The 502,869-nt window shown below is 42.5% G+C and overlaps 1 protein-coding gene and 1 long non-coding RNA gene across 2 annotated transcripts; both read right to left on the reverse strand.

Moving 5' to 3' along the window:
* Nucleotides 1-19,698: 19,698 nt before the first annotated feature.
* Nucleotides 19,699-293,766, reverse strand: plxna2 (plexin A2). Its single transcript, XM_033629173.2, has 32 exons — nucleotides 293,196-293,766; nucleotides 255,715-257,048; nucleotides 249,234-249,416; nucleotides 185,229-185,363; nucleotides 150,639-150,739; nucleotides 134,660-134,783; nucleotides 129,428-129,581; nucleotides 125,225-125,321; nucleotides 121,840-121,954; nucleotides 118,689-118,889; nucleotides 117,887-117,983; nucleotides 117,339-117,538; nucleotides 107,247-107,398; nucleotides 101,961-102,078; nucleotides 98,747-98,883; nucleotides 93,269-93,436; nucleotides 90,018-90,111; nucleotides 79,628-79,867; nucleotides 78,024-78,167; nucleotides 76,150-76,384; nucleotides 71,938-72,080; nucleotides 69,586-69,854; nucleotides 55,432-55,498; nucleotides 55,030-55,176; nucleotides 52,593-52,752; nucleotides 49,509-49,612; nucleotides 41,462-41,561; nucleotides 34,352-34,542; nucleotides 31,694-31,863; nucleotides 31,357-31,569; nucleotides 30,902-31,052; nucleotides 19,699-25,026 (listed from the first exon to the last, which is right to left on the reverse strand). The coding sequence occupies exons 2-32, from the start codon at nucleotides 256,912-256,914 to the stop codon at nucleotides 24,931-24,933; spliced, it is 5,706 nt and encodes a 1,901-aa protein (XP_033485064.1). The 5' UTR covers nucleotides 256,915-257,048; nucleotides 293,196-293,766; the 3' UTR covers nucleotides 19,699-24,930.
* Nucleotides 293,767-342,772: 49,006 nt separating this feature from the next.
* On the reverse strand, nucleotides 342,773-394,100 carry LOC117257645 (uncharacterized). Its single transcript, XR_004501719.2, has 3 exons — nucleotides 393,995-394,100; nucleotides 392,704-392,885; nucleotides 342,773-343,115 (listed from the first exon to the last, which is right to left on the reverse strand). It is a non-coding gene; the product is annotated as an uncharacterized LOC117257645 (long non-coding RNA).
* Nucleotides 394,101-502,869: the final 108,769 nt, after the last annotated feature.

Here is a 502,869-nt window from a genome sequence, read left to right on the forward strand (position 1 = left end):
CATAGGAGTATGACTGACATGTGACTGAAAGGCCAACAGGCATACAGTAAACACGGGGGCTGTATGGGTTACATTAAAAGCTCACATTTTTGCTTAAATGCATGAATTTGAGAACAGTGAAGAGATCCAGTGGCTAAGTTGCTGTTCCCAGTAATAGTCCTGGTGGTGGCCTTATTTTCCCTCATTTGTCTCTTTGCCCAGGGTGTTATCTTTGTTCTTTGTTAGGTATGTTTCCTCTGTAATGGGGAATGTCACAACAACATAAGTATGAATACTAAGAGATCTTATATGCCATGGACAGGAAGTAAAACCTGAAAATGATTTAAGGGTTTTTTGAACCTACCCTTTAATTTATAGTCATTCTAACAATTGTTGGCAACTGTTTTGTTTATGTTGTTTATTTTCCATTGTTTTTTAACTGGCAATTGTGACAAAGCTGATGAGAACATTACTAAAAGGAATACTTCACCCCTCAACTGGCCATTTTTACATCAATTACTCACCCCATCACAAGGAAAACTTTTCTTGCATGCCTCCACAGTGAACAAAGAATCCAAAAACAAAAAAAATGATGATAAACTAGCCTGGTTCCAGACCATAGACCCCACCCACTCAACTGAGTAGGCTTGCATTACTGGTCTGGCATACTTCAATGAATTTGCGATTTATCTCGTCCAAACGATGGACGGACCAATGAACGCCGGGGGTCTAGCGATTAGCCAATCAGCGCCACGCTGATGTCAAGCTGTACGCCGGTGGGTAACTGGTGAGGATAGCAACAATGGCGACCGCTACAGATCCTACAGACCACATTAACGATGCTATCGAGGTATTTCGCCACTACTCGCGTTAATGGAGGACCAAATTAAGGAAGCTGCTAAACTGGATTTAACGACGATGCAGCTGGGCGTGCACGACGACGGAGACATTTTAAACGGGCAATGCTCGCTTGTTTTCGGCACCCCCGAGGCATGGATACTAATGACGTCAGATTCTGGGTGAGTTGTTGATCTCTACTGATTGGTTAGGGAAAAAATCAAATTCCCTCCCCCTTGTAAATCGCCTTCAATGGAGGCGATGTCAGACTGAAGGTTCTGGGAGCTTCAGTCTGACACTCAAGCTAATGATAAACTGAAGTCATAGGCAACCATGTTTAACATCTGTTTTGTTTCTCCCTCCAAATAACCATTTGTATATTAGTTATTCAGCCCATTCAGAGGCAAATTTATTCAATATAAAATAACTTGCAAATATCATGAGAGGATAAGTGGTTAGAAAATGGATGGATGGATGAGACTCAAATGTCCTAGGGTTTCTCCCCTGCAGAGGAACATTTTGGATTTTATAGAGCTCGTAAGTCACGCCTCTTCCGGTAGACCCCCATCGGACCTCTAGGCTCGGAAAATATGAATGGGAGTCAATGGAGAGAAAATTATTATTTTCTGGTCCCAGTCATTAAATGCCTTGGATTACACAAATGTTTTGTGTGGGTCTAAACAATATTTTTTCATGTTAAGAGTTTGACAGTTTATTGTATGATTCTTCAGTTAAAGGCTGTGGAAACAACGTAATGAGAAAGACTACATGTCGCCTATGTGACGTCACGTCATCACACTTTCCCTCCACTTCTCAACTCACAGTGCTGCTGCTTCTTCTGTCACCATTCCAACAAGAACGGCTGTTCTTTCTTTCGATTTTCTTTCGAAGCGGTGAAGTGCACCAGAGACACAGCCATGTTCCGAGTGCGAGTGGTGACGTATATCATACGTGTCGGGAGCAGCGAAGAGCTGTAGTCCACAAAGCGCTCTCACACAAAACCTAACAGTATCAAACTTCTTCCCGCTAAATTGAAGCCTTCTTTGCATGAAAAAATATATTAAAAATTCACAAACAACATATGTGAAATTCATGGCACAATTCAAACGGGACCAGAAAATAATTTTCATCTAGCCACTGAAATACATTATGAGAAATCGATTTTTAAGGTCCCATGTACCGGAAACGGAAACACGCAACTTACGAGCTCTATTGGTAAATGATTAGAATGTGAACTGCAGATTATTCTAAGGTGTTGGGAGGAGCCTCAAACTCCTACACTCAATATGTGGACAGTTCAAACGATGGAAACTACAGTGTGTGAAAAGGTGCTGGGAAGGTTAAATTGGAAAAAAAAATGGTTACTGAACAATGGGACAATCTCAGCAGATGTATGTCTGGTGGGAACAATCTGATCATGTAAAGACATTGATGATGCAGTATAGTTCATCTGTAAGTTACACGCTGCACTTATGATTGGCTCACCACTGTGACTGGATAACTGCCTTTCCTGTATTAATGTCTGTCAGTATTTGCAAGACTTCCTGCTTGTCTGTTTCTCTTTTTGATTGTCCAGTTATTTTATAAACCAGTCAGCTGTTCGATGATGTGAGAGCCAGGTGTTTCCCATCATGTCCTGGGTCTTGCAGTTGGAGGAGAGCAAATGCAGCACCTGGCTGTTAACACTGTGGCTGCCTTGATCTCGCAGATTATCCCTGTCCACTTTTGTATGACGTCAGAGCAAGTTGGGATAAAGTCGGACACGAATCTAACCAGCACGCATTGTGTGGCGATCACCAGGGAATCTGTGCAGGCCTGGCTCATCATAAACAAGCCTACTGTAAATAGACTCAGACTTTGAAAGAGTAGACATATTTCACCGTCATTTTTGTATCTATTAGACAGGGCTGTCTGTTTGGGAAGCACTGAGCATTCAACTAAATAAATGAGACTTGGATTATACTGCACGAGTTGTGTGAGAGTTTGTAAGCGGATGTTATGATAGAGTTTTGCTGTTGTTAAACACAGAGCCCTTTTACTTCAACTCATCAGGAATGTTTGTGGTTTTTTGACTCCTCATTCACTGTGGAGACATGCAAGAAAAATGTTTTCACAAATTCAACATGACAGAGTGAGTAACTGAAACACAAATGGCCACTTGGGGGTTGAAGTATTCCTATAAAAGAGCTCAAATGAGGTCATTTGGGATGTTATAACAGAATCTGTGGCAGAATAATTTCTATTTTTATGTTGTTTAAAAAACAAACATTGTTGGAAGTTGAGTCTTTCCTGCTTTTCTTTTTATTGGCTGGTTTGGATTAGGAGTCTGAATGCAGAGTGACTCCCAGGCATGGATATCAGTAATGATTTGACCAATGGAGTGGAGGAAACTGAAAAATCCTGCCTCTCTGTGTAATGACACTGCCGGCGCTTCTCCATTCAGCTTGATGAGCTCCTCTCCTCCCTCATCATCCTGCTGACCTACTCATATATCACCACTCCCGCATCTAAATTCCTCTCCCGTTTCCTGCCATTCTCCTTGTGTGTGATGTTTCCCAACAGCCAGGAACCCACCCTGCCCCGCGAGCCCAGAAGTGTGCAGACAGACCCGGCGATGACCCCGGACCAGTGAAAGACAAACATGGAAATGTATTTATATTCACCCTGAACCCCTCGGCTTGTGCTATCTCGAAGCCCTGCTTTCCATGTCCGTTACATAACACCGTGTGAAACGGGACAGACCTGGCCGAGTGTTTCCGCACCACGGTGGCGGGGCAGCACCAGAGTCCAGTTTCTCACCAACAGAGCCGGGTGGAAAGAGCAACACAGGAAGACAAAATGAAGGTAACAACATATAGTTTAACACAACAGCCAGAACTCTGCAGAATTCTCTGGAGATTATCAGTGTGGAGCAAACCCCTCACTGTCAGGGCTTGGGGGGGGGGTGGCTCAAATGTGTGAACAATTGAGATATTACTTTGTTAAGAGGAAATCTAACGGTGCTGGGACCATTTCAGGCAATAGAGTCCTTGCCCTACCATTGTCCCCCCTGGGACCTGGAGTGCTGCACAAATGAGTCCTAAAACCCAGAAATGAGTTAGGATTTTAGCACTCCTGGCTCCCTCGTCTTGAAGTCATGGGTTTTTAGTTAGACTCCTAAAATAAGGTCTGTGTTTAACACAAGATATTTTTATGATTTGTTCTACAACGTAAAATATGTCAGTCGTATATTCTGACGCCTTTACAAAGGTGGTTGCTAACAGGTGGCTACATGAGACTACAGAAGATCATCAAGCTGAAGACGGCTTTACAGCCTCATGGTGGTGGCCACATTAAGTCATGTGACCGTATTGTTATTTGTGTATAGCTTAACTTTATCTTTTGACCTCTTTCGATTGCATTAATGCTTCTAAAATTCATAAAAGTGGCTTTTTTTTGTGAAGATTTCCCTGCTGAACAAAATCTGTCACATTATTTTATGCAATAATCCAAAATCCAATGGAAAAAAAAAATCAGATATTGTTTTTGATGAGGGACCCAGGGCTATGCTAACTTCCACGTTGACCTACAGTATAAAGAAATGTCATCCCTGCAGCACTATATTTCAGAAAAAATAGGTACAGTAGTCAACAGTGAAAGACAAATACTTATTTGATTCTGTATGGGTTTGTGTCCATGCCCCACTTGTTTCCAAGTTATGACGTCACCTACACAACCTGTGTGGTCATTCTGCTTACTAGGGCTGGCCTGAAAGCTTCAAAGCTTTGATTGTTGCCATGGTAATCCATATCCAAATCAGTATTCAAATGCCCTATTTTTCTATAACATTATACCAAAAATCCTGTGTCGGCCATGACCTACTAAACAGTATTCCAACATAATTCATTATGCATCAACATTCATTAGTGACAGGCCTAGTTTTGTGGCTACGTCAGTTTGACCACATGTGACAAGCTTACAGATGCGCTAGCATGATTCCAAAAAGAAAAGTCAAGCTTCTGGCAAAGTTTCAAAATTTACAACCGTGACCCTCAGAAAGTTGAGTGCCATATATGCCATAGAAAATCATGATCATACTACCTCCTGACTTTAGCCGTTTGTTTACTTCCCTCACTTCTGTTTCTCTTCTCCTGTGCTACGCTGGACTACCAATAAGAATGACTTCATTCATTGACAACATGCTGAATCAGGGACCAACAGGGGCCATCAAGGAGCAACGATGTGGCGACAGATGCGTACCGTTGGCACGACATTGACAGACGGCTGACTGTCAGTGTGTCCAGGACTTTATACTTCAACAGTTTAAAGACAGACTGCAACTTTCTTGACTGAAAATTATCTTTTAAATGGGCAGATATCATATGTTAATTCATGGCACAATTCAAATGAGATTTCTTGTCTTTTGCCATTGACTACTGTACATTTTTTTTTTTCCAAAATAAGGTCCCATGGTAGTCCACTGGAAGGAGAGGGGCTTCATCTCCCTGTTAATTGATTCTATTTCAGCAAAAACAAAGAAGAAGCAGAAGAAGAAGAGGAAGAAGTGGTGAAACCTAAAACCACTACGACAGCTTCCAGGACATGATGTCACCACAACATTATCTTGACACCACTGACAGGTCCTACCGAGGAAAACAGACCGCCAGAGGAGACAGAAGCAAACAGTTAATACAACAGAGGCCTCAACCCCTTTTGTTATTACATCATGTTCTGGGAAACCCAAAGAATGTTTCTGTGTAAACACAATTTACACACACAATACTGCTGAATATGTCCTGCAGGAACAATAATACATGATACACAGTTTTGATAATCTTGTGTAGAGCCGGGGAAACTTTCCAGCTCCTATTTGTTTACTTCAGATATGCACGACCCGATTGCTTTATTGATTGAGAGGTCTGCGTTGTACTTTCCAAAACACAGAGTCTGACGCCAGAAGTCTTCCCTTCCCGTCGCCTCCCACCTTCAACTCTCCTCCATTCTCTCCATTGCCTTGATCCCATACAGATGTTCTTCTTTAGCGCTCCCCTCTGGAGGGAGCCTACTCCTATTGTTCATAAAATCAATCCCATGGTCCCAGCCGGCCCAGCCCAACGCACAAAGCACGCACGTACAGTTTCATGAGCGCATGATCATGCATGCTCGGTCTTGGACATGTATGATCGGCTACATAGCACACAGCATGGAAAGTTATTCAACACAGCAACAATTCCAACACTTTTTGGAAAATCCCAGCTGGGAGGAGAAGATGTTAAGAGCAAAACTCAATATCCTCACACACACATCCCCCCTTTCTGTCTCTCCCTTTGAGTCTCCTCTTCATCCCCAGCTTCCTCATGTCCTTTCCCGTGTTTTTTTGAAAAGGGCAAACTCTACAGGCCTGTAACTAGCCCTAATTGGCTCTGATTGGGTGGCTTGGTAGACATCTTGAAGTGATTTATGCTCAAGGTTGAGAGGGGTTGTGAAGGTTGGGAGCGCTTTGGGTCTCGGAGATTCTCAATCATTACCCCAGGAGCTTTAAATCCCTGATCCAGATTTTTTTTTTTCCTAGGGGTGTATCTATCATGACTCTATGCATATTGATGCAGAAGAAAGCACTTGCAGAGAGTGACACCTGAGCGTTAAGTACTTCAAATGGCATTTCACGACTCACATTTCACCGCCTCATATTTTTGATTTGTAATTGCAGTTTTTGCAGTTGTGTTGAGCAATGATTTACTCGTCCTTAATGTCCGAGTTATATAACTACTCTGATTTTCATTTGCCACAAAAGACAGAGAAGAACAAGGATGAGAAATGAAAGAATTCCACCATATCACTTTCATCAGCACTTTTTCAAAAACACTCCTCATTCTGATGTCTAATTAAAATCCTGTTTTTGTGAATGGTTAACTTTCCAGAACCTCACAACCAAGAAGGACCACCGAAAATGAAATGCTGCCGTTTGCACCAGACGAGAGCACCCTACCATAGTACTGGCATCCTGTAAGTACATAATAAACTGTGTGTGTTCTGGCAGCACATGGCTAGATAAGGTCTGCAGGATTAATTCATTAGAGCGCCGGCTGCCCAGATGGCTCTCATTACATGTATCTGTTCGATTCATCTCTGAAGTACTTCCACATAAGTCAAACTGTTGGCAGTTAACAGTGGTCTTTCGGTATAAAACATGGTAATTCCAGCCGGTTATATTGACAGATATTATGGTCTCTAGGGGCCCCATTAAAATCTACATAAAGTTCAAATATAGCTTTGCTGAAACAGATTTTATTACAAATTCATTTTACCACAATATGAAAGATTATACTTGTTTTTAAATGACTCTAACTTAAGTGTTAAATGCAGGTGTTTGCATGAAAATAACAATGGTGAGCTCCTAATTTAACTGGTTTTCTGTTTCTTTGAGTGGTTTGCTTCATTTTACAAGGAAATATGACCACAAAGCTATTTCACACCACAAACCATGAGATGGCACTACAGGATCAGGCTTTTAAAAAGCATTTCATGCCTGTCACAAAGAGGAGGGAGATTTCTAAATGACTCAACTCTGCACTCTTGTGGCAACAGTGAAAACTGAAGATATCCTCCTGTGTTACATCTCCCCAGTTGTTGCCATAGAAAACATATGGAGTTCACTAATGCCATGCCATGAACCTGTCAGCATGTAATAAGTTGAGGTAAAGATGAGTGCCAGAGGAAGATGTAAGAATAGTGCAAGCCAGAAAGAAAAGAAAAAACACCCATGTTATTGTGAGGGACCTTGAAGAAAGCTGATTGAAGCCACTGGGTAAAGGAAGATGGCAAATAAAAGAAAAGTCTGAGACAACATTCATCCAAGATCAGATCAGATAGCCTCCAGACTTTACGGTGCAGACCTTTTCATTCAATAACCCGCCATAAAATGTCTAGAGTGTTTTTTTGGATATGGTGATGAGCGAATGAGGTGTATGTGTGTGTGTTTTGAAGCACGGAGCTATACACCTCACCCCAGTCGTTCTCTGAAGTGTTGCTCTGGGCTCGTCGGGAGACGCTCAGGTCCTCCACATCAAATATTCATTTCACAGAAACTCCTAAGCCTTAAATAATTCTCAAAGAAGTGTGCCGAAAGCGAGCCCTTGCAATCCCAGGCACGTTTCTATCTGGACAATGGATTCGAGGGAGCAAGAGGAGGGAAACAGAAAGAAGGGGGGGTGGCAGGGAGAGAGGGAATTGGATCTGTTGTGTGGACCCATAACAACTGGATATACAGTGAGCAACATGTTAAATGACAACAGATTATGTTATATGAGGTGAAAAAATTTAAACACATTGCTTGGTAATGACAAATATAAATCACAGGAGTCAGTGTTAAACATCCGGATTAGATATTCAAACTACCCTGAAGTGCTCAGGACAGGCCTGATTCCCATTAACCGGTATCTAATTGGTCAATTTAAAAATAAAAATGACGATGACAAAAAATACAAGAGGCCTGTCCTTTCAGTCCAGCGTCTCAGTAGCCATGTTTCCATCAGCCTGTTTAGATGCGCATCTAGAGTATCGCATCGGAAAATTATGATGGAAACGCCAAAATTCGAATTAAAATCCCCTGATTCGCACAAACTAAAATACGCTCGCTTTAGCTGGGTTTTGGTTGATTCGAAAAAATGTTGATTTGCAAAACGAGGGATGGAAACAGTTATGTTTGAATTAAGTCTGTCGTAGCGCACCTCTCTCCATGGTGATATCCACACTCCGGGTCGTGAAGGCGGTAATGCATTTACAAGCTGGTTGCCAACCGCCAGAAAACGTAGAAGAAGAAGAATGCGAGACTTGTTTTGTATCCGGTTCTGCGGAAAACTTGCGCGAGTTCGTAGTTTTCACCAAAGTCCGTACATTTAATGGAAACACACAGGATTCGTATTTCTTTTAATGCGCATTTCCCAATGATTCGAATCACTTTTGAATGGAAACATAGCTAGTGCCTCAGTCAGCTTTAGCACCACATTTCAAAGCAATGTCTATTTAGAGGTGGTGAAATTTTAATGTTTTGTGTTGTAAATGTATTCCTTTTATTTTATTTTATGTAAACATTTTCTCTCTGGTTTTACCATACGATACAATACGTTACGAAACCATTCACACATGTGGAAACATATTGCCCATTGTCCATCCTCCGGACGCCACTGGTTAGCTAACATTAGCCTTGGTTGGCTGAGCTAGTTAGTGGTGCGGAAACATGGTGGCCACCATTCAATCTCCCCCCTGGTAGCCCAGGTACGCAAATGGCTTCAATTTGAGCCGCAAAACCCCTTTAGCACTGTTTTAGTCTGGCGCTTCATTAACTCAGTGAGCTGTTTAGAGGTGGTGAAATTTTAATGTTTGCTGTTGTAAATGTCTTGCCTTTTATTTTATATTCTGTAAAATTTTCTCCCTAGCTTTGCAGACAGACAGACAGCTAGCCGCATTCACTAGTAGAAACATAATGCCCAATGTCCATCCTCAGGACTCCACTGGTTAGTTTACGTTAGCCTTGGCCGCTCTGCCATGTACACCTTGGGTCAGGTGGGAGCTAGCTAGCTCGCTGGTGATTACCGCGAGTAACATGGGACGGCATTGCTGCGGAAACATGGTGGCCACCATAGTCTTCCCCAAGTTGCTTAGGTACTTGTTATTATTGTTAACCATGTTAGCACCACCGGCCATGCTAACACTGCTAACAGCACTAATTGAGCTAACAGTATTAACAATGCTAAAGGGGGTTTGCAATTCAAAACTGGGCTACTTACTCACCAGGGCGTCCTCAGGGGAGACCAAAAGCTGTTGGGTCAGGACGGTGTGACGAGTAGTAATCACTGAATAAGCAGCGACGCTAGCTAGTGTTAGCTCTCACTAGGCTGGGGTGGTGTGCTGTGCAGTAAACTGAAGGGCAGCAAAATTAAGTCTATAGACAGACATGCGTAACTAACTGATTAACGGTTAACGGCTGACATCCCTAGCTCATAATAACCTTCTCTGAAAATATCTGATGGCTATAATCTACTGATTTAGTGGACCAAGTCTTAATTTCAAGGTTTTTGAAAACCTACTTTCATTCTTGCTGAACAGGCCGGGCTCAACCCTGTCAGTCTGTGTGATAACAACCATCACCTGATCTCATCTGATCTGACCCCACTCTCATCCAGGACTTTATTCCAACCACAATTACACCATACCGGATGGATGATCTCGCACTCATTACCCCTCCGTATCGGAGACCCTGACTGAACGAATCTGTCCCCTCTGGTGAGTGTGTGGCAGGTGGTGCGTCGACTTGGCCCCCGCCCCAGTCCTTGGCCCTGGCGCGCTGATAAGAGCTCAGCGTGGAAAATCAGACAGCGGCGCTCTGGCCTTTCAGAAGCGAGCAGGAGAAAATGAGCCATGAAGGAAATCGGAGGTGATTATCTTTATTATCAGCCAGGGGAGTAACTGTGGAAACGGCGACCTGTGGGGGGAGAGAGAGATGCACAAGCTGTTCCAGCAGCATGCTGATTGGCCCATACAAGCTCCAGTGGTAATTAACATCTGCATATGCAAACGAGTGCTCCAGCTAGGGAAATTTGGCAGGCGTTTCTCACCTGCACCCTGTGCCTGAAAGCAGCAGGATAGTTGAGTTTGTGTCACTGTGTGTGTGTGTGTGTGTGTGTGTGTGTGTGTGTGTGTGTGTGTGTGGGTACACAGGGTGCACCCACCCCAACACACACACACACACACACACACACACACACACACACAAAATCTAATTATGTGTGTTCTGCGACTTCGTATTCATAACACAACTCTATTCCAGGGTGCACTTGTGTATTTTAATGTCCCTCTGCATTTGCATAGCTAAGAAAAACCTTACGCCTGCACTTTTTGGAAGCACAGTTGGTCTGGGTGGACCCGGGGCACTGGGTCGAATGGACGCCATCCTCCCACCTCTTTGTTTTTGCTGTGCGGTGCTAAAAGAGATGAGGCCACACAACAGGAGGCTGTCAGTGGGCCCGCTGGGAGAGCCTCATTACCATCTCAGGGAGCAGGGACAAGTCGCGTCCAGAGAAAGACACTGATCGTCAGCCTCGCCTGCTGATAGCAACAGTCACGGCGCTCAGGAAAGTGGAAGGGCTCGTTGTCAGCAAATGGCAGAGCGAAACTTTCTAAGCACATATGCATGAGTGAATCAGTTAATTAATAGCTGCGATGTTTCCTTTTTCATCTGAACACGTATGTTTGCATGATTCCAAGATGTCCTCCTGCTCATTACACACCTGTTTGTTCATGTGTGTGCTGTTGTCGAACATCATATTATTTCTTGTATGTGTGACTTGCGCCTGAGTGTGTGTGTGTGTGTGTGTGTGAGAGGCTGGGTGTGAACACATGCTGCTGAATGAGTCTCTGACCTGTGAATTATGCAGCGCACCCACTGACGTGGCTGGCGTGTGTTGTGCTGTGGAGTTCTAATGAGAAAGAGGCTAGCGGGCGGCAGGCGAGACAGGCTGCACAGCACACTGAGAATGACAGCTCCAACAGCGGGGAGCCAGACTATAAATAGAGCCTGTGCTGAGAGTTTATGACACCTGGATTCACATTCGTTCGCAATTTCCCTCCGACCAACTTGCACCACCACCCACATCTCCTCTCCTGTGTTCTGCTCAGCCTTGGTGCTGCCTCTCATGTGGTCTCTGTCATAAGTGGGCTTTTTTTTGCATCTCTGTTTACTTTCACTTTCTCCTGCTCAGATGGTCATGTGTGTCGGATTGTATCACCCAACTCTTCCTCTCATTCCCCATCACTCATTTCCTCCATCACCTCTAATCAGTGCAATTTAAACACCTCAAATTACTTATTTCTCATAAATGACAGGGGTTGGAAACACCAGAGGACCCACGATTCGATATAATCACGATACTTAGGTAACGATACAATATTATTGCATATTAAATGTTACTGCGATAAAAAATATATTACAATACCAATATATTGCAATTTAATTGCAACCTTATATTCCAACTGCAAATTATCAACAACACCAACCAACACCAATTTTACCTCATAAGATAAAGTCTTCAGTCTGTTCATCTGACTTTAACCACTTTTATTGCAGCAAAATGTGACACAAAGCAGACAGACTGACCAACACCGTCATAAAACCTGTCAGAAATGCTGCATACACCTGACAAACTGAACCGTTGGCAGATTTAGCGCCCTCTGCGAGGCCAGATTAAGCGTGTGAGAGAAACACTTGACATGGAGGTATCCCGCTAACTGAATGGCAGCACCCATGTTAGAAGTGTTGTCTGTTATCCAAAGGACAGAGGGATGTCGTATGCTGTAAAGCCCTCTGAGGAAAAGTGTGATTTGTGATATTGGGCTTTGTAAATAAAACTGAAATTGAAATGAAATTGAAATTGTTATATCCACAATCCCACATTCTTGTGCTGCGTTTTGCACGAGGTTTGCGATGTTTGCTCCATTGTGAATTTGGTGTACTGCTCTAGTTACTGCAATAAAGGTGCACAGTGGAAATAAGCAAATGGAGTCTGTCATTGTGATCAGCCTGTCATGTATGTTTAAAATCTTGTCAACTCTATCTATCTATCTATCTATCTATCTGGGGAGGTAATCACCAGAGAATCCACAATACGATACTATCACGATACTTAAGCCATAATACAATGTTGCGCGATTTTAATTTTTATGTCCCCACATGAAGACTTTGTCAACATCTGTTTTCTAATAAGATGAAGTCTGTTCATCTCATTTTAGCCATTTTTTTGCAGCAAAATGTTTCTAGTGAACTGAAAAAGCAATTCATTATATAATTCTAGTAGGCTACCTGAAGTTAAATTTGTATTTGTCATATTAATAACTTATAAAAAACCAGATACTTGGCACTGTGTGACGATACGATATTGCCACACAAAAATATCACGATACTATGCGGTATTGATTTTACCCCCACCCGTACTATCTCTGTCTATCCATCTACACATTTTTTAACGTTGCTCACTGCTGCTTTCATATGCACAGCTCTCTGAGGCATGCTTTGTGATAATACTACTACTACTACTGCAGAATCATGAAATGTCAAAGTCAAACATTGTTAAAGAATAAGTCAGATAAAATTGGGCTTATATATTTTTGTTGTTGTCAACAAACACTATGAAAGACTGAGCTGATTATACTAATACATGTTGTCTGTGTATCTAAAGACTGATATAGCTTATTCTTCTGTGCCATAGACCCCATTGCTGTCCAATTAACTATTAAAACACATCAAAGAGCCACGTTGTTGCACTGGGTAACATGTTTCTTCATTATAATGAACACGACCACCACCATTTTGAGTCGATCCTACAGTAAATACACCATGTTGTTAACCTTCTCCGGCAGACAATAGCCCTCCACAAATGCACTATTTACTCCTGTCTGAGTAATGCTTGCAAAATACTACAGTGCCGAGCTGTTTTAGAATATTATTTAGGGTTTTTAAAAATTAAAATATATACATCAATAAACCTATTTTTAACAGATTTATACAGGAAAGTATTGAGAGACTGATACACTGTTGGTTTTGATCTTTTCATTGGATTTGCTGACAATATACTAGAGCAGCAGTAGCTCAGTCCATAGGGTTAGGAAGCCGGTTCAAATCCCTGTTCCAGACCAAATATGGAGAGTGGACTGGTAGCTGCCGAGGTGCCCTTAAGTAAGGCACAAAACCTCCAACTGCTCGGGGCGCCTGTCCATGGACAGCCCCTCGCACTGACACCTCTCCATTTAATGTGATAAAAAACTGAATTTCCCCTCGGGGATTAATAAAGTATTTCTTCTGCTTCTAAAAAAACTATCATTATACCGATCCTTGCAAATAGGGCTACAGCTGACTCTGAACAGAATATACAACCTGTGACTTGCTCATATAGATCTAAATGAAATATGGGGTGCAGATATGGAGTGTGGTGTGAAGCACCTCACAATGCCCCACATTTTTCATGCACTCATCAGAGGCAACTTGGGGTGTTTGCTCAAGGACACCTGTATTTGTCACCCATAAATCTAACCTATGGTATGAGTGCTTTTCTGCTCTAGAAATACAAGTCACCCAAAACCACAATATGCGGTATACATGACATAAAATACATGACGATACAACCCAATATCAAAAATAAATGCTGCCATTGTTCATTTTTTGCCAACTGCAGATACATTATGTCTAGTTATTATGAAGTGGATACGTTAAGATTCTACATTTCAGCAATGCTGTGTAGGGATCGACCGATATGGTTTTTTCAGAGCCGACGCCAATACCGATTATGATCAAACAGAGATACCGATAGCTAATATTTACAACTGATATATGTCTGCTGTAAAAATCATAGCTGACACAGAATTAAGGAAACACCAGAGGCAGGATAAAGACTCAGAATAAAGAATGAAATTTTAGATCTTTCATTAAATAGGAAAATAAGTAAGTTAAAAATAAATAAATAACGAAGTTGAAGAATATACCAGCAAAAACAGATTAAAAAAATGAATAAATAAATACATGATAATTAGGGTGGGGTCGGTATGAGAAAAAAACAACTGGTCCGGTTTTTGTAAAAAAAACGCATCAAGTCGGTAATACCAGATTTTCGCCACTTGGGGGCGCAATTGACTCATTTAAAATAAAAAACGACCTTAGGACAACAGAGTGACAGTAACAAGTTGTTTCTTTTATTCCTTACAAATAAATTTTGCAGCTTAATCAATCAGTGCAAACAAGGGTTGCCTCCTTCGTCTGGCTCAAAGCCAAAGTGTTGCCATAGTGGCACATTCCTTGATTTCATCGAGACTAAACTGTCCGCCATTATCGACTCCCCCGTCACTATTAAACAAACTCCAGGCTACAGTAGAGGCGCATGCGCACTCGCACCTCCTAGCTCAGTCCCCGCCCCACCCCCCTCTCTCTCCTGCTTGCTGTGCGCTTGGTGAAGAGGCAGACACAGGTGCTCACAGACTCGGGCGTACTATAAGCGGAGCGGACTACGTGTAAAAATGTCCGTGAAAAATCCCCGCAATGTGAAAAATACATGCCGAACAGTCTTTTGTGTGACACTGGTGCGCGAAGCGAAGTCCCCGCAGTCGTGTTTTGCGAGCACAGGGCTTGTGGACATCCACTTTTACCAGGCGGACCTCCACGGTGTCCGCATCGCGTATGTTCTGTCCGAGTATGCGGTCCGGTTGGTCTCAAAAAATAAAACCCGGTCCAAGACGGAGTACCGGACCGAATTGGTATTACCGAGAACTGACCCAACCCTAATGATAATCATGAATACAAAATTTAAAAAACAAAATGAAAAACAATTAAAAATAAAATATAATAAAATAAAATAAAGGAGAGCTCAATTAAAAGCCAGGCTAAAAAGGGAGGTCTTGAGTTTGCTTTTAAGAGCCTAGAGTGGTACGTGCAGGCAGTGAGAAGCACGCCAGGGGCAAAACAGCGCAGCTAAGGAAAACAACATATCAGCAGAAAAAAATCACCAATACCGATAACCCTAAAAATTGATAATATCAGCCTTGATAATCGGCCAGGGCGATTATCTGTCGACCCCTAATGCTGTGGTTAACGTATGGTTGGGTTTAGGCACAAAAGCCACGGATGAGAACATGTTTGGGCTTAAGATACCCCATTTTGGTGACTACACAGCAGCTGAAAGATGCAGCGATGTCTTTGTACAAACACAATCTCTTTAAATGGCACTATCTGGCAGGAAGTGCATCAATGTCTCCATAAAAAACAACCCCTTTTCATGACACTATTCACGGTGGAAAAACAGCAATGAGTCGCTAAAAAGCACTGATGGTTGGGGGGTTAAAACTGCTGGAAGACACAGCGATGACTCACTAAAAAAACAGTTTTGTTGTATATTGATCCTCAATAGTGGTCTGCAGCTTGCCAGCCATCACACCTGGATGTCACCCCATCCACCATCCCCACCACCTTCGGATAAAACACTCAACTCATATACTATGACTGGCCTACAGAATGACATGTGAGAGCTACAAATCCTTGATGCAGTGGTTTGCCTCACTTTACTTTAAGATGATCTCAAACAGTGGCAAAGGGAGAACAAAGACATTTAACAACCATCAGGATTAGACTGAGCAGCACTGCGGTCCAACAAGGTGTCAGGGTTTGTTTCATTGAGAAATTAATACCCGACCATTCTTCAAAATGGGGCTGAAATCACCCCTGGCATCCTCTTTTGCCAACTCACATTACCGTAATTATTTCAGAATTTGCCTTGTAATCCAAGCTGAGAATCCTACCCAGAACGAATGGGATGTCAGCTTTATGCAACTACTTGTAAAGGCATTACAGGGCGTTAAGTCCCGCGTGGATTTGAATTGGTCTCAGCAGTACAGGATTAGAAGCAGCGGGGATTAGACCTTCCCGAGAGGAAATACGGGAGCAGGGGTGGCCGAGGGACTCAAGATATAGAATACATATTGCTTGATAAACTGGCTGCAACAGGAAGCTGAGAAGCGTCAATTATACTTCACCTCAGTAAACTGTGTCAAACTGCACTTTTTCATTAATGTGATACAGAATGGATAAATGATCCTTCCTCCGTCTGTCTCTACATAATCAGTTTAATCTGCTTTTGCCACAGGTATGACACTGTTGGGTATTCATGTGGTGCAAAGTGACGGTAGCCCTGTGGTTGCCAGAATTTATTTTCTCACAGTGTGGATGATGAAAACAATCACAATGACAATGTGATGGCTATTACGGGATACGGCAGAGACGCAGTGTTCTGGTCATGGACTTCACTTAACGCTTTCACATGCACCTGAACCTCCTTCCTGCTTCTCTCTCTGCCCACTCATCGACTACATCCTGCCGTTTCCTCACCAATAAAAGACAGGTGCATCCAGAAAGTGGACTAACGTATGAGCTTGTGCGTCAGTGGTCATCCACAATCATTCTCTGCGGAATCACTGACCTCAGGGCCATTTCATTCCGGCTAAACACACTGACCCACACTTCCATTAGCAACCTAATGTGATTGCAGAGCCCTGCGGTGGCGCAGAAAAGCTGAGTCCAGTCCGAGCTAACAGACTTGCATGAAGACAAACGACCACAATTCAGCACGTTACGGCAATGGGTTATTCTGTTAGCCGCCAGCCAGGAAGTGAGTGGGAAATGCAGGATCTGAGGATGAAGCCAGAGCTACAGGGGATAGGAGAGGGATGGCCTGTGTCTCCCTGGCGCCTGTGAGTTTGGGGATGTGCCTGACTGAGGCCAGAATTGTCATCACCTTAGGATAGAGGTTTCCAAAAACAGTGGGGGAGGGAGGGACGTGAGGCAAATGTACTGCCAGGGATAAAAGGGACAGGTGTATGCAGGCATGAGGGGACTACTGAACAGGCCTACCAGCACAGGCCCAGGAGCCCAAAGTGTCAGGAGGCCCCTGGTCCTCGCCTGCATCCAGGGGCCTCCTGACACTTTGGGCCCCTGGTCCTCGCCTGCAAAATGCAACTGAAATTAAAAATGACTGAAAAGTGATTCAAAATAACCATAAAGAGATCCAAAGGAACTGCAGAGCGACACAACCATCTTGTTCACGATACTACGGTATAATTCTTAATGTCACATCAAAAATTCATATCGTGATACTCGCAATATTTTGACTTGTTGACATATTGACATCATACTGCTACGAATGGCAGCAACAAGCATGGACAAAAGCAAAGTTATTACAGACGCTGCGGTGGTTCCAAAAAGAGGAGCAGCTTCAGTAGTATGGAATAAACTGTGGCGTCTTGAATGTTTTATGAACAGCCCCGGACTTCTCACTCTTTTCGTGACTTACCGCTCAGAGGGAACTCATTCAGCAGCTCCTCTGGCAGCAGCACAGCGTCTCTCCCTCTCCTCTCTCACCGTGTGCACACGGGAGTCAGTGAAATGAAGTGATTTTGTCATAAACCTTTGGTAATGTAAACCTACGTGACGCTCATGGCTCGACAAAAACTCCATATATGTGAATGTGTGATAGTTGTGGTGTCATAACAGCCTGTCACAGGTTACAGCATGATGATTAGAGGAGAAATGGCAGAGCATAAAGGTCCAGGTGGAAAAAAAAACCCCAACTCAATCATTTAGGATTTTACTAAAAGAAGGAAATCACCTGCTGATTTATATATATATATATATAGATCCCAGGGGATATTTTTTGTATTTGGGAGCTGTTTAATTGTTTAATTTGTGGTAGATATTAATATTGTCACATAATCTGTGACAATATTAATATTGTTTTTGTTTACTGAATATCTGAAGCAAACTGTAAAACCAGATCACTTATTTTGTTGCAATTCTAACCAACAAATTATATATATCGATATCACAAAAATACCCTCAAACATTGTGATATTATTTTAGGGCCCCTACACCCCTACACTAAATTACCTCAAAAGACACTACACATCTTCACAGAGATACAAAACCACAACAAGATGCATTATGATACAAATACATGCAAAACAACTGCACAAAATGAGGCTAAACAACTGTAAGATGTGTAGGAGAGGTGGGGGTCCTTTTGTATATCTGTGCCCAGGGGCCCATTGTCTGACAATGCACCTCTGTATGCTAACACAACAGGAATTTAACTACTGTGGTTTGACCCCCTGCTAATCAACAGCAGCAGAGGTACACAGTGAATGGAGACATTTAAGCTAGCATTAGCTACATTAGAACCCAATTTCTACAATTTGCGACTATACTGTACTTCTTCTCCGAGTCATAATTCAGGCAAATGTACACCCACAGACATAATACACAAATGCTCATACTCAGCGTGACTTACACTTTCCGAGAATGTCACCATGTCCGATGTCCATGTTGTTAAAACGTCCGAAAATCTGCGTAGAAATAGTTGAAAAAAGACGCTCCGTACGACTCCAGATCTTGCATGAGAAACACAGCATTTTAAAGTTTTCTTCGGTATTCAAGTAATTCCGCGATAGTTGTCGGAATATACATGGGTACATTGTTAACAGGAACTGCTAATAGCTAATTCGGCATACTTTTAATAGTGCCACACTGTCGAAATATGAACAAATGTGAGCTAGAAACAAGCAAACAGAACTGTAGCCTACATGCTAACATGCTATGCTAGCTTCAGCTTCTTCTTCTTCTTCTACTTATATCACCAAATGGCATGGAGTGCGGATGAGAATGTCTCCTATGTATAATATTATTTAAAAAAAACTTCTCAGTCGTGATAATTAACACAGTCTAAGACACTGGAATAATAATAACACTAATTTCTTGAATTCTTTTGTAGAATATCTAATTAGATCAAACTGCTTTTATCTTTGTGAGGTTTTGAAACAAATGCCCTCTTATTCCTCATATTTCTGACAATAATTTGCTATAACATGCTCTACTATTTGTTCTTGCCCACAGTAATCACATCGACCTGTGTTATGTTTACCTGTTTTGAATAGTGTACTGTTTGGTCTGTTAGTAATGATGCTCTTGATGTCTGTTTTGCAGAAGCTAACTACCAAATCAGTGTGATTGTTTATTGCAGCCTCATTTGCAACTGAATCTGCCTTTTTATTCCCTTTGATACCAATATACGCTGGCACCCATAACGATATTACTGTACAACCCATCATTTTAATTCTGTTTTATGTTTGTTGTTCTATTGAAATGTCTGTTCTTTCAGTAACTGTAAACTAACAAGTTAGGAGCTGTATTTTGCCTCCTGTTTACATCCCCCAAGACATTATGGGAACTGTAGTTTCAATGTGTCAGGGTGTTTATGGTCCCCTCTTCCATATTTGTCCAAATTGGTAGATCGCTCAACAAAAAGACATGAATGCAGATTTCGGCTCTATGCAATTTTTAACCAGCAAAGTTTATTTATATATAACAACAGTACAAAGTGAATCCTTGGCTTGCAAAATAGGTGTGCTTCATATTTACAATAGGTACACAATAATATATTATAACAAAATCAAAGCAAATTAAAAAAACAAGAGAACAACCTTTTTTTTAAATACTTTAAAGTTTCTTACAATTTTCACAACACTTTTATAAAACAAGAAGAACAGACAGCCATTATTATTATCATCATCGTCATCATCATCATTGCCAGTAATTACTATTTTACAGAACTCCAGTGTCTACAAAGGGTTTGTTTACAATGTGTTTAAAATGGAAGGATACTCATTTTATACTCGGTGATATCTTGATACACTGATCGGGATTTCGATTCGTCTGTCAGATGCCGTAAAGCAAACCAAAAAAAAAATGCTGATTAAATGCTTTGTTTCGTATAAGGAATGACACGTGCCAGTCAAAACTACAACACCATCTCTTCGGCAACACGTTACACCGAGAGCAACATAAAAAAGTGCACAAAGCATCTTCAATTAGCAATCAGCTGGAGCTGAAATGAGGTTGTGTTCATGAGCATCTATCCATATCTCACACAACTGGCAGTCAAATGGGATTCTGCGCTGCAGAAAGAGTAAACAAACTTTTATTTTTTTCAGTTCAAACTGAATCAAAATGTTCCCAGAAATGAGTGTACAGCATGGAAACACAAAAAAAAGCTCTTTCACAAAGAAAAAAAGAAAAGGTGCATTCAGCTGTGATGCAAGACGTGTACAGATGGGCTTTCGGGAAAATTGCAGTTAGGCTAATGACGGCGTGGATCGATATGGAATACCAGGCAGAACTAAATTAAAATGCATGCAAAAATCACGCCAGACAAAAAAAGGAAACATCCTGATATAAATGAGAGGAGAAAAATCAAAGCCAACCAATTTGTGTGCGTCTGATTACGTTCGTCACATTTTCTGAATACAGGGGAGCTCATCTGAGAGTTGGAAAGACTCTAATAAACATACATGTTTTTTTTCATCCCTTGCAAAAAGGAAAAAAGGCATTTAGGTCCTGTTAAAATGATAAAAAGCATTACTCCATACAAGCAATGTGAGGTATGAGGAGGATACATTTCTATTTGCTGAGATTGGGAAGACACCTTAATCAAAAAGGAAGAAGCTTTATGTTTCGTGTATGATCTGTATATGTGCGCCATTGTGTACCTAGACGGGGGTCAGGGAGCGAGAAGGTGCTTTTTCAGATGAGGGAACAAATTACAACTACTTATTTTCCCACTTCTGCCCCCACTGGCCAGACACAGTAATAGCGTGTCAATCATCACCTCATCCTACATTTCTCCTTGCCTGTTAGTTTGATGTTTTTTTTCTTTCTTTCCATCTCCTGATCACACTGTGCACACAACTGACTCAGATCAAAGAGCAGCTTCAAAGCCGGAGCAGGAAACTAGAGCTAAAGGGGTTCTCTCTCTCTTTCTACCTCTCCCTCTCTCCTCATTTCTCAACACTTCTCTTCAAACAGCTCAGGCGAGCCGAGTGCTGAGCGAGGCAATGTCTGCCTGAGCCCGGCCGTACCCTCTTCACCTTCCCTTTTTACTTTATCTCGCTAAGACAGTTCTCAGCAGAGCGCCGGTGTTGGGTATCACCGAAAAAACTACTGGGCTCTGGAGCGCCGAAAGGACTGTGCCCGAGTCGAGGACTAATAAGATCAGGAACACTGAGCAGGTGGGTATCTAAGGCCACAGAGAGAAGAAGCACCTTTCACCCACTACTGGTGTTTGTCATGCTCTCAACACACACAACTGCAGTATACTGTGCAAACCTTTAATACTACCTATTTTCAAGTACTTGATGTAAACAACAAGCAAACACATATCCCGGAAGAAAATGAAATTACCGATCCAGAGGATGGAATCTACAGTTTGTTGTCATCCAGCTAGGAAGTCGGAAGGTTACATCAGCCTTTTCACTTTTGGTTTCAGTCAGGAGACGCGTCCACGTCACATGAAACATACTTATTTTTTATGCGTTTTTCATGTTTTGTCCCTCGTTCCCAGATCTCTGTCCTCCTGCTTATGTTTCGTACCTTTCATGAGTTTCAGAACTCAACGTTCCAGTTACATGAGCTTCAACTTTAACCGGCTCTACACTCCAAAATGAGAGCTTTGCTCCCTCTGTAAAGCATAAACCGATTTTTGACACATTAATGAGCTATTGGAAACAACAGGATCTTTTGGCACTTAGTCAAACTAAACCCACAACCCAGGCGCCAGAAAAAATGTTGGCATTGTACGTTTCTGCAAACCACAGATACATTACATCTGTGTGTTAGACGGGGTGCTGTGATCTGAACAGAAGAAAAAGAAACTGCTGAAATATGGGTAGGTCGTAAAATAGACATAACTGTTTCCTTTCTGGTTACAATTAGGGATGTTCGTTTCCGTTGATTTTCCTTCTGACAGTCCGACACCCATTAATTGGTAACGAACCGCTAATTTTTAAGAAAAAATGTGGCGCTCCACTGACTCAGGGTGCTTTCAGACCTAGAGTTGTCGTTCTTTTTAATGTTATGGGATGTACATGTCTTGCCTTTTATTTTATTTTCTGTTTGCTAACAAACAATCAGCTAATTACGTTAGAATGCAGAAGCATAGCACCCACTGCCCATCCTCCAGTCTCCAATGGTTAGCTAACGTTAGACTTGGCCGCTCTGCCATGTGCACCACCTGGGCCAGATGGGAGCTAACTGCAACGCCGTTCATCCGCAATTACCACTGGTAAAGCCAACCTGGTGGTGAAACAAGGTTGCAGGGTTAAACATGGTAACCACAACTCTGATCTGATGCTCAGTGTTAGATACATGGAAACGGAGAAAGCCGTACTCTGCGTTCATTTAATTGCATGATACGGACAAAATGGAGCAGTATCACTGAAGATCGGTGGGCGGTGTAGCGTAGTTCAATGCCCCCACTGAAAGAGACGACGAAGACATTTAAAAAATTGCAGAACGAATCAGTAATTAAGTAGAAATGATTCTCTGCCTTTACATTATTACGACCTCCTCCACTGTCGACATGTTTGTAGCTGTCTAAATCTTTTGCCCTTGCCCTCTACTGCCATCTAGTGGCTGAATCTGTGCCAACGCAAAGGACACATGGAAGTCTGAGGTGACATTTACAATATTTGAAACGGATAGTAGTGGATAAGTTGACGCTTTATGTTTCTTTCAACAACACTGTGGTAAACGTGTGGTGGGGTTAAGGTGCAAAAAACACATGTTTATAGTTAGGAAAAGATCATATTTGGGTTTTAAAAACCCGGTTGTAGTGGCACAATCATGGCTGGAGAAGTTGTCGATGTCTCTGTAACAAAAAATTTGTGACACTATCCAAAGTGGATTCTGACAGGTTGCTAGAAACATCCATAGTTGAGTGGCTAAAAAGCCGCTGGAAACACAGCTTGGCAGGTGAGTCTCGCCTTGGTGTCACGCAATCCACCATCTCTTTCACCTCTCAGTGACAAAGTCAGCTAGTATACTTTGCCACTTTAGGAATGTTGATACAACTGTAATGTATTTGTGGTTTGCAGGAACGTACAACATCATGTATTCTTCTGGCGGCTGGGCTGAAACCCACTGAGCTAAGCTTCTTATTGTCTGTGCGAGGACATGGGTGGTGGTCGGGTAAGATCTCCCATCAGCTAACATCAAAACTAGCCAACAAGAGCCGGGGCGACTCATTGGCACTTGATAAAAATCAAAGATGGACCCTTAGAACACTTCAGATGTGTGATAGCATGCATGCAAAGTACACATAAAGTCAATCAAGTTCCCAAAGAGATACAAACCGTGGTTATATAACGGAGAGTTTCAGCCTACGGAGACAAATTGCCCTCGTCTGGTCTCTATTAACTGCTAGCTGCATGTACTGCGCCGTGACGGCCACAGTGCGGACGGTACACACTCTCCTCTAGCAGAAAGTGATTTTGGGTAAATAATGTTTGGGAAGCAGTTGGACGGGCTGGAGCCAGGACGGACAAATGGAGTTGTTCACTTGACGAGCTACTGCAAATATCTACGGAGCTCAGTTCAACTGAGCCCCTTTCTGTTTGCACAACTCAAACAGACATACAAACAAACAAATTAAAAAACATTTGTACATTCACATACACTGATTGGCAACCGGTACATACACAGATGACCTAACTGCTGAAAAAAAGCCTCGGACACCAGGTTGATGCTGATTTAAGGTCATCTCCTAAAATACACTATCATCTCCGTCATCCTCAGGTTTAGGTGCAAGCATGCTGGCTGGACTGTGACCACCACGAGCGGAGTCCCGTCGACTCTTAGATGATGAGCACGAGTTTCATGTTTTCCTGTACACTTCTGGATAAAGAGCAGAGCAGTTTTGTCCGTGTCGTGTGAAGCATCAGTTCAAAGAGGGAGAAGTGAGAGAAGACATGGACCATGGCCTGCTTTCACCACCACGCCGCCCTGATGAAGCGTTACGCTCTTTATGTCTTTATACAACAACACTTCTGGGATCCTGGGTGGATATTTCAACTGCAACTGATAATATTCAAATGTACAAGTACAAAAATAAAATCTGAGAAATCTGAATGCAAACTCAGCTGTCCAACGTGAGAGCTGCTTCTCGCCTTTTTTTTTTTGTCTCCATTTCACACTCAGATGTGAGTTTCTGACTGAGTGGAGAATAAATCTGTTCCTCCATTCGCTCTCGCGGACTTTGCAGGAGTCTTCCTCAGTACGACACAAACACACACTCATGCACACACACACACGCCCCCCCCCCCCCCCCCCCCCCATACACACACGACATACAATTTCCTGTCAAACTGAGAGAAAATATCCTTTGAGAAAAAGAAACAAACAAAAAAATAAATAAATACAAGCCATGTTGTTGCCTCCTCTGCTGATGTTCCTTCCTTACGCCATTATCGGCTCCAGCTGCAGGGCCTCTGTTGCAGTCTGCGGGCCCTTAGCTGGCGCCATCATGGAAGGAGGTGAGAGAATCACAAACTAAAGCAGTTGTATGTCTGTCCGGCTGTGGATGCAGAGAGGTCCCAGGTCTGGTTCGTGGTTGAAGCTCCCACGATGAGAGGTAAGTAATGCTGGACCTTTTTTCGAGGAGGTCCTGTAAGAGACTGTGGTCCTGTCTCTCTCGTTCTCTCGTTGAGTTGCGGCCACTCTCAGCTCTCGAGAGACATGGCAGAGATGAGCTGCTCCACCTTGTAGGCCAACCTCTGCTTCCTTGCCTGTTCGTCCTGTTCCAGGGCCGCTGTGATCTGTACAGAGTGAAAAACTGTGGTCAAACACCAGCCATAAAAACACCACTGCATCCTTGTTGGTTCTCATTAGGGATGTCAGTTTCGGTTAATTTAGCCAGTAAATAGCCAAAGAGAAAACACAAAATGATGCAAAAACAAGAGGCCTTTCTTTTCTCTTCTCTCCATTGACTCAGTGTGCTTTAGCATTGCATTTCAAAGCACTATCTAATCATTCATTCACTCAATTACTATAGTCGCTTATCCTGTTGGGGGTTGCGGGGGGGCTGGAGTCTATCCTAGCTCACACTGGGCGAGAGGTGGGGTACACCCTGGACAGGTCACCAGACTATCAAACAAATAACACAGACACAGACAACCATTCACACCAGTCATCAATTAATCTGCATGTCTTTGGACTGTGGGAGGAAGCTGGAGTACCTGGAGGAAACCCACACTGACACGGGGAGAACATGCAAACTCCACACGAAAGGGCTCCCCACCCTGGGTTCGAAACAGGAACCCACTATTGTGCCATCCGCCTGGAAAATGTGATTGTACAATCCCATGACATTTTCAGGATTGCCATGACCCTGTATATTGCTTCATTTTGAGCCGCAAACTTCTTAAACATGGTTAACTATGTTAGCACCACTACCTCTGCTGAAGCTGCGAACAGCGCTAACAGTGCTAATGTAGTAAACAATGCTAAAGGAGGTTTGCAGCTGAAAATCGACTCACTGGGATGACCTGAGGGGGAGAACGGAGGCTGGGTGCAATGTTTCCACAACAACAATGTTGTGTCGGGACGGTGATACTAGCAGTAACTGCAAAATGAATGGGGCCGCTGAGTAGCTCCGGTCTGATCAAAATGGTGCACAGTGTAGAGCTGCCAAGACTAGCTAACAACCAGGGGAGACCAGAGGGTGGGCAGTGGGTGCTTCAGATTATTCCGACACCACATAAATGTAGAACGAGGCTGTGGAGGTAACTGGGATGTCTGCTACTCGCCCCTCAAAGAACGAAATAGTAACAGATCATTGGTCAGTGACATTTTTGTAACATCCTATTGAGATTACAAAGCCTACCATGTCAGTGGGAGGTTGAATCAATGAATCAAAATAAATATTATATCTTTATTAATGTAAAGTTATACATGATGGCTGGTAATGCATTGAAGAGAAGTCTTGCGGGGTGTGAAGCACTAGTTGTTGAACGTGCATGCAGGGGTGCAGCGTCAAACTCCCTGTGCTGATGCTGCTAACGGCGCTAACAGTGCTAACATAGTTAACAATGCTAAAGGAGGTTTGCAGCTTAAAATGGACTCATTAAGGTGACCTGGGGGGAGAACAGAGGGTGGGCACAATGTAATGTAATCACTAAATGAGCGACTAGCTAACTAGCACCCATGCAACCTAAATGGCGCGCAGTGTTAGCTTAGCGCAGGGCTAGCTTAACAGTGGAGACCAGAGGGTGCTATGTTTCCACATGTTCACACTGCTAACCAGCTGTCTGTCTCCCACCATATCCAGGTGATGGACAGTAGTAAACTGAAGGGTAGTAAAATTAACCTATAGAGCAACATGCGTAACCGGTCAATAATATTCTCAACGGTTAACTGATTAATGATTAACTGTTGACATCCCTAATTATAATACGTTAGATTTAATAGCAGATTCTTGCTGCAGTACAACCTGTTCTCTTAGGTTTCTATATGGACACCACATGAAAGAATGAAGAAAAGAATTACATCACTGTCTGTGTCTCTGACAACATGGAGAAATATTTGTGTATTAGCCTTTCCCCGTTTTATCTTCTGAGCCCATTTCTTGTAAATTTGGCATTTGTCAAGTCGGGTTCAAAAGGAATTCAGACAGGCTCTCCTCTTCATTCTCTCATCTGGTGTCTGCCTTGTCAGGATGAATCTGTGTCAGAGTGGCAGCACTGCACATGGCAAAGGCCTTTAATATGATCATAAAACAGCAGAAAATACTACAGTATGGGCCATGTCTTCATCACCTTTGATATGGATGTCAGTATCCACATGCAGTGGCTTTTACTTCAACATATTTAACATATGGTTTCTGGTTTGCGCCTGTTTGCCACCGCAGGTTGATTTTTACATCAAACTACAGCAGACTGGAATGCAACGTTTCACTCAATTATTCAGGATTCAAACAAAATATTAATTGACCACTCTTATGCAATGTGTAGTTTCAAATATTCTGAGGTAAGAAATGAATAATACATAAAAGCAGGGGGAAACTGTCACCCACAATGTAAAAAAAACAAAACAGAAAAGATGACAAAAATTAAAAAGGGAAAGTTTTTTCTTTACTCATGCATTGTATTAATCAGTCAGAGACTCAGCAAAGGCAGGGACACATAGGCTATATCTTCAGTAGCTAGCTAGCTAACCCTACACTTTTCAGGGTTTGATTTTGGTTTTGGAACAGGGAAGAAACGTATATCTTTTTCCAACCTCTCCAGGTAACGAGTATCATTAATACACGACGTGCCCCAGGCACAACATTTAGCTCCAAACCCACAAAACCAGCCTGAAAATGAAGGAAGTCTGAAACAATGGAGCACAGCTGTGTTGTTGTCGCACCTGGTCTGAGCCGGCCCAATGCTACGTTATGATTGGCTAGTCTGCATCCAGGGGCGGGACTTAGCGAAGGGTCAATTGACTGCATGTCTACATGCATCTGGACAGACATGGATGTAAACTGTAACTGCAGCTTGCCTGGTTGTGGAGGCATACAATCACGAGGCAGTAACTCTAGTTGCTAATAAAATTTGATGAAGACGTTTCCCTCTGTATTCTGCTGAAACATCATTTATATCAGCATCATCTCCGTCCTCCACCTGCCCTGCTTTGAGCTTCTGCTGCTCCATTCTGCTCCCTCTGACTTTATTTCCCCCCACACTCACCTGTCTCATTTATTGACTCCTGCTGCACTGATAGTATAAATTCCTACAAATAAATTATATTGAAATTATTAGTGTGTACAGTTTTTCTCAGGTGAAGTTGAACTCTGCTCTTATTAAATGATTTGGACTGTTTACTTCATTAACTGAGTAGTTCTGTGCAGCGTATTGTTTTCTTCCCTGTGCTTGGTGATCTCAGATAAATTCTCCTCTGAACTCCATCCTGAGCTCCTTCACTTGCTGATTTTACCTGGAGGGCAGTCCAAGGCGCTGATTGTGTAATGAGCTGCTGCCTCTGCAAATGAGCCACTAATTGCAGGCAGATTGCGAGCGCAAATTGAACAAAAGGCGTGCCGCAAATTTGCCCCTGCGCTTTAATGTACGTTTACCTTGCCCTCGGTGTTCCCAAGCTGTTCATAACTGGCGAAGGTTAGTGGGGTCAGCTAGGAGTCTTCAGTAGACTTCCCCAAAGCCCAGAGGTCTAGTGAGACCTGAGCTTAACAAGGCAGAGTGTCTGATCTGGAGAGTAGAAAGTGAATGTCTACAAGCTCTCAGCGTGCTGCTCTGTCCTTTTCGTCTGTGCCGAGTTAGAGTGGACTATCCGTTATATAGGGCTCTCATGAGCAGAATCATACAGCAACACACACACACACACACACACACACACACACACACTGTCAGATCACAGGAAGCGTAAAAAGGGAGGGAGGAAGATCAGGGAGGAAAGAGAAAGAGAGTGCATTTATGGAGACATTCTGCTTCTAATGTCAGCTCCTCCTCTGGGAAGCATTAGCCTGACCTTTATGTTGGACTACAATATCTCTCCCTCTTTCCCTCTCTTTCTATCTCTTATTTTCTCTCTCCTCCCCCTCCTTCCTGTACGTTCCTTCTCTTTTACCCATTATCCAGTCAGCTTCCCCTTTGCTCTCCATGAATCTCACACACCCACTTTGCTGCCTCTGCAGTTGCTGCTGCCTGATGCACAGAGACACATGCAAACTCATTTTGCACACTCCGCACATGTCGCGTCATCGCTCCTGCAGTGCCTGCTGCCTCGCTGAGTGCAGTGCGTTAAAAACCTCACCTAGCATTAGCGCTTCTTCATTCTTACTCAGTGCCTCACAAAGGGTCGTGTGTCAGGCTAACCGGGCCAGAGTTGCAGCCTACTTAAATGGATTTGGGAGACGGCAGTGGGAGCTGCACCTGCATACAGTGCTACAGATTAATAATAGATTGCTATCGGGGCCCGATGAGGAGGAGGAAACGCTCTGCCTGTAGCTGCCAGCCTTTAAGAGCACTTAAGCAGATGAGTGGAAGATGGTAGGTGGGCAGACAGATACTGTGTTCTGCAACAGGACAGGCGGCAAACAAAGGTTCACCATGCTATGGAGGGAAAAAAGAGAACAAGGATGTTGCTGACATGTTTTACAGACAACAAGCAGGAGTCAACTTTTACTGCATAAAAGGTGGCAAAGCTGCCAAAACAAAATCCTGAAAACAGTGATGGGTGGACCAATTGTTTTCACAGTATCTGTTTCTTTTAAGATGATACATACAAATTTATCAAACCTTTCGAGTTTGGATACTTTTTGCAAAATATGGTGTTGGGGGCCCTTCACTAAGTCCTGCCTCTGACAACAACACAGCTCTAATGCAGTCGTTTCAGATTTCCTTCATTTTCAGGCTGGTTTTGTGGATTTGGAGCTAAATGTTGTGCCTGGGGCACATTGTGTATTAATGATACTCGTTACCTGGAGAGGTTGGAGAAAGATATACGTTTCTTCCCTGTTCCAAAACCAAAATCAAACCCTGAAAAGTGTAGGGTTAGCTAGCTAGCTACTGAAGATACAGCCTACTGAATGTATACACATGCTGCTTTTGCTTTGTAATGATTATAACAGTGAAACAAAGACCGACCCTGCTGTACAGGAACCAGTGAAGGGAAGCAGGGAAACTTTGCTGATAATCAACCAGCTCTGTGTCATCACAGTGTGTGCAGATGAACGTTGTTTGGAGCTCCCAGTCCGTCTGGCGGCAGAGGTCCAGGTGCTGGCAGCAAACACTGTTCATGTGCACACACTGTGATGCCACACAGCTGGTTCAATATCAGCAAAGTTTCCCTTTATATTCATTGTCTTGTGTGGCGATCAGCAGTGATGTGGTGGTTCACTTTTACACTGTGATCTGTAGCCTATAGTTCGGCTTTAGCTTCTAACTATCTTTGTCTTTTTAACCTGTTGTTGCTGCTGAGTCAGTTTGACATCCTGGATATATCCTTCAAACACAGACTGTAGACCCCTCTGTCTGCTTCTCTCTGGAATCACTCTTTCATTTTTCCAAAAATATGATAACATTTCTTCAGGGAGTGCAGTTAGTTACAGTGTGGGCTCCATGCTTACTGGGACAGCTTGACAGACCATCACAAAGGGGCGGGGCTTAGTGAATTAACCAAAAATACTCTTGATATTAAATGTCTTTCATTTGTTGTTTCTATAGTGATGCATTTTTGCAGACAGATAAGGAAATGTTTATATGTCATATTTCTTAAAGGGAGTTTGGAATCATATTTTCCATCGGGAGCAGGATGGGAAATAATCTCAAAAGCAATCTAGTTGCAGTCTTACAAATATCAACTCTGCGAGATCCCCAGTCTTTACAAAATCTTATAATGTGTGACTAAAAACTCAAACTGTCTTTAGATGTGAGAGAGCATCAGACTAAAAGTCTTTCAAAGTCTTTTAGGGAATGGTAAGCATTAGCTGCAGTCACTATAATGATTCACGTTTCTTTTAACCTTCTTTTAAATACTCCTGTGCCATTTCTGCCTGCTCAGGATTTTTTTCTGCAAAACTGCCCCTCGTGAATTGGACGAACCTTTGTGATTCCTGCAGGAAGCATCAAAAAGAATTGTGCTTATATTAGATGTACATGTGTGAGTGCATGTGTGTGTGGAAGTAGCACTTACCTCCTCACTGTACTTGCTGACATAAGAGTAGATCTCATTGAGAGCACTGAGCATGTTAAACTCTGTGGAGTGGAGTCTGGCCTGTTCTGCCAAATAGGCATTCATGTCCTGGTCACTAATGGCTGGCAGCCGGTTGATGTCAGCGTAGTACCTGAGGAAGCAGACGAGAGGCATTACTCGCAGAGACCCAGACAATGTTATAGCTCAGCTGAGCCCTAAATTCTTTATACAGTCAAACTTTCTGAGCCATAACATCACTTTCACGAACAATGAATGCCTGGTTACAGCCGCTCACAAAAGGCTTTTTACACAATCTGGTTGAGAAGTGTTGGTAAGAAGAAAGAGAATTATGAATCTATTTCCCTAAAGATCCCAGTTTTTATTGTAAGAGGATACAAAGAAGACGTGACAGAGGGGATCAGAGCGGTGTGTAAAGCCAGTGCATTAGTTCCTACCTCTCTACCCAGCTCTTGTAATTGGGGATATCTTTAGCGTAGAGCAGCTTATTGGACGGGGAGTCTTTGCCCAGGCGGTGCTCTGAAGTGGAGCAGGAATCCATAAAGGTCTGAGCCACTACAGACAGACAGGCGTCCGTGATGCTGCTCTTATGGATGTCAAACACAAACTGCGGGTTCTTGATCACGTTCACCCAGAAACGCAGTGGAAGGCTGGAAGACGGAGACAAAGAGATTACGTCAGAAATTAAAGTAGCTGGTGTGAGTGAGATCAGGCAGGGCTAAAAAAAGATTCACCACGTGACCCTCTGTATGTGATATTACTTTTGTGTCTTACCAGTTGCTTTTCCACGTGTGACGTACGTCCGTGTCGTGTATGCCGTGTTTGTCTGCCTGCTCGTCCAGGAAGTCAAACATGTATTTGATGGCGAGGGGAAGAGTGCTCCCTCGGTGAACTGTACTAAACAACGTCTCAAAGAGATCGTCCACAAATTTCTGTAGTGTACCCTGGGAGAAGGAGAGTGCACAGAGGTTAGCAATTAATGGACAGCAAGAGACTCCAAAAACACGACCTGAATGCAGCAAATGACATGAAATACAGAGCTCAAATACTCTCTGTGTTGGTGCACTGGTGCATGTAACTTTGGTAACACTTTACTTGAAGGTATCTACATAAGGGTGACATGACACTGTCATAACTATGACATGAACATTATGTACATGTCATAAACATTTATGACTGCTGTCATTAAGTGTCATTCGGTTTTTGTAATGACAAGTTGACATTGTTTGGGTTGTCTTGATTATGACAACTTGACATTAATCAAAGTGACATTACCAGGAGCTGTCTTTGTCATGACAAGTTGACATTAAATTTGTTTGGGATGTCCTTATAATGACAACTTGACATTAACCAGGATGACATTACCAGAAGATGTCTTTATGTTAATGTCAAGTTGTCATAATCAAGACAACCCAAACAATGTCAACTCGTCATTACAAAAACTGAATGACACTTAATGACAGCAGTCATAAACGTTTATGACATGTACATAATGTTTATGACAAGTTCATGACCGTGTCATGTCATAGTTATGACAGTGTCATGTCACCCTTATGTAGATATCTTCAAATAATGTGTTACCGTAACTTTTAAATGTCATGCCATGTTTTTTCTTGTTACCTGCACCAATTTTTTTTGGTGGTTATTCGTTCACAGCTGCAGCCGAATCCGCCCAAAAGAAATCTAACATCTGTCTGTCAAACAGGTCATCTTTTAAATAACTGTTCAAATATGAGGAAATCATCAGTTTGATATAACATAATTTAAGCTGCCTTTCCCTATAATTTTCTTGAGGCAAGACATTCCAAGTGAAATCTTTTTTTCTAATTCACTGGAGATTTTGGGCTATTTGGCTTCCATAACATTCTTTATATAGGTGTGAATGTGAGCGTGAATGGTTGTCTGTCTCTATGTGTCAGCCCTGTGATAGTCCAGGGTGTACCCTGCCTCTTGCCCAGTGTCAGCTGGGATAGGCTCCAGCCCTCCTGCGACCCCTACCAGGGTAAGTGGTTATGGAAAATGAATGAATGAACATTCTTCACATTTTCTTTCAGACTAGTGGTCAGAAAACATCTAAAATACACAATTAGGTTTATTTTAGTTCAGATTTCTGTTCTGGAGATATATTCAAGGAGCACATGTTTAATTAGATAAAGCTCATTTGCATTTATAAACGTAACATTTCAGTAAAAATTGTCTTAATGTAAGTACTCAACTGGAGAAGTTTCATGGTGTTATTTATTAGTTTAACCTAGTGTCTTAGTTTTGGTCTAAAAATGCGTGGAATTTTACATTACATATCTTTACAGGCTTTCTCAAAATGATTTTTTTTTCTCACACTCTGAGCCAAAAATCTCAGCAGCATTTACATTCACCAAACTTTCATTTCTACACTTTCATTCCTGTCTACATTCTGAAGTTTTTCACAAAGGGGTTTGTTCGTGAATCATTCATGACCTGTTTAACAGAATATTTTATTCATAAAAACTTGCAGAAAATGACTTTTTTTTTATGGCTTTTGACAGTTTTCTGATTTTTTGAAAAAAAAAAAAAAAAAAAACATATCCAAATTTCCCTCTGTAAAAACCTCTGACTCTGATATAACAACCACTGAACCAAGCATTTTGAACCTGGCTTTATCCAGTGTTTAGATTTATGATCTGGAAATGTGTGAAAATCAGTGCATTTTTAATTAGGTAATGCCTCGTGTGCATACGTAAACATTAAATCTCATAAAACTTGTAGTATAAAAGATAAATGTCTTAATGTAAGAAATCAACTGGGGAAGTTTCATGGTGATATCCTGTAGTCAAATTTTTTACCCTAGTGTATTATTTTTGGCCTGTAAAATGTTGTAACTGTGTGCATCTGTAATGATTTAATGTGTGTCTGTAACTTTTGCTGCCTTCTTGGCCAGTTCCCTCTTGAAAAAGAGATTCTTAATCTCAATAAGGCAAACCTGGATAAATAAAGTTTAAATAAAAAAAACATAAAATAAAATAAATAAATAAAAACAGTTTAAATTCAACAATACATATTTCAAAGGCCTTTTTTTCAAAATTAGTTTTTTTTTTATCTCCACTTCAGCAGCAATTTTATTCACCAAACTCTGCAGTTTTATTCCTGTCTATATTTTGAAGGGTCTTTTACAGTGGGATTTCTTTGTGAATCATTCATAGCCTGATTTATAAAACATTTTGTTCCTCAAAACTTATTGATTTTTTATGGCTTTTGACATCTTTTTTTTTTTTTTTGAAAAAGAGATATAAAAAAATTTCCTCTGTAAAAACCTTTGACTCTAATTTTTACACAGGTCCATGTAGAGCTGAGAATTACGTGGAAAGCTCAGATTTTACGTGCACATGTACGTGGTATTTTGAGCCCTGAAAAGTGACATGACACATAGAAATGTATGGGAGAATATGAATGTACCTTGGTAGCTAGCAGCCTGGTCAGATAAATCTCAGAGACCATCTTGCTACCGCGGTCTCCCTCCTTCTGGTCGCCGTGTTCGTGGTTCTTCACCAGGTGCCACACCTTCACGCCACTCTCTAGATCAGGCGTGATCATGGGAGCACGTGAGCGGAGACTGTCGGGACTGCCCGTGTAGCGGAATGAAGAATCTGTCCAGGAAAGAAATAATAAAAAAAAGAGAGAGAGATAGAGAATTATCAGTAATCCTAAATGACTGTGATTACAAAAGCTTCCCCTAGGTGCAGCACCATGTAAATTAAACACTCGCACTCGCACCTACAACAGCACGCCCACACACATCCCCACACAGCCTCTCTCTCATTTCCATCGCTCCTTTGTAACTCATTACAAAGCCGAATCTTCTGTGCTCCCCTCCCGCTCTAAGCTGTGCAGTAAAGGAAATTGCAGTGGTGGATAATTTCATAGAACAGCAAAGTAATGAAAGGGAGGGGAAGTTGTGGTTCTCTGGCATCGCATTGATTCGCAGCGGCCCTCTTGAAACTGGAATCCTGGATGGCACACAGGCCCTCGCCACCCATTCATCTTACTACGCACAGTGTGCAGGACTGCGGTATTTACAAAACACTACATATTTATTCCTTCTTTTCTCTCTGTCATGAATAATTTGATAGTTGTTTGCTTTTTTCCCGTTTTACACTCATTCATTTTCTCTGCCTTTCCCCTCTGTATATAATCCCTGCCTCGCTGACTGAGACAAGGTTGTGCCTGGCTCCTCTTAAAAGAACTCATAATTGGCTCTTCACTGCCACATTCTACCAACGCCACGTTAAAAACACCGCTGTCACACTCTAATCAATGCATCAAAAGATGCCTAATTTGTTAAGCGCCGCAGCCGCCCTCCTTCATCCATACATCGTCCTCGTCTCTGCTCTCGTGTTCCCGCCTTCTTGCTCTTCACTCGCTCGGAATAATGCTGGTTTCACTTTCCCTAATTAGTCGGCATCTCCTCCTGGCAGCTGGCTCTCTAGAGATTCAGGATCTGAGGATCTTGGCGAGGATATCTCGGACCTGGCTTCAAAGGCCGAGCTCAACAACAAAGCTTTTTTTTTTTTTGTTGCTGCCAATACAGCCACTTACACCTTTCAAATAAGACCAACCTACGCCTCTGGAGTGGCCACTAGGGACCGGGGTTTAATATGGGGTTGAATATACCTATGCGTCTGTGTGCAGGACGGATTGAGGTCCCAAATCCCATCTTAATCCAGTCACTGTTTTTTACTGCTATGGTATTTCCTCGTTTCCTCAATCCTTCCGGCACCCTCAGCCTCTCCCCAGCTCCCCTAACACTAAGCAGCGACCCGCAGCCCTCTTCAGCTGCAGAGAGGGTCGCTCCTGGACACAGCCAGGCAGTAGGGGAGTATGTTCTGGCTGATTTTAAGGCTTGAGGCGGGGGGTGGAGTGGGGTGGGGTATAAACTGAGTCAAGATGCTAAGTGTTGAACGTGAAATTGGTATGAATCCATCAGCAGGTGTCGAGGTGCAGCTGTGCCTGCTGTGCCAACCCATGATTGATGAGGGACGAGCACACGCCAGCATCGGCAGAGCCTCTGCTTTCTATGCCACGCACGTCCAACTCCGGTGCTTGAGCACCCACATGCACACACCAACAAAAAATAAATAAAAAAACATAAGAGAAGGATGCAGAAGAGTGCAGCCTCTCAGCATCTCATTGCAATTTCATGATAGATTAAAATATCCCGTGTGACTAAGATATTTGAGAGAAGAGACTATGTAGGTGTAAAACTCCAGAAGCAGAGGGCACATTCAGCTCTGATAATAAAAAACAACATAATGCAGAGTTCTTCTCTTGTAGTTATAGTTGTTTACATTACTTTTTTCCCCCTCCATCATCTGTTTAAAGCTCGGTATGCGCTGTGTGATGTTGGGCTGTCCAAGATAAAAGATGACCAACATGAAAGAAAGTGGCAATATCTTTGGTTGTGGCTCTAAAACGGTGATCCTACGTCGCACAGTGAGAAGTTCAAGGATGACCATTGTCATGGTCTTGCCATCAAAGACAGTCTAGGATAAAATTCTGATTGGAAATTTGGGATGACCATCGCACTGTGTGACTGCTGTTATGACCTACGTCTACTAACCAACCAATACAAATGCAGGTAAATGTCAGTAAGTGTAGCTAAGGCTAGATAGCCTCTGTTTACTTGGAGGTTTTCTATTTCCTGTGACTAATATGTTCCAAAGGCTCTGCCCAAAAGACTGAGAGACACTCGTGGAGCAACATTTCATCCACTACACATCCGACCACAAGCTTCAATTCAGTTCCAGTTTTGTTTAGGCCAGTGTAGCGCTACAGCTGACCTCTGCAGCCACAGAGGCCTCACCTTTGGTGGAGTGTACTTCCTGGAAGTCAGTCATAGTAGCCGAGGTGTTTCAGACTTTTAGTCTGACTACCTGCAACAGTGTTCTTGTCATCTTTCCTCCCGACAAACTCAAAGTAAAGGGAATATTTCCAGACACTAAGGTCAGTGTTTCCAACCAGCTTGCTGCTTTATGACGTGCATGCGCAGCTTGACGATTATGAAAATGAGTCCACTGATGTGATGTCGTATTTCAAGTCAGTAGTGACATGATAACAAAAGTAATGTTGTAACAGTGTGTTTGGTTTGGGAGTAACTGTAATATTATTTCTGAAATTTTATTAGTAATCAGTTACACTACTCGTTAATGGAAAAGTAATACTGTTACTGTAACACATTTCTGCCCAACACTGCTAACACCCAAACAGACGGATAGCAGCTCGCCGTGGAGGTAAAACTAGCTAAAAGAAATGCGTGGGATTCCAGCAAAGAGGAAAACCTTGTGGAGTTGTAGCAGCAGAAGCCTTGTCTGTATGATGTGTCCTCCAGCTCTGACCATGATCGCGTAAAGAAGGACGAAGCACGGAAAGAAATAGTGTCGTAGCCTGTGCTTCAGTAGGCACTGACATCGTACAGTCTGCATACATTGAACATGATCTCGTACCGAAGTTTATTAGATCTATGTCGCACAGTGTAGCTGTTCTAAACTTATAAGACTGCTGTAATCACACAGTCTGTTGGAGGCTTAAAGGTCCAGTGTGTAAGATTTAGGAGGATTTAGCAGTGGGGTTGCAGATTTCAACCTGCTGAAACTTCCTGCAGTTAGAAGTCCTTCAGTGTTCATTGTTCCAGAGGTTTTTACCAGGAGCCGAATTATCCTCAGAGGTCTCGTCCTCTCAGAAACAAACAGACTAGGTAATTAAAAGAGGTAAAAACACTTAGTAAAGCAATATCACGTTAAAAATCAGTGTTTTTCCTATGCTGTTCAGCTCTTCAAGGATGGGCCGCTAGCCTAGCACCTGCTAACATGTACTCACCTTTTTTCTCTGGTAACTTAAGATCTAGACGAGGTTTTTGGAGGTTGGAGGTTTTTATCGAGAGCTGAATTATACGCAGAGGTCTCCTCCTCTCCTAAACAAGTGGACCTGGTGATTTAAACCAGTAAAAACACTGAATAAAGCAGCTTTACCGTAAAAAAACGGTGTTTTCAGACACTGCTCATCGCAGAGAGGCTGTTAACTACGTGGCTGATGCAAAAACGCAAATGGCCCTATCAAACCAGTGTTTGATTTGTCAGCTCTGGGCTACTGTAGAAACATGGTGGTGCAGCATGGCTATCTCTGCTCCCTATGTAGATATAAATGGCTCATTCTAATGTAACGAAAACATAACTATTCTTATTTTCAGGTGATTACACACAAAAACACACTTATTATATCCAGTTTCTGCCATAGATCCCCCTAATTGCTACAAACTGGAGCTGAAAAGACAGTAATAACTGAGTGTACTGTAATCTTCACTGATAATCTTCATCTGTTATGTTGAGACTTTTACTTCACATTCCTTCACAGCACATGCACTCAGGATAAAGGTCCTTTTTCACACAAAGTATCCACAGGTAGAAGACTTAATTGCTCCGAGGGATGAGGATGCTGTTAGCTCTTCTTCTGTGTTAGGCAGTTTAAAGGCAGTGTTCACTTTCTATCCCCGATCCTGATAATTGGCCATGCTCACTTATCTTTTTCTGTTTGTGTGAAGTATCATTCACACAGAATAATTAGCAATCACAAGTTGCTTGGTGCTGCTGTGTGTGTGTGTGTGTCTGGCATGCCACCAAATTTGGCACCCAGCAGCACAAACTACAAGCACATCTGAAGTATGTTGTGTATTTGCATGCGTGTGTGTGTGTGTGTGTGTGTGTGTGTGCGTATAGGATCCTGCACGTGCTGTATGCATGTGTGGGTGCAGGCAACTAGTGGCCCATTGTGTCCTGCACAGAATGCATTTTTATTATGATGATATTACAGCTTTAAAATGAAACAATGGCTATCTCTCTCTCTCACTCTCTCTCTGTCTCTCTCCCCTCTTCTTCATCTCTGTCTCTCTCTAGTCTTTCCATTATTGTACCATCCAGCAGAGTTTGGACCTGAACTGGAAAGCAAACTGCAGCACACACAGTTGGAGAGAGAAAAAGGCTGCGAAAAAAACCCCCTCTGCAGCAGAGAGGAGAGCAGCTCCAAACAGAGCTGACCACGGCTTTGGGGAGAGAGGATTTGGCTTTGTTCATATGTGAAACAACTAATATAAAAAACATTTTGATGTGTCTGTGAGGCAACACGATTACATTTGCATGGAATTAACAGCTGATTAACTGTTGAATAAGCCTGTGAATATGTACATAATTGACTAATATATATGCCGTATGCAAGGATACTTGACTTGCTTTGCCCGGGGGCCACTTGTGCAAAATGGCAGGAGGCCAGGGGCCAGTTATTAAACTAACATCAATAATTAATATATAAATAATTGGCCCGGACCTCTGGCAGGGGGTCTGGGGGATTCTACCCAACACTTTAAATAAACAAGCTCTATTTTGATGTTTTTTTATGCACCTTATTTACAGTCAAAGTTCAAAAACCAGAACTACCACCTCACAGTTGTACGCCTCTGCCAACCAGTGAAACTGCAGCTTACATCATGATTTCTTCAGACTCATATGAAGCCATGAAACTGGACAATGCTTCAATTATGGATGTTGCAGCAAAGAAGCTACAAATTCTAAAACATTTACGCTTCACACACACCTTCATCCCGGCAGCACAAAAGATCTGTACAACCAGCAGTTTCAAGATTAGTGTCACCAATTCAGTATCTGACCAAATGTCTCACCTGTCTGAGTTATGGCGTTGAATAGAACCAATCACAATGTTTCTATACAGTAGCCATGTTTCCATCAGCCTGTTTAGATGCGCATCTAGAAGTATCGCATCGGAAAATGATGATGGAAACACCAAAATTTGAATTAAAATCCCCTGATTCGCACAAACTAAAATACACTCCCTTTAGCCAGGTTTTGGTTGATTAAAAAAAATGTTGATTCCCAAAACGGGGGATAGAAACAGTTATGTTTGAATTAAGTCTGACATAGTGCACCTCTCTCCATGGTGATATCCACACTCTGGGCCGGGAAGGCGGTAATGCATTTACAAGCTGGTTGCCAACCGCCAGAAAACATGGAAGAAGAAGAATGCGAGACTTGTTTTGTTTCCAGTTCTGCAGAAAACTCACGCGAGTTCGTAGTTTTCACCAAAGTCCGTACATTTAATAGAAACACACAGGATTCGTGTTTCTTTTAATGCGCATTTCCCAATGATTCGAATCACTTTTGGATGGAAACATAGCTAGTAACTTACAGGCAGAAAACCCCTGTGTCCAGTACATTGAATGAAATGGCTCTTAACCAACCCTGCCTCAACTGGTTAGTTTTTAGCCACCTAAAAAAGGCCCACCTAGACAAAATCAATATCTGTGTAAGTGTACACTATATTTATAATATTTTTACTGCTTTACCCTCTTGTCAGACAGTGATTCTTTGACTGGGAACTGAAGCCGTTCTCTCGCAACCAGACCAGACCTTGATCATTTAGTGCAGGGGTCGGCAACCTTAACTAACAAAAGAGCCATTTCTGCCCAAAAATAATTTTTAAGGAATCTGCCTGGAGCAGCAAAACATATTTGAGCCTCATGGTGACACTGCATATTAAGTCTAAATTAGCTTATTGACATTAAAAATAGGTCTAAACGAGCATTCAAAACTATGTTTTACATCAAGATAATAAGACAGACTTAAGGTCACAGTGACCTTGACCTTTGACGACTACAATCTAATCACTTCATCTTTCAGTCCAAGTGGACGTTTGTGCCAAATTTGAGGACATTCCCTAAAGGCGTTGTTGACACAGGGGCATAAAAATTCCCAGTGTGAATCAATTTTCTTTCATTGTCAATTAGAAAATGGTCAGCAGCTCACCCAACTTATGAGGTGTAAGTTGCGTCACTGCTGTACGGTATTTTGCATTTAATATACCATGAAACTTCAATTAATAGCCCTAATTGCTTATATCATTGAAATCAACAGGCCTATATTTGGGACAGGCCTTTAATTCCTTTCACACAAAACTGTTGCTCAGCAAAGATCGGGAAATTGTTTATTTGAACCAGTATGATTATCAACTGTATAAAAATTAGGCTTTGAATAACATATCAATTACAAATCATTTGTTTGATTTAGCTCCGACAGACAGCACAGAGAGAAATTGTTGTGATACTTGTTTTACGGCACCTGACATACCGACGCGACACCACTTTATTCTGTTTAAACAATACTCACAACTTGGATTGATTTTTATGAGAAAGCCTTTTGATTCTTTTGATCTGAGGACCCTTATGTACTAAAGGAACATGAATAACTTGCAGGGTAATCAAGGAATGGACACATAATTTGAGGTAGCCAACGATCCGCTTCGATACATGCAAAGAACTTCTGTAAGAAAAATGAACTGCTTGGCAACCAGACCAGGCCTCTAATTGAGACAGGCCTTTATTTATTAAAATGTGTAGCAACACTGGGCTAGTAAAGGGACTGGGTGTTTAATTGGGACTAGGCTTTTAACTGAAGTTTTATCAGATTCACAAGGGAATGAAAAGAGCAATCTGGTCTACTGACTCACCATATCTGCTGATGGAGGTGCGGGATATGCTGGCTGAGGAAGGGATGTTGTACGATGAGGTCTGTTTGGGCACCAAAGCGACGACGCAGCGGTCTGACACCTGTGTGAAGAGACACATGTAACATGAATCAGCTGGAATCATAATGGTAACTTTCATATTTTAATCAGAACAGGGTGTTTCTTCTACTTAACTGTATTTTCCTGAACACTCTTCATGTTACAGTAAAACGTGGACAACACATAAGGCACTTAGTGAATAATCCCACAAACAAAACATATCCCAGAACCCTACGCAGCCCTTCCCTTCCCGTCTTATCTGTGCTCCCTGCTGTTCTCTACCACAGCCCCGTGGCTTTCTTTCAGCAGAGCAGAGTGCTGTGGCTGCATGATGGCTGTACTCAACATGACTGTCATTGTCATCCCCTTCACAAACATTAGAGACATGATGTAAGCTTTGGAGCTGGGATAAGATGCTAAGAGGGAGTGAAAGAGAGAAGAAGAGAGAGTGGAAAACGGAAAGAGGAGACTGTCAGAGACTAGAATGCTGAACGTCTCATCTGGTGTACACTTTGCACCCTTAAAGAAAATGGGGTACGCAGGTATAATAATAGCATTAGAGCAGCACGGAGTCAGAGTCGAAGACAAAGACGAAAAGAAGAAGCTGTGTAGAAGATGGCGGTGTGTGAACAAGACACAGACACTGAGGTTCATCCTTTTTCCCCTCTGCGGTTTATATTTACAAAGGGCTCGTGGCCCTGTGTGATGCGCTCCAGTCGCTTCAGATAAGCTGAGAAAAATGGATGAAAACGTCATCGGAAAGGAAGCTTTTAAAATCTGCTTTGAAGACACCTCTTAACAGAGATCCTTCATCAGCCTAACACGGTAATTAATTAATCATGAAACGGCAACTTAACTGTGATTAAACTTTCAAATGCTGCTGCTGATAGTACACCATAACATCACGTTTCAGAAAAATGCAAAACACAGCAAACAAAACTTGTTCTTTTCCAAAAGCCAAAACAACAAACAGCTTGTTGGCTGGCATTTACAGCCCACCCCGAGGAGGGATTTCTGCTTCAGACCCAGTGAAGAAAAACTGATGAGCCTCCAGTGGAGAAATAAACAAAAGGCAAATGCCAGGCTCCAAAAGGAATACCTCAAAGAATCTATAGAAAAACAGAAAAGTCTTCTTTTCATTTGCTTTAGCAGGACTGGGCTCCTTTCCACGCCTTGTTGGGGAATAAGCTAGTGGATACTGGGAAGGGCATTTACAGAGTCTCCTTCTTGCTCTCTAGAGCCGCCTCTCATCCTCACCCCTTTCTCCCGCTCTTCCCAAACTAATCTCGGCTGCGCTATTAGTTGGAGTTGCCATCTGGCCTCTACTGGCCTCGCTGGAGAGACACTTGAAACTGGGGATGAAATCTGGAGGAATCCTCTTAAAAGACGCAGCTCTGGCTTCTTTGAAGGAAATGAAAAATGGCTCCTAACCCCCACCTGCTATCCACGACCGGCATCTTTGCCCCTTCTGTCTCTCACCTCACCTCCTTCTCATTTGTCTCCGCTTTCCTAAACCTCATTTCTGCGGCCTTCTCTCAGCTGACGATGCACGGACCCGCTCTGAAACACCAAAAGTGTGGACTTCCGTGAAGTTTCCAGCGCTATTCCTGTGATACATTTTCTCTGGGGAGCATGAAATAGCTTCTCTGCCTCCCCCCCCCCCTTCCTTTTACGCCTCCCTCCATCCCTCTCTCTTTCTCTCTGCTTTTTATGGCTGACAGAGAGGCTACAGCAGAGATGGGTCCTTGTGATAGAGTAAATGATTGAAGGCGTGCAGATTCGCCCTTCAGGGATAATCCAGTGTGGGGCTGATAGTGGGCAGGTGTGATAAGGGCTGTGGGCCCTGCCTGTGATAAGACCTTCCATTAGACAGTGCAGAGTCGACCAGACAGCAGAGTGTGGTCAGCCTCTATCTTTCTTTTCTCAGCCCTCCCCGCACAAACCCACAGCCCTGGTCCTAGCCTGTCTCCCCTCAGCGTCCCATCTCTCCTGGACTCATGCCCCAAAATCATGATGCCTATCAAAGCTGTCGACTCTGCCAGCAGCTTGGAAATGCATGACCTGTGCACATGGGCACTTCTTGTCAGGAAGGACGAAATGTGAGATGGGCCATTATGTGTGAATGGAACTCTCAAAAGCAATGAGTTAAACACCGATCTGCTGCTCTTTTTTATGGAATATAAGCTGGGTTTTAACATAGACAAAGTGACGTCGCCCATTGGTTTGTAGACTCCTATTTTGAAGCCTCAAATTTGGCACTTCAGCTCCATCCACTTGTACCAACTGGTCACTTCTAGCCCCCAAAAAACCAAGATGGTGACAGCCAAAATGCCGAACTCAAGGCTTCAAAGCAGGAGTCCATAAACCAAAGTCTGTGTGTGACACACACATTTTCAGTGGCCTCATCTGGCCATTTCTATGAAAAATTTCTGGGGGCGCCACGTACCCTTTTTCAATTGTTACTCTTGGCCGTGCCGAGTAAAGTCATGCCGCGCCGATTTTTGTTTCCATTGCCAGTTTAGATGCGCCATGCCATGCTAAGCCGCGCCGCAGATGGATGTTCTCAGAAGTAGGTCCAAAAGCCAGACCACCCGCCCTCAAGCAGGTAGCGGTGATGTCTCGCCGACTGCAGCCAACCCCGGACGACCCCCCTTCTCCCGCTCAAACAAAGCGTTTGTTGTGAGACTCTACTCTCCTCTGTCCGCAGGAGACCGGAGAGTGAGGCGATTTTTAAAGTCTCTGTGTGTTCAGCTCTCAGTACGTCTGTAGCTTCTAACTGAATCTCTGTGGTTTGGAGTTCAGTTTCTCTCCTGCATCCTGTTTTTACTTTAGATATCTGCTTTATTTTACTGTTTCATGTTTGCTATCCGCCCTATTAGTTGTGTGAAGCTGCTGCTCGAAAACTCAACATTTCTTTATTTTGGTACTTCACAATAGAAGTTTTTACATGACAAAATAAAGGAGGACTTTTATCATGAAGAATCTATAGCAAATTAATTAGCGGGACTTTGTTAGCAGCTTCTCTTCAATAAAGGCAAGTCTAAAAATACTGCAGGGATGAAAGTGAAAGTAGGAACAGCCACAGTGAGATGTTGATGAAGAGCTGCAGACAACAGGCTCTTACTGCACCTCTGCAAACAGCTCACCTCCAACAGGTAAACTTCTTCTACCTGTGCTGCTGTGGAAAAACACATGCAGCAAAAATAACGGTGGACTTCAGGCGTGGATCAGCCTGCTGCTTTTAGACGTCATCACTCATGACATGCCGTCATCAGTTTAAGACACACCTTCAAGAAGGTAGCCCTGTTGTAAAGGAAATGCAAATCCCTGCTGCTCTGGACTGACGGCCCAAATCAAACCAAACCAGCCCATGTATGTCAAAAAGGGCAACTGTTTATTTCTGCTGTAAAGTTAAGGGTCTTTGGGGATTGACTCACTTTTGGAGCCAGCCTCAAGTTGCTGTTTGACGAACTGCAGTGTCTGGCACTCCACTTTAGCTTCATTTTTCAGCTATGGAGGTTTCTGCTTGAGTTTTAATCAATGAAATGTGTCACTGAAGAAGCAGTGTGAGTTTTTACAAATACTACAATTGTTGCTGTTGGAGATATGACTCAGGGTGCAGCAACAGCAGCAGCAGAGTCTCTAAAATATTTACTCAATATTCTTCCTCTTCATATTCCCACCTGTCCGAGATTTGTATTCAGAGTTAGAATGGAGACCAGCGAGCCAAGACAGCCGGAGCATTGGATTCGTGAACAGACAGCAATGTAGTAGTATCTAGTTTGTCTGGGGCTGTTGAAAATAGCCCAAAATGCCCCCCAAGTGATGTCTGCAGGGTGGGTAACAGGATCTAGCTGGCAGGCTCTCCTGGTGTGGTCATCAGTGTCTGCCTTCACCGCAGAGAAGAGGACAGGCAGAGGTCAGCAGTCAGCAGGGGATGGAAGTTTCCAAACTGACTTTTTATTTTGACGCAGTCTCAGCCAAAGTGAGACAGGGCTGCAGTCTGCCCTTTACTGTCACTTATTTGCACATTAGGAGGAATATTCCAAACAAAACACACACTGCCCATGTGTCCCTGCACAAATATTAATATGCTGGAAAAGCCACAGTCCACCTGTCATGAATCAACACTTTGTCAAACATCATTAATGTAATTACTCACACCGCGCCGCACTGAATACGACGTGGGGCCCGTTTGCAATTTGAATCATCATAAATAACCGAAGCAGTCTGACAACTTCAGTTCATAATAATGTCCTGTTTATGAGAATTGTTAATGCTGCCCTCGCTCCAAAGTGACTGGAGTCTGTAAGATGGAGCGGGGTGAGCACCGACATCTCTCATGATGACAGAGCCGGGGGAGGTGGAGAAGAAAGAAGGTGTGATGAAACACTTTCCTTTGACGGGGGGTTGGAAGATTAAACAACAAAAAGATCCAAATCAGCAATCAGCCAAAAAACTCACCAATCTCGTAAATCTTTTATCTCAACTCCTGTCTGTCTGTGTATAAGCGTGTGAAATGTGGGTTTGTGCTGTGTATGTGTGCATATCTGGATTTGCTTCTATCTTCTGTCTTTATCTATGCAAGAAAGTCTGTAAAAAAATACAGAAATAGCGAGAGTGGGGTGGGAGGAAGGGAGTTCAGTCCCCTGACTGTCAAAGCCAAGATGCTGAATAAAGAATCTGAACTCATTTTAAATGTGTGCATTTATGTTTTTAATTTTGGTGTAACAAGGAGCTGAGAAGGTGTGCATTTCCATATCCAGGTTATGTAAACCATTATTTCCCATGTGGCAGGGTAAATAGCCAATGAGGTTTCTTGGGATGCTGTGTGTGCCCTATGAATTTTACTACCTCTGTCTGGTCCCTGTGTCTCTGCTACGGGAGAATTAGCAGACTCAAGGTGATGTTCAGTCTCACTGCATATTTCAGACCCCCCTTTCAATATTCCCTCTCTACCTCTTCCTGTTTTTTTTCTTCTTCTAGCTTTTCCCTCACTCTGGGGCCTAATGAGCTGTGCTCCCGTGTTGTGATAAGCGGCCAGATGTGCTGTCGCAGCTGCCAATGCAGCGGCTCGGCGTGTGACGCAAACACACACAAGCTCACACACAGGGGGCCATTGCCAGCTCATCAAAACGGTAACGATGCACAAGTGTCTCTGTTGTCCCATCCCACTCTCATCTCTCTTGCCACCGACTGCCCTGTTCCTTCATGCTCCTTCTCTTTCTCTTCCCCACGTTGCCCCGCCGGCATCTCCTCTGAAGCTGCACAGTGTCGGGCCTGACGTTCTGCGCAGGGACCCTTAGATGCGTGATCAATAGCAGTCCTTAGATCTGCTATAAGCGAAGCGGCCACACACGTGTTACCGCGTGCCCCGTAGCATCTCCCTTGGCTAATGATGGTAGACAGACTGCGATGCGAAGAATTGTTAAAAAAACAACAACAGAGGGGCCCATTATGTTGTGGAGAAAACATACTGCAGCGCTTCATCAAGGATTAAAGCACAGCAGAGACCAGAGAAGAAGAGGTGCTCAGACCAGGAGAGGGAGAAAGGAGGAAATAAAGGCCAAAAGGACGCCAATTACTCATCAGTGGGCAAGACATAAAAAAAGGTTGGGAACAGGGAAAAGTAAACAAGACGAAAATAAAGAGAAAATCTGAGAAAGTGGAGACAGTGGATCCATTTACATGCACACTAATATTCTACTTTGATTCACTATTCACTTAAACTGCACGTTCTGCTTAGATATTCCGAATTATACCTTTTTCCGAATTGAGCATTTTCCCATTAAAGCTGCTTTCACACTGCCACCTCCTGTCATTTCAACAAGGGGAAGGAAGCAAAGGTGAAATGGTTTCCAACACAGCTGTTGGGGTATGAAATGGTTGCTGTCCTCGTGCACGTGTACAGATTTCGCTTTGCATGCTAAGTTCACTGTGTTGAGCGTCTGGCAGTTACAGCCTGGTTTTGGCCGATCAAGTAGTAGACAGCAGGGAGACAGAAAGAGGACAAGATAGAGGAGCTGATAATGTTGGTGTCTGAATACCCGGAGTTACGAGGCTAGAAATTATAACGACAACCAGAAGGAAAACTTGGCGTGGGATGACATTTCCACCAATCTTTGGATGACTGGTAAATTGTCCAAATATGTAGAGATCTTTGGTAACTTCAGTGGTTTCTGTTGTCTCGCTAAGTAGGCAGCTACAAGCTAGCTCGCACTTCTATTCACCGAAGCACCTGCTGCTGCGGTCCATGGTTGTCAGGGCGGTTACTGTGTGGCAGTGTGAAGGCAGCTGAAGACATGTGGGATATGCCGGTACCATTCACTTTTTAGGAGCATAACTTTAACTGTTATGGAAGACTAGGATATCTGGTCCATCTACGTCCAACTGGTAGGAGGCCCCAGGGCAGACCCAGAACACCCTGGAGGGATTACATATCTCGTCTGGCCTGGGAACGCGTCGGGGCCCCCCAGGAGGAGCTGGAAAGTGTTGCTGGAGAGAGTGATGTCTGGAATACTTTGCTCAGTCTGCTGCACCCGCGACCCGGCTTCAGATAAGCAGTTGACAATGGATGGATGGATATCAACGGGTTTTGAATATGTGCAAATATCATAATACCGACCTTTTAAAGACGGTGGTTGAAGGAATGAGGGAGGCTGTGCTCAGAGGGTCCAACAAGTCCACTGCCGGCGGGAAACAAAACTAGTATATTCTGATGTAATAAATGACATGTTAATGGCACGTTAATCGAAATATGGACGGCTGCATGTAAAGTATGAGTGAAATATTCATTTTCATTAGACATGTAAGCAGCTCAGCAAGAATATTTTCTTTTTAAGAATAAGGGTAAAACCCAGAATACTTTGTGCATGTAAATGTAGTCAGTGAAGGTGAGAAGAGAAAGGAGGGTGACATGGGAGGGAAGTCAAAAGGGGAGAGAAGCTGCATGGTGCCGAGTCCTGGGTGAAGGACACTGTGATGTGTCCCTTCTTCTAATGACTCCTACATCTGTTAAATTATTCTGCTTACTCCGCCGGGGCAGGGGTTCAGAGTGACCCCCAGCATGAGGGCCCGAGCCTCGGCAGACCTCGTCCCTATTTTCTGCTCCTAGATGGAGCTGCGTCTCCCAGCCGCAGCACCTCAGCACCCCGGCCGCAGCTGCATCTCAGCCCCAACCTCTGCTCTTGACCAGGTAGCCCACAACCGAGCCACATGCAGTCTTTAAGCAGATGGTCCCTCTTGGTTGACTAATGAGAGCTGGCTGAGCATGTGCTGCGAAAGATTCATGACCTGCTGAGAGGGCTGCCTTGCCTGTTTTATTCCTTTTTATTTCTTTTTATTATCTCACTCTGGCTTTCTCTCACTCCCCCCTGGTCTCCCTTTTTATCCATTTACGACTTCAACTGCCATAAATTCTCCTGAAAAATGCAGAACTTCTCTTGTTCTCAGTTCTCCTGCTCTTTAGCTCTCCGCTTAACTCTCTGTTAAACAGGGGGGCAACAGGAAAGCCCATGGGCCCTAAAATTGCGGGGTGTGAATCGAGGTTCTACATGTGAGGAGACGGAAGCAGGCAGTCACAGCGGGACTAATTGTTGCCGGCGCAGGAGTCAACGGGGCAGAGAGAGAGAGAAAGCGGGAGAGAGATGCTGTCCTCCTGACTGGAGCAGCTTCATCTCTCCGGGGAGGAGGGAGAAGTGTCGGCTGAGATGCTGAGGGTTCATCTCTTCCGCCACCTGTACAGTAATTGTCCTCTATTCTGTCACTTGGATTACACCAGGCAAGGGCATGCAAATGAGGAGCTGAAAATTGGCTGCCTAAAAGTCAAGAGCAGGAAACATCAAAGTTTGGCAAGGTGTGTGGTGCAATTTCCATAATAAAAGCCGCAGCAGAAATTGAACTGAAATGAGCCTTTTCTTGATAAAAAAAAAGGTGAAGTTTGAGAGTTAATTAAGGAAAACATCACACTAAACCCTCTGTGTATATTTACCTGATAGTGCATGAGAGTGTTGAGTCTCTTCCAGTCGTTTTCTATCTTGGTGGTGATGTCTTCATCCTGCAGCACCACACGAGCCATTCGCCCCTGCCGCCACTCTGAGGACACAAACATGCACATGCTGAATTAAACACGACAATCTCTGGAAACTATACATCACAGTGAGCCACAAACAATGTCAGCTGCCTTGGTTTAAGTGGAGAGGTTCAAAGTCATGTTTTGAAGGTTCTGTATGCAACATTCAGAGCATTGATATAACATGTCATACAACATATATCATCCGACCACTCAAAGCGCTTTTACACTACGAGTCACATCCAGCCATTCATGCACACAGTCATACCATACCAGGTGCCACCTGCTACTCAGTTTTAAACACACTAACACACCGATGGAACAGCCATCAGGAGCAATTTGAGGTTCAGTAACTTGCTCAATGCAAATTGCTGATCTTACGATTAGTGGACGACCTGCTCTACCTCCTGAGCCACAGCCACCATATGTGAAGATATAGTGGAGTAATGGCGCCCCCCAGTTCCACCCGTTAGCACCATTAGCTCTGTGTGCACTGTTGCTGGTGTTTAGTGCTGTTTATGGAGTTAGCACCATTAGTTGCTTGCCACCAGCTCAGCCACCTCCACGTGAATTTGTGTTTCCTAAGATAGCAAAGGCATGATCCACCTTACACTCCCTCTGATCGGCTACCACTCACTACCTTCGTTGGTTAAATTGATTTGGTAAGGCAAGAGGAGTGAAATTAGATAGAGCAAGAATGTCAGAGTAAACCAATCAGAGGCAGAGTAAGGCAGAGCAGGGCTGGTCATACCTTTGCTTTCCTAGGAAGCGCAAATTTGCGTCGGGACAACTCACGCTCCATATATGTACATAGAGAACTGTGGTGGGGCCCAGTTCTTCCTTTTTTCTTTCTATTTGACATATTTTATTAGCATTTTAGAGAGGGGGGGGGGGGGGGGGGGTCAGGCTCTTTACATAATCGATCAGGGGCTGTTCTCTGACGGGCTATTAAGAAGGTAAATGAGACTATGTTTTTTTTATGCTTGTTTTTTTGGACACACTTCTGCCAGCTTCAGGTACACCAAATATAGCAATCTGTGGGGAAGATTTTATTACTTGTTCTTCTATTTCAGAAATAATTCTGAAATAAGACTTCCAGTACGACTTCCGTTCATTCCTGTGATGTTGCCCAGTGGCACACGAAGCCAAAAAAATTCCACTTCCTTTGGTGTATCTACCGCATCACTGGGTCAACAGAGCAAACGCACTAGAGACTTCCACCAGCTGGCTACTTCCAGTTTAGCTACTAACTTGAACTTTTAAAATGTTATCGGACTGAATAGATCAAGTCATTTCGTGGGGGTAGTGATTTATAAACTGATTGACAGACGTCTCGTTCACAGTGTAAGTCAATGGGAAGAGTTCTTTTTGGGCCCCAAGACATCACATGACAGACTTGGAAGTTGTGATTCAACTTTGAAGCCACAACAAAAATTGTCTTTAAAGCCTGGAACACTTCCTGGAGGCCTGATGTGCTCTGAATTCCACATAGGCCCCTTTAAACATACAAAACTACCTGCTGTGAATGAACTTGTGAGCAAAGCGTAATACTGTACAATGGTGTGTGCTTAGTTTATTGTCCTCAGAGCCAGCTACCTTGCAGGGCAACTGTGAAGTGTGCTAAAATAAACCCACGACTTCTTCATGACACAAAACAAACTCTTCTCTTTCAGGCCTCATTTGCCTCTCAGTTAATGGAACGTCAAACTACAGGACTTTCACACATTACCCAAATGAGTAGATATCAGGGGCCAGCGTTCTTGCACGACTCTCGGCGCGCACACCCCTCTCGCAGACTTGGATTGACACACATCTTAATTAAACATTACACACGAACAATTTCAAGATGTATACGCGGGCAGGCTGCACGCTTTAATTGGTACTTGTGTCGTGGAAATGGCACGCTATTAGCATACGCCACAGTCGGCCCATCAGGGTCAGAAAGAAGAGAGGAGTGGAGCAGACAAGAAAGGATAAAAAAAAAAGGCGATCTGTGCGAAAATCACCTCCTTTCAAAAGAGAAAAACTGGAAGCAGGAGGAAACAGGTGGAGGATTGAAGCAGGGCTGGCGGCTGACGGCTCGTTGTGGGGTAATGAAATGATAATAAGGGTGTTGATGGGGAAGTGGACAGCCATTGTGGCTCTCGTGCTGGGAGTGATCATTGATTTTCTCCTCTGTTGACTGGGTTTTATTACTTTGTGCTTCTGCCAGGTGACCACATGATAGCCCTGCCTGGCACAACATCCTCCCAAAGCCATCTAACCTACGCTCTACAGAAAAAAAAAACAGGAGGAAGTCAAACATAAGTACAGGAAGACATGCACAGACTCACAAAGATGCACAGACTATATTATATTCAATGCATCATTGAAAGGGTGAGAAATAGAAGAAGACGAGAGAGAGGACAGTGGATGGACGGCCATATTGTGGAGTGATGGATGTGGTGCTGATTTGCAGCAAAGCAGAAGGGGGGCTTTTGTTCTCTCCGCCCCTGTGAAGTGAGAGAAAATGAGAGGGACAGGGAAATGGGAGGCAAAACACGGACAGGCGGGGATGGAAGTGGCAGACTGCGTGGGAGTGGCAGACTGCGTGGGAGTGGAGCCCGGCGTGAGGCTGGCTGGCCCGTCTGTCAGCTCTTACCTGGGTCAGCCAGACAGCCACGTCACAGACACAAAAACACACACACAAACATAAAGACATGCACGCTTCTCTATCTCGATCTACTGTGTCTTATTGGCACAACCAGGCAGCGGAAGCAGCCAGACGGAGGGATGCAGCACACACTGTCAGTCAGTTTGATAGAAGGCCTGGCAGCGGCACACTGGGGCTGGCTGGGCTGCTGGAACACAGCTTTTATCACACTAATGCACTGATAATCTGTACACATGGCTAGGTTTTCTCTCACTGATGTATTAATCTGTGGGTGTGAAGGACTTTACACCTGCCAACTGCATCTGTGAGTATCTGGATTGTCTGTGGGTACACGTGTGTGTGTGACATACCGAGGTCCATGTCGACAGCACGTGGCCTCTGAGAATAGGGCATGTTCTTGTAAACAGCGTCCAGTATCTTCTCCTTCACTTGTGTGATGGTGTCACAGTTGAGCACCTTCACCGGAATCTCCGGACTGTTCTCGTTGTCTGGGTTCACGCAGTTTAGGATCTGGATAGCACAGATGGGGAGAACAGGAGAGAGAATAAGATGGAGAAAATCACAGAAGGAAATGAGGAAGCAGAGGAAGAGGCTGGAGGTGTCCCGTCACTGCCTGGACTTGGGTCCAGCTTGAGGCTTCGCCCTCATTAGAGTCTCCTTGGAGCATGGCAGGAGCTTTGAGAAACCATTTCCGCTCTCGCTGGCATCCCAAAATCTAATTTCACACCTTCGGTGGGACACCAATTTCCAGCTCTGCCGGGGTATTAGCACGTAATGAGCCAAATTCCCAGTCGGAGCAATCAGAGCATTGTCATGTCACATGCTGGCTGTGTGAGTGTTTTTTCCCCCGTGTGTGTAGAAGGGGACTGTTTGGTGTGATCTCCACAGCCACCTACCCTGATGTTGGACCAACACCGGAGCCTGTGGGATCATTAGTTAGTTTTCTTCTCATACTGGGAGGAGGAAACCAGCAGACAGAGCTATGTTATCTTAGAAATGATTTGTGGTGAAAAAGTAAAGACAAAAAAGTAAAGTTAGGAAACCGTATGTGTGCATGTTGTTACGGCAGAAAAAAAGAGTGTGGGCTTTAGTATCTGTGTGTATCTCATTTTAAAATCAAGCAATGCTTGAGTCAAGAGCTGCCTACACTGTAGAGTACGTGTTTACTCTTAGTAATAAGGGTTCCAAAAGGGTTCTTCCTAACCAGAGCCATTTGCTTCTGAAGAACCCTTTTTTAACCAAAGGGTTTTTCTGGGGTTTTGTAAGACTAAGGGTCCTATCAAAAAACCTTTTTGGAAGAAAGAGTTCTTCAAGGATTGTTGAAAGATCCTCCCCCTCAAATATTCAAATGTTCACCGATGTTTCACATGGTATTCTTGAATGCAGACGTATCTGGAGTCCCCTTAATCAATTCATTTTACGTGAATGGCCAAAATTCAATTATTGGTAATTTGGAGCCAAGTTTCTGTTCCCAACCCTACTGCATCATTGAAATAATAACAGCTGTAGTAGTAGTGATTCAACAAGATCTCCACCCCCTAAAAACATGACTGTGAAGCATGAGTGCAGTTGGTTGTACTGGACCAAATCAGCCCCAGGCCTTTACGTGTCCCGTGAAGCTCTAGGCTGCTGGATGTAGTTCCCTTGGCCCCAGGCTAATCTGTTAAACTAAGACCCTGATTAATGCGAAAGAGATCTATGGGTAATGTGGTCAATTACTGTTCTTAGAGTCCCCTTGAGTAGGTTCTAGATGAAACCCTTGGAATACAACAGGGCTCTAGGTAGACCTACTGGGTGGGTTATTGTTAGCACCCTTAGAAGATGGAAAGGTTCAGGATAAAATCCACAGATACCCCTTTACCACCAAATTAGCTCTGGCTCTTGAACCAGATCTGCTAAGAATTCTTGGAACCTTGGTGCTATCTGGCAAACCAGCCCAGTTTCCACCAGTTTTGAGCAGAACCATTGTAATCAAGGATGTGTCATTAACGAATGGCATTGCATAATGCGCGATGGAAGTAACCACTACAGCAATAGCAAGATGGCGGATTACGTTCATTGCCTGCAAGCTATTGTTCTGTTCTAACGGATATTTGTTTCTATCCAAAAAACAAACATGGACCAACTACGACATTAACAATAAGAGGATGTAGACAACTATTACGTGCAAGACTCCATCCTCTCTTTTCAACCTGAAAAATATGACACGCCCACTGATGCCATCATGGTTTGCACCTTAGTCCAAGAAAAACCTGTTATTTTTGGTTGCTGGAGGCCAACTTTTCAGGTTCTGAACCAATTTACTTTTGGTCAAAATGCTCTGAATGGTTCAAAACTAGGTGTGGAAATGGGAATGGAACCATATTGGTGGAAAAGTCAAGTCAAGTCACTTGAATTTACATAGCGCATTTAAAATCAACAAGAGTTGAGCCAAAGTGCTTTGTAGCTGAGGCAGATGGGTTAGGATCTGCCTCAGCTACAAAATGCTCTTCACAACACAGCTGACTGAGGTAAGAGAGGGTTCTGGGTGGAACCGTCACGCCATAGAAAGGGTTTCTGTGGAACCTCTCATAGGGGGTTCTTGGTTGAGCTGTTCACAAATGGTTCTAGCTTGAACCTTTATTAAAGCTTCCACCTGGAACCAAAAAGGGTTCTCCCATGGGGACAAGCCAGAGAACCCTATATGGTTCTAGTTAGCACCTTTATCTCTCAGAGTGAACCCGTGTGTTTGTGTATGTCTGTGAGCCTCTGGCAAACTGCTTGTGTGCCTCGTGGAGTGTGACGTACCAGGGTTTTGTACTCGATCTGCTGGCGGATGAGCTTGTCTTCACTGAGGGAGTAGCGGGCCTCTCCAGTGATGGCGTCAATGGGCCCCTTTTCCATCTGCTGCTTGATGGCGCAGTACAGCATGAACAGAGGCTCCCCGGCACACTCCTGTGAACACACATGCACACAGTCCCACAGATTCACACATGAGGGAACATCACGGCGTAAACACACAAATTCACTAGACTGGTGAAAACACCTACAGGTCCACATACTGTAAATATCTGACAACGTGCAATCACACTTTAAATTTAGAAAATTAATATGATACACAAGATAGGTTTATATTTGTATATCTATATATATACTATATAACACACACACACACACACACACACTACATGTGTTTCTTGGCATACGAACCTTGAGGAATTTGTGAAGGAGGAAGGCGAACCAGTTTGTAAGCATCTTCTCAGCGACCGACTCTGTTCTGATATTACATAAAAAAAAAACAGGAAAAACAAAATTGAACTGCATTCTTACTCTTGATATTCCAAAACCTTTAGATAATACAAGAGTTGCATAATTCATGAGGTTATGTGCAAGACTTCACGGAGGTTATCTTGGCATCCTGGGTGGGTGCATCCTGCCGTTTGGTTTTGCTTGTGTACCGCCTGCAACACTGTGGTCACAGTGAGTGAGCGGAACAGAGCAGAGCAGAGAGAGGGCATCTGTGTGTGCGTGCACATGCTAAAAAGAGTGTGTGATTGAGTATGCATGGATGTGAGCGAACCTGTGTGTGTGTGTGTGTCTAAGTGTGCGTATTCACGTGTGGTTGAACACAGCGAGACATCAGCAGCTGTGACAGGCCTCAGCTGTTGAGAGAGACGAGTGCTGTCACAGCCAGGTAACGCCTGATCACAGCCAAAACGATCTCCTCTCCTCTCATGTCCCCCCTCTTCCTTCTCCCCTGCCTCCCCTCCCTTCCGAGTCAATCACACATGGAGGTACAGCTTGCTGCTGGGCTTGATTGGGCATGAAAACACACAAGTGTGCAATGACCTCTCGACTGTTTCTACCGCAGAGTGCACAAGAGGATCCGTGTGTAACTCTTTTATGATTCCTGCTCATATCTTTCTCTGAATGCCAGACAAACATCCCCCCTCTGCCTCATTAGCACCATCATGGAACACTAGAGAAACAGAGGTTAGATTTTTATATAAAAAAAAAAGGCAGAATACCAAACAGCCAGGTGGGAATGGTTAACGAGCATGAAGCACAGATGAAAGGGTTAGTTCTGTGCAGCTCATGTGGACAAGCACCTGAGGTGAATAGCAACAACAAGCTCCCACCTCATCTTGTAAAAACACTTCTGGCCTGCTCTTTAGCCTGCGTCGTTTGACTGCTGCACAAACCCACATGCAGACACAATTAAAACCGCTGCCCGAAAAACAGCAATAACCAAACTGCTTTGGACTGGAAGTGGATTTTACCAGCCAGCTTTTGGTGTTCAAACATAGCTGCTACACACACCGATCCAGTGGTGGAAAGGAACTAAGCACACTTCCTCAATTACTGGAATTAAGTGCAATTTTGAGCTACCTGTAGTTTGCTTGAATACTTCCATTTTATGCGACTTTCTACTTCTACTCTAAAACATTTTGGAGGCAAATATTGTACTTTATACTTCACTACATTTATTTAACATCTAAAAGGAACAGTTCATCACCTGAATGACCATTTGTATATCAGTTACTCACCTCGTGTTACTTTGAATTTATGAAGAAAATTTCGATTTTCTCGTATGCCTCCACAGTGAACGAAGAATCCAAAAGTGGAGAAAATCCCCGATCAATTGAAGTCATAGGGGTCCACGTTTGACAACAGCAAAACTCTATCAAAACATCTCTATACAAACTCTCACACAGTTAATGTAGTATGATCTAAGTCTTATTTATAAAGTCATATTCTCAGTTCTTCCCAAACAGACAGTCCTTTCTGACAGGCAACTCAACAGGAAGTGAAAACTACCTTTGCTCTCTTCAAAGCCGTCTCCATTGACAAATACAGTAATTTTACCTCGCTGAACACGTGAGCTGCTGGTCTACCACTGTCTCTATTGGTAGTTTTTATTTGTTTATTGTTTACTGTTTGACACTGGTGAAGCCACACTAACGCCAACTAAAAAAGGAGCCTGGCTTTGAAGAGAGCATAGGTAAGTTTCAATTTCAGTTCAGTTTTCAACGTGTGTGACATGTGTTTGGGAAGTACTGAGCATATGACTGGATAAACAAGACTTAGATTATACTGCACAGGTTGTGTGAAAGTTTGTAAACAGCAGTTTATAGTTCTACTGTTTGTCGCATTCTTCGTCCACTGGAGATATGCAAATATCACTTAACTCATTCATGTAACAGTTGAGTAAGTGATATACAAATAGTCATTTGAGGGGGAATGTATTCCTTTACGTTACTAGTTACTTTTCAGATTCAGATTATTAATACAAATATTATAGAATAAAGTATTTCTACTTTTTATTAGGTAAAATATTTGAGTACTTCTTTTACCACAGCACCAAATAAAACTTAAAAGTTCTACTTGCGACATTTAGAATATTAAAATAGCAGCAAACCAGTATTTGCTGTGTAAAGATATAGTGGAGTAACAGTGTCCTGAGCAGAGAATGAAGTCATGCTACCTATGAGATTCCCGGTTCATTGTTTTGGTAGACGGCCAAACTCCACGTGTGTGTATCCTACTAGAACGCTGTCGCTCTGCACTGCGCCCATACATCGATTGAAGGTGGTTACAGCTAATAACAGTGCCAGCGTCGTCAGTTCGCCCCCCAGGTTAACACTATTAGCTCTGTCAGCACTGTTGTCGTTGTTAGCATTATTTGCACTGTTAGCACCGGTGCTAGCTGCTGGTTCAGCCACCTCCATGTTGAGAGCCATGTGCAGACAGTCCCGACTCAGACTCTAAATCATCGATGTGCTGTGAATGTGGTATTGAGCTCCTTTAAGAGACCCCGATAAAGTGTCTCATATATGATTACACTGCTGTTTGTAAGATCGTAACAGCTTCTGATTGTCACCTGGATGCAAATGATTACTTCAGCTTATACACGAGTGTTGCCAATTTTAAAATGGCAATGCGCTGAAAAAAAAACTGACCCTCTTAATGTAGCAGGAAATTACTGTGATTACTCCGGTGTATATGATGGAGAGGCCTTACAGCGCTGTGTGCTGAACTGGGGATTAGCAGGAATCGAAGCAGCCAGGTATTAAAGGCAAGCTAGGCGGCTTTCGTCTCCTCAGAGCTAAACAGTGCCAGGGATGATTATACCTATTCAGGCTCTGAATGGACCTAAAGGGAAATTATGACTATTATGGAAATAATTGCGTTAACTCGTGTTTGAGGGCTATAAGCAAGAGCCTGGGACCGAGGCAGAAGTCCCTGACGGACTGTGTGAGCCGGGGGAGGTTATAACATTTGAGTCACTGACACAGGACAAAGTGTCAGTCATTATTTCGCTCTCATTAAATTGAGATGGAGTGAAACTTCTTTTCTCTCTTTCACATGCAAATACACAACTCTCCTCCGGTTGCTGTGGACAGTGGTGCAGAGGTTATATTTTGTTTTGAATGATGTGCGGCTGAGTTGTGATGCTGTCTCCCACGCCTGCGGGCAATTCCTCTGAGAACGAGACTGCTGGCCAGTCTATTGGCAGCTCGTTGAGAGGATGGAGAGCTGGGTGACAGCCTATTTGAAGTGCGATGTGCCAGCGGGGGAGGAGAGAGATGTAGATTAGTTCACCCAGTTTCAGCTACAGGATGAGAGAGTAAACACTGCTGAAGAGCTGAAGAAGTGCATGCTCTTGTGCGTGTGTGACTGCATCCTCTTTGGTGGCACACACACACACACCAGATCTATGCTTCTTCCCTCTTTTGTCATTCTGGCGTATACAAACACACAGGGATACACAGGGTACATAAAGAAAGAGCTACACATACAGTATTCACAAGCTACACCTTGCAATGCTGCACAACAACAACAAAAAACTTCATTGGAAAACATAATAAGGAGTCACAATGAGTGCCTCAGGCTGTATTTCCACGCTGAATAAACCTAAATATATTGTGGATTTTTTGGACAATGCCCCAAATCCCTCTGTAATTGCCCTCCTTCTTCTACTCAAATTCGCCTCTTTTTGCCCCCACCCCCCACCCCCCCCCATGCTTACCACGCGCCCCTCCCAGCTTGTACGAGACTTGAGTGTGTTAGAAGTTAATGGAACCTATTAAGCATTTTAATAAGCTCAGCAAGTCCCGAAGAAGGAAGTCAAATAAAGGCTTTTTTGTGGGGGCTGCGCTGACTCCCCCTTAATATCTCTCCTTTTGAATGTCGGGAGGGAGACGCACTTTGTTCTCCTCCCTCTCCTTTCCCTTCTTGTCCTCCTCCTCCTCATCTGCCTTCCACTTCCTTCTTTCTATTAATTGAGTTTCATTAATGAACATCAGGATTTCATTATCCCACATAGTGTTTAAGAGGGGCCTCGCATCCCTCCCCACCCCCATCTCTGGTCTCCTAATGGCAGCTTGGGCGGAGGGGGGGCCATATTAGCAGGCTGTGGAATGTCTTTCAATGAAACTAATGCTAAACACAATACTCGCTCTCTTAATAACTCTGTACTCCATTGCTCTGCATGGGCGGAAATCTCATTACAAAAATGCTGAGGAGAAAAATAATACAAGATTGAAAAGTCTCAAGGTGATAGAGGCAATGTTCTGTGATTCCATTAAAAGAACATTATAAAGAAGAGAAAAGACAAAGAAACTGGGTAAAGAGAGAGGCAAAACTTAAGGAGAAGATGGAGAGAATAGAGTTTAATGTGGAAAAGAAGCGGTTGGCTATTACAGAACGTTCTGGTGGGGGTCGTCAAGCACCAGAGGAGTTTCAGTAATAATGGAAGGGCAGAACGAGAGGCAGTGAAATGACAACAGACACGAGGAAGGGTCGGGATGAGCACCAGAGTGGTAGGGCGCTGAGAGAGAATGGGCACAAGAACATATTTCACTAATGTAGCCAAAAAAACATACAATCCAAACACCATGCGGAGCAGCATCAGTTCCACTTAGCGCAGTGGTGAGTGAGGAAATCAAACACATTGTCAAAGCTTAGATATTGCTTTCAAAAAGCTTTTAGGAGAATGCGAGTGTCTGCGAGCTAAAATCTCTCCCTATCAAGACAAAGAGAGCGGAAGGCATCTCAAATTTTTAAATACCAAAGAGACCAGAGGTTCTTTTGAAAAACACGCCTCAGAAGAGCATGAGTGCACCTTTCAAATGTGGTTTCCAGGAACTGAACTGACTGGAGATGTTATATGTCTCCTACATAAAGTCACAACACGGTACATGCTATAATTTTTTTCACTGGACTGGTGTGATGGATGGTGAGATGGGATCTAGCACCAGAACTAACAGCGTCTATGACTTAGAGAGATTTAGTGGCGTCTAGCAGTGAGGATTTCAAACTGCAACCAACTAAAGCTTCTCCTGTCAATGTTCTTTGTTCTGGTTAAGACATAGAGTTAAGCAGTTTCATGTCACAAATCAATGCCGGCGAAGATTCTCAGTCATCCAGGTCATGGAAATCTTAAGTGCTTTATCGCAGACAACTTGACGTTTCACCTCTTATCCAAGAGGCTTTTTCATCTTCATCAAACGTCTTCAAGTGACTCAAGCAAGTCCAGTTGCCTACGATATAGCACTTATGATACAAATCTATGTTTCTCCAAGGCTGTTTGGTATGCCAGAGATGGGCTGCTCGCCCATTGCCTGCTATGTGTGCTCAACTTTATCCCTGATAACTTGATACCTCCCTGGTATGACCATCCTGATAACATGAGGTCAACATTTTGTTTCGCTCTTTTCACTTTCTAGAAATTAAAATCCAAACGAGGCCAACCAGGGATACGCACTATAGTTGCTAACGTAAGCAGCCATTAGGTAACCTGGAAATCCAGATGCCCTGCCCCTAGCAAATTCTAATTTGCACTGAATGGGAATCTGGCCCCGTCGAGCAGAGCCCGCTGAATCACCAATAGGACCAATAAGATCAGTCTATCTGACAGAGGCGGGCTCTGGGTGGGCGTAACATGATGATGACAGCGCTGCACCGTAGGAGTAGAAAAGTAAACAGCCAAGATGGCCATTCAGTTTAGCTTTGGAAGAAACACTAAGCCAACTACACTTATCTTTTTCCTTGAGAGAGGAACAGAAGACTGCCCTAGAAGCCTTCACTTCCAGGAAGGACGTTTTTGCTGTTTTGCCGACGGAATACGGCAAAAGCATAATATATCAGTTAGCCCCACTGTTCGGCAAACAAATGGGGCTTACTGCAATGAATAGGTCATCTTGTTTTTTGCTCTGATTGGCTATCCTGCTACCCAATTGCGTGCGGCAGCATTTAAAATGCCTCAGTTAATGCCACCCCTTGGGTAGGAAGGGTGTATCGATGAGGGCCAGACTCAAAATCTTTCTAGATTTGAGTCTGGATTTCCAGGCTAGCCATTAGGGACTGCGTTGTGGTTAATGACGTAAGGCCTCAGCTTGCCAAATAGTAATGGCAGTTCCTGAAGCAACAAGTGCTATCTCGAATACCTGAAGTTTCTTGGACAATAAGATGTTTTCACCGTTCTTACAACTGGATTTGGCAAAACTTGATTTATCAACTGGCTCTGTTGGTGATGAAGGAGATATTTCCCGCTGTTTTGTTTTGCTGATTGGCTGAAGGAGTTTGTCTGTCAAGGAGAGTACTCCCACAGACTGGAAGTGTTTGGGATGGCAGTGAGTCCAGACTGATACAGAAAGTGAAACAGAAGGTTAAGCTCACGTCATCAGGATGGTCTGAACAGGCTAGGTTTTTTACCGGGAGTGGAATTATCTGCAGAGGTGTCCTCCTCTCCACAACAAACAGACCCGGTGATTTACACCAGAAATAAAAAAACATTGAATGAAGCACTTTCATGTGAAAAAAGGTGTTTTTCTAACGCTGTTTGGCATGTCTGAAACAGGCCGTTAGCCTAGCACCTGCTCATGTGTGCCCACCTGTTTTCTCTGTTAAGTTCAGGAGGTTTTTACTGCGAGCCAAATTATCCACAGAGGTCTCTTCCTCTCCAAAACAAACAGAGCTGGTGATTTAAAACCAGTAAAACACTGAATAAAGCAGTTTCATGTTTAAAAAAAATCTGTGTTTTTCCGATGCTCTCATGAAAACACAAATGGCCCAAACTAGAGCCAGTGTTTGGTTTGTCTATTCTGGGCTGTTACGTGTGGCCTTGTGTTGTACTGTGTTGGATTGCACACCCTAGTGGGTGTGGTTTTTTTGCCCTCCTGCTCCTCTCTACCTGTCTCTATAGGAGTGCAGCACCTGAGAGCAACTGAGAGGAGAGGATAAAAGGAAGCTGAGGGGCGGAGTGTTTCTATTTCATTCCAAGCATGGATTAGATTGTTGGGCTTTGTTATTTTAGTTAGTTGGAGATTACCGGTAGTTCAGTTTTCGGATTTTGTTTGGTTAAGTTCAGTTTAGTTCAGGTAGTTGGGGGGATGAGCTGGGTCTGACGGCCAAGCGTGGTTTCCCCAGTGACTTCCTCATGTTTTGTTTCTGTTGGCGGGATCTCCAACCCCTTTTGTTTCATCCTTTGAGTTGTAAGTATTTCATTCTTGTTAATAATAAACTTTTCCCCCTGCAAACTGCGTCAATTCATAGAGAGGCTGTAACATGGACTACTGTAGAAACATGGCGGTGCAACACTGTGATCTCCCTAAATAGATCTAAACATCACATTCTAAGGTAACAAAAACACTACAATTCTTATTGTCATGTAAATATACACTAAAGAAAACATACTTATTATATTATATTCAATTTTTGCCAATAAATCCCCCTAAATCCTACACACTGGACCTTTAAGCTGAGCATAATAGGAACAGCTAACGTATACAAACCACCCTCTGGCATTCAAACACATCAAGCCCCTCGCTACGCTCAGCCGGTGACATGAGCCCGCTGCATTTGTTGTGTTCTCAGTGACTATTATGCGGTTAACTACTCCTTCGAATAAATGACAATGATTTGTTTTCCATCCTGCTTATGCCAAGAGGCTTTTCACATGCATCCATTTTCATTCTGTGATATACCACTTCAGCCCATTCAGCTTCTCTCAGGCAAGGAACAGGAATTCAAATGAATGGAAATTTCATGAAGTGCTCCCGTGAAATGCATATTTATGACCTACTGTAAGCATATTAGAGGCTACGGAGTCAAATCTACTGTCAGCGAACGCACCAATCGGATCTTTGTGGACACTTAGAGAGGAAGAGGGATGTTGTTTTAACAGCCGTTTTATTCAATCTACCTTTCGCCCTGCCACATTCCTCTCCGCTTTTTTATCACGGATCTGGAATTATTATCTGTAGTTAGGACTCTGTATTAAGCTGAGAGTGTGCAACTGCAGACAGATATAAGTTAATCTAATATTATCATTCCCAATAAAGTATAGATAGCGCATCAGCAATTAAACACTCAAATATGAGAAAAAATACTATCAGGAGATAATCTGCCCATGTGAGAGACAGAGTGCGTGTGAGAGGAATGCAGAGAGTGGGCATGTCGGAGGCATACAGAGATGGTGAGAGGCGGGCAGAGGCACGGTGTTAATGTTAATCGGAGAACAAGTTTTACATGCTGGATCTTCATTGTGCTGCCCACGTAACTTGGAAACGTCTCCCGTGGAATGCATTCAGAACCTCCGTTTAATTTGCTGAATTAATATGTTCATTAGTTGTTTATACCGCCGCTGAATCCTATACTCCTCCGCTGCTCCTACACATTCTCAACTGTTCCCTTCGTTTCTTCCTCTTGTCCTCCGCTTTTTCTCTCCACTGTGGCCAGTGATGGAACAGTGCTCCGTCTTCGAACTGGAGCTCACCGCAGAGACGCAGCTAAATAATTAAGGGCGCCTTGCTTAGCTGGAGCAACCACATTGTACCACGCTGCTGCTGTGCCACAGCCTCCCTCTGCACCACGTATACAAACACTCTCTTATATGCACATACACTATATAGCACACATACTCAAGTACTGTAAAGGTTAAAAAGTATGCTGCTTAGTTTTCACTGTGAACAAACATTGTTAATGCCGACTTTACACCAAATGACTTTTCACACCCTTCATCAGGGCGTTCACACCCTGATGAAGGGTGCAGAGACTCTGTAGTCGAAACGTGTTGGTTATCCATGTACTAATAAAGGATTTTTAACTACAGTCAGAGCGTGTCGGATGCATTTTTGGACTCCCTGCCTGTAATATGGACTTTTACACTGAGTGAGCCGGAAAGTTGTTTTAATCTCTAAGTGACTCTTTGCCTCATGCTTAAAGAGCACCGGATTTTATCACATCTAACTACACAGAGCTTTAACCCAGTGCAGCACCCCCTATTTTTCCTCATTATCAGTGACTATTTCACTGTTGCAGACAAATTTCCAGAGTTGGAATAACATCCTGAGAGTTCTAGGGTGACCTCCAGCTCACCAGGTCGAGAGTGCGCCTCATGAAGACAGTCTTTAGCAGCGGCGTGGGTTCAATTACAACCTGCAGCCCTTTGCTGCCTGTCATCTCCATTCTGTCACTTTCCTGTCACCCTCCAGCTGTTCTGCCATAAAGGCAACAAGCCCTAAAAATAATCTTAAAAATATCCTGAGAGTTTTACCTCAGTTGGTGCACACTCCCAGGATCTTGATCATTTGGTGTAAAGTGGTCATGAAACTCAGTCTGAGCTGTCTTAAGAAACTCTTTACTCGTTATGACGATCCGACAACGACAATATCATACGTATTTGGATGTGAATATTGTCAACAACCAGTAGCTGTCTTAAGTGCTATATCGTAGGCAACTGGACTTGCTTGAGTTTCTTGAAGACGTTACGCCCCTCCTCCAAGAGGCTTCTTCAGTTTCAATGGACTGGTGCGGAGTTGCAGGCTTTAAACTCTGTGTGGGTGTGAACCCTTAACTCACATTGTCTTTAGATGTGATAGGGTATCAGACTGGTCATTTAAAGGGCCCAAAATAGAAGAGGATATACTTTATTAATCCCAGAGGGGAAATTCAGATCAGATTTACTCCGCTGTCATATACACAAAGGCCTGAAATACGAACAGGACCTATACATGCATCAAATGGAGGGGTGTAAGAACGAGGGGGCTGCCTGTGGACAGACGCCCTGAGCAGTTGGGGTTCAGCAGTGCCCAGGAGGCAAACTGGCGCCAGTCCACACTCCATATTTGGTCCAGACAGGCACTTGAACCAGTGACCCTCCAGTTCCCAACCCAAGTCCCTATGGACTGAGCTACTACGTCCCAGTAGTCCTGAACAAAAAGATTAATACTCCTGTTTGCTTGCTATAAACTACAGCAGTGTCCAGCTGTTTTAGGAGGTTATTAGGCTTTTTGAAAGTATATGTTCATGAGCCATAAAAGAGTTCTGTCTCCAGTCAGAAAAAAATGGGTTAGGGCCACAGACATGCTGGAGAGGCTGGAAAATACTTAATGATTTGTTGTTTTTAATGGCTTCTGTTAACAATAACAGACATATAAAATATCACCAGCTTTTAAAAAACAGCCACTTGGATCCATTGTGCACATTAAACTTTAATAACTACTGTAGTTCACTGAGGGATCATGAGGATAACATGCTAAAACTATGTGACAGATACATCTATTTCTGTATCCTACTACTTGTGAGATTATGGTTTTCTTTAAAAAGGTCTCCCACACTAGCTTGTGGACACATTCCCCTCTGGAGAAAAGCTTTCCACGACAGCAGAGCAGCAAGAGAAGCAAAACTCTTTGCTCCGACATGTCTCGGGATGCACTTTCAACCCACTGTAATATAAATGAGAACAGGAAGTGGGTCGGGTGACCTCGAAGTTCTTCCTATATGTTTGCTCTCTCCTGTAGTCATGTAAACTCGGCGCGGAGACTGTAAGCTCACTAATAATTCATTCAGAACAACATCAGAGTGACCCTTACTTCTACCAATCTACTGGAAGCACACTGGAATCCAATATAGCCGTCACAGCTTTATTTATTGCACCAGCAGGCTGGGGTAGTGTGTTCTAAGACACACAAACACAAACAGATCATTTTGGACACCATAAAAAAAGGCACAAGGATCTGTTTACATGCTGCTGATTCATTAATTCCAGAACAGAGGGGGGTCTTAGCCGACACAACAGCAAGAATTTCACGATCCCATTATATGCGATAATAGGCCGAGGAGAGCCGACAGAAAGGACAACCGAACGAGAAAATGGCAACAAAGCGCAGCCCGGCAGCCTCACTCTACGCCCTGCACAAACACAATTACTGCTTCGAGACGTGCTCAATTTGACTATCATCACAGACACATGTGTGTGTGTGTGTGTTTGTGTGAGTCAGCCGGCTGGCTTGACTGTCGGCTTTTCTCTTAATAGGCGATGAGGAAGACAACAACAGCAAAGAGCCATGTCAAATCGATAATCCCTTAAATTCTTCAGAAAAACAGGGAGTAAAATGTAAAAACTATGGGACATTTAGCCCCGCAGGCTGCGACTGCAGGACCAGAGGATTACGTACCACTGTGTTCCTAATAAGAAAGGATAATGAAAACTTAGAGGTGACGTGGGGCCCTGCTGTCATGTGAAATAACAGCTTAATCCAGGTCCATTTTGATGCTGTGTCGCTTTAGTCCACTTCTCTGTCGTTCAGCGTCTGCTTCTTTTCTGTCGGGCAGTTATTTACTCTGACTGTTAATGTGGATTTTTCAAATACGGACACTAAAGGCAGCATTAACATGAGAATGAAGGTGTTGTTTGAAAGTACAGCAGCTGCCTGCTCTCACTGTCCCCACTTATTAGTCATGTAAACACAAAATCATGTACAGAGCAGTCAGGCTTTCACAGAGAACTGTATCCTCTGAGCTGAGTACTGTCGGCCCTTTAACCCATTTCTATGCCTACAGAGCCACCAATGCAGCTGAGGACACTTGGGCACGGACTTGGCAGGTGTTTAAAGTTTCAGCACATCACCCCAAGTCCCCTGGAAAACAATGTACACTGGAGACACGGGGAGAAGAGGGGGAGGAAAAAAAAAAGTTACGTCAAACCGCTTCTGAATGTTTCATAAGGACCCCGAGCCTGGAGGATAAGTGAGACTGACATCAGCATTGAGAGAGAGCAGGGGAGAGACCGGGCGCCACAGAGAATACGGAATTATGCAGAGAAATTCAGATGTTTCTCGTGATGTGAAGAGCGCTCGGCGTTTACTGTAGATGTGCGGTAGCAGTCATTACAAGCTCCTATTCTGTGAGGCATCTACATGTGAACACGAGGGGGGAATCAGAATGCATCCACCCACAAGAAGAAGAGGGAAGAACATACAGCCCTGAATCAATCCCCTATCCATCTGGCTATATGTATCAACATCCTCCTACAGCCTCGCGCTTCTTTACATGTCTCTAAATAAGGACTGTGTAACTCTCCTCTGAGCACAGGATCACTATGGATATACACTGACAGTGTGCTCGTACTCTCTCTGACTTAAATTAATCAAATCAAACAAGTGAAACTGTTTTGTACAGTGCTGCTGAGGATTAAGGGATTTGGCTGAATATGATCATGTATAATTTGTTTATATTGCTTTATGTTAATTCACTTTTCTCTCTACTTTTTAATCAGTTCAAAGTCAAAACAGGAAGTGTAATCTAATTAGTTACAAACAACAAGTTTTTCTTTGCTGACTTTGTTGTGAACAGCTTTTCCAGTGACACACTGTTTAATGAATACATTTAATAAATAACTTTTGAATTTAGCTGCCACCAGCTGAACCAAGCCCTCTGCATCGGCATCTATCACTGCAGGACTTTGTCGCCATGCTTGTTTAACGATCCATCAGTATGGGTAAATGTATCGATTCAGTGATCAATGATTCAATACTAATCCAATAGTTTCAAAGTCCAATGTCACGTCTGGTCACAGTCAAACAGCACCAGGCAAATAAGACCAAGCAGCCAATAAAAAGATGATGAGGATATTTACTTTCCTCTTGGGATTAAATCAGCAGTGGGGGAATATTTTGGAATTCAGAGAAAAGACGGTTCAACAGGAAAAGCGCTTGCCCTGTGCAAACAATGCAGGTACTAGATGAGATACTCAGAACACACGACAAACCTGACAGAGCGCCTCACTCCGCTGAGTTGTTGCACTCGCCATGACAATATCCCCCCTTTTACATAGCCAGGGTGCGGTGGCTGCACTCTGAGATAAATCGAGTTCAACTCTTGGAATGCAGCAGCGCACACCGCACGTCATGTGACAAGGAACAACCAATCACAGCCGACAGATATCTTTCCCTTCTACCGTAAATATCAGTCTGTGATAAATATGGAGAAGTTGATCATGTTAGTGCAGGGCTACCCAGAGCTTTACATCTGTCCCACAGACGATAGGCCTACACACTTATAAACAGCACCTGGAAGAAGATCAGCTCTGCACTCTGGAAAGCTGGCACAAATCTCACGTTTTTCAGGCAGTTAAAAACACGGCATGTGTACGGCCTCTTAGCTGTCTCGCCTTAAAGCTGGCAACGGAGGTAGCAACAGCACCAAATTGAGGTCTGTGTAAAAGGGACAGCCTGCATAATGTGATGGGTGACATGTTTTGACGATGTGTTATGTGGCGACCCACTGGGAGGAGATGTAAAAACCAGCTAGCAGCAGTTAGCAGCTAACTCAAAGTAGTAGATGAGCAGCCAAAATATCGACAAATTGTGGAAACAATGAGGTCCAGGAGCTCCTTACCCTCTGAGTAGAGGACGAGATCAGCCGCCATATAACAGGGATGTTAACAACTGTTATTGCCATCTTTATGTAACTCAAGTGTTGCTGAAGCATATGTTAGATGTCAAACTAGAGTTGGATGTGTACGTGTTGCTCATCATGCCTAACTTGCTTCCAAGATGATCTTTGGCTGTTGTTTGGTTCTGAGTAAAAATGCAAAAGTGGGATGAAGAAGGGACTTTGTGAAGGCCCTGTAACGCGACCTCTGTGTAAAAAGAGCTAATGTTAGCTGCTCTGTTTCAACAATATTAGGCTGTAAAAACGTGTATACAGGCTGAAATTCAACCGTGGGGGATGCAGTGACTTAACCCAACAGCGAGCAGGGAAAGAATAAAGATAACATGTAATTTGTTTGGCTATAAGTAGAGGAAAAGTCAGCTAGCCATTTTTATGCAGTGTAAAAGTGCTTAAGCTGATATTTTATGTGTGCTAGTGGAGTCAATTTAAAGTAAACTTTAATGCATTTCACCAGTCACAGTCATTCACAATTATTTACGTATATGTTTTTATTCTTAGGCGCCTAAAGCAACAGTAAGGTGTGGCGGCTTCTTCTGTAACTGATTATGGTAAATAATGTATATAATATGGTATTGTGATGACACTAGTGATTTACACCCCTCGTTTAAACGTGTGCCGTGTTACCTGCGCAGCAGCAGTTTGGGGTGGTTCTTGCTCTCCAGGTTGCGGTCGATGAGGTCTGACAGCAGGTGTTTAAGGACGTCGGTGGCGTACTCCAGTCGCCCCTGCAGGGCCGTCATGATAAGTGAGGCCACGTTGCCGCGGTCCCTCATGGAGAAAGAACGCTGCATTTCCAGTGTTCGGATGAAGGTGAGCAGGAACACCTTGTTGTTGATGAGCTGGCCAAACAGCTTCAGGGCCTTCTCCACATTCTGCTGGCCATTGCCTGACACCTGCACCGCAGAGGAGGGGGAGAAAGATGCATGTTAGAGTGTTTCCAGCACTGATTTGAATAAAAAATGCCCAGTAATGAATACTTATGAACAGTAATGAGCTGAATGTGTTTGGAAAAGGACTGCTGCTACTCAGCTTCCATCTTGACCTTGTCTCACCCCAAATAAAGATTTTTTCAAAAGGCTCCAAAACCCTCACTCATGTTTCACTCCAGGCGGACAGAAGTTCCCACTCATGGTGAGTAACTGAGAAGATCCTAATCAATTATTGACTGTTAAAAAGCATTGTAACTGCCATTTCACTTTCAAGTCAAATGTCAAGGAACTTGCCGGGGTAAGACAATCCCAAAGTGACGAAACTCACCTTCTGTGAGTACAGGTCACTGTTTTTCAAAAGTTTAGATATCTATAACAGGTCCTTTTGACTGAAGAAACAGTCACACAGAATGCTCGGCTTATGCCAAACTTTTCTTCAAGCTATTTCACTGTTGCAGACAAATTTCCTTTGTTGGAGTAAAATCAGGAGAGTTTTACCTCAGTTCATGTGCATATGATGGTCATGAAACTCAGTCCGATCTGTCTTGTGTCAGTCTTTTTCTAATCTTGTCCTAAGTTTTTCGTCTTGGCTCATGCAAATAGTGAAGTTCAATAATGTGAAGGTTGTCAGCACCCAATAGCTGCGCTCTCTGCAGCACCAAACAGCAAGGAGCAAACTCGGTAGACAGTAAACATGGAGGGGACTCCAGGGAGGCGCAAGAATGGGAACAAGTCTCGGCTCTTTTATACTGTGGAAAATGAGGAGAAACTGGTGGAGTTGTAAAGTGAGTGAGTCTTGTGTTTGATTTGGTGTGTATCTGATCCACCAACTGGCGCTTAATTAAGTGAGAAATCTTAATTTTTGATACAGTTCACCTCTCATTTCCACTGTCTCCTTCCATTAAAATAGTGCAGCTAACCAGCGGAGGCTCGTTGCAAATTGAGGCCACGAAATCCAAAATGTAAAGTTTGTATTATGGATTATATTGATGCTGAACTGACAAGAAAACTGTCAACATATGGCACCTTTTATCTTGTTTACCTAGAGTTATGTGCTTTTGTGGGCATGTAAAGAATTGTCTTATTTTCTAAAGGGTGTTTTGTGTGATATTTTCCACCAGGAGCAGCATGGGAAATAATCTTAAAAGAAATATATTTGTAGTCTTGCAAATAGTGACCCAGCAAGATCCTTGGTTTTTACATATTCTTTTAGTGTGCGACTAAAAACGTACTTTGTATTTTGATGTGAGACGGTGTTAGAATTCAGTCTTAAAAGTATTTTCAAAGACTTGCAGTGTATGAAAGGCATTACTGAAAATCACTGAACTAAGACGTGAACCGACATCACCTTTGACCTCCACCATATGAGGCTCGTCTTATCTGACCTTCCACCCTTCCACTTAACCAGGCAACATCTTCCCAGTAAAACCAATCTCATCCTGCATCCCACACAATCAACAAATAAAATGGTGGACCTCTATCATGACGAATCTCCTTATCCCTGATAGTTTCATCCTCTGGACTCCGCTCCGTGTAAAATAAACTCATTTCCCAGCAGCACTCTGGCCCCGTGACGAGGAGCAAAAAAGTGTTAACCAGCCAGTTTTTCCCCCGATGGAGGAACCCACAGTCCTGCTCGAGGATTGGGAATTACTCAGTTCATTACCCCTCATACTGCAGCCACTGGTGGATGAAATAGCCATGTGCTGGGACCCTGTTTTCCATGAGGGAGCTTGCATGTGAGGTGTGTATATATGTGTGAGTGTGTGTGTATGCTACCTAGCATGGCTGGCTATATGTGTGTGAGACCAGAGGGTAGAAAGGATAAGTGGCACACTGGTATCCTTTTCCCCTCAAGCACTTTGCTGCTTATGGAGGTTGCCCTGCAGGGAGAGCGGTAAGGGCAGACACCGCTGTCTCCCTCTCTGTCTTTCCACCTTGGTTTGACTTTCTCTCGCCCTTTCTTCATGCATTTTGCTGCCTAGATGTCTCACTCATCTTCTCTCCCAATCTCTTTCTTCCTTGCTCCCTGTCTCGCTCTCGTTACCTCCAGTTCTCTGAGGACAGGATGATCCTCAATGCCGGGGAAGAGCACCCTCATAGCGTACGTCCTGTAGTCCAGATGGGGGATGCCGGCTCTGTCCAGGTCACTGGTCAGCTCATTGATGTCTGTCTGCAGCTCAGCAAAAGCTGGGAGAGAAGAAAGAGACACCAGTTAGAGGAAATACTTGAGACATGCAGCATAAGAATAAAAAAAAATGTACTTTAATCCCAAGGGACCAAATACGTGAATCCTTCTTATCTTCATGGTGTTTACTGCCGTTATCATGAAGCTGACAGTTAAAGCCCAAGATAGTCTTCATGTCAGAGAAACTCAATATTTCTCATCACTCCGTTAAAAAACACAGACCTCACTCCCTCCCTCTCTTTCTCACACACACACACACACACACACACACACACACGCTCCCTTTCTCACTCAATTTTATCTTCCAGACAGTAAATTGGCTGTAGCTAAGGCCCCAAAGAGTGTGTGTCATCTCAGTGTGAGGCTGCAGGTGAGCACTAGTTAATTGGCTCCATCCTGACTGACTCCTGTTCAGGCCCACGGCTCTGTTGCTCTGCTTCGGCGCCCTTGGGGAGGCTCCCTGTCTGCAGCCTATCACAGGAGCAGCAGCAGTCCCCTAACACCCTCCTCGAAACTCCGCCATCTCTTGCCAGTCTTAGCCCTCACCTCCTGGCCCCTGGCCCCCCTGCGACTCCTGGGTTTACACACCAACACATGGGCTCACAGGCACACATCGAGTGTATATACTCATAAGGAGGAACCCAGGTACCCGTCTAAATCCACCCTGCGGGGCAGTACACTCCTGGCCACTGCTAATGGTTAAAACATTAATCTTTCCTTTCCCAAGGCTGCCTGTGTGTGACTGATTCCTCCTGTTTGCCTGCTCTGTCTATCTGTCTGTCTGTCTGTCATTCCAGCATTCTGAAAGTTTGCCGCAATAGGATGTTTTTCTTTCCCGCTGGATAACAACGCCGGGGCAGCCGATCAGGGGTGGCTGGAGGGGATACATAATAAGGTCCTGTCTGGCTGATGAAATCCCCTGAACACTTTCTAACACAAACCTCACTTCGGCCATCTCAGTGATTGGCTATAATGACCCGATGATGACACTGGGGCCCAATCAGCAGTGTTTATTTGAAAGCACTTATTAGGCCGCTCTTGGTGGACTGCAATTTGGAGCGGTAGCTGGAGGTCAGCCTGAGGTTGTCTGTCGTCCTCCCACTGGATAGACGGTCAAAGGTCAGATGGACTATTGTGACCTCTCTTAACCCCGAGTCACGAGGGAGGAGTGTGTTTCAAAGGAGCTGTGCGTTCAATACTGCTGCAATGTCATTGGAAACTGGAATGAAGAGATTAACGGCATCCAGTGACCAAAACAAACGCACGCAAACACCACAGACTTTAAAATAATGGACGTAGCCACAGTGATGTCACCCACTGGTTTGTAGACTCCTGTTCTGAAGCCTTGAGTCTGACATTTTGGCTGTTGCCATCATGTTGCCAGAAGTGACCATATTTGGACAAGAGGGTGTAATCAACTGGGGCTGCCCTTGAAAGTCAGAGACCCTTCAGTCGACTGAGTTTGCTTCAAGTCAAGGAGTCCTTTTTTTGCTAGTCATTGTGCTGTGCAGTGTACTTATGGGGGACGTTTTAGTCCCCAAATTTTGCTGCGGAGTGAGTGTCCTTGACTTTCACCATACTTTTTGGTGAAGACAGCCGCAGATGTGATGCAGTAGCACAAAGGGGAGGAGACTTTGCACGGTAAGGCTCTGAATTAACGTTACTTCTCTTTACTGCCAAGTGCAAGTGGCAAATTTACAACTCACAGCAATTCAATTTGATAGAGTCTCTGGCTTTGTTTAATATCTAGTGTACAAAAAAAATGTTGCTCATTTCCAATCCATTGTTAGCGCAGTCAATGTGTTTACTATATTGAATGAATGCTGCAGTCCCAATGAACGTCCCACTGAGCAAGATTAAACTTCAAAACTTTGTTTAAAAAAAACCCCTGAAGTGTCAAATATTCATATTGAACAGCCAAATCTGATTAGACTGACATAATTCTGAATCGGGTACAGCTATATAATTAACCCAATGCTAGCTTTTAGATAAGTTAGCATGGTGCATTTACAGCTGTGATAATGCTAATTTTTGTTAGCAAAAAACATAAATAAACATAAATCTATTAAAACAAAGTCTACTTAGAAGGAAAAACTGAATATCCGACTCCTGCAAGGGACTTTTAGTCCAACTACACGCTGAACAAGACTTTTTTAAGGCAAAATGTTACGATTAACTTTCATGAACTGAAAACAGTAAAAATAGCGACAGCCAGCCTTTAGCTAAGCCTATAGAGCACCACAGGGATGACTTTTTTTGTAGGCCAACACACACGTTAACATCGCCCTGGTTCTTTCAACAAAAATGGGATTTTCCCCTCTGACTTTGGATTATTGCAGAAAACAAAAGTTTATGATACTGACATGTTTTGTTAGTAATATTCACAAATGAGCTCCACGTTTATGATTTTAGGCATAAATGTCTGCCACAAGTAAAAAGCTAACATTCAGCTATAAGTGAACTACACTACAATCACATGACTTTAACGTCACCACCACAATGAGGCTGTAAAGCCATGTTCAGCATGGTGGCACTCTGTAATCTTCTTTAGCCAGCAAGCGCCTTTTTAAGACGCACAAAGGTGTCAACATTTACGAGTGAGGTATTTACTGACATATTTTATATTGTAGCACAAAACCTAAAAGTCTCTTAAGCTTGTTTTAACCACAGACCTTATTTCAGGTATCTAACCAAAAACAAATTTCCTGCACCACTCCGTACTCTGTAAATCTTAGATTACGCCATGGTTACATTCTCTAACCATCATCGTTGCTGTGGCAGACACTTGTTAATGGATGGCATCCATGCCTTAAGTTATGCATAACTTTGAGCCTTAATAACATTTAAACAGGTGAATTATACAAAAATTCACCTCCCTACAGTTGTCATGAAGGGGGAAATCAGCTAAAGAGACCAAAACGGTTTTTTGTACCAGGTTGTAAACATGTTTATTTGTGCTGTAAAGTTTTGCATTTTAACATGGGGGTCTGTGGGGATTGACTCTTAGTGCCAGCCTCAAGTGGCCGTTAGAGGAACTGCAGTTTTTTTACACTGTCATTGGCTTCATTTTTCAGCATCAGAGGGTGCCGCTTGGCAAACACATACTGAGGTTAATACCACGTGCTTAAAATGATACAATCTCTGTTAATTACACATGCGATAGTATCAAAAGTACCTGAAGCTATTTTAAAAAAACAGATCTACAATCAGATTTTCAACCCGTGGCTGCACAGATGAAAAAATTCAACTGGTTCTCAACCTGTGGCTGTTACTGCATTCTCTCCAACAACAACCAAACCATGTGGATGTGTGTGTTCAAGGACTTTTTCTGTATCACCACTGTGTGCAGGTTGACAATAACAAACAAAAAATTATCCTATTATGTGTGTGTAGGATTTCTTTTTCTTTCTGCCATGGTATCAAAAGAGGTATTGAAATTCTGTTTAAAATCCTGGTACCTTGAGGACCCTAAAATACACAACTAGATGCAGGTCTAACGATACACACATTGCATAAAAACATAAACGTGGAATTACCCCTCCAGTTAAGACGTGAATAAGATGTAATAAGCATAATGTGTTCCTCGCTGGGAGGAGGTCGGGGTTACTCTAATGAGAAACTCTGTATTCATGTGTCAGTTTGTGTGCGAGTCTGTATCCTGCATGCAAACTAGAGAGAAGTGCAAGGACTACATGATGAGAGGGAGGGTCACATGCAGGGCTAACTGAGTGAACATATGTGTTGTGATATATAACCGGGATGACTCACTGACCCAGATTTGGAGAAATTTTCAATGCATTATTTAACACACGCAGACCAGCAGTAATTTACTTTCTGTACTATGTGCACAAATTATGCCTGTTATGTGATTACAGTCTGCACGAGTAAAATGCATTCACCAGTTCCATTCAGCTACATGAGTGATGGAGCAGCTCCTAAATTACTGGCTGCAAATGGATAGTCAAAGCAAAGAAGACCCATAATCAGACTCTAAAATCTAAAATCTAACAGTAGGCTGCTGCACAGCGCTGCTCTCGGTCTGTCTGCTGATTAAACTATTCTAACACTAACCTTCTTTGCACTCCAGGGCCACTCGTGACTCCAGGTTGTCCATTTGCATCTGCAGGCGCTTCAGGGTGAGGTCATTTTCACGTGACTTTCTCTTGTAGGCGATGAGGACGAGGATGACGATGATGAGGAGGAGGCCTCCACCAGCAGCGATGCTGACAATAGCCGGGAGGGTCAGCAGGCTGTCAGACATGATGTGGACTGCGCCAGGAGAGACATGAAGACCACCTACTTGAACCTGCAGAGAAACACAAACACGCAATTGCAATTAATCTAACATTTCTGTAATCTAGAAGAACCTTAAAGAGTCTTATTTTCCCCTCCACAACCTTTTCTTTTAAATACTCTAATACTCTACTCTTTTAAATTTCTGCCTGTTTAGGTTGTTTCTACAAAACTGGCCCCCATGATTTCCACAAACCATGAATACTTCACCTCCAAATGACCATTTATCTATTAATTACTCACCCCTTATTTTGTTAAATTCCTGAAAAATTAAGTTTGTTTTGTCACATGCCTCCAATGGAGACAAAAAACAGAGGCAATTCTTGAATTGAAGTCAAACATACTTTTACAAACACACGCAACTCATGGAGTGTAATCCAAGCCAGACCCCACTGACAAAAACAGTATTTTTACCTCACTGAGCAAAGGAGCTGCTGGTCTACTGCTGCCACGATCAGTTAGTTTGACTGTGTGACTGTGTGACTTTGGTGCTTTAAAGGGTTAGTTTAGATTCACCAAAGTCCAACAATTACACAAACAAACTAACTGATCAAGGCAGCAGTAGACCAGCAGCTCCTGTGTTAGCCGAGGTAAAATTACTGTTTTTGTCAATGTAGTCTGGTGTTGAAGAGAGCATGGATAAGTTTCACTTTCTGTTCAGTTCCCCATCGGAAAGGACTGTCTGTTTGGGAAGTACTGAGCAAACGACTGAATAAAAGAGACTTGGATTATACTGTGCAAGTTCTTTCAGAGTTTGTAAACAGATGTTTTGATGTAGTTTTGCTGTTGTTGGAGGTGGACCCCTATGACTTCAGTTCATCAAGAATATTCTCCATTTTTGGATTCTTTGTTTTCAATGGAGCATGACAGAAAAACAAAATTTTCTTCACAAATTAAACATTACATGGAATGAATAATTGATATATCAATTATAATCTAGGAGGTAAAGTATTCCTTTAAGATGACAAATACATGTAGTGGAGTAAAAAGTACAATATTTGCCTCCAAAATGTGGGGACGTAGAAGTAGATAGTAGCATAAAATGAAAGTACACAACAAATACAAATATCTCAAAACTGTCCTTAAGTAAAGTACTTGAGTACAAGTAAATATTTACTTTCCACCTCTGGATAAGTGTGTAGCAGCTATGTAAGAACACCAAAAATGGTTGCCCTGTGTTAAAGCTAAAACACAAATAAAGACACATCCTGTTTCAACAAAATCCGATCACTTCTCTTGAGCTATACGTCACATGATACATGATACACAACAATGCAGGAGCCAACTTGTCAAAACAGAGGTAAATATTGCCTGCTGATATTGATACTGAGAGCAAACACATGCGGCCACCTACACGTTGACGTTGAGAGGGAAATAGTCAGGGGCTTGCACTCAATAAGCGAACAGGCAACTAAAAATAATTGCAGTAGATTCTGGCAGAACCTTTTGACAGCTAGAGCACACTCATGCTCGTCTCCCTTTGACCTCTTTCCTTCAGCTGAATGAACAATGACGAGCGCACGAATAATGGAGTTTAGAGGCCAGCTATTATGAAGACAAAATCACAAATACAGAGACAGACGGAAGTAGAGTGGAAGCAGAAGTTAGGAAGATAGACACTAACAAACACACAGAGCGTTTTCCATACTGACCATGACTTTGTATTGTCCCGTGAGGTTGGGCGGCTCACACAGGAGCTGGCTCTCAGACACGGTGACGGAGCACGGAGTCTCTCCAATCAGCACGGTGTAGTTAAGCTTCACCCCTCCTGACGCTGGGGGAACCAGGTTTCTGCCCTGTGGGCACGTGGAGATGGACACAGGGGTGCGAAATTAGGAGGAAATCTCAGACACACAAACACATGGCTCATTGAAGATGAAGACAATTTAAAAAAACCCACAAAGCCAATATGTCCCCTAAACACGCTGTAAATTGCATCCCCAGGTTTGGGGGGCGCAGCTGCGGCCAAATGTGACTCCATGCTGAGATCAAACAAGGTGATATATTACACAGTAGCGGTAAGTGGGGACAGCTGGCAATCAGGACGGAAAGATGAAATTTATTCCTCAATGAATTCGAAGTCTTTCAGTTACAAGACTTCTTATATCCAATATAATAAGGAAAAATCAAATAAATTATAAATATATAGCCGATATCCTGAGAAAGTAACAATGATTGGGCGTGAAGAGGAGTCAGTGTCTTGCCCAAATCTGTTGTGGGGGTTGGACTAAGCTCTATATACAACAGGAACCGGACAAGATTTTGGTATCGGAAGCATTCTGGTTTCCATTTGTGGTCTTGAGCAGTGGGTGAACGATACTCAGGACCCCTCGGCTATCATCTGACAACAATTTTTTTTTTATTTTTATTTTTAAAGATATTTTTTTGGGCATTTTTAAGCCTTTAATCGATAGGACAGTGTGAAAGGGGGAGAGAAAGAGGGAGTGACATGCAGCAAAGGGCCACAGGCTGAATTCGAACCCGGGCCGCTGCGGCAACAGCCTTGTACATGGGGCACCTGCTCTACCACCAAGCCACCGACGCCCCATCTGACAACAATTTAGCTTTATATTAGGGTGCCTTTAGACCTAGAGTTGTCTTGCTTTGGTCTGAATCAGGGACTCATTTTGTTACAAAGTTGTATAATTGCCTAGAGTTGGTTCGTGTTCTCACGGCAACATTTACAAGTGGACCAGATGAAATGCTTTGCACGAGAAAGCTGCTTTTGACTGGTCAGAATTTCCATGTGGGAAAAATCCAGGAAGTGAACAAAACGTTGAAGAAGAGTACACTTGCAAGATAAATGTGACGCTTTCTAATGTCACAATGGAGGGACAACTATGCAGGTTTAACCCAAACAATGTGTCATGTGACTGCAGTTGGTTCAGATCCAGGTCGGAACACGTTCTCACCACAAACGAACCGCACCAGAGTTCATTTGTAACCACACTGAGACCACCTCTTCAAGAAGGTCTTGGTCCGGTTGTTTTGTTGCACACCTGAGTGTGATTGCAGTGTTCACACCTGCCCAAACGAACCGCACTTAGGGGGCAAACAAACTTGAGTTGGATTGAACCGAACCAAACAGGGCAGGTGTAAAAGCACCCCAGATATTTGCTGGCTACACTGGATCTCCCAAACTATTTGCTGTTGCCCTCAGAGGCTTATCGTGGTCAGACCTGCAGCCCTTGTGTTCCGAGCTTAGGGTTGAACCAGTTGATGCTCTATAGATTTAAACGCCATTTGTATTTCCTACCTTGAGAATGATAGGTGATCCTGGTTTCTGCTCCAGGACACCAGAGGTGCTGAGGGGCTCAAAGTAAGGGTTTGGGTAGTAGAGGAGGTTGGTGTTGTTGTAGACCAGCAGCGCCTGGACGTTGTTGAAGATAAACCCAAATTCGTCTGCGTGCTTCACTGTGTCCAAACCTGGATTGTACTCTGCCATGAGGGAGGGTGCGAAGCAGCTCATACTGGTGGTGTTCAGCACTTTACACACCTGGGGAGAATGAATAAAGACAGGAGAGAAAAATCCACTTTTTGAGACGCTGTTGGGGAAGTGTTGCACTCAAACAGTCCACACGTCATGCTATGATAGCCAGAGCACCCTGAAATGAAACAAGAAATGTGATTCAGTCATCCAGGATAAACCAAGTGAATTCAGCACAGCCAGCTCCAAAATAAAACACAGAGTCTCAAGCTGATCCGTTGTAAGGCCTTCTGTTTGTTTTAACCTAAAGTGTGATCTTAACTGAAACACATTGGTATCAACACGAACCCTGCAGGGAGCTCAGCAACCTAATAACTGGCATATAAAATCCTCTTTCTTTTTCAGAGAAAGGGATTTATCGTTTGTCATTAAATCCATCTTTATTGGAGAGGAAGATGCCATAAAATCGGAAATAAATTGCTGCTACTGCTTGAGTGAAAAACACTGGAGGACAACAACCACAAAGGATGGAGGCATTGCTCCTCTGTCTCCTCAGGTGGAGGTTGAGCTATGGCTCTTTTATTACTTCTCTCCAGTTTTCCCAGATGAGAGACCTGTCTTCCATCCATCCTCCCCGGCTCAGCTCTAGAGGGAAGGCGAGAGAGGATTGATTGCTGCACAGCACTCCGCTCAGAGAGGTTTTTATCTCCTTTCACTCCCTCCCAGCTCTCTCTCTGGGGAAGAAACTTAATTAGAGGTAAATATCATCAAAGCTGGTGAACGCTAGCGACTACCACGCCTCCTACCTGTTGTCTGCTGCTCGGGAGCAGGCCGGGGAGATCAATGCAAACTCATTCTGTGTAGGCTACATTGATTGTATTTTGCTGGTATGGTGCGAGGCGAGTTGCAGCAGAGTGACTTTAGAGGGTGAAGGAGGGACTAGCCTTCTTACTTACTTTGTTATGGTGCTCTTGGATAAAGACTACAGAGTGTTTGTGCGGAGCGTTAAATCTAAATGTAGAAATAAAGTCCGATTCAAGAACAAGGTTATACTGTGTGTGTGTGTGTGTGTGTGTGTGTGTGTGTGAGACTTCAGGCTGCAACTACGGATTATTCTAATCATCAATTAATCTGTTAATTATTACTATTAGCATTTTCTTAATCACTCCATTAATTGTTTGGCCTATTAAATGCTAGAACTTAGAAATTTCCTAAAGCCAAATGTGACACGTTCCAACGTCTTGTTTTGTCTCACCAACAGTCCAAAACCCAAAGATAATCAGTTTATAACGTTTATGTGCACACTAATATTCCACTTCTGTTCTGAGTATGACAATATTCTGACTCTGATACAGGTTGTATGAACAACTATCCCAATTTACGCCTTTTTCTGAATGTAGCATTTCCGATGAAGACATGTGAGATATGCCGATATCACTTGAAATTTAGGAGCATTCTTTGGCCATGCACATTTGGAATATGCATCTCAATTTGAGGTTATTACCACAGTCTGAGGCACACGACCTCTTGCCTGTTTGCTGTCAGCTCTGAGTGTTGTCATGAATACGTTGTACATAAACCAATAGTTTGAAAGGCTGTAGTAGAGATACATGCCCATAAGAAAAGCCTATGTTTGTGGTCAGAAGGAGAAACACAGCAACTTTTTATTATTATGAAAGACTTGGATATCAACAGGATATTGGATATGCGCGAATATTTCAACGCTGACCTTTTGAAGAAGGTGGTTGGAGGAATGAAAGAGGGAGGCTGTGTTTGCACGGTCAAACAAGTCGGTCACCCTAGGAAAACTCTGACGAAATCTCGGCACAGGTGACAGCCGTTCCACTATTTCACATTTTTGCTAGGAAGACGTTAATCGGCTGCATGTCAACAGGAATATTAGTGCGATTTTTATTTTCTTTAATCATGTAAACAGCTTAGCAAGAATATTGTCCTTTTCAGAAAATAAGGGCAAGAACAGCAAATTTTGTGCATGTAAACGTAGTCAGTGATATAGACCGAGTCACCGTGATGTCGGGCTAACACTTTCGGGTACTGGCAACTGTTTTGGATTGCAGAGACATGAAATTCAATTTAATTTTATTCAATCAAATAAAATTCTTTACAAAATTAAATGAAAACTTCAAGATTCTGACTCTCTGACCAGAGTAAACTGCACCATCTGCTTTGAGACAACAGTGTCAGCGCCATAGATGCAGCAAGATATGTCAGCGCATGTCAGAGCCTACGAGACAACAACACAACAACATAAAGTTAATCTCATCACAGATCACACTCTGCCTTTTTACTTTTTGTTTTTGAATTTTCACTGTCTTAAATTGTAATTGTGCTTTAGCAACTTTTTTACATTCTTCCCTTTTATATCTTTTATACATTCCATAAATGGACTCCAGATTCTCATAAATTTATCAGAGAAGCCATTTAATGTGAATCTTAGTTTCTCAAGTTTGAGATGTTGCATCACATCTCTCAACCACTGAGCCTAGCTTGCTGGATGAGGGTTCTTCCAGTGGAGAGGGATTAACCTCCGTGCTACTAAAGTGACAAATAGCGTTACTTGGAGTTTAGACCCTGATCGATTCTTATTTTCCGCTCCTGCTATGCCAAAGAGGGTGGTGAAAATATAATAAATGTAACGTACACTTGAACTGATACTGATCTTTTTAGGTGGATCTCTTTTAGGTGGCTAATAACCCATCAACTGAGGCAGTGTTTGCTCAGCACTGTTTCATTTTATGTCCGTGAAGCGAGGGTTTTCTACCTGGACGTTATTGAAAGTCTATAAAACAGAGAAAAGAAGCAAATCCTCCAGTTTTAAGGACTAAAACAAGAAAATGTTTCATATTTTTGTTAGAAAACAATTCTTCGATTCAGCTGGCTGTTAATTTCCTGTCGATGGCTTTAACTCTTTGGCTTTTTGCATAACCCGGTCTCACAGGTGAAAGAAACACATTTCCAACATCCCACTTGTCACAGAAACATACAAAGCAACACAGCTCTGCGAGACTGCAGCTGTAACACAAGGCCTGAATGCATCGTAGTAGCTTTCCCTGGTCTTGTGACATTTTTCTTTAGAATTTCCACTTTACAAGCTGCAGCAGCAGCGTGTGACAAGAGCGAGAAGATAAACCCTTTTAAAAATAGATAGCACCAGCAGATAGGACTCCTGACATACTTTCAACAAGTTTATGTTCTGTGAATGCATGGGTGTCACTTCACTGTAAGGGAGGAGTGTATAATGAAATCTGAACAGCTAAAAAAACAAATGCCCATATATATACTGTGAGACATACATAACAAAGCAGCTACCTGGTAAAAAAACAATGGTGCTGTTGTTTACAGTGTAACCTGGCTGCTGTGTAGGAAAGACAGTGAATGTTTTCTATATGAATTCTGTATGAATTTCTTTAGCTACACTTGTGCAGTATCAGTGTAAAGGAATTAAAAGGTTTGAGGGATAAAAGAGTTCAAGTTAAGTTTGATACGGGCTGCTTTCTTACTGTTGGCATGGTGACATGTTCTATAGACAGGCCCAGATGCTCCGGCAGCATCCTCGTGACTGTCACGTTGGAACGGCGAGGCATTTGCAAGTCAACTACAGCTCTGACTACCATCTGTTCTGCCAGAGACGGATACTGTGGGTTGTTTTTTTTTCCCTTTCCTTTCTTACACTGTCCTCACTTTCTCAGCTCTTTCTCTCCCTCTCCGTTTTACTTAAATAAATCCTTTCCTTCGCTGAATCCTGTCAGGATAGAAAACTGCCGCTATCATGTGGGATGTTTTTCAGGCTACGTGGCAGTGAGTGTGACGTGTGTAAATCCAAAGCGATGAGCGAGTAAAAAACTGACGGGTAAATGGGGCATTGTGGGATTTGATAAAGAAAATGGGGTGTTTGGGTCCCTCTGTAAACGTGGGGCGATAAATGGCTGTATTTCAGAACATCACGACAGCTTTGAATGACTTCTGCCTGTCAATAGGGTGGATTTTAAGTACTTTTTATTAATGTATGGTGCATTCTGTGTAGTCTACAAAAGGATTTATAAGGATTACTGGGTTTCCAAATACTCCTCTGAATCACAACATCATTTCCTACCACTCAATTTAAGTCTGAGCAGAATGCTACAGTATACAGTCATGACATTACACTGCTTCGATTCCAAGCAACATGCATTTCCCATCTCTATCTCAATAAAAACAAAATTCTCTCTCTATATATAATGCCAAATACAAGTATAAAATAGTACATCCATTCCTCCAGGCCATGTGGAGAAAGCAGCTACACATTGTTCAGCATTGATAAAGTGAATTCAGGTCAACAGATAGAGAAAATAATTGGAATCTTGGCCTCATCTGTCTTCTTTCTCTAGTGTTGGACAGAGCCCGGGTGTTTTAAGGCAGTAACACTCCAGCCCCTCTGGCTGAATACATTACCATGATCTACTGTGCTGCTACAGCCCACTCACCCACTCAACCATTCAAAGGTCTCTGGCCAGGGCTGCAGCGAGAGAGAGACGGAGGGAGAGAATGAGAGAGGAATAAGGGATAAGATGGACTGGCGGTAGAGATGTGCGTAAGAGAAATGTGAGGGGTCGCAGAGTCAAAGGTCATCTGGAGGCTAACATTCGATGGCTAGTCGCTGGCTGCTCAGCTCTTCCTGTACTTTGTTACTCCTACACTGTCTATTCTCTTGCCTGCCTTTCCAACTGACTGCTGATACCGGCATTAAATCTAACTGCGGCTGCGATGCATCCATAAAGGATCTGCGTGGTATTTAAGTGAGTGCAAAGCCAGAGCCGGTAGTTTAATTTCCCTAAGATATGTGCCACGCTGGACGTGAAAGAAATCACCTGCTGGATGTCTTGTGATGAGGGTGTGACTGACTTCAAACATCCTCTGTGAGCACTGCGTTGTGAATTAACAAGTGGTGTTTTTTTCTTTTAAAGTCAACATTGAAGCGACACAACACAGATGTCGAAGAGGAAACCCTCAGCAGTGGTGCCCCCAGAAATTTTTCATAAGGGTGGCCACATGGGGGCCACTGAAAATGTTGGAGTGGCACAGCAAAACCAAAAGCCATAACTGAAGTTCAGGAATGCTATTATGCTGTTGTAGTATGCAGTTATAGAACTGCATACTGACTTACTTTGGTTTCTTATTTTATAGATAATTTTACTAATAATCTGATATGAGTAGGCGCATCAAGTGCCGCCCCTAGCACACACTGGAGGTGTCGCGCTGCAGCTTGTCAACAGACGACCATGCAAAGTTACTACTGCTTCTACTGAAAGATGTGTACTTCCTCCAACTATGCTTAAAATCATGTGTGCACAGCTTAAGCTTGACTTCTCACCTGAAGAGCCATTCTCCAGAGCTATGACTCGCCAGGCAATATCTTTTCGGCAATTGTCTTTATAATGATGCGATTGTGGGCCATTAAGCTTGGGATATTTATCGACCTCAACAACAAGTGTCTCCTCTTCCATTCTATGTCACACAAGAGACAGAGCAACAGAGTTCTCTGTATGCATCAGTGGTGAGGAGAGGAGTCGAGCTGCCATAGGAGCAGAGAAAAAGAGCTGCTATGGGAGCTGGTATGTTCAGGCAGAGAGCGAGTGGGGGTAAAATAAATTTAATTCTGGGGGTGACAAGGCTGGGAATAGGACAGTGGTGAATGTATGAAGAGAACTTGCAGTCTTGGGATCCCTCCCTAGACAACTGAATACCCATTCTCACCTGGACCCATCTAACCCTAACGACATACATGATGGCCGGGTGGGTCAACGACTCACATGTGATTTATTTAAAGCCTGTGACTCCGCACCAGTCAGTTAGAACTGAAGAAGCCTCTTGGATGAGAGGGAGATGTCTTCAAGAAACTCAAGTAAGTCTAGTTGCCTACGATATATAACTTAGAAATGGGCTGGTTGTCCTTTTCTGTTAACACTTAAATATACAGCTTTAACTTGAAGGAGTGCATTAACTGTAAGGCACAAAACATTTACTGGGAACAAGCCCACTCGAGTTTAAAAACACAACAGAGAAGCTTCCAGTTATTTTTGCTGATTATCACGAGGGGGGGAGGCAGGGATTGTATCAGGGCGGCCATGGCCACCCATTGGTAGCACCACTGACCCTTGTACACTCAAGATGCCACAATGATTCAATGAGCCTTTCACACTGATACTGCTGAAATGTGTGACACTGTTAGACACATGCACACGGCGTGAAATACAAAATGATTCTGAACATGTATATTGTAAGTTCTGAGTGTCCATTATCAAAGCTCATAGTAATAGTCGGCGTCTCTCGTGCTCAGTGTGTCAGACAATGAGGACTGATTGGCCGAGACGTGATGGGAGACTGGCACACAATGCTGAACACTTTCTATGATCAGCAGCTGCTTCAAATGTACCTGATGTGCCAAGCCTGACACTCAGTCCAGGCATCCTAAGTGTGGCACATACGGCAGATGAAATCTTTCTGGGACAGGGAAATGTTCCCGAGCTAGAAAATAACCCTCTTAGCTTTAATCAAGATTATAATAAATGTTTCAATTGTGAATCCTGTGACAGATACAGAGCATTTCACAAAGAAAATTGTCTTTTTTTTCTCTCTCTTCTCCTGGTTTCTTTGTGAATCTGCGCAGGTGACACAAGGGAGGGAGAGAAGAGAGGCAATTTAGAGGGAGACAGGTGATCATTTGAAGGCTGGCTGACAGACAGCGGCTCTTATTGCTATAGGCTGCTCTGCTGTTTGCCTTCCTCCAGTGACAAAGGGGGAAAGGGGTAGACGGGGGGGAGATGGGATGAAGGATGGGTAATTGTAACCTTAGCATTTAATAGAAATTCATTCTCTGTGGCTGTGGGGCCAATCAAGACAGCGACACAGGCTTCTCTTTGCGTTGGAAGAGACGAAGCAGGGTGGAGATGAACAACTCGCTTTCAAAGCCTTGGAAACTGACAAATCAGACAGCACGGCACCCACACACATGAGTCAAATCCCATTTCGCCAGGTCTCCAGGAGTCTCTCGCTCATCAAGTGTTTTTTTTTTTTTTCATCCCTTCTCTAAACATTAAACAGCACAGATCTGTCTTTGACTTGTAATTACTACAGTTTTATAACTCACAAAGGTCTTTCAGGGAAACTGTGTCCTTACGAGAAGAAACACTGTAGCACAAAAAGCCCACGGCAGAGTTATGATTTTTAGTAAAGGAACATTCACTAAGCAAGTCAGACACTTAGGGCCAATTTTAGTATGCTAATGTTGGGGATGGGAGGGTGGAGTTGCAGAGGGGGAGGAGGCACGTTGGGACAAATCTGTGTGGAGTCCTACAAGTGAGACGAGGCACTGAGGACATATTTGTACATACATGTGTAATAACCTGTCCTCAGGTTCTATAAATGAGGCATAAGGTTTAGGTGACCTCATACTAGAGTGTTATAATGTGTAAAGCTGGTTACACTATGTGCTGATGTGTGTGTTTCTCAGTTTTCTATAATACACATATGTTGTAATATTTTCAGTTGGTATGTGTCAAGTTGTCTGATGTATCTTTGCATAATAGAGTTTGTATCTAGATGCGGGTTGTGGTTCACAGTTGGAGGTTAGGACATCCAGGCAGGGTTTTTAATAAGGGGTCAGCAGATAATAACCAGGGTTAGAAATAAAAGAATCTTAATTCTCCTGGGGTCTCATTTCTTAACATTGTGTATGCACAAAACAAGACTTCAAAGAGGCGTTCGCCACTTCCCACGCAAAAGTTGTGATCTATAAAAGCAGATTTGAAGGGAGAAACTTTGACCCATCTTCCGAACATTCTGGAGCCCGGAAATTTGCTGGATTTTAAATTTTTTGGTCAATCACAGCAATCTATGGTCTGTTATTTCTGAGAAGCAGACCACAGCTGTGAATAGCAGGCTGTTGGTTTGGACGCAGTTCTGATCATAGACACTCAACTAAATCATTTTTAAATCAATATTCTGTGTAAGATGCTGAACTGTTTTAATAAGTAGTTTTGTAGTAAGTGGGATAATGCAAAGCGAATGAGTCATTTGTATGAAATGAACCCCCTTCGGGGTCATTCAACACCCCTTGCTTTGTGTCGGGTTCTTGCATTGCCATGTCGGCGTTCATTTTGAGATAATGACCTGCTGGCTGTGCATAATCCCTTACTTAAAGCTGTAGTTGGTGACATTTTTGTCATATTTAATGAAACTGTCACTATATCCACATAGTAGTACCTGACATTAAAAACCTGTGAAAAAATCATGTTCTTCTGCCTCCTCCTTGTGCTCCTAATGGCACTTGAAAGAATCCACCGTACCTCAACGAAAACAACCAATCAGAGCCGAGGAGTCGCTAATGCGGCTGTCAATCATGTCAACCACTGCTGGTGAACTGCAGTCACACTGTCAAACTAGGCAGAGCTGATCAAATATAAATCATTCTCACCTCATTTTTTTCAGAAATGTGTTTTAGCGTACTGTTTAGCTGTAAAATGAGAACGTTAGCGACCTGGCCTCCATGTTGAAAACAGTTGTTGCGGCAGAAGTGAACAAATAAAGACACAAGTTGCCTTTTGTGTTATTTGATAAAGTGATAAAACAGAATAATAAGAGTTACAGCAGAGTCAATCTATTTCGGGCGAAAGGTCAGAGCTCTGACACTTGGAGCGTCCTCTGTAGGTCTGAAAATTAAAACTTAAAAGTGCACAGCAAAAGTGAGGCAAAGGAGGTGAACTAATAACTGTCATATCTCTCCAAGGACAGTTTACTTCAGGTACAATGAAGGCTTATACACATGAGGAGGCAAAATACTACATACCTATATAAGGCAGGCACAGTTAAGCCGAAACGGAGCACTGTGTGCTGGCCGGAGCAAACTGTCTCATGTTACAGCTAAACAGTACACTAAAATATGTTTCTGAAAATATCTGAAATACGCAACGCTGTAACAGAATCTTGATTCATATTTGATCAGGGCAGCTTGACTGAAATTCACCAGCAGTGATTGACATGACTGACAGCTGCATTAGAGACTCCTCGGCTCTGATTGGTTGTTTCGTTCAGGCACGATGGGGAGCATTAGGAGGAGGCACAGGAACATGATTTTTTCACAGATTTTATGTCCGATGTCAGGATATACTGACATTTGTGACAAATATGACAAAGAGTTAACAACTGTAGCTTAATTAAATAAACACATCTATACATGCTTAATATTACATTATAATGTGTCATAAACATTTAATTATACACTGCCTAGAAGGCGGCTAAAGTGTTACCAATTATTCAAATAAAAATAATGGAAAATACGTGTTCAGTTTAGCTGCTGGAAACGACTGTATTAAAGTTCTGTGCTGTGTTAATAGAGTGTGTACAGAATTGTAGAAGAGTGCAAGGCACTTTTCTTTAACTTATTCTTCACGCCCTCTCCTTCTCTATCCTTCCTACTCACCTTTACTCCATTTGTCTGGCCTCCCCACCTTTCCCCAAACCACGGCAAGGAAATCCCATCCTCTTAATTAAACAAGGAGCCCCAGGACAGGGACTCAAATGCAATTTGTAACGATTTCCCACAGCCAAGACTTTGATTATACAAGGGTTCTTTATGCTGACCAAAGACTTCTGACCGCAGTTAATCTTCCATTGAAACCCATTAGGCGTCTCCTCGCCCCCGATCATGCACACCTCCAACTTTCTCTCCACTGACCCGCCCACACCTCTTTCCTCAAACTCTCCTCTCCTCCAGCAGGCTCCCAGTGAGAATGTTGTTCAGGATGACTTGTGTGCGACAATAAAACACAACAGGGCTTAGCGGAGGTGGGGGGCTGGGATATGGAGCTGAGATTTAGCCTGGAGAAAATTTAGGGTAAACTCTTAATTAAATACTGCATGCAGACCACTCTCACTGCCAGCTGCATTATTCAGACGCTTGTTGGAGTGCTTGAGACGACTGGGTTCAAGCGGAAGTTAGGGAAGCGTAGAAAGCTGGAGGGGCTGTTAGGAGAGATAGTACTCTTTTTTTTTTTTTTTTTTTACTCAAGCTAAACATCACTTAGCTTGCTTGTATAGCAGTATTAGGGGAGTCAAGCAGGACCTTGTTAGCGTACATTTTCCAGCATGTATATGTAGAACGTGTATTCAGGGAGTACATGCTGTACTTGCTCTGTGGTTAAGACAGTGTGGTGGTTCTTACATTGACAGACTCTCGGCCGGCGTATTTGACTCGGATCCTGGGCTCCTGAACCACGTCCAGATTGGTCCCTGTCACCATCAAGGGGGTGTGGCCACTGAAGGAAAAAAGACAAGCGGACCCCATTTATTCCACAGGTTTACATAGCCATGTTTGTCTGATGACGTCTCGTTTCTCTGTCTTTAAATTCAAGAGGAAAGACAGAGAGATTGAAAAAAAGGAAGAAAAAATAAAGTTGGAAAGAAAAAACAGAGAGAACAACAAAGTAATTCAAAGGCAATTCTAGACTAAACTTTCTAACCTTGATGTACCTCTTCAGAATATTCACCATCAGTCGAAAATGAGCGCATCAAACTGTCTTTCATCCTCAGTTTCTTTTAGGAGATAATAGCCTTTGGAGTGGGGGATGATTAGAGATGCTTTTTAGCTGACTTCGCCGGCTACAATCAACTGGTGCAGATTTGTGTTTGAAATACCAAAGGCAGCTCAAGCATATAAGGATGCAGTGGTGGTCCCGGGCTTCATAACACAGCAGCACAAACAAAGCACGCAAACAAAGCGGGAGAGGAAGCTGCTGGATGTGCAGCTCTCCCTGCAGCTGTTTGGGTTGTTGGTGATGTTTGTTGTTTTTTGTTGTTGTGCCCGTCAATGTGACGTGCAAAATGAAGATGATACCATGGAAGAGTTGTTGCAGTAATAAATGTCAGATGGGTCTGTGGTATCAGGCTGTGGGTTCGCTGTAACACTGGGGATAGTGAGTTACTGTAGATGGACCTTGTGCTGTCTATAGGCTCATTAAATTATATACTCGGCTACTCACACACTGAATGCTCCTGCTCCCTCTCTTAAAGGAATTGTTTGGATGTTTTGAAGTGGGGTTGTATGATGTACTTATCTATAGCCAGTGGTGATGGCGGTCAGCACACCCCCTGTTTGGAAAAGCAGGCAGGAGCATTGCGGAAACTAAGCTATGTTCTGTTGTGGATGGGGGAAGCAGCAAATTAGTTTTAGCCACCTAAAAACCTAAAAATACCTCGCCGTCAGGCAGCCTTTTACAACTGGGAACTGAGGCTGATATATATGCTCTCTTCAAAGCCACCAGGCTCCTTTAACAAACCAGTAATTTTACCTCACAAAACACAAGAGTTACTGGTCTACAGCTGCCTCGGTTGGTTAGTTTATTTAAGTATTGTAGTCAAGACCACCTAAACTGAGAACAAGTCATGACCAAGATCACAGTGACCTACATGAGACCAAGACTATAAGAGGTCGAGGCCAACTAAAGACTTAGACCAGATGAGTGCAAGTCCCACACTGTGTGAGCCCACTTACAATAAAATGCGGACCATGCAACCCAAAGGTACTCCTCAAATTGATCTGAAAGATCCTTATTTCCATGAAAACACCCACTGAAAACAAATGCTGTTTGTATGTCTGCATGTAAGTGTACCATGAGAAAGGTCCTGATAAAATAATCAAAAGGCATTGCAGAGGTGAGTTTTATGTGTGGGAATTTTCCTTTGTTTTCTATAAGCAGGCAAATACAAGCAGACACTAAGGAGATTAAATCAAACCATCTTTATTCAACACTACTTTTTTGCACAGGCAATTTAGGGGATATCCTGGCAGTCTGTAGTCCTTGTAAGACCAAATGAAAATGCGGCCAAGTCTGAGATGAGACCAGCACCTTCAGAAAATGGACCTGAGAACTGCCTTGAGACCAAGACTAATCCCGAGCACTACAACATTGGTTTGTTAGTGTTGTGTTGTGTTCACACCAGGCACGAATAAAACAAATTGCGCGAGTGAATCACATGTAAAGAAGTGAATTTCTGCCGGATGGCACGTTACATGAATGACACAAAATACGCAAATTAAGCAGTGTGAATGAAGTGAATAGCGTGATTTTGCATCAGATGATTTTTTTGAGAGAAAAATTGGAATCAGGTGCCGTGATTGACACAACGTGAATGACAAACATGCGGGGGGGCAAATGTAGCAAGTAGTGCGATTTTGTGTCATACTGTTATTCGCAAGAGTTGAAAAATCTGAACTTCAGCGACCGATTTGCGTCGCGATAGCCAATCAGCATTAAGATCCTCCAGGGATGTATGATGCTGAGGACATACTGGCAGAAGTTCCTCAATCGATTCAGCAATTTCACGCACGTATGACTCAAGTTATTTGTGCACATGAAGCAGGTCAACACAAAATATTCTAGCGTTCAAACTCGCACAAGTAATGCGACAGGAAAATCTGCATCGCATTTGGTGTGAACACAACACTACTGTGTGACTTAAATGTTATAAAAGGGTTAGCTCGGATTCACCAAAGTCAAACAATAACACAAACAACCTAACCTAAACAAGGGAATGGTAGACCAGCAACTTCCATATTCTGTGAGGTACAATTGATGTTTTTGTCAAAGGTGGCTTTGAAGAGAGCAAACATAGATATAATGGCTTTTGTTACCTTTCGGAAAGGGTCGTCTGACGGCAAGGAAAAGCAGTGAAAATATTCTAAACATAGCAAATTTATACTGACAGATTTTTTCCAAACTGGGGGCGATTTGACAGACAGCTGCTGTATACACTGACTATGGATCAATATCTCATACAACCCCACTTCAAAAAATCTGAACCATCCCTTTACAGTGTCTATCTATCTATCTTTCAATCAATCTATCTATCCAAAAAACAATGACCAGTATCTTGCCCTTCCTCATATCTGCCTGCCTCCATTTCCCCTCTCTTCTCCCTCTGTGCCATCACACTTCTGCTGCAGTGTCCCCTACTCTCCGTCTCTAAGCCCAAGCCATCTGCTGTAGACTCACACCTCTGATAGCACATTGTTCTACTAAGCCGCTATTTCATCTTCATCCTCTCTTCCTTTTAATTAGTAGTGTACGGTGTATGTGTATCTATCTGCCAGAGACGTTCAACAGATGGATCAACATCGAGTTCGATAGGAGAATCTCAGTCTCAGCAGTAACTATCCACTCCAATCTGTGAACTGTGGCAGTTCTATCAGATCCGGAGTAATTGGAAGAGAAGCGAACAGTAATTGAAAGTGCAATATTGACTTGTGTCTGCTTATTGCCACTGGCCTGGACTGGCTGGTTCTAAAGCTCTAGATAGCAGCGAGGAAATCCTGAGTCTAGGTCACAGAGGCTCAGAGTTGCTTGGTGAGCATGGGGATAGAATGGGCATCTTGCATTTACATGTCTGTGTAGTATCTCAGAGTTATGACTTTACCTTGCAATGCTCCAGTCTGGCTCAATGCGCTGGACGGTGGGGTCTTCTATGTACTCGAAGGTGAGGCTCTCCCTGATTTGGGCATGGTCCACACTCACGCTGATCTGTACTTGGCCGACGCCAGACAGGGAAGGGGCAGAGTAGCACACGATCTCCGTCATGGTCCGTCTAGAAGTGAAGCATAGGAAGAATTATTTAAAGGTCCAGCGTGTAGGTTTTGGGGGATATATTAGCAAAAATGGAATATAAAAAGTATGTTTCTTTAGTGTATAACCACCTGAAAATACGAATCATTGTGTTTTTGCTATCATAGAATGAGTCGCTTGTATCTACATAGCAAGCAGGTCATCATCTATGGAGAACGCCATGTTGCACTACCATATTTCTACAATAGTTCAGGAAAGACAAACCAAACACTGGCTCTAGAAAGAGCCATTCGCATTTTCGTATCAGCTACTGTAGTTAGCAACTCCCCCGCGATGAGTCTCCAAAAAAACACTGACTTTTTTAAAACATGGAACTGCTTTATTCTAAGTTTTTCCAGATTTAAAAGACCGGGTCCAGTTTTAGAGAAGAAGAGACCTGAAAGCCTAGTCCCAATGAAATGCCCAGTCCCTTTTACAAGCCTGGTGTGGCTACACATTTTGACAAATAAAGGCCTGTCTCAATTAGACGCCTGGCCTGGTTGCCAAGCAGTTATCTTTATAGAAGTTCTTTGGATGTATAAAACTTGATTGTTGACTATCCACTTGAGCTAATGTTCACACAGATCACACATACAAATATAAATGTTTAAACTTTTGTCAATATGGAGATGCTACACATCGGTGACTCCCTTCCTCTGTAGCTGTCATAAAGTCAAAATATGTGCATATGTGCCCATTTCTTGATTACCCTGTGAGTTATTTATGTTCCTTTAGTCTGTAAAGGTCCTCAGATCAAAAAAATGAAAAGTGTTTTTCATAAGAATTAATCCAAGTTATGAATATTGTCTTTACAGGATAAAGTGGTATTATCCTCGGGTGCTGTGAAACAAGTGTCAAGTAATTTTCATACACGTTCACAGAAACAATTTGATTGTATTTCCCGATCTTTGCTGAGCAACAGTTTTGTGTAAAAGCAATTAAAGGCCTGTCCCAAATATAGGCTTGTTGAGTTCAGTGATTTAAGCAAATAATAGCCCGGGCTACTAATTGAAGTTTTACGGCAACTGTCCTGAACAATGAACACTGAAGGAATTCTAACCAGGAGAAGTTTCATCTGGTTGAAATCTGCAGTCCTCACAAGTAGATGCCCCTAAAGCCTCCTAAAATCTTACACACTGCTCCTTTAAATCGGTATCAAATATAGGCGTCTGTGTGAAAAGGTAAATAAGTGCAGAAAGTATCTGCGTGTTTTGCAAAGTCATATTAAAGATACACTTTATGCATGATTTATTCATTTATGAACATATGGCTTCTAGTTAGATGAGAAACAACACCTCCTACAACAACAGAATATATTATGCGATCTGTACTTCCAGTCTTGTTCTGTAATTATCGGAGTGAGAACACAGCAACAAACAACCAAACCTGTCATTTCATGGAAAAATAAATTAGAGCTCTAACAACCGCCAGGAAAGAATTTGTAATACAAACTCTTAAATACAGAAAAAAATGTCTGTTTTTCAGACTTTTCTAAGATGTGTCTGACTAACAGAACGTCCACACAGCACCTCCACCCACTCTGGTATGTGCTTCTGTCCTTTCCCCTCCCTCTCCACGGCTCCATGTTCTACCTGCCCACCCCCTGAATTTGTCCCAATTCATTACCAGAGGAGAGCTTGTAGTAGAACGGCCACCCCCCGTCCTCCTCTCCCTTCCATGCCAGGAATACAGTGGAGAAACACAAACCAGTAATTAGCCCCATATCTCATTAAAGCTGGCTTGACTCCTCAACCTTACAACATTACAGTCAGACTACCGTGGAAGGGGCTTAAAATAGATGCCTACAGGAGTGGAAAGCAGAAAGAGGACGTGAGAGAAGAGAGGGAAGGAGGGATGGGTGCAGTGAGATGGAGGGAAACTGTGAGAGACAAGAGAGTAGAAAAAAAAACAATGGAGTGAGACCAGATGAACAAATTGATAGAAAGTGAAGGAGGGGGGTGGATGAAAAAGATCCATAGGAGCAGAAGGTTTTCCGGAAGCTATTATTACAGGGTTTAATGCAGTAGGTCATCAAAACCTTATTAAGATTTACACAAGTTTCTGAGAGAGGGAGAGGCTTTCCCCTCGGGGATTTCTCTGTAATATCAAGGGGGAAGAAATACAAGAAATCTGTGAAATATAGCGGCTTCTTTAATGGGAGTATTACAAATCATCTCGAGAACAAGAGCTTTTTTTCCCCATTCGCTCACAGCACGCCATATATCTAAGATTCTGTGACAGTGATATATGTAGCACCTCAAAAAAGTTAAAGAAAAACTGAAACAAAGAACTGTGATATTATCTGTGAATGTTTGAGGCATGAATATCTAAAGATAGCTTGTTGTAGGTGCTGCAGGTGTTTTAAAATTAAATGCAAAACAATATTTAAAGACGGCTTATTATGCTGATTTTCAGGTTCACACTTGTATTTCTACATGATTATATGCTTTAATGGTTGAAAAACACTTTATTTTCCTCACACTGTCTGAATACCTTTATTCACCCTCTGTCTGAGAAGGTCACTTTAGTGCCTGTTTCTTCAACCCTGACTCCCAAAAAAGCCCAGTCAGCTGTAATTGGTCAACGTTTTGGGTCTTCCGTATGTCAGCACCATCATGAAGTGCTCCAGGGATGATGTTTTTTTGTAGGCCGACACAAAAGTTAGCATCACAGTGGTTCCCTTGTCAAAAAGTTTATGGAATTTTTCCATTGGATTTTAGATTACTGCCGAAAATAAGCTCTGTTTTGTTCAGCAAGATAATCTCCACAACTGAACACCATTTTCATGATTATTGAAGCCTAAATGCAATCTCCAGAAGTAAAAAGCTAATGTTAGGCTTGAAACCAAGCACACTACAGTCGCATGACCTAATGTCACCACCATAACAGAACTGTAAAGCCGCGTTTGGCGCAGTGTGATGACGTTCTGTAGTCTCATTTACCCATTTACCCAGAAGCTTCAAAATTCATGAGGGGGTATACTGACATGTTTTATGTCGGAGAATAAAATGTGAAAGTATTTTCAGCATGTGTTAACCGCAGACCTAATTTCAGGCATCTAACCAAAAACCCATTGACTTCAAGACGAGGGAACCGGGAGTGCTAAAATGCTAACTCATTTCAGGATTTTAAGACTCACTCCTGGGGCACTCTTTATCGTCAAAAATCACAGATAAAAACCTCTGAATCCAGCTGGACATGTTCTAGCGGGAATATGTTCCAAAATCCTGGAAAAATTAACAACAGCAACCTAGATCTCATGTTGCCCTGACCTTAGCATGTAGCTAAATGTATGTTGGCAGTGTACTTGCAGCCGGAGAATGACTGTGACGTAGTAACACTTTCTACCATGAAAAATCATTGATAAAAGCTACTATACACAACCAGTCATGTTCCAGCTGAAATAAGATCTGAAATCAGGGATAAACAAACAACATCAGCAACCAAGTTTATATGTTTTCCTGATGTTAGCATGTAGCTACACCTATGTTAGCAGTGTAGCAGCAGCTGGGGAATGACTATAACGGAGAATAGTGACATGTTCTACAATGAAAAATTTATCACCGATAAAAGCCACTAAACACAACCTGACCAGACATGTTTCAGCAGGAATATGATCCAAAATCCAGGAAAAAGCAACAGCAGCAACCAAGACTAGCTACATGTTGCCCTGACCTTAGCATGTAGCTAAATGTATGCTAGCAGGGTCTTTGTCACCAGGGAATGACTGTAACTGACAACAGCTGCACTATGTAATGTGAAAAATCACCAATAAAAGCTTCTAAACACAACTGGATATGTTCCAGCAGGAATATGATCTGAAATTGGGGTGAATATAACAACATCAGCAACCAAGATTACATGTTGCCCTGATGTTAGCATGTATCTATATGTATGTTAGCGGTGTACTTGCTGCTGGTGAATGACTGTAATGGAGAATAGTGACACTTTATACTATGAAACATCCCCAAGAAAAGCTACGAAACACAACTGGACATGTTCCAGTAGGAGTATGATCCAAAATTTGGGAGAAATTATCAACAACCAAGTTTACGTGTTTTCCTGACGTTAGCATGTAGTTACACGTACGTTAGCAGTGTAGCAGCAGCTGGGGAATGACTGTAATGGAGAATAGTGACATATTCTACGATGCCAAATCACCAATAAAAGCCACTAAACACAACAGGACATGTTTCAGCAGGAATATGATCCAAAATCTGGGAAAATTAACGACAGTAACCAAGACTACATGTTGCCCTGACCTTAGCCTTCAGCTAAATTTATGTTAGCAGGGTTGTTATCGCCAGGGAATGACTATAACTGACAAAAGCGGCCTATTCTAGTGTGAAACATGACCAATAAAAGCTACTAAACACAACCGGCCATGTTCAACAGGAATACGCTCCGGAATTCGGAGAAATTAACGACATCAGCAACCAAGATTACATGTTGCCCTGACGTTAGCATGTAGCTACATGTACGTTAGCAGTGTACTTGCAGCTGGGGAATGACTGTAACAGAGAATAGTGATAATGAAAAAACTCCAAGAAAAGCTACGAAACACAATGTTCCAGTAGGAATATGATCCAAAATCTGGGAGAAATTATCAACAACCAAGTTCATATGTTTTCCTGACGTTAGCATGTAGCTTCATTTAGCAGTGTAGGCTTATTTAATGTAAACAGTTGCAGTAGTGTGCCTGGAGCAGATGACCATATAAGAAAATCGGTCACACTACACCATCAAACTGCAGCCAGAGTAGAAAAAAGTGTTGGAAAGGAGTGTTTAGAACGATAGGAAACCTTTGGCTCACATTCATTACTTTTATCCAAACATCCCTTATTTTAACACTGTAAGACACAAAATAAAGAAGAGCATATCCCCTTTAAAATATAAAGATATTGGGAAATATTGAAAGCATGACAGTAAACAGAGACAGATGGAAGATGAAATGTTCCTGTTGCTTTCAAGTTTTTTGATTTTACACTTTCTTAATCACTTAATGTAGGTGACAACATTCACAGTGAGTGGATTAGTTTCACTTCCTAATATCCACATTATTCTGCAATGACGGAACTGTAAACTGTGAAATTCAAATTTGTGTCTTTCATTTCCACTTTGCTGAAAACCTTTCCACCTCATGTTAATGTGCAAGCACAATAAAAAGCCTTTCTCCGTGAACAGTCAGTGTTAAACAAAAGCATGATCATGCAGGCCGTTTGAGCAAATTAAACTTTATGGGCTACTAATAGCACTTTTATGGCATAAATGGGTGCAAGAAGGGAAGTCTCACCCAAAGAACTCGCATGTCTGGTTTCCAAACTGAACGTTGACACTGCTGCCGGCGCCGAGGTTTTCTCCCATTATGGTTACTTTGGTGCCCCCAGACTCTGGACCTCTGCTCGGGGACAGACCTGTGACTGTGGGAGTCTACAAAACAGACAGATGCAGAGAAAGAGAGGTTAAGAGACATCTTGAGAGCAAATTAAAGGGAGAGGGAAGGAGCAGAGTAAAAGAACAAAGACAGGGACCAAAAGGCAGCGTAAAAGATAGATACTTGGAGGGTAAAAAGGGCAGCATCTCTGCGGTGCCTCTTGAAACCTTCACGTATTATCACAGATCCCCAGCAAATTACAGTTATTCATATTGCCAGGCCGATGGCAGTGGAGTGCAGCGCTGGTGGCAGAAAAGAGGATAAAACCAGGAGCTCTTAGAGTCCCTGAGAGATCCTCCTCCTTGTGTGTGTGCCAGGTTGTGTTTGAGTGAAGCTTTTTAAAGACAGTCTGAAAATAACTAGTGTTTACAGCTGCAGGCAGCTCGCCCGCCGTCACACAGACAGATGGAGAAATATCCGAGCAGACAGCCCGTCATACAGCAAAACACACATGCGGCAGTGTGCGCGTTCGCAGGCTCACAGACAGGCGCACGCACCTCTATGTGCACAAACATAAAGCGACAATTTAAGAAACAACTAAATGCACACTGTCATTTACGATGCTCCTCTGCAGAGTGCACAAGAGTTGCTGGCTGAAAAGGACGGTCACACAGGGAGCGTGTCTTGTCGGGAAAATTGAAGCACGCTTCTGTGATGGTTTCTTGCAATACAAGGGAATTGAAAGTGGTGCCAATTCTGGGCTCTGCAAAGTATTCTTCAAGGAATTCCATCGCTTCCCAGAGTTGCAGCTGTAACGCTGGTGAGAAAAACGTACCCCCGCATTTACATTTACAGAGCCGAGAGCATCAAAACTGTCAGCTATGTGTGACTTCCAGGATGCAGGCTAAAGCAGGTACCCTGAAAACAACTGTAGTAATTACTGGCTGCTGTTAATTGTTAAGGGAGTGCTAATTGTGAAGGTGTGAGGGAGCGCAAATGGAAAAGTAGATTATCTGTTAGCTGCAGGCTGAGCAGACAGCAAATGACAGAGACGGGGGAAGTGTGTGTGTGTGTGTGTGTGTGTGTGTGTGTGTGTGAGAATGGGGAGTAGATGATGTTTACCTGCCGAGTGGAGTGCTGCTTTCCATTTTAGCAAGTTGATTGTTCATTTGTCTTTCTTATGACCCTGTCCAGCCATCCAATCACATTTGATCAACTATTTTCATTTGCCACTTTGGGCGAGCTATTGCCTACGGAATTGACCTGAAACACTGCAAGAGCTCCAAGAAATCTCAGAATATATTCTTCTTCTCCTCATCCACTGAGCCGTGTTTAATTTAATGCAGCTCAGCCTGTGACTTGTAAAAAAAAACAAAAACAAAACAAAAAAACACTGATTTGCAAAATTGTTGAGTATATGAGGCTATATTAATTTAGCTTCATGATCCAATCTCAGTGAAGGCAAACAGCATCTACAACCAGAGAGCTGCACAGATCATTAATGAAAACCCTCTGCTGTTTACGGAGGAATAACAAAAATAACAAGTAGACACACAGAGCTGTTTAATTACACTGTCGGTAAGCATGGCAACATCCACATCCTTGTTTGCCTGTGGCCAACAAACCATTTCTTTGCAGGAAAAGTACAAATCACTTTTAATAGAACTAACTGTATATTTTGTATATTGAGTACAGCACACTTTACTGATGTACTTTGTGACCCAGAGGTGGGAGGAAGTCACATGTGCAAAACATAAGCAAGTCTCAAGTCTTAAGGCCCTGATGCACCAAGCCAACCGTCGACCGTTGGGCCATTGGTGAGCATCTGCCACACTCGTTGGTGTGGTGTGTGCCACACCATTCCCCTTTGTCGCCCCCTGTCAGCTCTTTTCCGGCAGATTCAGCGTATCAGGGATGAATGAAATCATTCTGATTGGCAGCTCAGCTCAGTGCACGAGACGCGAAATGGAATTGAGGAAAGTAAACAAATTCCAAAATATCTCAATTCCCCCCTGGTGTCTGGCTGCAGTATAGGTCATAAATCCTGCCCCCTTGATGTTAGCAGATGGGGCATGGGCTAACTAAAAGAGAAAAGTAAACATCAAAAAGACGGTTTCTGTCGTTGTAGGTACTTCTTATAATGCTGATGTGTGCTCAAGTGTTTTTTTCTAATTAGTAATTTGATGCTATAAAAATGGGGTTTGACATCATGACTGACAGCTTTGTGCGCCAATCGGTGTGCTCGCGATCAATGGTGCTGCTCATGATTGGTTGGACAGGTGTATTAGCCCGAACTTGACACCTCAGAGATACTGCAGACTCTGGCCAATGCAGCTTGACAACAGCTGTATCCGGGCTATTTTGGCTTCATTTATGAACAGCGGGAGTAATTGGAGAGGCGGTGTCCATCTTTAATGTGCAGTATATCTGTACTGATATTAGAAGAGCAGTAACAAGTGCAACAAGTGTTGGACTTAAGTGACATTTCGTGTGTAATGTGCCATCAAAAGTCAGAGAAAGCAACATGGAAACATGTCGAATGCAGGACTGTCATGCACAAATCAGCAATAACAATGTAATGCTTGCTAGCTAGCTAGTTAGCCATGATGGATATTGTAATCTTTTTTTTTTTTTTTTTTTTAATATATATATATATATTTTTTTTTTGGCCATTTTGCCTTTAATGGACAGGACAGGTAAGCGTGAAGGGGGGAGAGAGAGAGGGGGGATGACATGCAGCAAAGGGCCACAGGCTGGATTTGAACCCTGACCGCTGCGGCAACAGCCTTGTACATGGGGCGCCTGCTCTATCACTAAGCCACCGACGCCCCGGGGTATTGTAATACATTTGCGGGTTTCTTTTGTTGCTTGTGCAGCCATCTTCCCAATGATTTCGTATATAACTCAGTTTGGAGCATGTCTCTGAAAAACCTCCATTTGGGGGACCATAGGGTGAAGTGTAGCTGTAACACTTCACCCTACCCCTCTATCCCAACAAGAAACAGGACACCCTATTCCTAGATGTGAACATGCAAGACGGTGGGGTAAGGGCTGGGTGGTAGCGGCAAGAGGTGTATTGGGATTGAGCCTATACTTCAGGATACAGAGCAATGACGTGTAACAGCAATCTTACCACAAAGGAGTAGTGCTGTGAGGAGCGGGCCCTCAGTTCTGGTCTGCACTCTCCAACACACAGCTGGACTGGACCAGGTCTGCTGTCTGCATGGGCGGCGTCCATCTCACATACAATCCTGCCAAAGACACAAAAGGATTCATTAAAGTCGCCGCATAAAATAAAATCGGAAAGCAAAACAGCTATTCGAGACATTCCAGGAGAGAACTCAATCTTTCTAAAGAATAACTTGAAGCACAGAAGTTGTCTATACATTTAAATGCTTGAGCGAAGTTGGGAGAAAGTAATCAAAACACTTCTCTGCTTGATATCGATTTATCTCCCACTCTAAATGCAATCTTCTTTTGTTGTCTCACTCATTTCATTACGGGACACATCCAGACATCGACCGGGACCCCCTCGATGACAGTCTTTAAATGAGACCGGTGCTCCTCCTCCCTTGGCACTTCAACACACCCAACCTGAGCGAAGTAAATTTCCCACCAACAACCAGCAGGCTCCCCGACAGCGCCGGAGCTGTGCCAGCGCGGGGCGTCTAATGTAAATCACACAGCGGGATCAATACAGCTTTATCGTACCATGTGACCAGGTGTCGCCCAGCGCTGCAGGTGACTAGATCAAATGACATAATAAAATGAGGACGTCTATTGATCAGCAGTGCCAGGGAGTAGTGAAGTACAAGAAGTGATCAGAGTGCGGAAAGAGATATAATATGTGGTGAGGCAGATGGCGGGGGCAGAAGCAGTGCAGACGTATTTTTTCTCCAGTACTGATCATCTGAATTACAACAAATGGCTCTGAGAGCTTTGTTGGATGAAGTATGTGGAAGAGAGTGGCTAAAGGAGGATTTACTCACTGACAGAGCTGATATTTTTCTTCTCACAAGGCCTCAGAGAAACAGAGACCCGCTTGCTATCACCACCTGAAGGCCTCCTGCACCAGTCCTTTGTGAGGCGGCTTATTTGTAGGAATATGTTTAGCTTTTGGAAACTGAAAATTCAATTGTATGTTCTCAGTCTCCATCAAGAGCCTGGCTTTCTGCTAAACCTGAGGATTGCTTTTAAACTGGATTCTTACTAATGAGGACTCAATTTGGCCACTACGAAAACGCTGCAGCACCAGCCCTAAAAAAGGGACTTTCTGGCTGCTAGAAAACACAAAAGTTGAGTCTTCACTGCAGGAGTGGCTTTCACACACCCCTCTGAAGTAGCAACATAAAAGACACATAAATATGTATGTTTTTTTCCTTTGTTGTCCTCCCCAGTCCAGTCCATCCTGGTGACTGAATCAAGGCTCAAAACAAACAGCGACGGTCAGATGAGGACATGCTGATAATGAACCTGCAGCTAATTTGACCCCAAAAGGCTCTGATTAAAAGTTCAGCTCAGAACATCATCACAAAGACTCCAACTCCTTCGAAGTTAGACTGGAGGGGTCATAGGTTAGTTTTTTAATTTCACTCGGTCTATTTTTTTTTCTACACGCCATATAAATGAATTCCCTAGCTTGTCCTCAATTGGATTAAAGTGCTGTCAGATCAGTGCACTGCTGACAAATTGTCCCCTACAGCCAAGTGGCACAGAGTGAATTTTAATTACAACTGCCCAGTAAAGAGCTAGGAACCACAGATATACTGTATGTCATCCACGCTATCCATGAGCGGCTGCTGTATCTTTGAAATACCACCAAACGTAGTTTAATAAATCCTGATTTAACGATCAAAACAAGCAGTATGTTACCAGAAAGTGTGCAGACACGTACTGTATGTGTGTGACACATGTATACCATAAGACTGAGAGTGTGTGAGTTACAGCCGTGCCGCAGTGCTTAGCTGTTCTCCTTCTGAGGGCAGAAGTAGGCCAAAGAAAGAATTAGGGTTAAAGGCTCCTCTGAGAGCCACGGCTGTGATAGCTTGTGTGTGTGACTAGCTACGTAAGTGCGGAAGTGTATGTGTGTCAGCTTTGCCTCAGTGCGCAGCTACACTGTACATTTAAAACTTTATACTGTTCTTCAGCTGACTCCAAGTCAGTGAAGGGAGCACACTGACTGAAATTAACCAGGCTGATTAACCCTCAAAATATTACTATAATATTTTTATTGGAGCCAGTAATGCATGTATTACCCACATAATCAGGACGGTTGCGAACACCTGACCAATGCACTAATAAAAGTAACAAAGGAAGTTGTATAAAGAGCAAAAGTCCACATAATGAGGCAGGTTGGGGCGGCTGATGGGTCAAACAAACACACAACTTTCCCCCTCGGTGATAAATTTCCCAACAGGAACTATAAAGTATATCGTATTGCATCGTGTCGTATCGTATTGTAACATACCGTACTGCACTGTATGGTATCGAATCGCATTGCATCACATCATATCGAATCACGTTGTACAGTAATGCATTGTATTGTATCGAATCGCATTGCATCACATCGTATTGTACCGCACTACATTGTATTGCATCAAATCGCATTGCATCACATCGTATATTGTATCGTATCGTACCATACTGCATTGTACCACATCTCATTGTATCATGTCACATGATATCGTATCATATAACATCATATCGTATCGTATTGCATCGTACTGTATCATTTCACATCATATCACATCACATTGTATCGCATCATATTGTATCATATTGTGTCGTATCGCACTGTACTGTATTGTATCATTTCGTATCACATCGTACTGATCATATCATACCGTTTTGTATTGTATCATATCGTATCACATCATATCGTATTGTTTCGCATCGTATCATATCGTATCGTAACTTTGAGCTTAAGGTACGTCATCACCAGTGTTGGGAATAAAGCATTACAAAAGTGACACGTATAGTAACAGACGTTTTAGCAGTAATGAAGTAACATAACACGTTACCAACAGGATTTCTGTTAATATTTTTACATCTAAAATTGCACACGCGGTACCACCCAAAATAAACAGTTTATTGTTTCCATTTTTTATATTCATCCACACTGATCCACATTGCCTTACCTCCACCAGTGCGCTACCAGAAAAAATATCCCCTAAAGGTTGTTTTGTCTCGTCATGTCATTACAGACTACATTATAGAAGGGTGTCTGTGATCATCTGGGTCAAACTGTACTGTGCATTATCATGTTCAATATGTTTCCATTAATGTACCGTCACTAACTCGACTTCTTCTCCGGAGCCTTTGTGCTCCATTGTCTCGCAGGTTCCCTCGAATCACGGCTACGCCTGAATCGTTGGTCGCTGCTGTGGTCCTGCCTAATGCCTACTACTACTGCTATTATAATTATTAGTCATACTTCTCCTATAATTATACACATATGATTATTATTGTCACATACTGTCATATATTAAGATGTACATACATCATATATATATATAAAATGTATTGATTTTGCACTATGTAGTAATTTGACCTATAGCAGCTGCATAATGTGTATTTAATGCACTAACTGTTTAGCATCCATCAAACAAACACAAAAATCAAGCCTAATTCAAACATGTTAACATTTATGTAGGGACAGCCTCTTTAGCAGTATGTGTGTACATCCTCGACTTTCCGTAGCAAGATCTGCATCTCCCGGGGAGGTTAAACAACCACCCGGCCCACGCTTTCTCACTCCACACACGTCTTTGTGTCTAGCCAAGGGGGAGATGGGCAAGTTGTGAAGCATGGGCAACGTTTCATTAGTTCAGGGTGAGCGGGACAGGCTTTAACGTGATGTATGCACAGCATGGGACAATTAGGGAGGTAAACACAAGTAAACACACACAGCTGTTGTGGGATTGTTGCTGACTAGATGAGCTACAGAGAGAGAACTGGGCTAGTGTGCTGCGGCGACGGCGGGGTGCGGGGGGGGAGAACAGCAATGTCAGGGCCAGACTGTCTGGACCTGCTCCAGTCTTCATTAAAGGCAGAGATGTTGGGAAAAACAGCTTTTTGTCACAGCACACTTTTATTTATCAGAGTTTGTTAGCTGTTACTTTCCATAGATGACACGACAATACCGCAGTCCAGATGCACAGTATGAACAGTGTTAATAAGTGATTTAACGCATGTTTTATCATCTTATATCTCTGTTTTGTATTTATGGAAGTGTATTACTGCCACGCCAGAAAATAAAACTAAATTAAGCAAAACGAAACGAAACAGCACAAAAAAAAACGTTTTTAAAAGATTTTCATGTTATTTCAAGGTACAAACTTTTATTGTTATAGTAATATACTATTTATCTTGTTATAACATAAAACATTTCATGAAATAACTTTAAAATGTATTGTTATACTATTAAATATTTCACATTATAAAGTAAAAACATGTTGAATACGTGTGGAACTGCTAAAATGAGGAATCGCTGTGTGGAGAAGGATAAATTGAGGAATATTGCTCATTTAGGGGCCGTACACATGCCGCGTTTTTGTGTCCTCATATTCATTGTTTTCAGTGTAGACACGCGGCAGGTGTGTTCAAACACCAGAGAGACACACGCGTCATGCGTTCCTGAGCGTCTATAATTAAGAGCATAATGGCTGCACCCTGAGTGTGCATTGCATGTCATGTGGCGAGGATCAACCAGTCACAGCTGACAGATATCTTTCCCTTCTTCTGTAAATATTCAGTCTGATAAATACGGAAAAGCTGATCATTTTAATGCAGAGCTGCCAGAGCTTTACATCTGTCCTATGGACGATAGGCCTACACACTTATATACAGCTCCTGGAAGAAGATCAGCTCTGCACTCAGGATTTCAGGTAAAAAGGCTTTGATACGGTGCTTGTTAGGGTTGCTTAGCAACCTCAGACGCAACCTGCCACCATGCTCTTGAGAGCTGGCACAAGAGTAGCGCCCTGCACCTGACCTTGTGTTTCCCAGGTGGTTCAAGACACAGCATATGCACAGACCCTTACATGATTTGATTAAGATCTACTTCATGCTTGGGCATAATAATGTGAACATATCTTGTTATAATGTTAAAATATCTTGTTAAAGCACGAAAAACATCTTGTCATAACAAACTTTTTACCTTATCTGGTAATAAGTCTTTTTTTTTTTTTTACTGGCGTGGCAGCAATATGCCGCCGTAAGAAATTGGGATGACCAATAATAATCTTTAAAAATCTCCAATGTCCAAGCTGCATTGTGAGCAATATGGCCAACAATTTCCAGTTACCTTCAGTTAACTAAAAATAAATCAGTATCAGTTGAATTCTGTGTATCTTAAATCAGCATAACAACAATAGTTTAAAATAATGATGCTGGTACTTGTTCTGTTTGTGTGACTCACTGTTCAGCGATGATGTAGCCGTCCTCCACAGGGGTGCACCTCACCCCCGCCACCTCCACGTTGCCCACCATGTCCGAGAAGGCCAGACCGAGGTTGGTGCCATGGATGGTCACCCGTGTGCCTCCCTCCGGCGGTCCAGCCACTGGGGTCACCTACAGGGGGCAAAGTCAGGGAGGAACTTGTAAATGCTTTTGGCTGCAAAGTGACTTTAAATGATGTTTTCTCTGTCTCGCAATCATAAATGGGCACAGGTTTCCATGGATGCTCAAGGGTAAATATGCTCTTACGGTCCAGGTGGCTGTAAAAGCAATTAAGAGCACTCTCCACGCCTGCGTCCACAGAATGTCACAACATGGCATGAGTCACGTCGCCAAGAGCGAGCTCTAATCACAAAAGTAGCTAATGGCACATGTTTTGTAGCTCTTCCTGTCTATATACGACTTCGCCCTCACACTTTTAAACCTCATCTTCTTCATCAGCTCCTTCCTTCAGAATACACAATGGTAAATCCGATAAATTCACAATCACAATTTTAACGGCACGGATTATTAACATTCTGGATAGGCGCCTGCTTAGAAATCGCTGCTGTTGCCATGGATGATAAATCTAACAAGGGGCCATATTAATGCTTAGTGCAGATCACCTACTCATAAAATACAATATGGCTGCCCAGCATGACCTTGGCACAGGGTGGCACACTGCCTTCTGTGCTGCAGAGCCCTGTGAGGCTCTAACCTGGCCATCATCCAACCCTTGACAAAAAAAGGAGGAGGAGAAAGGGGTGAGAAAAGAGGAAGGAGATAAAGAAAGAGTAGACTCTGCTGTTCATTGGACAGGGAGAGCAAAAGGAGAGATAGAGGAGACTAAGAAAGAGGAGGGCAGCGGGGAGGAGATGACTGTCACTTTGCTGTGTGGAGCTCTGAGTGCTATGTAAACAATCAATATGCTATTACTGGCCATGCAAGCAGAAGGGAAAAAACCAACAGTCAGTTGTGCCCGCTTACTGAGCCGCAAAGCGCCACGTGACGGCGACCCTTGGAGTGGTGTGGCACGCCCTCCCCTCCAATCCCTAACCCCCCCTCGTGACACCCACCGGGGGCATTGCGGCTTCCCTGTGGGACGCCGGCATTGTAATCTAGATTCAGTGGACATTAATTGCTCTGGATGTAAAGTAAGTGTGTCACTGCACCGCCTGAGGGGTCTGAATACATGAATCTTTTAGCACTGCTTGGGCATGCAGGGTATAGAAGGGGGGGAAAACATAATGGCTAAATATATCCATGTCAGGCGATGGCAGCAACTATTCGAGTAGACTTAGTGATGGTTACATAAGCAATGTAAGGGCCTGAGAGAGAACAAGAGAGAAGGAGGAGGGGGGCGAGGGCACGGGAGGCTAGAAGAGTGGAGGAAGACTAAAAGAAAGAAGAGGGCAGAGAAAATGGTATGAGCAGCAGAGGGAAGGTGGATGCCACTCCGCTCGGTCCTATCAGCCCTGATGGATGACAGGTGAGGCGGAGATGGTGACAGGACAGCGCTGCTGTATCACAGATGGGCATGCTAAAAGCTTGGGAGACCTCCTCCTTCTACCCTTGAGGCTGAAATGGAGCCCTTCCCACGGTGGACCAAGCACAGGAAGACAAGTCTAATCCATGCATGAAACCCATTTGACTGAGCTCCCCATTGGCAGATAGAGCCCTGATTCATCAGTGGATCATAGAAAAAGCACCACTTCAAAAGACTCACGCCACCAATGTCTCCGGGCTGAGAGAAGTGCTGCTCTTTGTCTCTGTGCCTGCTTTTCTTACACAAACAAAGGGACTCAATCTATAAAGGAGCCTCCATGTACATGAGACTGTGGTTTGATTGCCTGTAAACCAGATCCTAATGACCTTTACAGACCAACTCGCTGCACTCTTGCTCTGTAGATAATCTTTCGAAGGGTGGAGTTTGTCTTTCTATTTCACTGCCTCCTTCTTTGCATCTCTTTCCCGTCTTTTGCTCTCTGTCTTTCATCAGCTCGTCTCCCTCAGGCTGGGTGACACATCCTCCTCCTCCTCTAAGCACTGGCGTGCTTGTTTGTCTTAACATACAGACTTTCAGAGGGAAGAGGAAGCCTCATTGGACATGCATGCACACCCTCCCGCCCTTAACCCCCCCTCCCGTCCCGTTCCCACCCAGTGCTGCCATGCCATGCTCCCTGTGTAATCCTTTTAGGAGCAGCGCTGCTGCCCGCCTGGCATTGTCACACTGTCAATAGAGGGTAATTCCCAACAAACACCCAGGCAGCTTGCACATCGCACTCCGCGCTCCCACTCTTGTGCTTTCTGTACCATAATCTATTTCTCCAGCTCAGAGGATCAGAGCGTTGGCCACTTACCACCACGACTTCCTTAAGACATTCTGCAGGATTTGGCGACGACCAAAGAAAGACTAAAGAGGGGTGAGATGACCCAAATTGAGAGGAGGCGCATAAGGAAGTGTCTCCTTTGAGAAGATAATCTGCTACTTTGAGCGAAATGCAAACTCTGGAGAGAAATGGCCATGGATGTGAGCAGCCCGGGGATGTCTGTCAGTGCAGTGTTGACTTATTCAGCTGGAGTAATGGTGGGGAAAGTTGTGCTGATGCAGCCAAGGCTAAACTCAATACATACAGCAGAGAGAATGCACCGCCCCAGCTGCCTGCGGGCGATGCAAGCCTAGCATGTCACTGTTACTACAGTAGCTGACGGAGCTGAATGGCGCTCTCCAAGACAATTCAGAGCTAATAATGTTTAATCACCCCATCTACTGTGGAAATACACAATTTCAGCAGTTTTAACGTATACTCTTTATCATCAACATTTAATACACACATTTATTACAGCGGGATCCTCACAGCTCTGTGCTGTAGATTCCATTCTTGCCGTAGCTGGATATTTTGCTTTTGAAATTAAATAGCCCTTGATGCAATTTAGGAGCTTGCAGCTAATCTCTTTGTCTTTGGACTGCACAGACTAATTCGAGCATGTCACATTTAATTGTGAGTAGCATTTAATGGGCTTGATAAAACCCCCACTGATCACTTGTTCCCTAACAAACTACATCCTAAATACTTTATGGGGTCTTAAATGTCTTGTAGTCAGGCGAGAGATACGGGCCGTGATGAAAAGGAGTTTTTTTTAGTGTGTAAAGAGGAGAAAACAAGAGACAGACTGATGGGATAACGGGTGTGTTTGTGGATGACTGAGCTTTTCTAAGTGAGTGCACCGATGCTGTGTGTTTGAACAGACCACTTTATCTTACTGCAAGGTGTAGATGCTGGCATTACTGCGTGTTGTCTGGCTGTAAGACTCGCTTTACTGTGCAACATGTTCTTGTTTTATTGGCTGGTTTAATGGAGGTTAGCACGCGTACTGTACAGCGGCTCTCATAGGGTTACAGCACCGAGGCTGTACTATGATACTGACTGACAGGCCTATTATCCCTGTGGTGTTCAAAATATCAACAATAAGCATGCCTCCGCCGTGTGAGGGAGAAAGAAAAGAGAGGAATCCTGCATTCTCTCTATCCTAAGGCAACAGCTAGATGTTTATATTCACTGTCACTGGGAGGCAGGGAAGCCTCTTTGCTATACTGTAAACTCATACAGAAGCCACAGCCAAAGCCTATTGAGGAGATGTCTTTCATATGCCCATCCAACTCCCAGCTTCATTTGATGTCTCTCCCTCTGCTGTTAGCAGGGGCTTACATCTCTTCAATATTAATGGCCCATGGTGGGAGGCACCATGGCACTTAATAGAAACATTAATTATTCAAAAGGCCTATCTGGTGGTAGGCACATCTACTAATGTGCTAGTATGTATACAAATCAGCTCATGATGGGGGCTTTGGTGCATACAATCAAAACCAAATTTATTAATAAATTCAGCCCACCAGGGGGATGTCTGCTTCTTAAAGAAACTGTAATCACTGAGAGGCGAAGGGGGGTAGGGCGTGGCACAAACCAACGCCAACTCCACCGGCAGCGAACAGGAGAAACATCGGTGCGTCTGTGTGTGTCTGGAGTACGTGCTCATGTGAATCGTCCAAATTAATGCAGAGTTGGTTTTGCCACCTACAGTTGTAAACAGACTTGAGTTCAGACAACCCACGGGGGCTCCAAACCCCCCACCCCCCTCCACTCTTCCCACCTTTTCATGGTTGAGTTACTCTGCTGTGTCCTTTGTTCTCTGTGTTGCCACTCTTCACCCCACTCAAACTCTCCATCCTCTCCTTGCTCCTATTCACAGTTTTAACACTATCCATCTCCTGAACTTAAGGGAAGGATTCACCCTGCAATACTCTGACTCTGCAACCCGCTCTAATTCCCAGGTCATCAAATACCGCTTCTGATACCAATGCACACAGCGCCCTTAGTAGTTCTATAAATAACGAGGAAGTCCACGTTGGGAGGAGGGCAGTGTGGAGAGGGCTGTATGTGTCCTGTGTGAAACAAAGAATCATGTAATGCGAAACAATGATCTTTTTCTAAACCTAACTAAATACTTTTGGTGCCTAAACCTTCCTTTCCTGTGAACACGGAAGTTTCTGTGTATACATGTATACATGCATGGACCAGAAACTGTACGTTTTCTGTAAACATGGACCTTTATTCTGAAGAGACAGCACATTCTCACTTAGACCTCATCATGGACTTTCAACGTCCACATACACCGTGAAAGGTACCCTGGGTGCGTTGGTTGGTGACGTTCTGGGACGCCGTGTAAAGTTCTGCTTGTTACATGTTCGGGCTGAGAAAGCCATGTGTAAGTAAGGTAAAGGAGGTTGTTGGGTTGGTACAGGGAGCAGTGAGACCTGGCATTAGGGGAGTGTCTCTGGGACGCCAGAGATCACTGTCTAGCCTCCTGGAGGTGTCGTGGGACCAACTAGATGAAACACTGGTGAAAGGAGGTTCCCACCTGATGACCCCAAAGACATGTTAGTTATCACTACTCACTGGTCTGTATAGTTAAGCCCTGCCATAATAGCTTATCATAGGGCTTAGGAGGTTATTCACTGAGTGCTGATCCTTTCTCTAGAGCACAAACTTCTTGTGTTTATTTGAACTGTCTTCTTTCAAATACACAATGGTTAGGTTTAGGCCACAAAAGCACGTGGTTGGGTTTAGGAAAAAAGAACAGGGTTTGGCTTTAGAATCTTACAGGACGCAACCACTGCTCTCTCTGGTGAAAGTTGGTGTTTGTTGGACCCATTCACCACCCGTCCCGTCCGCCCGAGTCGGACTTTCGTCGCCTTAACTTTTGTCCTTGTCCTGTTGTGTGTGTCCCCAGACGTTACGGCAACCGGACGCGTATCATGCCGACGTTAAAGGACACCTTTTTTGTGGTTTCTGATGCTGCAAGTCACTGCCCAAGCGCCGGATTTCGACGACTTCAGAATAAAGCCGGGCTCAAAAACAGTGTGCGTGTGTAAGGTGCGGAAATTGTACGTATTCTATGAAAATTGACCTTTATTTTGCAAAGGCACTGTAGTCATGTAAGGAACAAAAACTGTACATCTCCTGTAGACACAGAATTTCACTCTGAAAAAACACAGTGTGCATGTAAGAAGCGGAAAACCATCACATCTAAAACCATCATATCCAAAACTGAAGCTAAAGGTGAACCTAGAGCATCATAATTTGAATTGAGGGCCACTGACCAAGCTGCCGCATTTGACGAGTTAGGCATGAGAACGTCTTGGATGTATCATGAGTCAGTCAGATATTATTTTACTGCACTTGTGTATAATAACTTTTTTGGCATTCCCTCTTTCCATCATATTACATTTATTTCCTTGAATGCCTTTTGACACTTCCCCTGCAACATCAAACTTGTTGCATCGATCTTTGGCGTACACACTGCATGTTGCTGGAAAGAGCTTTGGCAATAATTGTTTTCTACTCAAGCCGACATCTCCAGCTCACACTCTTACGCCTTGCAGCTGCTGTGGGTGGACGAATGATGTTTCTTTGCCTTCGATACATGATGGATTTCTGCCTGACTGTTGACCATGAGCAAGTCTGTGAGCCCTTACTATGATTCTGACAAGCTGACACATGAACCTGATGTTCTCTGTTGATGTTCGAGATAGTTGTAAAGCTCGTTCTGGAAATATCTTGAGGTCCTGTCAGTGAAAACAGGCCAGGAGTTGTGATCGATACACCACTGGACAAGAGATGGATCCAATAATTCAAGGTATGCTACACCTAAAGCTGCTCAGTGTTTAAACTTTACTGTTTTAAAATAATTTTGTGATTTATTACAATTGAAAACTTCCCCTGTCCTCACATACATACTCTCCCGCAGTGTTAAAGTTTAAAGCTTTTGCTTAATACCAGTTAACCTCCCTTTTTTCCTCTTAAAGCATGCAGAGTGACAGATGAAGGTCTGAGCTGGTGGTGGCCTCGGTAATCACATACTGTGATCATAACACTAATGAAAACACGAAGGGGGATGAGGTATGTCCCACTGGATGGCAATGAGCGTGTGCCACACAATGACAAACTGAAAGAATAATGGAGTTACACGAGAGCATAATGTAATTCACCAGGATGAGTCAGAGATAGTGATACACAGAGACACACACACAGGGAGGGAAGGAGACAGACGCAGAGAGATACAGACAGAAACAGATAGCGAGACGGATGGAGAGGCAGGATTTAAAAAAAAAGTATGGACGGCTTTCTTCTTCATCCTGCCTCTCCTTTCCTGTCTTATCTGCATACAGTATAGCAAATCAATTAACCAAGTCGTTAACTTCACTTTTTAATTGGCTGGAGTTAGACATGCGGTGGAGGAATGAGAGGCCAAATGAATCGATGCCGAGGTAGAGGGGTCTGGTGGGTTAACCACAATGCGCTGGTGCGTTACCAGGCCTAATTAAATAGTATGTCCTCCTGGCCTGACTCCCCTGTGACAGCAAACCCGCCAGACGGGATGAGGATAAGGCCTGAGCAAGCAAAGGCCTACTTACGGGAAAATAAATAAGCACTTCCAGGTCGTGACCCTGGTGTTGCTGAGGTGGAGGACGTTCAACTGTTGGGTTGGGTGGTTGCAATGCCTGAGAGGGCTGAGAGGGGGCGAGGGAACATGAAGGAAAACCACACATACACCTCTTTGATTCATTCATTTTCTGTAACTGTTCGGGGTCACGGGGGGGGTGGAGCCTACCCCAGCTGACACTGGGGTACACTCTGGACAGGTCACCAGACTATCACAGGGCTGACACATAGAGACAGACAACCATTCACACTCACATTCACACCACGGACAATTTAGAGTCACCAATTAACCTGCATGTCTTTGGACTGTGGGAGGAAGCTGGAGTACCTGGAGAAAACCCACGCTGACACGGGGAGAACATGCAAACTCCACACAGAAGGGCTTCCCTACCCTGGGTTCGAACCAGGAACCCTCTTGCTGTGAGGCGACAGTGCTAACCGCTGCACCACCATGCCATATTTGGGAATCGAGGACACTAATTATTGAAGTTTAGAAAGTGAAATTGTGAAAATCATGAATGTTTTTCAAAATTTGTGTTGATTTGTTACAAGTTTGTTGGATGTTGTTTCGTCCATAAAATCTGAACCCTTGCCTTTTTCGTGTCATTTTTGTACTCAAGTGAAATTATCTTTGGTGTTATTTTTTCCAACTGGTGCTCAGTAACGTTTTATTAATTATTCATGTTCATCTCCCACAGCTTGATTGGATGCTTAACTGCATCATCAAATCTGTGACTCGAGTCTGGTCCAAGTCCCCCTCTGATGAATGGTAAAAGATAAAAGATATTAAAAAGAAGTGTAGCCGTTCACTAGCTACAAGGGGAATGGCTACTTACTTATTCAACGTCTTTCTTTTGTTTGTGTGCTTGTTTTATACGGTTCCCTTTTTAACTTTGGTGCCAAAGTTACTTTCAAAGGGCTGGAATAACCTTGTGAGAAGACAAAATACATTAAAATCTATGAGCAGGCATCTGTGCATACTGCACAAAGAGAAGGCAGATTTCAAAGAGACAGGCCTGTAAAAGTGAATATCACTGGCCCTGGGTGGGTGTGTGTGTGTGTGTGTGTGTGTGTGTGTGTGTGTGTGTGTGTGTGTGTGTGTGTATGTATGTCAGGGCCCTTGCCCTTGGATAAACCCTGAAGGTGAGAAGAACTCTCAGATGAATGTGCATCTGTGAGTATAACACATACAGCCATATAGCTACATACACAATCAGACACAGTGGAGCATATGCTTTTTCACTCCAGAAAAAAAAACAACAACAACAAATACTCTCTGAGTTTGAGAGAGACATACGAGACGGGAAGACACCGAACATTAATAAATCTGCAGGCATTAGGTGGGCCCGGCACCCTGGGGAGCTTCTTCAAGGCTTATTCTCATTCTTCCTGGGTCCAGAGGAAAACAAAGCTGAGTGGCATAGCTGCTTTTCATGCAGTACCTCTCAATGCAAATCAGACGTTTCATTGTCAAGAGCCCAAATTTTAAAGAACTGCTTTCATAGAATTAAGCAGGATTAAATGTTATCTGGGTTTACTGTGCTTTAATGGTCATGACATGCTGTAAAGAACACAAAGCAGGTCTTTAACTATGTAATAGCATCACCAATGTCACCAATGACAATGTCTTATCAAGCTAGTATAAACCCTTGTTAGTAAACACTATGATGATTTTTGGTGGGCGAGGCTTAGACAGTGGAGGAAAATGATACAAGTAGTGCATTCAGAAACACTCATTTCGAGTGTCAGAGTGCACTCTGGCACAAACTGGACCGTTTGTAAATTAGGAGTGCGGTCGGAATTTAATTGGGGAGGCTGCGAAAACATGGCCAATGGCTAACAGGAGTAAAAAGGAAGTAGTATTGAGAGCAAAAGTCGACAGTAGTATGTAACAGTAACAGTATGGCATTTGTTGGTGGGCGGGGCTTAGCTGGAGGCAAAACAATTCTCCAAAGACATTAGCTACTGCTAGCTAGCAAGTTCTGTTGGCTTGTTTTAGACAATGGAGGAAGATGATATGAGTGGTGCATTAAGAAATACCAAGTCCCATCTGGAAGGTTAATAAATTCTGAGAGCTGTCTGAATGTACCAGTGGATGTATGATGTCACAGGAAGCTTTGTGGTTGATTACTGTGCGAATCTTACAAAGGAGGATGACACTTGAATGGTTTCCGCCAGGTTGTTTTGCTAACGTTAGCTAATGCGCTAAAACGCATTACAGAGAAATCCATTATTCCTCTCAATACCTCCCCAGTTTCTAATGACGTGGACATGATAACCCTTAATACACACAATGGTATTCATCCCTACAACAGGAAATACTTTTTCCCTAACGTGATATATTTTTGGGTCCATGTCATTGGTCCGACAGCCCATTGGTCCGACATCCCATTAGTCCGACAGTCTGCGGTGCTGAACGGCTCCCGACGGGTGTATTTCTACCTTGATGGTGCGCCGCGACCGGCTCTGGGTCAGCTGGGAAAGGCTTGAGGTGAAGCAGGCTCACGGCTTATGTGTTTGTCACTTTCTTTTTCATTTTAACCCACACCATGATCTTTTCCTGACCCTAACCAAGTGGTTTTTGTGCCTAAACCTAACCAGACCTTCACCACAGGGCATCATGATGAATCCGGAACAACGGGACTTTGGAACAATGGGTTTAATATGGTCGGAACAATGGGATGTCGGACCAATGGGCAGTTCCCATATTTTTGATGATGACCTCCGTCCAGTCCTTTCGTCTCATCGCATTTAACCATAGTTGTCTTCATTTTTTTTACGTGCAGTGGTGGCTGGTTCTGAGCCATGACTCCTTCTATTCTGGCTCCAAATAACACAAAAAGATGACATTTTAAGACTCCTATGTAGCCTACAGCCCTGTGGTGGAGAGGCAGGTTTTGCCTCTTGCTAACAATGTGATGCGATTGTGACGTCGGCCCTGTGAAGCCTGGGAGCGTCTCATGATCCTTTATAAAGAACGAGACGCAGCCAGCTGATTATTGCACATCGATCAGAGCTTGATGCATGTGGGCAGGCGGGGGAAGGACAAACAGAGGATTATGGGTACTGACCTCAGTGATGCGTGGGTTGGTGCACTTGACGTTCTTACTGGACAGATTCAGCCAGCGGGTGGTGTAAGGATTGATGGGGGGGCAGTGGTGCCGCAGGGTGCACCTTCCCTCTCCGCTGCACCAGCCGCACTGGAACTTCCTCTCTGCTTTCAGACACGTGCCGCAACTGTCCCGCTGGGCTGCACACTTGTACAGGTGCACTGTGGGATACAGGAGGCAGTGTGGATATAGAGTGAACACACAACAACCGAGAAACCTACACAAGTCTTTGGAGAGGTTTTTTTTTTTTCATTTCAAGGACAACAGAGAGCAGGCCTGCTGTGAGTGAAATATCCCCACAGGCTATCTCTTCTTTTTAATCTCCAATAATATGTTTTTCAAGATACATGTGTGATTACCATGTAAATAATATATACACACGCTACCTTAACCTCTGCTTAGAAAACACAAGCACACAGAGAGATCTGGAAAATGATGAACAGTGTTAGATTTGTCCATCTTCATCCTGTTTGCCTGCACATGTTGACAGCAGCATCTTTTATTCTTACCTTGGATATTCTCCGGGTTATCAATAATGAAGTTGCCGTTCCATACCACCGAGAAATCCACAGGCAGCTCACTGATTTTCATTCCCTCGTACAGATACTAGAGGCCGAGGGATGGTAAGAAAGACATCGAGAGATGGGGGTGAAGGTGGAAAAGAGACAAAAAAGAGAGGAGGCTTTCAATGGGTGAGTTGGGAATTTGAATTCCCACAAGTCCTTGCAGATGCAGCACAACGTCCTTCCAATGTTACCCCAAAGTTTCATCATCTCGTCATCAGAGAGCTGACAGAGTGAGAAGCCAGAAGAAATTGGACAGCTGAGCAGGAGCTTGAGCTTCCCTTCTGGCCTTTGGAGATGCTGTCCTTATCTGCCTCCTACGCCCTTAATTCCAGCCTGACTTTCTTTGTGCAAGTGTGTGCACGTGTGTGTGAGTGTGTGTGTGAGAGAGACAGAGTGAGAGGGGAGTAAAATGTGTATGTCTGTGGTTCCTCTGGGAATATACTGCAGAAGTCAGTGTGTGCTTGACTGGAGGGCAGAGCCATGCTGCAGTCTTCTCCAGTGTAATTACCCAGGCTGCATCTACTGTGTCTCCACTGACTAAACGACACACACATGTACACAAACACACAGATGCAAACACACCCCCACAATGTAGCCATCATTTTCTACAGAAAGCAATATATCCTATATAATTACCAATGTGCAGTATATTTTTTCTGAATGTACAATGTTTCCTGGAATAAGTAACTAAAAATAAAACAAATCACGCATCACTAATTACACCTAATCTGGCACGATCACCCACCGAGCTGTTCTGGCACTGCACGCTGGAGCTGTTGAAACGGAGGGCAGTGACTCGGTGGCTGACCCCCTGGATGTGGAGGACGCACTCGTAGCCTCGCTGGCCAGACTGGGGCTGGGGAAGGTTCCTGGCCTTCAGGGTGATAGGCTTCACTTCCCCCGCTGGGATCAGGATCTCCTCAGAGCGCACCAGCTGGGGACAGTCCTGGAGGTGACAAGTGCAGGACAGGGAGCACAATAAACATTTTGGTTTTTGTTTTGGGGAGTTTAGATGAGTATGACGGACAATGAGCGTGGCTGAAATGGAAATTGAGCTTAAGTTAGGATTTAAAAGTGACTCCTGTGACCTTGGAAAGCTCTGAGCTGATGTTTGAGCATTCAACAACCCATTATCAAGAGTGGAATTTTGAAACTGCTCAGTTGGCGAAGAGAATGATTAAATTAGTGCTCAGTGTTTTCAAGTACAAGGCAGCAAGTTTGAGAGCAACTCTGTTAGCAGAATAATGTGAAAGCAACATCTGCACTGAGAAACTATCAGAGCAGCTTCACACGCTGAACATTTGGTCTTAGCAGCCTTTAGCATTTTACATCCATAAATCTTGAGTCCTCTAAGATCAGTGGGTCCCAACTGGTGGGTCTTGGTCCAAAAGTGGGTCGCAGGTCCATTCTGAATGGACCTCAAGTGCCGTTTCCTGCTGTAGAGACGGCAAACTAGCTCGACGACATGGCCAAACACAAGTATGACGCTGAATATATTAAACCATGTGGACCTTGATCTAATTACTGAGAAGAAATCTGGACCCCGGGGCTGGACCCTTTGGGAGCCATTGTCTTACATTATAGATATGACATCATATAGTGATTTCTATACACAGAGAGGCCATCTTTATTTTAATAGTGACATGGAGTAAAACATCTGATTTAATTAATTAATGAAGCTGTGTGAGTTCCCCTGCAAGTATGTATGAATTAAAAGACTGCAGGAGTGAAGCCCACTGTGGTACACTCTTAGAAATAAAGGTGCTAACTGGAACCATATTGGGTTCTTCGGCATTCCCCATAGAAGGACCCTTTCTGGTTACTGGTAGAACCTTTTATAAGGTTTCCACCTGGAACACATCGTAAAGAGCTATACCTCAATCCATCGGAGAAAAGTTTTACCCAGAACCCCCCTTGAGAGGTTCTACAGAGAACCCTTCTGCAGTGTTATAGCTCCACCCAGAACCCTCCTTTACCCCCTTTCTACCATATTAGCTGTGGTTCTTGAACTGGTTCCTTTTAGGACATCTGGAAACTTGGTGCAATGTAGTAAAACCAGCCTGAGTTCCACCAGATTTGATCAGACCCACTGTAATCCAGGATGCATCATTAATAATGAGCCTTGCAGAATGAACAATGGGAGTAAACAGTCGTGGCAAGATCAATGCCTTCTGTTTATAAGGCAGTGCTTGGAAAGCTACACTTCTACCTCACTTCTCTTTTAAAAATCAAATCCATCTCTCATCACACACGCTCGCAGAATTTTTTATCCCTGGAAGCTCCTCAGATCAGTTCAGAGCTTCATTAATTAGCTTTTAGTTTTTTACCACCAAATAAATGGAACAAGTTACAAGAGATATTTAAATCAGACAGGTATGTGTTGTTAGAGCATTTCAAGTGTATGCTTGATGATATGGTTGATAAACACTGCTGCTACTGTTCTTCACTTTATTGCAGTTGCTATTATATATTTGTATCCTTCAAACCCACTGAATGTGAACTCAGAGCTTAATTCTCAGTCAATTTTCCCTGAATAAACAGTGGTTGATGAAGAGGGCAGACTGCATTGATTGCCAATTTTAGTTCTTTTATTACAGATATTTATTTTTATCAAGCATACACCAACCGTTCACAACACCACTGCACACTGTTTTTGCCTGACTTCTTTCCAACCTGAAGTCTAGAATATGACACGCCAACTGATGTCGCCACAGTTCCAGCTGGGGACCAGCTCTCTGAATTACGAACTCATTTATATTTTGGTCGAAATGTTCCAAACGGTTTACAATTAAGTGCAGGAACTAGAACAGTAGGTATTGCACATTGGTGGAAACAGAGTGTCTGGAGGTTCTATCAAAACCTTTCCAGCTTCTGAGGGTGCTTACAAGAATGCACCCAGGGGCTTCAACTGGGAACCCTTTTAGAATATATACTCTTAAAATAGTAACTGGCTATATTACCCATAGATCTCTCTCACACTAATCATGGTATCAGCTGAACAGGTTAGGCAGGGGCCAAGGGAACTCGTCCAGGAGCACTGGGCTTCGTGAGGCTGCTATAGAGGGTTGGGAACCGAAAATCCAAAGTAGTGGGTGCCCATAAAAATAATAACAATATTAATAATTTCAGCGGATAATATGGTATTGTATGGCATGAAATGATGGGATAGATATCAACTATGGCAAAACACATGTAAAATGAATCAATAGAGGTGATTCTAGACCAGAGGTGACGATCCCTTTAGGAACCGTTCCTTCAAATGAGGGTTCTTCAGAGGCACGGTTCTGGGTAAAACCTCAGCCCTTCAGGAAGGACCCATTTGTAACCCTTATTTCTGAGAGTGTATTGCCAGTAGATGCATATGTCCTGTACCTTAACACCCAAAGGATTAATTAACACACTTGGTTGTCCTTTAGTACAGGTTAATGAGTTTAGATAAGTAAAAGAAACACATATAACGGCCAACCAAGCAAAAACCTTGTACAGCCGCAGACACATATAAACCACTGTACACACAGGCATACTTGAAGCACTGTGTATCTCCAGCACATGATTGACTGGGTCAGAGTGATCCTGTGACATTGTTAAGACACACTAAGCTCAATAACTCCAGAGATAATAGAGTGTTAATTGCCACTGCAAAGAACAAGAGCTCTGAATGAGAAACGCCAATTCGGAAATAGAAGAGCTTAGATGGCTGTCTTTCTGAAGACATGCCCCGAGGCTGACACAGAGCTGGAACACAGAGCAGGATGCAGGCAGAAGGAAACAGAGAGAGGGGGAATGTGCAGGAGAGAGGAGGAGACAGAGAGAGTGGAAGAAAGTGGAAAGAAAGTGGTGTCAGCGAGCTCGCTCATATGCATGTGTGCGCTCGTGCACGTGTGTGTTCCACCAACCTCAGAGGTGTTGACTCGTCCCTCCTGGAAGGAACAGCTGGAGGGGTCATGGGTACACAAGTTGCGGTACTTGCACCAGTGGCAGCGGAAGGCACTGTTCACACATGACAGACACCTGCATGGACACACACACATACACACACGGAAGGAGAGTCAGGAAAAAAAAAAGCAGCGCAGTCAAGGAGGGGCGGCGAGTTTGCCAAAGTGGGGGAAGTGCCACAGAGGAAATGAGTTCAGATCCCGAGTGGGCACCTGCTGTTGTTGTGCCCTTGTGGTTGGCACGGTACCTAATAGCTGCTGGGCCAAGTTCTCCCTGCATATATTTTCTACTAACGCCATATATTAACGCCGCGTGTCATGTGTGAACGCTAGGCTGCATATAAGCCCTCGTAGCCCGGATCAGATGGAGAAGGAGAGACAGAGAGCGAGAGAGTGGAGGAACGTTGAGTAATGAGGACAAATAAAACATTGGCGCAGCTTGATCCTGCAATTACCATTAGCCCTGCATTGTTGGAGTGTCGCTGTAATTACCAGCTGTTAGGTGTGTGTTTGTGTGTGAGCCTTTTGGCATGTACAATATCTAAGTGTGTATGTGTCACTATAGGGGAATATACTGTACTTCAAGTGGCTGAAGATGCATTAAAGGGACAGTTCATACATATTTTTCCTCTTACCTGCAGTGCTATTTATCAATAATGATTGCTGTGGTGCCAGTTGCAGATTGTTGGAGATATCAGCTGCCTTCTCTTTAATATATAGAACTAGATGTCACTCAGCTTGTGGTGCTCAAAGTGCCAAAAAAACTACATTTGAAAAACTCAACAGCAATGTCTCTTTCCAGAAATCATGACCTGGTTACTCAAGATAATCCTCAGACCTTGTTGTGAGCAGTTTCATTTCTTTCTACCGAACTACACCTCCCAACCAAATCACTGTGCAGAAGGAAGTGTGCACCTACTCAAGGACAAGACGCTTGTGCTTGTGACACACAGATGTATGATTGATGGATCCCAAGATGGCGTCTGTTCATTTCAATGGAGTTGCTCACCAAAAAAATCACTTAGCTTCAGGGTTTACGTCCACAAATGCGGCCCACTAAATATGCGCTGTAGTGTTTCTCATGCTAGCCCTGCAAGTTCCCACCCAGCTCATGGACTTCACATTGTGATGATGTCATGGGTTTTTAAATCGCTTTTCTAAGCTCCAGGAAAATTTTACAGATATAAAACCTCTATGGATCAAAAATTCATAATGAAAGGAGTCAAAATAACGCTTGTTTGCAGATCAGGGTGTCCTGTCAACAGTTTGACAGACATCTCTTTTATGATGGTGGTCTAAGGGGAAAATGTTTTTGGGCCACAGCTAGCTCAGTGGTGCTAGGTGAGCTAGCAGTAGATGCACACCTCCTTCTGCATGGTGATCCGGTGGGGGATGTAGTTTGGTAGGAAGAAAATAGTTCCTACATGAAACTGCTCACAACAAGGTCTGTGGATTATCTTGAGTAACCAGGTCATGATTTCTGGAAAGAGACACTGCTGTGAAGTTCAATCAGGAAGACTTTCTTTATGCTATATCCATTCACAATCTCTCTCTATCTCACTCCTACCACATCCACCAATCAGCTGACTATGAGCGTTCCCTCTCCCAGTTAGCCAATCAGCCATTGCCATGATCTCCTTCAGCCATTGTTGCTGCTGCCAAACTTTAACTTTAACTTTTCACATTTCTCATACTTATGTGCACATGTAAATGAATATTCTTTTCTCTCAGAGTGAGTCTCTCCTGATTGAAGTGTAGTTTTTTGGCACTTTGAGCACCACAAGCCGAGTGTCATCTAGTTCCATTATATTGGAGAGAAGGCAGACATCTCTACGGCTGATATCGCCAATTTTCGGCAACTCACACCAAAATAATTGAGACTGATAAATAGCACTACTGGTAAGAGGAGAAATGTGTGTTTTTAATTCTGGAATGAACTATCCCTTTAAAATTCTTTATTAAAGTAGAAACAGAACCAAAATGCAAAAGTACTCCATTACAAGTAAAAGTCCTGCATTCATATTTAGGTATTATTACCAGCAAGTGACCTCAGAATTCAGTGCAGGATGTGAGTCACAAACACTATGCACTGCTTACATGGATGAACGGATGGAGAGATGCAAGACTGGACAAGAAAACAAGAGGAAGTAACAGCCTGCGGCTAAAAGACATGATACTCTCTCCATGTTGCCATAGCAAAGACTTTCAATTGATTGTGATGGCATTTACTACACTATGTATTCATGAACAGTTGTTCGGAGAGTGCATTGTAGTCGCACTTGGCTCTCCCCCCTCTCTTTCTCCCTCTGAAATAAGGTTGAGTTATGCACACTCGCTTATTGTGAAATATTCATCGCTGCAAAAGCATGGGAGGGATCTCTGGCAAGCGCACTAATTCAGAAGAATAGGGCTGATTCACCTTCTGGCAAATAGAGTGTACAGTATGTGTGCAAGAGGGAGAGAAAGACAGAGCTGGCATCAGAGCGTGCGAGGGAGAGCGTATGCCCTTTTCAAGTGTATGCATCTTTCTTTGTGAGCTCGAGTGTGTGTGTGGCTGTGTGCACAAGTATGTTTGTCATCGCCGATTAACTGAGCTGATGTGAGCACTGGTAATTGCTTTCTGTGCTACTCAGACGGGGTTCTCAGACAGCAGACAGCCATATGAACTTATAGGACAGTGCGTACATGTGTGTGTGTGTGTGTGTGTGTGTGTGTTAGAGAGATGCAGAGCAACACTGCCTGCTTTTCTCTGGCAAAGGACACAACGGCTACAACATTTTGTTTTAATGTCGAGGGGATAGTGAAAGGGCTAATTTGACATTCTAGTATTCCTGCACCCCTGCTAGCATCACTGCTGTGATATCCTTAGTCTCCTGCTCTCCATTCAGTGATACTCCCAAGTCAGCAAGGACTTTGGACCTCGCACAAACAGTGGAATGAAGCGAGCAATTGCAAAGGCACCGCCGACACTGATATCTCCAATCCAGGGATTCAATTCAACATCACTCAATCAGGGACAGACATGGCATGAAAACGGGCATGAAATCCCTACTGAAGACCTGTTAGGCAGAAAGTATTGTGTTTTGTAGCACAGCATGTCTGAGAAGAGGCTTCATTAGCGCAACAGCACAGAAACTTCCTGTTACGGTGCTCAGGGAGCAGTCAGCTATCAGATTACATTAGTCTTTACAGGGGATATTTTTAGGGGACTGGGGCCGGCTAGGGTTGAGGACAAATTGTAACTAATTCCCAGAGCATTGATCCGGTGGTTTTTGGGCAGCAGGTCTGGGGCGTTGTTTTTGTAAATGAAAGGAGAATGAATGGGCTCTGAGAGAGAGATACTCACAGTTGGTGGACGCTGCAGTTGTAAAACTTGACCTCTGTGCTGATAAGCATCTGACCGGTCTCCTTTGAGTTGAGCCTCAGCTCAACGCCTGACCAATCTGAAAGAGACGAGACAAGAGACGAACAATTATTGTGTGCTAATGCATTATTACAGTGAAGTCCCTTTATCTTTACATCATTTCGCTTAGTTGTGAACAGCAGACATCAGTAAAACTTGAGTAAAGCTTTGGATTACAGCCTGCAATGTACTGGATAATTATGGTGCACCAGTACAGTACGTACTTATACATATGTGTAGATACTGGGGAACAATATATGAAGTTATGGAATAAGGAGATAATAATTTGAGACTTTACGGAGAACTTATACTGTAGTTATTATTTACCTACTGGGTACCTATTCTATCGTTACAGGGTAGCTACAGTATGACCATTAAAGACCCTGACACACAAAGCTGACAGTCGGCTGTTGGTCAGCGTTGGGCCATCAGTGAGCATTTGATGCTTTCGTCTTTGCGGAGTGTCCCACTCTGTTAGCCCTCTTTTCTTTTGGCCAATTCAGCATGTTGAATCAGCATTTCACTGGTTGTTCAGCTCAGTGCACAAGAACAGAAACAGAAGTGAGGAAAGTAAACAAAGAGCTGAAGTCAAGATCGAAACAAACTTGTTACATAAAGTGAGATTATTTTCTGTTGAGCGCTTTAGCAGAAATATTTCCTTGTTCACTGGCGAACCATAAATATGCACTGGTCTTTCAACACTGGATTGTGACGCTAATGTGCTAACTAGCGTCAAGCCTATCTTCTTGTTTTCCTTTTTGAATGACTATACAGACTACCGCCACCTGCTGGCATGGAGAGTTATTTCCTCTCACACAGGTGCAGAACGTACATGCTGGTTGGCCATTGCTGTAGTCTTTGTGATGTGCTCATGTACAACTTTTTGGCTGAGACAGGGCAACGTCAGGTGACACAACAGGGGACCTTCATCGCTTCTAGTTCTCTGGAGTTGGTTTGGTTTGTCTGGGTCTTAACATCAGTTAGGAGGGCCTTGTAGAGCATGCCTGCCATGTACTGAGCCTGAGTCCTTTGCAGTGGCCAGGATTTGATTAAGACTCAGGGCCAGGTAACACTTTAGATTACAGTCCACACACCTTGTAGTTACCCTGTGACACAAATGCACTACCTTTAAAAATAGGTGATAGACACCTTTCCCATTGCCAGTAGACCAGAGCTGCGTATATGGCCCTGCAGCAGACAAGTATGCCTTTAAGTTTTTCGTTCTGGTTTGTCACAGACAGGCCAGAAAAGTGGGTACGTACACAGTAGAAAGCAGCATGGAGGCCATGCAGGTGCTGACTAAATTTGAATCAATGTTCGAGCACTACTTGGGTGAAGAACAGTATTTTAAGGCAGCCTGTCATTGCATTTTGCTGGTAAAGGGGCTAAAATTAGGACATCAACCCCAGTGTTTTATCTCCATCACTGCCTGGAGCTGATCGGAGCTAGAGCTGATAAATACCTGTGACTATTGCAGAGTCATTTGTCCTATTTGTGAATACCGATTGTATCCTTTCCCATTAAATACAAAAAGCCAGATGTTAGCAGGTGTTAGTGGGTTTTTAGCACAGTGGGAAAGGGGCTTAACATACTCTAACTACAGAGAACAACGTGAGAACAGTTTCAATTTTACTCGCCTCAAAACACGGAAGAACAAACTAAATTAACTGCAGTTTTCTGTCAGTAGAGTATATTAACAATAAATGCCCTGTGATTCATACCTTGTGTTTTATCTTGCTATAGTTGTTTTTATTTCCTGGAATAAAAGGAGGCCATGCACAGAGCTGATAAAGGCAAGCTTGCACCTTGAGTAGGTGCAAGCTCAAAAAGAAAAGACATTTTAATGACTTCAAATTGTCATGTGGTTATCCTGAAACACAAGAGTGACATCTAGGGTGGGTGAATTGTGTTTGCTGGTGAGGTGAACAACAGCTGTTGGTGATGCAGAAGTCATTACTCCATCTTCCTTTCAGTTTTATGGTCATACTGGACCCTGTTATAGTACTAAAATTAGTAGCAGGAGTAAATATGCTGTACGTTGCAGGCTGTGATCTAAAGCTTTACCACATCTCTTGATAATTAATTGCAAGATACGGTACAAGATATCTAGAGGTAGCGTTTCTTGTATGGTTGTCTATATATGCAAGTCAAATTAAAAGACACACCGCTTGTGAATATGCAGTATATGCAATTAGCAAATCTCAGTCACATACAGAACAGTTTCATCTGATCAAATTTTATTTTCCTGCATATTGCTCGACAGAGTTTTGGCTCTGCTTCTGTAAAAACAGCCTCGAACTCTCCCCATGAGAAAACACACTCCATAAATATGTGTGTGTGTGTGTGTGTGTGTGTGTGTGTGTGTGTGTGTTTGAGTGTGAATTTCAGATGACATTCAGTGCGTAGGAGGCTTGAATGACCCTCGGTGCCCCGTTCTCTCCGCAGCACCTGTTGGGAATCAGGCTCCGTTTCACACAAGTCTGTGTATCGGGTGGGCTAGGCTCATAGCTGACTTCTAGCATTTCACATTTGTCTCACAGGATCTGGCAAACAAAGTGGTACAGAGTTCCTGTCCACACAAAACCTCCTCTAGGATTTTATTCTTCTTTAGCGGAGAAGAGTGCCAGCTTTTTTACTTTCATCTCGAGCTCAACATCAAGCCCGCTGTCCTCACAGTTTTATTCCAACCAGCTCCTTCGCTCTTGTTTTAATTCCCCCTTTATTTTCTCTTTCTTCTCCACCTTTAATATCTTATCTAATTTTCTCCTCTCTTCTCTTCTCCTCTCCTGCGGTCATTGTCACCACCACTCCGCGATCGATGTTGATGTGCAACAGATAGAAAGGCTCGCTAGGGGGCCGGAGATGGAGGAGGATAGTGGGGAGGTCAGGAGAAAGTGGCCTCAGGGGAATGAATGTGGAGTAAAAAATGGAGGTATAAACAGCTGGGGGGAGGCGACGGAAGAGGAGGGAGGAACAGGGAAGGTAGTCGGCAGGATGGATGGAAAGCTAGATGGATGGAGGAAGGGCTTACCGGGGGGATTGGCTGACATTTACCTAGGGGAGAACATTCATATTAGTGCCTGATGCAGCACTCCCCGTGGGAGCTCTGGGCAAACAGGGCTGTCATTTACTCACAGGGAGGAGGATTACCAAACCCCCAAAACACACAGTCATTTCCACACACCGCACATAATATATTATTCAGGGTGTTTGGTTTCGCCACCCTGCGGCCATCTTGGCTTGCAAACAACAGGTACTTATTGTCAAACAACAGGTGTTAGTATTCATAATGATATATATGTTTGCAAATAAATTGATTCTGGATCTGCTATGGTATTTTTATGGAAATACGCAGGAGGAATGCCTGAAAGGTCAGGAGAATTTTATGAATAGTATATTAGAGGTGATTAGCATATGTTTATGCCTGGACCTAAACATTGTCTTAGGCAGCGTTTAGATGTCTTCTACTCAACTATGAATATGTTATACTCTATATTTTGTGAGATGAGGTAAAAATGGCTGCTCTGACCTTCTGACCTCTGCTAAAATACAATTAATTACTTTAATAATAACACTTAGTATCTATTATATGTTTGTTCTTTGTGTGTTTATCAGGCTCCACTTTTCTCAGAGGCAAACACCCTGTAACCTGGCTATGCTAAGACACTAATCCATCACATCAACTTCCCTGTCATCCCCTCAACTAAAGCGTCCCCTGGCTGATTGAACCCGCTTGTTAGACCGCTGCCTATTAGCCCAACCTGAGGCCAGTAATGTGGCGAGCTGCAGCTCAGCCACAGGCCAGGGGATCTCAGTCTGATCCTCCATCGGCTCTAATGGGGCCTGGCCTTGTGTGTAGCACACTTCACAGCCAGGAATCTGATCCTGGATCTGTGGGAGCTTGTTATGTAGACGGTGCATACTTAAACCAGGGAGTGTTGAATCAATAAAGATGTTTCAGAGCGTGTGCAGTTAGCTCAGTGCAGCATAAATAGCAGAAACAGAGGGACAAATGGGAATCCTACAAAAGGCTGAGTTTAATAGTGTAAAAGTTCTCATCTGTCGCCATCATCATGATTTTTTTTTTCTTTTGAAGCAAACCATTCAACAGTTTATTTTCAGTGACTGTGTGTCTGTTGTCTCTACCTTGGTCAGTGGGGATCAGGGGGACGTCCTTGGCAGCAGGAGACACACAGAGTATCTGGTTGCTGTTGACCTGCCCCTCCACCTCTGTCAGGTTGCCAAAGGAACAGGTGATGCCGGCAGAAAGGTCTGGAACGTGGCTCACCTTCACCAGCAGCTGCAACAAGAGGTGGAGCACATGACAGCAATGTTTATATGATGTGACAAAGTTTGTCAGGAAACAGATTGGGGCAGAGTCAAATGTGTTTATGACGATACAACAGACAGATGTATGATGCCTCAGCAGCATGGATGGATTACTGAATGGGACTACAGGACACAAGCCCAGGGGCCCAAAGTGTCAGGGCCCCCACCACCTCCATTTGCAAGTGTCACTTAAATTAACAGGTACCAACCAGGAAGCCTCAAAATGACTACAAAGAACACAAACATGACTACAAGAGATACAAAGGAACTCCAAAAAGACACAAAATGACTTCAAAGAAACACAAAAGGACCACAAAGAGACACAAAACAACCACAGAGAAACGTATAATGCCCTAAAAGAGACAGGAATACAGAAAATGACTATGAAAAACACAAAACAAACAAAAAGAGAGACAAAATAACCACAAAAAAGATAAAGAAACACATATTGGCCTAAATAAACACAAAATGACTACAAAGAGACACAAAAAACCCACAAAGAAATGTACAATGCCCTAAAAAAGACACAAAATCACCACAAAGGAACACAAAACTACAAAGAGACATAAATCAACAACAAATAGACATAAAATGACAAAAAAGAAAACACAAAATCACCACAAAGTGACACAAAACAACTACAAAGAGACACAAAAAACCCACAAAGAAATGTACAATGCCCTAAAAAAGACACAAATCAACTATAAAGACACACAAAATGCCCTAAAAGAGACAAATCAACAACAAATAGAAAGAAAATGACTATGAAAAGATACATAACAACCAAAAAAAGACAAGAAATACCACAAAGAGACACGTATTGCCCTAAATCAAGACAAATTGACTACAAAAGACACAAAACAACAGTAAGGAATCACAAAATGACCAAAAAAGAAACAAAATCACCACAAAAAGACACAAAACAACCAAAAATATCTACAAACTTCCTTGAAAAAGACAACACGACTACAAAAAGATACAGTACAAGAACAAAGACAGAAGACAAAACCACCACAAGTCTGCGTGTCTTGCTCCTGTGTAGGAGAGATGGTGGGGCCTTCAGCGTGTCTGTGCCCAGGGGCCCATTATCTCATCATACGCCCATGCTCAGCAGTGTTACATTAGCGAAGAAAGCAGGAAACAACTCTTATGGCACATCCCTAATGGCACACTTGCATATCTGGTAAAGATGAGATATGATATTCTAGGGCAAATGTGAAAAACATAGCATCTTGAATGCAGCAGTGTAATAAGCTCCAAATAGAAGGAAAAAAGAACACACTGCTGCTGGCAAAGCTGTCCGCCCACTTTGCCAAGAAATGTTGCAGTGTCTTAAAATGTTATCAACACCATAATAAAGAAAATCAGGCTGTGCTTGGATCTTAATGTTCCATTTGAGTATGGAGGATATCGTTCCAGAGATGGAGACAGATTGCGATGGAGACAGTGGTCAATACTACACTGCATAAAGGAAATTAGGGGAAAAGGGCCACTTGGCGGATTCTATTTTTGTTTCCTCTTTCTCTAAAGTTACAAGGATGCAGAGATACATGACACAAAAGCATAAACACACACATAAACATAGCATGCAGTACATGTGCAGTATAGCACACACATGCAGATGCACATGGGGCGTTTGAAGTCATTCTCTGGAGAGCAGTGACACCGGGGCTGGAGCATTCAGCTGCTCTGCCTATAAATAAATGTATTCTGCGTACAGGGTGTGTGATCTGGCTCTCCAGCCAAGAGAGGCAGCCTGGATAATTATCACCATGGCATTTTCACAGCCTTGTTCCATTAGCTGTTATTTTTGGGCCATACCGTTTGAAGTTTCTCTTTGTTTTATCTGCCTCTCACTAAACACCGCGGGGCTACTGGGACAGGCAAGGCCGCTGAGCAGCTTAACTGTAGGCCTTTCAAGAGATGCTGACTGTCTCAGTAGCTGACTACACTGCCTCCCTCGTTAGCTGGCTTACTCTGGTACCCATTGAGAGGATGGATGATTTTTTTTCTCCGTGCTGCTGAGGACCTCTTGTCTTCCCCTGTTTTACTTGCACCATGTTTGTGTTGCTTCGCTCTGAGGTGTGTCAGAGAGATCCTTGATTACAGCAATCACAGCAATCAATGTCTTTTGTTCAATGTCGAATTCCCTGAGTAACCTCTCACATTAATTAGCTCTCATCGTTTTGTCAAGACACACATATACAGATAAACACTCAAAATTTGCTCATGCACACACACTGATACATACACACACACACAGAGACAGCGAGACTGCTACAGAAAGTGAGCTTGTCTCCGAGTGTTCAGCCTTTGCTCTTTTTGTTCTCCTGTCCTCCCTGATGATGCCGCTGGTGGTGGGTGTTTTTGCAGCTTGGCAGAGACGACCAGCCTAATTGGTGGCAGAGTTTTAATAAAGGTAATTTTTTTTTTTATTGTTTTCTCCATGTTTCTGTCTCTCTCGGTGCCCACACGAAGAGGCTGTGTTGTCATGGAGATTGCTGTCTGCCCCTGTGGAATTTGTGAACTGTGTGAATTTGTGAGTGTTTTTTTTTTCCGGGGATGGTGTTTTTACGGTGAGATGACCCTGCTCCTGGTATGGATGACAAGGAAACAAACACAACAGTTAACATGTTGTTTGGTAAATGGCTGTTTGTAAACTGGACAACGGGGTGAGGTCTACTGAGGGCTGGTTTGAGGATGAGATGAGCGATGCAGGGTGAGTCACTGTCAGAGCCACGGGCACACGTAGCAGGGATGTTTAACCATCAAGCGGAACAAGCCGTCTTACCCAAAATACAAAGAGAAAACAGTGTGTCTGTGCTGAATATCAAACCAATGTACTGGTGCACAGAACCCTGGTTGTGTCTGTCATCATCTCATTACCTTATAGCTCAGTAGCACCTGTTCTGTGGGACCAAATTCCCCAAATATTATATCTGAGATCTTGTTGTAAGCACATTTAGCTGTTATCATTTACAAAAGTGAACCAAATATCTCTCTAATAAAACAGAACAGCATGCTTGTACTGCAGATGTAACTGCAGTTTGATGAACATGTTTTAAAGGTCCAGTGTGTAGGATTTAGGAAGATATATCAGCAGAAATGGAATATAATGTAATAAGTATATTTTCTCTAGTGTGTAATTACCTAAAAATAAGAATTGTTGCGTCTTCCTTACATTAAAATCGACATAGGGAGCAGGTCTTTATTTATGGAGAACACCATGTTGCGCTGGCATGTTTCTACAATAACCCAGAGCGAACAAACCCAACACTGGCTTCAGACAGATAGAGCCATTTGCCTTTTCACATCAACCACCATAGTATGAAGCCCAACTACAATATTTCTAGTGGTAAATCACCAGGGGTCTCATTTATAAAACAATGCGTAGGATCCAAACTGTAAGCACGAACAAAAGCCGGAATTGACATGCGCCAAAAAATATTCGACAATGTGTTCAATCAGGCTCCTGGGCGCCTCCCATTAGAGGTGTTCCAGGCACGTCCAACTGGTATGAGGCCCCGGGGCAGACTCAGACCACATTTGAGGGATTACATATCTGGTCTGGCCTGGGAATGCCTCGGGGTCCCCTAGGAGGAGCTGGAAAGTGTTGCTGGTGAGAGGGACGACTGGAATACTTTGCTCAGCCTGCTGCCCTCATGACCCGGCTTCAGATAAGAGGTTGAAAATGGATAGATGGATGGATAAGAATGTTTGCTATGTAACTTAACCTACATAAGTGAGCATGTATGTCACATAGTTAAAGGTATACTATGCAGCATGTTCCTAAAAAATGATGTATAGATTCATACAGAAGTAATCTCTTTCAATCATCACTTACAACCCACTTTAAGTGTGTGGCAGCGTATTTTTTTTTCTGATACTCTGCCCTCTGACTGTATTATTTTCTTTTCTTGTCATTGTCTATGTTAGGGATGTGTATGGGCTTGTGGCCCCACAGCACTCAGGTGATGTTGGGGCTTTATAAAATGGTAGCAACCAGGTGCCAGACAGTAAGCAGCAGGCATCCAAGAGACATAATGTTGTAAAATGTCTGGGGTTGACTTACTTTTAGCTTTGCTGGCAAGCATGTTTTATAAAACACAAACTGACAACCCTGTATAGTTTCCTAGTATACCTTTCAGAATGCTCAACATTGAATTTAAGTAGCACACAGAGACATGTTCAGCTGTTTCCTGGGTGAAAGTCCTGTGGTTGTTTGACCCATACAACACCCCTTTGCATCTCATACAGACGTTAAAGAATGCCTTGTGTGCTGACGGATGCTTCCCAAGCTGTAGCGGTCAACACCCTGGGAGTGAGAACGCATCAACAAAGCACCACTGAACAACAGCTCAACTAAGAAGACTGCATATTTAGACGCACACCCTCTCCTTACACCAAAAGTGCAGGTGTCTCATCCATACACCTGACAAACTGTTACAAATGCTGCTGAGCAACAGCGTGCTGGGGTAAAAGCAGATATTTGCAATTCTGACTTATCTAAATCTGAGCAGATCTCGATGGATGTATAGAAAAATACGTTGTCTCATGTTTGGATAAACGGACCCTTTAACAGCATGGGTATTTAAAGACCTACAATGTGTCTCTGTCCACGCGTGTACATGTGCAGCATTTACCAGAACTTCCCCTGATGCTGTATCTGCCTGTTTTCCGCTCACTGCACTGTACTGTACTCAGCTGCACTCGGACAACTTTAACACCTACACGCCCACCCACACAAACATGTCTTGGCACACATATTGACTGCTTTGTACCAAGCGAGCATATGCATGCTGAAACACCCACGTAGAGCTCTTATGAACCTTCCCATCTAATGTTTATGCATCAACCACAATCAAGACTAGGCAAACGGCAATGTGGGATCTTTTAAAGTGTTCTGCCTCCGTACGTGGGTAGGAAATATGTAAATGGGAGCTAATTTTTCATTGTAATGTGTGCAAGTAGTGGTGGGGATGACAGGTGTTTGGCATTTTGTGTGTGTACTGTAGCGTGTGAGTGTACTGTGTGTGTGTGTGAACTCACAGGTACACTGGGCTCGGACACCGCAATGCTGTCTGGGTACACAGTGGCCTTCACACACTGGTTGAGGGAGGCGGCAAAACGGTACAGCTCGTCTGCACGCTCACAGCGGTTTCTCTGAGAGCAGCTGAGGAGAGAAGAGAAAGAAGGAAGGAAAGGAAGGTTAATTATTTTTAACAGGAAGATAAATAAAAAGAAAAAGAGAGGCTACCACACAAAGCTCTTAAGCAACACTGTGACTGAATAAATTACAAGAGGTTCAGCCAAAGTCACAATAGGAGGGAAAACAAAATGCAAAGTATAAAAAAAGGTATGAATAGAATGAAACAATAACAACAACCGTGATAGGAATAAATACTCATGTTTCAATAAATGCAGCCAAAAAATATACATGTGACAAGTTAAGTCGAGAGTAAAAAGCCAACTTGTCAGTGCTGTGACAGACATTCAAACCCTATCCAACAACAGAGGGAAGGGGAGGGAGAGATGGGGATTGAAAATGTCAAAAACACTCACGGTAAACATTGTCTCAAAACTGAAACATTAAACAATGTTGTCATAAGAATTAAATCAAATAGTGGTGGTATTGTGAGGAGGACATGTTGTGTCTCAGTGTCTGGATTTCTGCTGCCACATTCAGATGGTAGGGTCAGAATTTGGTGTAAACAACATGAAAGCATGGATCCATCCTGCCTTGTATCAACGGTTCAGGCTGCTGGTGGTGTAATGGTGTGGGGGAGATTTTCTTGGCACACTTTGGGTCCCTTAGTAGCAACTGAGCATGGTTTAAACACCACAGCCTACCTGAGTATTGTTGCTGACTGTGTCCATCCCTTTATGACCACAGTGTACCCATCTTCTGATGGCTACTTCCAGCAGGGTAACGCACCATGTCACAAAGCTCACATCATCTCAAACTGGTTTCTTGAACATGACAATGAGTTCACTGTACTCCAATGGCCTCCACAGTCACCAGATCTCAGTCCAATAGAGCACCTTTGGGATGTGGTGGAGATTCACATCATGTGATGCTATCATGTCAATATGGACCGAAATCTCTGAGGAATGTTTCCAGCATCTTGTTGAATCTTTGCCACCAAGAATTAAAGCAGTTTTGAAGGTAAAAGGGGTCCCACCTGGTACTAGCAAGGTGTACCTAATAAAGTGACCACTGAGTGTATAACTATGCTTATTTCATATTTCTGCGATGACAATTCAGCATTGCACTTTTGATGTATAGACCCTTTTTGTGTTTGTAAACAGTGATGATGTATTTTGTATTCTGCCTTGGTGGAAGAAAGGGACAGTAGTGGTGTCGGTGTGAGCGCCAAAGAAAATAACTATAACGTTTATATTTCTTAACTGATCGCAATGAGTTGTTTTTATATCCATAAGTTTTTTAAGTGGAAAAAAAAAGGTCTGTCTCCAGTTAATTAGTATCGATATTTAGGCTAATCACTGGTCAGTAGCGGAGTGTGTGTTCGGCTTATTGAATTACTTAATTATTCACGTGGTGAACGATGAATCATAATAAGACTTGTAAAAACTCATGTTTGTCAGACGTGGACTCCTTGATTAATCGTTGTGGAGATGTCCCTGTATAATATAATTTAATATGGAAGTACAACTTTTCAACGTGCTAGCGCGCTAGCTAGCTAACACCTAGCTAGCTTATTAACACCTTAATCCTAACAAAGTATATTAACTTTCCCCACTGCTCACTTTAGAAAGGTCACCATAAGAAAATGTGTTCTTTGTTTATGTTAACTTATAGCCTATAATGTGTGTTTAGATCGGTTTATCTGCATCCAGGCAGGGAAAATGAAAGGCTCGCTAACATTAGCAAAGTAGCTAACGTAGCTAGCGTGCTACCTACTGCTGATTGCTGACAGCTAGAAACAAACGATGGTCCATTGTCTGTTTATTTATCGAAACAAAGAACGTGTTTTCTTATGGTGTACTTTCTAAAATGAGCAGAGGTGAAAGTTACTCTATTCTGTAATGATCAAGGAGTTAATGAGAAGACAGCGATAGCTAGCTAGTTAAAAAGTTGTCTGTTCCTTCCACATTAAATTATATGATATGGGGACGTCTCAACAAGTTTAAACCAAGGACAATAAGACAAAGCCAAACACACACTCGTCTACAAAGTATCCAGCAGTGATTATACCTGGTAGGCCTAAATAAAAATGAAGGTTATCTAATCTGTATTCTTATTCTGACATCAAACAGCACAAGAAGACATTTGTATTCCAGGTATGTCAACTGTTTTTCTGCCACCAATAGGCGCACGCAACTGCTGTGACGCAACTGTGACTCAAATTTGGTCTATACTGAAAAATAAAAAAGAAAAGAAAAGAAAACGCTGGTCAATTACTAACTTTACCAACCAAATGCTTTGGGGATCTTTTCTCTTCCTGTCTCAGTGTTCGTGCTGTCTGTATTAGTCATGTCGATTTATTTGTTTTGTCTTGATTGCGGCTGTAAATGTCACACGCTGTAGAGTCTGGCTAAGTTATGTTGTTATTATCAGACTGTTCTTTTTTTTCTTGTTTTGCAGAACATATGGCATATTGAAGAAATAATAGGAAACACTTTTGCTGTTTTGTTGGATTGCTTAAAAACATCAATTACAGAAAAAATAAAAAAATTTAAAAAAAAAAGCTCACTGTTGTAAAAAGTGTATTTCATGACACTCCTGCCATTAATAGCAGCTGGCTTCTGGGACATGTTAAAGTTTTATAAAATAGAGGGTGATAACGGCCTCCAGGAGTTACCAATAAACCACAGGAACACGTGGTGGCACCAGCAGTGCCGCCTCCAGTGGGTGATTTAACACACCGTGCAGTGACAAACTACAAAGCCACAGCACTAAGCACTACACGCCCGAATTATACCCCTCAATCACCGCATAACTTTGGAGACGTAGCTAGTGCAAATTACACGGCGTTCACTCATAAGAGATCTTAATGGTCAGACAGTATATCAAGTGCCATGCGACACCCCCACAATCCACCACATCCCTCATTAAAACGCTGCCTCCTCCCTCTTATTAAAACTGTGTGTTCCCTCCATCCCATTACACCAAAGGCTCTCTATCCTCATCCAACCCCGGCAGTCTAAGTGTCTGGCTAACTGGCTGTCTGGTCGCAACAGCTCTAATTGGAGTCCGACGGGTCAGCCGCTGTCCACGGTGCTGATGTGCCACCACGAAACCCTTGTCCATTCTCCCCTGGCTGGCTGCTGACTCTGAGTGTGTGTGTGCTGTGTGAGTGCCCATATCATGCTTCTTAACCACATACCGACTCTGAGCTACATCTCCATCCACAGCTTCTGTGTGTAATTACGTTGTCAGAAGTTCAAGCCATATCCAGCAGACTCACATGAACAGGCACAAGCACGCTAACGCTCACAAACACTCGTATGCACCACGCTCCCCGGGGATTTTAGAGAGCAGGAAAGTGTAGAATTAGTGCAGTTGTGTGAAGCTCCCACTGAGAAAGGAAAGAGGGGGAGCACTGCAGTAGGATTTTTTAGATTTTTTTCCAAAATGATTACCTGGCTTCCCCCCCATCACCACTTTGGCATCTCTATTTTTTATATTTTAAATGTGGCGTTTTCACTGTTACTCCTGATATAAACTCTCCTGCTTCTCATTTTACACATTTGACTCCACACTTTTCCATTCCCTGTCTGTGTCTCTCCCTTTTGTCTCACTCTCAAAATTAGCACACCTTTCTTAGGCAAGGTGTAACTCCCTCTGCAATTTGGCGCTTCTTTTACATTCACAATGGCGGCAGAAAATGATACTTAATGTGCTTTCAGGTGTGGACTGCGGCACAATGTTTTATGCATGTTCTCCGAGCTGTGCCGGTGCAGATTCAAAAACCTGGGCGGTCATTAACCGACAAAAAGCCCTGCATTGATTTTCCTCACTGTGATTTTTTTTTAAATTCATTTCGGTGGGGTGAAGTAAGATGAGAGCGCAGCGAGGGGGGGTGTGTGGCAGCGGGAGGTTGGAGGGGTGCAAGATGGCTGCTGTTGCCATGGTTTCAGGAGATGGCCATTATCTCTGTGTAGTTAGAAGCTGACCCCTTGCCTCTCTCATTAGCTGAAGTGCATGCCACTGAGTGTTGACTAGATTCCTGCCTTCCTCATATTCCCCCTCCTGACCCCCCCTCCCCTCCCCCCTCCCCTGTACACCCCCCACCTCCCTCCCTTATCCTCCCGTCTGGCCCTGGCCTGTCACTCAGTAGCTCAGCCGATGCTTTGTGTTCCATCACTCACATTCCTGACGGGTGGGGGCCCTCACATGGAGAAATAACACGGTAAAGGTGATGCGCACGTTGAATTTCTTTGCTACAAACACTTGCATACATACCTCCATGTATATTGGCAGGTGAAATGCATGCTCTACTTTCAGCCTGTCTCCTGTAATAAGCAGCTATTTTCCCCGTGGCGCCTGCTGGAGGCAGTCGGCCTGGGTGTTATGCTCTCTAAGCCCTGTCCATGGTGCTGAAGTAGCTGCTTGCACTTCCATCATTACTCCTCTCTGGCATCTACAACTCCACCGCAGGGTATGATAGCAGTTGGAAGTGGCACCTGCATCTCATGCAGTCATGTAGGGTGAGTGGGAAAACAAAAAAAACCACAAAAAAAGCAAAGGAGAGCATGTTGTTTTCTCCTGTGGCAGTTTGTGTGGGATGCACTGCTGGAGCTGGAGCTGGAGCTGGAGCTCTGAGGTGCAAGTAAAGCCTCGGCACACATACGCACTGTCGTCTAATTCACTAACCTATATTTCATGTACAGTGTAATTTGGAGCGTTGTGTAGGTGTAAAAGCACCTTTTATGGCGCAAGAGGGTCGCAGAGGCCAGACCTCAGGGTCCGTTCCATCAGAGCCTGCTTCTTATTCTGTTGCCCTGGACAGGCAATTACACTGTCACCTCTGCTGTGCCAGGCTTTGATAGACACCCAGACACATGACTACACACACACAGCCATTCACATACACACTAAACCAACTGGTCCAGCCACAGGGTCCAGATTTCTCCTCAGTCATTAGTTCAAGGTCCACACAGTTAAATCTATTCAGCGCCATACTTTCATGTCGTCAAGCTAGTTTGCTGTCTCTGTCAAGTAGCTGTCAGTTAGTCACTCACTCTACAGCAGGAAACGTTACGTCAAAATAAAAGCTCTGTGCTAGAAATTCACTGTACTTAAAAATAGTGTGTTTTTTATTAACCTGACATGTTTTTGAGTCACTTGCAGTGCATTCAGAATGGATCCGTGACCCACCAGTTGGGAACAACTGCACTAAAACACACAGACACTCACTGGATGTAGACTGAATAAGCCTGCCATTGGGTGGCTGATGCTAATGTTAGGGTCGATGTTGATTCTTCGTTCCTTCTGCTACCTGTGTTACTTTTTCCAAAGCCTATCCCAGCTGACATTGGGCGAGAGGCGGGGTACACACTGGACAGGTCACCAGACTATCACAGGGCTGACACATAGAGACAGACAACCATTCACACTCACATTCACACCTACGGACAATTTAGAGTCACCAATTAACCTGCATGTCTTTGGACTGTGGGAGGAAGCTGGAGTACACGGAGACAATCAACGCTGGGTTCGAACCCCCCGCCCTGGATTCGATTTGAACTGGGAGCCCTCTTGCTGTGATGCGACAACGATAACCACTGCACCACTGTGCTGCCACTTTTTCTTTTGTGGAGCCACTTTTATGACAGAGCTTGCCTCCCTACGTGCAAATGCTCCACCAAAACGAGTTCACCCCCGACGATATTTTGCAACAGCAATGTCCCTGCATTATGGGCTCCACGTCGCCCAAAATGGTTGTGATTGGTTTAAAGAAACACAAACAAGCCAGAGATAATTGGTGATTCCAGACCATAGGCTGTAAAAATAATGGACATAGCTGCCGTGACGTCACCCATTGGTTTGTGGACTCCGGTTTTGAAGCCTTGAGTTGGGCATTTTGGCCGTCGCCATCTTGGTTTTTTGGAGCCAGAAGTCACCATATTTGGGCAAGAGGTTGGCGCTGTGGAGGAGTGAGGGGTGGATCTAACTGTGAAGCCGAGGACACTATCGGCAGTGGCCCACCCTTCATTATGCGTAGCTCTAAGTCTTAATAAAATGTAAAATGTGTGAGTTATATAAAAATTCACCTCTGTACAGTTGTCATGAAGGGGATTTAACTATGGAGACCAAAACTGTTTTTGGTACCATGCTGTAAACATGTTTATTTCTGCTGTAAAGTTGGGGGTCATTGGGGATTGACTCGCCTCTGCAGCCAGCCTCAAGTGGCCATTCAGAGAATTGCAGTTTCTGGGATTCACATGTTGGCTTTATTCTTCACCACCGAAAGTTGCCACTTGTTCCAGACCTTGGCGAAAGGTCTGGCTACTCAAGACTTCACAGACACAGACAAATAATGTAGACATTCAAATGTGTCTCCACATGCACATACACATCATAGCCATAATAGCCATAATAACACTCAGTCATTTGCACTAAATCCTTCATACATTTTTGCACACCTTTCCACACACATACACACACCCCAGCCTTGACAGAAGAGCAGGAGAGGCAGGCGACAGGCAAAGATTTCTGTTCTTCACTCCCTCCTCCCCTCCCCACACCACATCTAAGGACTTCAATGAAAGTGTGAAGGCCTGTCTGATTGCAGCTCTAGCTGTGAGTACCATGTTTGAAAGGAGAGAACAGAGGGGGGAGCCATTTTAAAATCACCTTCCTTCCCTTACTCGAGCCAGACCACAAACGCCACACAGACAGGAAAATGAGAGCATGGATGCTTCGGTGGCGGGGCAGGGTGGGAAGATGTAGGTACAGGGCGGAGGAACGAGATGTATATTGAATATTTGATGATGCTTAACAAAGCTTTACCAGTCTTAAGTGGTAACCCATTATGTTAGAGAATCACTGGCATGATTTGATTTGGTCAAATGGAAGCTCAGTGTGGGGACATGCATTTGTACGGAAACACATGTTAATGTAAACATGTATGAAGACTGACTGCGCTGGAGCTTTGGGCTCCCTGACATGAATAGAGGAATCATTAGTTGAGCAGTGATGTGCTGCGCTGTGCTGCGCTGCGCTGCCTACACACGCTACCTCCTTCCTTTAGTGTTTTATTCTCATTCTGAGTGATTCAGGGCATTTGTTTCTAACTGCTGCATCCCTAAAGTGTGCGAGTATCCATTTAAATGCACAACACAGGTGGTAAGAGGAAGGAGGAATAAAAAGAAACAAAGGAAGAAAGCAGGGTTTTCAATTTCAAACCACAACAGAGATGGTAAACTCCACCGGCTCAAGTTGCTGTGTGGGCTCAGGCTGACATGTGAGGGCACAGTTTGAAACCCAAAGTTGTGTACAGTTCATGTCAGGGGTCAAACCAACTGCTACAACTCATGGTCTGTCTCCTGTGGCGGCTGATAATGTCACAGCAGGCCAGTGCCCACAGGACACAGAGCACAGTATGGCCATTCGCTTCATCTTCTCATAGACAGAGAAGCTGTTGCAGTGTAAACTGAGTCATATAAAACACTAACACAGGCACATGTGCACATATATGTACTGTATAGGGTTTATGCAGAAGCCAGCGTGTCAGTCTCTGTTAAAGATATTGAGTAAGGGAAAGCAGAAAGAGATGGAGGATAAAGGGAGTAAAAAAGATTTACAAAGAGACCATTGCTCGGTACTCTGCATCAAGCTATAGCTTTACTTGCGTGGGCTGAGCAGAGAGAAAAAGCAGCGCAGGGATGGAAGCATCTCAGAATGAGTGAGCAGGCAAGAGATGCAGATGCACTGGGGTTTTTTAGGATCATTAACTGTATCATATGTAGCCCGCCCACTCGTACTGTACACACTGGTGCAGTGTTCCAGCCATCATGTAGCCGATGTGCATGAGCTCTATGTGGTAGGAATCTATGGAAATATTGATAGACCTGCATGTTCGTGATCGATATCTCATTAGGCACAATTGGGAAGATGGATGCAGCTTCCCTCTGACTGCTAACTGCAGCTGTAGCTGATGAGTCGGCCATTAGACACACCGTCTGACATCCACAATGGGCTGAAGCAGCCATTTTCATTGCCGGGCTAATTGTTGTTGCTATTGGTAAATTAGAGGTGATTTTATGGTCGGTGTTTGACGTCATTCGTAGCACGCTGACGGTAATAAGGCCTGAAAAACCAATAGTAGTGATAAAAGACAGGGCTGTAGCGTCTGGTTTAAAGTTGATTTCAATCAACATATGAGAACAACTGCCTCCCTCTGCACTGTGAATTACTATTTTAACATCTTAAAGGAATACTTTTTCTTGAATGCCTCCATGGCAAACGAAGAATCCAAAAACTGAGAAAATTCCTAATGAATTAAAGTCATAGGGGTCCGCTTATAACAAAAGCACAACCATATCAAAACATCTGTTTACAAAAGTTCACACAAATCCAATAGCGTAATCCAAGCCTCATTATCCAGTCTTATGCTCAACACTTCACAGACACACAGCCCTTTTCCAGCAGGGAACTGAACTGAAAGTGAATTGTGCCTATGCTCTTTTCAAAGCCAGACTCCACTGACAAAAACAGTAATTTTAGCTCACTGAACACATGAGCTGCTGGTCTACCTCTGCCTCCATCTGTAAGTTTATTGATGTAATTGTGTAACTTTGGTGTTTTAAAGGGTTAGTTCAGCCCCTGTGTTCAGCAAGGTAAAATTACTGTTTTTGTCAATGGAGTTTGGCTTAAAGAGAGCATAGACAAGTTTTCATTTTTAGTGTAGTTCGCTGCTGGAAAAGGGCGGTCCGTTTACTGAAGTACTGAGCACACGGCTGGATAAATGAGACTTGGACTATCCTGCACGAGTTGTGTGATTGTTCATAAACAGATGTTTACCTCCGCCAAGGAGGTTATGTTTTATGTTATGTTTTCGCGTTGGTCTGTTTGTCTGCAAAATAACTCGAAAAGATCTGAACGGATTTTGATGAAATTTTCAGGAAGGGTTGATAATGGGACAAGGAACAGATGATAAAATTTGGTGGTGATCTGTTGAAGCGAAGTGGATAAAATAATAAAATGGCGGGAAATCCGAGCTGCTTGGCAGAGGTCTGCCCTCTCAGAGTGCTCTAGTTTTGATAGTTTTGGTGCTGTTAAATGTGGACCCTAAGACCTCTATTCATCGAGAATTTTTTTCCATTTTTGGATTCTTTGTTAACAGTGGAGGCATGCAAGAAAAACAAGGTGTTCTTCACAAATTCAACTAAATATGCAGTTAGTAATTGATATATAAATGATAATTTAGGAGGTGAAGTATTTATTTAAGATGTCAAATACATGTAGTGAAGTAAAAAGTACTGTAATTGCTTTCAAAATGTAGGAAAGTAGAGGTAGGAAGTAGCATAAAATGCAAGTACTCAAAGTGCAAGTACCTTAAAACCGTTTTTTGGATTCTTCGTTCACCGTGGAGGCATTCGAGAAAAACAATGTTTTCTTCACAAATTCAACATAACACAAGGTGAGTAATTGGCAGACAAATGTGTATTTAGAGAGTCCAAGTATGCTATTAAGATATCAAAATAGTAATTCATGGTGCAGAGGGATGCAGTTGTTCGAATGTGTTTGTTATAATCAACTTTAAACCAGACGCTACAGCCCTATTTTTATCACTACTACTGGCAGTAGTTTTCAGTTTAGTTCGCTGCTGGAGAAGGGCTGTCTGTTTACTGAAGCACTGAGCATACGGCTGGATGAATGAGACCTTGATTATCCTGCATGAGTTGTGTGAGAGTTTACAAACTGATGTTTTGATGTAGTTTTACTGTTTTTAAATGCAGACCCCGAAGACTTCTATTCATCAAGGATTTTCTCCATTCCACAAATTCAACTTAACATGGGTGAGTAACTGATATACAAATGGTCATTTGGGGGGTGAAGTATTCCTCTAAAGTCCTACCTCCTTTCTCCTAAATCCTAGATCATGTTCCACAATAAGACTGCCATGTTAAAGAATTTGCCGAGTCCCAAACCTCACCTCTTGCAGTCGACATAGTATACCCACATAATGCGCTCCAACCGTGATGCCAAACAAATCGTTTGACGGCATTTAAGCTCGTAACACCGATTTGTGACAAGTGGACAGCTGTGCCATTCAGGCTGCTGTGTGGGCTGTTACTGAAACAGATCTGAGCGGTTCAGCCGCACGCAGACTGACAGTACAATACAATACAGTATCATAGCGTAGTAGTGATATGTTATTCTGCTCAGAGCAGCCCTCAAATGCTGACTCACTCTCTGCTGGGGCCTACTACACCAATAGCCCTAAGCTGTCATCCTCACAACAAACTTGGGCTGATTCCGACACACTGAACGGAATTTCTTGGGCATTTATTACATAACTACATCATCCACCACTTGAGTCGAGACGTAATACTTATGATAAATAGTGTAACTTAGGAAAACTCATTACACTGGTCAAGTGACCTGGCGCTGGCCCACTTGTGCAATCTCAGCCCCTGGACTGAAGTCAGACTTGTGACTAATCCTGACAAATCTCGACACAACCTCTCCTGGAATGTGGGAGCGGGCTCAGAGGATGGAGGCAGAACAGAGTGATGCGGGACATTTTTGAGATGGAAAAGCCTCTTTCGGGCATGATTAGAGAGCTAATCTAACGACGATGAGAAGCGGGCTGAGGGGAGAGAGGAGCGACACACAGAAAAGCATCACTACAGCTCCATGTTTTTGGATTGTGGTCAGACGGAGGCTGAACTACCCATTCACAGGACTGCGACTGAAGAGCGCTCGAGATGATGAGCTCCCTTTGAGCCGCAATCAAAATGCTGCTCGGTTTTGTGGGCCGATGAGTGTGCGGCATCAAACACTCTCTCCCTCTCTCATTCTCTTCCCCTCATTCTTATCCCCTCTCTCTTTTTTTCCCCCCTCTCATTCTTCATGCATTCAGTGGATGCCTAGCAGCTGCTGGTAATTAAAGGACTTTAGAGTCTCACACCACACTGAATCACAGGAAGAAGAAAGAGAGTAAAAAGACAGCGAAGACAGAGACGCCACTCCTGGCCAGCTCACCGCCTCCCTCGCATTCTCTCCTTCTCCTCATCATCGCAAACCAAGCTAATGTCCTCCTATGTTCCTAATTAGCCACCTTAGAATGCTGCACTTCAATGAGCATACACACGCAAACATAAAGAAAAAGGGGAGGTGGGGGACACAGTGTTTAGAGGAGAAGAAAAGAGGATGGATATTGTGGATGGCAGCTGTAGAGAGAGGGAGGGGGGCTGATCAAAGCGAGGGGTGTTTATGTGTGGCAAGCCAACCATCTCTGGAGTGTGGAGGAGCTTATTCCAGAGGGAAGAGTGTCTAAATGGGAGACAGCACGGCAGTGAGGCACGCTGAGCTGAGAGGAGATGAGTGGCATAGCTTAGATGCTAGCTTTGCTGTGAGGGAAGGAGGTACACGCAAACATGGAGAAGGGGGGAAAGATAATTTTGTAAAATCAACAATGGCTCAGGGATGGATGATGGAGAAATGGGGGGGAAAGCGGGAGTGATCACAGCTGTGGATGGATGGCACCACGGCTGGCAAGAAACTTAATTTTGGGTGTGTGGGATGAGGGGAGCTCTTCACCAGAAGGGTGCAGCTGCTTTACTCCAGCAGTGTCTGACAGATACTTCCTCCAACTCTTGGTTATGATGTACATTCATGCAGCCTTTATGCTAACTGCAACAACTCCCTTCAGGTTCACAGGTATTATCTGATTTTAGTTTAGTCATTAGTTGTGTTTCCATTAAAATCCCTATGCAGATTTCTGAACTTCATTAACTGACTGTTTCCATCAACTATCCTGTAAGCAGCTCAAGAGGAACTGACAAGATTACATAATTACACGAGCACCTGCAACTCTTTACATAAGATGGAATGATGACATAATTTTTGAAATGAATGAATTCGTCTTTTCTGATCTGAGCCGCTATAGAGTGCATCAAGGATGACAATTTTTGTAGGCCAACGTCAGCATCGCCCTGGTTCCCTCGTCAAAAGGCCCAGTGGGATTTTTCCATTGGATTATTGCAGAAAAAAAGCTCTGTGGCAAACAAAAGTTATACAATCCGGTACGATACGATACGATACGATACCATGCGATGTTATGTGATGCGATATACTTTATTATCCCATAGGGAAATCTGTCCTGGACTGTGGAGCTGCACAAATATTGCTCACATTATAAGTCACATTAAGGCTTCAGAATTTACAGGTGGGGTATTTAATGACATATTTTACTTACTTAAAAAAGGTGAAAGTCCATTGGCTTAAAGAAATCCTAATACCCAGAAGCACTTCCTGCAGCACTCTAGAGATGAAGCTGACATGCAACAAGGGCCACCATATGGATTTAAAGCAGGGATGATTTTTTGGGGCTTTTTGAATCAGGTGTTGCAGTGTCAAGGTCAGTTTGGGGTAGTTACTCCAAAAAAGTATACACAATATACATTACTTTTTTCAAAAAGTAATACATTAATTTACATAATTTCTCCATGTAGAAGGGAATTTGTTACGCTACTCATTTTATCAGTATCACTCCGCAATATCACCAAAGATATATATCCACAAGGGGTGGGGAAATATCTAAGTATCGTTACTATTATTGTTAATTTTACAAATACAAATAAAACTTTTAGTAGCCTACTAGAATAATACAATCAGTTGATTTAACAGGCCACTAGATACAATTAGCTGCAATAAAAATGACTGAAGTGACATGAACAGACTAAAAATTGTAACCTAAAACAGATTTTGACAAAGTTTTCCCTCTAGTACAGTCTGGAGTTGAAAAGTATAATTAATCGTGATATACTGCAATATGTTATCACAATACTCAGCATATCGCGACACATTTAAAATCGCAATAATATCGTATTATGACTTAAGTATCCTGATGGAATATCATATGGTGGGGCCTCTGGTGCTTCCAATCCCTAATTTTCCAGCAGCTAATTGTTTGTTTGTTTATTAAGATCTCCGTTAGCTTTGGCTTTGCATCAGGTATTCTTCTACACAGGTCTACACAGTTACATAGTGACAATATAAAACATACTTCACACTACACAACACAATACACTGAATATAACACATCATAATGCACATCAACTGTAAAAGTTACACTAACAGTTGACAAAGTTTACAAGACACACACAAGCCATGTTTCCATCAGCCTGTTTAGATGCGCATCTACAAGTATCGCATCGGAAAATTATGATGGAAACGCCAAAATTCGAATTAAAATCCCCTGATTTGCACAAACTAAAATACGCTCGCTTTAGCCGGGTTTTGGTTGATTCAAAAAAATGTTGATTCGCAAAACGGGGGATGGAAACAGTTATGTTCAAATTAAGTCTGATGTAGCGCACCTCTCTCCATGGTGATATCCACACTCCGGGTCGGGAAGGCGGTAATGCATTTACAAGCTGGTTGCCAACCGCCAGAAAACGTAGAAGAAGAAGAATGCGAGACTTGTTTTGTTTCCGGTTCTGCGGAAAACTTGCGCGAGTTCGTAGTTTTCACCAAAGTCCGTACATTTAATGGAAACACACAGGATTCGTATTTCTTTTAATGCGCATTTCCCAATGATTCGAATCACTTTTGGACGGAAACATAGCTACACACACACACACACACACACACACACACACGCACACAAACAAAAGAAGAAACTAAATAAATCGGCGCCAATAGTTAACAATGTAACATTTAACCTCATCCATTTTCACAAAACAAGGCTCAGGAGAATAAAGATGGCGCTGGCAGTGGGCTTTAACTGCCACAAAATAATACTATATCAATATAAAAGAGAGTGACTTTCCTCACTGCCTAGGACAAATATTATTTGCCTCAAAATAAGATATTATCAACAGGCCTAAATAAAATATATAAGAGACAAGCCTTCCTAACACCATGAGATGATGATGGACTTAAAAGAAAAAAACACCTTTAAATAGCATTTGATGACATTTGATGATCCAAATACACTAACCCAAACTCACTTGGGTCACTCGCTGACCTAGCCATGGCTCTGTGGTAGATGCGTTGATTTAATTTTACGTGTTTATTATGTTACTTTGCTTTGTTGTAACGTGTTAAAATCAACAGCGGTCAAGATGTATTTAAAAAAATCTGTTTCCGTCAGTGTTTCTTTCCTTCTCGATACGCCAACTTTTCCACCTCTGTCAAGTATAGAGATGTATTTTACTTTTTTCTTAATTTAATTTGTTGCATTTACCCTCCAATTAAAAATGCACATAGGAGTTCACATGAGCAGCAGCAAGAGCAGCCAAACTATTCTTCCTTTAACTTTTATTCCTCTCTGCAGTAACTCAGCCAGCGCTGACAGGGGTCCTGCCACGCTCATTGCAGGGTCAGGACAGAGAAAGGGGTATTAGGGCCAGAGACAGGTGGCACGAGGGTCCGCTGCGCTCAGAGAACAGATGGCTGATCTGACGTGAATCGGGGTGCTGACCTTTTCTCCCCACGGTACAGTACAGCAGTCCACACAAGTGTTTGTGCATGTACACAAAAATCGAACCCACGTGCATGCACGCATGCACGCACACGCTCAGACACAAGTCCCCCACACACACATAATCGAGAAGGCATTTGCACGCCAAACAGCTGTTCCCTCCTCACAGCTGCTTTCCCCATCACAGCTTAAAAAAACCAATCACCTTTTAGCATCAGCACGTCTTAAATGCTGCGGATTTGAATTCCTCCTAACCTGAATTATTCCATTCCCTACCACACCTACACAAAAGCATATGATTAACAGCCTAGCACGGAGGCTAATGTTGTGGTAAATGATCCCTGTGTGAAGGCACGCAGACTGCAGAGAATACAGAGCTTTAGCCAGCCCCTCCCGCACCTCTGCAGGCACATGCTGAATTACCTTGTCGCTAGGCAATTATTTGTCCTGTCCCAGCTTTGGAGTGATGTAAATTACTTTAAGTGCACTTTGCAGGGGCCGCCATCACGATAATGATGATTGCGGCGGGGCTCTGACACACACAAATATTCAGCTATACCTTTAGAGAGAGGGGCTGCATTTAGGAGGGGCTGTAAGTGGGGAATTCAAGACATAGCAGCGAAGAAGAAGCCCAGACTGATGAGAGTATATGTGTACTTAAGAAACAAAGAGGGAGAGATGGAGACAGAGCAGAGTGTCTTTCGGCTTCTTTAGCTGTGACTTGCATTCATCTTGTGTCCCGAATATACCCTCTCCACCATTTCATCTAAGCACTGTCAGTTCCATTCACAGATGAATATCATGATGAATGACTCGTACCCAAAATACAATAAATATACAAGCTTTTTCGGGCTCTTTTATTTATTTTTATATTTGCTTTTCTTCCTGTCTGGCTTTCAACAAGTAACTTCTGTTGCAGTGACGACTCAGCTCCAGCAGGTGTCACTCATGGCTTCTGTGCAGCTGCTGTTGTTACAGTGGGAGGTAAATACCTTCTAACATGCATGGACAACAAATGTAGTCATGCTTCAGCAGATGTCCATTTAACACGGACAGCCACAGCAAATTGCACATATGATAGTTCTGTGCAGGAGAGCTGGTAAAATAATGAGTCTCTCTGGTCTGCTTTCCAAATTCCAGTGAGTCATACAGCGACTGAATGGTGTCATTTCCTGTTAATATCAAGTCATGTCAGAGCAGGGCAGCAGTCACGATGAGGCTGAGGCAGGTAGCTCCAAACCAGCAGAGGCGCAACTATCTGTTTCCAGACAGTCTCTTGTCCTCAAACTCTATCTGATATGAGACAAACGTCTTCGTGCAGGGAAACGGAAGGTCATTTTTGAAGATGTCCGACAGAATCTATGAGTAAAGTATCCGCAAACTGATGACGATTGAGGAATACTCACATGTTATGCAGGACACACCAACCGCAGTGTGGGTCCCCCGAGCTCAAACACTCTCCACAGGTCCCGTACTGCTCACATGACTCGATGGGAACTTGGGTGACCTGAAAGCACATGAAAGGGTCAAGGTCAGAGAGCAGTATGACACACATCCACCACAGAAATAGCCAGATGGGGAAACTGAAAATCTTGGGTTAGTACACCAAAACCAAAGTCATGACTGAATTTTAGGAATTTGCTTATGCTGTTGAAGCATACAGGCTAATTAAAGCGATACATTTAACATTTAGAGTTCCACAACAATCCTGTTTTAATGTGTGTGTGTATCTGTTTATGTGTTAGGTGATTCATTATTTGGTTGTCTGGTTGTCTGGTTGTCCTTTTCCTTAAAAAGACAAATACACAGCTTTAATTTAAAGGGGAACGTTGATTGTATAGAACAAAACATTTTCTAGGAACAAGCCTTCTTCAGATTATAAAACACAGTATGTGAGAGCGGTGCTGTATCATCAAAAACAGAGACAACAGCCAAGAAAAGAACATCTATTGTTCTACCTTTAAGTAAGTCTTATATATTTTTGTATAAAGGAACACTTCAACCATGACCATTAAGTCATGCTGTGTTAGCTTGTAAAGAAAAGTTTGTTTTTCTCACATTCTTCCACAGAAAATGGCAGAAATACGCATTGATTGATTAATTGGGGGCTGTATTTAACAACAACAATACTATATCAAAACATCTGTATCTGTACAAAGTCTCACACAACTCGTGCTGTAAAGTCCAAGTCTCATTTATCCACCCCATAAACATGCATTTTTGCTGAAACCTTAGTATTTAAAACTGAGCTTAAAGTGAATTTATCTATTCTCTCTTCAAAGCCAGACTCAAATACTAATCTTTTTTAGTACTGTAGACATTCAAAATCCAAAAGTCAAAAATATGGATGTATTATTTTAAGTTAGCTACCTCACCAGGTACCTCTAGTTTCAGTTAGTTCTAGTTACCATGGTTAAAATGTAGAAGTCGTGTGATTGGACAACAAAAACGTGACGCAAATTCCATTAGCTCAGTTCTACACTCGCAACTTTTAGCCTTGTGTTTGAACAATTTTCAAGGGAAAACCCCACAAATTTGACGCTAACCCTGCTCCGAAGCAGCGCTAGCCAGCCCTAGACTAAAGTGGCTGTTAGCCATCTTTGGAATATAAGAGGATTGTGCCAGTGTTAAAGCTTTTTTTAGCCCCAGGCTAACAGCTCTCATAGTCTGTGTTCACACTATGAGTGACACAGCAACAGCGTGACCAACTACATTATTGCTGAGTCGCTGTGTAAGTGTTGCTCAAGCGCTTGCTAACATAGGCTCGTACCATTGTCACGGTCTGCTACTTGCCATAAATCTCCTCAACTGAACATCATCTAAAATTTGTATTTAGTCATAAAATATTAGTGCTTTTGATGAATGCCTGAGCCCCATTTTAACATCAAATTTCGATGCCTCATTCATCCCTGTGTGCACCATAATGCACATAAAGCTAGCATAACATCAGCTAACTAAGCTAAGTAACACAGTACCACAGCTAGAAACAAAAACATGATAGGTTATTGCTTCACTACGTCAACTTCAATTTATAGTGCGTCATGCTGGTCAACAGCGAGTGTCTGGGGTCAATTTGTAGCTTCATGTCACTGGCTTCCACTTGAAATGACTTTAACCTGTTGCTTTGTTGCCTGTAGTATGAACACAGCGTTAGCTAACGGCTAACTAAGCTGGGGCTAAATGCAGTGTGAAAGGGGCTGAAGGGCTGATAATTTTTTCAAGAGGGTGCCAGTGGCCTCCTCTGGTCACCCCTTGGGAGCGCCACTGCACACATCACAAGATGCACACAAACAAGCCTCTGGGTATGTGTGTGTACTGAAGGAATGCTCATTTAGTCACACAGCACCATATAGAAAACAACAAAACAAACCTCTTGATTCATTGGCAGCATTTAAATATGATAATTCTATGATATTACATGTTATACACATGATCCCTCCCCCGTCAGTATTACAAAACGTTAATGTTTTATGTTGACCCGATGCAGGGGATGATGTGCCTCAACTGTTGGGGTGCACTTGTGCCCCTGTGTGTCAACGTGTGAGATGTCAACTGCACAGGCAACTGTTGCCTTCATCTTAAGCCAGAGAAACAGTGGCGAGCAGGTGGGATCAGTTGGCCGGAGAAAGCTGTTTCTCTGCCATCAATAGGCTCTTGTCTGCGCCGGGGCATCTGTCCACCTGGGCAGAGCCTGTGCAAACACACCTACACATGGAGCAGTAGTGACAGACGCTTTTCTCAAGTCCAACTCCATCACAAAAATGTAAAATGAAAAATAATGAAGAATGACAGGGCAATTTTTCACCAGCCAGTGTCAGTGTCAACTTTATTAGAAAAGAATAACTGCATTAAAAGTAATGAAAAAACACACTGGGGGTACGTTTTTCCCCGAAGCTTGTGCAGAGTTTGACTTTATTAAACAAACAGATGACTGCAGCATAATTGTAAAAGTGAAAAGTAATTATTAATGCTGTACTGTGGGTTGTTTTTTAAAAGTATGAATGAATGGAGAGGAAAATTGGTGTTTCAAAGCTAAACATGTTGAAAGTGTCAACAGCAAAGAATTTGAATAAGCACTTTCAGCGCAGAGCAAACACACTCCACACCCACGGATCCACGCTAATCCACACAGGGCCGTTGGACTACAGTCATTTGAATAAAGAACAAACATCCTTGTGCCTATGTGCTTACGCGATTGACATTAAACTTACACAAACACAGGGTTGAGGATTTACATATGTGAAGACAACACAGTGGAGAAGCACTAAGAGTCAAATCACACATCTCCTCAGCGAGCCAACTACTGAGTGTGTGTCAGCTGAGTTGTTCTGTGATCCACAGGCTGGGACTGTTTTCAGCTGCTACATAACATGCACTCATCCGTCTGTCAGTTATATGTGTGTGTGTGTGTGTGTGTGTGTGTGTGTGTGTTGAATCTAGCTGTGTGTCTGTCTGTCTGCCAGACAAAGTTCTGCTCAGCCACATGGCCCTCAGTCTGTTTGTGCAGAACAGAGGTCTGTGCGATCTGGAGGTCAGTGTGTGTGTGTCTTCGAATGTCCCGTGGGGCTGCCCTGCGGTCACACCTGCATTTCACTGTGTCAGCACACACACTGCAACACCAACTAAGTGCAGCATAATGAACAGGGGCACACAAGAAAAAACAGTCTGAATTCTGTCTGACATAGATTCATTTTCACTCCTGCCTGTCTTTCAAGTTCCTGGCAATCGCCTTGTTGGATAATGACAGCACACTCTGACAGCGTGTGCCCTGTTCGGCTCCAAACCTCAGGCTCAGATCAATGCCTAATAAGTGTCTCCTCTGCAAAATGTGGGGGAGTGAATGAAGGGTGCAAATAACACCTTTTAAGTGTTTCTCGAACCCCCTCGCAAATCGCCCACAACTGGGTGATATTAATTGCTGTTAGCACCATGGGGCTGGAATTAACTGTCAGCTCGGAGGAGATAACAGCTGGCTGTCCATCAAACGTTTTTTCTTTATTACAATATATCAAATTAAAAAAACAGCTGACAGCCAAATTTGTAACGTGTGCCCGCTATTGCACCGCCTCTGAAACGCTGCAGTCTGCAAAACTGTCAGTTACTGTGAAAACTCTGAGCTATATGTTTCAGCCTGTGTTTTTTTTTTTCCTTCTTTGTTTTGTCTTTGCTCCTCGAAAGCTCAATAACTGTCCACCTGTCTGCCCGGTCCCAAACCCTGCGGCAACAGAAAGACGGGGCCCGTCGGGACAAAGAAAGCCATTGACACGGTGGGACGTTGACAGTCCCTGCACTGTGTGGCAGCTCCGCCATGGACACTCCTGTTAGATTAACCCCCTGTCACCTCAACAAACTCTATTTGTGTGTGTGTGTGTCTCGCCTAGCTTCAGGACAAACAGGTGGCATGCTGTAATGAGCTGCAGACGGGGTCACATCAGCAGCAGAAGCTGCGACTGATGACAAACAAGCCCACCAGGAACGAGACTTGGCTGGTGGAAACAGTCGACTCGGTCTGTGTGTGTGCATCTCAAAGTCTCCGAATCCCTCTTAACCCAAAAAAAGCTTTTCAGATCCTTCCCAAAACATGTGCGAGGCTGGTGAAACTTTAGAGTGTAACTTTCACAGAGGCCCGGCTCCATGAAAGGGTTACAGTGTGGAGACAGCTGTCAGCGGGGGGAAAGTCAGGGAGTAGTGGGGGGGAGGCGGGGGTGTCCCTTATGGAGCGGTGTCTAAAGACAGACAGACACAGCCCGCTGTCAGCTGATACACACAAAAAACGTAGGAGGGTAATATGGAAGAAAGGGAGCGAGGTAAACAGGAAAACAAACACCTGAGAGCTGAAAAGGCGCCGAATAAGAAATAAAGTGTGTGTCTGTGTGTGCTGTATATACTGTATGTGTGTGTTTGTGTGTGTGCATTGATGTTTAGACCAGCATGGGCCAGTGGAGGTGAGGGGGAAGGGGTGAGGGGGGGGGATCACAGCAGCTGTTGCCCAGCACACGCTACAGTCACTCAACACAGCAGGGCTGCACAATGAAGCCCCTTCTCCCACTGTGTGTGTGTGTGCATGTGTGTGTGTTTGTAGGCACACACGCACAGCGCCACAACGGATGTGCAGATTGTTGTTCCTGCGTTTTCCAGGCAGACAAAGAAGCGCGCGGTCTGATATTGCCTCCGACTTTTCTCTGCTGCCTGTCTCTTGTTTCCAGAGAACACACTCGCACACACAAGGCTGACCTGAGGTAGACTGAGCGTTGTCGGTGAGAGGTGCCGCGCTCCGGTAAATGAATGCTAATAAAATTCCTGCTTAAGATGACCTTAGCGGGGGGTTATTCAACCAGAGAGGCTACAGTGGAGTTGCATACTGGAGCAGCCTGGGTGACTGACTGACAGCCGCGGGTTAAAACAACAGCTTCCTCTCTTTCAAAGGCTCAGGCTGAATAGGCTTCAGCTCCCATTATTATTGCCGAGCCTTCACTAATGCTGGGCTGTTCTCTGTTACTGAAACCTATAGCTAGGGATTTGGACATTACAGTAGTATTGAAGACTTAGCAGATATTCAACCAGCTTTGTATCTTAACAACGTGGGTAGTATGTGTAAATGAAACATGGTAAACTCCCCTCCATCTTACCAGCGTCCAGATCTCCCTGCTCTTTTCAATTTGATTAAATTTCATTTATGAAGCCCGGTATCACAAATCACAATTTGCCTCAGGAGGCTTTACAGTATTCAATACCCCTCTGTCCTAAGACCCTCACAGCAGATAAGAAAAAACTCGCCCAGAATTTTCCCGCAAAATCTGGTGTATTTTTGCCAGCTCTAGGTCCGTTTGTGCCACAGATACAGACACTACGTTTCCAACAAACACTTTCGGTATGGTACCTTTGGAACCAAAAGTGACCCTTCAGACGTGGTACCTAGACCTTGGCTCCACTGAGCGTTGCCAACGCAAACAGTACCCTTTAATGTCACCCACTGTTCCGTCCAGCACTCACTGTATTTCCTCCTTTATTAGTCTGTCTCTCGTTTATCGTCCACAGAAGGAGGCTATACCGAAATTTTCACAAACAAATAAAACAGGCTGCAGTGAGAGTCTCTCGCCATGGGATATTTAAAAATAGCAGGTTTGTGTATTTAGTCCTTCTCAGGCAAGCTCAGGGGTTTAGTGTTGCCGTAGCTCACAGGAACGACACTGCGTGATGCTTTCTTTTTCTCTGAGTGAGGATTGGGATACATGCAGTTCACATAATCTGGCTGAAGATCCACTTGTTACTAAAAGTGTATGTCATATAAAAACTAAAGCAATGGTCAAAATTGTCACTATGAAATTTAAGGTGTGTTGATGAATTCACGTCGTCAACTCATGCATTGAGTAAGATTACAAGTTAACGTTCCACCTTAAAAGTCGCCGTCAGTCGACCCAGTGAATGAAGTTATTTTTTACTCCAACAACAGCTGCTGCAAGAGGACATCCTTTAATTTTATAGTTGCAATTTACTAATAAATCTCTCCACAGTATGAACAGTGGTTACATGAGCCTCAAAACCAGCCACAACTCAGCCCTGAGCAGAGTGACCGTCCTCTACTGACCAATCAGACTGCAGTGTTCACAGCTCCACCTTTTAGTACCAGATCTGTGTGCTAGGTACCCCAACAGAGGGGGGACCAAACATGGGGACAGTACAGAACAGATCTATTGGTACCATCCACAACTTTTCACAGTGGAAACAGAAAGAAAGCGTACCGAACTAAACTGTACTGCTCGGTGGAGACAAGGCTAAATGGTCCTATGTAGAGCGAACTCGGTGCTCATTATATAAGAAAAACACTTCTTATTCTTATCTTCAGGTGATTACAAACTAATAAAAACAGTTATGAATATTCTACACCATTTCTGCCAATGGATGCCTTTAAATCCTACACACTGGACTGTCAATGTGACCTGACGTGATTTTGTGCAATGAAGTTGTCTAAATTCAACCTGGCACCTCTTGCTGCCATTTGGCGCCACCAACATGACAACTTTCACTGTGTAACTTTCATAAATAATGGATGTAGCTTGTTTTTTTTTTTTTGTTGCAGTTGTGTCGAGAACAACACCTTCAACAACAACAAAAATCAGAGAGGTGATAGTATTGTCACCGAGAGCTAGAGGTGTGGGCATTGCATAATAAAGGTGCTGCTGCCTTCCTAGCATTTAAAGAAAAAAAAAAGGGCCAGAGGATAAAATTCTAACTGCACATATTTTCCAACATTATTTCTGGCCACCTGTGAATTGTGGCTCCATTTCAGCTCCTCTGCCCTGCCGCCCTGAGACCCAGCCACGCTCACAGCACCTCTGTGATGGATGGGGGCACGGGGGCAGGATAGGAACAGAAGACCCAAAAAAAGGAAGACTAAAAAAAAAAAAAAAAAAAAAAAAAAAAGGGATAAAAGGAGGACGGAGCAGAGTGGAAGCGGCCCATTGCTTTGTGTTCTGATGAGACCTAGTCGTTGTGGTGCCAGATGTGCCTCGCCATGCTGAGCGAGAGAGAAAGCGGCAGAAAGAGAAAAAATCCCACCGTCACCAGTAATTCAGAGGAAGCTATTTTGCAAGCTGTTGCCAAGGCAACAGGCCTGGCTCTGACCTCAGGAACACCCCCACATCCACCACCACTCACTCCAACCCTTCCAAACCTTGAGCAGTGCACGGTAAACAGCTGGCACCTCTGGGACTTCCTGCCACCTACACCTCCTTTTAAACATGCACAGACACATACACACACATATACACTAACACGCACACACACACACACACACTGGCGGTTCCCCTACATCCTATCCATTTTTAATGAGAGTTAGCCAGGCTACCACGTCACTGGAATGAGGCACATCGATCATGAACACAATACCCATTCCAGCAGAGAGAGAGGGAAAGCATGGGAGGGGTGTGTGTGTGTGTATCTCTGTGTGTGTGTGCCTTAGCAGGCTTAATGACAAAGGCACAAAAGCAGAGCAAATACTTGCTGCTGAAAGAATAAAAACCAATGAAATCTACATGCCCCCGAGTCTCTCAGTCTCGCAGTGACCCGGCAGCCAGCGTTTCCTGCGTCCGGGCTAACTACACAAGGACGGCTGAGCTGTTTCCCTGACCGGCCACTCTTTAATCTGCTCCAGTAATCCCACTGAGGCTCTTCCTGAGGACGGCAGCCACATCTCCCTCGTCTCTTCCTCGCTCTCTCTCCTCCTTTCTCTGGTCCTTCTTTTTCCTCAACTCACAAAATCCTCCCACTGTACCTTCTAAGACCCAAACAAATCCGCTGTGTAGTGTTGCCACAGAGCCATCTCATCCAGCTTGTTGACATACACCCACAAGGAAGAGCATTCTCTCACAGTAACAAAAACTCAACCCTGTGCTGAAAGCAAAGGCCATCCTTACCCCACTGACTTTGTCTTAGGGCTGCACGATATCGGAGAAAACTTAGACTTCAGTTTTCTTTCTTTCTCACCATAATGTTATCATATTGATTCAATACTTTTCTATCAGTCCAGGATAAAGTCAATAATCTAACATGTCATTTTAATAATGCATGTTGCTAACCCTAAATAAGCTGGCTCCTTTATGTTGCTCCCCGCCTTTTCTTTGCTCATTTTCAGGTTGTGCGTGACTACTAGCGGGGTGTGCTTTGGATGTTTATCAGACACTCTTCTCTTGCAGATTAACATTAGTGTTAACGGTACCATTCCAGCCTCACGGCCCCGAACTGTAGTTGGGAGACCTCTGGTTTCGTGAGGCTAACTCAATTAACTTTAGCCTCATTTGTAATTGGTAACTAGCAGTCCGGCAACTCTGTGGTGAAGAATGTTCGAGAGATGTTGTAATGGGTAATTAGCTGCATCCATTTCTGATTTAGAAATTTCTGTTTGTGATCTGAATCATGATGATCTTATCTAGTATTTCTAGAGTTTTATGATGAAAACAGAAGTTTTTCCATGCGCTTACAGATAATGTTGGGAATAAAGCACAAGCTGAACAGTACAACAATCTTAGTAAATATATTTTCAAGTAAACTATCAAAAGTTAAGTGAGATTTTCTCAGGAAACTAGCTGCTACAGGCAAATGAACCTATACCGTCTAAGGGCTTATTCATGCTCAACGTTAGATAGTTCACACGGACCGACGGAGCCTTCTGTCCAAAATCTTATTTTTTCTTAAGGCCTGTAGATATGAACAAAACAGAGCAGTACCGCCGGAGATTTTAGGGGCAGTGTCGCTTATTTCAGGTGAGACATGACCATAGGAAAGGACAAAGACATTTAAAACAAGAGTTGGGTGGCTACAGCGGGTCTTCAGGTGGGTAATACAGTGAAAAGAATTCTCCATCCACATCTTGCAATGTATTTAATGGCCTCACAGACCACCTCCGTCTACAACAATGCCTCTGTTAAAAGGTATTACGACCTCCTCCACCATCGCCTCTGTTTGTTATTGTGTGAAACTTTTGACTCCTCTCTCTAGTGCCATCTATTGGCTGTATCTATGCCAACATAAAGGACGCATGGATGTATGAGGACATTGAGGTTAACAATGTTTAAAACAATTGTCGTACATAAAGGGGGTATAAATAAGCCCTTACTCTACCTCTACAGAACATGAAAATATATTAGAAAAAGTGAAACTGACGAGCATTTTGGATAGGTGATGTCCAATTTATTCTTCTTCTTTGGCGGAGTTTACCTACATTACTGCCACCTAACCATGGATGTATTTTTTGTAAGTGGCATGCATGGTGGATGATATAGACCTCTGGATTGACCATTGTTGTTCACTTGCTCCCTCAGCACTCCGAGCATCGATCTCACCAAGTTCACTTTGGTTTTCCAGACAAATGGAACAACACTTATCATGGCGGCAGGGATTCCCCCAAGGACGCGTGCCAAGGGGAGGTCAACGAGGGCATGTTGAACAACTAATGAAACGCAGTCTTAGTAATGGAAGATGAGAACTGTGTGAGTTTTCCTTTTGTATTAAGCGTGACGTGTTTAAAGTAATCTGCCTTATCTGACATCAGAAGATTCTCCAATTCAGCTATTGCGTATGTGCACATCACAAATTGTGCAGTCTAACTTTGTTTAACTTGTTTTAGAGGGAAACAAGACTGAAAATGAGAATAAACTACTTTTCCAGGAGTTTTTTATAGCCAGAGTCTAAGGTCACTGAGTGATTCAATCCAATCATCAATATCCATCCCAGGCTTGGCTGGCCCTGAGAAGAGAGGTGAGGGGTTCTGTTGAAGTGTTGTGGCTGGTCCGAGGATAATCAGGCCTTGAGACTCACACCAATTACACCCGGCTTGATTAAGGACAGAGCTGGGGCATGAGCGTGGTTGTTGGGGGTTTGCGAGCGCTGATCCCTCGGAGGCCTTGAGCTGACCGTGCAAAGACACCACAACAGCTGGGAGCTTTGATGACGGCTTAAAACCCACATTCCAAGAGCAAATGTGTAAAAGTAATTAATTACAACCACATGTGTACATAATGGCTGCACATAAACCCTCCCCCCCCCTACTCGTCTTGTGCGTAGAAAAAACTACAACCTTTATCCCCCTGGAGATGTTGCTGTCTGCTGCTCTGCTCTGCTCTTAAAGGCACTGCTTTTAGAATACTTGTTTTTGTTGTTGTTCTTGTTAGAGATGTCAGAGGGCTCACTGACAAGTCGTTTGAGAGAAACAAGTTTTGTATAGAAATACACAATATTGATTTTTCTCTACTGTATAACATTTATTAAAGTCTACAGCACTAATGCAGGATAGGTTCTAGATAAATGGGAGTTGGGAGAATTTAATGGGAGCTACGCTACCATTGTGTGTTAGTACGTTTTCCGAAGGTCAGATCCTTTTATACCGGGTGGTTTTCAGAATAACTGATTTTAAAGTACAGCAGATAGCATTCAGGGTAGATATTATTCATTGATTTTAAGAGGCTCAACCTGGGAGGGAGAAAAGGCTGAGGCAAAATGAAATGATACAACTTGCCTCATCTACAAACAGCCATCTCGCATACTCCAAAAATGATTTGGTGCGAAAATGGGAGCTTTTAACCTTTATCGTCTCTTCCTTATTCCTCTCTGTCTGTTCACCCACACAAAGGGAAAACACACAAAGAGACACACTGATGCACACGTTCATTTTGTTTATTGGATTTGCCCAGAGCTTCGAGATTTGGGTCAATTGAAAACATCAAGACACAGTAGCACCACAAAGGCTGGGTTTAAAGACAGAATGAAATGGGGGTGGGTGGTGGCAGCTATACTAACTCCCTCTGAACTGATACTAGTCTATGGTGCATATCTAGCTATCACTGTTTGATCAAGCAGAACTGCTGTTTCCTCATGCCAAAGAGCATCGGTAGCCCAACAACACACCACATTAGGGTTCTAACCCCCCCCCGTACCCCCATGTACCCCCTCCGTCCTGGGCAGGCCTGCTCCCTGGCAGCTCATCAGAAGTAACAGACTGGTTGGAGACAAAGTGCCAAGCAGGAAAAGGAGGCGAAGAGCAGGTCAGGCGTGTGCCTCCTGACCGCAGATTGAACCCTGAAGCTGAGTGGCCATAATGTGTCAACGCTGACCCGGGGAACGATAACTGTGTAAGTAAAGCGGTAATAATACAGTTCAATGTTTTCTTCATGACATTTCCTCTGATGAACAGTCATTGTTGTGGTGTCTGTGGTGGAATTCACGTGGACTCTGCTGTGGGTGTGTGTCTGTAGGTGGTGCTCGTGTGTTTGTCTGTCCAGTCCTGCTGATCTTTGATGCTCAGGCTAACGTCTAACCTCTTCTTCTGCTTATTTCAAATTATTTACACTTGACTTTGTCTAAAATTCCAGCTGAATAACCACTGTGTGACCAAGAGTAGCTACATTTAATTCACATAAAACTGTGGCAGACTGCATATGATTTCTGGAGGGATGTACTGTATGTGTTGCCCTCAGCCCCATCACAAATATCTGTCTTTGAAGACTCAAATATTCATCTCTTACACCTTAATTTACTGATCAGTTACAGAATATATCACAAGATCTTATGTTTTGCACTAGGGGTGATCCCAAATAGTCAACAATTACATCTCAGGAGCCTGATTTGACTGCTCATCTCTCAGTCCAATCTTTGCACTGGAGGTAAAACGTGGTTATGAAACACAGGATGATTCCTCTGGAGCTACATAGGGGTGCTGAATGTCTGATTTGATATAAAATTGCTTGTTTATCCCAATAAATCAATATATATGACCTATTTTGGTATACATTTATTTATCAAAGCACTTGTATAAGAATGTAACACTAGCACAGCGCTAAGTTTTTTGAAATCAGCAGGGGGTGCATGTAGAGTTCTCTTTAAGAGAGAGTCAGATGTTCTTTTTACAACAATGAAAAGCAAGCAGGCAAAGAAACCAAGTCTTCTTTTAAGTACTATTGAGAATGCCACAGCTACACGTGCACAACATACATACACAACAAACCAACACATTCTCACTCTGACCTCATCACATATCTACGTTTGATAACAGACCTTCCACGTCCAGGTACCACGTGCAAGGTACCCTGGGTGTGTTGGTTGTTGATGCTCTGGGATGCCATGTCAAGTTCTGCCTGTTACATGCATTGTGTTTTTTTTAAAATGCACTTCCGTTTCCACAGGAAATTTACCGCACGTGGGTTTAGGCAACAAAAACTCAAAGAACACGTTTTGGCTTTATAATCTTATGGGATGCGAACACCGCTCTCCCAGGTGAAGGTTTTTTTCTTTGTTGTTGTTGGATTCATCGACTAACTTTCATTCTTGTCCCGCTGCGTTTCCTCCTGACACCACTGTTAAAGTATAATGGCAAACGGCCATGGATCATGCCAACGTTACAGAACGGCTTTTTTTTGTCAGTGTCTGACACTGCAAGTCACTGCCCAAGCACCGAATATCGAGGAGTTCAGAGTAAGACCGGGTTGAACAAACACACTGGATGAAACGGGACCTATTTTGCAAGTATATACACATATAAAAGCCAAGTCCAGAAGGGAAAAAAACAAACAAACAAAAAATAAACATGACTTGACAATCAGTCAACGATAGGCAAAACTTCAGAAATAAAATCAGATTTGAGTGTAAATTCTTTGTCCTATTCTGCACACTATTACACGAGTTGACCACTAGAGATTCCTTGTTGTTTAATTCATCTCAGATAACTCAGCAGTTAGTGCATACAAATTTTCAGAAAGTTGCGTTTGTTCTGAAAATCTTTAACTTCACATTTTAGGACCAACAATGCATTTTAAACAATTCATTGGTGCGCTCTCAGCTCTGGGTGTTAAGTACCCATTTCCCCCTCAGACAGTGCCCCTGTGCAAAAACACAGACAAGAGTCCCTTCTCTCGTGGACATGCATTTGGACACACACCGTATAGAATACACACACACACACGCACACACCACACACGCGCACAAACACAGCATTGAATTTCAGCATGTGTCCTCCAGACTGATGGCCAACTGTATGGATTAAAGACAAAGTGGCGCACTGGGCTATGAGGAAGGTGGAGGAGGGAGATGAGGCTGTCTCCTAATCTCGGTTTAGGTGTGTTTGTGTGTGTGTGTTTAGGCATTACAGACCAGAGGGAGGAGTCACAGGGGGATGTGAGGCAGCGGAGGGAGCACGAGCAAAGAAATAATGGAGTGAGAGAATCGACCAGTGAGGAGGATGAAAAATCCAAACAGTCGATACAGCTAGGAGTGTATCAATTATGTATGGCTTCAATCCTCTTTTTTGGGCAAGGAGAGGAGGGGAATAGGTTAGACCGAAAAGTGGGTGTGTTTGTGTGCGTGCGTGCTTTCAAATGTGTTTTTGTATATATTACAGACCACTGAAGCCCTCGGTGCTGACAGCTTTAACACTCCCAGCACTGTTTAATAACTTACATTAAAAACGATGTTCATAAAAAAACAAGTGTAGCAAGACATCTGAATTTCAGCTACTTCTTTGCTGTCTTTCTCTTTGTCAGTCAATGACTGTGTTTTTCACTCTGAATAATCAACCTTAATGGAGCGCTGTGCCAACTATTAACCTTTTTCGCACAGAAATAACATTCATTTTCTTACGCATGACTTAACAGCTTCTCATAACACCACAATGTCAAGCACAGCTAATGATACCTCCACAGCCTTTACTCCTTTCCACATCTCATATGCACCATCTTACACAAGGTAAAGATGTTAAGATGAATACTGGTGATACGATCTGAAAGTCCATGGCTCCTTCCCTGGCCCTTTCTCTTCTTTCTTTTCCACTTATCTCCACCATCTCCCCCCCTACTCTTTCTCCCCCCCCCTCCTGAACCCACTCTTCTGGGCTCCTGCGTCTGCTCTCCTTCGTGGCTCCCAGTCGAGGTGGCCTCTTTGCTCAGTAATTCAGTCAGGAGGCTAAAAGGAGGAAATTACATCCATGCTGCCTGACCACTTTGAACTCTCAGCCTCCCTCCCTCTCTACCCTGCTTGCTCACTGGCAACTGGTTTAAAGGCCCACACTGACATTTAAGAGACAGAAACAGGGAGCTGTGAAAGCGCCTCAGAGTGTTTGTAAATGTGTATGTGCAAGCATGTGCGCTCATGTGCAAAGACAGCCATAAAAAGTGACACACTGACATACCCCGATGACACATTCGGGTGTAGTATGCTGAAATTAGATTTAACCTTATTTCAGTATCTCAACTTAACTGATGCTACTGGTCTTAATGCTGTAAATGCCACTTTTTTTAGTACTTTAATGTAGATGATTAAAATCAAGGGGCAATCTCTGGGGCTAAAATATGAAGCCAACATGGAAGCACTAAAATCTGCAGGTCCTCTAATGGTGACTTGAGGTTGACTCCAAGAACAAGTCAATCCTTTCAGACCCCCAACTTTACAGAATACCCCTGTTCATGACGAGTGTACTAACTCACCCGTTTAAATGCTATTAAGGCTTAAAGTTATGCATAATTAAGGGCATGGGCGTTTTAGGTGACAGGTGGTTGCCACCCGTTTACAAGTTGCTAGCAAAAGTGACAAAATTGGTTTGGTAATGAAACCACAGTGTAATATAGAGTGTAGGCGTAGCTGTCGCTATTTTACTGTGTTCTCAGTTCATGGTAGTAAACTGCAACATTTTGGTCATGTAAAAAAGTCTTGTTTAGCATTTGGTTGTACTAAAAGACCCTCGAAGGTGTCGAATGTTCATTTTTTCCTGAAAGTACATTCTGTTTCAACAGTTTTAAGCCTGGTTCTTGCTTGCCAAAGTTAGCATTAGCATGATCACATTTAACCATAGCTTGAAATGAATCGTCCTAACCAAGCTAGCAGCTAGTATTAGGGTTAGCTTCACACTCTTGTTTTAGTATGGTCACTTGTGTGTTTTCAGTTCATGGAATTTTACTGTCATGTTTTGGTCATCTAAAAGTCAGATATAGCATTTTATAGTGCTAAAAGACCTTCGAATGAGTCGAATGTTTCCTTTTCCTGGTAAGTACCTTTATTTTACTGGTTTAAGCCTGTTTCTTGCTAGCAAAAATTAGCATTAGCATGATCACAGTTAACCATAGCAAGAGATGAACTTTCCAACTCAAGCTAGCAGCTAGTATTAGGGTTAGCTTCACCCTCTCGTTCATGTATGGTCTCTTCTGTGTTTTCAGTTCATGGTACTTAACTGTAGCGTTTTGGTCATCTAAAAAGTCTTTTTTAGAATTTGATTGTACTAAAAGATCCTCGAAGGGATCAAACGTACAGTTTTCCCAGTTTTAGGCCTGTTTTTTGCCAGAAAAAAGTTAGCATTATCACAGTTAGCCATAGCTGTAAATTAACCTTCTTAGCCAAGCTAGCAGCTGTTTTTAGGGTTAGCTCCACCTTCTCTTCTCTTCAGTTCATGGTAGTGGAAAAAATAAATAAATAAATAAAGTCTTGCTAAGCATCTGACAGGGCTAAAGACCCTCAAAGGAATCACATGTTTAGTTTTTCCAGGAAGTACATTTTGTTTTATGGTTTTAAGCCTGTTATTTGCTAGCAAAAAATAGCATTAGCATTATCACAGTTATAACCACAGCTGGAAATGAACAATCCTAACCAAGCTTGCAGCTAGCGTTAGGGTTACCGTCGCCCTCTTGTCCTCCAGGCTTCAAAACAGAGTCCACAAACCAACAGGTGATGTCTCGGTGGCTACATCCATTATTTCATGAAGTCTGTGGTAATTAAAAGCAATGTCTATGTATCTAAGTACTTTCCATATATTGTGAAGGCTCAAGCACTTTGACGACACACAGTAAATGGAGCTTGTGAATCGGAATCTTGTTTGTCTAATGAAGTTTTTTCCTGTCGAGCTGAATTCATACCTGACGACCTGCCTCCACTCAGCCACTGTCAGCCATCATAACAAACTGGGCACTAATGCTAGGGTGCCTGAAAAGCAGCCACTTCAACTCCTAATATGACTCATTATCATTAGCAGTGGGTTGGAAAGTCTTCAGTCACTTTCAGTAAAAAGGTTGATGTAGTGAAAGAATGGAGTTCAAGTGTACTTAACCTTCGGTTGAGGGGGAATTAATGCATATATAAGCTTGTGGAACTCACACAACTGAGTTTGTTTCTATGAGTGATACTTAAAGACTACATTAAAAACCTGTTACTATCAGTTATGCCTACACTTAACACCTCCCATAGCTGTCACTCTCTATCTCTACACCAGTCCGTGCCTATAGAAGAAGTCACAGTGTCTGTCCGCGTACCTGTCTCCCTTATTATTATGTTTATTTACGTCTTTGCTTTTCTGTGCATTCAACTGAGCCTTTTTTCCACTGATTTTCTTGTCTGTCAATTCACCTGTCCCAATCCCTTTCTTTACCCACCTGTCTGGACTGGTTGTCTCAGTGACAGTCTTGTTGTTCGTCACTTCACTGTACCTCTTTGTCTTCCCGTGCATCTCTGGCCTGTCTGTCTCAGTCCAATGTGTCTGTCTCTCAGCGGGACCCCAGACTGTCAATGCAGCCAGTAATGAGGTGTATGCTTCAGTCAGCATGTGAGGAGTTAATAAGGAAGCAGCAGAGGCCATCACACATCAACAGGCATGAGCGTGTGTGTGTGTGTGTGTGTGTGTGTATATATGTGTGTGTATGGGGAGGGTGTGAAGGCTAGGGAGCCTCCCTGGCACACTTACGGATGTCTGTCGACCAACGGGGGTATTGATTTGGAGGGAAAGGCAGACAGAAATGAATTCTGATCCACAGAGGGACTCCACAGTGCATGTCGGAGTGTGTAAGGGTTTTTTTTTTGTGAGCATGTGTGTGTGCAACAGTGTGTGTGTGTGTGTGTGTGTGTATGTATGTGTGTGTGTGTGTGAGGATGTTTGTTCTCTTTGTCTCAGCGTCTCTGCCAGTGTACATGATGTACATACAAATGAAGGGTTTGGTTACACCCCACTGCTCTAAGGGCTGTTGCATGTGCATACGTGTAAGTGTGTGTGTGCGTGTGTGTGCCTGGATGAATGTTAGTCTCTGTACATGAGAAAGAGAGACAGACAGGGAGGAGGGGCCTTGATAACTAGGCTCAGGTGGTGAGGGACATCATCATTCATCTAATCCCAAACTGGGTGTGTATGTGTACATACATGCATGCGAGTGTGTGTGTGTTTATTCGCGAGGGGCATGAATGCACGCATGCATATACACACGTGTGCGAGTTTGCATTTGTATCACGCACAAAACCCTCCTCACCTGGACTTCAGTCTTGATAATGAGAGTCTACAAGCACTCCAGAGGCTCAAAGACCTCCTCAGACCTCATAATAGCGCCTATGATTTAATCCAATTTGATTCCATAAGAAATATATAGAGACAGAGGCTATGGGCAAACACTCTCCTGCAGTGGAGAGAAAATTATTAGATTTGCCTATAAAGAAACTCTGTGGGGTGAGAAGGAGAAAGAAAGCAGTGACTGATCTCCGGTGGTGTGTCTAAAAGTGCCTGGGTGTTTTTGTTTGGCAGAAGAGGGAAAAAAAATCAACATAATGAGCCCAAACTGCCTTTGTGTCTCACTCTCTTCGTCTCCCTTCTCTCTCTCTCCACCCTCTGTCTCTTTCTCCCTCTCATCCCACGACTCTCAGACAGCTGCTTCTGTGCAGCCAAATTAACTGCTCCCCGGTTGCTTTTGGAAAGTGTGAAATAAATAAGAGTTCTGCCTCTGAGGGATACAGTGTTTTTGGTTCCACATATGAACTTTAAACAGCTCTGGATGCCGCCTCCATTCAGAGTGGAGGGAAGAGTATTTGTCCACCGCAAATCTGTCGCGTGGTTTTTTTCTCCATCCCAAATCCCACACGCAGCCCCCATCCGTCACTCTGTGGCCCTATCTATTACTGCCATGTGATCCTTCTGGCTCCAAATATCCGATTTACAAGTCGGCAAGAAGGGTAATATTTCAACAGGCTGTCGGCAGACGCGCTGTTTAAATCACTGGCCTTATCTGGCCTGTGCTCCCTCTAATATTTTTCCTCAAATATTGCATTAGAGATATGTTATCCATCCCTGCACATTCATCTTCCTCCTTTAGCCGAATGTGTGTCTGCATATGTACAAGCAGACACAGATAAATGTTTGTCTGTGAGTGTGTGTGTGTGTTTCAGTGTGTGTTGTTCTCACACATCTGTGGAGAGCCTTGCCCATCATCTTAAAGGTAGCTTGGATTTTTTGAAGTGAAGTTATATGAGGTGCCTATCCATAGTCAGTGTGTTACACACAGTAGATGTCAGTCAGCACGCCCCCAGTTTGGAGAAGCAGGCTGGAGTCTGACACAGAAGCTAAGCAAGGTACTGCTGTGGAGGGGTCAGCAACAAAAATAGAAAAATTTGCTTACATGTACACTATATTTAGAATATGTTAACCACTTTATCTTGCCATTAGACAGCAATTTCCAATGGGGAAATAAAGTTAGGTATAAATAATATCATTCTCTTCAATGCCAGATTCCATTAAGAAAAACAATGATTTAACATCACTGAACACAGGAGCTACTTGTCTATCACCACCTTGGTCAGTGATTTTGTGTGTGATATTTTGTGACTTTGGTGTTTAAACGGGTTAGTGTGAATTCACCGAAGTCACACAATAAGACAAACTAACTAATTAATCAAGGCAGTGGTGGAAGAGCAGCTCCATTTTTTTGGTAAGCCAAAATTACTGATTTTGTCAATGGAGTCTGGTGGCTCTCCACGTTGGCACTTCTGCTGCTTCTCCAATGTGGAGGTGTGCCGACAGACATCTACTGTATATAATACCATGACTATGGATAGACAGCCCATACATCCACACTTAAAAAAATGATATAATAATCCCTTTAAAGGGTGGTTGCAAGCAAAAAGCACCAGACACTTTAACCAGACGACCAGAACAACCTCATATACTCATTTACTGTTATCATCTGGTACGCAAGCTGCTACTCTAATTGTGGCATATTTGCACCACTTGAACTGATTGCATTTACATCTTTGCTCTACTTGATTGCTCTTATTTATTTTTTATTTTTGTATGACCTCTTATATTCTCTTTGGCTTCCCTATTTATTCTTATCCTTTTGCACCGTGGACCAGTTCAGAGGGAAGTGTTGTTTTGATTCTCTGTACGTCTGTTATATAAATGTAGAACTGACAAAAAGCCTCTTGAATCTTGAATCTTGAAACTAAAAAACATAGACCAAGTCCTACAGAAACTCTAAGTCCATATCTCTGCTACTCCGGCACACACACATCAGTGAAGGACATTCTGTACATGGTATGATTTAAAGATTTCCATGCGTATGAAGATCATTCATCTGCCCAGCAAGAATCAAAAATTGGACACCTGACTTACACATTCACATATGCAGTGACACAAACACTCGTACACAGATGCAGACACACACACAAGCATGCGCAAACTGTACAATACTACATCCATCACTGGGGCTCAGGCTGACAGCTTTGTCAAAGTGAGCCGCAGGGGAGAGGAGAATGGCATTGTGGGATTGAGTCCTCCCATCGGACGCTGCACTGACAGGAGAGGAAAAAGGGGAAAGAGGAGAAGGGAAAGGGGGGAAAGAAGTGGGGGAAACCGGGGTGTGTGTTGCACAACCTCAGCAAATGGAGTGAGGGAAGAAGGAGAAGAAAGGGTTGAGCTGCCATGGGTAGCCCATCAACACCAGCAGCTCTCCTGCTGAAGCCTGTTTACTAAGACTGGCCTTGTGAAGGACAGACAAAGAGCATATTGCAGACCTGGCAGCATGACCGCATCACACAGTAAAACACACACACACACACATAGACACAAAAGACCTCCTGAGGGTTTGCCAAACTGCAGCAAATGAACCAAGGACCTGGTTAGAACACACACGGCAACAAATCTAGTCAGTGACACATGCATGGAAGATGTACAAGTACACACACACACTAGAAGGCAGCTGGTGGTGTAGTGAAGTGAGCTGTCAGCTCCCTCTCAAACAGGAAAGATCGGTCCACAGAGTCAGCCAGAGACCTCTAAATAAACACCTTTACCACGTCGCTGGGGACCGAGACTGCTGCTCTCCACTGATGTGTGGGCTCAGCTTCAAACCCTACACTGCACTTCACTTGGTGATTGCAGCCCCTATCTCGGTGCTAAGGAGGACGGACGTAAAAAAAGAGACAGCGAAAGCGAGACTGAGGGCGGTGGCGGGACTCGCAGACATGGCCTCCCCCAATTATCGAGCAAACATTGCCACTCTATTCACTTTACTCTTCGCCTGGCTCCTGACAAACCCTGTCGTGATTCCTTCAACCAGCACTCGTGTTTCTCCCTGACACTCTCTAGGCTCTAATTAGGCTTGTAAATAATTATTGCAATTAAAGCCTACAATTAGGAGGAGTGAAGCACTGCCATTAGTTTCACAATAAATGTCATGAGCATTCTGCATAGGCGCAGGGAGGAAACAGACAAATGCAGTGCCATTATAGAGGCAGACAGACAGCGAGAGTGAAAGAGACAGAAAGAGAGAAAGGGGGGGGGGGGGGGGGTACATGACGGCGGTTGACATACTCACAGCTCTTAATTATAGAGCTGATTATTCTGGCAGGATAGCTCCTGGACTGTTCCTTTGGCAAAGGGACAAAGCGTGCATGAACACACATACACCACACACCTAGCTATATGAAAGAACATATACAAAGGACGGAATAGAAAGGGAAGTTGTTTTGAATTCAGCATCTGAACACAGCAACACGATATCAAGCACAGACTGAAACTGAAGCCTAATCAGCACTGTTTCTAGATAATGAGGGGCTAAGTTCAAGTATAGGATGGCTACTGAAGGTGCTCAGAGTGATGATTTTCTACCTAACATCTATTCAATGTTTACTTCTAAAAATGTGTAATTAGTAGCATTTATCCTGTGCAGAATTTTCCAACCCCTCATGGTTCAACAATGTCGCAAAAGTGCAGACTGCATGTCAGAATTATATATATTTCTCTCTCAGGGGCTACGTTTGTGGGAGCAACAGTCAGCTGGATAATGGCAAAGTCTGGGAGACTGCAGACAGACAGAGACAGAGGTGTCAGGGAGTCTAAGGATCAGGTATCCTTTTCCTCATTATCTCATATTATGTCAGGGGGCCAGTGAGAGACTCCTGCAGGGGGGACAGCCGTGAGTTTTTAGCTGGTACTGAGAGATGTGCAGACACACACGTGATGGTAGACACAAACAAACACGTCACGGGGTCTCCATTCATACTGGACTTGACACTATTGAGTCTATTTGGGGACGTCAGGCTGCACAAATTCACAGCTTGTACAGTGCGCTACTCTGCACTGACCTCTGCTGATGTGGCAGGGGACTTGGGTGTGAAGGTGGGAGAGGGGGAAGGGGGGGGGGGGGATGGATGGATGGATGGATGGATGGATGGATGGATGGGGGAATGGGAGGTAAGAGGGGGCTCAGGCTGGGACCTGGGTGCACAGGCTTCTATTAATTAACAGCTCGATGGGGGCTGACAGGACGTGTGCTGCTATCAAATAATGAGGTTAGGATTGGCCAATGGTTCCAGGGCACAAAACCTGATTAACACTAATCCTGGCTTAAGTCAATTAACAATGCCTGCTCAGGGACTCATGCAAATGAGGGGGGCCTTTGTTAGGTGGGCAAGCACAGGGGGAGCAAACAGGGCTCGACATTCAGACATGTAAAACATTGCCAGAACATAGCAGAAAGGGGGAAGGATACTCATATCGGTCATTGGGAGGAAGGAATAGCTGACTAGCATTGGACAAGCAGATGGATACTATAAAAACATAATTCAATGAAGGGGCGTCTCTAAGTGACCCGCTGAGTGACCTCCTTGGTTTGATGAACAGAGTCAGTCAACCCTTGAACTTCCCACAACCCCTGACCTCACGGCGCTGAGAGACAGCACACAGAGAAAGATGAAATGCATTAACCCAAACACATGGAGCATATATGTCAATATACATCCACATAACCCTTCCAACACGTCTGATTCAGGAAACAGGGCACATGAAACACGGACACGCATATTAACTGCCATCAAGAGAGATACAATTTGCTTACTAGATTTCCTTTGAAAAAGTATTTCAAACCACACGTCTCTTCACTCAACAGCTGCAATGTCATTTGATACAAATACCATGACCAAAAAATAAACCACTAATCGGCTGACGCTGACATTACTGAAGTGAGGGACAGACCAGGAGACACAGCGAGAATACCACCCTTCAATTTTCAAAATTATGATATAGAATGAAAGTTAATGTGAAGTCAAACAGGGCTGAATAAAGATATGAAAAGCAGAACCAGTCAGGCTGCAGTTACAGTTTACATCCATGTCTGTCCGGACTTACATGTAGGCATGACAGTAGACAATGCTTCAAATATGGATGTTGCTGCAACAAAGCTACAGATTACAAAATAGGGATGCTTTACACATCTTCAACCTGACTGAACAACAGATCTGTCACTACACTTTCAAGATGGGCACCCAAAGATACTGTAACCAATTCAGTATCTGACCAAGTGTCTCCCATCCTGTTCCATTTTATCCTGTAAGACATTGTGTGAATTTTTGTCATAATTAGTGTTTGTATTCATGTTTTGTTTTTGACCTTTGAACACCAAAATCTTATCAGGTCATTCTTAAGTCCAGGTAGACATTTGTGCCAAATTTGAGGAAATTCCTTCAAGGCTGTTTTAAGACATCCCATTCACAAGAATGAGACAGATATGAGACAAATGTAAGGTCAAAGTGACCTTTGACCATCAACATGTAATCAGTTTATCCTTGAGTCCAAGTGGACGTCTGTGCAAAATTTGAGGAAATTCCCTCAATGTCGTCTTGAGACATCATGTTCACGATGAGAATGAGACGGATATGAGACGGGTATAACGTCAAAGTGACCTTTGATCCCCAAAATCTAACCACTTCATCCTTGCGACCAAGTGGATGTTTGTGCAAAATTGAGGAAATTTCCCCAAGGCCTTCTTACGATATCACATTTACAAAAATGAAACAGACACAATGTCAAAGTGACCTTTGACCGCCAAAATCTGATCAGTTCATCCTCAAGTCCAAGTGGATGTTTGTGTCAAATTGAGGAAATTCCCTCAAGGAGATATCACGTTCACGAGAATGAGAAGGACACAATGTTAAAGTGACCTTTGACCTTCAAAATCTAATCAGTTCATCACTGAATTTAAATGGACGTTTGTGCCACATTTGAGGAAATTCCCTTAGGCTTTCTTGAGATATCATGTTCAAGAGAATGAGACAGACACAATTTCAAAATGACCTTGACCTTTAAAATCTAATTAGTTAATACGCGAGTCCAAATAGATGTTTGTGCCAAATTTGAGGAAATTCCCTCAAGGCCTTCTTGAAACATCATGTTCACGAGAGTGAGACAGACACAATATCAAAGTGACCATTGACCACCAAAATCTAGTTATTTCATCTTTGTCTCCAAGTGGACTTTTGTGCCAAATTTGAAAAAAAAATCCCTGAAGGCATTCTTTTGATATGTTGAGATGTTTACAAGAGCAGGACGGACATACAACTCAAAAACATAATGCCTCTGGTCACGGCTGTCGCTGGCGTGAAGGCATAAAAATATGGTTAAAACAGTAAAAGCAAACAATAAATAAAAATGCTTCAAAATTTAAAAGAACAAAATACAACAATACTAACACAACTGAAAACATACACTTAACTTACACATATACAAATACACACACACACACAAAGCTCAAGATTAAGGGAGCTTGACAAGTGGGTCAGGGATGAAAGCGGTTTCTTCAGAATGAAAAGCTAAATGGCATCATCAATAACATTGGATGTGCGTATTGACAGGGGAATTTATCCTAATTTGTCCAGGTGTCAATATCAAGTGAAGCTGTCAGGGACGCAGCGAAGAGTCTAAGCCCAAGGTTCCAAGCTGCAGCTCCCCCCCTCCACCTGCTGCTGCTGAGCACCTGGGTAAGGAAGCAGCCGTGCGATTGATTTGCTGGCCCTAACCCCTACGGTTGCCAAACTGACCCCACCGTCGCGCTCACATCCCAGATAAAACATGATGGCCAATCCATCAAGGTCGGTGTCTGCTGTCTGACTGATAGCGGGCTGTCCCAGAGATGTTTGTCTGTTGTTTGGGTCTGTCGAAAAACAGATAGATGCTAGTAAGCTGTGGCCACAGTTCCCCTCTCATGATCAGCTGCCATGAGGGTGGAATGGGATGCAGATGTGTGGTCCATATGTTGGCACATGGCATCACAGTTTTCTCATGCGTGACGGGAGAACCTTTGTTCAGGTCACAGCACTCCTATAAACACTCATGTAGACTTCATGGTTGCCTGGCATATATGGCACCTCCTGGATTGTCAGTTGTACCATATAAAACAAACCTCATTTGACCTCAACTGAAGTGTGGTACAATACGTCTTTCTTTACTGCCATTCATGTGGCTCAAAGCCCAACCGCGGACACAACAGGGGAATTTGGGAACATTCAGGAACTTGTAAGAGAAAGATATTTCTTAAATCCTGTGGGATGCAGAAAAGCATTTCACATTCAAGAGAGGAATAAAATCCAGCATTCCAGTTTTTGAACCTCAGCAGAAGGGAAAAAATGGATTGTGGGAAAAGACTTAAAGGGACAGTTCAGCCCCAAATCAAGAAAACATATTTTCCTCTTACCTGTGAGTCTTACATCTGCTTTCTCTTGGATTTAATAGAGCTAAATGGCACTCGACTTATGACCCAGTTACTCAAGATAATCCAGACTTTGCTGTGAGCAGTTTCATATAGGACAAACTTTTAACTGAGCCACATCCCCCAATCATATTACTACACAGAAGGAAGACTGATTCTACTCATGGTCAAGAGGCTTGTCCTTGTGACAGCACGACATGTAACCATTAATGGCGTCTGTCTTCTCTCGAATATTACGGAACTAAATAGCACTCGGCTTGTGGTGCTCAAAGCACCAAAAATCCACAGACCTTGTTGTGAGCAGTTTTATGTAGGAGCTATTTTCTTTCTACCGAACTACACCATTATTGACATAGCTAACGTTACAGCTTAGGAGGACACCATTAATGGTTACAACTGGTGGGTAGTCGAGTTATTGGGACTATTGTGCTTTGAGTGTCACTGACGGACAGATTGGTGGGAACCACAGGGATAAAGGTCAATGGTCAAACCCCTGGTCTTGTCCACTCTGTGGCAGCTGCAAGCTAACCAGACCGCCCCAGGGCTGACTCAGGGTCAAGGGACACTTGTTGTGGTAGTAGTAGGTGCTGGAAACCCCTTCGCTACTCAGCTGTGACAGCAAACTAACCAGCAGTGGAAAGAAGGGAGGGGCTCAGATGAAGTAGACACATTGCACTAATCCTTTGTCCCTGTGCCATTTTGACTTTGTTTACTTTACTGTTGTGTCCATTATTTGGGCCTGAGCCTTTGCCAAGCTGCTTCCCTCCCTGCCAGATTAGTGTTTATCTTCTATGAGATAAAGAAACAAGCATCTTCTAGTAAGCTTTGAAATATACGGTTAAAATAAGTCAGGCTTTTAAGGGAAAAACATGCACACACACTCAAGTCTTTGAATGAGTGGCCTGGACATGAGCCAGTCCAATCTGCTTGTTGTAGAGGGGGTAAACAGTAAACCCGGAAAACAAAAGGCTCTACACCAACACTGCTGCTAGTCTGCACAAGCTGTAACACCTACAGTGCACGGTGGAAGGCCTGGCTATAAGCCATCATGTGTTCCATGCCCATTAACACATGAAATCAGCGTGTCATACACACCAAAGTCCTGCATAATGATGAGCCAGTAGAATGTCAGCTAATCTAAGCCTGGACGAGGTGTGAATGAATCCTATTTCCTCCTGTCTTGATAACCACTGAACCCATTTCCTCCCAATCTAACCACACCAGCCAAACAAAGGTTCCAGGGGATAAGGAGAAGGAGGGAGGAGAACCAGAAAACTCCAGGGGGAAAGGAGGGCGGGGGGTGCTTGGAGGGAGAACAGGTTGAGAAGAGGCCTACAGAAAAAAAGATTTTAAAAAAAAGAAGAAAGAATCCATGCATGGATTTCAAATTTCACAGCTGAGCACCTGGAAGAAATTGCCGGGGTTGAAAAAAGAGGACTTCTTTTCTTTTCTGATAATCTGTGAGCTGTAATGTTGCCGTTCCATACATGGAGCTGGGTAAGGGAGGAAGGATGCCGTACCAGGATTGGAGGCTGAGGGGGTTTAATGTTTGCTAAAGAGCCAAGAGTGTATTGGAGAGTGACAGCAGCACATGGCTGAACGCCTCTATAGGGGGAGGACTGTGTGTCTGTCCATGAAAGACGAGTCTGTTTTACAAGCCAGCTCAGTATCCCTCAGTTGGTCATGCTAGCAAGAATTTCACACTTATCCTTATAAAGAGCTGGCAATTAGACGAACGCTATTTCACTAGGAACACTATTAGTCTGTTAAGGTCTATTATGTAGTCTTGTTTGCTGCAGCCATAAAACATTACAAAAAACCATTGAGCTCCATTACAAAGTCAACACCTGCCTCTTTTCTTGAGATTTAATTAAGACATGATAAAAACGTAACCACTTTAAATTTCTTTGTGTGAGTACTTCTACTGTTTTTTTTCTTTTAAGGTGTTTTCAGAAACCTTTTCAGGCAGAACTAAGGCCGCGCCACAGGTATCACTTCAAAACCCTTTCAGATGTTAAATCTTGATTGTTCCCCATGAATAATACATTATAGCCTGGGCTCTGCGTACTGGCCGCTGACCAAAGCAACCCGACATAATGCAGTCACTGATTCTCAACCGTGTGTGATGAGTGCTCTCCCTACTGCTGGGTGCCAGCGGCCATAATAGCACAATACACCACAAAGGGAATGAAAGGGCCTCATAAAAATGTTGATAATCCAGGCCCCAAAAGACCCCATTCGATACTGGAGTAGTTGTCGCCATTTATCCCAATGCGCTGCATTGTGTTGATAAACTGACAACAAAGACAGTGAATGCCGCTTAAGGCCTCATGCGGGCCACAGTGTCAGGCATGCTTGTATCCCTCCGTTGGCTTGAACTCTCAAAATGCAGAGCAGCACACACAATTATACACAAATACAGGGTTTTTCACAGTGTTAAAGGGCAGCTGTTATGCTTTTCTGTATTTTGAGTCGCATATTTAGTGTTACAGTGTCAGATGTTCAAATTAAACATGGCCAAAGTTTAAAAAATGAGGAAAATGTGAGGAGAAATCCTCAGGTTTCCTACCGTTCTGAATATCCAACCATTTTTCTTCTACTGTGGCTACAGTAAGATGTCATTTGTGCCAGATTTCTTCATATGATCATCTGGTCCAGGCACCCTACAGCAAGTATTCACACACAGTAGCTTACAAAGCTAAATGAAGCTACATGCTAACATTTGGGGAACATGAAATCTTGAACACTGATTTTGTTCATTTCTCCCCAATTTCAGATCAGATTCTTGCTGAAACATCTCCAGTTTTGTTTAGAAGCTTTTACTGGTGATTTTTCACAGTAGAAAGTGTTGCTATTCTCTGTTACAGTCATTCTCTAACTGAAAGTATACTGCTAATGTATATGTAGCAACATGCTAACATCAGGAAATCATGTAATCTTGGTTGCTAATATTGTTTATTTCTCCCTGATTTCAGATCATATTTCTGCTGAGAACATCCAGTTGTGTTTAGATGCCTTAATTGGTGATTTTTCATGGCCGAGAGTGCCGCTATTCTTTGCTACAGCCATTGCACAGCAGCAAGGACACTGCTAACGTACATGTAGCTACATGCTAATACCAGCGAAACATGTAATCTTGTTTGCAGATGTTGGTAATTTCTCCCCAATTTCAGATCATGTTCCTGCTTGTACATGTCTTGTTGTGTTTTGAAGCCTTTATTTGTGATTTTTGTACGGTAGAAAGTGCCACAATTTTCCGTTACAGTCATTCCCCAGCTGCAAGTATCCTAAACCGTGGAAGCGTTACTATGGTCGACTGTGGCTCAGAAGGTAGAGCGGGTCGTACACTAATCGGAAGATCAGTGATCCGATCCCTGGCTCCTCCAGTCTGCATATCCATGGGCAAGATACTGAACCCCATGACTGCTCCTTTGGTATGTGAGTGCGTATAAGCTGAGTAGCAGGTAGCACCTTGTATGGCAGCCTGTGTGAGAATGGGCTAATGTGACATGTAGTGTAAAAGCGCTGAGTGGTCGGAAGACTAGAAAATTGCTATTCAAGTGCAGTCCATTTAAACTGCTAATGTACATGTAGCTACATGCTAAGGGAAACATGTAATCTTGGTTGGTGATGTTAATTTCTTCCAGAATACTGTCCATGTTCCTGCTGACACATGTCATGTTAAACATGTGTTGAAAGGCTTTTAATGGGGATGTTTCACATTAGAAAGTGCAACTATTCTCCATTAGAGTCATTTCCTGGCTGCAGTGAAGGTGTGGAGATGCTGAAATACAGAAGACCTGGAAGCACTGACCAATCAGACAGGTGCTAAACAGAGCTTTTCAGACAGAGGGTGAATATAGGTGTTTCGTGCAGACAGCATGAGGAAAATTAAGTGTTTCTTGACCATTAAAGCACGTAAACACATTCTAGTATTTTGCTCATTTTCAGGTTATAAACCTAAAAAAGAGCATAACAAGTCTTCCTTAAAAGATGCTGAGGCCCTTTTGCCTTCTCGGGCTTATACATCCTGAAAAAAGAAACACGAGAAAGAGAGAAAAAATGGGGTGCTTGGTAATGAATGAAAGGCAGAAAGAGACAGACACAGCCTCCAGTTGGTGGGGACGAAGCCAGGCCAAACACTCATGCAGATCCAACGTACTGAATTTGCATGAGCTGACAAAAGCACCAGTGGTTTAGCTCTGCTCCAGCTGCCATTCACACATGAATACTCTTTCTACCTGTTTGATTAGAGCTTCTACTGGAATTGTTAAGGCTCTGGAGTATTGCTGTAGGCACAGCGTATCTGGCTGTATGTAAAGTAGGGCTTATAGATAAAGGTTAAAGCAACCATGTGCTTTGCCATGTAAAACTTATGCAGTATGTACCCTCACATGCTTTGTTACAGCACAGGGAGATGTGGTATTCAGTTTGAAATGTACAGCGTTTGATGCAATATTAACTGCAGTGAGGTGTTTCAGGAATGTAAGACATTTCAGGGGGCATTTCATATGACGCAGACAGAGGGAAAAGAGGAAGAGGGAAAAAAAAGTCGAGGACGTGTCTAGGAGGCAGCTCAGCTGAATCTCCCGAAACAGCTATGACCTTTTTCTCTCCATCACTGCGTTTGCCGGCGGCGTCGCTACCCAGCCAAGTACCAAAATCACTTGGATTATTGGTCTAAATATAGAGGCAGTCACACACACACACAACATGACTCAAAACATGTGATCTGGTGGAAATCCATATGATGGATCTGCAGAATCACAGGATGCACAAGGACAGTTGGAAGACACGAAGCTGGAAGTGTGAGTCCTGTGAAGATGACGAACATGTTTTGGAGGTTTTTCAATAGAGGCACCATGGTGGATATACACAGATGTCTGGAGATAAATCTTGAGATGAAAACCTGCTGTTATGTATTTCAGGACTGTCAGTAATGATACAGCACCCTACAGGAAGGCACACGCACGCAGACTCGTACTGCTCCTGGAGAAGAGAAAGTCAGTGAGCCAGGTCTTTTCATCAGTTCCACTGCGCTGCCTCGCATTGGGTCAATCTCACCACATCATTAATATGGTGGATGCTATTGTCATTACATCTACAAAACAAAAGCACAGTTTAACATGGCAGCGCCACAGACTGAATGTGAAACAGGGAGCCATTAACTATGTTCCGGGGTGAGTGAACGATGATGTGGGTTCTGTCACACACTGAAAGATAACTTTGGTTGTAGGAGGAGGGTGGGGTGTAAGAGACTAAAGAATATTCATACATATGCAGTCGGTATAATACATACACTCACTGGCTACTTTATTAGGTACAGCTGTTCAACTGCTCGTTTACGAAAATGGTTAATCATTGCAACTCAATGCACTTAGGTATGTAGACATGGTCAAGACGACCTGCTGAAGTACAAAACGAGCATCAGAATGAGGAAGAAAGGCGATTTAAGTGACTATTATTTCAGGAACTGCTGATCTACTAGGATTTTCACACACAACCATCTCTAGGGTTTACAGAGGATGGTCTGAAAAAGAGAAAATAGCAGCAGCAGCAGTTCTCTGGGCGAAAATGCCTTGTTGGTGCCAGAGGTCAGAGGAGAATGGCCAGACTGGTTCAAGATGATAGAAAGGCAACAGTAACTCAAATAACCACTGGTTACAACCAAGGTCTGCAGAAGACCATCTCTGAACCAACATGTCCAATTGAAGCAGATGGGCTACAGCAGCAGAAGACCACACCAGGTGCCACTCCTGTCAGCTAACAACAGGAAACTGAGGCTACAGTTCACACAGGCTCACCAAAACTGGACAATAGAAGATTGGAAAAACGTTGCCTGGTCTGATGAGTCTGGATTTCTGCTGCCACATTCAGATGGTAGGGTCAGAATTTGGTGTAAACAACATGAAAGCATGGATCCATCCTGCCTTGTATCAACGGTTCAGGCTGCTGCTGGTGGTGTAATGGTGTGGGGGAGATTTTCTTAGTACCAACTGAGCATGGTTTAAACACCACAGCCTACCTGAGTATTGTTGCTGACCGTGTCCATCCCTTTATGACCACAGTGTACCCATCTTCTGATGGCTACTTCCAGCACGATAACGCACCATGTCACAAAGCTCAAATCATCTCAAACTGGTTTCTTGAACATGACAATGAGTTCACTGTACTCCAATGGCCTCCACAGTCACCAGATCTCAGTCCAACAGAGCACCTTTGGGATGTGGAACGGGAGATTCACATCATGGATGTGCAGCCGACAAATCTGCAGCAACTGTGTGATGTCATCATGTCATCAGGTGTACCTAATAAAGTGGACGGTGAGTGTATATACGATATATATGCTGGGGAGAGAAGATGTAAAGCCTCCAAAAGCCTTGCAGAGATTTCATTTGAATACTGAATGGGAGACTGGTGCTCACATGTGTCTGTAATTACAGGGTGTCTTTTGTGTTGGTGTACATGTGAGTCGGAGAGCCAGTGCGTTATATAGGTACCTATGCAAATGAAAACAGAGGGAGCATGTGCTTCATGTGTGTGTGGTTGTGTGAGCGTCTGCGTCTCCCTGTGGGTGCCTGTCTGCATGTTTGTGTTTACAAAGGCCTCGCACATCCCACGATTCTCAGCTTCGCCACAACACACACAGACAGGTGTGAGGACTGGAGAGAGCGAGAGCCCAGATTGTGGAGCACGGCCTCGCTGAGCAAATATTACTCTCACTCTCAATCTCCCGGTCTCCGTCTCCCTCTCTCCCTTCCTCTCATTCAACGTTGGTTTCTCTCTTGGTCTCTCTGTATCCTCTCTTTCCCACTGTGCCAAACACAGAGGGCCTCTTTGTTATTCAGAGTAGGAAATGCGACTGGAGCCAAATCTGCCTTGCTTTCCGTTTGATATCATCCCTCCTTTGTTCTTAGCCGTCTCCCATCACCACACTCTTGGCCTCAGACGCCATCAGCCGGGCACATGGGAACAGCTCAGACGAGATACATCTCGTGATGTCCTGTATGTTTGACTTCAAGTGTAGCTTGAGGTGACATTTAGGGTAATGATAAGATAAAGGTCAAACAGATGTTTTCCACTGAATGGTAGTGCACAGGGGTTGGTTTGAAGGTTGCTTCTGCTGTTGTTATTTTACAGTGGGTAGTGCTTTATTCAAAAATACAATGTGGTACCCAATACTGTAAATAAAGGTTATATCAGACGGAATACACTTAAAGGGACAGTTCACCTCCAAATACACAAAAATACACAGTGTTATTTATCAGTCCAGATTGTTTTTGGTGTGAGGTTTCATTTAGGAACTATTTTCTTTGTACCAAACTACACCCATCAACTGTATCATCCCACAAAGGGAGTGTGCATCAACTGCTAGCTCACCTAGCACCACTGAGCTAGTTTAAATTACAGCTCAGCCAATGAGGACATGTTCATACCTAATGCTGTCATGAGCACGAGCCTCCTGTTCATGAGTAGATGCACCCTTCCTTCTGCGTGGTGATATTGTTGACAGGTGTGGTTTGGTAGACAGACGACAGTTCCAAGGAAGCGTGCATCTACTTACGGATGAGAGGCTCGTGCTCATGACAGCTCAAGATGTGAACATTAATGGCGTCCTCCACAGCTAAGCTGTAACGTTAGCTAGCTCAGGGGTGCTTAGTAAGTTAGCAGTAGGTGCGCAGTTCCTTGTGCGTGGTGACTGGAACTGCTCACAACAAGGTCTGTGGATTATCTTCAGTAACCAGGTCATGATTTCTGGAAAGAGACATTGATGTTTTTGGCGCTTTGAGTGCCAGAAGCCAAGCCATCTAGCTCCATTGTACTGTAGAGAAGGCAGACATCTCTACGGCCGATATCTCCAACACTTGGCAACTCACACCAAAACAATCTGGATGGATAAACAGCATTACAGGTAAGAGGAAAATCCTTTAATATGATGTAATATGGCCATTTCCATGTAGACGAATCATACATAAAAAACACATGAACTTGCCAGTTTGTTTGGCCACGCTAAATGCCAATCCGGTTACTCCGTCAGGTGTGACTATCAAGTGTTATCCTTCAACATGCAGGGCAACATCCCCAAAGTAGTCGAGGGTGTTTCAATATGTGTGTCGGTCTGTCTGCTTCGATCCTTCCCCCGAACCCCCGGAGAGCGAGACAGAAGAGTCTACACGCTGAATACTAATAATATTCACCAACATCACTTCTCATTCAGATGACTAGCAGTTATGAGCTCAACTTCAAAAGCCTGTTTCATCTGCGGAGTAAGTGGGAATAAAGGATTTAGTAAATATGGGAACTCAGCGCGAACTCCACTTTATTTGTGGAATCTTTGTTAGGCCCTGCGACTAAGTCATCAGCTCACTTTGTAAGTTGCATGTTGCACTGTCATGGTGCATGGATGAAGCAGATTTGAATTCTGGAGATATCCAGAAAAATGCAATTAAATACTCGTACAATAAGAATATTTTAAGGCGCTGTGCTGTGCAAATGTTAATAAAACAGAGATTTTGATAATTTGGCCTGCTATTTGTTCAGATATCTTTCTCAATAAAAATCTCAGCTGTAATATTGGTTGAAGTGCGGAGCTATTACTGGTGATGTGATTGCATTTGACATAGTTATATTTTTATTCTCACAGCAGGCAAGTGTCTGACTAAAACTGAGCAACTCTTCAGTTGTTTTATTTTTATGTTGTTTTGTTTTTTAGAGTGGAATAAAACAAATCACTCACAGCACGGCAACGTGTTAGTCACAGATGCTAAGGGGAGAAAAAAAACCTGGAGATTACAGTAAACCTGTTTGCTCCTCTCCCTCAGCTACGGACACCATTGTCTAAATAACTCCTTCACACCACATCCGCCCACCGCGCTTCCTAACCTGTAAGCTCTGGCCAGCCGGTTGTTGAGTGTGTTAAAAGCAGAGATAAGGAGAGAGGACGGCAATCTATCACCTCGCACTGACAGCCTCGCACGTCGTCTGTCTCTGGGGTTGCTGCGCTGCCATGCTCCCCTGCAGCTGCTCCTCCTCTCCTCTCCTCTCCTCCCATCACTTCTCCTCTTCTGCTCATCTCTTTTCCACCCTACCAGGTTTTCCGCTCCTCTCATCTCCTCACCCCTTCTCTGTCCTCGCGTCCCCTTCCACCCTCGTCTGCCCTCGCCTTTTGCCTACTTAGTATGTCAGCTGCATTGATGGCTATCGGCTGCTTCCCACCCGCCCCGCAATGCTGTGTCACTTCATTAGAAGTGTGAAAGGATGACCTTGCACTCTGTCTCTCTTTTTTTGCTCAGTGTCTCTCTTCACTCTGTCTAAGTCATACACTACTCCAGCTGTCCCTCTTTCCCTCATCACTCTTCCTCTCATACTCCGCCTCAGCCAACCAGCCAGCCAGCCAGCCGGCAAGTGCCCTTCATCTTTCTCTCTCTCTTGTCTTTTTCCTTGTCTCTCTATTTCTTCCTCTCTCCCTGCCCTCATTGTTCTCCTTCATTATCAAACGCTGTCACAGCGTCCCCCGCTGTGCCACCCAGGTTATTTATAGCTAACAGAGGGTGGTGGTGCTGGTGATGCTGAGAGGTGGGCCAGCTCAGGCCCTGCTGGAGCACACACACACACTTTTCTTGACATTTAAACACACGCACACACACACTTAAACTATCTATTCGCCTGCAAGAGAGCACGTGCATAATCAGCAAATGGAGGTTTTTGTGCGTACGTCTTCCCAGCACCTACCTGTCTCTCAGACATGACGTAGAGGTAGTTGCGGTCCAGGGAGAAGGCCATATCTCGCAGGACAGGGCTGCCGTCCTTGATGACCGATATCGTCTCGTACTGGACGCCGCCATGAGGAGGCCCGTCGACACGAATCTGAGAAACACAGAGCGCAAACAGGTCAATGATTGCTATTTATATCAGAGTGACAGCAGGAGTGGGAAAACAGACGAAGGATGATTGACAGGGATGTCAGATGAGGGTCAAATAATATCTGCAAAACAATCTATCGCTATCATTTAGCTACTTGGAGATTCAGGTGGGTGGAGGAAGTAAAGAACTGAAAAAGGCAGACAGATGACTTTCAAATACTTTTTTCTAAGTGTCAAAAATGTGTGGCACTTATTTTATTATTTCACAGTATGGGGTTAATGTCACCCCTCCCATGATTCGATGTAGGATGGGGTTACCACAACTGTTAAGAATTATGTGCTGATATTATTAGACCTTTGTGAAACCTTAGCTCTGTTTTCCTTTCCTCTCCCTCCTGATGAATGATGTATTCCCTCAGTAAAGCTTTGAACTTGAGGCCAAGACCACCTCACTACAAAAACACTGGAAAAGCCTTCTAATGACTTATTCGAGGTACGTGACCCTCCCTGACCCAGACGGGCCTCTGCCGGCCCCGCTCCTTTTTTATTCATCAGATCCTGTTGGACAAATATATAACCACGACGGTAAATCTTGAGGGGCAGCGCTGGGTTTTGAGATGATGGGCGTGAGAGATGTCTGTGATGTCACATGTCACGAGGCCCTCCTCCACCCATGAAAGCTGATGGCTCTATCATCTGTCCATCCCCGGCTGCCTCCCTCCACCCAAACATTCATCTATCTATTCAGATGGTGACAGCACCAAAGAGCAGCCAGACTCTCTATGAAACATCACAGAGGGGAAAGTCAAGGTCATATGTCTGTCAAAAGGAAATCAACTGGGAGGGTGGGGGCAAATGTGCACACACACACACACACACACACATGCCTTTGTGTATGTGTGTGTCAAACTGCTGGATGGTAAAGTAGGAGGAACGTGATGTAAGTTCACACAAAGCCCCCGGAGCTTTGCTTTCAAAGCTTCAGGGTTAGCCGAGTACAAGACAGCAGGCGGCACAGCTAAGAGGCAGGGCTCAAAAGTGGTTGAGCCTTCCACGGCTGACCTACGTCTGACCTTGGCATGCGAAAGCAAACATTGAAAAAGAAGACATATGTGAAAACCATATGTAGGAGGAGAAAGGCAGGATGTGGGGGCCGTGCCAGTCTTCATCTGGTTACTGACACTGCGGCATGGAGGGAGACCTCGGCAAACATGCTCATCCATAAAGCATGTAGGCGCACGGCCAGACCAGTGCTGTTCTCTTCACTACTACTGTTTCAGTGTGGGTTGTGTGTGTGTGCGCGTGTATGTGTGTGTGCACCCATAGGAGCAGTCTGTCATGCTGTGATATGTGTCCAAGCAGGCCGCCACTGGGGATCACAAGATAACCCGACCTTCCCCTCTGCACGCCTGCAGTTCATCTGAATCAGATCGCTATCACACAGTCCCTCACCGCTGTCCAGGGGCCTCTAAATTCACAGAAACACACACTCGCACACACAGCTGTCTCAGAGTGTGTCCAGAGAAAAACCTTTATTCTCCAGGCTGCAGAGGTGCCTCAGAGGGGGGAGGTTATGCTCCCCAATACAACTGCTGGCTCCCCCCAGTGAAAATAATTAAATATTACTGTCTTTAAGAGGCTGTGGCACACAAAGGTAGTATCTTATGAAACTACACAACCTAAGGCATCCACTGAACAAACTAAATCGACATACAGTAGCTTGTCAGTGAGTGGGCTAAATAATGCTCCCAAGTCAAGGCTAAATTTTGACAAAGGACAAATTGACATGGCATTTTCAAAGGGATCCCCTGAGCTCTCAACTCTAGATATCTGAATGGAAATGAGCTCTATGTGTACCCACAAGTCTCCTCTAAACATGAATAGGCCTGTTCCGAGTGAATGTTTTGTACCTGATAATCAACATACTCCTTCAAATTACAGCAGCAGTGTGTGAGATTTCGGGGAATATAGTGGCACCTAGTGGTGAGGATTGCAAAGCGCGACCAGCTGAAACTTCTCTCGGTTAGAATGGCTTCCATTTTCATTGTTCAGGAGGTTTTTACCGGGAAACAAATTATCCACAGATGTCCCTTTCTCTCCAAAACGAACGGACCAGGGGTCTCATTTATAAAACAACGCATAGAATCCAAACTAAAAATATGCGTACGAATAAAAGCCAAAAATGGTGTGTGCCAAAATAAATTAGACAATTTCTATGATCAGGCAATTGTTCGTAAGCACGGATCAACGTCTCCCATCAAGTCAGGTTTTATAGATCACAATTTTTGCGTCAGACGTGGAGTTCGCCTCATACAGGCCTCGTTTTGTGTAAAGCAGCTTCATGTCACAAACCAGTGTTTCTCTGACACTGTTTGGCTTGCCTCAGACCGGCTGCTAACCTAGCACCTGCTAATGTGTGCTGACATTTTTTCTTTGATAACTTAAGATCCAGATGTTCAAGAGGTTTTTACAGGGAACTGAATTATACGCAGAGGTCTCTTCCTCTCAAACACAAACAGACCCAGTGATTCAAACCAGTAAAAGCGCCAAATAAAGCAGTTTCACGTTTAAAAAAATCAGTGTTTGCTGACACTGCTGTTGGAGAGGATCTGCTAACTACACTGGTTGATGCGAAAATGCGAATGGCCCTATCTAATGGCAGTGTTTGGTTTGTCCGTTCTGGGCTACTGTAGAAACATGGTGATCTCCTTAGACGAGGACCTGCTCCCTATGTAGATATAAACGGCTCATTCTAAGGTAACAAACACACAATGATTCTTATTTTCAGGTGATTATACACTAAAGAAAACACACTTGCTGTACTATATTCCATTTCTGCCAATATATCCCCCTAAAACAACACACTGGACCTTTAAATCTGTGTATTTGTCTCTAAGAAAAAGGACAACCAGCCTATCTGGAGAGCAAACAATCACCTAACACATTCATACAGAGATTCATAACACATTAGAGCAGGATAGTTGTGGAACTCAAACTGCTATTAGTCCACGCACATCAGAAAATAACTAATATTAACTGTAAAATAAGAAACCACCGGATATCAGTGTGCAATTCCTCCTTAATACCTGATATGTGATATAATAGCATAAGCAAATTCCTGAAATTCAGTTATGGCTTATGGTTTTGGTGTACCACCCCAAGATTTTCTGTGGCCCCATTTAGCTGACCCTATGAAAATTACTAGGGGTGCCACTGCCAGGCAGAGGTTTAACACTCTGTTACACACTACAGCTAAGGCTCTAATCTATCAGGCCCTGCAATTAGTAAACAGTAAACTGTCTTGTTAAGCAAACACATTTAATCAGCAGTGCAGAGGTGTTTAAAAAGAGATTAATAATCAATGACCTTCCCTTTTACCAGTCACCAATACTGCGTGTTTCTCAGCCTCTGCTCCTTTTGTGTATCTTTTTTTCCCGAAACAGCTCAGGCCTATGGCTCACACAGAGAAAATGGAATCAACATAACTGACACTCCGGCACTCCAGAAGCACTTACACCATCCCACCGTGTACACACAAACACACCCACATCCAGTTGCTTTTCACATTACGACACCGCTTTTCTATAGTAGCAGTAAATCTCACAAAGTGTGTTACATTCGCACATATGCAGACGCAAACACACACCCACAGCATTGTAAGGAAGTGAAGAAATGAGTGACTGTGTGTGAGGTGCTGAATCTGAAGGACTTTGCAGGGCAGGCTCGCCTCTGGGTGGGCGAACGAGACAAAAAAAAAAAAGAAGAAGAGGAAAATGAAAACCCTGGGCAAGCAAATGGAGAAACCAGTGCTGCTCGGACCAAAAATAATTCTGTCAAAAACTCAGCACTCGCTCACTCACTCCCACACTACCATACTGCTAGCCTACAGTACCTGTGTAAGCGACTCTCAGGCCCCAAACATCCATTTCCTCGGCATCGCTTTACTTCAACCTTTAGCCTGCTCTCTCAGGTACTTAAACCTATCCCCTGTCTGCCCCATTTGACCCTGCATTATTTATCAGGCTGGGTGAGAAGGCTGCTAACAGGTTGGAATCATACCCTCAAGCCCCTCTGACAATATTACTGCGCCTCTATTTTAGGAGGAGCCGTCCGCTGAAACAGCCCCTGTTGCCCCAGAGAGCTGTCCTTGGTTTGGCCTGGTCTAACATGGTCCCCATTTCATCGTCACAGCCATTAGCTGGACTCTCTCTATCAGCAGCGTCTGGAAGCTGCAACTGAGTAAAGTGAGGAACTCGGGGGGGGTGAAGATGGATGAGAGTGTTGAAAAACAGAAAACACGTACCCCAGGGGCAGCACCGTGTGTGTAGTTAATATTTGTGAAAAGGAAAAACAGTGCTGTCCTGAATGTCAAAGAATGATGATCACACACTTTACACAACATTCACATGAGGCACACTGTATCCTCCATATACAAACAGACACTCACTGAACCACTGTGAACGAGGCCTGGACAACTGAGGACAGAAATAGCTGTCCCCAGGCATCACTGAGTGGGAGGACTTCTTAATCAGCTGGCTATAAATCCTGGAGCACACACAGGGTTACTGAGTTTTCAAACTCCAAACCACTTTCACCACTTTTCAATAACTTTGGATTATTTTCCCAACTGTAGTCCTGTACTGTACAAACAACATGTTTCAAATACTGCCTGTGACAAAGTGGGTGAGACCACAGCATTTGTTCCATGTAGGCATTTCTTAGCATGCTTGTCACGTCTGTTTATTCTGCATCATTGCAAGCACAAACTATCCTGGTTTGTTTGTGTTGAGCATTATATTTTGTTAGTTATAATCCTGAATAACTCTTACTCAGACAAATATTGTTTAAAGCTACAGTTGGTAATTTTTATGAAAAAACTTTGTCATATTTACTGAAACTGTCACCACATCCTGACAGTAGTACATGACACAGATCATCTGTGGAAAAATCATATCCCTCCTCCGACTCCTACTGTTCCTAATGGCAATTAAAAGAATCAACTGCGCGTGAATGAAACCAACCAATCAGAGCCACACTCAAAAAATAATTAATAGGGTTTGTGGATAATGCTTAAAATAAGGATACTTTTCAGCATTAAAAAATGTGTTGCTTTGGTTTGTCTTTTAATCAGTTATTTTAATAAGTTGTTAAAAATTAAAAACATTTCTGAAATTTCTGAGTAGGACTGATAAAAAAAAAATCTAAACATCAACACACCTTCTGGATAAATATTAAGTTGGTTCAACTTAATTAAGCTTTTCGAGGTCAAAGCAAATCATGTTGGTTGTACTTAACTTGGGTTTGTCGGAATATAAAAGGATTAACTCAATAAGTCCAGAGTTGGATCTACTTATACAGATGTGTGCAAAGCGTTACCTTAAATTGTTTTAAGTTGAACAGATGGATTCTTTTTATAGTGCAGAACTAATGAGAAAGTTTGTGACCCAAAACTAAGCACTGACAGCTAAACTGTACACTAAAAAATGTTTCTGAAAACATCTGAAGTGAAAAATGGGCAATGCAGGAACAGAATTTTGATTCATAGTTGATCAGCGCGGACTAGTTTGACAGTGATTGACATGATTGACAGCTGTGTTAGAGACTCCTCAGCTCTGATTGGTTGTTTTCATTCAGGTGCAGTGGATACTTTCAAATGCCGTTAGGAGCACTAGGAGGAGGAGCATCATGTTGGATATAGTGACAGTTTCATGAAATATGAACAGAACTTATTTTTATAAAAGTTACCGACTACAGCTTTAAGGTTAGATTTTTAAAATTTTTAGTATTTATTCGGGTCTGCAAATAAATATAAGAACATCATGTATTAATCTAGAAATTCATGTAATAAAGTCACAGCCTCTCACAGAAAATGGAAGATACTTAAATAGTAAAGTGCAAAACATTGCAATGAAGTTATTTCACATAATTTAGAAACGTCTGCAGTCCGAAAAAGGTGTAGGCTGAAGCTACAGCTATAACACCTACACTTTAACAGCACATCATGCTTAGAAATCACCAACAAAACAGCAACAAAGACAAAAAACAACTTACAAAAGGCAACTTTAAGTTTCTGTGCCCTGTTCTGCTACGTCAGTACTACAGTCTGACCATCCATTTTCATATTTGATCTGTACGTTATTTACTTTTGTTTAAACCTACTTAATGTTCCACGTTCTCAGTACCTCACTACAACTGTTCCATAAACTCACTCCTTTAACTGAGATACACTGAAGTTTGGCTTTTGTCCTAACCAATGGTTTTTTGAACATAAAAATACTTCTCTTTTAAAGTTAACCAGATCTTAAAATGTACGAGTCTTCAGTTAAATAAGTAATGAGTTAATTATTGTTTATTGATTTAACCTTTAATTTTCTTGAATTAAAGTTTAGTTTCATTGTAGTGACTTATGCTCGTAATGCTGTCCAGGAGTTATGGTACAATCGTATTATGTTTCCATTCAACTGAGTTTCCCTGCACTTGGCCCCGAAACAGGACCTGATGTCACCTTTCTGATGCAAGCAATAAATAAATCACAAACTATAAACACTATAAAGTCTGCCGGTGCCGTCTGGAGATCGCAGCCAAACAGGAAATGCGCGCTTGAATTGTCCATATACAGGAAATTTAATGTAAGTATGCCTTTAAAGGGGTGATGGCCAAACAACTTCCTGCTTTTATGTTCTTACTGACATCAACAATGATGTCATGGCTTAACCCAAACATAGGGTTACTGTATTGGGCTCAGTGTTGTATCGACTGCAATTTATTTTATTTGTTGTTTGATGTTTTGTCATCGCCTGTAATATGTGTGAGAATGAGTCACACTAATATGGTTCTGCCAAGACTGATGATGATGATGTGCGGTAGACTGGAGGACCTATTTAATGGGGGAGTTATGTGTCAGTTAAGGGGGAAGGATTTCTGTGCAGCTGTGTGCACGTGACATTACCTTGGACTGATGTGAGTTGCTTTTTTCTCATTTAAGTCTGGTTTGCAGTTTAGTTGTTTGTCTTTTTTGGTATTAAAAATAAAATTTCAAATTCCAGGATTGTTATATTTGTGACACTATAACAGTCTCTGGGGCAGCAGTAGCTCAATCCATTGGGACCTAGGTTGAGAACCAGAGGGTCGCCAGTTCAAGTCCACGTCCAGACCAGGTGCCAATCCATCTCCTGGGCGCTGCTGAGATGGAGGCACTGAACCCCCAGCTGCTCGGGGCACCTGTCCATGGGCAGCCCCCTCACTCTGACACCTCTCCATTTAATGCATGTATAGGTCCTGTTTGAAAGGTCAGTTGAGGTGGTTCGGGCATCTGATCAGGATGCCTTCTGGGTGCCTCCTGTTGGAGGTGTTTCAGGCACGTCCTGGTAGGAGGCCATAGGGCAGACCCCGAACACACTGGAGGGATTTCATATCTCATCTGGCCTTGGAACACCTTAGGGTCCCCCAGGAGATAGCGACGTCTGGGGTATATTGCTTGGCCTGCTGCCCCCACAACCCGGCCCCAGATAAGCGAATGAAAATAGATGTACGGAGGTCCTGTTTGTGCATGTGTGTGTATTCCAGGCCTGTGTGTTTATAACAACAGAGCACATTTTTTTTTAATTTCCCCTCTGGGATAAATACAGTATATCTATTTTTTTATTTTCTATTCTGTAAACTACATATTGGATACCAATAATTTACTACCCGTAACAGGGGGCAAAGCTCCCAAGCTGCCCTCAGCTGTGTACAAACTTAACGTCACAGCACCTAGTCAGGCATAAACGGGTGGGAGGTGGGGGGTTTGGCCAGCAGGGAGGCTGTGGCAGCGGCATCAGAGGCCTCCCCTTGTGGCTACAAGGGCCTGTGCCAGTGGGGTGCTTTTGATCAGACCATGTAAGCACCCTGGAAAAACGTTTGAAGATTGACCAAACTCCAATTCAAATTGCCCTTCTCCCTCTTTCTCTTTCTCTCCCTCTCCCTTGGTCTCACTGGTTTTGAACGCGGTGCCAGACACTGGATCCCCAACCGTGTGAGTCTGTGTGAAGCAATTTGCTGAGTGAAAAGTGCTGAATAAATCCACGGTGAAAGTGCATCAAATGCGTGCTAGCAGTGCATGCATTGTGGATGCTGCTGCTCAGAGATAGAAGGCAAAGGGCTAAAACTGCAGGTCCCTCCTATAGACACCGCAATGTGAGATTATACTACATGCCAAAATGATCAGTTTCCAAATTGTTTAATCCTACACTGTATGAGAAGCAAGCAAGACTTAAAATGAGTGTTTAAATTTAGCCTTTAAAAGCAAAACACTATTATTTACCAATTTACTGATTTGGTCTCAGTTTTGTAGCCCGTCTCCAAATGTTTGCTCAACATTAGCCACTCAATTTTTAAAGAATGTTTCTCCGGTAATGGCCACAGCTGCTAACAATTACCTGAGAGCTGCTGTCTTTTCAGATTTGGAAAAAGGCTATTTTTTAACCTTAGCCTTGAGGGAGGTTAGTGTTTCTGAAACAGGACTCACATGTGTACAGGTGGCTGCCAACACCAATACAGATCCATCTGAGGGTGTGCATTATTTTACCGCCATCTTTCAGCTGGCAGAGCAGATTGTAACCCACGCATGGAAACCTGTACCAAACCACGGTGTGCCGCACACTCCGCACTAACACCTTGTACCAGGATAGGATTAAGTCAAATTGTAGGTCTTCCACCTACACCGTGTACCAGAATAGTATAATGGGAGTTGATTTTAGGGAGATTGTGCTTTTATGGCTGAAACTCTGGACCATATCGTGCTCAACGAGAGAGAGAAACACAGTGGAGAGTGAAAGTTTAACTCCCTAAGTAACCTATCTGGCAGCTATCTCCTGTATCTACGCTAATCCAGTTCAACAGTCTTGGATGTTGAAGTGATAGGCATTGCCTTTATCTGGCTGATCCCACACACTGGATTAGATTCTGCAAAAGCTCACAACCAACCACCAGCACACACTTTCTCGCTCTGTCTCAATGCAGTGACCCTTTACAGAGACACCGCCGAGGAGGCTCTGCTGAGGGAAAAGGGAGCTTTGTCATGAAGCGGGGGTCGTGCCGATTGAAAAAGACACAGGTCAGAGGGATCTGACGATGACCATGATAAACCTTATCCAATCAAATCCAATACGTCTGATGGCACCAATCTAAGCCTCGGTTAAATGGCCTTGAATTGGATGTTGAGATTGGTTGGTACCTTGGGCCAGATGACAGGTGAGAGACTGCTGACAGCGTTTTAAGAGCCAGTGAAGCTTGTCAGGAGGCATCCATGATTTGAAAAGCTTTTGTGACAGCTGGGTGCTCGCACTACACCGGTTTTTGCATTGCAAGCACAACTTTGAGGTAGAGAAAGTAATTTGTCCTCAGCTTTTAACCCCTTCAGAGAGAATATTTAGCGGTGTGTCACAGTCTTTTTTACACATGTATGCAAGGGCATCACTTTGTGTTAGAAGAGGTGGGGACATGGGGCTCAGATGATAAAACCATGGGAATAAAAACAGTCTTAAACACATTTAAAAAATGCAAAGGGGTGGGGGGTTGTATGATGTCAGACTAAATAATTATAGCAGGTTGTGGAGGAAAAAAAGGGCATTAGAAGTGCACAGCCTGAGCTACTACGAAGGGTGTAGGTTTTGTTTCACATTGGAGGGGACACAAATGAGGTCTGGGGGTAAATTTTGGGCATTAAACACTTCATATCCTGCAGTCTGGTGAATTTAGTGAACCTATTTGTGCCTTTCCTGTATCAGTTTATGGTGGAAATGTATTTATGTAAAGGAAAACATAAATTCAGGCACCAGGTGACGATTCAAGAACATATAATGGAATATAATTCAGTGAGGCTCTCAGGCTTTCTGTACTGTTTTGGAATATTTACTCTCCTGTAGATCAACTTTTTTCATTTAATGTTATCCCTACGGAGTCGTAGGCATAATCTACTCTTCTGTCCTCTTTTGTTTGGGCGTCAGATGTACATGTGGCACCTATTCTAATTGATTTTTAAACCTCTGGACTGTATGTCTTCGCATGTTCATCAAGACAAAATGGATAACTTAGACAAGAAGGGTTTTTGTTTAAGTTACTTATCTGCACATGCACGCTTTTGTGTCATTTTAGCATCAGTAGGCTAGCATGGAATTATAATTTTTGAACAGAGGTTAGTTTTTTTGGACAATGCACATTTGTTTTTTCTATAGGGAAGAGTGGGGTCAGTTAGCTGTAAAAAGCTAGCAATAAATTGTTACTTTGGAGTGGGAGGGTCAACCGGCCAAAGATAGATTACAGAACTGCTATCGATCAACACAAAATAAACCACTGCCACAAATGTTTGCATGAAAACTATTAATCAAAAATCAATACAGTATCACAAAACATAAATTTGTGACTCTCAAGTGTATTGATATTTTCTTACACTGCTACTTTGCTGTAGTCATGTCTACTACATAGCTGAAAATGTTGCAGCTGTTAGGTAACTGTTTATTTACTTGTTCACAATCTGTTTATGAAAATACGCTCTCGTGAAGTGAGTGAAAAAAATATATCTTGCTTGCTTAACCAATAATATGTGGTGGGCAACATACAGTGTATTGAACAACAAGCCACAGGCTATTTAGAATCGGTCCACTGGCTGGACATGCCTGAAGTAGCCATTGAGTAATGGAAGGTTATCATGTCATGTCAGTATAAAAATGTTCCAACTGCCCCCGCTCTCCCCTATTTACATTGCATTGTATGTGTTCTTATTGAGCAAATATTAAAAAAAAAATCCAGAACACTTTTAACAAATTATGCTTTTAAAAGGTGGAGACAAAATCAGCCATTTTGAAAAGCAGTAGGGACACGTCCCCAGCGTCCCCAGTGTGACACCGAAGCATGTATGTGAGTGTGACTACTGCATGTTTCACAGTGGTGTAAAAGACAAGTGGCACTGGGGTATGAGGTGCACTGACAGATCCACTGTCCGTCCCCCTGGAGATGGATGTATAATGCCCAGACGAGGATGAAGTCACACCCTTTGGGTGTGAGTTGGGGCTGCATCAGGGTGAGTGGACTGGAAGTATGAGTCACCCTGGGGAGGGGGGAACGGGGGATTCATCACCAACACACCAGAACTCAGACACCAGCGAGACACACAAATTCATCCTGATTGTCTCTGTGTAACGAGAACGCATGCACATGTGTGTGTGCCCTTACACATGAGTACGGCTCATGGAGAATCATAAATGAGCATTCTCACACACACACTCACACACACACACACACGAACGGAGATACAAATCAACTGGCTGTATTCGACACTTGGCAGAACATTGTGTACCAACCAGGCTCACTATCTCTATCTATTCGCATGTCTGTCCTGGAAACTCGGCTTGAAATTTAGCAGACTGCTATTGTATTTCTTTACTTCAGGTGGAATGAGTACAGGCTATTCAGCTGCCTATGTGAGTGAGTGTGTGTGTGTGTGTGTGTGTGTGTGTCTCACTCTCTTTCTCTCACTTTCTCTCACTGCGCACTGGGAGAAAACATGGAGTCTCTCTCCGCCTCGATAACGCATCTAATCCATCACCAGTGTCAGGCTGAAGAATTCTGGTGTCAGTAGCGAGCGGCATGTAGAAATGTGCTGTGTATATGTGTGCGTGATGGCTCCCACCAGCCCAGCACGCCGTCTCTTTTGTTCCCGTTCCTGTTGTACAATATAAGCTCCCATAAGGCGTATGTTAGCCTGCTTGCCTATATGCGCTGTGTGTCACTTCCCATCGGGCAGACGGAGGTCAGAGAGGCCTTTCTGTGGTGATGGAGGACAGGAACACGAGGCAAGACAGGGAGAAAGCAAAGAAAAGAGAGGAAAAGAAAAAGGGCAGATGTGGAGATTGGAGGAAAAGGGAGAAACAGTCTACAGAGGGAGGCAGGGGCAGGAGAGGGGCAAATGTGAAAAACAGACACAGAGATCAACACTAAGGCCCAATCCTAGTTAATATTTATACCCTTACCCCTCGTTTTTGGGTACCACTTTGCCCATCGGAACAGAGTTACAAGGGGTAGAGGGTGAAACCTTACAACCCTATGAAATGTGACAACCCTTACGTAAACAAATGTGCCGAGTTTAAATGGATATTGAGAATATGTCATCTTCTGCAGTGATGATTTCTCTTGCATGGGCTACAGACAGTTGCCAGCCCAGCCCAGGACACTAACATTTGGTTCAAAGCTCAAGTTTCAATCAATCAAATAAATCATTAAATAAAAAAGAACCCTGCTTCATTATCAGGCATCTAGCAGTGCTCTGTAAGCTAACGTTAGCAACCTGTGCTGCTACCCCGCCAGTCTGCACTGATGATAGAGGAGCAGCAACTTTGCTGATGGACTTAAGCTAAATTTCGGGCGTCAAATGCCTTCAAACGGGGGGAAATCGTCATGGAAATATGTCAAAATGTGGCACTGGCCAAGGGGCAACGCAGCACTTGAAAATGAGGGGTAGGGGTAAAACTAAGACATGGGATTGGGTCAAAGACTCAACTCCTCATGCAAGTGTAATTCTTTCCCTAACCTGCCCAGACGGTAGCACAATATCTTTGAAAATGACCTGAGCCCTTAGTCAATACAGGGGGCAATTACTTCATATTTTTGGCCAGGCACCATAAAGCCTATTGATCTGCCTCTCTCTTCCACATACAAAGCAGTTAACCCTCTCCTAGACGACATCTTTCCTCATCCGACTGGACAGAAATGCAAGTAGACTGCACCCTACAAATCACACATGATGACCATTCAAATAGACGTTTTTTTAATCATCATTGATTGTCAGTGAATATCGAAAGCAAACATCCTATTAAACTGAATTCCAGAGAGTCTCAACAACCAATCTCCCAACAGCCGTCTCTATAATAGCTCTATCCGAGACTCGTTCAATTCCATTTTAGCTCTGTAATATTGCCATCTCTCTCGGTCACATAACTCACAACCCTAAACATGATTATATCAGCACTTTCCCCTGTTTGCCCCCCGAGTCCAAATAGAAACCAGAGACCGCGGCATGCATTATGGGGTCTGTGGTAGGATGAGATCAGGCCTCAACTCTAATCAGCCCAAACACACATATTAAGCACAGCAGCACAATGCAAGGCCTATATTTAGCTCTGCATTAAAACACTGAGCAGGGGCCAGCGTGCCGGTGATGGACGCAGGCCAAGAAGGTTCAGAGAGAGCAAAAGCGGAGGGATGTGGTAGGAGGGGATTTTCTGCTTAGCCCTCAAAAATGGGGTTCGCCAACAGGAGAAGCCACTCTTTCTACTCGACTGGCACTCGAACAGTGAGAGAAAAATGGTTTGCATATACAAACTAAATAGCTGACGCCACAATAACTTTTCCTTTATGAGCTGACCCAACAATAGAAAGAGAGGAGCAGAGAGAGCAAACAGAGGGAGAGATGAGGCGAATTAACAATTACAGGAGGGAAAAAGGGATGTTTCAAAGAGCAGGAATGAAAACTAGCAAGGACCCATAAAGACTAAGACAACGGTCAGCCATGGGTCAACGACGGGCTGTTGGTTAGCGTGTGCTGCCCTAGTTTTTGCCATGTGTCCCTCACCGCTGGCACTAGTCAGCCCTTGTCGGCTGTTTTTCGCAGGGCCCTATGCATAAGCAGTCTCTGTGGGCCTCCCACTCTTCCGCTCTTGATACATGTCTCTTTCAAACACCTTTTTAATTTTCTTAATAGCCACTGAGCTCTTTGGCAGAAACGGTCTGTAATTGTTTGTTATTGTTCGCTAGCGCATGCTAAAAATTCTTTGTTCTTTCAACATTGGGTTGTGTTTTTAATGTGCTAACTAGTGCCTTGAATCCATCCTGTTGGTCTTCCAGTTTTCCTTTTTTAATGGTGAATACAGATTACCTCCACCTGCTGCTACAGACAGTTATTTCCACTCACGCAGGCACAGAACATACATGCTAGTTGGCTGTTGCCTGAAGTCTTTGCAGTGTGCGCAGTTGCAACTTTGCGGCCAAGACACAGTCGACGTGAGGCGACGCAACAACCATTATCGCCATTAGTCCTTCGATGTCAGTCTGGTGTGTATGGGCCTTGGGGGAGGTGAGAAAAAGGGATCAGCACTGTGAATACTCCCAACAGAGACACAGCAGGATTCACACTTCAGCCCTGGTGATGACAACTACTTAGCCCTCGCTGAGGTTTAATGTACAGACAGCACCTTCACAATGTATGTTATCAAGGTAAAATGTACTTATTTTTAAAAGCCCATGTTCTCACAGTTATATTCAATAATCCCATGTTGTTGTAACAAAAGATATCATGGAGCCTTCTCTCCAGGGAGAAATCTGATTCAAAGGTGGAGCTCTTTCTTCTGTGGTGTACGTGTTCGAGGAAGGAAGAAAAGCCATACTTATTTCATGTGAGTAAATAAGCAGGGAACAAAGCAATCACACAACTATTACAAGCTGTACACAGAGCCAATGCACTGATGGTTATACAAAAGCTATTACAGGAATGTCAAACAGTCTGAACCAGAAGAAAATATCACACCTTCTGTTTTCTCCCTCGGCATACTTCAAAGTAGATCACAAAGATTCGCGAATCAAAAAGTAGCTCAGAAAAAGGTTCAGGTGAGGGGCAAATTAGCTGAAATTGTTTCAATTTCTCCCACCGGATTTGAGAGATTTAAATGTGGGACAAGATTGGCAGGTAGAAGTGAGATACTAGGAAATTATCGCCAGCGGGATCCGCGTGGCAAATGAGAATATAAAAGCACTTCAATCAAGCCCACTTTTTACACCTGTAATGTGTGTGAGCTTGAATAACTTCCCTATATGCTTCATGCTGTGGTTGATATTACTGAGATGTATTTGCCAGCGGTGAGTGAGCATGCTATTGATGAATGTATTATAATGCTATGAGGCTTTGACACTCAATGAAGTCTTCATCAAGGCTACATTAACGTGGCCCCTCTTCGACATGTGCTGGACCTATTAAGGATACGCATGTGGCATGTAATGAGACATGATCGTGAAGGGGCCCGGGAGGAGCAAAGGACATGAGGAAAGGAGAGAAACGTTGAGGAGGAAAGATTGAGGGTAGAAATATATATCATATAAAGATGGATACATAGAGAAAGGACAGGAGAAAGATTATAGCAGGGTGATGCTGAAAGGGTAATCTGCAAGATCCATATTTTGGTTTATTTTTGGTGCCACCCTTGATCAGTCAATAAGTCATTGCTGTGCTTTTGTTGTTTTGTGCTTGCATGCAGCCTACTGCCAGTTATTTTTGTCCTTGGAATTTCTGCACTGGGTTGTAACAGCTATGCATGAATTCAAACACAGTCTAGTTTGAGTGTAATTTCTAATTTAGCTCAGAGTTTACATGCCACCAACATTTAAAGGGTTCCAAAAGCTGAAATAGTTCCAACACAGGGTGAAGTTACAGCTTATGCCCAGTTCAGACCAAAGATTCGCGGTGAGACAAGTTGAAACGTGCAACTACGCACCTTTCTGCAATGTTCTAATATCCTGCTGGTTCACACCAATGCAACTAGACGAGACAGTGTATCATCTCTAGTCAACAACTCTAAGTACTTCTGTTCTGATTTGCAGCGTTTCAGGTTTATTTTGTGGCTGAACATAATTTGTAGCTTCTTAAAATATGAATGAGGATACTGATAGTGAGATACTGGCTACAGCTGCAATTGTAGTAGTGATAAAACGGCAGAAACAAAACAAGCACCAATAAGTTAGTCGATGAGAATGTGTGTGTGGGGGGCATAAGCACATAGCGAGCAGCAGCAGTGACCCAGCATCCGACACTGGCACACCGTGAGGACGGAAACAGAGGCCTCCGTGGGGTCGGATCACCTGCTGCAGCAAGTGAACACAACATCTGCGATCATTTTGACTTGACCAGCGGACTTCTGATTAGCTGCTGAAACAGCTCTAAAACCAGCTGCTGGCGATTTGACCAGTTGAGTTGCAGGTGACACCATCAGCCGGCTTGAGTTGAGCTCAGACAGGCCAGTTCACACCACTGCAACTCTTCTCTGTAATGTTCTAAAACAGTTTAGTCTGGTCGCAAGTCATTGGTCTGAACTGGGCTTAAAATCTTAACACCTGGCCCATAGTAGATGTGAAGTCCTTCGTAAAATAGTGGTTGTCATGGTGCATCTTTGTGAAAGGTGGTAAAACTTGGAGGATGCAGAAGTGCTTATTATAAGACACTGGTGGGTACAAGGCGGAGGCCATTGGTGAATGTTACAACTCTGATTGGCGGTTCAGCTCAGCGCATGAGAAGAGAAACGGAAGTGAGGAAAGTAAACAAAGAGCTAAAGTCAAGACAAAGTAAGACAAGTAAGAACAAAGCAAACTTAAGCAGAAACGTTTCCTGATGGTTTGTGTTATTGTTCACTAGTGCACGGAACATTTGCTTTGTTCTTTGAACACTGGATTGCTTTAAATGTGTTAACTGGCTAACTAGCGTCAAGACTGCCTTCTGGTTTTACCTTTCTGAATGACGATTACAGACGATCAGTGTCTGTTTGTCTGGAGAGTTATTTCCTCTCATGCAGATGCAGAATATACATGCTGGTTGACTGTTTGCTGTAGTCTTCATATGCAACTTTTTGACTAAGACACAGCGACATCAGGCAATGCAGTAGGGGGTCTTTGTCACTACTAGAACACAGTAACTGATCATTGATCAATGAAAACATCTGGGCAGTTTAAAAGAGTGACACTGAGGCAAGAAGCAGTACAGAAAGACCTCAGTGGTCACACAAGGAGGCCAATCTCTCCTTTACATGACATCACACCAACACCATAAAACAACACATACCACATATAGCTCCATAGAGACGGATGTCACAACCTTTCACCTCCCCGTATCTCTAACCTACCGAGTTCCCAGCAGCCACTGTGATAATTAGAGCTCCTTCTGTAGGTACCACAAAGAGACAAGGATAAGATGGACACCACACTGCCAACCTTTGACCTCTGCTGGCCAACAGAGACAAAGTAAGAGGGGGGGAGGGATAAGAAAGAGGGATGAACTATGAGGGACAGGGGTTATCCAATCAGTCCTTTGCAGGGAGACAGTGATGCTACTGATGAGCCGGGGGGGGGGGGGGGGGGGTTGGATTGTCTGACCCCATTCAACATGCTCACAAGAAAAGCAGGCCAAAACCCCTGTGCTGGACAAGGGTTGCCATAGTAACCTCTCCCCCCGGGCACGAGCTCAGCAGGGAATCAACTGAAAGTGTGTAGCTGTGTAGATATGCTCGGAGATATAAAAAACTGTTATGTCATCTATTGTTTGGGCCATCTTTGGCTCAGGATGAACTGGTTGAGAGAGCGTGCTGATCATTTATAGTCTTCGTCCTTCGAGGGACTTCTGGAGTTGCAGCGTTGGTTTCCCCCCCGGTGAGAACATGCGGTAACATCAGGAAACAACAGCATTCCAGCACAAACACTCTCTCAGGATACAAACAGGATATGTCGGGTCATGACTGTAGTTAAACCTGATTTATCTCCATTGGTTAAGGGCTTTTTGGTGCAGTTACAACACCAACATTGTGACTCTGGTATCTGCCCACACATTTATTTTGTTTTCTGAGCTGAAACAAAGGGTTTCTTCACATTTTCCAGTTTGGACATGAATAATCATTCCAGAATTTAATTTGAGGAAACTCTTAGTTGATACAATCTAAGATAATAATGGCAGGGCTGACTGTGAACTAGGCACCATACACTCATACAAATAAAATGAGAAATATTATGGGTTGGGTTCACATTTGAGCTGATACTGATACTGGTACCATTACTGGTAATGGGGTAGCAACCCAACAGCACCATTTTTCAGTAGGCCTACTTTACTTTGTCTGTAATAACAAACGTGTATCCTTCGAACAAGCTGCAGGGGTGATATAGTAGACATAAAAGCAATTCTGCTCTCTGCTCTTTTCGAATCACACAAAGCTAATCTTCTGTCTCTGTTTGTCTGTCTGCTTGTGTGTGTGTGTGTGTGTGTGTGTCTGCTCATCTAGCAGTGATACTAAGCTATTGCTAAAATAATATTGAAAAGAAAACAGATCAGATGCTGGAACTATCGCAGCAGATCATTGGCTCCCTGGGAAGCCGACTGAGCGTCTGCGGAGCTCTGTGGCCTGGTTCCTGGCTTCAGGTATGGCTATTAAATGAAGGCTGGGATACCGTCTTTTACCCCATGGTAAGTATGGGGTATGACACATGCGTAATGTAACTGGAGCTGTGATGTTGGAGGGTTACAGCAGACGGTGCTTGAAATAAAGAGATGGTGTCCACTTGAGCGTTTTTTGGCACGCTTGACCTGACAGAACTTTTTGGATACATTCAAAAGGATGACGGCTGATATACAAGGTACCGTTTTCATACAGCAAGGATTTGTTTAGGGTCTTTTATTAAAGACCTGTTCATAACTCCAGAATTGTAAGTCTCACTTGTATTTTATATTCCGAACGAAGGCCAACTGTGGACGCGTCAGTGAAAAGGATCAATGATGGCCATATTCTGCAGCTGCGCATGTGTTGCACCCCAATGATATGACACAATATGACATTGTAACTTCCTCTTTTTTTAGCTTCTTTGGCTTTGGGGTGCTTCCGCCTCCTGACTGAAGCTGAACCTGGTGGCTCCACAGAGCTATGAGGCCGACAACAGAGCTCCATGCCTGGCTTCCAGGCTTCGGGATGCTTTGCGGCACTTCTGCCTCTTGTCTAAACCCAGCGTTGTCACCCAGATGTGCTCTCAGGTACCGAACTTTGGCAATGATTGATTTAACTCAGTACTCAGTAGTACCAACATAATTCCGTCTTTATCCTTAAAGTACCGTGTTTGATACCCAACCCTAGAAATGATTTTGTATTAGTAAAGATATACTATGCATGTGGCTCAGAGGTAGAGCGGATCGTCTACTAATCGGAAGATCAGCGGTTCGATCTCCAGCTCCTCTGTCTGCATGTTAAAGTATCCTTGAGCAAGTTACTGATGGATGTTCCATCGGTGTGGCACCTTGTACAATAGCCTCGGCCACCAGTGTATGAATGTGCGTGTGTGAATGGTTGAATGTGACTCGTAGTGTAAAAAAAGCGCTTTGAGTGGTCAGAAGACTAGAAAGGTGTTATACAAGTGCAGGTCCATTTACCATGACCATTATTTTCCTAAAAAGCAATTTATAGACTCAAACAGAAATAATCCCTCTCAGTCTTCACTTATGACCCACTAGAAGTATTCATGTGCAGGGACTCTGCCCTCTGCCTGTATTTTCTTACTTTCATCCTATTTTCTGTGTTCAGGACATTCATGGGCGCTCAGGTGAGGTGAGGGCTTTATAAAGACACTGACATCAGGCACCAGACCGTAAGCAGCAGGCATCCAAGAGACACAACGCCAAAAAAAAAAGACACAAATACAGCGAGGCGAAACATCAAACAAGAATTATATCTGAAGTGTCTTTTTACTTTCACTTTACTGGCGAGCAAGATGACAAACAGTCACTGTCAGTCCTGCATAGTGCACCTTTTACGACTTTTAAAAAAAGCACAGTCTTTGTGCTTTCATTTTCCACATTCTTAATTATACTCCATTAATTTCCTTCACATTATTGTATCCTGGAGAACTTTGGAAATGAAATTCTTTCTCAGACTTTCCCTCTCTGTAGAAGATGTGTAACATCAGTACAAACTGTCTACCATAAGGTGATGAAATAGCCTCCATAACACTGCAACCTGTGTAACACAATATCTTACATTGTGTGAAATGCAATAATCAGACAAGTGCGCCTTTATTTGATTTATTTCACTGCCGCAGCAATGTATAATTGATGCTTTACCTATTAATGATAATGTGTGTGTGTATGTTTGCGTCTGCGCCGTCTAATTACCCAACCAATGAGATCAATGTACTTAGCATTAAATGTCTTTGAGGGTAATACACATGAATAGCAAATCACTAATTGAATTAAAAAATAGCTTTACTCTGTACATAAATAATTCAGCCGAGCCTGAGATGACTTCCACTCTGTAAAGTATGTCCAAGCGAGCATGTGTAATGCTGTCTGGACGTAAAACAAGCTAATGACTTTCAGGCGTATTCGTTCTATGTGCGAGCAGTAAACAAGGCCTTGATTCATTAGTCCGCTAATTAGAAAACACTGCGGAGAATGACTTATGGCTTTGTGTTCCCAACATTTCTATGCACATTTATGACTTTTACCAGGAGCAACACAAACACAGCATCAGACAGGCGCATGCTTGTATACACTGGGGCTCTGCTGACTCCGTACACTGCGGCTGTGTATCCCCATTCGCACATTATACATGCAAAACAGCAACAGGCCTGCGTCTTCCTGTAGACCAGCGGATCAGAGATACTCATCAGTAGAGACATGTGTTGGTGACAGAGTATCTTCCTTTATCCCACAAACACACCCACACCCGCACACACACATGCACACACTCCTCCATCCTCTCTCATCCCCTCATAACTCATACAAATGCTCTGAAGCGGCAGGAGAGGAAAACGCTGCGTATGCAGAATAGACGAGCGGCACACACACGGGTCAGAGTGAGTTGAAAAAGAAGGAGAGAGACAAAGAAGGTAGAGAGGAAGAGTGTGTGTGTCTGTGTGTGTGTGTTTGTGTGTGGGATGCCAGCACATTTTGTAGTCTATGAATCTTCACTAAAGCTCTTTAAAATTGCCCACCAATCTTGCGTTAGGATTTAATGCCTGCTTCTCTCCAGAAGGAATAGACCAGCCAGTTAAAGTATGCTAATTCAGTGGCACTAAATACACTGCTTTAAATGTCAACCTTCCATTATTACACACACTCTGCCTGCCTCGGGAGCAGCGCAGAATCATAAACACACACACACACAGAGACACACAAACACAGCACACATGTACAAATCAGGCCCCCGCAAGGACACAGGGAATATAAAGACTTATAGATCACAACCACTTTATAAAATCAATAAGTGAATGAACAAAGGACATTTGCAACAAAGGTGCATTATTACAGCAGCTTTAATCTATTTGAAGAGAGAGTGAGGGATAGACAGATACAGTATTGAGACGGAAAGACAAGAGCCAGACAGACGAAGCTGTACAGAGACGACAGATAACAATACGAGTCAGAGACACAGAGATACAGTTCAGACCGGAGCCAGAGTACAGCTACAGCACGCAGAAAGCAATCAGCTTGCAAACAGCCAGCGAGAAGCCTGGCACTCCTCCCCAACCAGGGGTGACAGCACCATTAATTCTATTAACCCTATTAGTATTCCATCCTCATCGCCTCGCTGGGTCAATACACACCTCCATCACGCTGCAACTCCCTCTTCCATATGCAAAGGGAGCGGGGAGCAGTGGAGGGTTTAGGGACGGCTGGATAAATAGGAGCCCAGACAGTGGCACTTCCGCTGCTCAGGGTGCGGACCGGGATGACCAGCCAGCTCTGCCTGTGACACTAACGCTGACAGACACGCAGCACCATGTGGTAATCAGGTAGGAAGTGAGGAAGGGTAGGGATGGATACAAGCTCTTCATTTTAGCTGCAGGTCACATTTGGGAAATGGGTAAACAGGGCGTCAGGTTTCAGCACGGCAGCACTTTTTAAAAGTTATGTTAACGAAGAAGGAATTAAAGCCTACGCAGGGAATTTTTGATTGGAATGTAAAGCTGAACATACACTGCACGATTTGAGCCTGTTTTAGGAATGTTGTTGTTGAAGTCAAACCCCAGCCAAAGCTCATGAGCAATGTGCTTACACTGTACGGTCTGAGTGTCAAGCTCTGACCTGAGTGCTCCCACTGTATGTGTAAAATATACTATAAAACGACCCCTTGACCCCTGCGGACCTCTCTTGTCAATAAAAATGTGTTTGAAAGTTTGTTTGCTGGCAGAAGTCTGTAATGTTACACCAGTGTGGTTCACACTGATGCATTTATGCCAGTGTGTCTCTCATTCATCATCAGGAGAGACTTCAGAGATTAGGTCCAAAGTATACTGGAGCACATGGACAGAAGACATTTTGACGCCAGATGTGTCTTCATCAGAGTCAGGATTGACTCTGCCTTCTTAATAAATGTTTGTTGCCTGTAATCAGTGAGCTCCAGGAAACTTTGGTTGAATCTCTGAAGTCTTTCTGAGATTTCTGATTTCCTGAGAGCACTGAACAGGCCTGCCTGAGCGCTGAACCTTTTCCTTCTTCTGTTTCACTTGTTCATATCTGTCGTGAGAGGGCACTTTCATACGTTCTGTTTGCCACTTTGCACAGATGCTGTCAGAAAAAAAGGCACTGACGCTGGGGAATCGACAATGGCCGATTTTGGAATTCATCCAAACAGCCAATGGATAGGCAGTTTATCGGCCATGATGTGACCTTGTTCCCTCTGTAGACTGCTTCGCAAACGACAACCAGATGAAGCTGGAATTTGGTCTGACTTGAAATAGAGTTGTGTGACTCAAAAATCAGGTCAGAAACAACTCGAATCTTACAATGTATGCCCGTCTTGAAGGTCTAGAGCGTCAGATTTAGTGACATCTATCACTGAGGTTGAACTGAAACTTCTACTGTGTGCCAAGTGCGTAAGAAAACTTGGCCAACGCAAAAATGCCAAAGCTGCAAATTATCTAAAGCCCAGTTCAGACCAAAGATTCGCAACAAAACAAACCCATTTTAGAGCGTTGCAGAGAAAAGTTTTGAGGCGTAAAGCTTGTCACTGGTTTCTGCAGCCAATCGGCTTGTAGTGAAGTTTGCTGGTCAGGTCAAAATGATCGCAGACAGCATGTTTGCCTAGTCACTGACTAATTAATTGGCACTGCTTACTTATATTATTGTGGCATATTTATCATGAACACAGTCCATCTGATGCTCGTTTTGTTTCTATTTTTGTTTTCTATTTTTTGTTTTTATTTATTTTTTTTTATATATTTTGTTTCATCATCACTACAAATGCAGCTGTATCCAGTATCTCACTATCTCTATCCTAATTCATATTTCAAGAAGCTACAAATTATATTCAGCCACAAAATGAACCTGAAAAGCTGCAAATCATAACAAAAGTACAGAGAGTTGTTGCATAGAGATGATACACCATCTCATCTAGTTGCATTGGTGTGAACCGGCAGGTTTTTAGAACGTTGCAGAACGGTGCATTGTAAGTATTTGCGTTTTTCAACTTGTCTTGTTGCGAATCTTTGGTCTGAACTGGGCTTCATGTGGGGACAGTTTTTGGTTTGTACGTTGGGGCTAACATAGAATTACAAGGTGGAGTCCATGGAAGAGGACCCACTCTGTGTGTTAATATATAAACGACTCATTCAAATTTTAGGTGACTATACACTAATAAAACATAGTTATGAATAGTTGAACCTAAATCCTATACACTGGACTTTTAACCTAGTATTTCTTGTACAAATTAAAATTTGAATTAATGTGCTTTGAAACACGGCTATCTCAGATTCAACATATATCGCATGTGAGTGTTGCATTAAGAAAGACTTGTGCTTTAAAGACTCGAGACATTCTCGGGAAACGCAGGGAAACTCAATGTGCCATAATCCAGTAATTGCAGAAAAACTGTTGACTGCTCACAGAGACCACAGCTCATGCAAATTCTATATAAATAAATAACACGTAAGGACAACAGGCAATTAAATGAAGTGCAACTGTACTCGTTGTTTCTAATTTCACCAATGGCCATGAAGCACAACAAAACCTGTCACGGCTTGACTACTGGTGTGAACAGCTAAAGACTCTGTTTCCTCACATGCAAATAAATGTGCTGAAGAAATGCAAATTATTATATATTAAAATAATTTGATTTCAGGATCAAAGAAAAATTAATGACATCAGCCTTGTCTTGTTCCACACAGGGTGGCCCGGCGTTAAAGCTGCTCCGGTGGTGAACCATAGTGAGAGCAGAGCATGGGGAGTGAGTTGAGGTGTGTATGTGTGTGTGTGTGTGTGTGTGTGTGTGTGTGTGTGTGTGAGTCAGCCTAAAGACAGCCCTCTCCTCCCATCTTGTTCCCCTCTCCTCCCCATCCGCCTCCAGCTCAGGGTGGGCGAGTGAGGTTGCCAACAGACACTAGCGTACCAAGTATGTAGGACAGCGCCATTAGGGCATTAGTGCCGGTCAGCAGCCAGCCAGTTTGTGTGTGTGTGTGTGTGTGTGTGTGTGTGTCTGTGCATAGTGTGTGCAGTGAAGAAAATTGGGGATGTGCAATAACACCCTGAAGGAGGAGGCGACACAATCTGATGCTGTGCTTGATTGGTGCATATTTGAAGGATCTCAAAAAATGAGACAGGAAGCAGCAAGGTGCCCCTGAACTTATCAGTGACTGCACCTTGGGGTGTATTAGCGTGTATATACGATACTCTAACGTGGGTGTGAGTTTGCCTGCACATGAATACAGCCACATAAATGTCTATTCTTTATCCGGCAAGGCATATAACCACAAGGAATTAAACCAACAACTCCCCCCACCCCTTATTCTTCCCCTGCCACACACACACACACACACACACACACACACACACACACACACACACCACTCTGCTGTAGCCTTGAGCTACAGTGAGAGTGAAAGTATAAAGGGTTGTGACAGCTCTTCCTCTGCCTCCCCTCCACATGTACAGCACAGCTCCAGCACTGAGGGGCTATCTTCTGCTGCGTCTGGAGCCACGAGAGGGAGCGAGCATGATCTTTCCTGCTGTCTGGCCTGACTGATTCATGCCCATATTACCTGAGGGATTAGCTATTTCCTCTGTATAAATCCACTTTTGTGAGGTAATGTCTAGCATTAGCAGCGGGGGCCGTGGAGGGTTTTTGTTACACTAAAAAAATCTACTGCCAAAAAGCATACAAGACTACCGTGAAATCCAAAAGGGAAGCATGTTACAGTACACTGTCATTTTCTCATATTCCTGCTCTATCACGACTCCGCCAGATTCGGGGATGAGATCATTCTCCTTGGAGGAAACGTTCATCTACTTTCACACATGAGCGCTTTGAAATTCAGATTTCAATGCTGGATGTAATTGATACCTTGATTTGAATGTAGCATTCAAATATGAGCTCAGCTGGCAGAGCAGGTACACTGTCCCTTTTTGTCTTTAATTAGCTAGAGAAACAAAGCCGTGAGAGCCACATCACACAATCCCCGCTTTCTCCATTTTCTCTTTTTTATTCACGAGCTGACCACAGACTCCGGCCAGACGGCTCCGTGTTTGGGTACCTTGGTCCAGATCCCCCCATAACTCTCTGGCTTCCTGTTATCCCACAACTGGGCTTTCTGTCTCTTTGTGGAAAAATACGTCTCTTTTCTTCTCCCCCTTTCTCTCCAAGTCTCCCGCTCCTTGTTCTCCGTACTGTAAAAACCACATAAATGTTTGGGTCAACACAAACCTAGAGGCTTGTTTTTCCATCTTTTGGAAGGGAAAGGGGAGGGGGTATGGGAAGAGTGGAGGCCTTGTGGGAAGGATTCATAGCACGTTGATATAATGCGTCTACATTCTCCCCCCACTGACCGCTGCTTACACTCTCTTTGTTCCCCGACAACAAGAGGCAAAATAACTGTGTCCATATGTGGGAAGTAATGAAGAGGAGGAGGAGGGAGGAGGAGGAACGGGGTGTTTGGTTGGTTAACGGTTTTTGGCAGACCCAGGGAGGTTGTTTCTCTGTCTTGGAGGGGGGCAGACAGTGGATACCCCCTCGAGACGCACACAGACACACACAAACACACACAGACATACACCCTCCCTGAAGGGATTGTTAAAAAGGAAAGGTCATAGTGCATCCAGAATGAGGCCTGAGGACATCAGTTATGCACTTGATTCACTGTCCCACCTATAGCGTGGAGTGTGAGAGAGGAGAGCCAGAGAGCTGCAGCCGGCAGGAGGAATAGTGTACTCATCATCATCACACTGTTGTGGTACAAAATACGGGCCAGAAAAAACAGTGTTGGGATCAGATTCGGCTCGGTACAGAATATCCCGCTGTACCTGAGAGGAGTAAGGAAAACAATCTGGGATCTGTGCTGCCTGAGCAGCTGAAAATTCTGCACCGTGTACATAAACTCAATCAAGGGTTTGAGTTCACTGTGTAAACAGCGAAGTACCACTGGCCTTAATTATAACATATTTTTGAATTATATATGAAAAAATATATAAATAAATTTAAAAAAATAATTGAACTGTTAACTGGATCAAACAAAAGACGACATAACCCTCATATTGGCTTCCTTTCGTTGACCAGCATATATCTGTGAACTGTTGTGCCCCTATATATCTGCACATTATCTCAGATTGTACAACAGAAATCCCAACAGTCCCCTGATCTAGAGTTACAACTAAAGTAGACTGTGCTTTTCCTGTCAGGGCCCCTAAACCCTGGAACAGTTTCCCTGTTGCAATTTAGTAAAAAGAAATTCTTATAAACTTTTTTTTTAAGTTTTTTGGGGGGTGGGAGGTGGAGCTAAATTATTTTGTATAATCTGTAAAGCCTTTTGTAACCCTTTTTTGAAAGGTGCCAATGTCAAACAGTGAACTGTCTCTATGATTTATTTCTTTCAAATGTATTTAAGAAACGGACAACTAGAATTAAATATGAGTGTTACGAAGGCGATGTCTCTGTCGACTGTGATAGTTTTTATAAAGTGTCAGTCTGCCATAAAACAAGTAATGAAAAATTCATTGTGTAGAATGTCACAAAAAGTCATAAAAGTGTCATAAAAATGTCAGTGGATAAAATGTCATAAAACGTTATTAAAAAGTCATTCGAAAAAAGTGTAGGGTATCATTTTAAAAAAGTAAAAAAAAAAAAAAAAAAAAAAAAGTAATGTCATTTTTTAAAAATCATAAAAAAGAAAATGTATAGTATATCATAAAAAAGTTTTTAAAAGTTATAGTGTCATTAAAAATGTCATTAAATAAATATAATAAAATAAAGTATATATAAAAAAATTAAAAAAGCAACAATATGTCATAAAAAATGTCAGAAATAAAGTCAAGGAGACACAGTAAAGTATATCATAAAAAAATGTAAAAGAAAATATGTAAAAAAAATAGCATGTCATTAAAAATGTCATTTAAAAAGGTAAATAGAAAAATTACTAAAGATGTCATATTATAGTATATATTTGAAAAACATTAAAAAAAACAGTATGTCTTTAAAATGAAAAGGAATGAAAGTCATGAAAAGTCATAAATAGATTATTAAAAAGTCACTGTATAAAATATCATGAAAAGGTTTTTAAAAAGTATGTCATTAAAAATGTCATAAAAAAGTTAATAAAAAAAAATCACATATTATAGTATATATTAAACAATGTGGAAAAAAGCAATAGCATGTCATAGTATATCATAAAAAATGTTTTAAAAAAAGTCATAAATGAGCCATACAAAAGTCATTATGGAGCATATCATAAAAAAGTAAATGTCATTTAAAATAGTTAATAAAAAAAACACATATTATAGTATATATCAAAATGACGTTAAAAAAACAATAGTATGTCATAGTATAGCATAAAATAATGTTTAAAAAAATTATCTAAGTAATTAAAAAAGTCATTGTACAGTATATCATAAAAAATGTCATAAAAAAAGCAAAATAAAAAAATCACATCATGTCATATTATAGTATATATTGAAAAAACCCAACAGTGTTTCATGACAAATCATAACAAAATGTAAAAAAACAACAACAAAATAAGTCATTTAAAAGTCATTTAAAGATGTCATAAAAAAGTCACTGTGCACTTTTCTGTGCGGCTCTCAGTCGTACACTCGCTCCCTAAAACGACACTTAGTCATCAAAACTTCTCTGATCTAAGATTTTTGCTTCAAATCATCTAAAACGACCAGTTTAGCTGTTAAGTTTCTAAATTTTTCTCCTGGGGAAAATTCACCAAAGAACCCTCTGGAGGGATAAAACGGTTCTCCTTGATGTTAAATAGATAATTACGGCGCTGATTTCAGTTTTTCGGTTATTTTACACCACAAACAGGAAGAAAAGGTTAAAGCTTTGTTATTACAGACGGTGTCCCGGGAGGATCATTTGTATGTATGGAGAGTCCTGAGTGTTAATGCAGAGCCGCAGATGTCATATGTTCGTTCATGTAGGTGTAAAGCCACTCGAGGTTGGAAGGGGGGGATCGCTTGAGGTCAAAGGTCACTAAATCCCTCCATAAGCTATCTCATGTGAGAGAGCGAACGGAGTGTGTCGGAGGGTCGAGAGGAAACATTATTGTGGCGGCCATGGTATCATGAACTATTTCCTCCTGGATATAAAGTTAATCCCTCAGATTTAGCCAACAGGGTGTCTTTAACCAGCTTACCTCGCAATAATCGGCTAAACATCGCCGCAAAGATTTCAGTTTGGTGTCCAGCCATAATAGTTTCACAACATCGACCAATCCTGTGATTCCATATAAATTACAGTGTCTAATCTACAGCATATACGAAGGTCCCAGACATCAGCAAAGCTAGGATCACCTACTGTAATCCTCCGGGTGCAGCACAATGGGGAATGATAATCTCAATTCCTTACAAAGGCATGGAGCTGGTGCTGAGCAGATGACGAGTGTGTGTGTGTGTGTGTGTGTGTGTGTGTGTGTGTGTAAACGTTCATACATGCATAAATGGTTTTCAGTCTCTTGGGTGTCTCTCAGTCTGTGCCCCTCCACTGAATACGTGTGCGAGGGTTTGGGTTGGGGGGTGTTGAGGCCAGACAGTAGTGGCGAGGGGGGGTTACGGATGGGTGTGAGGAATGCAGAGTCCTGAGGGCAATGATGGGGATGGACTAGGGTGAACAGACAGGAAACCCCCCCACGCACCCACAGCTCTCCCCATATGACCCGCGTCATACACCTCATCTGTCTGCCTCACACTTTCCGTTTATTTATTCTCCGTTTCTCTTAATGCTTGGTTAATGCCAGCCAAAAGGCAAATGACTATAAATGGTGCATTCCTCTGCCCGAGCCTGTGTACCTGCACGTGTCTGCACAGGGGATCCAAAGGGCGCGTACGCTAACTGAAGCTACGAGGCAGGAGCAGACGTGGAGGGTGAGGAGGGCGGGAAAGAGGGTCACACATCAGCAGTTGTGTGAAGGCCCTGCCGTCCCCACTTCCTGCCAGAGAGCATCTGAAGGGAGGCCCTCCATAATTCAATAACAATAATCCCCAATGAAGGCCCAATAAAGCAGGCCGCTGTGGGGCGGAACTAACTGGCCGTGCGCCTCCTCCTTCTCCAAACCATCCGTCCATCACTGATTGGGGAGAGAGGCTGGGATGGCGCGGAGGGGGTCTGGGGAACAGGCCCAGCTGACGTGCCGCCTGCAGCCTGCAGCCAGGCAGACAGAGATCCCGTCTATCCCTCCCTCCTCTCGATCCCCTCGGCCCACCTCACCTCACCCCAATCCGCCCCCCGCCAACAGGAGGAGTGCAGCTGCCTCCTGTAGTTCCCCGGATGACTGAGTGGCCATGACCGCCAGCACGGCCTGCAACCTGCCACAAACACACACAAAATCAACCACACACTCAGACAACTGACACCTACACAGACTGGGGTGCAGAGCCTCAGCAGGGGTCACCTATCGATCATGTTTCGGTCGGATCAATCACCTGTGCTTTAATGCAGCGTGACGGCTGGTTGACCTTTGGAATCCAAACCATTATTATTAATGACGGTCATGTTCCACACATGCACGACCCTCCTTTTATACTCCCGACATTACGTCAGCTGAGGTGATGAACTCACCGTGGAAAGAAGTCGGAGCTTATTTACAATCATTATATCACAAAATGTGTTATTACAGCTGAGTGCATCAGCGCCTACATGCATCACGTGTCTGTTTCCATGACTGTGTGCATGATGACGACTTCATTAAGAGCTTATCTTGGTTTATACTCGCATTAAGTCGAGCTGCTGCTGCTGCATGTGATGCTCTGTATTGTTTGGCTTTCCATTTGGTTGCTTGGTCAACCAGTGTCTGGGCAAGCCCCTCGCATTTACTCAGCTATGAGGACACACAATACAGTAAGTGGCTTTGATGAGACCAGATTGTCTCTGATGCCTTCATAAGGCCGGGAGATGTACGACAGCCGACAACAAACAGTAACTAAGGTATAAGAATGTACTAATTAAAGTTAATTAAAGCGCGGGACTTTTTTCATCCGTGTTGCGTCTTTGATCTTTCGGAGGCGGCTAATTTGCTGTTTCATGCACGGTGCGTGCGGCGAGACGTACAGTGTAACTGGGAAGTGTGTCACTTTTTCAGTCCTTCGGTTGGTAATTTAAACAAATGGAAATGGTGCCATTAAATTTACTGAAAGTCTTATAGCCGCCATTCAGTAGACTGCACGAAATGAAAAAGCAGTTAACTACCACTGCAAAAAAGGGGACTATATGTGTCCCTTGGGTCTAGTTGTGTTTTGTTCACTTCACAGACAGATGAAATTAAATGATTTTATTAAAGGGACAGTTCACCCTAAATTGAAAACTACATATTTTTCCTCTTACCTGTAGTGCTACTTATCAGTTTATACAGTTTTGGTGTGTTGTGGATGTGTGTGGCTAGACGGACGGGAGTCAGACTGAACAGACTATTTGAAAGAGATGAGTTATGAGACGAGATTTGAAAGTGGAGAGAGAGTTGATGCTACGGGAGTTCAAGAGCAGCTGAAGGCTCGAGACCCCATGGTGGTCAGGCGGGCTGGCGGACAGTGAGGTGGCTGGAAAAGGAAGACTTTAGAGTGCGGTTGGGGGTGTGGATGTGCAAGAGTTCAGAGAGGTGGCCTTAAAGGTGAGGAGTAAGATCTTAAAGTCAACACAGTGTTTAACTGGGAGCCAGTGAAGCTGCTGAAGGAAAGGTGTGATGTGACTGATTGGCTGGAGATATCGGCTGTAGAGATGTCTGCCTCTCTCCAATATAATGGAACTAGATGGCACTCAGCTTGTGGTGCTCAAAGTGCCAAAAAATACATTTGAAAAACTCAACAGCAATGTGTCTTTCCAGAAATCATGACCTGGTTACTGAAGATAATCCACAGACCTTGTTGTGAACAGTTTCATGTAGGAACTATTTTCCTTCTACCAAACTACACCCACCAACAGTATCACTGCGCAGGAGGAAGCGTGCATCTACTCATAGATTAGAAGCCCATGCTCCTGAAAGCACCAGATGTAAACAGTACTGTCATCCTCCTGTGTTGAGCTGTAGCATTTGCTAGCTCAGTGATACTAGGTGAGCTAGCAGTAGATGCTTCCTCCTGCACAGTGATACTGTGGGTGGGTGGAGTTCTGTAATAGTTTCTACATGAAACTGCTCACGACAAGGTCTGTGGATTATCTTGAGTAACTGGGTCATGATTTCTGGAAAGAGACATTGCTGTTGAGTTTTTCACATGTATTTTTTTGGCATTTCAAGCACCACAAGCCGAGTGCCATCTAGTTACATTACACTGAGAAGAAGGCAGACATCTTAATGGCCAATATTTCCAACACTCAACAATTCACACCACAACAATATACTTAAGATTGATAATGCCAACATAAAAAAAAGGCATACTTTCTTCTCTTACTTGTGGTGCTATTTAACTGTCCCTTTAAGTATCCAACTTTGTCACAAGTTATTTGTTAGCATCGTTCTACAACCCCGGACAGCTGTCTTCTATGAATTAAACAAGAGCTCTGGTATTTGCCTCTAACAGGCTGTGGTTTACTCTTAGCTGGTCGTCTGAGGAGATGAAGGCATCATTTTTAATGTCCAACATATTTCAAAATTCATATGATGAAACAAAAACTTCAGACACGGTCCCCGAGGCCACATCAACTAGTGTAGTACTTGTACAGTCTGTGACTTTATATCCTCTCTGTGAGTACGTGAATGTACAGTTTGTTTGCATCTACAGCCATATATCTGTGTGTGTGTGTGTGTGTGGGTGTGTGCGTGCAGGCCTTTGTTCCCCTGTGTGTCAGTAGGGTACCGCCTGTTGACAGATGAGAGCTGTGCTGTGAGGGGTCTCCGAGAGGCCTGACAGATCTGTGACAGAGTGTGCCTGAGGAGAGGGGCCTTCATGTTAATCCACTCTCATACATGTTAACTACACTTGGATGGTCCCATGCTGAGCTGCCTAAAGACAGCCTGGTACGGTTTGACACGGCCCCCCGAAACCCCCACGAGAGCCCCAAAAACAAGGCCGCCGGAGCCAAAACAGACCTCTTCGTCACATAACGCCACAAAAATTTGCAAACACAGGCATGCACGCTAGCTAGCAAACACAAGCACCCACAATCACTTACACAGGCTGAAGTCAAAGCAAGGCTGTCATTAAGAAAGCAGACTGTAGGCTGAAAATACAAGCCGACACAGAGCTAACAAAGACAGCTTACTTAGGTTGTCTGAAATAAGCAGTTGTTTTAATGACGGGGAGGCCATGAGCTAAGACTGGGTGAAATAAAAGACACAGTGTGCAGTCACTTTGTTTTTATTTTGGCCTGAATGCTCATAAAAAGGATGCTACAACTGTTCTGGCCGGCGCTGACCCAGAGATCCAGACCAGTTAAAGCAGAATGAAGTGACTGTGAGTGCAGGGGGCTGTGTGATCGCTCACAGCTGGCATATTTGCTTGGTGAGGACACTTCCTCTCTAGTGGGTTTTGTAGAGAATGGAGCAGAGTGTGAGGTGCTGGCCAAATGGGCACCTCGTTTGGCACCGAAAACCAACTCTGTTTAAACATAGTCTTGCGCCAGAAGTAAAAAGGAGGCCGAAACATCTTCATTCAACTGGTCCCTGAGCGGCGTTTTAGAGTTGCTTCATTACTTCTCTGAGTAAATATTGAGAACAGGAGAGCCAACGATGATTCATTTCTCTTTACCACACAGCGGGGTCAAACGAACAGAACAGACTGAAATACTTCTTAAACAAATCTGACAGCGCATGAGATTTTAACGCAGAGCCATACAGAGTGTTTCATATTCCCAGTGATCCTCAACAAAGTCTGAAGCAGAGCATGCCGGACTGATGTTGACACGGATAGAAGGGGAAGGCGTGTTTACTTTGAGGAGCTGAGTATGTGCTGTCTAATCCACTTCTTGTGGGAACCTGTAATGCTGTCTGATACCTGTTGTGAGTGCAGACACGCAGAGGCCTTTGCGCTCTTTGCCCGCGGTCATGCCTCCGAATGGCTCTTCGAGGAGCCGTACAATAACTCATTATGAGTCACAGACAGTCCACAGTCTAACCCGCTACATTAACGTTGTAAACACAGGATATGGTGGTTGAGGTGAAGTGGCACACACACACACGCACACACACACACTCACACTCACACTCACACACAAGCACGCACACACAGTCAATTAGTGAAAGGAAGACAAAGGGGGATCAGACTTTAAGAACAGGCCTTGGGCTGTTTTTAGTCAGACGGGGAGTGCTGACCAACACTAGAGCCACTAAATAACTGACTGTACTAAGCTGATGCAAGACCATGAGCTGAAGGGAAAAAGATAAACAATACTGCTCATGCATGGCCATGCAATGAAATTTTTATTAAAAGAATACTTCACTCCCCAAATGACCATGTGTATATTAATTACCCACCCTGTGTGTTACATCAAAATCATGAAGATAACTTGTTTTTCTTGTGTGCCCTGGTGAAACAAGAATCCAAATATGGAGAAAATTCATGATCAATTGAAGCTATAGGGGTCCAAGGTTTAACTACAGCAGAACTACAGATCTATTTACAAACTTTCACACAACTCATGCAGTATTATCCAAGTCTCATTTATCCAGTCATCTGCTCAGTACTTCCCAAACAGAAAGTGAAAGTGAAACTTCTCTATGCTCTCCTTAAAGCCAGACTCCATTGACATAAACAGTAATTTTACCTCACAGGAAACAGGAGCTGCTGGTCTCCCGCTGCCTAAATCGGTTAGTTTGTTTGTGTTATTGTGTGACTTTGCTGACTCCAGCATAACCGTTTGAAACACCAAAGTCACACAATAACACAAACAAGCTAACCGATGGAGGCAGCGAAAGACAAGCAGCTCCTGTTTTCTGCATGGTGAAATTACTATTTTGTCAATGGAGTCTCGCGCTGAAGAGAACATAGGGAAGTTTCCCTTTACGTTAAGTTCCCATTGGAAAGGCTGACTGTTTTGGAAGTGCTGAGCATACAACTGGATAAATGAGACTTGAACTACACTGCAGAGTTGTGAGAGAGTTTGTAAATGGATGTTTTAATATGGTTTTGCTATTGTTTAACGCAGACCTCTATAACTTTAAGTGGCCGTACACATGCGGTTTTTGCACCTTCAAATTCATTGTTTTCAATGTAGACGTGCAGCACACATGCTCAAATGCCAGAGCGATGCCACTGCAATGCGCATGTGTTCCCGAGCGCCTATTTTTCAGGGCGCGATGGCTGTGCTTTGAGATAGACCTAGTTCAACTTTTGGAACGCAGCAGCGAACACCACGTGACAAGGAAAAACCAGTCACAGCCGACAGATATCTTTCCCTTCTTCTGTAAATATAAGTCCGTGGTAAATACGGAAAAGTCGATCATTTTGGTGCAGGGCTACCAGACCTTTACACACTTATAAACAGCGCCTGGAAGAAGATCAGCTCTGCACTCAGGATTTTGGGTAAATAGGTTACGATACAGTGCTTGTTAAGGCTGCTTAGCAACCTCAGATGCAACCTGCTACCACGCTCTTGACAGTTGGCTCAAAAAACGCAAAAAAGTAGCGCCCGATCTCATGTTTTCCAGGCGGTTGAAGACGTGGCATGTGTACGCGCCCCAAGTCATCAAGAATTTTCTCAGTTTTTAGATTTTTTGATCACTGCAGGCATGCGAGGAAAAAAAAAAAAGATTACTTCATGAATTCAGCTTGACACAGAGAGAGTAACTGATATACAAAAGCTTCTATATGGGGTGAAGTATCCCTTTAAGCTTTTTGTGTACTTTGGTCATGTACTGTAGTGTGTTGTGTAATATTTTCAATCACCATCTCTCAACGCTTTTTTGGTCTCTCAGTCACTATAGGCCTTATCAATAAGAAAACATGCCCAGAACAAAGGCGTCGGGATGTGCCCGGGCCTGGGGCATTCCACCAGCCTGACTGGACAAACTGTGCTCTGCATGTTAGGCGCTGTTTTGCATGTGTGTGTATGTCGGTGTGTGTCTGTCACGGTATAGCCACTGTGCTCTCACACCTACTAAACAAACACATCTCACCGCACTGGCGCTCGTGTCAGTCAACAGCAGCCGAGAGCTGAATGCAGCCACCACAGTAAAGGCGTCCTGGCTTGTGTGTCTGATGTTGATGTTTTAATCACATCTGTGCTATTTGCATGTCATTTTGCCGCCGTTGCTTCTGTGCCTCGATCCTTCAATCCCCCCATCCCTAATGAAGAACAGAGAAATGTCAGGCAGCCAGAGAGGAGAGGAGGAAGGATTGTGTTGAGTCTGTCCCACATCAACATCACACAACAACCCTCCAATCAACCGAAGAAGTGGCATAATGAAGACGTGAGTGTGTGCTGCGTGCGCACAGGTGTGTGTACGCAGGTGTGCACGGCTCGTGTCAATACCAAGGCGTGTTTGTCTGTTTAGAAGGAATGAAAGGCAGATTTCAATGCCCCTGAACAATAGAGCCAATCAGTCTCCTGGATCAGACCTGATTAAAAGATGAGCGCACTGTAGGTGAGTATGTAGCAGCGATATCTCAAAAGGAACACAATGAATCGCAGCCAGTCAATTGTTTCTTCAAAGACAGGATGAGGGAAACACTCGTGCTAAAACAGCATGGAGAGCGAGAGAACAAGGAGTCATTTCCCAAAACAATGTGAGTGTTCCATCTTGATAGCCTTGACGGGCATGAGCAGAATAACAACTGGAAAAGTAAAACAGCGCTATTTTCATTACCCTCTGTGGAGTGAAAGGAGAGAAAGAGTGTGCAGCAGGCTAATGAGCTAGTTAAGGTGGCAGTAAATGTCATTCCTCCTCTGGCAGGCCCCAGGCTGCAGTACTGCTACAGGCCATTACCTGGACAGGGACGCATACAGCTTGAGTCAGCACTTAGCGTCCAGCCTGGCATGCACACACAGAAAGAGAGGAAGAGAAAGGAAGGGAGGAGGGAGAGAGAGATAACTGTATACATACTGTAACACCACAAGCCCCCTATATAACATATATTACATTAAAAGCCTAAGTGGATCATGTTGAGGAAAAAGTGCATGAGCCGAGGAGACACAGTCTTTAGTCGTTTTTAATCTTCTTTCCATTGACAGGAAGTGTAATGAGTAAAGAGCTTTTCTGGCTGCTTTCCACTCAGGTGTTGACCGTGGTCGGCCGGCTTGTTAGCTGCTTGGCCAGTTAGTTCGACCTTTAGTCATTTATTCTCGAGTCCATCTAGAAGGATTGCATTTCAGAAAATTGGATCACAGTGAGAGTGAGAGTGAGTACTGAAGAGTGAACAAGGACAAAGTCTGAAGGTGTGTAAAGTTTGGTTGTGAATGGGCAGCGGAAGGTGGAGCATATAATGTATGTATTTGCAGGATCAAGCCAATTCACTCACTTCAGAATAAGTCAGTGTCCTTTAAAGACGTACACACAGATAAACTTTGCATGGTCGGTCGTTTGAATTTAACCAAGTGACTAATTAGCTGCCTCTGGGCAAAGACGACCATGGTGAATTTCAGGGATGAAACAAAACAACTGGAGGTGCAAGGACAGTGCAAGAGAGTTAAAGAAGTGTTTCACTGCTGGAGAGACGGTCTCTTAACAAAACTTGGCTGGCTCTGCTGCAGAAAGACACAAATACTTTGGAAATTGGAGCTATATGACCAGACAAAACTGAGATTAGGGGCTGTGGTATTCACTTTTGCTCAAGAGGCAAAAAACCTACAGTTACCAGCATGGACGGATTCTGAGTCAATGGGCCCCTGGGCACACAAGGGCCCCACCACCTCTCCTACATAGAAGTAAGACACACAGACTTTGTTGTTGTCTTGTGTCTCTTCGAGGTAATTTTGCGTCGTGTTTAGTTGTTTATGTCGCTTTATAGTCATTTAGTGTCTCCTTGTGGTCTTTTTTGTCTCTTTTTGGTCATTTTAAGTCTCATCCAGGTCGGCAGGTGTTAATTTGAAATTTTGCAGGTGACGGCCAGGGGGTCCACTGACACTTTGGACCCCTGGGGTTGTGTTCAGTAATCCAGCACTGACTACCAGAATGCACAGTGGTGCACCGGACCATAAACACTCCTGCTGGTGGGTGAATGCGAGTTGGTTTTGGCCAGCTCATCCAAAAACAAAATGGTGGCCGGCAGCAACATTTCATATTATAATAAAACAGTAAGTTAAAAAATGTTTTATATACATTTTAAGCGAGAAACCCAGTAACAAAAACCTTGATTTATATTTGATCAGCACTGTCTAGTTTTACTGTTTGATCTGAGTTTTTGTCAACCTCCATTTTCACAGTACAAGAAACATTATGGTGCCCACGTTCTGATCATAAACTCTCATATTACAGCCAAACAGTGCACTAAAATATGTTTCCAGAAAGCTTCAAGGGCGAAATAGGCAACGCAGTAACAAAAACTTGATTCATATTTGATCAGCACAGTCTTGTTTTACCGTTTGATCTTAGTTTTCTCAGCCTCCATTTTCACAATACAGAAAACAGTACAGTGCCCACTTCCTGTTCATAAACTCTTGTGTTACAACCACACAGTGCACTAAAATATGTTTCTGAAAGCATTTTAGGCTGGAAACAGACAAAACAGTTATTGAATCTTGGTTTATGTTTGATCAGCACTGCATAGTTTTATAGTTTCGTCTGAATTTGAGTGGGAGGGGCTCTCTCACACAAAAACGACAAAGGACAACCTGTAGTTCAAGCAACAGCCAGCAAAAATCCACCTGATGTTGTGAAATGCGGAATTTCACTGGCAAATGAGCAGGGACATGTGGTTGCTGGCAAGATGGAGGGAAGCTTAACATTATTTACACATACTACCCAAACTGTTATGATACAAAGCTGGTTGAAAATCCTCATAGTATCCCTTTAATTTGTTCTCGTTCTGAATTTACTTTGAGGCCCGTCATCCAGACATACAGCAGCTCATAAAACTACAACACAGACACCTTTTCAAGGAGAGCTGAAACACGGAACATGTAACTGTAAATCCTCACAGGTTTAAATATGCCAACGCTGTCAATGTGTCAAGTGTTGAATTTACACTGCTGACGCTTCAGCCTACAGCACCACCTAACATGGATGACATAGTCAGGCTCCTTGGTGGTCTCTTGAGTGTGTTTTAAAAGTCTGCCCACTAGACGTTTGTTTTATGCCCGTCTTGGCTGGAACGTAAGCCGCAGAAAAAAAAGCCGTGTCCACACACACATGCACGCATTTTGCACACTCTCACACCTTGAACCCAAGTGGACTGTTAATCCAGCTCCTGTAAAAGAAGGACAGCCCTCCTGCACTTGCTCCAATCTCTGAGGGCCTCGAACAAATAAACTTTCGTTGGTTTTAAATAAAGCCCTGGGCGCCTTTGGATTTAAATACATTCTGGCTCTGCTTCCCCACTGGTTTCAATGCACCTCTGGGTCCGGCGTATGGAGTCGGGCTGCTGCCCATATGGTCCCCACTGGATTAGCCTAAGAAGCCCGGCCACATAATGGTGAGGCCCGGGGAACCATTAAAAACTCATTAATTGTGAAGTTTGAAGATCCTTACGGCAATGATATGCTAATATTTCTCAGCGCTGGAGACGGACTGAAGAAAGAGCGGCAGCCAGATGCAGTGGAAGAGAAATACACTCAGTGAAGAAGAGTGTGAGAGAAAAATGTGAAAATGGTGAAAAGAGAAACTGCAGACTGTTCCAGGTCGCTGTAGCTCCCTAACATCCACTTGTCTGCCAGACACACTCATGCACAAACACACACATACACACACAGAACGCTGGGTGAGAGGGAGCACTGGAGAATAAAGAAAAGGGGAGAGGAGAGGATAGAGAAACTGCAGGCGGCAGAAGACAAAGAGGTCAGTGTTGTGGAAAACATGGAGTGTGACATTAAAGTGATGCAGTTCAACTTACTCGCTTTAGTCCCAGAAATTCACGGCTGAGAGATGCACACGGAGGAAAGTGAAAAGACTACAGAGTATGAAGGACAGACGGGGAGAGAGAAAAGTGAGAAAGAAAGGAACAGGAAGTCGCTGAACATTAAACAAAGATAGATACCAAAACCTGCCATCTGCATATCTTTTCATCTCCAAATATAATAAAAGCATTTGATAGCACTGATTTGTGGCCAGGTGGCACAGTTCAGGCAGATTCTGCTTATCTCTGCATTCCTCTGTACTGCACAGTGGACGGGAGGAACATTAGAAAGGCTAAGTCCCCACCAAGCAGATTAACCAGAGCCAGCCAGGGGACCAAACCGCAGATTTGGGATGCATCGCCCAAACAAGATTTAGGCTTTTCACTGGCAATTACTCTCAGTATACATTTCAATGCGTAACCCCGAGTGCAGCTGATGCTGCCCTGGCTCTGAAAAGGACTTTGGCTAATCTGAGACTTGCCACTGTACCAGGAGCTTACAGTCCGTTTCCAGCTGAACACAGAGCTGCTGTGTGTCAGGGCCGGAGCCGCCGCTTTACACCCGATACTCTGCTCCTCTGATTTCCTTTAAAGCTGGAAGCTACTTGTTATTCATGAAAAGCCACTTGGACATAATGTGGACGTCATTATTTCAATGTGTAGTATACATGTCACATTACAACACAGCTGACATGACTGAGAAATCAACACATCAGCATCAATAACCGCTGTAGCCACAATAAAGGACGTACAGCGAGAGCAGCTACAAAGGCTCGGCAGTCTCGCGGTGTAATGAGTCCTTTCCCTATTTGCGTCTCGGATGCTGATGAAGGGAAAGGAGACTGGACTCGTCATTTCCCTGTTGGGCCCTCGGGAGCCAGGTGTTTCTCTTTAATGGAGGCATGTGGAGACTAACGTAGGTTAATGAGCTATGCAGGCCCCAGAGGAGATAAGCATTATAGGCTATATGAGATCCCCTCTCATCCCTTCATCCCTCCATTTGTGTCAGACCCTGGGAGAGAAAGGAGGAACAAAGGAGAGCGTGGCAGAATGGAAGTAGAGGTGGAAGAGAGACCGGCAGAGAACAGAGAGAGCGGGGGGACGGAAAGACACAACAAAAGCGAGCCTGAAAGAAAAGCCAGGTCTGCCAGCCTTTTTAAAACAATTAAGGTTTGGATGAGATTCACTCTTAAGGTTCCACTGCCAAGCAAGGCCCAAATGTGGCAGTGCAGGGAAAGCTTAGTGAGAGTAGGCCTAATCAGAAACAGATTCTCTACGACAACAAACCAAACCACACACACACACAGAGGAAAGACGACACTTTACATATTAAAGCTCGGCGGGGAGGGAAAAAGCCTGTGGAAACATCAAATTGTAATGAGGAACAGGCTCGGTGAGTGCATAAGGGATAGAGAGGAAGAGACAGAAAGACAGAGAGATGTAATGATGACGGAGGGAAGAGAGCTTTTAAATATAGTGTAAGCCCAAAAACCGCAGATGTCCTTTGAGCCTGTTTTAAGAGTGTTTGTTGTGGAGTTGTACTGTACGGCTTTACTGTGCTCTTCTTTTTGTCTCGCTCTCAGATGTGGCTTAGTCTTTTGTTTGGCTGTCTGTGGCTGCATCGCTGTATAAGCTATGAACTTAGAGCAAGCAACCATCTGAGCATGCTGCATCTCTGTCCCCGAACGTGAATGTGTGCTCTGCTAAGATGCTGCCAAAAGAAGAGAGAAGTGTATGTTTGTGCGCGTTTGGTGTCAAGGTGGTTAGAAATGAAGGATACTGACAGATGAGAGAGATGCGGCAGAAGAGAAGGAGGAAGGAGGGGAGAAGTACAAGGAAAAGAGCGAGGATAAAAGAAGATGTTGAGAAGATGTGTGAGGAAATAGAAGGTGAGAGGAGATAAGGCAGCAAGAAGAGCTGAAGGAGATGGAGATGGGAGGAGGTGCGACCAGGGTTGTGCCCAGGAGCAGAGAGCACAGAAAGGTTTGTGGCACAGCCAATGGAGAAGCAGCCTCACATTCCTGGCTTGATCCTGTATAAACCCTGTCTGTTACTGCAGATCTGATATGGAAATAAGAGGCCAGATGGGGGCTTCCACTGGCCTTATAAGGGATTGTGGCTTGGCCTGGATGGATCACGGGTGAGAAGCCACGGAGAATGAAAAAGGGAAGGAGAGATGGGCAGAGGCAGGAGCAGGGAACGGGCATTTGAGAAAAATAACACGAGACAAACAGAGACAAAGATGCTGAAAAGAAGAGATACAGAGGATAGCTGGAGACAGCAGGGTATAAGAGGAAGAAAGAAAGAGAAAAGGAACAGAGAATCAAACCAAGACGCCGCCTTTCTGATGATATTCTTGTTTTTCTCCTCCTCTGATGCCGTTTCAATGATCTCTGGTTTTTGAAGGGTGGATTCATCAGGGCCCCAAGAACAGAAACAATTTCCTCCTTGTCACACAATAGCAAACTTAACAATAGAACCCGGCACAACTCGATTGGTACAATTCATCCTGCTACCATTGTTTCAGACCGAGTCCCATAGGTCCATTTTATTGTAGGATTTTTCTCTACTGCCAGAAAGAATAACTTCGCCCTTGAGAAAGACTGCAGATGCAGAGAAGCAAAACTCAATGAACAAAAGGATGGATGTTTACCCCGTTAACAACCGAGGCTCTGTGATCACAGATGAATTCAGCAAAAATCCGTGTTCCATCATCATTTATTTTCCAACTAAAGCTCAACAACAACTGTGTTGGTAAATCCCTTCATTCTACTCCCTTTGTTACGCAGTGTGTTTAGTACTAACAGCATTTCCTTGTCAAGATGTTCAGACAGTGGGAGCCAACAACCTGCTGAGAAACCTGATCAGCCACACTAATCTGATCAGCTGCACTTTGTTCAAGTGTGTCTTATTTAAGGAGGACAGCACTCTCAGCATGGCGTAACCCAAACACCGTCCTATCCCCTTTCAGCCGAGGATCCTGGGGAGTCGACACAGTCATCTGATCCCCCCCCCCCAACACCTTCTCATCCAGCTCGCAGCCTAAACACAGCATACCTGCACCCAAAATGTTCACCCAACCGCAACAATCTGGGCTTATTAGGGGGGAAACTCATGACACAAGTGTTTCTCGTTTCCTAATCAGTTGGAAGGCAAAATCCCCCCCTTCCTCCCCAGTGTGTGCGTGTGTGTGCATGCATTTGTGTGTGATGAAACACTCTTGAAATAGAGTGAAACACGTAGTGTCTTTTGAATGTATGATCAAGGGAGTTTTCGCACACCTCCCTCATACAAATAAGTGAGTAATATTTGTATGTGCACCGCACCAAAATCATTATGCCCCTGTGTACATGCCATAAAACCTACAGTTCACAAACCTTCAGCATATGTTGTGTGCACACATGTCAAAGTTAAAGAGGACCTGCTATGCTCATTTTCATGTTCAGACTTGTATCTAAGGTTTCTACAAAAACATGTTTGCATCCTTAAATAGTCAGTAAACACTTTGTTTTTCTCACCCTGTCTGTGCTGGAACACCTGTATTCACCTTATGTCTGAGAAGGCTCTGCTTCAGCGCCTGTCTCTTTAGGCCCCCTCCCAAAAAAGCCCAGTCTGCTCTGGTTGGTGACCGTTTACAGATCCTCTGTATCTCAGTGTCTCTGCACCGTCATTGCAGCTGCGGGAATGCAACAGAGAACAGCTGCATGTTTTACTGTGAAAAATCACCAATAAAAGCTTTTAAACCAAACCAGACATGTTCCAGCAGGAATATGATCCGAAATTGGAAAGAAATAACAACATCCGCAACCAAGGTTACATGTTTCCCTGAGGTTAGCATGTAGCTACATCCACGTTAGACGTGCACCTGCAGCTGGTAAATGACTGTAACAGAGAATATGGGAACTTTCTATTGTTAAAAATGATCAATAAAAGCTTCCAAACACAACTGGATATGTTTCAGCAGGAACACAATCCAAAATATGGTAGAAAGGGACAAAACTGGCAACAAAGTTTACATGTTTCCCTGACATTAGCATGAAGCTACATGTATGTTAGCGGTGTACTTGCAGCCAGAGAATGACTGTAACGGAGTACAACCGCACTTATTACCATCAAAAATAATCCATAAAAGTTTATAAACATATTCCAACAGGAATATTTTCCCAAATCAGGAAGAAATTGACAACATCAGTAACCAAGATTGTATGTTTACCTGACATTAGCATCATCCTAAGTACATTAGCAGTGTCCTTGCAGCCCGAGAAGGACTGTGACAGACAATAGTGACACTTTTTATTTTCAAAAATCACCAATAAAAGCTTCTAAACACAACTGGACATGTTCCAACAGGAATATAATACAAAACTGGGGAGAAATTAACAACATCAGCAACCAAGATTCTATGTTTCCCCGGTGTTACCATGTAGCTACATGTACATTAGCAGTATATTTGCAGACAGGAATACGATCCAAAATCAGGGAGAAATTCACATCAGCAGCTAAGATTACATGTTTGACGTGAGCATGTACATAGCTACCTGTAGGCTACGTTAGCAGTGTACTTTCAGTCGTGGAATGAATGTAACGGGATGTAGTGACACTTTCTACACTGAAAAATCACCAACTAAGTTTTGCAACACAACCTGACATGCTCTAGAAGGAATATGATCCAAAATGACATCAACGACCAAGTTTTCATGTTTTCCGGATGTTAGCATGTAGCTACATGAAGCATGTAGGACATGTAGTGTAAACAGTTGAAGTAGCGTGCCTGGAGCAGATGGTCAAATAGAGAAACCCGGCACAGCATGACGTCATCATGGAACCAGAGTAGATAAAACTGAGGTTTTTGCTGTCAGGGATTACTTCTTCATAAATTTCCTCATTATTTGAAACTTTGGCCACATTTTAAATGAAGATCGTTCATTGTAAGAAGACACAAAATGCTGAAAAGCATAATAGGTCCCATTAAAACACATCTATCATTTTCTCAAAGCACAGGCTAATACCTTGGGGGAGTAACATGCAAATGATGTAGACAAGATCTTTGCCCTGTAATCCCCAAATGTTACCAACGCAGAACTACAACTGGTTTGTCTGCATTCCTGCTTATTTATTATCACAGTCAGCTAATATAGGCCAAACACACACACACACACACACACACACACACACAAACACAAGACACACCTCCTCTATCCGTACACCCCACTGAGCCAACAGCTGCTTCCAGCAGCACCAAACTGTGGCTGCCAAATACACCAAAACACTTAACTATGACTGACGGTAACACGTTATTCCCCACAGAAACGTTTAACTGCCCTTTTAAGCTGAGTAAAAGGAGGAATGTTGATGGTTTGCTGCTGTGCCGCAATTCCATCAAATCATCACCTCTCCGCCTTGACTGCTAATCCAATCCGACACAGTTCGCCCATGTCGACGAACGTGGGGATGTCTCACCCCTGCCTTCGGCCCTGACCTTTACCTTTAGTCAAGTTACCAGAGGCCCAGATAATGTTTTCCCAACCGGTAACCATTAGGGTTTAATGAATAACAGCGGTGGCTGAGCTGACCTGTGGCCTCCAGCTCCCGCTCTGTTCTTTGATATCACGACCTTGTTGGTGCCCTCTCTGTGGCATGGCATTGGCTTTCTGGTGATGCAGGTGCTTTTTCACAATCGCACACATGCCCTTGCCATTTTCCTCCTCTCCCTCAGTTCTTCACTTGCAACTCGGCACTTCTTCTTTCTCCTATTTCACAGAGGCTGTCAAGCAATCTATCCACCCACACATTCTGACATGTCACATATTTTACACTGACAATATTTTTTCCCCTATTCTATATCTCCATTCTGGTGTCTGTGGCCCCTAACACACTGTCTTCCTCTGTCTGTCACTTTTTTGATCTCACCAGTCAGTGAGCGCGGTGTGAAATGGCATTATATGGCCATGACATTGTGCTTTATGTCGCTGCTCGAGGGGCCAGACAGTGGCCCGTTCTCTGGAAGGAGCATATTGAAAATGTGCTACAACCTTGAAGGGAAAGTTCAAGACAAAATCAAAAATACATATTGTTCCTCTTACCTGTAGTGTTATTTATTACTCTAGGTTGTTTTGGTGTGAGTTGCAGTGTGTTGCAGATATCAGCTGTAGAGATGTCTGCTGTCTCTCCAATATAATGGAACTAGATGACACTCAGCTTGTGGTGCTCAAAGCACCAAAAAATACATTTAAAAAACTCAACAGCAATGTCTCTTTCAGAAAGCATGACCCAGTTACTCAAGATAATCCACAGACCTTGTTGTGAGCGGTTCCACGTAGGAACTATTTTCTCTTTCGACTGAACTACATCCCAGCCAGCCTTATCAGTGCGCAGAATGAGGTGTGCATTCACTCATGGACAAGAAGCTTACGCTCGTGGCAGCGCAAGATGTAAACATCAACAGGGTTCTCCTCGACCAGCCGTTCTTATTCCAAACTCATCAAAAACCAATACTTTGTCAGTGATTTTGGTGTCAGACACCAACGCAAAAAGGCACCTCCTGATGGCGTCAGCTTGTAATGCTGCCGACAATATCATAGCTGGAAAGTCCTTGTAGAGTGGGTGGGAGCTAAGGTGGCTGGGTCCAACAAGCCCTTGACTTTCACCCGGGAGCCTGCTTTTCACTTCCTGTCTCCAGGTCTTGAGCCAAACCATGATGTTTTTTTCTCAACCTATCCACGTGCTTTTGTTGCACAAGAAAAATAAATGTAACAACAAGGTGTTTTACCTATGTTGTAAGTGTATTTTGAAAAAGGCTGTGTGCATCTACCGTGCAGAAACATTACATTTCCTGTGCAAACTGAGGCATATTTTGAAACGGCACAATGCACATACCAAGAGGAAATTTACACGTCAACAACAGATACAGAAGGATACACAGCACATCATATTTAGACGTGAAAATCCACAGACAATGTGGCGATATTTGACGAGGTGGGATGAGAACTTGTTGCCTCAGCTAAGCTGTAATGTTAGCTAGCTCAGTGGTGCTAAATGAGCAAGCAGTAGATACACATTTCCTTCTGCACGGTGATAGGATACAGCTGGCAGGGATGTAGTTCAGTAGAAAGAGAAAATAGCTCCTACGTGAAACTGCTCACAACAAGGTCTGTGGATTATCTTGAGTAGCAGGGTCATAATTTCTGGAAAGAGACATTGCTGTTGAGTTTTTCAAAAGTATTTTTTGGCACTCTGAGCACCACAAGCCTGGTGCCATCTAGTTCCATTAAATTCTATAAACGGCAGACATCTCTAAGGCTGATATCTCCAACACTCGGCAACTCACACGACAACAATTTAGACTGATAAACAGCACTACAGGTAAGAGAAAAATATAGCTATAGATATATATGTGTATATATATATATATATATATATATATATATATATATATATATATATATGTATAGGGACACAATATAAAAACCATTAAAAACACCTTTTAAAACAAAGGTGACCGTGAGGTCTGGGATGCTCCGGCCAGTGAACACAACACGGTGCACACTGTGTTACAGGCATGCAGAAGGAAGTGTCCAATCCCATTAAGACTGTAGCCGTCTCTTCTGGACGGGCGGACTATTAAGAGGGAGTGTAGGCTGACAGCTCTGTTTCATGACAGCATGAGGCCAAGACCTGACATGCAGCTGTCAAGAGAAAGAGATGCCCCTGTGTGTGTGTGTGTGTGTGTGTGTGTGTGTGTGCATTAAAAGGCGCAGAAGTGAAGAGCAGGTAAAGGCTGAGTGAGCGGAGATTACCAGTGGCTTGAAATATTATCACATGCTATTAGCACTGTATCACTGTTCATTAGGCTGATGGCTAGCTGGAGTTACTTGACAGCCCTGCGGTAAGAGCGGGAGAGATGGAGAGAGAAATGAGGAGATAGAGTGCACACAGAATAGAAGTAGAAAGGAAATTGGAGCAGGAGGAAAATCGGGGAGAATGATAAAGGCCTGCTTGCCTCCATCCTTCACTGTCAGAGATTCAGCATCCAGGTTTCAGAGGTAAACAGGAGTATCTCAGAGGGAAACAGGACAGATGTGGCATTTAATGTCGCACCAAGACGGAACACGGCGTTTTACCACAATTCCTAATTCTAATTGTCACAACATCCATAATAAATGATGAACCAGATGACTGTAGGATGTCAAAAAGCATATATCAAAGAAATGATTTGTGTAGAGCCCATAAAAGCTTCCTGTAAACACCGTGTGATCACAGAAATGCATTAAACAATGCTGTCACGCACACAAGCTTAACTCTAAGGGCCCTGATAACTGCTGCTGTCTTGTATGAAGTGGGAGACAGAGGAGCAGTAAAGCTGTCTCACTATCAGACAGAAACATTAGTCGCTGTCACACTCAGTTTGGCTTCGCACAGACAACAGTTTAGTATATCATCAAAGCCCAAACAATTCTCATTTCTGAGATCTATTGGTGCTGCACAACTTGAAAAGACACTTGAAATGGAGGCGCACATTTGCAAAGTAGATGAGAGGAATGCTGTTTTGGATGCTTGAGTAATCTCGAATCATTATGCATGCTATCAAACACATAAACAATGCTTGTTTTTCCTTTTTTTCCCCCACTTCGTAACTGCTTCTAATGAGGATGATCATTACGATGCATGTAAAGAAGGGGAAATTCATCAAGAACTTCAAAAAGATTCCCCTCCGTAGCGAGCCACTGTTAGAGTTTCTGTGCAAGTTTACAAAGTATTAGTTTGCTCTCGCTCCCCCTCTGTCCTTGCTATCCCCCCTTTTATCTAATTTTGGACCACTCTAAGAGCCAGCAGTAATGAATTGGCTAATCACAGTTATCTGGCCTATTCAAGTGCTTTGTAAAGCAAATCAATAAAGCTTGGCACCAAGCCAGCCATCCACTTTGACAGACGTTGCTCGCTAATCTATTTCTGTTTTTTTGGGGGGGGGTTTTCTGTCCTAAAGATGTTTACTCTTTCTCTCTGCCTGTCCCCTTTCTCTCTGTGTACTTCAGCAAGGTCAGTGGGGAAAATGAAGAGGAAAAAAAACTCATATTCCATGCCAGCTGGCAACTGGGAGGACAAAAGTCAAGCACTGAGTACTTAAAGTTCATTTGACAGAGAGAGACATTTTCTCTTTGATTGGTAGAAGTGATGGAAGTCATTGGAGCTCTGAGACTTATACCTCGGGCAAGAAAAAACATAACAAGGCCTACACCCGCATGATGCTGTTTCCACAGTAACAGATCAATAACAGCGACGCAACAACTGATAAGAATTTCTATGAATTTCAAATGTTCTCCCTGTGGTGCCTACATTGGCTGCAGACTAAACAGGAATATTGATAGGCTGCAGGGCCCAGCCTCCCGACACAGATCCCTTGCATAATGCCTTTCCTTGTGTTTCTATTGCACATAAAATATTGCCAAGATGTGTGGGCCAGAAATACCATATTCATAAGAAAGGCCACTTCTAACTAACAGAAACATTTGGGAATATTCAGCCTTATTTTCACTTGTTTAATCTTTGAGCCTAACCAGGAAGACATGGATCTGGGTAGTCGGTGGCGCTTGATGTGGCTTCCCAATCCTAATGACGCTACTGCTCCCAACATTGGTAAAAACCACAGAATCCGCCACCACAGGCATAGTATGACTCCCAGGCTCTGCGAGTGAGCAGTAGTGTAAAAGCAGCGCCAAGATCTACGTCTTCTTTTCCCTCTCAGGCTCCGAGTGCTTCCAAACATGAGAAAATGTTCATGGGCATTATAAATAATGCTGCCGTTAACTTAATTTGTAGCCCAATCAACAAGAGAATATGATGAAAACTGGATTACAGCAAAGCTTTTTCTGCAGTCTCTAGGGAAAAGCAGCTCTAACAACAATGGGTTAATTAATCTCACTCATGAAGTTAAGGCCAATTATGGGAAGCACTCAACAGGGTAATTTGTTTCCTAAAAAATAAAGAAGCCAATAACAAATCTAATAAATAAAATCAAGATCTCTGCTGAGAAAAAAAACTGTGTTTGTGGTGATGCATTAATGAATAACTAGTGCACAACACATTTATGCACGTCTTTCGGGATTTGGCTGCTTCGGTGTGGATGCATACTGCCGCACATCGCCTGAATTAAAGTGCCGAAATTAAGCCTACATGTATAAATTCTATCTGTAGTAAAAACGTATGCAGTGCATGAGTATTTGTCTCTTGTTGTTAGATATGAAAAAAGCTTCCTTCGAGACACTGGCAGAGAAAAGAGCAAGCAATTAGAGGAAGCGAACGGAGAGGGAGACAGATAGAGGGAGAGAAAGCAACAGAGAACTGTTTGAATGTGATTAATGAGATCACTGCAGGGTAGGCTGTGTCATTGTAATAGTCTGAGCTGGGGAAGAGAAGGAGAGAAAGACTGGGAGGAAGAGTGAGGAACTGAGACGGAGAAAGGGACAGGAAAGAAAGAGGAATGTGAAGGGAATAAGAACAGAAAATGAGAGGGGACAGCCGGTTGCACTGACCAGGCTACATTTAACTCGCTGCTGTGAAAAAAAAAAAGAGGGAACGAGACACAGAGACGGAGAGAGGGTAAATCAGAGAAGGAAAAGCAGATGTAGGGCTGGGATGAATGGAACGGCAGGGGCTCTCAGTCTTCCCTTGGCCTTTTAACAGTGAAGTGTTTAGAGAAGCCTGGACCAGGTCTGGCAGATAGAGAGGCTTGTACTCTAAAGACAACCATGAAAGACACAGCCTGCTGCTGCAGCCTGGGGCCGCCGCCGGCCGACTCTTTATCTGGCACAGGGTTAAGAACAGAGCAGGAGGGGGTCAAGTGGAAGCCAGGTTCTCAAAGGTCACGCAGACATCCTACCGACTCAATGAACAAGCTAGTCATTAGCTAGACTGTGGATGGTTGTGCTGATTAAACACGTATGGTGACCACCTCCGCACACAAACACCCACATACCCGTACACAGGGCCTGACTTTTTTTTTTTTTTGCTCACCAGTTTCTGTGGCTAAAGTTACTAGCCATTCGACATTTTCACTAGCCAAACTTGTTGTTGGAAAATTAGATTTCATGTGATTAAAGTTGATTATATTGTGCTGCAATTTACTCACTTTGCTCGGCCAGTCTGAGCTGCTCTGCACCGACTTCCTGTTACATTTAGAGTTGATTTTAAGCTCCTCCTCCTCCTTGTGTACAAAGCCCTTCGTGGACTGGGACCGAGCTACTTTGCTAACTCCCTTGTCAACACTGCGATCATCTGCTGCCAGTTTATTGGAGGTTCCCAGCAACAGCCAGACGAAGATCAGGGATGCAGCCAAAGCTATGGAGCAAACTACCTCCAGATATCAGGGAAGCTAGCTCGCTAAATATTTTTAAAAGTAAGCTAAAAACGTATCTGTTCACTTTAGCCTTTAACTAGCTCTGACTTCCTGATACAGGTCTGACACTCTTTCTATTTACGCTTCACACTGCTGCAACTCTTGTCTGTTTTATGTCCATTATGTTTACTTCCATGCCCTTACTTTGTGCCTTGTGCTGCATTTCTTGTATGGAAGATTCTATAAAAATAAAGTTTATTATTATTGTTATTATTATTATTTACTCGAAAAGCTAGATTCATACCCGAGTCAACACTATATAAAAAGTATAACACTACATTCATCAAATATTCAGCTCTGATAATGTTGTGTCCTTTTGTATGAAACCAGACAAAAAAGAGGAGCTTCTTATTGCATAAACAATGAGGAAGATTAACTGAAAAGATAAAAACTAAACTGAAAAATAAAAGCGAGAGAAAACTTTGTCTAATTAAATATTTATTAACAACCCCAGTAAACAGTACAAAGCAGAAGAAATCTATGCGGCAGAGAAGAAATTAATTTTTTCTAATCGATTCAAATTCATGAAAGTCCCCAAAACAGACTGGATTCTCTTCTAACTGTGACGACTGACTCGTGTAAATGGGTCCTACATGGGCTGAATGCATTTCTCAGCAGTCCATGTTATATAGGCAGCGCCTCGTGTATGAAATGTCTTCACGGCGCTGCATTTTTATGAACTTAAATGCTTTGACCTGGTCATGGGTCATGTATTTTGCTGCATCCAGGCGCCGTCTCACTCCCTCTTCCTCTCCTTGCAGCTCTCATATATATAAAGGCCACGGGTGCACCGGCCAAATTGGCTAGTAAGAGTGACTGTATTACACGCTACTGCCAAATTCTACCTGCATTTGGCGGCTGCTAAGGTTAAGCCCTGCACATACGCTACATACATATTGAAAAAGACTCAAAGCATGAAATGGTCATTCTTCCAGATGCCACAGACGTGTGAATTGCATTGCCTCAATGAATCAAAACATTTACTATAAAAACTGTTAAAACAGATATAACTCAAGACGTAACGCTTCAGGCTTTACTGAAGTTCCTCGTTGGTGTTCAGCAGAGTTCAGACCACCTGCTGATCAGAGGGTATTCCCCTCAAAGCAAAAAGAAGGCCTTCATAAGGCACTTCACAGAAATATAAAGCCTCATTTCCACCACGCAGTCGGACTCAGTTCAGTTTGCTACACATTAGAGTGGTTATCTTTGTGTCTCCTCTGTCAAAAGTTGTGGATGGTGCCAACAGATCTGTTCCATTCTTTCCAGTTGTCTTGTCACCCCTCTGCCCAGGCACCTAGTACAATGATCCACCCAACATTTTCAGTATGGTACTTTTGGAACCAACAGTAACCCTTCAGACATGGCACCTAGACCCTCACGTTTCCTCCGCAAACAGTACTCTTAAATGCGGGTGTGTTGTTGTCACTCAATGCTCCGTCCAGCACTCACTGTATTTCAGGTGGAGCTAGAAACTCTGCAGTCTGTTGATTGGTTAGGAGAGAACCGTCACTCTTGCTCCACAAGAACTCAGTGCACAAACCTGCTATTTTTATACATCTCATTGATTAAGACAGAGACTATAAACACTCCAGCCTGGTCTTTTTTGTTCTGAAAATGTCCATGGACGATCAGCATGGTGCAGACATTCCTCTATTCTGCCTGTGAAGAGGAAATACAGCAAGAGCTGGATGGAGCAGTGATGCAGTTGTTAGCATCCAGTAACAACCCTGCCTACATTTAAGGGTACTGTCTGTGGTGGAAATGCAGAACAGATCTAGGGTTCAGGCACATGTCCATATGGGTTACCAACCAGTTTTTAGGGTACTATAAAGTGTTTGGTAAAAGACACTGCTTAAGAAAATGTCTATTGGCCATTCTGTCTTGCTGTAGAGGTTAGGTGGTTGATTGTCTCTCTGTGAGCTGGCATCCAGAAGATGTCCTTAAGTCCTGAAGTAATGACAAAAAAAATAAAATGTCCCTCTGTTTGCAGTTCTCCAAATAGTGCTGGTTTTACTGAAGGACTGATTCAGCCTCTTTGAGGAAGTGCTGCAAGTTGATTTGGGAGAGAAAATGTAATCACTAGCAAAACTCCTTTCTGCAGGCTATTCTTGGCTCCCAGCTGTTGCTGGTGGGCAAACTGAGAGTGCATTGTGTAATTTAACATGATTAACAAGGTTGCAGGCAATCTAGCATGGAGAGTCCTGAAGATTGCTGTAATAGATAGATATTAGCAGCTGTCATTCCAGCTAAAATGCTCCTGACGTCTCCATGCCACTCCAATTTGTCATTTTGCTAAGCTCGAAATGTTAGCCGCCTGCTTCAGAAACAGGTGTATTGAGTGGGGTGGTTTTCATTGAATTTTAAACAACACAGACGAAACAAAGGGCTTAACAAAGGGATGCAATTATTTGTTCTGTGTGGGATTAATTGGTCCACGCCATTCAATCTGAAACAAAGTGATGCGATGGCTATTTTAGAAGGCATTCAGTGAGAAATAACAATTTGCGAGCACGATGATTGGAAACAAATTCTACCTGGTGGCAATTGTGACAAGACTTTTCACGTGTAATTGTATTTCTTTTCATGTCGGCTCAAGGTTAATGCAAGTCATGCAGCGACAATAGAGATGTTTAATAAATCTATTAAAATGATTAATTCTTTGCGCTTGTTTATTTGCAGTCCCACGTGGGCGCACTAATGACCAGCTGAAAACAACAGAAAGCTGTAAATAAAGTGAAACGAGCGGAGTTCATGTTCATATCATACTTCATATATCACAATGATGAGTATGTGTGTGATGGCGACAGGAACTCCTTGATGCTAGTTTGAGTATCTCTCCCAGTTTGTCTCTACATCTCCGTCCTTTCCCACCTGTCCTCCTCTCTCTTTCTGCTTCCTCTCTACCCCAACTTCCTCCTTCATTTACAAGGTTGAAAATAAAGCCAGGCTGCAGCAAACACTGAGCCCAGGGGCCGGAGAACAGAGCGATGACACCTCTGCTTAGCTGATCCCTCGCTTTCCCGTAAAAATCTAGGCCAGGTTAAGCCAGGCCGCACCAAAGCAGGGCCTGGACAAGTGAAGCAGGTGAGCAACCTCTGGGTTGACAAGCAACAGACTGGCAAGGCTCTCAGATCACATTCCCTCTGAGGGCGACGAATCCAAGAACTAACTCGCTGAGGCTCATTGGGGGTGAACACAGCACAGAGGGCTGAGAGAGGGGGGGTTTACCACTTGTCCACCAGGGCCCTGTTGGAGCAGCTGCCTGCATTTACAAGCCTTTCAAGTCCCCGACACTTTATGCCCTACGATCAGCTGCTCCCCTCAGCGACACTCCAGCACCGTCTGCACAACAGACACATCCTCGCTGCTATTCGGGGGCCAGGTGAGTCGGCTGTGAACCCTCTGCTCCGTTAACCAGTTCAACAAGACTTGTCCAGTTTAAACACCTGAACCACCCTTTCAAGCTGCCAGGGGCACCATCCAAACCAATTCCCAATTACTCATCAGGGCATGATGAGAAGAATTAATTAGGCCCGAAAGCTGCACATCATGGTTGAAGGCTTGAAAGATAAAGAGCTGGAAGACATTTTTTCATCCATGGTTTACTGCTGATACAACCCAGCACTAATCAACCGCTGATTTCCCTTCAACACTCATATCCGCCACCATAACTGATGGTGTTTGAATACAGAAAACAAAGCATACAATTCAAGACAAAATATTGAGGTAGTACTAGCCTACAGGGGCCGAGCCCAAACACTTGACCCCAAAGTCCAGTCCAGTGTATCTATTGATTATTACTCCAGTCCAGTTTCGTCTTTTTGCGTCTTGTATAGAGTCCATTTCTCCCATTATCTTCCTAGTTGTGCTTCTTGTAGTCTCAGTTTATGTGTCAATTTCTCCATCAGAAAGATTTCTTTCACGCCACTGGTCCTTCATTGGATGTGTTTCTTTACCCCAGTTCTTAGTGATAACTTTCTTGCTTACTACTAGTAATATTTTGATCAAGTATCTATCACTAGCAATAACATCTTCTTCAGAAACATTACATAGATAAAGCACCAAACAACTGCGAGGAACCTAATATCCTGGTATGTGCTTAATTTTTTACATATCATTTAAAAAAATACAGTTATTTTCTGACATTTCCAAAAAACATGACATCAAAAGAGCCGCACTCTCGTGAACATTTCTGTCAACTATCAAAATGCTTGCTTTCCAGTTTTGGTGTAATAAAGAAACACATTGGATTCTTTCATGAGAATTCCCTCTAGGTTTGCGAATTAGTGGTTGAGTGGTGTATCTTCCATTTCTTATACCAATCTTCGTCTGAGTTCTTTATCCCATTTCACCTTGATATATTTAGTTGAATGTTTGTCATTTGCCTTCAGCCATTGACATAATGCCGAAATTATTCTTGTGTTACTTTCCTGACATGCTTAAATTATGATTCGGATGACACCATTCACCTCCTTAGAAGCATCTGATTTAATTTCACTTTTGTAACAGTCCCTTAATTGGGTAAAGTCTAGTCCATTTCAATAGTGTGAAAACTGTGTACCATAAACGGGCATGGTACACCAAGCTGTGCCAGAGTCCACTTAATAAGGTGGTCTTGCGTACTTGTTCATGTGTACGCATCAGGTGTGAATGCCAACTGAAACAAAGCACCGAAGTGGACTGCTATTTAATGGGACTATGAGGTGTTTCTAAACGGCAATCAAATGGTCGCATTTTATACTGATGCATCTACAGTACAGGCCAAAAGTTTGGACACACCTTCTCATTCAATGCGTTTTCTTTATTTTCATGACTATTTACATTGTAGATTCTCACTGAAGGCATCAAAACTATGAATGAACACATGTGGAGTTATGTACTTAACAAAAAAAGGTGAAATAACTGAAAACATGTTTTATATTCTAGTTTCTTCAAAATAGCCACCCTTTGCTCTGATTACTGCTTTGCACACTCTTGGCATTCTCTCCATGAGCTTCAAGAGGTAGTCACCTGAAATGGTTTCCACTTCACAGGTGTGCCTTATCAGGGTTAATTAGTGGAATTTCTTGCTTTATCAATGGGGTTGGGACCATCAGTTGTGTTGTGCAGAAGTCAGGTTAATACACAGCCGACAGCCCTATTGGACAACTGTTAAAATTCATATTATGGCAAGAACCAATCAGCTAACTAAAGAAAAACGAGTGGCCATCATTACTTTAAGAAATGAAGGTCAGTCAGTCCGGAAAATTGCAAAAACTTTAAATGTGTCCCCAAGTGGAGTCGCAAAAACCATCAAGTGCTACAAGGAAACTGGCACACATGAGGACCGACCCAGGAAAGGAAGACCAAGAGTCACCTCTGCTTCTGAGGATAAGTTCATCCGAGTCACCAGCCTCAGAAATGGCAAGTTAACAGCAGCTCAGATCAGAGACCAGATGAATGCCACACAGAGTTCTAGCAGCAGACCCATCTCTAGAACAACTGTTAAGAGGAGACTGCGCCAATCAGGCCTTCATGGTCAAATAGCTGCTAGGAAACCACTGCTAAGGAGAGGCAACAAGCAGAAGAGATTTGTTTGGGCCAAGAAACACAAGGAATGGACATTAGACCAGTGGAAATCTGTGCTTTGGTCTGATGAGTCCAAATTTGAGATCTTTGGTTCCAACCGCCGTGTCTTTGTGAGACGCAGAAAAGGTGAACGGATGGATTCCACATGCCTGGTTCCCACTGTGAAGCATGGAGGAGGAGGTGTGATGGTGTGGGGGTGTTTTGCTGGTGACACTGTTGGGGATTTATTCAAAATTGAAGGCACACTGAACCAGCATGGCTACCACAGCATCCTGCAGCGACATGCCATCCCATCCGGTTTGCGTTTAGTTGGACGATCATTTATTTTTCAACAGGACAATGACCCCAAACACACCTCCAGGCTGTGTAAGGGCTATTTGACCAAGAAGGAGAGTGATGGAGTGCTGCGGCAGATGACCTGGCCTCCACAGTCACCGGACCTGAACCCAATCGAGATGGTTTGGGGTGAGCTGGACCGCAGAGTGAAGGCAAAGGGGCCAACAAGTGCTAAACACCTCTGGGAACTCCTTCAAGACTGTTGGAAAACCATTTCAGGTGACTACCTCTTGAAGCTCATGGAGAGAATGCCAAGAGTGTGCAAAGCAGTAATCAGAGCAAAGGGTGGCTATTTTGAAGAAACTAGAATATAAAACATGTTTTCAGTTATTTCACCTTTTTTTGTTAAGTACATAACTCCACATGTGTTCATTCATAGTTTTGATGCCTTCAGTGAGAATCTACAATGTAAATAGTCATGAAAATAAAGAAAACGCATTGAATGAGAAGGTGTGTCCAAACTTTTGGCCTGTACTGTATATCAAACATCTGCGCAACTCGCCATGGTCAGACCCAGATCTACCTTCATTGCCGCCTTCAACACTGAAGTGGACTGCTATTTAACGCTACTATGAGGTCTTTCTGAACGTCTATCAATCGTTCTCACTTTCATACTGATGCCTCTATATCAGATGGCAGCGCAACCCGCCATGGTCAGACCCAGATCTGCCTTTGCTGCTACCTGCAGTTGGAGCTCCTGCAAGAGGCAGAGAGCTCTGCACCTGACAGACATGATGCTCTACCAGGTTTGGCAGATGATGGCTCCCTGGCAGCAGTGCCCTCACCCATTTCAACACCGCAACACAACAAAAATGTCACGTAAATGATGACGCAAGTGTACTCGGGTGTGGAACATTACTGATGTGAAAGCTGAGCATCAGGGGAGAGGAGAGGAGGGAAAATTGTACTCGGGCACAGTACAAATCAAACGTACCTAATATCCTCAAACTAGTGAAAGAATAGCTATTTTTATAAAAGAAATATATTCATGCCCAGGCTTCACAGCTCAATTACATATTATGTAAATTAATAAATAAATCTATATAGGCCTGAGTAACTCTGCTGCCTGCAAAACGCAGGAGAGGATGCCATCTGGGAGTGTATCCCTGTGGTCTCAGGTTCAACAGCTTTTAACCCCTGCTGCTCTGTATGAGAGAACTGGGTTAAGGGATGATCATTCTCACTGTCTTTGAATTGCGTCTGATTAACAGGGGAATCCTGAATGTGCCTCTGCTGAGCTTGCTTTAACCTCCTCGTTCATCTATCGCTGGGATGTCTTTCAACATCCAATTTTACATGTGCAACCGTGCCCTCCATCTCCATCTATATCAAAGGCAGTGCTCCCCGCAGCTCCTCTCCGCCTTAATGCCGTTGTTGCTTCCCACCAATTCCAGTCCCCATGTGGGATGTGTCTGTGCTTAAGCACAAAGTGAACCACACACAGCCAATTCCAATTTAGATGATGCAATTCTTGGGTAATGTGTATCCAGAAGAAACTGCATAGCAGATCGCCTATCTCTATAATCTGTCTCGCAGAGCCCTCGTAGCAGTCTTTTGGTCTCCGGGTACACAAGAGTGATAATGTAGATGATGGAGCCTGGTGAGTATAATGTACAGCCTGGTGAGCATGTAAATCTACATCTAGAATTTAAATAGGACATTAACTTGGGCTGGACTTCCAGCTCACTGGAACATCTTTTGGTGTTAAGCTTACGGTGAACTAAAGGTCTGGTTTTGGTCGTGATTGAAGCTGGTTTCCCTGTTGATAGAAAAAGTGCATGAAGGCCTGGAATATTGATTGCCCCCTAGCTGCTTTCTGCTGAAGTGAACATCTACTGGGCTCCACGATCAATCATCGCCTCCAGGGGTGCCACCCAGAAGTCCACAACCAGTTTCTGAAACCCTCATGACACCACATCTCCACATTTAACACATAACTGGTGTATGAGAGCAGGTTTCACTCTTGGATGAGAATGACTCGACCTTCAGGAAGTATAGATTTGTTTGTCTGGTCCTCCATCACACAGTCAACTGTAAGTACTTCACACCCTGTACACATGATCACAGCATGCGAGCGCTCCAACACTGTATGAGGCTCACAGCTGTAGTGTTATTGTTTCCACTATATATGCATTCTCCTCACCTTCGTGTCTGCTCACTCCCCCCACCCTCTTAACCCCTCTTCCTCAATCAATCCTCTGCAAAAGCCGGCCACAGGCAGCGGCATCCGCCAACACTATCCCTCCTGCTTTGCCATGCTCCAGCAAAGCCCAGGAAACAGCAGCATATACAGGAGCCGGTCTGCAGGGAGAAAGGAGAAAGGTAAGGAGGAGCGGGATTGAATGGGGAAGCGGGAGATGGAGGGCAGGGGAGGGGGGATTCTTTGGGAAAGGAGCCAATCCAATTACAGGCAGCGGTGCAGCCCTGGTTTCTTTGGCGGCACTAAATTCACATTTCAACGGTCCCTTCCTCCCTCCCCCAGTACCTTCCCCTTCTATCTCTGCCTCTTCCTGCTACTTCTTTTTCTTATTTTTTCTCATCATGGCTCACACTCACACCCCCTAACCGCGCATCGCCGCCGCGCTCCCTCCCTTTCCCCATCTGTCTGTCTCTCTCGGTTGCATGAAAGAGGTGAAGGTATAGAACTGAATCACCAGCAAAGCATCAAATCTTGTCGCCCTATAGCTGCGTCATGCTCACATCTGAAGGAAGCCTGCAGCATCCTACCCCGTCTACATGTCTCATGCAACTCGCGAGGAGCTTATCAGGCTTCTGCAGAGGAGCTGCAGCCAGGACTCATCGGGTCACCCTATCCCTCTGCCTTCCCTGTGACACCCGAGGGAGTGACTTGATGACACCCTGAATGTAAACACATGCATATTTCAGACAGAAATACACACACACTTAAACATTGACTGTGGGCAAAGCAGTCCTTTTCCTCACCCTACCACCATGTAGTGTTATTGATTATTCATTACCTATTGAAAAAGTAATGTTTTCTTTTTCCACCCTGCTGCAGACTGCTATGGTAGGTAATGTAGGCTAATTGTGGTCACTCTCTCTTTCATGCCCATTACATGGACAGTCAGCGCTTGTGGAATCATCTGCCTGCATACAAATCAAAACTGTTTCTTGTCCAATAACGTACCTGCATGCAAATCTTTGCACAGTGGGGCCAGCGCTTTGTCTGATCACATGATTTCAAACAAATGGGGTTCAAATAAAGTCCAGCAAACTCTTGCTTCAACAGTATAGTTTCACTAAAATACACACTGAACAAAACCAGAGGGGAAAACTTGCAATCCAGATATTCTCACTGAGAGAAATAATCAAAGTTTTCTTACACTTAAAGGTCCAGTGTGTAAGATTTAGGGGCATCTGTTGGCTGTAATCGTATATAATATTCATAACTATGTTTTCATTAGTTTGTAATCACCTGAGAATGAGAACTGTTGTGTATTCAATGCATCAAAATGAGCCGTTTATAACTTCATACAGAGTGGGTCCTCTTCCATGGAGTCTACTATGTTGTCCTACAGTAGTCCAGAGCAGACACCAAACACTGATTCTAGATAGGGCCATTCCCATTTTCATGTTTTCATGTCGGCCACCGTAGTTTTTCTACACGCCTAGCACATGATGGCAACCAACTGAAACTTCACATGACATGAAGTTTCAGTTGATTGCCATCTGCAACTTCAACACCAGATATTAGCTATTTTCTATGCCATCTTCCGCTGGGTATAATCTAAGCAGCAACCTCTGGTGATGAAAAATGAAGTCAGTGGGGAAGTAGACTCACAAGTCAGTCTTTAGATGCTTTGCTTAACTAAAGACTGATGTCCTTTTCCCTGATTTTGTGTTTAGATGGGCGGATACAATTTCAGAGTTTAAAAAAACTCCCTACGTTGCAGAACCAATAGTAAATCTACAGGGGGGTCCTTCGGTGGCTCGCTGAACTCTTGTGCTCGTAAACATAGTCCGACTGCGTTAAAAGTTTTAAACAAAGTCGCTGTAAGTCCTTCATTTCCACAATCTTGTGGACTGAGCACACGTTTGATAAAACGGAGTTAAAACTCTCGGCATCCATTTTCAAGCTCTCTGTGTGTTTGTTTCCTTGCGGACGAGAAAAGGGGGAGCGCACATTTCCGGGAGGGTGTGTCCTTTTCAAAAATGTAAGAGGCGTTGCTTTGTTGCCGGCCGTTTTCTCCGGTGTATTAAACACACTTTAGAAAGGAGTGTCCCCAGACTATCAGAAGGCGGAGATCTCTGATTGTCTGGTGGCGAGACTAGTGGGGAAGTGCCAGAAAGTGCAGTTCCTTAAATGGCCACTTGAGGCTGGCTCCAAAACAGAGTCAATTTCCATAGATGTTTAAATGCTGAATTTACGAACACACCGGTACCACCAGTGTTAATTGCATAAGTAAACAGGACCAGACTGGCCGACTCGTATGCTCTCACTCAGTGGATGGATGGTGTCACAGGAAGCTTTGTGATTGATTACACATCTATCACATCATGTCTATCTTACAAAGGAGGACGACACTTGAACGGTTTCCTCCAGTTTGTTTTGCTATTGAAGCTATAGTTTGCTAATGCACTAAAAAGTTAGCGTCACAGAGAAATCCATTATTCCTTTTAATACCTCCCCAATTTCTGATGAGGTGGACACGACAACCCTTAATACACATAACGTTATTCATCCCTACAACAGGAAATACTTTTTCCCTAACCTGATATGAAGTGTGCGCTGCGCATGTGAGCATTTTTGATGATCACCTCCGTCCAGTCCTTTCGTCTCATTTAACCATAGTTGTCTTCGTTTTTGTTGACGGGCAGTGGTGGCTGGTTTGACTCCTTCTATTCTGGCTCCCAATAACACAACAAGACGACATCTTAATTGTGGTGGAGAGTTGTGTTTTGCCTCCAGCTAAAAACTAACATCATTGTGACGTCGGCCCTAAAAGAGTCTACACAGACACTTACGTAACGTTTATGCTAGATTTGGTATTGTGGTGGTGTCCATTATCAATATACAATCTATGGTATAATCAAGGTATTCAGAACACTTCTATCAGAAAGAGAACTTCCATCATTCTTTTAATCTAGACAACTGCATAGTGAGAGGATGATGGCTAATTATGATGACAATAAATCAGATGATACTCATTATTGGGAAGCTTGCTAATGTGTTCTGCTCGTGCATGTCCCTTATTCTGTTGTCATGTGGATCAGGCTCAGTGGTTAAGTGCTTTCTGCTCTAGCCACTAGACCGTGGCACCCATTCTCTAGGTGCCCTTCTCATATCCTCAATTCCTCCCCCATGTTAGTGTTACTGTGGTTACAGTCATGCCCTTCTGAGGGGTACACAGCAGCACGCAAGGCTGTTTTGCATGGATTCTCAGGAAGCAGAAGACAGAGACAGAAAACTGTGGGAAGGCGAGCAGCAGCTACGGAAGCGTTGAGATAAAAACAATATGCAAGCAACGGCAACACAGTGGGGAAAACACTCTTTCCTGTCTCATCTCATTTAACCAAGTTGCAAAAGGTGCTAAATTATTAAACAGCTCAAACAGGGGATTACATCGAATGAATATTCACCACCGCAGCCTGATTGGTGTATTGATTTAATTATGAATAGATGGAGACCAAAATAACCCAGGCCAGCATCGTTTGTGTTGAGTTGCCTGGCTTGAAATAGCAGGGAACTTGCCAAAAGAGGTATCAAAATGGTTTTAGCAACTCTATTCCCTTTTCAGTGTCTTCCTCTGAGCTTCTTGCAGCTGTTGTTGAGTAGGGGTAGGGATGGCTGTATGAGCCAGTTATGGCCGTGTGGTACACTCCTGCTGTCATTCAAACGGGCAGCCCCATGGAAGGAGGAGCCAAATAAATTCTGACGAGTCCCTCAAACCCAAACGGCAACCTCCGGGGCTGAAAACTTAAAGCTGGCTTCAAGAACAAGTCAATCCCCATAGACTCCTATGTTAACATGCCCAACTTTACAACAGAAATAAACATGTTTATAGCCTGGTACAGAAAAGGTTTTGGTCTCTATGGCTGATTTCCACCTTCATGACAACTGTATAGGGGGTGATTTTCTATATAACTGACACATTTAAATGTTATTAAGGCTGAATGTTATGCATAATTAGACATGGCCACTTTGAATAAAAGGTGATTCTGTTGCTACGTCGCGATCACGGCAAGGACTTTGGTCAGGTAACTGCGTAACAGGTACACCATGACATAATCCCAGATTCCCAAAATATAGATGTAGCTGTAGCTGTCGCCATTTCAGTGTGTTTTCAGCTCTTAAAAGTTGACTGCTACGTTTTGGTTGCTTGTACAGCATTTGGTTGTACACAAAGACCCCGTAAGGAATCAGATATTCAGTTTTTCCTGTGATTACTTTTTCATTGGATGGTTTAAAACCTGTTCTTTACTAGCTGCAAATGCACCACGCAAACTAAGCTAGCAGCTACCATTATCTCCACCTTCTTATCCAGATAAGGTCACTTCTAGTTCCAAAACACCAAATGGCAACGGCCAAAATTCGAGGCTTCAAATCAAGAGTCCACAAACCACTGGGTGACGTCAGTGTGGAGACGTCCATTAGTTTATACAGTCTGTGTCAAACCACTGTCTAAATGAAGTCTAAAAAGCCCCATCAGTATGCAAGACAAATGACTACAGTGACTCAATGCACCTGCAAAAAAACACATTATGTATGGACATTAAAACGTGGCATTACCATTTTCACATTTGACAAATAGTCCAAGCAAAACAGTGCAGCAGCTTCTCTAAATTAATCAGCAAAACACAGACATATCTGATTGACAGTCTCACTCCTCATATCACCCTGAACCGAGAGCACAGCACTTACTTTCCTCAGCATTCAATCCTGTAGGTGAGTGAGCTCATCTAATACCTTGTGTCCTGTGGCTGAGGTGCAAAATCTATCATTATTAACTGGCCAGCAGCCCTTAACCCTCTGTGGCGTCTGTATGCTCTAACCAAGACTAGGAGGTTTAGTGCCTGGGCCTGCTCTCTCCTTTGCCTCTCAGTGGGCCACAGGCAGAAAGGTGCCTATTAAAATTAATGGGCCAGCGCAGGTTATTCAACACTGCGACACTGAAGCTCACTTAACAAGAAACTGGTAATGACCACTACAGTGAGCTAGCCATCGCCATTACCCCTCTCCGACGATTTGACAGCAGGCATTAAATATTAAAGAGATAAGTTTCCCTGTGACCATGATCCATCTGCACGGAAATAGGACCACTTCACGGTGTCTGTGCCCCACGGACCACTGGACAGCCGGAGTCTTTATGTATCGCAGTGGTGAAGTGAGCGGAAATATCCTACAACAGGCCTTTAACTGCTGGAGGAGAGGAGCCGGTACTCACCTTCTTTAGGCGTCCACTCTTAGTGCCCACAAAGGCCACACAGTAGCCATTGTAGACGTAGGAGGTGACGGAGGTCATGCGGTCCCGAGTCTCGGTGTAGAGAGTGTGACCAGTCACCAGCTGGGAGCCACCAAGTGGCTGGTTGATGTCCAGACCACAGAAAGAGTCGTCAATGGGCACCGGCTACAGACAGAGAGGAGAAGAAAAGTATGAATGAAGTGAAGTGGAACGCAGAAAAGCATTGTGAGATACAAATGTGTCACATTAAACACAGAAACCCTCGACATGAAATGTGCCATATGAGTGGGAAGGACAAAAATACCTCAGAGGAGAGACAGACTCAGAGAATAAGACATTAGGTGAGTGAAGAGGCCGAGACGCAGAGCATTATAAAAGAAGACAGCTCGGTACGGAGGAAAGATGAAGGTGACGGAGTGAGACAGAAGGAGAGAGCGATGGTCAAAGTTGTGGAAACAATGGCGGTGTCAGGGAGTGTCTGAGACGGAAACGAGGGGGTGAGCGAGGTGATCCTGAGCGAGAGTGAGATAGAGAGAGGTCAGAGCGAGGTGGAGGTGTGCGGGTAAGTTTGCCAGCCAGACAAACGCTTGCCTTTCTGTTCCACTTGGCAGACATGTTTCAGCTCCGCCTGACTGAGCTCCACCTTGCTCTCACCGTGGCTCATTACCCTGGCCTATCATCACACCTCTGCAGGAAGACACACGCTGCATGATAACTATGTGCACCGGCAAACACAGCGTGTGATACCCGTGCAACGCTGAGATATGCATCTAAGCGAAGAGGCTGCAATGAACCGTATTTACTCATTCATTAGCAAATAATCACCATCATAAAGTCTCATTAAGTTTGGGCTTTATATTTCCAAGAATCGCTTTGAGTGAAGACTCAACTCCGTCCTGCGGTCTGTCTCGAATGGTATGAGGAGGTGGTGAATGAGGAGCAAGGCTGCGGTCTTTCTGGTGGTGAATCAGGTCAGCTGAGACAGCCTGAGTGGCAGTGGCCTCAAAGTGCCATGTGGAGTAAAGTGAGATGGCCAGGCAGGCTGAGGGCCCAGCTCTCCTCCCATGTATACATCCTACAGCCTCCTGCTCACAAACACTATCTTATTCTATCCCCCTCTCTTCAACCCCGACTCATTAATTCTCTATCTGCCACTATATCCATCTTTGTCTCCTCTCTGTCTTCGTCCCTGTCAGCGCGGTATAAGCAGACTATGTTGAGTGACATTTCCCACTCTGGGAGGCAGCTCAGCCTCTCACTACACACTGTGGCTGTAAAAATACTATACGCAGATTTTCATGAGCGGAGCCAAAGCAATAATGCTGACAGGGAACAATCGCCTCCGCTCTCGCAGTCACGCCCCCCACTTTATGGCATTTCCTTGTATTTCCTTTGCCCAAAATAGCACAGAGCGCTGAGGGGTACTCCACTGCAGTATTTAAATTGGAGGAAAGAAAAAAATCATATAAGCTTACCTCATTCTTTTCTCTTACGGTTATAAAATCAAATGTACTGTATATAATTGTTTTAAACATATGCTGATTAGACACGGACACACAGAATGAATCAGATGGGGAAGCTAGCAGCTATCTTGAGAAACAGCCAGGAGTTCCAGACTTTGGCTTATCAATTACTGCTGCCTCAAATGCATGCAGCTACTCCACATATGGTCTGTTGGGATCCAGACCATTTGGTTCTGATTATATCTAGATTGTTTAGATGATGTACGCTTAGCAGACTTGGCCGCCAAGCCAGATCCCCCTGGATTCCATGTGGTGGAGTTTTCTCGTACAGCTTCTTGCAGATTTTTTTTTTTCCCCACTTTTTCCTCTTCCTTATCACAAATCTCACAAGCAGTGAGGAAATGTAGATTTGCCACGTCTCAGACTGTTTCATGCAGATTGCGTTGGTTATCTTTAGCGGAGCTATGGTGAGACAAAAACAGACTGTAACCCGGTGTGATTAATCCTTATCGAATAACTCGCAATACAGTATAACATTTAATCTATGCTGAGAAAACAGTTTGGGCTGCTTCAACAGTTGACTGGATAATCTTGTTAAACAATGGCACGAAGTGTTCCAGTTTGAATGAAGGATGAATTACATGTGACGGGGTATCTGCTCTCAGAGTTTCCCTCCCAAGATATATCAGTGTTATCAATACCAGCTCCCCTTTGCTCTCACCAGTGGTTAATTAGTCGGTGGGTCGTGAGCAAAAGCAGGACAGGATAATGGTGTTAGTCGGAGAGAGACGCACACACACACAGACACACACATACAGCCTGATACAGAAAGAATCCCATCATGGCTCCCCTCCTTGGGAGTGACTACAGAGATGGTGTGAATCTCCAGATGGCAGAAGGCTGGACGGCTGGGTGATAAATCTTTGATTGGCTGCTGTGTCTGAATCCCCTGGCTCAGCCTCAGCTCCATTCCCAGCCTCAGCCTTGGCCTGCGTGTAAGCGTACACACAGTGAAAATGTCTGCAAGACGGGGAATGAGAGCTGGGGGTATAATTAAGGTTCTCCGCTTTGAGCTCGGTGGCTACCTGCTGTTACAAACAGACCAGAGGAAAGTCACCGGGAAGGCATGTATAATTTACTTCGAAACCATCCAGGGACGGTGAACGGTTAACAAAAAAAACAGATCTCTCTGGTTGGTCTAACCTTGATTCACCTCATATTTTGATAGATCTGAGACACAGGCGCTCTAAAAATACCACACAGTGAGAATCGAGAACATATTTATTTAAGAAACACAAGATGTGGAACATATGTGCACTTTAAAGCAGCCACACTGTGCATGAGTTGGGGGGATTTACAGCAGGGAGACAATGTTAGCATGGTTGACATATCCGGGTTGTTAAATGTAATTTGTATAGGCTTTAAGAGTTCCTCATCCATTGACATCTATCTGCATAATCCATATTATAATATGGATTTATTGGCTGCTCATTGAGCATGAGGACATGGTCTTAAGGACTCTATTTTACATCTTCTTATCTCTGTGGCTACACACACAAAGCTTGTGTGTCCCCAGTGTACAGTGTGAAAGGAGAGCAGAACGGTATTGGCAGCTCATGCCTAAAGAATGGAGTGGGAGGTGCAGCTTTGCAGGTGACGGTTGGCACCCTTCAGAGCGAACTGAGATGATTGGGGACTCTTCTGGGAAACTGGAAAAAGGTTCTAATTTGAGCTCGCGCAGATAGAAAGCCTCCCAACGTCAGCATTGTCATCGCTATATGCCACCGTGTCTCCTTCTGACGCCTACTCTCCTTCCTCCAACCTCTTCTGCCGCCTTCTCAGCAGAGCTAATGAAACCCAACAGCGCCTGTTTGAGATAATGTCTCCCTCCTCCTGACAATCACCTCTGGCATTGTGCTAATGGGGAATGTACTGATTGTAATAAGAGTGGTCAATTGAGTGACCCGAGGGGATTAGCAACAAAGGAAGCTGATCAGTGGCTCTCATCATGGTGTGGGTAGGGATATCATTAAACCTTAGAAATATATTAAGACCTACACCACAGCTCCATCCCACACTCACACAGACACACACTCACATGTATGCTCTCCATCACAAGCTTTTCCTACATACATGTATTAAAGGAACAGTGTGTAAGATTTGAGGGGGTTTAGTGGCATCTAGCAGTGAGGATTGCAGATTGTATCCAGCTGAAACTTCTCCCGTGTTCACTGTTCAGATTTTTACCAGGAGCTAAATTATCCACATAGGTCTCTTCCTTCAAAATAAATGGATTGGGAGATTAAAGCCGGTAAAACATCTGAATATTGCAGTTTTATGTTACAAATCAGTGTTTCTTCTACACTGTTCAGCATGTCGGAGAAGGGCTGTAGGTTTGCACCTGCTAATGCATGCTCACCTTATTCATCATCCAGACATTCAATTCGGTTTCAACCAGGAGCCAAATTATTCGCAGTGGTCGTCTTTGCTCAAAAACAAACACTTGTTGATAAAAACTGGCAAAAATACTGAGTAAAGTTGTTTTACATTACAAATGAGTGTTTTTCTGATGTCGTCTGGCACATCGGAGATGGGCTGCTAGCCAAGCACCTGCTAATGTGCGCTCAGTTTTTTTCTCTGATCATTTAAGATCCAGACTTCCATGAGGTTTTTACCAGGAGTCTAAATATCCGCAGAGGTCTCTTCCTCTCCAAACAAATGGATCAGGTGACTTAACCCATAAAAAAACTGAATAAAGCAGTTTCACGCAAAAAAAAAAAATAGTGCTTTTACAACACTGCTCATTGCGGAGGGGCTGCTAACTACAGTGGCCGATGACCCTATCTAGAGCCAGTGTTTGCTTTGTCCTCTTTGGGCTACATAATATGGCGACGGCATGGTCTGTGGACAAGGACTTGCTCCCTATGTAAATATAAATGGCTCATTCTAAGGTAAAGAAAACACAACAATTCTTATTTTCAGGTGATTGTCCACTAAAGAAAGACACTTCTTATAATATATTCCATTTCTGCCAAGATATCCCTCTAAACCCTACACACTGGACCTTAAATACAGCACACACACATACACACACTGTAAGAGACTAGTTACACTTACTTACTTACACTTAGCTAGTCATTAAGTCTGAATATTCTTAAATTCTTATTAGCAATTACAGAATGAAAGCACAGAGGACTGTAGCCTCCTGGGAATGAGGGAAAATCAAGAAACTTAATTCGACTTGACAACATGCAGCAGATACATGGCCTTGTATTACAGGATAATTGGGGATTTCAGAAGAAATAGACTGGTGTGTGATCTATGCCAGCATCTAAAGCAGAGCAACTTGAGCGACGCCCCCCCCCCCCCCGACTACTTTTTCTCGCTCCAGGACAGGAGGGGGCGGGGGAGTGTGTTTATTTGTATTGTGCTCAAGGAGAGTGTTATCACTTTGATGGTTGTCAGGAAAAATAAATCGTCTCTCATTAACGAATATCTCTCATTGAAAGACTTGAAAGTGGATGTTGTGTGATATCAGAGCTGCAGAACAATTTGATGTACAGTGATTACATGTGGTGTGAGAACCGTCTGATAACATAATAGAGTGTGTGCTATGCCAGGCAGTCAAAAGCACTTCCTAATGACAGCTGTGTTTATTTTCATTACAGCACACGCCCTAAAACTTTGAACGCTGAGGTTTCGAGGCTCATTGAGAAGCTTTGGTCATTCCCTTAATGTTTAAGATTTTATTTAAGGGGAGGAAACAAGATGTAGACACTGTTTGGTAAATGTGGAATTCTGACTGTCAAACGAGGCAGTGCTGATTAAATATGAATCAAGATTCTGTTGCTGCATTGCCTATTTCTCACCTCAAATGTTTTCAGAAACATATTTTAGTGTACTGTTAAGTGGGATTTATAGCTCTGCATCAAATCAACGCCATAACCTATGCCACAGCCTGACGTGCACCTCCCCAGAAATGTAATTACACGTCATGGTGACACAGACCTCCTGTCTATGTTTATAAGCTGAAACCATTTCCCTCAGTGGAAACGAAGCTTTTGTTTATTTTAACTTCACACATAAAAAACAGTAAATTGTGAAGACAATAAAGCCTCCACAAAATAACATTTTAAGTCTTGTGTGTGATCTATCCTGGCTTCATATGAGCAGAGGAAATCTCAGCTGGTCTAATTTATACAATGTAAAATGCCATAGGCTTGTGCTAATAACGTTAGCATGTTGTATTTATGGGGAAAATGTGTCCAGCAAAAGACAAGTGCTTTGTCTGTGAATCCTGCGAGTTATAATGAAGCCAATTTGTGCCATGTGCTTCAAGTATAAATCACGCTTTAGGTTGTGAAATGGGAGACTTTACTGAGGCTGTTTAGCAGTACTTTGTTTTGGCTTGACTGTTTCCAGCATGGCGGATGGGTCACAAAGTTTCTCATTTTAAAACTATGTTCCTGAAACATCTGAGGCGAGAAATAAGTAATGCAGTGACAGAAACTTGATTTATATTTGAGCGCTGCCTAGTTCGACAGTTTGACCACAGTTCACGGGCAGTGATTGACATGACTGACAGCAGCCTTAGAGACCCCTCAGCTCTGATTGGTTGTCTTTGTTCATGAGTGGTGGGCACCTGCAATTGCCATTAAAAGCTCTTTTGACATATCATGCATTTAATGTACTCATGTAAAGATGTGGTGACAGTTTCAGTCAATATGGCAAGCTATTTTTATAAAGGCTACAAAGTACAGTTTTAAAATGTACAGTACATTAATGATTCTCTTGCCTTTTCATGTGGCTTATGACTCATCCTCTACTGCACATCAGTGAGATCCTGCTTCAACCTAAACTTTCTACATTTCACAATAAAAGCAGCTTTGGACCATTTACTTTTTCTCCACAGTGTCACCACATGGAAAAGGCTTGTTTCAGTTAAAATCACAATAAGTGCATGCTCTGTGTATCATCAGCATCTTATCACTGTAACTCACCGCTTTGGTGCACTGCACATCCTTCCCAAGCAGCCAGTTGAGCTCCAGGTTCCCTTCCCCCTGGTAGCAGGACTGCAGACGGTCCTTGATCCGCGCATTGATGTCTCGGATGGTGAAGACGCAGAGCGCCGAGTCATCCGGTGGGCGATGGAACTGCTTCTGGCCCTTAGAGAAGATGGTGAAGAGCACGTCATCCTGGGCGCTGATGTTGAGCGAGGCGGCAAGAACACGACCTGGTTTGCCGAGGTAGGCGGCCTGCAGCAGGCGGTACTCGATGCCGTTCTTCACACAGCCAACGGGCAGAGAGACATAGGAGTGGAACTTGCGATCGTCTTTGCAGAGGCGGACGATGCGAGAGGTGTAGAAGAGGTCGCTGGTGGATCCGCTCGATGACATGCTGTTCTCCGGTGTCTCGGGCTGCACAGTCAGGAAGTAAACAAAGCTGCCGCTGGCAAAGCCGTAAACATAGTAGATGTCAAAGTGGGAGACCAGGGCCAGTGTGTCTGATGGGATCTTGATGAGAGAGGACACAAAGTCAGTGTGCAATTCGTAGTCGAGCATCGCAGAGGATTCTGGGTCACGGGGCAGCTTTCGACTAGAGATGGTGGGAAAATAGTCCTGTTTTCCATCTACTGCTGTGCCAATAAATAGGGTGCCATCCTGTCCCTGTGACGGCACAATAACCCCATACATGGTCCCTGTCTGGTTGACGCTAGAGAGGTAGTGCTCTTTCTTGTGGGAGGGCTCCACTAAGATAAAAAGGTCATCCAATCTGAGCAGTTTACAGACACCCTGGTACAGGCTGCCACAGGCCAGCAAGCGGTTTTGGGAATAATCAATCAGGAGAAGCTTGTTGACATTGTTAGTAGAGACGAGGGGCTCAGAGCAGGGCTGGACTATCAGAGGGGGGTAGCAGGCCTTGTTGTCGTCCTCTGGGCCTGTATCATGGGAAACAAGGAGGGTCAGATTGCCTGACAGCTTGTACACACGGTTTACTGCTCCAATATACAACGCTCCTGTGGTCTGGTGAACCGTCAGGTGGTTAAAGACCCAGTCCCGACGTTCAGGGTGGAAACTAGTGAATGTCTGCCCACTGCACAAAGCAGGGATCGCTAAGAGCCAGAAGCCTAGCAGAGAAGCTACAGCTCCTACTTTGGGGTCAGGTGATAAAGTCCTGCGCGTAGCCCGCCGGCCCTCCATGTTTAACGGGCCTGCGAGGAAACTGCAGAGGAAGCGGAGAGAACGGATGAGGGGAAGAAGGGAGGAGACCTTCGCCTTTTTGTTGTTGAAGGCTAACTTGCAGGTCAAATCTCCACAAGGGTCTTCACATGTTTCTGGAAAGGAAAACAAGACAGACAGAGAGAAGCTGTTAGATATCACAGTATGACTAACACATCCTGCAAAGGAAGCACATCTGACCAAATGGAAAACGCTCTTCATTAGAAAAGCTTTCACTGCTTGAAAAGGTCAAAGTTCATCCTGAGTAGGCGATGAGCAGTGGAGAAGGGGAGTGGAGGTTTAAAGAGACAATGAACGGAAGGCATAATGGTACAAAGGAATTGCTGGACGGGGCAGGAAAATGCAGGAAAGAGAGGCAGGTTACAGCAACGGAAATTAGACTGACCTGACTCATACTACCGTCGCCGCTGTTACACAGTGAGCAAGCGGTTTCTAAGAACAGAGCACTGGACTCACATTTCACATAAAGCCTTGGACACTTGGCTGTGAGTCATCACACTTAAAGTCAATTGAAAATGTACTTTAACTTATTTAAGCCTAGGTATTAAAACTTTAAGTCCCTCTCCACACACATTTTAAGGTAAGGTGTAAAAATACTTATACTACTAATATTTTGTTCGGCATAATCTTCCCACATAATAGTTAAAAAAAAAAGTCTTTCTCTTTTTCCCTCATGAGAAATTTGCTTGTGTTAACTTTTACTTTCCACTTTTTCCAACGCTGCTCATGCTAAGTTGAATGGTGAAAGAGCAGTGTGCATCAAGATGGCTAGCATTAGCGTTAAAGGAAACATCAGAGAAACTCAACCATACGTGTTTTAGTCTTAGTCAGACCCAGACTCAGATGAGGAGTCTGTTGTGCACCTGTATCAGAATGCTAAGTGTAGTTAGCCTCTTCTATTTGTTGTTTGTTAGCTTGAAGGCTAACTTGTGGGCTGACACAGCGTTAAATGTTGTAAATAATATCTGCTATGATAGAGTTTACGGTAGGTAGTGGAAGAAAGCTCCAGGGTTCAGTTTACATCTAAATCTGCACACTCTACTATGTTTGCTGTCAAAATTTTGACTATGCTAATGCTAACTCTGCTGTCTGTACTAATAAGTCTGCTCTGTGCTGGAGGTTTCAGGTTTCTTTGTCAGTGTTGTGTCAAAGTCTGTTCCCTAGTGATATGTGTTTCACTTATCAATCAGCAACTGGCCTTTGTGTTAGTGACGTACTTAATCTAGCTTGCCCAGTGAACACCTGAATCTCAGATTTTAAGGAAGTGCACAGACATCACCTCCTTTGGTATGGGATTGTGAAAACACCTCTCTAGTGACTAACTTTGCACATACAAGTCAAGATAGAGAGCTGCAGATATGAGTCCTAAAACCCAGAAGCGAATTAGCATTTTAGCACTCCTGGTCCCCTTGTGTCGAAGTCAGTGGGTTTTTTTAAATGGGTTTTTGGTTAGATGCCTGAAATTAGGTCTGTGGTTAACACAAGCTTAAGAGATGTTTTGTTCTACGCAAAATACGCTAAACAGGTGGTTGCTAATAAGTGGCTAAATGAGACTACAGAACCTCCTCACACCAAATGCATCTTTACAACCTCGTTTTGGTAGAGATGGTTGTTCATGCAGCCGTGTTGTTGGTTGCTCATAGCTTAACATTTAATTTTTACTTCCGCATTTGCAATTCAAAAATCCTAAAGAGTGTACGCTAAGTATCATAAACCTTTCTTTACACAGAGCTTATTTTCTGCAATAATCCAAAGGAAAAATCCCATTTGCTTTCTGACAAGGGAACCAGAGCAACGCTAGCTTTTGCATTGGCTAACAAAAACATCATCACTACAGCACTCTGAAGTCAAGGTCATTTATAATGAGGGACATAAACATTTTTGAGAGGACTTTGAAAAGTCATCTTTCACCCATTAAACAAAGTTAAAATGATCTCAAGCTCCAAAACATTATAATAACAATATTTGTGACTGTAACCATTTTGCTGAAACACCACAATAGATGCCATACCAGAAACATAACCACACAGCTACACTGCCTGGGCTCTTTCCCTTTAAAACATGAGTCTCCTCATTTAATTCCTACATTCACCCCCTCCCTCACATTTTCACTCTGACTACAACCCATCAACCAACACTCCTATCATTTGTCCCCTTTCCATATCTATCTGTAAAAACATACATCAAGCAAAGTCTGCAATTTATGCAACCACGCTCAGCCTGGGCTGCAGAGATCTCTCTCCGTGCGCCATAAACCAAGAGACTGAGCTTAGTGCTGTCTGTCCCCAGGAGTTAATTATCTCGTCCATTGGAAAGGAAGGCCTGGATCTTATTACTGGAACAAAGTGAGAACAAATTGGGAGCCACTTCCACACACCCCTCCCCTTACGCTCTGCTCTTTAAGGGGTTTTACACGATCTGAACCTATTAATTATGATTCTTCTAAACATTGCTGTTGGTTTTTTTATCCTTTTATTCTATTCATCTCCTGCTGACATGATCAGATCGTGAAGGGATTAATCACTGGCGGCACAACAATCATCTTTAAATGAATCAGCTACCGTATTAGATCTGTACACAGCTTCCTCATAAAAACACCAGCCAGCAGTATATACAGTGTGTGTGTGTGTGTGTGTGTGTGTGTGTGTGTGTGTGTGTGTGTGTTTGTGTGCCTCATTCCCTCAGTATTATCAGTGTACTCTATCAGAACCAAGCAGTGTGAGGGGCTAACAAGTGGAGACAATGGCAGTGCATCCCAAAATCAAGTATGATTAGGCGTAGCGATCCAACAAGGGTAATTACTGCGGCGCTGGAGGAGGTAAGCTGGGGAGCGACATGGGGACGCCAGGGGCTCGAACGTGTCAGAGACGGCCCTACATCGTTTGTCACGCTCCAGATTTGCATTTCCAGCAGTGAGGGCACGGAGAATCAAGGGTGAAAGATGTGGCTGGAATAATCAGCGACTGCGCCTTGAATTAACAAGCACTCGCAAGTGAAGATAGGAAAGGGAGTGCTATATGCAGAGATCCCGCAAATCCAGGCTACTATGCGTTGAAGGAAGGTTTGATTTGCAGAGCCGATTTAGGATTCCCTCTGAACCGTGTCTGCCCTTTCATAGACCTCGTTCCAGATTTGGTAATGGCCATCTTGGGGCCCCTCCCCTCCCCCTGTGATCAACGGGTACGCTACTCAGCTCAGACTTAAATATAGACCCTTAGGGAGTGTATTGATCCATGTGTCCATAAACACAGGTCCTAAGGCCCAGTCAAGCTGTTCCTGGCGTGTGCGCAGGCGGAGGTGTGGGAGGTGCTCTGTCCCAGAAGCACTTTATTAGCATGGTCATAAAAGTGCCATTGCCTCTAGAAAAGCAGTGAGGGCCAGACCCCCACCCTCACTTTCAGCTGCCTTCGCGCTGCCATGCTCCTTTGTTTGAGTTTGTACATGCTAGATGTGCAAAGTGGATCCCTTTGGTGGTATAATCAGCCTCCTGCTGAGCCAGCTTTTTGCTTAAGCCCCGCAGCATTTTGCCCTTTAGAGCTCTTGCTACACCCCCGCCCCTTAATCGTATATGTGTATACAACATTTACTCCCATCCATCTTTTTTTTTCTGTTTTTATTTCTCTCCTCCTCCACAGTCGTGGGGAGAAATATATGCATCACTCCCTCATGTTGTGGCAACAGCTGCAGAGGCAGAGAAAGAGAGTGTCTGAATGGTGTAAATAAAAAGCTCCACAAAGGTTATCCATTCACATTGCTTTTTCGGTAACAGAGGGAATGAAGTCTTTGTTTAAGTTGACTGCATGACCACTGCTTTGTTGCACTTGACAGAAACTTCTCTGTACTATGCAGCTGAGGACTTGAAAAGATTAAGAACAACACCGCATCACCCCTCGTGCTCTGTAGTTCAAAGCCGTGTCTTTTTGTTGTTTATGTGGAGTCAGAATCACTGAGAAGGAAATTAACATATAAATGCAACCAGGAATGATTCATACTTAAACACAGTTACCTATTGACCTAGAAAAAGAAGAGGGCATGACTGTGTCGGCAGTGAATACAATTACGGGTAGAGTAGAATGAAGGCAACAGACCAGAGTGTATCGAGACCAAGACAAGAGTTGAGACCAAGCCAATACCCAGACCGAGGCAGGGTGAGACCGAGTGAAGACCTAGACCAGACCCATGTGAGTCCCACACTACGTGACACACTTATGATAAAATATAGAACATGCAAACTATAGGTACTCAAACTGATCTGAAAAATCCACGTTGCCATAAAAACCCCTGAGGAGTCTTTTATACAATAGGTGTACCATGAGAAATGTCTTGATAAAATACAAATAGACATAAAATGCCTTTTCCTCTTTGTCTGAGACAAGGACAAAACTGAGTAAAAATGCAATCAAGTCAGAGACGAAACCAGAACTTCGGAAAGTGGTCTTGAAACTGAGAATAAGCTTGAATACTACAACGTTGGCCAGAACCACATTTGCCATTGTTGCTGTGGCTCTAACAACAACCAACTATTATTCCATCAATCATGTATTTGTATCATGGAATTATACAAGGTACGACTCCAGTGAAATGTGATCCCAACAGCCCCTTCAACACTGTAATTTAGGGTGCTTTCAGACTGTTAGCTTGCTGTGGTCTGAATCAGGTCCTAATTTTGTTTCAAAGTTACATAATTGCCTAGAGTTGGTTCGTGTTCTCATGGCAGCATTTAAAAGCGGACCAGATCAAATGCCTTGTGTGAGAAAGCTGCTCTTGATCGGTCAGAATTTCCATGCGGGAAAAATCTAGGAAGTAAAGCAAACGTTGAAGAAGAGTACACTTGTAAGATAAATGTGACACTTTCTAATGTCACAATGGAGGGACAACTACACAGGTTGATTTTAGCGCTGCTCATCGTGGACTATATTGCTGTCATTGTTCATTTTAGTCAAACCATACAGTTTGAAAACGAGGCGCGGCTCCAACTAGAAAACAATGTTTTGATTCATTGGATGTGCTGAATGTGCATATTAAGGCAGTACAGGAGGAGGTGCACATTAATAATCCTCCAGGACTGTAACATGCTCATGTTTAACCCAAACAATGTGTCATGTGACTGCAGTTGGTTCAGATCCAGATCAGAACACGTTCTCACCACAAATGAACCGCACCAGAGTTCGTTTGTAACCGGACTGAGACCACCTCTTCAAGAAGGTCTTGGTCCGGTTGTTCTGGTGTACAGCAGAGTGTGTTCACACCTGCCCAAACAAACCGCACTTAGGGGGCAAACAAACTTCAGTTTGATTGAACCAAACCAAACAGGGCAGGTGTGAAAGCATCTTTAGTCTTTTTTGCCTCTTCTGACACTGTTGACTGCTGCTTTATAATTGTCCATGTTTCTTGAGTTTCTTGAGTCCATGGTTTCTGGTTGTGGAATGATTTAACTCACATCCCTAACTCAACAAGATGGCCATACGGTCATCCTCCCTGCGCCGCTCTACAGTCGCCTTTGAACGGCATATAGTAGTGATTTACTGTAGGAAAGGGACAACACCTCTCATTCCCACTGTCACACCAGTCCTTATTCACCATAAAGCTCATTCTTCTTCCCCTTCTCTTGCCACAGTCCTTTGCTCAGTCAGATCAGCATATAGAAACAGAGTCACCTGGTTAAATGTCGCTGTCCAGGATTCAACCAAGCTTCAGTAAATCAAAGGATATTACAGTTCCTGATATCCCATTGGAAACTGATGCAGCATGGAGGTCGTCCAGTTTATTTTTCAATGCCTGTACAATTACTGGCAGGATAGTAGTTCCCCTGTGCCCATCTTCTCCATCTTTCATCGATGTTTACTAATGTTTACACTTGAAAACCTCTGCCTGGCTAGCTAGCAGGGTGTCAGGAGAGGAGAGTTTACACACTGGTGAGCTGGTTTCCTTATCCCGATGAGTGACTCGCAGCCACACGGCGCCACTGTCCAAAGCCAACCACAAAAAGCACCACCTACACTTACAGAATAGATGTAACAGCCTAAATTTAGTTAAAGTTTAGCACAAATTTAGCGGAGCTGACAAAGAGACGACTGGAAACGTCCGTGCCTACATCATCACTATCTGCAATATCAGCAGTATTTTAACACTCAATGAACATGTGTCTGCCTCCGACAACACCAAACATAACAATTCCTGGTTCTGAAATAAGTTCAGTTTGTTGACATAGGAAGAAAGATGGTGTGACATGATGACAACCTGTCAACTGCTTTACTGTGTTACATCACATCAGACCATGAAAGTGCCAAAAAAACTCAGAATATCATGGTTATTGTCAGTTGATTTCCATTCTCACTTATCTGACAATCTCTTTGGCAGACATGGAAGGAAAAGAAAGATGAGCATCAAGTCGGGAGAGACAGAAAAAGCACTCACATTCCAGCACACACGCAAGCTGTGATCATGGCTCGGAGAAAAGCCAGTTTTTTTTTTGCAAAACTTCCCATTCATAATGAATAGTCAGGCACACAAAACACTGCTTTGGCACACTCAGCCGGGCTGCTTCTAAGCGCTTGTTAAACAAACTGGTCCCACTGGCTGTCACTGTGTCTGGTTGTGGTGTCCCTGTGCTGAAATGCTGGTGATTTCCCCAGCCACTGGGCAAGATGCAGTGGCCGTGCCAACTGTGGTCAAAGGGAGCCGCATTGTGTCTGATTATCTCATGAAAAGAGGCAGAGGAAGGAATAGGCAAGGCCAGAACTGAGAAAATGTGAAATAATAAGCTAAGCAAACCATCACTGAAGGTTGTGAACACAACGGCCTGAGGGCAGCACAGCAGCCTGCAAACTGAATCAGAAAAGAACAGGCTTTAGGAAGTGGCCTCTGGAGCGTGAGCAGCTCTAAACCTCTGTCACCCTGGAACAGGCAGCAAGTCTTCTGCCTTTGTGCCTTTTGATTATTTTTTTTCCTTTTTGTCCCCATATCCTAAGCTTCTTAACAATGCAGCCAAATTTGCTTGATCTCCTAAATTCATATTTACAGCAATTGTATTGCGAAAGATAAAGAACATAAACCAAAATCCGTTTACGGTGCTAAATCCATTGTTGTCGGATAGGAAACGGAAACGGGAGATTGTAATTTCATGCCTTGGATTAATGTGTTATTCTGTGAATCATTAATGTAAAGCGTGAAATCTTAATGCTTAAGTAAAAGTGATACACTGCAAATCAAAGAGACAGCTTGGAACAAAAATCAACAAGCCAGCTCGTCAAGAAAAGTAAAAGGTTTAAAACATTTTTTGCTCATTGCGTGGTAAGCTTTTCAGTGGATGTGGCCATTTGCACAGTAAAAATAGAAAGTTTAATCTTCCCTAAAGGGAGATCTTCTTCTATAGGAGCCTATAAAAAAGCGATTAGCAGCAGAGGTTAGTCCATTAGTCTTCTCTCTTTGCTGCTATCAAGAGCGGAGATAATGAGAGGACTCGCTGGCATCTTGAGTTGTTGAGCTGGAGTTATATTTATACATTCTTTTGTCTCAATGGGAAATGGATTTCTCTGCTCCAGTGCCAGCTCTATCTGTCAGCTTCCAACAAAACTCAACACATCTATTCTGCACCCATCCATCCTTCCAGCCACCACACGGAAACAACACAGTAGGAAAGCAGGGGGATAACACCCTCAGAAACCACAGGCCCTCCAGTAACCACTATCATTTCCTGTGCTGTGGTGTTGGAGGTACACTGATGATGCCTAATATTTCATTTCTGTGACAGAATTCAACATTCCATTACATTAAAGGGGCCCTATGCAGAATTCAGTGTTTGAGGTTTTTTTGGACACAGTCCTCAACATGGAGGCAGCCGAGCTAGCAGCTAGCGGCTAGCAGCTAACAGTGCTAATTCTATAAAATGCATGCAACAGCGTCAACAGTTCTGACAAAGCCAACAGTGATGACTAGGTGGGAAACCAGAAGGTGGGTGCTACATGTCCAGGATGATGCAATCCTGATATCAGCGGCAACTGTAATATTAGCAAAGTGCAAAATAGCTGTGATAGGCTAGCCAGTGGGTACAGCTGTACTGGCCTATCACAAGAACCTTCAGAGAAGCTTAGATTACAACACACACAGTGGTAGGTATGGGTATCGCAACTGGATAACTTTAAGGTATCGCCCGAAATAACCCAGTGTCAAGTAGTATCGAAATATCTCCAGTCAAAAAATACCTGCATTTGATCTAAACCTGGAGTGTTCCGATTCCCTGCTGGATCAGCAAACTTTCTGTTGCTGCCTTCTCCGGAGCAGCTGTCCTCCTGGCTAATGGTCAGTTCACCATAGCTAGAGCTAACACAGCAGCAGCAGCTAACATCTGTTAAACGGTTTCATCAAATTCACCCTGACACCAAAACGGCTCAACTCTGTCATTAAACTCTTCAAAAACTTGTCAGATAACCTTAGCCGTGTGATGCTAACTGTTAGCCCAGTCACTGTGTGCGGCCAGGTGGACTCTCACAACAGTCCGGGGCAGGGAGTTCACAATCCCGCAGCAGCAGCCACAACCCATAGAGTTTGTGGTGTAGTGAAGTCATGCACGGTGTGTTGATGATGTTGGCAGCTCACAGCTTGCAGAGATGCAACCAAAATTTTCAAAATTATGGCTATACCACACTCCACTCCGTTTATTATGTGAATCAAATGATGTACTATATTGGTATCAGTATCACTTTAAGATTCTGGTATCATAATTCTTAAATGATACTCAGCCCTACACAGAGTCAGTGTGACTTCATTCTCTGCTCACGACACCATTACTCCACTTTATCTTTACAGAGCAAATAGTGATCTGCTTTTATATTAATGGTCTGAATGTCACATACTGAACCTTTAATGAAAGAAATATTGTGATTTGCTCCTAAAGTCAGAACAGTACAGTCACTGCTGTTTCACATTCAAAGCCATCATTGCACAAATTTTTAACGTTGCCTTTTAATGTTTTTGTTTATCTTGTGTGCTAGGCTCTGAGCTATTGCTAAACGAGCTGTAATTCAGTAATGCATAGTAAATTAATGCGCACTTGTCCACAATTAAGCATGTGCTCTAAAAGCACTCTAACAGAACACTTTGCATCCAGTATTTAATAGCACTATCTTTGTCAGTGACCCATATCAGTGCACTTGCTTATGACATCTGAGTTTAAAGGCCAGCAGCGAGGCCTTCAGTTCTACTGAATTGGCCCCACTGAAAGTCGTCACAGTACTTCATTTCGCCTCAGCCTCTCAGAGCTATTACTCCAGTGAATGCATATAAAAGATTATTTAAACACACACCCTCACACACATTTTAAAATGTTTCACAAAAAAAGCATGTCATCATGACACAAGAATAATCGAGTCTCGGCATAGCTGCTTATCCCTGAATGCAAACAAGAGCACGTGCATCTAATCTTTCCCTTTAACCCCGTCTCAGCCGAGCCCCCCTCCCGCTTCACACACTTCAAACTCTGTTTGAGCAAACACACGCTGGTATTACGCATAAAACCTATGACATCCACAGAGAGAGATTACAAAGTCATTGTTATTCTAATGATTTTTGTTTCCCCTCCCACAGCCGTCACCTCCAAAACACACAGACGCGCTCACACTCATGCTCTTGTATAAGCTCAGACGTGCACGTATCCACATCCAAAATCAAAGGCATGTGCACATACAGACAGGGGCACACAGAAAGACACAGACATACATAAATTATCCCAGTTTCTTTTCTCAATCCGTGTTTCCGCTAACACAACTAACAGCCTCCGTGTACTTCTCTTATTAAATCGAAGGTTAAATCCTGAGCCGTGATCTTTCTCAGGCAGTCCTGCTACCAGTAGCTATGTGGTGCAGGCCTCATCATCGCTGTCTGTCATCCTGTGAAAGCAGCTTTCTATTAGGAGGTATTTCCATAAATCTAAATTGTAAAGGGCCTCAGTGAGAAGAGAGTGAATCCTCAGCAGGCGCAGAAAATAAACAGAGCGGGATGTCAGTGGAGGCCACAGGATCAGATAGCTCAGCTCAGCTCAGCTCACATACAGATTGGTACTGAATCAGGCTCTTTGATTGACACCATACACATTTTATCAAATTGAAGGGCCTTAACTATTCCTGAAGCACGCTGCAGATGCTGCCCGATCCTGTCACTTTGAGTCAATATAGTGGTATAATGACGGTGTGTGTGGAAGGATGCAATTGTACAACATGAAAGGTAAAGTACCTGTGGTGGTTTTCAGAGGTTGGTGAATCTGAAAATAAATCATGTGTATATGAATTATTAAAGACAGGAGATATATAGACTCATGTCACTCAAGATAATAAACACCTGTAAAATATGAATCACCTGCTGTCCCAAGGCATTTAAATTTTATATTGTTGTCATTATGTCATAGAGGTGTCACAGAGGCTGTGATATTGTTTTATTGGCCTGTGCTACACTGTCAGGTTTATGTCATGTTTTGTGCCCTCATATATCTACTGTATATTGGAAGGGTGAGTAAGGAATATAAGCAGTGACCTCCAGGGCTGAGAAATGAAGCCAACGCTTAAGTGCCCAAAAATGTAGTTCCTCTAATGACCACTTGGGGCTGGCTCCATAAGCGAGTCAAACCTCATAGACCCCCATGTTAAAATGCCCAACTTTATGGCAGAAATAAGCATGTTTACCACCTGGTAACAAAACAGTTGTGACTATAGTTTCAAGTTTCATGACAAATGTTCAGGGGGTGGACTTTTATACAAGTCATCTGTCTGAATTTTATTAAGGCTCACATTCATTTCATTCAACCACTTATCCTCTTAAGGCCCGAACATACTCGGGCAGAACATACGCGGAACGGACTCCGTGAGGAATGTCTGCAGTCATTCGGGCTTTCATAGTCGAGCGCACTTCCGTGTTGTAGTTTCCTGTTAAAATGTCCGTGAAAAATCCCTGCGATGTAAAAAATACATGCCGAGCAGTCACTGGTGCGCGGAGCGGAGTCCGCACGGTCGTAAAATCTGAGCTTTGTGCACACAGGGCTTGCGGACGTCCGCTTTGAGTCCGCACGGACCTCCGCGGAGTCCGTTCCGCATACATTCCGCCCAAGTATGTTCGGGCCTTTAGGGGTCGCATGGTGCTGACAGTGTTAGCTAGGTATGTAACCATGGCGTAACCCAGGATTTACAGAATATACACGTAGCTGTCATGGGTGTATAAAGAAAACTGGATACAGTGTTGAAGGTGGAGACCTGTTGATATTGAAAGGATTCATCTCAAGGGGCTGCTACGCTCAAATTTGTTTTACTGATTTATTGTGTTTTTGGGCAACACTGCATCACATGACGGATGTAATTACACTGTTTGGCCACTATGAAATTTGTCTTCAAAGTTTGGCACACTTCCTGGGGGCCTGGAAGTGTGCCACTGGTAGACTTCAGCTAGCTGTCGCATTTTCAGCGTGTTTTAGGTCCGTGAAAGTTAATTCCAACATTTAGGTTGCCTGTAAAAGTCTTGCTCAGTATTCAGTTGTAGTAAAAGACCCTCTAAGATGTCAAATGTGCATTCAAGTGCATTTTGTTTTTAATAGTTTTAAGCCTGTTTTTTGCTAGCTAAAATTAGCATTAGCATAATTACAGTAAACCATAGACTGCTAATGCACAACACCAACCAAGCCAGCAGCTAGTGTTAGGGTTAGCTGAATCATCTTGTGCAAATATGGTCACTTCTTGATCAAAAAAAAAAAAATAAAAAAATCCAAGCAGCCAAACTGCCAAACTCAAAAGGGGAGTCCACAAGCTAATAGGTGATGTCACAGTGGCTACAATCATTATTTTATATAGTCTGTGGTAAGGAACAAAGTGTGGGAAGCAAATAAATTCAGCTGATCTTCTAAATTAAAGGATAAATTCCAGGCAGTTTAGTAAAGCCACTCATTTTAATTGTGAACTAAACTTCTAATTTGCACTTGCATGATACATTACATTTCTCATATCACAGACTGCTTCTTTCTGGCCAAATCTTATGGCACATTTAAAAGTTGTTGAGGCAGACAAATGGACTTGGCGGACTACAGAACTTGGCTGGTGAACCAGGTAGCAGGTGCAAAGGACAGCCTGAGGGGCATTGGTCTGAACGAGCAGGCAATTGCGCGTCCTGTGTGGAGTAGACTGGAATGAAATGAATGAGTAGCTCAGTTCGTCTGGCCCCGCTGCAATCGGATTACATAAACTCCAGGTCATTAATGTGCTGCCGAGTCGAACATAAAGAGAGACGACCAGCTACAGCGAGGGCAGCCAAGCCAAGAAGATACAGACGACAGTAACCCAAACAAGGGCAGGCCACAGCACGACCTGTGTGTGCATGTGTAAGCACCAGCATTATCACAGTGTGCGTCTATGTGCACTGGTTTGTGTTGATGTATTTGCTTTCTTTATCAACAGGCTCTCCCTGCAGAGGTGTTATCTGCCTGCAGCTGCACTCTGCTAAACAAAGCGTGGACTCTGACCTTTGGTGTGCCCAATCAGAAGAGGGCACCGATGGACAGAACCTTCTGTCAAATAATCACGCCAAATCTGCAGTTAAGCACCGACAAACCGCAAGTGAGCCGAGACGTGTGTGATTAAGCACTCGTTCCATGAAGTGTGTGTGAAACATTGCCGTTTCACAGAGGCAGACTAATGAAGAATATTGCATGGGAAAAAAATGGCTTCCATTTCAGTAGTCACATATATCCCCACTCAATCCCCCCCACCTCTGCCCCCTGCTTCATCATTTGTCTCATCGGGATCAGAGTCAGGCTGGAGCATGGCTCAGTGGCCACGGCGACTACTGCTGGAGGGAAGAGGGGAGAGGGGGAAAGGGAGCAATAAAATACAGCACGAGAGGAATTGAGATAAGGGGACAGAAACAGTGAATGATGGCCTGTGAAAGTGAGTGAGAAGGACAAAACAGTGCCCCCAGTTTGAGTGTGAGAGAGAAAGATAGAAAAATAAAAGAAAGGCAGGCAGGCAGAGGGAAAGAGGAAGGAAGGAAGGAAAGAGCGGGAGCCATGCAGCCATTACTCCAGCTGGGTAACAAGCCGTTACAGCCACAGCAGCAGCCACAACTCCAGAAGCTGGCACGGTACGTCCACTATTATCTGGAGCAAATTTACACAGCCTGGCTGGCACACTCGAGAGGGAGCGGGGGGGGAGACTGGTAAAAGAGCAAGAGGAATGAATAGAAGCAGAGACACGTTGAGGAGGAAAAGGAGGTGAACAAAATTCTATAGTACAATTATTTTGGCTCTAAATGTAAACTACATCTACTCATTAGACAATGAGACCTATTATTTTGCTCAGCAGACAGCAGACAAAATCCAGAACGGTTATGTAAGAGTTTCTAGAGGGGGAGGAAAAAAAATGATGGGAGTCCTGTCAGTCAGAGTAATCCCTTCAATTTCTCCTGCTACTGTTTCATCTTAGGACTGTATGATATATCCTGGTCTAGCTCTGTAATCACACGCCGGCTGAGAGGATGAGGCTATTCCAGGTTGGCTAACACACAGGCACTGGAAAACACAACGGGAAACACACTCATCTACTGAGCTGCTCCATGAAAAACACTGTCCAAGATCACTGGGAATTGCTGCGTGGCTTAAAGGGGATAGGCTAGACAGGTGAAGGAGCGTGTGGTGTGTTTGTTTCAAGTATGATGACAAACAATACCCGTGGATGGGGGCTGTGATCTAACTCTGAGCAGCATTATGATGTAGTACGGACATGTGATGCTTGCTGGGGCAGCTGTATCCATACAAAAATCAATTATCTGTCAATGCAATTAACATGACAGAGGAGTATGTGTGATCTCTAATCCCCCCACCACTCCAAATCCTGGAACAGTTTGCTGTCAGCGTGCATGGCACTGGCACGGACAGAAAAAACAATATGCTTGGCAAAGACACAAACCTTGATAAAGCAAGAGATAGAGTAAGTCTGGTGAGGTAGACAGCTGCAGTTAGTGAGTTGCCGTCTCTCTGTTTGTGCCTGCGTGGTGCATGAGGCCGATTTAATTCCTCACGTTCATCCAGGACAGCAGACAGTTTCCTCTGGGACTCTCTCCGCCGGGTTAATGATGTTTACAGCAGCCACACTCCTTCACGGACATTTTGACAAACACAGCAAGACCATATAAATAAACACCTGTTTCCCGTCGTCACTAAGAGGCTTGGAAATATGGCTGCTCTTCAAGTCTGTGCTTCAATGCAGGACGTAGTCTGCTCACAACCTCGGTCCGCTCAGGGTCAAGCAGTAGCTCCAGACACACACACACTTGGCTAGCTTATCTCACACTCATGACTGTGACTTATTGCTGTGGAAGCACTTGTGAGGAGTTAAACCGCCTAACCTCAATGACCTGCTCCCTTTCCCTACAGACTGAGTGCGAGAGTATAAACATCATGCCTTGTCCTAACATTGTCTGTTGCTCTGTCTTCCCGCCAAACGAGATTAAGGGTCAAAGAAGGCCAAACATTAGAGTTTGACCAAAGCCAGACTGCTTCTGTGAAATAATAACACAGATAAGGATTCATGAGGAAAAATGATGAAAGAACCGACTGTTTTTGAGGTCTATGTCTGGTCACAGTAGCAAGGGGAGCAAGACTTGAAAACTTGAGGCCGAACATGATTCTAAAAACTCATTGAGCCTGTTTATACGTGGTATTAACAATGCATCTTGGGTGATCCAATCACAAGTGGACACGTTAAATACGAGCATAAACGACCACCAAGCTGCATTGTGATCTGATGACTCAAACCACTGGTGTGGGACGCTTTTGACAACATCTCTTTTGTAGTGTAAATGTTAATGCGTCCCCAACAAAGACAGACATGATGGTTGTTTCGGAGACAACTTGCCAATAGCATAATCCCAGATTTACAGAGTGTAGGCGTAGCTGACGCTATTTTAATGTGTTTTTAGTTCATGCAAGTTGACTGTAACTGCATTTTTAGCCACCTAAAAAAGTCTTCGTTAGCATTTGATTGTACTGAAAGACCCTCTAAGGAGTTGGATATTTATTTTCTGCTAAGTACATGCTGTTTTAATTGTGTTAAGAATGTTTTTAGCCAGCTAAAATTAGCACCAGCATTAGAATTATCACAGTTAACCACTGACTGTAAATGCACCATACTAATCAGGCTAGCAACTAGCATCAGGGTTAGCTCTACCATCTTGTCCCATTATTTTCACTTCTGGCTCCAAAAATCCAACATGGCCACAGCCAAAACGCCAAACTCCAGGCTTCAAAACAGGAGTCCACAAACAAATGGGTGACATCACGGTGGCTATGTCCAAATTTTTTTTTACACGGCATGGTGATGCAGTGGTTAGCATTGTCACCTCACAGCAAGAGGGTTCCTGGTTCAAACTCAGGGTGGGGAAATGCTTCTGTGCAGCATGTTCTCCCCGTGTCAGTGTGGGTTTTCTCCGGGCACTCCAGCTTCCTCTCACAAGTCAAAGACATGCAGGTTAACTGGTGACTCTAAACTGTCCGTAGGTGTGAATGTGAGTGTGAATGGTTGTCTGTCTCTATGTGTCAGCCCTGTGATTGTCTGGTGTACCCTGGACGCTGGGAGAGGCTCCAGCCCCCCCCGCGACCCCTACCAGGGTAAGTGATTACAGAAAATGAATGAATGTCTAAGGTAAGGAATTACATTAAATCACCCAATCTCCATTCTGGAGGTGGTCTGGGATGTATTTGACCACATATTTTCCAATGTAAATGAATGCATCCCTGACAAGGACTACGTGTTGAACTGACACAAACACTGATGTGACTAGTGAGCATGCTAGCAACTGTATGTGGGGCCCTTTGATCCTTTAGTACAGGTGACGCATGCAGTAACAAAATATGAACACGTGGTTAACTGAAGACTCATGATAGACACGGGTGTGAACGACAGTGTGTTGGGGCCACGCCACTGTTCCAACAGCACAGAACTTTGAAGCCTTATTAGTTCGTATGTAAGTCCCAGTGAACCAAAAGCCCATTCCCGTTATCCAAAACAAAAACAAACCCCCTTTGCTATGAAGTCCTGTTTCTCTGAAAACATACACCTTGCAGTTAGTTTCAGTTTCCTGGTGCCGTATCAGCCTCCAAACCCCAGTGCTGTTCACTGACCCATCTCTGCTTTTGCAGCAATTTTGTGCCACAAATTGCAGGTATTTCAAGCCAAAACATGATCTTTTCCTCGCCATGACCGAGTGGTTTTTGTGCCTAAACCTAACCATTCAAGACAGCATTGACAAGTGTAACGTGTCCTTAGGTAGAAACGTAACCAACAATGCAAACCTTTGTTCTGGCAATTGGGAGTGAGCAATTTTGGAGAAACAAGACCTCAGAGCAGTGGGGTTTGTTTTTGGGATAACAGGTTTTCGGAGAAATGGGCTTTCAATCCAGTTGGGCATTCTTTAGGTTATCGGGGCTTTCAAATTTTGGGCCTGTCAAAACAATGGGCAGTCCCCAATGTGTTTCAGATAACCCCTTGTGTTCAGATCACCGTAATGCATGTTAATACCAGGTATAAACAGGCTCTTATATTTCACTCCTATGATTTGGGAAATAAGCTTCATATTTCTATAGTAAAGTACCAGTAAATATCAGGTAATGTGTCGGTTGTAATGCTTGTTATGTAAACTTTTACAGGAGGAAGGAAACGTTCACTCACTGTGTTCAAGACATGCTCTGACCCCGAGCATAATGATGCCTGCCTCGCGAATATACACCACGGTCTGAGGACCATTAAGGCCTATTTTCAGGCCCTTTCTGCTCTGGCACACATAACAGATGCATTATCACACAGTAGCAAAGGGCTCAGCCTCTCTGCTGCTCTTTCAGTGTGTTTTTCTCTCTACCTCAGCCTGGTAGAGGCCCCTCTAATTTCATCAGAGGTGATAAAACACCACAAAATCAAGTCTGCGGCTAGTTACTTAGCCCAATCTCCCTTTGGATGAGAGGCAATAACAGCATGTGGTGAGGAAATTGGGTGCTTACTCACACAGACGGATACATGCCTAGCAAGCAGAATGCGCTGTTTTCTGTGAAGACTTGGTGCACAACTCACTACAGAACAGAACAATGCTGCTCATCTCTCTTTGTACTGCAGACTTTATAGTCATTTTAACAGGCAGCACAGAACAGAGCCCATATGTGCCACGGCTGTAGTGCAACTGTGAGCAGCCTACATCACAATAATTCATAATAATGTTGACTTTTAAATAAATATATGACAGTGTTCAGTGGGTTCACTGTACAGAGGATAATGTGCTGGTACATGTTCTCTAAAAGCAATGAGCAACAGGACAGGAAAAAACTTGAGTTGCACAGACTGGTTTGGCATGTTTCTTGAGAAATTACAGAAATGGTTTAAGTCTGGCACAAAGGGACGCAAAGTTTCAAAACTGCTGTCACAGACCACAGCTCAGAGAAAAGCTTACACTACATTTGTATGCAAGTCCAACTAGGACTTGCAATGAATATGAATAATAAAACAGTAGTGAGCACTGCAGTAGGCATTAGCTCAGCCTTGCGCATGCTGGCTGTGAAAAAAAATCCACCTGATCGTCCTCCAGAGTGCGGCAGCCGCTGCCAGGCCATGCCAGGACAGGACAGAATAGGATGGGACAGAGCGCCAGCGAGAGCAAGCTGGCTGACTGACTGAGCGACTTGCTGGAGCAGTGCTGAAGCGCACATGCGTGCCTTCCGGCCCTGTTCCGTGTGAACCCCGTGCAGGATGCAGTGCTGGCTGGGATGCGGTGGAAAATCAGCACTGGCTGGTTTCCTGTGAGCCAGTGTCCTGAGAGTCGGGCAGGCATATCACTACTATAAACACACCAGTGTGAAGTTTTAGGAACTGTTGTAAACCTTGCCAAGAAAATCAGATGTTTATTTAATAGCACAAGTGTACTGCTGAATTATGATACCGTATGGGTGCAAAATGAGTCGACGAGGATGCTCTAAAATGGCCATTTTTTTCTTTGTAGAAAAATAGAGCACAACATTTTTGAAACTCAGCAAAAATTCACAGACAGGGGAGTTTTCACAGCAGAGACGTATAGCATGTGCCCTGGAGTACAGGCATGCACAAAATACTGTGAAGCACATTTATTACACATGTGGCACAACTGCTCCCCACCTGCTCGTACTGTAGTAGGATGGGTGAGCAGCAGTGAGAGGTGGAAGGAAGGAAGGAAGGAATGTCATGGTGACCTAGAAGGTCTATGATGAAAAATAGCATGTTGGCAAAGTAATAGCATTGCCTGGTATTATTCACTACAGCTGTGAAGGTTGAGTATTGTGCTTCATAATATGCAAGAGGTGGAGGCAGCGTTTGTACGAGCATTATCGTCCACCGCTGTGATGAAGCACGGAGAACAGCGAAGGATCAGAGGGGGAAGAGGTCCAACGCTCATTATGTTCAAAGTCACAGGGACAGGAGGGAGAAGAGGAATGGCTCTGTGGACTTCTTGGGATTATATTTTGAGGCCTTAAACAGCCAGGCAGCACAGAAAAGCCTTGGATGCCACAGAAAATTATTTGCCTAGTGTGTTTTTTTTCCTTGATTCTACCTTTCTTAAAGAAATACTTCACCCCCCAAATGACCATCTGTATATCAGTTACTCACCCATCGATGAGTTTGTTGATGGTATTGAGTGACTTTGACGTTTCAAAGGGTTCCTTCAGGTTATCCAAAATCACACAATAGCACAAACTACCAATTGTGGCGGCAGCAGCTCCTGTGATCAGTGATGCTGATGAGCCAAAAATAGATCTTTGATTACAAAAACCATAGCAATATGCATGTTCTGTTTTCAATGACAAATAAGACGGGACTTAAATGTTAGCGGTGGACTATCAGACATTCGAAATGAGACCAGAGGACAAATTATTTTATGAAACATATCAGAAAAATACTAGGAAGCCAAGCATGGCCGTGCTTGCAGGTATTTTCTGATATGAGCGGTATGAGATCGGAGCACTAAAGGACTGTTAAACTCCAGTAAATAGTCAGCGCCATGATGTTTCACTAGCCTGCACAACACTCACATCAGAACAGCGTCAGGGGTTAGCGTGAGTTGTGAACTGTAATGCGACAGTGAATAAGCAGCCGTGTGTGTCTGATTGTGGATGACTGATGTAACCTGTCACCTTGATTCAAATTTCTGATAGCTGTTTTAGCCTAATTGAATAAGTTCAAGGAGCAAAACATTGTGGGTAAAAGTAACGACTAAAAATTGACTAAAATTGAATGACTTTTCGTTGACTAAAACGTTGTGAGTTGTCATCAACTAAAAGTAGACTAAAACTACGACAGATAAAAATGTGACTAGAACTGATAGGTATTTTCGTCTTAAGACTATTGCCTTGTTTCCACTTCAGGAGACTGGTGTCCATAGATCCGTTTATATACGCATGACGCCTCTAGTGTCCAATGTAAGGAAGTGCATTTCTTTACAGATGGACAGAAACCTGATAGAAACTACCTGTAGCCATGGATAAGGGTCTAGTTTTCCGTTTTTCACCATCCAGTAGTTTGGAATATGAGCTTGGAACATTACCGGGACAAAGGAGGAAAATAGCCTGTTAGCAGCCTGTTAGCTAAGCTAGCACACTGTCATGCGGTCTCTCGGAAATCCACAGAATTTATTTATTTTTTTAATGCACCTGCGGCAAATTCCTGACCAGTTTCACAGAGATTTCTATAGGAATAAATGGACTTCCAGTTGCCTTGTCTCCGTACACATACAGTATGTAAGTGGAAACTATGTGTAAAACTATAAAGTAGCTGCCAATATTTACACAGCAGTGGAGCATGGCTTTAAAGAGATTGTAGATAAGTTTCACTTTAAGTTCAGTTCTGTGTTAGAAAAGGCTGTCTGTTTGGGAAGTACTGAACGGAACGACTGGATAAATAAGACTTGGATTATATTGCATGAGTCGTTTGAAGTCTGTAAACAGTTTGACATGGTTTTGCTGTTGTCAGATGGAATTTTCTCCTTTTTTGGATTCTTCGTTCACTGGAGGACATGCTAGAAAAACAAAGTTTAATTCTCAAATTTAACATAACACAGAGTGACTAACTGATATGCTAATGATCATATAGGAGGTGAAGTATTCCTTTAACCCTTCTTTTCCTCCAGTCATTACACCTGCAGTAACTCTGGGGTAGGGTTACATCCTTTTTTACTAAACCAAGAAAAGTCAAACATCCTGAAAAGAGATAGAGGCAACTGCCGCAGAGCACACTTGCAGGATGCTTATACTGTACAAGACTCATGGCTGTCAGAGCCGCTCTGCTGGAGCTGTATGAAGAGCTACTACAGCCGGTCCACTACATCAGTGAACCTGGGAATAAGTGCTTCACACTCATTTTCACAGGCCACAGGCTCCTGAATCTGTCCCCTGCTCTGCTGTAGATATAACACAGAGATAGTCAGGCCATCCATATTCCTCAGACAGACACTGGAGAGCATCCATTATATGTGGCCACCGAGCCTCATACAACTGTCCGTCAGTATTCTTCTTGTACTACATCTTGATATAGGCACCCGGCGGAGAGGCCTCTCTGGAAAGCATGTCATCGATGTAATCACACACACTTGCATGCGCATAAGTAGGTCTAGTGGGGGGAAAAAACATTGACATTCATAGCAGGAATTGTCTAAATCCAGCTCTGGTAATTCTTACAATGCTTTGACTGCGCATCATGTAAAATGTTGGGCAAGAGAAATACATGTATAAAGGGCTTAAGTGTAACAGCGCTCACATTGAGTATCCAGCGTTGCCTTAGTCACCAGATCGCATTTACAAGCATAGCCTCCCTCTCCCTCTGAAGCCGAATGCAGCAGTTGCTTTCTGAGCATTAAGTTTGATCAAAGACTAATCTCTGCTAGTAAGATGATTAAAATTAGCATCTGCTTCATTGTTAAGGAAGTGAGGCAGGCTGGGACCAGATCCCATAGTGCAAAAAGACAGAGTGAGAGAGACAAAAAGACCCGACAGCCAAAAAGAGAGAGGCGAGAGAAAGAGCAATAAAGAGGGGAGAGAGGAAAAGCGCAATATCAAGAGAGAAAAAAAAAGAGAGCAATAAAGAACATGAACAGACAGAGAAATAATAACTGGAAATAAATCAAAGAAAAGAGCATTCCCATGCTTGGTCAGTATGACCAATGCCAAAATCCAGGCGATCTGGATTCCTCAGTGGCAGCTTTTACCTCGCATTAACTTTTTCCTTAGACCGCACACATAGATGATGAAGCTGGGGGAGAGACGCTGTGGCTTGACTGCTTTAAAAGCGATCATACCGGGCCACGGGTTTAGTGAGGCAGTAAAATGAGGCTTGGGCAAGCAAGCCAGCACCCTCTCCATCCAATTGAGAGATGTAACTGAAACCTCTCCATGATAAGTGTGCTGTGGCAGAGGATGGGATGAAATTGATGCTCACGTTAGAGTCAGCATAAACACAGCAGTGGGCAGCCCGAGTATTTCCTCCTATCACCACATTATGTCGTTTCTTAGTCGAAGGGGGAGATGGGGGCAAAACACGGGGTCGGGAACTTGGCAGTCACCCTTTCAGCCAAACAAAACAGCCCTGCTGCTGCTGTTCCTCCGCACACTGCATCAGCAGAAGGCAAAACATATAATCATACTCCAGCAAAAAAAGTGCAATAACAGGAAAGAGAAAAACGATAAAATCGACTATTTGCTACCCTCGAGAAAATGTAACGAAGGGGGGAAAAAAAGCCCCATTCAGCATTTCATCAGTAACATAAATAGGAGCAGCTGGGGCAGACTAACATGCTGAAGTGGGCTAATTAGGACACTTGGTGGTTGGTTCACTGCTGTTTCAGTCTGCCTGGGACTGACTCTGAGTCAATGAGAGAGTTTTCCCATTAGTCTGGAGTATTACGCTTCCACACGCACCTAGATCATCTACAGGCCTATACTGGGCAGGGCTAGTTAGTCAGCGATTCCCAAGTTGTCTTTCACTGACCCTGGTGTCACCGAATTACACCTCTGGCTGGCACACTGCGCCCTTGACTTCTATGAAAACAGTTTGCCTTCCTGTTCCGACCCTCCCTTCCAGCTTCCTCTCCTGTTCCCGTCTAACTCAGTGTCACGAGTAAAGAAAACTCAGACCTCCCTGTTTCTTCCTCTGCTTTGTACCAGAGGCTCAGTGCATTCTCACAGCCAGCTCTTTAAAGGGACAGTTCATGCCAAAATCAAAAATACATATTTTTCCTCTTACCTGTAGTGCTGTTTTTCAGTCTAGATTGTTTTGGTGAGTTGCTGAGTGTTGGAGATATCAGCCACAGGGATGTCAACCTTCTCTTCAATATAATGGAACTAGATGTCACTCAGCTTGTGGTGCTCAAAGTGCCAAAAAACACATTTGAAAATTCAACAGCAATGTCTCTTTCCAGAAATCATGACCCAGTTACTCAAGATAATACACAGACTTTGTTGTGAGCAGTTCCATTTAGGAACTATTTTCTTTCTACTGAACTACACCTGACAACTGTATCACTGCACAGAAGGAAGTGTGCATCTACTGCTAGCTCACCTAGCACCACAAAGCTAGCTAACGTTACAGCTCAGCCGCGGAGGACGCCATTAATGTTCAATATCTGTCACAAGAATGAGTTTCTTGTCCATGAGTAGATGCACACTTCCTTGGTACTGTTTTCTTTCAACCAAATACACCTGCCAATCATATCACCACACAGAAGGAAGCGTGCATCTACTCATGAACGAGAGGCTGATGAACAATTTCACGCAGGAATTATTTTCTTTCTACCAAACTACACCCATCAACTGCTTACATCTAATACTGTCATGAGCACAAGCCTCTTGTTCATGAGTAGATGCACGCTTTCTTCTGCGTGCTGATATAGTTGTCAATTGTTAGGTAGAAAGAAAACAGTTCCATAGAAGCGTGCATCTACTCATGAAAAAGAGACTCATGACAGTACAAGATGTCGACATTAAAAGTGTCCTCCTTGCCCGAGCTGTAACGTTAGCTAGCTCAGTGGTGCTAGGTGAGCTAGCAGTAGATGCACACTTCCTTCTGCGCAGTGATACGGTTGGAGGTGTAGTTCAGTAGAAAGAAAATAGTTCCTACATGGAACTCCTCACAACAAGGCCTGTGGATTATCTTGAGTAACCGGGTCATGATTTCTGGAAAGAGACATTGATGTTGAGTTTTTTAAAAGTCGTTCTCGGCACTTTGAGCACCACAAGCTGAGTGCCATCTAGTTCCATTATATTGAAGAGAAGGCAGACATCTGTACGGCTGATATCTCCAACACTCTGCAACTCACACCAAAACAATTGAGACTGATAAATAGCACTACAGGTAAAGAGGAAAAGACGTGTTTTGATTTGGGGGTGAACTGTCCCTTTAAGTCCTACTGAATGGCCGCTGACCTTGATCAGTCATAAGCTCAACATATGAGCCTGCAGTAGCAATATGATCATTTGTCTTTAGCAGGTGTTAAATGTGGCTTTCATTTTAGAGGTCGCTCATATGAATCCAATATTTACATTCTTCGGAAAATTATTCTCCCATCTACAACTGAAATGGAGTATCAATTGTATAATCTCCCTCAAAGTAATCTTGTGGATGAGAGCTCTCAGTGTTACTCAGTGTTTCAGTTAAATAGTCATACACCTTGGCTACTAATGCACTTTAAATAGTGCCGTTATTCTGCAGCTAATTCCTCTCCGTCTCCTTTAATTTAAACACTTCCCTAGTAAAGACCCTTTATTGCCAAACGTTACAAGCGGCTCAGATATCGCATAATGTTAGAAACAGGTTTCTTTTGTGGCTCTCGCACTGTTATAAAGCAACTGCACTGGAATAATGGCCCCTGCAGTAAAATCTGTCTGGCTGTCCTTCAGTCGACAGTTTTGCTCTCTTCTCTTCACCGTCCTTATTATGATTGGTTGCGTCAAAGAGCAGTGTACAAAGAGAGGCGGGGTTGTTTACCTTGACATAGAGCTACTGTACATGTTCAGCGCCTCAGGGAGTCAGACAGGCAGGCAGACATGCAGCATTTCAGCTTTTCAGACCTTAAGCCATTGAAGCAACTCACGCTTTGTACGACACAACCCATGAGCTCTGTAGCCTTGGCAAAACAAACAAAGGCAAGGTGTCCTTTATCGGGCTTGTCAATGTCTGCACTCAAGGAATCCATGAAGGATTTACACTGTGGTGAGAAGAAGCGTGTGTGTGTGCGCTGACATGAATAAGAATGTGCTAATGTGTACTTTACACTGGACCTATTCAACAGTTGCCCAGCAGCCTGTCCTCATTTTTATTTTCTAATGTTCTTCTCTGTCTCAGGATGCACAGCTGAATGCGGGCTCAGGTCCCAAAACGCAGGTGAATGTGAAAATGTGCTGACATTTCCCAGCATCTAAGCCACATGCCAGTCCCCTCTGGCATCCCTCCACCCAGCTCACTCTCACCGTTTCTCACTCTTCCACTCCCCCAAATAAACAGGAGAGAGCGAAGAGAGGAAGCAGGAGAAAGGGAGGAGTGTGGACGCGGAGGAGATTACACAGTATACTGTTAATCACCAGCTTTAGAAAAAAAAAACAAAGAACAAACCATTTACTGTAGCCTTCGAAAAAGAGATGACTAAAACAAATGCCTAATTGTGCTGATCTTCTCCTCAGTGATATGTGAAATTTGTTTGCAAATAAAAACATTCATTAAAACCCTGCAAAAGCAAATTGTTTATATTCAACATTATGTTCACACAAAAAAAATAGCGCCTGAAACATTGTGCATGCATTGTAATAAAATGCAAATTTCCCTCACCTATTCACCCCTGTCAGGTTGAACATGTTCTCTGTGAAATGTGGGGGAGGGCTCGCAGCAAGTAGAGGCAATGAGGCTTGTGCAAAGTACTTAACAGTAAACATTGTACCTACAAGCTCAGAGATGCCTTCTGCAATGAGGGAAAAAAATCTCCTTAATTCCCAGATTTACCCTCCCTGCAAGATGAACATGGAAACAAAGGTGTGTCAGGTAAAGTCGAGGCTGCAGTTAACATGGCAAATATCCTTTGAATGCACCTTCTGTGTGGATCAGCTTGTTAACAGCATTAGCTCCCGTAGTGTAAATCCCTAACTGTTGCAGATTAAGACAAGAAAGGATGCTCATTCATTGCTTTCAAGTACAAACCTGCCCAGTCCCCTGCCTTCCTCACCCCCCCCCCCTTCTTTTACCTCTGCCTCCCTCAGGCAGGCAAATGTTTCAGCGCAGTCATATTTAATCAACATCTTCACGGACAACACAAGGATTTAAAGTCCTCTGCTGCAAAAGGCTCGACTGTCACACTCTGAATAAGTGTCTAAGAAACCCTGATTCATTCTCCTTAAACACCACAGAAAAGACAATGCGTCTGACCTACATTGCAGCTGATGTGTGAGGACGTAGTGATTTTTGATTATTCGTTTTTGCATGGCGTGATATCGCATCATGTCACTTAGTCTCTCTTAATGATTTTCCCGTCTGTCTAATGCAGGGTACATGAAGACGCTGCTGTCATGTTTCACATTTCATTGGCTGCGACAGAGGCAGAATAATGCGTCTGTCTGGGCGAGCTCCCGCTGTTCCACTGAGTACATAGAGTGTTTCCCTTTGATAGGAAGGGGCAGTAGGAAGTAAGAGCACTGAAACAACAACATCTGACTTCCCCTTTACGATAGATTCATCTTGATAATGTTTGGCTGGCAGGAACAAATATCAGTCATTTGCCAAGCACACTGTTACTGTAGCTCAATTTAGTTTGTACAGGGTGATTCACAATGGCCGTTTTGTTGATATCGTTTGATAAGACGGGCTCCCAGAAATGCATCCAGGGGAAAACAGGATTTATTGTTCCTCTGTATCCCACACATTCCACAAAGACCTATGTTTATGGTGAGCAAAGCTATAATCTTAAAGGTCGGGCCGAGGTCAGAATCAACAACAAAAGCAATTACATTTATAAAGTGTTATTAACAGTTTAGCCCCAAGCGTGCCAGAGAGCAGCTACACATCCAAACAGACTCTGTGTGGGTTTTATGACAAGCTGGCTCACTTTTTAAGTACCTTTCATCCCTTTTATCCCACTGGCTTCTATGCGTGGATCAGAGTCATGTATTCATGCATAAACATAACTGTAGTCCCAGGGGAGAGTTCGTTTCCCCCGGCCTGGACACTATAAATCACCTTGGGCCAAAGTAAAGAGTCTGGAGTAGCAGGACTGGCGGCAGGAGCTTTAGACCAAACTTTTCATGACACATCCAAGATCCTTCCTTCCAGGGCCTAGAGATATGACCTGTGAAAAACACTGCAGTATTTTTAGGCTATATCAAAATAATACAGTATATATGTTGATATTCTGAAATCACCTCTAAACTGTAGGCTGCTGTACTACTAAACTAGCAAAGAAACTACTGTCACAGTAAAGTTGAATAAAGAAGCTACTGATATTTAATAAGGGTAAATAAAGTCCTTTTACAATAAAGTTAAATATGTTACTGTTACAATAAAGTTAAATAAAGTACTGTTACATTAAAGATAAGTTACTGTCACAATAAAGATAAGCTACTGTTATAATAAAGTTAAATAAGTTACTGTTATAATAAAGTTACATGATGTCCTTTTACAATAAAGTTAAATAAAGTACTGTTACAATAAATTTAAATAAAGTACTGTTACAATAAATAAGTTACTGTTACAATAAAGTTAAATAAGTTACTGTTATAATAAAGTTACATGAAGTCCTTTTACAATAAAGTTAAATAATTACTGTTCCAATAAAGTTAAATAAAGTACTGTTACAATAAAGATAAGTTACTGTTACAACAAAGTTAAATAAGTTACTGTTATAATAAAGTTGCATGAAGTCCTTTTACAATAAAGTTAAATAAAGAACTGTTACAATAAATAAGTTACTGTTACAATAAAGTTAAATAAAGTACTGTTACAATAAATAAGTTACTGTTACAATAAAGTTAAATAATTACTGTTCCAATAAAGTTAAATAAAGTACTGTTACAATAAAGATAAGTTACTGTTACAACAAAGTTAAATAAGTTACTGTTATAATAAAGTTAAATAAAGTGCTGTTACAATGAAGATAAGTTACTGTTACAACAAAGTTAAATAAGTTACTGTTATAATAAAGTTAAATAAAGTACTGTTATAATAAAGTTACATGAAGTTCTTTTACAATAAAGTTAAATAAAGTACTGTTATAATAAAGTTACATGAAGTCCTTTTACAATGAAGTTAAATAAAGTACAGTTATAATAAAGTTAAATAAGTTACTGTTATAATAAAGTTACATGAAGTCCTTTTACAATAAAGTTAAATAAAGTACTGTTACAATAAAGTTAAGTTACTGTTACAACAAAGTTAAATAAGTTACTGTTATAATAAAGTTATTTGAAGTCATTTTACAATAAAGTTAAATAAAGTACTGTTATAATAAAGTTAAATTAAGTCAATTTACGATACAGTTAAATAAAGTACTGTTACAATGGAGTTTAATAAAGTTTAATAAAAGGTAAATAATGTCCTGTTACAATAAAGTTAAATAAAGTACTGTTACAAGGAGTCAAATAACGTAGAATGAAGTTAAATAAAGTCCTGCACAATAAAGGTAAATAAATCATGTTACAAATTTAAATACAGTAGTAACAAAAAGTTAAATAAAAATACTGTCTTAATAATAAAGTTAAATAATGAACTGTAATATAGTAAAATAAATTAAGTTATGTTAAAAAGAGTTAAATAAAGTACTGTTATAATAAAGTTAAGCAAAATACTGAAGTGGTGATGTTTTTGCTGATATGATATAGTATATAATTCATCCCACAGGGAATAAGCTGGGATATATTGAGCATAATCAATATATCTCCCACCTCTATTTCCCTCCCAGTAACTGCCTCCCTGATGAGGCATCCAAGTTAAAACTATATGGACCTCCCATGTTTATAAGTCACATATGCAGTTCAGTGAGCAGCAGCAGAGTCACTCAGCATAACTGTTTGCCTTTATGCTTCTATCAACATCGCAGGGAAGTAAGACACCACAGCGGGCCACACTCTATGTTTTGAAGTTGTGGGAGTTTCGAGGTCTTTCATCATCAATTTGGCTCAATTTACTGTGGTCTACAACAGTGGAAAAAGTTTATCAAGAGTGTGTGTGTGTGTGTGTGTGTGTGTGTGTGCGAGAGAGAGAAGGAAGATAGAAGAGGAAGGGGGAGGACTTTTCCAGACAGGATTTTCTGTTTGCTATCTCACTAAAGAATCAATTTGGAAGGCCATATTTCCCCTTTTCTTTTCTTCTCCTCTCGTCTGAGGGTTGAGGATGAGTTTAGGCTTCTGCCTCACACTGTGAAGAGTCTTCCACCCAGATAAGGCCACGAGTCACTGCAAAATAGTAACAATGACGAGAGCATAGGAGCAGGTATCTACATGCCAGTGAGCCTTGCAGCAAAAACAGGTTTGAGCTTTGTCCTCAGTGGCGCCTCCAAAGAGGGAGTGCATAGGGGCCATGACCCCTCCACTGGCCCCCCCGGCAAAAAAAAATATTGGAGGCTGACATTACAGTCTTTCAGAGGCAGTGACATGCTCATTTTTAAGCTAGCGTAAAGGTAGTGGTATGTTGTGAAACAAGACAACCAAAGGCATCCATTGGAACCAACCACATCAGCATACCTTGTTGGGGAGGGGTTAAATAATGCTCCAGATTAGGCTAATTTTTGTTGAGGGACAAACTGGCATGGTCACTTTCAAAGGGGTCCCTCCATGGCTGGATTATGAGACAGGGGGCCCCTGGGCACAGACATGCAGAAGGCCCCACCACCTCTCCTACATAGGAGCAAGAAACAATTGAAGTTGTTCAGCCACTTACTGTTGTGGTTTTGCATCTCTTTAGTCATTTTGTGTCTCTTTGTAGTCACTTTGTGCATCTCTGTAGTCACTCTGTCTCTCTGTAGTCACTTTGTGTCTCTTTGAAGTCACTTTGTGTCTATTTGAAGTCACTTTGTGTCTATTTGTAGTCACCTTGTCTCTGTAGTCACTCTGTGTCTCTCTGTAGTCACGTTGTGTCTCTTTGAAGTCACTTTGTGTCTATTTGTAGTCATTTTGTGTCTCTCTGTAGTCATTTTGTGTCGCTTTGTAGTCATTTTGTGTCTCTCTGTAGTCATTTTGTCTCTTTGTAGTCATTTTGTGTCTCTGTAGTAATTTTGTGTCACTTGGTGGTCATCTAGTGTCTTTTTAATCATTTTCTGTCTCTTTGTAGTCATGTTGCATCTCTTTGTAGTCATTTTGCATCTCCTTGTAGTCATGTTGTGTCTCTTTGTAGTCATGTTGCATCTCTTTGTAGTCATTTTGCGTCTCCTTGTAGTCATGTTGTGTCTCCTTGTAGTCATGTTGTGTCTCTTTGTAGTCATGTTGCATCTCTTTGTAGTCATTTTGCGTCTCCTTGTAGTCATGTTGTGTCTCCTTGTAGTCATGTTGTGTCTCTTTGTAGTCTTTTTGTGTCTCTCTGTAGTCATATTGTGTGTCTTTGTAGTCATTTTGTGTCTCTTAGTGGTTGTTTTTCCCTTTTTTGTAGTGATATGAGTGTCTTTGTGTCTCTTTGCAGCTGTTTTGCATCTCTTTATAGTCTTTGTGTGTCTCTTTATGGTCATTTTGAGTCCCTCCCTCTTCGAGTGACCTGAAGCCCCATAACACTTTGGGCCCCTGGGCCTGTGCCCAGTAGGCCCGTTCAGTTATCCATCCATGGGTCCCTCTCTTGAACTCTCACCTCAAGATATCTGAATGAAAATAGGTTCTATGGGTATCCATTTATCTGTAAACTCCAGAAGGCTTGTTTCCAGTAATATTTTGTTCCTTATAATCAATGCACTACTTCAAATTAAAGCTGAAGAACAATGAATCACTTCACATGTATAGACACATAACACTGACTGGTACATTGTTTTCAACAAGCCTGTATACTTCAATAGCATAGTCAAATTCCTGAAATTCAGTTAAGGCTTTTGGTTTTGGTGTGACACCCCAAGATTTTCAGCGGCCCCATCTGGCCACCCCTTTAAGAAAATTCTGGGGGCACCACTGTTTGTGTTGCCTACATCCCCAAGACGAAATTCAGTGTAAAACCAGTAAGTATAGGGAGAATTAAGTTAATGTAAATATAGTAACTTACTGGATTTTACCATTCCTGGGCAAATAGTACCAGGAGTCAATCTTGTAAGAAAATTACACACTGCTTTGAAATGGCTGAGAGAGCTAATGGCCGTAATAGCCCCCCTTGAGTTGAAAAGAAGTCCTAGTTGTATGCTAATTTGGTGGCGGTGTACAGTATACAGTGGAAGGATAAAGCTGACATTGGCCGGGCTCCCCTATGGCACATGAGCAGACTAGACAAGCAATGTCTGCACCCCTTTTCCTGCAGTAACCATGGCGACAGTGGCAGGCCGGGGCATCCTCATCACCAGGGGGCAGTGTGGGCAGCGCAGCATGGTGTTGCCCTCGCTGCCTACCCTGGTGCCTCATCTTCCACACAGGCAGCACACACTCGCACACAAAAGACACATGTGCCACGCAGTCAAACAAAAATAAATTAAAATGGACACAAACAAACGCAGCCAAGCACAAATTACACACACACACACACACACACACACACACACACACACTGTCATCTGCTCCTGACAGCTGCCCCTTGGCGTCTAACACAAACCCCCTCCCACTCTGCTTCTCTCTCCCGCTCCTTTTTTGTTGCTCACTTATTGTCAAGTTTCCACCAAACAAAAAAACGGCACATCCTCCCATGACACCAGCTAATTGATTATTGATGGTGCCGGGCTAAACTGACTTATATTCAAACGGATGTGAAAAGAGAAAATGGTTGAGACAATGCATTCAGTGCCTTTCATGAAAATGAAGTCGAGGCATTTGTATGTAAAGCTCGAGGTCTTTCTTCCCCCTCTCTTTTTGTTGTTGTTGCTTTGATAAGCTGCTCAGGCTGCAGTGGGCAGCCTTGAGGGCTATGGCGAATGAGGGGAAGCGGTGTAGGTAGCGTCCTGGAAACAAGCTACCAGCTGACAGTGTTTGTAGAGGGGAAAAAAAAAAAAATCATAACAGCCCTCATGGCTTGCTGGGGTGAGAGTCTGACTTCCAACCGGTGTGAAGATCAGTGACAAACAAACAGCCAGACTTGTTATTCTGCGGCTCCCCATGCCAGGATTGCTGCCCTTATCGCTGGCATCGCGTAATTTTGTTACACGTGGTAAAAATATAGGATGGCTTGTGACAGCAGGGATCAGATAAAGAGTGAGAGCGCCTGGGCAGGGGAATGTGGAGATGGGGCTGAATGCCTAAACAGGCTGTTGTGCGAGGGGGAGAGACTGATGATTGTGGCAGGCAGATTGAGGCACTAAAGAATGGCAGAGGCGAGGGATCCTGTCCCGTGGAAATGTGTCATGAAGGCAGTTCCATTAACATCTTAATAAAGGCTTCCCAGGCCCTGGAGAGCCCTCGTGAGCTGACTGCCTTCTCCACTCGCATTGGGGCCCAGAGCCGCTCTCGCAGCATGTCAACGAGAGAACATTTAAGTTCTGCCAGTATTGCATTGTGAGGGTGTTACGCTTCCCAAAGGAGTAGCCTAAATGCCTACCCGCAAACATGCTCCACTAAATTCCTTTATTCCCCTTTGCCTCTACTTTCATTTACTGTCCATTTCTCCATCTGTTGGATTCAGCAGCCCTACAAAAGGCTTTGTTTCAGCAAGCTGGCAAGCCTCTGGGACAGCAGAGTGCACACTGGGGTTCATTGCTAACTTGCTGCCATCAATAGAGAGAGCAGGATCTGGACCGGCCACGGTTGCGTCTGGCAGAGGGACGACTGTTAACCGTTCCCCGATGGACCTCTGATGAGACTGACTGGAGCCTGTCTGGGAGCTGCGGACACACACACAGCTTTCTTGCAAAAAAAGAAAAAGCATCTTGACAGAGATGTGGAAAAGAAACTCTGTGAAAAGGCCTATCAGAGTAAAACAATCCAAGCTCAGTAAACAGCAGGAAAGGTGCCTCTTTTTTTCTGTCAAGTAATCACAGCCTTTAAAAAAAAAACAGAAAGTACAGTCTCCCTGTGTATCATGAAAAATGAAATGCAAAGGAGTGGCATTGATTTTTGCACTCTGTGCTATGTGTTGCTCATACTGGGCAAGCTGCTACTTAACAATGTAGTGGCCTGTAGTCATCAATTTAAAACGGTTTCAACGATTCAATAAGTCACTGAAGGCAACGCGCACGACTACTCAAGATGATGAAAACGGCTACAGCAGCATGACTAGACCATTAAATGTAGTCCTGTGGTGTTTTCTAACATCTGCGATTGTGTGGGGATTATCAAAGAGTAATGCTCTATCTTAAGATCTATATGCTTATAGCATCAAGGGAATGGCTTTACAAGAGGATACGCAACATTGGATTTTACTATTTGGCACAGAGCAGAGGGACAGATGCATCAAAACAACATTTTTACCAAATGTATTCAGGCGCACAGTGTAAGCCCAGACATGAAAAATCATCTGCTTCTTCATGAAAGAGATCTAACGTTCGTCTATGTAATGGAGAGAGTCTGAAAATCAATATGCTTTGCTTTCTAACTTAAGCTATCATGTTGGACACTCTCCAAACACCAGTTCCCAATTTTAGCCTGATACCTGCCCCATATGATTTTCAGACTCCCTGCAACAAAGTTTCGTATCATGTTACTCCAGATGCAGAGAGACAGACTTCTCACTTCCTACACTCCTGAATCAACATATCAGCAGACTGCTTCCTCTACAACCAACAACAGCTTAAAACGAGCGTTTGTTAGGATAATCATCACCTAGAGAGACTATCTCTGCCGCTTGAAGCGTAAGCGACAGGTAGAAAAACTCTTGCTGTGTACAATTATCCCGAGTAGAGACTGCGAGCACAGGAGGATGTAAACGAAGCCGCCTGCCGCGTGGAGGTTGTGATCTTCACTGACGCCGGAGCCCTCTCAGACTTAAATGTTCTACCCGGCTGCACTCCACTTGATCAATGTCACCACAGATCCAGATCTCCCTTATGTCAATCCTCACACGTGCGTGCTCGCCATAAACGCAGATCCCAGGCGCACAAACATGCGCATAACAAGGCTGAGCGAGTGGAGCGTGTGTGTTTGGGTCAGAGAGATTGAGATCTGTGTTGTGACAGCTGGACAGTTGAGAGGTTCAGATAAACAGCCTACAGTGAGGGGAAGACGGGAGGCCAATTGCATTAAAACAAACACTCACTCGCTGTTTGTTCACTCCAGCAGATAGCGAAGGGAGGACCTATATCTGTGGGAGAATGAGTCAGTGAACTCACAAAAGCACCATTATCTGCATGTGTTGCCATGTGTGTGCATGTGTGCGAGCAAAAGACAGTTGGGATGGTGGGGGTTGCTGTAGGGAGGGGAGGTGGGGGTTCAGAATACACAGCCGCTGAGTGCGTTTGCAGTATTCACTCATTAAGAAATAGGTCAAGGATTCTGCCTGCATGCTCAACGACTTGTCAAAATCTCTCAAGCTAAACTGTGGTGAGTCTGGCTGCCTTAAGGGGGGAATCCAGAGAGGAGCAAGCAGTGTGCTGCGTGAAGGCTGGTGGTGACACAGCACACAAAAAGGCAGCAACTCATTCAGCAGCAAATCAGGCAGTTAGAAATTTGGTAGTAATGTCATCGTAGTAGCTGCGTGGTGTAATCAGGAGGCACTGAGTGGACTGGCCTTCACAATTAACTCAGCTCGTCACTTGGGCTCTTTGCTGCTCATCAACAGAGGACGCTCTTGAGCCATGTGCGCCAATCTGCAGAGTTTGTCGCACACAGATGCTGACAGTGGCGGTGGTAGCTATGGCGATAGGCAGTCTTGTACAGAGGGTGCATTAGACGCTCTTAAAACAATCCACAGGGTGCATTCGAGGGCCGATTCCTCTTTAGAGCACAGATTTCACAGTCAGAGAGTTGCTCATGTGTGCACACAAAAATAGCTATTTTTAAAGTCAACATGAAATATTTGGAGTGAAGACCAGATCCTGCACAACCCTGAGTTATATATATTTATCTTGTGTTTGAGCACAGCCGAAAACAACCATGAATGCAAGACCTGAATATTTTCCCCCGGGGGAAACAGACTTATGCAAATCAGCCCGACATCAGAAATACTAAGAACAGAGTACCTCTCTGACCACACAGCTGCACCCTAAATCCAATCAAAAATATCGCAGCCCCCTACGGAGAGGTGAAGTGGAGAAGCAGTGGCAGAGAAACATCAACCGTTACTCCACAAAGCTCGACCTAAGTTTGTCCAGCCGAGGCAATTTCTCTCCAGCTCGGCGAGGTTAACCTTATTGATTGGACGTATGTGTGATGTTGTGCTTCTCGAAAGGCTTTTTCTTGGACGGCGTGCCTTCAAAGGCATCACTTGAAAGCGATTCATTGAGCAGAATCCTTAACATCTTTGCTCATATCCTCCATTATTTAAAAAGAGAGCAAAACCGGCTGCGATCCGTTGCTTTCAGAAGAAACTGAGACGATCAACAGCAGCTTTGAAAATATTCTGAACAGCAATTCTCTTGTATGAGCTCGCCTTCAAAAGAACGAGTTAGCAGCAATAAACCGGTGTCACGTAAGGTTACTGTAAATGATGGATATACATTTGAAGCAAAGCAGAGCTAATAGAAGTGTTTAAAACTGCCATACAACAGCTGCTGAATAGCCAGCCGGTCAGAGGAGCTGATTGCTCAGCGGCAGCACCACACTATCAGCGAATGTGTGTTTTTTTTCCATTAGATTGGAGTTAATTAGGTGAATATAATCAGCATGTGATAATCAAGCCAATGCTGAGTGCTGGTTTGTTCTTCCAAAGGCAGCAATTTCCACCCTGGTGGCTGCTTTGGGGTCAAACTGCTGTTTCACTTTGAGATGGATATTAAAATAATGATGTGAATGGGTCACGCTTCACATGCACGTTAAAAAAAAAAAAAAAAGCAGTGATCTCACCAAGAAAGAACGGGTTTTGATTGCACCAGCAGAGGGATTAATATGCTCCCCGTCAGCCGTGGCAGATGTAAGTTATTTTCATGCAAATGTAAGGCAATTTTCTACTTAAGACAACATTTATTTTCTTTAGAGTCATTGTCACGGGTGCTCGCCGGAGCGCTGGCAGTCTGACAGAGAATGAAGATTTGTAGGTGCATCTGCTGAATTGGGACAGATGAGAGTCTAGAGTCGATGTGGAGTCCTAAATTGATGCCAGTTGGCGACAATACACCAGATTGTTGTTGATTCTAACCACTTGAGGCGAGGGAAATGTTCACATGTGTCAGATTGGTGACCTTGTGAAACCAAATCAGTGTATATATTTTAGTGCATGTAAAAAGTAGGATGATAATCAGCTCTGACTACTGACCGAGGGCTCACTTGTTGCAGTGACAGCATGTCCAGATCTGTCGCCTCCAACTAGTCAAATACATCTTAAAAAAATATTAAGTTGTCTATAAATACAAATCCTGTGACACTGAACAGAAGGGCACGCATCATTTTGAAATTACAATCAAGGTCAGCAAATCAAAATCACAAGACAGTCTCACACTGAGAGGAATCCAAGCACCAAGACACTAGAAATAACTCCACTAACTTCATTAAATACTCCACTATAAGGTCTGACAGACACAAAGCAGCAGCAGCTCTGATGCAAACTGGAAGCATCACCTCTGTGAGGCAGATTGTAACTCACTGACACCGGTGCATGAGGAGGCAGCTCAGCTCTAATGAATGAGAATAGAGGATAAATGATAGTAAAGGATCCAGAGCAACACCTGTGCGTAAAGCCTGCTGGAGCTGGAGGTGCAATGATCTTATATGCACAAACAGCGCGCGGGTGGGGGGGGGGTTGTAAACCATAATATTTTACGGCCACACATCAGCATTCATTTAAGTGTGAGCTGTGGTGATGAAATATTAAACCCGGGCTGCTACCTTCTCACAGCCCGCAGCCTAAATAAAATGAAACATGAAAATGCCTGTGTCCAGTTGTCTCTCCGCAGTGTGGGAAATTACAGAACACTGTGTGTGTGTGTGTTGTGTGGGATTCAAATATTTGCACATTTAAGCCGTAGTCACTCACCTCTTCATTTAAACTGGATCTCCCGGTCCTCCTGTCCCCCCTCCAGCTGTCTGTCTGTCTTCAGGCTTTAACTGACGCGCTACACTCACATCCACAGTCCAACCAAAAAATGTTTCCAAATGCTGTGTGTGGACCAAGCTTCGTTTCTCGGTGATGCTTCTGCAGCCTTTACATTCACTAGTTCCTCCGGTACATGTGGCTACGGAACCTGTTCAGCGGCGGCGGTGGCGTCATTCATTCAAAACCTTCATCGCGGCGAGTGATCGCAGATTCGGTGCGTAAACTTGGCAGCAGAGCCTCCAGCATCTGAGCTGACCTCCTGATGGGACTTTACTACAGCGTGTCAGAGACGGCACATTCCTTCAGTTCGGGGTTCAGCGTCCTCCCGGTGCTGCTCTGCACAAGGTTAGATGAAGAAGCCGCGGTCAGGCTTTGCCATCATCATCGTCCGTCCGGCCGGTGTGTGTGTGAGTGTGTGTTTCGCAGCGTCGCTTCAGACCCGCAGCGTTGCTTTCTCACAGGGCTCTGCCGGACTGACATAGATTAGCGGCTCCATCAGTGTACAGTAGTGTGTGTACGCCGCCACCGGCACACTGCGCGTTTAAACCCAGCCCCCTCACACTCCGGCTCATTATGGTGTTAACTGTTTCCGCCCAAAGAAAAACATTAATAATGGATACGTTAAAGAAACATTTGTGCTGAATTCAGAGACTTGGAGCAACATTTAGGACTATATATATACAGGGAAGACATATTTTCTAACACTGCTATATTTTTGTGTGTCTTCAACAAAGTGCTTCAAATGCAAAGCACCAACCCTCACATCTAAAAAATGAATTAAAATCACCACCTTACCAAAAAGATGCCCTTAGTTCCTCACATACTTACTATACTCCACAGTTTAGATAACTCTCTGTAGAAGGATTCACACACATAATAACACACTTTGTTCTATCACTCCATTTGGAAGTCTTTATAAGTGACTATATTGACTTAATATTGACACTTGGCAACTGGATATTGCATTACATTATGAAAAGAAAATGTTCTTACCCATCAGAGTTTTGCCTGCGCAGCACACACTGAAGCCACTCAGTGACACTCTTCCATCCAACTCTGTTTCTGTAAGAATACTGCCATCTATAGACCAAAGCTGAGATGTATCTGCCCAGAAACATCCCTCTCCCCCTCTCTCTTCTTTTTGCATTTCTGCTTTTCTCTGCTCTCTAGTTTTGGATCAGTATCCTCTCCCTCATTCTCTCCGGCTCAAAGATGTATGTATAACACCTCTTAATACAAGAGGACCCAAGCAGCTCAATACTGCTCCAACTCTGGGGATGTCAATCACAAAAACACTGAGTTTCAGATCCTTAAAGTTGTACCTAGAATTTGCCGCGCTGTCAGTGACACAGTGGGCTACATCTGCTTTTTGTCTCTTGCTTTGACAGAGTGTCTGTAGGTATCAGACACTTAGGGTGCTTTCACACCTGCCCTGTTTGGTTCGGTTCAATCAAACTCAAGTTCGTCTGCCCCCTCAGTGCGGTCGGGTGTGCACCAAAACACCCACACCAAGACTGTCTTGAAGAGGTGGTCTCTGTTCAGTTACAAACGAACTCTAGTGCGGTTCATTTGTGGTGAGAATGTGTTCCGACCTGGATCTGAACCAACTGCAGTCACATGACACGTTGTTTGGGTTAAACATGAGCATGTTACAGTCTGTCAGTTTTCTAGTTGGAGCCGCGCCTATGGTTTGACTAAAATGAACAATGACAGCAATATAGTCCACGATGAGCAGCGCTAAAATCAACCTGCGTAGTTGTCCCTCCATTGTGACATTAGAAAGTGTCACATTTATCTTGCAAGTGTACTCTTCTTCAATGTTCATTTGATCTGGTCCGCTTGTAAATGCTGCCGTGAGAACATGAACCAACTCTAGGCAATTATACAACTTTGGAACAAAATGAGTCCCTGATTCAGACCAAAGCAAAACAACTCTAGGTCTGAAAGCACCCTTACACTAATGTTAAATTTTAGCCAAATTTAAGATGAACTTTTGGACAAATCATCTTTCTTACACAAGCATTCCAGGTAAGTATAAGGTAAGTCATATATATATCCTCCTGAGACCCTGTGTCCTCATATGAGGACATCACATTTTGGGTTCACTTAACCTTAAACTTCATTCTACTCAACTTAGACCCGTTGTCCTCGTTCATGGACACGCGGAGCGCCAAGAAGACAATCAAACTTGACTATCTAGAGAGGTAAAAGTCGTAACAAAGTTTCTGTCAGTGAACATGCCGAAGGATCATTTGTACAATACAGTAATCCATGTAAAAACAAGATGGCAGCCATCTCTGCCAAGTCATTCTGCAGCCGATCCTGACACAAAAGTGGACAAATCATCCACAGAGGTCTTTTCCTCTCCAAACCAACAGACCAGATGACTGTAACCTCTAAAAACATAGAATAAACTAGTTTCATGTTACAAATCAGTGCATCTCTGATGTAGTTTGGCATCTCGGAGATTGGCGGCTCACCCACAACATGCTATTGTGTGCTCCCCATTTTTCTCTGAGTCTGTTTTTGGATTGTCCATTCTGGGCTACCCTAGAAACATGGCAATGCATCATTGCAATCTCCATAAACGAAGACCCGCTCCCTATGTAGATATAAACAGCTCATTCAAGGGTAAGGAGAACCCAACAATTCATATTTTCAGTTCATTATACACTAAAGAAAATTATATTACATCATAGTTCTGCCAATATATCCCCCTACATCCTACACACTGGACCTCTAAGACTATTTAAAGACTATTAAGGCCTTAAATTATTTATAAAATTGGATTTTAGGTATTTTAAGACTTAAGGACCTGCAGACAAAGCTGAAGGTTCATGTTACTTGTGCTGTGCATACCTATACATTGCATTCATTTCAATTGGAAGGCACCCAAAAAGCACTTGTCTATCATTCTTTTCATTTCTATCCATACATGATAAATCTTTGAGGAATGATCTCAGTTATTTGTTGCCAAGTGCTGACTTATAGCTTTTATTTTTATATGACTTGGACTGGATCCCATTGTTCCACATACTATATATAATACGTGTGTTTTTCTACTCCAATGATAGAATGACATTGAAATAGTTATACAACGTATCAACACCAACCCCTTATCTTCTTGCATCTGTGCCCTCGGTGGGTTATGACAAAAAGTAGGCTATCCACATTCTCTGATGCATCAATAATGCAGAGTGGGGAAAAGGGAGCCAGTGTCTGCCATCAAAAGTATTGCAAAACTGCCAGGAGGAAGAAGATGTGGAACAACCAGTGTAAGTACACTAAAAGCACAGCGCCCACTTAAAGACAGGGTCAATAGCTGGAGGGTGTCCATATTGGAATTCCACCGCACTACCTCTCAAATGGATCTTAGTCAACCCTGGGCGGCAGGGGTAATCAAATACAGACTTTTTCAATCCATTACTCACGGCCCTGTTTGGAGCAGCCCTGTTTGGAACAAGCTGTGATTTGTTTGATTGGAACATAACTCAATTCATATTGAAAGAACACAGAACTGTCTGGAACAGGTTTTGCCCGTTTTGTGCAGAGAGAAATGATAGATTAACCCATTTTGTGAGGTGAAGCTTGGTTATTACACACAGTACAATTCTATCAGTCATGTTTCACTGTAGGACACGTATCGAGTGATGGAGGCTGGTTGCAGATTTTGTAGCAGTGGAAAAGAAAAGACGAGTAGATTGTTTGAAATAGGACGAATATGTGGCTTTAAATATTAACATTTTTAGGAAGAGATACGGGAGAATGGTACGGACTGTGGCTGGAATGAGCCTTTGATTCATTATATGGAACATTCATGTCATGGGATTACATTTCTTAAACTTGTTAAAATTTGATTCTCTTTTCAATCACTGCTCAGTCCCCAGAAGAAAATGTTGGCAGCATACGTTCCTGCAAACCATGCACACGTTACATTTCTGCGTTTCATACGTATCATGTCAGTGTGTCGCAGTATATGAGCTGACTTTGTCAATGGAGAGTGGTGTTCTGGGTTTTGGGGCCTAATGGCTGTGTTTCAAGCGGCTTTTCAGGAACCAAACGGCATGAAAAACAGTTGCTTTTTACCAAGACATCTACGCGTTTCCTGCCAGGATAGAACCACAAAACGGCAGAGACATCACTATGTTTCCTGCTGGAGTTGTGCCTCAAAAAGTGGTTGTTCTTTACCGAAACATTGCTGTGTTTCCTGTCGGGATAGTGCCATGAAAAGTGGTTGTTTTTTACAGAGACGTCACTATTTTCCACTAGAGTAGTGCCTCAAAGAGCAGTTATTTTTCACTAAGACACTACTACATGTCCTGCCGGGATAGTGCCACCGATTCAGAGACATCACTGCGTTTGCTGCTGAAATAGTGTCACAAAAAGTGGTTGTTTTGTAGTGAGACATTGCTGCCTTTCCTGCCAGGATAGAACCACAAAAAGGCAGAGACATTGCTGTGTTTCCCACCAGAGTAGAGCATCGAAAAGCAGTTATTTTTTACGAAGACACTACTACATTTCCTGCCAGGATAGCGCCACAAGAAGTGGTTGTTTTTAAAGAAACATCACTTTGTTTCCTGCCAGGATAGCGCCACAAATAGACCGAGACATCACTGCATTTGCCGCTGAAATAGTGCCACAAAAAGCGGTTGTTTGTAGCGAGACATTGCTGCCTTTCCTGCCGGGATAGCGCCACAAATAGGAAGAGACATCACTGTGTTTTCCACTACAGTAGTACCTCAAAAAGCAGTTATTTTTCCCTATGACACATCTACATTTCCTACCAGGATTGTGCCATGAAAAGTGGTTGCTTTTTACCGAGACACTGCTGTGTTTCCTGCCGTGATAGCACCACAAAAAGGCAGAGACCTTGTGATGTTTCCCACTGATGTAGTGCCTCGAAAAGCAATTGTTTTTCACTATGATACTATTACATTTCCTGCCAGGAATGTGCCTTGAAAAGCGGGTATATTAAGCCCAAACATGATAATTTCCTTAACATAACTGAGTAGTTTTTGTGCCTAAACCTCACCACATTTTAGTTTCAACAACGATTTGTTGTAACAAATCTGTGGTTGCAACATTCACCCTGACGGCTGGATTGTCAATCAACATGCACAAATATCATGTGACAGGCAATCCAACAGGAAAATATCCATACTTGCGTGCCTGTGTATCATGCTCCATGTCTGTGCTCCTTCAAGCGCCTTCATTTTATGCAAAGACACAGTGTTTGCTTCTTGATGTGTTCACAGATGCACCTCTTGTCACAGACCTTCATCTGAGTCCTGTCTCTTACGTACAGTAGCAGACGGCTGAGTCAAGATGATCCAGGTTCTCAGTGGTATAACTCAGCCACTTCCAGTCTTGGCACCTTCCCACCTCGGATCTGAAATCAAAGCACACATCATTGGTCATTAGGGTGTTGTCAGATAAGCACACCGTTGGCCACTTTATATCTGTGTTTACATTTGGAATCTGACCCGGTAGATTGAGAGTGTTTCTGTAAGGAGTGAAGCAGGATTCAAAGCCCACAGTGGGTGAGAAGGTTAATTGCTAGAATTATGATTGTGTGATGTGCACTACCTACTGTTTATCTCCGGATGTACGGAGGGCGGCTGGGTGCATGCAAAGAGGGGGAGTGATGCTGCAAGGCATGTGCGACGGGAGATAGAGAGAGGTAATTCGTGGCAAAGCACAAAGCTTATTTGTTGGAAGATCAGTTCAGTGAGCAAATCAAACAGTGGTCAGGTGGAAGGGTTGTGCACAGTGCTGGGAATGAGGCTCCCAACGGTAATGTGGAGAGATGGCCGGCTGCATGGCTGCCGCTTGACCGTTTGCTGATCAAAGTGCTCGCACGCAGCGATTTCATACTAAGTTGGAAGGTTTCAAAGGGGCCTCTAGTGATGCCTTTAATTCTTTCTCCCTCCAGCCATGTTTGAAGATATCACGAGGGAATGTGGCAACCTGTCGACTCCACTGAAACTCCATTCCCTCTCTTCTCTGACCCGTGGAAGCAATCAGCCTGACTGGCGAGAAAAACAAATACCAGGAAACAATTAGATGAAAAACTAAACTGTCAATCTTATGCGTATGACGCCAATTATTTCTGTTCCAACAATAAACCACGTCAGTTATTACAGGGAACATTTAGGCTAACCTAATTATTTTTTCAACATTTATATGAAGGCTGCAGCTTTATTTTAGTAAATAAAGTATTCTACTGATTAATCAAGTAATCAGATAAAAAATACTTTTGCTTACACCATCTGGTATTTTGCTTTTTGGGGTATTTTATGCAGCACTGTGAGGGGAGTAAGGGTGTGTGTACGTGTGTGTGTGTGTGTGTGTGAAGGTAGGTAGTTGAGGCTGCAATTTGTTCAGATATGTCTTGCAGCTTGCCCATAGGGCGACGATGACAGTGAGCTAACGTGTACCCTACCACTTGTCATTGCTACTACAGAAGGCCCACTTCTTAATTCATCTGTTTGGACAGTGGGAATAAAACACATATGACTTTGGGTGTTTTTTCTGTTCTGAATTTAAGTTTTTTACTTTGAGGCATTTGGGGCGCTTTGGCAAAAACACAAGGCACTCAGCAGCGCAAAAGCAGCGAGCAAAACACTTCACTCGCGTTGAAAACAATTACAAAAAGCTGCCTAGGCTGCTAAAATGCACTCTGTCTGATCAGGGCCTAACAGATTATACCTTGAAATATCTTTGGTCAAAATTAACATGCACATACAAACCTTATTACAAACATACATTATTTTTTCTTTGCATCCCGTACGTAATAACCAGAGTAAATTTATTTGCACTTGTCACTGCAGAGCTGTAAACAGGAAAGCCCAGAATGTGCAGTGTGTGTCTGGGGACTCAGATGTGTGTGGCATTTGAACCGGGTCCATTATGAAAGTCCACCCCCGCTACTTACTTCCCACTATCCACCTGTTAGAGTGGGTACCGGATACACACTCAAGAGGCTCTAGGGACTACCGCCATGCAATCAGCAATTGCACACACATACGCACTCTTACACACAGAAACTGATTCGTACAGGTGGCCTATTACATCAGTAATGGGCCACTGACGGAGCCTCGGCAGCCCACTACCATGTGATGATGATCGGCCAGTTTCTCTGTTCTACACTGAGGAGAAATATATCACACAGGAAAATATTAGAAGAGGGAGAGAGGTAAAATTAAATCTAACACCACTGCGCCCTTACTCAAGCTTTAGTCAACAAATTGCAACTATCTAGAGGACAGTGGCAGTCATATCAGAGCGATGATCTCAGTGAGTGTACGCTTTCATAGCTGTGATTTTGTTTTCTGTCCCCTCTTCAGGGAAAACAACCCACCCTCAAGTTCAATTGAACATAATGTGCCTGATCTGTGGCCCAAACGTGCGCGTCTCATCGGAGGCATCTCTTAAGCTTGTCAGGATCCGTCAGTGGAAAAACAAAATTAAAATAGCAATTAATTTCCACAGAGATGCAATCACAGGAGACGTGGTAATTGCAAGCTGCTCTGATATGTTTGCTGAGTGAGGCATTGTATTAAGTTGTTTCTTCTTTTTTTTATCATTATTATTATTTTGTCCTTGCTCTGAGGCATTTCCACGAGCCGCAGCCTTGTGCTGTAATCTCACACATCAGACTCGTGGCAACAAATCATGAACTCAGATGTCATCAGTATGGAAACATGGCACCTCGGAAATAGCATCAGAGACGGAGCGGGTGAGGGAGAGAGTGAGAGCAAGTGGCAAAAGTACAGATGGTCCATCTTTCAACACATCAGTGCCACAATTGAGCTGTCAGAGAAGATGAATAATGATGATATAAAAAAACAATTAAGTACTTTGTGCCCACAGCACTAAGTAATTTACACTCCTGCTGAACCGCAGGTGAGCAAAATGCAAAATACCTAACAAAACAAGCTCAGTTTATGTGTCATGCACAACCACCAACAGAGACACGGATGCTCACGACTACAGGACAGGGGATGGGAAGAAAATGAGCGAGGAAAAGAGCGAAACGGAAAAAATTATCAAAAGTCCTCTCACAATGCAAAGCACTTCCATTAGATAGGTGGCTGTTTTAATATGATGCTTATCAGAATGTGAATCTCAGGAAATTGCTGGCTATTTATTTTACTGGGGCTGCTCACTTTGCCTCAGCTCTTGATAAAGCATTTTGTTTTAATTAGACACATTTCCACACTCCTCCTGGGATGACCTCTTATTATGGTGAAGTGGGCCTGCTTAGCAGAGCAGAGCAGCCAGGAACGAGCTCCACCGTGCATCTCAATCATTCCTCATCCACACTCATCTCAGGGGCCCGGGACCAAATCAAAGGAGTCACTATTAAGCAGAACCAAATTGTTTAATGCAGTAATCTCCCGCATATTTTTCATTCCTTCCTCATTCGCAATTGGAAATGAGACATGGTGGAAAAAATATGATGCATTGTTTTGCATACTAATAAGGGACCTTGGATATGCTTATCCTTCACGGTTGTGGAGGATAGTTCCGCAACAATGAGAAACACATTTTCTGACTCACGAGTGTTACAGAGGAAATAAGACAATCGCTTTATCCGTAGTATCTGTAAAGAAGAGGAGGGAAAATCCCGACAACTGGCTGCGTTGGGTGGGATTACTGTTCTACCTTAGCTCACTTTTTGATAGTGGCTATTTACAGTGGCGGGGAGCAAGCTTGCAGAACTGAGACATGATTTTAGGGCTTATGAGCCCTGATAAACAGAGAGAGAACAACATATTCAGTCAGCACGCAGCATCTGCTACTTCCTGCTTTGCATCAATATGAAAACAGTTGACTTGTACTGAGCTACCAGATATATGTGGGTGGGGAACAAACACTGCCAGATACACCAACAAAATATTGTCGGATTGGAGCCAATCTGACGTTTGCTTCTTAACATGAGACAGAAAGCACTTTTTTTTAAAGGAACAGTGAGATTAAAGGACATTTAGTGGCATCCAGCAGTGAGGATTGCAGATTGCAACCAGTTGAAACTTCCATCAGTGCTCATTGTTCAGGAGGTTTTAACCAGGAGCCGAATTATCCACAGAGATCTCTTCCTCTCCAAAACAAACAAACCAGGTGATTAAACTGGTAAAAACACGGAATAAAGCAGATTCATGTTACAAATCAGCGTTTGTTTAATACTGTTTGGCATGTCGTGGATGAGCTGTTCACCCAGCAACTGCTACGAGTGCTCACCTTGCTTGAGATCCAGATGTTCGGGAGGTTTTTACTGTGAGTTGTAGTATCTGCAGAGGTCTCTTCCTCTGAAAAACAAATACACCAGTTCAGTAAAACGGGCGAAAAAACAGAATAAAGCAGTTTCATGTTAAATGAAATCAGTGTTTTTCCAATGCTGGTCAGCACGGAGGGGCTTCCATGTACGGTGGCTGACGTAAAAACGCTCTACAAATGGCCTCATCTAGAGCTGGTGTTTGGTGTGTCTGTTCTGTATCACTGCAGACATGGAAGTAGTTCAGTCCATAGGGACTTGGCTTGGGAACCGAAGGGTTGCCGGTTCAAGTCCCCGTATGGACCATGCATGGAATGTGGACTGGTTGCCGGAGAGGTGCCAGTTCACCAAGTGCCCTTGGGCAACTCCCAACTGCCCGGGGTGCCTGTCCATAGGCAGCCGCCTCTCTCTGACATCTCTCCATTTAATGCATGTATAGGTCCTGTTTGTGCATGTGTGTGTATTTCAAGTCTGTGTGTATATGACAACAGAGTGAAAAATTGAATTCCCCCTTGGGGAGTAATAAAGTACATCTTTATCTTCTCCTGTATATGGATGAATTACTGAATGGGCCTACCAGGCACAGGCCCAGGGGCCCAAAGTGTCGGGGCCTACCATGGCCTTCACCTGCAAAGTGTCCCTCATATTAACACGTACTGATGAAGAAGAGGCTCGAAAAGATGACAAAGAGATGCACTGAATCAAAAACATACTAATCAACTCCAGGCTGCTCAGAATTCAGCTGCCAGGCTTTTAACCAGAACCAAGAGACGTGATCACATCACTCCAGTTTCAGCCTCTTTACACTGGCTCCCAGTATGGTTTAGAATAGATTTTAAGATTTTACTGATTACTTTTAAGACTCTTCATGGTCTCTCTCACAGCTATATCGCCGACCTCTTAGTGCCGTACACACCAGGACGTACTTTGAGGTCCTCGAGCAGAGGTCTTTTGTCCATTTCAGAGGCCCAGCTGAAAACTAGGGACAGGGGACAGATTGTTTGCTGTCAGGGCCCTGAGGCTCTGGAACAATCTGCCCGAGGAAATCAGGTCGGCCGAGTCAGTGATCTCTTTTAAGTTCCGTCGTAAAACAGACTTTAATCAGAGAGCCTTTCCTTGATTTTACTTGAGTGATAAGTTAATTTAAACTTATATCTTTTATTTCCTCAGTTTTTAGACATAAAAGTTGTTGTTTTCATGTCGTCTGAAATTAAAGAGACACAAAACCAACCATAAAGATGCTGACGACTAAAAAGAGACACAAAAAACATTAAAAAAAAAAGTGGAGAGGAAAAACCACCACAAATCTGTGTCTCTTGGTGCCATTTAGGAGAGGGGGTGGGGCCTTTTGCACATCTGTGCCCAGGGGCCCAGTGTCTCATAATCTGCCCGTGGCGGTGCAACATATCTGTCTCTGTGGACAAGGACCTGCACCCTAGATAGATATATAAACGGCTCATTGTAAAGCAACAAAAACACAATAATTCTTATTTTCACTCAAGAAAACATACTTATTGTACTGCCAGTGTATACTCCTAAATCCGACACACTGGACCTCAAATCAGAAGGAGTTCATGCTCTCCTCACACGTCACCTCATTCCATTTGGTTACTTCCTACCAGAGAGGAGAAGAGGAAAAAGATAGATAGAGGACAAAGCAATTATATCCACCATTACATGCCATCACGCCTGATCTCCGAGGTATGAGAGGGAGGGAGAGCGGCGAAGCAGAGGGTGAGACTGATGAGAGCTTACCAGCAGCTTGAGACCTGCTCTGCTCCAGACAGGGATTTAGGTCCTCTGCCTGCCTGCCTGTCCATAAGGTAGCATACAATCACAGTGATACCTTAATCCAGCCTGGCCTTTCACACGGGGCCCCAGCCAGTGGCTCGTCCAGATATGAAATGTAAATGGGGGATTGAAGATGTCAATAGGAAAATGCCAGCATCGCAATCTGACATAGTCATTAACTCCTTCATTTTTGTCCTCACTGTCACAGGCAGAAAAAATAAAAACGTGGACACAAGGAATACGTGACGGAGGACACGAAGCACTCTCACTCCAAAAGCCTGCAAACACAAACATGCTAATATGTGTCCATATAAAACATACAATCCCATACAAAGAGACAAAACAAATCTGGTTCATGCTAATCACTTTCTCCACGTTCCATATGGTCCATATTCATCATCGGTAATTCCATGAGCTACATTATTTGCATGAACAATAATCCATGTTTTCACAGCTGGAGGTTCTCAGGTTTTGCAGCGTAATGTGAAGGACTGCTTTGAGATTCAACTTCCTGTAAATCAGAGCGGGCGAGCCAGACAGAAGCATTTACTACAGCATCTGGATACTTAGACCAGGTCCTTCAATCATTCGTCGCTTTGGCAAAAGATTAAAATTCAAATTAGATTAATTCAAAGTTTCATTTCTTAATCATGAATTATTCACCGATGAAATAGCTCAAATGCAGCACCAAATGTATCCTGTAGGAGTTCTGGGCTATCATTATCTATAAAAATGATATTAAAAATGTAGGTTTTGCCTGAGGACTGCCTTTAAAATTCCTCATCTGTTCTCCCAAAGACATTTCTGAGGCACATCGCCTTTGCAACACCTTTCACCAAATGCATGCAAAACAAGCACAAGTGTAACTCTAAATGCAATGAAATGTGCATCAATTTCAGACACATGATGAATAAACACACCCTGATGGCTCCAGAATGAATTGATTCTGTGAATACAGAAGAACTCTGTTTCAAACCTTTTTCAAGTGATGCTTTCAAAATATAATAAGCAAGAATGGAAATGACCTTCTGGGATGGAGGCTGCTCCGGTCTTATAAGAAAATATAAAATTGCCGTATTTGGATTGGGGATTTCTGACTCCTCTAACCTCCCTGAGCTGCTGAGGGAACAAATGGAATACATTACAAATTATTTGATGATTATTTGATGTTCTCAGGATGTGCAAGACCGAATCTACATTACCAATACTCATCTAACCAGTTATAACACGCTACAGCAGCAGCAGCATTTAAACACCACAGGCAAACATGACAACATGACACACACTCTCTGTTACAGAATTAGTTTATATTATTGGTGGTATTTACTTTTCTGCTGCTTACTGTCCAGTAACTCTATATTCTGTATATTCTCTAGTCATTACAGCACCACAAATGTACTTTCACATCCTCTACATCCACACAGACACACAGACACATACATACTGTGCATCTGTCATTGTCCACTGAGTAAGGAAATAGAAATTACTACGACACTTGTTATCTCCCTGTAATCCGGAAGAAGATCAAGGCCTCTAGTTTCCCGGCGTGGCGCAGAGTGGCGAACCCCGCGCAGAGCTAGTTTCGAGCACCGCAACCCGAGGCGCGCTCAGTTTGGTAGTTTGGCAGACCGAGGTGTGCTGAGATGGGTGTGGTGACGCAGCAGGGGGAGGTGTCGACAGATCCAGCTTGGCGCAGTGACAGTTTCGTGCCAAAAGGCTTCGCCGAAGGTGCGCTAAAAGCTTGCCAGCTGAAACCAGGTCTACTGTCAGCGCAGGCGGAGCGCAGCCGGTGTAAGCCGAAGTTTGGCTGACCGGCAGACAGTGCGCACACATCACCAAAACCTCACAGGCAGGTTTCCAGAATATCAGGCACATTAACGATGCAATAAATAGCCACAAAACCATTATTCAATGCAACTATCTGCAATCAGCACATAAATGAATCTCTATATCGACTGCCCCGTCACATCTGATGTCAGATCAAAAGGGATTGGCACCGTTTAGCACGTTTGGCACGCATAATGGAAACCCAACCTGATTTGATTAACACAGCTGCAAACTAATGAGTTCACATCCCTCTCAGCCAACCACAAACAGCCACAGCATCAGATAGGGAGTATATATTCAGCATCTGTCATCTTAGAAAAGTCAAAAGAAAAGAAACAGCGTGAAACTGCAAGAGAGAAAGAGAGAGCGCGCGCACACGAGAGAAATGCAACATTGATTTACAATTGTGGTGACCTCCTCCCAGGCCACCTTTGCATCATCAGCCCGTGGAGGTCTGCTCGCAGTTCTGTATATGCAGACACTGTGAGCAGACCTCCCGGACCAAAACATCAGTTTCCTCCTGGGAGAAGTTTGGCCGTCTGACGCTGCTCTCTTCTGCCATGGCGAATTGAGTAAACTCTCATTACGCCTTCACGAGGCGCATTTAAGGGCGAGGAGAGGGGCTCATTTGATTGGTGTGATATGAATCTGCAATGTAAAACCCACTCCACGCCTTCTCTCCTCCCTCTTTCCGACTTGCGCCGGTAGGAGGGACGGAGGTGGGAAAGAGGAGTAGCTGTGCCTGCTCGCACGGTGTGCCAAACTTGCAAAATCCGCCTGGCCACACCCAGTTGGCGAAGCACAGGTGCACTGGGCCGCCGCCTCGCCCGGTCTGCGAAACTAGAGGCCCATGTGTTTGGTTGTGTGTGCTGTGAGTGCGTAAGTGTGTGTGTTTATCCGCCTGTCTGCAACTGATCTCACAAACTACTGGTCCCATCAGTCGAATATCTTGTGTGGCTGTTGTGTCTCACAATTATTAAAAAACTTGTTTTATTGACGGCTGTATACTGTCATTGACTGCTCACTGCTCACTCCTCTACACCAGCCAGTAGGGGCTGCAACTTTTCCCGAAAAACAAGCCTTATAATAAAACAAACCCCAACGAACAAAAATCCTGACATCCATCGAAAAGCTTTTTTCATTTGGAACCGAAGGATCTGAAGATTCATTTTATACCCAATAGGTTATGACCTACAAAGGAAATGAAAAATCGTAGATTTCGAGAATGAAGTCGTAATTCTACGAGAATAAAGTCATAATATTACGAGATTAAACTCACAATTTTGCCCCATCCAGGCCCCGTGGTCCAAGGCCCGGCCACTAGACACTCGATGGCAAGCTCCCCCTCCAGGTCGAGCTCAAGAGGGAGGCCCCGGTGTCCCCATACTGGGTGAGGTACTCTGTCTCTGAATGTGCCGTTTCATCGTAGTCTTCTTGAGCCGCTCTTAGTCTGGCCCCTCCCCTGGGACCACTTGGCCCTGGTACACCCTACCAGAGGCTATTAGCCCCGACAATACAGCTCCCAGGACCATGGGGACACGCAAACCCCTCCACCACGTTATAGTGGCGATTCTCGGAGGGTTCATTATTATATTGTATCTATATTTCACATACAGTACCTTACAGCAGAGCTCGATCTGCTCAGTGCAATGCACTGCAGCGCTGTCGGAAATAGACAAGGCACATATTTTCATTAGTTTCTGAAACGTGCTGCGGCAGGTCTGTTGGAATAACAAGAATTGTGCAGAGTGGCAGTGATCAGTTCGGGAGACCACCTGACAGAGATCTGCCCACGACTTGGTGCACTTTTCTGGTTTAACTGTGACCGCTATTCAAAGAGAATCAGAATCTGTTGGCCAATTATGTGCACTCATACGAAGAATTTGACTCCAACTTTAGGTTGCTCTCACTGTATTTACACATACGTCCGAGGATGTCCAGAAGGATAGACTGATGTAGACATACAGCTAAAAACAAGAACAATAAAGTTGTTTTTATGGTCAAAATCTGGCTGACGTCTTTGAAGCCTCACCTCTCCTTAGCTGCAATAAAACCCAAAACAAAGAAGACAGAAACAACAGACATGCTGCAGTTGGAGACCCTGTCTGTCCCTGAATGTGACTTGTGTGTTGGCTCAGTCTCTCACAGACGACCCTAAGCTCTGTCACTGCTGCCTGTAGACACCGGGCACAGAAAACTAATCTTACACAATGTCTTCCTCCCTTTCTTTATTCTCTTCCTCTCTGCTGCATGGCCTTTGGTTTTCTCCTTTTCTGTGTGTGTGTGTGTGTGTGTGTAGGTGTTTGAGAGAAAGTGAGAGAGCACATCACGGTTTCCTCCCCAGAGAGCTATGACCAGCCAAACCCCCCTAAGATCCTTAGTAATGCTACTATTTTTGTGCAGCCTGCCCTGGCATGTGCCCCGCGCTGCACACCAAACACCGCTGATGGCAGGGAGTCTCCAGCATGATTTCCAGAGACAACCCCAGGAGCATAGATCCTCACTCCTGTTTTCAGGGTTTTCATTTCTTTCTTTTTTTCTCTCTGTGAGGCAAACACGTTGTTGCAGGATTTTTGTGGTCACAGGAAATGTCAAATAGAAAAAGAAAATGTAGCTGTCGCAGCCACTTTCTGGAGGGTGCATGAGAAATGCAGAACGAGGCATCTTTCTGAGTGACTTTAGCTAAAAATGGAACCAAATGCTGTTAATGCTAGATGATAGCGGAGAAATATCTGGATTGCATGACACTGGGTCTGTTTTGTTCCAGGGTGTATTTTCTATTCTCTGTTCTCTTTTTATGTTGTTTGTCTCCTCTTATTTTTCCTTTTTCTTTACACATGAATCGAAAAACAACCAATTTCTGCTGACATGAATGATGACTTTGGATTGTCTCTCATGTTTAATGCAAGAAAAAAAGATGAAATTAAAAAGAAATAATCAAACTTCACAATTACCATGAAGCTTTAGCATAATTTAAGTAACTAATTATGTGACCCCATACAGGCCATGACGATTGGTGCAACGCCTCACTGTCACAGTTTCTCTTGTGTGTGCCATGATGCTTATTCCCTATGATATGACGTGTTCAAATCATGTATGCTGTAATGATGAATTTCCCACATTTCGGAGCTATACAAGAAAATCTGGCAAACAGTCGCTCACCAACCCCCTTCACCAGTCTTGCGCCCATGTGAACGATAGGACTGTCATGAAAACTGAAATGCCAAGCTTTTGACAAGCCAATCGCGGAGGATGGTAAGCAACCACAATGCTTATGTTTTTTTCTTTTTTTCATGGGAGCGCCGCATATTTGCCATGTGGCAACCTCCAGGGCTGATAAATGAAGCCAACTTGGAAGTGGCAAAAGCTGTAGTTCTTTGAATGGCCACTTGAGGCTGACTCCAGAAGCCAGTTAATCCCCACAGAGTGCCCGAGGAATTAAAGGAGCTATATGTAAGAAATCTAAAGCAAATAGTCGTAAAATCCTCCTAATATGTCACAGAGACTAAGGAATAATGTTCATATAACATACTGATCTCACCAACAACAATAGTACAGCCAGAATATTCGCATTTAAAAAACATTTTTACAGTCTGCAAATAATGTTTATGTTTTGAATTTGTGTTTTGGCCTGTTGCGCCACCCACCGCCGTCTACCAGTCACGCAGTCAGTAGAGTCTCAGCATCAGTTACAGTTATGACTGAGCTACAGCAGCACGGCAAGCAGCATTAGCAGTGTCCCAGTACATAGCATTAGCAGCCGGCTCCTCCTCAGCATTAGCAGCAGACAAGCTGGACTTGCTCGAACGGTCCGCTGGAAAACCAAAGATCAAGGACGCGGCGACACGGCCCTGCCACGGCAGCTGCCCGTGGGCAAACAAATCAGTCTCCAGCGTGCCACTGTCCAGCAACCTCGAATCTGTAGGGGAGGGGGAGCGGACACGACTCGCAGCAGTATTTTGAATTTGAGTGCAGTAACCGTTTTGGCCACATTCTTACATACAGCGCCTTTAAGTTTTTTCTAGATGTCAACGTGGAAGTTAGCATTGCACTGGTTCTCTTGTAAAAAAAATCTATGGGATTTTTCCACTGGATTTTGAATTATTGCCAAAAATAAGCTCTTTGGCGAACATATATGACATTTAAACATTTTGTTTAGCAAGATAACCTTCACAAATGAACACCACTTTCATGATTTCAGAAACCTAAATACAATGCCACAAATAAATAGCTAATGTTAGGCTATAAACAAACCACACCATAGTCATATGACCTAACTTGACCAGCATAACAAGACTGTAAAGCCGTGTTTGGCGCAGCTAGGCGTTATGACAATATGTAGTCTCACGGAGCCATTTGTTAGCAACTGCCTTTTTAAAGACACACAGAAGCTTCAGAGTTTATGAGGGGGGTATTTCCGAACAAAACTTGAAAGTCTCTAAAGCTTGTGTAAACCACAGAGCTTAATTCAGGCATGTAACTATGAATCCATTCAAAAAACTCATTAACTTTATGACAGGGGAACCGTGGGTGATAAAATGCTATTTCTTTCCCGGATTTTATCTTGGGCACTCCATAGACCTCAATGTTAAAATACCCAGCTTTACAGAAGGAATAAACATGTTTACAGCCTGGTGCAAATTAATAGCTAACTTCAACATTCATGACAAATGTACGAGAGGTGAATTTTTATATAACTCAACCATCTGAATTTCATTAGGGCCTAGACTTACACAACAATTAAGGGCAGTCCGCTTTGAGTGACAGGCTGTCAGCCAAGTGTCCTCAGTGCTCCAAAGGGCCAGAAACAAAGAAGGCGACAGCCAAAATGCTGAACTTGAGGCTTCAAAACAGAAGTTCACAATCCATTGGGTGATGTCACGTTAGCTACATTATTTTTACAGTCTATGGTATTTACACTATCAGCATGGCAGAGCATCTATTCTGCGTTTAGTGCTGCATGTTTGCCTTTTTTTCTGGCTGCCAAGAGTTAGAAAATATTTTCACTTTGAGTAAAACACTGTAGCTGCTCGTCACTGTCACTTTTTACCCAGCCAATCACAGTGGAGAAGGGGCGGGACAAATGGCTTACAAACAAAGTTGGTCACATCGCTGAACAACAACAACGGAGGAAAAATGAAAACTGAACCCACACAGACCAGCAGGTCCATCCTCCCATTACCCAGGCACAGCACTCCACCTTGCGCCAACATTTTTACTTCGAATATTCTGTATCATAGCAACCAGGCACAACCAAAGCATCTCAACTGAAAAAACACTGCGGCCCTTTTTGCACCTTATTGCCCTACGGTGTGGAGCATTTAACAGTTAACTAAAACTGTGTCATCTTCATGATTTTAAAAGCAACAATATACCTAATAATAACCCAACAATAAAGCTTATTCACAAAGCGCTATAGTCAGGATAAATGAAGAAGAAATGGAGCAGTAAACATGCAAAAGCAGAGGAAATCTTAAGAGTGGTACGCACATTGTGGGCCAAATGGGAGAGCTACGTAGAAAATGGGGGACAAACATAATATTAGAACCATAATGCACCTCAGCTAAATAAAAGGAAAGTAACAGTAGACACTAATATAATATGAACGTAGAGGTTTAAATGGATTGAACTGTATGGACTTGGGGGAGCAGGGGTTTGGATAGTATATAAATGTTTGTATTTTTATCACTTTTTATTATCTCTGATATTTGCTACCTTGTTGAGGGTTTGTGTGTGAGTGTTTTTGTTTTGTTCTTCCTTTATTTGTGCTTTCTTTAGTAATTTTGCTCCGTGCGTTGTTAGTTATTTACCTCTCTTACACGTCACAGTGGTATCTCACATTTTCAATCAATAAATAAAATGAATATGAAAAAAAAAAAGCCACCCTTTGTCAACACAGGGGAAATTCTGTTGCCGCAACAGCACTGGTGAATGTGGAACCCAGCTATGCTAAATCACAACTGGATTCTGCCATTGTGCACCTCTGTGCCCTGAAGGTTAATGAAGTCTGAATGCAGCAAAAATGAAAATATGATTCTATACTTGTTTGACTAATGTGAACAAAAGTATCCCAGCAGCGCCCAGGAGGGTGGGCATCATACCGCCAAACACGCACACCAATCAAAACTACTACACAATAGTCTGTCTCTGCGGATGCACCGTTGCTTTTGTTGCCTTTTTTGTTGATACTTGTGGCTAATTACCAACTGCATTCTCAGTGGTAAATTACAATGTCAGTAATTTTAAAAAAGGGGGTTGTTAGGGACACCCAGCATGTCTCTGCGTGAATCATAACAGCTCTGTAAAATGGCAGTTAAATGTTTATGAAGCACGTCAGCACAGAGGTTGGATCTGCAGCAGCAGACAAAGGCCAAGTTCAGCTGGATGGCAGCACAGCCGTACGTACTCTCCGTGGCCCCACAACACATATCGCTATTAGCAGGAAACAGAGTGAACGGGCATTTAATTGGGCTTTTAATTGCAGTGTAAATCCATGTGCTGAACCCAGCCATCAAAGGATAATTTTCCCCCTGAACCGTGGTCCATCTGAGGCACCAGTTATTTTTAAGACTTCTTTGTGTGGAGCAGATGGAGAGGCATGTTGGAATAGATCCCACACTTCAATATTCTTCTTTCCAAAAAACTGACAATATCGGGGCTCAGTGAGTAACCCACTGAGGCTGTTTCAAATCATGGCATCAGTCTGCAGACTGGAATCCATCATCTGCTGACCATTGAGGTTGCACTTAACCCTCCGTTATTACTCCCATGTCTTGTCGAACATTCAAACAGCTCATCACGTTTCCAGTACACTAAAATATATACGTGTTTTATGACAGAAAGAGACACAGGGGGAGATCAAGCTTTCATAATATGGAAAGCGGTGAGTTGTGTGTATTTTTTGTGGTGGAGAGTCACTCTGAAAAAACTCATCAAATCTCTTATGCCCAGTTTGCAGCAAGGCAGTGTTCGATTTCTCCTCAACTCTGCGCTGACAGACAGAATAAGCTGCCAGTCAGCCAGTCCATCCTGTCCACCTGCAAAAGTGTTGATTTGCCTGTAAGCCGCCCAAGGCTGATTGATTCCTGAGTGAAAGCTTCAGGCGCATGATTGACACCACATGATTACTGTTCACACATGACTGCCGTTTGCCAGACTGCAGGCCTCATCACATTATGACCACAGATAGGAGAGCAGCAAACATTAAGATTACTGTACGCCCCTCCTGAGTGCGACACAACGGCATTTTCTCAAGACTGTTTTGCAGCTCATGTACATTTTCGAGTGTCTGGGTGAGGTTTGTTAAGCTCCAATATTTATTAACTTTGAGATTTGCTACAGAAAAGTCATTTAATGTGAAATCCATAAGGCCATATTCCTAATGTAGCATGAAGCTAGCTTCCCTCTGAGAGTTGTAGAGTTAATGGAGCCACAACCCAATGAGACGTCACAGAAGAAAAAAGGGGGAAATGCGCATTTCCTTTTGTTGGAAAAAAGACTGCAGTTTGAGACCTACGACTATGTGTTTGGGATTTCTGCTGTGTGTTAATGGGTGCATAGCATCATGTGTGTTTTGTCATGGATAAAAGAAGGAGCAGTGTACGTCTCTTGACGGTGAAGTAAATTATCCATTTCTAATGTCCCATTGCACCTCCTGCCCCCTGTGGAGTAGACAGAATTGGATCATAATTGAATCACTCGCAGCAATTATGATGGCATGCCCTTGGCTATACAGTAGGACAGTGTCATGATGACACAGTGTATCACACACTGACACACACACAAAATATGCAATAATACTTGTATGCCTTGAGTCCAATACACGAGGATAATCTCTTCATTTTCAAAGTCTAACCTTTGAATCAGCCGGCCCAGTCGCCAGAAGAAAATGTTGACATTTTTACAAACCACAGATACATTACATTGTAGGTTCATACGTTTCATACAAACGTTTCTAAAGTCACGTAGCTCTGATTACATGTTTATGAGCTGACTTTGTCATTGGTGGAGGGGGATGGTGGATGGTGTGACATCTAGGTGAGACTGCTGCCAAGCTGCAGAACATTGTTAGAGACCAAAAACAAAACCAACTGCTTTAAAACACGACATTGGCGGCAATTCCAGCAATAACTGTGCCAACAAAACTGAGTGTATTTTAGTGCGACAGTAGCATTTCCAGCCTCGATTGTGCCTCTAAAACCAGGTGCTTTTTCGCGAGACATCAATAACATTTCTAGCCATGATTGTGCCACCAAAAACAGCTTTTTTGGCACAACATCAGAGGCATTTCCAGCAGCAGTTGTGCCACCAAAATCAGGTGTTTTTAAATGAGCCAGTGGTGGTATTTGCAGCCATGACTGTGCCAACAAAACTGGGTGATTTTAGTAAGACATAGGTGGCATTTCAAGCTGCAATTGTGCAACCAAATCCAGGTGATTTTTTGCAAGACACATATTTTTTGGCACAACACTGGCAGCATTTCTAGCAGCATTGTGCCGCCAAAACTAGGTGCTCTTTTCACGAGACATCGACAGCATGTGCCACTGCGACTGTGCCACTAAATCTGGGTATTTTCTGGCAAGACATCAGTGACATTTCCAGCTGTAATTGTGCCACCAAATCCATGTTTTTTTTTACAAGACAGCAGCATTTCCAGCTGTGATTGTGCCACTAAAACCAAGTGGTTATTAGTGAGACACTGATGGCATTTCTAGCCATAATTGTGCCACCAAAAATGGCTGTTTTTTGGCACAACATCAGAGGCATTTCCAGCAGCAATTGTGCCACCAAAGTCAGGTGTTTTTAAATGAGTCGGTGGTGGTATTTGCAGCCATAATTGTGCCAAGAAAACTGGGTGATTTTTAGTGAGACATAGGTGGCATTTCAAGCCGCAATTGTGCGACCAAATCCAGGTGATTTTTAGCAAGACATCGGCGCCATTTCCAGGGGAATTGTGCCACCAAAACTAGGGATTTTTTGGCAAGGCATCACCAGCATTTCCAGCTGTGATTGTGCCACCAAAAGTGGGTGTTTTTAAGCGGAACTTCAGCAGCATTTCCAGCCATGAATGTGCCACTAAACCAGGTGAGTTTTTTTAGCAAGACATTGATCCCATTTCCAGCAACAACTGTGCCACCAAAAGTGGTTTGATCTTCTCGTAGCCATAACTCAGTCGTGTAGTGCCTAAACATAATCACACATTAACCATTGTGTTGTTAAAATGTAAAGACATGTCAAGTTTCGAAATAATCGCTGCATGACAACGTACAAATGCTACATATCCAAAGTTTGAATTGCCAACATCTATTCTGGCAATTGGGTTGAACTAACACCAGTATGATTTAGAGAGGACTGCTTTTTGCACAAGTCTTTCATAAAGAACACATCTGACTGCGTTTTTACTCCTGGGATGAATGTTATTCTTGATGTTCAAAGTTAAAACATCCCTAAATCCATGTTTGAGGCTTACAAATCCCAACTGCAGAAATTGTTGTACCGCTGTATTCACTACATGATAGCACGGAATAGCCGGGCTGTAGCATTAATAGGAAAAGCTGGTTTGCCTCAGATGAATGCAGCCCTTTTAGCCCAAACTCACCACCTCTCCGATTAACCCTACCCATCCACCGAGCAGCTAGACATCCCCAATCACCTAGAGTTTTAAGGTTGCCAAGCAACAACTTCTCATGAGCGCCGTACACAGGCCGTACGGCTGTGCCTGTTCTGCTTGTTCACACAGATGTGACCAGCTGGGAGGAGCAGAGGCCAGAGGCAAATACATTTCTAAGAGACGAGAAACACTGTGTGTGGCCTTGTCTTTATATAGTCTGATGTTTTAGCAACTCTGAAGGATCCAGAGATAAAAGAATGTAATATTTGCAGCCATTTACTTAATTTTGGAAATATTTTTATAGCTCAGATGGCATGGACTAAATCTGCTTTTACTGTGACTGAACATCTTATCTCAAAACACTTCCAGGAGACAAATACTTACAGGCAGTTGTAAGAAAGGACATGCAATTTATCTGAGCCTTTTATCTCAAATGAAGAAATCTTTCTCTTTAAATTAGCATAGGATTTTGGTTAAGAACAAACAGGCACTGAATTAAGTACAGAACCTCTAAATTAACATAATTGTGTGGGCAATTACGCTAAAAGTGTGGAGTGAGTCTTTTTTCAAAGTAAGCCTGATCTTGTTTTAGGAGATTGAATTTGCTAATTCGGTTATAGCCCACTATCTTCAGCAGTGGCATTGACCCTGTGTTATGCCAAGCCACTCACTGGGGAGAAAGGGGGTGGGAGAGGGTGTCATGAAATTAGAACCGGAGGGTAAACACACATCCATTATGCGTTTCCTGACGTTCACGGCCCCCTCAGACTCTGTCATGTGCCACACACTCAATGTGTGTAATTTATGACTGCAATTACTTAAATTTAATGCAAGTAACCCTTTGTGTGGAAAAACAGTGTGAAAATGCAGAAAATTCAGATGTGCAAATGCCACTGTATATCACATCTGTATTTTTTGTCGAAAATGATGCACATTTAAAAATAAATATGCCCTCATGTTGTGTAAATCACCTTTGCACACCATCTCCAGAACTTTCGTCCATCATTCAAGTTTTTGGTTTGATGTTCTTATGTGACGTAACCTGTGGGACAAACACACCCACAACAAGACAGAGGACCAAGTTGCACAGTGTCAATTCATAACTCACATAGCCTACTTTCAGCGGGTCAGATGGTAATATTCAGGTGGATAATGATGACGAAGAGGATGAGGACCACAGAAAGAGAGAGTGGCAGTGTGGAGACGGAAAGGGAGGACAGCTCAGCACCTACAGGTAGGTGCAGTGCCAAATGTGACACGGAGAGAGTGGCAAAAGCCAGAGTGGGAGAAAATGGGTCTTTCCATTTTCACTTGAGTTGTGAATTTTCTTCACAAAAATAACAATGGGTCAGAATTCCCATGTGGGAAAAATCCAGGAAGTAAACCAAACGTTGAAGAAGAGTACATTTGCAAGATAAATGTGACACTTTCTAATGTCACAATGGAGGGACAACTATGCAGGTTGATTTTAGCACTGCTCATCGTGGACTATATTGCTGTCATTGTTCATTTTAGTCAAAGCATACAGTTTGAAAACGAGGCACGGCTCCAACTAGAAAACAATGTTTTGATGCATTGGATGTGCTGAATGTGCATATTAAGGCAGTACAGGAGGAGGTGCACATTAATAATCCTCCAGGACTGTAACATGCTCATGTTTAACCCAAACAATGTGTCATGTGACTGCAGTTGGTTCAGATCCAGGTTGGAACACCTTCTCACCACAAATGAACCGCACCAGAGTTCGTTTATAACCAGACTGAGACCACCTCTTCAAGAAGGTCTCGGCCCGGTTGTTTTGGTGCACACCTAAGTGTGATTGCTGTGTTCACACCTGCTCAAACGCTGCATTTAGGGGGGCAAACGAACTTGAGTTTGATTGAACCGAACCAAACAGGGCAGGTGTGAAAGCACCCTAAGTAACGTTTAATTAACTTAAGCTAAAACGCTGTTAAAAATCTGGATCATGGCCAAAAACATGGAGAAGAACACATCGTAGTTGTATCGAACTGGGGGTATATTTAACACAATGCTTGTATGTTTTCTATCTGACCCTGCTCCTCCAGACTCCGCTCCTCAGTGCGCGTTATATCCTACTATTTTCTGGACTTATGCCTTTGTTTTTTCCAATTTGATCGATTGGAAAAGCCGCAAACAGCACAAATCACCGGCATCTGTGCAGTGTTGGTAGTCTTTGCCCCCAGTTGCCTGCCCTCCATCTGGACAGCGACGTCGTATGCAAAGAAGCAATAAAATTTAAAGCTAATAAATTGTGGTGTTTAAGTGGTTCCAGCCCTGTGGAAGTGCACATGACTGTGGGTGAATAAAAAAAAAAGTGTTTCAGACTATAAACACAGTGAGGTGTGAGATGACTTGAGGTGTGTTTTTGTTTCTTTGAGTGTATGTGAGAACAAAATGTGCACGCGTCCATGGGTGAGCGAGCGAGCTGACAGGTATATTTGTTTGTCTTGGCCCCTGGCTGTGACCTTGGCTTCTTCTTTGGTTTGTTCAGCGTGAAACCAAATCCCTTAATCAATCCTTTAAACTGCCCTCACCTTTTCCACCATTAAAGCAATTACACTTTAGGCCATCAGGTTTTCCAACCCTGATAATCACGGTGGGTGTGCTGCACCCCCGATCTCTGTTGTTTCAGGGCTGGTGGAACCAATAACCGAGGATTTACTCCAGGTATATAACACCCCTTCAGCCAGACCTGAAGACAGCCCCAGTATAGTAAAGTAGAAAACAGCAAAAACATCTGTTTCAGGTTTGATTTTCTGCTGTCCACGAAAAAATGATATCGATTTACAGTGAAGGGGTTTTGCTGAATTTGATGATGTAAATGGTTGAATGATTTTAGTAGAACATTTCTCTCATCCTGTGGATGACTACCTTTTCTTTTTCCCCTGCAGTAAAATCCACAAGAGGAGCGACTATTAGTCACAACTGAGACTGGTGTTGATATAGGAGACTGCTGCCGCATTGCTGAGAGTCCCCAGGTTGGTAGCAAAACACATCTCAGACTCACAAGGGGAGATGGATGAGTTGCTTTGGCATTGTAGCCATCTAATGCAGATTTGCTTTTGGAATCAAAAAGTTTGCATCTGAAAACAAAGGAACCAAGCACTTTAGAAACAACTGCATAAATAAATTCAAGAGGGGTGACACTATCCGCATGTTCTTGAGAAAGTTAATCAGTGTACCAGTTTTCCATGACATATAATGCTACCTCAGTTGCCTCATATCTCTCTCAGATTTGAAAATTCATGCTCGGCCACCTCTGATGAAATGATTTTACCAAACAACAGATGTGGACTGCAGACATATTCATAACAGATTTGCAGATATCCTTTCCCATTTAGCATGTAGCAATCTTGTTTCACTGCTACGTAGCCGATGTGCGAGTGAGCACCTGACCTCTGCTGACCTCTGCCCTTCACGGTTCACGCGACCTATATCGACTCCGAGGATGACTGCCCCCGCTAACTGCACATCAGTGTGTCCGCTCACACAAAGGCCGGCTCGCCTGTTATCAAAAGTCAGATCTGGCTCTGACTACAATCCATTTCCCTCCTCGCTCTGGGTCTCCTTTGGCACCTCGTGACAGCAGCTTTTCCGGCTCATTTCACTTGAGATAGCCACGTCACGCCGAAGACGGGAACATCTCTGCAGTGACCCTGCCTCAATCAGCGACGCTTTATTTGATTGAGTTCTGTAGCTCCGCAAACAAGGAGGAGCAGATGACACTGTACCCTTGTAAACAGAAGCCGAGGAGACTCCACTCTAAGGCACTGAGGTCTAAAGGGCACGCCAAGGATAAGTGTTTTGCTTGATGAGCTTTTAAAAGTCAGTCTGGGTCCAAATCTCTTGAAAGGCTCATTTAACCCTGATCCTCCTCCTGAAATGGCAATTTGATTTGTCCGGTGGTTAATGCACTAGAGGACCCTTAATGTAATTTGAAGGCAGGTGGGGGTGTTGGTGGGGAGGCATGGGCAGAAATTATTTTAAGTAAAACTCCACAAAAGACCGGAGTGCTTTACAGTTCAACCCCTCGCTGGCCAAAGGAGGACCGAGGGCATCTCGGGCTGATCGGTGCAGCCTCTGATGGGACCAACAAAAGGCAGCAGTCTTTGGCTTTATCACACCGAGCAGGAGGACTTTGTTAGCCCCTCCATAATAAACTGAATGCAGGCAGGCACTGGGCTCTAATTGAATTTCCTGGCGTGGTACCTCAGCTGCTCACCTGCTACTACACCATTGTTGCTCAACAGAGTGAACCTTCACTGGCCTAGTTACCACTGCCTCCATCTCCCCTCTCATCCTGATGAAGCCAACACTCTTCTACCACAGAAAACAATGAGAACAGAGGAGTGGTGGGCATTACTTTGTAACATGGGCTTATTTTCTCAGTAAGTACAGCAGGATTCAGCTATTACATTACAGCAGGGGTGTACTGGGAAGGAAATCCAACCTGGTCTTATCCACTGGGACTGGGAATTTTTATGATTTTTATATTTTTATCATATATTATTTGTGCCATGCTTTAAAGTGAATACATTGTTTGTTAATTTATCTTTAATAGAAATTAAAATAGCACAAATCTTACAACCTTACTGACTGAAAACAAATGAAAAGATGTCCTGGAATAAATAAAATGCTAATGTCAAAATAAAAACATACTACTGTCTACATATGAACTAATGTATTTTACATATTTTTAAAAGAAGCTGAGATAAGCAAATGTTTATCGTCTTTCAGCAGGATAGTTCCTATGAAGGCAATGTTATGTTTTTATTTTAGTACATTGTCATCATATTTATTTCAGGACATCCTTTCATTGATTGTTGCTCTATGGGCAGAACATGCGCACCAGACACTTCCGCCGACTGAGCTGGCTACCTCTGGTTTAGCCCTATGCTAACTTGAATGGAGATAAAAAATTTAATCATAATAGGTAGGTAGATAAGTAAGTAAGTAAGTAAGTAAGTAAAATTGATTTATATAGTGCTTTTCTGACATAGGTCAGAAAGTGCTTCACAAGGGCAATATACAACAAGAAAGAAGTCATAAGAACAAAATGACTGCCTGAGCCACGTAATGGAAAGTTCACAACTAGCAAAACTATTTGCACACACACAAGAAAAAAGAAGAATTTGCACACAAAATATGAAAAAGCAGAGCTCTTGTACATAAAAGTTATCCAAACACCTGTCTGAACAGGCGTGTCTTTTGCTGGCTTTTAAAAGAAACCACAGAGTCAGCAGATTGTAAGTGGGCAGGCAGAGCGTTCCAAAAATTTAGGTGCTACAGACAACAAATGTAGCGTATTTGATTGAAGAAAGAGAGCGCTAAGGGTGACGTAGTTCAGCTACATAAGAGGGAGCCTGACTGAAGCCCTTTTTAGACAGGAATTGTGCAAATGTGCAGGAAAGCCCAATCAGTCTTTTTTCAGCATTGGCAGTTTAGCAAAATGCCGCCTGCCTACTTTTGTTTATACAGAATGCGCCTTTTTCGGGGCAATGCGGGGTGTGAGCAAGTAACAAAAAGTGTAGCTCAGCATGTGACGTAAACAGTGACGTGGGAGGGAAGCCACAACTGGTCAGTCCCTCAGCGATTCTCTCGTATGTTGGCCCGTCCTTCACCGTCCCCGTCATCTGACGGTTAATGGCCTCTTCGTTTGCGAGTGCAAGGAGGGCGCGCAATTCCTTGTCTCCCCAGTTGCTCATCTTTACAGTGTCTGTCAGGTTTGCGTTTCGCTCTTGCTACCAGCTGCTCGTTAATTCCTGTTTCCTGTTTATTCATCACCAGTGGGTCGCACGTGCAGTGCCATCAACAGCTCCTCCCACAAGTTTTCAACAGCCCCTCCCATTGCGGAAGGGCGCCTTGGTCTGTTTATACTAAAAGGGTTCCGCCAATATGTCTACCCTACGAGGTGGAAAACTGGGCGGCCCAACATTCGCGGAAAATCTGGCAGCGTAAAAGGGGCTTGTGTAATGCTCTGTAAGTTAGAATGTGAGTTTTGAACTGGATCCTAAACTCAACAGGGAGCCAATGAAGGGGTTTTAGTATTAGGGGTAAAGTGAGAGCCTCTATTTGATCTAGTTAGTCGTCTGGCAGCAGCAATCGAGCAACTTTCCAAATGTTATCGGGCTACATTTATGTGATAGTGAAAGGGATCATTTCACTGGGAGTGTGAAATTCAAAACAACTTATTCACAGTTTTACAGCCACAACAGTAAAAACAGAGTCAGCTCCAGCAGAGCCTATGATGTAAGCAAAAGTTTAACTAACTTGGTTGTGATTAGCCAGAATACGCACATAGCACACTCTCATGCCCATCCTGACTAACAGGCACACAAAGAGGGTCAATAAAGAGACACACAGGGTCGGACGGCCGGTAAAAACTTTATGGATTCTTTTGACGGTCTGATGCTGCAGCCTATTATTGTAACTTTCAGAGTATCTCATATTCACACCCATTTCACAACGTGATCAGCCACCTGTGCAGAGGTGAGAAAGGAGCCAGGGATTCTCTCATCTTCTGCTTTTATCCTTCACACAGCATTTCTATACTTTTCATGTGATCAACCCAACACAACACTATAATGTCTTCCAGCAAAGACAGTCTGACAATGTGCACCAACATTATATGTGTGCCTTTGATAGAGTTGGGCTAGGAAAACTAGAGTAATGTAACTACTTAGTTTTGCTGTGGAACAAAGTAATAAAGACAGACAGATGACTGCACAGCTCCCACCCTCAAAGAAAAGTGAAGAGCGAAGAACTCTTGGGAAGAGTGCTTGACCTTCGGGGAGCCAAGGTTACAATCCTGAGCACAGCTGGTGAGAGAGGCTGACAGTTTACTCACTGAATTAATGATACAAGTCAAGGTCAAGTGCTAACTGATTATGCACCCCATATGCAGCCAGGGGAAAAAACATGCTGCAAATTCCTTTACACCTGGAGACGTGATTATGCACCAATTCCTAAGTCACATTTAGTTTTCTTTCCCCCTGCAGGCTGAAAGAGCAGCATGGGGAAACCGGCGGTAAAAAGGTACTTAAGGCACGTATGCTTTCTCGGCATGTTCAGCGCAACCTTCGCTTTCTGTTGGCAGTGTGGAGCCCAGCGGAGGATGAGGAGATCGGTCACAGAGGCAGAGCAACATCCTGAAAACATGTAATCAGTATCTGGCTGCTGTTAATTGAAGATGTTAGTGCAGTGGAGTGGGTAATGACACAGGAACCTACTTGCTCTGCCACAGATGGACTCCAGACCCCCACACACACTAACACCACACACACCACAACCACCAGCACAACGCACATCCATTCTTGTCAGCTTTTCACCAAAGATAACAGGATGAGGGAATGTGCACCGAGGCTGCCTCAGTCTGAAAGAGCTTTGACTGCTGCGCCATTACACAGAGAGGGAGTGACCAAAGGAGGGACAGCAGCGAGAACATGCCTGATTTTAATATGCACTCAAGGTTTACGAAAAATGCTCCAATGAGATTTCATGTAAAAATGCAGCATGCATTCGTGGACATGCCCCAGCTGAAAGGGCATGCTTCATGCAGGTACAGAATTAGTATCCACATTTGTCTGACACCTCCGAACAATCAGACTCCCACACTGCCCCCTTGAGGTCAGTATAAATACTAAGAACATGAGAAGACAGAAGCTGCACTGTGAAGGAAACAGGTGAGAAAATGTTCTGATGCTTTTTAAACCCCTATAAAGAGACTAAAACAATTTATATTTGCCTGAATCTGTGCACATGCAGCCATATATGTGTAATGTATATTGACCTACAGAAGTCCTTTGATACTCTAGATCACAGTCAATTATTGAGAAAGTTAGGAAAGTATAGGATAAGAGGTATAGCTTATTCTTGGCTGAGAAGCAACTTGGGAAATATACAACAATGTGTGCAAATTAATGATACTGTGTCAGGATTTAAGAAGGTCACCTGTGGAGTACCCCATGGATCGGTGATTGGTCCAAAACCTTTTATACTATACATAAATTATATTTGCAATTTTACTGACTTGTTAAAGGGGAACACTGCCTAAATTCCAATATGTTATTTCCATGGTCTAGGAAAGTTTAATCAGTATTTGTGAACATGAGCTACCCTCTCTCAGAGCCAGAAATCAGAGGGGTAAGTCTCAAACTTGTGATGTCATAGGGTGTTAAGTCAGGAGCTGCTTCAGAGACAATGACTGGGAGCCTGATTTGTGGACCTCCGGAATATTAGTTTTCTTTTTTGTACCCTAATTAACTTTATTCTATTGTAGTGTTCTTGTATGTAAAACAGAAAATGTACCCATACAGGCAGAACATTCCCCTGGGTGCTCTCAGTGTAATCTAAAACATGTTTCCCAATTCATTGTCTATGGAGCAACTCCAGACTTTATGACATCATAAATTAGAGTTTTAGCACACTAGCTTTGGACTTGGTTTACTGGGTTTACTGTCTTAGACCATAGGAATAACATGTCTGAATTTTTAAAATGGCCGTAGTCCCTTATAAAATTTGCAGACGATACAAATGTATTTAGTTCTGGAAAAAAAAAATTAAAAAATTGAAAGGAGGTTAAAAGTTCTCGAAATTTTGTTCAATATCAATAAACTGTACATATATATATATATATATATATATATATATATATATATATATGTATGTGTGTATATATATATATATACACACATACATATATATATATATATATATATATATATGTATAAAGACAACTCATTTTTTGAAAACTGAAAAGAAAAGTGATGGGAATATATTAAAAACGGATGTTGACAGCTGATGTTGAGTTTCTGACAACACTTTACTTGAAGGTATCTACATAAGGGTGACATGACACTGTCATAACTATGACATGACACTGTCATGAACTTGTCATACACATAATGTACATGTCATAAACAGTGTCATGAACACTGTCATGAACTTGTCATAAACATAATGTACATGTCATAAACATTTATGACTGCTGTCATAAAGTGTCATTCGGTTTTTGTAATGACAAGTTGACATAGTTGTCTTTATTATGACAACTTGACATTAATTGAAGTGACATTACCAGAAGTTGTCTTTGTCATGTCAACAAAGAAACAAAGGAAAACACCAAGGCAGTGGCTCACTCGCAGCTACACATTAATCCCCTGTGCGGACTTCCTTGTACACAACAGCTAGGAAAGCTCTAGTAGCAGCGACCTCAGGGTAGGACATCTCCCAGACACTGAACTCTTAACGCAGAAAGAGGATCTGCGGTCACAATCAGCACATCGCCGGTAACTTCAGTGAGCATTCGGCTCCTGTTTCCACACCAGATGACAGCATGGACTGGCATACAGCTTCACTGAGGTTTACCCTCAGCAACAACATTTTTCACTCGCCGCACACAACGCACCAACCCGACATGGAGGGGACAAAGGGGAATGAGAGACAACCACAGCCTGCCAGCAGGTGCTGTTTTCACCTAATAAAGAGGTGATAACAGGGCAGCCAGATTAGCTCTAGGTTGTTCTTTCTGTGCCAATGTGTGTGAGATGCATAATCTACGATCTTGGCTGACTGTGGCTGACAGGCTAAACTGAGATCTAGTCTTTTGTTATTCATGCATACTGTCATCTTAAAAATACACCTCAGTTTATTGGTGATAAACTACTGGTTTTTGTCATGGGTATGTGACACGTCAAGTGAGCACCTGTCTGCTGGTGACATCAAGTCCAAGAACAAATCTTATGATGAGCACTGTTCTTTATAGAGGGGTCTCAGTATTAGATGGATTAATAATAGATATACCTTCCTGTAAAGTTTGTTATGGCACTTCTGGAACATTGAATTAATTTTATTTTATTTTTATTCGGTACAGTGAGTTTGTGACAACTTCGTTTTGTACAAATTTTTTGTTTTAATTTTGGACTGAGCCCAGGAAGACTAGCGACCACTTTGTGGAAGCTAGCGGGGATCCGAATAAAGAATAAAAATAATCACTGTCTGTGCACCAGATTACAGATCGGCCAGACCAACTTTCCCACAGTGTCAGTTCCCCTTGGCTACAGTGATATTATGATAGCTTTTTGTAAGCTCACCATTAAAAAAAGCTAAAAAAGAGAATAAAGAGAACACATTTCTATTGTTTGGGTTAAACTGCGGAACAATGCCAATATAAATTAAAAATGTGTGATTCATTTTTGGTTTTCAAAAGAAGGGTTGAGTTATTTTGGAGGGTTACAAGTGTGAATGATTTTTTGTTGCTCTTGGAGCTCAGCTTAAACTGATAAGAATGTAGGACAGGTGTACATAAGCTTTAATGTCTGCCTGAGCCTTTTTAGTCGCTACTTAATACATAGACTGTTGATTTTGTTTATGCAGTTTGTATTGTTCATACTTTGTATTGTATTATAAGTGATGACTGAATAAAAACACTACACACTAGTACACCACTTAAAGAGAAATGAGAAATTCACCTTTTCTCACATCATATCCTAGTATCCCTCGACAGATTTTCAAACGGTATCTCTGTGCATTCATACCAGGAGTGCAAGGCTCCATCACTGATATGTCAGTGTTCAATTTTCCTACAGAGCGCCTCAGTAGCCTTCACTCAGACCCAATGACTCGTCATAGACTCGTCTGAGCTCCTCTGCTCTGTGAAGAAGTTCATCCTGTTTACCGAGGGGAGAATACGAAGCCGCGGTGACTCACGCAGCAACTCAAAAGAAAATCGCTTGATGAAAGCTGTAATTTAATCAGCAACTATGCTTCGTCTGTGTCACCCCTAGCAGCAGCAGCAGCAGCCTCCCGCCAGGCGTGGCATGCCTGGTGTTTATATGGCAGGGATAGGGTGCTAAGGATTCCAGCAAACAAACCTGCCTGATCCTCATCTGAATAGAGCCTGATTATCTCCACATGCTTCCACAGCGTGTTGTCAATACAAGGCCAGTGGAAGTCTACCAGAGCCCTGACGCTGCTTCATAGCAAAACAGACACCACCACCCCACCGCCACTGCCACCAAAATCACCATGAGCTTTAATTAGAAGCATCCCTCGCTCTCTCTCTTCCTCCCTCTAGGACTCTCTTGCTTGATTTGCTTGGATCTCTTACAGGCAGGTGACTTTTGTTTCCACTGATAACAGCTCCGGGGGGGTCTTGTGAGAGCACCGAAATAGTTCTGTCTACCAAATAAGCAACGCAAAAACATGCTCATGCCACATGACACAACCACCAACCCCCTGCTGAGCTGCACTGGGTGTCCTGTCACACTGGCAGGGGGAGAGAGGGGGGGACACACTAATGCACAGGCGTCGGTGGTGGTGATGACAGCCCATCTTTAGGCTGTAATGAAGCGAGGAAGAGACTAATGAACTCTGCACACAGGCCAAACGTTCAACAGAAGCAGAGCAGGATGCGCAGACACACAAAGGCCGTGAAATGGAGATAGAAAGAGGGGGAGGTAATAGATAACAAGGCTGAGGTGTGACAAAAAGAGCGTTAACCACAAGGCTGATGGCAGAGACCTTATCCAAGGAGTGACAGAGAAAAACACACCCCCTTAATGCTCTCTTAACAATAGCCCCCTCTCCATTTCAGGCCATCCTGCTCACTTTCAACTGAGACATGGATTCATATCCACTGAGTGCAAATGTGAATGAGGCCGACTGAAGCCAGCTCTAATGGGAATGTTCGAAGGATAAATAGCTGCTACCAAGCCATCTCATTTTAAATAACAATGCACACAGATGCATAAGTGTCAAACAGAAGTGCTTGTTTTTGGCTTTCTGGCTGGGCAGACAGGGCTGGAGGAGGATGAGGACATTTGGCTACAGCAGCCGTTTAATGCTCTCTATGTACGCAGGCGAGCTTAGCGATGTGGCACGAGAGAAATTAGTCTATCACAAGACCTTTTTTTTTTCCTCCCCTCCAGCGGATTTTCATTCTTAATCAAAAAGCTCATTACAGCACACGCAGGTTGACTTGTCCTTTTATATCCTGCAGAAATGTGATACGGCCACCTCCAGGAGTCAATGCAATTATTGACGAGCAAAACAGAAAAAAAACGATGGCTTCAACACATTTCCAACAGTTGTGTAACCATAAACATTTACTCCGGCTTTTTGTAGTTTTCTCTGCAATTCCATTTGATTTCTCATTACTCGCAGAGTAACAGAATGAGAGCCACAGACGATAATGAAGCCTCTTTGTTCTGGCCCGCAGCTCTGATGGCCATTTTCTGCAGTTCCTAAAGAAAGCCATTCCATATTGGGTTTCATTCAGCAAAATGGCCCATCATCACGATGCAATATATAACCCTTGCCCCAAATTTCTCTCTTGCAGTCCCCTAGAAACCTGGATGCTGTGTTTTGTGATCAAACAGCCCCTGGAGGCGGTGATAATGCGCCTAATGTATGGCATTGTTGCAGCTGAACCACTGAGGAAAGCAAGAAAAAAACAGACCAGAAAGCTGAACAATGACATTTGTAGAAAATTACTTTCTAATTGAGGCATATGCCATGGACATGACAGATAAATTAACCATTGTCAAGGCATTCAGCTGTGGTGCGTCACTTAGGGCTCGTGTGTTGTTTGTCGGAGCATTCCAGCTGAATGTTTTGTTTGTCGTTGTGTCCGTCTGTATGCCAATGTTTACCCTGCCTTCACTTTCAGACTCAGAAACTATGACAAATACTAACAAGATCTCACTGCTGCCACTTTTTAAGCATAACCAATGCTACACTTAACATTAAAAAGGCATTTGCTAAAAGGGCTAATTTCATGCCATCAGACTTTATGAACAACTTAATAAGTCAGACTGATCAGCAGATGCTGTCATGTGTTTTCATGTGTCAGTATTTTGTCCTGCAGAACACACTGAAAAAGGGATGACAATTTCCAGGCACCTCACAACTGGATTAGATTCAGAGGGCTACAATGTGATTACCTTTTATTCATACAATAAATGTAACAAATGTAAGAGAAACTTAAGAAGTAGCTCAGAAAGCTTAGCTTAGAAAGTAAACAAGACACATGTTTTGTTTCCCTTATGTTTCACCATCCAATTGCTTTAGCCATAAGGAATGTACAGCCTTGTCTACCAAGATTGATACAGGTGATCATCATGTCAAGAACTGGGTATTACATTTCTAATTAACTGCAACTAAGAATACATTTTTACCCCACCCCCATGACTGAATCAAGAGGCAATCAAGAGGGTTAAAAAATGCCAACAAGGAATTGCCAAAAACTGCAGTTCCTCAAATGGCCACTTGGGGGGGGGTGGGGGGTGACATGCAGCAAAGGGCCACAGGCTGGATTTGAACCTGGGCCGCTGCGGCAACAGTCTTGTACATGGGGTGCCTGCTCTACCCACTAAGCCACCAACGCCCCAAGGGCTTGGCTGTTTTAATGACAGGTTGGGTGCCGTCTGTTGTTGAGAAAAATAAGAAGAAAGAAAAATAATCATACCTTATGTAACAAGTTTGTTTTGGTCTCAGTCCCTATTGACTTCAGCGGTTTGTTTACTTTCCTCACTTCTGTTTCTCTTCTCATGCGCTGAGCTGAACTGTCAATCTGAGTGATTTCATTCACAAATGGGCTCTGCAGTGGCCGACGCCAATTCAACATGCTGAATTGACAGAAAAAAAGCCAACTAGTAGCAACAAATGCCAACAGTGCGGGACACACTGCAGCGACAAGGGCAGTGGACGCTCACCAAAAGCCCAACATCAACCGACGGCCAATTGTCAGCTTGGTGTGTCAGGGCCTTCAGGAGTTGGATATTTTAGTTTTTTCAGTAAGTACATTTTGTTTAATGGTTTTAAGCCTCTTTTCCGCTAACAAAAATTCATATAAGCATTACCACATTTAACTGTCACTGTGAATGTAACATGCTATCTAAGCTAGCAGCTCGTGTTATCTTATCCATATCCAAATATAGCTCCAGAAAAACAAGATGGCAATGCCAAAATGCCAAACTCAAGGCTTCAAAATGGGAGTCTACAAACCAATAGGTGATGTCATGGTAGCTACATCCATTATTTGATAGCATGCAGTCTATGGACTGAACCAGAAAATCCATTTAAAACCAATCAAGCCATTAATACAAGAGTGACCAGGAGACTTAGATTAGTAATTACACACAACACAAAGCAAGTGCAGACAGAATTTCTAATTCAATAGCACTGACATAGTACTGTATTGTGTTGATAACTATGGGAAAAGTGTTTGCATGCGTACAAAAAAAGCTGAAAGCAAGGAAAGGCAAAGACTGATTTTAGTTTCTTTCATATGCTGGCATGGTATTGATGCGACACTGAACATCCAGCATTGTATATCTACTGTAGTATGACTGCCTTTTGTCTCTGGATATTTGTAGTGTTTTTGTACAGTCTCATTTTTGTGATGTAATATTTGTACTGAGCATTCATAGTTTAACTTTGACAACAGACGTGACAAACATGTGTAAATTTAGATAAATGTGATTTAGTTAATGGGTTTTTTTTTCACAATTCAGTAAAACAACATTTTTGAAATTCATAAATGTTCAACTTGAAATCCAAGCGATAAAAAATCGACAGTTTACTCAACAGAAGTTCCCTTTAGTAACATCTTTTCTTAAAGACAAACTGAAGTCAGTATTGGGAAATGCATGTAAGCAATTGCAAAGAGGCGTAACATTCTGTGAACCATCTGTACCCCGAAACAACTGGAAAACAAGAAGCCTTACATACTGTTATGCTGATGCGTGCAGGTTTTTGCGAGGCCGCACAGATGTGTACTCATAAAGGAGAGAGGCAACAAACTTGTGTATAGGAGTGTTTCATGTTTCTTCTCTCTAACAGATGGCAACGCAGCCTATTGTGCCATGAGTCTACCTAACTAACTTCTAAACAACTGGGCTGGGTTTACACAGTAAGTACAGACTGCTTTGGTGGAACTTGCAGAACAAACAAAACTGGGCACAACAGAAGCTTTGTGAAACTGAGCCAAACTTGTGGGGTGATGCAGCTGTTAGGGTGGAACCACCGCGGCCTCTCAGGGCCTTGTTTGGAAGAGGTGAGCATCATCACACGTGCCTGAGCTGCTCTTTTGTTACATTCCTGCCTTTTAATGGGCAGTTTTTGGAATTTTTATTCAACAATCGCAAAATTCTGGCCTTCATCTTATAAAAAAACGATGTTTTTTTAACCATCATAAAAAGCATTAATACATGAAAGGCTCAGAGGGAGCAATGACTTTTATAACGGATCATAATAAGACAGCTGTGTTGAAAAGAGATGATGAAAAGGTGAGAATCAGTCACACGTACAGTTTCACTGTTAAATAAATACTAAGGAAGTCGAACATCACTCAGCTACCTCATCTACTCCCTGCTACACTCTTAGAAATAAGGGTTCAAAAAGGTTCTTTCAGAAGGGTTGAGGTTGTGCCCAGAACCATTTGCTTCTGAGGAACCACTGTTTGAAGAAGGGTTGTAGGGTTATAGTCTCGTTTCCACCAAACATTTCCAGTATGGTACCTTTGTAACCAAAAGTAACCCTTCAGAAATGGTACCTAGACCTTAGGTCCACTTAGCATTTCCACCACAAAATGTACTCTTGAATGTGGGCGGAGTTGTTGTCTCTCACTGCTCCATCAAGCACCTGCCGTATTTCCTTATTACCGGTGACACAGATGGAGTCTGCACCTCGTTTAACATCAACAGAATGATAGAGAGAGTCTCTCTCGATGGGATATTTAAAAATAGCAGGTTTGAGCATTTAGCCCTTCTCAGGCAAGTTAAGGGGTTTAGTTTAGTGTTGCTGGAGCCCACAGGAACAATGCTGTGTTTCTCCTGCTGGCCCCACCCACGAGTTCCAGCTCTACTCATAGACATTGTTTACATTGTGATGACGTCACATATTTTTAGACCGTATTTCTCGTCTCAACGAAAGTTTTAAACTATAAAATCTCCATTGATCAAAAATTTGTAATAGAAAGACTCATAATTGACCTCTTTCACAGTTTGAGGTGCCCTGTCAACACTTTCAACAGTTTTACAGACCTCTTTTACAATGGTAATGCTTTTTTGGTCGCAGGTAATTTTTTCGCTGCAATATCGCAAGTGACCACTATGAAAAACTGGAAGCAAAGCTGAGCTGCTTTCATGGGGGCCTGGCTGTGGTGGACCACATCAGCCCCGGCCCTTTAGGAGCCTCATCAAGCCCAGGGTTTCTGGAGATAGTTCCCTTGATGCCGGACAAACTTGAATAGTGGGAGACAGATCTATGGGTATTGTAGTTAATTACTATTGGTTGGGTTCTAAATGAAACCCTTGGAGTATAAAAGGTTTCTTGATAGACCTACAGGATAGGTTCTTGTTGGCACCCTTAGAGGGTGAGTGAGGGAAAGGTTTTGGATAGAACGCCAAGAGAGGGTTCTTGGTGGTACCATTAGACCATGGAGGGGTTCTCTGTCGAACCTCTCATAGGGGGGTTTTGGGTGGAACTTCACAGATGGTTCTAGGTGTAACCCTTTAACTTGATTTGAAGTAGAATCCTCTGAAAGGATTGCAAGTGAAACCTTTATAAAAAGGTTCTACCAGAGATCAAAAAGGGTTCTCTGATGGGGACAAGCTGAAGTACCCTTTATGGTTCTAGTTATCACCTTTATTAGTAAGAGTGTAGCTGAGCCCTTGTTGATACCCAGCCCATGCTCCCTCAGTGGGAGCTGTCGAGTACCAGTCGGAGCTGCTAGGCATGTGTCTCTAAATGGAAGTAAGTGTAATTACAGGATGACGAAGGCAGGTAGCAGCCAGCCAGGCAATCATTTTCTCTGATTGAGACAGAGAGTTAAGGTCTGAAAGGCCATCGGAGTGTGAGCCGTGACCCGCCATGGGCAGGTGCAATCTGACGCCTCAATAAACCTGTCTGAAATTAGAAACTTCTTGTTCTGTTCTGCACGTCTCGCGGACGTGAGGGTGACTCTTTCATTGATGGGTAGAAGTCTGAGCCGGTGCGATGATATCTTCTTTAATGTCAATAAGGCTCTCCCGTGTTTTAGTTACCGCTCCCCGCTGCAGCATTAATCACTTTGAAATAGGCAAAGCCAGGGCTGTGTGAGAGCCAAGTTATTCGATGCATAGGACGTAATTGAATTTATTTATTTATCCGAAGCAATAACAGAATGTATTTCCCAGGCGAGATGTGAGTGTTGCATTTCACTGAACAGAGCAAGGGATTTACTGTGCATGAGCACAATTACAAGCATCCCAACAAAATTCATACGTCAGAGTGAGCAGATATTCTGAATTTAATTCATTTTTTTCCGCACCTTCTGAGTCACTGCAATAATGCTACGTTTTGTGACCAATTAATCATGACTTGTCTTTGTCTCTGAAGAATAAGTACACCTTAGGCAATATAAATAATTTCTGACGGAGATTGACACTGATCGTACTAATCCTTTTATTTATGTATTCCGCATCTAATCCAAGCACAGGCAATTGCATACTTGACAGACACGGTGCAGTACATTACAGTGATGTTAACACGACTAAAAACACACATTATAAATTACAAAGAGACAGTTCAATGCAACGCTTTACAAAGTATGATGAGGTGTGTGACAGGGAGGGCTTAAGTCTGTCGAGGCCGCCTCAGCTGAAAACCAGTGAAGCATTTACACAGGTTGTGTCTGTCTCTCAGATTCCTACCTACGCCACAATTACAGCCAAAAGCCAAAAGCTAAAACCTAGACCAGTCTTTCAACACTGAAAAAGCATTCATTTGAATAAAGAAATGAGTCCAAATATTAAACTAATTTCCTGTCAGTGGAACTCAAAATGAAAAAGCGCCCAGCAGTGTTGGTCATTCCACTTTAGCAGGTAAATTCATTTTTTTATGGAAATATGCCCAGTGTTTAGAAAAGTTCTGTAAGCAGATTAAGAGGTGCACTTAGTGGCACATGGGTAGCAAGAGTGTGGATGTGGGTGGCACAGTGGGATGTGAGGGGTGTGGAGAACTCACTGGCATCAGGCACCAGCCTCCCCGGGCGACATATCCTCTTCTACATTAACCCCGTGCAGTGAGACGCACTGCCTATGCTGAGCCTATAATTAATGAAGGGTGAGAGAGAAAGGAGAAACAGAGGGAGGAGAAACTGAGAGCAAGAGAGAGAGCTGGAGGGGCAACGGGAAAGGTTGAGAGGGAGTCAGGAGTGTCCAGTCGGTAATTGTTTCACATTTGTCATCAACAAATGTAATCCTATCTACTACCTTGTCAGATACTGATTTATCACAAGGCTCCAAATGTGTGTTCAGTTAAATCTGGTGTCCTAAAAAACAAAAAATAACAAATGTTAACTTAGGTTGAGTCCTCTGATTTTTGCTGGTGGACTAAAGGAGTTGAGGATGAAGTTGTTGGACAGTAAAAGTACAGACGATGGATTTTTTGTCTCATTGTCAGTGGTTGGCAAGCTAACGACTCTCAGGACTGTGCCTCTGCCACTCCAAAAATGCAGCTGCAGGCTACCGGTGAGCTAGACTGTGTCGTCTTTAAAGTGTAGTTTTATTTTCTTTGGCATCACCAAGGTAGGCAGGGGATGGAGATTTCTTTTTAAATCATGGGAAGAAGGCAATGAGCAATAAAAGAAGAAATGACCCAAAAAATTAGCACGAAAATAGTAAAAAGAGAAAATTAAACACAGGAAAAAGACAAAAAAAAAGACAGCTAAAAACAAATAAACAAGAAAATGACCTTGAAAAAGTGCTTATAAATTATAATAATACTGTATAACAAATTTAAATTTAAGTATTATTAATAATAATAATAGTTATAAATAGTTTTTTCTCTGGCTTATTTCTTTTTTCCCCTTGTTTTTGTTTTTAAAATTTTTCTTTTTCAATTTGTGTGACATTTCTTACCAAGTTGCTCGTTGCCTTTTTACCCATGTTTTTGAAAGAAACGGTGCTAATTTGTTCAAGTTTTAAAGGTTTAAATACTTGTAAAAGGCATCTAAAGGAACACAAGAAAGTGATGTCGCTCCAGCTCTCTAACTGGGCATTCACACAGAACGCAAAGTCGCAAATTCGCACATCGAGATTACATACAAAGTCAATGCAAAGACGCGATTAGACGCGAATTCATGCCGGGCGGCGCGATGGACACGTCTAGCGCAACGTGAAATTCACGTCCATCGCCTCATCGCTCAAGTTGAAAATATTGAACTTTTGAGGCGAATTCACTTGACGCTGTGCTGCGAAAGCCAATCAGCGGTGAGATTCTCCCAACTTGACTGGCGTCATGACATCAGTGACATCTTGACGCCCTGACGTCCAGTTGTTCATGCCAAGATGGAGGAGAAACTCATTGTTGCGGTGTGCGGCTACCCGGAGCTGTATGATTCAACGTGTCTACTCTACAGAGACTGCAACAAAAAGGAGCAGGCTTGGGTGAAAGTCACCGAGGAGACTGGTCTACCTGGTAAGTTCTGTAAATATCTGTCTTTTATTACGTAGTTTGCAGAATGGTTGTACTATGAACGTTAGCACTAGCTTGGCTCCAGTTAGCACAGCCGGCTTCCCCGCCATAACGTACTTGTCTGTTACTACCGATTGTGTTTTTTGTCAGTGGATCAATGTCAAAAGAAATGGAAGAGCCTCAGGGACACTACTCGCGCTACTGACACGATAATGCGAATAACAAAATGGTCCGGCGTCCAAACTCGCGCATTACTCACGAGTAATTCGCTTCACTCGCGCTCTGTGTGAACGCACAGTAAGGGTGAAAAAAAAGTGGGCACAATTACTATGCCCACATCTTATAATGGTCATGAAAACCCTGCTGTTTATTCTGGCATTATGTTGGCTAAAATGCTTTTGAATGCTTTTGTCTGCAAACACACGTGTAAACACAACAGGCACTATCGAGGTCAGCAAAATGACAGAGGACATGTCCATACATCGTACGATACGTTGATGACATTGTGACAGGACAGGCCTAATCTGGACCCTGATGTCTAAAGTAAAATGTGGACCTTAAGGCTGGAAAAGTTGAGAAACACTATTCTTTGGGAATATCCTACATGCAAGGATTGTTTGAAGCTGCACTAAACTGCTAAGCAATTTTAATCTTACACATAAGTTGCAGTGTAAAGTTGTCATACGGCAACCTCAACATGTTCACCCAACAGTTTTCAAAATAAAAGTGCAAAGAGCTCAAAGTGCAATTTCTCTTAAAAGAGAATAAAAAAAAAAAATCAAACTCATTTGACGTCCGCAGGAAAATGTGGATTAAAAGCGTGAAAGGAATGAAGAAGAAGTTTTTAATGCGTAGATAAAATGGCAATGAGGCAAACGTTCTGGCAGCATCTTCTGCAATAGCTGCCATTCCCAAGGGCAGAGAGGGCTCATGAGCCACGATAATAACGGGCTAGAGGACGATGAAGTTTTAAAGTACCAACTAGGTTCAGAAGAGCGCCGCTTTCATAAAATCAATGTAGCCTGAGGATGAGAGAGGAAATGGGTACCGAGCATTGCAATGTCTTGATTGCTATCTGGAGAGGAGCACACTCTGCTGATCAATACTGATTTATAAAAAAAGAAGCAGTCAAATGCATTTCATGGCTTTGCCTGGGTGAAAACATGCCAGACACATGTAAAGACTTCCTGAATTACCTGCAGGAGTCATGTGCACCTTTCATATGTTTCAGCTGTATTTTGTGTGACATTTAGCACTGAGTACCAGAAATTACTTTTCATGCATCTTTACTGATCGGCCACACAGTCACCAGCCTGTGCCATAGTGCTGAACTCTCCAGATGGATGAATGTCTTTTTCCAGATGATCACCTGTCGTTGCATAGTTCAGTGTGACACTAACAGGTGGGCCCAGGAAGATAAAGCTGAACGCCACAAGAGTGGTGCTGATGGTGTCCCAAGAGACAGCCGGTGTATGAAATGCAACACGTTAAATATTTGTCGAGTTTCATATATGAGGCAAGGTCAAAAGGACTAAAAAACATCATTATTCACAGCTTAAGTTGCAGGGGCATGCTATCAAAGAGCAATGACTTGAGTGCAGCCATGTGAAAAGTAAGGACTTGATGGTTTTTCATCTTTACCTCCCCATTTTCCAGCGCCAATGAGGAATTCATGCCCTGTGAGCAACTGAACATATCTATACAAATGTGAAGAGACAGATTTGCTATGCACTACCAGCAAGGTTATGTAAAAAAACAGAGGGTGGGCAATGCAGACACAATTTGTCACCGATGTGCCACATTTCCAAACAAACCACTTTTCAAGTCAAGATAATGAAGAAGGCCCCCCCCCTAAATATACACACGCACGCATGCGAGCCCACACACACACACACTCACACTTTGTCTAATACAGTACATCAGCTCTCCTCGAGCTGTCATGAATGTAGACAGCCAGGCAGTGGCATCTATTCACAATCAATTCAAAATGGTCCCTGCCACTTTTATTGAATTTCACATCAACAGAAGGGACAATTAAGATGATGAGTTTTGGTGGGCGGACAGTTGAAGAAAACCATGCCCACCAGGCAAACTGCCCCTCCATAGCGCGCACTGCCTGATGGAAAAGCACTGTGTGGGACTGAGCATGTAGGTGGCATATACAGTAGAGATGCTCATGTTGTTGCCTCGCAGTGGAACAGTGAGTAGGCAGCCAGATCAGGTGGTGTGTCAAAGTCTGTAGTGATCATTTTGAAGGAGGCTAGTCTTGTGTGATACACAGATCCTTGTCCTTTGCCTTGTAGGCGATGTTTCAGTGAGCGTGTTCATAGGGAGAGCTGCTGGCAGCAATAAAAACAAGAAAACAGAAAACATTTCTTAGTCTGAAAACTGGAATAAAGTTCAAAATAAAGAAAAAGATGTGACTTGACTTCATCATTCCACAGACTTGAGTGTTGTGGGCACAATTTACACAAACAATAGCAAATTCAGCACCACTGACTCCCTCCCATTCTGCCTCTGTGTGCTTTCTCCTTTGTGCTCAAATGTTTTGTGGAAAACCATTAGAGGGAATAACATTGTGCAAACATTTACATAATAATGTGCATGCATTGTGATGCGACTAAAATACACGCATCCAAAACAAAGTAAAAAAAAATAAATAAAGGACTACATGCTAAGGAAATGAAAGCTGCAGTGTGAAACAGAGGCAGCTGTTAATGTACAGAGAATTCAAAGGCAAAGAACTATTCCCATTTCTTATTTGTACCCCTTCCCATCATTTTCCACTGCCCCTTTGCCCCTCAGAACAGACTTAGAAAGGGGAAGTGGTTGAAATCTTCCACTATGAAATATGGTAACCGTTCAAGACCCCGATACATCACCAGTATTGTAATCCTCACTGATGGCATTTACCCAAACAGATGCAGCTGTCTCAGGCAAAAGATGACCAACATGAAAGAAAGTGGAGATATCTTTGGCCATGGCTCTAAAACAGTGGTCCTACGTCGCACAGTGAGAGGTTCAAGGACGGCTGTTGTCACGATCTTGCAATCAAAGACAGCCTGGGATAAAATTCTGATCAGAAATTTGGGATGACAATCTCACTGTTTGAGTTCTGTTACCACCTACATCTTCTAATCAACCAATAGATATGTAGCATGAAATGACACACTGGTGCTAAACCCAAACAAACAGATGGACAGCAGCTCGCCGTGGAGAAAGGAAAGAAATGTGTGGGATTCCAGCAAAGACGAAAACCTTGTGGAGTTGTGCCTGTGTGAGGTGTCCTCCAGCCCTTACCATGATCGGATAAAGATGGACGAAGCATGGAAGTAAATAGCGGCAGAGTTGCTAGCAAACACTTACACAGACACACCGCAGTATATAGTGCCCACAAAACTTTGGGTTATTTAATGTAACCCTCTATGTTGTGCTCCACAGTTGGAGAAGTAATAACCCGTGCAGCATTCCTACACACTTAATATGGGAAGCTATTGTACGTCGTAGCCTGTGATTCAGTAGGCGCTGTCATCGTACAGTCTGCATTAAGAATAGACCGATACATCGGCCAGCCGATATATCGGGCCGATATAGTTTTTTACTTGTATCAGCATCGGCCGATATGCGCGTGGGTTCACGGATTTATTTTTCCCTGGCATGATTTACAGACAGGCATCCACGGGCAGCTCTGTGTTGCCGGAAGACCCTGCAGCGCACATGCAGCGAATCCTACTGTGTAGCGTAGTTGTTGTTTTATTTATGCTTCAGCTTAAATATTTGTTTATTTTATAAAGACATTACTGGAAGATTTAAGAGCACTGAACTCTTTTTTTTATTTGAATGTATAATAATAATAATAATAATAATAATAATAATATTCTACCTGTTCTACCTCAACTTTCCATCTTGTTTTAGTATTTTTTACTGTTCAATAAATGTTTCTTATTTTAAACTTGAGACCTGTAATATTTGTTATCATTGTGTCATTTTTTTTAATGTAAATTGAGGGAGCAAAAGCAGTATCGGCCCCAAATATCGGCTCAAGAAAATCGGCAGTCCATAATCGGTCATCGGCTAAGGGTGATGGAAAAAAATCGGTATTGGCATCGGCCCTAAAAAATCCATATCGGTCTATCCCTAGTCTGCATACCCAGGTTTATTAGATCCATGTCGCACAGTGTTGCTTGCACTAACCCCATTCTCGGAACCCATCGGCTGTATTTGGCGTCTGACTTCCGGCAGACGGCGATACAGCCTCTGGGGGCAGACCCCCGATTTTTTGGCATTCCAGTTTGATTTGGGCAGAGGAGGCGAATTTCTGTTTCCGACTTCTGTTTATATATAAGTAAATATGCTGAACCATTGCGATGGATTCAGAGTTTGCAGTGACGCCAATTACGTTCCGCATCGTTAGTTTACCGCCCGGACCATTTAACCTGGCAACAAATGCAGCTGGCTCAAACGTGATTGGTCAATATCACGCGGACTACAAACAGCCTACAACCGGAAACCAGGGCTCTTCCGCTCTTCTTGCGATCTCCGGGGTTTGCCTACAGACTCTACATTCACTGCATGTAGAGTCTGTATATAGAGACTAGCGCTAACCTTATAAGACTGCTAAAATCTCAAAGTCTGTAAGAGGCTTTGGAGGAGCAGTAACACGTGCAGCATCTAAACTGCTGGACTTTAGTTAAATTACAGATGTTATATGCCATCAAAGGACGGGAAAGCAATATGGAAATATGTGAAATTGTGGGCCTGTCGCGCACAAATGAGCAATAACAATGTAATGTTAGCTAGCTAGCTAGTTAGCTACCGAGACATAAGCACATTAGCAATTCCTTTGGTTACGCTTATTATAAAGAAAAGGACCATAATACATCGAAACAACATTAAACTAAGATATTACGTTTGTTATTGTGGTTTTCAAATCTTTAATAATGTAGAAAATACATTTGTTGGTTTGTTTTGTTGCTTGTGCGGCCATTTTGCCAATGATTTCTTAAAACACTCGTGTGGAGTGTGCCTCTGAAAAACCTCCATTGGCAAGGCCATATATTCCCACCCTACATCCCAACAAAAAATTGGGACTCCCTACCACTAGACGTGAACACGCAAAATGGAGAGATAAGGGCTATGTGGTACGGGCAAGAGGGATTGAGCTTAAGTCCAATTTGACGACAGTTTTGCATAAAAACACCATGCACTATATTTCAAGTGACTAACAATAGTTTAAGCCCACAGTGTGCTGCTCTAACCTTTCAATAAAACAAAGTTATTACTGAGCAACAAACATTCATCAACTGCAGATATCTGAGATTGGTTATTAAATTAGAGCTGCTCTTCAATAACATTACAGTAATATCATGTTTCAACTGGTTGTTATATCAACGACAGAAATGGAGGGCACAGAGAGACGGCCGACAAATGCACTGACACAAACATAAAGCGCTGGCCTCGCTTTAATGGTATGCCCATGAATAGCCAGAGAAAATGGCAACCTAAGAGGCAGTTAAGTGACTTCTCTCTCAGCGAGCCTGGGGCAGAGACACGGGGAAAGAACAGTGAAAAACAAAGCCCTTGTCCTGAAACATGGATGTTTGTGTCCGGAGGACAACTCCTGGCCTCAGGGCCTTAATTTTACTCCATTAGCTGAAGTGACCTGGATGAGATCGGGGCAAACATGCTGAAAGGACATGCTGAGAAAGACAGTGGAGAAAAGAGCAGTGTTTTCACTTTGTGCAGAGGAACATCAGTCTCTCCACAATGGCTGCTGTCTGATGGACTGGCCCAAAGGGAAAACTTTTGTACGTGTGTATATGCGTGTGTGATTATTTCTTTATGTGTGTGTGTTGTTCACATATCAGTCTTTCAGGGCTTGCTGTCAGAGATGTGTGACAGAGCTTGAAATGACCCGCAGAAAGCAAAGGCCATGTTGGACATGGCAAACAGAGATGGAACTCATACTCTGTACAACAAAGATCTTGTCTCCATGGCACTGATTGTGAGTGGGTGAGGGGTTTTTTTTTTTGGTCATGTTGCTGTGTTTGTGCCGTGCATGTGCAGGACATGTATGTGTGTGGGTGTAAATAGATTCTAATTATTGTTGCATCCTCATTCTCTGCTCTGTGGTTGAGTGGCCGAGTGTGACAGACACAGCTGCGAGAGTGTCAGTGGGTGTCTTGGATTGGTGCGAGGCAGGAGGACAAAGCAGCTAAGGGGCCCTGCTTGACACACAGCACTGGCCTGATGTCTCCCTCCCTCTCTCTGCCTCTCCCTCTCGCTATCCGAGCCTCTAGCCTTTTCACCCCGCTCTGATTAATGAGTCTCGTCAGGTACCGTCCGTTGCCACTCACGCCAATTAAGACATTAGGCCTTTCCACATGGCTTCCTGCTCTTAAACAAACAGCAGGACCGCCGGGTCCATCCTCTCTCTCACTCCCGGCAGGAACAGAGTCTCTTGCCCAATCAGTGTCCCGCTGACCCAGCGGGAGCTACGCTTGTCCTCATTGGGGAGGACAGACAGAGAGACGGTCCTGAACTGGGCCTGTTAGCCTCCTACGGTGGAACCCAGTGCAGAAAAATGGAGCAATCAAAGCTGAGTGTCAAACAATCCCTGTGTGACAGACAGCCCTCCACCGAGATCTCTTCCTGCTCTCTGTGTCTGCCTGCAGGACGCCGCCGCAGGACGACAATGGGTCTGAACCAAAGTCTTAATTGGATCGACTACTAACTGGCTTACCGGTGCAACACAAGGGAAAGCAAATTACTTGCTTGACTTGATTGGATGCTTTTAACCCTGATTCTCACCAGACCCTTGAAAGTTAATTGTCTCTGACCCTCTGCAGCCCATGTCAAGAAACTCTTCAAACCTTGATTGAACACACTACATCACTCTGAAGTGGACAATAAAACATCTTCCTCCACGATGGAGTGTCTTGTATTTGTGTAATCAACGGTAATACCCAGTCAGTGTGGCTTCAGTGCAAACCTGGCCCCTGGTCTGTGACATGGCCTAATGAGATTAGCCATGGATATCAGCTAGTCACATTATTAAGTACAGGGGAGAGGGAGAAAGATGAGCTCTTAATGTGCAGTGATTCGTTCTGTGTGTCCAAGCGTGTTTCTGTGTGTCGAGGACCTGGGCTGCACGCCTACGGTCTTTATGTTTCTGTGCCTGTGGCGTTCGTAGCCATCGCCTCGCGTTAGAATGCCAGTCAATCAAGTGGCGGGGGCCTGTCTCTCATCAAGGTGCTGTGCATGATTGCCAATGCTTGGATGCGCAGAAATTTGCACCTCCCCGGAGAGAGTCCCCGCTGAGAGGGAAGGACTCATCTGTCACACAGACCACCGTACCAATCCGCAATGACAGATGTGCAGTCTGACTCAAACGGATGACAGCACAAGTACAGGAGGCTAAACAGTAAATACATGTGGAGACACTGACATACAACTGGCGTTAAGTGTTGGTCTACATGTATGGGGATGATAATGAAGGTACAGAAAGTGGAACACTCAGGTATGTGTGATGATTATTCTCTATTTGTCCTTTTCAGTCATAAAATACATTGTTTTAAAATCATGAAAGCAATATTACGAGTAGCATTTAGCAACAGTGATGCTATTTTGCAAAGCACTGCTAAACACAACCTTAAATCTTCAAAATCAAAATACAAGCAACTCAGCTTTTTCACTGGTCCTCTGTGTTTTTAACTTCACTTGAGCCTTCCACAAAAATCTTTTCTGAAGATGTATTTGTTGCTGTGTCTTTCCTGTCTCCATTCATTTTCCTTTGTTGAACCCAGTCACATTTTCATCCATTTTGTTCCCCGGTGTAGTGCCACCAGGCTTTTGGAACTTTGTCAAGTCTTCTGACCTGTAACAGAATGAAAAGGCAGAAGGCAGTTACTGCAGCACTCAGGACCAGAGAAATTAGCAGACGGAGGGAGGGAGCGGGAAAACGGAGGGAAGGATGGAGAGATGGAGGAGAGGAGAGGGAGGGGGGTGGAGGGTGTTTTCTATGTCACTGCGGTCCCATATTGTCCCCAGAAAATGTCACTCTGCCCTTGGGAGGCAGCGCTCCGAGGCGAGACTCATCTGTCTGACCGCATTTACCGAGATGTTCTGTGGCCAGATCCAGAGGAGCCTGGGAGGCGTCCCACTGCACTTTGTCTGCCCACCAACACCCCTCGCACTGATTGTTTCCAACAAAACCTACAATGGACCTGATCTTTCAGCCACAAAACAGTGTTTATTTTGGAAAGCAATCATGCATTTTAATTTATATTTCCACACACAGCAGCAGCAGCAGCAGAGAACCCTAGATGTAAACTTATTGGGGAAGAGATAGGTGCATTGTACAGCTACAGATAAAAACAATTTCAGACTTCTGAAGACCCTTTTAATACCACTTTAAATGTAGTTTAAGACAAAACTAGCTATGGAAATACATACCAAAAGTGAAATTAAACTCTCTGATGTCAGATCAAAATGAGCAGTAAGGTAAAATGACACTGATGATATTGTTTGTGCTCAAGCACAGAAACAAATAAACTAATCAGCAGGCTGGCTAGCAGGGCCTTAATTTAACAATGCAGATTCACTGCATGATCTAAATGAGTAGAGGGAGCAAATATGCAGGCACTATGGGCATGGAAGGATGACTGAATAGGTCAATGCCCCTCGGCCTTCACCTGCAAAACATCACTCATATCAACATGTGCCAACCAGGAAGACACTTAGAAAGACCACAAAGGAACTGCAAAGAAACACAAAATAACTACAAAAAGGGGCAAAACAACCACAGAGACACAGAGCTACCAAAATAAGATGCATTACGACTACAAATAGATGCAAAACAACACAAAAAGAGCTGTACAGTCTGTGTGTCTTGCTCCTATGTAGAGGAGTGCTGGAGCCTTTTGTGTATCTGTGCCTGGGGCCCATTGTCTGAAAATCTGCCCTTGATTGTGTGCATACAAGTGTTGTGTCAAAGTCTGTTCCCCTGTCGAATGGTGTTTCCTTTCAGATAAAATTATTATGTTTCCTGCAGAGCCAACACCGGAAATTCTCATAGTGATGTAGCTTAAAAGTCTCGTCAAATCTGAATTTAAGACAATTAATACATTCTAATACAGTGGTTCCCAACTGATCCAGCCACAGGGTCCAGATTTCTCCTTAGTCATTGGTTCAAGGTCCACACAGTTTAATATATTCAGCGTCATATTTGCATTTGTCGTTGAGCTAGTTTGCTGTCTCTGTCAAGTAGCTGTCAGTTAGTCACTCACTCTACAGCAGGAAACGTTACTTCAAAATTAAAGCTCCGTGCTGGAATTTTATTGTACTTTTAAAAAAAGTGTGTGTTGACATGTTTGCAAGACACCTGCGGTCCATTCAAAATGGCCCCGCGACCCACCAGTTGGGAACCGCTGTTCTAGGGCCTTTTATTAGTAAATGTGTATTTAATGTGTATTTTAAGACTTTTTAAGAACCTGCGGCCACTCTGATGATAAAAAGAAAACTGACAAGCCATTAAAGTCAAAATGTAAACTATGTGTACTGTAATTTTCAGTCACTCATTAATGGTCAGTATCTTTTAAGTAATTATCAAGACTGGTCCCATCAGTCTGCTGTAATGACATGCAATGTAAATGTAGGCCTGCATCAAAACATAGTTCAACTGTGGAACATTAATGGTCCATCTCATCACCCTGGCTGCCCACCAATGTTATTAGACGTTGATGCTCAGGTTGCGACATCGATTGACCAAAATTCAATGACAGGAAAACATCTAGTACCAGTGTCAATTTGATATAGAATACTGATGACTGATAATTCGAATATTTCGTTGGTATTATGTTGTGCTGTTCAGTTACCAAAGTCCAACATCTTCTTGACACAGAATAACGACATTTAGTCATGAGGTATGGGGACCAAAACATCACGTCTGCACGTCACAATGTTAACGTCCACACAACGTAAAATTCTATCAACATTTAAAATATCATCAACCCCATTTTTATTCCAACCAAAATTTAACGTCTGTCTAAAGTAAGAGTCTAACGTCTATGTAATGTCATACTGATGTGCTGTGTCACCAGAGATTGATAGAAGTGATGAATGTGTTTCCTTATTGCCTTCTAATTTTATTGAGCTGGGAGATAAGTAAACAGCACAGTGGCACGGTGGTACAGTGGTTAGCATTGTCATCTTACAGCAAGAAGATTCCTGGTTCGAACCCAGGGTGGGGACCCCCTCTGTGTAGAGTTTGCATGTTCTCCCCATGTCAGCGTGGGTTTTCTCCAGGTACTCTGGCTTCCTCCCACAGTCCAAAGACATGCAGGTTAACTGGTGACTCTAAATTGTCCGTAGGTGTGAATGTGAGCGTGAATGGTTGTCTGTCTCTATGTGTAAGCCCTGTGATAGTCTGGTGACCTGTCCAGGGTGTACCCCGCCTCTTGCCCAATGTCAACTGAGATAGGCTCCAGCCCCCCCGTGACCCCTAAGAGGATAAGCGGTTGAATGAATGAGATAAGAAAATGTTAGAGAAGATGTAAGCTGTTTGATTACAGGCCAATGATAGTCAACCTGAATAGTTAATATAGTAAAAACAGCCATTGTTCATTTCAACAAATACAATGAACGTGAAAACATACAGCTGCTAATAATCCCAGAGGGATAAATCAAACATTTCAGCAATGTCAATTTGTGCAACACAAGCTTTGATATGAACATTAAAACAGACATCAACTCTCATTCTCTTGCACGGGGTTCCTTGAATGGCTTGTGTTCATAAATTAGTACATGAATACATAAATGTGAGTAATCCTCTAATCTAGTACATTTTTGTCATGCCGAAAGGCAAGCTGCGTTTGCTGCGAAGGATTAAAGCAGCTCATTAAAGAGAGGCATCCATGATTGAAACAGGCCAAGAGCTCTTTTCTCTGAACTGAATGGAAGACAAAGGAGCTCAAGGAAATGAATGGTTTATCAGGTCTGGGCAGAACCCTCGCCTTGTCTACCATAAGCCCCGGACACGACATCGGCTGCATCGACTCGGCTGAGCACCAAGATTAAATGGCTTATTGACTGCGACAGGACAGAGGCATCAAAAATGTAGACTTGTGGAAGGAGTCACCTTCAGATGTCATCCAAGCAACAGAATGTTTGAGACACACACAAGGATGCAGGAAGTTTGTATGCCAACATTTGATTTTACTTCCACTAAGAAAGCGAGTTCAAACAGAGCTGCCATGAGTCTCATCGTGCACTTTGATTTGTCGTCTTCTTCAATATTTATCCGGCCTTCAAAAAGCAAAAGAGACCATATTTAAAGTGTCAGTCTACAGTATAACATATAGAAGCAGCTTTACACTTGAGGAATGACACTTTATTAAATGTTGAAATGCCATCTCTTCCCTTCTTTCCTCCTCTGAAAGATTCATAAAGGCCAACTAGTGACTCTGTCACCTCTGAGAGCACGTGGACCTAGCTGGAAATACGATGTGGGAATACTGGCTTGTCTTTGCGACAACTGATCACCTAAATCACTGACATTAGCTCTCAACTATAACTTTCTCCCCATACTTCATCGAAGGGGGAGGACTTTAATAATTTATTAAGGACTCAGGGGCAATGAAAGAATGAATTTTTCAAATGCAGTTTATCTGGCACTTGCAGCTGGGGGCCTCTTGAAGGTGCATTCTGCAGCTTGTCAATATGCTTTGCCCATATAGGCTGTGACATTAAACTAAATAGGTTATTGACTGGCAGGTGAGGTTGGCAATGAGGCTCCTAGAATGCACACTCACTAGCTCACTGACCCAACCTGCTATGGATCAGTGGTCCATAAATCAGAACATAATAGATCCAGATCTTTGCCTTCTGTTTTCCTCTGCATCCTTTATTTGTTTTTAATTTGTACTGATGGTAATCCCAGGGCTCCACTCAGATATACAAAAGCAATAACAGTGCAAATGCCACTGTGTCTCCCGAGGTGTTTTTGTCATCAGCTTACTGTGTGTGCATCTTTTCACAGGAAGTGTAGAGAGGGCATGTTAGTGGACAACCTAAACTTGTAAGGCACTGGCTGATTGTTTCTTGATGTTGCCGGGTTACACGATAGCTTGTAAAGTCACTCACTCAGTGTCAGCACACTCAGTTGGAGACAAGGCAGGAATTAACATTGGGCCAAATGGTCTAAGGGTGTCTCACATGCCAAATATCTGGTCACATCTCATCTACAACTGCATGTCCTATCATTACAGTTTTTAACTATTAAACAAATCAGATTTTTTTAGCTAGAAGTCACATGAACTTTGAAGCTTTAACCAATGGACAGGTTTAAAGTTAGATCAAATTAATTATTGTAAAAAATAGTGAGGGTGAGGCAACTTATACACGGAGGTAAGGGCAAGATTGTCTTTTTAATACATGTAACACATAAAATGAAACAAAGCATAGATGTAAGTGTGCGGAAATCTTTTCTACAAATACACGCTATCGCAAACATTTATTGTGGGTCTGTACTCAAATCCCAACACCCTTATTATCAGCCTCACCAAATATAGGGCACGACACATAACTTCCTGCGTTGTACTGCGTGCTAGCATTGGACATAAATCGTGAGGTAGAGATTTGTCCAATATGGAGGTACTTCCTAGGGATACTGGGCTTAGATATAGGCCCAGTCCCATTTATACCCCTTAAGTCTTCCACTTGGTATTGAGTGCCCTCTTGCGAGATAACTCAACTGTGCTATGTTTATTCTTCTCCGTCTGATGAATCAACAAAGAAGAAATGCTGAAAACAGGAGGCGCCTACGACGTCTTCTAGTTCTGATCGATTTTGTTCGGGTGAGTCGATTTGTTTAAATATTTTGACGCTGTGTTCAACCAAGTTGCTGACTTCGCAAGGTGTTCAGGGAAATTTCATCCTCCACTTTCTTGAAAGTGTGGGTTGGGGCTCCCTTGGAATCTAGGGCAGGTTTTAAGTGTTGGAAACCACTTCCACTGCCTCAATTCTGTTTTGGGACACCACTAGCCTAAACGTGAACGCGCACAACCAAGTGGAAGTGGGTATTTATATTTCACACTCTTTTTCCACAATAATAAGCACGTATATGCAGATAAACATGAAGAAACCCGATAAAAAATAGGTGCTCAACTCCTTTCCTCGCTGCCAGTAGATTTCGATTCAGTTTCATTTATAAAGCCCAATATCACAAATCACAATTTGCCTCAGAGGGCTTTACAACATACAGCATCCCTCTGTCCTTTAGACCCTCGCAGCGGATAAGGAAAAACTCCCCAAATTAACCCCTTTAACAGGGAAAGAAAATGGCAGAAACCTCAGGAAGAGCAACTGATGAACATGCCTTTCTGTTTTTCTTTGTTTTGTTGTGGGTCACGTTCAACATCACAGACACACTGGAAGGGCAGTGAAAATGTTAAGGTGATTCCTTCTCTTTTTTTATGTTACTTATTCAGTCTCTTTTTCAAACATAGTGCCACCTACTATTCTAATGATGTTCAAGCGCTGCTCAGACAGAGACGGAAGGTATTTTGTGGCGGCGCATTACTGTATCACACTTGAAAAAGGGCGAAAATCAGTGCATCCACCTGAGTACCGAATTTCCATTGATGCAAATCAGAGCCTATCAGAGCTGGAGCTGATAAATATCCGTGACTACTGTAGAGTCATTTGTACCGGGAGTGGATGTCAACTTTAACCGTTCCGATAAGCAAGCCAGATTTTAGCGTTAGTGTTTTATCTGTGCAGAGGGAAATGGGCGTTATGGTCATGGTGATGGATAAACATGGTAGATGCCAATGTAATACCCAGCCTTACTTTGTGCCTTTGGCCCCCATAGCCTTGGCCATTAATGCTGTACTGACCAGGTGAAGTGGACTCAACACCCCCTCCAACCCAGCCCCACCACCATCACCTTTTTTATTCTATAGAATGACTTTAGAGCTTCTGAAAAATTTTGTTTTTGCTTAACACCTGTGGTTTAACCTCTCACAATGCTGCAGTGATGTAAAAGTGTTCGGCAGGATGTGTCACTTCATCATGACATCACTGTTGGCTTACAGATGCAGTGTTGTTGAGCTCAGAGGTGAAACTGACTTGAAACTTTCATCCAGTTTTTAGTTTAGTCACACTATAAATGTTTTCTTACCTCCGCCAAGAAGGTTATGTTTTCAGTTCAGTTTGTTTGTTTGTCAGCAGGGTTACAGAAAAACTGCTGGCCCGATTTTAATGAAACTCAGTGGAAGGGTGTAGCACGGGCCAAGGAGGAACCCATTAAATTTTGGAGGGGATCCGAATCACGGGGCAGATAGACAAATTATTTTTCACTTTCATTAACATTGCAAGATAGGACATTTGGCCTTGGTGGAGGTCTGCGCTCTCCGAGTGGCCTTCTAGTTTGTTATGTCACGTGTTATATTTGTAGTAAATGTATATAAACAGGTTTTTAAAAAAAAAATGATGAAAAAACTGCACCTTTTCTTTATGTATCCAGAGACATATTTTTCCAGAGGCTAGTTTTGATTTAGTTTGACACTATGATAGCCTCACATACACTACATGTTTCCTGTACGAGCAGATTATGCAGTCACTCCAGGGCTGGTTCAGATTAAACATTTTTTTATATCCTCTTTCAGCGTTTTTACTGCTGTACCTTCACATTTACACCTGGAAAAGATATCACAAAAGTGTAGGTGTTAAAATAAACAGCGCATCTTCATTTCCACAACACTTATGCACCCCTGTGGATAGGTGTAACATCATCAGGCCATTCCTATGGAAATGCAGGACTGTTAGAGAGGCAGAATAGTAGGAAGAGAAACACAATTACCACAAGCAGCCATTTTCCCCATTCTGCCGACCAATCTTGGCAGTGCTGCGTTTGATCGATGCAAGGCCACCTGCCACGCTGTGAGGTGTGCTTAGATGCTGGAACATGTTGCCAGCCAGATGTAATTTGCTTAATGTTGTGTAGATATTGCGACTATAATGATACAATATCAGGTTGCAGGTTTCCTCTAATGCCGCAGAGGAGAGGGGAGAGGATGCCAGGAGAGTAAAGTGGAGTGGTGAACAGTGGAATGTCCGGTTGGGAAAAATACAAGGATGCTGCAATAAATCAAGAGTGGAAGCTAAAACTGTAGCAGCGTGGCTCATTGCACAAAAATAAAAGCAGCATGTGTAAAAACACTGTTTCTCCACCACATTGACCACGCAGCTGGGACCCCAGTTAAGCCAGTCCAGATGAGGAATGACATCACAGCTTACTGGTGACACCAGCTGCTGCATGGTGACTGATGTGGGGTTGGGAGTTTGAGCAGGATGCAAACAAAACCACCCACAAACAACCCTGTCGCTCAATCAATATCACTTAAAATGTAATTCTGAGAAGATATCAGTGTTAGTTCTCAGCTTTCTAACTTTCCAATTCTGTCCTCACCCTTTCTTGAACAAACAAAGCATTGTGGCTGAAAGAAGCCAGAGCAAATGGATTTCCAAACATGGTAATGTATCTCCTCTTCTTCGCTGCCTTTTTCTGTATTTACTTTTAATTTGTATTGATCTTTCGCCTGCACCTCAATTTTGCTGATGTCAGAAAGGTGAGGGAGCATTACAATATACAATACTTTTTCTCCTCTCTTATCGTGGAGGAAATGAAAAGCAAATGGCACCTTTGTCCAGGACGTGCGCTCGTCCAGGCGGAAGGGCTTTGAAGCGCGGGGTGAAATTGAAAAGGTTGCAGGTTCACATCCCTGGACAATGACAGCCCCTCTGCCTCCACTCCTGCAGCTCACAGGAGATTAGAAGAGCGAGAGAGATAAGGAGCAGCATTGGCTAAATGTTTTTTTTTTCCTGGGCTGGACAGATCGAAAAAGCTGAAGTGCTCCAGTTAGCCAGAAGACAGACAAATAGACAGAGACAGACTGGCAGAGCGAGGACACAAAGTAAATCATTCAGAACTGACCTTGACTTGATTGTTGTGCGTAAACTGGTCTGCTGGTTCAAAGATAAAAAAGCAGAGTACACAAGATCAATAATAAAACAGAGTAGCAAAGAGTGGATTTGAAAACCATATATTACATGGTAAGAAGTAAGAGTGAAGATGTCTAAGGGAGTGTATCATCTTCACTCTGGACCAACTGCTCAAGTTTTAACTGTACTTGAATTGCAGTTCTTATGTTTAGTGCACATTCAACTGGAACTTGACACTCGGGTTGGGTACCAAACTTACAGGTACAGACCAAATTACGTGTATAAAATATTGGACGTAGCTACCACAATGTCACCCATTGGTTTGTGGACTGTTTTGTTCCTTGAGTTAGGCATTTCAGCTGGCACCACCTTGGTTTTTTGAAGCCAGAAGTGACCATATTTGGATGAGAGGGTGGAGCTGTGGATGAGCAAGGGCTGGATCTAACTCACAGACTGTAGCAGTGTGTCAGTTAAGCAGCCCCACCCTTAAATATGCACAACTTCATCTTTAATTAAAAGCAAACAGATGAGTTCTATAAAATTTAACCCCCATATAGTTGTCATGAATGTTGAAATTAGCAATAGAGACCAAAACCATTTTTTTACCAGGCTGTAAACATATTTATTTCTGCTGTAAAGTTAGGTATTTTAACATGGAGGTCTATGGGGAGTAGTCTCTATATACAGACTCTACATGCAGTGAATGTAGAGTCTGTAGACAAACCCCAGAGATCTTGCCTCCGGAAGAAGAGCGGAAGAGCCCTGGTTTCCGGTTGTAGGCTGTTTGTAGTCCGCGTGATATTGACCAATCACATTTGAGCCAGCTGCAGTTGTTGCCAGGTTAAACACTCACACTGCGGTGAACTAACGAGGCGAAACATAATTGGCGTCACTGCAAACTCTGAATCCATCGCAATGGTTCAGCATATTTACTTAAATATAAACGGAAGTTGGAAACGGAAATTCACCTCCTCCGCCCAAATCAAACCGGAATGCCAAAAAATCAGGGGTCTGCCCCCAGAGGCTGTATCGCCGTCTGCCGGAAGTCAGACGCCCAATACAGCCATTGGGTTCCGAGAATGTTTGGGGAGTGACTCGCTTCAGGAGCCAGCCTCTAGTGGCCTTTTGTCGAAGTTTTGGTTACTTCTGTGTTGGCTTCATTTTTCAGCCCGTAACGTGATTACCAATTCAAGTTAAATCCATATGTGCCAAAGGTCAGTATCTGAGAGCGCATCCGGTTGGAAATGCTGGGTTTAGACAAGAGGCAGAGCTGCTGTGAAGCACCCTGAAACCTGAAAGCCATTCATGGAGGAAGGCAAAGTATTTGGGGAGCAACCCGGTTCAACTTCAGACAGGAGAGGCAGAAGCGCCCTGACAGGAAAATTGGTCATTTGGTCAAATTTGCGGGCAGTTCATCAGGTTCCCAGGAAGCCAAAACTATAGCTGCAGGACTGATCTGCCCACAGACTGTGTATAATAAAGGACGTAGCTACCGTGACGTCACTCATTGGTTTGTGGACTGCCGTTTTTAAGCCTCAAGTTCGGTATTTCAGCAATAGCCATCTTGGTTTTTTGGAGCCAGAAGTAGCCATATTTGGATGGATTTGACTCCTCTCACAGACAGCCTGTCACTCAAGTGGCCCCACCCTTAAATATGCGTAACTCTGGGTCTTAATAAAATGTAAGCAGGTGAGTTCATCCCCTCTACCATTGTCATGAATTTTTAAATTAGCTATAGAGACCAAAACGTTTTTTTGTACCAGGCTGTAAACATGTTTATTTCTGCTGTAAAGTTCAGATTTAACATGGCGATCTATGGGGATTTTGATCTGCCACTTTATTTTCAACATCTGCTCAATTTTCTTTTCTATATTATGTTAGTAATAGCCTAGTGACACTGCTAGACAAGTGCACACACATTTACACAGACAGACAGACAGACAGAGACAGAAGATAATCTCTCTAAGAGCAGAGGAACAGAACTGCGTTTTAGTCTATAAAGTCACCCCTGCAGTTTCTTCAAAAATTACATTATTGTTATTACAGTGAAAGTAAAGTACCGTTACTGGAACATGAGCGGTACCCGCACCTACTTAAAACATACACACAAATGCACATAAATTCTCCTGAGCAGTGCAACTTCTTTGTGCTTTTCATGACCCACATAAAATATGATAATGAATGCAGTCAGCCTGCAAAATAGGTGAGGCTTTAGGGAAATGATGAAGGACCACAGAGCAGCGAAGGCCACCAGGCACACTGCTACTTAGCAGACATCCTGCTGCTCCCCTGAGATATGCACTGTCCTCCTCACTCACTCTGCGGGCCACTCAGCCTCCAAATTAAAAACTAAATGAGCCGCTATCATTGTTGCATCTGTAATGCGGCGTATATTCACAGTATGTCCTCGAGATTTAGCCTCAATTGTTTGTCTTTCCTCATCAAGTGGCTTCACAATTTAAAAAAAAAATGTATTGCTCACTTTATGTAGACTTTCAGAGAACAATTTTTCCACGATAAACAGGAGTGTATACTTAAAAAAAATTTTTTTGAGTTATTCAAATTGAAGCTGCTTACTGCGCACATACTGTAAATTCCATCTATCCAAGGCTACAGGCTTATGCCATGCCATTACCATATTTCCTGCCAGACACAGCTTCAGCACAGATCTCATCATCTACCATCCAGACATACACTTCATTCTATAGCAGGATGAAAAATGTCCACACACATTTCATCTAAGAAGCAACCAGTCAATTTCATTAAGGGCTCAGAGAAGAGGAGAGAGACAGATGGAGAGAGAATGAGAGACAGGTAGGGGCTGCACAATGGGAGCGGAGCAGTACTAAACATGCCTGCATTTTCATTTGCCTTAAAAGAGAATTATTAAAGTCCAGCTTTTGGCGAGAGTGTGGTCCATCCATTGGTCTGTCAGGCCTGTGTTCTCTTTTCTCCCGCATCTCCTGTGGGTTCGAACCCACCTGATGTTTGAATTAGCCGGTTTAAATGACAGGGCCGCCTCAGAGAGACGCCCACAGGCCCTGCTCTCCCAGGGTTTCAAAGGCCTGGCGACCTGGTTGCTGTCGGCTGTCAGGGAGGAGATGGGAACGTGTGGTGGCGAGATAACCTGTACAGGACAGAGCCCAGAGTCGTGTGCCTCTTTGACAGGCTTATTAACGGGAAAGCGCCAAGGAAAAAGCCCCTATCGGCAGAGGGATCAGGGGAGAAGAAACCTTCCCTTATCACCAGGACACCAGGGATTAAAGCCTGGCCTGCTCTGATAAATTAATTATTCTCTCTTATCTGTCATGTTTAAAGACTATCAGACAAACCCACCTAGAGCCACAGTGCTGGACAACCTATGCTATGATGAGAGAGAAAGGAACATAAGGCAATCAGACTATGCTATATGTGCACGTCTAGGTCTGTCTGGATGCTGCTTTGTCCAGTGTGCTGGCTAAATGAAAACAAAGAAAAGAAAGAAAAGGTTTCATGTAATCAACAAACTGCATTGTAAGATTTTTAAAAAGTAAAGTTAAGAGAAATTAAATTGTAATAAGGCATATTAAATGTTTTATTTATCCCTATTTCATCATAAGATTCTTTGCAACACTGGCGGTATAAAAATGCAGTAATTGCTCCCTGTGTGGTTCATATGGACATACATTTATTTGTAAAAGTATTTGTAGATACTGTGGATCAGGCTTGGACTGGCCATCAGGAGCACCAGGAGACTCCCAGTGGCCTGCACAATGTTAAATGTGAGATGAAATGGGTAAATCAAAGCAAAAACAACACTCAGAGTTGTAAACAGTCATCCCCCCCGTCTGCTTTTAACCTGATGGTCACACACGATTGGTCGCACACATGCACATACACATCAACACAACGTACTGTCAGTGAATGGAGTGAGCGTGGCCGAGCTGTGTGGAAAAAACATGGACAGGTAAAAAGGCGAAAGAGAAAAGGTGGAGAACAAAGGGAGGGCATTAAAAGCAGAGAAGCTCTGGAGGAAGGTGCATGTTGCAAAATTACAGAAATGCTCAAAAGCAAGGGACATGGTTCGTGTTACAAAAGAAAAAACATCTTAGTAGGGCTGTCCTCAGCATGCCACACTATCACAACTACCCTTCCCTAGCTAAATCTATGTTTTAAAAAGCAAATAAATAGCATTAACACTTAATCATGCTACAAAGACAGATCCAGGTCCCCAGGAAGTGCACCGGGCTCTGAAGCCAATTTCCATAGTGGCCAAACAGTGTAGTTACATCCGACATGTGATGCCTTGTGATGCAAAAGACTTTCTCATTGACTTACATGGCAAAAGAGACGTCTGCAAATCTAAACGTTACAGCCCCTGCAAAATGACTAATTTTACATTTATCGGAATATGATCTATTTGATCTATTAACATTTGGAAAGTCTCAGAGATCCACATGATAGCACCATTGTATCTCCAATCAAGCTACCCAAGCACTAAACAGGAAGTAGTCGGCTCAACTGGCGGAGGTCTCTAATGTGCCTGCTCTACGTGCCACAGCGCCGATCATCCAGGTAATTTTATAAGTGGCACCTTCTTGCCCTACTGAGCAACTTTCATAGGAATTAATAAGGATCCAACACTTTGTCCGATTCTCTTTACGCATCAATGGAAAGAGACTGCAACGTGTCATACTTTGAAAACCACGCCCACTGGAGGAGAAAACAATCTACGCCACCATGCAACCAAGGGCTGAAACGCTAACAAAATTCTTGTAGCTAGCTTAAAAGTATTTAGATTTCAGCATGTCAAAGGATTATTTTAGCAACCAATTTTTGTGGGATATGCGACATATGGTGCACATGCTGCTGTCATTTACTGGGAAACAAACCCACAGCTGATTTATTCCCACACATCTGTGAAATGGGTGGAGCAGTTCTGATTTGAGCTCAATAAGTGCGTTTACATGGACAGTTTAATTCCCTTTTCATTCGGAATGAAAGTTCATTCCTATTAAAAGTGATCTAGTAAACACCTAATTCGGAATGAACGGCCAATGCGACTGAAAATTTATTCCGATGTAAGGGTCTGTTTCTAATTCCGAATGAAAGAATTTCTCGCACTTGTATACACTCATTCCTCTTTAAGTTCATTCCAGTCTTTCTGCACATGCTCGTTTCCTTGCCCTTCTGGCGCAATTACTGATATAGCGCGCGTGACTTGCTGCACTAAAGGCCAATTTCCACCAGATGCGTGTTGGTTGCATCTCCGCTCCCGCACGGCAGCAGAAACACAATAAAACATCCGGTTAATTTTCAAAATAAAATATACAGTGTTCACGGCGGATCATATTTCCCTGCACTATACCTTAAAAACTACATAACGGGCAGAGGCAGGCCTGAAGTCAACAGGTCAGAGGTTTTCAGACGTCATTTCACCCCGTTGACACCATGGATGAGGAGATATTAATCATGGCAGTGCACCGAGATGTCTTCCGGCGGAGCTGCACCTCTCCGCACAGCAAACGCAGCTGGTGGGTATTGACGGACGGCGGAGCACGCAGCGGATAACCAGCGCTGCCGTTCCGCAATGGACACGCATCCTGTGGAAATCCGGCGTAACAGGTTTCCATTCGCCAAAGCACGGGTCTTCTATCTCCCTTCTTCGACCTTCTACCTCTCTTCTCCTCAACAGATGAAGCATTAGCAGAACAAGGTTGTTGTCGTACTGCTGCTTCAAGAATATACGCAAAACAAGCCCGAAAAAGGCACTAAGAACGGCGTTGTCAAGCATCTTGTTATCCGGAACGAGGACTACAGTGTTTTCTTCCAGTAAACGTAAACACGTAACATCCGCCGCGCCCCCTATCCAATCAGAAACCTTCCCTGCCCCAAACCTCGAGCGGACCGAAAAAAGGCGATTAAAAGGCAGTTAAACTGATCTCCCGTGTAAACCCTCATTTGGAATGAATATTTCCCATGTAAACTACCTGGAAAAACTTTAATTCTGAATGATTTCATTCAGATTTATTTCATTCCGAATTAAAAGCCATCATGTAACCGCACCCAATGTTGTAAATAATGGTATTGAACACTCCTGACGAAGGTCCCGAAAGTGTTAATAATAAATTGTGAAGCTGAACAAGAGCAGTGTGCGGGATTTTCTGTTCAAAGACTCAAGTGATATTCTCCAATACACCTGCATCTGAGACAGTTGGATGTGCGAATATCTTTCTTCAAACTAGCAACCTATTTTTACCAGAAAGGAAAATGCATATTGACAAACTCAATATTATCCCCCTATCTTAATGTTCCTTCTCCTTACCTTGCTTTTCTTGGAGAAAGGATCCTACTGAATGGTCAGAAGTGTAACACTTTGATAATTACAACTATTTGTTCGAATCATCAGGTAAGATCATCAATCAGGTTCATTCTCACTGCTTCGATGCAGAAATACGGGACGGATTTGCGCGTTTAAACCATACACACAGACACGGTATGGACGCGGTGCGGAATTTCACGTTGTTGTGTTCCAAGTCCACGCAGTGTGAACGGGTGTGGGTGAACATGGACGAGAGTAGCAGCAGCAGCAGCAGCAGCAGCAGCAGCGAGCTAATGTTTAAAAAGCGTCAACATCAACCTTGTTTAGCACTTACCACTCTCACCGCAGCCACCAAGCTGGATAATGGACTGCCAGACGTTGTCCTTTAATTCATTGTTCATAAAATCATCCCGTCTTTTATCAAAAAGGACAGGGTGCTGTGAAACGAGTTTTATCAACCTTTCTCCCATACTGTCCTGCCTGACTGGATTGTGGACTCTCCCGGGTCTGCACGACGTCACTATGAACAAACAATTTCATTGGCCCAGCTGTGTAGTTCCGCCGGCAAATTCCGCGGGGGTCAAAGTCTGGGCGCAAACTTTTTCACCGCATGAAAGTTCCGCCCCGGTGTGCAAACTTCCGTAAGAATCCATGAAATCAGCTTTTATATTTTTCCGCAAGAATAATCCGTGCGGGTATTCACCCTCAATAAGAATGGACTTTTCAACGGGTAACTGGACCATATTTTCCAATGTTTTTGTGTCTAAGTGACTAATGAAGACAACACTTTTTAAAATTTGTCCAGTATTGAGTGAGACTGCTGCAGCCGGCAGCCGCGAAAAGGCTGCAATGTAACCACTCAGGGCATTTGTGCATGTTCACTTTACGTCCATTAACAGTGCTTGTTTTTGACACTGATGCACTCAGGGTGTTGTTGTAAGTTTTTAACAACTTAAAGAAAAGATCCCTACAGAGATAGATAGACAGATAGATAGACAGATTAAGATCCTTTGGACCAGAACAGCCTGAAAATCACCATCAAAAAATCACGGCAAACTCACCAGAGTCAATTTAAATAAACAGAAATTTTAGCGTGTATGGAGCCAGCCTATTTTCACATCTAACAGGGTGAATTAATAGTTTATTTGAACAAAACCAGAGTAGCTGATTGTTCAAAGGAAAGACAAAAGACAAAGTTATCCTTTAACCTAACAATACTTTGCATAACTTAGTCTGTCTGGCCAAATTAGCAACTGTAACTTATCTAATAATCATCAAGGCACAAAGCCTCAGCTTCATAAAAGTTACATTCCCAATGTAATATCCACCTTCACCTTCTTAAAGGCTCAGTTATTCTGTTTAGCAGCTTATAAAAACTTAGTTCAGGGTTCTTTACCCTGTTGGTATTCATCCCACCTCTCAGCAGCTTTTAGGCATTTTTCTGTTGTTTGCTAGCAGACAGAAGTGGAAAGGAGGCACCCACACGCAATACAAAGCCAACAGAGAGCAATTAACTGTTTTCCCCTCCAGTGTGGGCAGGACTTAATTGTGCTCTGTCTATAGGAAAGCAGGAGATGTGTATGCATGGTAATGTTGAAAATAAAAATCTTCAAAACCTCAACTTACTACCAGGATTCTTTATATACTGCTCAGTAGTTATGTAAAACTAAAAGTGAATAAAAATGATGTCATGTGTGCAGCCCTTTGTATGCAAGATAGTGTGGTGCTTTACTGGGTGTCATGTAAACGACTATTTAATGACATTACAGCAAACAAATCATATCAACAGTAAATCAAAAAACAAGGACAAAAGATTGTTCTCTGTCCTCTGAGCGCATTTAGCTTAAAACAAGGATGTCCTAAATGCAGAGACACGCACCTGCCTATGTCATAACCTGCCCTTTAATGCCCTTGAGGGAGCTGCTTGAAGTCTGTCAGCGGTGCTCACCTCCAGCCTGACTGGGGCAGAGAGGCAGCAGCATACCTGGAGGGTGATTGACAGGCTGGGCAAGTCAGGGGCTTCACTAGCACCTCCGCAATAATAGCAAAATGTGAATGCTGGGAATATTAATGTCCTTCATATTTTATTAATTCTGAGTCCGTGGGATATCAGCTTGGTGCTTTATGAAAAGAAAACATCAATCCTGCAGAGGTAATGAGCGCAGGAGCAATTTGGGGGTAAAGGGAGGTGGGCAGGGAGGAGGAGGGAATGTGAACCCCTCTAGTTATGTACTGAGGGAGACGGAGAAAACTAATATTTGGCTGTCCGCTGTTGGGTATCGTCCATTAAATGACTGTGCCGCAGGGAAGAAACACCGCATACTGGCTATTGCTGAGGTGTCTCATCTAGCTAAATGTGACAGTTTTTTGTTTGACACCCCGCCCCCCTCTCTGTTTATATATCCTGTGTGTCTGCGCATGATTGCGAGACTGTGTGCATGTATGTGGATTTCTGCTTGTGTGTGCACGCCTTTCTGTATGCGTGTGTGTTTTATTCCCTTGATTGAAGTGTGGGGGCTTTGTTGTTCTCAAAGCTTGTCACATATTTTAAAGCGTCAAATTGACACGACAGCGCACCGACGGCATTAAGAGTGACACGTGGTTTCATAAAAGCATGCATATGGAACAGCAGGAAAACGCTGTCAAGGTCAAGACAAATAAAAACAGGGATGCATGCAGCCTGTCGGAGAAGTCGCAGACGTGTGCTGAGGCATTTCAGACCAGCTGGCTGAAAGATCCCATAAGTCAAAGCACAAGTTTGACGAATTACAAAGGACTTGTCATTATTTGTTTGCATCTCAGTGGAACGTCACTTAAAAGCTGATCACTGGCGGGATGGTTGTGCCCTGTGGAATTAAGCTGTTAGCTGATTCAAGGTAAACAATGGAGCGTCTGTCTGCGCGGCTAAATTGTGAAACTTCCACTCTGGTGTCTTCACCAGCAGATGCATTTATAGCGTTAGCGTGAGCAGGTGGCTGTCTGTGTGTTATTGTTAGAGGACCAGGCAATTGATGTGATTACGTTATATGAACAGATGGATGTAAGAATAATGACGACTGCCATTTACCGCCATTCACTGTCATTTTCTCATATTCAGGATTTGAGAAAGCCTTGATTTTACATATGGTGTGCAGGCCCCCTAATTACATGATAGATGTTTAGTATTCTCCGGGGCTGTACATTGTTCTCAAATGGGTGCAAACAGACAGTTTAATAGTTTCTGGCTACAGCCTCAGTTGCCATTTCAAGAAGGCCATTATGTCTAATCATAAAACATCTGGAACACATCAGAATCTGCCTCTCTCAGCCATTAGAGGTCCAATGTCCCTGACTTCCTCCTCTGTGTTTATTTGGATGGCTCTGGGCTGAATAGCAAACCAAATACTTGAGACTAATAAAAGTGATAAATGATTTCTAGGTGATTCAATGAAAGTTTCGGCGCTTTTTCGCTGCAATAATAAATCATATTCTGAGATGATGCCACGAGCCCATTCACAGTCCACATCAGTCAGCCACTGTCCCTCACCGCTGACATTTCATCCTCTTTCCTCCTACTAAAAACACCCCGCTCGTTATTGCTATTCTCCTCACATCTGAAATACCAATATCTCCACATGTGAAACTTTAAAAAAATAAAGCTTTGCAGACCATTAGTGGCTCTGACCCGTACCAGCTTTAAGCTTGAGTATGTTATATTTTAGACGCTAACTGACACGAGCACCTGAGGGTAACAGCGGTGCAGACACAGCACTGGAACGTGGAAATAACGCTGCAGTGATGATGGCGCTCCTTAAAAGGTCACTGTGATATAGGGATTTAAGCCCTTGTCGTCTAACTGGAGATTGTGACAGTGCTGTGTGCAAAGGTGCTATCTGCCCTGTAGCGCTGTCATCATGTGACTCTCAAAGAAAGTTTCAGCTGCACTAACAAGCTCAAATGATTTTTTTAACCTTTCTTTGGTGGACTTAAGAAAACAGTCACACAGACATCGTTAGTTAGGTACTTTTAGTAAGTTTCAGTTTTACTATGTAGTAATAACACGCAAATATAGAACATAGGAAGTTTTTCATTTAAGATAAATAAATAAAATGAAAGATTAAAGAGCTGAATTAACAAATTTAAACAGATGAAGGGTGTTTCATGGAAAAATGAATGATATCATACTCTATAGATGGGGTGTCTGACTTCAGCTATTTCTTTGTAATAGCTTTTCTAGCAGCTGCACTCAGTATTCCAAATACATATTTTGTTCATCCCACTTAAATGCAAGTTCATCACAAATATAACTAATTCTGTTTAAATCTCAAGCCAAAAAACATTTACTTTTGGACAGGCTGAAAAAACAAGAACAGCTGGAGGTGCCTGACTAGTGAGACTTCTGAGCAGATGAAATTTAAGATCTACTCAGACTCATCTGGTCAAAAGTTCTTCCTGCAGTTGAGCCTGATATCTTCCATCAAAATTCACAAAGAAATTCACAAAGCTAAAAGGATTCTGACACAAAGAATGGTAGCTTCACACTTACTTTCACAGATTCAAAAACTTTTCATTGAGAGAAAGTTACGATGTTATAGTGAAACTCAAAAACTGTGGTTTTAAGAAGGAGGAAGGAGGAAGAATATGTGAATCCAGGATTGTCTGATGTTATTAAAATAAATTACATTTGAAAATATTTGTTCTGATGAATCTAAAGTCTTGAAATCGTGTGAAAAAAAAATCTAACTTTTATTAATGGTCAAACTCTTTTTGAAAATGAGTGAAAAAAAGCTAAAATTGTGTTTTAAATTTTGAACATATGAAATATTTGTTTTAACTGTATGTGTGTGTGCACATCTTTGATATTCAACTGTATGCCCTAGAATAAGGAATAAAAATATAGGGATTTTTATTATTGTTATTGGTGCCCACATGCTAATGGATTTAATGTATTCCATGTAAATAAAAGTTGCACAGAACTATTATTAGGCAGGTGGAAACATTCACTCAAGGGGCCATTCTCCATTAGTTTCAATGGACCTGTCTATTTGCTTCTATTCAACTTAAGATCTTGTTTTTTGAAATAACAACTGTGTACTAAAAATAATATAAATCCCTATAGTTTTATTGCTTATTCTAGAGTGTTAGCTACAATAAAAAAATTTCAGTAGTCTCATGTGCCCAAAGACTATGGTATGAGAAGAAAAACACTAACACTTTACTTGAAGGTATCGACATGAGGGTGACATGACACTGTCGTGAACTTGTCATAAATATTATGTACATGTCATAAACATTTATGACTGCTGTCATTAAGTGTCATTCGGTTTTTGTAATGACAAGTTGACATTGTTTGGGTTGTCTTGATTATGACAACTTGACATTAATTAAAGTGACATTACCAGAAGTTGTCTTTGTCATGACAAGTTGACATTAAATTTGTTTGGGATGTCCTTATAATGACAACTTGACATTAACATAAAGACAAACAAATTTAATGTCAACTTGTCATGACAAAGACAACTTCTGGTAATGTCACTTTGATTAATGTCAAGTTGTCATAATCAAGACAACCCAAACAATGTCAACTTGTCATGACAAAAACTGAATGACACTTAATGACAGCAGTCATAAACGTTTATGACATGTACATAATGTTCATGACAGGTTCAAGACCGTGTCATGTCATAGTTATGACAGTGTCATGTCACCCTTATGTAGATACCTTCAAGTAAAGTGTTACCAGAAAATCTAAATTTTGTATAATGTTGTAGTGTTGTATGTTGTTGTTTTTATGGCATTGAAAATGTATGAATGTATGAATGTAAGTGTATGATGTATGAAATGTATGAGTATGACTGTATGGGTGCATGTGTGGACATAGATATGTATAGTTATAGATTTTATTCATGTAAAACAATGTTTAAATAAAGTTCATTTTAATGTAAATTCTGCATCAATTCAGTTGTTAACTGTGAGCATGAATGTTAATAACTCAAACTTTTCAGTCAAACAATTTGACAGATTTTGAAAAAAAATTTAGACTGTGCCTCAGCAAGCCAAGAGCTCCGAAATCTGAAATTTCAGCTGGGGGCATAAATGAGTTAAAATTTGTCTTGATTTTACAGTTTAAAAATTAAGGACGCAATTTCTGAGAAATGATGGGTGTCTTGTCCATAATCTAATCTTCTATGTAATCTATAGAAAATATATAACCAATGTTTTATAACTTATGACTTCAAACTAGTCTCCTGGTTGAAATATGTTATAATGCATATTCATATATAAAACTACTACAACTTATTATCAGTAAGCACCAATTTAAAAAGCAATTGAACTAAGTAATGTTAGAGATAATGATTATTATTATCATCACTGTAATGATAAAGTTAGGAAAATGTCCTGACAATTGAAACAGCCCTCAACTAAAACCCTGTATTACTACCACCATTGAACACACCTTGGAGTGAGGCCAGACCCTTATTTCTCCATCATATATTTATATGGGGGGAGTCATTTGGAGCCAGGGAATAGTTCAAATGGGCTAAACTGCATGTTGAATAATTTAAGATTCTATTAACATTCAAATTTGACATTGATTTGACACAGTCAGGCCTCTGCTAAGTGACAAGAAATGGCGAGGCTGCGGAGGAAAAGGAGCTGGTAATAGTCCAGACGGCTTTTTATGTAATTATTTATTTTTGGTAATTTTACTGAGGAATCTGTTTTGTACCTATAAAGACGCATTTCCATTTTATGGATATTGATGCAGAAGCTCTCAAAGTCTGATTTCATGTTTCTTTCTCGCCTACAACCCTCATGAGTTGCCCAGAAATAACCTTTTAGAAGGCCAATGGAAGAGTGAAAGTAAACCAAACAGAGTAGGTGTCTGTGTCTGTGTCTGTGTCTGTGTGTGTCTGTGTGTGTTCATATGAGGGATCACAAATCAATAGCTTGGGGTCATCTTCTCCAGACAATCGTAACTTTGCAGATAAAGCAGCACAGGCCAGGCAACCTCATCGCCTTTTAAAGATCTGTTTACACAGAGACAAAGACAGGGAGGAGAGACCTTTTAATAGGACAGACCTGCCACTTGCATTGAGGTCATTGAATTTAGAACTTGCATTTACTGGACAGATGCCTGGTTAGTTCAGGACTGCTCAGTTTTTGTGCTCAGATGTGAACCAGCTCTGTTATGTCTGGATATTATAATGTAAAAAATGTAATGTAATCTCTTCTGCCTCTTCAGATCGCGCATTCAAGTCATGTTTAAAACAGATTTCAAAAGTTGCAGTCATTAGCATTCAGACTGTCACGCTGGCATTTACCTTGAAGAATACAAAAGAGACTTGTTCGGGAGAGCGAGGCTGTACCCAAACCCAGGCTTGGTATATACACAAACTATTCATGCACACAAACTATATTAAAATCATAAATTAATTCAAGGAGAAACTCTTAGGGGGTGTACAAAATCAGCCATAACAAAGACCACCTGAGTGTAGCAGAAGATACAATACCCCACTTACTATTCTATTTCCCATTAAGAAGTCTCTTTTTCTACAGAGTACAATTGCACAAGAAGCTGTTTCACCTTTACGTTTCTAATACCTGGTGTCATTCTCCTGCTGTTGTATTGCTTTAAGTCAGAAGGCCAGATGGATAATTGTATCTGTGGAGAAAGCCTGCAGTGCTATCACCGGCAAGAGGAAGTTTCATCAAAAGCGGATGAAATTACTTTTTTTTTTTCTGGGTTATGAACAATCAACGATGTTTGTGAAACTTGACCAACAATATGGCTCTGTCCGTCAGAGAGCTCAGGGACCTGAGTTAGAGACTTTTTTGGGAAAAACAAAGAAAAAGAAAACAGTAAAACCTTCAAACTGTAACTACAAATATAAAAACCTCTGCAGACAAAAACATTTTGACAAAGATTTGTTAATAAAGTGAGATTACTATGAAATCTTTTTGCTCTGCCATTTCTCCTCTAACCATCGCGCTGTAACCTGTGACAGGCTATTATGATACCACAACTATCACACATTCACATCTATATAGTTTTTTGTTGAGCTGCTAGCGTCACGTAGGTTTACATTACCAAAGGTTTCTGACAAAATCACTTGACGACACCGACTACCGTGTGCACACAGCGAGAGAGGAGAGAGAGAGAGAGAGAGAGAGAGAGAGAGAGAGAGAGAGAGAGAGAGACGCTGTGCTGCTGCCAGAGGAGCCGCTGAATGAGTTCCCTCTGAGCGTTAAGTCACTAAAAGAGTCTGAGTAATCCGGGGCTGTTGATAAAACATTCAGGACGCCAGAGTTTATTCCACACTACTGACGCTGCTCCTCTTTTTGGAACCACCATGGAGTCCATAATAATTTTGCTTTCAGACATGCTTGTATGATGTCAATATGATATCAATTTGTCAACAAGTCAAAATATCGCGACTATCACAATATGAATTTTTCATATGATATTAAAAGTTATACTGGTATTATCATGAATGAGATGAAATGGCACAGCTCTAATTGAGATCAATTACTCCTCATGATTATTTGTTGTTTATCAGGACAAAATATTTTTATTGCACTGTTAAATTTAAATGAACAGAGCAATGATTTCATTTTTATGTTTTGTTTTTGTTATGTTTTTTTTATTTTTGCATCAAAATAAGTCCTAAGATAAATTCACCTGAATTCAGTGCATCTGCTTTGGATTGGTATCTGCGATGTCACTGTGATTAGTGTCCGAGTTGACAGTGGATAAGGTCGGAGATTAGCAGAAACAGTATGGTAATGTCAGCAATGTTATTCTCCTCGGCCTTCATTCATTCATCATACAGCAGATTGTGGTGTTTTTTTCAGGTGGTTTAACCAGTTAGCTGCATTGCTTTGTGACCACTCTTTGCATGTGATTTGTTCTCCCCTAAATCCAAAATACTTCCAAACAACAGATGTTGACAAATGATTTTCATTTTGTTTGTCTGCAGTTGCAACAGTCAAGAAAGTTTTTCACAGGCTGCTGCTGCAGGGTGCACATGTAGTAGCACAGCAGCTCTTCAAAAGCAGAGGCTGGCTGCTCAAAAAGTGCTTGAATTTAATATGCAGTGAAGTTTTCTATGAGGGAACCACACATTTTAAACGTGGTCCCAATGATTAATATTCCAATAATTGTGCAGCCCTAATATCATGCTAATCATATGTTGCTTTTTGAGATTGAGATCCAGAAAGAGTTAATACTTTAAGCACAGATGGTAACAAAAACTCCGTTTTAAACAATATGACCACATAATTTAAAAGATGTATTGAATAATTCTCACCCAAGCGTAAAATACATTTCTAATGTGAATGAATCATATTTCTCCTCCATCTAAATCTCTCACTCTCTGCCCTTAACAAAGCTTTGGCAAAAAGGGTCAAATTCTACTCCAACAATGAGTGTATCTGTTTGTCTGTGCGCTTTAGCAGAGCACATTGTGAGTAATATTGCAGAGAGATGGGAGCCGCTGCTGTTGGCACAGAAAAACAATAGCTCGGCCAGTGCTGCAGATTATTGCCTCTTGTTGTAAGTGGGCAGCTTTAGGTTTCAGTGTTTCCCCTAGGTTAACTGCTTTAGATCCACTGTACAGCACTTATTTGAAAAGAAAATATGTCCCTTTTAGAGCTGGTTTATCTGTCACATTATTTTGTCTTCCCAAACAGTGGTATAGGACAACAGGAGCCAATGCAGGAAGCTGAGTTTTCATTAAAACAGAATTGTAACTAGTTTGTTAACTGCATGCCAAATTAATCAGAGCACACAAGGCCAAATTGTCTCCTGAATTACTTTATGACCAGTTGCAAACAAGCAATGTAGCATTTAAAAGGCTATGTTTTTTAAATGGAGTTCACCTCCAGCAAACTTCATGGTAAACAATCAGAGCTAAATAGAATCACCGATCTGTTTAAACTAAATATTCTCTGGTTGAGCTCAGCTAAAAACACAAAATCACCTAATCTGTCAGCATGTTAGCGTGTCTTTCACTGCAAAGCCTGTTTGTAACCAATACCGACAACCAGTGGTGTATTGATAGCTGATGAAGAGGGTGTACTACTAGGCACATGGGTAGGTTACTGAAGAGGAAGTGGGTATACAGCCAGAAAAAGAGGTCAGTATATCCCGTATACCTGCATCTACCCTCCACTACACAACTGGCAACAAAGTTATCTTCAATTCACCTGTCTCTGCTCTGCTGTGTGTGTGTGTGTGTGGAGGGCCAGTACACTTCTGCAACCTGAAAAAAGGAAATCCACTGGAATGAATATTTGGCATTATTTTGGGCATTAGAAAATGATTTTTTTGGCCTGGAGAGTTTTTCCATTGGACTGGTTGCCAGCCAGGCCTGTACAATTATAGGAGAAACACTTTTGCTGAGTATGTACCTTTTTGGACGCACTAAGCTGTAATTACCATGCCACTTCCTGAGAGCCTCCCTGCTGGCTGGAGATGTATAACCATGGTATACCATGGTATGGCATTTTTGGTTTTTCATTACGTCTGTAGGAGTAATGTTACTTTGACTGTTAGAAAATGTGAAGCGCATGTAAACTCATTGTGTTAGGTTATGTCACCAGCATCTTCTTCGCCAGATAATGCTTAACAGGAATAATGTTTATGTGTGTACCAAATTTCATAGCATGCAATCCAAGTAGTTTTTGAGATATTTCAGTCTGGATCAAAACTGCGGAGTGACCGACCAACATGCATGGAGCCACGCCACTAGCATGGCTAACAAAAGTCCAAATCATGCTGTGCTTATCTTGTTTCCTAAATTGCACATCAGGCAGCAGGCTCATGACACACTTATTAATATTACAGTCGCTGTGTGCTGTTGTAAACATAGTCATCACTATCGAGTTGCATTTTGGGATACATATGCTGACATAGTGTCCACTGTTTGCATACTGTGATAATAGTACACATTTCACAAACTAGACAGCACAATGGTACAGTGGTTAGCATTGTTGCCTGAAAGCAAGAGGGTTCCCGGTGCGAACCTGGGGCAGGGAGCCCTTATGTGCAAAGTTTGCATATTCCCCTGTGTCAGTATGGATTTTCTCTGGGTACTCCAGCTTCCTCCCACAGTCCAAAGACATGCAGGTTAATTGGTGACTCTAAATTGGCTGTAGGTGTGAATGTGAGTGTGAATGGTTGTCTGTCTTTATGTGTCAGCCCTGTGATAGTCTGGTGACCTGTCCAGGGTGTACCCTGCCTCTTGCCCAATGTCAGCTGGGATAGGCTCTAGCTGCCACGTGACCCCCAACAGGATAAGCAGCTATGGAAAATTATTGAATCAATTCACATACTATTGGTATCATACAAAGGTTTCAGACACAAAAATCCCACATACTGTTTTAGCCATTACATTTCAGATGCAGTCTGGGTTTATATAGTCTGTAAATATGCATCAAAAAATCAACTAAAAAACTAAAGTGGTTTTTGACCATTAAATGTAAAATTTAAATTGGATTATCCAAAAACTAGAATTACCGCCTGCCAAATTTGAGGAACGTCCCTTTAGGCGTTCTTGAGATATGGCCTTCATGAGAATGGGACGGACAGACAACCCAAAAACACAATGCTTCCAGCCACCGCTGTTACCAGCACGGAGACAGAAAAATCTGTTGTGTTTATTACAATCTTCCCACACAATAAACATTTTTAATCTAAAAGTTCAAGTAAAGGAACACATTAACGGCTGCATCGCATTGTCACATTTATGCCACTAACCACCGATTCAATTATTGTCATCTACTTCATCTCTTTGTTAATTACTCTCACCTAACTCCTCTAACATGTTGTAATAAGTCCACTTGAGAGTCATTTGAAAAGGACCATTACCTGCGGTCGTTCAGTGCCTATGGAGAAAAGGGGATTGTAATGAAAAGCCATCCACAGTCTTATGTTACACAGTCCACTTTTGTACATTCCCAAACTTCTAATGGCTATCAGAGTAATCGAAAATTAAAACAGTCGTTAGCTGCCGCCCTAGTTACAACCATGGTGCTCTACCGCAGATGGTGCTGACATGTTCCTGTAATTATGTTTGATTATGCAGTAATATCTTGTCAGGGTGGTGAGAAGAGCCAACAGAAGATCTCCTATCTCTCCGAGGATCTGAGTGGCCGAGCAAAGCTCATTACAGAGACTCACACGCGCTGAAGAAAGAGCAGGCTGAAATACCTTTATCCTGCTAAGGTGGGTCCCTGGTGGGACTCAGCAGCTGTCATTTACCATCAAGTCCAGCTGCGTTAATTCCATATAAACCTCAGATTGCAGCAGACTGCAGTGTCTCCTGAGGACCTAGGGTGTGACAATCATCAGTCAGGCCTTAAAATGGGGTATATTAGAGATATGGTTAATCCACCATAGCCTGAGGAAGTGCCAAGATCCTTGTTGTCATAGATACTGTAGGCCCCTGCAGCACACGGGCTAGTCTCCACACAGTATTGGACTACATGGCAAAAACAGACGTTAGGCATCCCAATAATCCAGCCGGCTGTAGTAACCCAATCAGTATACTGTGTAGTAGAAACATCTGGTGTATTAAATCTAAATTCAGGGTGTGGAACAGTTTAGCTAGCTTGTCCAGGAGATGTGATTGTGTTACTGCAAAAATTTGATTCCCCCTTCCATGTGCGCCTGCAATGTTAAAGATAAATCAATGACAGTGCACAGAATACCCCTTAACTTTCTCGCTTATCTCAAAGTCTCTCAGAACAAGTTACAACAGAACACATTACAATGAGAGAGAGGTGCGCAAGTGAATGGTTTCATGCAATGACCTCTGTTGTACTAGAGTGATAAAATGTCATGGCTTCTGTGCCTTTAATCCATCAAACAGCCCCCCTTCCTCAAAAAAAGAAAAAAACCTCAACCATGACATGACCACTGTGGCTTATCATAATGTGCCCTAAAATGAAGATGACATTCTATAAAGGATTGCAGAGCAAACTGCTCATATCCATCAGAAAGAAGATGAGACTACAGCTCATTTTTGGCATTAAACCACAATATAGCTAACATATGTTAACAAGAAAATATGGATACTATGAATACATTAGGAGGTGAAGACCAAATAAAATCCCCCTTTGCCTCCTGTCACTTTTATGAGGTTACTATATATGCAGTCATCCGGCAGATGAAAGCCGTTTTATGCATTCATGTCCAGAAACGACACTGTCTGCATGTTTCCACTCTGGGCTAAAAATAGTTAGATATACAGCATCTCGAGAGGTGGATGCTGTTATAGGCATGGGGAGCATGGGAAGCAAATAAAACAGTAAATTTCAGTGCACCGTGGTGAGAGAGAAAACACTGTCACTCCTGAATTAGATTTGTCAGTTCACGGATTACAATCACTTAGTCAGAGCAAGTAAACTGGAGCAAAATAAAAAAAAAGACGGATGGCCTGACACATCGTATAGATAACTCTATAAAGTAAATGTAACACAGGCATCATTTAGCATTTCTGTCTAAATAAACGTTTAATTGTATTGTTTCACAGTGCATCAATGGCCAGGAAAAATGTTGGCTTTGTACATCTGTGCAAACCCTGGATACGTAACATTAGCACGTTGTTATTATGTAGCTGATACCCTTAAACTTGTGGTTAATGTGTGGTTAGATTTAGGCAAATAAAAACACTTGATTATGGCAAGGAAAATTTCATCTTTGAGCTTAAAATACCCTGTTTTGGGAGCACAACTCCCACTGGAAAAACAGCGATTCATCAGTGGAAAAACAACAAAGCACTTCTTGTGCCTCTATCCTGGAAGGAAACGCAGCAATGCCTTGGTAAAAAAAAAAAAAACACCACAGCACTATCCCAGGTGTAAGAACAGTGTCAGGTCACTACAAAACACCCACGTTTGGTGCCAAATAAGCTGCTGGAAACACAGCAACAGGTTGCTACAGAACACCCACATTTGGTGCCTACAAAGCTGCTGGAAACACAGTGACTGGTCATAGCAAAACACCTACATTTGGTGTCCAAAAGGGTGCTGGAAACACAGTGACAGGCTGCTACAAAACACCTATGTTTGGTGGCTAAAAAAACCACTGGACATAAAAATAGCAATGGGCTGCTACAGAACACTCACATTTGGTGGCTAAAAAGGTGCTGGAAACACACTGATTGACTGCTACAAAACACCCTTGTTTGGTGCAAGAAAAGCTGCTAGAAACACAGTGACTGGTCACTAAAGAATACCCACATTTGGTGCGTAAGAAGCAGCTGGAAACACAGTGACATTGCTAAAAAGAACATCCATGTTTGGTGCCTTTAACCGTTGGAAAAACACTGAGAGGTCACTACAAAATACCCACATTTGGTTGATACAAAACCTCCATGTTTGGTGCCTAAAAGGCTGCAGGAAAAACAGCAATGGGTTGCTACAGAACACGAACGTTTGGTGCCTAAAAAGCTGCTGGAAACACTGACTCGTTGCTACAAAAGACCCATGTCTGATGCCTAAATATGCCCTGGAAATACAGGTGAGTGGTCACAACAAAACACTAATGTTTGGTTGCTACAAAACTAAGTGTCTACGAAACACCCATGTTTGTTGCCTAGAAAGCCATGGGAAAAACAGCAATGGGTTGCAACAGAACACTCATGTTTGGTGCCTAAAAATCCACTGGAAACACAGTGACCGGTCGCTACAAAACATCCATGTTTGGTGCCTAAAAATCCACTGGAAACACAGTGACAGGTTGCTACAAAACATCCATGTTTGGTGCCTGAACCGAAAAGAACAAAATGTATTACCATTGGGCAAAAGTTTTTGTTATCACTATGTTTCTACACAAATAGTTCCTGTGGTTGAAAATGCGGCTGTGAGCATGAGTTTGTGTGCAAGTGCATACACACATGTGATACAGAATCCAGAGCTGCAGATGGGACCTGGCCTCACCTACAGAAGTTGTCTATTAGACAGGTGTCAGGGCGTCTGTAATCACCGCCTCAGCTAAGTTCAGAAAGACTATTACCTACACACACACATGTACACACACACTCACGCCCTCCTATAATCAGTGTGGCTGGCCAGACTTCCCTCATCATTACCCCGGGAGACAGGAGATAGAAAAATCCCACCAATACCATATCTCCCTGCTCTGGTGGATGGCTAATGGTAGGAGTATGGTGAGATTTCTTTCTTTTTTTTTTTCATTTTGCACAAGGTTGAGAACCCACAATGTACTCCATCACTGTTAGTTACCCCCACCACCCCAACAACCTGCCCTGAGGATGAATAATTTTGCATGAGGTAGTGGAAATGATCATTAAATGAATCATTGTAAAGGGAATGTCATTTATCACTGCACAGATACTGGACAACTGCGTGTGATGGATGGAATTCAGGGTCAAATCTATGACAAGAAATAAAGCGAGAGCAGGATGGAAGGGCACGGAGGGACGGAGGGGTAGAGAAGGGATGGAAGTCTGTGTTAATGATATGGTCATATGTACACAGTGGAGCTCAGATGTGATTAAGGCAATGATATGATGGGTGGTGTCAGTGCCGAGCTTAATGACTAATGCAATGAGATGGAATTGGAAGAGACACCGGTGTCAGGCTGAAGTGGAATAATGCCTGGAGCCTCTGCAGCAGCAGACACATGGAAGTGCCACAATGAGCAGCCTCATAAGCACAAATCGTTACGGTAGCTGGAGACTTAGACATGCATAATTAGCCTTACTGCAGAACAATACCAAATTGAAATTCAGTGCTTTTGACATTCTGTCAGGCAAATGATAAATAACCAGAAAAAATAATGATGATGATTATTTCACTTATTTGTCATGAATCACTATCCACTGCTCTAAATGGATGCACACTGGGAAAAAAAAAGGAAAGAGAAAAAGAGGAATGTTTTAACAACAGAACAATGACTTGGTGGAATAACCCCGACCATCATGTACAAAAGTATTCATTAACACTAGTTGGGTTTCCATCCAAATTAAGCACATATTTTAACCAAATTTTCAGAAAAATCAGCAAAAGTAAATGCAATTTTTTTGTGTTTTTCCATCCACGACTGTTATGTGAATAATAGAAGTTGGTTCATCAGCAGTGAGCAGTATGTAGTGCTAATTCTACAGTAAGGTGCCATTATATCACTGCAGAAGAAGAGCGCCAGTCACATCTCAAACAGTGATAAACAGTGGATGTATAATAACAGAGAGCACACTGGACAATGGCTACAGAGATTTGAACAACTAATATTACAGCTACGTGATGTTGGCAACAACCCTGTGTGCATGCCATCAGAAACAACAAAGAGAGCTTGCGGTGGCGTATACAGTGACGGTACATCACTTAGTTTGAATCCACTTTATTATCAAAAAAAAAAAATCCGAAATTTGTCCAGCGTCCAGGCCAGTGTCCAAAATGAACTTTTTAACTGTCACTGGTAGATGAAAGGATCTACCGGCCAAGTATAGTTTTTTACCGGCCAAAATAATAAATTGCCTTTTTGTGTCACACATAAAATTGTGTCAGTACATTTCATTGAGCTAATAAGGTATACTATTATGTTGAAAACAACTTTAAAGACGGGGTTAGAGCAAAATCTGGAGCAAAATTACTTAGATATCAAGAGCACGTCATCACCACAGCCTCAGCATGTGAATAACTTCCTTCTGGTAAGCAGTGATGCAGTATATATGCTTAGGGCTTTTATTGTGAAAGCAGGGTCCGACGTTAAGGTTTTTTCCTACTTGCCCTGCTGGGCAAGTACTTCTCAAATCTACTTGCCCCATCTAAATTCTTACTTGCCCTGCCTAAGAGGTTCTTCTTCTGGCTGTGTGGTGCATATTTTCGCTCATGACTTATATCTTACATCAGCAGAGACGCTCAGCCAATGGAGGCAGCAGCACATAAAAAAGCAGCACACTGCAACTGGCCCCTCCAAGGACAGAAACAGGAGAGGAAATACACAATTACAGGCCTGGAGTTAAGATACTGGCCTTTGATAAATACAAATTTGTTGGGGCATCACAGCCAAAATGTGGGGTACCAAGGCCAAAACCAATGGCGCAATAACAATATGTGCTAACTACACTGAATGAAGACAAAACAATATATGTGTTGAAAAACAGTACTGAGTTTATTAATACTGGGTGTGCATGAGGGGATATATCTCGTTTCTTGTTGTTTTGATTCATGTCCCTTATTTTTTAAGTCTTTGAAATCTCTTTATTCTTTTGTTATCGCCTAGTTATTAAGAAATTATTATTAGAAGAAGATTCTTTATTGTCCTTTCTCAGCACATTACATACATTGAAACGAAATTTGACCTCTGCATTTGACCCATCCTACTGTATACACTGGGAGCAGTGGGCAGCCACAGTGCAGCGTCCGGGCACCAACTCCAGTTCTTTTGCCAATGCCAGTGGTCAGGGTCACTGACAGGAGTATTCACCTAACATAGCCTACATATCTTTAATTATATAATTATTTATATGTCTCTATGTATATTTTTACATAAATCCCCAATATTTAATTTGCCTTTAAAAAAATCCTTTTCCTTCATTTAATTTGACAATGTTTATTGTACTGTATTATATGTATCAATTCTCTACAGGATCTTGTATGTTCTTTAATGTGTGTTCAATTTATTAAAATAAAAAAACAAAAACCGTTTTGGTGAACCCTGCAGCAAAGTGAGCCCTCTTCCTCAGAGAGGATCTTTGCCTCCCAGTTTGTTCCTGGCGACAGAGCAGAGTGAACCGTCTTTCTTCTCAGAGGATCTTTGTCCCATGAGAGCAGGCAGCTGTTCTCCGTGTCTGCATTTAAAACAACTTTCGCTGGCGATTTGACAGTCACTAGAAGCACATTATGACCCTTTGTAAAAGTTTCTGTGTGGTACCCGTGTTGTACATGAGCTAATGTTAGCGGCTAAGAACTAAGAGGCTGTCCGGTATGTGTGTGTGTCCGAGTCGGTGCTGCTTACCCGATCGGGCATGTCTGCGCAGGGTCTGCTGGCCCGCCAGCTATTTTTACTTGCCCCGGGCATTCAGGCAACCGTTAATGTCGGACCCTGGAAAGGTATTGCTTCACAATTATTTTGTTACCATCATAAGCATGGGCGCAACTCATAACCCTCAGCTACACATTAGCCAAACAGAAGCTAGCAGCATATTGGTGGCAAGTGATATTTTGGCAGATCAGCTGATGTCCTGTACAGTAAACAGTGCCATGAAACTAGTAGCACTAGAGACAGTCAACTCGCGGCACCGTTTAGACGTGCATAAAACACACCTGTAGTGTTTGTGTGTGTGTCTGTAAATGTCTAACACTTAAGGTGGAGGAGCAGCAGAGCAGTGTACCCCTTAATGACAAAAAAACATGGTAGAAACTAAGTTTTTATTACATGCCTACTTTGGGACAAATTTTTACCCCACAACACTGGATAGTCCTCAGAGATTTACTCGCCGAACAGAAAGTCTACCAGCATTTGGTGCATGGTGGGTGTTAATTTCAGTGCCTGATCGCAGGATGTAAACTGTTTCATATAAATGCATATATATACAAAAGTACAAAACAATACAGAAATACAAAAATCAAGGGCTACCCCATGAAAGTCAAAGTTTGAGTCATTAGTAGGAGACTGAGATTCTTCAAGTCAAGCAGTTTTTTGCGGGGGTTTTATCAGTCAGTGTGCAGCTACATCTGGGGACATTTCGGTCCCCAGATGTAGCTGCAAAGTGAGTGCTACTCGTTTCCATGCTGCTCTCCAGTACAGGCAGCTCTGGACCCAGACTGAAGGTGCGTCTGAGTGAGATGGAGGCAGCTGCTCAGAGGAAGAGAGGTTTCGCCCAGTCAGGCCCTGAGATAGCATTATCTCCTGCCTTCTGCTTAGAAAAGGTGAATTTACAGCTCACAGTGATTCAATAGGATACAGTCTCTGGCTTTTATATGTTGAAAATATAAAAATATGTGAAAACAATGTTGTTGGGCATTTCCAATACACCTGGAGAGCAGTTAGCAGCCATTAGCTTGAAGGCTTAACTTGGCTTGTTCACTATATTACATGATCACACTGAACGTCCTACTGAACCCTGTTCAAACTCTTAAGCTCTATATGGAAAAAAAGGATCAAATAGTTGGGTATTCGTATTAACAGCTAAATATTATATCATATTCAATACTTAAGTTCATTTTTAGTAACTCCTGTTCTTATCTTACTCCTATTGTTACTCTATTAGGCACTGGTTTTTGCTTTTGCGCCTTGAAAACACTTCTTATCTTGTATATTTTGCCAGATATTTAATACTCTGTTTCTAAAACTGGGCCCGGTGAGTGACCCTGACCCAGGAAACCAACTGGTTGTTGAAGGTTAAATTGTGGTTACTGTACTTAGTGTTACTGTAATTTGAAGCATTCTCTGGCAGAGTTTCCTTCTAGATAAATAAAGTTCTACTGAATTGAACTGAATCCAATTTGACTGACATTATTCCGTGTCAAGTACAGCCCAAGAAAAATACAACATTTAACCAAACAAACACAACAAACCATACTACAAACACTTCAAATCACATCAGATATTAAGAAAAGTGGTTGCAGTGCAATAAATTAATTCTAGTTACATCTAGTGTTCCACCCGACTGTACGCCATAATGTATTTGCTGAATCTGTTTCAATCACACGTAGACCCATTTAACTTTTATTGGCACAGCAACTTTTCCACATCGCCCAAGATTTTTATAATTTTTGATGTCTCCACTCAGGCTTTTTTATGCACATACTAAAATGTACATAAATACAGGGTGATGGACACGCACCTTGTGTGAACTCGAGCATTCTCAGTGGTGAAAACTAAGAGCCTTAGTCTAAAAAAACGTCTATCCTGCAGATCCTGACACCACTGAAATACATCTCCTGTGTCACTATAATAAAGTGTGTGTGTATCTCTATACATCTCCTTCAGTCTGTTCGGTGTAAAAAATGAACTAGATTCCCGTCACAGTCAAAAAGGGAGGACAGTCTAAAAAAAGGGGTAAAATCCAGCTCCATCAGGATGACCAGGGACATGGCCTCATTCCACTTTACTGCTGCTTGGCCTTTTCAGGAAAGAGAACTGCTTGCCGCTGCACATCTCCAATAATATCTCTCTGCATACATAAAAAGGAGGATGGGGAGGCTCACAGGAAAGCCCGGATTGTTTATGGTTGCAATATAGATTTTATACAGCTCCCAGGAAAAGGGAATTACGTCTTAAATTACAAAGATGTCTCTGTGAGTTGTCAGCAGCGGGAGTTATATGGGCCTGGCGGCTAGTGTGGCTGTTTGGCTGCGGGGGACACTGGGGAGCTGAGGGCTCCACAACGGGGCTCAGCAGAGGCAGCTGACCTACAGTACGCAGAGTCAGCTCAAAATAACAAAGTTACTCAAACCCCCTGATGAAACAATGGCCCAGATGAGGCCAACGTGTGAAGTACAACAAAGCAGAGGAAGGTAGAAAAACACAACAGACACACATAGTGTATGCACAAACACACACACTGCTTTGTTGGAGTGTAGGATGTATACTAAGCCAAGCGCAAATCCACATCTGTCTTTTCACAGCTTTGGTACTTAGATTTCAGCAACTGCAACAATTCAGACAGAGCTGAAAAGAAAGAAGATATGTGCGACAAATACTTTATTTTGTTTATCAAACAACATTAAGGTGACAACAGTAAAGACATCAGACACAATGTACTATCTGTAAATATAGCTTAAAAAACAACAACAAAGGAAATCTCAATAAGAAGAAAGAAAAAGCAGTTAACAAAAAATGACATGTTATAATAGCAATGAACACTAAAGATGTCGGTGTGGATAAATCAGGAGCTGTGAGTCCACCCTTAGACAAAATATAGCAAATATCTAAAATGCAAGCCAGCATTTCTGGGCATTAATGAGTAATTTGTTCCCTTAAATGAATAATTCATATCCCTCAAATTATTTAACTCGTTCTCTCCAATGAATAATTTGAGCTCACAAATTACTGTATTGTGCCCTCCAATTATTAATTAATCCCATTTAATTAGACTAATATTGTGAAGTTAGTACAGCAGTATGAACTGAAGTTACAAGTTGTGGTAGCTACTTGGGTCAGTTAAGGAGGAGCAGCAGAGTTAGCAGCACTGCACAACACAGTTTTCTTCATCTAGTATATGTAGACCAAGTTGTGCTGTGCAAGGCTGATACCAAAAAGGCACATTTCAGAGTTGTTAAAATGTTAAACATACTGACTGTGTTTATATGAAGCTTTTCCAATTCCAATCGAGAACACAGATTTGATGTTGCTGTAGTTTTAACATTACTGTCTGCAGGCTACTCTGTTCTCCTACAGCTCAAAGAGAAGACCTGGCAGCAGGGACGCCTTTAATGATGATCAACCAGTGTTCTGGGAACAGCCTTGCTAAAGGACATCCATAACTGGTCACTGAGGCCTGTTTCAACACGTCAAGGCAAAATTACTTTAGATTACTAACCCTCAGTTGTCATTTTATAAGGCACATGTGGCTAAAACAAAGGCAGTCCAATACAAAAGCCCTGTAAGTCCTACTTTTATGAAGGTTATAATGGTCAGTTTGTTGGGAGCGCTAATTGAGGTTTGTGGTCATGTAAAGCCTCCTACAGACTGTGAGATTTCAGCAATCTTACAAGTTTAGTGCAGCTACACTGTGCGACATGGATCTATTCATAATAATAGCTTTCCACACTGAGTGCGCAAGGATGCTGCGCTGGTTATTACTTCTCCAACTGTGAAACACATCACCTAAAGTTTTGTGGTCACTATATATTGCGGGGTGTCTCTTTGTGTGTTTGCTAGCTGCTAGGTTGCTCATTTGGCAGCTTTAAACTCCCCCGCAATTTCCTTCCATTCTTCGCCCTTCTTTAAACAATCACGGTAAGAGCTGGAGGACACATCATACAGGCAAGGCCTCTGCTGCCACAACTCCACAAGGTATCCCACTTTGTTGGAATCCAACACATTTCTTTTAGCGTGTTTTGCCTCCACAGCGAGCTGCTATCCGTCTGTTCATTTGGGTTTAGCGCCAGTGTCATTTCATGCTGCATTTCTATTGGATGGTCAGTAGATGTAGGTCCTAACCGCAGTCACACCATAGGATGGTCATCCCAAATTTCTGACACTGTCAGTATTTTTTCCCAGGTTGTCTTTGATTCCAAGTCTGTGGTAAGACTTTGGTCATCTTCTGTCTGGGATAGCCCAGAATCACACATTGTATACCCGGCTTAAAGGAGCAATAAGCGAAATTCATTATTTCTAGATTGAAGGAATTAAAAAATTGCTATGTGAAGAACTAGAGGTGTAATTTCATCTGGAGTATAGCATGACCTCACACACCCTCTCTCTGTGTTGATCTCCAGCCCACTGTTTACAAGCCGGTCCGGCTGCGCGTTCATATACGTTCATGTGAATACAATATATTTGCTGAAATGGAGGCAAGGCTCAGTGACTAGAAGAGCTGGTAGAAGCGCTCCATAGCTGCAAGCTACTCCAGTAGCCGTAGTAGCTCTAGTGCTAACTCTGGGAGCTAAAGCTAACATTCCTCTCTTCTCCGTGAGCCTGTGAGCCGTCTCACGAAGAGTTGGAACGTTAGCATGGCAGCCGACTAGTGCTAACGCTAACATCCCCACGCTTAAGCAGGCTCCCGGAACGTTTGCATGGCAGCCAACTAGTGCTAAAGCTAACGTTCCTACGCTCGAGCTCGCCGGAGCCGAGAAGCAGACTCCCGGAACATTAGCATGGCAGCCGACTAGTGCTAACGCTAACGTCCCCACGCTTCTCAGCTCCGACTCACTGAGCCTGGCGGAGAAGCGTAGGGACATTAGCACTAGTCGGCTGCCATGCTAACGTTCCAACTCTTCTCCGTGAGCCTGGCTCCCGGCTCAGTTGGAGTTGGAGCATTAGCGTGGCAGCCGAGTAGTGCTAACGCTAACAGGAAAGCAGGGAAATAGCTAAACACAGCAGAGACCGAGAGTGAGTGAAAGACATCGCTAACTTCTAAACTAAGCCTAACTAAGTTGGCTGTTTAGGTTTTATTTCCTCGCCCCTGTGGGGGGGTGTTGGAGATCAGAGGTAGAGGGAGGAGTGGCTCATGACACACTTTGTTTTGCTCTACAGGCAGTGCCCAACAGCGAACCTAGCGGTGAAACGATTTTGCTTATTGCTCCTTTAAGTTTGTGGTGTTGTTAAAGTGAACTGCATTATACTAAAGAAGTGTTTTTAATATTTTGCCCTGGCTGATCACTGCTCCACAGCACATCCCAGAAGCAAATAAAAATACTCTCTTCAATTTTTGGCAGCACAGGATACAGAGCACAACAACTTCTCCTGCTAAAAGGCACTGTATGTCAAATATAGATATGTATTTAAGAGAATGAATGTAGTTTTAATAACTAAGACACAGACAGAAATCATTGATCCATGTCGTTCATAACTGGACTTTAAACAGTACTGACTTTGTCTCTAAGCTTCAGCACAACAAAGTAGAAAATAACAGTAAACACAATGAAAACCAACAAAAACAGAAACCATTTAACTACACATCCTGCATACTTACTTGTGGTAGAAGCACAAATATCAAGGGAAAATGACCAAATCAACAAAATCTGCTAGTTTACAAAATCAGGCAGACAGAACGCTCTGCTTCTGAAACACTCTCAGTGTGGTATGACGCCATGAGGAGGTCAGCACAAAACTGGGTCACAGCCAGACAGCAAAGAGATGCGCCCAGATGAACTGTCCTTCCTGGCTCCCCTACAGTCAAGATAGTGTCGAAGATAACAAAAATTTAGGATTTATTCATCTCTTATCTTGCCTAACTTTGGTGGATGATAACATATCAGATATTGGAATTTTCCTGCAGATGTTTTGGTTCAAAATTAGACTGAACTTTTCTATGAATGTCAGTTTCTGAGCCACGACAAAGGCCAAACTGTGGCCTTGAACAGACAGTAAGGCTTGCTTTTTTTAGCCAAGAGGCTTTCAGGAAAAGTTGCAGCCCCCGCTGGCCAGGGTGCAGAACTGCCCAATATGAACATAAATCCTTAGATACTAGGCTTGCACTCCTACATGTGCCTGCACCTTGAACTTGCATGTGTTGCATCCAAATTCACAGAAACAGAGCCCCAAATGAAATTGTTACATGCTGCAATTACATTAGGGTGAACTCTGCAGGGAAATGTGGAGGTAGAAAAGTTTCTGCTACTGTAGTTTGGTTTTCTCTATGTATAGCCTTATCCCATTGCATTACAGTGTCAGGGTCCTGATCCTGAGACAGGAGAACATTTATCACAGAGGCGGCCCATTTATAAAATGACATTCCTAACTGGCCTGCTTCCAGCTAGGAGAACTAGACACTGGCTTTACTGAACACTGTGGGTACCAGGATCTAAGCTAAAGAGGCAAAAGGAGTGTCAAGAGGTGAAACACATCCTTCGGTATCCTCCGGAACCTTTCTTAAAGGTTACAGAAAAGAATTTACCCGGTGTACCCTGGAAAAAAGAGTAAAGGTTCCTCAAGAGTACTGTTCAATAACAATCCCATTATCTCCACTCCTACACAGTAACTCTCCTGATGTCTTAATGCACAGAGTGCTGCATCAAATTCTGATCAAATGAGTCATTCAGAGTGTGACATTTACATTGTCATTTACTGAGACAGTAGAATATTCATTATTAATTTCAAGCATGCTGAATTATTTAATATAGAGAATGTTATCTGAGATTTTAGTGTTGAAAAGTGCTGAGTCAACAAATCATATTTTCTTCCTCTGCTGGAGGGCAGTGCTAAGAGTGGCAAGTGAAGTGGAAAAAGGAGGAAGAATATAAACATGGTCTCATGTTCTCCTTCTGTTGTTTTGGACATAAGCCATGAGGAAAACAGATTTGCACAAAGAACAGTGGCCAGGCCTCTAAATGTAAGCACTAATTATATCTACACACTCATTAAATGAATGTGCACTGGACTTAGCTTGAGTGTGTGCCGTCCAAGAAACCAGAGAGAGTGTAATTTGTGTGATGAGAGACAAAAAGTCTCTGCAGAAGATAAAATATGTAGACGTCTGCTCGCGGTCCTAAAGGACTTGCCTAAGACCTCCAGACGCGTAAGACAGGACGACCCAGTGTTGTCCCTCTATTAAGGTGAATAATTCACAGGGCAATTAGGGTGCTTGGGAAATGTTCTGGTTTAGGGGAAGGGGATGCAAGACCAATGTGATGATGAGAGATCCCCTCCTACCCACCTCCCCTCTGTGCCCTACTCCTGCACGCCCTTGATCTCAAGGCACAGAGATCGACAACGTGACACTGACATTAACGAGCCTCCGCCGAGGGGGCCAACCTAGTGGCCCTTAACAGCCTCTCGTTAGCCTTATTATAGGACATATGGTTGAAATCACAGCTCAAGGAGATAGATGTCTGCCTTCTTTTAAGCCAGCTGATGTCTGGGGCCCCAAAACAAACAAGGTTCAGATGTCTCCGCATGATTCATGATCCAATACAATTAACATACATGTACATATGACACTGCATGTCTCAATTAGATTAACTGTCTAAAGGTTGAATAAAAAAAATAAAGAAATACTTGCATTATAGTTCCACAAACATTTCCATTCATTTGCTCCTTTTACTTAAACATTCTATGAAAACAAACAGGACTTGATGCTGGCTAGCAATGGCTTGAGGCTAATGGCATCCCGCGGTCCCAGTGACGATTGGAAGTGTGTTTAGGATTAACAGAGATCTTCTCTGGGAGGCCTCTGGGACAAAAGAGATTTTGTTTTTCTATGTATGATTATGTCTTACCAAATAACAAACTGAATCGATCAACTACAACGGAGTGCATCCTCATGCTGTTATCAGAGGGAGCAGAACTAGTTAGCTGTTAGCAGCCGATGGGAAACAGAGTTCTGTGGGGAATTTAGCTGAATGAGCTAATGAAGCTAACAGCTAACCGAGCAAAACACAGCAGGACTGAGAATTTCTGTTCAGAGGATCATGAAGCACCAAACAGTGAACTGCAGTTTACTGTGTTTTTTTATTCTGTTAATATAACTTATTGATTAAGCATCACAGTTAAGGAAGGCTGTGTTAAGTTGTGTTAAATTGCCTTTCTTGGAGGCTTTTGTTTCTACATAACTTTACATTTGGGCCACCAAATTAAGGGCTCAGTGGCCTGTGGGGCAAGTGCTTAAAAATACCAGCATCTTTCTCTGTAATACATTTGTTACAGCTCTATAATGTAGGAGCTGTAGGAGGATAAAGTTTTTTGTTTCATGAAAATATCCCTGTTCTTTCATCTACATATCAAAGCTAAAAATACCAAAATACTGCTGGTGCTGGAATAAAAGTCAAGGGATCAACAAGGCCAGTAAGATGCATCCTCTGATGAACATAAATGTACAAACTTCCATGGCAGTTTTGTCATCTGAAAAAAAGTGGTGGACCAACATCGCCATCCCTAGAGCCATGCTGCTAGCATTACATGAATATCACTATTGCTATTTCAGGAAAGTTGTGCTCAGAGAAATAAATGTACCAGAATGAGGAAGCACCAAGTCATTGGCTTTAATATTCAAGCATCAATTTAACATTAAAATTAAAAGAGAAAACTGAAGTTTAGCAAAATCATGGCCCACTGGTAAGTGTATGGGTTACCTTGTCTGACACTTTATTTTAGGAGCAATTGTGTTGAGCCCTCAAAGGCAAAATCTCTAACTGAACATGACAACATGACAAACTAGGTGGTCAGTAAATGTAAGTTTCAATATATTTCTGGTTTATCATTAGGGGTGTAAATCACTAGTTTAATAACGAAACAATGTTATATTGATTCTTGTGACAACAATACAATATTTGCTTATATCACAAAGTCTGCCACAATATGATTTGATTTGATTCAATTCAATCCAGGTGCCTGTGATCGATATGAGAAGCTATCACATGGCCATTAGGGCTGCAACTAACGATTATTTTCATTATTGATTAATCAGCCCATTATTTTCTCACCGTTATTCATTAAGCATTTTGTCAATGAAAAGTCTCTCAGAGCCCAAGATGATGTCTTCAAATTGTGTTTTATCAGAAAAACAGACCAAAATGCCAAAGCTATTTCAGTTTATTATTATAAATGAAAGAGAAAAGCATAAAATTCTCACATTTATGAAGCATGAAATCATAAAATGTTTGGCTTTTTTTTTTTTCTAAAAAAATTACTACATTTACTATTCGATTATCAAAATATTTGCCAACTGTTTTTCTGTCAATTGGACTAATTGTTTTATTTGACTAATTGTTGCAGCTCTAATGGCAATTTAACATAATCAGTTACAGAACAAGCTGCTACCCCTTTGTTTTCTGCATAAACGAAAAAGCAACACATACATAATGTAAATAACTGAACCAGTTAAGTGCTGTAATGTTTAAGATAAATTGACTAACATGCGTAAAACAGGGATTAACAACAGTAGCATTATTTTTTGCTAGTCACCCATTATTAGCTTAAGCGCTATTACTCTGCATGAATTAGCCTAGCAGCTAGCGACATTGTCCTCTACTCAAAGCTAAACAAATAACATGTATTATTTAGGCGGGGTACACCCTGGACAGGTCACCAGAATATCGCAGGGCTGACACATAGGAACAGACAACCATTCACACTCACATTAACCGCTACGGACAATTTAGAGTCACCAGTTCTTCTTCTCTGAGTTAGCTGCTAACTGCTTCTAGTTGCCTTTTAAATCTCCTGGCAGAGATTGCACACATAATAAGTCATCAAAACCTCATACTTGTCCAATCCTGCCAGCTTACACTTTTTACACAGACATCTATTTGGCACCAATATTACCTTGACTATCAGCTTGAAGACGAGACAATAGACGTGCCATGGGAATTTCAAAAATAAAGGCAATTCCTGAAGATGATGATGATGCTTCAATCTTTTCACTTTGCATCGATGATACTGGATTATCGATCATTAAACCGATATATAAATCCAAACTGAAGGATCATTACACCCCTATTTATTACACAGCTTTACTAACAGCTCAAAAACAATCCTTAAAACTAATCTATGCAGCTTTCCACCTCGGTTGTCTATTTAACTCTGATCTGATATCAGTATTGTTGCGGATGGCCAGAGAATGGGTCAAGAGATGTAACAGAGTTCACACCATGTCCACTTCATGCAACGCTGAATAGCACAGAGACCTCTGGCCTAATTAGTCCTCTGTTTTGTGTATTCTAGACAAAGGCATTTACAGACATGGGGTGACTTGGAGAGGAAACAGAATAGGCTGTACAGCAGAGGAGGCCAGAAAAGCTGAGTCATCACTTCAGTCTCCAACTGTTCCAGACATTTGCTGCATTTCCTTTAGATGCTGATCCAAGCCTAAGTGTTGCTGAGATTTGAGTTATGTGGACCAACGGTGTAGCTAATGGTGGACGGCTCATCTGCACCTCATTTATGGCACTGCTCCATACTTTGAAAGAGGTGTGAAACCCAATCCCACTTTACTCTCATAGGTTTTAATCTATTTTCACATTAACCCTTTGCTCTGATACTTGACCTGCAAGGTTCCCAACATAACGCCGTGGTGTCAACGGACAGATTCATGTGTCAGCTGGCATCAGTGAAGCCAAGCAGGGCAATATTGTGCTGTTTGTCGATGTGATGTGACTCCTGTGGCCTGGGGAGATGGGCACAGCCTATCCTAGCTCCTAGCTGGGTAATAAATCACCAGGATGACAGGAATAGTGGCCTTTACAGTGCGACAAACTTGCACAACACATAGAGTTTATGTGCAGAAACCTAAACAACCAGTCATACACTACATTACACAAACACACAACTTCACCTTGCACTTTATACTGATGTATATTGGACACGTAGAGGCTCCTTTATTGATATCATCATAATGACTAACGCCTCATTACCATCATTCATCATCTTCATTTTTTATTGTATATGATATAGTTTCATCTGTTTTGTCAATTAAAAGACAATAGCCTGGTAGTTCATAAGATCTTCATCAGCCCAACATTCCTAATTGCAATATGTGGTTGGTGTCGTGATTGATATCACACACAAAACAAATCAATAAGCCTAAGCATCACATTCCCTAAGATACCCCATCTAATCAAAACTATCAATCCTGCTTGTCTAGCCCGGTCTGTAGTCATTACCTGCCTGCAGAGCTCGAAGCTATTAGCGCTGGAGCTACCTAGTGAGCTGAGCAGAGTACCTTGAACATTAGTGTGGTCAAACACCCTCAGCACAGCAGGATGAATGAATGGCAGGGATGTGGAGCCAGCAAAGCATGATCACACTAATGGGCCATGGTAAATGGACCAGCTATGGGTAGTATGGGCTGACTGGCCTGCTCTGTGATCCAGAGCCATGCCCATTTCACGGTGTCTGCCAGAGACCTGGCCGCATTTACTCACCGAGATGGAGAGCTTCATGAAGGAGCCCAAATTTCGAGAAGGGTTTGTCTGAGGTGCCGGGACAATCATTGGAGACAAAAAGGAAGCTGTCTGCACCTGTTAAGTTATGGGACAACTGACAAAGCTCTGTAAGGGGAAATATGTCTTCACTGAGCCTTGAACGCTTTGGCCCATCTCACTGTCTCCTCCTGCTCGCATGCACAGACAGCCGGGGCTATAGATAGCTTGGTGGCCACCATCCATTTCACCCATTATTCGCCAAATTTCATTACAACAAATGTACAAAGGATTTATTAGATGAAATGTTTTATATTATCATTAATATACAGCACGCCTCTTCAATCGGCGGGCCACATCCAGCCCAAAAGCAACCTCTGAATGCTCCAGCATACATCAATCTTATATACCTGTATAAAAAAGTATTTTAACCACATATAGTTTATGGAAGTAGCTAAAGACTGAGCCATCTCGCTTCCCTCTCATCTCTGCTGAATATACACATGCGCAGTACCTATCTGGCAGAATGTGTTGATCGGTGACACCGCCAATCATTACTTTCGAAAATCAACATTTTCTCATGTCCTATGTCTTTTCCTAAACGCACTCCTTGACCTCAATAGAAAACATCATGAGGTAAAATGTGTGTGTATTGTTTAAAAAAAAAACTTAAAGGGATAGTTCAGATTCTTTTTAATTGGGCCGTACAGGGTACTTATTCGTAGACAGTATATTGCATGAAGTAGATGTAGGTTTGCACACCTCCAATTTGGAGAAGTATGGTGGATTCCGAGACAGAGGCTAAGCAATGTACCGCTATGGATGAGGGTCCAAAAAAACCCTCATTTTAGCCAGCTAAAAAACTCCCACTCCACAAATTATCACTATCACTTTAAGTGTACGCTATATTGGAAGTATTTTCACCACTATACCTTTCCATCAGACAGCCCATTCCGATGGGGAAGCCGTTAACAGCTTCAGTTCCCCATCTATGCTCTTGATAAATCCACCAGACTCCATTGAGAAAAACAGTGATTTCAGGTGGCTGAACAAAGGAGCTGGTCTACCATTGCCTCAAACAATCATTTTTATTTGTGCAATTATGTGACTTTGGTGCATCCAAATTGACCCCTTTACACGCCAATGTCACACAATGATAAAAACAAAATAACTCTTAGAGGAAGTGGTAGACCAGCAGGTCCTGTGTTCAAAAATGTTTAATCACTGTTTTTCTCAATGGAATCTGGCTTTAAAGAGCACTATGTAACAGCTTCATTTTCCCATCAGAAATAACTGTCTGACATTAAGATAAAGCAGTGAAAATATTCTAGATAGGGCGCACACTTAAACTGTTACTGTTGATTTTTAGGTGGGACTTTTTTTTCTAAGTGGCTAGAAACTGTTTTGTTGCTGACCCCTCCCCATCAGTAAAACCGCTGAGTCCGTCAAATACACTGTGCTCAACTTCACCACACCACAGACTGTATGGGTTGTAGCTGTTGTTGCTGTAAGCTCCACGCCGGGCCAGTAGTGAGAGTCTGCCCGGCCACATGCCCATCATGACAGGGCTAACTGTTAGCATCACACAGCTAATGTTACTTCACAGTTATTAAAGACAGAGTCGAGCCGTTTTGGTGTCAGTGTGAGTTTGTTGGGACCGCTTAAGAGCTCGTTGTGGGATGCTAGCCACTGCTGCTGTGTTAGTTACTGCTAACCACGCAGACGGTGAACTGAACATTAGCCGGGGAGAGAGTAGCTCATTTATTATTTGCCAATTTATCATTTAGCCTGACATGCCAAAATGAATTACAAATGCCAAACCATGCCAAAAATAGACTTATTATTCATTTTGTCTGACAACAAGAAATAATTTCATCTGACAGAAATATAAATCGAGAAAAGAGAATCTCACAACTCTGTCATCAGCCAGTGTTTGTATGGCATAAATTATCATCTGACTAACAAAACTGTCATTGATTCATTTTCTCTCAATTAATCATTTAATTGACTAATTATTTAAGTATTGCTATTGTAATATTATTCTCAAAAAAATAAAGTTTTGTTTTTACAGTTTCTACTATAACTGCATGAAATGAAATGTTTTGTCGATCGCATGCCTCTGCCAGAGTCCGACATGCCATGCAGAAAGAGTTCTTTTCTTCCTTCATAACCCACTGAAAAATACAAGAAAATAATGGGTGTAAATCAAGCAATGTCTCATTGTCGCCGGAAGCGGTGCCCCTGATCCTAACACACTCATGACACTAACCGCAGCTGACGAGTGCAGAAAGCTGAGCAAGTCTTCCTCTACTGTTAATGGCCATAGAAAGATTCAGCTGAAGGAGGGAGAGGTCAGATGTGATGGTTAAGCTGATCATGTTGCGTGGGATGCTTCATATTAGAACACAATGGGCCTCGTGCAGCAACACTCTATTACATGTTTCTTATAGTTTCTCTTAATTATCAGTGAAGAGAAAAATAAGAGAAGTAATCTTAAGCTGCACTAAACATTCTCAACCATCCAAATCTGCGCTTACCCAGTTGTGCTTGATCATAAGTAACCTGTAAGCATAAGTAATGCCCCCTAAAGACTATTAAATGACAGGTGTTGTGCCATGGGAAAATACTTTGGCACTCAAGTATGAAAAGTAATCATGCAGGACAATTGCAGAGCTATTGAGATATAGCAGGACTTCTACAGATACCTGCAAGTTAGGGACTACTTCAATAAAAATTTCAAAATTTAAAGAGAAATGAACCCAAACTTATTACTATATTTTTAAATGCGTACATAATGAGAGATACTAAAAAGTTAGTTTCAAGATTGTACGGCAGTATTAAAATTTCAAAGAATCATTCTACAATACATATCAAATAAAAATGGGAGAAAGAATCGGACATACAAATAACAGAGGAGGACTGGACGGAGATATGTGAAACACAGGCAACTACTGCAAACTCAAGGTCCCTGAGGGAGTTTGGTTGGAAAAAATTTTGTGCAATTCTTTATCACCCCTAAACTAACAGCACTGCGAACAGGCCTACAGAGCCGGGGCTTTTGTTAGAGACAACCCTCGCAGGCCAATCATTATCATGTTTTCTAGGCATGCCCAAAAATACAACCATATTGGCAAGAGATTGCAGCTGAGATTCATAGGATAATTGGGATGGATGTAGTCGACTCATTTGTCACATTATGATAAGGAAAAATACCTGAAACTGTCCCACACAAAGATTAATATTTATTTAAGGTACTTTTGACAAGTAGCTGGAAAGCCATAACTCGCAAATGGTTGCAAATTGATCCTCCAACATTGGCCCAGTGGCTGGGAATTATAAACGAAATAAACTGTATGGAAAGATTTTTATTTTAAGACTTGAGATGGAAAATGTACAAAATACTGGAAGACATGGATTGTGTATAAACACTGTTGAGAAGAGTGCGACAGTGAACGCCAGGATGTAAGTGAAAAATGTACGGTGATTTGACCTTGTAAAACTCATGACAACCTCATGTTCTTTATTTCTTAAATACATAAGAGTTACAAAAGAAAGTAAAGTACTCATGCAGAAAAGTTAAAATCCATTTAATAAATCAAAATAAATAATTAAAAGGGAATCCAGCAAATCCTCAAAACAACTTAAATAACTATCAAAATGTTACTTTTCTAATCAACTAAATAATCATTTAGACTGTATTTGTATCTTTTCATATGAGTTGTGTGTAAGAATCTTAATTTGTAAAACTACTAATAACTAACGTTATCAAATAATTGTAGTGGAGTAAAAAATATATTTCCCTCTGAAGTGTAGTGGAGCAGAAGAAGAAAGTTGCATGAGGTGAAAATACTCAAGTAAAATAAAAGTACCTCAAATCTGTATTTAAGTACAGTACTTAATTAAAAGTCTTAGTTAAGTTCCACCGCTTGAGAGCAAAGGGATGCACAGTAACTTTACAGTATTATTTACAGTAATTTACAGTAATTAGGATCAATGGACCAAGTATTTATTTACCCCACAAAATAATCTACAACATATAATAATCTAAATTTGATGATATAATATTCATGCATTTATCTATGTTCCTCAAATTTAAAATGTTTCCTCACATCAGAAAAACTTTTATTATCTTGGAAAGAATGCTCTTGACCACCTATAAAACTGTCTCCTACCTAAGAGCAGAAATAAGAAAACTGCTTAGTCCCAGAAATCAATAGGAACAAACAAAATAAGGACGTGAATACGAACAAAAGAGAGAAAATGTGTTTGTATGATGCTCCCTGCATGAGGCCCAATGTTGTGCATTTAGTTCCCAACCCAGGTTTCTTCTTCGGAAATGTTTGGGTTTTGTTTCTTTAACAATATGGAGTCATGAAAAGATGGACTTATAGAGCTCTTAGGCATCCTGAGAAAAACATCATAAAGCATCATCCTCTAATGATGATTTAACGGTGCACAGCAGGACAGAATCCCTCATCGATGATTTCCTTATGGTAATGTCATTCCAACATAAATTTATAACGTTAATATAAACCAACGTCTGCACCACAGAGGGAAAAAATACAGAAATCTTCATTATGAAGTAAATGACTCACAGTGCAATGATCTCTTCTGATGAACTATTGGACATTTCTGAATAACAAAACCACATATTGTGTGATCACTCCTCTTAATGTGCATTAATATGCATTTCGCCCCCGTCTTTGATGATAAGAACAGCTTTTTGCCTGTACGGCAAACAGACCAGACAATTACTCCCAACTGCTATCACTGGAGAAGTTTGAAGTCTTGCCATCTGATCTCCATTTCTTCTCCACTACAGTGAAAACAGTGCATACTGCTTCACCCAGTGATTCAAATCACAACACAGATTAACTACTGTACAGAGTCAGAGAGCAATGTAGGGAGTAATCAAACCACAGATGGGACTAAAGCAATGGCTAACAACCTCAGAGGGTAATTTGCCTGTGTGTCCATTGGAAACAAAGTGATATTACAAGCTATTTTATTGCCTGCCTGCACAGATGTCGCACCAACCAATTTTCGTTGAAATTAAATAAAACCATACAGTCCTGAGCTGTGGCTTGGGAGCATCGTGGCCACAGACTGTACAAAAAAAAGTGGACGCAGCTACCATGACGTCTCCCATTACTTTGTGAACTTCTGTTTTGAAGGAGCATTTTAGGTATCACCGTCTTGGCTTTTTGAGAGCCAGAAGAGACAATATCTGGATGAGAAATCTGACTAAGAACCTGAGGAAACCACTGTGGTAGCAATATCTTAACCACAAGGTAACAACGCCCCAAAGCAAACCCTGCTTTATCATCTGTTTTATTCCAAATGGGACCATAATTTACAAATAAACATCATGCTGGATTGAAGAGGACTTGAAAGTAGCCATTGAGACCATAAACTGAATAGGAAATGTTTACTGAGGTAATAAATCAAGAAGGAAGTAGAGTTATTTTTGCATAAACTTTTACACAGTCAGACTCAGTTGTGCAACCAGTGCAGTTGCCCCCTGCAGGCCAATAGAGAGAATGCAGGTTTAAAGCACTTCAGCAGTGGCTTCACTTTTCAGACCCACATAAAACCCCTTGGTTGTGACATAAAACAAATGACCACTTCATATGCTAATGCAGGTCCAAAATAAAGCACATGTGTAATATTGACTGGTACTCACAAATCCATGGAATAACACCTGAAGCATCTTCAAGGGAAGGATGGAGAATGGAAGAGGAATGGGATGGATGTGAAGAAGCTGGATGTGAAGATTTCATGCTGACCTCTGCAACAGAGCGAAGCTGCAGCAGGCAGGAGGCTCCGCACAGGGTTTCAGGAAAGATTCCTGGTCCTCTCTGTATACTGAACACAAATGTCCATCTCCTTAGTCACTTTAGCACTTTAACCATAAATGTGCTCTTTCATACGGTTAGTTTTAGCTCTAGCTTTGCTGTAGGGCTGCACAATATGCGAAAAAATTCATATTGCAGTTATTCTGACAGATTGTGACTGCAATATGAGTAACAATTTTAGTGGGAATGGTAACTGTTGCATTTCATTTTCACTATTAAAATATAAAAATGACGATGTGATTTTTGCTGGGGTCCGTACCAAACAAATTATGTTCCCTTATGTCTAGAATAGATTTTTGGGCCAGGGCTTGTCTGTAGTGCTACAATGCTTCATTTATACTGGTGTATTCTGACACGTTTTACCTTACCAAAAAATTGCAGCTCCTGCAATTGGCCATATTATGATTTCAATAATGTTTATTTTGATTAACAGCCCTACCTAGCTGGCATTTTTAATACACACTAACAATTTGACAGTTACACAGACTGCTGCTACATTGACTCAAGTATTGTACTTCATTACTAATCTTTTGGCACTTGTACTCTTGTAGGCTAGTTTTACTCCACTACATTTATTTTGAGAACATTAGTTTAGTACAACTAATACAAAATATGGATATATCAACTAATAAACCACACTATATCATTATAGATTACATTACAGCAGTATATTAAGTTATCAAAATAAGCTCCACCTTTACCAGCAGCAATATAAATGTGATGTACACTTTTACGCATCACTAATTATAACCCAGTAACATATAAATAGGCCACACTGCATTATGGGTAGGCTAAGTCCATTTAAATGCTAATACTTATTTAGCTACTTCAAATGAGTAACAATAAGGTTTTCAAAGCAGGTCTTTTACTTGTCACTGGGTATTTCTATACTGTGGCATTGGTATTATTACTATACTCAAATATCTGAGCAGTCTTCTTCCATCACTGGAGCTTTGCTAATGTCGTTAGCATGCTAATTTATGATGCTAACGCGTTGTCATGACGTTAGCATGCTAACCGTTCTATCTATGATTCTAACGCGCTAATCGCGTTCAGCATCCGTTTTTACAAGTCATATTCATTTGTTACTTTATTAAAAATACACACACATGTATTTACCTTCTGTAGCTTCCAATACATCTTCAACCAACTAGTATTATCCTGCGTTAAACGAAATTTGTGTCATACCGGTATTCACTCTCTTTAGGTATCAGTTGCATTAAGTTTGTATTGCAGTTGGCGTCACACAGAAGCGTAAGCTAAACCCCGCCCCTCTTACTGACAGTGACCTTGGATGTGTTTTGATTGGACTAAAAGTTTGCCAATATAATTAAAAAGAAACGTCAAGTCAGACAATATTATTTTTTATATGGCTAGATTGTGAAATAACCACATTGCTTTTTATATGCATACATAGGGGATCAAACATTTATTTTTAAAAAAAAAACTTTATTAAAGCAACATAAACCTGTATCCCACTGCCTGTGGTTTTGGCTGCCTCTTGTTTGAGATTACTAAAATGAACTGTTTTTAATAGAGTACAGCTAAATTTGCTCATTTTTTTCTGTCTCCAAATGAAATTTTAGACAGAGCTACACTGGCCATGGACCAAATAAGCAGCCACAAGTCAAAACAAATGCCAAGGATATTGGTTTCTCAGCTCACATTGATTGATAGTTTAGTTTTTATGATAAATACGTACTACTACTACTACTACTTACTGCCATCTAGGGCCTTCATATAGTATTGGTACTTACCTGGTGATGTAATGCAAGTAAGGTGAGTTTCCTCTTCAAAGACTTGAAGAACTAGTGCTACAAATCAGTGTTTCTCCGAAGGTATTTGGCTTGTCATCGACAGGTCATTGGCCCAGTACCTGCTAATGTGTGCTTACCGTTTTCTCCCATTACGTAAGATCCAGACATTCTGGAGGTTTTTACCAGGAGCCAAATTAAAACACTGAATAAAGCAGTTTCACATTACAAATCAGTGTTTCCAATGCCGTTCCACTTGTTGCAGATGCCCACTAGCCAAGCACCTGCTTATGTGTGCTCACCTTTTTTTTCCTAATAACTCTGTCAAAAAAAAAAATCTTTTTTTTATTTTTAATACTTTCTTGAATGTCTAAGAATTTATGCTGGTCATGCTAATAAGTCCCACTCAAAGGACCTCTTTGTTAAAGCTTATTCTTTTTTTTCTTTTTTTTTTTAAGGAGAAGTTCTCAGAATTATTTCAGTCATTACACAGGTCAGAAATTGCCTTGTGGCTCCAGACAGTGGCTCTAAACCTTTTTTTTTTAATGTCAGTGACTCCTAAATTGATTCACATAATGTTACGGACCCCCATTTGATAAGATTTTGCTTCAGGGTCCTCCATCTGAAAACATTTTGGTTGTTAGAAATGACCAGCATACTATAGTTGTCAACTACATTTGCAGAAATAACCATGGAGGAAATAAAGCATATCACAAAAAAAAGTCATTTATGACTCTTCCTCACATTAAGCTCAGTTCTTTTGTGAAATAAATAGTGAAAATTAATTGTTCCCTATTTTTCTGGCATCTCTTTCACAGACCCCTGATTGTTAACCACTGCTCTAAGAGACAAGAGACACTTAAGCAAAAGGCCACCATGAAATGTGACCCTTTCTACACACACACTTTAAAACAGGATATTATATTAACACATCTGTGCGTGATCTTTGGGCTGATACAGTGTGCATCTTCACCACAAAATACGAATAAACCGAGCTGTATTAAAGATAAGTGGCTCACATCATCTTGTGAACAACCTTTCCAGTGAATTGTACTGGACCTGAGGAGACGACACCAGACCACTTAAACCTCCCAGTGACAAGCCGGAGGGACTGCGAACCAATCATCTTAGGAAGCAAACAATTCATGTAGGAGGGAAAAGGCCAAACTCTGAACCCTGTAAATGACAAATATCAATGCAGGGAAAATGAATGCACAAGGAAACACTAAGTTATTGTACCGTGAAGTCCATAAATCTATCACAAAGGTCAGAGGGGCTTTTAGCTGGCATTAATCACAGTGAGAGGCAGGAAAAAAATTCAAGGAACAGGGTGACAGGGGAAAAGCTTCCTCTTCTCCCTCTGCCTGTGTCTTCTGACTGAGTCTCTGAAATTGCACACATTTGTCCCTGTTACTCCAAAAAAACAGTTTTCAGAGGGGTGTCTTTCACAGGGGTGTAGCTCTTGCTCACACGGTAAATCAAGGTGTTATTTTTCCATTTTCTGTGTGGGAGCTTTGATTCCCAGTGGCTGTGCTTCTTGTTTGTGGCCAATTTTTGCTGTTTGTTTCATGACATGTAGCCCATTAGAGTGAAATTTCACTTGGTTTTCTTTGTCCTACCTCAGACAAAGTCATCATTTTATCTGGTTCCTTAAATAAGTCTCTTTCATACAGGGTTTTGCTGCTTGTTGTGTGTAAAGATTGTGAAATTATTCTCGACACTGGTTCCAGCAAAGATGCTTTATTTAAATGTCTTTTTTTCCCCGCTTACTTAAAACTGACGTCAGCAAAGTACCTGCTTAAGCACTGTTCTTCACATCAGTCTCAATTAGCAACCCTTTTAATGGCATATGATTCATACCTCTGTCACAGAAGCCATTAATAACTCCATTTCCCACATTATTATCACTTTTATCATAACTAAGGTTTTGTAAAAGCTCTCACTCAAGCTTGGTGGAGTTTGTGTATGGAGCCCTGTGTGTGGCTACAAGTGCTCAGATTGGCTCTTAAGGAGGTGTAAAAAACCGAGCCAATTACAGCGGCACAAGTGCTGCAACATGAGAATGGAGGGGGAGACTGGTCCAAGCCAAGATTGAACTGAGAATTGGGAGGGACAAGAGAACCATAACGAAATTGAAAATCTGGCTGCACTCAAACAAGACAGACACTGAATTAAAAAAAAATAAACAGAGATGAATTTTCCTTCCGTTTATTACAGAATGCTTAAAGGAACAGTGTGTAGGATTTAGTGGCATGTAGTGGTGACGAATGCAACCAGATGAAACTTCTCCCATGTGCAAAGCGTGAACACGGGTGGGAGAATGTCTCCAGAATGTCTGGAGTAGGGCGGGCGGGAGCCAAAGCCAAATCTTGTTCTGTTTTCCTGGACCCAACCACATGTGTGTGTAGGCAAAACGTAACCAGATGCGATTGTTGTTGAAGGAAAAAAAATACGTCAATTTGCAGTGGTGTAACAACGTAGCGCGTTTATCTTGAAAGAGACTGTATGTTAACGGTAAATTTCCTGTGAAAACTGAAGTGTATTTTGTAAAAAAGACAATGCATGTAACAACCAATTCACCCAGGGTACCTTGCACGTCGTATTTGAACGTGGAAAGTCCATGACCAAACATCGATATATGACGAGGTCAGAGAGAGAATGTGTTGCCAAAACAAATGGACCAACCAGTTTCACGTCGCAAATCAGTATTTGTCTTATGCTGTTTAGTACATTGCAGATGGGCCGCTCACCCAGCGAATGTGCGATAACTTTTTTTGATCAAGAAGCTCAGGAAGTTTTCAGTGGATGCCGAATTATCCACAGAGGTCTTATCCTGTCCCAGACAAATGGACCCAGTCATTTACGCCAGGTTCACACTGGATGCGGAATCTCTTTGAAGCGCACTGATCTTCCGTGGAGCGCTGCCCACTTGCTTTTGGCACCCATGCTAACAGATTAGATTGTTCAGACTGGACGCAGCATGGCACCCTGGAGGGCTCATGATAGTTTCGGCATCTACTTAAGCTTTTCTGCGAGCCAATCTAGCAAGAAAACACACTGATATTCTATTTCAAATGACATAACACAGCACAGCAAGAGGGTTCCTGGTTTGAACCCAGGGTGGGGGAGCCCCTCTCTGCAGAGTTTGCATGTTCTTCCCATGTCAGTGATGGTTTCCTCCAGGTGATCCAGCTTCCTCCCACAGTCCAAAGACATGCAGGTTAATTTATGACTCTAAATTGTCCGTAGGCGTGAATGTGAGTGTGAATGGTTGTCTGTCTCTATGTGTCAGCCCTGTGATAGTCTGGCGAACCCTGCCTCTCGCCCAATGTCAGCTGGGATAGGCTCCAGCCCATGACCCATAACAGGATAAGCGGTTACGGAAAATGAATGAATAAAGGATACATTTGATATAAATTATCTGATTATGATAAATATTAAAATATGCATCCATGGTTCCACATAATTGTCAGTTGTGTCTAAACAGAGAGTGTGAAAGTATGCAGAGCAACACACACTTACAGTCATGTTGATGGGCAACTGTGAAACGGTTAACAAATCAGGGTGCTACTGTTAAACCGATAAAAACACTGAATAAAACAGTTGCTCGTTACAAATGTACATACAAGTGTTTCTCTGATGCTGTTCGGCTCGCTGCAGACATGCTGCTAGCCCAGCACCTGCTAACTTGTGCTCACCTTTTTTCTCTGACAGCTTAAGATCCAGATGTTCAGGAGGTTTTTTCCACAGGAGCTGAATTACCTGCAGAGGTCTCACCTCTTCAAAACAAACAGACCATGTGATTTAAACTAGTAAAAAGAGGGGCTGCTAACTACAGTTGCCGGTACGAAAATGTGAAAAGGTAAATGGCCCTATCTAAAGCCAGTGTTTGGTTTGTCTCTTTCTGGGATACTGTAGAAACACGGAAGAGCATGGCAGACTGTGGGGACGAGGACCCGCTCCCTATCTAGATAAAGACGGCTTATACTAAGATAATGAAAACACAACAATTCTTATCTTCAGCTGATTATACACTAAAGAAAACTCATTATCTTGTATTCCAATTCTGCCAATATATCTCAAATCTAAATCCTACACACTGAACCTTTAAAGATCAGTACTGTGCAGCAAGGTCACGAATGAATTTGTTTTTAGTTTCCCTCTTCAAACCTTGAACCCCCCCCCCCCCCCCCCCCCCCCACACACACACACACACACACAGTTGGCCCTCTTATCATTATTTATTAGTACTATGGTTGTGCTAGAGGAGGAATATGGCATTATAAGGGCACAGGGAGGCGTCATGCTCAGGTAAAGGCCATGGTCTGCTATCAGAAATTCTATCCATAATTTATCAACTAAACAAATGATGCACCTTGGCTCTCCCATTGTTCTTGTGGCCTTATCTTTTCCTTGCTGCAAGGAGGTGGAACAAGGGAGCCTGAACACAAAGCCAGCGGACACAGGGGCCGAAGCAGACCAGATGATAATGATCCAGCCAATCCATGGAACTGCGGGTTTCTGCATACCCAGACACACACCTATCTCCTAATTACTTTAAACAACAATTAATTTATTCAGTAGAGGAAAAAAAGCTTGTTTAAAAGCATTCACAATATAATCAGAATAAAAAGGTTAAAAAAAGAGAAAAGGTTAAAGGAGCAGTGTGTAAGATGCAGGAGGATTCAGTTTGCGGTGAGGACTGCAGACTGCAACCAGCTGAAACCTCTCCTGGTTAAAATTCCTTCAGTCTTTAACATGTAGTGAACCGGGTGAGAGTGGACTCAAAAGCACAACTCTGGAAACAGTTCGGGTGAAATAACACAATCTTTACTGGTCAGAAGTTTGGTACACAGGATGAAAGTCAACAGAGGCGAACAAATCCAAAAAGGCTAAATCCAAAAAAACTAGAAAAGGATGCAGGGAAACAAAAGGTTGAAGGCGAGACACACAAGGAGCTAAAACTAACTGGCACTGAGAGAAAAAAAGATGCACAGTAAATACTGCGGGGACTGACAATAAGACACAGGTGGAGTCATCAACAGGGGCAGGAAACAAAACATAACCTAAGAAACTTGAGCTTTCACACACAGTCTTCATTGTTCAGGAGGTTTTTAATGGGAAACAAATTATTCACAGAGGTTCTCTCCAAAACAAACGGACCAGGTGAGTTAAACCGGTAAAAACACACAGTATAAAGCAGTTCCATGTTACAAATCAATGTTTCTTCAATGCTGTTTGGCACATTGCAGACAGTTTGACAATAGACAGGAAAGGTGAAAGAGAGATGGGGCGCACACTCTACCAGGTGAGCTAGAGCTTGCCCTGTTCTTACCTTTTTTGTCTGCGAACCTAACATCCAGACATTCAGGAGGTTTTTAGCAGGAGCCGAATTATATGCAGAGGTCTCTTCCTCCCCGAAACAAACAAACCAGGTGATTGAAACCATTAAAAAACACTGTATAAAGCAGTTTCACATAAAAATCAGTGTTTCTCTGATGCTGTTTGGCATGTCAGAGATGGGCCACCAGCTTGGCAACTGCTAATCTGTGCTCACCTTTTTTATCTGATAACTCTTGCAACACTCTCGTCCTGGAGGGGGCGCTAAATGAAGCTCAGCGTAAGTTCAATCAGGAAGGCTTTCATCATGCTCATCCATTCACGGTTCTCTCCCTCCCACTCGCACTGCTTCCTCTAATCAGCTGACTATGGGCGTTCACTCTTCTAGTTATCCAATCAAACTTTGCCACGATCTCTATCAGCCAATCAGGATGCCACTGCAAAATTTGAAATCTGCTCTCTCCTCTGCTGCAGTCAGCTGTCATTTTAGGCAGGATTGTTGTCCTCTTGTCCACCCCGATCACCTCCAGCCATCGTATCCAGAGTCTAGGACAAGCTCAACAAAGGCTCACTCCTCTACTCATCCAGATCATCAGCACTTCTCCATCTTCTTCTCTAGACCCCGGGGGCGTATCCTATTTGACTTTGGATTCATCACGTCTTAAATCATACCATCTCTATGGGGTGCAATCGCCAAAGACTTTTCCCATTTTTCATTCGTATGTGCACGTTAATAAATATTCTTTTCACTATAAAAAACAAGTCTGTCCTGATTGAACTATGGTAGCCAATGTGAAAATTCAAAAAGGCAAAAACGTGAAAGGCCCTCTCTAAAGCCACTGCTTGGTTTGTTCATTCTGGGCCACTGTAGAAACATGGTGGTGCACCTCTTTGATTTCTGTAGAGAAGGACCTGCTGTTTATGTAAAAATAAATGGCTCATTCTATGGTTACAAAAACACAATGATTCTTATTTTCAGGTAATTTCACACTAAGGAAAACATACTTACCATATTGTATTCCATATCTGCCAATATATATATCCCCTTAAATCCGGCACACTGGACCTTTAACTGATAGGTAACGTGATGAATGCATATTGAATGTAAAACTCTTAGCTGTAGCTAAAGGCTTCTGCAATGTGAGGCACCTAGTGCTTTCTCATGTTTTTGACACAGAAAATGTTTCATCAAAAGGCCATGATCCATCTTGTGTTCCATTTAGCCCGGAGCAAATCTATATCCCAGCATGCATTTCCTATAATTATATATGGGGCAGTATTCATCTTTCCTTGCTACAAAGACTGGCTTGTCTCATTTGTAAGCCTATGTGATGTGCGTGCTCTTTATCCCTGCTTTTTAATATTCCTATCAAGTTGCTGATGTGAATAGAACACCTGTTTTGCTGTCACATCTCTTTAGATTTTTTTAATACATGAATACATTTCTGAATTATTTCATTGAAAAAACAGAGCAGGTTGCCAAAACATGACAGCTAAATTACAGTTAGCGCTGTGTTTATGGGCATTCACAGAGCCTCTACAATGCAAAGCAAACAAAATCTGCTATATACAGACGTGACCTTTGAAAAATGTTTTCTCTTTAACTTTATTATTCATGCACCTCCTTCACAATCCAATGCAGCAGAATAGCGAGCAGGAAAGACTATAACCAGAATCCTACGACTCTGTGTCCAACAGTTATTTGCAATACCATAGCTAAATAAGATAAATAATTTAGCATTCTTGTGTTAGGCAGCGTAATAAAGCTGATGTCTTTATACAGCGGGGATCTGGCTAGCTGTGCAGTTTCTAAGTGAGATGGATGAGGCAAAGCCTAAACTGCTGAGGGGTGAAGTGAATTAGGCTCACATTAGGGGCTTACACTTTACCATTACAATCAAAATGGAGGAGAGTGGGCAAACCTCTTCCCTCTGCTGAAAAAGCCCACATCATATAGCACAGACGCAGCTTAATGAACAGGATTTAAAACTTTGAATGAAACTACGAGCAATTAAAAACATAGATAAGAATGTGAAGGGTTATCTGAAATATATGTTACCTGGGATATACGTGTATGCATGTGTCGGATATTCTGTACACTACGCATGTGTAATCTGGTTTGAATCGGAGAAACAGACTAATTATGATATGTAATGTGCTTACTGCACATATTTGACAATTCTGTTATCAACCTTAAAGTAAATTAAACATGCTGCGAACATGGGAATTAATTTTCTAGCTTGCTGAAAACGGCATTGTCTCTCCAGGTCTGTATAATTACCTCTAAAGTAGAGCAAAGTCAATTAGATCCATATCTATTTAACATGTCACCATTTATGGAAATTAAATATACATTTAGAATACAAACAGGAGCTTAAGTTATCATGTAGTTCTTGTGTTTAAATTAGGGCTGTACCAAATGTCTTTTTTTTTTCATGTGAAGCTTCTATTGTGGTTTTCAAATGAAGCTTTAAATGTTTGTTGTCATATTTTATGATGTCATCACCCTAAAAAAGAAAGAAAATTCTCGAATAAAAAATTCAAGTTGAATAAAATGACTGGTCAGATTAAACGAGTCAGTCTATTTTTGACTGAATCAAATTTCTTTGATGAAGAAATGTAATTTATGGTGCTGTTAGACCAACACACTCTCACTCCCAACTCATCAATATGCTTGGTCAGCAGATTTCAGCGTCAGATACCGAGCCAGAAAGGCACCCTTTAATGGTGATATGAGACACACCAGGCGGGGGCATTTATTTGATGCTCTGAGCAACTTCCGTAGTATAAAGGGCAAGAAAGTCCACATAGGGTGGGCAGATGGGGAGGTGGATAGGTCAAACAAACTCTGGACTTTCACCCAAGAACCTGTGTTCATTTCCCGTGTGAGTTATTTTAACATTTTGTGCAATGGATGGCTTGGGGTTTACAGTGCGTGATGTTTTTTTCTAAACCTAACCACATGCTTTTGTTGCCTAAACATCAGTAAGTAATTATAAAAACAGTTTATTTTGAAAAGAGACAAAATGCATATAACAAGCGTAAATTGATACGCCATCCTTGAACGTTCAAAATTGATGCTGAAGGGGCACCTAGAGCATCACAATTTGACGTTTAGGGCCACCAAGCAAGTGTCGGTATTAGACGAGTTGGGAGTGAGACTGGGTAGGTAAGATTGCTATTAAACTGCCCCATTAGTACAGGTATGTGTTTCTGTTTGTGTGCAGCAAGCAAAGAGTTTTTGACCACAGTGAAACTGTTAATTTCAACAAATATGGACTGAAGCAGAGTATTTAATAAGAAAAAAAAACTTGTGAATTTTGGAAATTATGACGTCTACCTTTATTTAATAAATTTGGACTTTTGGACTTAACAACACTCTGTGGTTATTGGTAATATTTGGATCACATGAGTCGGCACAGCATTCAAATGTTGATTTGGAATTTAAATGTCAACGATGCGAACGAAGCTTTGAAGCTTCAAACTATTCAGTACAGCCTTGGGATGTTAGTTTCAGTGAAATTTGCTTTCAACAGCCTGACACTAAACAGTAACTAACCAGTTAATTTTTAAGAAAAAGCAAAAATGATGTGAAATACAAGAAGGCTTTCCTTTTAGTCCAGCGCTTCACTGACCCATTGAGCTTTAGCACCACATTTCAAAACACTGTGGATCTAAAGAGGGTGAACATTTGATGTTTTGTTATGTAAATGTCTGGCCTTTTATTCTATCTTCTGTTGGCTTTGCTGACATACAGCCAGCTAGCCATGCCAACATGCGCAGACATATGCCAACTGCCCACCATCTGGTCTCCAATGGTTAGCTAGCCTTTGACTTCTCTGCACTGTGCACCACCCAGGTTGGGTGATAGTTATTAGCACCACTCATTCAGTGATTACCACTAGTAATGCCGTCCTGGTGATGGCATGATGTTGCTGCAGTCGATGGTAGCCACCCTCCAGTCACCCCCTAGGTTGCCCAGGTGAGTAAGCAGCTTCATTGTGAGTTGAAAAACCCCTTTAGCACTGGTGACTATGTTAGCACCACTAGGTGTGCTGACACTGCTAACGACACAAACAGAGCTAACAGTAATGCTAAAGTGGGGGTACAGCTCAAAATTGTGCTGCTTACTTGCCAGGTTGTCCTAGGGCAACCAAAAGAGTGGGCCCAAGGTTTCCATAGCAACACTGTTGGTGCAGCATACAGGCAGTAGCTAACATTAGCTCCCACCAGACCTAGGCGGTGCGCAGTGAAGGTAGGAAGAATAGAAAAATAGAAAAATTTAGTTGATAGGAAAAATAGAAAAATGAAGCCGACATACATAGCTAGTCAAAAATATTATGGGTGGTGAGTCGATTAAGGGTTAACCGCTGAGGACAGCTGTAATCAAAACACTCCAAAATGCACACAGTTAAACTGCAAATTCATTTTTGAACTATCAAACACAAAGAATTACACAGTAAGAGACAGAGAGTCTCCTGACAGGCTTTCACCTTGGTTATAAAATGTCAGAATGTCAAGGCTTTCTACTTGGCACTACTTGCAGAAGCCTCATTTGATACCCAATAAATGTATGACAACATTTCAGTGGAGCAGTCAGGCAAAGGCCTGGGTCGCATTTTAAAAACATCTCCTGACCTTTCCACGGTGGCGGTAATTGCTAATGCCAGACAAGGAGAGAATGTAAGTCTCTTATGAGACACAGCAGAGGGAACGGACCCCGGTGACGTCAACGATGGGAGAGAGCTCAGAGAGGAAATAGGCAGCAGGTCACAATTTCAAGGGAAAAAAAATCTTCCGGCAGACTTCATCGGGTTGTAAAGTGCAACCTAATCACCAGCAACACTCCATGGATACCTCAGCTGGTAATGAATCTAAACTCTGCATCATATCCTTTTGAAAAGACACAATACCTTAAGTCTCAGAGGGATCCGGGTTTCATTTTCTTTACCTTACTCTCAGTGTCAAGGGGCTCAGAGTTGATGGCGGTGTGACAACAAATCCATTCCTCCTATTTCGCTCCTCCATTCTGCCCAATGCTGCGGCAGAGACGGATCAGAGATGAAATCAGAGAGACATAAAGATGACTCGAGGAGTTGAAAAAAAAAATCCACTTGAATAGAAGAAACGGCTTCACTCTGGAGCACAGTCAGGAAACTTCCTCTGCCAGTGAGTGTGTCAAGAGGAATTCATCACTGGGAGTAAAAATAAAGCTCCTTTCATATTGAGTTATTAAGTCTCAGTCTTCCTGCAGCAGATAAAATACAGTATCTAGTTCATATTATATCTAAATAAGTAAAAGTCTCAAGCTCTTTCTGAGATAAATCTGTTTTTGATGTGATGGAGACTCTTCAGTTTAAGGGCACAGTCTCTCATACATTTAATGATTTGTAACAAAGACTGATGGCCTGGCTGTTGATCATCTTATTGAACAGTATAAAGTTCCCCAGCTGTGGTCAGTGAGAGCTAAATCACAGATAAATAGTGACAGACGTACATTTAACAAGCAGCACCATGTGCTTGCTAAAAGTATAATGGCGTTTCCTATTGTGCTGTATGATTCCAGCCATGGCTGCCGCCAGTCGTGGGTTCTTAAACAGCTCCTCTGGTCGACAACGCGGCCGCGCATTAATCTCGTCACCTGGGTCCATTGTTGATCACACTAATCACAACCGGAGGAGACATTGCATAGATGGAAATATATGTGTTTATGGGGCCTGGAACAGGACTTAGGCAGGTGTTTGGTTTCTGTGCCATCGTCGCAGCGCCAGTGCTCGCTCACTGCCCATTTGTATTATAGCCTTCAGCCAAAGAGACAGCTTGCGAGGCGCTGGCCCCTGATCCCAGCACATTAGTTTAATGCCTAGATCTGTGGAACTGTTCCTGACTCCCTCTCCAGCCTGGCACAGCAGCCAGACAGACAGACAAACGTGCACACGCAAACACACGCACACACACAGGCTGGCCTCATCAAGCTGCAGCTCAGAAATGCAAAGTAGCATCTTTAGAAAGCTTGCTTCTACTTTCTGTAGCTTCTAACTGGCATCAAGTATGAACAGCTGTGTCATGTGGCAAAGACGTAAGCATTCCAGCATGTTGTAAAAATACACTAAAATACAAAAATACACGCTTAAATTGCCAAAGAATGTCTCAATGTGCGCTGCCATCTCTGGTTTTTTTTCCAATACGTGTGCAGCTATGCACCAGAAGGATTTATTTATTTGGCTCTTGCCGTAAGCACAGCATGTGCTCATGATTAGAAGTTATTTACTGAGAGCAAACAAGATCTATGCAAGTGGATCACTAAGTAAATACACAGCAGGTTGCAAGATGACCAATTGTACCTTAAAAATAAGCCCATCCATCCTCGTAGGCGCCATCAGAAGGAGACCAAGAGGGCAAGCAGCAACCCATCTGTCTACATGTCAGCACCTATGTGTCAGCGCTAAGGAGACACAATCTGTTCAAGATAACCTGCCAGAGGAAGAGAGTAAATAAACATCTGCATGTATATTTATACAGTATATCCAAGCCTCCGCCCTAATGAGCGTTAGGCGCACCGGTTGAGGATCTGGATTTGATTCTGAGCCAGCATTAAAGCACATCATCTGCCGAGATGTTCTCGTCTGTCTTTTTCTCAGTTTCACCTGGACTCGGAGACATGTTGACAGCTCCAGGAGCCCCTGGAGTGGAGATCTAGGAGCAAACATATGGGCTGTCAGCAGAATGGGAGAGACAAACTCCTGTCAGAGAGTTTTCATTCTGCCCAACAGTTGGTGAGGATGGATATTTTTTTCTCCTGAAGGTTGGCTGAAGGGGCTGTCTTTGACAAAGCATGTATGTATTGAAAAAATTATCATCATGTAAGCAGGAGGCAAATTAGTTAGGACTTATAATACAAGTTAAAGGAGCAGTGTGGAGGATTTAGTGGCATCAAAGCAGTGCTGTGCTCCCAGCTGAAACTTCTCCCGTGTGCCAAGGGTGAACTCCTGGTTAGGTTTGCTTTAGTTTTCATTGTTCAGGAGGTTTTTAACCGGGAGCTGAATTATCTGCAGACGTCTCTTCCTCTTCAAACCAAACAGACCAGGTGATTAAAACCTGTAAAAACAAAGAATGAGTACAAATGAGTGTTTCTCCAACGCTGCTAGGATGCTAACTATGGTGGCTGACACAAAAGCTAATGGCCCAATCTAGAGCCAGTGTTTGGTTTGTCCATTCTATGCTACTGTAGAAACATAGCAGTGATGGCGGACTCTGTGGACGAGGTCCTGCTCCTTATGTGGATAAAAACAGCTTATTCTAAGGTAACGAAAACACAATGATTCTTAGGCCATGTTAACAGGAGAACAATCTGCTGAAAATTGAATCGTTTTGAAAAAAGTTCTGCGTTCAGACGTAATGTTTTGAGAACAATCGGCGTGCACACAGATCTGCAAAAATGACCAAAAACGCTGTAGTATATATGCCAGGCCAGTAGTTGGCGGTGTGTCTTTGTAATGAAACAACACACACCTGCTCACATGCGCTTCCTTCTACAGAGCGGTGATGTATAAACAAACAAAATGGCAACCGTACGAACGTTTGTCTGGACGGACGACAAGGTGGAGTTGCTACAGTAAATCTACACTATGATGGGGAAGCGCTGATAAATTCAACAGGGTGAGCAGCACACAGAGCTTGCAAGTCCGCCATTGTTGTTGTGATGGTCGACATTATTGCGCATGCCTAGTGACTTGAACCGTAATGCACATGTGCAAAAAGTCTCACTTTTTTAGAGGAACTGCATATCGTAAGTTTACATGACAACGGAGACGGTGTCGTTTCCAAAAAATTGCACTCTGGAACCCCTTTTCAAAATGTTGCGTTTTCAGGCACCCAAAACGCCGCTGTTGAGTAAACGATCAGCCGAAACGCAACTAAGGTTTACCGTGTTCGGTTGAAATCATTGTCGTAAAAACGGGACCTAATTTTCAGGTGATTAAAGAAATCATACATATTATATTATTGTGCGATAAGATTTACTTTTGTGAGGACGTATCCAGTAGATTGTCTTGTTTTTCTCTGTTCATTATTTTGCATCTACGTAATTTAATGTTAACTACATTCATATATTGTTTACGTATTTTATTTTGATCTTTACATTAAATTTGGAACTTTTTAATACCGCACACCTTATGTGCAAGTAGGTAATGCAGGTAATGTCCTATGTTCTTTTTCGGACATTAAAGTGGATCAAGTTACCCAGAGAAGCTGTCCCTGTGCTCTTACTTCACCCACAGCCCTTTGATAATTAATTCAGTAACTAGTAAATTCATAGGTAAGACATGAGAAAGAAACATGCCTTATATTATATTCCTTTTCTGCCAAAATATCCCCCTAAATCCTACACACTGGACCTTTAACAATGCATTTTTGATGCACATTTGATGCATATATGAAGGCTTTTGACAAAAACAGCTAGTGTATATTCAAATTTGTGTCATGAATAAACACATTTAACATACTCAGTAAAAAGGCAGAAACTCTAAAACTCTGTAGATATGCATTTTTGATTATTAATTAAACAAAACAAACTGATAAGACATAACGGTAGCCACAATCTCCTGCCGTACACACTCCCACACAAACAGAGACGCTCACATACTGCACTCTTTGTTTTGTTTAGTTTTCTGTTATCTCCATCCTGATGAAGATCCTGTGAGATCAATACTGGTGGGCATTTTAAACCATCAATATGTCAGACTAATGAGGGCATTTAATAAACTTTTCTCTTTGCTCTGCCTCAGATTGCCTCAAGTGCTTTTCTTTTCTGTAACTATCAAGAAAACTGAAAAGTTCAACGATGGAAATTATTATTATACTTATATCCAGTAACTTTTAAATCATCTCAGAGTTTTTGGAAGTCTCCCCATGTTGAAACAAATAAAAAGACAGAAGAATAAGCACAAAAGACTCTGGGGCAAGTGGGATGGATTTTTGCAGTGCACGCACTCACTCACACACATGCACACACACACACCTGTCGTCAAAGCTTTGTCAACACTGACCTCCATCACAGCCCCTCCCTGTGTCATCTGATGTGGCAAGAACACCGCCACGTGTTTGAACGGCCCATAAATTAGAAGCTGCAAATGTTTGCACAGTTTAACCTTGTGTAGGTGAGGGCTGATTGAGGAATACAGAAACAGAGCCATGTGTGTTAGTGTGTGTCTTAGTGTGTGTGCATAGGGAGGAGGAGACAGACAGACAGATCTATATGTCCCTTTAGCCCTTCTCAGAGCCGTCTGACCCCAATCATCATTTATGAAAAAGCAATCCTGAGATTTAAAAGCGTTAATTCTTCCGTTCTGTATATTTTGCATTGCTTTTACGTTGAATGTGTAGTGTTATGACAGTAGCAAAAAGGAAACACACACACAATGCACCATCTGTTGTTGTGTCAGCTGAGTGATGCTGATATACTGTCCTGGGAAACATCCATATGTGAAATCAAATTCTAGTTCACAGAAAGTTTTAATATCACCGGCTCATGTTTCGGCTTAAAGGATCTGTAGATGACATTCGGAGCATATCGAGGATTCAGAGTCTGATTCAGGTTGTCTGCACACAGCTCTTGGGGCGGGGGCGACCAGATGAGTTGGTATTGTGTTCACACATTCCTGCCAGACGCCGCGATGGACGCAATGGAGGTGGCGCAAATGACACGACATACACAAATTAAGCAGCGCGATTTTGCGTCATACGCTTATTCGCAAGAGTTGAAAAATCTGAACTTCAGCGACCAATGTGTACCGCAGTAGGCAATCAGCATTAAGATCCTTTGGGGACGTATGACGCCAAGAATGTACCGATGGAACTTCATTAATCGATTCAGCAATGTCACGTGCGTATGACGTGAGTTAGTTGCACGTATGAAGTAAGTCAACACAAAATTTTCTAGGGTTCAAACTCACTAATTCGCATCATGTCAGGTGTGAACACAACATTATGCTTCTGAGACGACGCTGTAAATCAGGGCAGCTCTGGGCACCCCACTAACATCAGCTAAGGGATGGCGTGCCAGTTTACGCTGGTTACCTGCATTGTGTTTTTCAAAATAAACTTCTGTTTTCACAAGAAAATGTACAATTTCTGTTCGTTAGATGCAGACATTCTCCTTTCAAAATAAACTAAGAACGTAGGTAAAATACTTAGGTTTTAGGTTTACTTCCTGAAGTTTATGCAACAAAAGCATATGGTTAGGTTTAGAAAAAACATCACAGTCTGATTTAAAATTATTTCGTTTGTTACCAACATAATGTAATGTCACGTGACATGTCACGTAAGTCAAATGACAGACTTCACTATGTTGCACATACTAGCACACTACGTTGTCTATGGTAACTTGATAGACTTTTGGTTTCACATGGGACATGAAGAGAGGTCTCCTGGGTGAAAGTCCAGAGTTTGCTTGACGCATCCACCTCCCCTTCCACCTGCCCTGTGTGGAAATCTCTCACTCTTTATAATACGGCAGTTGCTCAGAGCGTCAAAAATGGCCACTGCCCGGTGTGTCAGATACTGCCTCTAAAGGGTACCTTGATGTGTTTTATCTGATGCCGAGGGCCACTGACCAAGCACTGGAATTTGACAAGTTTGGAGTGAGACCGGTTTGGGCTTTTAGCTAGGCTGTGGGCTACACATACAGGGACTCACATGCACTCACATGAATGCGCCACCAGACCATCTACCAAAACAAAGAATAGAGGGAGTGTGACTTTATTCTCTGCTCAAGTCTCCATTACTCCTCAGTGTCTTAACTAAGCAATTTTTTGCTGCTATATTAATGGTCTGAATATACGATACAGTTCCTTTAAGGTAGCCATCGATAAATTACTCACTGAACTTTATGAAGAGATACAGATCGAATCATAATGTTTGTTTACAATAACTTATTATAACAACTATAAATCCCCCATGTCATGTACATAAAATCAAACGGCGTTGAGCAAACACTGCCTCAGTTGGTTAGTTTCTAGCAACTTAAAAAATTCAATGTCATCTTAATTGCACATTATACTTAAAATATTTTCACTGCTTTACCTTGCCATCAAACAGCCCTTTCCAACAGGAAATAGAAGGCGTTACATCAAAGCCTTCAGGCTCTGCTGACAGACAACAGTCTCGATTGATAAACAGCGCTGCAGGTAAAAGGAAAAATATGTATTTTTGATTTTGGGGTGAACTGTCCCTTTAAAATACCTCATAAAATGACATTTCCCAAACTTCTTTCTTCTTAAAACTCTGTTCACAGTGGCTTAGCTTTTATTTAGTCAATACCTTTATTTTTAAGAACAGCAATGACACACTGTTACCAAGGTCGGTGTTTAAAGCTTAAGAAGAGAAGCGCTTTCAGACAGCTGAGCTGTCTAAGTGTTCTCAGCGGGGGGTAAGATGTTTGGGCTCCCATGTCTTCTGGGACTTGCTTTAAATGTTTTTTTTTACTGGAGAGTCATTAATATTTTACAGAGTGTAACAGGCCCAGAGCCTTGGGACTGTGTTTGGCACCACGATTACAGCACACATACCCATTAAAACTGATTAGCTCTCATGTGAGGGGAAGCCCGTGTCCACAAAATGCTTTGATAATAATTTTGTTCTAAGTATTAAATGTTGGGGCCTTTTGAGTCAAGTGAACAAACACAGCCTTTGCCTCATCATAGTCTGTGAAAGTGGCAAAAAACACAACAACCACCCATCCCCCGGGTACTAAACAACTTCCATCAAAGCTTGACAAATGATTTCACCACCTCTTTATTATGCATGCCATAACAGTTTGGGGAAGAGAAGTGACTGCGTTTAAATTGGCTGAGCACCGTGAAATGATACGACTGATACACAACAATCCAGTTGTTCTGGTTCAGAAATGTTCTGTTCAAGCATGTTGCATGGTTTGTTTCTCCCTATCACCGTCTTTAAATGTGCCTAATCAGGCAGAAATGTTGTGGAGACATAATACTGATGACTCATATTTTTACATTGATTAGACTCCTTAAATTCTGGAGTCTTGTTAACATTGTTTATCCGTCAGCACAAATGTAAATGCACTTCTGAGTTAAACTGTGGCTACAGAGATTTAAATATCATGAAAACAACTTGTATCTTGATGTATTTCTACCAGTCTTGTTTTTTTAGATAGGACTGAGTGCAATTAGTTCAGCAGATCTTATTTAATGTTATAAATAATATAAAATGTATCATCAGTTAACACAAGAGATGTGGTTCTATCCAGAGTACGTGCAGGTGCTGTGGTAATTGTGGCGAGTTGCTGTGCCACGTGCGGCATGTGTGCCGTGTCCTGCGGCTGTATGGAGGCCACGCTGCACTGCAAGCTGCAGGGAGGATTCCTGAGAGCTGGACACCATGTGGGAAAGATATGGCCATTACTGCCAGCAAACCCTCCAGTGCTGGAACAGGCCACATCAGTGAGTGGGCTGTGGGCCCTTGTTAACATTATTGGCAGGTGGTGCGTGAAGCCGGCTGTCCTTGTCAGGACCCTAAAGGCAACTTCTCAAACTATACTGAAAGCCCAGAGACCCGGTCAACTTCTTTTCAAGCAGAAGCAGGAGTGACACGCTGGATCAGGGGAGGAGATATTTCAAACGCAGCTGATAAAAAGAGCACAAAAATATATAATACTGTCGTATAGAGGAAAGTAAACTACACGCTCTGAAGCTTGTCAGAACTCAGAAAGATATTCTGATGGTATTGAAACATGTTTGCAATTAATAGTGTTATAGACCGAATCACTGTGACGTCATGCTAACTAGGGACGTTCCTGACAACTAATTTCCCTGTTGACCAAACGAAAATTTTAATTAAGACAAGTCGACTGGTCTAACAAAGGGAAAACACTCAGGAAAGAGTCAAAATTTAGCAAAATTTATTGTGAAGTATTTGAAATATTGTCCCAAAAAATACTGTGTGCATTAAGAGCCCTTTGGACCTTTAATCACTTCAACAACCATGTCGGCTCTGTAGCACCTACTAGTGGCGGGTAGCTGCATGACAGTTAAGCGGCCTTGTACACGAATAAAACACTAATTGGTTTAACCGACTAATATTTCTGCTGCCGACTAGTGAGGGGGCAGACGTTTAATTCTTTAGACGACTAATCGCACGCATCCCTAATGCTAACACTTCAGGGTGGAAAACTGGCCATTTAATTAAATTGCAGAGATATAAAACCAGCAAACTTGTTCATATCTGTCGTCATTTTCAGCCGTAACTGTAACGCTTAAAGATATATATTTAAAGCTATAGTGCGTAACTTCTACATGTCCTTAAATGTCCGTTTCACCCAAGCCACTACTAGAGGAGATGACACAATGCTGATTAAGCTGATCGGCTCCTCTAACATCTCGCGGTATTTTTCAATATATATCATTTTTAGTTTGCGTGTCAACCGGCGACATTCCCGCGCTGGCGCACAGGAAATGCCGCGTTTCACCTCACAACAAGAAGGGAGGAGGAGGAAGAGCGGAGAGTCTCATAGCAAGAGGTAGAGCGCAGGTAGAAAGAGAAAGCAACATGGCAGAGAACCCAAAGAAGCGGCTGAGACACGGTTGAGAAGTGGATCTTACCACAAAGAAAAAGCCTAGACGTTCGGCTGAAGATCTATTAGTAAAGAAGGAAAGTGACCGATGGAGAAGGCAAACAAGGATTTGTATTGGCATCGCTTTTTCTTGGTGGAGAGCCCTGAAGGAAGAAATTGGGCTGAGGGCAGACACGGATGTTGCCTTGCTGCTGTTGGATAAGTGACTTGGTTTGTAATTATATTATGAGTAGTATGTGTTGCTGTTACATGTACTGGACCTAGTATTTAATTATTTTCTTGGAAATGGTGCTATGAATGTAATATAATCTTAGCAGCCTGGTGTTCGCCACGTTGTGTAGCGTTGTGTACACGGTGTGAGGCCAGTGTTACTCTGTATACACGGAAGTGCCGGCTTATTTGTTGTAATAATGCATTATCTGCTGGGGGAGCGACAGTTACGCAATATAGCTTTAAACACAATGAGTTTATGTGACGAATCTGTTTTGCTTATTTTATGTACTGTGTTGCTTTTCTAGTGTCTGTCAAACCAAATCTATCTGCACGGAAGTTAAGCAATGTACTGCTGTCGACAGAGACTGAAGCTGAGTCCCATGTATTTCCATTACATTGTAAAGAAGGCAGACATCTCTACAGCCGAAATCTCCAACACTCGGCAACCCACACCAAAACAATCTAGACTGATAAGTAGCACTACAGGTAAGAGGAAAAATATATGTACTTGAATTTGGAGTGAACTGTCCCTTTAACGCCGAACTAATGAGTGGAAATGTGCTTTCAAATGTGACAACCTAAAGGACTAATTTGCATAATTTGGGGATGAATGGGCGTCCACATTGTATTTGTCGTTCTATTCAGTTTGTGCGTGCTCCAGCCAGCTGTGACGGACCCTCAGCGTGGGCGGCTGAGGAAATCTGGGTGGTTATTCCGAGGCTCGTGCTGGACGGTTAGTTTGGGCCACAGCCCAGACATCATGTTAAGATCCTCCTTGCTCTTAAACACACAAAAGAAAATGAGCGTGATATCTTTCCAGTAGTGCTCATTATACATCATCATGGCGCAGCGGCCAATCCGCTAGCACATTCACCGGCTGCGTGGAACTCCTCCATCTTATGAAAAACAGCCAGACGACAAGACAAATAGTCGACATGAGAATCATAATGACTCAAAGGCTGAGGGATGGGAAGACTGAGTGTGAGGGAGATGAGCTGTGGAAAGCTCATTCATGGAGGAAAAACAACATCAGGAAGAATCAGCAAACATCTTGTTTTGATGATCAGAAGTTGTGTTTTTAACATTAAAATGTATTAAAAATGTAAATCCTAAATCAGCATTAATGAAACTGAACACAAAAACAAAGGAGCAGATGATGCTCGGGGAAGCAGATGGTGAGTGACGGCGCAGATACAGCACCTGGACTCCACTTTGATCATAAAACAGCTTCAATCTCCTTTTATCATTTAGAACACTAGAGGGTAGACAGTTATTGTTCAGACAAGTGTATCTGCACTGTAATGTGCCATAAACATATCATAGGGGCACAATCTTCAATATGGCAGTGGTAATAGCCCATAACGTATTGGTAGAAGTAAAGGAAGAACTGGTAATGGGACTATTATGGAAGAGAGAGCGTGCTCCTGCGGCGTCCTGCACGGCACGGGGACAGTCTGAGGCATATCTTCACACGCACTCTTTTCATGGATGACTACAGAGAATTAGGCCAAATTCTGTGTACCATCATTCAAGTTGGGACCTGTGAGCGCCTTTAAACCATGTTGTAATTACAAATTATTTTTTCTAATTAATTTTGGGCTTCGTGTTCCATTAGCTTGTGGTTATGCGAGTTACAGCTAATTGAAAATGTTATTAGGCTAATAATGTTTACTTTGTCTTGTGTGGGTTGGACCCGATGCTTCTAAAGTGCATCTCCTCCCTCTCTTCCTTTCATTTCCAGGAGCTGTTTGCTTATTGTAATTGAAGACGGGAGAGGCTTTTTTTTTCCCTCCCTCCAGGGCTCCTTCAGCCCCCTAATCCATATTGACATGGTATCTCCAGGAGATGGGCAGAATGTTAACCTGCAGTGCTGCTGTGTCCCCTCATTACAGAGTGGCAGGGACCGATGGACACAGGCTGGCCAAGTGACTGTCTCCTCCCCTAACATCATATGACTGCTCGTATTTACTTTATATAATGCCAAAATCCACCCCCACCCCCTCAAAAATTAAAATTTATTTTTGAAAAATTGAAAAAACAAAAGACGAATAAAATTAAATAAAAAACATACATAGGGGAAAAATGATCCCAAAGATCTGATGCTAGCAGTCGGTCTGTAATAGGGGTACCATGTCTGGTCCTGGCATTGCGGGTCACCTTAATGTGTTCATCAGTGGCTCTTTTTACACAGAGATTGGGCTAAATGAAGTCTCCTCTTTAGGCCGTTTTTGCGTTTTTAACCAAGCGGCAAACTCTGGGGCTGAAAAATGAAGCCAATGCAGAAGTGCCAAAACCTGCAGTTCCTCTAATGGCCACTAGAGGCTTGCTCCAGCGAATCCCCATAGAGTGCCGAAGTCACGCCCCTTCCCGTGAAGCTCATGGGACCTTAGATCGGAAAAAATATGAATGGCAGTGAATGAGGAGAGAAATATTATCTTTTGGTCCCGTTTGAGTTGTGACATAAAATCCAAATATGTCGTTAATGAATTTAAAACATCGATTTTAAAGGTCAAGAAAGTCATACTTTGTGGTAAAACTGTTGAGATATAAGCTTTTAAAAAAAATGTAATTAGAAAAACTACACAGGAGGCGGTTGCGTATGTGACGTCATAGCTTTCGCTCGCTTCCTGCAGCTTGGAGTGACTGCAACCTGGCACAAAACACACAGACATCTTCAATCATAAATCGATTAATCATAAAACAGTGGAATTTCAGCGGGGAGGCCAAGCTGCAGGAAGCGAGCAAAAGCTATGACGTCACATACGCGACCCCCTCCTGTGTACTCTTGAGTCTTTCTAATTAAAAAGCTTATATCTCAACAGTAAGTAAGACTTTCTTGACCTTAAAATTTATGTTTTAAATTCATTAACAACATATTTAGATTTCATGTCGCAACTCAAACGGGAACAAAAGATAATATTGCTCTCCCCATTCACTGCCATTTATATTTTCTCCGACCTAAGGTCCCATGAGCTCTACCGGAAGGGGCGTGGCTTCGGCACTCTATAGACCACCATGTTAAAATGCCCAACTTAACAGCAGAAATAAATCTGTTTACAGCCTGCTATGAAAAACAGCTTTGCTCTCCTTAACTAATATCCACTCATGACAACTGTACAGAGGGTGAATTCTTTTTTATAACTCACCTGTTTACATTTTATTAAAGCTTAAAGTCAGTCAGACTCAGTCAGATCCACCTCTCGCTCCTCCACAGTGCCCAAATCAGGCTTCAAAAAGCCAAGATGGCGATGGCCAAAATGCCAGACTCAAGGCTTTAAAATGGGAGCCCTAAAACCGACGGGTGACGTCATGGTAGCCACGTCAATTATTTTTACAGTCTGTGTTTTTTACACAGGACCATAATATGGCGGCATCAAGCTGTTCCAGTGTGTGAGTTTAGACAGCATGCCAGCACCCTGGAAGCAAAAGAGGCGTAACAGGCGTGACATGTAACACAACAGCAATCTGCTACTAGTGTGACATATATCACATGTGTCTGCAGCTGTTTATAGACAACAATGGCATGACATGGCAATTACAATCATTTACCATCCCTGTTATATGGTGGTTGATCTTGTTCTTTCAACTCTCCTCTAGAGGATAAGGAGCTCCTGAACCTCACTGTTTTGCCAATTTGCAGACTTTTTCGGTGGCTGTTTTTCTTCCAGTTAGCTGCTAACTGCTTCTAGCTGCTTTCTAAATGTCTCGGCAGTGGGTCGCACACATAACATGGTGTTAAAGCGTCAATGATCCCATCCTGCTGACTGTCCCTTTCATTCAAACGTTGATTTGGCACTGTTACTACCACCAGGGCCAGCTTAAAGGCGAGACAACTCTTCTGTGATCGTATCTTTTATACAGAAACCAGAGGTGGAAAAAAGGCACAAAATTTCTGGCTCGAACAAGCAGTGTAAAAGGGGCTGGTGGGTGATAATCACTCATCATAGTCAGTCAGAGTCAAGGTACAGTGGGGTGTATGTATAGAGCATTAGAGTGAGAGAAACAGAAAAGGCAAAACACAGTATACTGTATATACATATATATATAGAAACTCAAAATTTACAAATCTGCACATACCTTATAAATATAGAATACATAAATCAGAATATTTTTTTGGGGGGAGCAAGGGGGCTGAATGTGCTCGGTCCAGCAGTATCTAAGCATGCAGAAAGAGTTTCTCCATGTGTTAAAACACAATGCGCACATGCAGGCTTTAATATTATACAAGGTGACAGAGAAAACACCTATTTCTGTATATATTCAGTACATATCTGTAATGTTCATGATAATATGTATGTGCTTACAACATTAAGTGCAAGGTAAATTTCTGCTTTCTGTGCTAATCTTTGTTACTCAGTGTAACATTGCTGTGTAACCATGAACAACATGTCCTCAATCTAATTTTCCGCCAATATCACTCTGTCTAAGTTCATCAAGTTTCAGCCTATCACATGGCCATAATTATTGAAGGTGGGCGCATACAATGAAACCAGCTATTAACTCAGTTGGACATTTTTAAATGGTTTGGAAACAAGATACTGCACAGTGCAATTTCTTAGTTGCTGTTAGGAATCAGATGAAACCTCATACAATGAAACAATATAGGAACAAAACAGTTGTAAAAATAGTGTTCTAAACCTTATTTTCTCCGGATTCTTTAAATCAGTTTATGTTTTACTTTCAACCGTGTCAGCATTCAGAATAATAATGTCATTGCACATAATATTAGAATAGTATTTGCCCAGTGTTGTTGTGAATACCCACATGCAGCACATGCATGTTTGTCCTCATTATAAAACAGTCACACTGATGGTGAAACTCTTGGGCCATGTCAATTTAATTGGTGAGTCTGAGCTTCATCTGAATAGCACGACAGGCCGACATCCAAGAACCTCGAAGTGACAAGAACCCAGAAAAACAACAAGCACAGTGACTAACATTTGCTAATTTTAGCAACATAGAAACATTGGACGTCCTTGCCTTTGTTAAAATGATTATTGTCTCTACTCTTCTTCCACCCAAGACAACAACATGAGCATCTTGTGAGCAGTGACACATTAATTGTTTCTGCTTCACTCTCCGATTCTGGAAAAATGATTTAGTCTCCAAAGTTTGCCTAAAGTACAAGACACTTGCTTGAAAATGTACTTCAATGCTATATTTCTTATTTCAGGCTTTCACAGGTTTTAGTGTCTGCGTGCACACCAGTTGATTGATACAAACCTTTGCTTTAAAATCCTGTGCCCGGGCTACTTAACCTCTCTGTGTTCTCACCTTGTTCCTGCCTTTTCAGCGGCCTCGCTACCGAGTGGAGGGAGCCAATTTCCCATCAGTCTGTTAAGGCTAGATTTGCATTAATGAGGCCTGCAGTGTTAAGCCTGAGGGGTAGCTTCTGGTCGAATCACCAGCTGCTGCAAAAATAAGCCACAAACTTTTACTGACACAAGCGTTTACACAGGCTGAGCACAGGAGGATCTGAGGTAGAGGACGTTTGAAGGAGAGAGCGTCTTGATGACAGTGTTGTATTATTTTTAAATTTTCTAGACTTGGCGTGAGGGCGAAAGCAGGTAGAGCTTATTTTAAGTGTTTATAGGAGCAGAAAGTGCATATTGTATGTAACTGCTTTTTAAGAATCCATTTTGCTTCAACAGCTGGAGAGCAATAACAACTACGAGGCCACTCAGACAGCAGAGACACAGATCTCTGCCAAGGTCAACAGTCCAGTCCTCTAGGATATGCAGATATGCATCTGACGTCACAGTGATGTAATTTCATTAGCTGGAGGCAAACCTGCCTCTCCACCACAGGGCTGTAGGCTACACAGGAGTCTTAAAATGTTGTCTTGTTGTGTTATTGGGAGCCAGAATAGAAGGAGTCATGGCTCAAAACCAGCCGCCACTACCCGTCAACAAAAACAAAGACAACTATGGTTAAGTGAGACGAAAGGACTGGACAGCGGTGATCATCAAAAATGCTCACATGTGCAGCGCTCACTTCATATCAGGTTAGGGAAAAAGTATTTCCTGTTGTAGGGATGAATAACGTTATGTGTATTAAGGGTTATCATGTCCACTGTTAGCAAAACAAAGTGTCGTCCTCTTTTGTAAGATTAGCATAGTAATCAACCACAAAGCTTCCTGTGACATCATACATCCACTGAGTGAGAGCATACGGGTCCCGTTGGTCGGTGTTTACTTATTCAAGTAACACTTGCGGTCCTGGAGAGTGAGTGACCCGACATGGTGCGTTCGTAAATTCAGTCTGACGCTCTACACTAAAATGATATCCCTGTTGGTCGAAGAAATGGAGTGTTATATTTCTATATAAGTTAACCAACAGTTAAGTTAATCACACATTCACTCTGCTCGGTGCTATACTGCTCCGTCTCCCCAGACAGAGAGTACGCTCTGCCACTCTGAGAGTTGAGTGCTCTGGATAACTGAACAGTACATTCAGACAGTTCAGACAGACACTGTCTGAACAGTACATTCAGACAGTGCTCCAGATTTACGAACAATCCACTTTGTCCAAGAGTGCGCTTCGGCAACCAGAACGAGTATTTCTGAACGCACCACTTGCATCCTCCTCCTCCATTGTCTAAAACAAGCCAACATAAACTCACTAGCTAGTGCTAGCTAATGTCTGTGGAGAACTGTTCTGCCTCCAGCTAAGCCCCACCCACCATAAAAATGTTATACTGTTTAACAGTAAAAGGGTCTGTTGTTGCGTCTTCACAATTGTAATGGTTCTCCCATGAAACCACTGCTCCAAAGTGCTCCGTAATGAGAACTTCTGTGTGAAGTTTAAGCAGCTACATGTGTACGCTACCTGAGAGTATAACTGGAACTCGTGAAGGTGGATTTTAATGTGGTGTCATTGCATTTTTACAACTACTTTTGTCGCTATTGAACTTTGCTTCTATCTACTGATAATTTGTGCATCCGCTCCAAAATGTTATGGGTTCTTCCTTTGCCCATGCTATTCCCCCTCCATGCCTTAGCGCTATGCCATCCTCCGACCACTCCACCTTAAAAACCTAGCTCATAAACTACACAAATTCACAAAGGTGGATATCATACGTATGAAGCATACAAATGTATTGTATTCAAGGTTGTATAAATTACATACATTAAATACAATGCCAATATATATATATTTTTTTAATCTTTATTTCGAACATAGATAAAATAGTACAAAATGTAGGTGATCAATAAGGTAATCAGTCATACAAGAAAAACAAAAAACAAACAAACAAAAAAAACAATCATAGTAACAGAGGTAAATATTTAGCGTTCGAAAAGGAGTAGGTAGAAGTGATGCACTTATCTTGACCTACCCCTTATTTCAGGTAATGTTGCTACAAACAAATATAGATTCAGAGATACATAACAGTATGCATACATACATAATCAAAGAAGTACAATCACAAATGCAAGTTGGGACACTTCTGGTTCTAACTATATGTAAGTGACATGAGAAAACCCAGCTGTAATGTGAATTGGATACCCATGGAAGGAAGGTACTTACTATGCCCGCTGTGCTTCATATTCATGCAATCTACTGTTTTTGAACAATCTTTTAAATTTGTTTAAAGTGCGGCTGTTTTTCATTTCGTCTGTACATTCATTCCATGTTTTGACTCCTTTGACTGTGATGCTGTGATATTTGGAATTAGTTCTTACCAGGGGTTTATTGAACATGTCAGATCCTCTCAAGTTATGGTGCTTGTCTCTTGCTCGGAACAAATTCTGAATATTTTGTAGCAATGATTGATTTTTAGCTTTATACATAATCTGTGCAGTTTTGAGGTCGACTAAATCCTTAAATTTGAGTGTTTTTAGTTTGATAAAGAGTGGGTTTGACGGTTCACTGTAGGTAGTTTTGTTTACTATTCTTATCGCTTTTTTTTGTAGTGTAAATATTGATTTGGTGTTGGTACTGTACGTGTTCCCCCACACCTCCACACAGTAAGTTATGTATGGAAGTATAAATGAGCAGTACAGAGGGTATAATGACTTTTGACACACGAGATCTTTAACTTTGTAAAGGACTGTGACTGATTTTGCTATTTTATTTTTAATATAATTAATGTGTGGTTTCCAACATAGTTTATTATCAATTATTACTCCAAGAAATTTTATTTCAGATACTCTTTCTATTTCTATATCGTTTATTGTGAGTTTTTTGCTTGTGGAGGTTGCACGATTTCCAAATATTATGAATTTAGTTTTGCTTAAGTTCAGTGTTAGTTTATTGTAGTCAAACCAACTCTTTAGTTTTTTTAAATCATTTTCCACATCATCCAGAAGCCGTTCCAAGTTGTTACCACAGCACAATAAGTTGGTGTCATCTGCAAATAATATTGTTTTCATTATTTTGGAGATTACACATATTTCATTGATGTATAATATAAACAGCAATGGTCCCAGAACAGATCCCTGATTTTCTTCTGTCGACTGGGCTGCTTGTACTATCCATCTGCCAAAGAGAGGGGTGACGAAAGCCCAGACAGATACTCAGACATATTACGCACTATTTTACAAGTAACCTATTTCCTGTTGTTGGGTCATTGTTGCAACATATCTTAAAAGTGCCGTGTTGAACTTGACAAAACAACATAAGAAGAAATAAGCTGTCATTTAAAAGAATCTAAATGTCCACGTATTTAGCCTTTCTTAAAACCTCTGGCCCCATACCCAGACACCATGGTGAGATCTCGCAGGGCAGCGGATGTTAACAGACTGTATTACTCGTCTTTAATCTATAGCAGACGGTTGCCATCCCAACTGTGCTATACTGGCCACAGGGAGCTCAGACTTTATGTTGAAGGCCCAGATAGCTCTCAGCAGTAGTCTCACCTCAAACAAAAATTGATGCTCTCCTGGTGCTTCATACGCACAGTGTGGGTAAGCCTGGTGAAAATGCTTTGTGGCTGCTGTCAAGCTGTTTCAAGTTGATGGAAAAACATAATTGATTTGGAACAATTTCGAATTGGTTATGAATCCCGAATTTGTATAAAATCCTTTTGTTGAGGGCTATCCACACAGATATATGCAGGGCATCATTATTCCTCACCGCATGCATTTCCCTTCAGAGCCTTCCAGTGATCAATCCGCAATCATGTTATTATTATGGAGCTATTTCCAACAATGAAAGTGAGATTGAAGCTCCGGTGACTTGTTGAATGAAACCCTAATGGATAGCTGTGGGAAACTGCCACAGAGACTGATTAATTAGACCTTCACCATGAGCTCTAAAGCCTCTCCTTTCCATCTCATTAGAACAAAAGCCCCCACATCTCGGCTACAATACTTATTATCCTTCCAGAGTAGTGAAAACTCATATTCTCTGCATGCACAATTGCCTGATGATAAGATGTGAGTGTGCTGTGTTGCCGCTGTGGATGGAGATGACATTTTGTTTTACTTCCCGCTGCACATCCCACAACTGTGTTTCCTCTCAGCCTCAGCCCCCTCTTATTAACAGTGATCTGATAGTCTACCAGCGAGCGCCGGACTGGAGCCTGACCAGGTGTGACAGGCCGGTGGGTCTCAACAGCAGGAGGTGATAATGATGATGGTCACTCCACACAAATGGAAATGACCACACAAACACAAATTAACTGACATACACTTATATCTACCGTATCTAACATAATAAAAATCACGATTGGGACCTATTATTGTTACCGTGTAACTAATCCGAGGGCTGTTATGGTTGTGCAGTCGTGCTTTAGTATAAATGGCTCTTTTGTGAAATGGGCAAACACACCACACCTGAGTTTACCCACAATACAAATTGGAGTGTCATTAAAGCTTGTGCAGCTCATAAAGAAATGCCCACTTACTTGGTAATTTGGTATTGAATCCTGGAACAGAGAGGCACATCAGGGTCAAAACACTGTGCTGCTATGCTCATACATTGACAATTTCCCTGAGTGCCAAGACAAAGCATTATTTGTCGGTGGGTCACGCATCTCCCTAACATGCTCATGCATAAATTGTACAATAAATAACCTATGTAATTCCCTCCATTCTCTTAAGGATAAAAAAGAAATCATCACCTTCTTCCATTCTGTGTCAATGCGCATTTAATGGGATGCAGTCTGGCAGTCTGTGGCAGTAAAATAGTACGCTGGCAAGCTGGCATGATGCCAGACTGGACCAGAAACATCTGTTCACATTATTAATGAATCAATTATATGTCACACATGTGCCAGGCCTGCAGGGGCAGAAGGGGAGGTGTGGTGAGGGGAGGAGAGAGGAACGCAGAGTCGGAATATGAGTATGGTTTGAGCTCCCCAAAGGGGCATGGCCTGCAGCCACTGCCATCGCTCCTGTTTCTCTCACAGATGACTCATATACAACCTGTCAGGACTGCATGTCAGTCAGTGTACAGATAATATAAAGAAAGCTCAGAAATCAAGTGAAATCTGTCTGGAAAATATTGGGAGTAGAAAGTGGAGGCAGCCCAGTCGCCAGAGGAAAATGTTGGCATTGTAAGTTTCATTAAATCATGGTTACGTTACATTTGTACATTTCTGTGCCACTGGACGTGGATGTTTTTTAGTGACCCATCGCTACGTCTCCAGTGGCTTTTGTGTTGCTGAATGTGGGTGAATTTTAGTGTCTAATTCCCTCTTTTCCAGCAGCTTTTGTGCCACTGAACATGGGTGTCTTTGAGGGACGGGTTGCCACTTTTCCAGCGGCTTTTGTCGTTAAATGTGGGTGTCTTTGAGGGACCTGTTGCTGCTTTTCCAGCAGCTTTTGTGCTGTTGTACTTGGTTGTTTTTTAGCAACCCGTTGCCACTTTCCAAGCAGCTTTTTTTTTTGCCACCGAACGTGGGTGTTTTTCTGTGACCCACTGCTGCTTTTCCAGCGGCTTTTGTGTCATCAAATGTGGGTGTTTTTGAGACACCTGTTGCCGCTTTTCCAGCAGTTTTTGTACTGTTGAACATGAGTGTTTTTTAACGGCCTGTCATTGCTTTTCCAGCGGCATTTGTATAGCTGAACATTGGTGTTTTTGAAAGACACACTGCCACTTTTCCAGCGGCTTTTATGCTGTTAAATGTGGGTGTGCTTGAGGGACCTGTTGCCACTTTTCCAGCGGTGGTTGTGCCGCCAAACACCAGTGTTTTTCTGGAACTGGCTGCTGCTTTTTCGTACTGCTGGACATTGGTGTTTTTGAGGGATGCGTTGCTGCTTTTCCAGCTGCTTTTGTGCCATTAAATGTGGAGATCTTTGAGGGACCTGTCACTGCTTTTCTGGTGCCTTTTGTGCTGCTGAACATGGGTGGTTTAGAGGGATCCATTGCTGCAACCAAGTGGTTTTTGTGCATAAACCTAACCACATGTTAACCACAGACTTGTTAGAAAGCAGAATTTGTACCATGCCTACATTTTTTTCTGGCTCTTAGTCTGGTGGATGAGGGTTGGAAAATATGAGAGAAGTGACACAGTAACACATTACAGCATGCACGAAACCAGATTTTTGTGGTTGCACTGTCAGTTTGTGGATAAGTTAAAAAAGAGTAAAAAGTCAGTGTGCTCCAAAAGTTTCCACAAAAATACAGCAAACAACATTATTGTATTACTGTCTACCAGCCACAGTTATGAAAAAATATGGGCTGTTACCACATTAGTCTGCACATGTCCGCAGGCGCTCACATACATGTAATTGTACGTCAACAGTGAGACAGGTAATACTTACTGTTTACCCGGTCTGTGTGATTCATCATGCAAGCTGTGTGTGGGGATGCTGTCAGCAAGCATTTACATCATTAGGGAAGAGGTGAGGCCACATTCCCCGTGCTTAACATGGTGGCCATTGACTCTTAATGGGCTCCAGCATGTTTCATACCCCCCTAGAGAAAGCTGCTTGCCAGGGCAGACAAACTGAACATCCATTTGCTCTCTAGGGCAGCGGCCAGGGAGGGTTTCATTCTGTGAGAAAAAATGAGCGCGAGGAACATGTTTTACCAATTATAATTATATTCTTTAAATTTTCATTTTAATAATATGTCATATGAGTCCTGATATGAACACAGCATATCAACATTTTTGCTGTCTATTTTTCAGTTGAGATGAAAATTATTTTTCAGTCATTATATATTTTGAGTTGACTGGGGAGTTGTTTGTCCGCTCAGAGCAGATGTGGTACTGGGGCAGCTGTTCAGAACTGTCAGAAGTGTTAAATAAACTCCGACGGGAATAAGCTTACATAAACATTGGCAAGATGTGGATTTTTGCGCTCTCAGATTTACATTAACGCTGCCAGTATACCATCTGAATTCTAATAAAATGTAATAATGATGGTGAAAAGATTTCATAATATCTAGGCAATAAAAAAATAAAATAAAATAAAAAAGAGTGCACACTGACGAGCAGAGGACTGCAATGTCATGAGCACGCTCAACCGCTCTGTTTGGACAAGTCAGTCCCTCAGTGGTTTCCCTGGATTCAATTGCTATGATTTTGTTCCATTTTAAAATGCTAGTCCTTCACAACTGTCAGAAGTAGTTATTTAGAACAGTGTGGGGCCTGTTTTCTTTAGGCTGCCCTTATCCTCACATTTGAAACTGTTCAAGTTATCTGTTGAAAAAAGAAAATTATAATAAAATGATAATTATAATGCTGCTTTTATTAGTATTAGTAGCAGTGGTGGTAAAAACAGAAATTATATACATAAAAGGTTGCATTTTAAAATACATTTTTACAACATAAAGAACTATTAAGCACTGACATGTGGATATTTACTGGTATATTTTTTGTCTTCACTGAAATTGCACCATTTAATTTAAAGGAAGCATAGCAGTGTGATCTGTAATAGCATAAACTCTGGATTCAAATTTATATATGCAAACATTTTCGAAAATGTTCTTCTATAGGCATCAGATAAATCAAAGACTACTCCCCTCCTTCTGAAAATACCTCTGCCGCTGCAGAACAGAAAAGAAATCAAATTGAATAAGATTCAGGTTATTCAAACCGCTTTTACCTCGCCCGGGTTTTTTGGATCGCTCAGCGCTTTTTCACAAAAGAACTGTCCTTTTACATTAAAATGAGTGACCCTCCTCTGTCATATAAAGTTCCACACAGACCTATATTTTTGTTGATGCGGTTAGCGGTGCTTTAGGCAAAATGACAACTTGCTTTTTGACCAGAGCTGATGGCTTTTTTTCCCGTTTTTGTTGAGACACAAGGGGGAAAAAATTACTTCCATTTCAGTGCCCATTTGTTGCCCTTCCAGTGATGTGTGACCCTGTTTTATTTGATTTCATTTGTTCACTTTCATCACTGTTATTCACTTTGATTTACTGGAATGGCCATGAAGGGACGTTAGACATCTATTGGAAATGGCACTGAGAAACCACTGTCATCAAGTACTTCTGTAGGTACTTTTTTAAACTGTCAGAAGTACAGTTTCAGGAACATTTTATAGCATATTATTGGATAGATGCTGGATAAGTGATTTAAAGTGGACAGAGTGACCCTTGTGATGCTTTTATCTCTTTTTAAAATTTATGTAGCATATTTATACTGCAAATAAATCCTCCTTTTTTCGATGATTAATACTTTAGTCATTAAATAGGACATTCTCTTGTAATTCCATTTCCTTTCAAATGAAAATTGGAAGTCGAGTGCTGCCAAGTAATCAGTCTCTGTGACATTGTGATTAACAGCTGAGGTAGTCTGGGGGGCAGAGGGCAGGACAGCTGGCATGGTCCACTGACCCTCCAGCTAACAAGCACAGGGCATAATTAGTAATTTAAGTCACCTTATAGGTTCTGTCTGTGCCCTTCACACTAGGATCACTCTGAAAACAAGGTGGAATTGTAGCTCATGTTCCCTGACTGCTCATCAAGCAATTACTGACTGGCTCATCACCAAAGGAAAGGGGATTAGATATGGAGGTAAAGTCAACCAGGAGAGAAGGGCAAATATGAACTGGGTGTTGTAAAAGGGGGAAAAAAAGGACGGAATATCAGTGTCTCTAATTTTTACTTTTGACAAGATATACGGTTCTAAATGTCTGACTTTTCATCCCCCAAATTAATCCTCAGAGAGCTGTCATTTAATAATTACAAATCCCAGCGATAATTATGATAGTCAGTCTAATCCAGTTAGGTTAAAAAAAATGGATGGCTGCTGCTACAATGTGGAAATATTCAACCCAACTGCCAGAATTAATGTTGGCACTGTACGTTTCTAAAAACCACGGATAAGATACATTTTGTACATTATATGTATGAAGCTGATACGTGGGAACTTTACATTTCAATAATGCTGTTGTTAATATGTAGTTAGGTTTAAGCACAAAAATTCTTTGGTTATTGTTAGAAAAAGATCATGTTTTGGCTAAAAATACCTATTGGAAATGCAGCAATGTCTTGGTAAAAAAATGACCAATTTAATGGCATTATCCCGACAGCAAAAGTAGCAATTTCTCTGCAAAAGACAACCACTTTTTGTGGCAGTATGGCAACTAGTAATGTAGCAATGTCAAGGTAAAAGGCAATCACTTTTAATGGCATTATCCTGGCAGGAAACGAATGTCTTGCAGAAAAGCTGCTTTTCATGTCACTAGCTCGGCTTGAAACACAGTGATGTCTTGGTAACAACCAGGGACGTCATGCAACCCCAAAATGTGAGGGGGCACAGTGGATTGGGTTCGTGCGCTATGCACGTGCACAAATTTTTTGGGGGGATGCCCTCAAATCACTTATTTTGGGCCCCTGCTGCACAACGCCTTGAGGTTGGATCGGGCCCAAACTCAAAGCCGACCCCCCTGTCCAGACACACACACACACACACACACACACACACTTAACGCATCTACACCTTGCCATGTAAACTATTTTGTGTAAGGAGGAAAGGAGTTTTTCTCAAACAAACCCTAGCAGCTAGGAAAATATTGCAAACATAGCTAAGCTTATTGTATTGCATAAAATATTTGGCTACACACTAACGTTAATACACACAAACATGAACCCAGGCTGGTTCCCACTACTGACAGCATAACATAACGTGACGTAGATAACGTTAGCCAATGTTATTGGCAACGGCGTGCCAAGGCAATAAAAAAGGACACAATCATACACACTCACCCATCTTGTTAGGCGGCCTAAAGTTGAAACACAGATACACCAAAATAAATCCCGTCCCAAGTTTTTCTGATACTTCCATGGATACTCCCTAGGCTACTAGTAGCTGATTAGTCAGGCTAACGTTACAGTCCAGACATTATAGGCTAATGTTAACCCTTAGGTTAGATCGCCGTCATCACCGGCAATACCGGGGGGGGGGGGGGGGGGCGCTATAGTCGTACTCTTTCGCGTCTATTTCCGGAACGGAAAATAAGAGTGACATAATTCTTTTTTAATGAAAGCAGGACACTTCAGCCTTTACATCAATCCCATCGGTGTGTTTATAGCTTACCCGGAAGCATACATGTCAAGCCGGTAAGATCGGCTGTCCAATGGGAGACCCAGGTGGCTAAAATCCAATTGGAAAGCTGTGAGCGGTCACATGATCGGCCAACGATCGTTTATTATCAAGATGGTTGCTCTGTTGCCGTGTGTGATCACTACTAACAGGAAATCTCCCCTAAATCCTAATAAATAATGCGTAAATTACCATTTATGCATTTTATGCAAGTTACGGCCACTAAATGGGCCTGAGATGAAGGAGATTATTTAGAGTACATTTCACTCAATATGACCACTGATCATAGCTAGATAGTAAAATAATAAGTAAGGTAAAATTGGTTGAAAAAAAAAAAATCATCCCTCAAATCTGAGGGGGCACGTGCCCCCTCGGTTTCTATTGACGTGACGCGTCTGGTAACAACAACTGCTTTTTGTGGTTCTATCCTGGCTGGAAAGCATCAATGTCTCAGTAAAAACAGCCTTTTTCATGGCACTAATCCTGGTAGGAACACAGTGATGGGTTACCAAAAACAGTCAAAATCTGCTCGTACACTACATCACCATAGAAACGTTGACATGACATGTAGAAAATGTACAAACATTTCCATGGTTTTCAGAAATGTTCAATGCCAACATTTTCTTCTGGCAACTGGGCTGAAATATCTTATTTCCAAGTAGAAAATGACCCTAAACATGCATCAAAACTACACCAGGCCAGTTTGGAGTCCAAAGCAGTGCTGACCCATTTGTTTTTTGACCTCCACAATCATCAGACATCAAACCCACGGAAAAGACATCACAAGACAGTCTCTGAGATGGTCTGTGAGAGTTCTGAAATAATATAGTTTTCTTAAATCCTGCAATTATATACAAAACACATAGAGTAATGATACATGTTGACTGTTGACTGATCAGTAAACAGAAACTTTTCTGACTTAGTGTATTTAAAGAGGACGGATGTGATCAGAGCTTAAATTCTATGTGACTAAAGATGCATTTCTTTTGTTAGTTATGAAAGAGAGAAGTTTTTGCTGAAGGACTCTATTATATACAGTATATTATAACTAACAAATACTGACGCTCCATTATTTTTTCTTCACTGCTCTTTCATCTAAAGTGGTTTCAGAAGAGTTTTATTTAGGTTTGAATTATTGTACTTTTACAGAAAACAAACACATCCCATCCATTATCTCCAAAAGTGGGCAGGGGAATTTTCCTGGCAGAATGCATCGCTTGCAGAACATCATTTCTGTGTGGGTGCAAAAAGCTTGTAGGATGGAAGACAGCGCATTCAGATGGATGAACGGTTGATGTAAAATGACCAGCACAATCACAGCTAGCAATGGTAATCAGAAATATTGGCCAGAAAGGCCTATTTGTGACTACTTTAACAAGTAGTCAACCCAGTCATGAGTCTGTAATTTAGTCTGTCACCGCTGGTCTGGTAAGGACATGACTATCAGACCAGAATAAACATACAAATGCCTGCAAGGAACACTGATATGTAGTTTTATTTTGTCTATTTAATTGTTTAATTGATAGGGAAGGAGCATGTTAATGAACATCAGTATACAAATACAACATGTAAGCATGTTGGGGTTAGCAAAAATGCTAATCTTATCCTAGGCAGGTAACAAAACAGGCTGTTTTCATGCACTGTTTGTCTATAAAAAAGTAATGGACCAGAATTTGTATGTACTGTAACTCACATAATCATGAGCTAGTAATTAATTTATCACCCATGTAATTGTGAAGGCTGTGATCACATGATAAATGCCCTAATGAGGGTAAATAAGTAAGGAGTATAAAGAACAAAAGTCTGCATAAAAAGGCAGGTTGGAGTGGATGATGGGTCAAACATACACACAACTTTGCCCCAGGAGACTGTTTCTCATATCTCGGGTGAAACCAAGTGAACTTTGGGTTATTTTATGGTATGTCGTGACGTTGTGTTAAATACGGAACTTTAAATTATGTACGCAGTGTGACGTGGCCCACCCATGTTTCTTTTCCAACAACACAGTCTCACTCCAACCTCGTCACATATTGACGTTTGGTCAAGAACTTTCCTTGTCCAGATACGTTGTGAAAGATACCCTGGCTGTGTTGGTTGTTGACGTTTTGGGACACCGCGTCAAGTTCTGCCTGTTACACACATTACCTTCTTTCAAAATAATTCCCTACAAAACCGTGAATTGACCATGAATTGTTTGTTTTAACAACAAACACATATGGTTGGATTTAGGAAAAAAGAACAGGGTTGGGTGAAGGTTGGGGTTTGTTGGACCCATCCACCATCAATCCCTGCCCCGCCCCACTCAGATTTTTGCCATCTTAACTTTTGTTCTTGTCCCGCTGCATTTCTCCCTCATGCTGCCGGGCACCAATAAACCGTAACGGCAACCAGCCGGGTATCATGCCAATGTTAAGGAACAGCTTTTTTTGTCTGTGTCTGACACCGCAAGTCACTGCCTAAGCTCCAGACTGAGTGAGACCGGGTTGTTTCCTAAGCCTAAACTACATAACCCCAATTTAAGTATGTAACTTTATCTTAAGTATGTAATGTGACAACACCCAACCATGATTCTTTTCCTACACCTAACCTGACCAGTAGGGGGGCTAATTTGTTAAGATTTATCATTTAAACCGTTGTATGTGCATTTTTGTAAGATAGTAACTGTTGTTTAAGGATACTTTGAACAAAAATGGATACATTACCCAGTGATGGCAGTGTCCGCTGCTGGAATCAGGACAGTTTAACTGGCTCGGTTCTGGGGCGTCATTCATCCTAAGTGTCAGCCGAGTCAGGCAACCATAAACGGCCTGCCTTATGTCTTCTGGCGTGCCGAGTTTGGGCAGATGCTGGGCCAGTGATGGCAGGGTCAGCAGCCGGAATTTGGCCAGTTTATTAGGCCAGATTCTGGGGTGCCATTCATCCCAAGTCTCAGCTGAGATGCAACCAGATGCAGGCCAACTTCATCACACCGAGATCATGCCCATGCTGGCCCGGGTCATTTTGGCTACCTGGGAACAAGGAACAATATACAGTTATAACAGTAATTAAATGTGAGTGAAATCTGCCCTACTTTAACCTATAAAGTTCATGTTGACTGTAGAGAAAACACTGGCACCATGGATTTCAAGATCAAATGAAAAATAAATACATATGCAGCCCTAACCTTTAAGATAAGCTATTTTGATATGTGAAGAGGGTAAATAACAAGGATTTTTGCAGTGACAGCCAGAATGCCTATAATTATAAAAACTATAATTCTAAGTCACAAGTGAGCAACAGAGTCTAACCGAGTCTCACCAGTTGGGCAGTTACCAAGGGTGCGAGTCTCATTTTAAAGAACATTTAAAACAAGGGGTTTGGGGGACCTCTGTCAAACTTTTGAGCATCAAACTCTTAATTTCCTGCATTCTGGTTAATATCATGCACTAATTTGTTCCTTTTCTGCATCAGTTTATGGTGTATATGACGTTAAATAAAAGTCTTCTGCTCCTTGCATGTTTTTATTGGGGAGGACAAATATACATGTTGTAAAAATCAATGGGGGCACGTCCTCCTGTGTCCCCACAGAAATCTACACCTATGGCAATTACTATTGTTATCAAGGGTTAATTGCCCAATTGACCCAGCTAAGGAACGGCGTTGTTATGTAAAGAAAATTAATACCCCCAAAAGTAAAGCCCCATTTCTATCAGGCAAAGAAAACAGGCTATCCCCAGTGGATAGAGTGTCATCATTGGCAGAGCAGTCTTGTCACTGATTCAGAGGGACACATGACCCCCCACGCCCCCATCTCAGACCATGCTGATCTGACTGTACCAGATGGGAGTGACTTTTCCCCCGCCCCTCTCTCCAGGCCCTGTCACCAACAGCTGCAGGGACAAAGCAGCAGGGAGAGCGGGGGCAGGCTGGTCGACCCACGGGACACACAGATGCGGGAAGATGAGCCACAGTAAGATTGTGACCCTTACTGTTTATCTCCGTCACCCGTCTCTTCCCTGTTCCCTACGCCACGCTCCATAAACGATATGAATGTTTAGGTGCTGGAACTTTGCTGGAGGTGCCGGGGTGTCTGCCCCGCCTCGGGCTGTCCATAGGTCGCCTGTGTGGCCTTCTCCCCCTCGCCAAGGTTGTGGAAGTCACGCTCAGACCCTTGGAGACATTTTCGTTCTAGTTCCCTCTCTCTTTTTTGCTCTCATTTTCCCTCTCAGCCTCACACATGTACAGTACCAGGCTGTGGATAAGGTCGAACTCCTACTGGCACTCAAGCAGGGGAGTTGTGGACTCAGAGCTGCCCGTGCCATGAAAAGGCAGCAGAAGTAATTTCAGCTCGGAGCTTAATAACATTTCAGCTCCTGCAAGTCATTTTTCAAACGCTCCCCCATTCTGATAAATACTAACAAATGAATCAGAGTTAATGCTTTAAATTAAGTGTCTGTGGCCAGTCATCATTAATAAGTTCTATGGGGCTCTTCTCTTGCAAGCTCATTACAGTATTGTTCATAATTTATTACTGTTGACTCCCTAATGGTTTCTTAAAGGACTATTACAGAAAGCCCTTGCTATTTTTTTCTATAATAGCCACAAGTCAATCTACTTAAAAGGCTGGAGTGCCAAATATAACATATTCTTAGAAGTCCATTTAGACCTCGGTTCCTGTAAGGAGAAAGATAAAATACCAGTAAAAACACAATAGCTGGACTCGATACAATATGCAGCACACATGCACACAGGACAAAGAGAAAGAGAGGTGGGGGAGAATCCTGGCAGCCTGGATATACCTTGAAACTCTAATGGGTTGTAAAGATGCCCCCTATATTACAGCTATTCATTAGTACAGGCTGTTCTGGTGCACTTTTCATACGGAAACCCACTAAAAGTAATGCACTTAAATTAATATATAACCCACATAATGAGGAAGGATGCAATCAAGTAACCAATTGCTGATGGGAATACAGAAAGTAGAAAGAAGGAAGAAGAAAGTTTGCATAAGGTGGACACGTCCAACAAAGGCAGGACTTTCCCCCAAGAGACCAGTGTTTGTGTCCTATGTGAGACCAGCTGAACTTAGAGACTGTTTAGACCTAGTATTGTGTTTAGACCTGATATTAACATGGGTTTTGGTGCTCCGAACACAAGTGGACAGCTGAGACACAACTCTGTTCACTCCTGTACCTATCATGCGTCCGCAGCTGGCCACTTGTGTTCAGATTTTGTTACTGCCCCGAATGCAGTTATTACATCAACAATTTTGCTAGCTGCTCTGTAGCATGCTCACTAGTCATTTTAGTGGTTGTGTCAGTACAGCTGGAGATATCACTGTCAGCAGAATTCAACATGTCTTCTTCCTCAGGGCAAAACACGGGATGGTCATGCAACATTTTGTCTAACTCAAATTTTTAGCCCACTGTCACCAAAACAAGTCCTTGTCAAGGACACATCGGGATACATTAGTGTTTACACTACAAAAGATGTGTTGTCAAATGCGTTCCAGACCACCTCAGCAAGTGATTTGAGTGATCAGATCACAATGCGTCTTGATGGTCATGAACATTTGTAAGCATTTTTTTTTCCTTTTCCTAAACCTAAACTACGTAATTTTACACAAACTTCTTGTGTTTATTTGAACTGAATTTGAAACCTAACCTGTTTTAGTAACTTAAACCTAACCTATGTAATTTTATGTTAACTATGTAACTTTACATTAAGTACAAAACATGACGACATGGAACTACATTTCTTTTCCTAAACCTACATACATAACTTACGTACGTAACTTAACGTTAAGTGCATAAGGTAATGATGCCCAACCAAGTTTCTTTCCCTTAATCTAAACTATGTAACTTTACTTTCCCCGAACCTAAGCTATGTAATTACTGAAACCTAGCCTTCATAATTTTACGTTAAGTACGTAACTTTACATTAATTATGTAACATGACGACACCTAACTACATTTCTTTTCCACAACTTAACTTACGTAACTGACTTAAACCTAACCTAAGTAATTTTAAGCTAAGTACGTTACTTTACGTCAAATATGTGACTTTACATTACGAACGATTGTGGGGTGCTACCTTGTAAGATATCATATGAACTGTTGTATGAAGATACATTGATTAGTGGTCTATATGTTTGGTAACGCTGCAGTCAAACGTACACATATTTTCAGTACAGTTACACATTTACAAATCTCTGTAAACAGTCAGTGAGACGATCTGTCCTTGTATTGTTATAACAATAAAATAAACCCTGTATTTTTATTTTACTATAATAAAAGGACTATATAACTACAGTATCTTGAAGCTGAGCCCAACTTGCAGCAAAGGTTGAGCAAGGCAACAATCAAAACCTGAACTTCAAGATGAATGTGCAGCCAAGAAGTCACTCATATCAGAATATGATTTTTTTTTTTAAAATAAATTATTAAAGAAAGAACCTGCGGTCCTGTTTTCAAAGAAGAGTCCGATTCATCATCCTGGATGTTTCAAAGTGGGATTATAAAGAAATGCTGCAGAGAAAATCCAGTCTGTCCTGCCTCAGCAATCTCTGTCAACCTAAGAGAAAAACTAGATCAAGCAGAGAAGCGAAGGTGAACGTTTGTCCTTGCCTTGCCTGTCAGTGAGAGAGGATGCCTTAGATAATGAGAGGGGATAAATGGCTTATTGGAGCCAACCCCAAACTGAACAAATGACTGTTCAGTTTGTTTGCAGAGGGCTTTTTACATAATAAAGCAAAGAGAGAGATGTGTGCTCCATTTGGGGATTAGATAGTGTATGAATTATATTATATATTTTTACTCATTCTCATGATGTCTTTTCAAAATACCCCAAACATTTATCTGTTTAACTTGTTTGTATATTTTGCAGTGGGAAGATGGAACCATTACATCTCTAAGTGTGATGGGTTTGATGGTTTTCAGATAAAATCGAAGATGCTTCATTGTGGGTGCACAAGAGAGTCAACAGCCACGCTGGCAGCCAGTGTGGGGCTGATGTTTTGAGGTACATCCTAATGTCATGCTAACATGCTAACAATGACAATGTTCACATGCTGATGTTTTGCAGCTAAAACATTTCATGTTCAATGTCCAAGCTTAAAGGTCCAGTGTGGAGGACATAGTGACATCTAGTGGTGGGGTTGCAGAACTGAAACTTCTCCTGTGTGCCAAGCGTGTAGGAGAGCTACGGTGGCTGACACAAAGACATAAATGGCCCTGTCTAGAGCCAGTTTTTGATTTGTCCATTCTGGGCTGCTGTGAAACAACATGGCGGACACCATGCAAGAGGACCCGCTCTGTATGTAGATATAAACAGCTCATTCTAAGGTATCGGAAACACAACGATTCTTATTTTCAGGTGATGATAAAATAATGAAAACTTAGTTATTAATATAATTTTCTATGTCTGCCAATAGATGCCCTTAAATCCTACTCACTGGACCTTTAACCTGTTAGCATGCTAACATCAGCATTAAACACGAACTACAACAAAGCCAACTAGAACTCGAGTAAGTTTAATTCTTCCTCTGGGGACCCTGAATATTTCTCCAAAATTTTACTACCGTTTATGCAGTAGTTCTTGAGATATTTCTGTCTTGACCAAAGCTGTGGACCAACCAACAAACAAACTGACATTGACATCTATAGAGAGGTGAAGTCCCTCCCCGTCTGTTGTCCCCCAGTGGGACCTTATCATGGAAAATATGTACAGTAATCTGTTTAAATTGTGCCACGAATTACACATATGATAAGTTTTGTGTGAAACCGCTCGGTGAAGTCTCGTCTTGCACAATGTACAACACCAGCACCAACATGGCTGCTACCTCAGCACAAATGTAATGATACGTTACTTGATATATCATATTCAGAGACTCCGCGTCTTTTTATAAGCCAGGAAGCAAAAGAACAAGCAAGACCCATTGCTCATGCAAGTATATCCCAGTATAAAACACACAGGTATCGTAGCTTCAGAGAGAGAAAGTTATGATGCCACTAATTAACTGTTTTAAATGAACAAACATATGTGTAATTCATGGCACCATTCAAAATAGAGCTTTGATTCTTTGCCTGAGCCCCAGTGGGCCAAACCCGATCCAACCCAACATGGCTTCAACACTAGCCCACAATTGCAAGTATGTGCAACAATCAACCAGTTAAACTCCACCTCGACTAAAGTTAATTAAGTTTTTCTCCTGTTTCTTTTCCCTTCTCACCTCTCTTCCTTCATCAAATGAGGGAGCAGGAGGAGGTAGAGTGTACGGCCCGGTCCAGCAGGGGAGAGTTCAGTCCACACAGACCTCTCTCCATGGCTCTACCTTCCCTATGCTCCTTCTTACTCTTCTATCTACCTTTGCTCTTTCCGACCTTTCTATCCATCTAACTCTTTGGCTCCCACTCGGACCCCCCAGACAGTACTATAAATCCCACTCATAGTCTCAAGTGTGTGCATTAGGGATTGTAACATCTAAGCCGAAACCGAATTTACTGAAACTAGCAGTTCTCATGCATAAATGGCAGGAGCTGCATTGGCAGTGATAATGTGGACGAAGAACCAACTACAGACTATTTAAATAACTATTTTAATCATTTTTAATCAGGCTCAAACCTACAGTTGCCATGGCTCGGGCTTGGGTCAGGCTTGGACAGAAATTGTGGGTTCATATTGAGTTGGGATTGATTTTTTTGGGCTCAATCAAGGCTCTAATTTAAACGGGATCAAAAAATGATTTGTTTCTTACTGTTGACTGCAGTACATATTTTTTCTGAAACAAGGTCCCATGATGGCCCACTGGAAGGGGAGGGGGGTAGATTTCACCTCTCTATCCACCTTATTCCTGAGGGCACTACTGTAGAAATGATTATGGGTGCAACTTCCTGTGAGATAGCGGAAGTAGCAGTAAGCTAGTTTGCCCCTAAGACTGTCTGTGGTTTGTCCCAGTTGCTACTCTTGGTGGCTAACTGCCAACACTGGTTCATTTCCAAAGTAATTTGCCTCCAGTTTAGTAAATACTGATTTATCTGTTAACAAATAGTCACCTAATGTTCACTAAGCATTTTCTAAAATGTCTTTGTGGAGCTCTGGTACCTGTTGCACTGTCCGTGTCTGTAACGACTAACAACCAGTCTAAGCTCAATTTTTGTCTTCAGCAACTGTGTGTTGAACATGTAACGAGAACAAAAAGGGATTGTTCCTGTTGCCAAAGGTACCGTTGATATGAGAAATAAAACTACATGAGTTTCATGACACATAGCGAAAAAGTATTAAATCAGAATTTGTAGAGGAGAATGACACGTAGACTGACAGGTCCATCACTCAGTGTCAGTACATGATATCTCTGTCTTTCCCTGTCTGACTTCAGTCTCAACCTACATTAGAAAATAAACTCTGCAACATACTTTGAAATATGGACTAAGTCATTAGGGCTGAGAATGTGTTACTGATTTACTATACTTCCTTTATATCATATAAAAAAATGAACACCAAAAGTTATTTCTTTTACTCCTACTTTATATTACTATTACTGAAGTCTGCTGCTAAATTCAGCATCATGTTTCACTCAGAACAGTTTTTAACAAATCAGAAGTTAAAAAAAACATGTAAACTGCATTGTTAAGGCAGACAAGCAGAGGATTAGCTGGGAAACATCACATTTAATCACTTTACATGGGGCTACAGTTAATACTGAATTATGTTAAATGTTTGCCGAATGTGTTAGAATCTCTTAATAAACGTTGTGATTTGAAATTCTGGAGATGCAAGGTTTCCAGCCAATAACAGCGATATGTATTTTAATCTAATATTCATAAGAATGTTCGTTTACTGTAAGACACTGCAGCCTTGCTGTTGCACGTCAGGGTCTGATGAATGTCTTGTTTCCTGTTTATTCAGATATCCAACCCAACGCTCAATCAATCACTTTCATGGATCTCTATACTCGTGGCCAAGAGGCAGGAAAAATGTTTAGGGCAGAGAAAAAAACTGCAGCAGTCAGCAGTACCCATAAAATCCCATAACATATTAGGTTAAAATACACAATGAAGCAGAAGAAAACTATAGATTACAGTTAGCCAACATAATCTTCATTTTTCACGCAGCTGTTTGTCACAGACCCACTGCGAGGCCACGAATTGTTGTTGGGCTCTCATGCATCAGAACCAGGGCATATCAATACTTTATTATCTGCTTCAGGCTGTTGTTATTTATAATTAACCAATTTTGCCCACACCCTTCCATGAGGTAGGCTAACTGAGAGGTAAACAATGTGTGAGCGGAGGCTACAGTGTTACAGAGGGGTGCAATAGATCTCAGACAGACACAGCCAGCCTCAGAGTGTGACAACATAACTGATGAGCAGCAAGCGTGTGCACACATACTAGTTTGTCATGAGTGACATCTTCATTTTGCCATCAATTCCTTAAAGAATAACGGTGATGTCCTTAACTAAGACATTTGAAGCTCTGCTCAAGCATGCCAGCTCATAGCGGATTCCACTGCGTACTCTATCCTGTAAGCTTCAGGCCTGAATTAGAAAACGACTCCACATGGACCTCTCGGGGGAGGGGCCAGATACACAGGTCTGTCTTTGTTTAGAGACTTCCCATCCACGTTACGACTTTACATTATTATTTTCATCTTTCTCACAGCCGGGGAAGGGACTGTGATTGAATCCAAATCAATCTGTCCGATGGCCACGCTAGAAAAGCCAATTGCATTTTAGCAACACTCAGAGGAGCACTGCATTCACTCACCAGACAAATCAGACGCCTTGAGGAGATTATAAACTGGAGGGAGCAATTGAGTCTGGAGCAAGATTTCCATTCAATTCCAGTTTAATTAGATCTCCAGCCTCTAATTGACTTTCTAATTTTTCAATTATCAGTCAACTTTTTTTTTCTGAGACCACATCACATCCAGACTCGCTAATCTGCTCGAATGAGAGAGGAGACAGCAGAAACTGTAATGAGTGAAAGAGGGAAAACATTCAGGAATCCTTCAGAAATGTTTCAGTGTGTGATCTTTGGGGTAATTATCAGTCTCTGTGACAGGACGACATGATTTATTAAATGTACGTCTCAGAGAGCGATGGGCCTTACACACTTCAGTGATGAACTCTCCTCGGCTGCCTGAATGCGTTGCTTATTGTGGTGTAAACACTGGCTCTCAATTAGCATCTCAGAAGTCATTAACACATGTTAATTAACTCATGATTATGGAACATAAAGATTTCAATCAACACGAGCTTTATGAGTAGGACTATAAATTTGGCCAATTCTGCAGCATCTGTTTAAAACCCTTTTGAATTTACAACGCATGGAGTCCAACGATTCCAGTAGGAGCCTGTTGTACTCTCCACCATCGAGATAACTGGGACTGCTGCTGAGCACAGACAGTATAAATTAATGGATGTGGCCACAGTGACGTCAGCCACTGGTTTGTGGCAACGTGTTTTCAGCCCAACTCATCAAATATCGCTGATTGGTCAATGGACTTTCACGTCTCCATATGACATATCCTCCAGGGGTTGTTGGATCCATCCACCTCCCCTTACACCTGCCCCATAAGGATTTTACAGCTCCTTATATTATGTTGTTAGCAGCGGCTTTTCAAACTGACGGCGTCTGGTGGTGTTATAAACTGACCCACCTTTCACGCCGGTATGAGACGCCTCACATTTGGATGTCTAAAGTTGGGAATTTTGGCCGTCCCCATCTTGGATTTTTGACGCAGGAAGTGACCATATTTGGTGAGAGGGTTGAGCTAACCCTAATGCTAGCTGCTAGCTTGGTTAGCACAGTGCATTTACTGCTATGGTTAACTGTGATAATGCAAATGCAAATTTTCACTAGCGAAAAACAGGCTTTAAACCATTAAAACAAAATATACGTATTGGAAAAACTTAACATCCGACTTTTTAGAGGGTCTTTTAGGAAAAGCAAACGCTACACAAGACCTTTTTTCAGATAACAAAAATTACACAACTAACTTTCATGAACTTAAAACACATTGAAATAGTAAATGCTACACCTACACTTTTACTGAATCTGGTGTTATACCAGATATGTGACCTAACGATTGTTTTCCCTAGCCAGACCCTTAATCATGAATAACTTAATGCCTTAATAAAATGTTAACTGATAAGTTGTATAACCTCTGTGCCACCCCTGTACATTTGTTATAAATGGGCAAATTAGCTGTAAAGACCAAAACCTTGGGTGGTTTCTATTTTTCATACCTTTAGACCTCCTAAACCTTAACCAGGGTATACGGTAAATGTTGCATGAGCTCTTAGCTTTTTCAGTCTGATAAATAAACAATAAACTCACAAAATGTCAGAAAAGGTAATAATCTTGCACCTATTCCTTATTAAACAGGGAAATACAACCGTACATCTTTTGAATTCAAGTTTCTGTCTCTCACCAAACTAAGACTTGCTTAATCACCTTGTTACCTCATCATATAACATTCATTCAAACTCGACAAAACACAATAAAACTTATCAAAAACATTTTAGTTAGTCTTGTAAATTACTTTGTTAGTTAATCCACTGTTCCACCAATCACCAGTTCTGGTATGGTCAAAATAAACCCTTAATTTGCCAACTTAAATGTGAAAACATGCTATTTTTTCCCTGCAGTCTCTCTGCCATTACTAACTGGTTGTTTACAGTCCTGTAACATTATCCCTACCATCATCAGTCACCAGCTCAGCTGCCTGTTCCACCAGTAGAAACTGACCTCTGGTGGTGTATGATGTGCACTACATATGATACATCTGCAGCCTCTCAGTATGAGATTAATAGAAGGAAGAGTGTCCGTATTTTTAACAGTATTAAAAATCAAACAGTCAGGATTTCTAAACACTTTACCGTAACATCGTGATACTGCCTAAGCTTACTATAAACATGCTTAATTCTGCTGTAAGTCAGGCATTTTAACATGGGTGTCTATGGGGATTGAATCGCTTTTGGAACCAGCCTCAAGTGGCCATTAGAGGAACTGCAGGTTTAGGCACTTCTGCACTGGCTTCATTTTTAAGCCCTCGGGGCTGCAGCTTGCTGATGTGGTGAAGTTAGAGTTGGAGACCTCAGCTGTGAAAAGGCCTCAACCTGGGCCAGAAAAGCCTCTTCCAGCAAGACCAGCTGGAGCAGGGCACCTCCTATGGGACTGGAGGGCCAATTACACCACATAATAACTCATAGCAAGCCGGTAATGAAGTCCCCATCCTCATCAACTCCAATTAGAAAGAATGGATCTATGAGAAGGGAGAAAATGAAGAGGGAGGGGAAGAGAAACAGAGGAAATGGAAGTGGGTAAAGAGTACAGAGATATTTAGGATGATTGTGGAGAGAATTCTCTGTCCTCTCTCAGGATGCTTACATGGGTTTTCCATTATAGATCGTAATTGATGTTTTCATGAAAGATTAACTCAGACCGCAGTTGTGAAAGCATTAACAGCTTTTTTTTGTAATAATGACAAAAAAGAATCATGTAGAGAACAGAGAGAGCGTGTCACCACCAGTAATTTTGTGACTAGGTCCCAGCAAAAACATTACTTGTGTCAAACCAGAAGTATTTCTCTTATTAGCTGTGGGAAGTGTTACTGGTCCAGAGGGTAATGAAGCCACAGTATAATCTGTCATCTGATGGGGTCTCGCTGTCTCTTTGTGGCAAACCACCCACAGTGAGTAACAAATGCATCACAACCCCCCACATCGTTGATCTGGTGCTAGCGCTGAGGCAAGGACCCTCATTTAAATCGGGCCGAAGAATAATTTTAATTGGATTACTGAACAGTGGGATGATTCCAGTGCTGTTGACAAGAAAATTACAGACTTTGCGGTTTCCTCGTGCTACATTCAAGGGCATACAAATGGATTATGATCTCACTGTGGACAAAAACTATGCTAATATGGGGCAGAAGTGGAGCCGGGATGTACGAGTCAAAAGGAGGGAAGTAGATAAATCCCTCATTAGTCTGTTTGCATTGCGCCGGGCTGTGTTTGGAGAAGGCTTCAGCCCATGGGGGATTGAGGCGTGAGGAGCACACACAGGTGGTGTGATCTCCTCGGGGAGTAGCAAGTTCTAAAATAACACAATTTAAATATTTTGGCTGGAATAGTAATGCCAATAATTATCCCAAAGTCACCATTAGGCCAGTCTAGCGAATCCTTGGGGACATCGTGCCTATATGCTCATGATACTTAAAGGCAGATCTCTCTTAAAGATAATACTGAGACTTTCACATCATATTGTGATGATGATAGGACGTACCTTTATATATTGAACTAAGAATGAGGAGATACTGAACAAAGAATGGCCCTTGACTCTACAAACTTTTCCTCCTGGCTCCCTGTTTTCTTTCTTTTTGGTGCATTTCATTTCTTTATTCCACTTATTCTTTGTCCCTTCGTCCTGCACTTGACCTGGAAATTGATCTGATCCTTCATCACTATGGACATCTTACTTCTCTTAATGCAGCTCAGAGGAGCAAGTGAGACATGCAAGCAAGGAGAGGAATACGAGAAATGAAATAAGATGTACCTGCTATCATTGAAAGTAGAGGGGATGCATGACTTGAATGAGAAATGCAGCATAAAGATGCTCTTCTAAAGTGATGAACTTTATATAAAGGATTAGACATCAAGGCATCGATCCACTCAAATCTGATTTTGGTGGTTGACAGTGTTAACAGTCAACCACACATACAACACAATTCTGTGGAGTGGGCTGAATTGTTGTCAAGCAGCATATGCACAAAGAAACTGAATTTCCAAGTAGAAATAATATAAAACTTAGACCAGTTCATCAAATACTTTCTCAATTTGAACGACTTGGATTTCCTTCTGGGGCCAATTTAAGGCCTGCTTCGTTTAGAGAGAGATATTGCATAGCATTATTCATATACAGTAATTATATTGGAGCGCCATAACATGACAGTAATACGGGGAGGAGTGATGGTGATGTGTCCCAGTCATATCATTCTCAACAAACATATTCCCAGTTGGTCTAGTTAGATGCAGGAAAATTGCCTTGAAATTGTTACCTCATTGCAAATAACAGTAATAAGGTGGTGGAGATGAATAACTGTAGTGGCACTAAGGGTTCTAACTGTAAACAAAGCCATATATTACAGTAATGTTACTACGTGGGATTGCCACACAAGTAGTGAGAACGCCCAAACAGAGGTTATTAAAGGGTGAAAGCTGCGTCTCTGCCTCTGCTTGGTCATTAGTGCAGAGACTATTATTTGCAGCATGTGGTCTACGTGTTGTATATTACATTTGATAGTTTGTTTGTCGATGGTGATATCCTGTTTAAGTGAGTAAATGCACTTTAAGCATTAGGTCTTTCGAAGAGTGTGGTGGTGTGAAAAGACAAGAGATTTGATGAACACCCAGCCAAAAAAACAAAAAAATACTCACGTTAATCTAATTGACATTATTTTTCAATGTATCCTCATGATGTCTTAAAAAAATGCACATACAATGGTTTGGTTCATATGGCACGATTGGCGCTATGTACTTGAGGTTAGGTTAAAGGAAGTAAAGTTATGTAAGGAAGGAAAAGAAAGATGTGTAGGCGTCATTATGTATTTCATGTAGAGATAGGTAGGTGAGGTTTAGAAAAAGAAACATGGTTGGGCATCATCACACTATGTACTTCATGTAAAGTTATGTACTTAATGTCAATTTATGTCGGTTAGGTTTTGGCAAATAAAGTGGGATAGGTTTAGGAAACTTAAGTTATGTAGGTTAGGTTTAGGTAAGTACTTTTACGAGGGTAAATATAGGAATAGAAACACAGTTGGGCTTTGTCAAGCTATGTACTTAATTAATGTACAGTTATGAAGGTTAGGTTTTGGCAAATAAAGTTAAGTAGGATAGGTTTGGGAAACTAAAGTTATATAGGCAAGGTTAGAAAAAGAATCGTGGTTGGGTGTTGTCAGGTTATGTTAAGTTACATACTTAATGTAAATTAACATAGGTTAGGTGTAGGCAAGTAAAGTTATGTAGGTTAGGTTTAGGAAAAGAAACATGGTTTGGCATTGTCACGCTAAAGTTACCGACTTAATGTAAAGTTACGTAAATTAGGTTTCAGCAAATAAAGTTATGTAGGATAGGTTTAGGAAACTAAAGTTACGTAGGTTAGGTGTAGGCAAGTAAAATTACGTAGGATAGGTTAATTTGAGCAAAGTTACGTAGGTTAGGTTTAGGAAAAGAATCATGGTTGGACGTTGTCATGTTATGTACTTCACATAAAGTTACCATAAATGGTAAAAGGAAAGTAACATAGGTTAGCTGTAGGTGAGTAAAGTTACATAGGCTAGGTTTAGGAAAAGAAACATTGTCACGCTATGCACTTAACATAAAATTACCGACTTAGCGTACAGTTATGTAGGTTAGGTTTCGGCAGATAAAGTTATCTAGGTTAGGTTTAGGAGACTAAAGTTACATACGTTAAGTTAGGCAAGTAAAGTTATGTATGAAAGGTTAAGCTGAGGAAAGTTACGTAGATTAGGTTTAGAAAAAGAAAGTAACATAGATAAGGTGTAGGCACTTACAGTTATGTAGGTTAGGTATTGGCAAGTAAAATTACGTAGGAAAGGTTAAGTCGAGGAAAGTTACGTAGTTTAGGTTAAGACAAATAACACTACGTAGGATAGGTTCAGTTGAGGAAAGTTACAGAGGTTAGGTTTAGAAAAAGACACATGGTTGGGTGTCTTCACGTTATGTATTTAATGTAAAGTTACCTACTTAATGTAAAGTTACGTAGGATAGATTCAGTCGAGGAAAGTTATATAGGTTAGGTTTAAAAAAAGAAACATGGTTGGGCGTCGTCACACTATGCATTTCACATCACATTACCTACTTAGCATAAAGTAACATAGGCTAGGTTTATGCAAGTACAGTTTAGGAACAGAAACATGGTTTGGCATCGTCATATTACGTAATTAATGTAAAGTTACGTACTTAATGAAATGTGACAGCTTGTCTTGAAATAACTCAACGATGACTTGGTTTTATACAAGATACAAACAGCAGTCTCCTGGGGGAAAGTTGTGTGTTTGTTTGACACATCCACCACCCCAACCAGACTTGTTACATGGACCTTCTCTCCTTACACTACCCGATTACATGAGCTATATACAAATTCTGGTGCATTACTTTTGTAGGTAAACAAACAAACAGTACAGGAGAACAGCCTGAATCTTTAAATGTTTGTTGAGTAATGTGTTATCTGATGTTAAACTGTGTTTAGAAAATGCACTGTAAAGACAAGAGAGACGGCACAAACAAGACTGCAATATAAAAATAACTACAGTATGCAGCCTCTCTCTTCATTCCTGGGAAACAGTTAACTGCGCCATCAAGGAGGCTATAATCTTGACACAGAGAGCTGCATGGTCAATTTGCTGAATTCAGCCTTTGACTTTTACAGTCACTTTTACTTCAACTTCCACATACATCTCAAGTGCCAGTGGGAGCTGAGGAGGTGCAATGAACGTAACTACCTCCACTGTGTCAGACTGCAGCTCCTTTAATGTGCTGCTTAACTCTTTTGTCGCCTATAGGAAGTGCTGATACAGTGAACCCTGCAAATGCCAAAATGACCAAGCAGCCCTATTAAACACGAAACAGCTTTGGCTTTAATGAACAGCCCCTCCTCTATGTCAGTGACGACAGTGCGAGCTGAATATTACAACAAATAAATCCTAAATCAGAACTTTCAGGAAAGGAAAAATATAATATTTGCTGTGTAATAAGGACATTTACCGGTATGCATCCTTCAACACAGGGTATATATTACAGAATGATAGAGAAAACATGGAATAAAGGATGACAGGAACCTAGACCTCAAGTCTAATATCCACACTTCTGCTTCCCTAAAGAATTTTTCAGGGTGAAAAGAGAAAGTCGGGAGGAAAAGGCAGTGCTGTAAAGGATTCTCTAGGAAACACAAGTGTGGGTTTAAAAAGTTAGTTTCAAAGCTGGGGAGAGGAGTACAGTAAGTGCTTTCTTTGTTCAGACAAAATGATGCCGTGAGGACTGAAGCAGCCCTGGAAAGGAGAAAATTTGAATTTGAATTTGCTCTTGCAGAGCTGCATGACGATGGTTCGCATTTTGTACATAATTAGAATGAAAAAAAAAAAAACCTTATTTGACATGTGTTGCTTGTTTTGCGACCAACTCACGAGCGAAATCTGTGTGCTGAAAATGCAGGTGTTGAATAGAACGGTGCAGCCTTTCAGCGGGTGAAAAATTGATTCTCTGCTCAGCAGGAGTTGAGGGAATGATCATCTATGCAGCCCTTTAATTGCTTATGGTGACGAATTTGAGCGATGACTTCATCCATCAGCCAAACTCAGCAACACATTGCCAAGTAAAAAGCATTCACGCAGTTGTTACTCAGCTGGTGAATTGATGTTTCCATGTTTACCAGTCTGACACTTCAGGTCTGAAATTCTTCCACAGACTGTGACGACCGCAGGCCACAACAAACCCAACGAGGGCCCGAGCAGCAAAAGGTTACAGAGGGATGCTGCAGCTCCTGCCCACATCTTCGAATAGATCACACCTTGCTCTCAGCTATCTGACCTTTAAATATTCAGGGATGTTTCAGGCATACGACAGAGGTGCCAAAATCTACTTTATGATCTTCAGAAATGTTTCACTTTTTTCCAGTGGGCGTGCTCGCCGAGGTTCTTGCAAAGGTGTGTCTCTAATTTGAATGCCGAACAGGTAACATCTGCCCGGAGTCAAGAAGATTCATCTCTCTGTCATTTTCTATCCCGCACAGCATCCAATCCTGCCCTCCTCCTCTCAAAGTGGGAGGGAGGCGGCGAGAAAAATTAAAAAACAACAAATATTAATGAGGTGTTACACTGAGAAATAACGATGTGTGCACTCCCTGATAGCATCTGTACTTCCTTAATGGCATGCGCAATTATGTGGGCTTCCATTAATATCAAGGCTGGAACTGTCAGTGCTAAGGGCTTCACTTCAATCACTGCTGTGCCTCCACTGCACGTCTCTGTAAGTGCACGGGAAAGAAATATATGTTAGATATAGCTGCAGTGCCTGGCTATTAAGCCACATAAATAGCTGCTGGGGGGACCATAGCTAACAGTGGCCCCGACACATATTTGTAATGGAAAAAATAAAAATGATTTAAATATACTGTAATGTTCTGAAACATCCTGGGGCACATCTACTGGGCCTGGTAATTTCTGCAAAGCCAAAAACAAGACTTCTACAAAATTCCAGCAGTAATGAGGACCTACGGGACCACGCAGCATTAGGTTTTAGATATTGAATATCATTTATAAACTAAACCTTTTATGGGTAAAGAGAAAGAAAAGGGAAAAAACACAGATGCAGCGATCAGTATGTGGCATCTTTTGAAGGTATACAGTTTGTAAAAAGAGTCTCAAAGCAGCAGAGGCCACATGTGACAGTAATCACACATCTCTGCAATACATCTGAACACATCAGGGAGTGTTGTGTGCTTAAAGAAAAAAAAAAAGACAGCTTGTGCAGTTTCTTATAATCAAGCTGACGATGCATTAATTTCTAGTCTGTTGTATCAGATAATGGTGTCACACTGAATGTATTTTATGACAGCATTATCACATCCATCAACAATGTTGAGACAGTTTCATAATTACACCTCAAACAGTGAATGTATTGCATGTCAGCAGTTACACAGTAACCTAAAATCCATTTTGGTGCAAAGCTCAAAATAATATTTTTGTTTTGTTTGTTGTGCATACATCACATATACAGCGTCTACACATCCACAATCCATAAAGCAAACTCTACATCTTATGGACTCAGTGTAAATGACCTTCGCCAAGCTCTAAGATAGTCATATAATTTGCTTTATATTGTTATTTTATTGTGGAAGGGAAAAGACCAGGAAGTTAGACTGTAAAGGCAGGTGCTCTTATTTTGAAATGGTTTGTTGCCGGTAGTGGGAAACCGAACTAATGTTGTGTACAGCATGAATACATCTTCACAACGAGAGTAAATATTTAGCACCTGGCTGATGAGGACTAAATGTTTGTCTACATTTTATTTTATATTTTTAGCTACATTCGTGAACCATCAGTTTGAGAGCCAGACTATTAATCAACCAGGGACTCAGATACTAAACACTGGAAAATAATATTAATACATAGTATTTCTACAGCAGTTTTTGTAGGGTGACATGTCGTCCTGTAAAGTTACAAGTCTTTTGTTAAAATCTGAAACTGCACATGAAATAAAAATGCATCAAAATCATTTTTGCTACTTATCATTGACATATCCCAGACTGTGAAAAAAACAAAACTTGCCCCTAGCAATTCTGAAAATGAATTAATATTTGGAAGTTATGATCAGAATTGCTGTTGGTTAAAAGGCTACCACCAGGGAGATAGCCTCAGCAGCTGAGACCAGTTCCAGATGGCTGTGGATGAAGAGAGCCCACAGTTGGAACCCTTCTGCAGGCAAAGGCTAGTCAGTCTTCGCTGCCCCACTCAGGCGAGGTGTACAGGTTGAGGGGGGAAACACCTGTGACCTTGAGATACCTGCTGACGATGCAGAAGGGTTTCCAACAATGTGGATGCTCCAAGGGATACCATCATGGAAGGATGACTTGCGTCATCATAGTTTGTGTAGTTCCTGCAGCTACGCCTTGTAGCAAAGCATCTCTGATGTTTACTTCACCAAGAAACTTAGTAATGTAGAAAAAAATAGTAATATATAGTAATTTATAGCAGTTTTGTTCTCTGAGGTAACAAGTAGGATTTTTTTCTTTTATTCTTTATATCTAACACTGCACAACAAATAGCAATGCATCAAAATCAAAGTTGTTACTAATAACTGACTGTTATAAATATATAAAAAGTTATCTTAGTATTTCGTAAACACAAAACAATTCATTTTGTGTTTGTGTATGTGATTTATTTTTCATAAAAAACAATAGTGCCATTATGTAAACTGGCATTTCACGACTTTCTGAAAATTAATAAATATTCGGTAGTTATGATCAGAATTGATGTTAGTTAAAAAGATAACTCAGTGCAAGTGGAAAAAAACAGTAACATATAATAATTTTATAGCAGTTTTGTCCCCTAAGGTAACAAGTTGGAGTGTTTTTTTAAAATCTGACACTGCACAACAAATAAAAATGCATTAAAATCAGTGCTGTGACTAATCATTGACATATCCCAGACTGTGAAAAAATAAAAATTCCCCAGCATCTAGTAAAAAAAACAATACAGATACGAAAAAAAAATCAAAATGTCTTAGTTTGTTCATAAAAAACAACATTATGTAAAATCTTACTTGATTTTATGATTTATAGTTTTACAACTTTATGATTTTATGAATCAGTTAATACATGTTTGAAACCGTTATAAATGACCTTTTATATTGAATTGCCTTGTTTGTCTGTTTTATGTCCATTATGAGTCAAAGTGTAAAATAATATTAAAGGTCCAGTGTGTAAGATGTAGTGCCCTCTAGTGGTGAGGTTGCAGAACTGAAACTTCTCTCATGCTCCAGTGTGTAGACGGACTATGGTGGACGATGCAAAAACCTAAATGACCCTGTCTGACTCCATGAAAGAGGACCTGCTCTGTATGTAGATATAAATTGCTCATTCCAAGGTAACAAAAACACTATTCTTATTTTCAGGTGATTATAAACTAATGGAAACATAGTTATAAATATTACACACAATTTCTGCCAATATCTTTTGTCCTCTACGGACATCAAAGGAATTTCTTTAAAGGGATGAACAAGGGTTAACATTTCAAACTGAAGATCGAGCATCCATCTGTCAACTTCGTAAGGAGCTGTCCGCATTAATCAATATTTATTGCAGTGCACTTGGTTATAAAACAGCGTGTCCAAATGTTTAAAGGGAACAAATGTGACTCTTAATTGCTGAGTTAAAGTACAGTATCTCCTGGTGGGACTGGGATAAGCAGAGTGAATGTGCTGGAGGGTGTGATAATGCTGGTGATATATTCAGGTGTCAGCTCCCCGGAGTCAGTGTTTTACTGTTCAGCAGGTTTGAGTCTTTTATTTTCAATTACTGACGGGCACTGAGAGACAGAGCAGGTCTGAAGTCAGGAGGTTATTTAACAGGCCATTCTGATGATTTTGCTCATATTTGTATTATAGCCGAACATGTTTTAAACACAGCATACTTGATACTTTGCTGCATTATGTGTTGTGTTCACAGTCTGTTATAAAATCTCAGCACATAAACATGAAAGACAAACAATAAGAAAACATGAATAATGTATAAAGTATAACATGAGTTCAGTTAATTTAAGGTTTAAAAATGTTGCTTATGACTCAGTGAGTCTGGAACTGGAATGGAGACAAAATGTACCCATCAATCTAAAAGCCTGTTCGTTGCAGTCAGTATGAAATGGACAAAAACATGTAAAAACCAACAAGACCTTCAACCTATACGATTACATTTGTTGTTTTTACCCTCTAATACACCCATTAGAAGTGTTTTTTCCTAAATTAGTGCCTCTCCTGGATAGGTTAGGTTCAGAAAAGAATCATGGTTTAGTTAAAATGAGTACAATTATCAAGTCATGTACGTAATGTGGCGCGGAGTCCTGCACCTGGTCAGATAATCCACAAAAAGCTGTGTAACAGATAAAAATACATGTGGGTGGGCAGGGGGTGAGAACAAAAATATTATTTTTATTTTTCAGAATAAAACAAGTGAAAAAGTTGTGCAGTAAATTAGTAATTTTTTGACATCTAAATCACTATTACCAAGCTGCAATTTCTTTTATTTTGAAAGTCAGTGACACAAGTTGAATCTTTGCCCCACTGTCACACTTCAGCAATGAAACTTTGTAGCCCGAGGATAAGGTGGCAGTCTACATCGAGTTCAAGACACCCGAGAGGATCCTTTAAAGTGGTGGAAGGAGCATGCTAAAATGTTTCCGAACCTGGCAGTGATTGTGCGGAATGTTTTCGCCATCCCGGCATCGAGCGCAGCCAGTGAAAGAGACTTTATCTCCGCTGAATTTGTAATTCAAGAACAGAGAACGGAGAGTTCTGGCAGGTGCAGCTTTGAATTAGCCATAGTGACAGGTAACGAGTCGGTTCTAAGCTTTACGGGTATGGGTGGGTGCAGGTTTTCAAAAATGGACCCGTGCAGGACTCTGATGAGACTCAAGTGCGTTAAAAGTAACATCAATGTTAAGTTTAAATGACTCAACATTGACTTTTGTTTTCACACAGGATACAAACAGCCAGCTTCTGGGTCAAAGTCCTGTGTTTGTGTGACCCATTCGTCCACCCCGACCTCCTGCCTACATGAACTTTGTGACTCTTTGAATACTGCGTCAACTGACAGGCCAGTCGCCAGAAGAAAATGTCGGCATAATATGTTTCTGAAAACCATGGATACATTACATTTGTGCATTTCATAGGAATCATACAAACAAACACATCAACATTTGTAAAGTGACATAGTATATGAACTGACTTTGTCATTGGGATCTGGAGGTGGAGGGGAAGGTGGATGGCGTGACTAGCCTGATAAGCTGCAGACCACTGTTAGAGACCATCAAACAACAAAAACAGTTTAGCAAGTCATTGCTGTGTTTCCACCAAGACATTGACGTGAAAAGCAATTGTTTTGTAACGAAACATTGTTGCATTTCCAGCCGGGAATGTGTCACAAAAAACAGGTATTTTTTATCCCAAACGTGATCTTTTCCTAACCATAACAAAGTTTTTTTGGCTAAATCTAACCACACGTCAATCGTGGCACTGTTGAAACAAAAAGAAAAGTCAAGTTTTAACATATCTGCTACATAGTAACACACAAATGTAACATATCAATGGTATGCAGCAATGTATTATGCCATATATGCCGTCATAATTACTATGGCCACTAGAGGTCGTCGCCTCAGTAAATGTCAACATGGACCGTAACAAGTTTGTGCCTAAGGGGATGGGTTTTTTCAGGTGAGGACAGTCTCATAAAAATGGCAGTATGTTTCAATTCTGAAAAAAGTGACTGAGAGGGAATATATATTCATTTTTACAATGAAAAAACAATTAATCATATCATAACTTAACTCCTAACACAATTCCTCACACCTGTACCTAACCAACAATGCGTTTTCTGTTCCATGCAGATTTAACTGCACAGTATTTGGCAGTAAATAAAATAATCATGAAATAATATTTGAAATTGAGTCGTTTTCAGTGTCTCTGACTGTGGAAGTCTTCTTATAAAGCTGAACAAATATTAACACAGAACTGAATAAGAATATTAGCAAACAGGCAGACTCCAGTCCCAGGAGGTATTTTTCTTCAATTACCTCCAAAGGTTTATTTTATTATCCTTTAAAACCTCCATCCACTAAAGGCATTGATACTAAGTTTGAACAGTACAATACAATTTTATTTTTCTGTAAAAACTCCTCTATGGTGATAAGTGTTAATACAAAAACTGTTTTCCCACTGACACATCAGATATGACTGATAGATATCATATCTGATTAAGCATATAAAAGATAGAAATATAATATAATTCACAAAAAGGAAGAAAATCTCTTGATAAAAAGTGTATTGTGTACACTGACTGCAGTCAGCCAGAAGACTGCCACTCCACTCGAGCACAATATCTTTATGAGTAGCTCGACAGAAGCTCATCCCTCACGATGATCTTAATTAACTTCTACTCTCCTGTGAGGACAGCAGCTGAATAAATCTCAAGGACAATAGACAGGATTAATTCATTTATTTACCAAGCAAGTGCAGCTCATCAAATTCTGATACGGGCATGTCTCCTCCATGCAAATGGCTCTTTACTGGAACCTCACTTCACAGCATGATACCATGATCCCTCTTTGACCCAATGTTTATTTAAAAGGACTAATCAACCTGGATGAGTACGGAAAGGATTTACCATTGTTTCAAGCCTGACATCCTAAAGTAGCTGAGCAGATATGATGAAAAGTTGGTGGAGTAAACAGGTCTCATTATATTATTATTATTTATTGAAGTGTATGCACAGTATACTTTCTGTGTTTTAATTCAATAAGTGTTAAACTCAACAAGCGTTATCAGTAACCAGAAGAAAAATGTTGGTGTTGTACGTTTCTGTAAACCATGGATATATTGTATTTGTACGTTTCATACAGATCACTGGTTGTTTTTTTAAGCAACACATCAGCTGTATTTGCAGCCATGTTTTTACCAAAACATCGTGGCAGTTTCTAGCTGCGACTGCACCATCAGAACCAGGTGCTTTTTAGCAAAACTTCAGCAGCATTTCCAACTGTCACCATGTCACCAAAATCAGGTGTTTTAAGCGAGACATTCGGGCAGTCTGCAATCATGCCACCAAAAGTGGGTGTTTTTAGCAGATCACTGACAGCCTATCCAGCCGAGACTGCGCCCTCCAAAAAGATTGTTTTTACAGAGGCATTCAGGCAGTCTCCAGCGGCAATTGTGCCCCCAATACAAGGAGCTTTCTAGCAAGATGTAGGCTGCTTTCCAGCCATGATTGTGCCACCAAGAGCCGGTGTAAGCAGGACATCAGCAGTGTTTCCTGCTGTGATTGTACCTCCAAAAGCAGGTGTTTTTGTAAGACATTGGTGCAGTTTGTGGTGTTGGTTGTGCCACTAAAAGCAGGTGTTGTAAGCGAGACATGGGGGAAGTTTCATTTCCAGCCATGACAGTGCCATCAAAAGCCAGTCTTATTTAGGACATTGGCAGCATTTCCAGCTGTGATAATGACACCAAAACTGGGTGCTTTTTAGCAAGACATTGACTGCATTTTCAGCCATGATTGTACCACCAATAGTTAATGTTTTAGCAAGACATTGGGGCAGTCTTCAGCAACAACTGTACTACCAAAACTGGGTGCCTTTAAGCAAGATATTGACGGCATTTCCAGCCAGGATTGTGACACCAAAAGCAGGTGTTTTAAGCAAGACATTGGGGCACTTTCCAGCAACAGTTGTGCCACCAAAGCCATGTTTTTGTTTTTTTTTAGTGAGACATTGCTGGTATTTCTAGCCGTGATTGTGCCACAAATAGCTGGTGATATTTGGCAGGACATCAGGAGTATTTCCAGCTGTGATTGTGCCACCAAAAGTGGACGTTTAATGCAAGACATCGGGGCAGTCTCCAGCAGTAGTTATGCCACCTTAACTGGGTGCTTTTAAGCAAGACATCGGCAGAATTTCCAGTCATGATTGTGCCACCAAAAGCAGGTGTTTTTAAGCAAGACATTGGTGCAGTTCCCAGCCGCAATTGTGCCACCAAAACTGTGTTTCTTTAGTGAGACATTGCTGGTATTTCTAGCCATGATTGTGCCACAAAAAGATGGTGATATTTGGCAGGACATCAGGAGTATTTCCAGCTGTGATTGTGCCACCGTTTAATGCAAGACATCGGGGCAGTCTCCAGCGGCACTTGTAACACCAAAACTGTGTGCCTTTTAGCAAGACATCGGCAGCATTTGTAGCCATGATTGTGCCACCAAAAGCTGGTGTTATTTAGCAAGTCATCTGCGGCATTTCCAGCCACTATTGTGACAGCAAAAGCAGTGTTTTTTTAATGAGACATTGGTGGTATTTCCAGCGGTGATTGTGCCACCAAAAATGGGTGTTTCAAGCCAAACATAATCTTCTCCTTACCGTAACCAAGTGTACACTTTAACCACAGTGTTGTCAAGAACGTAAAGTTTTAACATATCTGCCACATAATAACGTACAAATGTTACATAATGTAAAATGTACAAGAAAAGTACAAGAAATATGTCTTCACTGCCTCTGCTGCCTCCTCAGTGTTTCCTATCCTCTGTACAGTATATACCACTGTGTTGTAATCAAACAACCAGTTAAAAATGCTTATCAAGGACAACCACAAAGTTTTATGTGAACAAATAACTCAGGATATATGAATATGCTAATAAGCCAATCCAAGGATTTGCTGTGGCTATGATTACATACCCCAGGGGTGTAAACCAAATAAAGAGTTTAAAAAAATGTCAGCCTCCTCAGTAATTTAATACACCCCCAATCTGTTCTACCGTCTCTGTAAGCTTCAGCAGAAGTAGAGTCACTGCTGCTCTGTGTGGAGGAACATCAGAGAAATGTGTTATTTTCCTCTACATAGGAAATAGACATGGGCATGATGGAAATTGCCTCCTTCACAGACCCCTGTGAAGAGCATTTTCATATTTTCATGCCTTCATCATTTCTTTTGAAAACCGTGAAGGGAGGGGGGTATGGATCCTGCATGGCATGCGGCGTTTGATGCGTTCACCACTGTGTGTTAAAATGGATCAATGGAACAAGACAAGAAAGCTGTTGGCACAGCTCGGCTGTACCCCAGAGTGAGATGACAGTTGGGTGGGCCAATGGGACAGGAGGTGGGTGGGGGTTAACAGCGAGAAAGAGTCTGTGGTGGTCGCCTTTATCTCCTCCCTCTCTTCTTCCTCTCCCGCTTTGATTTCTGTTGACCAAAATCGACTTGGGGACATTTGCTTCATTGATGGATCTTTTTATTTCCACTTTGCTCTAAAGTAAGATATGAGGAGTTGCCTCACAGCTATGGATTAGCTTTGATTATGTGACAGAAGTTATCACTGCACACAGCTGTCTCTGGGCCAACCTATAGGGTCCAGACTATGTATATGGGAATTGCAGATGCATTGCATGGAATACTAATGTTATCTGGTTGTACAAAAGAAAAAAAAAATACATGCTTTTTACAGATTAACTTAAATGGAGTGATGTGTTGAGGTTTTACAGTTTTCCTAATTTTCATAAAGAATTAACGCAAATAAATGTATGCGCACATCAGGAGTAAAACAGGTTTAAATGCCAGAGAACAAAGAAATAAACAAAGTAGGTGGCAAATTCTTCAAATGAAAAAAACAACAGCTGAGTGACCATGCTGTTTCAGCCCTCAGACAGAGGGAGGGAGGTATGGAGAGGGACGGAGAGCCTAGGAAGTCTCCGAGGGTGTGAATGTGATTTAGAGATGGTGTGCACTGTTTACACGGCCTGCCTGGAGGGATGCGCTTCTGTTGGCAGGAGAACATTGTTAGCATGGGAGGCACGTCGCTCCGACCCCACTTCCCTCTCCCTGTGTCTCACTCTCCCTCTTTCTCCAGCTGCTCAGGGGCATGCGATGGTCTGGGAAAGATTAATGCATCTTCAACGGCATGCCGTGAAATCAAATTAGTGTACTCTGATCCAGAGACGTGGAGGGCTTAGGCCAGGGCGGCAGCAGGGACAATTCCTCAATAACCTACAGCTTTTCACCGCCCCCGTGAAAGCTACTGTCTGTTGATTATTCAAACAGCCGACGCGCGTTTGTTTTGACTTTGTGTTTTTAATCTCACAAGAACTTGCTTTGTTATTGATTTACAGATTTATCTGCATAATTATCACAACCTGTTAGACTCGGCTTTTTTCTTAATCACATCGACTTCTAACTTGGCAATGGGTCATTAAATTACATCAGGAGGAGAAATGTGGAAAACAAAGCCACTCATGGCAATGTCACTTTGCATTATCTCAGGCATGCCCACATGTTATTGCAGGTTTCCATCAAATTCAGTCAAGGATGAACACCTATCCAGACACAATATGGTGTTAAAATTGGATTTGCTGGGGGAAATAAGGGGATTATTACTACTTCAGTGTTCTGTTTCTGTACACTGTGTTTTGTCACTCTCGTATTTGATCATGTAATCAGGCAAGGAAAGATGGAGTCATTCACAGAGCTTACAGAGTAATAACTTGAAGATGGCTCCATTGGTGTGGTGGATGTGGAGTGTGTGGATCAGTGGGGGAAGTCTGTCCTTGGATATGGAAATTCACCTGTATCCCATGTGAGCTGCTAAACCGAGCTAGGTCATGTTATCCACCTTTAACTTGTGCGCTCTGCAGTGAATATTTGCTCTGCTCACACTGGCTCATCTGTATTGATCATCGTCATTCTGTGTAGCTCCTGCTTACAGCTGTATCCAACATTATTAGCCTTGTGATTAGTACTGCGTGACCTGTGCTCTCCCACTGAGAAACAGGTGAAGCGGTGCCATTATTTAGCAAATTAGATTTATTCTTGAGGTGCTCGGAAAAGTTAATATCTGCGGCTCTTAGGAGGAAGTATGTGAGAGAAATGTGTTTATAACAGGGTTAACACTGTACAGTGAATCATCATACGGTAAACTTTTGACCTGCAGAATGGGATTGGATTATGCCTAATTGATTTTACAGCCCAGAGGATAATCAAGACAAGATAAGCAATAATGACTATTGACATCCTGATAAAGTTAACAACCAGTCGATATAGAGGCGCTTTATGTTTAAACAATGAGGGGCAGCTGGTGTATGATTCATCTACATGTAATTGTTTAATTCAATGCACAGCCTTTTGGAATAATAAATCGCACAGCTTAAAGGAATTCTTCACCCACTATTTGTAAATCAATTAGTCGTGACTGTTATCTTGAATAAGTGAGGAAAGCTCTGGTTTTCTCGCATGCCTTTATGGAAAACAGCAAATATATATCTATTTATTGATTTATTGGGGTCCACATTTAGCAACAGCAAAACTAAATCAAGACATCCATTAACAAACTCTCACACTACCTGTGCAGTATAATCCAAGTCTCTAGTATGGTCAGTACTTTTCATGTAAATCAAATTGACCCTTCGCTAAGTCCCGCCCCTGGATGCAGACTGGCCAATCATAACGTAGCATCGGGCTGGCTCAGACCAGGGTCAGACAGCAACGCAGCTGTGCTCCACTCCACTGTTTTAGATTTCCTTCATTTTCAGGTTGGTTTTGTGGATTTGGAGCTAAATGTTGTGCCTGGGGCACGTCGTGTATTAATGATGCTCGTTACCTGGAGAGGTTGGAAAAAGATATACGTTTCTTCTCTGTTCCAAAACCAAAATCAAACCCTGAAAAGTGTAGGGTTAGCTAGCTAGCTACTGAAGATATAGCCTACTGAATGTATACACATGCTGCTTTTGCTTTTTAATGATTATAACAGTGAAACAAAGACCGACCCTGCTGTACAGGAACCAGTGAAGGGAAGCATTGTGTGCAGATAAATGTTGTTTAACTTCCCATGGAGATCCCAACCCATGCGGTGGCGGAGGTCTGGCTGCTGGCAGCATCATGGTGGCGAAGCAGTATTCCGTTCATCTGCACACACTGTGATGCCACACAGCTGGTTCAATATCAGCAAAGTTTCCCTTTATATTCATTGTCTTGTGTGGCGATCAGCAGTGATGTGGTGGTTCACTTTTACACTGTGATCTGTAGCCTATAGTTCGGCTTTAGCTTCTAACTATCTTTGTCTTTTTAACCCGTTGTTGCTGCTGAGTCAGTTTGACATCCTGGATATATCCTTCAAACACAGACTGTAGACCCCTCTGTCTGCTTCTCTCTGGAGTCACTCTTTCATTTCTCCAAAAATATGATTATATTTCTTCAGGGAGTGCAGTTAGCTACAGTGTGGGCTCCATGCTTACTGTGACAGCTTGTCGTACCATCACAAAGGGGCGGGGCTTAGAGAAAGGTCAATTGTTCTCTATTTTCTGCTGAGGCATGTGAGAAAAATGTTTTGTTCATAAATTCGAGGTAAGACAGTATTGCTAACTGGTATACAAAAGGTCATTGTGTGGCTGAAGTATTCCTTTTAAATTACATTACACTACATTATCACTGTTGCTATGAAAAAACATTGTAACTCTAGTTTTGGTATGTTTACATTAAAAATAGTGATTAAATCTGGTTTGGTTAAAAAAACATAATTTCCCAACAGTAAAACAGCAGGTTTCACATACAAACAACAGGATTTTAAAATGTTTCACTGTTTGATTAATGGTGGGAACAAAATACTCGGAAAGTACTTCATGTACTTAACGATGGAAAATTACTGTATTGCAAATAAAGAATATTACAAATAAGAAAAGTGCACTTAGTAGAGTGCAGATCTCTGCCAGGTGGCCTCGTTCCAACAGAGGCTGCCGGAGCTGATTGCAGACACTTTAGACAATGCACGCCCCGCAGCTGCACCCTTAGAGTTTAGATGGTGATGAGGATAAGAATTTTTCTTTTCATTTTGTATCATGCCTAACTTTAGTAGTTTGTAACATATCAGGTTCCGCCTGCAACAAATGATAAGGCTTGTTGTTTGTTACCTGACATGATCTCTAGAAATGTCTTTTGCTGTGTGATTTTGTTGATGACTTGCAGCCAGTTAGGAGGAGTGAGGAGTCAGCAGTTAATGACGGTATAAAACGGTCAATAAAAAAGGTTTTTCAACAATTATGAATCACCGCAACTAAAAGACGCCCTTAAGCATACGGTCATAAATGTGCACACAAAATGTTAGGCTGATTGGTCCAGTAGTAAGAGAGCTAAGCTGGAGACAGATAGATACACACACAACCAAACATGCACACACGCGACCAAATACATTGCCTTTGGGCTTTCGCCTGGCAGAGATTATAAATCAATAAACCTTCATCAAGATTTAAATGACAATAACAACTATTTTTGGCCACTTGGGGACAGCAGAAACAAGCTGTACGTAAAATTCAGACATATCATAACCTTTGAAGTTGATATGGCCGACTTGGCCGCAAATAGTTGCCTTTTTACACATCCAGCAGAGACAGTGCAACATTAGCATTCATTCAGTCATGTTTCTGTCCCCCTGATGAAAAGAGGTCCAAACTTCACTCTCCTTTTAGCTCTGTTTTGATCTCCACCAGGACATATCATGCTCTTTAGCAGATAATATACAAATATTGATTATGGCCACTTGTAGCGTAGCATTTGATTTCAGTTAATTCAACTTTTTTATTTTATGGTTCAGTGTGTAGCATTTAGGAGAATCTATTGGTAGAAATGTAGTATACTGTCTATAATTATGTTTTCATTAGTGCATAATCACCTGAAACGAAGAGTTTTTGTATTTTCATTAGCGCAGAATGTGTCCTTTACATCTACAAAAAGACCAGGTCCTCTTGCATAGCCGTGGATAGCAACCCTAGATTCACAAAACTCTCACGAGTAGCTTCAAAATTATCTTGTCATGCTGGTTTATGGTTGACAGTGCCATGGTTAAGGTCTGGTTAGGTTTAGAAACAATAACATTTGGTCAGGGTTGGGGACAGACAATGGTTTGGCTTAAAATGACCACTTGAAACATGGAACATGAAATCTCACAGGAGATTTCCTAAATCTGGGGTTACCTCTAAGACTTGACCCTCTTCCATGGAGCACACCACGTTTCTTCAGTAGCCCAGAACAAACAAAATAAGCACTTATGCTAGAGAAGGCCTTTTGCACTTTTACATTACCTGAAAGTCACTGTAGATTATACTTCACACTTGGAAAGGGAGGAGTGAGGGAAGGGGTGTTGAGTTAGTTCTAATCTGCAACTGCTAGATGCTGATGAATCCAACACGCGGGACCTTTAGTGAAAAAAAATGCAAAAACCATGTCAAAATAGTGACATGTGAACTGTTAACATCATTGTGTGTTATGTAATGTCAGTTGTTGAAGTGGCACTACAGTACATGTTCTGTTCCTCACACTGTAACGCTGTATTGTCTGAACTTACCAATTATTTTGCATGTTAATCTGTAAAGTATCAGCGTATCTACAGCTAAATAATGTTTGCTGAATATTTTCAGTAACAAAAAAAGTCCACAGAAGATATTTTTGCAGGAGTCACATCAGGAAAGCACAGGTGTAAAAGATAAAATTAATGATGGCTGAATTTCATTTCAGTGTCAGAGTCCTGGTATTGTGCATGCTGGCTCACTGTCACACTGTCATGACTCAGCGGGACACTTGAATAGAACAGAGCCATCGTTAACGTTATTAGCAACACCTGTGCTTTCCTACTATGACAAGTTTAAATGTCTGCAGTGAAAGAGGCCTATCTACTGGAGGAAAACATTAAGTCACAAAAAACTGTGATGAAGTATCAGCACTTAACGTACAGTTCCTAAGTAAACATACTTTGTTAGTCAACCACCTGTGTATTTAATACAAATGATATGCAAACATCTCAAATCTGGTTTATATTTCAGTTTCAGCGTGTTTTGTGAAGGTAGGGGTTGTCACTATACACAGGGGACAGAGTTAAAGTGCCACCTGTGACAATTACAAAGTGCATGTGAATTGTTATATTAGCTGCAGCTGCACACGCCGGTGGAGATGGTGGTGATCAGTCTTAGCTGAGGCAGGTGCGATAGGCCGCGCAGCAGGTCTAACTAAGACAGATTGGGACCTGCAGGGCACATAGCTATAACCAGCAGATCCTCTCACACATTCCAGCTTAAAGCTCTGAGATGTGACTGTGCATGGATCACTGCTGACAGGACAGAGATACCACACGCATAAAACACAAGGAAATTTATTTTTCTAAAAGGTCAGAGGGATTACATGGCGAGGCGATACAAGGTTGAAGGGTTGAAGTTCATTTCAGTGCAGACATGAATAATCAACCAATTTAATTCTTTGCAGAAACTTTTTACTTTTCTGGTATAAAGTGAAGCGTTTTGTTGCAATAGGTTTGGTGGTCATTTTTAAGGTCTGAAATCCGAGGAGATGAAATTGCACTGAATTATAAAATTAAAGGTTCTGTAAGTAACTTTTAACCAGTATTAATTGCTATTTATTGCGAATGGGTAAACAGGATGTAACATAACATATAAACTAGCAGCTTGTGGACTGACTTCAATGTGAAGGCCTGGCCAAATTTTCTAGGAAAATACAAAAGACTTGACATTATTCATGTTCCTGGGTGCCTTGCCTCTCTTCAGCTCTGCTACAGCACTAACAGCAACACAGACAGTATATAAAGGTGGACCACGTGTCTCTACTCACTACCACTGTAATGAAACTGAAGCCAAAATATCGATACGGTCACTGGCATCTAGCACTGGTGCCGTCATTTTCCGTAGTGATCTCCATGGTATCAAATTCTCAATCATACACACATCCGACCAATCGCAAGCAGTGCCGTAGATCGCAAGCACACCAACTGGCAGACGGCTGTCAGTCATGACATCTAACCCCCTTTAATAGCATCAAATAACTAATTAAACCAAACTTTAGAAAAACAAACACTTGAACGTACATCAGTGTGATAAGAACCAACTAAAATGACAGAAATCTATGGGGTGCCGTTTGTAAAGTGACTTACACTGAAATTATGCTGAGGATTTTCTATGAGTCTGTGGTGGCCAGTGCTATCCTCTATGCTGTTGTGTGCTGGGGCAGCAGGCTGAGGGTGGCGGACGCCAACAGACTCAACAAACTGATCCGCAAGGCCAGTGATGTTGTGGGAACGGAGTGTGACTCTCTGATGGTGGTGTCAGAGAGGAGGATGCTGTCTAAGCTACGAACTGTCTTGGACAATGTCTCACACCCACTCCACCATGTGCTGGTCAGGCACAAGAGTACTTTTAGTGGGAGACTCATACCACCAAGATGTACCACTGAGCGCCACAGGAAATCATTCCTGCCTGTGGCCATCAAACTGTACAACTCCTCCCTCTGAGTGGCCCTGAGACTTTCACACACTGCAATAATTTAATTCAACTTGTGCAATAACCCCATTCACCCTGACTGTATATATTCTGTTTGTGTAAATTTTGTTTACAATATATATATATGTATGTATATATATATATATTTATTTACGTTTATGTTTGTTAATAATTCCTGTTTATTTAACTATATATTTGTTAATACTATTGTTTAAATTTCTTATATTTTCATGTATCTTTCCTCTCTTGCAAGGAGCACCTGTAACATAAATAATTTCCCCTCGGGGATCAATAAAGTATTTCTGATTCTGATTCTGATTCTGATTAACAGCAACATTTTGCCACATTTAGCTTCAAATAACAAAGTGTAAAGTAAAAAAGTGGTGTGATTTTTTTTGTCACTTTTTACCACATTAACAGCACATTAACATGTAAAAATGTTAATATAATGTCACAGTTGAATCTAAACATTAAATGTTAAACTTAATGTAAAATCTAAAAGTTAAATCTAGATTTAGATTTAACATTTAGATTTATATTAAACATTTAACATTTAGATTTATATTAAACATTTAACATTTAGATTTATATTAAACATTTAGATTTAACATTTCACATTTAGATTTAGCATTAAGATTTAACATCTAAAATTTAGATTTAGATTTAACATTTATGTAGGTTTAACATTTAATATTTAGATTTAACTGTGACATCATATTTAACATATTTCAAATATTGCTGTAAATGTGGTTAAAAGTGACTTAAAAAATTCACACCAATTTTTTTAAATGTTGTTTGAAGCTAAATGTGACAAAATGTTGCTGTTAATTTCAGTGCGAGCCACTTTACAAACGGCACCCCATAGAAATCATCTTTGGAAGAAAAAAAAATTGTTGTGTACTTAATTTGGCCCATGTTCCATCTGCTAACATTGAGGGGGTAGGGTTTATGACTCATACTGCAGCCAGCCACCAGGCGGTGATCAAGATGCTTTGGCTCCACTTTTGGCTATCGTTAGCTAAGAAACGGAGTACGCTAACGGCAACAAACAACTGGCACCCACCATAACATAGAGTTGACACACACTGTTTCTGTTATAGCCTAAATTTTGCAGCGGCTGGTATATTTACTGGCTTATTGCTTGCAAATTACTTTATTAGCTAACATTAAGGAGCAGCCAACACTGATGAATGCAGCATAGCTTTGTCATAACTAGTTGGCTACTTAGCTTGCATTATCACAGGCAAATGTGGACATGTTAGGTGGCAAGCTTGCCAAAATACTTACCCAAATAACTTGATACATGATCTGTGTTAATTTAGCCAACAATTAAAGATGTAAAGGTACAAAGTTCTTTCTACTAGCCAAGAGCGATGCAGTAGTAGTCAATAAGCTAACAGCAACCTGAACTAATGTTAGCCAGCTAATGTTAGCTTTAACTTCCGCATGGTTGCTCAGAACGTCAGCTTATAATGTAATTTGCAAACGGTAAGCAACATAGGGTTCAGAAATACCCAATTTGAGTGCTGGAGCACATACTTTAACAAACTGGACCATTCGTAAATTCGGAGTATTGTTGGATTACACTGTTCAGTTATTCAGAACACCACTTTATGAGCAGCAGAGCGCAACATGGAGTGAGTGTGTGATGAACTTAAGTTTTTTACTGCATGTAGAGACAGAAAGCTCTGTTTCTTCAAACAACAGCATCCATATTTTAGTGCAGACCGTCAGATTAGATTTACGAACGCAACCTTAGTATCATGAAACCAATGGTCCAAATGAAATATAGGAACATTACAGATTGTAACTTTATTCAAACATGATTGAAATTTATTTCCCAGCCTTCTGTCAACATGATGATGGTCAATCACGGTCAGTCTCTACGGTCACACTCAGTCACTACGGATTGCGAGTATTGCAGAACAAGCAGCAGAATGCTGACTACAGTTCATTTAACAGCCTCAGACAAATATATCACTAAAAACAAGGCTTTTCTGAAAGTTACATACAAAACCTTTAAGTGGGGCCTTGCTTACAAAACATATGTCAATCCCTCCCTTCAATACCCTTCATTTGAGGTGATCTCCAGTTTAACATTCGGAGCATGTGTGCTTGAACCAGCCTTTGGACAAACGCACACAACCCTCGCACGGGCTTCTCTTTACCCTATTGACTGAGGATGAGCCTGTCACTGGATCCGGATTAAAGTCTTAAGACTATCTATAAAAGGGGGTCGGGCAATGAGGGGGACTTGTCAAAGATTTGTTTGCTGTCAGGGGCTTGTTAGTGCCAGGAGAAGGTATATGGCTGCAGAATAGCAAAAGCCTGGATTTCTCTCCCTGCTCCAAAGTCACTTCAAGATCAAACCTCTCTCTTGCCACAGTAATAATGAAAATCAGGCTCTTAATTAATCATTAGCATCCTGTCATTATATTAACAAGTCAGGAACCTGGTGCCACCAGAGGCTCTCTATCAAATCTATAAAACCCATGAGTTCTAATTTAGCCGCCCCCCAGATGCTCGCCAGCCTGCTCCGTGTGCCAGTCTGCTCTTACGCAATTCGCAAATTTTTAACACTGAGGTCAGAGAGCAATTGAAAATCAGAATCAAATGGGACAGTTATGTTGTTTGGTAAACAGGGCATTACTGCACAAACTATGCTGCATAAACTTACTGTGTACGTGCAGCCCACTGATAAGACAGAGACACTGTTTGTCTCCTATTTAAACTCAAACTTGTGTGTGTGGTGACTAATATAAATGTTTAACAAAGTCTAGTCAAAAACCAAGGATGCCCAGAAGTCACAGAAACTATTTGCCAGTCATCCCCCTCTTTATATACCGCCTAATCTCCTTTAAAAACAATTAGAAATTACATCTATTCTGTTTGCCTTGATAAGAGATCAAACATTACCTGCGTCTCTGTGCAAACAAAATGCTAATGGAAGGCCACCCATATTGATGCATACTGGGCAAGTGCGCCTCTGGAACCCACATGCAGATTACCTGCCCGTCGACCTGTTCCTAATTATTATTCATGTTTACAAACTTTCATCTCTCGGGACGGCCGCAGAACCAGCTGCATACGAGATGAGCAAACAGAGGCAGCAGCAGCAGCACACGGGAGTGGACATGAATTTATTCATGGTGAAAAGAGCCCATCCGCGCAAAGGGCCCCGCGTCTCCCCTCTGCCTCCCCAGAGAGCAGACATTTATGAAGACATTCCCTCAAAATCATTATAATAGCATTACCATTCCAAGCAGCCACTACCTGCGTCATGATTGCATTTGTTGCTCTGCCAACCCTTCGCCCAACCAAGCAACTCACCCACACCCCTCCTCACCACACCACTACCCCCGTCTCCTATATCCTACGCATGTAACCAAGCAAGGTGAGGGAGAGTGCAGTGTCTGCATTTCCTTGGGATATGTGGAGAGGTGTTTAGCAGCAGCACGTTTTACACCCGTTCTTGACAGTCAGAGCCTCTGTCCACCACCCACTGTGGGGGGAGGAACAGCCGGCTGACTTGCAGCTATGGCGCAGCAATCTGTAGGGGGAAAGGATGAATTGTCAAAAAGAAGGAAAGAAAAACATGCTTTCCCAGCGGACCACTCTCTCTTTCTCACACACACATACAAATGTACACACACAGGGGTGCAAAGACAAATAATGCAAGGGCACTGAGCTCTGTGAGGCTTTCTTACACTACTTATGGATGGGCATGAGCAGCCTACTTGAGTACTCGATTTGTACATCAGTACAACATATAGAGTTGTCACAGCTAGACCTTCCACCTGTGAACATTTTATCATTTAAAATGGGTAAAATCTTTTGTCATTATAGAGCTTCACGCAGCACACTGCTTCGCTCAGCGTGTCCTTGCCCGGCTGTTGCTCTCTACTGCTACTACTGCTGCAAGAGTGTGAGCTCCGTGCCAGGGAACAGTTGGTGAGAGGATGCCCGAATTATAGACTGTATAAATAATGGACGTAGCTACCGTGTCATCACCCACCGGTTTGCGGACTGCCAGTTTGAAGTCTTCAGTTCAGCATTTCAGCTGTCACCATCTTGGTTTTTTGGAGCCAGATGTGACCATGTTTGCATGACAGGTTGGAACGAGGAGGGGTCGATCTCATTGACTGTAGTGACACCTCGCAGACAGACTGTCACTTAAGCAGCCCCGCCCTAAATATGCAAAACTTTAGCCCCATTTCCACCAAACATTTTCAGTATGATACCTTTGGAACTGAAAGTACCCTTCAGACATGGTACCTAGACCCTAGCGTTTCCACTGCAAGCAGTACCTTTACATGTGGGTGGGGTTGTTTTCACTCACTGTTCTGTCCGCAAGTTTTTTTTTCCTAGGATGGCGAAGGCAAGACCTGCCCTTCTCTGCCTTACTCTGCCTCCGGTTGACTTACCCTGACATTCTTAGACTAACCCTAACCAATCTCATTCCTCATGCCTAAACCTAACCAATGCAGCCAAAAAAGGCAATGACTACTAGCCAATCAGAGGAAGAGTAGGGTGAGCCATGCCTTCGCCATCCTAGGAAAAAAAAGTTGGGTGCTCCTACCAGCACTCACTGTATTTCCTCGTTATCAGTGACACAGAGGAAAGTCACCTTGTTTATCGTCCACAGAACGAGGCTGCACGCCGACATTTTCAGAACAAAATAGCTCAAAACAAAACAGGCTGCAGTGAGAGTCTCTGTCCATGGGATGTTTAAAAAGAGTGGGTTTGTGCATTTAGTCTTTCTCAGTCCAGCATGGGGGTTTAGTGTTGTGTTGGCCGGACACTACTCAACCCTTTTCTTTTGTCCGAGTGAGGATTAGACTATATGCAGTTCACATGACCCAGCCTAAATTAATACATACAATGCTTGAAGATCCACTCATTAGTGTGTCTGTCATATAAAAACTAAACTGATGGTCAAAGTTGTGATATAGAATATTTAAGGTGTATTGATTGAGTCACGTTGTCAGCTCATGCATTTAGTAACATTACGAGTTAATGTTTCACCTTAAAAATCCTGGCAGCCGAATCCGGCTGCTGCAAGACACAACAAAACATCCTTATATTTAATAGTTACAGTCTACTAATGATATGAACAGTGGATTCTGCCTCAAAACCAGCCACAACTCAGACCTGAGCAGAGTGACCGTCCTCTACTGACCAATCAGACTGCAGTGTTCACAGCTCCACCTTTTAGTACCAGATATGTGTGCTGGGTACCCCAACAGAGGGGGGACCAAAAATGGGGACAGTATGAAACGGTTCCATTGGTACCATCCACAACTTTTCACAGTGGAAACGGAAAAAAAGTGTACCGAATTGAACTGTACCATTTTAACTTGCGGGTCCATGGGGATTGACTCTGCTCGGCTAACTGTTAGCATCACATAGCTATCGTTACCTAACAGCTATCACCCTGTTTAACGACAGATCTAAGCCTTTTCGGTGTCAGTGTCAGTTTGTTGGGACCATTAAAAAGTTCGGTGTCAGATGTTAGCCGCTGCTGCTGTGTTAAACGTTAGTGTTATTTTTACTAGCTCTCGGTGTTTCAGCAGTTTGGTTGAATTCTGCCCCACTGCCAGTTAATTGTTGACTTGGAGGTGAAATGCTGACCCCCATTAGTTTGGAGTAAGTGGCCAGGCACTATGCATTTGACCTTTAAACATCAGACACTGAGGTTCTATGTATTAACTGTATGTAGTTTGCAGTTCTCATACACCATATTATTTGTGCTGATGGTTTTCACGTGCCTTTAACACATCTTTTAAGAAACCGTGGTTAAAGATGCCTGTTTTTTCTCTGCTTTTGTTCCACACACTTCAGGTGTCTTTGAATCATCCCAGCCCAATAAACATGTAGACAATGTCGGTGGCTTTGTAACTGATGGCAGCTGTATGTGCTGTCAGCTTTGTGTCAGTCAGCTCTATCAAAGCAAGAAGCTCGGCCCACAATTACAGCTTGCTGTCACTTGCTTGATGAGGCATTAAGACAACAGAACAAGTTGTCAGATTGAAGCTCACGCTGCGCTGATATTGTCTACATGACATGAAATACATGACGCCTGCCTTTGCTTCCCCCATAAACCGCCACACAGACCACACATTTTAATATGAAAAATAATAAAAGAAGAACATTGTGTGTGACAACTTAATGAACAAGCATGCTGCTCCATAATAAATAAAAGCTGCTACTTCGTGATTCAGTTAATCAAAAGATGTGAGGTGGTCTCATCACAAGATTGTCCGACACACACTACTGAAGCCTTACACACCAAGGGCAAATGATTTTTGTTTGCAGCACCTATTAAAACAGAGTGGGTTGGTCCCATTAGCTAAATGGGTGATTAATGCACTAATGAATCATTAGAGGAGATCATTCCGGGTTAGAGTATGCCATCTCACAAAGTAATTGAGCTCAATTAAGCCAATCTCTACAGGGCATGCCTTGTTCTCCCTGTGTATGACCACTGTCTGTCTGACCTCCAGCCAGCAGCTGAAGTCGTCCCGTAGGGGCAGAACTGGAGGACCAGTAAGAGTAGAAAACACCAGGAGAGAGTGAAGGGAAATGAAGTAAAGAAGGAGAGTGAACATCTCCAAATAAAAATAATCCTATGCTCCCAAAACAAATTGGTACTCGTCTCCAGTCTAAGTGCTGCAAGGATGTACCGCAGGGAAAATAATCAATTCCACCTGACCTTCCAACTTAATCACCACTCGCTCCACTGACGCTCTGTTAGACCTCCAGCATTGTGAGATGATGCAGAGAGCAAGGCCTGCAGTGGGCCAGAAGTCACTGGAGAAAGCTACAGTAAGCATTTCTGATTCATTTTAGAGCAATGTCCAAGACAATGAGTCCCCCAAACAGATTCACACTGGTTTTTATAGTGTTTACAGCACAACTTTTAAGTAGCTAAACCAAGGCCGTAGCCATGGGGTCAATATGATGAGGGTGAACAAAATTCTAAATCTGAAAACTCATTTTCTAATTACTGTATTATTTATCTTATATAAGTGCAACTATACAGTTAACTATATAAATATGCAGTTAATAAAAGTTCCTACTATCTACATACATTAAAGCATAAATGACTGACAGTAACACTTATGTTACATTCTAGTTTTCAGCTTTGTATTACACTGATAGTACAGTGTTTGACATTGATTATACTCATTGCAGTCGAGGAAAACTTCTGCTTGGGTATGGCAACACCACTTGGACACACCACGCACAGAACAGCAGTACACTGTAATACTAGATCCAGCATAATGATGGCAATTTGTTTATTTATGATTACTTTTGCTAAAACAGGCTGTATGGTTGCCTTGTACAGTAAAGCACTTCTTAAATTTATAAATATACTTGGGGGATGTCTTGAGCATATTTGAATATTGGCAGGGATGTGCCAGGGGTGGGGGAAAAAATGGATACAGCATAGTATCATTATATTTTGTGTGGCGATACTGTATCGATACACGGACACCCAGTATCGATCTTTTATTATATGCATTAATAAATTTTGAAAATGCACATTTTAAAACAACTTTTGGAACTAGAATAACAAAAGCAATTGCTTTTTTTGTCCACTAGATGGTGCCGATGTTTTGGTGAGGTCAGCAGAGGTCTCAGTCAGCGTCATTTGGCAGGTCGTCCATCAAAACAAAGATGGCGGCAGGAGGACTTGAATATGACACGATTTGTAAGCAGTGTCATATTAGAATAAAATACTCCCGGAATACTGTGAACATGAGGGCTCACCTCACACTCCACCATCCAGAGATAGGGTTAGCTGCTGACGGCCAAGCTAACACTAAACCCACTCTGCCGACAAATCAGCATACACTTTACATGCTTAGCTAGGGCTGTCAAGTGATTAAAAACGTACTCTAATTAATTACATGCTCTGTGATTAATTAATCTAAATTAATCGCATACATGAACTTTTGTTGTGAAAGTATTCAAAAAATATCAATTCAAATAAATTTTGGCAGATGTGTCATAGTAAAGCTGCTGGACTTTGGACACAATTGTCCCCCTGTCCTCTACCGCTGAAACTGGTCAGTTTGCATCTGAAGGCCTGGTCGAGTGTGGCTTGATGAGGCTGGCTGCTAGCGCTAGCATCAGAGGTTGTGCTAGCTCGGACCTCCGGGTTTGCTGCTAAATGTTTCACGTTAAGGAGTTGTGTTCAGGCTTGAAGTCCTCAGATGGTACAGAAATTCCTTCTTACAGAAACTGCAGAGGACAGTGCTCCTATCAACAGTTCCATTTGGGCGATTTTAATTGTAAATGTTTCATTCCCAAGGCCAAGCAGCGTCGTCTCGTCTGCCTCCAACATGTAACAAAGCCAATGTGGCCTTCAATGATGCACAGGGTCAAAGGGCACCACGGAACGCAATTAATCTGCATTCATTTTTTTTACTTTTTCTGTGATTATACAGTGACTACATATGGACACAAACTTGAGTTATACTGTTTTACTGATATTCTGGGATTTTCCCCTCATTACTTTAATTTGTAATTTTTCTAAGTTTAACATATAACTTTGGAAAGATAAACAGTATAATGTCATTCACATTAGCCTGCATTTAGAAATTAAGTAAATATTTAAAGCTATTTAATAAATGGCCATACGGGTACCGTTACTATAAAGTACATGGTTCCCAGAGGAAAGAAAAATTCAAAATAAGATCTCTTCTTTGTCCAGTCTATTCCTCCAACACATAATTGAGTTATGGTATAACATCAATATGAGATTTTGACCATTTTCTTGTACATCTTAAATTCAGGTCTGGAATTCTGATGAGACTGTTGTGAGCAGTGTTGTTAAAGCTCCTCATATTCACAAATTCCATATGTCACCAGATTTGACCAAGTTACAGACCAATGCTCCACGAACCGATCAATCAGTAGTTAAATGCTGCTCTTTTAATGCTGTGCGACCCTCCACCTCCCCCCATTACCACTATCATCGTCACTTTGTCCCACAGGACAGAAACTGAAGGTCTCATTATCTACCTGCTGGCATTTCTTCACCACCAAGGTCCAGACATTCTGTGGTTGTCATGTCAGTACTTAATATATTGTATCTCATTTACAGCTGATACATGAAGCCAGGCGATACATTTCAATTAACTGCACTGTTGGACATCTCTTGAAAATATACGTGGATGTTAATATTACTTTGTATAAGCAGAAGCTGAGGGGAGCCATTACTGGTTTTTTTTTAACTACAAAATGATTAAGTGTTTATAATGGGAAACAACACATTAGGTGTTCAGCATAAAGTGAATGATTCATACTGTAAAACGATAATTAATTCAACTATAGTTTTATAGATTATTATAGAAGCAGAGTGGGTAGTTAATTTCTCTGACACCTTTTAGAAAGCTGCAGTGAAATGCCTGTCACGGGTCATGTAGGATTCAGGTACCTAAATCGAGACCAATGTGTTGTTTTGCGAGTCAAACGAGTAATCTCTTTGATGGTGGAAAATAGATTCTAAAAACGCCAGAGACCACTGGGCTGAGAGAAACAGCATTTATCTCACAGTGTGGTCTGGTGTTTACTCGTGTAGAAGGATATTTGTGCAGAAGATCTGTGGCAGCTGAGGTATTACCAAGCACAGAGGCAGGTGATAACAAGGGTCGAGAACATTAGACTCATTTGGCATTTTAACTTTAATGTGTTGACGTTTCTCAGCTTTTCCACAAATTTGACCAACAATTGTAGTTTCCTGTGAGTTCCACCTATCATAGCAGTCCATCACATAACATGACCCAACTCACCTCCTTGTATCTGGCTGCACTGATATGTGTGACACAATTGTCTCACATTCACCAACTGCCAGAGACGGTGCCAGGCAATTCCCTCATGTTCCATGCATAAGTTGGGTTAAACTGTTTCGCACCTTGTGAAAAGTTGAGATGTGACCACAGACTGTATAAAATAGCGGACATAGCTACCATGACCTTATCCATTGGTTCATGGACTCTTGTTCTGAAGCCTTGAGTTAGGCATGTAGACTCTCACTAACTTGGTGTTTGGAGCCAGGAGTGGCCGTATTTGGACAAGAGGGCGAAGATAACACTAAAGCTAGCTGCTAGCTGGGTTAGCACGGTAAATTTACAACTAATTGTGATAATGCTAATGCTAATTTTTGCTAGCAAAAAACAGACTTGAATCTATTAAAACTCACTGGAAAACTAACATCCAACCCCTTAAGTGAGATTTATACTTCTGTGCTGAATTCATGCCGTAACCTACACATTTATTCACTTTTATTTCACAGAAGAAACAATAAATTGGAAAGACAATAAAGCCTTGACAAAATAGCATTTTATATTTGGACGAGAGGTTGGAGCTGTGGGGTCTGTGGCGTCAGATCCATACTTCACTCAGGTGTGGATCTGACTCACAGACTGAAGCAACGCCTCACACACAGCCTGTCACTCAAGCGGCTCTGCCTTAAAATATGTGTAACTTTAAACCTTAATCACATTTTAGCAGGTGAGCTATATAACAGTTGTCACGAATGTTGAAATTAGCTACAGAGACCAAAACCGTTTTTTGTGCGAGGCTGTAAACATGTTTATTTATGCTGTAAAGTTGGGTAGTTTAAAATGCGGGTTTATGGGGACTGACTTGCTCCTGGAGCCTAGCTTGGAAATCCAGACCAAATCTAGAAAGATTTACAGTCTGGTTATGAGTAATGAAAATGGCCCAACTCGAGGGGTGGCACCAAGCGTGCATTTGAAAATATCACTGCACACAATTAGATAACACTACGACCAATCAGAACAATACACCGGGTGACATATACGCTTAGCTACCAGCGGAGCTAATTGGTAGATTAGAATCTTGCCATATCCGGTCAGCAAAACAGCAAAAACGTCCTTCTTGCAAAGGAAAGATTCAAGCGCCGTCTTCTGCTCCTCTTTTAGAGAAAAAGCCAAGTCTAACTCGTTCATTGTTGTTGACTTCATTTTTCAGCCCCACAAGTTGCCACTTGGGTGCAACACAAACAACATCGGGTGACAAACACTTTTGTACCACAAAACATTCCTGGAGGACAACTGAACAGTGTGGACAACAGACAAGACAAAACTCAAGGTGAGTTAGAATGAATAGAAGTTATAAAAAAGTTAGATTAAATATGCATGGTTACTGGCAACGTTTGTGTAAATTAAAACAGTAGTACGGTTTTAATTCTCACTGGAACAATAGAGTACCTTCGATTTTTTTTAATTATACAAAAAAATAAAAAAAATAAATCCCTTGCTCCCACAATTTTATTGCAAAAACATCACAAGATGACTCGCAATTTTTTTTAGAAAAGCTGCCATGAAATCAGGCATTTTAGGCTCCATCAACCCCCCGAAAAAGCAAATAAAATCCTGGAGTGACTGGTTTCATTATTAGGCATGAAAAAAAAGAGATAAATGATTCTGTTTTGTTTCTGTGTCATTTTGCATATTCAGTTATTCTAATTTCTTCTCTCTATCTGCAGCCACATGTTCTTTATACTTACCTGTGCTGAAGCCACTCCAGGTGCCCTTCATTGAAGGATAGGGAAAAATAGCTTCTCTCTTCCGCTTGCTGATAAGCACACCCAGGCGCAGGCAAGCCTCCTGAGACCACACTGCTTTTCTCCACAACACACGAGCAGTAGCCTGCCCTGCAGAAGGTCAATGAGAGAGAAATCTGCCTCTGCCTGCCTGGGGACCAGGATGTAGAGGAGACTCAATGACCTGACACCACAGGCCAATGGGCTGCAGGAGTCCAACCAGTAAAAGAAGTAAATTATATATGATCTAGTTTGCAGACAGCAAATTTATCCTTGTTTGGCTCCGTACACTTGAGAACCTGAGGTGTATAATGAAAGGAGAGTGGACTTGTTAAGTCAAACATATGGCAAAAGAAATTGAAATAATGCTGCAGATTGCCTCAGGAGTTTGCAGGCACTATGGCTTCCCACTACATTTCACAGGTCAATATTTGCTAGATGTATTGGCTTCAGTAAACACTGCAGTCCACACACAGCGCTCATTCCAGCAGAGTCTGGGAATAGAGTTCTCAACCAGCTGTACAGTATGAAATTTGTTGTGTCCCAGTAATGACACAACACAAAGCCAGGCAGGTGGTAATAAAGATTCTCTTTCTGCAGAGATGCCTCATACCCTCACTCTCCCTCACCCTTAATTTATTCCCTGAGGTGCTATGAGTGATTTTGTCTGTTCTTTCCCTTATATTAAACATCGCACTCTATTAGCTCTCAATAATCATTTGCTGCAGCCCAGGACACAATGATTTCCCATGACACATAAAACTGCAATAACGTCAACTCGGTTTTCAGAAATAATATTGCCAACATTCTTTTTTATGTGTCTCCCCCGGCAGGAGAAAATACCTCCGTGTGACTCGCCCACTCTCATATGGAGAAAAGAGATTGCACAAACCATTTGTAACTTTCAAAAGTTACAAGAATCTAGTTTCTGCACATTTCTCCAAAATCCATATCTGAGTTCTAAAAGCAAGAAAGACATTTCAGGAGTGAGAATAGGCTGCACGCTGAGAGAGACAGATAGTGAAATAGTCTCATCTACGCCTTCGAAAGTATATGAATATACTGTGCAGAGTATTCAGCAGCTCCCTGACCCTCAATAATTACAACAAACACACATTATCTGTCTTTATAAAGGAAGTTTCAAAACTGTTGTGCAGCATTATGATTTCTCCATGAATTACAATAAAATTCCTAACTGTGTTTGGGTTGATGCATTATAGTTTAGCAAAGACTGTGTCTCTGAATGGAGAGCCTGGAGGCTGTAATCTCTCCTGTTTGATGACAATAACAAGGAACCTCTGTCAGACTCTGGTGTGAAATCACAGGGGCTGGTTCACGCTGTGTTCACACTCTGTGTCAAGTGTGTATTAGGGTGAGTTAAAGAGCAAAATTAAATTAGCTGTCAAAAAAAGGAAGAAATAGTTGGAACCTATTAAACTTGGGCAGGGTAGGCTGCTCATTTCACATTTCTCCAGGCACACACTGTGGACACACTGTGAACTTCTATGGTAATCAAATTAAAGTTCTAGTGAGGCTGCAGAAAGTCCAAGAGAGTTTCTCACATTTAATCAGAGAGTATAACAGCAAATTCCACCAAATGTCAAGTTTCAAATAAGCTGTTATTCCACTGTCCTGTCTACTGACAGCAAGTTACTGAGTACATTTAATCAAGTACTATAATTAAATACAACTTTGACATATAATTTTGACTTCTTATTTTGATATAGCCTTCTTTTGTCACGTTTCAGACGTCTATGAGGTGTTCAAAGTTCCAGCAAAGAAAAATTTTCTCTCTAAACTTCTCTTGTTTGAGGCTAAAAGATTGTATATTTATATGTTGTCATGTCAACCTTCAATTGTACAAGAAAACAGGTAGCTGGAGCTTCACCAAGGAAATCACACGCAGACGTTTGAGATGGTTAGGTCAAGAATGGGCTAAGAATGGAGCAGGGGGGAATCACAAGACTCTCCTTAAGATGGACAACACCAGGTAAAAGAAAACCCGGAAGGCTGGAGACTGGAGTTGGAAAAGATTATCCTGTCATGGGGAGAGGTGCAACATGCTACCAAGGATTGAATGCAGTGGGAAGGAGCTCACTGACGCCTTAGGAGCCATATAGGGGATAAGGTAAGTACACAAGTCGATCTATAGGTAAATTTTGCGACACTTTACCCCACTGTCCTAACCCAACAGGGCTGATGAGGAAACATTGTGCAAACCCTCCAGTCTCTCCCTGGGTGACCACAGTGAGTAGGCCCTTCAGCACTGTTAACTTTGTTATCACTGTTAACTTTGTTAGCACCGTTACCAGGAGCCCCTTTTACACTGGCTGTTCAAGGCAGAAATATTATTATTCCACCTTTAGTACAACACACACCGCCGCCATACGCCATGCGTCAAAATGCCCGCCTCCATTATATTCTATGGACAAACCCACACCTGCGCCCGACGACGTGCCATGCTGCTCTGCTTCAGCCCACTGCTCTATTTCCAGCGCGGCCGGCGCTGCAAGAAAAGCCTTTTATGTACGTCTCGGCCACCGTAGTATCAACTTCGGTTGCCTTAAGTTTTTCAGATTTTTAATAAGACAATTTTGATAAGAAACTCATCCGTGAAATCCAAATTGTTGTTGCCTCAAAGTTGTTCCTCTTCTTCTTCCGTAACTAGCAGAAAGATGTGAGTGGTCGAGAGAGAAAAAAGGGCTAGTGTAAGACTGGAGGCTGGCCACCATGTTTTCACTAGCTTTAAATGCGAATGAGCAGTGTTGCTAGCTAGTTCCCTCTCGACCCATGTGTTGCGCATTGCAGAACAGCCACGGCTAGCTAACCAGTGGAGACGGTGTTCCGCATGTTAACACAGCTAGCTGGCTGTATGTCAGCAAAAGCCAACAGAAAATAAAATAAATGTTCAGACATTTACATCACAAAACATCAAAATTTCACCATCTCTGAATGGATAGCACTTAAATTATGGGGTTAAAGCTCAATGAGTCAATGAAGCGCTGGACTAAAAGGAAAAACATTTTGTATTTCAAGTCATTTTGCATTTTCATCTTAAAATTCAACCAGTCAATTACCAGCTAATGGATGCCAGGCTATTGAAAGCAAACATAACCAAAACTGACATCCCTATTATATGCTTCACAAAAAAACAGCAAAGATTTGCTAAAGTCCAAAAAAGGACTACAAATTTGTGCAGCAAATTTTCTTCTTCTGCTTCTTTTCTCTCTCAGTAAACATCTCACAACCCTTGGATTTATCTTGTGACCCTTCAGAGGGGGCCTGGGGCCAGTTGCACAAAACACCTTAAGTTTGCTTCTTAAATATGACACAAGAAATACCTCGCCAATAACTGACAGGAAAGATCCTGTTGCAAAAAACCAAAGAGCAGTCATTAATTGTAAAGGTACTGGAAGAGTGCAGCTTTGGAAAGTTGAGAGATCAAACCCCAGAAAAAATAAAAAGTGCAAAATGAGTTGCTCATCATTAAGCCCGTTCATCGGGGTCTCCCAGTTGCGAATCTATCTTCTCAGGACGCCCCAATTTTTCTCATTTATCTCCATAAACTGAACCATGTTGCAGTAAATAAATAAATAAAGTCAGAGGTACTTTTTGCTTTTGTCCTTACTTTGGTTACTAAGGATCTTTGTGCAATGGTTTCACAAACTTTAAGCAATTCGTTAAGTATAAGAAGAGAAAAACTTAAATCCTTAAGTAAATATATTCAGGAAACCTTAAGAAGACTTGAGGATGTTTTGTGTAACAGATTGCTTTTTTCAAGGAAACCTTTACTGGGAAAATATTAGCTTAAAGGAGTTAAGGTGCTTTGTGTAACTGGCCCCTGACCCTTAGGTTGGAACAACTGCACTTAAAAACCCAAGCTCCTCAGCCAGCTTGGACAGTAAAATGCTACTTAGGCATTAATGCATCAGTGCTAACAATCAAAAAATAGCCTAATAGGTCTACATAATGCATAGGCTAGACCATATATGTCATACATAATAATTCCTACATACAGTAAGTAATGAGTTTTGTTGTTAATACTTTTGTACTTAGCTTAGGCATCAATACTCAGTCTGAAATAAGGCTTTAATCTGCCCTCCCATATCAGGCTGTATTACACAGAATCTAGTAAAATATTTAAAATATTCTTGTATTTCATATGTACTGGGATTCTGTCCTTAAAACACAGTGGCCTCTTGTGTATTTCAGCTTTTCCCCTCCTACACTTCCCTCTCTGCTTCAGTAGATGGCACACAAGTGCATTTTCAGTCCCTCATTTGGCCAAGGAAAACAAATACTTGATGATCCTCCTGCAGGTCATCAGTGCAGTTCTGCTGCTGAGATTGTTATGGTCCTTTTGTAACTCACTTTGTTTCATTTTCCAGAGGAATAAATTGGGTAACTCCAGGATGACTCCTCACTAAGTATTTTTCTTATTAAAGGACATTGCGGTCATGTTTGCCTAATTCAGGACTCTCTCCCAATCTTTATCAGCATCGAGGCAGATAATGGTCAAGCGTTGCTGGTGTTAAGGCTTAACTACCCTGCCAAAATGAGGTTTCAAATTGTACACCATTATCGGGGACTCAGATCCCATTACCTCCATGGAGATGTGTTGCACTGATGCATTTTGATGGTACTCCCACATAATAGAGAGAGTCAAGAAGCGCCAAAACTGTTATCTCCGCTCGAGGCAGGCAAACTGTATTGCCTTTCCATTTCAAAGAAAATCTCACTAGTGGATCAGGTTTCACAGGCAGGCAGGTCCGGTGACTTAACCAGAGCTGATCACAGAGGACGAGAAGATTTACAAAGCTGCAGCTCATGTTGCCCTGTGTCAGCATCGTGTGGGAGAAAATAAAGGCATGCTCTGTCAAATTCCTGCAGTAACCTCAGTAGGATACTTCAGTGTGTGAGGAATGAAGGAGGAGGTGAAAGCAAAACATTCATTTGTGGGTCAGCCTAAAGCAGATGTAGAGCTTTATCTCATTTCTTTGGTAAAACCTTAGTCAGGAACTCCTTTATCTTCTTTCACAGCAGCGTGGCAGGAAGTCTGTCATTTGTTCTTAGAAATATATCAGAGGCATGAGGTAACCAATCAGCACGGCAACTGAGTTTAAGTAAAAAAAATTCCCAGTACTTCTTCTCTTTCTCTGCATTTATGCCAACACAGTTGCCAGAAAAAAATGTTGGCATGGCACATTTCTGCAAACCCTGAATACATTACATCTGTTATATCACAGCATCATGGAGTTGGTTCATTGAAACTTTACATTTTGACAGCACTGTGGTAACATGTAGGGTTTTGGCACAAAAAACACATGGTTGTAGTCAGGAAAAGATCATGTTTTGACTTGTTGACAGTTTTAAGGGCACAATCTCTGCTGGAAATGCAGTAATGTCTCTGTAGAAAAATAGGCACAATTCCTAGTGGATTAACAGCGACGGTTTGCTATCTAAAACCTACATTTGGTGTCAGAAACACAGCAATGACTCGCCAAATCCCAACTGCTTTTTGTTGTTTTTTGGTCTTGATCAGTGGTGCAGCTTGGCATGCCCTCCATCTCTACATGACAATGTCAGCTCATATACTACGTTAGAAATGTGCAAATATAATGTATTTGTAGTTTGTAGAAATGCACAATGCCAACATTTTCATTTGGCAACTGGGCTGTTTCTGCACATCTGTCCTGCCTTTGTTATTATATTAAAGTCTGGGTAAAGCAAAAATAACTATGTGTTCCGAGTTTGTGACATCATAGAAAGGTTTGTTATTACCACAGACTCAAATTTGAATGATTAAAAAATGAAAATAAAAGCAGTATTCCCCCTCAAAGAAGCTATAACGGAGAGCGAGCCGCTGCAAAGCAACAGACCGACACATTCTCATCCCGTGTCGTAAATTTTCGCTGCTTTGTCAGTGGTCTTTTACATCTACACATTACACACTAGATTTACATGGTCAGGTTTAGACAACAAAGGAATACTTTGCACATCTGTTTCCAAACAGGTGCATAGGTAAGGGACGAGCAGAACACAACTTGTAGAAAAACTCCCGCACGCTGTCTAACTTGCAAAAATAATGATTTTAATGCTGCAGCCTTTTCAGTTTAGGATAAGGCAAGAAAAGCACATGGTTAGATTTAGAATAATACATCATGGTTTGGCTCTATATTCATACGGGAAGCAAACACCAAGCTCCCAGGTGAAAGTCCGGGGATTGTTGGACCCATCCACCACCGCTCTTACCCGCCCTATTGGGACTTTCCAGTACCTTATATGACGTTGTTACCAGCAGTGTTGCAACCTGACAACGTCCAGCGGCGTATCATAACACTGCAGAAGGTTAAGTACTGATGGCGTATCTTACCGCAACAAAAGGTGGCTTGTGCCATCAGGTGTCTGACGATGAAATCACTAACAAAGCAGTGGTATTTGACGACTTCGGTATGAGAACAGGCTGGACAGACTCTTGCTAGCAGCTAACCCAGTAGCCCAGAACACACACAGCGAGTAGCGTAGGCTGCTGTGCATCGACAGACTCTGGATCAGCAGCTAACGTTAGCACAAATCAACCACCCTCAGCAGTGAGCAGCAACGGCTAAACCGTGTAGCCGATTTGGGTTGAGAGACTGAAAGGTACGTTAGTGACAGCTACTTTGCTTGTGTTTATATGACTGTGGCATTTCCCAGAGTTGTTTACTCATGTATTGATTGGGCTAAACGAGCGGAGATAGCTTCTCGAATGTAGCGAACGAGACGCCACTGATGCTATGTGCTCTAACGTTTGTTTTTATTTATTTTGGGAGGTGTATGTTAAGGATGGCTCCAGTGCATCACTGAGCCATGATTTCAGGCCCGCCCAAAAATCCTGGACATGAAAATGGTGACAGGTTAACTCCAAAATTGAACACTACACAGTTTACAGTCTTTTCATGTTTTCAACAAGTATCTGCTCACATATTTAATGTGTCAAGACAGAAAGCTCCTAATTTACTTAATCTGGACTTTAAATGTCTCAATTCCAGTTTATTATGAATGGCAATAACAGGGCCTATATTCACATAATGTTTAAAAATGACATAGTTATCCTCCCGTCACTACAAACTCTGCAATGTCAATGTTTGCTTTGATACACAACTTGTCCACTTGGTAGAAAGTGAGCTTCATGTTGTCTTTTTTAATGCCTGAGCAAGTTTGCACAGACACTTAGGGACATACGTTGTGCAGATAGTGCGAGAAGCGGAGACATGCTCCGTCCTGTCAGCATTCCACAGTTTCAGCAGAGACACCTCTGGAAAATTCCTACCTGAGAGATAGTAGAAAAGAGGGGGTGGAGAACTGTAAGAAAAATCCTTCCCTCAAATGTTTGACTAACTGTGAAATAAATCTTTCATTGCTGGGTAATCCCTCAAAACCAACACCAGCTTTATCCTGAGAAGATCTGCGTACTTTGGACTTGCTGCAGGTTACAAAAGGAGGCAAAACCCTCCCCGCCTGCAGAGGCTTCTCCACACAGGAGACATCCAAATGTCATGAATCTACAGCGCATCTTGGAGCTGACCAGATAAATTCACATTAATTCTGGGCTCCACAACAACTGAATAAAAAAGGCCATGGGATGAATATTTATCACAGATTAGATAGCAGCGCTTTCAATCAAATCCCAAACCCCGACCACTATTCTTATCCACATGTAAAGTAGGAAGTATTTATTCCGGCTCTGCGTACTTCAGCGGGATAAATAGGCACTTGCAGAGCTATACATCTGCCATCCGTGTTGCCCTCTCCTCATTTAAAGAGCTTGGCCCATGAAGAGGAATCAGCATTAGATGTTGATACATAATTTAGTTTCCCAGCTGTGTTATCCAACCTTTGCTACCAAATAAATATGTAAAGCCGGCGGCTGCGGCTATTATTTTCAAAAGTCAGAAACTCATTCTGCTTCTCATGTACTATTCAGATAAGCAGGGGCTAGAAAATAACCAATGCGAGATTACAAGCTCTCAATTTAGTGCCGATGACTTCCAGAAATAGAATGATGTAGGAATCGTCTGTGAGATAAATATCAACCACCTTCTGACCGTATTTGTCATTCAGGACGCTGTTGATGTTGCAAACAACCTTGCTTTGAAGTTTGGAATGATTTAATATCCTTATAGTAGTCATAAAAGTCACTTTATAAGTTTCTAACTTATCTTTCCTGTTCCTTTTAAAGTTTAGAGATATTTACATCCATAACTTTAAAAGAGCATCTGTTTGCTCCCAGGTGAGAATAATCACACTGCAGCTATTTGGCTGTTTACACCCATCCCTACAGCACGTTATTATGGATCCCACTGCATGCTGTGACCGGCCAGTACCTGTCACACTGATGCAAGGTCAGAGGCAGTTAGGATTAGGGCAAAGAGGTCATAGTTAGGGCGAGCACTAGCTGATCTCTGATATTCTCTACAAAAATTATACTCACAAATGTACTCCTAGAACATCATGTGACATTGTATAAAGAGCGACACAATCTGTGAAGGGAGTAAGATGTGGTGGATGGATTGGTCAAACCTTGGACTTTCACACAGGAGGCTGGAGTTTGAGACCTGTGTGAGGTAAGTGAGGAATAATACGCAAAAAGGTGTCCATTATCAAGACTTTGAGGCGTGAACCATCTGACCCGCAATGTAGGTTAATTCCTGATAATGGACACTGCGAAGGGCATTTTCCCGCATTACCATGGTCACTTTACAAAGAAAAAAAGATAAGAATATTCTTTTATATTTACATACTTTTTGCATAATCGTAAGTTTTTAACAAGCCATAACTCAGTTTCCATGGTAACATCTGAGGGTTTACCTAATACCTGGAACAATCATTACCACCCTGTGAGGTTCTTATGCAATGGAAATGTTATTCACTACTCCAGTAAATAGGATGAACCTTAGATACGACTTAGCAACAGGCGATAATGTCAGGCCACTTTGGCCAAGCTTTAAGCCAGAAAGCTAACAATAGCAAGACTCATAGTCAAAAACATATCGACGGTTAACAAACAGTAAATATTTTTTGACAGTCTGTTTAACAAGACAAGCTAGCTATCCAGCCATGTCACTGTCAACAAGTCAGTGTCAAGATTGTTGTTACTGACTGATGTTACTGGCAGCCACGGCCTTAAGTAGCAAGTTGAAAAGGGACTGGGATGTGAGATGACTGTTAATGTGATATCAAGTATCAGTACGTTCAGAGGGTCAGTGTATTTCTTGCAGCTTGTGTGTCACAGTCTCCATCCTGAAAGGTGAACAGACTGAACAGACAGTTTTACTGGAACTACACTGAACAAAAATATAAACGCAACACTTTTGTTTTTGCTCCCATTTTTCATGAGATGAACTCAAAGATCTAAAACATTTTCTATACACACAAAAGACCATTTCTCTCAAATATTGTTTACAAATCTGTCTAAATCTGTGTTAGTGAGCACTTCTCCTTTGCCGAGATAATCCATCCCACCTCACAGGTGTGGCATATCAAGATGCTGATTAGACAGCATGATTATTGCACAGGTGTGCCTTAGGCTGGCCACAATAAAAGGCCACTCTGAAATGTTCAGTTTTATCACACAGCACAATGCCACAGATGTTGCAAGTTTTGAGGGAGCGTGCAATTGGCATGCTGACTGCAGGAATGTCCACCAGAGCTGTTGCCCGTGAATTGAATATTCATTTCTCTACCATAAGCCGTCTCCAAAGGCATTTCAGACAATTTGGCAGTACATCCAACCGGCCTCACAACCGCAGACCATGTGTTACCACGTAACCAAAGAATTTCTGCACAAACTGTCAGAAACCGTCTCAGGGAAGCTCATCTGCATGCTCGTCGTCCTCATCGGGGTCTTGACCTGACTGCAGTTCGTCGTCGTAACCGACTTGAGTGGGCAAATGCTCACATTCGATGGCGTCTGGCACGTTGGAGAGGTGTTCTCTTCACGGATGAATCCCGGTTTTCACTGTTCAGGGCAGATGACAGACAGCGTCGTGTGGGTAAGCGGTTTGCTGATGTCAGCGTTGTGGATCGAGTGGCCCATGGTGGCGGTGGGGTTATGGTATGGGCAGGCGTATGTTATGGACAACAAACACAGGTGCATTTTATTGATGGCATTTTGAATGCACAGAGATACCGTGACGAGATCCTGAGGCCCATTGTTGTGCCATTCATCCATGACCATCATCTCATGTTGCAGCATGATAATGCACGGCCCCATGTTGCAAGGATCTATACACAATTCCTGGAAGCTGAAAACATCCCAGTTCTTGCATGACCAGCATACTCACCGGACATGTCACCCACTGAGCATGTTTGGGATGCTCTGGATCGCCGTATATGACAGCGTGTTCCAGTTCCTGCCAATATCCAGCAACTTCGCACAGCGAATGAAGAGGAGTGGACCAATATTCCACAGGCCACAATCAACAACCTGATCAACTCTATGCGAAGGAGATGTGTTGCACTGTGTGAGGCAAATGGTCACAACAGATACTGACTGGTTTTCTGACCCCCCCCCCCCCAATAAAGCAAAACTGCACATTTTAGAGTGGCCTTTTATTGTGGCCAGCCTAAGGCACACCTGTGCAATAATCATGCTGTCTAATCAGCATCTTGATATGCCACACCTGTGAGGTGGGATGGATTATCTCAGCAAAGGAGAAGTGCTCACTAACACAGATTTAGACAGATTTGTGAACAATATTTGAGGGAAATGGTCTTTTGTGTATAGAAAATGTTTTAGATCTTTGAGTTCAGCTCATGAAAAATGGGAGCAAAAACAAAAGTGTTGCGTTTATATTTTTGTTCAGTGTACTTAGTAAGTGTCCATTATCAGTTTTTAACATACACCCTGCAGCCAATCAGAATTGTGGTATAATGTTTGCTTATTATTGTTAGACTTGATGACTTATTAGTTAGATTTTCAAGATCTACAAAGCTGCAAATGCACGCTGTTCACATAAAATTTAGCAGAGTAGCTGAATAATCCCCTTTGTGTTCATAACATCATGTTTCGATGGTGCTTGGACGCCCCAAATAAACACCTGGGTGTAAATAACCACATTTGTTATTTACACCCTAGGTGTTAATAGCATCGTTGGCTAAGAACACCTGAACGCTGCTCTGCTATGATGCTGGATACACCCAGGTGTAAATAATCCCATTGGGCATTCCACCCTGGGTGCAAATAGCATTGCTGGCTACAGACACCTGGGTGCTGATAGCATCTGCTTGTTGTTTATCTTTTGTACTGTATGAACATAGTGAATATAAGCTTGTAAGACCATTTTTAAAAAGGGTGAAACACACACCAGCATGCAGTGAAGGAGAAAGTATTTCAGTCTTTTACTTGAGCAACCACAGTGTGCTATACAAAATATACTTAAAATACCTTAAGTAAAAGTGTTCATGCAAAATGGCTCATTTTAGAAAAATATATATTACTGTATTACAGTGATGCATTAATGTGTACATCACTTTGATGTTGCTGTAAAGGCAGGGCTAATTTCAAGTACTTTATATAAGGCCAGGTAGACTAATCTTTAACAACATATCATGATTTATTAGCTGATCTAAATTTGGTAGTAATAAACTGAATGTGCAAAGTAACCAAGGACCAAGATTTTCAAGTCACAAGTAAGTTCCAAGTCAAGTCATACTTCAAGACTGCCAAGTCCCAAGCCCTAAACTCTGAGTTTTGAGTCCTAAACAAGTCGTAATGCACTCTTCAACAAATGCCAGTATTAAATAAACAAAAATCATGGATGCCTTTGAAAATTTGTATTTATATGATTAAAAATACTTAAAAAAAAAAAAAACTTCCTTACCTGTTAAGCTAACGTTAGCTAAGCATCATTTTGCTAGCCATGTTACCGTTAGCGTCGACTTACTGTTTTTTGTGCCAGTGTTCATGTTGACAGCTTTTTTTGATTTAGTCTTAGTTGTAAGAAGAAAATGATTATTAGTTTTAGTCACATTTTAGTCATTTTTATCCTTTATAGTTTTAGTCACCAAAATTCAAAATGTTATAGTCGACGAAAATTCATGACTCTTTGTCTTTATGTTTTCTATGTATTTTTTTTAATCTTTAAACAGGTTGGGCTAATTCATGTATCACAAATTCGAATTAAGGTGACAGGTTGTATAAAAATTCCATTGAGACAATTGTTCTCCTCTCATCAGCGAAAATGAAACATAGATTTCGTCGTAGTTTTTTTTTTTTATCAAGATCTATTTTTAGCTCGTCATCATCTCATATTCGTTGTGGAAAAAAAGGTTGATGTAAAAATTTTGCCATAGTTTTACGAAATTAACACTGCTTTGTGGAACTTTAAATGTCAAACGAAGTTGGAATTTGTGCGTCTTCATCTATAATTTTTGACCTTCATGTTTTGCAGACTGCAATACAGTTTTTGGTGACTACCATGTAGTTTTTGTACAGGAATGAAATTATCTTTGGTATTGTTCTCTATTTTAATTGGTTTTAAATTCATGGTTCTCTCCTGAGACATGATTGGATGCTGTTTAGGGATGCACCGAAATGAAAATTTGTGGCCGAAGCCGAAGCCGAATAATATTAAACGCTTGGCCGAATACCGAGTACCAAATGCCGAATGCCATTATTTTAGTTTTTCATTAGTTTTTGCAGATGAACCCCCTCCAGATTAGTGTTGTCACAGTACCAAAATTTGGACCCATGGTATGATACCAGTGAAAATATCATGGTTCTGAGTAGTATCACAATACCACAGCAAAAATGAGGCAGATGTGCCTTTTGTCATTTATGAAAAGATAAATTACTTTTCTATAGTACATCAAGGATATTTCAATGGAATAAAATACTTGACTTATTCATACTTCAAAAACAGCATCTATAAGTGATTAACATGGGGAGGATCAAAATAAAATAAATAAATAAAATAAAAATCAACCAGCCACCCTCCTCCCCTGACAAGTCCCTTCATAAGTAAAGAACAGTCCCTAAAGTTTGGTGAGGTTTGTGGGCCGTTACCTGCCACAAAGAGAGAAATGTGAAGGGCTCGTTTCTCCTCTGATACGCCACATACTGTGTGCCGCCATGGCTCAGCTGTTCAGGTACTTTTGGGCAGTCATGACAACAAGTCATTCACCTGGAGCCGGACTTCTCCGTCGCCGGTAAGCCATTATAATGCATCACCGTATTTGACAGGAATACGTATTCCTGTTCGTGTCTGTGACCCCCGTTCAACCCACAACCGGCAGGATTCGCCGTTTCTTTTTGCCGCTGGTTGAAATCTGTACACACACAGCCTGCTGAATGATTTATTTTGCCCGCACAAAACTATTTTTAGTCGCAAATGCGAGTGCGTTGACGGACTAAAACATCACCACACTGCTGACATTTTAATCCGTCCGTCACCGCACGCTGTTTGATTGCGTTATCAAAACACGCTGCTATTATTCGGCCTTGCTTTTCACTTATTCCACCGAATACCGAATGTGTTTTTTTGCAATATTCGGCCGAATATATTCGGTTACCGAATATTCGGTGCATCCCTAATGCTGTTGGAATGGGTCAAATTAAGTAAATCTGGAGAATTTAGTCTTGAGTGTTAACATTGGCTGAATCGGGAAATTAAGGAAAATAAACTGATTTGTGAGACTTTTTTAATCTTTGGACTTGGGGAAAGCTATTAAGTATTTTCAAGCCAAAGGGCTCAAGTCCAAGTTAAGTCATTGTGTTACTTGAGTCCATACCTCTGGTAACTAAAGCTGTCACATGCAGTGAATTAGAAAGTACAGTATGTCCCTCAGAATGGTGAAGTAGAAGTATAAAGTAGGATAATATGGAAATACCCAAATAAAGTGGTACCTCAATATACTCAAGTACAGTTCTTGAGTCATCGTACTTAGTTACCTTGCACCAGTGCCAACATGCAGAAATACACGTGTCCCAGTCACGCAGAAATCTTCCCTCATACTATACTTTTCTCCTCTAAACAGCTAAATATTCTGAATGAAAACCTTCTGTCATGCAGCCACAACAATTTACACCTGCCCTCCTGGGAACCAAACATTACACCTGTTAGTGATGGGAACAAACACATTACTAACACTTGATTAGTCCTCATAGCGTAGATTTACAAAGAAAAAGGCTTATCTAGTCTTCATGTCATCCTGTGGTTCTACAACAACAAGCAAGTCACAGAAAGTGAACGAGGCATTCGATTGCAGTTTGGCTCATGGAGCAGGAGGAGAATATCAAACCTGAAGAAGTGTGAAGAGGACACATCAATCCATTTTGATGAAACAACAGATGGCAGGGTGCTGCTGATAGCCTTCTGATCTTAAACCTGCATGAAGTGGCTCTTTTCACAGCAGACATTTTGACTTGTCGTAGCAGGAAAAGCACAGGTGTTAGTAATAACACTAATGATGACTCATTTCAAAAGGTGTCCCAGAAAGCCATGAGAGTGTGACATTGAGCCAGCATGCATAATACCAAAACCCTGAAACTGAACCAGCTAAAAAGCAATCATTAATTGCACTATTTACACCGTGCTTTTCCCACTGAGAAAAAGAGCCCACTGATTTACATTCATTTCTTCTCCAAAGTATGATCACAAAGGTTGTTTTTGCAAGCAGAAGTTACAACCCATATATTCCATTTATTGTTAGGCAGTGACCTGTAGTGGCCTAATTATCACAGGAGCTAATGAGGAAGTGAGGCGGTATAGTATGTCAAACAAACAGAGGACTTCCATTCAGGAGACCGCTGTTTGTGTCCTGTATGAAACCAAATGTCAAGCTTGAGTAATTTTAACATAATGTATTATGTTGACGTATGTCATGTGACGTGTGTGACGTATATCATGTGAGATATGTCACATTACGTGTAAAGACTGACGTATGCAGGGACTCAAAAGCAGACTCGTGCACAGTGGAATACACAAACTTGTCCTTTAATCTTGCCAAAGTCAGTACACAGGAGGTCAAACAGCAGAGGCAAAGGTACAGAGACGGCAGGCAAAAGGCAGGGTCAAAAAAGGGTAGCAACTGGTCAAAAAACACTGAAGACTCACAAGGAAAAAACGCTGGAACGCTGTCACAAAGGAACAAGACGAACTGGCACAGAGGGGAGAAAACAAGCAGACTAAATACTCTACAGGGAGGGGAGACAATGAGACACAGGTGCAACACATTAGGGGCGGGGCAGGTAATCACACAGGTGGGAAAACACGAGGGCAGGAAGTGAAGGACCTGAAATGAGACAACAGGTGAGTTTCAACATAAAACAAAGATAAATGTGAGAAACAAAAAGTAACTTAACTAACAAGGCGAGGTGTGACATTACGTTACCTTGGTAACAAATGTAGGCTACTTATTTTAAGACAAATCATGACCTTTTTTCTGAACCTAACCAAGTGGTGCAACTGCAGCTGTTTTACAATTCATTCATTTTCCGTATCCGCTTATCCTGTTGGGGGTTGCAGCCGACATTGGGCGAGAAGTGGGACAGGTCACCAGACTATCACAGGGCTGACACATAGAGACAGACAACAATTCACGCTCACATTCTCCCCTATGGGCAATTTAGAGTCACCAATTAACTTGCATGTCTTTGGACTGTGGGAGGAAGCCAGAGTACCTGGAGAAATACCACACTGACACAGGGAGAACATGCAAATTCTGATCCATTATCCACTGGTGATACAAAAATATTGAATACAGCAGCTTTAAAATAGCAAGTTGGTACTGACACATTTACGTGAATGACAGTTTTGGCTTGTGTTATTCTGTGACATTACTGCCATAGTGGTCAGCAATGCCTTTGTGATGTGGGGGGAGATAAATAAACATTGCCTTAACTAAGGGATGCTCCATATGACGAGGATCTTCCTCATAGATGACACCACCTTCCCACACATACCAGCCTCCACCTCTGTACCCACTCCACCCGTCAAAGGAAAAGAGAAACAAAGATGGCAGCTCTGCACCCCAAGAAATGTGAACCAACATCATCTGCCACAAATATAACAAGTTCATTTGCAAAGGGAATGTCAAGACTACCGCACACTGCATCTCATGTCTGTACACCTCCAGCAATAACACAAACTTTGGCTGTTCCTTATCACACAGCTGGAGTGCAGATTCAAGAAGTTAAATTGGACTTTTAGGTTTACATTTGTGTTATGCTATAACTGTTCTACAGATTTAGTGGTGGATGTTGAAAATTAATGTTCATGTTCATATTAAAACAAATATAAAATTAAGTTTCAACAAGAAAACACGATGCAAAATTCTTAGATTTTAAAACATCTACTATACAGCTCAGAAATGATCATTCAAAAAAAAAAAATCAGTACCTATGGTCAAAAGAATTTGTATTGAATTGTACTAAATCAGTCAAAAAATTGCGAGAATTTCACTAAATTGACATGTAAACAATAAAATTACATAAACGTGTAGAACTTATTGTAAAGAAGAAACCACCCCATGGTTGTATGCCACTGCACACCAGTCAAAATTCTCTTCGTTCACATCAATTTCTGTGAAACGTGGATGCTTCACATACATCTTCCCCTGGCAATATAAAAGATCTATACAGTCAGCACAGTTTCAAGGTGGGCATCCAAGATTAGTGTCAAAAATTCAGAACCTGACCAAATACCTTTCCTTCTGTTCCTGAGATATGGTTTTGACTAATGGCCAGAAGAAGTGTTATATGCAGAACATTATGATGTCACAGTGAAGCTGACATTTGACCTTTTAAATATAAAATGTCAGCACTTCATCTTTATATCATATTAGACATTTGTGTGAAGTTTTGTTATAATTAGCATAAGAATTCTCGAGCTATGGCTATAAAACATGTTTTGTGATGTCAGACTGACCTCGACCTTAAACTACTACATTCTAATCAGCTTATTCTTCAGTCTGAGTGGTCTTTTGTGCCAAACTTGGACTTGACCTTTGACCTATGACCACCAAAATGCAATCAGTTCATTGTTGAGTCCAGGGGGACATTTGTGCCAAATTTAAAAAAATTCCCTTACAGTGTTCTTGAGATATCGTGTTTACAAGAATGAGACAGACAAGGCCATAGTGACTTTGACCTTTGACCTATGACCACTAAAATCTAGTTGGCTCATTGCTTAGCCTAAGTGGATGTTTGTGCCAAATTTGAAAAATTTCTCTCTCGGTGTTCTTGAGATATCTCATTTAAAAGACTTAGAAAGACAAGGTCATAGTGACCTTAGACCTATGACCACTAAAATCTCATCAGTTCATCGTTGAGTCCAAGAAGAAGTTTGTGCCAAATATGATGAAATTCATGAGAATGTGACAGAGAGATGTATGGACATACAGACATAAGTACATAGAGACATACGTACGGTTGGACGGACAACCCAAAAACATTATGCCTCCAGCTATCACTATACCTGGTGCAGAAGTGGAATATCATCCTAATGTCTTATTATTCTTTTATCAGGGTGGACAGTTTCAAAAGGAACACAGGCTGAATGTGTTGAACAAAACTGAAACTGTTACACCACACATAATGACATTAATAATGATGACAAATCAAGTATAGAGCAGAAACAAAAGCTTATAAACGTTGTCAAGAAATAACCGTCATCACTTTTCTGAGTTCTTTCCTCGTATTAACTGGCTCGACACGAGAAATTTGGTGTCACCCCTAATGTGCTCTTTCTGGCTTAGCTGGGATAATCCTTTAACTCTATATAGACCTGAAATGTGGAGACTTTGAGAAAAACAGCTCCACAAGGGCCAGTTTCAGCCTTGACATCCTAAAAGCTGTCCAGGTCCACCACCAATCCTTTAAGAGATTATGAGCTTCAGAGTGACAGCAGGGGTGTTTTGTCACAAGTATATAACCACAGCCAAAACATCTTTCTCAGGCTGACGACAGCCTTAGTTATTAAAAGTTTTTTAGGATGGTATCTTGTTTCAGCCTTTAGAAAACCAAAAGCACAGGAGCAAAAGTTAAAGGAAAGGATTAACCTGTGTGTTCGCCTGCTCTAACATAAGCTGCAAATGTTACAGTAGCATGTCCAGCTAACCGCTGTAGCAACCTAGCATTATTTCCAGAAGTAGAGCAAAGATACCATGTCATCAAAGTCTAACAGCTCTGCCCTACTCTGGTAGTTAGACTGAAATGCACTTAGATGGCATTATTACAATTAAAATACTAATAACTTCTGTGTTGCTTGTCCAAGTTTGTTTTTCTGTAGTCAGTATCCAAACCATCCAAGGGTTATGTTAGAATGAATGACATTTTACTGTAACTCCAACTAACCCTGGCACCCTGCTCCACTCTGCAATACAAGAACAAAGCTGCAAATTATTTCCATGTCTTTTACATCATTATCTGGTGAGGATGCCAGTTTTTTTGCTTGGTTTTTGGCGTCATACAATGTCTGCCCTCCTTCAGTTTAACCTCAAAAAGTTTGTTGAAGACCTCAGTTTTTCATCCAACTTTCATCTCCCAGTTGAGGTTGTAAATCAATTCCTCACCCTGTGTTACATTGAATTTGAAAAGAAATTTTTTGCCTCCATGACTGCGGTGAACAAAGAATCCAAAAACTGAAAAAACAACTCTTTAAGAATTTTTAGTTTGCATGTAACAATGGAAAAACTATATCAAAACTTTAATTTACAAACTCACACAACTCATGCAGTGTAATCCAACTCTCATGTATCCAGTCGTACGCTCAGTACATCCCAAACACGTGCATTTTTGCTAAAACCTTAGTATTTAAAACTGAAATGTGAATGAAACTTACCTATGCTCTCTTCAAAGAGGGGTTGCCCCCTGATAGTTGACCAGAAAGGTCATTAACTGGCAAAGATTTGGCAAAGAAAAACTACAAACAAACATGAAACTCTATAATGAGCTGCAACTTGTCAAAATAAATCAAAACCTATATGACTGGACCATGTGGGAGTTTAATTTGAAAGGACAGACACAGGAAGTGTCCACGCTCAGCAGTCAGACAGGAGTCAGGTTAATTTCCAGGGCTGGTACCTGCGGTTATTCCACAGGCTAGTTAATAACATGTCGGGCAGGAAATCCAAAGTGTGGGATCATTTTGAGAAGGTGAAGGACGAACCCAGGGTGATATGTAAACTCATCTTCATTGGTCGACTACAAACATGACGTATCATCTGAAACATGGAAGTAGCTACATGCCCATTAGCCCACAGCGTCATCAACAGGCGGCTCTGTTACTGATACTATTCTTTCTCACCCCTTCAACTCAAACCATTGTGTTGCCCCGCCCAAAATATATCATTTAATAATCACATTAATATCTTAAACATGCAGGTGACTAGTCGACTAATGGCCCTAAATGATGGCTATTGGTCGACTAGACAAACTCTCAGTGGGGGGCAGACCTACTTCAAAGCCAGACTCCATTGACAAAAACAGTCATTTTACCACACTGAACATCAGGAACTGCTGGTCTACTGCTGCCTCGATAAGTTAGTTTGTTTCTGTTATTGTGGGATTTTAGTGTTTTAGTTTTGATACCTTGAAGTAACACAATGACACAAACTACCGATTGAGGCAGTAGCAGCCCAGCAGCTCCTGTGTTCAGCAATGTAAAATTACTGTTTTGTTAATGGAATCTGGCTTCGAAGAAAGCATAGATTTATTTTCATCTTTAGTTAACTCTCCATCAGAAACGCTTGTGTGTTTAGGAATTACTGAGCTTACGACTGGATGAATGACACTTAAATTATACTGCATGAGTTTGCAACTGCTGTTTTGATATAGCTTTGTTGTTGTTAAAACGCAGTCCCCATGTTTGGATTCCTCGTTCACTGTGGAGACATGTAAGGAAACGAGTTCTTCAGTCTTAGGCTTCAGTTTAATTAGAATATTTAGAATATACAGTAGCCGGCGGTTGTTGACGATCCCTACAAATCCACCATATTGTGATACTGCGTAGAGTACTACAAGAGATCTTGTAATTATGTTGTTTCACACCTATGCCTATATAATCAGCCCACAATAACACATTCTCACACATTTTCCCTGCTGCTTTATGAGGAAGCTTTAAATGCCTCCAGGTGAGATTGTACTGTGTGTTTGAGAACAGTCTGGCACTATTTGCTGTCTGTGCTTCTGTTCTGTCAGGCCGTTTATGAAAAGAAAATCTCGCTGCTGAATTGTTGTTTTGTATGCTTTCACAATCACACCTCCTACACATTTCACACAAACGGTGCGTGTTGATTCAATTAAGAAATTAATAGCTACCACTGCACCACTTATCATTGTTTCTCTTTAACACAAACAAGGGTAGAAGTCTGTCTAACTAGCACTCTGCACATCAAAACCTGGAAACATGATGAAAGGAGTGTACATTTCAACAGTGTTCAAACAGTTTTGATCACAGCAGGGTGATGACTAGTTAGTGTGACACAGAGGCAAGCTTCCCCACAGTCCGTCAGTTCATGACGAATACAATCTGTTGATTTTTTTTACCTTTGACAGTTAGATCAGAGGATGCCTCTGTCACAAATATGATCAGCTGAGCATAAAGACTGAGAACAGGCAGCGTAGAGTTGCCAAAAATGCAGTTCCCCTGATGGCCACTTGAGGCTGGCTCCAAAAGCAAACCAATCCCCATAGACCCCCATGTTAAAATGCCCAACTTTACAGCCGAAAAAACATGTTTACAGGCGGGTACAAAAAAAAATGGTTTTGGTCTCTATAGCTTATCTCCAGTCATGACAACTAAACGGGTTGTATTTTTATGTAACATGCCCGTTTAAATGCTAATGCTTAAAGTTACACATAATTTAGGCATATTTCGAGGCATAATTCACTACCTTGAGTGGCAGGTGGGGGCCATCCATTGACAAGTCGCTACCACAACGACAGTGCTGATTAGGTAATGTAACCATGGTGCAACCGCAGATACACAGAGTTTAGAGTCACATGCACAACAAAAAAACACTTCTGGGTAGACAACTGGAAATTGATCACAATTGAGTCTGTGGTAGAACAGCAACTCCCACATTTCTGCTCAGTAAAATTATGTTTTTGTCAATGGACAATTGTTTCTTATCTGCGAAATTAAAGTAAATAAAAGCTTTGTTTCCACTGAGGGAAATGCTTTCAGCTTACAGAAATAGACAGGTCTTCGTTGCCACGATGTGTAGTTGTAGTTGTAGTGTCTGGGGAGGTGCACGTAAGGCTGCAGTGTAGGTTATGTCGTCAATTCGACGCAGAAGTATAAATCCCGCTTAAGGAGTTGGATATTAGTTTTTCCAGTGGGTACATTTGTTTTAATAGTTTTAAGCCTATATTTTGCTAGCAAAACATTAGCATTAGCATCATCACAGTTAGCTGTAAATTCACCATGCTAACCAAACTAGCAGCTAGCATTACGGTTATCTCCAGCATCTCATCCAACTACGGTCACTTATGGCTAAAAAAATAAAAAATAAAAAATCCAATATGGCGACGATCAAAATGTCAAACTACAGGCTTCAAAATCGGAGCCCACAAACTAATGGGTGATGTCACAGTGGCTACATCTATTATTTTATACAGTCTATTGATATAACAGCTACCCAGGCTCTGTCTAAAAGTAAATTCAAAAGCTAGGCGTGTTGTTGCCCGTCTTTATGTGAAGCTAACCGACTGCTGGCTGTAGCCATATTCAACAGACAGTTATCAGAATGGTATTAATCTTTTTATCCAACTGTCGCCAAGAAAACAAGTTAGTGTTTTTCCCAAAATGTCAAACTATTCCTCTAAGATTATTTCATTTTTACCATCTGTCAACAGCCATTATTTAAATCTAAATTAGAGCTGGTGCTTTGTTGAGTTTACTATCCTTTTGAGACACCAAGCCAGGACCGCTGACATCTTCTTTGTGAGGTTTGTTTCCTGCTACCTGCAGAGGTTGACCAAATAACCTTAACAAAGAGCCAAACCGGCGCAGCCAGCACCCAGTCACACCTTGCTTACATTTTTCTGCTGCTTGTTTTGTCTCCGGATTAACTTTTGAGTGTAGAGGCCGAAGAATCCAAATTGGCTCTCAGTGACCTCTTTCAGTCCCCTTAGACAATGTATTGACTTTCTGCGTTGAGGTACCCAAACCCTTTGCTCTGAGGTTAGCAGAAAAAGGAAAAGAAAATCAATCCATCTGTGTATTTTGAAAACAAGGATTCAGGAAACCTTGAATAACCTTTGCTTTATAATACAAGTTGGGAATTGAAGTCTCAAATTGCAGCTGAATTGAAGAGTGAAGAGTGCACATGAATGTTAGATATGAGTTATTTCCATATCAGCCAGACAGCACAGCTCAGTTCTTGATACAGAACATAACCATATGCACGGCTCACACATGGACGTGCAGACTTGTAAACACACAGAAGCCTGAACCCTCGCCCTAATCACCATCAGATCTTTTGGAAGGCAAAATTCCAGCAGTGCGATATTTGACCCAAGTGCTCCACATCTCCTCTTATGTGTGACCAGGTTAACTAATGGACTAATCAAAGGGTGTTGGTCATGTTTGTCTCGCCTTTGTCAATAGTTGAGTGTTGACCTCTCAACTACGCCTGCCCCCTGGTCCCCTCCCACAACACAGAGTCTCACATGCTCTCATTCAAAACAAACTGAGTGTAATCAGCACCTCCTGCCAGCTGGAATGTCCCCAGTTTCTATAGAAGTATAGGCTTAGTGAAAAACCAGACAGGTATTCTGAACAGAAAACAAGCCCAGACTCATTCACTGATGAGGCTGCAGGCACCATTATAAAAAACATGGGAGTGTTTTGGGAGCTTTTGTGTTTGTAGTCTCGCTGAGACAACACAGTCTTGGCAGAGCAAATGTTGCAAATTCTGCAAATTGTGACTGCAGCCAAACATAATGAAACAATGCCTCTTATTACAACTCAATGTGTTTAATCCCCATGGCAACCGTGGGGCGTTTTCTTGATGGTTTGGACACAAGAACAGAAGTGATCTGCTGTCTGTGATGTCGTGCACTGCAGTGATGGCACCGACTACTCGCCAGTCACGCTCCAGTAATATTCAGATAAGGAACAATGTTGCAGCAAAACGCAGCGTTAACTTTTCAATGATTCCTGCTGCGATGCCATCCCTCCACTGTTATTACTGCACGTTCCATTACACAATGTGAGTGAGAGAAGTACATAAACACAGGGTACTGACAGACCCCCTGTCTCACACATGAATGGGAGAATTATCCAGCTCCCTCCTGCCCAAAAACATTCATTTTGGGAGGCAACTTTTGACATGTTGCATATATATACGCATATTGTTCCATTAAGGAACTATTTTTAAAGCATTATAAAGTATTTACGACGTGCAGGCACTCAGACATGGCCACGAGACAGCAGAGGAGAGACCCTGGCCTATAGCCTTTATTGTGTTTAAAGTGGAAACAGACAATTTTTCAACTTTTTCCCCTCTCGCATTTACAAGTGGTATTACTGAGTGCTGCAGGAATTAGGCCCAAAACACAGATATTGGTTAGCATTTCTGCCCTGCCAGCTCCCTCGTCTTAATGTCAACAGGTTTTTTGAATGGGTTTTTGGTTAGATGCCAGAAATAAGGTTCTTAAACTTGTGGTTGACACAGGTTTAAGAGATTTTCGCACGCCGTTGCTAACAAGTGGCTATATGACACTACAGAACGTCATCATGCAGAACACAGCTTTACATCGTTGTTGTGGTTGCGGGATTGAAGTCATGTGACCGTAGTGTAGCTCCTTGATAACTTAACTTTAGTTTTTTACGTCTGGCAAATTACGCTTCAAATACTGTGAAAGTGTTTTCTGTAATATTCCAAAATCCAATGGAACAATCCCATTGGCTTTTTGATAAAGGAACCAAAGGCGATGCTAACTTCCTGGTCAGCCTTAAAAAAAATTCACCCCTGCAACAATCTGTTGTTGGCACCACTGTCCGACCACCAGATTGCTTCCCGTTTTCCTCAGAGCCTAGCAACTACCACCGTTACCTCACTTGTTTCACCATCACCATTTCCACTACTGGGGATTATAACTGCAAAGAACTTAACATAGACACTCTTTGATTACTGGGAAAAGCTTCTGATAGCTACCAGGAAACAAACTGACTTGCTTGCTTGATGCAGTTAATTTTTGCTATAAATTGAGCTTATATTTTCCTGGAAGTTTGAACCCAGTGACAGTGATAGTGAAAGCAAAGCTCATAGGGAACCAGTCTAAATGTTGATGGTGTCAACACACACTGTGAAATCAACATTTACCTCATAATGATAAGTTAAAGCAAAAAGAGTGTCTATTTCCACTTAAAGAAAAATTGTTTCCCCTGAGCTCAATTCTATTTATTTAATAGCAGTGGAGGAAGATATATTGACACATTCTACTTAAAGTGACCATAATCAGTATTTTCATAATGACAATGGAACAAATGACTGTGTTTAATGTGAAAGGGATCACTTGTGGTAACAAATCCACAGAGAATTATCACCCGACCTCCAGTCCATGTCGGCTCTACAGGGCTTCCTGCAGCTAGTGATTTGGATTTTCAGCTTGCCACTGTTGGTTCACTCTCGCTGCTCTAATAGTGTTGTTTCTGGCAGCAGCAGGCAGCTGTTATCAGCAAAGAAAAGCTCTTTAAACCTGCAGTACATGACCTGGACTGCACCAAATGGCAAATACACAACGTTAGCAACTAGCTGGTGAACATAGTGGTGCATTTTGCAGCTAAAGAGCCAGATATTTCTCTTAGGACGTGGTGGAGACCAAAACAGAGCTAAAAGGAGAGTTAAAAACAGTTCTATGTGAATAATTATGTTGCTCCATAACTGCTGGTTGTGTGAATAAGCCAGATATTTCTCTTAGGACGTGGTGGAGACCAAAACAGAGCTAAAAGGAGAGTTAAAAACAGTTCTATGTGAATAATTATGTTGCTCCATAACTGCTGGTTGTGTGAATAAGCAACTGTTGGCTAACAAGTTTGCAATATTAACTTAAAGGGTGATGCTGAAACTACCCATTTACTCAAAATATTACTACCATGGCACAGGGTCGCTGAGTACATTACAACACAGCTATTTGCTATGTAAAGATATAGTGGTGTAATGGCATCCTGAGCAGGGAACAAAGTCATGTTCCCTCTGATCTGAGCCTTTCATTCACTTACTCATTTTCCGTAACTGCTTATCCTGTTAGGGGTCATGGGGGGCTGGAGCCTATCCCAGTTGACATTAGGTAAGGGGTGAGGTACACCCTGGACAGGTTGCCAGACTATATAAAGCCACCAATTAACCTGCATGTCTTTGGACTGTGGGAGGAAGCTGGAGTACCCTGAGAAAATCCACACTGACATGGAGAGAACATGCAGACTCCACTTAGAAGGGCTCCCCCACCCTGGGTTCGAACCAGAAACCCTCTTGCTGTGAGTCTACAATACTGACCACAGCACCACTGTGACCCCAATTAACAATGTTAGCTGCGTCAACACTACTGTCGTTGTAAGTACTATTTCCACTGTTAGCACTGTTAGCTGCTAACCGTTGGCTGAGCCACCTCCATGTTGAGAGCCGTGTGCAGGCTATCCTGGTTCATAGATATGAATCATAGATATGCTCTGATGTTGTATAGAGCTCCTTTAAAAGCATAAATTACTCACTAAAACTGGCTAAACCTTTCAAGCTTTCTTCATTCAGTGCTGTTTGATCATTTCTGATAATAATGATGTGAAAAGAAAAACATTTAAATGTGATTTTAAAAAATGTTGGACAGTCGGGTAATTGCATCTCCTGGCTGCTGCCAATAGTTGAAACTGTGGAATTTGATTATGATTCAGACTGTATTATTTATTATTTTGTGGTTTTTTACAGTGACAGTGATTCTCAATAAGGCCTAATCACATTGCACCATATTTGTCGAGAGCTCACACAAATCATATTCACACAGGGCCGGCGTTATTTTCCGCGGGAGAGACAGCCCATTTGTATTCTGGGTGTGACATCTCGAATCTGCATCCAAATGGGGAATGAAATATTTATGCTGCAAAATGATGGCACTCTTCATTGTCAATTTGCTTGAACATAAAAGTGCATTAGAAGGTAGGTGCATTCCTGCTCAGGCAAGTCAGAACAGAATCAGCCAATGAGGCGTCACTGAGAGCGAGAGAGAGTGAGAAAGAGAGATGAGGGGAGTATCAAGGTAGAAAGACAACCTCTGGGCGGCCTCGGGCTATTGAGCCTGCAGACAAGGCCGACACCCAGGAATCTCACACGAGAACATTCAAATTGCAATAAATGTCAAAAGCCTCTGCAGTAAACACCAGCATTTAAAAATGAAAAGCACTTTTGTTTTGTTACTGAAAGGCGGGATTAGTGTATGTGTTTGCTCTGAGATACCTCCTCAGTACACTGAAGCATAGGAACACAAGATGCAGGACATAAATACTAAGCGACAATAGCACATACAGTAATGTGTTGTCATAATGCAGCATGTGTCATGCTATATACATGAATAAACAATAAGTGTAACAGCTGTGATTTGTTTCCGTACGTGTGTCATGAATGAACAAATTCCTGAATTAGTGTTACAGACCAACGCACTGTAATTTGCATTTTAAATGTAGATGCAGATTGATGCACATTTATGCAGTGATGCTACACTCCTACATCTTACAGCACTTCTGCCATTCATCTTAGATATTACATCTTTATTTTCATTTTCTGATTTGTTTCTAAAAGTCACTGTTTTATCGATTTGACTGAATTGCACAAGTGCAAAGTCGTCAAGAACCTCACACCGTAATCCGAACTCAAAATTATGTTGTGGCTCTTTAATTTTGAAATTTAACTTGTTCCCCACAAAGTTGGTTTGAACAGTTATTGTTCAGGTATGTATTTAATTTAAAATGTGTCATGCTAATGTCATACATTATGACAAACACAGTGCTGTGTGCCACATGATCGACAGGAAAGCAATCCAGGCACTCTGAAAAAATATAGAAAACGAGGAAGGAACTTTATTGTGGTGGCTAAATCACTGACAGAGCCAACATGTTTCAACCACTGCAGGTCTTCAGCAGGGATTTCATAAAACACAGGTGTGACCCTGCCTATATAGCGGCAGGACCCAATCAGAGGTCATCACTTGACCCATATAATGGTATGACAGATGAAACAAATAGACAATAATGAAAAAATAACAGCGCTTTCTAAACAATAAAAATGGTAAAACATGGCGATAATAATCATTTACCATCTCTTTTATATTGTGGCTGATCTCCTCCTCTGTTCGGAGGTTAAGGAGCTCCAAGACCTTGTTGCTTTCCCAATTTACAGACATTTTCGGCTGCTGTTCCTCTTCTCTGAGTTAGCTGCTAACTGCTGTGAGCTGCTTTTTAAATCTACCAGCTGAGGGTTGCACACTGAACGCAATGTCAAAATGTCATACCCATC

The sequence above is a fragment of the Epinephelus lanceolatus genome, chromosome 8 (genome assembly GCF_041903045.1).
Source record: "Epinephelus lanceolatus isolate andai-2023 chromosome 8, ASM4190304v1, whole genome shotgun sequence".
Taxonomy (NCBI): Eukaryota; Metazoa; Chordata; class Actinopteri; order Perciformes; family Serranidae; genus Epinephelus; species Epinephelus lanceolatus.

Coding starts and splice junctions, on each gene's coding strand:
- plxna2 (XM_033629173.2), bottom strand. CDS start 256,914: ATGGAGGGCCGGCGGGCTACGCGCAGGACTTTATCACCTGACCCCAAA. Junction 185,364..249,233: donor AGAGTGGACGCCTAAAGAAG/GTGAGTACCGGC, acceptor TGTGTTTCTCAG/ATTCGTGTCGACGGGCCTCC. Junction 69,855..71,937: donor CTGTCCTCAGAGAACTGGAG/GTAACGAGAGCG, acceptor TCTGCGGTGCAG/GTGTCAGGCAATGGCCAGCA.